The sequence below is a fragment of the Pogona vitticeps genome, chromosome 1, assembly GCF_051106095.1.
Source record: "Pogona vitticeps strain Pit_001003342236 chromosome 1, PviZW2.1, whole genome shotgun sequence".
Taxonomy (NCBI): domain Eukaryota; kingdom Metazoa; phylum Chordata; class Lepidosauria; order Squamata; family Agamidae; genus Pogona; species Pogona vitticeps.
Window position 1 is genome coordinate 2,577,661 of NC_135783.1, and position 571,661 is coordinate 3,149,321.

The 571,661-nt window shown below is 48.2% G+C and overlaps 8 protein-coding genes and 1 long non-coding RNA gene across 24 annotated transcripts; 4 read left to right on the forward strand and 5 right to left on the reverse strand.

Moving 5' to 3' along the window:
• The first annotated feature begins 36,103 nt into the window (after positions 1-36,103).
• On the forward strand, positions 36,104-46,138 carry POMC (proopiomelanocortin). Its single transcript, XM_020777369.3, has 3 exons — positions 36,104-36,343; positions 40,392-40,550; positions 45,375-46,138. Exons 2-3 carry the CDS (start codon positions 40,416-40,418, stop codon positions 46,047-46,049), a joined length of 810 nt encoding a protein of 269 aa, XP_020633028.3. The 5' UTR covers positions 36,104-36,343; positions 40,392-40,415; the 3' UTR covers positions 46,050-46,138.
• A 10,593-nt stretch (positions 46,139-56,731) lies between these two features.
• On the reverse strand, positions 56,732-166,546 carry EFR3B (EFR3 homolog B). 6 transcript variants are annotated; one of them, XM_072986197.2, is made up of 23 exons: positions 166,202-166,546; positions 99,192-99,268; positions 93,653-93,780; positions 88,180-88,330; positions 85,688-85,809; positions 82,299-82,448; positions 80,334-80,468; positions 80,153-80,231; positions 77,851-77,986; positions 75,464-75,625; positions 72,574-72,688; positions 68,396-68,447; positions 67,782-67,954; positions 66,316-66,391; positions 64,927-65,088; positions 63,859-63,990; positions 63,103-63,170; positions 62,728-62,855; positions 61,786-61,877; positions 60,608-60,656; positions 60,126-60,232; positions 59,296-59,345; positions 56,732-57,254 (listed from the first exon to the last, which is right to left on the reverse strand). In XM_072986197.2, the coding sequence occupies exons 1-23, from the start codon at positions 166,206-166,208 to the stop codon at positions 57,149-57,151; spliced, it is 2,457 nt and encodes an 818-aa protein (XP_072842298.2). In that variant the 5' UTR covers positions 166,209-166,546; the 3' UTR covers positions 56,732-57,148. The 6 variants fall into 6 exon arrangements, with proteins under 6 accessions (XP_072842298.2, XP_078237562.1, XP_072842297.2 ...); XM_078381436.1 differs by lacking the exon at positions 166,202-166,546 and adding an exon at positions 151,362-151,417; XM_072986196.2 differs by lacking the exon at positions 166,202-166,546 and adding an exon at positions 143,827-143,914.
• Positions 166,547-181,034: 14,488 nt separating this feature from the next.
• On the forward strand, positions 181,035-271,403 carry SCARA5 (scavenger receptor class A member 5). Of its 2 annotated transcripts, none has more exons than XM_072986216.2 (9): positions 181,035-181,585; positions 185,995-186,114; positions 200,919-201,047; positions 230,690-231,364; positions 234,622-234,702; positions 244,194-244,292; positions 256,133-256,189; positions 261,615-261,812; positions 263,837-266,348. In XM_072986216.2, exons 2-9 carry the CDS (start codon positions 186,003-186,005, stop codon positions 264,118-264,120), a joined length of 1,635 nt encoding a protein of 544 aa, XP_072842317.2. In that variant the 5' UTR covers positions 181,035-181,585; positions 185,995-186,002; the 3' UTR covers positions 264,121-266,348. The 2 variants fall into 2 exon arrangements, with proteins under 2 accessions (XP_072842317.2, XP_020668415.3); XM_020812756.3 differs by lacking the exon at positions 263,837-266,348 and adding an exon at positions 269,930-271,403 and having other exon boundaries at positions 181,056-181,585.
• Positions 271,404-272,230: 827 nt separating this feature from the next.
• On the reverse strand, positions 272,231-276,904 carry LOC110089593 (uncharacterized). The gene is made up of 3 exons (XM_020812755.3): positions 273,848-276,904; positions 273,664-273,742; positions 272,231-272,779 (listed from the first exon to the last, which is right to left on the reverse strand). Exon 3 carries the CDS (start codon positions 272,648-272,650, stop codon positions 272,309-272,311), a length of 342 nt encoding a protein of 113 aa, XP_020668414.3. The 5' UTR covers positions 272,651-272,779; positions 273,664-273,742; positions 273,848-276,904; the 3' UTR covers positions 272,231-272,308.
• Positions 276,905-277,172: 268 nt separating this feature from the next.
• Positions 277,173-292,720, reverse strand: LOC144584719 (uncharacterized). 2 transcript variants are annotated; one of them, XR_013539148.1, is made up of 5 exons: positions 291,045-292,720; positions 284,123-284,208; positions 279,249-279,276; positions 278,409-278,450; positions 277,173-277,204 (listed from the first exon to the last, which is right to left on the reverse strand). It is a non-coding gene; the product is annotated as an uncharacterized LOC144584719 (long non-coding RNA). The 2 variants fall into 2 exon arrangements; XR_013539147.1 differs by lacking the exon at positions 291,045-292,720 and adding an exon at positions 289,444-290,203.
• A 139-nt stretch (positions 292,721-292,859) lies between these two features.
• DRC1 (dynein regulatory complex subunit 1) lies at positions 292,860-313,965 on the forward strand. Of its 3 annotated transcripts, none has more exons than XM_072986247.2 (17): positions 292,860-293,151; positions 295,962-296,049; positions 297,863-297,975; positions 300,462-300,645; positions 301,264-301,401; positions 302,199-302,285; positions 302,818-302,940; positions 303,701-303,840; positions 304,226-304,360; positions 306,194-306,468; positions 307,727-307,902; positions 308,246-308,335; positions 309,480-309,566; positions 310,174-310,385; positions 311,201-311,344; positions 311,822-311,924; positions 313,401-313,965. In XM_072986247.2, the coding sequence occupies exons 1-17, from the start codon at positions 292,928-292,930 to the stop codon at positions 313,461-313,463; spliced, it is 2,382 nt and encodes a 793-aa protein (XP_072842348.2). In that variant the 5' UTR covers positions 292,860-292,927; the 3' UTR covers positions 313,464-313,965. The 3 variants fall into 3 exon arrangements, with proteins under 3 accessions (XP_072842348.2, XP_072842357.2, XP_072842353.2); XM_072986252.2 differs by having other exon boundaries at positions 292,861-293,151; positions 306,194-306,429; XM_072986256.2 differs by lacking the exon at positions 304,226-304,360.
• Positions 313,966-315,563: 1,598 nt separating this feature from the next.
• Positions 315,564-472,470, reverse strand: OTOF (otoferlin). 6 transcript variants are annotated; one of them, XM_078381482.1, is made up of 47 exons: positions 472,149-472,469; positions 451,895-451,953; positions 439,468-439,556; positions 415,947-416,046; positions 411,088-411,272; positions 385,030-385,106; positions 384,084-384,210; positions 381,186-381,240; positions 380,533-380,664; positions 378,717-378,779; positions 377,908-377,992; positions 372,441-372,600; positions 369,986-370,172; positions 369,596-369,782; positions 367,486-367,709; positions 365,104-365,212; positions 364,730-364,913; positions 361,329-361,449; positions 360,811-360,911; positions 359,399-359,489; positions 357,756-357,872; positions 356,206-356,358; positions 354,685-354,874; positions 353,771-353,895; positions 351,413-351,547; positions 350,164-350,325; positions 347,236-347,355; positions 344,664-344,825; positions 344,345-344,507; positions 341,261-341,331; positions 339,359-339,388; positions 337,399-337,533; positions 336,112-336,178; positions 335,052-335,200; positions 333,570-333,704; positions 332,146-332,283; positions 330,997-331,124; positions 330,250-330,420; positions 329,887-330,047; positions 328,578-328,720; positions 327,618-327,706; positions 325,057-325,155; positions 322,811-323,052; positions 321,943-322,121; positions 321,195-321,295; positions 320,708-320,913; positions 315,564-318,519 (listed from the first exon to the last, which is right to left on the reverse strand). In XM_078381482.1, exons 1-46 carry the CDS (start codon positions 472,225-472,227, stop codon positions 320,733-320,735), a joined length of 5,961 nt encoding a protein of 1,986 aa, XP_078237608.1. In that variant the 5' UTR covers positions 472,228-472,469; the 3' UTR covers positions 315,564-318,519; positions 320,708-320,732. The 6 variants fall into 6 exon arrangements, with proteins under 6 accessions (XP_078237608.1, XP_072842330.2, XP_078237610.1 ...); XM_072986229.2 differs by having other exon boundaries at positions 341,261-341,391; positions 472,149-472,468; XM_078381484.1 differs by lacking the exon at positions 339,359-339,388 and having other exon boundaries at positions 472,149-472,470.
• A 17,978-nt stretch (positions 472,471-490,448) lies between these two features.
• CIMIP2C (ciliary microtubule inner protein 2C) lies at positions 490,449-506,364 on the forward strand. 2 transcript variants are annotated; one of them, XM_072986265.2, is made up of 4 exons: positions 490,449-490,769; positions 495,216-495,489; positions 498,851-498,963; positions 506,205-506,364. In XM_072986265.2, the coding sequence occupies exons 1-4, from the start codon at positions 490,696-490,698 to the stop codon at positions 506,347-506,349; spliced, it is 606 nt and encodes a 201-aa protein (XP_072842366.2). In that variant the 5' UTR covers positions 490,449-490,695; the 3' UTR covers positions 506,350-506,364. The 2 variants fall into 2 exon arrangements, with proteins under 2 accessions (XP_072842366.2, XP_072842359.2); XM_072986258.2 differs by lacking the exon at positions 506,205-506,364 and adding an exon at positions 499,428-501,039 and having other exon boundaries at positions 490,477-490,769.
• An 8,085-nt stretch (positions 506,365-514,449) lies between these two features.
• On the reverse strand, positions 514,450-518,020 carry CIB4 (calcium and integrin binding family member 4). The gene is made up of 4 exons (XM_020812748.3): positions 517,319-518,020; positions 516,753-516,862; positions 515,100-515,188; positions 514,450-514,625 (listed from the first exon to the last, which is right to left on the reverse strand). Exons 1-4 carry the CDS (start codon positions 517,506-517,508, stop codon positions 514,604-514,606), a joined length of 411 nt encoding a protein of 136 aa, XP_020668407.3. The 5' UTR covers positions 517,509-518,020; the 3' UTR covers positions 514,450-514,603.
• Positions 518,021-571,661: the final 53,641 nt, after the last annotated feature.

The following is a 571,661-nucleotide window of genomic DNA, read 5'->3' on the forward strand; positions in this document are numbered from 1 at the left end:
AGGCCCTCCTGTCTTCCACTGCCTCCCGGAGTTTGGTCAAAGTCATGTTGGTCGCTTCGATGACGCTCTCCATCCATCTCCTCCTCTGTCGTCCCCTTCTCCTCTTGCCTTCACACTTTCCCAACATCAGGGTCTTTTCCAGGGAGTCTTCTCTTCTCATGAGATGGCCAAAGTACTGGAGCCTCGCCTTCAGGATCTGTCCCTCCAGTGAGCACTCAGGGTTGATTTCCTTTAGAATTGATAGGTTTGTTCTCCTTGCAGTCCTGGTCTGAATAGGCTTGTACTAATTTTTGAATGGGAAGACCACTATTAATGACTGCTAATGACCCATGTCATTGGGTTGGACAGCATCATCGAAGTGACCAACATGAATTTGACACAACTACGGGAGGCAGTGGAAGACAGGAGGGCCTGGCATGCTCTGGTCCATAAAGGGGTCACGAAGAGTCGGACACAACTTAACAACAATGACCCATGACAACGGGTGAAGGACTGCAGAGGTGGGATTATCCCTCACCCCCCAGTCCTTTGTCCTTCTAAGGATCCTATTCAGACCAGGGGGAAGTGAAACCAACGTGGAGGATATATCAAGGGTCTCCTGCCAACTCTTCTTAGACTGAAGAAGCTACTTGGATGAGGAGTGAAACGTTTCAACCTAACAAGAAAGAAGTCCAGTTGCCATGACTCAACTTCCAGGTAACCTCACCTGGAGGACTGAGGCTCTTCACATATCTATTTGTCTGGAAGTCCTATTGAGTCAAAGGAGCTTATTCTAAGGGCGTGATCAGACATGTAGTGTGGCATGATGCGACATGTACTTCCCAAAAAAGCATACCAATGTATGTGAGATTATCAACTAGCCCAACCCTTATCCAGGCCCAAGCAGAACCTGTTTAGATCCAGCAGTAGGATTACCCTACTGGGGTGTTGGACAAAGATGGTTCATTCATGGGTGGAAGTGTCACTCTATGGGAGAGCTCTCCCCACAAAGTGACCCTTTCCTATGTGACCAGACATGATCCGTTGTCCTCATTTGATCATGCTGAACGGTGACTTACTATGCTAAAGTCAGCTGCATTTAGAGTAGACCCATTTGAATCCATGGAACCTATGGAGGAGATGACCCACCAAATCTTCATTGACTCAATGGGCCTATTTGAGTGCTCTCTACCACGCCAAGCAACAGGATTTGGGCTGTTGCCTGAAACCACAACGAAAGTAGTCCCACCAAATCAAGGGCATTTACTCACCAAATCCCCATTGAGTCGGTGGGCCTGCTCCAGTTGCAATTTACAACCGGATTTAAACCATTTAATTTTTTTTAAATTTTTGATGTATCCATTCAACTGAGTTTTTCTGCATTTTTTTTTTTTGCAAGTCTGCTCTATAGGTGGTTATACGGATTCTTTGTAGCGTGTGACATGATTTTCACGGATAGAAAAGTCCTCCACTCACAGGCGCACTTGCCTGCGCCTATAATTTCCATTTCCCAAGGCCTTTTCCTGCAACCTGGGGCCAGCCAGCTTCTGTTTTCTTTTCCCCCCTTAGGACGGAGGCCATATCCTGCTACCTGTTTAAGTGTTTTGCTGCCGTCAGGAAAATGGATGTAAACAAAACCAGAATTACTTCAGCTTGGCTCTGCCTGCCACGGACATAACCTGCGCATGGTGTTAGCTCTGCCTCCGTTCGGTGTTTGCAACCCTCACAATGTCGGGTCTGTTTTTACCCCTTTGAAATGCGTCACAAACCTCTGAGGTTTCTGAGGCGACATGTACAGTCAACCCTCGACTTACAAACGGTTCTAGTTACAAACATTTCGACTTACAAACCACTCTGAAAGAAAAATATTGACTCGACTTGCACACTTAGATTCGAGTTAAAAACCGAAAAAAACACATGGGACGAACCGAAAAAGGGGGGGGGGAAGTGAGAGAGGCATTCTGGCTTGCAAAGCCTGGGTCAATTAACACAACATGCTTTAAAACATGCTTTAAAATTGGCTTCGTTGAAAAAAAAAGATTTCAAAAGTGCTTTTAAAACTGTTCCCTGCCTCCCCCCTCCTTTCCTGAACTTTTCTTGACCTAAGAAAAAAAACAAAAACATATCCCCCTCTAGTGGCAGAAAGCGGAATAGCAGCTTCCCATTAGTTTCTATGGACGGAAAAGAGCAGATACGAATTAAATGGTTTTCAATGCATTCCTATGGGAAATGCAGATTCGACCTACTAACTTTTCGACTTACAAACTGCCTTCCAATATGGATTAAGTTTGTAAGTCGAGACCCCACTGTATTCCCTCCACTCTGCAATGTCCAGAATTGGTCGCTTTGTCTTGGGCTAGGAGACCTCCGGACGTCTCGGGACCCCGCACGCCCATTCCTGCACTCTTTGGAGAGCCAGGACAGTGCCCCTCAAAACATGACAAAATTGCTTGCTACCTTCCTTAGAAGAAACAAGGAGACTTTCTGAGGGGAACAGTTCTTTGGGGCACTTGAGCTGCGTACACTGAGCCACAGACGTGAGACAATGCCTTTTAAGAAGGACACCAACAAACTGGAACCAGATTGGAAAAGGGCAAGAATGATGATGGAGAGACTGGAAACCAAGTCCTAGGAGAAAAGAGGGAAATAACTGGACATGCTTAGCCTGGAGAAAAGAAGACAGAGGGGAGAGAGGAGAGCACTCTTCAAAGAATGGATCTGTTCTCGATCCACCCAGAGTGCAGGGCACGTAATAATGGGCTCAAGTTCCAGGAGACCAGATTTAGGCTGAATATCAGGAAAAAAACCTTCCTGTTAGAGCGGTACGACAATAGAATCCATGACCTTGAAAGGTGGTGAGGGCTCCAATCCTGGAGGCGTTCAAGGGAAACTTGGACAACCCTCTGTCCGATTTGCTTTGACTTGGATTTGTGTCTTGAGAAGGGGGTTGGAATTGATGACCTTTAGAGGCCCCTTCCAACTTCATGATTCTATGCTTAGGATCTTCATTGGAAGTCTAGTGATTTCTTCTGGCCTTAGATAAGACCAAGATTCAGCTGCATGCCGTCATTATCTGGAGCCACAAGAATTAAACAGTTTTGAAACTGGTTAAAATTTGAGTGCAGACTGCTAATATTGCCATTTCCTACATTCAAAAAATCAGTATCTGAAAAAAGGGGGAAAATACACAGATACATTGGCAGTTACCTTTTGCTGTCACTCGTCTCTGATTTCTATCACACCGTCTGTGTTCAGATAGAAAAGTTACTATCCATTATAGGCATATAAAATGTGTTTAAAGAAAACACGAATTTAGGGGGATAAAATTTGGACCAGTGCAGGTCTTTGTAGGATAAAGTGCAAATTAAAATGCACTTTATTTCTGAAAAAAAATGTGTTAATTTCTTTTTTTTAATTACATTTAATAAATCTACAGTTTTGGGAGGTGAAAAAAAGTCCGTGAACTTAGGGGTGGGGATGGTAGGAAGCAAGACAGAAGGAATATTGTGTGGACACCAAGCAAAGTTTTAATCAGCTCAGCACAGAACTTAGTGATACTAATGCTGCATCAGTCTAATAGTCTAATATTCCCCAGGTACCAAAGTCTCACCTTTTCTTCCATTCTTTGTTGTTGTTATTGTTTCTCCTGTGACAAATCTTGGATTTTAAGTTCCTGGGGGCAGGGATCTACCCACTGTAAGAAATAGTGCACACAGGGAGAGCCAGTGACTCCAATTCCGGGAGTGTTACAAATCCATTCCTGGTTTTAGTCAGCCCTCGACAGAAGCAATTCAAGGTGAGGACCCTCTTTGGAGGAAAACGGTTCAGCTCCTTAACTAGTACTTGTAAAGTTCAGACTAAACCTTGGAGTGGATTCACTGCAAGCATGAACACGGTGTCCCCAACTGCCTTACCCAACACATGCTTGGACAAGCATTATAACTGAGGAAGAGGAGGAAGATTATTATATTTGAAACACACACACACACACCGCTTTGTATGTCTGCTCTGCACAGAATTCACAAAATAATGGAGTTGGACGAGGCTTATGGGGCTGTGTCAAACCCCCTGCTCAAGGCAAAGATCCAGGTCAAAACAGATGGCTGTCCAATTGTCTCCCGAAGGCCTCCAGCGTTGGAGCGCTCACCACCTCCCTCTGAGATTGTTGGTCCCATTGCTGTACTACTTTAACCATTAAGAAATTATTCCTGATCTTCAGCCTAAATCTTCTGTTTCTTATAGGACTGGGCAGAATTCATCACGAACAAGCCTCTTTGAAATCATCTGTAGAAATATTTCTCCCCTAATATCGATCTGCTTCTGTTTTCTTCTGTCTCTCCTTCCCTCCCTCCCTCCTTCCTTCCTTCCCTTTCTTCATCAGTGGACTAAAGAACTCTAATAGCTGGAAGGATCTTTGGCATGGAAGATCAGCCCATGGGTAATTTGAATCTACCTTTTCAGATTCAAGTCACAGGGTATATAAATGGGTAGCCGTGTTCAATTTGATGGAAATTAAATCAATTTATTCCTGGCAATTAAAACTGATTTGGTGGGGCCACACTGAAATCAACTCATTTCCTTTCTGTTTTAGGAGCAAGTTATTCTTAAAGATTTTGATATTGAAAAAGAGAGAGAGAGAGAGTAAGTGATACATCACTAAATTGAGTGTCTAGGAGGTGCCACCTGGTGTCATAATAGTCGCTAGAAACCACGGGAGAAATACTGGAGAGGTGACTATTAAGGATGGAAAAATGGAAATTAGGGACCAGGGACAGCTTCCAGTGGGTTCAGCTCTGCGCCTGCTCTGTGCCCACTGGTCTCCTGCTGCTTCGCCAGCTCCTTCTTAGGCTGGATGGAGAGGACAAGGCAGGTGGTTGTAATGCCAAACATATTGATGAAGTGATGCAGTGATAAACTTTTTAAGGTAAGGTAAAGGTAAAGGTTCCCCTTGACATTTAGTCCATTCGTGTCCAACTCTAGGACACGGTGCTCATCCCCGTCTCCAAGCCGTAGAGCCAGCATTTGTCCAAAGACAATCTTCTGTGGTCACGTGGCCAGCACAACTAGACACAGAATGCCATGACCTTCCCACCGAGGTGGTACCTATTTATCGACTCGCGTTTTTACATGCTTTCGAACAGCTAGGTTGGCAGGAGCTGGGACAAGCGACGGGAGCTCCCTCCACCGCGTGGATTCGATCTTACGACGGCTGGTCTTCTGACCTTGTAGCCCAGAAGCTTTTAACCCGCAGCACCACCACGTCGCTAAACTTTTTAAGAGAGGATTTTAAAAACTGTAAAAGGAAAAACAGAAGTACTCCGCCATCCATAATACACGGAGGCACAAATTAAAATGACAGCAGCGTTCGCATTCTCAAAACTGCATTGAATTCATTCAATTGAAGAGCGAAGTATTTTTAAAAGCTCCTGCCGGCCAGTTGAAAAAAAAAACTTGCTTTGCCGACCAAATATATCAATGTTACCCGTGTGCCCAGGAATGTATGGATCAATTTAAATAATGCTTCCATCGACTTAACTTCAGCTCTTATTGTCATTGGAACCATGCCCTACGTTACCAACGAGACCTTTGGACAAGAGGATTGCCTTTTATCTCGAAATCCATAACCCTCACCCTTCATTTGAACCCTAGGACCGTATTTCCGTCTTTTGATAAAATTCATTTCTTTAGACTCGTCCCACTCAAGAGGCATTTGACATGTTGTATTTTAGGGGGTGGGGGCGGTTCAAAATGGATTTGACCCCCCCACCCCCACCCCTGGTTATAGCAATTTCTCCGGTCTGCTGTTGAGTTTCTACAGCTTTTCATGCTTCTCTCCATTAAATGCACAAACTCTTCTTCGTGTCATAGGGGGGAAAGGAGAGTAGAAGAGGCAGCAAGAGGCTTCACCTGTCAGTCGTCTCTCTCTCCCCCCTGCAACCCACTTTTAATTAAAAGCTCACAATGCACCGTTTTCAATTCCAGGTCCTTCTTCTGAGTCTGAGCAGGTGACCGTCCACTCCAGCCTCACGTAGCTGGCAAAGCTGCTTCTCAAGGGATGGGCAAAATGGCTATTCCTCTTTCCTTCCATTATCTTCTAAGTTGTTTGGGCAGCATTTAGCAAGAGGAGGGAAATAAATGAAATCAATGTAATTGGGCTGCAGATTCCAGCCAACAATGGCTCTTGGAGAATTTTAATCAATAGGAAACATTCTACGGAAAGGTCAAGGACTAGAAGTAATTTCCTCTTTATAGCCTCCCATTATCTCACATAATGGCCCCGGGGTCTTTCGGAAGGGATGCGGCCGCATGCTCGTGGATGATACCAAAAACAGGAAGTGGCCCTGACGAACTGAGGGCGGGCAAGCATCTAGTCCTCATGGAGGTTTTGGGGAAAAACTGCATGGGCCGAGTCGTTTTGAAGTCGTGCTCCCGTATGGAGGCGATCCGATAGGGAAATAGTTCTGGGGAACCACCCCATGATGTGGTCCTCTCTGATGGAAGAGCCTTTGTAAACAGGAGGACTTCAGGGGTTTGGAGGAATTAGCAGGACCTTGGAGATGGGGGGGGGTCAGAGCTCTGTCGGAGCCTCAGCAGGGAAGGTGGGTCCATCCATGGTTTTAAACTAGCTGAGACCTCCTTTCTTTGAGGCCTGGTGAAGACAGAAAGCCACTGGCGTCCAAGGAGATTTCAAGGAATCCTAGAATCATGGAGTTGGAAGGGGGCCTCTTAAGGCCATCGAGTCCAACCCCCTGCTCAAAGCGGGAACCCAGGTCAAAACAGACGGCTGTCCACTTTCCTCTTGACGGCCTCCAGTGTTGACCTCTCAACACTTCCCAAGGTCATGGGCTCCCTTGTTGTACCGCTCTAACAGTTGAGAAGTTTCTCCTGACGTTCAGCCGACATCCGGCTTCCTGTCGCTTGAGGCCATCGTTCGAAGAGATCCTGCTCGTCCTTCCGTATGACTATCTTTCAAGTCTTTGAAGAGTGCGATCCGATCTCCCCTCCGTCTTCTTTCATCGCCTGGATGCTTGAAATGAGCATCATCGACTGGTCAGTTCCACCCCATTACGATCTGTTCGGGCATACGGCCTCACGGCTGGTCAGTCCCACCCCACAACCTGGGCAACTTGAGGGTCTTTATGGGCCCACCTCCATGTCTTCATACGGCCAAGAAGGAATGGAACACGGTCACCTTCACCGCTTTCCATGCGTTGCAGTTTTCGGGCTCCACACCCTGCCACGCCCCAAAGGGCTTGAGGGACCCATTGCTTGCCACCTTCCTCCTCTGCCCCCTTCTCTTGCCCCTGCATTTTTTTTCCAGAAAGGGGTGGGTGGGTCAACATCGAACAGGTGCAACACAGATGGAGGACAAAACTTTTGTGTTCGGTCAGTGCGTCCTGGCTCCACAGGCAGCCTTGCGAGGCAGAGCTTAAACTGCAATACAATGGTCAGGCATTTTTACCTGCAAGGTATTTGAATATTCTGACCCTTCTCAAATATAGAAAAGCTTTTACATGAGCAAAGTTCAATGAACTTCCTTCAATCCTGCTGGAAGGCAGATACAAGAACCTTCCCTGTGAAGAAGCGCTTATGTCCTTGTGAGGCTGGGGTGGTGGAGACGGTTGGCCATGTTCTCTTGTATCGCTCCTTCTACACTGGTTTCCGTGACACTTTTATTCCTCCAATTTTGCAAAGAGATGATGAGTACTATAAATGTTATCTGCTGGCAGACCAGTGTCCACCAGTAACGATTAACGTGGCCAGCTCCTGTGCAGCAGTGCTGGTCTGCAGGCGAGAAATGGTGCCTTAATCCTCTCGTTATATACATGTATGGATGCATATGTGAATATGTATGTATTGGGGGTGGGGTTATGCTTCTCACAATTATCTATGGAATTGGTTTCCCTGGGAGTCTGCGGCACATAATGTATATTGTAGTTGCGTTGATTCTGTTTACTCTTGTGCGGTTGTTCTGTGTTATTCACATCTGATCTGCTGATCGTACAAATAAATACTAAACTCTTGCAATACTGCAGTGAAGACTCTGCTTGCAACCGGAGTTCGTTCCTAATGGGCACAGGTCGTCGGTTTGAGATTAATTCTGACTTCCATCCTTTCCAAGGTGAGTGCTTTAAGTGCTATGGGGCGGTCTATAAGCAGCACGCTTTGCTTTTGCTTCCAAATGGGGATTGAATGGAGATGTCAGCCCATTGCCTGCGGCTTCAGTCACTGTCCACAACAACAACAGCAACAACAACACCCCAGTTTCTTCTGTTCTAGCAGAACCCTCCTGATGGCCCAAAGAAGCTCTGCGTTCCTTTGAGCGTCCTTCCAGCACCCCCAAGACCCATCAGCCGACCTGGCTGCCTTCCAGACAGACCCCCCCTGGACCTGTCCGGCCCCGCGGGCGGAGGTCTAGCTCCACAGCCATTAAAGCTTGTTCTGCCACCAGAAGAACCGAGTTGCAGAAGAAATCGGAGACGCTGAAAAGTTTGTCACCGGGTGCCCTTTTCAACGCCAACGTCGCCTCTCCCACTTCGTTTCTAACGGTTTGCATAAATTCTGGTCCCGAAATGTCACGGGAACAAAAAAATGTTCTTTTTTTTATTAAAGAAGGCTTGAGACTCATGTTTCATACCATCTTGACAAGACACCAAGCAAGAGGAGCAGGAGGGAGGAACGGAAAGGAAGGGGCACCTCTCTTGGCCGGATGAGCTGACCGGCCGAGAACCGCCAGGAAGAAGGCTGCCCGGACAGAAGCAATGGGGGAATTGTCAGCCACGGCCCCTGAGCAGTTGTGAACGTGCACTGAGAACTCAGAAGCAACTGTAGTTACAAATCAGGATCTTCATCATCTCGGAACTGCAATAGCTGGAAGGGACCCTGTGCGATCATCCAGACCAGCCCCTGTCAAAGAGGCCCGGTGAGAGATTCGAACTCCCAACTTCTGGCTCTGCAGCCAGAGACTTAAGCCACAGAGCTATCCAGCAAGGAGTGCACTTTCCTAAATCTAAAAAATTGCACCAAAGTTGAACTCACGTGGCCTGCTATAAATTACTTTAAGTAGAATAACTTTGGGCCTAGGTAGTTACTTTGGGTTAGAACATCTGCTTGAAAGTTACTTTCAAAAGGATAAGGAATTTTGTGAAACATCAGCTGTGTTTGGGCTCCCCTGTTGCACCATGCAAGATTTGCCTTCTGGATGGAGACATCCATCCGGTGGTTAGAGAGGGATTAAAACCAGTTTCTAGTCCTCATGGAGGCAGACCTCAAAGAGCGTTGTCAGTTTCAGGAGAAATGTGCGATGGTGGGGGAGGGGGGACGGATGAGCGGGGGGGAGAGCAGGCTTGGGAGCCATGCTGGCTTCCAGTTGTTGCTGGACTCCGATGCCCATCATTCCCAGCCAAGATAGCCAATGGTAAAGGAATCAGGTGAGTTAAGTCCAATAATATGTGGAAAGTGGCACATGTCCTACACCTGGAGTAGAGCTGTGTCCCTTTCCTTCAAGGCAGAGCTTTGGAAAGTCCCCCCCCCATTTTTTTTTTTTTTAGACTACAGTATCCAGAATATTCCAGCTGCCATGCCAGCTGAGGATTCTGGGAGTCGGAATCCAGAGAACAAAACTGAAGCCCCCCCCAAAAAAACCCTCTACCCCCTAAGCTCTGTTTCATGTAAAGACAGGCAGGAGAGCGTTTTACACCCAGCTTGGGGGGTGGTGGTGGTTCTAATCCATCTGGCCCCTTATTGCCTCCTTTGACAGACCATGAGAATCCTGGAATTCCCAGATGACTGGCTGGCTGGATCACACCCACGGTCTGCTCCTGGATCCCTTTAACCAAAGCTGCTTTAGGGACTGCAAAGCCAGTCATCCCCTGCGAGCGATAGAAGCCAGCGCGCTCAACAATGTGTGCTCAGATTTGATCACATAGCGTCATTTATAGCAGGCCACGTGAGTTCAACTTTGGCGCAATTTTTTTTAAATAAAAAAAGTAGAGTGTATGAGTACAGTATATCTGGCCCTGGATTAAAGCCTTGTTGACAAGATGAACAAATATACCGGTGGGGCCCTTTAAGCCGCAAAATGGCCCATCCAAATGACAGCCGGATCCTAGGCGTTTCCTTTAGCTCTGTTTTTTGCACAAATAAAATTCACTCTCAAAAAGAAAAAGAAAAAGAAAAAAGAAGAAAGAAAAAAAAGAAAAGCAACTTTTGCTGCTTCTATACCTCCCCATGGACCTTAAAGCACTCTCTGTATGGTTTACAATTTAATGATGCAGGTTACACATTGCCCCCCCCCCCCATGAGCTGAGTACTCAATTTACCAACCTTGGAGGGATGGAAGGCTGAGTTAAGCTTGAGCCGGCTACCTGGGATTGAACCCTGGGTTGTAAGTAGAGTCTTGACTGCAGGACTGCAATTTAAACTCTGTGCCACAAGGCTCTCAATTCTGGAGACTCATCTGCGTAGATGGGAAGTGTCGTAAGCCACAAGACCTGATTCTCCCGGGAGCTCTGCTTCCACAAAACAGTCCTGCAAAGCTGATCTGCCCTGTTGCTGTTCTGGTGTGTGCCCCCCACCCCCACCCCAAAGGCAAGCCAAGCTACACTTGATTTTAAATCAAACTGTTTTTCCCCCACTCGCCACATCTAACTGATGAGGCGTCTGCAGATCATCTTAAGAAACAAAAAAACGGACATCTCTGTGCAGTCTAGGGCCCCGCATCTGAAGGATGTTCAAATATAGACCAACCTGGATCCTTGAGGTGTGTTGGACTACAAAGCCCATCATTCACAGTCAGAACCAGACTATCAGGCAGGCACAGGAATCCACCCTGGCAAGACTGCCAAAACAGAAACCTGCCGCAATGATCCATAGGAATGAGACAAAATGTTTCTTAAAATGCTTTTTTAAATGTTTGGAAATTCACTTTTGATTGTTGTTTTAAGTTCAATATTTTTTTTTTAAAAAAATGTTCCTATGATATTTTAAAACTGTTTATTATTGTATAATTGTAATTGTTGTTAGCTGCCTTGGGTCCCCTGTGGGGAGAAAGATGGCATAAAAATGAACGAATGAACGAATGAATTCATCCAAAATCCACAAGACAATTTGTTAGGAGGAAAAACAATAAATTCAGAAAATATGCCAGCTTTCCATTTCTCCAGGACTTTTCACCAGCTAATGCAGAGAGTACAAAACAAAATGATTGTAAGAAATCAAAACCAAAATGAATAAAAAAACCCCACAACAATCTAAAAAAAATGGCTACATGTTCAATAGCACAGGCCAGAATGAAGTGCAGTGTATATAATTAATAATTATGTGCTGTCTAGTCAGTTATGGCTTACGGAAATCCTGAAAAGAATTGGTTTGCCAGTGACTTATTCTGGGGATGTTCTGAGTACCCTTTGCAGCTGGCCCAAAGCTACACCGGCTGGCTCTACTCACCGGACGCCCAGAGGGGAATCAAACTCCCATCACTAAACCACTGAACTGTCCTGCCCACACTTTAATTCTGTGGTGTCAAAAGAGAGGAGGGCCATTTGAATCAGGGGCAACTCTACACACGGACATCACCAGATGGGCAATAATGAAATCAGATTGATTATATTCTCTGCAGCCGAAGATGGAGAATCTCTATAAAGTCAGCAAAAACAAGACCTGGAGCTGATTGTGGCTCTGATCATCAGCTTCTCATAGCATAACTCAAGCTTAAACTGAACAGAGTAGGAAAAACCACTGGGCTAGTCAGGTATAATCAAAATCCCTTATGAAACACAGTGGAAATAAAGAACAGATTTAAGGAACTCGATTTGGTGGACAGAGTGCCTGAAGAACTTTGGATAGAGGCTCGTAACATTGTCCAGGAGGCAGCAACAAAAACCACTTGTTAAGGTGCTACATTCAATATGCCAGCAAGTTTGGAAAACCCAACAGTGGCCAGAGGATTGGAAAAGATCACTCTACATCCCAATCCCAAAGAAAGGCAGTGCCAAAGAATGCTCCAACTACCGTACAATCGCACTCATTTCACACGCTAGCAAGGTTATGCTCAAAATCCTACAAGGTAGGCTTCAGCAGTATGTGGACTGAAAACTCTGAGAAGTACAAGCTGGATTCCGAAGAGGCAGAGGAACTAGAGACCCAAATTGCTAACATGTGCTAACAGGCACTTTTTAATTTCATGGCTGCTGTCACCATCTGCAGTGATCCCATAACGTCCTGGCAAATAGAAGGGGAAAATATGGAGGCAGTGACAGATTTCACCTTCTTGGGCTTCATGATCACTCCAGATGGTGACAGCAGCCACGAAATTAAAAGACACCCACTTCTTGGGATGAAAGCGATGACAAACCTCAACAGCATCTTAAAAAGCAGAAACATCACCTTGCCGACAAAGGTCCACATTGTCAAAGCTATGGTTTTTCCTGTAGTGATGTATGGAAGTGAGAGCTGGACGATAAAGAAAGCTGACCGCCGAAAAACTGATGCTTTTGAATTGTGGTGCTGGAGGAGGCTCTTGAGAGTCCCCTGGACTGCAAGGAGAACAAACCTATCAATTCTAAAGGAAATCAACCCTGAGTGCTCACTGGAAGGACAGATCCTGAAGCTCAGGCTCCAAGACTTTGGTCATCTCATGAGAAGAGAAGACTCCTTGGAATAGACCCTGATGTTAGGAAAGTATGAAGGCAGGAGGAGAAGGGGGACGACAGAGGACAAGATGGACGGACAGGGTCATTGGAGCGACCAGCATGAATTTGGTAGCAAACTCCAGGAGGCAGTGGAAGACAGGAGGCCCTGGTGTGTTCTGGTCCGTGGGGTCACGAAGCGTCAGACACGACTTAGCGACTAAACAACAACAATTTTAATCAACCGAATAGAGGGTTTGATTCACCACATCCCCACTGATGCAACAGACCCACGCTAACGAGAGTTACTGTGTGAAACAACAGGACTTCAGGCACTGAGTCACAGAGTTCTAGACCTGGGGGAGTCCCGAGGGGCCACTTTATTGGACCCGATACAGGAAATTCAGGTCTTCCGGAAAAATAGCCCACCAACTGTCAGGAGCACATTTGCGGCCCATCATGCTCTTATATTTGTTATCCAGGTCTTGTGGGCCTTGTTTGGGTCATGCGGAGGGGGATGTCTCGAACGTAGCAAGGCCCATCTGAAAAAAGAATTGTTCTCCCAAGCGTGTCTTAAGTTCCCAGTGAATTTTACCACTTGCAGCTGGAGAGGAAGGTTGGTGCAAACTTGTGTGTGGTGCTCCCGAACTTCCAGTCCCAGATTCCAGCCGCTTAGCCAGGAAAAAAGGACAGCTGGGCGTGATCTATGTACTCTTCTAGGGTGGGGAAGCCTCCATTTGTAGGTCTACCAAAGGATAATACCCCCCCCTTTTTTTTTTGAAGGGCTGTGGCCACTCCAGTTTGGATCTAGTTTAAAGACCCACAAGGAGTGAGCAGGACCCAGCCCATCAGATTCTGCAGAAGGCTCTTTCTCCTCCACTCCAGTGAGAGGCTTGATAATTCTCTTTAAATGAGAAAAATCATCTCCTATTTTGCATCTCCACCTTTAGATGCAGTGGCTTAAGAAGCAGAGCCACTGATGTCCTCTTGTGGTGCAGAGGTTAAACTGCAGCACTGCGGTCAAGACTCTACTTACAACCTGGGGTTCAATTCCCAAGTAGCCGGCTCAAGCTTCACTCGGCTTTCCATCCTTGCGAAGTTGGTAAACTGAGCAGAAACCTAAAGCAAGGGGAGACATGTGTTTTACATTTTTTGTCTCGTCTCTAAAACATCTGGCACAGGAAATGGAAAAAGATACCTATCTTTTTGAAGATTTTTGCATGGGGGAGAGGTTGTTTAATTTTAGGAAACAGTACAGCCTTAAATCTTTCCAGGACGCCGAAATGAATGTTTAGTGGGAACCTTTTGACGTCATAGAATCATGGAGTTGGAAGGGACCTCGAAGGCCATTGAGTCCAACCCGCTGCTCAATACAAGAATACAACTCAAAGGAGATCTGCTTTGCAACCAACAATGAGGTCTGGAGAACCACCGTTCTCTTTTTCAATGGCATTCTTCCGTGACAGATCACAGCATTTTTTAAAAAAATGTGGACCGAAGTTGTGGACTCTCCAGGCTTAGAGGCTCTGAAGTTTAAGCTGCATTTGATCCACCCCCTTTGAGAAAGGGGACTGGATCCTTCTGACCCAGTCCTTCACCACTGTCACCAATACCTCACCCTATATCTTCCCCTTTTCTTTCTCTCCCCCTCTTCTATTCCTCTTCTGAGCCCTGGTAGGATGAATAAGAATACTATAGTAGGATCCATGTTCTAAGCCCCCCCCCCATGGATGGTGAAAAACGTGGATTATATCAAACACTATTGTAATAGAGAAAGCTATACATAGCATAGTGTCTGGCTCCTGCTAGTGGCCAGTTCTGGTAATGACATGGGAGAAATATATTTTTCTAGCTACTGTAATAAACATAACATGTGGCTCAAGAAAGTGAGCTCCTTCTACTAGCCAATTCATCTTTAGAAATTTATATTTCTAGGATTGTTCTTTTACTATTTTTTAATTTTTTAAAATATTTTCAATCTTTTTGGACGATGGATAAGTGAAAGTGGATACTGATCCCGTGGATAAGAGGGTACTACTGTATCCGGGCCCCAAAGTCCTTGAGTTTCCTTCCCAGAGCTTCAAGCTCACCCCACCTTTTTTTTTTTTTTGACTAGTTGCTTCGAATACCTTTCTGGAAAAATGGAGTAGAAGTTCACTGATAAAGGGTCTAAATTAATTATTTGAGCACCTTGCTGAATGGATGAATATCAAAGAGTTTCTCTCACAAGGAGACTATACACAGTCTTAATAGACTTCAGAGTGAAGTAGGAAGATCAAAGAATTATCAAGTAAAATGGGGCTACTTGGATACAGGCCGACTTTCCTGTGACTGTGGAGAAATTCAATCCATGCAGCCCTTATGCCCCACCATGTGCACAAAAGAAAGCCTAGCAAAGGGTCACTAACTGGAACATGGTGTCCAAAGCAAATGGTGCTTTGCAGAGCAGCAAAAGGGTGTTCTTGAATAGCCGGCGTTCCTGCCACAAGGAAATGGACAATCCAAACGGGTGGTGTGGAAATGTATAAACGCACCATAACAGCCATGCACCTCAGAGTCTAGCTCTGTCCTTGACTGACCACTTCATGTGGCCCAAGAAAGTTGATCAAGATAAAAAAAATCTCATGCCCCTGTTCAAAAGGCCATCTCTGTAATTTCATTTGAACTTTGGAACACTGCCATTAGAACTAGAGCAAAGCATTTCTGCACTGCAAAGGAGGGGCTCTGCCATACAACGGACAATGAAAAGCAAAACATATAATACGTAGATTGATTCGCAAAGGCAGACTCGACAGCTCTGAGTTAAAGAGAGAATAAACTCACGTTCCACTGGTTGAAAGTCAATGGAACAGACTCGCATCATTACAGTCTTGTGAATGGCACACAACTCACTAAGTTGCAAGATGGATAAGGATCTTTGGAAATGCAATGCCCAGAATCTCCTGTAGCAAAATCCCCAGGTCTCTGGATGAGGCCTCTAAGAATCAACTCTTTATGTTTCAGAGTCCGATTCCTGTTAGATTTCCCTAAACGGCTGTTCAGACACCTTCTGGCCAAACTATACAAGACACCGGCTTCTCCGTTAGAAGCAAAACTTCTTAAAGAGGCAAAGGATGTCTCTTTATCTTACTACGAGGTCCCTCCACCTCTTCAAGCTGCAAATTAGGGGGTTTTTTGGTTTTTTTTTTAGTGGTTGATCAGCAACAGATAACTGGTAGGCTTAATCCATCCACTGTTTTTGCAAAGGGAGCAGCTTTGAAGATATGCTTCGGTGGAGGAAGAAGTTTTTGTCACTTTCTAATTGCAAAGCTGGGCTCTTGTATCTAAGTTGGGCCTTAGTACAGTACCTTATATCTCCAGACCTGTAAGACGACACAGACCTGTAAGACACAAATCTTAAATTCAAATTATGGGAATTCCGGTTAGAAATTCCTTAAGTACTGAAACTGGGAAGAAATTACTCTCTTTCTGCCCAATGCTTTGGAAAGTGTGGCTCAACATAATAGACACCAGCAGGCAGAGAGAATAGTAGCCTTGCTGAGTAACGTAGTTGCTTTCAGATGTTTGTGGGCAAAGCAAGGGAAAATTTGTGTGTGTGTGTGTGTGTGGCCCGGCAACTTCTAGAATCTCTGAAGGTTTTGGGAGTACAGTACTAGCCCAGTGTAGTGTAGTGTAGTGGATAGAGTGACAGACAACAGCTTGGGAGAACAGAATTCAAATCCCCACTCAGGGGGTTGGAACTGGTAAAACCAGCCCTTAAATATCTCACTTCAAAGCGCTGTTAGGGTTGCTCCAAGTCGGTTCTGACTTGATGGTACAGAAGAGACAAACACACACACACACACAAAACATAGTGCAAAGAAGTTACTTTTCCAAACTCAGTGTGTGTGTTGGGAAGGGGCGGGTAGAATCCCCCATCAGTGGAAAACTGTCAACTAGAGAGAGACGCCAGATCCTTGTCTCATGGAATTCCCCTGGTCCATGAATGAGGGCTGAAGAAAGGAGGTGGCAATCTCGTCCCTCATCTGTGACGCCTCAAAGCTTCCACCCCACAGCTGAGTACTTTCAGTCCATTTCCCTACAACAATAGGTCGTTTGATGAATGACTAGAGTTTCCAGAGAGTCAGGATACATAATGAATTTGGTTTGCATTGAGTGTTTCGCTATTAGAGTTTAAAAACAACCCCCTCCGTGCGAAACCATCACAGATATACACGCCTGTCTTCTCTAGGGGTCTTTTAAAGACTGTGAGTGAGATTTTCTTAAATGGATGGTTGTGCCTTTAATCTTTTTTTGGTGTTGTTTTTGTTTACTGTCTTTTAGTGGGTATTTAATTGAGCTTTTAAAAGTATATGTATGTTGTTGTTGTTTAGTTATTCGTGGGGAAGAGGAGAAGGGGACGACAGAAGATGAGATGGTTGGACAGTGTCTGCGAAGCGACCAACATGAATCTGACCCAACTCCGGGAGGCAGTAGAAGACAGAAGGGCCTGGCGTGCTCTGGTCCATGGGGTCACGAAGGGGAAGATATGGAGGCAGTGACAGATTTCACCTTCTTGGGCTCCATGATCACTGCAGATGGGGACAGCAGCCACGAAATTAAAAGACCCCTGCTTCTTGGGAGGAAAACGATGACAAACCTCGACAGCATCTTAAAAAGCAGAGACATCACCTTGCCAACAAAAGTCCGAATAGTCAAAGTTATGGTTTTTCCTGTCGTGACGTATGGAAGTGAGAGCTGGACCATAAAGAAAGCAGACCGCCGAAGAATTAATGCCTTTGAATTGTGGTGCTGGAAGAGGCTCTTGAGAATCCCCTGGACTGCAAGGAGAACAAACCTATCTGTTCTGAAGGAAATCAACCCAGAGTGCTCCCTGGAAGGACAGATCCTGAAGCCGAGGTTCCAGTACTTTGGCCATCTCATGAGAAGAAAAGACTCCCTGGAAAAGACCCTGATGTTAGGAAAGTGTGAAGGCATTGGCCTGGCTCCGTTCCTTCTTGGAGGACCATCCCCAGATAATTCAGGTTGGGGAGAGCGTTTCGGCCCCGTGGAGTCTCAATTGCGGGGTTCCACAGGGGTCGATCATCTCTCCAATGCTGTTTAACATCTACATGAGGCCGCCGGGGGGGGGGTCATCGGGGGTGTGGAGCCTCGTGTCACCAGTATGCTGATGACACACAGCTCTACATCTCCTTTTCAACTTCCTCAGTGGATGCTGTTCTGTCCCTTCAGCACTGCCTGGAGACTGTACTGGAATGGATGCAGTCGAATGGGTTGAAGCTGAACCCGAACAAGACGGAAGTCTTGAGAGTGGGTGGCCCTTCTATCAGTGGTATACGCAACTCCCATTTTTTGGGGGGGGACGACCCTCACTGCAAAGAGTGAGGTCCGCAGCTTGGGGGTACATCTGGACCCAGCGCTAACCATGGAAACCCAGGTGGCGTCTGTGGTCCGCTCCGCCTATTTTCATCTATGGCGGATTGCTCAGCTGTGACCATATCTTGATCGGGGGGCCCTCACTACTCTAGTCCACGCGCTCGTAATCTCAAGATTAGACCACTGTAATGCACTCTACGTGGGGCTGCCTTTGAGGCTGACGCGGAAACTCCAGATGGCCCAGAATGCGGCAGCCAGGCTCCTTAGTGTGGTGAGAAAACACCAACACATCTTCCCCACTCTGGCTGCTTTGCACTGGTTGCCCGTCCGTTTCCGCGTTGACTTCAAAGTGCTAATGATCACTTATAAAGCCCTAAACAGTTTGGGACCTCAATATTTGGCAGATCATCTTCTCCCACCCAGATCTACCCGAATCACCCGTCATTGCCAGCAGGGGCGGCTGAGGGGTCTGACGCCGAGAGAGGCCCGGAAGGAAAAAACAAGAAACCGGGCCTTCTCGGCGGTGGCCCCTCGGCTGTGGAACACACTCCCTACCGAAATTTGGCTGGCACTCTCGCTGGGTGTTTTCAAAAGCCAATTTAAAACTTGGTTATTCTAGCAGGCCTTTCCTTCAGTCAATTAAGTGATTCTTATTTCTTATTTTTTTCTTTTGATCTATGCCATCTTGGAACTGTTTACTTTAAATTAATTGTTAAAATTGTAAACTTATGATTTATATTTTATATTGCTTTGTTTTTACCTATGTAATAACTGTGTATAATTAAATTGTTTTTATTGTATATGTTGTGAGCCGCCCAGAGTAGACTATGTCTAGATGGGCGGCATATAAATGAAATGAAATGAAATGAAATGAAATGAAATAAATAAATAAAGAAAGAAAGAAAGAAAGAAAGAAAGAAAGAAAGAAAGAAAGAAAGAAAGAAAGAAAGAAAGAAAGAGGAGTGTGACAAACCCAGACCTACTGGGATATGTCACCCAGTTACACTAAGCTGCCACCAACCATTCCCTGTAAGAAGTCACACAGACCAGGGATGGATTTTTAAACAATAAAAGAATAAGGTTTATTTTAAATACACACAGGGAAAAATAAACAATCAGGTGAATAGGATAAAGTAACGTGGCTTATTCTCACTCATACAAGCATACAGTTTGGTTCACACAGAACCCTTAACTTGAAGCACAGACCCTGAACCTATCAGTTCTGGCTAACCAACAGACACCTGAACCTATCAGGTTGGTACTCTGACACACAGTAGTACCCTGTCTGACACACTGACTCCCACAACAGCTTCTTCTTCCCAGCTGCTGCTTCGTCACATCCCAGTGTCTCAGCATCTCCTATCCTCACCACACAGGCATCACATATTTATACAGTACAGCCCCTCCTCCTGATGTCCCGCCTTCCACTCCCCATAGGATGGAACTTTCCCTCCAAACTCATGACAGACAGGTAACATCAGTGCTGTATGTAACACCTCCCCTCTTTATAAGTTGTTTTGTAGGGGGAAAGCTAAGGTGCTTTTCACCAAAAAACAACCTGTATAAAACACACAACAACAGTTATACATACCATATAATACTTACTTATCCTTACACTCTAAGTTAACCATAGCAATTATGCATTTAAACATTTACCATTAACATTACATCAATTTACCTTTATTCATACAAACCAAATTCAAAACCAGGTACATTTTACTTTTGTCATCATTATATACACATAGTCCATGTTTCTTTCGCCGTCTTCATTCTTCAGGTCTTCTTGATAAGGCGTCAGCAACACAGTTCACTGACCCTCTGACCACCTTCACTTCAAAGTCATAGTCCTGTAGGTTTAAAGCCCACCTCATAAGTTTGCTATTGTGGGTTTTCATTGTCTTTAACCATTGCAATGGTGAATGGTCAGTACACAGAATAAAATGTCTTCCCCAGATGTAAGGCTTGGCCTTCTGGATCGCGTAGACTATGGCCAAACACTCCTTCTCCACGGTTGCCAAATGTCTCTCACCTTTTTGAAGTTTCCTACTCAGGTAGGACACTGGATGCTGGTCACCATTCTCATCCTCCTGGCACAGAACTGCTCCTACCCCGCTGTTAGACGCATCGGTGTAGATGATGAACTCCCGGTCGAAGTCTGGAGCACGCAGGACTGGATAGTTGATTAACGCCTCCTTCAACCTCTGGAACGCCGCCTCACAGTCGCTGGTCCACGGGATGCGGTCATCAGCCTTCTTCCTCGTCAGATCGGTCAGCGGAGCCGCAATCTCGCTAAACCTCGGGATGAACTTTCTGTAGTAGCCCACCAACCCAAGAAATGATTTGACTTTTTTCTTGGTGTTGGGTCTAGGCCAATCACGAACAGCTTCTATTTTGGCCTCCAGGGGTTTTATCATTCCTCCCCCTACCATGTGACCCAAGTATTTTATTTCTGGGCTACCCAGCTGACACTTGCTGGCCTTTACCGTTAGCCCTGCTGCACTTAACCTCTGCAGCACTAACTCCAGGTGTATCAGGTGATCTTCCCAGGTATTACTGAAGATCCCTATGTCGTCAATGTAGGCCACTGTAAAGTCACTGAGCCCTGCCAAGGTCTGGTCCATCAGCCTTTGGAATGTGGCTGGTGCATTTCTGAGACCAAAGCTCAGGACTCGAAACTCATAGAGACCAAAAGGGCTGCAAAAGGCAGTCTTTTCTTGATCCCTGGGATCAATTCTTAATTGCCAATATCCCTTTACCAGGTCCAATGATGAGATGAACCGACAACCCCCTATGGTTTCAATCAGGTTGTCTAGCCTGGGCATTGGGTAGGCATCAGGAGTGGTTACACGGTTTAATTTCCTGTAATCAACACAAAACCTAATGCTCCCATCAGGCTTGTCCACAAGGACTATCGGAGAGGACCAAGGACTAGAAGAGGGGACGATTATGTTCTCCCTCAGCATCTCGTCCAGCTCCTTCCGCACCTTGTCCCTATAGGGTCCCGTTACTCGGTATGGGGATACTGCCTGCGGGGGTGCATCCCCTGTGTGGATCCGATGCATCACTCCCTTCACTATCCCCGGCTTGTTGGAAAACACCTGTTGATATTTACTAAGCAGCATTTTTAGTTCTTGCTGCTGGTCTTGGGTGAGTGCAGGACTGATCTTTACCTCCTCTGGGTTGTATTTTACTTCCCCTCTACCCTCCCAGAAGGGTAATTCAGCTTCCTCACTCTCAGCTGCTTTTATCGCGAATAAAACCCTCTGTTCCTCTCTGTAGTAGGGTTTTAGGGCATTCACATGAACCACCCTCCTTGCTTGGTTCTCCTCCTGCTCTATTAGGTAGTTCAGGTCTGACATCTTGGAAATGACCCTATATGGTCCTGCCCATTTGAGCTGCAGTTTGTTCTCTCTGCAGGGCCTAAGCCAAAGCACTTCCTCCCCTGGGTCAAAGTGCCTCTCTCTAGCTTTGTGGTCATACCATGTTTTCTGTCTGACCTTCTGAGCTTGCAGGTTTTCTGCTGCCAGCTCTAGATTTTTCCTTAGGTCATTCATCAAGGTGTCTATGTAAGTCACAACGTCTTGTGGGTCATTCTGGGTGATCTGCTCCCAATTTTGTTTGATCAAATCAAGGGGCCCTTTCACCCCTAAGTGTGCAGCAAACATGTCAGAGTGACCCCTTTGTAAGATCATGGGGCGATACTTTTCAGGTACCACCAGCTGACTTCTGATCCCATCTCCCCCTTTTGAGATATTCCTCAGGGTTTCTCTATATAAAATCCCCTTTTTCTCCAGAAATCTCACTGGGGTTTCAGGTGTTAGCTGGGCGTCAGTCACCTGTTCAAAACACTTTTGGAGAGTGGCGTCTGCCTTTTGCTCCTGTCCAAATCTGCTGTCTGTGGTTAAGGTTTCCACCACAGCTTCTGAACTCCCCTCTGCTTCCGTCTCTGGCTCATCATTACCCCCCTGAACTGTCCCCGTGGTGGCTTGTGAGCGTGTAATCACTAGCACCCGTTTCACATGTTCAGCCAGGTCATTTCCCACGAGCACGGCTGCTGGCAGAGCCGATGAAATCGCTAGCCGCCAAGCTCCCCTCCAGCCTTGAAAGTTGACAGGTACCTCTGCTACTGGCAGAGAGATTACCTGCCCCTCAATCCCTGCCACCTTCATGCTCTCATTTGGGATTATAAACTCCCTAGGAATAATATCTGGATGGCACAGGGTTACCTGGGAACAAGTGTCCCGCAGCCCCCTATACTGACGGTCAAGTATTCCTACGTCCACCCCGGCTGTCTCAAACAACTGAGAATCTGTTTTTATCAGCAAGCAGCGCTTTACCTCCACAAGAGGACCATTTTCCTCAGCCTGATAAGCAGAGGTAGCTGTTCCAGACTGAGTAGTCATGGCAACAGGCTCCCTCAGTGACAATGAGCCTTGCTCTTTCTGGACACAGAACACAGCTTTTGGCTTGGTCCCACTAGACTCCTGAGGCACCATTCCTTTTAGCTGCTTTAATTTCTCACACTCTGAGATTAGATGACCCTTTCCCTGACAGAAATAACATTTTCTGGTGTATTTTGATTCTCTCTCATCTTGTTTTGGTTTTCCCTCCAAAATCTGAGGTCTTAGTTTCATGTCTGAGGGCTTCCCTTCACCATGGGCCCCTCCCCCTTGCTGGCTTTTCCCTGGTCCCTGAGAGTACTTGCTGTAGGTTTCTTTGGGTTTACCTACAGATTTCCCCTCACCCAAGGGCTTTCTTATTTGGGAAATAAAATCTGCGATCTCTGCGGCTGCTGCCACAGATTTCGGTTTCCTTTCCCTCACCTGGAATTTCAATTCCCCATGCAGGACTGAATAGAACTGTTCCAGTGCTATCAAGTCTTTAAGCTGCTCATAGGTCTCTGTTCCTTCCTGAGATAGCCATTTCTCAAGCAGCCTCACCAATTGGGCCCCCACTTGGGTAAAAGTCTGTTCTGGTTTTTTTGTGAGGGACCTGAATCTTTGTCTCAGCTGCTCTGCATTTATCCCATGTCTGGCAAACACCAGTTTCTTAAACTCTGCAAAATCTTTCATCAGTTCCTCAGGCATCTCGGCATAAACCTCAGCCAGGCTACCACTGATTAAAGATCGCATGATGGTCATCTTCTCAGTTTCCCTCACTGAGAAGTCCACAAACGCTCTTTCCACTAAGGAAAAAAACACCTCAGGACAATCTCCCTTGTGGTACATAGGGAATTTCTTCAGGTCAGCTTTAGACAATTGGCCTCCCTCAGAATCCCTATTGTTATTATTGTTCTGGTTCATCAGTTCCAGTTTTCTTAATTCAAACGCCATTTTCTCTCTCTCCAATGCCAATTCAAATTGTCTCTGTTTCTCCCTTTCCTCCCTTCTTTCTCTCTCTAATCTTTCCTCCATTTCCCTCACCCTCAGTTCATGCTGTTGGGCTAGGAGTATTTTTCTGAGTTCTGGGTCCTGCTCTCCTGTGCTGTCACCCTGCACTGAGCCAAATTCATCCTCAGAACCTTGGTCAATCTGGGGGTCTTTCACTCCACTCATTTCTGCCATCTGGCTTCGAGTCAAGGGCATAATCCCCCCTCAGAACAGGCTGCTTTAAAAGTCAAGCCTCAAAATAAAACGACCACTTTTTCCCTTCTTGCCTCAGAACCAGCTTTCCCTAGAGATTGCTGTTCTTCAGCACTAACTTGCAACAGTATCGAGTCAGAGCCTACCCCCCTCTGCTGGGCCTCTCAGCTGGCAAGCTAGATCACTGTTGCTACGCAGTTTTGCCTCAGCGTTTTCCCGCCAAAACTAGGCTGCCTCAGAGCACCTTAATCTAAGTCTCCCCAGTTGGCACGTTCTTCCACTAGTGCACCTCCCCGTGAGGTACACCTAGAAGATTACCTACGCGCCTCAGACTGTCCCTGACTAGACCCCCCTTGCTCTGGGCACACTTGCCAAGGCTTTTCTGGACCACTGGACAACTGGACCAGTCGTATCCCACACGCTGGACACCAATCAATGTGACAAACCCAGACCTACTGGGATATGTCACCCAGTTACACTAAGCTGCCACCAACCATTCCCTGTAAGAAGTCACACAGACCAGGGATGGATTTTTAAACAATAAAAGAATAAGGTTTATTTTAAATACACACAGGGAAAAATAAACAATCAGGTGAATAGGATAAAGTAACGTGGCTTATTCTCACTCATACAAGCATACAGTTTGGTTCACACAGAACCCTTAACTTGAAGCACAGACCCTGAACCTATCAGTTCTGGCTAACCAACAGACACCTGAACCTATCAGGTTGGTACTCTGACACACAGTAGTACCCTGTCTGACACACTGACTCCCACAACAGCTTCTTCTTCCCAGCTGCTGCTTCGTCACATCCCAGTGTCTCAGCATCTCCTATCCTCACCACACAGGCATCACATATTTATACAGTACAGCCCCTCCTCCTGATGTCCCGCCTTCCACTCCCCATAGGATGGAACTTTCCCTCCAAACTCATGACAGACAGGTAACATCAGTGCTGTATGTAACAAGGAGAAGGGGACGACAAGGGACGAGATGGTTGGACAGTGTCACCACAGCAACCAACATAAATTTGACCCAACTCTGGGAGGCCGTGGAAGACGGGAGGGGCTGGCGTGCTCTGGTCCGTGGGGTCATGAAGAGTCGGACACAACTAAACGACTAAAGAACAAGAAAGAAAAAAATTCTTCTAGTGCAGGGATTCGCAGAGCAGAATAGCTTCAAGTTCCCCCCGAACAATCCACCCTTCTATTTCTCATCCACTGGCACTTGCAGTCTCAATAACTTGCTCAGGAGACATTAGTGGGAGAAAGAATAAAATGTTCCATTACTCACAACAGAACAGTTTTCAAACAGCAGATGTACAAACATCCTGGCTGACTTTTAGCAGCAGACCTAGACAGACTCACAGCATCCGACCGGGGAAAAAGCAGAGCTTAGAGAAGCTCCAAAAAAACTCCAGTGTGACACACGCACAGCTGTGGCACATGCATGCCTCCATGTGCATGTGAGCGTAGCACACAACCCTCCTTGCAGAGCTTCTCCGAGAAAGCCCTGCTCAAACTTCTGTTGAGGAGCAAAGTTGCAAGATCAAGGCAGAGTTACTGGACCCTGTTTTTAACATTTTATTTATTTTCCAAAATCACCCACTGAGTCCCCCTCTCCCCCTCCCTTTCCATCTTCTGAAGAAAGCTCAGGGGCCCCCATTCAAATTGCAAAGTACAAAAGCACCTCCGCCTATTAAAACCAGATGGAAATTAAACACGAAAAACAGACCACAAGGGTTTAGACAGGTGGGCAACATTACGACGTAGCCTAAAGGCTCAGCCTTCATATTTCCCGAAAACAATGTTGTGGTTGCATGTCGTATTGCAGACTGTGGCTTTTTAACATTTAAGGTGCGTCCCAACCTAGACAAAGCATTTTTCAGCTGGCCTTCCCGTTCAGCGATGATTCATAGCTCATCACAGGCCTGACTCTTCCATTGAAGTAAGCGAGACAGAAATATATTTCATGCCACCTTAAACTGGCCGTTTATGTGCTTTTCCTCCAAGACAGAAAGAATGCATGGGAAAATGAACGAGTGAGCCCATTAGGGGGGAAAGGTGGGATTTTAAAATAAAATGCCAATATTGACTATAACCGATGCAGTGCTGTCCACATCTAGTTGCCCTCTTGGCTAGTTTTCCTCCTGGGAATTCACGCCGGCCAGCAGTGCTCCTTCAGACGTTGGTAGTCTCGGGGTTTTTTAGCAGCCAAAGCGAAGCAGGGAATTTTCTCCCTCTGACAAGGGAGGCTATTTTGAGACTCTTTATGGGCTACATCAGAGACGAAAACCTGCCCCTGACTCTCCTGGCGATCATTTCCTCTGCCGCTCTTGCGTCCTTTCCGAAGCCTCCACAGCTAAAATCAAATCTGCTTCACCAAGGATGGAAACTGGCGCCGAGGGAAGCGAAGTTTTCAGCCAAAAAGGTCCAGAGGGAGACGGCTGCTTTTGGGATGCGGACAGCCGCCACGGAATTTGATTAGAGCGGTGACCACTCTACCTGGATCCAACCTATTTTCTTCCTTCCTTGCCTCGGTGATGTTGACGTCGGTGCTGTCCTTCGGTTCTGCCTTCTCCTCCCACCAAACGCAGCTTGGCTGGCTTGCTCGAGTCGACCAAAGCTCTGCTGGAACTCTGCAGGGACAGAGGACAAGGAAGCTCTTCCTACGGAACCAGACGGTGGCTTCCCCTGCCTCTGTTTTCCCTCGGTGGATTGCCAAAGTCTTCTTGGGTCTTCTGGCAACCTTTTTCCACCGACCTATCCCTCTGTGGAGCTTGCTTTTAGGGACTCTGCCAGCTGGGGGATTCTGGAAACTGAACCCAAAGCGCTTACTTTCCATGCATAACATTTCATATCCATTATGAGAGGTTTTGTTTACCCCTGGGTTACACACAGGGGTTCCTCTCACCAGTCAGTCACACTATCTGCTTGGTCTGGACAGGTTCTGTCCAGGCGGTTCGTGAACAATGGTTGGGAACGGGCTCCGGAGCCCCACGCCTTCCTATGCGCTCTATGAGACCCTTCGTCCTGGGGCTCAGGACACACACACACACACACACACACACACACACACACACACCTACCTTCCTCCCCTTTGCAGCTGCTTCAAGAAACTGCCGCTTGGGTAAAAAAAAAAATTATTATTATTTTATGAACAAGCAAAAAAGCAGCAAAGCAGAGGAAAAAGAGTTCCAATCATTCTAGCAGTGATTGCAAAACAAAGCGGTTCCCGCAGAAAACAATGAAACTTAACTCTTCTTCAAGCTAAACTCACAAAGGTGCGCAGAATTCCTCGTGGCAGGCCGCGTACATTAAGTCATGAATATGACCAGTCCATGATGATGATGAATCCAGTGGAGGGGGGGGGCTTTGCTCTTTCTCACTTTCTCTTAAACCCCGTCATCCCACGGACCCCCAGGGCTGAAAATGAACCGGTCCTTTTCCTTCTTTGGCTTTATTGGCCCCACTTTGGGTGCAAGCGATGTTCAAGGTCAGGAGGGTCCCAGGCCTCCCTTATCTCAAGGCATGATCCCAAGACATTGAGTATTAAGCATTCCCTATTCTCAAAACATGGGGGTCCAGCTGGCCCGTTTTGCAGTGTTTTAGGACTTGATGTTAAACCTTCTCTTGCTTTATAGAAGTTACAGACTTGAGGCTAACTCCATAAACCATCATTCCTTCGCATCAGGCAAACTCAGGTTCACAGCTGGGGGTGGGGTGGGGTGGACGCTCTTGCTCTCGTCTCTCAGCCTGGATGCCCAGGTTTCGGGAGTGGCCAAGAGGGCTTTTACACCGTTCAAACGAGGGCGCCAGCTGTGCCCCTCGCTGGAGAGCTCTGATCTGGCCACGGTGACACAAGCCCTAGTGACATCTTGGCTGGATTACTGTCATGTGCTGTGTGTGGGGCAGCCCTTGAAGACGGTTCTTGAAACGTCAGTGGGTGCAAAGCTCTGCAGCCGACAACTGACTAGGGCCAGTGACAGGGAGCCTATCTGTTACAAGACCCGCACTGGATACCAGTCCATTTCTAGCCTCATTTCAAAGTGCTGGCCATTACCGATAAAGCCCTCTACGGCTTCGGTCCAGGCGCCTTGAAGGACCGTATCTCCCTATAGGCGTCTTCTCAGCCATTAAAGATCAGCATAGGAGACCCTCCTCTCAGTCCCACGGCCAGGGCAGGCATGGCTGATCGTGACCCGCGAGACGGGGCCTTCTCGGTGGCCGCTCCCAGGCTATGGAACGCTCTCCCTCGGGAGGTCTGGTTGCTCCCCCTCCCTCTTATCCTTCCGCCAACAGACGAAGACCTCCCTTTTTCAGGCAGGCCTTTGACTCTCATGTCGGAATCCCTGAATGGCTTTTAAAAGTTAAGGCCGTTCTGAATGCTTAGTTGTTTTTTAATTATTCGATTGTATTTCAGTTAGCAGGTAGTTTCATTATTTTTCAATGTTTCACTTAGGGCATTTTCAATTTTAAAAAAAATGCTGTGAGCCCCCCACCCCCCCAGTCTCCTTATGGGGAGAAAGGCAAACAAACAAACCAAGAAAGCAAAGAGACAAGCATCAATTCTGCAGAAGCAGGCAACCTAAGGGCAAGAGGTGTGTGTGTGTGTGTGTGTGTGTTGAAACCCACCTGCAATGTTTGAACAGGGGATGGTCATTCATGATAACCCTCGGAAGAATGGGAGCGGATGGGACAGGAGTCATGACAGCTGTTTGCGTTCTTCGTTTTTCGAAACTTCTGCCACTGGCCTTCCTTTGGTAAACTGTCCAGGACGTGTAGATGGGCAGAACGAGATTAATCTTCTTTTTAAAACAGCAGCTATAAAGAAAGGCTCTTGGGAAGTGCTGGTCTTGGTTCACTCCCTTTCCAAGGGCCGCTAGATGATTGGATTGCAAGGATTCTGATGTTTTCCTCTCCATACTTTTGAAATAACACTATTTTACAATGATAATATATATATATATCTACAACAAAGGGAAAGAGTCATTAAAGATTTTTTCCCCCAGAAAATGGCCCCGGGGGGGGGGGGTAATGAAGAGAAAAATTCTTCTGTCTGTGGTCACTTGAAATCCAGACCTCGAGGCTCAGTAAGGGCAGTTTGCTAGGCAGAAGAGTACCAGGCAGTTCTTCTGTGGTGCCTGCATCTGCAGCCTACGCAGCAGAGCACATTTGGGAGAGGGAGAAGCAAATCAGAGCTGAGGCATAGTCAGGAGGAGGACCTCTTCTGAGTGGGAGCAGGCTATCCGAAAGGACCTGGCGGCCCCGGCCGAGCCCCCTGATTTCCTTTTCTGTGGAATGTGAAAGGATGTGTATTCCTTAGGCTGTGAATTGAGGAAAGTGCGTTTACCGATGGAGGGGCCAAATGGCTTAGTGAAGTTACAGGTGCAGGAGCATCGGTCTCGCAATTAGGACGCGTAGGAGAGAAATTTGTGTTGCAGATCTTATCGGGGAAAATATGGAATGGAGACATGAGGGTGGAAAACGACGCAGCAGCGCGTCCTCCAGCGGCGTGTGCCCTACTCAAACCTCCGGTGAAACGAGCCACGTCAAATTATGCCATTATCTGAGAGTTTCTTGGAAACAGGCAGGGAGGGGTCGGCGTGCTTCTGCTCAACTTGACACGGCCTGCATCCATGCCTGTATGAATCAGAAGACCACTATTCTTCTGCGCTTTTTTGGGTTGTGTGTCGTTTTCTAGATTCTGTAATGCAGTTCTCCCCACTGCAACATTTGTGGTGGGGTGAAATGCCTCCCTTGGGGGAGCTTCTGCAGATGGGCGTTTTGTGCCCCACATGGGCCCGTTCACGAGACGTCCTTTGTTTATTTATTTCACAAATTCATGGATTGCTGACTTGTTTCAAAGTGGTTCACAGCAAGCTACGAGCTATAAACCGCACGTCATACAACCGACTAACAAACCCACTCCAACATTAGACATCAAAAAATGAAACACAAGCAAAGGTTTAAACATCCCCAAAGTTGGTGGAACAGGAAACTCAACCTAAAGGAGGAGGTCTATCTTCAGCATCCTCTTAAAGGATGGAAGGGAGGGAGAGGCTGATGGAATTCTATCGGGTGCCTGTCCCAAAGGGTTCGGGGGCCACAACCAAGAAGGCACCGTTCCTATTAACCATCTTCTTCCTGCCTCTTGACTGTGAAGCCTGTGAGGAGCAGGTGATATGGGGGTGATGCTCTTGGTGAAAGATGTTAGATTTGATGGTTGTTGTAGGTTTTTTCGGGCTCTTTGGCCGTGTTCTGGAGGTTTTTCTTCCTAACATTTTGCCGGTCTCTGTGGCCCGGCATCTTCAGAGGACAGGAGTAGGGACTCTGCCTGTGTTCTGGTGTAGTTTGTGGGATAGTTCAGTACATCAACTACATTAGCTTTTTGTCCTTTTCAGGAGATTGGGTGATTATGGTGATCAGGGTGTTTTGTTGTTGTTGTTGTTGTTGTTGTTGTTGTTGTTGTTGTTGTTGTTGTTGTTGGCACCCAGACAAAAAGGTGATCCCACAGCTCTAAATACTCAACTATCCCACAAACTACACCAGAACACAGACAGAGTTCTAACTCCTGTCCTCTGAAGATGCCAGCCACCGAGACTGGTGAAATGTTCTTCCAGAACACGGCCAAACAGCCCGAAAAACCTACAACAACCATTGGATCCCGCCCGTGAAAGCCATCGAGAATACTTGTTAGATTTGCATATAACCATACAGAGGGTTGAGAGATTTTGGTATAAGCATGCATACATGAACTGCTGGATAGCTCAGTGGTTTAGGCAGAGGTTGGGAGTTCAGTTCCCCCACTGGGCCACCTTGTCAGGGGCTGTACCTGACGATCCAGAGGGCAGTTCGAAGAGGAGGATGACGATTTGAAGAAATGTGTGTACATTCGTGGAAACAAACTTTACATTAGGGAATGTTGGCAGAAAAGAAGAAGAAGAAATTCGTCCTGGAGAAAGATATAAAGAAATGCTTCCAAATGTTCATGCGTGTGAGAAAGGGTGTGAAAAAGCGTGCAAGTTTTCTTGTTGACTTAAAAAAAAACTGTAAGTGCTTTTAAAAAAGCATGCTGCTTACATACCACCCCATGGTGCTCAAAGTGCTCTCTGGGTGGTTTGCAGTCTAATTATGCAGGCTAAACATCCCTCCCTCCTCTCCTGCAAGCTAGCGAGCTATGGACTCAATTTGCCAACCTCAGAAGGCTGGAAGGCTGAATCCATCCTGAGCCAGCCACCTAGGATTGAACCCGGGTTGTAAGCAGAGGTTTGGCTGCAGTCCTGCCATTTAACCACCGCACTGCAAGGCTTATGCAGGACAGAATGAACATCGACTTGAAGAAAAGCAAACGCTGAAAGAAACTTTCCGTTTCAGGCAGGAGATAATGGCAGAGGCAGGGAAAAAACAGACCTTAGTGCACTCATTCTGACCTTGCCAATTCTGACCTTGCCAGAGGGCTCCACAACCACACAGACACTCCGCCCGTGTAATAAAATGCTGAGTAAACCAACTCAGCTTCACAAGAAAGAAAGAAAAATAAAACACAGTTCCAGAATGCAGATCCTGGCTAGCAATAAGAATTGTGGGTCATTCACTTCACTGGGAGCCTACACGAAAGGGCTTAGCTATTCTATGCGATGTTCCTAGCACAGTGATACCTTTCCCGGTATCTCTGTGCTGGAGCATCCGGGGAAGAACTTAGGCTTGGTGAGAGGTGGCTCTCCACCTCCATTTCCGGAGTTCAAATCATTGGGTGCCTCTTGTTAAAAGCTTCAACCCCACAAATGCTAGGTGGGAAATGAATGTTCTGCGAGGGGTGCTGCTCCACTACAAGGGGTGATCAGTGGTACTGGCATGTTTAGCCTGGAGAAAAGAAGACGGAGGAGAGAGAGGAGAGCCCTTTTCAAATCCTTGAAAGGCTGTCCACCAGAGGAAGGGCAGGATCTGTTCTCCATCCTCCCAGAGTGCAGGACACGCAACAGAGGGCTCAAGTGACAGGAAGCTGGATTTGGGCTGAAGATCAGGAAAACTTCTTAACTGTTAGAGCAGTACGACAATGGGACCCGTGACCTCAGGGCGAGGGGGTGAGCGCTCCAACGCTGGAGGCCTTCAAGAGACAATTGGACAACCTTCTGCTTTGATTTGAATTCCTGCCTTGAGCAAGGGGTTGGACTCAGTGGTTTTATAGGTCCCTTCCTACTCCTTGATTCTATGAAATGCCCCTGAACTGTTCCGTTTTCTCCACAGCTGTCTGAAAACAACACACATTGCTAAATTACAAGAGATGTGATTTTTGTGGCATGTGTGATTTTCAGTGGAAGGGTTTGTGTTCTGCTGTAGCAGAATCCTACAACCGAGCCGTTCAAAAGCATGTAAAAATGCAAGTAGATAAATAGGGACCACCTCAGTGGGAAGGTGACGGCGTTCCGTGTCTGGTCGCACTGGCCACGTGACCACAGAAACGGTCTATGGACAAACGCTGGTTCTACGGCTTGGAGACGGGGATGAGCACCGCCCCCTAGAGTCAGATACGAGTGGACTCAATGTCAAGAGTAGCAGAATCCAATGCTGTTCTTTGGGTAGAGTGTCTGCAGGCAAAATGAAACATGGGTATGGCAGAAGAAGGAGACCCTCGGGGAATGGCTGCAGGAATGCTGCCTGCACGCACTGCAGCAGCTTCTATTGAAAGGGGAGGGGGAGGAAAAAGAACAGGCTACAACGGCTATTCTGAGGCCCCCCCCCCAAACAAAATCTGTCACCCAGCTGCCCTGTTTGGTACAGACTCCATGAAAAAGCAACAAGCAACTGTACCAGGTGTGTGTGTGTGTGTGTGTGTCTGCCAAGGAGGCGTCAGAGGCGCCTTGGGTTCAAGGTGGGACAGACAGGCGCGAACCTCAGACATGTTCCAGTGATTTTTTTTGCGCAATCCGGGCAGGGCAAGGGGCTCAAAGAGATTGTGATGATGATGATGATGATGATGATGATGATGATGATGATGATGATGATGATGATGATGATGATGATGAAGGCCAAGGTGCCAGAGATGGACACTGTCGGCTTGGGCATCAGCATTAGTAGTGCTTCTGCTTTTGTGGCTGGGAAAGAGCTTTGTGAAGAGCACCAGACATTGCCTTCCAATAGCCATACCATCCTATTCAAGGAAGGATTCATCCCAAACCCCCATAGCTCAGTGGCTTAGGTTTCTGGCTGCAAAGCCAGAGGCAGGGAGTTCAAATCCCCACTGTGCCTCTTTGAGACCGGCTGGACTCAATGCCTTCCAGACCCATCCTTTAAAGGTGGTGATGATGATGATTCCCAGCCAGTCTCTCCTGTGCAAAGCAGCATTGCAGTTTGTGAGAACTTCCCTTCAAAGGCATACTCATCCGGCGTGGGGAGAAGAGGCGAATGTGGGGCCACAATTTCAGAAGAGTGTGACACTAAAACCAGCCCCTGCCCCTCCAGCTGCTGGAACGAGGAGCGGTCACACGTTAGCCATCCCTGCCAGGAATGTTGTAGTCCAAAACTGGAGCACCCAAGAAGTCAATAAGCTGGAAGCATTTTCAGCAGTGCGTGCAACAGATGCTGGCATGGCTGAGCGCGTGCGTGGCAAGAACAAGACTCTGCACAGGGCACTGAGGCTGGCAAATGACGTGGGGACTCTCCGGGCAAGTGGCTTCGTTGCAGAGGAGAGCAAGAGTCCTCAGAGGGCTGAGCCTGAGCCACCCGCCTTGGGGAGCAGGGAAGACGACAGGCAAAGAGTAAGAGGGAAGAGTCAGCCAACGCCAGAGCCACCGCTCAAGAACAAGTCCCAGGCTACCCCGAAGGAGCTCGGAGGGGGGACAGGAAAAGGCCATCGGCAAACAGAAACACCCCAGGACTCTTTGTTGACTTGGGAGAGCATTCCAATTTTTTTTTAATTCCGAATTCTGAACCCGAAGGGCTGTCATTCTGAATTCCGAATCCCAATTCCCAATCTGAATTTGGCTCCCGAGCACCTCCCTCAGTGAGCGCTGGCGGGTAAATTCACGGGCCCAGAGCATCTGCTGGGTGGATAGGGCCCTCTGAGCCTCCTGTTGGGAGCTGGGCTTCTCTTTGCCCTTCAATTCGCCCACGATGGCTATGGAGGCTGAAGCCCCCAGGAGAGGAAGGGCCCACGGCTCGGTGACGCAGCAGCAAAAGCCACGCGCCCTGTTGTGGCTGCGGCTGGACGCAGACCCTCTCTTTGAGCCGGAGTGTTGGGTTACTCAGCCCTCTAATTGCTGCCCTTTGGGAGACGGATGATGCTTCCTTTGAAGGACCTGCACCTCGGTGGAAATTGGTTTCACACTCAGGTGCGAATTTGATGCCAGTGTTTGATTCCGGCAGGTGCAGAATGACTGCAGAAGGAGCCATGGAAGACCCACGAAGGCCAGGCGGTGCGCCTGTCACAGGCCAGAGGCCCCATGATACCTGCTCCGGCATGGCAGCTAACAGACCCTACCCCATCCCGTAGAGGCTACGTCTTAGGTTCTTGCCCCCCCCCAACTCAAAAAAGCCTTTGGGAAGGTCCAAGCAGGATTTGGAGGGCAGAAATCCACTCGGAAAGCCGGGCTGCCCGGCTTCATCCCACGAGACCGGCTCACAGGCTCCCGCTCGGATCGGCAGGGCAATCTCTGTCTGTGGTTCTGATTTGTCCAAGCCCTGAATCCAAACCCCAAAGTTAGCCTGGTTCTGAGAGGACTTGGGAGGTATCCGGAGCAAAACAGCGCTCCTGGAGCTGAGAGGACCCCAAACCTAAGTGTGGTGAGGGATGTGGATTCCGGAGTCCCAAGCAACCCTCGGCCTCTCCAAACCCTGGTTTTTGATCACAGGGAAGGTGACAAAGTCAGGTACACAAAAGCTGTCAATTGAGAGGTCTCCAAGATCTTCTGGCTTTCTAAGCTGAGGGCGGACCATAATCTCTTTGGGTTGCTCCGCTCTCCTCATGGCGTCATGGAGGCAAAACACCCTCATATCTTTCACAAGGGAGTGCTGTTTTATCCAGAACATCCCGAATCGTCGCCCACGAGCCAGACCTTCTCTTGACCAACTGGCACCTCCACCTGGTTAGGTTTCATTTCAGCCTCTTTCTTAGTGATCCACCCCACAACGTTCTAGGGGGGCATCAACCCCTTCTTTGGCTTTATGCCATCATCTGCGGTAACACTGAGGGTCCAGGCATTGCCCCCCCAGGACCTGCAGCCCCCCCAATTCTGTGCCTCTCTAACCTCAGGAGAGGAAGAACACCCCCCAGTCTGTGATTTCAGACTGAGTGTCAGAGGGGGAGCTCCCATGAGGGCTCAAATCGGTGGAGAGAGGACCCGAATAATTCCCCCCGGATCCCTAGAGAATGCTAGGGGTCCTGCCTGAGGAAGGGCTACAGATTGGTTTGGTTCTTCTTAATATTTGGGGAGCTGTCGGGGTAAGGCTAGCCCTCTTTCTTCCAGGTGTAGGTGTCAGGGGCTCCTAGACGTCCCCCCCCTCAGTTGCCCACCCCCTGGCTTTTAGGGACCCCCTGGCAGCGCATTGGTGGCTTCACATCAACGCTCAGAATGACCTTGCCAAGGGGGTTCAAGCCAAGGACAAGCTAAAGCCCTGTGGGGGAGGACATAGGCCGCAGGGGCCTCCCTCTTGAGCATGATCTAAGAGGCAAGACCAGCACGGCTGCGCAACCTCAGCCTGGCCAGGCGGTCCCGAAGTTGACCATCGTTGAGGGCCAAGGCTTGGACAAGCCACTGAGATGTTCAGAAAGAGGAAAACAACCACACTTTCTCCGCCAACTCCTCGGTCCGAGGCATCCCCTAGATTTCCAAACCTGTTTCGGTCCCATCTGAAAGGGCCAGTTCTGGAGGGCCATGTAGGTATGTGGAGGCTCACCTTGTTTTTGCCCCCACTTGGGTTGCATGGACCTCAAATTCAGGTAGAGAGGAGCTTTCTAGCCTTTGTTCTGTGTGGTTGTACTCCCCCCCCCCCCCCAATAAAAGGGACAATTAGCGGCAGTCACTTTGAACCCGGGACATCCTAAAACGCCAGATTCACATGACGGGTAGCGTAAAAAGTTTGAGAAACACGAAGCCGCTGTAGAAACCATCTCGCCAGGCCAGCTCAAAGATGGATGATCACCATGGCGGGCTCTACCTGTGTCACTAACGAACTGCGCAGGCAAACAGTTGGAAACGTTTTTCTCTGGCCAAGGGGAACAAAGAAATCCCTCAAAGTTTCATCTGGGAGAAAGATTAAGCCGGGCTCGACCGACATCTGCAACAGGCCTCCAATAACACAATTCAGCCAAAATGGATCGATCCACCTGGACTGCCCAAAGGTGTCTGGTTTCTAATTAGAAAAGCATCCCCTTGCTTGGCTTTTTTTGAAAAAAACATCTGGAGCCTCAGTTAAGAGAGACTGGCGGAGGGCGGGAGGGGTTTTTGACCTCACCAGGCAGCCCTCTCCACAAAAGGGGTGCTAATCCTCCAAACGCCCTGGTTTTTTTTGGCAGGTGCCTGCTAATCCCGCCGGCCTCTGTGCACCTGGAACCTTCCTGGACACCTCCTTGTTCATTGTTGCTTCGAAAGGTCTCTCCGGAAGGGTGCTCCAGCTTCCAGACGTGCCGGTGTGGTATAAAAAGGGGCCGGGGTTGCAGCTGATCCCTTGCAGATGCTGACAGTGAGAGAGAGGCAGAGAGAAAGAGCGAGCAAGCGAGAGAGAGAAGGAGCGCAAGGAAGGAAGGAGGAGCGCTAGGAGACCACAGAGCAACAGGTAAGGGCGGCTGTCGCTTCCCCTTCAGTGGAGGCCACCTTGTTCTTCCACGACTCCCTCTCCTCCTCCTGGGCTCTCCTTCCACGGCAAATCCCCCTTTTCTTCCCAACTTCTTTCCCTGAGTTTTCTTTTTTCAACTTCTGTCCTGAAGTGGATTTGGAAGAGGAGAGGGCAAGGCTGGCGATGGGGTGCCCCCCCCCCACCTCTAAGCTCTCTGCAAGGCTGGGAAAAGGGAAAGGTTTGTTGGCTGGCTTCCCAAAAGCAGAACAAAGAGCGGTGTGCTTCCCAAAAGCAGAACAAGAGCCTTTGAGTGGCCGTGGGGGAAGCCACTAAAAGCCGGGTCGGGGATGCTCTCGTCCAGGGGTTCGAGGCGACCGTGGCCTACAGATTTCCTTCCCATCTCCCACTTTTTGTGGTTTAGCAGGAAGGATTTTTTTCCCAAAGGGGCCCAAACCACCAGGGGCTCCTTTTTCTCAATCCCCCTTCCATCGGAAGGAAACTGGGGAAGAGTGTGTAAAAGACGCACACGCTCTTCTTCGCATGCTTGACGCACCTACGATCCAGGTGCTTAAAACTGGGGGTACCCTGCTATTTGGGACACGGTCGAGCAGGGAAAGAATATTTCTGACCAAATCGGTGGCTGCAGATGAGATACCCAGCACGCAGACGATGGCGGATTAATTCAGGCAGCATCTAAAAAAGGTGCGTACGGGCATTTTCCAAGAAGTGGCGCTTTGCCACGATGTGGCTTCTAGGGGAGAGAAAAGAAAAAGACTTCTACCTTGTGGGTCAATTTTTCTTTTCTTAACATTCAAAACCCTATTGTGGGATTTGGGGCATCGGGCGAGGGCAGAAAAAGAGTCGAAGCGCAACTTCTAATGCTTACTGTTAGTGCTCCCAGTCAGAGCTTGGAACGAAACATGAGTTGCGTGATGCTTATTTTGGTCTGTGGATATGCAGTCGCTCTTAGAGGTATGTGAGCCATTAAAAAAAACACACAGGAGGTATAGAGTGTATGGGATTGACTATAACAGTGGAAGGAAAGGAGAGGCTGCGTGAGAGAGAGGGGAGAGAAAGGAGGGAGGAAGAGAGATTAATGTACTGTAATAGGAGACGTGGCTGGCTAGGCTGTGCAGGGGTTTAGGTCTCTGGCTGCGGTGCCAGAGGTTCGATTCTCCACTGTGCCTCCCGGGAGAAAAGCCAGCCTGGGTGCCCTTGGGCCAGCTGCACAGCCCCAGAAGAAGGGGATGGTATACCATCTCTTAGTCTTCCCTACCTAAAAACCCAGGAAGGGGTTGCCATGAATCCAAATTGACGATGGCATGCAATTATTATTATTAATAGGAGAGACCCCCCACCCCCAAAATAAAATTCTCCTGGAAAGAATCTGGCACTACCTCAAGGCAATGTGTTTTCACTGGAAAAGAAAATATAGGCCGGTGTCAAAGTTATGGATGTAAAAATTCAGAGGGGAGGAAAAAAAAACAGGCAAAGTGTGCAGAAGGAGGAAAGGCAGACCAAGGCATCGGCAGGGCTCGTGAGAGATCCTGTCGTGTCCGGGAAGAACTGCCAAAAGTTATTTTGGAGAGAACACTCCATCAGGGGCCATGAGGACCGAGAGCGTCCAGAACTGGTGGTCCCCCCACCCCCCACCCCAAAGGTAGCTTTTCTTGAGATCCGTGCCCAGGAAGGAAACTTTTGATGGTATCCCTTCTGCCATTAGGTGTCACGGACACAATCCAATCCAACCAGAATTTCTTGCGCTCGGCTCTCCTTCATTCCGGGAGAAATCCTACGGCGGATCCTGCCGTTGGCTCCGACCAACGGGTCTTTTTGCCTTAAGGGTGGCCCATCGTCCTGCTCTCTGGGCTGGGCAGCAGGGCACAAGTGAGATGCCATACAAGGCGAGACCCCTTTCAGAGTCCCTTTGTGCCCGCTGCCCTTGCAAAAAATCTCCCCTAGGCTCTCTCTCCCCCCACCCTGTGACAGCAACCCCCCCGGCCTCCCTTCCATCTGATGCTGCAGTTGCGTCCCTTCACTAGAACGATGCTAGCAGGGTCAACCGCCATGGCCCACAAAAGCTGCCCCATGAAAAGGCAGCTTCCTGTAACCAGTGCTACCGGTCTTATTAGCATTTATGTCAGCGGCAGTATTGCTGTGCGGAGATTTATTTCCTTACCTGTTTTTAGACAACAATATTGGTGGCCAGGGACTCCTATTTTCAGAGGTAAATGGTGCCGTTTGTATACCACCTCACCTTAAAGTATCTTTGGGCGGTTTACAATTTACTTAGGCAGGCTGCACCTTGCCCTCTCACCTCCCACCTTCCAAACAAGCTGGGTCCTCAATTTACGGACCTCAGAAGGATAGAAGGCTGAGTCAACCTTGAGCTGGTTACCAGACCCTGAGCAGAGTCTTGATGGCAGTGCTGCAGTTTAGTGCACTCCAGTTTTAGCCTGCAGTCTACCCCCAGTACTGAATCTGCCTTGGGAGAGGTTCAGAAGCTTGGATAGGGGCTGTAAAGTGCACACTAAAATCCGGAGTGGATTCGCACCGTGCTTGAAAACTGAGTCATCTCCCAGGACTAGGCTGAAACTTCCACCAGCCTTAATACCAGCCAACCAGCAGGCCCAGTGGTTCAACATCTGGAACACTGCAATGTTCCTGATCTACTGTATGTTTTTTTTAATCCTTGGCATAATGTCCTATAAGCATCAAGCATTTATGCTTGGCTCCCCCACCTGACCATGAGCGGAGAAAAGAGGGGGTGGTGTCCTTGAAGCATTTTGCACCAGACTTAGTTTTGCATTAAAAGAACATCGATGGTGGCAAGCTTCCGTCTCTACACTGTAGGAGCACCGTCTTAATGCCCGAACTTTTTCGCATAGCAGGTGGCACCCCTGGAGAGAGCGAGAGAGAGGGGGGTTCCGTGCTCATCCCCACCGAATGTTTCTGTATAGCTTCAAAGAATGAGAAAGAAGGGAAGCCGATTTTTGCCAGGGAACACTCTCTGTGTGTCTCCTTGACATCAGGAGAAGGAGGGAGTCAACAGAGAATTGCGCTCTTCGCACCCGGCTCCATCTCTCAGTGAGGAAGTGGGGATGGGGTGGGGGGGAGAATGGTATGCAACACGTAGATATTTTTATTCCCTACCACTAAAAGCTCTTAAGTGAGAAAGCAAAATGCTTAGCGCAGCGACCCCTTAACCTTCCCGGAGCACGTCGGTTGCTATGCGCACCATAGAAACTCGAATACGCAACTCAGCTCTGGGGGGTTTCGCAGCCTGGTTGGGCAGCTCGGTGAGATGGAGCACTGGGCGGCCGAGATAGCGGTTGGGGGTTCGATTCCCTCCCCTGCCTTATAGAAGAGCCAGCCCGGGTGTCCAGGGGCAAACGGCACCGTTCCAGAGCGAGTCCGAAAGATAAGAGGGGGGTACGCCTGAATGCATGATGCCTAGGAAAACGCTGGAAAGCGTTGCCGTCAGCTAGAATCAACTTGGGGGGGCACACGAAAATAAAGTTTTTGGGAGGTGAGAGGTTCAAGGTGTAAGTTGCTATGGCTACGTGGGAGTTTCCATAGCCAGGAAGGAATTCGAACCCAGATCTCCCAAGGGCTAGCTTCATTGTCAGGCTACATTGTGTTGATTCTGATAGAGCATGTGCAGAGTGTTCCGAATAGGTCATACACAGATCTGGTCAGACCCTGGCAACAAATCCCCCAGCCAGCATGGCCAAAGCTGGCCACAGCAACTGGCCACGTGTTGGCCAGGATTGTTGTTATGGGCTCCCGGGGTACTTCCAATACGTGCCAACTCTCTGCACGAGTGACTTCCAAAATGTCTTCCCCTCGACTGTCCTGCTCTGCAGCTGGGAACTCGAGCCTATGGCTTCCTTTTAGGGGGTCAATCCACCTCGTAGTTGATCTTCCTCTTTCCCTGTTTCTCGCAGCGTTTCCCAGCACGATAGGCTTTGCAGCAAGGCGGCTTCCCCTCCGGGCTTCTTTCTGCTCTGGAGGCTTAACAAGGCGGCCAACTTTCCTCTCTCGACAGGGCCCCTGTGCTTTCTTCCTGAAGATGCCGAATCCACGGGGGAGCAGCTGCCTCTGGGCCGTCCTTGGAGTTCTGCTCATCCACTCCGTGGCAGGAGCTCACGGCCACTGCTGGGACAGCGGTTGGTGTCGGGACATGGACACCGAAGCGGAGATGATGGTAAGTCCCCTGCTTCCTTGCCACTAACCCGGGGTGGTCCCACCCAGGACGGGAGGTCAAGGACTCACCCAACGCACCGATGAAACAAGCGGGCCGTGTGTTCAAAGGAAAGGCCAATCCGCTAGAAAATCTCACAAAGGTAGCTGTGTTAGCTCACCTGTTGCATCCAAAACAACATGGGGGTTCGAGGGTACCTTTGGAAATAGTGAGTTTGGCACACGCTTTGGTGGACTGTGGCCCACTTCTGCAGACGTGTCCTGGAATCATCCTGCGGAACTCACCGCTCCAAGATGGGGCGGCAGCGTCTGGCTCGGAGACGCTTTTCAAAGGTCGTGCATCTAACAAAGTGGACAATATTAGCCTATAATCGGCTATGATGAGAGGCACAACCTAAGCGACGCCCGTGGCACGGTGGTTCTACTGCAGCACTGCAGCTGACCCTCTGCTCACAACCTGAGTTTGATCCCAAGGAGATCCAGGTTGCCGGCTCAAGGCTGACTCAAGCCTTCCATCCTTCCAAGGTCGCTAACATGAGTACCCAGTTCGTCCTGGTGGTGAGCTTTGGCTTATATATATATATGTGTTGTAAAATGCTCTAGCGCTATGGGGTGGTGTATAAGTTGATAGATAGATAGATAGATAGATAGATAGATAGATAGATAGATAGATAGATAGATAGATAGATAGATAGATAGATAGATAGATAGATAGATAGATAGATAGATAGATAGATAGATAGATAGATAGATAGATAGATAGATAGATAGATAGATAGATAGATAGATAGATAGATTGGGGCGATATTTCAGAACTTCCTAGGCAGCGTTGCCACCCACGAAGATGGAGATGAGGGCTGGTGAAGTGTAAAAAAAGTTGATTCAAAGTCTCCGAGAGATGCAAAGCCTGTTGTTAGCAGCCATGGCTTTTGAGAAGGAGGGGGAGTGAATTTTGATGAGGCCTGGGAGCCATTTCTCGTTCCCCACCCACCCACCCGCAGCCTACCACAGGCTGCCATACCAGCAGACACCCCCCCTCCACCGCCACCCCCTCCGGCTGAAGCTCAGCGGCAAATCTTGTCTCAGAAAAACTCGTTTAAAGCCGAGAGACGCGTTGCCATTCCAGAAATTCAGGTTGTCCCCACACGTTCGCGTGGTGGTTTGTGGGGGTGCCTTGAGGGGGCTGCTAAGAAAAATAAAATTAAAAATAGACACTAAGCCACCACCCCCCTCTGCGTGTTGCCCAAGTGGTGTGCATTTGAACTTAAATTCGGACTCTAAATCGGAATGGATAGCACGGAATGTGTCGGCTACGTGTATTCTGTGCCCCCCCAAAGCAACCCCAGAGCTTCTTTTAAAAGTGAGGGGGCATGTGTGTGTGTTTGTGTGTGTGTGTGAGAGAGACTAAGTCCTCAAACCACCACCACCCATTAAAAAAAGAAAAAGAAACTGGAAGTGTGCATCTTGCTGGCATTTCTTAATATGAAGAACTAGCCAAACCAGCTATTCCTGCAGCCCGGAGTGGCTGCCAGAGGCCAAAACCAGGGGCCTGTGTGCTACTACTTATAGGCCGCCCCATAGCGCTTCAAGCACTCTCTAAGCAGTTTGCAATTTTAATTACACAAGCTACACATTGCCCCCCATCCTACCCCAGCCAGCTGGGTACTCGTTTCACCGACCTGGGAAGGATCGAAGGCTGAGTCCACCTTGAGCCGGCTCCCTGGGATTTGAACCCCGGGTCGTGAGCAGAGTCTTGACTGCAGGACTGCAGTTGAACCGCTGCGCCAGGAGGCTCTTTGGGTTGAGCACCAAGAGGGTGAACCAAGTTGGGTGGTTGGGCTCCGGCTCAAACGGCAGGACACCCGTCTTCCAGGTGGTGCCTGGACTGGTGTAAGGCTCGCTTTTTCAAAGGGGGAAGACGTGGAACAGCTTTGGAGAGGTGACTCTTGAACAGGCAGGAATAAACGGAGAGAAAATGATTTTTTTTCCTTACTGGAAGAAAGAAGGGGGGGGGTGAGTGCTGTTGCTTGAATTTATTAGTTAAGGCAAATTGCGGTTATGATTGCATTGGCAAATAATGAGGGCAAAGCTGTGGGATGCAGACGGTCTGAGCTGCATTATTTCCTGATGACACACAAGCCCATGCAAATCAGCCCACCATCTCCACACACACACCCGTCTGCAGCTTTTTCCTCCACCTCTGGGGCTTCTACTTTTATGACATCAAATGCATTTGCCTCAGTCCAGGCAGCGTGAGTTTTAGAGCTGATGTGGAGGGATCTGGTGCCTTTGGGTTTCAAGAAATTGCGCCCAGCAGCTGTGAGAGAGGCAGGGCAGGTGGGACACTGGTGGTCTCTGGAGTCCTCTTCTTGCCAAACCTTACCCCTGGGTCTCCTTGTTTTCCCCTTCCCTTTCCTTCGTTCATTCGTTCGTTCGTTCGTTCGTTCGTTCGTTCGTTCGTTCGTTCCTTCCTTCCTTCCTTCCTTCCTTCCTTCCTTCCTTCCTTCCTTCCTTCCTTCCTTCCATCCATCCATCCATCCATCCATCTTTCTATATTTTCCTTCCTTCCTTCCTTCCTTCCTTCCTTCCTTCCTTCCTTCCTTCCTTCCTTCCTTCCTTCCTTCCTTCCTTCCTCAGCAGCTGAGCACGAGCTCAGTACAGCAGGACCTCCCTATCTGCAGGGGACCCATTCCAAGCCCCTGCCCGGATGCTGAAAAATGCTGATTATAACGAACATTATCGTAATAGCAAATGCTATATTACATTTGGCTCTGGCTCCACCTAGTGACCAATTCTTGTAACTTCAGCTTTATTTTTATGCTTTACCTACAAGATACTGTAATTAAATATCTTAATATAATAAAATTAAAATTAGACAGGAAATGCAGACTCAGACGTGGAAGTTATCTTCTCTGCTGTTAGGCAAAGGTCTTAATTAGACATGGGGACAAATAAAAAAAGAATTGTATTTGTAAGAAATCACTGATTCGCCGAATAGTCATCCCTTTGCATTCCTGGCGAATACGAAGGGATGAATATTTAATCACATTTATCCATCCCCATAGACTAGGCTGCCGGAACTGTGGCTCCTGTTCAGGCAACCTAGCTTTCCCTCTTTGCCTATGCGCTCACGGAACAGCTGTTTGGCGGACCCCTAGGCAGAGAGGGAAGGGCCAGCCTGCAGGAATGCAGGAGCTGACAAGGTAGGGAGGCAATGGGGCAGGGAAGGGGGAAAGGCTGCAGGGGTGGGGGACTCGACTTTAAAAAAAAAAAAGACCCAGCAAATTGGCAAACTGGTTTGTGGTTCATCAGAAACTTAGTGAACATTCGTGGTTCACAGTTTGTCAACCTTGACGAACCACGAACCAAGACGAATAGTCCTTTTGGCGGTTTGTCCCCATCTCTAGTCTTGATGGGCGGTAGCTGAGCCTATGTGGTCCTGCTATTGCCTGAGATGAGAAAATAGCTTTTTGACACTACAAATTCCAGCACGCCTTGGGAGAACATGACCTCTGGGAGAGGTTTTGGGAGGCTGTCATCCAGAAATGTTTCCAATCCTCTACTAGATGTAGGGCCTTCTTTGCTGTAGCACCAACCCTCTGGAACCAACGGGTGGTGGATCTGTGTTCGGTTCCCTCCCTCCAAACATTCAAAAGACTTCCAAAAACAGTTTTACAGAAAGGCCTCTTTTTGGGCAACCCTGTCTGGTGTGTTTTCCCTGCTGTTTTGTTTATTATATTCCTTGTGTGCCACCTTTTAGGTTGCATTTTATACCTCTCGGGCTTTTTGGCTCGAGAGCTCTTTATTTCCTTTACTTTTAATTCATGCCTATTGTATTTTATCCTGTTGTAAACTGCCCAGCATAGTGCATCACATGAACAGGATGGTAAATAAAGAAAATAGGACCCCCTGGTAGAGTTTCGTTCATCCACAGTCTGAAAAGATAAAAAATGTTAAAAGAAAAAAAATCCAGAATTTTTTTTCACCTGTGTTATCAGAACTGGCCACTAGAGAGAGCCAGAGACCATACTATGAATACTTGTTAGTGAAGAACACTTAGCATGTTCTAGTGGCCAGTTCTGGTAATGCAGTTTTTTCCCCTTTTACCATGCTATCTGTCTCTCTATCTTTCTATCTGTCTGTCTGTCTGTCTGTCTGTCTGTCTGTCTGTCTGTCTGTCTATCTGTCTATCTGTCTGTCTGTCTAATCCATGTTCGTATCTATCTATCTATCTATCTATCTATCTATCTATCTATCTATCTATCTATCTATCTATCTATCTATCTATCTATCTATCTATCTATCTATCTATCTGCCTGCCTGCCTGCCTGTCTGTCTGCCTGCCTGTCTGTCTGTCTGTCTGTCTGTCTGTCTGTCGTCTTGTCTGTCTTTCTGTCTAAACCATGTTCTTATCTATCTATCTATCTATCTATCTATCTATCTATCTATCTATCTATCTATCTATCTATCTATCTATCTATCTATCTATCTATCTATCTATCTATCTATCTATCTATCATTTCCTATTATCCACAGTTTTCAGAATCCATGGGAGGCTTGGAATCAATCACCCATAGATATTGAGGTCCTACTGTGGATGAATGAATGAATGAATGAATGAATGAATGAATGAATGAATGAATGAATGAACGAACGAACAAACGAACGAACGAACGAACGAACAAACGAACGAACGAATGAATGAACGAACGAACGAACGAATAGTATGTGAGAATTCGGAACAGGGGTGTTGGGTGGAAGGGACGAACACTCCTTGGTATCTCACAATAGCCGTGTCCCTTTTCCTCCTCCTCTTTCTCCACACCAGGAGTGCCTCCGGGCCTGTAGAATGACCCTCTCCGAAGAGTCTCCAGTCTACCCAGGCAACGGCCACATGCAGCCCCTTTCTGAGAACATCCGGAAGTACGTCATGAGCCATTTCCGCTGGAACAAGTTCAACAGGAGCAATGACAGCGCCTCGGGCCCGAAGAGGGGAGACCTCCTCGGCGGGCGAGGTTCTCTGGGGGCCCTCGTCCCGGCGTCTTCCGAAGAGCGAGAAAGCTGGGAAGGAAGTGACCCCGGATACGTGGAAAGGCAGGAAGGCAAGCGGTCCTACGCCATGGAGCATTTCCGGTGGGGCAAGCCGGTGGGACGGAAAAGGAGGCCCATCAAGGTGTACCCCAATGGAGTGGAAGAGGAGTCCTCTGAGGTGGATCCCCAAGAAGTCCGAAGGGACCTTTCCTGGAACATGGACTACCCCGAACTCGACTCTCTCGAAGAAAAGAGGGACGGCGAAGGCTCCATGTCGGAGGAAGAGGCCCCGGAGGCGGCCAAGAAGGACAGCCCGTACCAGATGGGCCATTTCCGGTGGAGCGCCCCACCGCCAGCCGCGGCCAAGAAAAAGCGCTACGGCGGCTTCATGACCTCGGAGCGCAGCCCCATGCCCTTAGTGACTCTTTTTAAGAACGCCATTATCAAAACAGCGTATAAGAAAGACCAATAAGCGGGATGGGGGATGAGGAGGGTGGGAGGGGTTAAAAAGCATCCCCTGCATTGTGGGGGCGGGTGGGAGGCTGAGCAAACCCCCCCCCCAGCAGGGATTCCCCCCCTCAAGCACCTATTTCATTTAGATACGGTCAAACGAAGATCATTTCTGTACATCATTCTAACTTAGCACTAATAATTAGGGAATTTGCTGCTTAAGAGGCACCTTAGATGTTTGCATTTCTGGGTTAATTTTTGTCTGTGTGTGTTTTGGGGTGGCCAGACAATGGGGAGGTGTGGGAGGCGGGCACCGATGCGGTCGCTTGACGGCCGCGTGAGAGAACCCGAAGGGAAGAGAGAAGAAGGCAGTGGCCGGCAGAGTATTTTCATATTTTAAACCAGCTGTACTATACTGTAAATGAAAGGGTTGAAGATATAAAATAATAATACAGATAATAACAATAATACATCTTTTTGCAAGCTAAACGGGTCTCCGAGATGTTTTTTTGACGGGGGTTGGACTCGATGGCCAATTATTCCGTCATCATCTGCCTGTGCTGCTGCCCAAAGGGGGTGCCACTTCCTCCATCATCCTCCACAGTGCCCAGCCACAGGACATTCTCGAAGCCAAGGCACTGGTGGAAAGATGAAGTGAGATATGGGGAGGGGGGTCCTGTAGGCATTTTCGGGGCCACATTCCCCAGAGTCCCTCAATCTTAAAGTGCCCCCCCCCACTTCTCCGAGCAGCTGGACAAGGCAGCAGAAGGACCTTCCTTTCTTGACTTGACTGATGAGAGACCTTGCACAGACCCTGCTCACGAGGAAATGGCATTGAACTGCTCTCTTGGCTATAAGGGGCTACAATAGGAAACCCCCCCCCCCAATATCTGCAGGGGATGGGTTCTAAGCCCCCCCCCCCGCAGATGCTGAAATAACAGTGAATGCTATACAGAGCACAGTCTTTGGTTCCCTCTAGTGGCCAGTTCTGGTAAGTTCGTCTTTAGAAATATATTTTTCTAAGGTTTTTCTTTTTTTAATCTTTTAAACAATGTCATACAGTGAACAAGTGAGCAAGTGGATACTGATTCTGTGGATCCAGGCCTCCGACCGTATCTTCTTTACGTGGCTATTGCAAACACAACAATGTTGTGACAAAGATGAGGGGGAAATGTATCCTAAATCAAAGACCAAAACGACAGTAATAGACATAATGCTGCAAAATAGACACACACACCCTTGAGTTCTGACGCTGCACCAGAGGAGAAGGTGGTTGCAAGGAAACGTGAAGAAGCGCAGAAGTCTCTTCAAAGCAAAACCGTTCCAGGTGCACCCTCTGGAAGGCCCTACACCCTGCTCACGAGGGCCTAAGTCCTCCCCCCAAGGAAACAGTCGCTCCCGCCTTCTCCTACGGCCTCCTCTTCTTAAATGGAAATTTGGAGTCGCGACCCATCTCTAAGATTTCGCTGCTCCCTGGGCTGAATTGACCAGTCCACAGGGGTTGCATCCATACCAGGAAAACACCGTGCCAAGACTTGGTTGGCCAGGGTCCCCCTGTTTTGGTCTCCTCATCTTGTCTGCCTGCCAGTATTAGTGGTCCTCGTGTTAACCTGAATTCCCCTTCCTTAAAGCTGCTTTCCTCTTGCTGATTGCTTGTCTGCTCCAAAAAGACAGGAAGCAGCTTTTCTTCCCCAAAAACATGGTGTTGCCCACCAGAAGGCAGCCCTGGGTATGGCTTCTAAGGAGCCCTAGTCTCGTTTCTTTTCCCCAACATTATCACCTTCTGCTTCTTACCTGTGTAGGCACAGTCTTAACCCTTGCAGGTCTCCATCCCAGCACATGGAAATTTGATTTTTATTTCTAAGCTCATAATTCTTCTAATTCTCTTACTGGAGGCTGGAAATCTTCACGACCATCTCAGCTGAGCGTGTCATGAAGATGCATGCGCTGCCTCCAAACAATTGTGCTGTTTGGATGCAACACAATTGATGTTGTGTTGCCTCCAAACCAGTCTCCAAGCTCATTCAACTGACAAAAGCTCTCCTTGCTATTCTTCCTGCATCTGGAAGCCGAGTCCTGGCCACTGGACTTCTTTCTCGTTAGGCTGAGACGTTCCGCTCCTCAACTAAGGAGCGTCTTCAGTCTGAGGAGAGTTGGGAGGAGATGGAGAGTGAAGAAGCTACTTGGGTGAGGAGCGAAACATCTCAGCCTAACGAGAAAGAAGTCCAGTGGCCAGGACTCAACTTCCAGAGAACCTCACCAGGAGGACTGAGAATCTTCACAGATATACGTCCTGTAATTCCTTCTAGCCTCACTTGCTTTGTCTCTGAGATCGATTAGGAAGCTTCATCTCTCCCGTAAGCCACCCTGCCCTCAGGCTGAAACACACAGAATTTGAGGATTGCTCGTTCTTCAGAGATTCTGGGAGCAACCGCATTGGCCCTTTCGGCATGAGCAGGTCCAGTCTAAATAAGGTTGTTGGAGGAGCGATGTCGCATTTGGTGCAAGTCTCACATCCAACAGGCATATCGACCTCAAGCAACCCTCTGGGTCCTTCCACGGTCAATTGAACACCTTCCCCTGCTCCTCTTCAGAGGGTGAGGGGAAGCGAAATTATTATTTTTGTCTGTGCTAGAACATCGCTGATGCACTGAATCACTTAAATTAACCCCCCCCCCTTTTGTGGCTGTGCTGATCAAGAAACTGCCCGCAGCCACAGTTTTGATTGGCACTTCACAAAAAGGCAAAGATTTCTTTAAAAAAAAGTGATTCAGAGCAATGGTAATGGTCTGGAAGAGTCAACAACAATCGTTTCATTTCTTTTGCCCCTCCGCCAAGAGCAGAGGAAGGGTTCAATTTACCGATATCCTGAAGTGGCCCACTTATTAAGCCACTTCACAATATCAGAAATCGACAACCGAAGGAGTCTTGGCAGCTTTTACAATGGTTTGCTTTTAGTTCACCCCTCCAGTGACCACATAGACACTGGAAACGGACAAAACAGTGAGCACCAACCTGTGTCGAAAAAAATTAAAGCCCCTGATAGGAACTCAAAAAAGGTTGTTCTTGGGGGCAAACTGGCCAATTCTAGCGATTACGTTGTGTGGTTGCTGGAAAAAGAGAGAGCACACCAATGCATCCTACAACACACCAAATCCGCTGGGCAAATGCTTGTCTTTCTCAAGTGACATTGGTCTAAGGAGGTACTGAGCACTCTCCTTACTTACCCAGCCAGACCCTGCTAGCGGCTTTTATGAAACGGGAAAGGTAAGGATCCAGCACACATGTGGTCAGCCCAAGGATCCTGTCCACCTGTTTGAACCCATTTTTGCTGGGCCAAAAATGTCCCAAGTGACAGCTACCGAATTCTGTACCTGAATTTGAGATCGAGGACCCCAATCACGTGTCTGCTCTTCTGGACATTTTCCTCTTTCTGGACGTCAACCAGGGCTTGGCAGATTTGCCTGCTGGATCCCAGCCTCCTGGGAGGGACCATTGCAATGGCCTCCTCTCTCCTGGTACAGCATCTGAGTCCCAGGAAATCTAAACTCCGACAGATGCAATCTGTGCATCAGAACAGAGCGCACCCAAAATGCAAGTATCCGTTCCATGACATAAAGCCAAATCCAGAGCCCTGCAGCGTAAGGACAACACACTTTAAGAAGAATGCCAATACGAGCAAGAAGGATCTTGGAATCATTGTAGACCACAAGCTGAATATGAGCCAATGGTGCAATGCAGCTGCAAAAAAGGCCAATGCTGTTTTAGGCTGTATTAACAGAAGTCTAGTCCCCTAATCCCGTGAGGAACTAGTTCCCCTCTATTTGCCACTGGTTAGGGCTTATCTTGAGTCCTGTGTCCAGTTCTGGACACCACACTTCAAGAAGGATGCCAACGAACCGGAGCAAGTTCAGAGGAGGGCGACAAGGAAGAATAAGAGATGGGTAACCAAGCCCTAGGAGGAAAGATGGAAAGAACTGGGCCTATTTAGCCTTGAGAAAAGAAGACTTAAGGGGAGATAGGACAGCACTTTTGAAAGACTTGAAAGGCTGTCCTCCAGAGAAGGGGCAGGATCTGTTATCCATCATTCCAGAGTGCAAGACAGGTAATAACGGGCTCAAGCTACAGGAAGCCAGATTTTGTTTGAATGTCAGGAAAAAAACTTCCTGTTAGAGCAGTACGACAGTGGAACTCATGACCTCGGGAGGTGGAGTCCTGCCTTGAGCAGGGGGTTGGACTGGATGGCCTTAGAGGCCCCTTCCAACTTCATGATTCTAGGATTCTACGCTTCTAAGTGGGGGGAGGCCATGTACCACTGGAGACAGACCGATGGCTCTCATGGAGGACATCTGAGCCACCCTGGACAAGATCACATCAGCGTCCCCCAAACACAACAAGCCAAGCTGACAAGACGAGTGGCTGTTGTGCAGCCGGATGAGTGTTCACGCTACAGGATCCCGCTCTGCCCTGCCTGGGTGGCCCTTTTCAGACAGACGCACCCTAACCCAGTAGACTGTGCGATGGCGCACCCATCTGGAGGGGGGGAGAGAGATGAAGTTGGCCTCTCGATTTATCATTACTGTAAATCGATATTCCTCCCTGCTCCGAAGAGAACCACAGGGGAGCAAAAGTGGGAGATACTGGACCCCCCCCCCCTTCCCGGCTTCGTCCAGCGAGGACTTCCGAACACAGACCAGCCCAGTGTCTTGTCTTGAGCATCAAATGCTGGATTAGGCTAGCCTTGAACAACCGGGTTTTCAACCCTGCTTCCTGCCCCCCCCCCAAAGCTATCGGGTGATTTGAATGAGAACAGGAATGTGGGCACAGCTCACCCTCGGCTTCTTCTCTCCCCAACCCTCCTGGTCCGGCCGCCTTCTCTCCTTACCCTCCAGCGTGGCACTGCCTGCTTCTTGTCCACTGCCACCACCTAATCTTTTGGCGACACCTCCCTCTGCCATATATTTAGGGATGAGGCAGCAAAAAAGAGGTCTCGGGGAATTTGCACATGGCTGTACGCAAGCCAGGGTTTGCATTTCACATCTCGGTGTACGCTACCCATGGAAACCGTAGACACCCCCGCCCCCCCATTCCCAACCTGAAACAGACAAGCCGGCTGGCGGCCGTGACACCTGCAAACCCACCTGCTGGAAATGAAGACAGAAGGCTGGTCCTTGAGCTCTCCTGGATGGATCCAGCCCCCTTCCACGTCCTTCAGCACTGGAGGTGCAGGAAGGAGGCAGAAGAAATGTAGAACCAAGCGGCAGGTCACTCCATCCACCCCACTTTGGATGCCACTTCTTGCCACTCGAACAGCCCACGCGATTTGTCAGAACTGCTCCTCTGGCCTTAACGTTTCCGGCTCTTAGCTTTTTCCAAGCACACCATTCTCTCTGGGCTGACACATCGCCGCAAAAGCTCAGCTTTTCAAATCTTTTGGATGATGTCTCAAGAGGGAATAAGGAGTACAGCACTAGTTTCCTGCGTCTGGGGTTGGTGCAGATGGAGGAAGGTGCAGAGTTTTCAATGTGAGTTAAATTCCTCTAGCTGTGCCTCAGAGGTGCAGGGATTCACAGAGCAGAATAGCTTCACATTCCCCCAGATGAGTCCACCCCTTCTCCTCTCAACAGCTGGCACTTATAGTCTCAGGAACTCACCCTGAGACATGAATAGGAGACTGAACAAGAGGTTTCCTTACTTACAATGGAAGAGGTCAAATACCAAGCTGAGAAAACATAGGATCATAGAACCACCAAGTAATTGAGTTGGAAGGGGCCCTCTAAGGTCATCCAGTCCAACCCCGCCTGCTTAGTGCATGAATCCAGATTATGGCTGGCTGGGTGAATTTCAGCCGGAGGCCTCAACACACTCTTGACTGCAGACAAAACAAGACAGAGGGGGAAAGAAAGCAGCAGAGGAGAGAGCCGGATGTCTCTTTGAATTCAGAAGCGTGGAAGGAATGATTGACGAGTGCTTGACACCCCGGCCCAGAAAAGTCCCGTCCATCCAAACCTAGTCATGCTGGGAGGCAAAAACTCTTACAGGCAGGTGCAGAAATTCATAATTATTGCTTTTAAATGGGCAGGTTGAGCACTGATGAGGAAATGGATCTCTCCCCCCCCCCTAAAATTCAGCTCAGGTTGCTCTGTGGAAATCACGAATCTTCTTCGAATGTTCTGTAGCTACACTAAAAACAGTAACTTTAGGAGGCTGAATCGACATTTCGTTGCTCGCTGGCGAAAAGATGATCAGCATCACTTTCCTTGGCAGGGAGTTCCACAGATTCAGAGCAGATTCAGTTCTGAGGGGGTGCGAGCCAAAATGACACATCAGTCCAGACTCACGGCACAAATCAAATCAAATTCAGCCTCTTAGAATTTTTTTTAACCCCAATCTTTAAATTTGCCTAGTACATGAATCTGTGAGGCTGTCTGAAATCTGCCAGGTTTTCTTCCCATCTTTGGGGGTCTGTCCCATGCGCAAACATTATGTACAGATGAAATTAAACAAACAGCCATTATGTTTTTCACGTTGTCGTTACGTGCCATCAAGTCACCTCTGACGTAAGGTGACCCCCATCAAGGAGTAACCTCCAACATTGTCCTATCATTTACAAACTTTCCCAGGTTTTTGAAAATTCAAGCTTGGGGTTTCCTTTAGAGAGTCAGTCCATCTTGTATTTTGGTCTTCCTCTCTTCCTGCTGCCCTGTCTTCCAAATTTCCCAGCGTGAGGGTCTTTTCCAGCAAATCGCACCCCCTCACGATGTGCCTCAAAATATCACAACCTCAGTTTGGGTTTTCCAATGTCTTGACTATATACATGAACCCATCGGTTCAATTTTCCAACAACGTCCACGAGAGCCACTCAGCTGGCCTCATGGGAATAATAGACAGCGGCCAACTCAAATATCCCATAAAAGAACATGAGTCGGCAAAGAGTAAATGTTGTCTAGAGGGGCGAGGTAAAAATCGAACAAATAAATAAAATAAATAAATAAAGAGCGCATAGGCGGACAGACATGAACTTGGAAGTTTTCATGACCTCCGTGGTGATCATGGCACCATCAAGCAACAGAACAAGGAGAGAAGAGAATTTACACGCATGTAGGTCTTTGGGCTTCCTGTTTGCATGATGCACCGATCATCCGAATCTGCTCTGCTTTGCCATGTCAAGCAACAACGTCAGCACACCAAGACCTCTGCACAAACAGACACATTTGTGGGCCACTTACCACTGTGGTGTTGGCCATGGAACCATTAGAAGCCCCCGTCCATCTCAAACCAAGTCCTGTCCCGGGTTCAGGAGACGGCAGGCCCAAACAGCCACTGCAGCAACTTAGGGATGTGTTGTGTGTCACACTTGAAGGTGTGTGTGTGCGTGCGTGTGTGTGCTCCAGACCATAGGTGGGGGAGGGGCCAGCTCCTCCCCTCCATCCACAGCCCAAAGAAGGGACCCCCCCCCACCCTGCCCTGTTCAGAAGGCTGGGAAGGGATCCAGAGGTTGGGAGTTCGATTCCTCAGTGTGCTTCTTACGAGCACAGCCAGCCTGGGTGGCCTTGGGCCAGCTGCATTGTCCCAGGGCGCTCCCAGGAGAAAACTCCTTTTGAGGACTCTCTATCTGGGAAACCCAGAAAAAAGGTTAACAAGAAGTCAAAGTTGACTTGACGGCACATGAGAATTGGGATAACCGGTGTGGTGAACAAAGTGATGGACTATAAGGCTCCGGTGACCTGGGTTCGAATCCCCGCTCAGCTGCGGACACTACCTGGGAGATTGGAACCAGTAAAGCTACTCTGTAAACATTTTGCTGACCTTGAAAGCTCTACTGGGGTTGCTATACGTTGGTTGCGAGCACATAACAACGACGACGACCCACTTAAGACACCCTTATAAAGTGGGAACGCCATGAGCACACCATATTCCGAAGATCCTCAGCCTCTAGATTGATATAATTTCCTTTTGAAAAATTCATTGCCTGCCTTCCTCCTAGAAGCATTGCCTGTTCTGCCCCGTCTCCTGAAGCCGGGGAACATCCGCAAGGCTAAGTCAACCGGTGGATTCACTGAGGTCTTCTCTGGCAGTTTGCTGGGAGGTCAGATTTTCCTCCCTCCATCTCCACGTCCTTCCCATCCGCAGCTCCCAGAGCCAGAGCAAGCGTAGCTGCTCAGCCACAAAGCTCCATCCTTAGAAGGCAAGCGGCCAGCGGGTAAAACATGCTTTGGAGATTCGAACCCTGTTCTCCAGAATCCTAGTCCGTCACTCTTTCTACTACCCCACACTGGGAGTCCAAAATAGGGGTCGCTCCCTCAAATATTCAAAGATCTCCCCGTGCAACATCTAGTTGGAATCCATACATGAACCACCTAAAGGACATCAGTATTATGATTCCCATATGATTGTGAGTTGGCTACCGTCCTTAGTACCCTCACAGCAGAAGTGAAATTCAAAACAGATTTTCCAGGATGTGTCACTCAGTCTTTTTAGACACTGCGTTACACTTGCTGACATTTGCAAGAGGGAAAATTAAACGCACCGGACCTCATGTTAGTCCTGCTCCAGCAAAACACCCCGTCTTATGACAACATTTGGATCAACGCCTTTATTACGGCTAAGCATTTACGGATTAGGGTCCGCACCTCAGCCGATGTAGGGGGTTCCTCTAGGCTGCCAGCTATCTAGGCATCAGGAATGTGTTTGGTAGTCAGTTGGGGGTGTGTGTTGCATGCACATGTGCATTGAATCGCAAGCTACAGGGTCCCTGGGAAAGCTGAAGGCAAAACACACAGACATGGAAAGCAAGTATTAAATTTGAAATGCATGCAAGAGGCGTACGGCAGCCGTCCGAATTTTTTTGCAGCGCCTGTTTTTCCTCCTCCGTCGATGGGGCACAAGTTCTCAACACCCCTTTTGTGCCAGAGCCCCGCACACCATCACCATAAAGAGAATCCGGTCCAAATGGGTGGCAGCATTAACATTTATTTTGAAAAGGGCACCCCGACTACTTTATTCAAAAATAAATCAACTCTCTCTCTCCCATCCATAAAAGTGACCTTTGGGAAGATCAACGAGAAAGGTTCCGGCTGTCTCCGGCCCCGTGTCTGACACGAGAGAGTGCATGTTGTGTACCTGAAACATCTTCTAAAGACGGCATGCACAGAATGGGAGGGGGGGGGAAATAATGTTTATGCACCGTTGCTTCCTCGGATGCTCCCCCCCCTTTGTAAAAAAATTAAGCCGCCTTGGAATAATCTGCTAAAGCAGAGAGACGGGAGTGCGGCAGGTTCTAGACGTAGCTGAGCTGCAACTCCCAGCAGGAGTTTCTTTTAATATCTGGCAGCCACCCGGTGGTCTCCGGAAAGTCCTCTCCTCAAGGTTCAGATTTTGCATACTCAAGTGTCTATGGCTTCCTTTACGGAGTCAACCCATCTCATGTCTGATTCTGCTCTCCTGTTTTCTTAAGAGGGGGGCCTCTCTCAGCTTCCTGTATTTCGGGAGTTGGCGGTGGAAAGCACAGGAACAGAGGCCGTTGTTCGAAATCCAAACGGACCCAAGAGGACCCCAGACGTCCAGAAAGGGCACACGGCCTGATTTAACAGCTGCTGCTGCTGCCAGGGTCTGGTTCCTCTCTTATTTCTTCCTCTTTCTTGTTGTATTGAGATCCTGGCCTTCTCCTGCCAGCTGGAGGCACCCCGGGCTCTCCGCCTGCTGCTTCACCCGCACAAGGGCTACACGGCGAGCAGGTGAGGCAGAGAGTCTATGACTGGCCTTTCAGGATCCGGTGGGCATGTTCAAGCCAGGTCCTAGGGTCATCGTCCAGTGGCCTCACCACCAGCCCGAAAATGGGACTGAGCTTTAGGACTTCTCTGCACACACTGGGACGGAGGCCTTCCCGTTTTACATCCTCACAGAGCGGTGTAGAGGCCGTTTGGATGCAGCTGGGGGAGGTTAAGGATGTGCAAGGCAGTTAAGGACCTGCAGCCGAGGTTACTCGGCTTGACAAATGCAGTATTGTGTTCTGCAAAATCTGGCTCCAGAGGTAGGCGATGTAGGCCAAAAAATTGCTTACTGGTTTAGGTCTCTGGCTGTGGAGTCCGAGGTTGGGAGTTTGAATCCCCTCCACTGGGCCTCCTGTGAGTACAGCCAGCCTGGGTGGCCTTGGGCAAAAGCTGCAAAGTCAACCCAGAGTAAACGCAGAAGAAAGGAACGGGAAACCACTTCTGAGTATTCTCTGCTTGGAAAACCCTGAAAAGGGTCACTTGTTAGTCAGAATCAACTTGATGGCATGCAGTTATTATTAAATAAGAAATGGGGGAAATCAATAATGAAATTACAGCACCAGGCAAGTATATACTGTGAGAACAGTCTTGATAGGTGTAACTAATGAAAGTTATAGGTCTTTGAAACTATTTTAGGGAACAGGAACCTTGGGTAATTCATCCATCTTTTTTTCTCCATCATCATTAGTGTTATCGTGTTTTGATTTTTCCCGGGAGTGGGTGGGAAGAGGGAGATTTTAGGGAAGGGAAGAATGTTTCCTGACAAATGTTTCCTTGCCAGAGCATTTCCCCAACCAACCACCCTGGTCTTCTTTTCCGTTCCAGCTAATCAGGGATCCTCAAAAAAACGAACAGAACGAGGTCACAGCGCCAGGTAAACCAATCAGCACCAGCATCACCGAAGCCCAACAAAGAAAAGCCAAGCAGGGAGTGAAGCAGAAACACAAAGAATAAATTCACTTTATGTAAGGGACTATCAACACATGCTTTTCACGGACAAAACTTGTAAAGCAGCTTCTTTAAAAAAAGGGAAGTCTGAAACCACTTCCCTTCACCGCCCGCCACCACCTCCCGCTCCCGCTGTCTGTCACAGCCTTCCTGGATGCTCTCTTGTGATTTCTACAGGATGGAAAAACTAGTTGACCACAAAGAACAGAGGAAATCAAAGCACATCTGGGGTGTGTGGGTTGTAAGAGCCAGCGCTGTCCATCGTGCTTGGTTGACGGGGCATTCACCCCCTGCCTCCCCCCAAAGCTCCCGTCTGGCTCATGCATGCGGCATGAGAGCCCGTCGGGTGGGTTCGGGTGATTCAGCCGGCACAGCTTCCTCCTGGCATGCAGCTCGCTTCTCAGTAAACGCAGAGGTCTGGGAACTTCATCTCGTACACCGGGATGGAATGGCTCTGGGGCTGCCCATAAGCGGCTGTGATGGTTCCCGAAGGGCTCGGAGGGGGTCTGCAGCAAAGGGGAGGGGAAGGAAAGCAAGAAGACATTATCCCTGGGGCACCACAGAGAGAAAGTCATGTTTCGTGATAAATATGCATCGGATGTAAGCTATAATGCAGGCCTTCTGTGGCATTTTCCTCTGAATCCGTAAACGATTTCCCCCAAATTTCAGCCATTTGTCTCTCACACACATATAAGAACAAGCAGAGAGACAGCACCTCTCTTGCTTGTGGCCAATGGGCTGACGTGACAAAACAGACTCGCTGTTTTCTAGCAACCAAACCACTTTAGGTACAGTTGTGCCCCACTTGACGATTACCCCGTTTAACGATGAATCCGCTTCACAATGATTTTTTTGTGATCGTAAAAGCGATCGCAAAATGATGTTTGAATGGGTTTTTTTCGCTTCGCGATGATCGGTTCCCTGCTTCGGGAACTGATTTTTCGCTAAACGATGTTTTGTCAACAGCTGATCAGCGGTTTTCAAAATGGCTGCCGGCTCTCAAAATGACCGCCCGCTGTTTTTAGGAGGCATTTTTCACAAGACAGGCACCGGAAAATGGCCGCCCTATGGAGGATCTTCGCTTTGCAATGAGATATTTCACCCATTAGAACGCATTAGCCGGTTTCTAATGCATTCTAATGGGCTTTTTAATTTCGCTTGACGAGGATTCCGCTTAACAGCGATTTCAACGGCACGGATTATCCTCGTCAAGCGAGGCACCACTGTATCTGGTTGTGGAGCTGGAGGTTAGGAGTTCGAATCCCCCACTGGGTCTCTTTGGCTAGGGGTTGGACTCGGTGATCCACAGGGTCCCTTCCAGCCCTGCAGTTCTAAGATCATTGTCGTTATGAGAAGCCAGGGTGTGCGGGGAAGTAGAAGTGTTGTGCTCTGACTGTCAGGAAGATGGGCCTCATTGGGGTTGTTTCCTTTGGGAGGGGCAAGTGGGATTCTCACAGGGGCCGAGAATCACCCATGAGATTTAAGCCAATTACTATGATGGGTGTAAGCAAGAAGCCCACATCCTCTTGCTTATACCCACCGTTGCAGTGCAACTGGTGTAAATCTTATTGGTGAACAGCAGGAAGTTAAGAAGTTAGAGCAAGCATCGCCTGTCGTTGACAAAGCCTTTGCCACTTGGGCATAGCATCAAAGCTCCACAGGAATTTGGCCTTTACACTTTTAAACGCATATCCCAAAGTGAACAGACCCTAAAAACCCTACATGTCACTACTTGGGAGTTTTCATTGGGATCAGAAAACATGCCATCGGTCCTTGAGCACACCTTCTGAGGGTTAAAAGGATGGGGGAGCAGGGCAGGCGAAAGAAGCACAGAAGCCCGAGGCAGAAAAATGCTAAATAGGGAACGTTCTAAACATGAAACAAACACCGCTGGAGTGAAGCAGGGACGTTCACCTGCACAAAACCTCACGGAGGCCCCTGATGCTGCACAGGAGTTGCACCAAATGAAGAATAATAGTCAGCAAAAAATAAGATTAAAATTTAAAAAAGGAACTTTCCGAGCCACATCTTCGCACACAGGTTTAAGCCTCATGGAAGGCTACTCCATTGACTGATCCCGGACTCTGAAGCCAGGATCCTGTGGAGACTTTTATTCTGGAATTCTTTTCGGAGTGAGAAAAACAAGGGTGCCACAAGAACACAACCATGCTCTCTACTCTTTATGTTCCTTCCGGGTATGTTTTTTCATATTTAGCCAGCCGCTAATGATAAGGGGTTACTGCTCGGAGTAAAGGCCACACGTGAAGCCCCCCTGACTCAGGCACAACACAGAACTGTACGATGAAGCGCAGCTGATACTCTGAATTAGTGGCAACCTGCCACGGAACTGACGTCGTTTCCCCGACACTGGGGCAAGTTACCCAAGAGGATGGTGGCCACTGATGTACTGCAACCTGGCTTTGTTCCATAACAATGACATTCACATCTGAGGGCTTGTTCCCCATGTGGCTAGCTTCTCCCGTGCTCTTGCCTCATCATCCTACCCACCCAGTCCTTCTTCCCCTTGAGCTTGCCACATTCCCTTACCTTATGGTGATCTCAAATATCTGGTTGAGCTTGCTCTGGAGTAGAGTCGCCTGCAATGAAAACGAACGGGGTTACAAGCACGACACCTGTCCAAGGGGTTCAGCCTGGAGGCAGGCGGTGCATGACGGCCTCTCCCAATTTGAAGGGACACATGTCCAGCAGGCCGAGGCAAAAAGGCCGTCCCGAAACCAGCAAAACCAGGGAGCTGGGCAGGAGACAGATTGGATTTGTCTTCAGTGTAGAGGGGATTGTGTTACTCTCGAATTGGCCTTTTCAGCCACACTAGATGCTGTTCCAAGTCCTCCATTTGGAGCACATTCCCGAGGTTTCTGGAGACTGAAGGAGGCCTACACACCTCCAAGATTCCCCCCCCCCCCAGTCTAACTTTCAGAGGTTGCTGACAATGCAACTCTTCCTAAGGGCCTTTTTTTCTTTTCTTTTTTAAAAAAATTGTTAAATTCATTTTCATAGGGATAGGGGGTTATGGTACAAATAGGGTGGACCAGGTAAAATGAGGGGGAAGAAATGCTAGGAAAAGGTAAATTTCCAGAGAGTGAAAAGTATTCTTAACTCCGCGTATACAATTATATTAAAAACAGAAATCATACCAGGAGAAACAGAAAACCTTATAAAAAATTTTCAGGAACTCTTATCATTACTAATCTTCAATTTTCTTGGACCTGTACCTTTTAAAAGTCTACCTGTACCTGTTTTAACTGTGCTGTGAGCCAATCTTGAGGTCCCCGTTCTGGAGGAAGGTGGGAGGATATAAATCCAATACAGAAGGGTTTGGGAGGGGGGCAAGCAGGAGACGAGAAGCCAACACCTACCCGGGCACCGCAATGGGCGGCGATTTCCTCGAAGGGCGCTTTCTGGAACTTTTCGACCACCTGCCGTCTCCTCTCTCGCTCCTGTTCCTCCACAGCAACGCTGTCAACTTAACAGAGATGGAGAAGAAGAGGAGAGATTACAATGGATTGCAAGACCGAAAGGATACCAGAATAAAGGGTTCAGTGTGTGTGTGTGTGTGTGTAGGATCCCTGATTGTTTGGGAGGAGGACACCAACTGTAAGTAATGAAATGTTTTTATTCCTTCTCCCACCGATGTCTTGGAGTGAGTTAATGAGACCGTAAGTGCCAGTTAATGAGAAAAGGAGTGGACGATCTGGGGAACTTCTAGCTATTTTCCTCTGCGAGTTCCTGTATTTCTACTGCAATAGCCATGGGAATTTTAGCAGAAATTCAAAACTCTGCAACAATACGCAGACCGGAAAGAGAGACGCCATGATTGTTTACCCAACAAGATACTCACCAATGGCTTTCTTCAGCGTCTCATACGTAATCTGTTCAGCAGGTGCTCTCTTTTTGTGGGGTGGGGGGAGGACGACAGAAGCAGACAGAGGATGGAAACATTAGAATTCAGGAGCTTTAAGACTGGATTGCATTTCAGGTAAGAATTTCCACAAGAGAGGTTAAGTATTATTAACCACTTATAAATAATGTATTTTCGAAGGCTTTCACGGCCAGGTGGTTGTGGGTTTTCCGGGCCATTTGGACATGTTCTGGAGGTTTTTCTTTCTAACGTTTCCCCCGTCTCTGTAGCCGGCCTCTTCAGAGGACAGGAGTCAGAACTCCGTCTGTGTTCTGGTGTAGTGTGTGGGATGTTGGCCACAGAGACTGGCAAAGCGTTACGAAGAAAAAACTCCCAGAACACGGCCAAACAGCCCGAAAAGCAACCACCATTTCTAAGAACTGCTTATAAAGCATCCAAGTGAATGTCTCTTCTTTATAAAAGGCACTTCTTTCACTCCTTCTGAGAAACAAAAATGGCTCTACTAAACCCAGACCTCAGTCTCTGTGGCCGGCCTCTTCAGAGGACAGGAGTCAGAACTCTGTGCGTGCTCTGGTGCACTTTTGTGGGATGGTACAACAAACTTATAAATATTTGGGGCTGGCACAAAGCCTCCTTAAATTGATTTTATTCATTGAATAAAGTTTACATGCCACTTTTAAGTATTAAATAAAAAAAATTCATCTCCCAACATTTCCATCTCTCTCCCAAACCCTAACATTCTGTCTAAAGACGGAAGTAGGAGAGAAGGACCGCACCAGACCATCGTGCCTACACCCAGAAGGAGCTAAAGACCATCTGCCGGCCATTAAGAGCCTCGTGGCGCAGTGGTTAAAACGCTGTACTGCAGCTAAAACTGTGCTCACGACCTGGGGTTCAAATCCCAGGTAGCCGGCTCAAGGTTGACTCAGCCTTCCATCCTTCCGAGGTCAGTAAAATGAGTACCCAGCTTGCTGGGGGGGGCAATGTGTAGCCTTTATAATTAAAATTGTAAACCGCCCAGAGAGTGCTTGTAGCACTATGGGGCGGTATATAAGTCCAATAAATAAATAAATATAAATAAATAAGTACATTTTTCTATAGCCCGCTTCTCTCTCTTGCCCGGGAAAGACCATGCGTACAGCACAGAAAAGTCGTACCTCTTCTCTTTCAGGACTATTTCTCGACTCCACTTCCACCTGCAAGGAGATGGTCTCCCCGATGCTCTTCCTCTTGGACAGCCTGTCTTCGTCTGAAAGGGGGAAATCATCCTCTTATCCTAGAGCTTTCCTCCTTCTCTGCCTGGCTCAGGGAGGCCAACGAGGGAGGCAGGCCAGTGGCTAGCTTTTAAGCCTTTGTCCCCTCCTAGCGCAGGAAAGTGCATTCAAAGGGACCGTGAGATTATGCCTCTGGGCAATGGGACCAGGTGAGTCCAATTCCACAGGTGCAGTGAATCCACTCCACGTTTTGCTTTCTACTTTACAGGAATATCTGTAGGCATCCTTCAATAAATGGTTGTGTTGATTTTCACCACGTCTCTCTAAGCTCAATAAACCTTGGCTTGTTTGCCGGCATGAATGCATCTCTGATCTTAACGTTGCTTTCAGAGCCGGCCTCCAGAATGAGGCCAGTGCCCTGATATCAGAATGAGTTGCCCCGGGGCAAAAAATAATCACCCGCTGCACATTTTCTGCCCCATTTGATTGGAATGGATTCTCACTCAATATGTGGGATGCATAGTTTCTATACAGCACACGTGTGCACTGGCTCCGAGGTATGGTCGCGTGCCATTCGAGGACACCATTAACTCTCCCGGATCTTGGGAAAGTTACTTTTTGGGATCACGACTCCCAGAATCCTTTAAATGCTGCCCAGCCAGTGAAGCTCTTCCTGGAAAACTCAAATCAGTCCTTCTTTAGTTTCTACCAGCAAGCACAGCCCATTGATTTTTAAGCAAACTTTGAAATCCCGACCGGCAGGAGAGACACTTCGAAAACTTACGATGCTCTCAGGTATGCGTGTTCTTGACATGCTCGACTGCATGTATTCCTTTTCCTCCTTCCCTCCCATCCACCCCATCACCATGCATCCCACCTGCGCACCTGTCAGCTGGGGAATATAAGGGCTGCCGAGCCGGTCTGAATTATAGCCGCTTCCTCCCAGCACCTCGCTGATCTTGCTCTGCCGGAAGAGGATCTCGGGGCCCAGGCAGTCCAGGTTCCTTGAAAGTCTACGGGGTGGGACAGGAGAGGCCGTGAGAAGGGTTCCCGGAGACCTAAGCCTGCTCCCCCCCCCATCCCCTTCGACAGGGGATGAAGGACGCAGAGAGCGAGATCCAAGCAGAAAGGAGCAAGCGACCCGGGGTGGGCTGTGCTGGAGGAAATCGGATCAGTCTTTGCTACTGCCAGACGACAGAAGCTCGCTGGTCTGCGCGAATTTCGTGACTTCCACGGGAGCGGCTCCTAGATTTCCCTTACCTGGGCTTCTCTGTAAACACGCCTTCCGGAAGCAGATAGGGGGCCTCCTTCTGTCGCATCTCGATGACCTGGCGGAAGGAGGAAGAGCGGATCAGACGGCCAAGAGAAGCGAGTCTCAAGCCAAAGCACCCGGGCATCAGTTAAGGGACATGGATGGAGGAGCCAAGGTGGAAGTGGAGAAAGCTAAGGCCTCCACCACCAGGTGGGCAACGATACAACCCACCCTCAAAGTCTAGGTATTTCTGGAGTCAGCCAAACCATCCAGTGCAAGAAGGCAGCAGGAAAAGAGGAAGACCCAATAACACAAGATGGACGGACTCCCTGAAGGAAGCCACAGGCTTGAGTTTACAAGAGCTGAGCCAGGCAGCGGAGGACAGTAGATTTTGGAGGTCACACATTCATAGGGTCGCCCTAAGTTGGAGGCGACTCGATTGCACATCAGAATAACAGCAGAGAGTCAACAGAGCCCTGTCCGTATTCAAAATGTGCTTTCCATCCAATGGGGGGGGGAAAGTGGGGGGAGAGATGAGCAAGGTGATATGGGAGCTGCAAAGATAAGGCCACCGTTGTGTTAGGGTCCCGTGCCACGGCTGCCACGTTCTGCTCGTGGCTGCCCGGACACGTCTGTCTGTCTGTCTGATGTGGACACAAGAATCCAGGACGAGACGCGCCTTGGGCCTGATCCAGCCGTGGGTCTCTTCATGAAAGGAACAAAGCGTTAAGGGAAGGGGGGCTGTGAACGGCCAAAGGGCCCACCTCGTGGATGTGCTGGCAGAAAGCGGGCACGGTGGTCAGCTGGCTGATGAGGTTCAGGTAGGCGGCTCCGAGGGCGTAGATGGCACAGCGGCAGTACAGAGGGAGGTCGTCCTCGCTGACCTGGGCCAGATCCTGCCAAAGGGGACAGAGCCGTTACAGATCTCAAGCCCTCACCCGAGGGGGACCCCCTCTTTCAGCCCTTCCCTGATTCTCATCCTCGGCCCTTCGATCTGCTTCACGAAAACAAAACACGGTGCTTGATCGCGCAAACCACCTTTGCAATAAATAATAACCATCTTTTTTTGAAAAAAATAATACTGATTCAGGCTTTACGACAACAGATCAGATCGTGTGAATAGGCGGCTTTTTTGTTTGGATGAAAAATTCTCAAGAACAATCCGGTCATTAGAATGACAGAATTGTTCTGAGAAGGACAGCGACTAATTTAAGGATTATTCATCCACGTGTTTGCTATAATTCCAGGAACTTCCGTCCCAGAACGAACGATAACCCAGCGGTGCCACAGAAACACCTTTTTCGCGGTGTGGCGAGATTCATTTCGGGCCCGTTACCTGGAAGGCTGAATCTATTCCTGCATCCTTCAGGGTGGCTGGTGGACTTGGTCCAGAGTCCTCGCCCTGATTTTGGGGCCAGGGAAGGGAACCCTTTCCTTGGCTGAAGTACGCAACCTTCTCTGCATCCACAAAGCCTCGTGGATGTCATTCTGCTTCTTTCCATCCGGGGTCACAGCCCTCGGAACCCAGGCCACAGTAGTAACGGGCCAACATCCTTTTCCCTATTCAACGAGGGAGACGGCTGCCGAGAGATGCTCTCTGGGCAGCCGAAGGATGCTGAGCGTCCCCCAACGCTTCACGCCTATCTTTGGAAATGGATGGAATTCATTCATGGTGAGGAGCAAACGGGCGGGAGTTTCTTTGCTCAAAAGGCCATGCCTTTCACTGGGCAGTTTTGAGGGTGAACCCACGGGCAGGTCTAACAAGGAGAGGAAACGAGAGTGCCCACCTGGCCAAGATCGGGCATCCGCCTCATGGCCCAGCACCTACCTACCTGCATGGCCAGCACCAGACGGATGAGGTCCACCACCACCTCCTCGTTGGCCAGCTCGATGCTGATGAGGGCCAGCAGGGCGTAGAGGGCCTCGTAGTGAGCCCGGGCGTTGTTATCCTCCTTGCACGTCAGGTACATGTGCCGATAGAGCTGCTGGGAGTGCTGTGGAAATAAGAGGACAGTGGCTTGTCGTGAGGCAGAAAGCCATCCTGTGGTCTTCTGCTCTTAAAAACAGCGCCCCAGGAGGTTCCGGACCATCAAGAACTTTGTCCACGGAGCCGATGAAGACAGAAAGCCGCTGGTGCCTTTTTAAGCCCAAGGAAACGTCAGAGATGGCCTTCTGCTTTGGGGAGCCCATACAGGCCCCTAGCTGAATAGGGTCGTCACAGTTAGGAGCTACATGGATGGCGCCCGTCCGCCTCACACGGGCACAAGGGCTACCGTCTGACTTGGGCCACCAAAGCACCCCCTGGATCGCCTAAGCCTCCAGAAACAGAAACTGGCAAAAAAGGAGCGGAGAACGTGTGAGACAAAGCAGGGGGCTTTTTTCCTACATTCAAGGCTCCCACTAAGCGGGTGGCGGGACACTCACGAAAACAGCTTTTAAGCTTCAAAGATTGTCTTTCACGGAAGTGAGCCACCTGGGGTCCTTTTTTAAGGAGAGATTCGGGGTAAAAAATACTCCGAACGAACGTATCCAGTCAATGTTTTTTATACAAGCAGCTTCCGCGTGGTGTCATCATCGGGGCAGAATCCTTCCTCACCCATCAAACCCCTCGGCTTAAATACATCACAGAATGGCTGAAACAGTTCAGAGGTTGAGGTCTCTGGCTGCTGAGCCAGAGGTTGGGAGTTCGATACCCACCCCCACCCGACCCCGGCCCTCCTTGACCATGGCTGGTCTTGATGATCCATGGGGCCCCTTTCCAGCTCTGCAGTTCTAAGGTGGTGATGATTACAAAAACTTACCATTATTATTTTTGGAATTAACCCCCCCCCCCTTGGATCCCACGACCAGCTGAGCTATTTTGGGACATGCAGGTTTTTTTTTTTAAAAAAAGAACATTTCTGAATGCAAAACCACTGTCCCTGATATCAAGTCAACATTTCTCCAGCGTTGGCACCAACGCTACCTTTATTGAAAGGATATCAGTGCAGTAAATGAGTGAGCCAGCGAGTAAATGAATGAATGAATGAATGAATGAATGAATGAATGTCTTGTTGATGCTACCCAGAGCGACAGGCGGCTCACATCTGGATCTTCACATTCACTATAACCTCCTCTGGATTTGCTTTGCGAAGCCTTGTTAGCTAGACGATCAACCCTGAATCTTCTACCTGAAAGTTTTTGGGAAACCCCAGCCTTTCCTCCAAAGCACCTGCTTGTACCTTTTTCATGAAGACCGTGTCCTGGCGGGAACACTTGTCCACTTTCAGCTTCAGGATGGAGATGTCGTTGATGGTGCTGTTCAAAAAGAGAGAGAGAGAGACCAAAAAAAAAGGAGATGAAGACAGAGGGAGTTGTGGTGGATGCAAGCCAGAACAAGGGACAGGGAAAAGGGGAAGTTTGCGCTCGGTCTGGAAACATTCCAAGCCTCTGATAAAACCATAGTCACATTATCTAACAAAGCAAGCAGCTGACAAATCAGAGCCCAAGTACTTGCAGTGGAAGGCTGAAAATATTTTTGATCGATCGCGAACAATTTTTCATGAATGTGACGGATTGAGAAATGATTGAAAAGGAGGGCCTTTTTTTTCTTGCATTCCTTTTTCTGTTTTCCATTGTCCTTCCTCTCAAGCGGCCACATCGGCCAAGCTGACTGGCTACACCGCGTCCCACTCTGAGATCCATCCCTAACTGGCAGGATCCATCCACACATCTCCAACCCAGGGATCAGCAGAAGCAGCTGCTTGGCAGTGAAACCAGAGCAATGAAGTATTCTGACGGAGAAGCAAGGGTGACCGAGTGGTGCAGTTTGACTTTATTTCGTTCCATTTTTATTTGCAACGTATTTTTTACCTATCCAAAAAGTCTAACTCGTTCTACATGGTGTAGCCATGAATAACACAACTGATTAATCTTTTAAGGTACGAAAAGTTTCTTGGTGGTTTTTTTTTTCCTTCAAAAGACTCACAAGGCTGTATTCACGTGTGTGGACGTAGGGAGAAATACATGCAGTCCAAAAACCTATCTGCACCAGCAATCAAATACAGCCTTATTTCAAATACATACTGCAGAACAGAGAGAGATTCACGGGAAGAGTGTTTGTGTGTCAACGGCTCTAAAACTCGCCATGAAAATTAAGGAAATGGACCTTTGCCGTCAAGGAAGGGTAACCACAGAAACATGTGTGAAAGCTGTAATGGTTGGACAAGGACGTTTGTAATATCACTGCTCACACTGTCAAAGACTGATGGTTATGATACCATCCCCAGTGAGTGGCATAGTGGTGAACTGGGAAAGGCAGGGATGTGTGTCATCATGACAGTTCCCACAGCCAAGCCCCTTACGACCAAGAAAGTCCCAAAATGCAGGAATCCATGGCGGGTGTCTTTTGTAAAGTTAATGGCTCTTAATGGCCAATTTAAGAGCAAATCACCCTCAACGCTTTTGCATTACAACCAGGAAAGTTTCCAATAAGATTCTTGGCAATATTTGTTCCTCTCCGAGCTAACAGGACTGTGGCTAAGCTCAGAGGGAACATAGAAGAAGTCTCTCTCTCTCTGTGTGTGTGTGTGCGTGTGTGTCCCCTCTGAACCAGAAAGGCCGTTGGCTTCACCCATTGCAAGCCCTGGTTTTTACTCCGCTACTCCCTGTCCCGCTCCACCCCAAACAAGAGGCAAGGCCTGCCCACCTGATGGTCTGGAACTTGTGCTTGTTTCCGTGGCGGTCGATGAAGCTGATGAGAATCTGCAGGACAAAGAGGCGGATTTCGGGGTCGTCCATCAAAGCCATGGACAGGAGCCTGTCCAGGAAGGAGCTGGGCAAAGCGGTCATCATGTTGCTGCATTGGAACCCGGTGGAAACCTGGCAACCACACAGGGATCATCTCCGTTAACCAGTGCCTCCCGGCTCCAAAATTTAATTCAACAGCATGCCATTCTGCCCTGTGGGTGATCCCTTTTTTTCCAGGGTTACCCGGATATACTCAGAAGTGGTTTCCCCTTCCCTTCTTCCGGGGTGCCCCGGGGGAACTGTGCATCTGGCCCAAGGCTGGTTCTGGGGCCAAAAGCACAACGTTCCTGCCATGCCATAGTTCCCTCCCCACCAGAAACTAGTGTGATGATCATAATAACCATAGAACGGCAGAGCTGGAAGGGACCCTCTGGAATCACCGAGTCCCGTCCTTGCCAAGGAGGTCCAAGTGGGGGGGGGGGAATCGAACCCCCGACCAATGGGCTCCACAGCCAGAGGCTTAAACCACTGAGCTCTCCAGCCGTTCTCTGTCTGGGTGTTTCTGTTCCCTACCTGCAGAAGGGATTTGAGTAGCATGATCTGCGTCAGGCGATTCCTGTTCTCCCTAAGGAAAGAAAAGATGCAGGTTCAAAGCCCCAACGGGGAAAGTCAAGCGTAACCGAAATCCTACAGCAGCAGCAACCCCCCCACCACAGATCTACGCCACTTCATCCGCTGGACGTAACACGGCGTATCCGGTGGGATCAACGAACGAACAACCAAACCGTACACAGTTCATACAAACGTTTTTTTGTGGATGTGTCCCGAAAGGAGGAGAGCTTCTGCTCCGGCCAAGGGACACATTTTAGTGTCTCCTGAAGACCAGGTAGAGGCTGGAAAGAGTCGACCCTCAAGCTTTCCGGGTGGGAACGAGGCAGGAAGGGAGGAAAAAGGGAGGGAAATGGCTTCACCTACTCTGTGTCCCCATTTTCTTTCTTGAAAGCAACGGAGCCTCTACCTCCATGTCAAGGGTGTGGGGCCCAGGCAAGCTGCCTGTTGGCCCATCCGCTGGTGTTGGCAAGGTGGACAAAAATCAAATGATTTTTTTTTAAATTTATTTAAATCATGATTTAAATTAAAAAAATGTTTTTTTGAAAAAATTAAGTCATCAAGCTTCCTCCCCCAGCCCCATTTTTTCAGATTTAAATGATGGTTTAAATCATTTGGATTTGTGGGGCTAAATGTCCACCCAGTTCAGAGACCCGTTGCTCTCTTTCAGGGATATCCTCCTAGGGGTGGCCGTCGAAAAAGTAACTTCTCCAAGCCTTGCTCTGGAAGTTACCATTAGAAAACAGTTCAGCAGAGCTGTGCGCCGTGATCTCGCCCAGGGTCACTCAACAAGGATAGTCTCCCTGATATTTCAAGGGGTCTTACTCTTGAGAAAGTGCACACAGGACTGTTGTCTACAGCCGGGGTTCTTGACCTTGGGGAACCCGTGGGTTCTTGGACTGCCACTCCCAGAAATCCTGGCCTGCACAGCTGGCAGTGAAGGCTTCTGGGAGATGTAGTTCAAGAACACCTGAGTGACCCAAGCTTGGGGAACCACGAGTCTGTATCAGAGAGACCATGAACTATTCAGAAAGGTTCTCCAAACCCCTGAAAGGTTAACAAGTGTGATCAGATTTAGATTCCTTCCTTCCTTCCTTCCTTCCTTCCTTCCTTCCTTCCTTCCTTCCTTCCTTCCCTCCCTCCCTCCCTCCCTCCCTCCCCCCTTCCTTCCTTCCTTCCTTCCTTCCTTCCTTCCTTCCTTCCTTCCTTCCTTCCTTCCTTCCTTCCTTCCTTCCTTCCTTCCTTCCTTCCTTCCTTCTATCCATCATCAGTTCCTTCCTTCCTTCCTTCTATCCATCATCAGTTCCTTCCTTCCTTCCTTTTTATTTATTTATTTATTTATTTAATTTATATGCCGCCCACACTACCCGAAGGTCTCTGGGCGGCTTACAGCATTTAAAATACAATAAAATTATGTAGCAATTAAAATACAATTAATATATATATAAAATTGCCATCGGACCCACAGCTAATATTATTTCAGTTAAAAGCCTTCTGGAACAGGAAGGTTTTGACCTGGCGCCGAAATGTCATCAGTGTCGGCGCCAGACGAATCTCAGTCGGGAGGGCATTCCATAGTCTGGGGGCAGCTGCCGAAAAGGCCCTTTGTCTACAAGCCGTCCCTCTTACCTCCTTGAGGGACGGCTCTTTCAAAAGGGCCCCCTGGCTAGATCTTAACTGCCGGGTAGGCTCATATGGAAGGAGGCGGTCCTTCAGGTATCCAGGGCCCAAGCCGTTTAGGGCTTTATATGTCAAAACAAGCACTTTGAATTGGGCCCGGGCAGCAACTGGTAGCCAATGTAACTTATACAGAATCGGCTTGATATGTTCCCTGGCGGCCACACCACTCACCAGCCGCGCCGCTCGATTCTGGACCAGCTGCAGTCGCCGGACCGTCTTCAAAGGCAGCCCCACGTAGAGCGCATTGCAGTAATCTATACGGGATGTTACCAGTGCATGTGTAACTGTCATGAGACTCCGCTCGTCCAGGTAGGGCCGTAGCTGGTATAGTTTCCGCAGCTGGAGGAAGGCGCCCCTGGCCACCGAGTCCACCTGGGCTTCCAGTGTTAGACTGGGGTCCAGGAGCACCCCCAGGCTGCGGACCCTGTCCCTTAGGGGGAGTGTAACCCCATTCAGGGCAGGGAAATGGTCCTCCAACCTGTCCGGCGAAGCACTCACTAACAGCACTTCCGTCTTGTCTGGATTGAGTTTCAATTTATTGACCCTCATCCAGTCCATTATCAGGTCCAGACACGAGTTCAGCACAGAAACCGCCTCACCTGGATTGGTGGAAAACGAGAGGTAGAGCTGAGTGTCGTCAGCATATTGCTGACTCCTCAGCCCAAACCTCCTGATGACCTCTCCCAGCGGTTTCATGTAGATGTTAAACAGCATGGGGGACAGTATCGAGCCCTGAGGAACCCCATGACATGAATGCCATGGGGCAGAGCATGGCATTCCTTCCTTCCTTCCTTCCTTCCTTCCTTCCTTCCTTCCTTCCTTCCTTCCTTCCTTCCTTCCTTCCTTCCTTCCTTCCTTCCTTCTCTCCTTCTCTCCTTCTTTCCTTCCTGCCTTCTTTCCTTTCTTGTTTCTCCATCTTTCTTTAATATTCCTTCCTTATTTTCCTTCCTTCCTTGTTTCTCTTTCTTTAATCTTTTCTCCCTCCCTCCTTTCCGTCTATCTTTCTGTCTTTTCCTTCCTTCCTTCCTTTTCCTTCCTTCCTTCCTTCTCGCTTCCTTTTCCTTCCTTCCTTTTTCTTCCTTCCTTGTTTCTCCCTTTCTTTAATCTTTCCTCCCTCCCTCCCTCCCTTCGTTCCTTCCTTCTTTCCTTTCTTGTTTCTCCGTCTTTCTTTAATATTCCTTCCTTCTTTTCCTTCTTTCCTTTGTTTCTCCCCGTCTATCTTTAACCCTTCCTTCCTTCCTTCACACACAGCCAAAGGGCAGGGGATAATGGGAACAGCTCTCATATATTACACTGGGAAGTCTCAGAAGATCATCCCAAATGAAGCCTGGGCTCTAACACGCAGAGTTGAAAGCCCTTTATTTGGGCATCAATCAAGGCAACCCTTTCCTTACAACCGAAGGAAGGTGGATAAGGAGACGGATTCCCCAAAGGTTTTCCTTTGCATGGGGTTTAAAGGGTTCCTCTAACCCAGGAATGGGTAAATCCTGCGGCCTGGGATTGACAGCTCCCAGCAGCCCTAGCCTGCATTGTCAAAAGGAAGAGATGATGGGAATTGCATTCCAAAACAAAAAAGTCTGGAGGGCTCAATCCTGACTGGTATAGAAGGTGCAAAACGCCCACTTTTCTCTCTCGTTGCTTCCAATGGGCAGAAACAGCTTCGCACAAGTGGGGGACTCTGCGCCTCTTTGATCTTCCTTCCTTCCTTCCTTCCTTCCTTCCTTCCTTCCTTCCTTCCTTCCTTCCTTCCTTCCTTCCTTCCTTCCTTCCTTCCTTCCTTCCTTCCTTCCTTCCTTCCATTCCCTTTCCTTCCTTCCTTCCTTCCTTCCTTCCTTCCTTCCTTCCTTCCTTCCTTCCTTCCTTCCTTCCTTCCTTCCTTCCTTCCTTCCTTCCTTCCTTCCTTCCTTCCTTCCTTCCCTCCCTCCCTCCCTCCCTCGTTTCTCTGTTAATTCAAGTTAACGGAGAGGGAAGCCTTACATGCTTGAGTGCGCCTGCACACGGCCACCCTGTGGAACCCCACAGGCCTATTCCAGTCCTGCCCACTCCGGATGCTCTTGGACTACCACGCTCATCATACCGGCCAGCGTGGCCATGGGTGTGTGTGCAGGATCTGCAGTCCCCCCCCCACACACACATATACACACCTGGAGTGGGAGGAAGGACTCTACTGGAGAAACCACCACAAGAGGAAACAGATGCAGAAGCACCTCTGGAAACTGCTGGGTGCAAAACCCCCCACCCCTTTGAGACTCTGGTTTTTCCGATTCCCTTTTGCAAATCCAACCTCAGGCAGCAAGAAGCTCTCTTGCCCTTAAGACCGCCTTCGATACAGGGGAGGAAGAGGGAGGGAGGAAAGGCGACGAATTAAGGAGGACCAAAAAGGAGAGGCAGAGGAAATGGTCAAAGGACAGGAAGGAGGGGGGTGGAGAGAAAAAGAAGGGAAAAAAAGAGTTTGTTCTCACCCAGCTTTGCCCGCCATGTCTAGAGGATGATGCAGAGAAGGCAGCGGGACCTTGCTCATGATAAAGAGCATGACCTCCGACCTCTGATAGGTGGGCAGAGTGCTGGCAAAGGCACCTGGGGAGAAGACAGAGCATGCAAAGAGCGTCCCAGCCGAAGGAAGAGGAGAAGCATTAGGAGGAGGAGGAGGTGTGGGGAGGGGGACGGTGACACAGAGGCAGCCCGAGAGACTGAGAAGTGTGTGTGGGGGTGTCAGACACATCCTTTTCAAGCAGGGGGCGAAGGCCGGCATCTCCCTGAGACAGGGGACTCCATTTTCCCCATCTCCAGGAGCCCCTTCGATCCGATCGTGTGTCCAAGCCTCCCAGGCTGGGGAAACCCCTCCCTTTCCCATTCGGGGTGGGGGGGAAGGAATCCAGAGATGCCCTTTTGCAATAGCCGCTGTATGGGGTCTTCCCACGCCCACCATCCCTTTCTAAAAGTCTGATAATGCTTCCAGCCAGGACAGCTCTGAGAACAGGAGCTGGACCCCAAAAAGGGTCACCCCCTGGGCCGAATCCGGGAACCGAGAAAAGCGTGCGGGGCCGCATAAAATTCAGCAGCGGCTGGCGAAACGGACCAGCGGGTTTAGACGTCACTTGGCTCAGGTGGGCTGCCAACGGGACGGAACTCCTCCAAAGTAGACTGTGGACCGCTATGGGCCATCGTAGGGGCAAAAGTGGAACCTCCAGAGCTTGAGATAGTCTATCTCAGAAAACCAGTTTCTGCGGAGGAACAGGAAGGAAAGGTCCTGCTTTCCTGTCTGTGAGTTTCCCAAGTTGTCACCCAGGGCTGGTGCTGTGGGGGAAGAAAGATCCTGAGTCCCCCCCCCCATTGCCCTGTCCTGGCAGAGCGACTGAGTCCCGTTTCGATTTCCACCCTTCATTCTTCATCAAGGTACCTGGCTGGCTTCTTAAAACTAGAGCCCCTTGGATGGACTACACCTCCCAGCGTTCCTCAGCCTGCACAGCCACCAATTGGCTGCGTCCGTACAAGCTGATTGCGGGGCGACGGGACCTCTCTTTGCCCCCGGGTTCAGTCCCAAGCGGGCAGAGGCTCTAGAGAAGACCACTTTTTCCTCCCTCGCTTCCTCCTGCAAAGACTGCTTTCAAACCTGGGGGAAAAACCAACTCTCTTTTCCCACCTATGTTTAAAAAAAGGGGGGGAAAGGTATTCTGAACTCCATGATATATATATTTTTTTCTGTGCTAATCTCTTTTCTTGTCTCCTTCGGGCGTCGGGCGAATCCTGAGCCTCTCCTGACCTCTGCCGGCCATGCGCAGCAGGAACGTCTTTCTGCTGCGCATCCCTTCCACGCCTCCTTCTGGCAGGAGAGCCCTCGCTTGCCAGCGCTTCTTAGGGCTTAACAAAGGCTTCCCTGGAGGTAAATCAGAGGCCCTAAACCTTTCAGGGACACTCAACCCCAATAGGGACTCTGCTGAGCATGCACAGAGGTCCTGTCTCCCACCCGTGCACCATTAGAAGATGTGTGTGTGTGTTCAGATTTAAACACACCAAACTAAGTTGTGACATGCAATAACGCCAAGACACACTTTTAAAAGGGGGGCCGAGAAAGGTCGCTTGAGGTCCGTATGCCATTGGGAGGCAAGGGGGTCACTGCCAAATGGCATTCCGGACCTCCGAGCTGCCCGACAGAGCCGGCTCCGGCCAGCGGTAGGAATGAGGGCACTGGGAAGGCCTTCCTAGCGGAGGGGAATCGTGGGGTGATCCCTGGACAGCCTCAGCTCTAAAGTTGTGGGGGGTGGTTCTTAGCAGGAGCTCATCACTCACCAATGAGCGTGGCGCAGGATGTGCAACCCCCCCCCATAGTTCTTAGGGTGCCTGCACCGAGCCGCCAGAGTGCAGAAAAAGGAGGGTGCCTTAGAAATGCATTAATATAAAGCAAAGTCAAGCAAAGGGGTCCATCCAACCTTTAAAAAGGAATGCCTTTAAAAGCGGCATGTCTGTGCTTTTAACACAGTAGAGAATCCTCTTAGGATTCTCTACGAAAGCTGTTCTGATTTGTGCATGCAGGGACTACAACCCCCAGCATCCTCCAGGCAGCCCATGGCCAGCCTGCCTGGAGGCATTTGGGACGCCGTAGTCCAAATCACAGCACGGCCCTGCTCTCTGCTCACAATCCCCCCTGAACCCTAACCCTCTCCCTGCTCCCCATTCTTCAGCCGGCTCTTTCTAACTTCGGAACGGAGTTTACCGCTCAAGGGGACACTTTGGGGCCCAGGAACGTTTGCAAGGCTGAAACCCGGGGGTGGACACCTGCCACTCCGTATTAGAAAGGTCAGATTACCTAGGGAGCCTAGGGAGCAACTTTCCCTAAACCGGTGTGTCCTAGATGGGTCGGACTACGACTCCCGATGGCCCCAATCATGCCTGCTTAGCTGGGGAGCAACAGGTTGGGGAAACCCAATGGATTTGGCACTGACCACAAGATGCAGTTTCCAGTTTATCCATGAATGCCCTTTACAGTTAGCCAGTAAATAAATCTGTTTTCTAACCCTTTGGGAGCTTGAGAAGGGGCCGTGGAAGTCAACAGAGGCGTGCAACGATTATGCATGAGTCTCTCTTGATTTCCTTTCCCGTTGATCACAACATGGCCTGCCGCTTCTAAGCACCGGACTGCCGGATGGCTCAGTTGTTTTTGGTCTCTTTTGGCTCAGCTGGAAGCCTTAAAATGATGAGAAAGAAGATTGCCCAGACGTGCAATCTCTGGATGGGAAGACCTGGGTGTAGACCGGGAGACCATCGGCAGATTTGGGCAGATTTCCTCCCCACCGGGCTGTGGAGGGGGGAGAAAAGGAAGGGCCCCTAGGACCACTGATGGGCGGGAGATACCTGTGGTTTTGATGACCGCCTCCTGGAACATCCTTTCTTCATGCTCCTTAATGATCTTGGTCCCCCCAGTGATGGCTCCATCATAGCTGCCCGTCAGGGCATAATCGATGCTCAGGCGCAGCTGACGCAGAAGGGTGTTGAACATCTCCAGCACGGTGGGCCCTGGAAGGGAAGGGAAAGGCTTACACCTGGATTTCCGACAGAGATAAGCCTTAGGGAATCCCGACCAAGCCTGGCTCTCTCCAGATCCATGTCAGGACTACAGTGCCCATCATCCAATAGCCAGCAGTGCGGAATGAGAGGCCCTGTAGTAGTCCAGGTTTTCAAGCTGCAGAAGCTGGGATCCCTGGGTGGACCCTTCTCTACTTTTGCCTATATTATGGGATACACGGATCCTGGACTTCCAAGGGGTGGACACAGAGAAAGACAAGGAGGGTCACACCATCCACACCCGTAACAAGAATCAAAAGCGAGCCGTACGAGACGGGTGGCAGAACCGAGAAATGGGCCACGGGAAGCAGGAAGGTTCAGGAAAGGGGGGTGCTTAACCTTTGACCTGCCTCCTTATAATCCTGCCTCACCTCTTTTTGCAGGGGAGAAGGTTTTTCTTTCCAGGAGGCCAACGTCCGTGTGTGGTGTGAAGATTGAGGTCCCGAGGTGGGCAACTTGCCACCTGCAGGGGCTCAAACGTGCCACCCTCGCTCAGCCCAGCACGAGGCCCTCCACACACACACAAAATGATGACTTTTGAAAATGCTTTTGGGTTCAAAAAAGTCCCCTTGTGTTCTGTAGGGCCGACGGGGGCCATTTGGCCGTCTTGTGAAAGACTCCAGCAATCTTAGAGTCCTGCTTGGGGGGGGGGGGAGAGAAGCCTTCTCGTGCCCTCTAGGGTTGCATTCTTTAAATTAAAAATTTTAAAGTTAAATTAAAGTTAAATTAATTTAACTTTAAATTAACCCTCCAACCTCTGAGAAACCCCTTACCGGAATGGGAGTGCTAGGAGGGAAAAGCCCTCTTGCGCCCTCTATGGGTTGTATTTTTAAATTAATTTTATTTTAAAAAATAATTTTTAAAAATTAATTTAAAAATACAACCCATAGAGGGCGCAAGAGGGCTTTTCTCTCCTAGCACTCGCATTCGGGTAAGGGGTTTCTCAGAGGTTGGAGGGTTGGGACAGTGGAGGCAGCCCCCCCCCCCGAGGTTCAGACCGGCGAGGTGGGCAGCCCACAAACCTCTGGATGCAGCCCGTCCTGTTCGAGGAGACAAATGCAAGCCATAAACAGCTTTCGAGAGGCTGCCCAAGAGAAAGCCGCTTAACAGAAGCTTATTAGGAGCATCTTCTCTTGTGCCACAGTGCATTTACGCCACCTGCCCCACCATCGTTAAGGTTTAGATTTTAGGATTTACGTCAGATTTATTAGAATACAATAGAATTTATTAAGTGGGATCGGTATCCACTGATTCACTTATGCATGGTATAAAATATATACATTTTTTAAAATTCCTGGAAATAGATTATTTCTAAAGAGGTTATCAGAACTAGCCACTAGAGGGAGCCAGAGACGATGCTAGGTATAGTGTTTTATTACTCCACATTTTTCAGCATCTGTGGCGGTCTTGGTCCCGATCCCTCGCAAATATGGGTGTGTGTGTGTGTGTCCTACTGTAGATTCTGATTGTCTTTTAATTTTATTACCAATGCTTCTATTCTATTCTATTCTATTCTATTGTTTGGATTTCCTTTTGATGGTAAAATTGCCCACTGTAGTACCTGGCACTAACTGGGTAGCATACAAGCATACTAACTAACTAACTAACTAAATAAAGGGGCTTGGAAGGGACCCACATCCGTCATCCAGCCCTATCAAACTGGCCCCTCCCCATGTCTGCTTTTCAATTTGAATCCAGACACACAAATGCATACCAACACTTTTGGAGATCAAGGCTCACACCTCTCCCCTAAAAATCTAGCCTTCCCCTGGAGAAGTTCCTTCTTTATCAGAACAGCCTAATTTTATTCTCCTAAATAAAGTAGGGCTGTGATATCTCCGTGTGTGGGAGGTTGGTTCCAAGGCTCCCTCGTCCCGTGGATGCTGGAAACCGCAGATAACAGCTAACCCTATTATAACCAGCCGTTTTGGCAATTATACCATGGAAATATGAATTTCTGGGTTTTTTATTTCATGTTTTTCATAGTTTGAGACCGCGGAGAAGTGAAACTTTGGATACTGATCCCGCGGATACAGGGATCCTATGGCACCTCCTGAAAGACTAGCCATGTCTTGCTTTTCTTTGCCTGGTTCCCTACAAACATGAGACCTCTTTTCGGACGGATGGCTGGCCCATCTGCATTTCTAAGACTTCCCCCAAACGCCCAGGCCCCTTACCGACTGATCCCGAAGCCGCGATGATGGCCGCCTCCGAGAGGACCTCCACAATTCCGGCCCGCACGGTGGCGGCGCTCTTGCTGTTGGCGTCCAGGTGGCTGAGCAGCTGCTGGATCACCAGGTGGGAATGCTGGGGCTGGAAGCAGAGAGGAGAGGAAGGGGAAGCCCGGGGAGAGAAGAACAACGCTGGTCCGAGGACCGGACGGGGTCGAGGGGAGATGCTATGGACCCCGGAGTCCCCAGCTGCCGAGACTTCCCCGGTTCCATCAAAGCACCAGCAAAACCTGCCCACTCCCCAAATCGGCAAAAGCTGCACCCCAAAAGTTACTCATTACCAGGAAGAGAAACCAACTCATGCAATAGGTTACTACGGTTTTAAGGGGACGGGGGAGTCACAACGGAAACAGAAAAGGTGTCTTGTCTAATGTGCTCTCCGGCCACGTCCCACGGATGGTGACCGCATGAACGAGCGCCCTCCAACCGGTCCCGCCCTCCACAGTACGGCCCAGCTCTTGCAAACGCATATCTGTGGCTTCCTTGAGGGAGTCAATCCATCCCGTCCGTTGGTCTTCCTCTTTCCCTCCTTTCCGTACCGCTTTTTTTTAGCCAAGGCGTCTTGTTAAAGGCTAAGACGTTTCATTCAGCATAAGCTTTCGTGGCGAGTCTGTCCCATGGAACAGTGTTTAGTCTTCGAGGGGCCCAAAAATGTCCTGGTGGGGTTTACAGCCCACCACGAATCCCTTGATGCGTTCTCACATTTTTCCCCACGACCCCTCTCGTTTCTGCCTTAAGAGCTAGAAACTTGTGAAATTTACAAAGGAAAGAAACGGGGCCGGGGGAGAGGAAGCCGCGGTTTCCAAATCCGAGCCTGCGGTCCAGGCGTCTGAGAGGTCTAGTCCAAGGAGATTTGCAGACACAAAGGTTGGAGAGTCTCTGAGGCAAACGTTCTGCAGGTTGTTTAAAATTGCAGCCCCTATACTGATTTCTGCATTTAAAAAAAAAATTCTCATCCTGCAGTAACAAGATTCAAAGGGTGCTGGTTTCCAACGGTTCCTTCCTTATTCCTTAAATTCTCCACCCCAAAGAAATTTCCTGTTAGGGCTGCTTTTATCTCCACAGGGTACAAGACCAAACAAACACAGCATGTCCGTAGGGGAGTCCGTCTGCGCTGCACGCCCGTCCATCGGGGCTGGGTTCTCTCCCCAGATTCACCCCGAGGGGCAACAGGCAGCTCCTTCTCTGCTCTCCTGCCCGAGACGTGGCCCAGGAGTGGCCGACTGCCCTAAGCACAAGTGATATGGGGGAAATAAAGGCCCAGTTCCTAACAAGGAAGATGCAAGAGGGGCCCACATGCTTCCCCCCCACACACACACACAGGGAAGCTGGGCCCTCTCACCAAACAGCCCCTGGATCAAGTGGCGTGGAACTGGATTCCATAAATGTTCTGTACTGTTCTTCTGCATCATATCCAACTTCAGGCAACTCTATGGATTCATGAGATCACAAAATCCTAGAATGATGAGGCAGTGGAAGACAGGAGGGCCTGGCGTGCTCTGGTCCATGACAGGGTCACAAAGAGTCGGACGCGACTTAACGACTAAACAACAACAACAAACAATGGATTTATGCCCTCCAAACTGTCCTATCCTTCAAAGTGCAACCATGGGCACAAATCAGAGGAAGCCAGATTTCAACTGAATGTCAGGAAAAACTTCCTAGCTGTTAGAGCAGTACGACGGTGGAAGCCATGATCTCAGGAGGAGGTGGTGAGCGCTACAACACTGTGGAGACCTTCAAGAGACATTTAAAGCACCCTTCATCAGACCTCCTTTGATTTGGATTCCTGCCTTGAGCAGGGGGTTGGACTGGATGGCCTCAGAGGTGCCCCTTTTTCCAACTCCATCATTCTAGGATTCTGTGATCTCATCTTAGATCGGCCTCTCTTCCTCCTGCCTTCCACTCTTCCCAGCAGTTCTGTCCTTTTCCTGGGAGTCTGACGATACGTCCAAAGTTGTGACAGACTTTTCGGTCCTCGGTTAAATCACGCATGTAGTAACGACACATAAAGCTTCTTGACCGGCATGCCGGCAGGGAGTGGAGCTGCGAAGCCTTGAGATCTTCCCAAAGTGTAGGATATTTGGGGGATTCCAGGATCTGTGGTCCAAACCCAGAGATCTTCCACGCTCAGTTTTTTTCAACCATGCAGCGCCTCCGTGAGCACGAGTGCCCAAATCCCACAAGAACCGACAACACCGAGGACAAAATAAAACTGGACAACTCCCCACCCCTCCGTTTTTCTTACCTGGATCGAGTACATGATGATCTTGAAGCAGCGGATGGCAAATATTTTGGGCTCCCACAAGGAGTGGTTGTCGAGATGGCTTGTGGGAAAGAAGAGGAAAGAGAAACGGGGAGTGTATTTAAGCAGGAGGGCACTCGTGTGCATAAAGGACACCGAGAGACCCAGGTTGGCTAAGACTTACATGAGGACCGGCTTGATGGCGTTTTTGATGTTGCCGTAGGCCGCTCGGCCCAAGAGTTCCCGCAGGCATCGCTCGGCCAGCTCGGCTGGATTTTCTTTCTCCTTCTCAGTTGTTTGCAAGGGAGACGGAGAACGGCTAGAGGAGGGAGAGAGGGAAACGGAAGAGAAGAGAGGGCTGTCTTTCAAACTTTGGCCCAAACAGCGGTGTTATTGGCCGGCCACAGCCTGACCACCTGCCTTGGTTTTGTGGCAAAGCTGTTCCGGAGGGCGGCCAGATTCCTTCCCCTCTGCCCCAGGAGACAAGCTTGCTCTTAGAGAGGTTTTAATACAGGGAATGTGTTCTGATAAACTCATCTGGATGGAGTTCCTTGAGGGAACGAGGCAAGATCAGACCAGGGACTCACACAGAGACCCAACAAGCACACTCCCTGGGTTAAAGCCACTAGGCCTGGCCATCGGCAGCAATTCATGAACGCTAAGGAAGGAACAACTTCCCCATCATCCCCAGGACCCAGCGGAAAGGTCTCAGAGAGAGACAGACAAAAGCAGAACGGCAACGAAATGATAAATGATCTGTATCAAGGATCGATACAGAAAAGGATTGTTCGGGCTCAAATCAATAAAGAAAGCTGCTGTCAAACAACAAGCCTCCCATGCCCAGCCTTTTCTACTCCAACCAGCAGTAGCTTCTCAAGGTTGGGGGGTGGGCTTGCCCCACATTCTTCTGGAAGATGCTAAGGAATGGGATTTTTCCATGCAAAACAAGTGTCTTGTCTGCATTACAGTCCCACGAACCACCTTAAAGAGGAGACCCTAATGGTTATTCAACTGGCGTAGTTGTGGGGGGACCAAAATGCACTTGGACATCATCTGGAGATTCGCGATCTAGAGGAGGGTGGGAATAAGACACTGCCCACGGGCCACACACATATTACCCCCCCTCAATCCCCTGTATTCCAGTTACCAAATGGGTGGCAAGAAAAAAACCTATTTTTCCTCTTAAAACAAGATGCAGGCTCCTTGCCCACCCTGCTTCACGACTGGAACTGCCCATCCAGAAACAAGGTGTTGCTTGTAAATAGGGTGCACAGAGAGCACATCCCTTGTTTTAAAAGGAAGCCATGAGGAGAAAAGGTTACGGTCTTTACAGCAACATGTTCAGCAGCAGAAAAGGGGGATCCGGTGGGGCTACTCCTCCCCGATCCTCTGGCATCCTTAATTCTGTACAAAGTAGGAACAAGTGTCAGAGCTGTAGATAGCAAAACAGGCAGCTTTTTGGATTCCAGCTCCCAGAATTCTCCATTCTGGAAGTTCCACCGGACAGACACCTCAGTTTCACTCACCTGGCGAAAGGCCTAGCACAACAGTTTCAGGACCTAGCTTCCTGTTAAAACAGGAAGTCACCCATACCTAACCCATACCTGAATTTCATTCAGCTAGAGAAAGGCCTAGCTTCCTGTTGGAACGGTATGGATCTGTTAGGTGGAATTCCAAGGATGAAGAATCCTGGGAATTAGAGCCTAAAAAATTCTGGATGACACACCTTGACTTTCCTGCCATGGTGGTTAAGCTTGGAACACGTGAGGTGGTGCCATTTACAAGGAAGGACCAAGGGATGAGGGCCTGAGCAATCAATGACCCCCTCATTTGACCGTTTTTGGGGTTTCCTTCTGGCCTAAGAAGGAGCAATTGGGAGGCAGTGTCTGTCTTTGGCTTCAGGCAAGCTTTCCCCCCCAGTGACCGGCAGCTTGAGCGTGATGTTTTTAGATGCATCGTTAAGCATCGCCACTGTGACTGTGGTTTTTACTACTGTTCAACTTCCCCATTTCTCAGAATAGTATTTGTTTTTTTATTTTAATTTTTTCAAACAAACAAATAAATAAGAAGTTCTGGCACCCGAGATCCCAAACCCCTGCCCCCATATCCCTGTCCCCGAGGAATGGCCCCCCGACGAGGGTCCGGTCACCTTTCCGTTTCCTCCGCGTGCTGCAGATTGAAGAGCAGCGACGGGACGATCTTGTCCATGTGCTGAGGGTCCCAGATGTTGGCCTGTAGCTCATCGTTCACCGTCTTCCGGACCACCCCTTGTAGACCCTTGATGCCTGCCATCCGGATCCTTTAAGAAAGTGTGTGTGTGGGAGGGAAGGAAGGAGAAAAAAAAGTGGCTTTTAAAAGCATAACAAGAGACCATTCCGCCCCCCCCCGCTCCCGTTGCTCAGCTCTACCTGGCTGAAATCTTTGCTTCTGAAACAACTCCAGATGTGTACCTCTGGAAGAAGTACAAACTTTTGCAGCCAAGAAAGATGTTGGAAGGAGAGGGGGGAAAAAGCCCTCAAGAGGAGAGCCAAGATCAACGGGGAACCTTTGGAACGGAATCAAAAGCCCCTTTTGTCTGTTACACAGGAGAAAGAACGTTGTGTGCCGTCGGCCAAGAACAGCAGCAAGTGCCAGCTCCATGAAAGAAGGGTTGGAAAAGTTACTTTCTTGACATACAACCTTTAGGATCCCAGCCAAGGACACTTCTGGCCGGGAGTTTAACGTCCACAACATTTTCTGAACTCTGTGCCCGTGTTTTCACGGAGTACCAACGGTAGCAACAGAGCGGACGGAAGGGTGTTCCCTAAAGTTTACAGGGTAGAAGGGAGGAGGCCAGAGTTCAAATCCCCACTTCACCCTGAAGCCGGATAGGGTTTGTTCCAGCTCTGTGCCTCTTAAATCTACATGGCCAGGCGGCTCTGGGATGAAATGCGGTGCAGGCGGATAGGAGCCATCCTGTTCTGTTCTCTTTGGAGAAAAGGAGGAATCAAAATTAAACACTAGGGCTAGTGGAAAGAACAAAACGACCATTGCTAAAAGGAGCCTCGTGGCGCAGGGGTTAAATTGCAGTCCTGCAGCTAAGACTCTGCTCACTCCCTGGGTTGATCCGAATGGACTCAGGTAATCGGCTCAAGGTTGATTCCACCTTCCATCCTTCCAAGGTCACTAAAATGGGTACCCACCTCACAAGGGGGGGGGGGTAACATGTAGCCTGTATAATTAACTCGTAAACCGCCCGGAGAGTGCTTTAAGCGCCATACGGTGGGTTATAAGCAGAACGTGTTACCTCTGAAAAATGTGCCTTAGTTTCTTTTTAATTAATGACATCAGAACGACAAGAACAAAGCCATCCATAAAACATGACCTGCGTAGGTACCGTATGCCAAAGAGGGGCGAACTGGAATCCTACGGCTGCAGATCCAGCCTACAGCTCTTACAGGGAAACGGCTCCTTTGGACTATAATTCCTGGGATCCTCCTGCCAAGGGGATTTGGGGAACTGTAGTGCAGGGTGCTAACCTTTCCAAGCTCAGCCCTTCCCCTCCCGAGCCAAGAGCCAAGAGAGGATGAACGGAGACAACGAATCCCATCCATTAATGAACAGACAGCAGTGGGAAACCATGAGCCCACGAACCCGAACTCCTTCTGAAGGAGTTTTAATTGGGTTTAACGGGAGTTTGAGCCTAATGAGGCATTGAGGGGACATCTTGCCACCTAGGAACCTGAGCGGCACCCCCAGAGGGACGTAAAGAACAGCCTCCACAGGAGAGAAGAGCGTTCGTCATTCTTTCCTTCCCCCCCCCCCGTTCCTAAGGGCCCGCTGATGTGTAGCTCTCCTCCTCCACCTCCCCTCCTCTCCCCGGCCTCAGCAACATCTTACACACACGTACACCCCCCTCCCCATCCTCTTTGGCAAAGCTTCGCAGGGCACCCAGCTTCGTTGAGAGGAAGCAATTAAAAGGCACCCTGGGTCGGCTAATTGCTGGATGGAGATCACTCTGAGAACAAAGGTGGCAGCGGGGGGGGGGAGCAAGTGGGTGTGAAGAGGACAGTGGTGGAAAGGCATGTAAGGCGACTACCCTGTACAACTCTCCCTGGGGTGGTGGTGGGGGGTAGGAGAAACCCCAGCTGTTTTTTTAGAAGCATCACAGCCCAAAGAGGCTCAGCCTCTGGTGGTGGGGGTGCCGGGAAGATCCACTTGGACACGGTGGCACTTTTATGCCCCGTGAATCCTTCTGAGAGAAAGAGGTATCCCAACCCATCCATCCATCCATCCAATCTATCCAATCTATCTATCCTCATCTTATAAACCTATCTATCTATCTATCTCTTTCTCTCATCTTATATATCTATCTATCTGTCTGTGTCTGTCTGTCCGTCTGTCCGTCCATCCATCTCTTTCTCTCATTTTATCTCTGTCTGTCCATCTGTCCATTCCTTATCTATCTATCTATCTATCTATCTATCTATCTATCTATCTATCTATCTATCTGTCTGTCTGTCTGTCTGTCCGTCCGTCCGTCCGTCCGTCCGTCCGTCCAACTTCTCTCTCTAATACCAAGCCACTACCCTGACACACATGAAACACGTGCAAGAACCAAACCCACCCCTGCCCTAAATACTCTAAAACCAACCGCATAAAAAGCCCAGGATTATGATGATGAAACACACACACACACACACACCCAAATCAAAGTACATTCTAACTAGCAACAATGATGAGGGGAGGAGACCCTGAAAAGCCCCATTAAAGAGCAATGTTCTTATTTGCCTTCCGAATCCGAGGAGGGGAGGGCCCGGAGGCACCTGCACGGTGGGGGCCACCACTGAGAAGGCCCCGGTCCCGCTCGCAGCTTTTCTGGCCTTCCCTCGGGGTGGCCACCGGCAGCGTCAAAGGTTGGGCCATGTGGGCGGCCGGGGTGGTCAACGGCAGGAAGAGGTGCTTCTGAGGAGTCCCAGACCATCGAGGGCTTTGTAGCTCAGTGGGTTGGGTCTCTGTCTGCAGAGCCAGAGGCTGGGAGTTCGATTCCCCCTCTGTGCTTCTGGGGAGAAGAGCCAGCCTGGGGGGCCTTGGGCCAGCTGCACAGTCCCAAGGTTGCCCCATAAATTTCTGAGGACTCTTTACCTAGAAAATGTCTGAGTACTTTTTACCTAGAAAACCCTGAAAAGAGTCAGAACTGACTTGACAGCAGACAGTAATTATGATGTCAACCATTAGCACCTTGACTTTGGCTCGGAAGTTGGTCTACCTGTTAATAGCCCATCATTTGGAAAAGTTCCCTTTCTTTGACTACAGTTGCCAGAATCCACTAGCCATGGATCACGCTGGCTAGGGGATGATGGGAGTTGTCATCCAAAATGGAAGCCTCCCTGGAGGAAGGGGGTTACGTGGGAACACAGTTGCTTGCTTGCCCTTGGAGAGGCCAAGAACTGGGGGGTCCCACAAACCGAATTGAAGTCGCAGTGGGACAGGGGGAAGCGCCAGCCTCCAGCCTGGAAAAGAGAAGGGGGGTCTGCATTGACCCCCAGCTAGACTCACTTTGTCCGGATGTCCATGTTGTCGTGGCTGGAGTGGCACATTTCGCTGAAGCGGGAAACGAAGAAGTCGTAGCTCCGGTGATACGACGGAGTGTCTTCCTCGATGTTTGCAAACTTCACAAACTGGGGGTGTAGAAATGTGGGGAAGGGGAAAGGGGCCGAGATATTATTGGGGGGGCATCAAATATGGGTTTCACTCTCACATCATCCTCCCACCCCTGCTCATCTGGGGAGCACAAAGCATTTGAGGGCACTTGGCTAAAGATTTGTTTTTGCGATGGGTTTAGCTTCGCAGAGAGAGCTGGGCCAGGCCCAGAAACGAACGGTTTAAATCTTCCTGTCTGACTCTCTTGAATTTTTTTGGAGACCAAGCGTCTGGTCACCAAGGAGGGAGAACGGCGACTTGGGCCCCATTTGGACCTCGTCCCTTAGGGCTGGACTCACTTTTGTTGCCAGCGGTTTAGACATGAATGGCTGTGGGTTGCATTATTTTGAGGGGGCAGCACATTTCTACAACTGCTCACGGCTTTGCATGGTAGGCAAGTGTCATTTCTTCAGTGTTGTCCCATGAAAAGATAGATTAAAACGTTTATGAAATGTGAGGGGGTGTCCTCTCACCTCTGTGATATACTGTACCTAAATCTCCTCTATGTCTAGGCTAATTAGCCAATCCTCCGGGCTGTCTGATCTCCCGCCTGGCTTGCCATAAAGGTCTGGTCCGGGATTTTGAGGTCTGGATCTCTCCCTTAAGAGCCCTACAGAACTTTATAGACCTTAGAAGCCTGTGATTAGACACAGGGATGAATAGACAAAATGAATCACAATATTCGTAAAATACTGCCTATTCGTGGGACAGTCATCCCTTTGTATTTGTTAGGTCGGAGACTCTGACACATACGAAGGGACGAATATCTACCCATTTTTATTGTCCCTTCGTGCAGGCTGGCTGCAGAATGGAAATCGGGCTTGCCTTTTTCCAGCCTGCTGGCTTGTCAATGTCCCGACCATCCACTGTTCAGCAGGACATAAAAGGACAAATCGACAAATATTCGTTGATTCGTCTCTAAAACGTAGTGCTTCGTCGACTTTTGACTAACGATGAATCCTGACGAAGCACCATTTTTTTCCAATCCGTTCCCATTTCTACCTGTGATAATCACAGCTAACATTTATCCCATAAAGGGTTAATTTCACAAGGAAACCAATCAGTCACTGATAATCACAACAAAATTCATCTGAGTGTCAAGGCATAAGACTACTTCTACAAGGTTTATGACATTTGTAAGCCACCCCAAGTAGACGCTGTCTAGGGGGAGCGGGGTAAAAATCTGATAAATAAAATTTAAAAATAATAAATTTATTTGCCTACATTTAGGTGTAGGCATCTGAGTTTCAGGGCCTGGCAAAAGCGACACAGGCTGTCAAGAACTCTCCATTTCACAGGACAGAGCGATGCCAACTTGGGCTTTTAGATGATCTCTCCAAGGTACCGGATCCAACCCCAGAATAGGATTAGAACTTTAGACAGCTTCTGTAAAATTCAGATTAAAACCAGAACCGGATACAGATCCCACAAAACCAGATACAGTAGGACCCCCTTATCCACAGGATCAGTATCCACCGATTCACTTATCCACGGTCGGAAAATATTAAAAGAAAAAAATCCATTAAAAACTACTGAGACATGCATTACCAGAACTGTCCGCAGACCATGCTATGGATACTAGTTAGTGGCGAAAACATAGCATTGTCTCTAGTGGCCATTTCTGGTAATACATGTGAAAATATTTTTTTCTGTTTTTTCCCCTTTTACCATGATTTGTATATAGCGTTCGCTATTATCCACGATTTTCAGTATCCACAGGGAACTTGGGAAAAATCTCCAGTGGATATGCGGGTTGTACTGTAAATCGAAATAGTCTAAAATATACCCTCTTTTGTTCACTGCCATTCACACTTCTTGAAAAACTGCCCTGACAATTGCTTTGTGTTTGGATGAGAAATGGTTAATACATTTAAAAAAGGAGTCAGTTTCTGGGATTTTCACTTTGTGAACGGTAGTGAGCAGAAGAGGGGATCCCGTAGACCATCTTGACTGCTGCCATGGGTGTTGTCAACATTCAGGCTGTCTTTCGCTACGTCAAGCTTGGCCTCCTTTTTCCTGCTGACAACGCGGGCACAATATTGTGCCGCTATCTCAGGCCATTTCCTGTTGGTTTTTTTTTTAAATCATGGGTACAAAAGCACAATAGACCACATTCATAAACTGGAGATTTTTTTAAAAAGAATCAATCTATTGGCCTCTCTTAGCTTGGGGGGGAAGGGAATGAGATTTTTGTGCCTGCAAGTCCCAGAATTTTCCCAGCGGGTGGTCAAGCCAACCTCAGGGAATATGGGATTTTTTTTCAGTGCTGAGATGTGTAACTTTCCAAGTTTGGCCCTCCTGTCCATGTGGCTCACTGGGGGGGCCCCTTTCGGAAGGCTCAAACCTACCGAGTTGGTGCCGAGGATTTGCAGGTCGGGCTTTTCAGACTCCAGCAGCTTGGCCACCATCTTCAAGAAGCTCTCCACGAAGAGGTTGATGCTCTGGCAATGGCAGGCCATCAACAGCTGGTCCAAAGCTTCCATTGCGATGCACACATACCTGGAGGAGACACACACACACACACACACACACACACACACACACATACAGAGAGAGAAAGAGATGTAACAGTCCACCTGCAGAACTTTGGCCTTTGGGTGACTTCTAATACAATACAGTAGGAACTCTGCAAGATTAGTATCCGCTGATTCACTTATCCGCAGCCTGAAATTATTAAATAAAAAAACCCAGAATGGGTCTTTGGCAGGGTGTATCTACCAGAACCGTCCACTAGAGGGGGACAAAGACCATGCAATGCAGTGTTCCATAATTTCACGTTTTCCAGCATCTGCAGCAGGGCTTGGAGCCAGTCTGATACAGACACCACATTCCTACAGTCAATAAATCTTGCAGGAATTTTCAATTCCTTACAGAAGGGGAAACAACCGGGGGGGGGGGTCAATAATATGGAAAACAAGACGCTCTGTCGTATTAGAAGTGGCAGAGTTGAAAGAGCACCTTCCCCCATGTGCCCCCGCTGAAGAGCAACTATGGTATGAATGGCAGCTACCCAGGGTAAAGCATGATGGGAGCTGTAGTCCACACACCCAGGAGGTGTGAGGCTAGCACCCTTTCCTGGCCACAGTCTCCAGGACCTCTTCCAATCCTCTTCTACAGCCCTCCGGGTTGGCAGCTGTCCTTGCCTCCTGTGGCAGTGAGTTCTGCTGTGTAATTCTCACCTTTAGGGATCAACTCCTCTCTTCTCTCTCGTAAATCTCCCTTCCTTTGGGTTCATGGGATGAAAACAAGCTCTGGGATTCCGAGAGAGGGCAAGACATGTTTCCCTTTTTGTTTTCTCCAAGCCATTCATGATTTTTTTAAAAAAAAACAACTTTGGCCTTTCCTTACGCCTTTGCTTTTTCCCTTGCTTAACGATCACAATTTTATTTTTTATTTTTGGCTCAGGCAGAAGCACTAAAGACACCAGGTTGGGCTGAGCCATCTTCTGTTTGCAAGATCAGAGAGTCCTCAAGGACACTTTCGTTGAGATCAAAACCACGAAATGGAAAGAGACGACGCAGGCAGAGAATGAGGACAAACTCAAGCGGAAAAAAAACCCCACAACACCCTCAACAGACGGTCTCTTTCTATCTAATGAAGCCAAGAGGGACCCACTTTCTGCTTCCCAGACGCCAACACTGACGTCAATGGAAGACGCAGGAGTTTTTGCCATGGCCACAACACACACAACACACACACAACACACAACACACAACACACAACACACACACACACACACACACACACACACACACACACACACACACACACACACACACACAAGGCCTTAGGAAAACATTTCTGTTATGTTTCATAAGACGAAGAGGCAAGGAAATGGAACAGGTGGAGAGCAAGGGAAAAGCTCATCGCGTGGCAGAATCTGAATCATGACCAGAGATGTGGATCCGGGCAGGTTTCTGAATTAGGGCATCCACTTCAGGATTTGACCCCCTAATGTCTCTTCAGGGACACTCAGAGCCTACAACGTTTGCTTTGCTTTGGACTTCAACTATAGATGCACGCACATATGCACCCTGCTCATATTTCCAAGCACTGGACAATTTAGGGTGTGTGTGTCTGTTTTTAAGATAGAGTCGGAGGAGAAGTCGTACGATGAGGCTTCCAGACAGGTTTTCCATGGGCTGGAATGATTCTAGCATCCCAGGGAAATGATTCCTGTATTCCTTCCAACATTTTCTCAGTCTACATCAGTGGTTCTTAACCTTGGTTACCCAGGTGTTTTTGGACTGCAACTCCCAGAAGCCTTCACCACCAGTTGTGCTGGCTGGAGTTTCTGGGAGTTGCAGTTCAAAAACGCCTGAGTAACCCAAGGTTAAGAACCACTGATCTACATCACAGAGACCCTCAGCACCCTTTCACACCCACAAATAACCCTTTTCCAGAATGAAGCGGGGAGTTCTAGCCACTCCCGGGTTATTTCTCTCCCTCCCTCCCTCATATTGTCCAGAAACGTGACCTAAATCTGCTAAAACGGACCAACCTGATTTAAAGAAATATTCATATTGTGCATGTACTTATTCTCCCCTGGACTGCAAAGAGAACAAACCTATCCATTTTGAAGGAAATCAACCCTGAGTGCCCACTGGAAGGACAGATCCTGAAGCTGAGGCTCCAAGACTTTGGCCATCTAATGAGAAGAAAAGACTCCCTGGAAAAGACCCTGATGTTGGGAAAGTGTGAAGGCAAGAGGAGAAGGGGACGACTGAGGATGAGATGGATGGACAGGGTCATTGAAGTGACCAACATGATTTTGACCCAACTCCGGGAGGCCGTGGAAGACAGGAGGGCCTGGCGTGCTCTGGTCCGTGGGGTCATTAAGAGACGGACATGACTTAATGACTCAACAACAACTTAATTGTCCCTCTTGGCACAGTGGTTAAACTGCAGGACTGCAGTCAAGACTCTTTTCATGACCTGAGTTTCATCCCAGCTGGCTCAAGAAGGCAGGACCGAGGTGGACTCAGCCGTACGTTCTTCTGAAGGAGGTAAACTGAGTCCCCAGCTCACTGGGGTGGGGTGAGGGGTGGCAGTGTGTGGCCTGCATGATTAAAATGGAAACTGCCCGGAGAGTGCCAATTAACCATAGGAAGTGACCAGCGCTCGAACGCTGGAGGCATTGAAGAGAAAACTGGATCACCATTGGTCCGATCGGCTTTGCCTTTGCCTTGAGCAAGCAGGGGGTTGGACGTGATAGTCCGGGCACCCCTTCTGACTCTGTGATCCTATGATTCCCTATTCCCTTCTCCCCGAAATCTTTGCTCAAGTGCTCATCGTCCATCAAAGGCTTTGCCTCCATGCTGCAAGCAAAACCTCATTACGAATCCTTCCAGCGCCAGACGCTCTGGAGGGACCGTCCGCTGAGAAACGTCTGCTCATCTTTGAAAGGTCTCCCCTTTTTCCTGATGTGCTAGCCCTCCCCGTTTCAATTCTCTGGCAGACAAAAAGCCGCGGATCAAAATGGCGAGGGAGAGACAAAAGGGCTGTTTCCTTTGTGCCGTCAAGACTGGGCGGGAATCCGTCCCAGAATCCTGCGAAAACCGCCCTCCTTCTGGAGCTCATCTGAGGCTTCTAAGGGGTGGTGGTGGTGGTGGTTTATTCTCAGTAAAAGCAACACCTTCGAGAACACCACCGAGGCGGACGTCTGCAGAGGATCCCACCTTTCGACACGCTAGCAACACATGCAAAATGGAAAGCCGGTCATCCAGAGAAAGAGGGCAGCTATAGAACCAAACCGGGCATCTGAGCCCAAAATGGTGGCAGGAGAGGAATGTTTTTCATAAAATCACAGAACAGTGAAGTTGGAAGGGATCTCTAAGGTCATCAAGCCCAACCCCCTGCTCGATCCAGGAATACAAATCAAAGGGTATCTGTCGGGGTTGTTGTCTAAATATCTCTCGAATGCCTTTAGTGTTAGCGCACTCACCGCCCGCCCTTGGTAGTTGGCTCCATCGTCGTACAGCTCTGTTAGGAAGTTTTCCCGGATATTCCAACAAATCTGGTTTTGTTCTCTTGGTTCTTGCAACCCCCAAAAAAGCAGCAAGGGGAGTCGTTTTAAGTTGAAAACCTTGGAAGAGATGAACGATGCTTCAACCCCAAACCTGTAGCTGCTGAACTACAGTCTCCATCATCCCCTGCTAGTTAGGGAGGATGAGGTGCATCGTGCAAGGGATCTGGAGAGCTGAACACAGCTGGAATTAAAGGACACCACCTCGGCTTTGGAGAGCTGGAGATGAAGAGAGAGAGAGAGAGACGCTCTCCCAAACTCTGTGGCTGAGATGGGACACCACCAGATACATGGCTTTTGAGGGAGTTCATGGTGACGTGGGAGCTTTCTCTGTGGCGTCCCCTTTTGATGGGCCATTCCCGAAGACCACCAAGAACGAGCAACTGTGGTTCAGTGAAGGAATGTATGATCTGCATGGAGAAAGCATCGCAGAGTTTTGATTTTGGCTAAACTTCTCTAGCTGCACAGCCAAAGTGTCGGAGTTCACAGAGCAGAACGAGCTTCACCTTGCCCAGAGTAGACCACCCCCCTTTTCTTCCCCCTCATTAACTGGCACTTACAGTATGTATAACTAACTCTAAGGCATTAGTCATAGAAAGAAGAGAAGGTTTCATTTACTCCCAGATCCACAGATCTACAGCAAACTAAGAACAAACATGACTGATTTTCAGCAACAGGCCTCAACAGACTCACGCCTGTTTCCAGCAAACTCCTGTAGACTTGTTGTTTAATCGTTAAGTCGTGTCTGACTCTTCTTCGTGACCCCATGGACCAGAGCACACCAGGCCTGTCTTCCACTGACTCCCGAAGTTTGGTCAAATTCATGTTGATCACTTCGATGACATTGTCCATCCATCTCGTCCTCCGTTATCAACTTCTCCTCTTGCCTTCACTCTTTCCCAACATCAAGGTCTTTTCCAGGGAGTCTTCTCTTCTCATGAGATGGCCAAAGTATTGGAGCCTCAGCTTCAGGATCTGTCCTTTCAGGGAGCACTCAGGGTTGATTTCCTTCAAAGTGGATAGGTTTGTTCTCTTTGCAGTCCAGGGGACTCTCAAGGGTCTCCTCCAACACCACAATTCAAAAGCATCAATTCTTCGGTGGTCAGCCTTCTTTATGGTCCAGCTCTCGCTTCCATTCATCTCTACTGGAAAAACCATAGCTTTGACAATGCAGACCTTTGTTGGCAATGTCTCTGCTTTTTAGGTGATGTCCTTTTAAGGTGATGTCTCTGCTTTTTAAGATGCTGTCTAGGTTTGTCATCACTTTCCTCCCAAGAAGCAGTCACCTCTTAATTTCGTGGCTGCTGTCTAATTTCGTGTAGCCTTTGACTACATTCACATCACTGCATACTGCTTGCTAACGGACTGACTAAAAGAGAGGAGAAAAGACACTTAAGCAGAGAGGCGTGGCTGTCTTTGACACCAGAGACTGGGAAGAAACATCTGGTTACTGCTGGATTGATTGAGCGTCACCCCAGCTTCTAGAAAGGTCCCTCCTAGCCCCACTTACGAAAGGCAACCTACGAGGTTGAAAGAACTCCCAACAGAAAGTTCCAGCTTTAATCCTTGGTATCTCTACTGGGTTATATATACTGGGTTATACAGGTTAATTTCCAGCTAGGCCAGGGTGGTTCACAGCTTTTGAGCAGGAAACAACTAGCATTCCATACGCAGAGGATGAAAAGAGGATGTGATAAGGGAGATCAAGGTGTGAGGCAAAGGCCAGGGGAAAGACTTCAGGAAGGGGTTCCACTGAGCTGTTTGTTTCTGATCCTCCCCGTTAACGCATCCCTTACCCATATCGGTGCCTGCTCACATCTCTGATGAGCTTTTCGGAGAGGTAGGCGCCGATGCGGTCCAGCTTCTCAGGGGCCGAGAGGGCGTAGAAGGTCAGCTTCTCCATGTTGGTCTTCACCAGCCCGTCCTGGAAGAAAGACAAGAAGGGTGAACCTCTCCCTTGAGTCTTGAACCCACTGCCTGTGGGAGGCCCTGTGGCTCTCTCTGACCACGGGAATGACCCGTAGGAATGGGATGAGAAAAGCTGAGCAGGCCAAGGGCCAAATCCCAGCCAAGGGTGGAGCCAAAGACCCGTGGATGGGGCTCAGACATGACCTTCTCTCCTCAGGGCGATTCCTTACCAAGCATCTAAAGCATTGCCTGCCTCCCCTTCCGTGTTTTTTTCCTGGCTATAAACCAGAGCTCACTTGCATGCAATCCCTTCCTGAATTTTAAGTAGCCTCTTATCTCCGATCAAGGATTGGAGATAAGAGTAGACGTCTGCAGGCAGGATGGGCCGTCCCTCTGTACGGAATCAAGCCTGCAGGAGGGAGGCTGATCATCACCCATGAAATTAAAAGGAATAAGTGGGGGGGGGGGGAAGCTTCTTGATGAGCCTGTGGCTGGACCAGCTAAGGCCCAGAACCCCCCCCCCAATAAAAGCTCCCTATTTCAGATTCCCTCACTTGTCGGACAGGATGATGTTCCTGGTTGCGAACTGCCTTCTGAGTCTCACTCAGCATCATCAGAGCTATTCTTTGGTTTGTGAGGAAATGTTGCCTCCATCTTTCCAAGTGCCAGGCAGGTCAGGAGTCCTGGGTTCAAATCCCCACCCCGTCGGCAGCCACGGCTGCATTTTCCGGCAGTCAACGCCACCGTTTCGCTTTGCACGCTGTGAAGGGTGTGCCGTCAGGCGGATGCTTCCTGGAGGAATTTCTGCCTCAATCCTGAAGCCCTGCACGGCAGCGGCTGTTCCTGGCCTTCCAACCCTGATCAGCCGGCGTAGGAGACAGAAGAAGCAGTTTGGGACCCATGTGGAAGGAACCGCTCAAAGCAAACTGGAGAGGGAGGGGGAGTAAAGGGGGGGGGTACCTGGACCCACGCTGGGCCAAGAGCTCCACGTTGCTCCCAACCATCTGTCAAGCTTCGAAAGCACAGCTCCTGTCAAAGAAGTGCTTTCTTGGCTCCGTGAGATCACCGTCGCCTCCGCCTCTTCTTTCCGGCGTTTGGCATCTCGCTTGGAAACGTGGGGAGAATGACACGTTGCTGCCTGGCATAAGCACCCCCTTCCCCTTTGTGGGCAGAGGTGGTCTAATTTGGGAACAACCCGCTAAAGCTGCAGGGGCTCTGCCCACTCACCGACATCCTCCAGAACAGAAGCCATTTCCGAGGTTTCATTTCTGGAGGCCAACGTGCTGCAAAGGAGTCTCGTCCTGAGAAGGCAGGAGGCTCAGGAAAAGACCCCCGTTGCTGAGAAAGGGGGAGGGCAGCTGGGAAAGAGGAAGACTCCATAGGGGATGCACTGACCCCCTCAAGGAAGCCACAGGCTGAAGTTTGGCAAGCGCGGAGCAGGGCTGCTGAGGACAGGACATTTGGGAGATGGCTCATTCATGGGGTCGCCATTAAGTCCAAGGCCACTTGCTGGGACACAACGATGACATCAAGTACAGGAGGACCCCATATCCAAAGGGAATCAATGCCAAGTCCTACCCACCCCATGGATGCAGATTATTGTTGTTTAGTCGTCACGTTGTGTCCGACTCTTCATGACCCCATGGACCAGAGCATGCCAGGCCCTCCTGTCTTCCACTGCCTCCCAGAGTTGGGTCAAAGTCATGCTGGTCGCTTCGGTGACCCTGTCCATCCATCTCGTCCTCGGTCGTCCCCTTCTCCTCTTGCCTTCACCCTTTCCCAACATCAGGGTCTTGTCCAGGGCGTCTTCTCTTCTCATGAGATGGCCAAAGGATTGGAGCCTCTGCTTCAGGATCTGTCCTTCCAGGGAGCACTCGGGGTTGATTTCCTTCAAAATGGATAGATTTGTTCTCCTTGCAGTCCAGGGGACACTCAAGAGCCTCCTCCAGCACCACAATTCAAAAGCATCAATTCTTCAGCGGTCGGCCTTCTTTATGGTCCGGCTCTCACCTCTATACATTGCGACTGGAAAAACCGTAGCTTTGACTATGCAGACTTTTGTCAGCAAGGTGATGCCTCTGCTTTTTAAGATGCTGCCTAGGTTTGTCATCACTTTCCTCCAAAGAAGCAGGTGTCTTTTAATTTCGTAGCTGCTGTCACTATCTGCAGGGATCATGGAGCCCAAGAAGGTGAAATCTGTCACTGCCTCCATATTTTCCCCTTCTATTTGCCAGGACATTATGGGATCACTGCAGATGGTGACAGCAGTCACGAAATTAAAAAGTTCCTGTTAGCACTTATTAGCAATTTGGGTCTCTAGTTCCTCAGACCCTTCAAAATCCAGCTTGTACTTCTGGGAGTTCTCGGTCCACATACTGGTGAATCCTACCTTGTAGGATTTTGAGCATAACCTTGCTAGCGTATGAAATGAGTGTAATTGTACAGTAGTTGGAGCATTCTTTGGCACTGCCCTTCTTTGGGATTGGGATGTAGACTGATCTTTTCCAATCCTCTGGCCACTGCTGAGTTCTCCAGTTTTGTTGGCATATTGAGTGTAGCACCTTAACAGCATCATCTTTTAAGATTTTAAATAGTTCCACTGGAATGCCATCACCTCCACTGGCCTTGTTGTTAGCCAGGCTTTCTAAGGCCCACTTGACTTCGCTCTCCAGGATGTCTGGCTCAAGGTCAGCAACTACATTCTCTGGGTTGTCCAGGATATCCAAATCTTTCTGGTATAATTCCTCTGTGTATTCTTGCCACCTCTTCTTGACGTCTTCTGCTTCTGTTAGGTCCCTTCCATTTTTGTCCTTTATCATGTCCATCTTTGCACAAAATGTTCCTCTAATATCTCCAATTTTCCTGAACAGATCTCTGGTCTTTCCTTTTCTGTTATCTTCCTCTATTTCTTTGCATTGTTCATTTAAGAAGGCCCTCTTCTCTCTCCTTGCTATTCTTTGGAAGTCTGCATTCAATTTTCTGTAGCTTTCCCTATCTCCCTTGCATTTTGCTTCCCTTCTCCTCTCTGCTATTTCTAAGGCCTCGTTGGACAGCCACTTTGCTTTCTTGCCTTTCCTTTTCTTTGGGATGGTTTTTGTTGCTGCCTCCTGGACAATGTTACGAGCCTCTGTGCAAAGTTCTTCAGGCACTCTGTCCACCAAATCGAGTTCCTTAAATCTGTTCTTTACTTCCACTGTGTACTCATAGGGGATTTGGTTTAGATTATACCTGAGTGGCCCAGTGGTTTTTCCTACTCTCTTCAGTCTAAGCTTGAATTTTGCTATGAGAAGCTGATGATCAGAGCCACAGTCAGCTCCAGGTCTTGTTTTTGCTGACTGTATAGAGCTTCTCCATCTTTGGCTGCAGAGAATATAATCAATCTGATTTCGATATTGCCCATCTGGTGATTTCCATGTATAGAGTCGCCTCTTGTGTTGTTGGAAAAGAGTGTTTGTGATGACCAGCTTATTCTCTTGACAAAACTCTATTAGCCTTTGTCCTGCTTCGTTTTGAACTCCAAGGCCAAACTTCCCTGTTGTTCCTTTTATCTCTTGACTCCCCACTTTAGCATTTCAATCCCCTAGAATGAGAAGAACATCTTTCTTTGGTGTTAGTTCTAGAAGGTGTTGTAAATCTTCATAAAATTGTTCAATTTCAGCCTCTTCACCATCGGTGGGTGGTGCATAAACTTGGATTATTGTGATGTTGAAAGGTCTGCCTTGGATTCGTATTGACATCATTCTATCATTTTTGAGATTGTATCCCATTACAGCTTTTCCCACTCTTTTGTTGACTACAAGGGCTACTCCATTCCTTCTACGGGATTCTTGCCCACAATAGTAGATATGATAATCATCTGAATTGAATTCGCCCATTCCCGTCCATTTTAGTTCACTGACGCCCAGGATGTCAAAGTTTATTCTTGCCAACTCCTGTTTAACCACCTCCAGCTTCCCAAGGTTCATAGATCTTACATTCCAGGTTCCTATGCAGTATTTTTTTCTTTGCAACATCGGACTTTCCTTCCACTTCCAGGCACGTCCACAGCTGAGCGTCCTTTCGGCTTTGGCCCAACCACTTCATTAGCTCTGGAGCTACTTGTACTTGTCCTCCACTCTTCCTCAGTAGCATGTTGGACGTCTTTTGACCTGAGGGTCCCATCTTCCAGCGTCATATCTTTTATCCTTTTGTTTCTGTCCATGGGGTTTTCTTGGCAAAGATACTGGAGTGGCGTTGCCAGTTCCTACTCCAGGTGGATTGCGTTTAGTCGGAACTCTCCACTATGTCCTGTCCGTCTTGGGTGTCCCTGCACGGCACAGCCCGTAGCTTCTCTGAATGACTCAAACCCCTTCGCCACGACAAGGCAGCCATCCGTGAAGGAGATGCAGATTACAGGAAACACTATTTGAATAGTGTGCACAGTATGATTTCTTGACTCCCTCTAGTAGCCAGTTCTGGTACGTTCATCTTTAGAAATACAGTCTATCTATTTTTGGGATTTTTCTTCTAATATATTTTTCAGACTGTGGATAAGTGAATCAGCAGATATGGGGGTCCCACCGTACTTAGAAATGATTTCCCTTTCCACACATGAGCTCTCCGGAGAGGCAGGGGATTTGGATGCCGAGGCGTGTCAAAAGGAGCTGTTCCTTCCACAGGGTTCCTGATCCACCGCCTAGGCTTCTTCTGCCGTGTGGTGGGGGCTGGAAGGCCAGCCACGGGGGCTGCCACGCAGGGTGTGAGATCTTTTCCAGTTCTGAGCTCCAGTTATAAGAGACCGTTCTTGCTTCTGACGTAACAGCCACCCCATAAGGCTTCCGAGGTATACAAAATATTTAAGGAGTGGTCATTTCCCTTCCCTGTCAGTTTTCACAGCCGAGCGAGGATTTGAATCCAGGACTCCAGAGTACTTGGTTGAGACTCAATCCACTACACCCTGCTGGACCTCAATAATCATCTGAACTGGAATTTTAGAAATAAACTGGAGGAACTGGATCTAGGGGGAACGGTCAAGGTAAAAGACAGTAGAGACGGAAGAAGGAAGTTGTTTGGGACAGGATAGGAGTTCAGGGGGAAAGAAAGAGGCAGGAAATGAGCCACAGTGAGAGATCCCCTGGAGCGGGTGAGAGAAACAGAAAATAAAAAGGCTTCCTGGCTTAGAGCCTCTGGACGAGCAATTTCTGCTAGAAGTGGGGGAGTTTTGAACCTCAACACCCCCAGAGCGGAAGTCTTTACACTACTGCAGGAAAGCTGCACTGCGGAACTCTCCGCCACATGGAAATCCCTGTGCCACTGCAAACAGCGATTTTCAAAGAGGGATCAGACAAACGCGGAAGAGGATTAGCAGAAACCGCCCTCCAGTTATGCTAAACACCACTATATTTTTTTATTTGTAAACTGGTGCAGAAGGGGATCACACACAATTACCTCCGGATCCTCGGGGAAAATATTGTCCACGAGCCTTTTGTAACGGGGCCGCAGAGCTCCGCAGCAACCGCACACGCCTGGAACAGAAAAGGAAAGCCTTAATTAACAATTGCATCCGATGTACAGGATTCGCTTGATCCGGGCATCTTGTGTCTCCTTGAAACGGACGTTATTTGGCACAGAGGTTCCTGGACTCTCCCCCTTCTGCCTAAACCAAACCTGCTGACTTTTAAGGTAACCACCAGAGACTCCTTATTGTCTGTGGTTTTTAAAAGCATCACCTCGTCAAAATCCAGGCCTTGAAATAACGTGTGACAAATGAACAGCCGTCGCTGCCCCTAAGTGGAAGTGGAAAGAACTCTCTTCTCCAGCACCGGATCCGTTCCCTGACACACACACACCCCGACACATTAAACCAGCCTTGACACCCTCTGGGCCACACCCAGATGTGTTGTCAACACTACAATTCCAATGGTCCCTCAGCCAGGTTCAACGAGACCAATCGGATCCCCGTGGAGGACTCTCCCGCACCACCAGATGCTCAGACACCGCCGGTCGGTGCACGACAGCCAAACAGAATTTGAAGCGGACGAACGTTGGCTTCCATTCCCCCCCCCCCCGAATTTTTCCCCTAGCAGTCCAAAATATTGGCAAGTCCGAGACTCCTGAGTCTTTGGTACCAAGTACCGAGCGTGAGTCCCTATTAAAAACAACTTTTTCCCCCCAGAAAAAAAGGGAGGGGTGGGTAAGTTCCGAATCACGTGTCGAGTTCGAATCATGATTTAAAAAAAAGTCCAAGTTGAGTCACTTTGGTAGTGTGGGCGGCATATAAATTAAATAAATAAATAATAAATAAATTCAAGTCTGACTTGACAGCAAGACCCGTGACTTAAATTCCAATCCCTGCTAATAGTTTATGTATTCTCTCTCTCTCTTTCTCTCTGTGTGTCTTTCAAGGACCCCAATAACCTTTCTGCTACAAGACCCTATATCTAGGGAGGTTGAGTTTTTTCCTGGATGCCATTGCACAAAAACAAAACACAACAAAATAAAATAAAATAAAATAAAACACAACAACAACAACAACAACAACAACAACAACAACAACAACAACAACAACAACAACAACAACAACAACAACAACAACAACAACAACAACAAACTATGTCTAGATGGGCAGCATATAAATGCAATAAATGAATGAATGAATGAATGAATGAATGAATGAATGAATGAATGAATGAATGAATGAATGAATGAATAAACCATGCCCCCATGAATTTGGGAAACACAAAACCGCAGTTGGAAACCGATCCGCGGTACCACTGGAGAAATAGAGAAGAAAGAAAAAGAAGCCAAGACATGCCGCTCTCTTGATCAAGAACTTGGTTTCCACGCTCCCATTCGACTCCCCAGACTATATATTAAGAGAAGACACTTTGATAAAGCAAAAAATTATTGGGCTAAAATCCACATGTGGATGAAGCCAATGTCAAAACAGGAAACAGAACTGAAATCGGAAATATTTTTGTTCGGATTACTGCCAAATACTCTAGACAGACAAAGCTATTCTTTAACACATGCTTTGACAGCAGCTCGGTTATTATGGGCACAGGTTTGGAAAGACGAAAATCCAACAAAGGATTATAAAAATATATATTGGAAAGTCCAGAAGTGGATAGATTGACTAAGAGGCTAAGGGGACAAGAAGATCAATCTTTTTTTAATTGAAGCTGGAATTTATTTTATAATTGGTGGAAAGTAAAAATCCCACAGTAAAGGAACAGAAAATGAATAAAAAGTGGGATGTCATAAATAGGATCTCATCAGAAAAATTATTCCAATGTACAAGATTGCTTTTATGTTGAGCTTTGCCTTTTCTTTCTTTTTTTGCATTCAGATTATCTTTGTTTATTGTTCAACGATTAGAGATTCTTACACTTTATGCTTACTGTATAAATGTGCACAGTGCTATTTATCTATGTTTTTAAATCTTCTGTTTGGAAAAAAAAGAGAGAGAATACATTGCCTGCCAGCACCTCTGCAGACCCTCTTGACTGTGGGGTAACAGACAGGAAAGCCCCCTCGCTCGCTCTCTGAAGATCAGCATTTGGCTTGGGGGTGTCTGTGGGTTTCTATGCTGTCAACCTAGCTTCGTTTCCTGGAATTTGGGATAAATTGCAGAAGGGAGGACCACCCCAGTCGTGTTTCACCGCTGAAGACATGAAGAAATCAAAGACGGAGAACGAGAGAAGACCATCTCAAGAACCATTTTCTTTTTCCAAAAGTGTTTGCCACTTATTTCAACGCTCCCTCCACAAGGAAGCCTCTGAAATAAACTTTCCCTTCTGCAGTGGAATTTTCTTAGAGCGCCGTGCTTCATATACTTGCAAAATTAAGTCTAGGTTGCTTGCCAAAGGCTGAATCCCAAAACAAGCAAGATTCAGAGAGGTAAGGAAAAACAAGCCCCTGCTGTGAGAAACAGATGACGTCCATGACTTGAGGGAGCACCTCTGTAGAAAACGTGCTAGGCGTATTCTTCCCTTTGCTCCTCATTTGGAAGGCAAGTGAGCCGCAAAGCCTAGCATCCAGAGGACAGACTCCTGTTGGATGTGCATTTTGAGAAGATGCCATATACCTGCAAAGCATCCTAGTGCGACATCCTAGATGCCATTTCTGAGCTCTGCGGTCAAGGCAGAATTCGCATAGGCCTCTGCTAGAGAACAGGGGAGAAGTTTGCAATTCATGTAATCCAGACTTCCCTGACCAGGCCCTTGCCAGTTGTGCAGGACTATCACTTCCCTCATCCCTGTGTTGGTTGGGAAGGAGGGGGATTGTAGTCCCAAACATCTGGAAGTGCCTGGATGGGAAGGCTGATGGTGCCACTATACGGTGAATGTGACCAGCAGCCTAGGGCTCCACAAATTTTCGCACACATACTACAGTATGAAGGCCACCCTTAATTATTACACCCACATCTAAGTATTTCCAAACGTACTTCGACTTGTGCTTTCTGTGAGTCGAGAACCACGTCAGCGTCCTCGGGTGGGCAGCAGGAAAGTCAAAGGGTGACTCGATTCCAGTCTGCACTTTCCTCAAGGAGATGGAAGCAGGGTAGTCTGCGTTCGACAACAGTAATGCAGTCAAGACTCTGCTCACGACCCACGTTTGATCTGGATGGGCTCAAGACTGACTCAGCCACAAACCATCCTTCTGAGTTCAGTAAACTGAGTACAGTGTGCCCAGCAAGACTATGTTAATTCGTTATGCGAAAATCGCTGTTTTGTGAAAACATTGTCTTGCGAAATGCGGTTCCCCATTGGAATGCATTGAAATCCATTTAATGCATTCCAATGGGGAAAAATCGTTGTCGTTTTGCGAAAATCACCCATAGGAAAACCATTTTGCGAAGCACGGATTAGCTGTCAAAATCGCTGTCTTGCAAAAAATGGTTCAGAAAACACCCGTTTTGCGAAGCGCAGACTCAGCTGTCAAAATCGTGCGAAAAACAGTCCCAAAAAACCATCTTGCGAAGCACAGACAGAAACATTGTCCAGCGAAAATCGCCCATAGGAAACACTGTTTTGCGAAGCGCTATAGCAATCGCAAAAACTCATCGTCTAGCGAATAAACCATTTTGCAAGGTAATCGTCTAGCAAGGTACCACTGTAGCCACCTCAGGGTGGGGGTGGGCAATGGGTAGCCTGCCTAATTAAACTGTAAACCGCCCAGAGAGTGCTTTAAGCATTATGGGGCAGTACATGAGCTTTAGTCTGCGTGAGTCCCTTTTTAAGGAGAAAGCTGGGGTAAAAATATTTCAAATAAAAAAGTAAAATTAAATTAAATTAAGACCGAACCTGCACCCTGCTCCTAGGCCTTCTAGAACAGAAGTCCCCAACTCCTGGTCTGTGGGCCGGGGCCGGTCCGTGGCCTGAGTCAGACTGGGCTGTGGAGACAGACCTTCCGCCCCGCCCCCCCCGCACGCGCACTCACCCCCACAGCTGATTCACACATGCGTGTGCTCCAGCATGCCTGTGCAAGTGCTGCACCACCATTTGTGCATGAGCGTAAGCACACCCAGACAAGCACCACACTGCCGTTTGTGCATGAGCGTGAGTGCGCCTGCACAAGCACCGTGCTGCCATTTGCGCATGCGCATGAGTGCACTTGTGCTCGCACAAACGCCACACTGTCATTTGCACATGCGCATGGGCATGCACTCATTTGTGCAAGAGAGTGTGTGAGCTTATTCACGTATGCGCACGAGCGCAGGGGGTGCCCCGCCTTCCCCAGCCGGTCCACGGGATGAAAAAGGTTGGGGATCCCTGTTCTAGAGAACTGATCTCTCCTGTCCCCGTGGTCACTATGAGACACAACATGAAGCACATGGAAAGCCAGTGGGAATCTGTGCCCAGGGCTGGTTCCCAGCCTCTCGTTCTCCCTGTACGTACTCCATTATCTCCCCTCTCCCCGATCAATGGGCACAATGCTTCTCCTTCATTTCTTCGCCTGCCCTCCCTCCTTCCAGCGCCTTCCTCCAAAGCCAGAGATTGATCCTCTGCCGTTAACACAAAGTGTCTTTAATCCAACTTCTTAATGAATTCTTGGTTTCTTTTCTCCCGCAGCCTTGCCGCTTCTGATCGCTTAAACCTGCTTTAATATACCCTCATTATCTTGGATTTCTCCCTCATTTCAGCTTATCCCGTTTATAATGTGACAAGGCGAGGTTCTTCCTGCAGAGTTTGCAGGATCCCGGATCCCAAATGGTCGCTTTGAAAGCCACCGAACCGGAGCGGGGGGGGGGGTCAGACCCACAGTTGGATCCCAATGGGGTTTGCTCTTCAGGATTCTCTGTGTTCTATTGCAGTGTGTGGGATAGTTAAGTACAGTGGTGCCTCGTTCCGGATTAACCCTCGCTGTGTGAAAACATCGCTGTACGGATCAAAAAAAGCCACTGGAACGCATTAAACTTAGTTTAATGCGTTCCAATAGCAGCTTTACTCACCGTACAGCGATGTTTCTCCGATGGCCGGCAGCCATTTTTGCGCCCTCCCCTCGCTTAACGAGGGTGCGAAAACGCTGTGCGTGGCCATTCTGGGGCTTCCAGCGGCCATTTTGAAGCCGCCGAACAGCTGATCGGCGGGTCGCAAACCGCTTACCGACCTTTGCTCTGCGATTTTGAGCCACAGGGGCCGTCGGTGTGCGATCGCATTTGCGAGGCACCGCTGTATTTACAGCTGTGGGATCAGCTTTTTGTCCTTTTCAGGAGATTGGGTGATTATGGTGATCAGGGTTTTTTTTGTTATGGGTGTATTGTTGTGATAAGGGGGGTCACTATCCCACAAACTACACCAGAACACAGGCAGAGTTCTGACTCCTGCCCTCTGAAGATGCCCATGGCCACAGAGACTGGAGAAACATTAGGAAGAACAACCTTAAGAACACGACCCGACAGCCCGGAAAACCCACAACAGCCGAAAGTTACTGAGATATTTAAGGAGGGGTTTTCCTAGGTCCATTTCCCCCATGAGTTTCCATGGCCTAGTGGGGATTCGAACCCTGGTCTCCAGATTCCTAGTCCATCAATATCCATTACACCGCACCGGGCTTCCCTATTTCTTTTTTTATGCAGCTAAGCTGCAAAGGTCCTGCAGAAGCCCGAGCACGCTTGGCTCTCCTAGGGCAGAACAAAGGAATTTTATGACTCTCTTTACCACCTAAATCTGCCCCAAAGGCTGTGAGGGTAGCCTCCCTTTTGAAAAGCAAGCTTCTAGTCCTGTGATAGCGCAGAGAAACAGGGGAAGCAAGCTATCAGCACGCCGCATTGTTTCCACCATGGCTGTCGCTCCCTGTTTTAATGATCCCTTCTCTCTCGTTTTTTGCACAGAGGCGTCTCTCTCCGATGCCACGGCTACAGCGGCCATCCTTACCGCTTGGGGTCCAGGGGCCAGGAGAAAGCGAAAGAGGGGGTTACGGTCAGCCCAGAGAGTAACCAGAAAGACGACGAAGATGGGAAATCGGTCCAAAAACAACAACCAGAGGACGACCCAAGACTCAGAAGGGCTGCTATGAAGGAATCCTCAGAAAAGGTCATCCAAGGTAAGGATGGATCACTGGAGACCAAGATCAAGATCATCCACATTCTGCTATTCCGGATCATGGATCTGAACGTTGGATAGTAAAGAAAGATGACGAGGGGAAAATATGGTTTCGTTGGAAGTGTGTTGCTGGAGAAATGCTTTGTGGATATCCTGGACTGCCAGGAAGACAAACAAGTGGGTCCTAAAACAAACCTAGCCTGAACTCTCATAGAATCACAGAATCATTGTAGGTTTGGAAGGGCCCTTGGAGGTCTTCTAGTCCAACCCCCTGGGGCCCAAGACAGGAGACCTCATACCATTCCGAATAGATAGCTGCCCGATATTTTCTTGAAAACCTCCAGTGATGGGGCACCCACCGCACTGAGAGGCGAGCTCTTCCACCGCTTTGTGGTTCTCACTGTCAGGAAATTCCTGCTTATTTGATGAGTTTCCACACACGGGTTCTTGTCCTACCCTCAGGCGCAATGGAGAATCAACTGATGCCCTCTTCCCTGTGGCAACCCTTCAGATCTTGGAAGATGGCTCTCACGTCTCCCCTCAGTCTTCTCTTCGTTAAGCTCAACATCCCTAGTTCTTTGAGTCGTTCTTCGTAGGATTTAGCCTCCATTCCCCTTATTGTCTTTCTCTGCAACCCCTTCCAAGGTCTTGGGTGTCTTTTTTTGTGTTGCGGTGACCAGAACTGGACACAGCACTCCAAGTGGGGCCTCCCCAGCGCGGCATCGAGGGTTACTATCACTTCCCGTGATCTTGATGCTGATCCTCCTCTTGATGCAGCCTAGGGCTGTGTGGACTTTCTTGGCAGCTGACTCATCCTTAGGTGGTGGCCCACCAGGACCCCGAAATCCCTCTCATAGCTGCTCCTGTTGAGCCAGGTACCCCCGATCCTGTACCTGCGCCTCTATCTGGTTTCTCATTATATGGACCTTAATGTCCATTATATGGACATTATACGGACCTTACTTTTCCTTCCACTGAACTGCATCTTACTGGATAGGGCCCAAGGTTCAAGTCCGTCTAGATCCTTCTGAACGTGGAGTCTATCTTCCAAAGGATTAGCCATTCCTCCCAGCTTGGTGTCATCAGCAAATCTGACGGGTGCTCCTTCAATCCCCCTCATCCAGGTCATTTAGGAAGATTTTGTCCTGTGCACAGACCATTCCTCATTGCTGTGGTTGAGAACTATCAGGGCGAATAACAACGAGTTAATGAGGCGGGCCCTACTCTTACAAGACTTTGATTTCGAGATGCGGAGTGTGAAGGGGAATCAAAATGCGGTGGCCGACGCCTTGTCAAGAAGACCGGAAGAAAGGCCGATGGAAATGATTAAAGATGTAACTTTTAATGTTATAGAAAATGTGTGTGAGTGTGTGTGTGAAATAAATAAAAATGTAATTTATAGATGAATTAATGGTAAATAAGGATAAAAGTGACTGGATTGTTTTGCAAGTTATAAAAATGTTGATTAATGTCATTTAACTTTAAAGTAATAAGATTAGTATTATTTAAACTGTATAAAAGAGTAAGTATATATTGCAAATATATAACAGAGAATTGCACCTCCAAGAGGAAGATGCTGAACCTTGAGGGACCCCACGCGCACAACTCCTTCCACGTAAAGTTGGTTCCATTGAGGACCACACGTTTTTGCCTCTCTAGAGGCAAAAAGGTATAAACGGAGGCTGTCCTGCTTTGGGCACGTTCTGAGAAGGTGTGATTCTTTTGGGAAAGACCCTAAGGCTGGGAAAAGTGGGAGGCAGCAGGAAAAGAAGAAGACCCAATAACACGAGAGGGACGGACTCCCTCAAGGAAGCCACAGGCCTGAATTTGCAAGAGCCGAACAGGGCCGCAGAGGACAGGACCCGTTGGAGAGGGCTCCTTCGGAGGGTTGCCCTAAATTGAAGGGGACTTGATGGCGAAAAAACACACCAATAATAAAGAGAGCATCTCCTGGAAGGCTCTCCCTCAGCCTGAGCACACGAACATCACAGGCCGGCCCGATTTTTAATGGGTTTTTTTTTCCAGCGCAGTGTCAACATTTCTCACCACCCACCAACTCACAGCAGAGGCCAAATTCGCACCCACAACACACCCGAAATCGCCAACACCGCTGTAGCCCCTGCAGAGTGGGGTGGGGGAAAAATGCTTCGTATCTTCATTGCAAGGAATGAAGGGGGAAAAGTAGGGGAGCAAAAAAGAGGTGGGGGATGAGAAGAGAGGGGCCAGCATCGTCATGCGGAAGAAGAAGCCCCCCCCCAACGACTGCTTTGGCATCATGCCAGCCTCGGGAAGGTGGCTGGCAATTTGCATAATAATAAGGCCTCGCTTATATCTCATGCTTGCTGTGTTCCTGACACTTTGCAAACATTAGCTAATTAATCCTCACAACACAGAAATCCCCAACCCCACCCGGTAAAATCAGCCAACCCTCCACCACAATTGTGTCTTGTGTGTGTTTTATTTTAAAAAGACAGATGGTGCGGCTTTGCAGGCAAAAGCAGGTTCAAGACAGCGCATTCATCGCAAATTTACGGGATCTCCTCGTTCAAAACTGGTTCGTTTGAAAACGGTGCTTTGTAGAAACCCCTGGACTGCCTGAAAGATGAACAAGGGGGGCAGGGTCCTGGAGCAAGCCTGGAAGTAATATATGTATAAAAATGATGGAAATGGAAGCTGTCATCCTTTGGGCACCTCATGAGAAGGCTGGATTCTCCGGAAAAGACCAGAAGTCTTGGAAAGGCGGAAGGCAGCAGGAAAAGAGGAAGACCCCAATGTGAGATGGAGTCATTCCCTAAAAGAAGCCACTGGCTTGAGTTTGCAGGATCTGAGCAGAGTGGCTTAGGTGAGAGGCCACTCCTTGAAAGATCAGAAGTGACCGGAAAAGTTACCTTTCTGGACTACAGGTCCCACTAGCCAGTTCCAGACCTTCCAGATTGTCCATTTCGGTCCGCAGTTCTGTGAGGTTTGGTGTAGGGGTTTCTCCGAGCCCGGAAGTTGCAGCTGAAGCCCTTTTGCCTCTTGGGGGGAAAAATCACACTATCTAAGGCTGAGTTATATGGGCTCTCCGCACAGACGACTGCCCCACGAGGAGTCAGGCCCCCCGGTTGCATCCTGGTACTGTCTCTGCAGGCGACACCAATGGCTAGAAAGCAGCATGAAAAAAAAAGACTTCTGAGGAACGCGAAAGGAGAAAGTGCCAAAGCAGGCCTGCAGTTGAAGGTGAAGAAGACCCAACTCACAACAGGCTCTGGATTAAATCCAGCCTCAGTTTTCATTAGAAGCAAAAACGGCGAAACCGAGCCTCTGGCATTTTGGACATCTTGTGATAAGACACCGGAAAAAAAGACACATTTTAGGCCTATAAAACCACCAAGCAAAATATCCTCTCCTCTTAAGAGCGATCATATTCATTACACGATGGACTTCACGGGGCCAGAACCCATTTCATCCTGGAGCTTTTAAGCCGAAGCTCCCACGGTAAGTAATAAAGGTGTTCCTTTAAGGGACCACAAGATTCACTGATGATTTTGCCAAAACAGATGTGGCTACGTAGGATTCACACAAGAAGAGCAGACAACGAGCCCTCTGGTATCACAAGCAGAGTGGAACACACACACACACACCCCACGGTTACATCTCAGGTTTGTGATCTAAATTGCCCTTTGACAGGATGCGCCGATCGGATCAATCTTACCCCATAAGGTAAATATCGCCAGATGTTAGACAGACCAGCTGTGCCGTCTGCAAGCTGTCTTGCAGAATTACTACCCTTCTGAAAGTGCCGGATCTTTTTCTGGAACCTCACCCTCTTGACCTGCGCAGGGGTACACTCGTTCGTCCCTAACGGGGAACGAGAGAGACCCAGTCTCGAAGTCTCTGGGTGCAAGCAAAAAAAAAAAGGTGTCTTCCAAAAACATTCTCAAGCCTAGGTGACTTGATACTGGAAGTGTGTATATGGGGGGGGGGGAGCGAAGTCAGACAGCGCAACCACGGAAGTGAGAAATCTTTGGCCCTGCAAATATTTTGGCCTACAAGTCCCATCAACCACAATTAGCACAATGAAGGTTGTCCCCCACCCCTTCCGAGCCCCACTGAACTGTGGCTCCAGCATTCCTCTTCGGTTTCTCAGGGGGTGCCCAGGAAAACTTCCCAGTGGATCAGGCCCCCTGTCTCAAAAATAAAATAAAATAAAAAGATGGAAACCCATCCTTTCCATCCATCCTCAGCCTCCTGGATTCGAAAGCATCCCAAACCGGGTCCCGCTCCTCCTCCAGGGGAAAAGAAAGCAGCGCTCGGACACAAGGACCAGCACCAAACCGGCAAAGCCACGCCGGCTGCACCCCCTGCACATGACTGGTTGGGGAAAAAAAGAGAAAGCATGAAGGGAGATGCCCGTGGAGCCCTCGAAAGCGGAAAAACAGAAGCAAACACCCCCCATGCCAGCCGCCTGCACACCCTACCCTCCCTCCCTCCCTGCCTGCCACGCCATTTACTTGCGGCCTCCATCGGCTCAGGAGACGCTGGCCCCCGGCTGCCAAAATCCAGCCCTTTGTGTCAATGACAAAGAGTTCAATCCACCGAGGTGTGTGTGTGCATTTGTGCGAGAGCGAGTGAGAGAGCGCAAGACAGAGCAGCAGAGGAAGCCCGCCCCACCCCTAGCCGGCGATACGCTGTGCCATGCCAGGGGTCTGCTTCCCACAGCACAGCATTCGGCCAGAGGGGGGGGGCGGTCGCCGGAGAGGATGCCCCACCACAAAGCCATCATCCTGGAGAGAAAGGATTCTCCCCGGGGTTTGGCCCAGGGACAAACTCTTCCGTTTCTGGACCGGCCCCATCAAGGCCCAAGTGCCTACAAGCGGGGTGGGGGGGGAAAGGGGGAGTTGCAATTCCTCATGGGGAGACCAGCCAGGCCCTCTTTCTTTGTAAGAAGGGGTTGGAACGGAGCCCCCCCCCGGTTTTGTTTTGCACAGAACAGCTCAAAACAACCGTTCACTGTCTTTTCTTTTGAACCCCCACGAAATTCGGGAAGAGGTGGCCGCATTCGTCTGTGCAAGCATCTCCAAAAGAAAACAATACAAAACGAAGAGGGGGGGGAAGCATGTGGCACCCTAAAGGCTCTTATATGTCAATGCAAGCATTCGCGGATCACGTCCACTGATTCGGACCTACGGAATAAAAGGAAATACAGGATGAAACGCCCAACCTCGCAAGTAAAGCATGACCCACGAAAGCTCCCATTAAAATATAATTGTTGTCTTTAATGGGGCACATTTTCTTTCCTCTTTTGTTTCATTGGTTTCCCCCCCTTTTGGATTTGGCCCATTATGCTAAATTCTCAGCAGCTTTTGGGATGGATGCAGGTGGGGGGGGCGAGTGGGGGTCGAGGGTGGTGAAGCAAAAGAGCCCAGTGAAGGGAAGACTATAAGGGCACCTTCCCCTCCCTTGGCAGGTGCAGAAACCAGCCTGGCATCGGCATGCGCGAGAGATACCCCTGGTAGCTGTTCTGCCCAGCAACTTCACAGAAGGCCAGCTTGCAGATTTGCAGGCTGTTGGGGGTAGCGAGGAAGAAAGCAGGGGCTACACGGGAGGAGGAGGAGAATCTGCGACGCCAGACGTGGTGGGGAGAAGGATGAGAGGCTATTATGGAGAACGGCAGAAAAGCCGGAAAGTGCAAAAAGGGGGGCATTGGCATCTCTCCTCTTAGACAATGACGCGGAGACACGCTGGCATCGGGGATGCAGCCACCACCACACAACATCCCTGCCAGAGGAGCAGCCAATTTCCAGAAGGCGAGCGCGCCGCCGGCTTTCCCTTTTTCTTTTCGTTTTCCCAGGTGCCAAGGAATGATGGGATTTGCCCTGGCACGCCAAGGCCTGGAACGGCTGCTTTCCCTTTTTTTAAAGGACATGGACGATCATAGGGTTTATGGCTTCAGAGCATCGTTGATCGCTTGCAGCGCGCCTTCTGCTTCGGGTGCAAAGAGGGGGTAGCGGTGGAGGAAAAGGGGGCAGCCAATAAGGCATGGCAGGATTCAAAGGCTCAAAGGGCAGCCAGAGCCAAGCATGGCAGGTAGCCTGTTTTCCCCTCCGGTGCTTCTCCTTCCCTCGCCCCCACCGTGTTCCTTATCCCCTCCACAGGCGGGCAGAAGTACGTAGCAAGCTGGCATTCTGTTTGGTGGCAGGGCACATCATCCCCTCGGGGGGGGGCTGTTTTAGGCGTGTCCTCCCAATGCCACGCTCAACCAACATCCTTGTGACTAGACATTTCCCACTGGGTTAGGAGTTTGAATCCCTCCGCGATGCTTCCAGGAAAAAGAACCAGCCTGGGTGGCCTTGGGGGAGCTGTACAGTCTTAGAGTAAACCCCCAGAAGAAGGGAATGGTGGACCCCTTTCTGCCAAATCTACACCTAGGAAGAGCTGGCTGGATAGCTCAGCAGTTTCAGTATCTATCTAGCTGTGGAGCCTAAGGTTGGGAGTTCGAATCCTCCCACGGGGCCTCCGGGGAGAAGAGCCAGCCTGGGGGGCCTTGGGCCAGCTGCACAGCAGTCCCAGGGCGCCCTCTAGAGGAAGGAGCCAGGAAACCACTTCTGGGGATTCTCTACCTGGAAAAGCTGAAAGCGCTTACCAAGTTCCATCATCAGGAGGCCAACAACTCAGGCAGCCGTTCCGTGACGGCAGCTTTTGTAGGGATGCAAAAACTGATGATGTTGCCGGGAGAGAAGTATCTGCCAGTTGCTAACACCCAAGGAAAAGGTGGGCTTAGTTTTTCCCTTCCCCGGGGTTTGCCAAGATGGAAGGGGTGGGTGGGATCGGGGGCCAGGATCTACCCATGCAACAGGTTCTTAGATCCGCAGGCAAATTTTACGATACGCTATCCCAGGCTGTGCCATGAAGCCTAATGCTAACAGTACTGTGTAATTATTATAACAGCAAGGTATAATTAGCACCACTAATGTACAATTATATTACAATTAATATGCAATTATATCATACGAGCACCTGTGCCATTGCCAGCAGAAGCACCGAAGAAGGGTCCCGACGTCTGCAATACATCGGCCTTGGTTTTGTAAAGTGATGGCAATGCTTCTTTTATGGGTATTTTAAGCTTTCTGTCTGCACTTTGTATTTTATATATATTTTATATATATACCTGGTGAATGTACTTTCCTGAAGCTCCCCCCCACTTTTTTTTGGCAACATCCCACCATGACTACGAGGGGACAGTCAAGTTTGTCCACAGGTGACAACGAAATTAAAAGAGGCCTGCTTCTTGGGAGGAAAGCGATGACAAACCTAGACAGCATCTTAAAAAGCAGAGACATCACCTTGCCAACAAAAGTCCGAATAGTCAAAGCTATGGTTTTTCCTGTCGTGATGTATGGAAGTGAGAGCTGGACCATAAAGAAGGCTGACCGCCAAAGAATTGATGCCTTTGAATTGTGGTGCTGGAGGAGACTCTTGAGAGTTCCCTGGACTGCAAGGAGAACAAACCTATCAATTCTAAAGGAAATCAACCCTGAGTGCTCACTGGAAGGACGGATCCTGAAGGTGAGGCTCCAATACTTTGGCCATCTAATGAGAAGAAAAGACTCCCTTGAAAAGATCCTGATGTTGGGAAAGAGTGAAGGCAAGAGGAGAAGGGGACGACAGAGGATGAGATGGTTGGACAGGGTCATTGAAGCAACCAGCGTGAATCTGACCAAACTCCGGGAGGCAGTGGAAGATAGGAGGGCCTGGTGTGCTCTGGTCCATGGGGTCACGAAGAGTCGGACACGACTAAACGACTGAACAACGACAATACAGATGGAGAACTCCGTGAGTTATGTATCTGGCTGCGGAGTAAAAGGTTAGGAGTTTGATTCCTCCCACCATGCCGCCTTGGGAGAAAGGCCCGTCTGGGTAGCCTTGGGCAAACTGCATGGTATTCCCAGAAGGAAGGAATGGGAAGCCACTTCTGAGTCTTCTCTACCTGGAAAACCCTGGAAAGGGGTTCACCGTAAATCAGAATTGACTTGAGAGCACAAGATTATTAGGGTGATATATGTTACATACAGCACTGATGTTACCTGTCTGTCATGGGTTGGAGGGAAAGTTCCATCCTATGGGCAGTGGAAGGCGGGACATCAGGAGGAGGGGCTGTACTGTATATATAAGGGGATCCTGTGTGGAGAAGTTTAGAGGAGGAGAAGCTGAAGGAGAAGCTGGGAGAGAAGAAGCTTGAGTGGGAGTCTGTGTGTCAGACAGGGTACTACTGTGTGTCAGTCAGTACCAACCTGATAGGTTCAGGTGTCTGTAGGGTTAGCCAGAACTGACAGGTTCAGGGTCTGTGCTTTAGTTAAATGCGTTCTGTGTGAACCAAACTAGTGTATGTATGATTGAGACTAAGCCACGTTACTGTATCTTATTCATTTGATCATTTTATTTTCCCTGTCTGTTATGTAAATAAACCTTGTTCTTTTATTTGTTAAAAATCCATTCCTGGTCTGTGTGACTCCTTACAGGGAATGGTTGGTGGCAGCTTAGTGAAACTGTGGCATATCCCAGTAGGTCTGGGGTTGTCACTGTTACATACAGCACTGATGTTACCTGTCTGTCATGGGTTTGGAGGGAAAGTTCCATCCTATGGGGGGTGGAAGGCGGGACATCAGGAGGAGGGGCTGTACTGTATATATATGTGAAGCCTGTGTGGTGAAGTTCAGGAGACGCTGGGATGTGAAGAAGCAGCAGCTGGGAAGAAGAAGCTGGTGTGGGAGTCTGTGTGTCAGACAGGGTACTACTGTGTGTCAGTACCAACCTGATAGGTTCAGGTGTCTGTTGGTTAGCCAGAACTGATAGGTTCAGGGTCTGTGCTTCAAGTTAAGGGTTCTGTGAGAACCAAACTGTATGCATGTATGAATGAGACTAAGCCACGTTACTATATCTTATTCACCTGATTATTTTATTTTCCCTGTGTGTTGTATTTAAATAAACCTTATTCTTTTATTTGTTGAAAATCCATCCCTGGTCTGTGTGACTTCTTATAGGGAATGGTTGGTGGCAGCTTAGTTAACGTGTGGCAGATCCCAGTAGGTCTGGGTTTGTCACATTGATTGGTGTCCAGCGTGTGGGATACGACTGGTCCAGTTGTCCAGCGGTCCAGCAAAGCCTTGGCAAGTGTGCCCAGAGCAAGGGGGGTCTAGTCAGGGACAATCTGAGAGCACGTAGGTAATCTTCTAGGTGTACCTCACGGGGGGGTGCACTAGTAGAAGAACGTGTAACCTCAGATTGGGGACTAGATTAGGGTGCTCTGAGGCAGCCTGTTTTGGCGGGAAAAAGCTGAGGCAAAACTGTGAAACAGCAGTGATCTAGCCTGCCTGCTGAGAGGCCCAGCAGAGGGGGGTAGACTCTAACTCGCTACAGTTGCAAGTAGTGCTGAAGGACAGCAGCAATCTATAGGGAAAGCTGGTTCTGAGGCAAAAGAGAAAAAAAAAAGTGGTCGTTTTATTTTGAGGCTTGACTTTTTAAAGCAGCCTGTTCTGAGGGGGGGATTATGCCCTTGACTCGAAGCCAAATGGCAGAAATGGGTGAAGTGAAAGACCCCCAGGTAGACCAAGGTTCTGAGGATGAATTTGGCTCAGTGCAGGGTGACAGCACAGGAGAGCAGAACCCAGAGCTCAGAAAAATACTCCTAGCCCAACAGCATGAACTGAGGGTGAGGGAAATGGAAGAAAGATTGGAGAGAGAGAAAATGGCGTTTGAATTAGAGAGAGAGAGAGAGAGAATGGAGAGAGAAGAAAGAATGGAGAGAGAGAAAATTGCTCTGGAAAAAGAAAGGATGGCGTTTGAATTAAGAAAATTGGAAATGATGAACCAGAACAATAATAACAATAGGGATTCTGAGGGAGGCCAATTGTCTAAAGCTGACCTGAAGAGATTCCCTGTGTACCACAAGGGAGATTGTCCTGAGGTGTTCTTTTCCTTAGTGGAAAGAGCGTTTGTGGACTTCTCAGTGAGGGAAACTGAGAAGATGACCATCATGCGATCTTTAATCAGTGGTAGCCTGGCTGAGGTTTATTCAGAGATGCCACAGGAACTGATGAGAGATTTTGCAGAGTTTAAAAAACTGGTGTTTGCAAGACATGGGATAAATGCGGAACAGCTGAGGCAAAGATTCAGGTCCCTCACAAAGAAACCAGAGCAGACTTTTACCCAAGTGGGGGCTCAATTGGTGAGGCTGCTAGAGAAGTGGCTATCTCAGGAGGGGACAGAGACCTTTCAGCAGCTTAAAGATTTGATAGCGCTGGAACAGTTCTATTCAGTCCTGCATGGGGAACTGAAATTCCAGGTGAGGGAAAGGAAACCAAAATCTGTGGCAGAAGCAGCCGAGATCGCAGATTTTATTTACCAGATAAGAAAGCCCTTGGGTGAGGGGAAATCTGTAGGTAAACCCAAAGAAACCTACAGCAAGTACTCTCAGGGACCAGGGAAAAGCCAGCAAGGGGGAGGGGCCCATGGTGAAGGGAAGCCCTCAGACATGAAACCAAGACCTCAGATTTTGGAGGGAAAACCAAAACAAGATGAGAAAGACTCAAAATACACCAGAAAGTGTTATTTCTGTCAGGGAAAGGGCCATCTAATCTCAGAGTGTGAGAAATTAAAGCAGCTAAAAGGAATTGTGGCTCAGGATTCGAGTGGGACCAAGCCAAAAGCTGTGTTCTGTGTCCAGAAAGAGCAAGGCTCATTGTCACTGAGGGAGCCTGTTGCCATGGCTACTCAATCTGGAACAGCTACATCTGCTGATCAGGCTGAGGAAAATGGTCCTCTTGTAGAGGTCAGGCGCTGCCTGCTGGTGAGAACAGATTCTCAGTTGTTTGAGACAGCAGGGGTGGACGTAGGAATACTTGACCGTCAGTATCGGGGGCTGCGGGACACTTGTTCTCAGGTGACCCTGTGCCATCCAGATATTATTCCTAGGGAATATGTGATCCCAAATGAGAGCATGAAGGTGGCAGGGATTGAGGGGCAGGTGATCTCACTGCCAGTCGCGGAGGTACCTGTCAACTTTCAAGGCTGGAGGGGAGTTTGGCGGCTAGCAATTTCATCGACTCTGCCAGCAGCCGTGCTCGTGGGAAATGACCTGGCTGAACATGTGAAACGGGTGCTAGTGATTACACGTTCACAAGCCACCACGGGGACAGTTCAGGGGGGTAATGATGAGCCAGAGACGGAAGCAGGTGGGGGGAGTTCAGAAGCTGTGGTGGAAACCTTAACCACAGACAGCAGATTTGGACAAGAGCAAAAGGCAGACGCCACTCTCCAAAAGTGTTTTGAACAGGTGACTGACGCCCAGCTAACACCTGAAACCCCAGTGAGATTTCTGGAGAAAAAGGGGATTTTATATAGAGAGACCCTGAGGAATATCTCAAAAGGGGGAGATGGGATCAGAAGTCAGCTGGTGGTACCTGAAAAGTATCGCCCCATGATCTTACAAAGGGGGCACTCTGACATGTTTGCTGCACACTTAGGGGTGAACAAAACACAGCAGAGAATCACACAGAATTTCTACTGGCCTGACATAGGGAAGCAGATCAGGGAGTTCTGTAAACAATGTGATGTGTGTCAAAGGCAGGGGAATAGCCGCGACAGGACCAAAGCAAAGTTGTGCCCTTTGCCTGTGATTGACACTCCGTTCAAATGCATAGGGGTGGATATTGTGGGACCTTTGCCCAAGGCCACAAAGAGGGGGAACAGGTTCATTCTCACCATTGTGGACCATGCCACGAGGTACCCTGAAGCCATACCCTTGACTAACATTGAAACTAACACAGTGGCAGATGCCTTGGTGGGGTATATGTCCAGGATGGGATTTGCCTCAGAAATAATCACAGATTTGGGAGCATCGTTCACATCAAAGCTCATGAAACGCTTATGGCAAATCTGTGGAATTAAGCACAAGGAAGCCACTGCCTATCACCCTGAAAGTAATGGGTTAACTGAGAAGTTCAATGGGACTCTAATGCGCATGATTAGGGCTTACTTGGCAGAGAATCCAAACAATTGGGACCAGAAGCTGCAATCCCTTTTGTTTGCTTATCGATCAGTGCCACAAGCCAGTACCGGGTTCAGTCCATTTGAACTTTTATTTGGGAGAAGGGTGAAAGGGCCCCTTGATTTAATCAAACAAAATTGGGAGCAGATCACCCAGGATGACCCACAAGACGTTGTGACATATATAGACTCTTTAAGGAAGGACCTAAAGAGAAACCTAGAGCTAGCAGCAGAGACCCTGCAAGCTCAAAAGGTCAGAAAGAAAGCTTGGGATGACCAGAACGCCAGGGAGAGGCACTTTGACCCAGGGGAGGAAGTGCTTTGGCCTAGGCTCTGCAAAGAAAACAAACTGCAGCTGGGTAGCCCAGAAGTAAAGTGCTTGGGTCACATAGTAGGGGGAGGAGTGATAAAACCCCTGGAGGCCAAAATAGAAGCTGTTCGTGATTGGCCTAGACCCAACACCAAGAAAAAAGTCAAATCATTTCTTGGGTTGGTGGGCTACTACAGAAAGTTCATCCCGAGGTTTAGCGAGATTGCGGCTCCGCTGACCGATCTGACGAGGAAGAAGGCTGATGACCGCATCCCGTGGACCAGCGACTGTGAGGAGGCGTTCCAGAGGTTGAAGCAGGCGCTCATCAACTATCCAGTGCTGCGTGCTCCAGACTTCGACCGGGAGTTCATCGTCTACACCGATGCGTCTAACAGCGGGGTAGGAGCAGTTCTGTGCCAGGAGGATGAGAATGGTGACCAGCATCCAGTGTCCTACCTGAGTAGGAAACTTCAAAAAGGTGAGAGACATTTGGCAACCGTGGAGAAGGAGTGTTTGGCCATAGTCTACGCGATCCAGAAGGCCAAGCCTTACATCTGGGGAAGACATTTTGTTCTGTGCACTGACCATTCACCACTGCAATGGTTAAAGACAATGAAAACCCACAATAGCAAACTTATGAGGTGGGCTTTAAACCTACAGGACTATGACTTTGAAGTGAAGGTGGTCAGAGGGTCAGTGAACTGTGTTGCTGACGCCTTGTCAAGAAGACCTGAAGAATGAAGACGGCGAAAGAAACATGGACTATGTATATATATTGATGACAAAATGTTAAATGTACCTGTTTTTTGAACTTGGTTTGTATGAATAAAGGTAAATTGATGTAATGTATATGGTAAATGTTTAAATGCCTAATTGCTATGGTTAACTTAGAATGTAAGTATAAGTAAGTATGATATTGTATGTATAACTGTTGTTGTGTGTTTTATCCAGGTTGTTTTTTGGGAAAAAGCACCTTAGCTTTCCCCCTACAAAACAACTTATAAAGAGGGGAGGTGTTACATACAGCACTGATGTTACCTGTCTGTCATGGGTTTGGAGGGAAAGTTCCATCCTATGGGGAGTGGAAGGCGGGACATCAGGAGGAGGGGCTGTACTGTATATATATGTGAAGCCTGTGTGGTGAAGTTCAGGAGACGCTGGGATGTGAAGAAGCAGCAGCTGGGAAGAAGAAGCTGGTGTGGGAGTCTGTGTGTCAGACAGGGTACTACTGTGTGTCAGAGTACCAACCTGATAGGTTCAGGTGTCTGTTGGTTAGCCAGAACTGATAGGTTCAGGGTCTGTGCTTCAAGTTAAGGGTTCTGTGTGAACCAAACTGTATGCATGTATGAATGAGACTAAGCCACGTTACTATATCTTATTCACCTGATTATTTTATTTTCCCTGTGTGTTGTATTTAAATAAACCTTATTCTTTTATTTGTTGAAAATCCATCCCTGGTCTGTGTGACTTCTTATAGGGAATGGTTGGTGGCAGCTTAGTTAACGTGTGGCAGATCCCAGTAGGTCTGGGTTTGTCACAGTCACAATATATATTTTAAGAATCAGTTAAACTGCATTCCAGCAGGAAGCCTGAGCATAATCATGTTGCCATAAGAAAAGGAGAGAAGGGAAAAAAAAAGTAAATGCTAATGGGAGCCGGGAAACCAAAATGATACCGTGGCCAGCCCAGACTTGTACACCTCACACATCTGAAAACGGCTCGAATATAACCTCTTAGTCTTCTACAGTCTTCTATGGTTCCACCTTTTTTTCCCAGCCATTGGACGATCAGAACTGGGCTTCCAAATCCTTTCCCGCCAACTCTGAATCGAATGGTGGCTCTCCAAGTAATTTTCTGCAATAGCTCCTTAAGGATGTTCTGGCTCTGAACCTGCTAACAGCGGAAAGCGATCCCCCGCCGATCCTAAATTACACTTACTGAAATGTAGAAAACTACAGGTGAAAACTACAAGTGTATTTAGGGGTGGAAAGCTCGTGAGATCGAATTGAGTACTGGTCCTGGGTTCAAGTCTCAGAATTCTTTCATTCTAAGTAGATGTGTTGCAAATGTGTACTTTGAGACTACAGGACCCAGAATCCCCCCCCCCTTGGCAGCATGACCAAAGAACTCTGGGAGGTCATAGTCCTGAAACACAAACCAGCATATCCTCAAAACCCTTCAGAAACTCCACCCGGCGGTCCGCAGATGCCTCCCCTCCAGTCATCCCAAAACATCCTGTAAAGCACAGGGGGAGAAGGAGGAACCAGAAGCATTTTCCCACTGCCTGCAAAAGAGTGAGATACTTTCTTAAAGTTTCAAACAGAGTTTTGGGACTCTGCAAAAAAATGCAAAAAAAGAAGAAAAAAAAGGACCACCATACAGGCCAACAGCAGATCACCTACAATGGTTGCTGCCCTGTTGCAATAATTTTTAAAATTTAGAAGTACAGTAGGACCCCCATACCCATGGGGGATTGGTTTCAAGCTCCCATCCCCATAGAGGCTGAAAAGCACGGAGACCAGAGAACGCTATACATAGCAAGGTTAAAGACAATCCAGAAAACAGTATTTTCACCGTGTATTACTGGAACTGGCCACTAGAAGGAGCCAGAGACCATGCTATGTATTCTCTAACAACTCTTCTGCTCCCCCAGTGGCCATTTCTGATAAGTACACCGTGAAAACACGTACTGTACAGTATTTCTATTTTTTTTCCTTTTAATATTTTCAGATTGTGGATCAGTGAAACAGCAGATCCCGATCCCGCAAATACAGGTGTCCTACTGTACAAGACAAAGGGTTAGCAACACCACCACCTAAATACAGCTTTGTTTCTCATGCTGGAGTTGAGAACTCGTTTGTTAACCAACTCTTGACAAGTCGCATGGGGACCACAGGTCTCCTCAAGCACAAGTCACTTCACAACATTTTTTTTTTCACAACTCACTTTCGGACCATGTCTCCAACTCCCAACTTTCCTCTCCCTGCCAGCTTTTTCTAACACCTCCAAAGGCCATGCCAGACGAAGATTCCCGAAGCTTGAACACATTATTTTTCAATAAATCTGTGATTTTTGCTGCTGTTGTGGCTTACCTCTGCTCTTTTTCTTCCTTTTCTTTTTTTTAAAGGAACACAGCCGGCCAAACTATTTTCAGTTTGGGGTGATTCTGGAAGGCCCAAAAGTACTTTTTTGTAATCTCTGCAGATACGGGCCTGACACCCAGGGTCCCATCCTGCCTGCTGGCTTGTAGAGACACGTCTCTGCCTTGCTTTGGAACAAGCCACCCTGTCGTCAGATCCTCTCCCTCCTTATTTTCTTCCTCTTTGATCTACCACATTAAATCTGGTCCCGGGGACCATATGTTCCCACCCGCGCTCCTGAAATGCAAAATCTCAGCCGATTTCAAAGCTGGCAAATCCTCTAAGCCTTTCCCAGATTGGAACGGATCAATTTTTTTTTAAATTTTGCAATCTCCTCCAAATGCATAAAGCAAAAGATGCACACAGAGAGACGAGGGAATCAATTTCCCATAAGATGGCATTGCTCTGGTCTAGAACCCTCTTCCGAAGGACCCACGCTCTATGGCTTATTTCCCTCCCGGGCTTAAAAGTACGTACAAAGCTGAGCTGCATTTAAAAATATTTATATAACATCTTTCCTTTTCCAACCCCCCCCCCCAAAAAGCATCCATAGCAGGTTACCAATGAGGGTATCACCAAAAATAAAAATAGGAAGTCAACGTTAAGATCCTGCTGATTTTCCCCACCCCGAATTCTGACCCATATTTGAATGAAGACCCCTCTTTCTGTAGAGTTCAGGATCCATCAAACGTCTTCTGAGAAATATAGTCTGGCAAGATCAAAGGAATCACAGAAGACACTTATTGGCTGGTGGCAGACTTTACATTATTTATATACTCCTTATTATAGCAACATTTCTAAGCGGCTGGCATAAAAAACATGCACATTCAAATACGAAAAGGCAAGGCGCGCCACGCCAGAAAGAGTTTCAAAAGGATCCACTGGAAACGCATTGACCATCGATGTGCAAATGGAAGGAAATCATCCTTACACCGTTCCTGTGGACGTATGCCTGCATTTAAATGGCGTGCAGCCTGTGAAATAGTGAGGCACTCTGCACATGCACAGGGGGCTTCTGAGTTTCATCACCAGCATCTCAGGTCAAGGCAGAGACGGACGACCAGCCACCCGCCCCTCAGCCGGTGTTGCCAGGACATTCCCCCCCCCCAAAAGCAAATGTTTCTGATTTTTTTTAGCATCTGTGTAGTAAAGGCTACTGCAGCATAGCTACCGGAAAGGAATGCATTTCTGGAAATGCATGCAATTCAAAAGAAATTAAAATGTCATTTTGCATTTTTGCAAAATGCAAACATTCTCATGAAATGAGCGAAAAATAATTCCCCCCCCCAAAAAAAAACTTGCCATATTGCAGGCCAAGGGAAAGAAAATGTGGTTTCTCATGGGCTTCCTTGTCCTAAATGTGCAGACTCACAAACAGGTTTCATCAAGTACTGTGGTAACTTTAGGTTTCACCAAATGCAGGTCTTTTTAAAGTCTTCTGAGTTGAATCTTTTGGGAGGGGGGAGATACGTTGACATAAAAGCAAAGCGTGCTGCTTATATACCGCCCCATAGCGCTTAAAATTACTCGCTGGGCAGTTTACAATTTCATTATGCAGGCTCCCCATTGCAACTCCTCTCCCACCGAACTGGGTAGTCAATTTACTGATCTTGGAAGGATGGAAGGCTGAGCGAATCTTTTGAGCCAGCTACCCAAACCCATTGGGGTCAAACTCAGGCCGTGAGCGGACTCTCGACTGCAGGACTGCAGTTTAACCCCTGCAACCACGAGGCTCCTCAAGTCGAGAAGTCTACCCGACTGGCCAATTGGGGGCTTGCTTTGACTGGCAACCCATCCAGCCCCTGGGAGACTTCCGGTCACCTAAAACCGGAACCGTTCAGCTAACAACGTGGCAGGACTTAGGTGGCGAGATTGGAAGCCCCAGCACTCTCGGTGAGTGGGATCAGACCCAGAATGGGGGGGGGGGAGAAAGGAAGGGGGGAAAGAAGGAACCCTGGATATTCACATTCTGTTCTGATCTGAGGTTTTGGAGAGCCGGGGGGGGTGGGGGGCACTGCGATGGTCCCGTGGAAAAAAAGTTAGCCCGGCTGGCGTGCAAGTCGTTCTTTTTAGGGTGGCTTTTTGGGGGACTAGAGGGGGCTAGACATCACCCCACCCCATTTTAGCCAAAGATGCCAGGGTCGGAAGCCACAACCTCCTGCGTGCCAACACTCTTCCTGCGCCCCTGCCCGCCCGCCGGTCTGAGAAAGCCGCCTCCCCAGGGAGCTCTCGTCTGCAGGGTGCCAAGACCTGGCGCGACACAAAGCCACGGCTTAGGCTTTGCGTTCCCATCGTCAAAACGAGCCCCGCTCAAAGCCAAGACTCACGCCACCGGCAACCTGCACGAAAGACCACGGGCCCGTTGGCCAACCGTGGCCCAAAGCTGCCGCTAAGCCGTTTGGCCAGCTGGGCTTCCCTGCCCTCTTGGTTAAGAAACAGCTGGACTGTGCCGGAACAGGGATGAAGGAACGGCAAGGAACATCTGGATATGCCCCCGGGGGGGGGGAATCCTGGCTCCAGACCGGGCCCTCCAGTTTCAAGTCCCCCTCGGAAAGACAGTCCCTTTGGCTGGCTTGCTGGAAAGGGGAAGGGCTAGGGGGGAAACGGGAACATTTGGGGGAGAACACCAGGTTATTTCCGTTGTTTCCAAAGCCGTTTTTTCTTTTGGTCCCTCCCCCCCGGGAAAAATTGGAGGGGGAAATGGGGTGTGGAAGATGTTCTTTTACAATGATAAATATGTCTATGATATAGTATTCAAACTATACAACATGAAGACTTTAATGAAAGACTTCTGAGACTTTATTTGTTTGTTTTATTGCTTCATTTGTTTATTCAGTTAGTTATTTAGTTATTTAGGTTAGTTATTTTAGTTAGTTATTTAGTTATTTAGGTTATTTAGGTTATTTAGTTATTTAGTTATTTAGTTATTTAGTTATTTAGTTAGTTAGTTAGTTACCCTGCCTTTCTCCTAAAGGGAGCCAATGCTTGGGGGTGGGCGGGAGTCAAAGCAAAGTTGCATCCTTCCAACAATTAGCAAATGACTGGGTTCCAACACAAGTGAGAGCAAATGTTTGAGGCCTCTAAAGTTCAGCCCGCAGAGTCCGGGTTGCCCCCACGGCCACCCCACCCTTCTTTACGGCCCTGGGTGTGTTTGTGTGACAGAGAGAAGGGAGGGAGATCAACATCCCTGCCAGCAGGAAGATCTCCATCACATAAGCTTCTTAAAAAGGCATGGATATTTTTCAGGCAATTGCAGACATCAGGAGAGAAGATTTACATGCAATCTAGGATAGCACGACATTCGGCACTCGGGACTTCTAATACAGCCAACTTTCAAAAAGAGAGAAGCCTCTGGGCTGTGGATTCATTGCAGGATGCTAAGAACCCCTTGTTCTTACTGTATTTGCTTCACCTCTGATTTTTATTTTTTTTTTTATTTTTATTTTTTGGTGACCTGATGAATGAAACATCTTTTCCTCTACAGCCCCGGTTAGCTTTCACAAACTCCAGGCAGTGGCTTCATTTACTGAGTCACTCCATCTCCTGTTTGGTCTTCCTCTTCTCCTGTTGCCTTCCACTTTTCCAAACATTACTGTCCTTTCCAACCAGTCTTGTCTTCTCCCAATGTGGCCAAAGTAGGACTTCCTGACTTCGGTCATTCTTGCACTCCTGGGAAAGCCATCCAAGAATGACATGGACCAAAACGTTTCCGTTTGTGTCCAGGAAATCAACAAGAGCATCAATAACGGGCCCGACTTTCCTACAGTCTTTCGGCTCCTCCTGCTTGTTTTTGAGAACACACAACCTCTCGGTACACAAAGGTAGTTCTGTTGAGCAGCTCAAAGCCACTGGGAAATACACACAAATCATCAAAATGTCAAAGGCGGTGAGCACACAACATACATTACGAATGTGCCTGGGTAAGAGACACATGCCTTCTGTTTATAAGCAGCACACTTTATGCCCTCTAATTCAGAGAGAAGGAAATGCCCAGAAACTTATGAGAACTAGGAGCAAGAAGCCCCAAAACTTCCCTCCCATTTCAGATGCACGCCAGTTCTGCACACAATTTCTATTCTACTGTGCACAAACCCGTTTGTTGACATGCACAAACTAAAGTTAGAAGTTGGCTTATTTCAACAAACCACTACAGTGGTGCCTTGCTTAGCGATTGCTCCGTTCAGCGATGAAATCGCTTAGCGATGGACTTTTTGCCATCGCAAAAGCGATCGCTTTGTGATGGTCCCTACGGGGAAATTTCGCTTTGCGATGATCACGGGGAAGCGATCATCTCAAAGCCTCATTTTCGGCCAGTTGATCGGCAGTTTCAAAATGGCTGCCAGGTAAACAAAATGGCCGCCTGCTGTTTTGCCTCGCTTAAGAGGCAGCGAAAATGGCGGCGCTATGGAGGATTTTCGCGTACAGGTGAGTTTTTAAGCCCATAGGAACACATTAAAAACGTGTTAATGTGTTCTATGGGCTTTTAAAAAATTCTTTTTAAAAATTCTATGGGCTTTTTAAAATCGTTTAGCGATGACATCGCTTAGTAACGTTTTTCCCGGACAGATTAATGTCGCTAAGCGAGGCACCACTGTATTAGGAGTAATGAAACATGGTGTGCTCTGGTTTGAGTGTAAGTGTCAAACAACCCACCAGAGATTGGCGTTGATGGTCAAGGGGTGGTTCAATATTGCCACCTTCCTCGGCGAGTGTCAGGTGTAGGGATTAGAACCCAGGCCTTCTGGGTCCTAATCTGACATTCCACCCACTAACACCACACGGGCTCTTATGAAGGATGAACCAATATAAAAACAATTCCTCCAAAGCTACATAAAAATACTGTTATCCAGTCATAAGAAGACATCTTGAGCCATTTAGAAAGCTGGGCAGCTTTAAAATGATGCCTTATAGGGATAACTAATCTTCTGAAGATAAGCGCTCCCCCAAAAATTAAGATCAGAAGCCTGCTCTCTTTGATCCGCAGTGATGCCTACCGTAAAAATTGGGAAGTGACTCATCTGCAGCCAAAAGAAAGCAACAATTAATTGCAATAAACCGAGGGTTACAGCTAGGCCAGGGGTTCTGGCGATTACGAGAAAAGTACAATGGTACAGAATATAAAGTGGATTAGAGGAGAGGAAAGTAGATTTTCGAATCAGCAGAAGTAGCAGCAACCGAAGGATGTGTGTGTCATCACGCCAGCGACAGTGTTCTGCACTGAGAAATAGCCCGTTGGCACCTGAATTCAGGACAAAATACGTCCAGCTCATTCAGTTGATTCTGCCAACACGTCCCATACAGACATTCGTAATGTGATGTTCTATCAAGTTGCTTCTGATTTAATAGTGATGCTATGGCTCAATGACCCTCCAACCAAACGCACAGTATACAGATGGGGGGATACTTAGCTCAGTAACATTATAAGCGAGAAGGATCTTGGAATTGTTGCAGATCACGAGCTGAGTATGAGTTAAGCTTGTGGTACAGCTGCAAAAAAGGCAAATGCTATTTTAGGATGCATTGACAGAAGCACAGTCTCCAAATCCCTTGAGGTGCTAGGCCCCCCTCTATTCAGCACTGGTGAGGCCTCACCCTGAGTCTTGTGTCTAGTTCTGGACACCACACTTCAAGAAGGATGCTAACAAATTGGAACAAGTCCAGAGGGAGGGCGAGAAGGAGGATCAGGGGGCTGGAAACCAAGCCCCTAGGAGAAAAGGCTGAAAGAATTGGGCATGTTTAGCCTTGAGAAAAGGAGACCGAGGGGTGATGGGATAGCACTTTTGGAATATTTGATAGGCTGTCATACAAAGGAGGGGCAGGATCTGTTCTTGATCACCCCAGAGCGCAGGAAACACAACAATGGGCTCAAGCTGCAGGAAGGGAAGAGGCACCGAAAGATCATGATGCCCAGCCAGTAGAGGCAGAGCATGAATTGTGCCATCAGCTTGTCCTCTGCAAAGACCCTCCCATCAGAGATAATTTAGATTAGATTAGGCATCCTTCAGTCTCAAGAGACGATGGGAACGTGCTCTGTATGGAGGAGACGGAACAGGATCTAGTGTGGCTGAGGAGGCCAATTCGAGAATGACACAATCCCTTCCACACTGAATACAAACACAGTCTGTCCCTGGTCCAGCTCCTTGGTTTGGCTGGTTTCAGATCTGCCTCTTGGCCTCGGCCTGCTGGACAAGGGTCTCTTCAAATTGGGAGAGGCCGTGATGCACCGCCTGCCTCCAGGCTGAACTCTCAGATGTCAGGATTTCCCATCTGTTGAGATCCATTTCCAAGGCCTTCAGATCCCACTTGGAGATATCCTTGTATCGCCACTGTGGTCTCCTCTGGGGTGATTTCCCTGCATTCATTCTCCATACAGGAGATCCTTTGGAATCCGACCATCAGCCATTCTCACAACGTGCCCAAGCCAGCGTAGACGTCACTGTTTCAGTAATGTGTTCATGCTGAAAATTCCAGCTCGTTCTAGGACTGCTCTATTTGGAACTCTGTCCTGCCAGGTGATACCAAAAATGCATCGGAAACAACGCATATGGAGGGTGTTCAGCTTCCTTTCCTGGCGTGCACAAAGGGTCCAGGACTTACTGCAGGACAGGAGTGTGCTCAGGACACAGGCTCTATAGACCTGGATCTTGGTCTATGCCGTCAGCTTCTTATTAAGCCATACTCTCTTTGTGAGTCTAGAGAACATGGTGGCTGCTTTGCCAATGCGTTTATCCAGCTCGACATCTAGAGAGAGGGTGTCAGAGATGGTTGAGCCCAGGTACACAAAGTCATGAACAACCTCCAGTTCTTGTGTAGAGATGGTAATGGAAGGAGGTGAGTCCACGCCCTGGCCCATGACTTGTCTTTTCTTCAGGCTGATTGTTAGTCCAAAGTCTTGGCAGGCCTTGCTAAAACGATTCATGAGTTGTTGGAGGTCTTCAGCAGAGTGGGCAACAATGGCTGCATCGTCTGCAAAGAGGAAGTCCCGCATGCATTTCAGTTGGACTTTGGTCTTCGCTCTCAATCTAGAGAGATTAAAGAGCTTCCCATCTGATCTAGTCCGGAGATAGACGACTTCTGTTGCAGTTCCAAAGGCCTGCTTCAGCATTAGGCAAACAAGATCCCAAACAGGGTTGGCGCAAGGACACAGCCTTGTTTTACTCTGCTTCGGATGTCAAAGGGATCTGATGTTGAGCCATCAAAAACTACAGTGCCCTTCATTTCCTCATGAAAGGACCTGATGACGTTAAGGAGTTGAGGTGGACCTTGATGGTCTCAGAAGCCCCTTCCAGCTCAATTATTCTATGGTTCTATGATTCACCCAGAGATCTGCCACCGATCCAGAGCTAACTCTCTGTCAACCCCGGGTGGAGATGATTAATGATAGTGGTCTCACATACACTCACCCACCCCACCCCAAACAACCAGGAGTGAGAAGAAAACTCCTCTGATTCTCCCAATGAGAAACCAACCACCCTACACTCTGCAGTTATTTAAAAGGCATAGTGACCAATTCCAGGGTCAAAAAACAAAACACAACCGAATGTTGAACAGACAGACCAAGAAAGACCAGAGGCGAGCTAAGACGGAGGACAATTAAGATGCCAAGCTAGGCGGAGCTGCCTTCCGGGCGGATGACCCCCAGTCCCCACCAGTATGACCATCGAGTCTTGTTGGCCTCAGCGAGTCTGGGAGTCTCCAGCCGTAAACTCTTTCAGGCGACTGGCAAGGAGAATCCAAGCGACTAGCGAAAGAACGCTGGAAATGATAAATCGACTATTGGACTCAAGATGAAAAGAGGGGAAATAGGTTCCAGTATTTTTTATGCTATTTGGGGTAGATCTGTTGAATCTGTATTAGCGAAAGGAAAGGGGAAAAGCCTCTAAACAACAGTCTATACAATTTTGGAAATGAAGTTTGCAATAAAAATATCGTTCAATGGGGTCCTCTAGCCGCCTAGAGTGGTCGTTTGACTACTGTAGATAGGAGGGGTATAAATACAATCAATCAATCAATCAATCAATCAATCAATCAATCAATCAGAAAGAAAGATATGGGGTGCATGGTAGAATTTAGTGTACAAAAAGCACTATTATTTGTATTTTTGTGTTTTTTTCTGTTTTAAATATAATAAAAATATAAACTAAAAAAAAGAATGCTGGAATAAAATCCAGCTCCCAGGACAGACACGTGCCTTGGGACTGCCTTTCAGGTCTGGGGAAAAAATTGCACTTTTCCAGCTTCTGCAATGTGTGAACATGAAAAGCAGTTGCAAATAATAATTTTTTAAAAAAACACAGCTGTGCAGGCTCACACACCATCTCTTGCTGGTAAAATGGATTCTCTTTCTTTTTTCATCGGGACATAAAGGGTCCGGGAATGCCACCCCCCCCCAGGAGAGGGTCATGCCTCTACTCCTCCTGCGGCCATGATCCGAGCATCTTGCTTGCACGCAGCCTCACCTTTCCTCCACCGCCACCCCCAACCCACATCCTCCTGCAGATGGAAATCTGAGCCACGCATCTCCCAGCACACGGCTTCAATGCCAGCCCCCGCCAAACCATTCCATCACCAACCTGCAGGTTTCCACAGTTTGCGAAAGGAAAATCAGAGGCCGGTCCAATTGTTACGCGAATCTGCGACCAGTTGGAAGCAAAGGCAGGCGGTGGCAAAGAAGAACAGAGGAGATCAAGCCGGTGGCGGTGGATCCCTGCCATTGCTCCCTTGCTCTCCCGCCTCTCTCCTGCTGGATTTTCCCTGCATGCAAAGAGGCGCCGAGGATATAAGCCTTTCTGGCCCCCTTCCCACGGAAAGCGCCCGCTTCCCTCCTTGTTTTAATTGCTGCGAGCCGGACGGGAGAGTGTGAGGAGCAATCCTCCCTGACGGGGGTCAGACTGCCCTTGAAAAGGGTCGGAGCGGGCAGCTTTCAGACCGCACCAAATCTTTCCGGCATTGGCATTCAGCAGGCAGTGAGCAAAAGTCCCCCCCTCCACAAGCCTGGACTGGTGATGGTGAGAATCCATTTGTATCCCAGGAAGGTTGGTCTGAAGATCAACATAAAAAAACAAACAAACTAAGATCATGGCCACTGGCTCCATCACCTCCTGGCAAACAGAAGGGGAAGATATGGAGGCAGTGACAGATTTTACTTTCTTGGGCTCCATGATCACTGCAGATGGGGACAGCAGCCACGAAATTAAAAGACGCCTGCTTCTTGGGAGGAAAGCAATGGCAGACCTTGATAGCATCTTAAAAAGCAGAGACATCACCTTGCCAACAAAAGTCCACATAGTCAGAGCTATGGTTTTTCCAGTAGTGATGTATGGAAGTGAGAGCTGGACCATAAAGAAGGCTGACCATCAAAGAATTGATGCTTTTGAATTGTGGTGCTGGAGGAGGCTCTTGAGAATCCCCTGGATTGGAAAGAGAACAAACTTATCAGTTCTGAAGGAAATCAACCCTGAGTGCTCACTGGAAGGACAGATCCTGAAGCTGAGGCTCCAAGACTTTGGCCATCTCACGAGAAGAGAAGACTCCTTGGAAAAGACCCTGATGTTGGGAAAGTGTGAAGGCAAGAGGAGAAAGGGGATGACAGATGATTGAACAACAACAAATCTCAGAAGGCCTCACAGCTCCCTGCAAGGAAGACTCATGGCAGAGTGAAGATCTGACAGCCACATCCCGGTCCAGCTCTGGGCAGAAAGACACATTTGCACCGAAACACCAGCCATCTCACCAGAGGTTGCAAATGCTGGAGCGCTGGTGTTTTTGTTGTTTTTTAAACAACCTTCCATGCTGTCTGCAGAAGCTGTGGCTGGGATGGCCTTTTCTAGGCCAGGGGGACTGTCCATCCACCCAGCGCCAAGCCATCCTCACCGATCCTGCCTCTCTGCTGAGAGCCGTTTCCCTTTCTCCAAGTCTGTTGAAGGCAGTGGCTGAAAGCAGCCTTGTTTGTCCGTCTGCTATTTGATCGTTTCCAATTGTAAGTAATGGAGCGTTTTTATTCTTTCTTCCTATTAATGTCTCAGAGTGAGTTACTGAGACTGTAAGTGCCAGTCAATGAGAATTCTGTGAATCCCTCCATTTCTGCTGTGCAGCTATAGGAACAGAACCAAAAATCGTGACTCTGCAACAGCAAACACAATGCAGAAATGTCTTCCCTTCTCAACTCATGATCACCCTTCTTCCCAAGGGGAAGACGGCGGTTGTGTTAGAGGGAACCACACTATGCAGTACTCCCGGAAAGAAAACAACACAGTCAAACGATCACCAACCCCGACTTGTTGTGTTTTTTCCCCCCTTTCGCACAGCATTAACCGAAACATTCACGATGAAAACTTCTAGGACCCTCAGGCGGACAACCGAGAGCACAGGGCACCGAACCATAGCACTCGAACCAACTTTCCAAAGTTTGCTGGGGATATAGCAACGTCCTCAATCCATCAAGAGGTTTTAAGCCCTCCAGGTTTACACAACCACGGGGGACACCCTGGAAAGTTTCTTTCTCCACTCACAGGTGATGCCCCACAAGCCAGGTCTCGTGTCACAGGGATCCATGCAGTCCAAGAAAAAAAATCACACATTCAGGCCATCACTGACACAGGCTTCTGTATGCACCCAAAAAGTCACACCTCTAAAAACACAGAGAACCAGAAGGCGTGTTCGTTCAGCAGGCATTGGTGCAGAAGACTTGCCCGGGCTCAATTCTGCTGTCGTTTGCAGTGGTTGTGCCAAGCTTGACATTTAATGAAATTGAGCAAAAAAATGAAAGTCACGTTGGGCCCCGTGCCACCGCTCCTAAACACCTCGCAAAGACACCCGAGTTGCTCAGTTAAAAAAACAGAGACGGAGGACAAACTTTGTTGACTGTCAGAGGACCCTGCCATTGTTCATCCCCCCCCCCTCGCAAGGGGATACTGGAGAAGGGCAGAAAAAGTTTGGCTTCTACTGGACGCAGGAAAGAATGAAACCCTCATCAGAGAAGGTCGATGAATGGACCATATGTTCGAGATATAGAGTTTCCAAAAATGTCTATTTCCCCCCCAGGAAAAAAACCAGGAAAAATGTGGGATTTTTTTCCCCCAGGAAAAAAATTGACATTTCTGGAAACGTTTCATCTCTGGAGAGAATTTAAAAACATAAAAAAGTCTCAGACGTCATTCATTAAGGTATTCAGGTCTATCGTTTGTACGCTATGTCATAGACATATCATTCATCATTATAAAAGAACATATGCCACAGTCCATTTTTTTTCCAATTTTTCCAGAAAACAAAACAAAACAAAACATTGCTTGGGGGGGGGGAACAGAAAAACACCTGTTTCTCCCTCCTCCCAATTTTTCCAGTTTTTCCACAGGCCTTCCCATCTCTATAAGGTAAAAGGTAAAGGTTCCCCTTGACAAGTTTTGTCCAGTCGTGTTCGACTCTAGGGGCCGGTGCTCATCCCCATTTCCAAGCCATAGAGCCAGCGTTTGTCTGAAGACAATCTTCCGTGGTCACATGGCCAGTGCGACTTAGACACGGAACGCTGTTACCTTCCCACCGAGGTGGTCCCTATTAATCTACTCGCATTTGCATGCTTTCAAACCGCTAGGTTGGCGGGAGCTGGGACGAGCGACGGGCGCTGACTCCGTCGCGTGGATTCGATCTTACGACTGCTTGGTCTTCTGACCCTGCAGCACAGGCTTCTGCGGTTTAACCCACAGCGCCACCACGTCCCTTTTCCCCACCTCTATATACCCTGCATAATCCCAGAATCCTCTGTAAAGGACAGATAGATGGCCTGATATATATTTCCCAGTTAGTCTGGTCGCCCCAGGCGACCCGAAATTCCACCCAGGCGAGCAACACAGTGAGCCGAAAGGCATGTGGGCTGCCTGTTCTGTTGGAGCCAAGGCAGATTGGTAGGAGACCCTTGGTCCAGATGGGCAGGGTAGAAATCCAATAGAATAGAAATGCAGGCTATCAGCATCCTGAGCAGGCTAGCCAAATGCTAATCAGCAGGCCAGGCAGGTAAGTCGTAATAGACACCTTGGTATCAAATAAATATTCCCTACAAGTCACGGGGTGGGAAACATCCCACTGTCTTAAAAGGGAAAGGAAAACAAACAAATATGCGTACAGCAGCATCTATGAAACTTTACTATATATACAGTATAATGTACACTCCTGGTATAGTCTTTGTACATGCATTCAGAAAAGGAAAAAGGAGAGATTAAATTCGTGGCTGGTCATGCAAAGAACCTGCCTTCATAGCCAAGCGGATAAATGTCAATGAGTTCTTAAAATCACACAGGTTTAAACCACAATTTAAATTTTTTTTTCAAAAAATCAATCTTTTGATTCAAATTGTCCAAAAAATCCCATTAAAAAATTTTAAACCACACATTTAAACCAAATCCACCCTGCCTCCGTACAAACAGATCTGTTATGAGATATTAGTGTTTTAAAGATGTTTGTATATATATAAAAAAAAACACCGAAGGCAAGAGTGGACTTAGCCAGATGGTGCATGCACAGTCCGAGTCCCAAGCTTTGGGGGGGGGGGGCGCGGAGCAACCGGACTTGAAATTCGAACTCAAGACTTGGGACTCTGGCCCCAAGACCTGGACTTAGGGCTTGGTCCTGAAGGTTTGCCAACACCCTTGCTCTTCACATGTCCAGCTACCACCGTGCCAATTATTAACCACGTACAGAACACTACCACGCTTATTAAGGGGTGTACTCAGTAAATAAGTTCTCGTATCAGTTCGTTTGTGGTCTAGTAATGAAGCAGGCTGCAGAGAGGAGGGGAAACAAAAAAAAGACATGTTCTACAAGGATTTGGGGGAATGTCATCAAACATTGGTGGCGCTGCGGGTTAAACCGCAGAAGCCTTTGTGCTGCAAGGTCAAAGACCAGCAGTTGTAAGATCGAATCCACGCAATGGAGTGAGCTCCTGTCGCTCGTCCCAGCTCCTGCCACCCTAGCCGTTCGAAAGCATGTAAAAATGCAAGTAGATAAATAGGTACCACCTCAGTGGGAAGGTGATGGCGTTCCGTGTCTAGTTGCGCTGACCACGTGACCACGGAAACTGTCTTCAGACAAATGCTGGCTCTACGGTTTGGAGATGGGAATGAGCCCCGCGCCCTAGAGTCGGACACGACTGGACAAATTGTCAAGGGGAACCTTTACCTTTACCTTACATCAAACTCCCACCCTGCCAAAATTTCTTATTTCACAAGGATTCGACCAGCTAGGACCAACGAAGGAGATGAAGACTCCAGGCAGGAGTAACACCGAGAAACTTCTGGGCTTACAGCTCCCTGAGATTACAAACTGCTCTTCCCCTTGATCTTTTTTCCAAGACCTAGGAAGCAACCGGTTGCAGTTCATCTTCTGCATTTTCTCTGATGCAAGGAATCTGGACTTTCCCCACCACTCTTTTTCCCATTTCTTCTTTCGAAAGACGCTCTCCGTGGCTTGCATGCAGCCGGACCTCTTTAAAAACAAAATACTTCTTTACGAGGAATTTTTTGTTTTGTTTCGGGCAATATTCTCAGCGATTACCTCCTGCGGTTTTTAATTGCATTCATACATCCAACCGCTGCAGTCAGAAGCAGTGCGCAGCGGGCATGGAGGGGGGGGCATGCCTTTGTTTTATTAGATTTATAGCTAATAAATTTTTGACTCGGCCAACCCCCCTCTCCTCCTGCTTCCCGCGTTGGCCTCCCAAAACGCGGCTGAGAATTGCCAAGGAGGATCATGAAATGCCAGGAAGCAGAAGAGAGTGTACAGAACCTCGCTCTCCTTCGCCACCTCTGCCCACCACAGAGACATCTTTGTTGACAGCCCTGTCTGTGAAGCAAAAGGCAGCTTCTGTTTCTTAAGCATCATTCAGACAGACAGCATAACTTAAGAAGCTTCCCAATCCGGGCCAGAAGGAGACGGGAACTACGTACGCCCTTGCACGCTTCTGCAGCCAAAATAGCACCACCCATTCATGAGAGGGAGGTGCCCGGGGGGGGGGGGTTGCGCTTGGAGGAACCCTACAGTGTGTGGAAGGGCATAGAACATATCCCATCATCATTGCAGAGGAGAAAACTGCCCAAACTATTACACGAGGGAACAGGAGGAGAAAGAAACCTGCTGGGGTGATTGGGCGAGCCAATGGCCACAATCCTAAATGGAAGGGCTTCGTACTGCAAAATTTTGTTGCCGCGCTTATTACAACATAAAAAAACCACAACCCCACATGATCAAACACACCACGGACATGATCTGACTCATGTTCCAGTCTCTGTGGCATTGGGGGAGGTCACTGCCTCGACCTTTCTGGGTTCAGAAATACATTTATTTAACTTTATTTTCTTGCTCAGCGCAGTTTCTTAAAAGTGCACTGCAGTATTCTTACATTATTAAATTCCCACATGGGTGTGCCTGCAGAAGGACGAGTGTTGTGTGGGCTGTGAGTGGACAGGTCGCACCAGCTGGGCATTGTGCACACACATCTGTCCCAGATATCAGGGGTTCCCACAATGCTATTTTAATTTTATTTTTAAACGGAGATCAAAAAATGTCATGGACTCCGAGATGGAGCCGAGCAGAACGCCTCGCTAAGAGTATGAGATGGGTTGCCCTGATATGCATGCCCTCTCTCTGGACACAGTGTGGTTCAATCATGGTGTCCTTCCTTCGTTCCTTCTCTCCCTCCCTTCTCCTCATCCCTCCCCTTCCTCTCTTCCTTCCTTCCTTCTTTCCTTCCTTCCTTCCTTCCTTATCTCCCTCCCTTCTCCTCATCCTTCCCCTTCCTCTCTTCCTTCCTTCCTTCTCTCCCTCCCTTCTCCTCATCCCTCCCCTTCCTCTCTTCCTTCCTTCCTTCCTCCCTCTCTCCTTCCTTCCTTCCTTCCTTCCTTCCTCCCTCCCTCCCTCCCTCTCCTTCCTTCCTTCCTTCCTTCCTTCCTTCCTTCCTTCTCTCCCTCCCTTCTCCTCATCCCTCCCCTCCTCTCTTCCTTCTTTCCTTCCTTCCTTCCTTCCTTCCTTCCTTCCTTCCTTCCTTATCTCCCTCCCTTCTCCTCATCACTCCCCTTCCTTCCTTCCTCCCTTCTCCTCATCCTTCCCCTTCCTCTCTTCCTTCCTTCCTTCTCTCCCTCCCTTCTCCTCATCACTCCCCTTCCTCTCTTCTCATCACTCCCCTTCCTTCCTTCATCCCTTCTCCTCATCCCTTCCTCCCTCCCTTCCTCCTTTCCTTCCTTCCACTCTGGGCAGCTTAAAATAATATAACATAAGCATATGACAAACAACAGTAATTAACGAAAAAAGCATTACACAAACCAAAAAAAAGTGTCTGTATATATGTAGTACATACATATATACATGCTACCCTAAAACATTTGCATACATATAGGCCCCTAAAACAAAACAATAGCACAAGTTTTGGAAACTCATTTTTTTTAAAAAAACCCAGTAATCATGTTTTTAAAACAAAGCAGGAAACAGCCTGAAATGAAAGTGTGAACAGTCAGTTCAGATGGCAATTTTAATTTTAATTGAATTGATTTAACTGCACCCTGCCAGCTGGCTGGGGCCTTGGAGAAAACCAAGCCATTGAGCCGCAATCAGCGGAAACGCTCAGAAGGCGTAAGGTCTGACCCCCCCCGCCCCCTCCAATTGGTCCAACCGAGAATTTAAAAATGGATTCGGCTAATTTTGTTATTATTATAAAAATTCCACAGTTTCGAGCACTCCTCTTGAAATTTCTGCACACATCTGTATAGGGGTAAACTCCTCCCCCCCCCCCGGGAAGGGAAGGATGTTTGTATGCAATTCAACCCGTAGCCTGATGCCAAAATCCAGAAGTGCTCGAGTCTGCCACGGAGTTTAGAAAACAGTGTGGAGGGTTGTTGTTTTTTAAACAAGAACTCCCAGAATCTCCCATCTGGTGTCCGGGAACCTTAAAGACGATTATATTTTAATGTAAAATTTGTCAGACATATGGGGGAAAAAATGAAATATTGGATGAAAAAATGTCACCAATTTCACAAGTAAAACGTCCTAAATATTCATTAGCTCTTGGGTAACGGGACCTCAGCATGCAGTAACTTCTAGCCTGTGTGTCTTAGGGTACTGCTGTAAAGTTTCCTCCAGGAGACAGAAAACAGACACCAGACATGAGCGAAGATGAAGGGGGAGGGAGAAGAGAGAGAAGGGGTGGGGTGGGAGTTTCAAGACTGGCGATTTAGCTAAAACCCAAGAGAGGAAAAAGAAATGGATGCAAGTAGATATGAAAGAAGATGGCAGGGGAATCATGCGTGTTAAGGTAGGGAATATTGACCATTTTGATGAGAGAAGGGCTTGGTAGTTATGAAGAAAAGCACAGCGGCGCTTGATGGCAGCCAAAGTGTCACCTTCGGTAGTGGCTCAAGAAACCCTGACTTCTATTCAATCCATGTATATGGGTGTCCACCCTGTGTATAAATTTCATCTCAGCTGTTCCCTCCTGTATTCTTGATTTCTAACAATTCTGTTCTATAATAGTGACTTTGTGAGCAGACACCATAAACAGAGCAGATTCACATTCCTTGAGAAGCTAAAAACTGCAAAAAAAAGGGGAGGGGGGGAGGGAGACACAACAAGATGCCTTTACTAGACCCCAGCTGCAAGATCACAACTGCCCCGAGAAAGAAGCAGAGAAAACTAGCTGATCTGTTGCCACCGTTCACCGCTTTACAAGATCCCAGGTCATGTTCACCATAATCCCAGCTTATATCTTTCCAAAGCAATCCTAAGGTAGACAGACACTGTGTTCTTTATGAAATATATATATCTCCTACCCAATCGAGGCTCAAAGGCTGGAAGCTGGCCGGAGCGCCCTTTGCCAAGCCAAACGGGCAGATACCCCTTTAATCGCCTCTTGCCATACAGTTTCAACCCAGAAGGGCCGAGGGATCAGGGAGGGTGGCCGAGGAGGGGGAAGACCTGCCGCCAGCTGTCAGACATGAGCGGCCCCATAAAGGGTAGGGATTTCTCTCTTGGACATTGGTGGAGCCGGGAGGGGGGGGGGCCTGCCATCTGGGCCAGCGAAGGATAAAATGCAATCAGACTAAGTAGACGGACGGGTGTGAGCCAAGAGAGACAAAGAGAAAGATGCTCGGGGTTTTTCCCCATCCTAGAACGGGCAGGGTTCGGCCGGTGGGATCATTCTGTCTCTTGAGCAGAACCTCAAACCTCACGGGGCAACCTCACAACTCCCCAGGCAACCTTGGAAAAAAGCTCCTCTCATTCAGCCCCCACCCCACCCCTCCCCGTCCTATCTACCTCGCAGGGGCGGTGTGAGGGTCCTGTATTGGCCACGAATGGCCGTGTGGCACTGCAGGCTAAAGAGTGGGCCACGGCGTCTCCATCCCAGTTCAAACAGCAGGATCTTCTTACTGGACGGCACTGGGCCGGTGACACACTTGCTCAGCCCCAGGTGGATCTGATGCAGTAGAAAAGTTACACCTGGAGGATGCCCCCCCCCGGTTGCTGATCGATAGGGATCCGTTCTAAGGAATGCTGCAGTTCCTCATTGGAGAAGATCCTCAGAATCTGTTACGGTTTGGAAAAATCTTACAGGACTCCAAAATCGGTGTATTCCCACAAATTCTCTGGATGGAGTTTATGACAGTTGAAGAAGGATCGAATCGGCCTAACCATGGAGAAACATCTCTACCTTACAGGATTCTTCGGAAGATCAGAATAGCATAAATCCATATGTTGAGTCCTGAGCTTTTTGGGGGGGGGTGGAGATCTGGAGGCGTACCTATGTGATCAATATTCACCCAAACACCCCCCAGAACAAATAGGGACAACCCACCCCTGATCCCAATGTGCATGGATGAAGGAATTCAAGTCAACCCAAACCTTGATCCACCTACGTTCTTGACAGGAGATGGATCTTGAGGAGCGAGAAGACATGTAGCCGAGAGGGACAGAAAATGATACGTACAGTGGTGCCTCGCTTAACGAGCGCACCATTTAACGACGAATCCACATAGCAATCTATTTTTTTGATCGCTAATGTGATCACATTGCGATGTTCTGAATAGGCAAAACATCACATTGCGATGATCGGTAAGCGTTTTGCTTACCGATCTTCGCATTGCGATGTTCCTAGAACAGCTGATCGGCGGTTCCAAAATGGCTGTTGGGTGCCCAAAATGGCTGCCGCAAGTGTTTTTGCGCCCTGCCCTCGCTTACCGAAGGCGTGAAAATGGCAGTGCTATGGAGGAACTTCGCTGAACGGTGAGTTTGGAAGCCATAGGAACGCATTAAACAAAGTTTAATGCGTTCCTATGGCTTTTTCCATTCCATTTAGCGATGTTTATGCATAGCGACGATTAATCCGGAACGGATTAACGTCGCTATGCGGGGCACCACTGTACAGTATATTAAAGGTCAGATCCTTTAAGAGCCCACTTCATTTTTTCCATGGATTTCAAGCCGGTGAAGGACGACTCATGTTGGCCCACCGCTAGAAAAGCAAATCTTGCAGAACAGCCTGCAGGGGAAATAGGGGGTTCCTTTTTTTGGACGACGATTCCCATGATGGCAGGTGGGGGGATCTTGGGAGATGTTTTACCTAGAAGTAACTTTTCCAAGTTTGGACCAGAACATTCAGCTTCCTGGAGCAGCGAATTTAACACTGCCCAGGTGGGCTCCCGTCAACTCTACCAGGTGGGACATTTGCCAGCTCACTTCAGAAGAGGGAAACTGAGGCTGAGGGACAGGAATTTGCCCAAAGTCATAATGGCAGCCAAGGCTCTTTGCCCCTATAAAACCCTCTGACTTAAATGAGATCTGCCACTTATATAATACCCTAAGAGAGAATCCAATATGCAATATGCAGATGAAAATGGAATAACGAACTGCATGGGGAAACTTTTGAAACAACACAACCTACAAACAGTATTCAAGCCCACCACAAAAATACAACAAATGTTATGGTCAGCAAAGGACAGAAGGGACCCCCTCACCACCGCAGGAGTATACCGGATACCTTGTAGTTGTGGCCAGGTATATATTGGAACCACAAAACGAAGCATCCGCACCAGAATCAAAGAACATGAGAGGCACTGCAGACTAAAACAACCAGAAAAATCTGCGGTAGCTGAACGTGCCCTGAAACAAACTGGACATGAAATTCTATTCCAAAACACTGAAATACTGGACAACACCAGCAATCATTAGGTCAGACTGCACAGGGAAGCCATTGAAATCCACAAGCACCAGCAGAACTTCAACAAAAAAGAGGAAAGTTGGAAACTCAACAAAACTTGGCTCCCAGCTCTCAAAAATACAGCATGCAAAAGGTCAACAAACTCTACCCAGCCACAAGGACCAGAGATAAATACACACAAAAGACCAGCTAATGACACCCATCAACCACAGTGACAGATAATCTCTTCTCCTTAGCACAACAATACATCCACAACAAGACACAGTAATCACCCATCTACAGAAAAAAACAAAAGCCTATCTCACAGCCATAAATACTCCACTCCCAAGCATACTACACCAGAGCAAAGAGTACTGTCCTCTGAAGATGCCAGCCACAGAGACTGGCGAAACGTTAGGAAGAACAACCTTCAGAACACAGCCAAAGAGCCCGAAAAACCCACAACAACCATTGAATTCCCCCCCTTTTTTTTAAATCATGGGAGGTTCATCAAAGCCCCAACATGTTTGAGAAGCCACACGGGAATTCCAAAGGCTAAGTATGGTCATTCTGTTGCCAGAGTTAGATGCACAAGGTGGGAGAAGAGAGCGCTAAAAGCCACAGCTGTACAAACACGGGGAGAGCTCTAAATCACATTTTTTAAAAAATACCCAGTGCGATTCACACTTTTGTTATTACAGTTCTCCTACAATGCGATAGGAGTCAAATTATAACAGGGAAAAAAATCAAAACAAGCCAAAACCAAACAAACAGGGAGCTGTGATGTCACTACCATTATCGGTGAAATTCCTACATGGACAGACTCCCTGTGCCGCCGACCGCACACGGAATGTTCATAAACACTCTTAACATGGGAGGAAGTCCAACAGTTGGTGGAGAAAGCAGCCGATTGCCTTGGGCAGGAAAGCAAGGCTATAGCTGAGGTTTAAACTGTGTTTTGTAAAGCTGCAGGGCTTCCTTGAACCTCATCCAGGAGAAGAGGATGAGTACAGAGCGGACAATCACCCTACCCAGCATTTGAAGTTTTCCACTGCAATGCATGGCGGGGATCTATTCGGTGTGCAGGGAGACCCACAAGTCCCTAACCCTACACCCCATATAAACCACACATGCTCTTTAGAATAACTGGAAGCCACCAAAATTCACTGGCCTGAAATCTCCATCATTATATTTTATTTTATTTATTTTATTTTAACTCCCCTGCTAATGGCTGGGGAAAAGAGGGTGGGGGATAGTGAGCTGGCGTTTTATCAGAGGCACATACTCGCTACCTCTGGCAGGCCACAGGGGTTTCTCTGCTGCATGCATTTTTTTTAATAAAAGGCATAGGGCACACAACAATTATTTTTGGACTACGGTACCCAGAAAGCTGAGAGCTGTTGCCACGCCATATGCGTGCTCAACCATCCCCCCAAAACGTGCAATTCGTTTTTGCTTACCTCTGGTTCTTTTTGGAGTGGCTACAGAAGCACCCACTCTATGGGGTGCCAAAAAGTTGAGAGGAGGAGAAGAGGGGGAGATCCTCTCCCCCCACCACCACCACCCTGGCTACTTTTGCAAATAAAACCCACAATCCACACTTGTGCTCCAAGGGTGCTATTTGCCTTCGAGATGGAAGAACCGCTGCAGGGTCAGCTTTCTATGCAGGGGAAGCAGCAGCTGGAGGAGGGCAACGGTGGAAGGAATCAAAAGCGAATTACTCTCTCCTGCACGGTGGTCCTGATGATGATTCTCAAGCCCTGGCATGCTATTAGAATCCCAGAATCATGACATGGGAAGGGGCCTATAAAGCCATCACGTCCAAACCTAGAAATGTAACATTTCCAGAAATTTTAAAACCATTTAAAATGGCTTTGGGAGGGAAAAAAAAATTAAATTTCCATTCTACACCCCCCCCCAGGTCTTCCCATCTCTAGTCCAACCCCCCCCCCCCTGCTCAAATGCAGGGACACAAATCAAAGAACGTCCCATCGTGATTTAAATTTCTCTCAAAAAGAAAAACTTCAAGGGTCCCCCCAAATCAGGCACTCGTTTTAGCATCTCTCCTGGCTTGACCTTTTGAAAACCATGGGTTGGGGGGGAGAAGTGACCGTCCATGGTGTGCGGCTGGGCGAGGATGCTGCTTTTTGGAAAAACAGGCAGAAGGACAAGGAAATGGTATTTGACAGCTTATTGACATGGCTTGGGTTCCCCGACTGCCAGCGATGAAGACACATGCATGGGGTCAACCCACAGAAAGGGAGCTGAAGGAACTTGGACCAAGCCACGAAAGCCCCCCTGAGCTTGCATTTCCACCTCAGACCACTGGGTTCAAACCCGGGCAGGAAGCGGATAAACAAAACCCATCCAGAGGTGCGCATGTGGGCAAGAGGCGGTGGAGGCTCCTTTTCCACTCGCTGGCGTCTGGCTTGGAGCAGGATTTCTCTTGAGTAAGGACAGCTCCAGAACCCTTGTGCAAGGGGCCGCCAAAAGTAAAAATTAAAAAAAAGCTCTCGGGGGGGGGCAGCGTTTGCCGCCTCCAGGCTTACCCAGGAAAACACCCCTCAGGTGTGGGTGTGGGTGTTTGGGTCATTTGCATGGAAAGGAAAGCCTGCCCGCCCCTCAGAAGGGGGGGCTTTTGCAAACCCCAGTTCTGACCGTGGACCACCTCTGGGCATGCGGGCATCTCTTGACAGCCGCCAAAGCAGAGGCCGGGGGGGGGGGGGGAGACGGTTGCCAGGCTTCCCTCTGCCCGCTGTCTCTGGCTGGCATGCAGGGCACCCGAAATAAACAGAGAGAGAGAGAGAGACACCCTCTAGATGGGAAGCACTGGAGACCCCCCCCCAAACATCAGAGGCTCAAGCCCTTGCAACAAGGCGATCCAGACTCTGTCAAACTGGCAAAGGTGCTTTCTTTGTGGGGGGGGTTGTTGTTTGGCTCATTCCCTCGGATGGTGCACTTCCCCCCCCCACCCCAATCTCTTTGGCGATTTCTCTCCGCTTGCCATCTGTTCCATCAGGGCCCAGGGAGCTGACACCCCCCCTCTACTTCCCCCCCCCAAGGAGGAGCTTTACAAAAAGCAGCCAGGAAAACAGTTTGAAAAGGGTGGGGGGGTTGTTCCTGGAGGAAAGGACCCCCAACCCTGCTGGGGGAGGGCGTTGTAGAAGATTCTTTCCCCCCCCCCAGCAGATCTAAGTCTTTTCCTCCAGAAACATCCCCCCCCCAAAAAAAAAAAGAATAATAGCAGAGCCGTGGGTCTCGGGCTCTGCAGAGGACAGAGCGGGGGGGATCGTGCGAATGCACCCCCACTCTCCCCAAATAAAGCTCTCGGGGGGGGGGTGAAGGCTCCTTCCTTGGGGGTGGGGGTGGGGGGGTGACAGCGCATCCAGCCCTGCACGGAGACGCCCCTCCCCGGCCATCGGAATCCCCGGACAATCCCCCCCCGGGTTGGGGGGCAGGAGGGGCGCAGAGGTGGGCCCGGGCAGGCCAAGGCCAGGCTGCAAGACACCCCCCCACACACACACACACCCCGAGTCGACGCGGGAGGGGCGATGCCTTGCAAGCCTCGCTTCTTAAGGGGGGGGGAAAGTATACTGGAGGGACTGGTGGGGCCCGGAGGGGGGGGGGGAGGACGCTCCTTTCCGGGAGATCCTCTGCAGAGGGGGAGATCCTGCACCAAACAAGGGAAGGATCAGGCCCGGGAGGTCTTGGCGGGGAGGGGGGCAACGAGGGTTTGCCCCCCTCCCCCCAAAAGCAGCCCCCCTCTCCTGCAACAAATGCAACCAAAGGGGGCTCAAGCAGCCAGTCCCTAGCAAGGACCGGGGAGGGTGTGTGTGAGGAAAACACCCAAAGAACGTGGGAATGCGCGCGACGCGTGTCTTCCCCTTACCGTACATGGCTCAGCCTCCGCCGCGCGCCTCTCTCTCTCTCTCTCTCTTTCCCGGGCGCGTGGGCGGGGCCGGCCGGGCCGGGAAGGCCATGAATGAACCGGGAGGGGCGGAGCCGGGGCGGGGCCCCATTCACGCGTCACGCGGCCCGGGAGGAGGGGCGGGGCTAGGAGCAAGGGGCGGGCCCGCCGCTAGGCACGCCTCTCCAGCGGTGGGGGCCGCGGGGAAAGGGGATATTTTGGGGGTGTTTTAGGATGGAGAAGGCTGGAGGGATAGTGGTTAGTGCCCCCCCCCCGGTCAGGAATAGGAAGAGTCACATGCAGATCAGCTTTCTTAGGGGGAAGACCTCTTGGGGAGGGTCTTTAATAAGCTTCTTGATTCATCAATGAGAGCCAGAGGTTGGGGGTTCGATTCCCCTTCCCGGCTGGGCTTGGAATTCCATCCATAAAGTCCTAAGACTGATTGATTCATTAAGCTTGGGGATCTTTCAAATCAAATCAAATAAATTTATTGTCATTGTATGTCTATTCATAGCATACCTATACAACGAAATTCACACAGACACCCAGAGACCAGACCCACATGCACACACATTAAAAAAAATCCCCAAACACTCCCCCCCCCACTAAAAATCATATTTCGGACTCCAATTCCAAGAATCTGTAGTCCAAAGAAAATAAGAAGAAAGTCCCCAGGGTGCCAGGAAAAAAGAGGAACTTTCCCCCATTCCACCTTGCAGGGGTGTTGTGAGCCTTAAAGGGAGAAAGGAGGGTGTGCTCTGCAGGCTGCCAAGGTCACTTTGGGGGGGTGTGAAGATTGTGGGGGTCAGGTTGTGGCTTTTCAGCACCAAGCCGTGGAAAGAAAAGTGAGTCCCTGCCCCAAGAGGGCTACAGTCTAAATTCCAAAACGGATGCAGTTGATGGGGAGGGTGAGGGTCTGGGGGGGGTCTTTCTGCCGATCCTTCCTTTCCCCTTGAGCAAACTGGGGAGGGTTTTTAATCCCCCTTCGGGGGGGAGGGCGAACCCATGGTAAGTAAGAATTGCTTGAACCACAAGCACAAAGTTCAGTCCATGAGAGATCTCTTTGTACATGTGGAAAACCAAAGAAAAATAAGGAAGCCCCCCCACACACACACACACACCATGAGGTGCTAGGTTTCTAGCTGCAGGGCTCCCTCGCCAGGGCTGCAGTCTTTGGGTGGCTGCCAATGGCTTGGCCTTGCGGTCCTGCCTCCGCTCACCGGCGGTTTTATTTTAAGCCTGTTGACTCAGAGTGAGGCCCCGCTGCCTTCCCAAAGAGGGGCTGCGTAGGCTTGGCAGCCACAGCACATGGCTTGCTCCGCCAGGCTGTCGTGAAGAGGGGACCGAGCACAGTGAAAAACGTGGGCAAAAAGGCTAAAAGAAGTGGTAGAGGGATCACAACCTGGAAAGTGGAAGCTTTCCCCAGTGTCTCACATAGATGCACATATGTGCGCTGAACATTCAGTTTGCAAAAATCAGACAGGATAAAAAAAAAATTGAAATTAAACTTAATTATAAACCATCATGATTCATCAGCCATCACATCAGTCCTGATTTATGGCAACCCTTTCCAAGGTTTCGAGGTACGGTATAGGGTTGATTCTCTCCTTACTGCAACAGGCTCAGGATTCCTGCCGAAATGCAATTTAATGTGATGATTAAGATAGGTATAATAATCACATGCTGTCAAGTCACTTCTAACTGACGGTGACCTTTTTCCAGGGTTTTCCGAGTAGAGAAGAAGACTCAGAAGTGGTTTACCCTTTCGTTTTTGGAGGGGTGCCATGGGACAGCGCAGCTTGCCCAAGGCCACCCAGGCTGGCTGTCCTTGCAGGATCCACAGCAGAGAATCCAATTCTGAATTTCTGTCTCTTCAGCCAGATTCCTAACTCACTGAGCTATTCAGCATTTAACTTGGAAATTAAAAAAAAAATACAGTAGTTTAAAATCTGCATCTTTAGACTTGCTCATAAATGCCAAGGATATTTTAAAGCTGTTAAGGATGTTTTTTTTTTAACAAATTGTGATGTTTTCCTCTCTTTCCCCAAAGCCACCCCTTCACATGTGCAAGTGTACAGGAGGAAAGATGCTTAGAGGAAAATTGAATTAGAAGAGTTTATGTGCAACTGTTTGCTAATGGATTTGGGATCGTCTGCTCCGAGTCATTCTTACCCAGAAAAAACGACTCTATAATAATCAGAGCTGGGGTATAGAATCAGGGTTGGTGGATTCTGGGAGTTGTAGTCTAGAAGGATAACTTCTACAAGTTCTAATTGTAATCCTGTCTGTAATGAAAACCCTCTTTCTAGGCCAAGTGTCCACAGTAGCATCTGCAAGACACACAAATACACACACAAAGCATCTGGGCTGCTGCATCTCCTTCCCAAGGATCTGGATGGGGGTGGGAGGCTGTGAAAACGCCAGCCTCCCCCGCTCAGTGACGTCAGCCAGAGCTCCAGTTTGGAGGAGGAGAAGGAGCAGCAGCCCTGGCTTTGGAGGAACTGCAGTGGCACCGGCTATTTTTGGACCGGCTGCTGGAGGACAAGGTCTCTGGTTTGAAACACAGCAAAGGCGTCATGGCAGGGAGCCCAGAAGGCAGGCAGGCAGGCAGGCAGGCGCTGGGTCTCCCTCCGAACAGGCAGGGAGGCTCCAGGGAGGAACGGTTGGAGCCCAAAATGAGGTTCTGGGCTTCTGCACTCCAGATGCCAAGCATCCCTGTGGGGTTCCGGGTGTGGGGACAGAAAAAAGGCCTGTTTCATGCCTTTAGGGAAGGAAGGAAGGAAGGAAGGAAGGAAGGAAGGAAGGAAGGAAGGAAGGAAGGAAGGAAGGAAGGAAGGAAGGAAGGAAGGAAGGAAGGAAAAGATAGAAAGATGGATGGATGGATGGAAGGAAGGAAGGAAGGAAGGAAGGAAGGAAGGAAGGAAGGAAGGAAGGAAGGAAGGAAGGAAGGAAGGAAGGAAGGAAGGAAGGAAGGAAAAGATAGAAAGATGGATGGATGGATGGAAGGAAGGAAGGAAGGAAGGAAGGAAGGAAGGGAGGGAGGGAGGGAGGGAGGAAGGGAGGGAGGGAGGGAGGGAGGAAGGAAGGAAGGAAGGAAGGAAGGAAGGAAGGAAGGAAGGAAGGAAGGAAGGAAGGAAGGAAAAGACAAAGATAGAAGGGAGGGAGGGAGGAAAGATTAAAGAAAGACAGGGAGAAACAAGGAAGGAAGGAAGGAAGGAAGGAAGGAAGGAAGGAAAAGAGAAGAATGAATGAATGAATAAAGGAAGGAAGAAAGGAAGGAAGGAAAAGAGAAGAAGGAAGGAAGGAAGGAAGGAAGGAAGGAAGGAAGGAAGGAAGGAAGGAAGGAAAGATTAAAGAAAGATGGAGAAGGAAGGAAGGAAGGAAGGAAAAGAGAAGAAGGAAGGAAGGATTAAAGAAAGAGGGAGAAAGAGGGAAGGGAGGGTGGGAGGGAGGGAGGGAGGGAGGAAGAAAAGAAAGACCACACAGCTCAAGCAAGCCTCCCCTCAAACCCTGGCCCTAATCAAACTGTTTCCTGAGGAGGGCTTACAGTGAAGCAGGTAGAAATGGGGGAGGTCCCTTTTTGGCGAACTTCAAGTCCCAGAAAACTCCATCCAGCCAGGCTCCATTTTTCCCCTCTCGTCCAGCTAAAAGTCACTTTCCCCCCCTCTGTGTGGCGAAAAGGTCCTTCTCTCCTGCACAGCCGGTTGTGGGGGGGGGTGTAAGAGAGGCACCCCCTCTACCTGTCGGCCAGGTGAGATCATGAGATCCTCCTGAGCAGTGCGGCCCAGATGTCTCAGCCACCCGCTCCAGCCTTCGGTCATGCAGAGAGCGTTGCTGTGCGGGGCTGTGGGAATACAAACGGTGGGGGAAAACGATTCTTTATGCTTAGAGGAGACCACCACCCCACCCCCAGGTTTCTCCTGTCTCCGATCATCTATTCTATTCTGACTTAAGCGGTTTCTTTAAGACAAAACGTAGCAAGAGGTGGTTCTGAAGGCTAAATTATCTCTTAGGTTTGATCCTGCCACCTGCGATCCCTTCTGGGGTTTGCATTCCTATTAGCCCTCTGTTTGGGCTGTACTTTTTTTCCCCTTCATTAGGGTGTCCCTGAATGGACTTATTTCCGAAACCACGCTTACGACTCTTGGTCTCTGATCAAGGATTTAATGTTCCCACGCTGTCCAGGCCTCCTTGATTTTACTGATGCTTCATTTCAGCCTAAGGTCGGCTGTTAGGCGATATTACGGCTTTTAAATTTACTATGGGTTTTCATAATTTTCGTTCATGTTTATTTTATTTATTTATTTATTTATTCAATTTATATGCCGCCCACACTACCCAGAGGTCTCTGGGCGGCTTACAATAATTAAAATTCAATACAGTAAAAGATAAAATTATTAAAATACAATTAAGATACAATTAAAATTGCCATCAGACCCACAGCTAATATTATTTCAATTAAAAGCCTTCTGGAACAGGAAGGTTTTGACCTGGCGCCGAAATATCATCAGCGTCAGCACCAGACGAATCTCAGTCGGGAGGGCATTCCATAGTCTGGAAGTTTTGATCTTATAACTGTTGTGTTTATTGATTTGATTTTTTCTTGCTGTTGCATTTTTTAAATATGTAAACTGCCCAGTGGCCTTGGCAGCCAGATGGGCGGTATAGAAATCAAATGAATGGATGAATAAATGAATGAATAAACAAACAAATAAATAAATGTGGCAGGATGTCCAGCTACATCTTTTACGTGATAGAGGTGTATTCTTTAAATGGGTCATTCCTGACCTTAGGAAAATTGCTTTTTTTGAACTACAAGTCCCATCATTCCCCGTGCAATGCATACCTGCTTGCACAGATTAAACACATGGCTCCTGGTGCTGAGTCTGTCATCACAGGGGGATCTATAGTACAGAGGCTGGAACGTTACTTGTATGGGCTACCTTTCCCAAGGTCCTCTGACTGCATGATAACTAGACGGGGGGGGGCGGGATTCTTTGCTGTTAGCCACCCAGAGTGGTATAATATACCAGATGGGCGGGATATATATAAATAAATAAATAAATAAATAAATAAATAAATATTCTGGGTGTTGTGATCCAGAAAATAAACTTTTGCAGCTCTGTGTAAATGGACGCAACAGATGCAATGACAAACACACGATTTTAAACTGCTAGAGCCCTTTCCAAAATGGGGGGGGGCACATGGCTCAATGGTGCAGCATCCACAATGCCGGACACACTTCCAAGGCTTCCTCGCTGAGGTTCTCAAGGTCCGTGACAAGAGGAGATTCGTGAAAGGACAAACACGTCCACAGAACTTGGGAAGATCAGCCTAAAGATTGGGTGTCGTCTTTCCAGCCTCAAGTCCCACTTTCAACGGCAGTGAGTTAGAGACCTGCACAATCATCTTCTTAGAACTGCAGAGCTGGAAGGGACGCCTAATGGATCACGGAGTCCAGCTCCAGTCAAGGAGGTTCGGGGGGGGGGGGATTCAAACTCCCAACTTCCGGCTCACAGACCAAAACGACTGAGCTATCCAGCATGCCTAGGTTTCTTAGCAGCATTGGGGACTCACAAGCACACCGAATATATTTAGCTGTTGTGGCTGATAAAACTGTTAGACCTATCCCCCTGTGGGAGTCCCTATAATCGCACCCAGCCACAACCAAAGTCGCGAGCCCTCCTGTCTTATGGTTAGAGGGGGGATTTCTATGACATGTCACACTTTCTCTGCAACCAATACTTGAACCGACAAGCAAGTTGAAACACGTTTATGAATCATATGGCCTTTCTCACCAGATGACACAGAAACATGTCCAAACCCACTTATGAGTTCAAACATAGGCTGCAGAAGAAAAAAAATGACATGTCATAGAAATCTTCCCCCCCCCCCCCAATGATGATGATGGCCTTCAGCTCAAGAGGCCAGTGAACGGCCCCCGGAGCGGACCAGGCTTCTCCATTATGGTCCCGTTCAAATGCGGTGGGCTACATCTCCCGTACGCCGTAGCCCCCCCCCCCGCAACACATCTTGAGATTAGAGATGTAAAATTTCCAGAAATTTTGAAGCCCTATAAAACAGCTTTGAAGGAAAATGGAAAAGAAACCTGCTTCCCCCCCCCCAATTTTTTGTGTGCTTTCCCCCCAAGCCATAAGAGCCTCGTGGCGCAGTGGTTAAAACGCTGTACAGCAGCTAAAACTGTGCTCACGACCTGGGGTTCAAATCCCAGGTAGCCGGCTCAAGGTTGACTCAGCCTTCTGTCCTTCCGAGGTCGGTAAAATGAGTACCCAGCTTGCTGGGGGGGCAATGTGTAGCCTGTATAATTAAAAATCGTAAACCGCCCGGAGAGTGCTTGTAGCGCTATGGGGCGGTATATAAGTCCAATAAATAAATAAATAAATAAATAAATAAATTTTACATGGCTTCAAGATTTCCAGAAATTTAACATTTCTACGGGGGCTTTCCCAAGAAACCGAATAGCTTTGCTTGCAACCGATTCCTCTCTCAGTTCCAGGCCGACCAGGTGCTCCTGGCGAATCCCTTTTACTGCTTGTCCTGAAGGTCGAAAATATCCCATGTTCAGGTGGTTGGTCGGAACAAACAGCCTTCAGGAGGTGGGCCCTTCTTGGTCTAACCTCACCTTCTGAAGGCCCTGGGCTGCCTAAACCCCTTGATGGGAAGATTACCTGGTACGTAATCATCACAACATCTGGAGCCAGAAATTCAGGTTTGCGCAATTGTCTGTTTGTTTGGGAATCCATAGCCCAGACTGGCCCCCCAGGGAGCATCCGGAGGCGCATGGGGCAGGCGCTTCCCGGAGGACTGTTTATGCCTAAGGTGCGCCAGGTGGGCTGAAAAGGAATGCCCGCATCCCTACGCAATTCTGCTTCTGCAGGTAGAGCGGGTTAAGTGGCACGTCCCGTTTGTTCTCATCTGGGGCCCAAACTCACCCTCTAAGCCCACTTTGGTTTCTCTCATCTCCAAAGAGAAGACGTCCAAGACGTTCACAACATGAAGAGCGACCTTTCCTGTTTCAGAGAGGCAAAACATCCAGACCAGGTGGATTCAGGTCATCTTTTAGTACAGAAAATGCCACTGAGGCATCCGGAGAAGAGCCGTGCAGGATTGGGCCCACATGTACCCAGGAGGCTGCAGAAGGTTTCCTCCTGCCCCAGCCCATCATGCTCCCCACGAGGCCTGACATTTCTTATTACAGGGGCTGGTATCTGGGGGGGGGGGGAATAGGGGGACATGCCCTGGGTTATCCAGGACATCAGTGTCGGAGGCTGGAAAGAGAGCTCAGTTCTTCCGCTGTGGGGTCCCGCCATCCCCACCCTCCTAGCTCATGCCCGAACGCTGACCCATGTGCCCAACCTCTCTCGCTATGAGAAGGCGGTGTCAAGGACTGGAAAGGGAGCTAAGCTATCCAGCTGGCACACAAACACACACACACGCACCCCGGACCCAATCTCTCTCCCACCGGGGCTCCGGACCACGCTTTGCCGCCCTGTTACCATTGCAAACGTGACGATCCATGGCTGCCGTGCGGTCCGTCAGGCCTCTCCAGGACGCCACACGATGCTCGCCGGCCCGTGTTGGAAGGGGCCTGCCCGGCGCGCAGCAGCCGGCGAAGCAGCTGCGCCTCGGGTCCCAAAGGAGAGGGATGCGTCCCAGTTTGCAAACTGCCCTGGATAAGCCTGCCGTTCTCCCCTCCCTCCCCACGTGCACCCCTTCCGCGGCTTGTCTCCGCAGTGCTTCCCTGTGCAGGAAAACACAGCAAACTGGGGCAGCTTCAAGCATCTCCCATGTCTCTGCTTCAAAGATGCTGCCTCAGCTCCCCTTTCGCATTTCCTTCCAGGGCTTCTGTTTCCTCTCGTTCCCACTGTTCTCGTCTCTGTCTCGTCTCCTTTTCCACTTCTCTTTCTGCCAGTCCTGCCTGGCTTTACGTTCTTGAGAAGGGCATCCGTTTCCAGCCTTCCAGCATCTCCCCCCCTCCTTTTTCCTACACTTTCTGAAAACTTTGGACTCACTTTCTCAGCACTTTGGGGAAAGAGCGGGTTGGGTGAACGGAGGGTTAGGGTCATTCGGGGACATGGGAGTTGTCTGAAGATCTGGGAATTCAAGGAAAAGAGGGTCTCTCACGTTCCGTGGAGGCTGGTGGTTCCTGACCAATTGAGTGCCCAGATGTTCCTCCCAGAAGCCTTCACCCCTAGCTGTGCGGGCCAGGATTTCTGGGGGTGGTCCTCCAGGAACATCTGGGGAGCCAAAGATGGAAACCACTGGTTTAGACCATGATTACAGCTGCTACTTGAGTCGTGGAAGAGGTCTGGTTGCCAAAGCCAGCTCCGTATCTTGCGTTGTTCCTGCAAGCCTTTGTTTCCTGATTGGTCTCCGGAAAATCAATATGGGCTCTGGTTGCCTCCAACTTCTGGTGACCCTCTGAATGAGTGACCTTCAGAATGTCTGATCATTAAGGGTGGTTGCAAACTGGACAGGGCTGTTAATGTGAATGATTCGAGATTCATAATCATCACAGTTGCCTTTCTCCAGTTAAACCCATATCATCTGATCTTTAATCGCTCCTCCTTTTTGGAAGAAATGACAGAAGCACGCATCAGGAGAATCGAGTTTCTTTCAGAACAATCTGTGCTTATGATCCATGCAGCCGAAAGCTTTGCAGTGGTCTATAAAGCATAGACTGACACCGTAAGTTCCTTGGTGCGCTCCAGTAACCAGTGGATATTTGCAATATGATCTTGAGTCCCTCTTCCTTTTCAAACTCCAGCTTGAACATCTGGTGTTTCACTCTCCATACAGGATAAAATGCTTGGTTGCCACACTTTGAGGACCATGTTTCCTGCATGGGAAATTAGTGCAGCGGGCCTATAGCTGCTGTGCTCCTTTTCATCTCCTTTCTTGGGGATTAGAATGTATATTGAATATTTTCAGTCTATGGGCCATTGCTTTGCTTCCCATATTTGTTACCATTTCAGTTGATTTAATCTCTGTAGCTTAAAACAGTTCTATAGGTATACTCTTGGTGATTTATTTATTCCAAGTGATTTTCAGAGCAGCTTTCACATTGCTTTCTAAAACTGCAGGTTCATCACCAGAGGATTCTTTTCCAAAGGAGTCTGTCATTCTTGCATCTCTTCTGTATAGTCAGTTCTTTACTGTATTGTTTCCCCTTTCTCTTTATTTCATCCTGATCAGACAGTATGCTCCAATGGTGATCTTTCGGCCGTTCCAAAATAGGTTTAAAATTCCCTTTGATTTCTTGGATCTTATGGAAGAGCTCTTTTGCTCTTTTCCTTTTTTACTGTTCTACTTGGCACCGATGGTTGTAACAGCACTCTTTGTCTCTTCCTGACAGTAGATGCAAAGTTGCATTTAAGATCACGACTCTTCCATGTGTGCAGACTTCTTTTCATTTGCCTGAAGCAAATGTGTTTGCGATCAAGAGATTGTTAGCCTCCCCCAGTGCTTCGAGTCGTTCTCCTCCATTTCTGACTCCTGGGCCAAATGATTTCTTCCTCTTTCACCTCTGTACCAGGAGCAACAAAGGATAGGTTGATAGAGATCTTGCATTATAACCTTTCAGGGCTGGTGTCACATCTCCCTTCCATATCCATTTATTGTGACTTTGCCATTTTCAGAGCGAAATACTCTTGTCAGATGGAATACATCCCATTCCAGACCATTTAGTTCATTCGCACCAAATACTACTGCAATGTGGAAACCGTCTGTTTCTGGCTTTAGGGCTTCTTGTTTACCTTCATCCATGCTTCTCCCATTCCCGACAGCATCGCTCTGGGCTTCTGTGCTACACACCAGCCTCCTGTTCCTCTTGTTAAGTTGTGCGTCTGAGAAGGAAGTCCTTAAAGGTGCCTTTATCGCTAAACGTGTGGCTAAATTTCAAGGGGAACCCCTCATAAGTGTGTGTGTTTCTCTCTCTCTCAATTTCAACAACCCCAGTGCTGCAGGACCCCCCACCCGAGAAGTCAGGCCACTCCACTGTCCAACAGTTTGAGACACCCATGTTTCTGAGCACACGCAGAGTGCCTCGCCCCCCCTCCCTTTCTAATGCTTTGCAACTTTCCAGGAAGGACAGGCTACTGTTTCGGTCAGCAAAACCCAGTGCCGGTGTGAGATTTCAAAATTTGCAGCGGCCACAGCGGTCCATGAAGCCAGCAAACGTTGCCAACGCCGGCCCAGTTCTGCCAGGCTGAGCATCCACTGAAGATGTCAAGAAGGACCTGGAGACAACAGGTGGGGTGGGCATGGGTGGTGGAAGGAGGGAAGCTGCTTGGAGACAGAAACCAGGGCTGGCTATCAGGGCCGGGCACCCAGGGTCTGTTCTCTGGCTGCCTCCTGCTTTTTTGGTCTGTTATTTTTCTCTTTGTTTGGAAGAGGAGACGGGCAGTAAGGATAAAGGGTGGCGGCGAGGCTGGGAGGCAGGACCCGAAGGGGAGAAGCAGTGTTGCATCTTTTTTTTGGAAGCAAGGAGCGCCAGGTGCCAAACACACCCCTGTCAAGCCTTGTGGGCACCCTTGAAAAACCTCCCGCTGTTCTCAAGAGCTCCTCCATTCCGGGCTGCTCCGAGACACTTGGCAGAAGGCCTTCCTGGAGATGAAGAGGAGGAAGAGGAAGAGGAGGTAGAACAGAAGAGTCTAAGGGCATCGTGTGAGCGTGTGCGCACACCCGTGTGGGGGAAGCCCAGCGGGCATCAGAAAAGGGCACAAGCTAAAGAGGGCAGCTTTGTTTGCAGCCACGAAGACCCAGGGACATTTTTTTTGGTCCTTCATGGTGGCTTTGGAAGCTTATGGTTTTTTTTTTAAAGGGGAGTTTGACTTCTTAGGAGTAAAGCCCATTCCATGCCACGCAGCAGGAGAGGATCCAGTCCCCCACTTTAGAACATGGAGGACCCAAAGGCTGGGGGAAATTCAAGGCAGCAGGAAATGAGGAAGACCAAATGGGCGATAGACGGACTCCATAAAAGAAGCCATGTTCGTGAGTGTGCAAGAGCAGGGCTGTTCATTAGGAAATGTGGGGGGGGGGGGACCACTCCTGCCTAGGGTCGCTGTTCAGTCAGAAGCAACGACACAGAAAAAGGAGAAGAGAAAGATGGAGGAAACATCCTCTCATCTGCCGGCTGCAACTTCCATTTTTTTTCCTAATCAGCGCATCGCCACCTCAGCAGGCGCGCAGCCTCATTAACATGGATACGTGTCTGCTGGCGCTCCGTGTTCCTGATAATGCTGGACCTGAAAGCAAGTGACCCTGCGGGAGGGATGGGAGAATGTCAGCCGTGGAAATAAAAATGGAAATAAAAGCTGCAGGAAGAGAGACACACCAGCCATCCTCAGCGAGGAGGATATTGTCTTTGCTCTCCCTGTCGCCGGAGGGGAACCTGGCTGTTCTTCCCACCGTGTATAAAGGGATCCTTTTAATGCTCGCCTGAACCATGAAAGTGAGCCATCACGTCATTCTTCCCCAGGGAAGAGGGTGGAAGAGAGATGAAGCAGATTCACTCTGTCCAACAGCCTTTCTTTCTTTCTTTCTTTCTTTCTTTCTTTCTTTCTTTCTTTCTTTCTTTCTTTCTTTCTTTCTTTCTTTCTTTCTTTCTTTCTTTCTTTCTTTCTTTCTTTCTTTCTTTCTCTGTGGCCCATCTAGCAAATGGCTACTCTGAGCGGCATGTACCACAAATTAAATGTACATTGTAGAATAATATAAATAATAAACAATCCCAGACATAAATCATAACCAAGACAGGTAGCAAAATAATTTCCAGAACCACTACAATACTGCAGCTGTCCTTACATAAGAACCTAAGAGGAGCCCTGTGCTGGATCAGGCCAAGGTCCCGTCTGGTCCAGCTTCCTGGATCTCCCAGTGGCCCCCAACACATGCCTCTGGGAGCACACAAGACAATAAGATCCCTGTCTCCCGATCTCCCTTCCCCTGCATCTAGCCTTTGGAGGTCCCTTCCTTCGAAGCCCGGCGATGACACATCCCCATTGTGGCTTGTCACATGCGATGGACTTTTCCTCCAGGATATCTTTCTGATCCTCGTTGAAAGGCATCTAGGCCAGATGCCATCCCCACATCCTGTGGCAATGAGTTCCACAGACCTAACCACACGCTGGGTCGAGAAATATTTTCTGTGGTCTGTTCTCACTTTCCCAACACTCCATTGGAGTGGATGTCCCCTTGTTCTGATATCGCGTGAGAGGGAAAAGAGCTTCCCTCTATCCAGTTTATTCATCCCTTGCATCATTGTAGATGTCTCCATCACGTGTCCCCCCCCCTCAGGTGCCTTTTCTCTAGACTCCAAACACTATCGCCTTTCCCCAGCCTGGTCATCCTTTGAGTCGCTCTCTTCTGCATCTTCTCCAGTTCCACGATGTCTTTCTTTTTAGGTGGGAAGACCAGAACTGTACACAACACTCCCAGCCTGACCTGCGTTTTGTACATTAGCTGTTTTATTTTCAATCCCCTTTTTAATGATACCTTAACAAACAGGAAGGAAGGAAGGAAGGAAGGAAGGAAGGAAGGAAGGAAGGAAGGAAGGAAGGAAGGAAGGAAGGAAGGAAGGAAGGAAGGAACGAACGAACGAACGAACGAACGAACGAAGGAACGAAGGAACGAAGGAACGAAGGAACGAAGGAGCTGATGGATGGAGGGATGGAAGGAAGGAAGGAAGGAAGGAGCTGATGGATGGAGGGATGGAGGGATGGAGGGATGGAAGGAAGGAAGGAAGGAAGGAAGGAAAGAAGGAAGGAAGGAAGGAAGGAAGGAAGGAAGGAAGGAAGGAAGGAAGGAAGGAAGGAAGGAAGGAAGGAAGGAAGGAAGGAGCTGATGGATGGAGGGATGGAGGGATGGAAGGAAGGAAGGAAGGAAGGAAGGAAGGAAGGAAGGAAGGAAGGAAGGAAGGAAGGAAGGAAGGAAGGAAGGAAGGAAGGAAGGAGCTGATGGATGGAGGGATGGAAGGAAGGAAGGAAGGAAGGAAGGAAGGAAGGAAGGAAGGAAGGAAGGAAGGATGGAGGGATGGAAGGACGGAAGGAAGGAAGGAAGGATGGAGGGAAGGAAGGAAGGAAGGAAGGAAGGAAGGAGCTGATGGATGGAGGGATGGAGGGATGGAGGGATGGAAGGAAGGAAGGAAGGATGGAGGGATGGATGGAAGGAAGGAAGGAAGGAAGGGAGGGAGGGAGGGAGGAAGGAAGGAAGGAAGGAGCTGATGGATGGAGGGAGGGAGGGATGGAAGGAAGGAAGGAAGGAAGGAAGGAAGGAAGGAGCTGATGGATGGAGGGATGGAGGGATGGAAGGAAGGAAGGAAGGAAGGAAGGAAGGAGGGATGGAAGGAAGGAAGGAAGGAAGATTGGGAGAAACAAGAAAGTAAGGGTATTTAATGTATTCGCGAAGGCTTTCACGGCTGGGATCTAATGGTTGTTGTGGGTTTTTCGGGCTCGTTGGCCGTGTTCTCAAGGTTGTTCTTCCTAATGTTTTGCCAGTCTCTGTGGCCATGGGCATCTTCAGAGGACAGGAGTCAGAACCAGACCACAGACAGAGTTCCTACTCCAGTCCTCTGAAGATGCCCATGGCCACAGAGACTGGCAAAACATTAGGAAGAACAACCTTCAGAACACGGCCAAAGAGCCCGAAAAACCCACAACAACCATTTGCAATTGACTTCTCTCTTTTTTTACAAGATGATTGGAAACTGCGCTAAAAAAACCCTTTCCACAAGGTCTGCTCATGTTAGACCCCCGTTTACATCTCGTGCACCCCCAATTTTTTCCTCTCTGATGTGCACCCCCTGCAAGTCGAAAACGACCCCTGGGGGGGTCCATATAGACCACTTTGGGACCCTATGATCTAGAGCGTATCAGTGGCACAACCTCAGGAGAGAGAAGGAGCCTGCTGCCCACCTCTTGCTTGCTTGAGTTAATGAAGGCCTTCAGGCAGGCAGGTGGGCCAGATGGGCAGAAAGAGAGAGAGATGCTAACGCAGGTGCCAACGGTGGCACTTGGGAACAGATGCTTCCTGAATCTCTCTCTCTCTCTCTCTCTCTCTCTCTCTCTCTCTCTCTCTCTCTCGTGCCATACGTGACTGAATCTCCACCAGCTCCTCGCCTGTCATTGTTAAGCAGGACTGGGAAAGCATGACTCAGAAGCCAGCCCTTGTGGGGGACTTCACTCTGTAATTAACATTGTGATCAAATTGCCTTCTCCCCTTCCCTGGGAAATCAAGGGTTCGTGAAAGCGGTTCAAAGCACATCCACGAGCGAAATGCCAGTTTTCTGCTTTTCACGCCTAGGAAGATGTCCAAGAAGAAGACAAACCTACGGTGACCCGGAATTGTGAGAATAATGGCCCGGAGGGGCAGGACAAAGGGAGGGGAAGGAGGAGAGGTCAAGAACAGAAGAAGCCGCTACTCGGACCAAGCCTGGCCAGAGGTCAGCTATTCAAAGATGCTCAGGAGTACAGGAAGAGCAAGCACATGCGTCTTCTTGGTTAGCAGCTAAATCAGTTAGAAATTCAATCCGTGCTGCACTTAATGTGTGTGGCTTTTATGCCCCATCATGTGTATAAAAGAAGATTTTGCTAACAGCTGAGACAAGGCTATTGAAGAGCTGCTGGAAAGCTCAGAGGTTTGGGTCAGGAGTTCGATTCCCCCACAGTGCCTCCCTTCTAGCTCTGCAGTTCTAAGATGATGATTATTTTTATTAAGGAGCTCACAGTCTAATTATTGTAACATTTCCATTTGCTTTTCATGTTACCTGTATTTCGCAGGCATCCTTCATTTTAAATTGTACAAAACTTTGATGCAGGGAATGAAAGGGAGACGCCCATTCTTAGATTCCTACGCCGCTCATCAGCGGAAGTGCCTCTTGTGCGCACTTAAGGCTGTTTTGTGAGCCGTCCATAAAACAGCCTTAAAATGACACAACAGGCACCACAAAATAAAACAAAGGTTGACCAAATTCAATGGGGGAAAGGGGGGGCAAAGGACAAAATGTTGTGGAGCCTTAAAGACAAAAATATGGGCTTGAGGAGTCAAAAGCCTCCTTCCTCCGATATATGAAGGCCGCATATATTTTGTACATAGTTGCTGTGTTTGTGGAGGTCACAACCTGGTGAGGAGAGAGTTTAAAAAGAGTGACAGTCTCCTTGTGACCACAGGGAGGTGGAGGAACACCGATGGCAGAGCACAATCACTGGATGGAGGTGTGGAGGTGTTGTGATTGGTTTGGACTTACATACTGCCCCATAGACCCTGAGTGAGGAGGGATTAAAGAACCTCTTAATGAGGGTGAAAGAGGAGAGCGCCAAAAATGGTCTGAAGCTCAACATCAAAAAAAACTAAGATCATGGCCACTGGTCCCATCACCTCCTGGGAAATAGAAGGGGAAGATATAATAATAATAATAATATAATTTATTGTCATTGTAAGTATATACACAGTATACCATACAACGAAATTCACAGGAGGCAGTGACAGATTTTATTTTCCTGGGCTCCATGATCACTGCAGATGGTGACAGCAGCCACAAAATCAAAAGACGACTGCTTCTTGGGAGGAAAGCGATGACAAACCTTGATAGCATCTTAAAAAGCAGAGACCTCACCTTGCCGACAAAGGTCCGCATCGTCAAAGCTATGGTCTTTTCCAGTAGCGATGTATGGAAGTGAGAGCTGGACCATAAAGAAGGCCGACCGCCGAAGAATTGATGCTTTTGAATTGTGGTGCTGGAGGAGACTCTTGAGAGTCCCCTGGACTGCAAGGAGGACAAACCTATCCATTCTGAAGGAAATCAACCCTGAGTGCTCACTGGAAGGACAGATCCTGAAGCTGAGGCTCCAATCCTTTGGCCATCTCATGAGAAGAGAGGACTCCCTGGAAAAGACATTAATGCTGGGAAAGTGTGAAGGCAAGAGGAGAAGGGGACGACAGAGGATGAGATGGTCGGACAGCGTCATCGAGGCGACCAACATGAATTTGATCCAACTCCGGGAGGCGGTGGAAGACAGGGGGGCCTGGCGTGCTCTGGTCTGTGGGGTCACAAAGAGTCGGACACAACTTAACAATAACCAACTGCCACCTAGAGTGGTCGTAACTGACCAGATCGGCAGGTTATAAATAGAATGAACGAATGAGTGAATGAATGAATGAATGAATAAACAAACTGCCCCATGGTGCTTAAATCACTCTCTGGGCAGTTCCCAACATAATCAAGGAAAGAAAACTCTCTCCCCCCCCCCCCAGTGAACTGGGTACTCAAATGAATGTTACCCGTCTAGCTCGGGGGGCGGGAATATACCACCTGCATAATTAAACTCTAGCCACCTAGAGTGGTCCTCACCGACCAGATAGGCGGGGTACAAATTAAATAAATAAATAAATAAATAATAAAATAAACTGTAAATCACCCAGAGAGAACTCTTATGTACTAGGAAGAGCTATATATGCACCACACTTTAATATGATTTGGAGGGGAGTTCTGATCCACACCAGCAGCTTCTGTATGTGTTATCTGAATGTTCTAATGAATGTTATCACTCTTCCTTTTTGGATATTGTACCTGATGAGTTTTGGCATCAGATGGGAACAGGCAGAGACGGGGAGCCAGGATTAAAGCCTGGTTTTTTTTAAAAATCAAATCTACTAACAATTCTCTCTTTAAAACAAAAACAACCACAGTTAAAATTACACCTTTCTAAAAAATTCCTGCCCCAAATTGTAGGTACCTGAAATGACAGTTCTAAAATCTCAGATAATGCCCCTCTAAAAGTAGAATGATCTAAAACTGCTGATAAACAAGACTCTGCTAAAAATACCTCGGGAGCAGTACAGACAGGCTGCCTGCCATGGTTCCATGATGTCGCTCGATTGTCTTCTTTTTTTAATGAAATCTATTTTTGCCACTCAGGAGAAAAGCGAAGCGAAATAAAAACGAAAGAAGACAAAAACGCTGTGGCCCTTTAAAGACGAACTGCTCTATTTTAAGGCAAGCTTTCGTGGAGAAGTACACTTCCTTAGATTTTTTTTTTTTTTTTGGTATGTGTGTGCCATTTATTCTATGCTCCAGTTGCATTTTAATATTTTATGGACATGACCTTCTTGATGGTATTTGTCCGAAAAAAGCAGCTTATAAATATTTAAAGCCGCCCTGAGTAGACTTTGTCTAGAGGGGCGGGGTATAAGTCTAAATAAAGTAAAAAGTTTATAAATCAACTTCTTTTTTAAAAATTGCCTTTGCCATGAGCTTTCCGGGTGACCCTTAAGGCAGCATCCTCCACCTTGAGGCCTCTCAGATCTACTGGACTTCATCCTGTATAATCCAACAGCCAACCCGCCTGCTGGTATTTCTAGATATGAAACCTCTTCAAGGAGGGTCATCTCGTTTCTACCGCAATTCAAGGCACATCAACAATAGGCAGAATCAGAGGAAAACATCGTGGTTTTTAGGTTGTGATTGCCAAAGTCCCAGTGCCATTCTGGAATGTAGCATTTTGGAAGTCGTAGTTTTTTTTTAAAAAATGTAATGCTTCCCATTTTGGGAAACCAGGCAGTTGGCAACCGGTTCAGGCGGTTAAGCATCTGGATGCAGAACCAGAGGTGGGGAGTTCGATTCCCCACTGTGCCTCCTTCACAGGGACTCAAAAATTCATAGGGTCCCTTCCAAGATTATCATTATAGCTTGTGTTCCCGGATACTGTAATTCCCTATTTTGCACTGGTGATAAGAATGTCGGATAGGACAATCATGGAGCCACACAATTTGCTGTTCTTGTTCTCCTACGTCTCTCAGTCATAAATAGCAAATGCTGTTTTGATAGAAGAAATGAAGGCAGGATATAACCAGCTGAGAAAGAGAAGCCTTCCGCCGGATTTCCCCAGTTGGCACCTCTCAGATATTTAAAGTACAGCTTCTATCATTCCAAAGCTAATGAGCAGAGATAGTAAGAGAGCAGAGCTGAGCCTCGGTCAGTGTTAGAAACAGCAGAACATTAGAAAGGCGTAGCACCAGGAATGTAATCCAGACAAGAGGCAGGCACGAATTTGAAAACAAATTGCAAAATTCCTCAAAAATTAGCAATGTTTCACTGCAAGATTAAGTCCCTCTGTGCTCTCTGGGGAGGATTCGGGGGCAATTCTGCCGTGGTTTGGGGGTCTCCCAGAACCCCAAAACACTCCATATTCCCAATTTTTAAAAAATTGACCACAAGAGTGAGAGTGGAAGTGTGTGGGTCTGTGCGTGTTTGTTTGTTGATTGATTGATTGATTGATTGACGTGCTTGTTATTGTTTTTTGTTCAAACGTATACCCTGCAAATACAGTGGTACCTCACATTACGATGTTAATTCGTTCCAGTGAAATCGCTGTAGAACGAAAAGATCGTAAAATTAAATTAAAAAGCCCATACAGACGCATTAAAACCCGATTAATGCATTCCTATGGGCTTGAAACTCACCGTGCAGCAAAGATCCTCCATAGCGCAGCCATTTTTGCTGCCCGTGTAGCGAGGAATTCGTCCCAGAAAAGAGTGGGGAGCCATTTTATTAACCTGGCGGCCATTTTGAAACCGCCAATCAGCTGGCCGAAAATTGTCGTTTTGCGAGAATCGGTTCCCGAAGCAGGGAACCGATCATCGCAAAGTGAAATTCCCCCATAGGAAACATCATTTTACAATCGCAAAAACTTCATCGTAATCCAATTTTGTCACTAAACGGGGCGCTCGTCTTGCGAGGCACCACTGTAGAAGGGGAAAATATGGAGGCAGTGATAGATTTTACTTTCTTGGGCTCCATGATCACTGCAAATGGTGACAGCAGCCACAAAATGAAAAGACGACTGCTTCTTGGGAGGAAAGCGACGACAAACCTCGACAGCATCTTAAAAAGCAGAGATATCACCTTGCCGACAAAGGTCCGCATCGTCAAAGCTATGGTTTTTCCAGCGGCGATGTATGGAAGTGAGAGCTGGACCATAAAGAAGGCCGACCACCGAAGAATGGATGCTTTTGAATTTTGGTGCTGGAGGAGGCTCTTGAGAGTCCCCTGGACTGCAAGGAGAACAAACCTATCCGTTCTGAAGGAAATCAACCCTGAGTGCTCACTGGAGGGGCAGATCCTGAAGCTGAGGCTCCAATCCTTTGGCCATCTCATGAGAAGAGAGGACTCCTTGGAAAAGACCCTGATGTTGGGAAAGAGTGAAGGCAAGAGGAGAAGGTCACGACCGAGAATGAGATGGCTGGACAGTGTCTGCGAAGCAACCAACATGAACCTGACCCAACTCCGGGAGGCAGTGGAAGACAGGAGGGCCTGGCGTGCTCTGGTCCATGGGGTCACGAAGAGTCGGTCACGACTTAACGATTGAACAACAACAAAATTACCCTGCCTATTAATGGACTAGCCACTGCTCTGGCCAGCTTCCAGAAAATAAGAAGATACAACATTTTAAAAAAGTAACATATAAACACAGAAACCCTTCTGGCAAACAATGGGCCAGCATAAACATACCACAAAATTAATATTACTGTGTATTTTTTCAGTAACCTCACTCCGTTTTTGTGTCATGCCCCCATCCTCCTTGGGTCGGGCGTGACAAGCCCCAATGGTGCCCTCAAGATGAGCAGAGCACAGAGATTTAGACATCACCCACCCTGAGGTATAGACATCGTGGAGAACATCTGAAAAACCGTAGCTCTGTATCTGTCTTCAATGCCATCAAATCCAAACCAAGGTCTAGTGACTCTAATCGTAGGGCTTGCAAAGCAAGTGAGGATTTAAGGAGTGGTTTTATCACTTCCGTTTCTGACTCCCTCTGTGTTTCCATGCCTGAGCGGGGATTTGAACCCAGATCACTTGAGTCCTAGTCTGTCACTCTGTCCCAGACCCAGAAACGACCAAGCCCAGATTTCGGAGTGACTAAAAAGCACAATTACCACTTCATATCTGAGCTCCAGAGAGTGGGCGGCCCTGTGGCTCTTCTGGGACAGGAATGAAGACGGTTTCGACAGTAATGCTGGGGAAAAAGCTGGAGGCAGCAGGAAAAGAGGAGGACCTGATGTGAGGTGGATTGTCTCCCTTAAGGAAGCCATGACCTTGCATTTGCAAGACCTGAGCGCAGCTATTGAGGACTGGATATTTGGAAGGTTACCCATTAATAGGGTCACCATGACTGAGAGGTAACTTGACAGCGCGTCACAAGACCGACATGGTCGTACAAAGTTTACAGCTGTTACTTTTCTGGACTACAACTCCCAGAATCCCCCATCAGTATAGCCTTAAGAGTGAATTTTGGGAATTGTAGCAAAACTAATTCCCCCCCCGAATGCTACGTATGGATAGCAAGCATCTTATGGATTTTTATACTCTCAGATATTCCTTAAAGCTTCCTGTATGATAGAATGGTCAATTCCTGTTGCAGAGTTTTGAACTTTGATTTAATTCTTTTAGCTGTGCCACAGAAGTGCTGGAATTTAAAGATTAGCATTGCTTCAAATTCTCCAGGGTCGTCCACCCCCACTTTTCTCTCATCAGCTGCTACTTAGAGTCTCAGTCACCCAGCCTGAGACATTAGCAAGAGAAAGAATTAAAAAACTATTTTTCTTTACTTACGGTTCTGAACAGATCCAAAAGCAAACTAAGACGACATGACTGCCCGCAGCAACAGGTCTTAATAGACTCTGTGCCAGCTTCAACAGACCAACACAGAGAGAAAAAACCTAGCAGAATACTGTGTGGCTCTTTGAATTCAGGGATAGTGTGCGCGGTTGCAAAATCAACAATCTCAGCATACAGCTCAAAGAAGAGAAGGTGATGTGTGGCACGCCAGTAGCCCAAAGAAAGCTTTGGGGATCCCCATATTCCCAGGGTTTTCCCAAGCGTGACAGGTTATGGAGACCCAGAGAGGCACAGAACGTCCCGCTCCCTACATGTGGAACTCCTGCTTCAGGTTGCAGTTACCATCATCCTCAACCAGTATGGGGATACTGGGAGGGTGTGACTGAACACATCAGGAGGGAGGGCCCCTAAGCTTGGGAAAGGCCACAGCTGCCTTTTCCCACCTCTTTCTCCTGCTCCTCAAACCAGCTCTTTTCCCGGCTCCCGCGCGTTCCTCTCTCTACCCCTCCCCACAGTCTTTAATTCAGACCTTGCCTCCCAATTGCTTTGCACTACAATGCCCATGAGCCCCAGCCGCCGTGGGATTAATGGCGTTGCAGATCAGTCTCAGGGACGGGGGGGCCCTTGAGCCGTGGGACTGAAGTCGCACTGGTGACTCAACTCGGGTTTTCCCCCCAAAGATGGGCGACTCAGAACCCACCCCCTCCCCTTTATTTTGTGGTGGGGGGGAATCTTGTTTTTAATGGGGATTCGAACCTGGGTCTCAGGACCTGGTACCAAAGACTCGAACTTGGGATTCAAACCCAAAGGCTTGCCAACCCCTCCGGAAGGCGCCGAGTTATAGTTATGGAAGGCTGCTGGGTCCAGCGGGTGGTTCAGAGGATGATGTTTTTCTGCCCCTGCCTTGCTGGGTATTGGAATCTTCTCCTGTTCTACTTTCCTTACCAACTCACTGGGTAACCTTGGGCCAGTTTCTGTCTCCGAGCCTGGCCAACCTCACAGGGCTGTCGAAGTGAGAAGAAATTTGGGAGGAAGAGGGCCTCTTTTTGGCACCTTGGAAGGAAAGCGGGATATAAATGCATCCGCTCGAGCCGAAATGCACATCCTGCTCTTCTTGTGACAGGTCCAAGTGGCAAATAAAAGGTAACTCCGTTCTTTAGGGCTCTGGCTGCGGAGCCCGAGAGGTTGGGAGTTCAAATCTCCCAGCGTGCCTCGTTGAGAGGGGCTGGAGGGGATGATCGAGAGGGTCCCCTTCCATCTCTGCCGTTCTGAAATTACTACAAAAGCCCCATAAGAACACGATCTTCATTTTTAATCTCCCGAAAGGATTTGCCCCGTGACGGAAACCACCGACCAACCTGCTCTGGATTGAAAGCTTTCCCTTAAAAGCATTCTCTCTCTCGCTCTCTCGTTCTCGGCCCCAGCAATGTGTCGCCTCCTAGCCATCCCCCCAAACCCAAGACACGAGATGATAACAAGTCTATTTTAAAAGATTCACCCGAGGACATGTTGACAGGAGGCACGGCCAGCCGAAGCTGTGTTGCCCGGCCGAGTCAGGAGGGGAGAAACACAGAAGAGGAGAGTCGGAGGAGTTCTCAGCCACCGCTTGAAAACCCTTCCTGGCACTTGGCAAAAAACGGGCATTCGCTTCTCCCGTGAAGTGCCCACCCTGGCCCTACAGCCGCCCGAGCCACCGCTCTGGATACCACATCCCCCAGCTCTTACCTGCCATGGTGGGATTGCCCCCGAGCTAGCCTTCTCCTCGTCCCTTCGAACGTCAGGCCGAAAGAAGAGTTCCCTGCACCACGGAGGATGCCCTCCAAATGCCAGCGAGCCGTGGGTGTCGCTCTGTATGGGTGGGACAGGTGGAAGATGCTCGAAGTCTCTCTGTGTGTCTCTGGCACCCCTCGAGATCCACCACCAAGCCCAGCACTAAAATCCTGGGGGGTTCATTCCTCCCCAGCCCCTGAGGGCCACCGGCAGCCACGCTCACTGGCCGTGGCCACGGAGGGCGGCGAAGGAGGCGGGCTGGTGGGGTGGCTTCCTTTGTCAGCCAGCCTCAGCCGACTCTGCTCCCACCTTCCCTTTTTGGGGCTGCCCAGAACTGTTTCCATGGACACCGGGAGCAGCTGTTCAGAGGCAGCCGGGTCTTGACGACTTGAGGAACCCAGCCATCCGTGCGAAAGACGACAATGGCAGGCGTAGTGCAACGCCTCTGGGGTTGCTGCTGCAGGCCAGAGGAGAAGACCCCAGGAGAGGTCGTTTCTGGGGAAAGGTTCGGGGAGAAGAGGACCGCTCCCCTCCTGCGTCCGAAGGGAGACACGTTCAGGCCGACAGATGGGGCCGTTCGCTCCACCACCCGAGGAGCAAAATCAGGGGCATTTTCTCTTGGGAGGAAGGGGACCCCAGAAAGCCTCCACGGCTCGTCTGACTGCTAGCCGCAGCCTCCGTGCCTGGAACCGGGACCAAACAGAAATGGAAGTGGGAGGCCCTGAGCCTCCGGAAAAAGAAATCCAGAGATATTATTAGAACTGGGGGGGGGGGGGGGAGGACGCCTGAGGAAAGCAGCCAGCGAATGCCCGCCAGCTGTCCTGTGCGCCTGGCATGCCGGAGGCCCTGGGCCCTGGCAGCAAGGCCGGGAAGGGAGGACCCACCCAGGGCGTCCAGTTCTCTATGGCCATGGTTTCCAACCTTGGGCCTCCAGATGTTCTTGGACTACAACTCCCAGAAGCCTTCGCCACTACTTCTGTTGACCACGATTTCAGGGCGTTGTAGTCCAAGAACATTTGGAGGCCCGAGGTTGGAGACACATACCCACCCCCCCGCTCTATGGGCTTCTAACTTCCTCTGTGACCCGCTTGGCATTGCCAGCACCGGGCAGCGCAGCAAAATTCTGGAAGCAAAATTCGTTCGCAGAACTGAATTGTAATGTCGGAAGCTGAAAAGGGATCCAAAAGGAAGGACCGGTGCCACGGATAGTGGCCAGCAACAGACGTGGGGTTTGGATGTCCGAGCCACTAGGAAGCCACCTGGGCAATGGCGGGCCAAGGGTTCTCTCTCACTAAAGCCGCTCCACAGGGTCGTTGTTCTTTCTAAGGGTGATGCTTCTTTGTCTGTTTGTTTATAGTCTTTTTACCCTGCCTTTCTCCATGAGAAGGCTCCAAGGTGGTTGACATCATTAAAAGACAATATGAGAAATGGAAAAGGGGAAGGATACAAATAACAAATAAACCCCTAAACAAAAGCAACACCAAAAACAGATTCAAAGTGGTCAAGGCACAGCCCTCAATTCAAAAACCACACTCCAGCAGCCGGTCGCTGGAGGAACACTCGCCCGAAGAGAAAGGGTGTGGCCTGCTTGCAGAAGGAGAGCCAAGATGGGGCCAGCCTGGCTTCCAGTGGCAGGGAGTTCCAAAGTCTGAGGGCAGCCACAGAGATAACCCTCTTTCATGTCCCCAAAGAATTATGGGTGAGGACTCGGAAAAGGATAAGAGCAGCCATTTTTCCCTCCTGGAATGAAGATTCACCTCCTCACTTCCTCTCTTAAAAGTTTTATTCTTTGCTAAGAGAAGCAACCAGCAGGCCCACATTCAGCTCTAGGGAATTCACTAACTAAGTTTGAGATATTTCTCTCCTGCACTATCACCAAATGGATTCAAAGTGGGAGTAAGGAGCCCCACTAGAGGTTATTCCGGCAGGCGAAGGAGCCTCTGTAGTATTATACTCACACCACCCTTTCAACCCCAGTCTGGGTTAAACTTGGGGGGTGCATGAATTAGGACCATGGGCAAGGTTCTAACCTAGGTTTTCACCAGTTCCCCCTTGACCCAAGACAGAAATTCTCCTGATGGTGCACTTTGTGCCTCATACGCCAACCAGACAAGGTAGACCATTCAAAATACAGTACTTAAATATAGCCAACATAGGAGTTTGGCGATGGGACCCTCTTTAGACACTCAACCCCTTCTCCCCCAAGGATCACACCTTGGTAAAATATTAAAACGTTTATTAAAAAAAGATTAGAAAGCAAAAGAATTCAAAAAAAGGCAGCTGTATAGCTTCAAAGCGATGCAAAAGCACCACGCTTTTGCATTGCTTTGCACTAGAAATTATTGAGATAATTAAGCGAGCTCTATGTGAAAACGAACCCCATGAAATAATAAAAGCTCGGCAATTCTGCCTAAAACAATTTTCCGCTTAAGTAATCATGCCTAAGTCTCTACAACGGTGTGTCTAGGTCTAATCCATCATCTGCAGGAATACAGATAAAAGGATAGCTAGCTAGAGAAAAAGCAGCAGTATTCAAAGACTCTAACTCCTTGCTAGTTCTTAAATCCATGTTCCCCCAACATGGTGTTACCCAATTAGATGCGAGTTCTTTGTTCAGTGACTTCACTCTCAATATGTAACTTTTTTCAACCCTCTCCCATCAGTTTTCACCAGAGCCTCGGCTGACAAACGATTAGGAATGGAATGTGGTGTTTAGGCTTTGTTTGGTATGGCCTTTAAAGCGTTCTGGAGCATGGCAAAATCTTCTTTCTCGTGCAACAAAGCGCCACCTGTATCAGGCTGGAGATGTACAACGTATCCCATCTGATTTCCTAGCTTTTGAACCCAAAGAGAACCCTGCCTCTCTGCTGAGTGTTCTTTCCCCGTTGGTGGCAGTCGTTTGCTTGCTGTTGATCTGTTCATTTGGTTGCTAAGTATGGGTGCACTAAAGAAAGCAGCCTATACACTAGTTTCAAGCAACTGTAAGTAAAGAGTTTTTTTTTAAAAAAAATTCTTTCTCCTACAAGTGACTCAGAGCAAATTACTGAGAGTGCTGGTGCGTGTTATTCAGAAAGGGGTGGACTCTGGGGAACTTATAGCTATTCTCCTAGTGGGTCTCTGTACTTCTACTGCTTAGCAAAAGGGAATTTTTTAGCAGAAATTCAATACTCTGCAACAAATTCACCTTGAGATTCAGGACCTAAATCTGAGATTGGGGGAGGGTGGGACCTTATGACATCACAGGGGCCAGTCCTTATGATGTCACAGAGGTAGGGCAGGGAAGAGTCTGGAGAGGGAACAAAACAACATCTCCTCCCAATGATTGGACACGAGGAGAATCCAGGTAAATGGGTCCTGAATCTAGACGTACCCTGGTAAGCGAGGTACTGTATCAGGCACGAGCCACGGACAAAGGCTGGGCTGGAAGATATGGTGGCCCCGGACGGGCCCCGGACTTCCTTTTCTAAAGGGCAGCTAGGCCAATGCTTGCCCCGTCCTTGGCCACGAAGCTTTGGAGCCCACCCTCTCTCCAGGCGAGCACCCATTTAGGTGCCCGTCTGGCCGGTGGAATTCCCCGAATGGGGACTTTTGCCATCTGGAGCCCCCCCCCCCCCCAAAAACCTGGACAGCCCTGCCTGGATTTGGCAACCCGGAGCCAAAATGGTGGGGGCAGAAAAAACGGTTGATAGATGGGCAGGGAACCAGATGTGCTAAACAGCTGCAGTATTCCTGTTAGAGACCCTGCAACCCCAATGGACAGGTAGAGAATCGCATGTCAGTTCTGGTATGGAAGGAGGGCAATCTCACCAACTTAAGGGCTCGTCCAGAGAAAGCCGTGGTCCTCTGTGACGGAGCTGATTCATCCCTGATGTTGCCGGGATCTCTCCCCACCATCCACACTACGTCATCCTTATCTCGGCTAGAACAGTGACAAAAATCCAGGCGATCCCATACTTTGGGGGCTGCCCATAAAAGACCCTCTTGGCTCTGTTGTTGAGAGGAAGGCGTGGTAGAAAAAAAATCTAATAAATGGTAATTGTTTGTCCCGAAACACGTCTGATCTTTTATCTCAACTTGTTCCAGCGATGGAGATTTAATGCTGCAACACTTCCCAGTGGAAGCTCCTTTTAGAAGTCAGATTTCTGTGGCTAGCAGTTTTAATTCGTTGAGTGAGGGTGTCCCTTAGCTTTTAACCCACAAAATATATATATATATCAACGCCAAAGAGATCTAGCAGAGAAACTCCATGGGTGAATGGAGGTGTTATTTTAATTTCTCCCTGGGACACAAAGAAATAAACAACTACATTGTTAATATTAAGGCTCTTTATTATTCTGTTTCATAACTTTATACACCGCTTCCCTACTTCAAAAGAAAAAAAAACAATTAGTGAATCAAAATGATGGCCGCTTCATCTTCTTTTTGAGGACCCAAAGATCCACCCATCGAATAAAGCACAGGGGCCTGCCAGTGACATTTTTTTGAAACAGAGAGAAAAACAGAATGATTTATTTATGAACTTCCTTGCTGTCCCCCACCCCTTTGCGATTCTTGGAATCAAAATAGCAGAAGCTTTGAAGCCTTTCAAAATAGGTCAAAAGTAGGTTTACAAAACATCAGGACTCCTAATTAAAAATTAAATGAATTGAAATATTATGTAACAGTGCATATGTTCCCTTACTGGTGCGGTCTCTGCTTAATACCTCTGGAACCCACTTCCCAAATCTCTCTGAAAGGGTTGGCTTGGCCGGTGGGTTTAGTTGCTCCATTTCCAAGCTGTTCAGCTATTTCACTCAGTTGCACAGAGTTCCAAAGGTCCAAGCTGTCTCAAGGATGATGAGCTTGCTCAGATGTTACGATCATCAGGGGAGGCCTTCCTCTTGCTCCCTCCTCCCTCACAGGTGCATGTTTAGTGGGGACCCGGGAGAGAGAGCCTTCTCTTCTTGTTGCTCCCAGAGACTTTGGAACTCCCTCCCACTGGAGGCCCGGCTGGACCCCTTTTTGCTGTCCTTCTGCAAGCAAGCGTAAACCTTCCTCTTCAGGCAAGCTTTCCCTGAATGACCAGCTGCCTGATTGGGATTTTAAAAAATTGACAGTTGTGCGTTCCTAGTTCTAAAGGTGTTTGTAGTATTGATTTCATTTAATCACCATCATCGGTGCCATCAAATCAGTCCTGACTCATGGAAATCCTTTTCAGGGTGATCCAGGTAGAGAGTGCTAAGAAGAGATTGATCCTTCCCTTCTTCGGGGGGGGGGGGTGTGCCCTGGGACTACCGTGCAGCTTGCCCAAGCCCACCCCGTCTGGCTTTTCCCCAGGAGGCCCCGTGCGGGAATCGAACTCCCAACCTCTGCCTCCAAAGCCAGATACCCGAACCCCTGAGCTATCCAGCCAGCTATTAATTGCTTGCATTAGCCGCCCAGAGTAGACTTTGGTCTCGATGGGTGGGGTATAAATTAAACAAAATGCAAACAAATAAAATGTACTGTTTCTAGTATAATATTTGTTTAAACGTTTTAAAATATGGGTATACTTACTATTTTAAATATTGTCTTTTAATGATGTTAGTCTCCTTGGCTACTTTCTAAGGATAAGCAAGCAAGGGAGCAAGCAACCATGGAAGCAAGCAAGGAAGGAAGCAAGGAAGGAAGGAAGGAAGCAAGCAAGCAAGCAAGGAAGGAAGGAAGGAAGGAAGGAAGGAAGGAAGCAAGGAAGGAAGGAAGGAAGCAAGCAAGCAAGGAAGCAAGCAAGCAAGGAAGGAAGGAAGCAAGGAAGGAAGGAAGCAAGCAAGCAAGGAAGGAAGCAAGCAAGGAAGGAAGGAAGGAAGGAAGGAAGCAAGGAAGGAAGGAAGGAAGGAAGGAAGGAAGGAAGGAAGGAAGGAAGGAAGGAAGGAAGGAAGGAAGGAAGGAAGGAAGGAAGGAAGCAAGGAAGGAAGGAAGGAAGCAAACAAGCAAGCAAGGAAGGAAGGAAGGAAGCAAGGAAGCAAGCAAGCGAGGGAGGAAGGCAGCAAGGAAGCAAACAAGCAAGCACGGAAGCAAGCAAGCAAGCAAGCAAGGAAGGAAGGAAAGAAGCAAGCAAGCAAGCAAGCAAGCGCAGGAGGAAGGCAGCAAGGAAGCAAACAAGCAAGCACGGAAGCAAGCACGGAAGCAAGCAAGCAAGGAAGGAAGGAAGGAAGGAAGGAAAGAAGCAAGGAAGGAAGGAAGCAAGCAAGGAAGGAAGGAAGGAAAGAAGCAAGGAAGGAAGGAAGGAAGGAAGCAAGCAAGCAAGCAAGGAAGGAAGGAAGCAAGCAAGGAAGGAAGGAAGGAAAGAAGCAAGGAAGGAAGGAAGGAAGCAAGCAAGCAAGCAAGCAAGGAAGGAAGGAAGCAAGCAAGGAAGGAAGGAAGGAAGCAAGCAAGCAAGGAAGGAAGGAAGGAAGGAAGCAAGCATGCAAGGAAGGAAGGAAGGAAGGAAGGAAGGAAGGAAGGAAGGAAGGAAGGAAGGAAGGAAGGAAGGAAGGAAGGAAGGAAGGAAGGAAGGAAGCAAGGAAGAAAGGAAGGAAGCAAGCAAGGAAGGAAAGATGCAAGCAAGGAAGGAAGGAAGCAAGGAAGGAAGCAAGGAAGGAAAGAAGCAAGGAAGGAAGGAAGGAAGCAAGCAAGCAAGCAAGCAAGGAAGGAAGGAAGCAAGCAAGGAAGGAAGGAAGGAAGCAAGCAAGGAAGGAAGCAAGGAAGGAAAGAAGCAAGCAAGCAAGCAAGGAAGGAAGGAAGCAAGCAAGGAAGGAAGGAAGGAAAGAAGCAAGGAAGGAAGGAAGGAAGCAAGCAAGCAAGCAAGCAAGGAAGGAAGGAAGCAAGCAAGGAAGGAAGGAAGGAAGCAAGCAAGGAAGGAAGGAAGGAAGGAAGGAAGCAAGCATGCAAGGAAGGAAGGAAGGAAGGAAGGAAGGAAGGAAGCAAGGAAGAAAGGAAGGAAGCAAGCAAGGAAGGAAAGATGCAAGCAAGGAAGGAAGGAAGCAAGGAAGGAAGGAAGCAAGCAAGGAAGGAAGGAAGGAAAGAAGCAAGGAAGGAAGGAAGGAAGCAAGCAAGCAAGCAAGCAAGGAAGGAAGGAAGCAAGCAAGCAAGGAAGGAAGGAAGGAAGGAAGCAAGCAAGGAAGGAAGGAAGGAAGGAAGGAAGGAAGCAAGCATGCAAGGAAGGAAGGAAGGAAGGAAGGAAGGAAGGAAGGAAGGAAGGAAGGAAGCAAGGAAGAAAGGAAGGAAGCAAGCAAGGAAGGAAAGATGCAAGCAAGGAAGGAAGGAAGCAAGGAAGGAAGGAAGCAAGGAAGGAAGCAAGGAAGGAAAGAAGCAAGGAAGAAAGGAAGGAAGGAAGGAAGGAAGGAAGGAAGGAAGGAAGGAAGGAAGGAAGGAAGGAAGGAAGGAAGGAAGGAAGGAAGGAAGGAAAGAAGCAAGGAAGGAAGCAAGGAAGGAAGGAAGAAGCAAGCAAGCAAGCAAGCAAGCAAACAAACAAACAAACAAACAAACAAACAAATAAATAAATAAATAAGGACCCTTCCAAATTCACTCTCTCACCTCTCTCTTACAGAGATGTGCTTGGCCAGACTGGGAACAGTGCGGAGATGGATGGAGACCATGGGAAGCATGGCCTGTGACATACTGTACATGCATTGCATCCAGAATGTTTCCCCGGCTGAAAGGACCAGGTGGGGGACCATGGGAAGCGTTTTCCTGCTCCCTGAAGGTACCACCGGCTACTCGAGGCACCCTAATAGGGCCAAGCCCCCAGTCAGGGGGTGACACAGATCTTTCTCAGCGGATTTCCCCTTTAGCGGCTCCGAGATTCCCCAGGGGCTGGCCTGGGCCCCTGTACCCGCCCTGAACCCCATCCAGCTTGGGACGCTTAAGCAAGCTCAGATGTCCTTAGTCCTCTCGGGTGGCAGCGCACGAGGGTCGATGAGGGCTCTCCAGGCAGCCCCATCAAGAAGACCTCGGAGAGCCGTGGCTGCTGGAGGGAGCTGCCCGTGCCAGGATAAAAGGGTGGACGCAGGGCCCAATTCACGAGAGTTTCTCGCTCCTATGGCATCGTCCAAGGGCATGGAGCCCTGGGAGGGGGAGAGAAGGGGTTAGGGGTCATTTCAGCTGCTGCACCTTTTAGGCACTCTTCGGGAAAACTAGGGCTATCCTTTCGAACCCCCCCACCCTATCCGATCAGCAAACAAAAGGATCAGACCCTGAGATTTTTCTTTCTCCCCTTTTCCCCTTCTTTCTTTGAGTCTCTGTAAGGGGGAAAAAGTTCCAGGCTTTGCAGCCACCTCTGGCAGAAGCTGCTGGATCTCGAGTGCCACCTGCCGGCTCTGAAGTTCCTGCTCTCCCCCCAGCGGTGTCCTCAAAAGAAAAGTGTAGGATCTGACCCAGGGACCGAGAGACAGGCTGGCAAGAGCTCCCCAGGGCTTCTCAGGGGGCTACACATTTTCCTGTTGTGTTTCTTTCTTCGGTTTCCCTGTCAAATGTGACCAGGCAGGCTTTGTAGGTTTTCCCATTCCACAAAGAAGGGCTTGGGAAGAGCCTCTTCTGGCCATGGCATCTGGATCATGGGAGATATAGTTAAAAAATAACTTTCCTGAACTCTACCCCAAAGGTCTGTGGGGTCAGGGAATCGACTGCAGCCCTCCCGCCCCGCAACAGAGCCAGGAGGGTGCTCACAGACCGGCCTCCAGCCGCTGTAGAGTTGACCCAGGAAACGTCCCCAAAGCCAACGTGTTTGATCCGATGGATTTGTGGAGGTGGGGGGGTGAGACCATGCAAGGGGGTGCCCCCCCAGCGCCTTGGGCAGGCTCCCCGAGGCCATGGCTTTTGGGGACCCTCGTAGGCAAGGCGGAGGGAAGACAGGTGTCTGGTGGATGAAGGTCATCTGGGAGGGCGAGAAGAAGGTCGGAATAAAAGAAGAAAAAAAGACCAGGAAGGCTGCAGGGCTTCCTTCGGGAAAACCAGGAGAGATGGAGACTCCAGAGAGAGAGAGAGACAGAGAGAGAGGAAGCGTGGTGAGAGGCGGTCCAGGCTTGGCATCCCCACTTTCTGTGCTTGTTTTATTCATTCGTTCATTTATTCATTCATTTATTTGTTCATTTACTCGTTCGTTTATTTGCTATTTTATTTATTTATTCATTCATTCGTTTATTTGTTTATTCGTATCTTGCTCCCCTTAGTGTCGAGGCACCACCTCCGGGCGGGTTACAACACTTGGAATAGAAAACAAAAATAAAAAATGGAAACATTAAAAGCAGCAACCATCACCCTAAAGAACAGGCAGGACTGACTAATCCCCAGAGCGGATGGAGGAAAAGAGGGGGGAGGAGGGGAGGAGGGGAGAGAGGGGGGGAAAGGGAGGGGGCACTGAGGTCAGTCAATGGCTAAGGTGGATTTTGTGCATTTATTTATTTTATTTAACTTATATGCTGCCCACACTACCCAAAGGTCTCTGGGCGGGTTTATGTGTGTATTTGTTCAGGTCTGTTAATCTCCTGCGTTTAACCTTTTAATAAATCCAGAGTTGTCCGAGAGTTGGAACAGGGCTTGTTGCTGTTTAGTTGTTAAGTCGTGTCTGATTCTTCGTGACCCCCACAGACCAGAGAGCACTCCAGGCCCTCCTGTCTTCCACTGCCTCCCGGAGTTGGGTCAAATCCATGTTGGTCGCTTCGATAACACTGTCCAGCCATCTCATCCTCCGTCATCGCCTTCTCCTCTTGTCTTCACAGGGAAACGTAAAAATCATGCAGAACAGCAGATGTGATCCTTAATAGGTGGAAGAATCACTCACACTCAAGGTTGTATCTCAATGGTTGTTGTGGGTTTTCCGGGCTCTTTGGCCGTGTTCTGAAGGTTGCTCTTCCTAACGTTTCGCCAGTCTCTGTGGCCATGGGCATCTTCAGAGGACAGACCAGAGCACAGCCTTTGCGAATATATTGTATCTCAATATTTGGGGCTGGGACAGAAGTCTTTGCAGATGCACACATCCAGAATTAGCAATAAGGAACCTTGTGATTTCAAGGTTTACCAAGATCTACTGCTTCAGAGCTGAACGTTGCAGTGAGAGAAGATCCACGATTTAGCCTCGGGTGTAAGGCTGGATCAGCAAATTGCTGCTGGTTAACAAGACGCAGGTTGAATTCCAGGGTAGGTGCTCAGTTGTACGGTCAGTGGCATGTGCCCAAGAATGCAACCAGCACTTTCACCATGAGCTGCAATTTGCTGCTATGACTGATGTGCCTTCGCAGACGCAAGAGGAAAAGTGGACAACCTGTCTCGAAGGCATCAAGTCATGAGAAATGGGCTGCTTATACAGTACACCTTCCCGTAGTGCTTAAAGCACTCGCTAGGCAGTTAACAATGTGATTCGATTAAATTCTGTAGGTCACATATTGCCCCTTCCCGCAAGTTGGATACTCAAAGTGGTACAGCTCTGGGTTTCGACGGGGGTGTCCCTCACAACTTGCCACGTCCTTCTCTGTCCTCCCTCCACTGTGGCTTGTGGCTGAGAAATCCATGTTCTCTTCTCATGGGACAGCCGCCCGTTGCCAGAGAATGGTTTCAAGGAGATTCAAAAAGATCCGCACCCGAGTCCTTCGGCTCAAGGTGCTTGCTGGTGCTTCTCACACTTCCCTCTTCCATCATCTCTCCTTACAAAGCCCTCCCGCCCCATCCTGAAAACATCCATGGCCCGGGAGCGCTGCCAAACTCACTCCAAGAAGGACGAAGCCGAGAGTTAAACACAGCTGTGTTTTGGGCAGCCCGAGAATATCCAGGCTTGCGTTCGGAGGTGGGGCAGGAAGCGGCGCAGGGAAAAGACGGAGGGTGTCCATGAACAGGGGTTGGTGCGTCCCCAACAGAACTCAGAAGTAACTCATTACAGGCAACGTACTTACCTGTAACTAGTTACTTTCAGGAATGAAGGTGGTAATGAGTAATCAAAAAGATACAGTAAAAGTAATGTCAGAAGAAGCCACAAAGTTATTTTTTAGGTATAAGCAGGACTGAAATCCTGTTCTGCAGTTACTCAAATAGAGTAACTTTTAGAGGTGAATTGCTTTAAGTTAAGAAATCTCCGTAGTCATTATCTGTTGCACACTGAGTCATATGGCTCAGCTTGATTAGGCATCCTTCAGTCTCGAGATACGATGATAACGTGCTCTGAATGGAGGACTTGGAACAGCGTCTAGTGTGGCTGAGGAGGCCAATTCGAGAGTGACCATCCCTTCCACACTGAAGACAAATCCAATCTGTCCCCTGTCCAGCTCCCTGGTTTGGCTGATTTCGGGACTGCCTCTTTGTCCCGGCCTGCTGGACAAGTGTGTCTTCAAATTGGGAGAGGCCGTGATGCACCGCCTGCCTCCAGGCTGAACGCTCAGAGGTCAGGGTTTCCCATCTGTTGAGGTCCATTCCTAAGGCCTTCAGATCCGCTTGCAGATGTCCTTGTAACGCAGCTGTGGTCTCCCTCTGGTACGACTTCCCTGCACTGATTCTCCATACAGGAGGTCTTTTGGAATCCGACCATCAGCCGTTCTCATGACATGCCCAAGCCAACATAGATGTCACTGTTTCAGTAATGTATATATGCTGAAAATTCCAGCTTGTTCTAGGACTACTCTGTTTGGAACTTTGTCCTGCCAGGTGATACCAAAAATGCGTGGGAGACAACGCATATGGAAGGTGTTCAGCTTCCTCTCCTGCCGTGCACAAAGGGTCCAGGACTCACTGCCGTACAGGAGTGTGCTTAGAACACAGGCTCTATAAACCTGGATCTTCGTATGTGTCGTCAGCTTCTTATTGAGCCATACTCTCTTTGTGAGTCTAGAGAACATGGTACCTGCTTTGCCAATGCGTTTATCCAGCTCAACATCCAGAGACAGGGTGTCAGAGATGGTTGAGCCGAGGTACACAAAGTCATGAACAACTTCCAATTCTTGTGTGGAGATGGTAATAGATGGAGGTGAGTCCACGCCCTGGCCCATGACTTGTGTTTTCTTCAGGCTGATCGTTAGTCCAAAGTCTTGGCAGGCCTTGCTGAAACGATTCATGAGTTGTTGGAGGTCTTCAGCAGAGTGGGCAACAATGGCTCAGCTATACAGCAGATAATGTCTACAGAGATTTCTTAACTTAAAGCAATTCACTTCTGAAAAGCTACGCTATTTGAGTAACTGCACAACAGGATTTCAGTCAGCGATTGCTAGTCATTTCTCAAAGTTGCTTCCTAATGCCCTTTTAGAAGCCTGTTGAGAAGAATGTTTATGCTGCTCTCTTATCAATCCTAAGTAGAAGGGGAACAACTTTTCGTTTGATCATTTGAAGTTTCATAAAAACACAATCTAAAACATATTGCAAGATACACTGTTAGATCCGGCTGCTGGAGTGAAACTGAGAATATTGCCCTGTGTTTTTCGCAGCGATACTAAACTTGTCTAACAAGAAGCTTATAACGACCCAACCATTTTTTAATTTTTAAAAAAACCATAAAATTCCAAGCTCATGTCTGTAAAACTGGAGAATTTAGGAAGCGTGGCGTTGGATTGCACTTTTAAAGAGCAAAATGGACCAGGAATAAAGTCCCAGATATCTTTTAACACCAAAGGCAGAAGATCCCACAGCACAAAGACCACAGCTCTGCGTGTACAATATTTTGGATCCAAGAACCTTCTGATAAAAAAGCCTACATGGTCTTCCAGGTGAGTAACAGCTTCTGGCCTTTTCATCTCTCTAAATTCCTAATTAAAAATTTGAATTACAGCCATCTTCCTAGGTTTCCGCTGGACTAGACCAAATAGCAAGGCAGCCATTGATGACCAACTGGCCAGAATCCCACCGGGGTTTGCCAAAGGTCTGCGTCAGTTTCTTGTCTGATTAAGGAGACACTGGGGTACCTCTCAGTGGCACTGTTCATCATGTTACCAGACACATAACTAGCACATTGCGTGACCCTTTCGCAATTCTGACCCATGCATCGTTTCAGAACCGAGGGGGCCGGTCAGATGAAAAGAAAAGAAAAACATCCTGTTCAGAGCACAGACCTGTCAGGGTGTCCTGTTATTTTAAACACAGAATTGGGAATTTGGAAAGAGTCTGGGAGTTCATCAGGTCCAACCACCTGCTCGATACAGGAATACAAATCAAAGGATATCTGCCAGGTGGTTGTCTAAGTTCCTCTTGAATGCCTCCAGTGTTGGAGCACTTACCACCTCTCGAGGTCATGGATTCTATTGCTGTACTCCTCAAACAGTTAAGAAGTGTTTTTTTGATATTCAAATGAAATTTGGCTTCCTGTAACTTGGGCTCATTGTTATGTGTCCTCAGATGATCCAGAACAGATCCTGCCCCTCCAGGGAATTACAGCCTTTCAAAACTGCCATCTTATCTGCCCTTAGTCTCCTCAATGTGCCCCAGTTCTTTCAGTCTTTCCTCCATATAGCGCTTGGTTTCTAGCCCCCTGATCATCCTTGTCGCCCTTCTCTGAACTTGTTTCAATTTGTCAGCATCCTTCTTGAAGTGTGGTGTCCAGAACTGGACACAAGACTCAAGGGAAGGCCTAATTAGTGCTGAATGGAGGGGGACTAGTACCTTGCGGGATTTGGAAACTATACTTCTGTTAATGCAGCCTAAAATAGCATTAGCCTTTTTTGCAGCTGCACCACATGTTTGGCTCATATTTAACTTGTGATCTACGACAATTCCAAACTCCTTCTCGCTTGTAGTTTTGCTGAGCCAGGTTATCTCCCATCTTGTAACTGTGCAATTGGTTTTCCGAGGTGCAGGACTTTGCACTTCTCCCTGCTGAATTTCATTCTGTTGTTTTCAGCCCAGTGCCACAGCCTATCCAGATCATTTTGAATTTTGTTTCCGTCTTCCGGGGTGTTAGCAATTCCACCCAATTTTGTGTCACCCGCAGATTTGACAAGCATGCCTTGCACTCTCTCATCCAAGTCATTATAAAAACATGTTGAAGAGCACCGGGCCCAGGACTGAGCCTTGGGGGGGGGGTTACCCCACTTGTGACCTCCTCCCAGTCTGAGAAGGAGCCATTTATCCCCTCCAAAATTCTCCCCGTCGGTCTCATCTTGAGCATCATGTCCTCTGACAGGTTAAGAGGGCTGGGTCACCAGCATTCCAGACTGTGAGATGATAGTGCTCCAACCTGGTCCCAGGTGATGCCACAGAGAAAGAGGAGGGCGGGCAAAGCTGACAGATACCCCAGATTTGTTTTGGAGACAAAAGGGGAATCTTGAGAAAGGGACTCAGAACTTAGGCAAAGCCCATCCCTCTCTTCTTTCGGCGTTCTGCTTTGAGCGTCAACACACAGGTTCAATACAAGCCTCTCCACAGCGTGGAGAAGGGTGCGTTGCCTTTACAGCCACCTTGCCCATAAAAACAAACTTTTCCCTTCTTCCCCCAGGGCTGCTCACCCAGAGATCCTCTCCCACCTGCTCTTGAATGATCCCCTCCCACCTTCTCACCCTAAGCCTTCCAGGTCTACACATCCCTCTCAACACCGGTGTCAGAAATAGCCAAGGGGAGGATTTCCCAGGGATCTGGGACCCGGGTCTCCCAAGTCCTCCTGATCTGACCCTTGAGCTGCTCCGTACTGGCTGGCTGTCAAGAAGACCCTCACTCTCTAAATAAAGCGAGGCTTATTGGCTTGGCTTTTGCAAAAAAAGGAGCGGCGAAGCGGCCGGTTGCCTTGCCGGAGTCCGGCCACGAGAGGGCGCGCGCGGCCCCTTGCCCAAAGATCTCCCCCCCCCCCTCTCAAACTTTCCCTGGGAACTTTTTAAAACATCCCTCCAAGCGAAGGAGGAGGCGGGGGGGTGGGGGTGAAGAGAGAGAGAGAAACCTTTTTTTTGCAGATCGAAACAGTCCAGCCCTTTGGAGCTGCCTGGGGCTCTCCCTCGCCTTAGTCCTGCCCCCCACCCACTTTCCACCCCCCTTGAGTGCTTGCTTGCTCCAGCTTTACACCTCCCAGTCCCCCAGCTTTGCCCAGGAGACGCTGGTCGGTTGCAGGATTTGGGGGAAAAACTGCTCCGGGCATCTGGAACCCTGTTGCCTGCCTGGAAGCGTGAGACGGAAAGCTGCAGGAGATTTCCCCATCCCATTCCCCCGGTGGACCATGGAAGGCACCGCTGGAGAGCATCCCTAACGAACTAAGCCGGCCTTTTTCTCTCCTTTGGCTTGGAAGGACTGGACTTAGCAGGGGAGGGGAAAAAAGGACCCATTTAAAAAAAAAACCCACATACATCTAATTTCTGCTCCTCTCTTGCAACCATGCTTTGCGGTAGGAGGGATTAAGAGGGTGCAAAGGAGACGAGCAGCCAGCCTGCCACGGAACCCTGCCTCCCGGTGAGTAAAGAGAGAACTTCATGGACAGCTCCTGATTGCAGAGCTGGAGGTGGTGGAAGGACCTCCTGGGCTCTCCATGTCCAGCCACTGCTGAGGTCCTTTCTCGGTTAGCCTCCCCTCCCCTGCCTGCGAAATGGGAATAAGACCCACCAAGCTGGAAGGGACCCCTTGGGTCATCCAGTCCACCCCCCCCAGTCAAGGAAGCACAGGGGTGGTGGATGGGGTGGAATCGAATTCACAGCCTTTGGCCCTGCAGCCAGAGGCCGAAACCACTGAGCTGTGCAGCCGTTCGTGAGGACAGCCGAGAGGGAGCAGGGGGCTTGGAATAAGAGGATAGGCGGTGGTGATGATGATGATGATACTGATGAAATAATGAGAATTCAATGTATTCGCAAAATAATGAGAATTCGGCTCACCCCTCCCTCCAATGTTGTGGCTTTTAATGGGGAAATGCTGAGTGGAGCAGGGCGACAGCCCAAGGAAAGGGGTGTGTGTGTGTGTGCACGGTCATGGTTGAATTTCTGCACTAGATCTTCAGAGATCCAGGTTGGAATCCCCTCTCGGGGATGCAAAGGGCACTGGGGTGTGTGCCTGGGTCAAGGATTCAGCCAACGGGGCGAATGGGCTTGCACTGCTGTTGTGAGTTTGACCAAACTGGACTTTCAAGCCTGACCAGCAGTCCCGATGAGGAACCGAACTGGTCCTGGCTTGGTCAGAAGGTGCCAAAACTAGCTTTGGTGCCTGCTGTGAAAAAGAACCCCCTAGGCAGCAGGATTCATGCCAACCAGGGGGGACCTACTACTAGCCAGAGGAGGCAACCGGGGGGGGGGGGCGGCATGGGTAGACGGACCCATCGAGCGGTCTACGCCACTGCCGTGACCTGTCTCAATCTGCTGAAAAGTCTGGGGCCATCTCAGCTTCCCCCCCTTTTGCAAATCACCTTGCTTTCTTCTGCGATTGGTTTTCAGGAAGGAAAACTGGACTCTGTTGGCAAGTCTTGATTTCTCAGCCGTCAACCTCTGCTGGACTCACAGGTCTGGGGCACCCGAGCAGGTTCCAGTCCGAGGACAGGCGGCTGTGCGTCAGGTGTCGCTTGATCCTTGTCTTGATGTCTTGTCCGCAGGAAACAAACAAACAACCGACGCTTTATGCTCTTTTTTTGCTCACAAGGAGCACGTTGGATAGGTAGCAGCTTGAGAAGGAGTCAGGCGGTGGATGTCCCCCAGGGCAGAACCTTCGGTGGATCGGGGTCTTGGACAGGGCAATCTTTCTGTTCCTCCCAAATCCCCCCTTTTCTGCCTCAAGAAGTGAGCCACCGACGGCCCCTTCCACCTGCAAAGTAGCCACTTTTCCCTGGACGAAGGCTGCCTTCCTGCTGGTTTTCTTCCACCCGGAGCTGGAAGTCATTATGGCTTTCTTAACTTTGAACCCAACAGCAGATTCCCCAGCCTCGTCTCCTTCCTCCACCACCGATCCGTTTGTCTCACCTTATCATCTGAAACAATATTGAAGTTTCATTTCTTGCTGCTACCTGCGGTCAAGTCGCCTTCGACTTAATGGCAACTTTATGAAAGAGCAATCTCCAAAAGATCCTGCCCTCCGTCACTCAGCTCTTGCAAACTCAGGCCTGTGGCTTCCTTTAGCGATTTAGTCCATCTTGTATTGGGTTTTCTTGCCTCTTTTCCTGCTGCAATTCACCCTTGTGAATCCTGCCTTTTCTAGTGAATCCTGCTTTCTCGTGATGGGCCTTAAGTAGGACAGACTCAGTTTTAACCTCTTTTTTTGCCACCAGAGAGAGAGAGAGAGAGAGAGAGAGAGAGAGAGAGAGAGAGAGAGAGAGAGAGAGAGAGAGAGAGAGAGAGAGAGAGAGAGAGAGAGAGAGAGAGAGTTCAGGCTTGATTTCCTCCGGGACCCACTTGTTCGTCTTTTCTGGCCATCCAGAGTAGCCACAAAACTCTCCTGCAGAATCGCATTTCAAAGAAATCCGTTCCCCTCCCCCCTTGTCAACTTTCTTAACTGTTTAGTGAGGAAATATCCCAGCTGCCTAAACTTTGTGCGTCTCGTAGTTTCTGGTTAATTCTTCATTTATTTCTTGCTTGGCTACCCCTCTGGACGAAACCGTCTAGTTACACTCCGTGTTAAGTCCGCTTTCCGAGTGCTCCTCACTTTTATATTTGTCCATGTTAAAGTCCGCAACTCTGTTGTGCATTGCAGGATCAAGAACGCAGAGTAAAGGACGATGTATTCTCAGACCCAGTTTTTAAGTTTTTTCTTGTAAACCGCATTCCTCGTGTTAAAGAAGCTGTTCTTGGTCCTCTCGGTCCTCTTGCATGGCGATGAGGTTGCTGTTCAGTCAAGGCCATCCCGAGGGCCAGGCCAGATCTGACCTCTGTGGTCAGAGAATTACGGGGTCAGCCTGGTGGGCCGTTTCCTGGCTTCCGTCTCCGCCGTGTTCGGGTTTTGCTTAAGGGCCCGGCTGGTCCAATTAGTACCAAGTGCCAGCTTGAAGGTTTCCTAGCTGTGGGCCAGAATGGGTAGGGCTTTTTATTCCTGGAAATCAGAAGCGCCGGCCAAATGCCCTGAGCCCGTAGTCACGCTGCGCTCCCGGGCGGAGGCAGGCGTGCGCGGGGTCAGCGGTAGAACGAACGAGCGCATCTGATCTTCTGGCTACAGGTGGTGAGACTGACCTTTCTGGGACACGCTGTTTGTCCTCTGAGCAGGCGGCGTTCAGCCAAAAGAAGGACCAAGAGAGGGAGAGAGAAATATTTCCCTCAAGGAAGGAAGGAAGGAAGGAATTAAAGGATCTGGGCAAAACTCCCCTGTCTTTTTCACCTTTCTTCTTGGCCCACGGTGAGAACACTTGGGAGATGCTTGTCCCTCCTCCGTCCTAAAGACCTAAGAAGGCCTTTAGGGCACTGATTTTTATTTATTTATTTATTTATTTATTTATTTATTTATTTATTTATTTATTTATTTATTTATTTATTTATTTATTTATTTATTTGGTGCTGAATGCATTTTTCTCTTTTGTGAGAAAATGGCAATTCTACAGTATATAAAAGATCATTTATAACACTGGCTCTGATTTCACAAAGGGCTCTATCTGTCTTGGAAGGCTGGGCTGAATCCATGCTGTGGCCTATCTGCTGAGGCCATTGAAGCCTGGTTTGCAGGATCAAAGCCTCGTCATGCCTTTTCCATTAGCAGAAAGGATGACTTTCTCTCCGTCTTCTGTCTAAGCTTAGCTGCAACTCCCCAGGGGAGTTGGAACACAAATGTATTTTCCCCAGGAATAATGCATTGTACTAGAAACTGCCTCTGTTGGAAGTCAGAGTATTTGAGGGTGGTTTTCCCTTGAATGGGCAATTAAGAGCCATTAACTTTGCAAAAGACCTGCCCTCGTGGAAACAAAAATTCAAAAAAATCATTGGTTGATATAGCCGCCTAGAGTGGTCGCAATGACCAGATAGGCGGGGTATAAATGGAATAAATAAACAAATAAATAAATAAATAAATAAATAAATAAATAAATAAATAAATAAATAAATAAATAAATAAAATAGCTCCATCTAGCCATCGGTGTGTTTGGGCTCTTCTTCTGCAGAGGTCAGTTGGTTTAGCTGTGGGAATTATTACGAGGAACCTGCAGGTTTCCAAATTTACCTCTATATCACTGAAAATGGTCATAGACTAAAAATTTTTGATTCTGTATAGAGGTATATGGGAAGTCCTGCACTTCTCAGTGAACCGTTGTTTGATGGTATTCTCGTTTTTTGAGGTTCGTCTCTACCTTATAGGTCACCTGTCATTAGAAGGAAAAAAAATCCTTAAATGCTGAAAGACTCTGGACTGTCCTAGCAGGAGCTTTTCCCACCTCCTGTAGCTTGCCAGTTAGCTTTCTTTGTCTAGTGATTGGTCATCAGGAAGCAATCCCAGCTCCCTCTGCAAGGCTGATTGCTCAGTTAAGACAGCGTGCCCAAATCCCCGTGTTACAGTAACACAATTTCAGCCCTTTTGTGATGCACTGTCTCTAATGTACATTGACACGGGGTTACAGGCAGTAGGAACTCTTAAGCTAAAATGTGCTGGCCTCCTCGGCCCCACCCATGTGCCTTTGCTCCTTCTTTTGATCCTGATTTGCCCTTTTGATCCTGATTTGCCCTTGACGCCGCCCACCAGTGGTATGTGCCCCCCCCCGCAAAGAACGGTCTCGAGATCGAATTCAGCCCTTGGGTGGGGAGAAGCTTTGCCGTACAGCTTGAAGGAGGGACAGGTTGAAGGGTGAGACCCGGGAGTGTAGCCAAACCTCTGCGCATGGTGCGCGCCTAGGGTTTCTTCACAGTTTTGCACCTGCGTGGCGTATCCTGCACCCGTTTCTGACTGGATCCCTTTCCCTCCGCTTTCTGCAGACAAAGAGATGGAAAGCAAAGCCATGTACCTACACACCTTCGGGGAGAAGGAGAACGGATCCATCTTGGAGGAACCGTTTGAGGCGAAGAATCTCTCCAAACTGAATCTCTGTGATGACGGTGAGTGCCCAGAGTTGGAAGCTAATTCAGAAGTTTGAGACGGTGCCGTTTCGAGAGCCGAGGGGGGTGGTCTCTGACTAAGGACGCCGAGGAACAAGTCCTTTGCAAATTCCAGTGTGAGTAGACCTGATCCAGACCTCTGGGGATTAAGGAGCTCCAGCTCAGTGGCAGAGCTCCTTCTATAACAGGGTTTTCCAGGGAAATGAGATACATTTCAAGGTTAATTAGATATTTATTGCTTTTGCCGGTGTCGCCTCCCTTGCGAGTTCTCGTGGCTGAAGAACGTCCACTGCTGTACCCGCCACAGGGCACCAGTTACTCGTCTGTCTCATCTTGATATAGGAAACCTGCTAGTTTAATTTTTGGGATGTTCCTCACGATCCGACGATCCCTCTTGTTCTTGTGCTTTCTTCATGCACGCACATTTTCCTAATGCATGCATTTTGCTTAATAGATGCATCCTTCACATAGGCTCCACGTTGGCTAAGACATGTTTGTGCACAGGGTTCATATTTATGCATATATTTTTGTTTGCCATGTTTATTTATTTGTGTGTCACTTGGGAAAGAAAAGAACACGGCGCTCATAGCATCCTCGGCAAGAAAGCTCCCAGCTTGCCGTGGGGCCGGAACAGGAAGCTTAGGTGGAACTAGGCCTAGCTGGGCCCCAGAGCTTTCCAGCTGAGGCCTTTTCTCCCAGGTGAGCCACAGTTTGGGGTCTCTCAGGTGGACCTTCCAGAAGGGGGAACGGGTGAGATGTTCTTGTCCCCCAAAGCCTGAAGTCCCATCCTTACAGCCTCCGGCGAGCAGTAAATAGTGAATGCAAAAACCCGCTCTTGGCATCACAGAGAAATGTGTGGATTCAATCTGCAAGCGTGACTGGAACTCAGTGCTTGGAAGGGTTTCGTTTCTACAACTCCCAAGCTGGCCGCCCCTCCTCCCCACCTTCATCCTTCTTGCTTCTGCTCCTTCCAGCCTGCCTTAAATCTGCTTTCCTCCCCCTCCCACCCTTGCACATTCAGTGGAAGTTCCTCCTCACTTTGGCGATGCCAAGATGTTCTAAGAATAGCGCGCCTGGCGCAGAAACACTGCCCACGCTTTCTGACATGCGAGCATGCTGTAAAGCTCCGTGGCGCGAGCTGTCCCCCTCGGCATCAGATGTCAGCCTCCTGGCCAGGAGCGGGCACTCCGAGGGCTTGGAAATGAACACAGGGGCATGTGGCCGTGACTCCCGCACCGTGCGCCAGGATTCCTGTTTTCTATACCAGAGGCGGGCAGGGTTGTGGCAGCTCCCTCTCCTGCCAGGAGGTGTCCCCGTGTGGTCTGGCGAGGCACAAGGCTCGGCGGTTGACCTTTTCTGCTCCCTGGTGAGGTGAAGACAATGCTGGAAACAGCAAGATGCTTTAAACGTGTCCTGCCTCAGAGGAAGCTCGGGTTGCCCATCAGCCTGGCCATTCTGCCTCGAGGCTGATGGTCTTCGCCCTTGCTGTGAGCCCCGGCGGTTGGCAGGGCGCCCTTGCAAACCGGACGATCAAAGTTGTGAGCGGAAGGCAGAAATCCAACCTCAGTCCAGGCGGAAAAGACACTCACTTGAAGGTGGTCTCCAGTCGACGAGACGCCTCAAGAAGTTCAAGTCCGACGAGTCTCTTCGGCGCCATGCAAGCGTGAGAGAAAGATTGCTCTTCCTCCCCACCCACCCCTGATCGTGAATGTGTGCAAAAGGCAGGCAAAACCAGGGTCTTTTGTCTCTGAAAAGCAAATGATGTCTCAGTTGTCACACGGGGAGGTCAGCAATCCCACCGGTGCTGCTGATCCTGCAAAGTCCAGGCAAGGAGGCAGCACCGGCCAGACGGAGGGCAGAGAGGAGAGCCCTTTTCAAAGACTTGAAAGGCTGCCCTACAGAGGAGGGGCAGGATCTGTTCTCCATCATTCCCCGAGTGCAGGACAGGCAGCAACGGGCTGAAGCTGCAGGAAGTCTGAGATGATGGAGAACAGATCTTGTCCCTCCTCTGTCTGACAGCCTTTCAAATATTTGAAAAGTGCTTTCCTCTCTCCCCTCAGCCTTGTTTTCTCAAGGCTAAACCTGCCCAGTTCTTTCAGCCTTTCCTCCTATAAGGCTTGGTTTCCTCCCCCCAGATCCTCCTTGTTGCCCTCCCTCTGGACTTGTTCCAATTGGTCATCCTCCTCCTTGAAGTGGGGTGTCCAGAACGGGAACACAGGACTCTAGAGGAGTATTCAGTCCCCCTTAGTGCTGAAGTAGGGTCTGACCCTCCTTCCTCCATCCCCAATTCCATGGATGGCTCTCAAGATGATCCAGAAGCGACTGGATTTATTGTAACTGGGGACGGAGGAAACCGAGCACAATGAGCTTCCTTTGGGTCACATCCCTTCCCTTCCCCCAAATACTTCTGAATGTCTGAGAGCCCTTCAGGTATGCCCCCCCCTCGATCCAGTCTCTGCCACGGCTTCCTTTAATAGGGCGAACGGTGGTCTCCCTCCACTCGCACCTCCACTGCCGAGACGGTCTGTATGCCCACACCGAGGGCAGCGAGGACCATCCTCGTTCTTGCTGGTGGACTCTCGTTCCACAACGAGCCGTTGGCGTTCCTGCATCTTCTGCTTCCTCCAGCGCCACGGCTGGGTTTTAGTGGTTTGGTCGGGCTGAGCTTCAGAGGGCCAACCTCTAGGCTCTCCGCGTTCCCTTTCTGCCCAATAACCAGGCTGTGGAAGGAAGAGGCTTTGGGGTCTGGGTGGCTCTCAGCTCCTTCCTGGGGCACCCTTAACTGTCGTACAATGACCCCGGTCCAGGGATCTTCCTGATATCCATACTCCCAGCTGCCCGGGGGGCGGGTGGGTGGGTTCCGGCTCTTCTGGGAGGTCTTACTCTCTTTGATATCCCTGTCGAGAACGCCTCGTCACCCCCGTCCCCCTCTCCTGAAGCCTCTTCTACTATCATGTCAGCAGAGAGGTCTCTTATCTGCTCAGCTTTCTCTCTCTCTCTCTCTTTCCTCCCTTCCTCCGGGTCTCTCTCTTCCTGCCTCCCAGGCCTCCTTTATATCTCCCAGCTTCAGATGTCGGTTTGCACCCTCCTCCTCTTCGGGCCATGGTGGAATTCTCCTTTGCCCAGATTCTGGGCTGGCCTGGCCCTCCTGGGGACCACCTTATGGGTTTTGGGCGGTGGGTGCTCTGCCCTGGGTTTCTCAGGCACCCCACCTCCGTTCAACCCAGAGAGTATCGCTTGGGGTTTCCCGGGGAGCTGCTATGTAACCAATTCATAAAAACGTAGAATCGAGGCATCGGACGGATTCCGTAAGGTCATTGAGTCCAACCCCTCTGCTCAGGGTGTGAATTCAAAGCAAAGCGAATCGGATGGAGGGTTGTCTAAGATTCCTCTCGAAGGCCTCCAACCTTGGTGCGCTCGCCACCACCTCTCGAGGTGACCCGTTCCATTGTCGTACTGCTCTAACAGTTAAGACGTTCGTGTTCAGCCGAAATCTGGCTTCCTGTCACTTGAGCCCACGGTTGCGTGTCCTGCACTCGACGGATCCTGTCCCTCCTCCATAGGAGAGCCTTTCAAGTCTTCGAAAAGGGCTCTCCTGTCTCTCCTCCGTCTTCTCTTCTCCAGGCTAAACATACCCAGTTCTTTCCGTCTTTCCTCCTCCAAGGGCTTGGTCGCCCAAACTCCGGGAAAGGGGGTGGCAGGCAACCCACCCAGTGGGGCACCCCCCGCTGGTGTTTCCCTCCTCCCGTAGGGCCGTTTCTTCCTTCTAATGTGCTCCTTATGCAGTATTTAACAACAGCAGGCATGCTCCAGAGGCTCTGTTCAAGGACAGGAGCTACACCTGTTGAATTAGGCTGGTGGGGGAAAAAAGGGTGAGATTTTCATTCGGTTCCATTACGAGGAGAACTTGTTCAAAGGCCCAGATTTCTTATACAGTGGTGCCTCGCTAGACAGTTACCCCGCATGACAGTTTTTTCGCTAGACATTGACTTTTTGCAATCGCTATAGCGATTCGCAAAACAGTGATTCCTATGAGGGAATTTCGCTGGACAATGTTTGGTCCCTGCTTCGCAAACCGATTTTCGCTAGACGATGATTTTGACAGCTCCCTCCGCACTCACAAAATGAGTGTTTTGGGGATCTAAGTTTTGCAAGACAGCGATTTAAACAGTGGATCGGCAGTTCGCAAAGCGGCTTTCCTATGGCCGATTTTCGCTAGACAACGACGACTCTTCCCCATTGGAACACATTAAACAGGTTTCAGTGCATTCCAATAGGGAAATGCTTTTCGTTGGACAATGATTTCGCTAAACAGCAATTTCAGTGGAACGGATTATCATCGTCTAGCGACTTAGTAAGAAACCAACGGCTTTTTCTCTTGACTGTGACCACCTCCCTGAGGTCGGGGGCTCGGGAGGGGCTGGTTCTGGAGTTCCAGGCCAGTTTCCTCCCTGGCGCCTCGAGGGGCCTGATAGAAGCGTGAATGTCAGGAAAACAAACACAGCAACTCTTCTCGTTGTGAAACCTCCCTCTTCCATCTGTTTGGCCCGGGACCTGGCGTTGCCGACAGACGGTTGACAATAAGGAGATGCCGGTCATTAGTTACGTATTGACCCGTGATGGAGAGAGGGTAGAGGAACATTAGAAAGCACCGGCTGGACGAGCCCTACTTGAAAGAAAGATCCTCCATTAAAGTTCAGCGTTTTCTCCAGGGATCCCGTGGCAACTTTGCTAGCAAATGCAAAGAGCGACTTCCACCCTTTCTTGCTCGGGAGCCCGGCCAGCTGCAAGCCTTCCCCGCACAGCCGCTTAAGCTGGTTGGCTTCTGCTTGCATCCAACGCCTCTCGCCACTTTTAACTCCTTTGGAGACAACTTTCTCTGTTTGGGTCACTCCGGTGAAGTCAAGCTGTGTTTCTTAGGAAACCAAACACGGCCGAGCTGGAAGAGGGAGCCTGTGGGTCATGGAGAGCAGCCCCGGCCAAGGAGGCCCCATGGAGGAATCAAACTCCCGACCTCAGGCTTCGGAGCCGGAGACCGAAAAACCACTGAGCTATCCAGCCATCTAACAATCATGTGCTGTGAAGTCATTTCTGAACTGCAGGGTTTTCCAGACGGAAGTGCTTTGCCGTTCCCTTCCTCTAGGGGCAGCCTTGGGACCACCGTGCAGCTTGCCCAAGGCCACCCAGGCTGGCTTTTCTCCCACCAGGCACAGAAGCAGAATTCGAACTCCCAACTTCTACCTATACTGCTGAGCTATACAGCTATTCAGCTAGGTGGAAGGGTTGGAGGCCTAAGGTACAAATCTTGCTGGTTTGTTCTGTCCTGACGTCACTTTTGGCCGAAAATATTCAGGGGGAGGCTCACAGCCTGAGATCCGGAAACCTTAAGTGCAAACATCTGACATGTGATGGGTTTTGTTTTCCTACCTTGGACGCCTGGATGATCTGTCCTGATTCCTGGAACAGAGTTGACTGATGAGAGTAATGTCTCCCTCGGAGTCGGTGTGTGTGTGTGTTTGTGTGTGTGTGTATCCAGATGTGCGTCTTGGTTGTTGTGCATGTGATCTGCCTGAGTTTTTAGCTGCTCTGTGTTTCTCCCACTTCATTCCCAGTGTGCAGTGATAGGTCAGACTTTTGGTGTGATTGCAGGGTTGAATTGCTTCATGATCCTTTTTCGGGGAACACATTTTACTAATGCACACATGCCCCCCCCTTTTATTTTTCTTTCTGGTAGTGGCTGGGAAGCATTAGGAAATTCTCTGGGGAAAATGACTGGCTACTAGAGCAAATCCAGCATGAACTCTCTCTCTCTTTGGAGGCCAAAATGCCGAAACGTAGGCCATCCTCCTTCGGGCACCTCCTGAGAAGGCAAGAAGATTCTCTGGAAAAGACCCTCATGCTGGGAAATGTGGATGGCAGCAGGAAAAGAGGAAGACGCAACGTCAGATGGATTTACTCTCTAAGGGAAACCACAGGCTTGAGATTACAGGAGCTGAGTCGGGCTCCTGAGGACAGGACAGTGTGGAGATCCCTCATCCATAGGGTCGCTGTAAGTTGGAGGCAACTTGAAGGTACACAACTACTACAACAACAGCGGCCAGCTTCCAGAAACATAAGGTGGGCGTTTGAAAAGTTGACCTTTTGCCAGAAGTCGATTATAGAAAAGGAGACCAATCTCCGAGCGCTGTACATGGCTGTTCTTCTTCCTACTTTTTCCTCACACTAACCCTGTGAGGTAGAGCAGACAAACAGACAGGGTTTCAGTGGCCCAGCATGGTGGACCTTTTTTTAAATGGCATAGTGAGGATCTAGACCCCTCAAGAACGGCTCCTGCACCCTCATCCCTGCCCCGTCCTGCCTCCAAGGGGGTTTCTCCCTCTCTGGTTCCTTAGTTCGCAAAAGCCACGGGAATGACGGTACCGAGGAAAAGAAAGATGTCTGTGGATGGAAAATCAGCAGCAAAGGAACCGAGGAAGAGGAGGTTTCTAGGGAGGTTTCCAAAGCTATAAAACCGGTTTAATGGTGGTGAAACCGACGGGCACAAAATCTGAGACCCAGAGACCTACAGATCTGGTGCAGACTCTGCTAAATTGCCTTCGGCGTATGGGTGTAAATCCTCACTTGCCTCATCTTGGGTGTAGAAAGGAAGCAAGTGCAAAAGTTTTTGCCACATTCCCAAGGACATGCGTATAGTGGTTCATGCACCCCTGGGCTAAGTCTACATTCAATCTTCCAAGAATGAGCCACAGAGGGTGGCCTCCTTCCCCCCCCCCCACCCTCACCGTCTTTTCCTTCCCTTGTGCCGTTGCAAGGACATCGGAAAGCACTCGCGTCTGTTTTCGATTAAGCACAAGTTCGCCTGACCTCTGGACTGTGATCAATGTAAAGCAGGGCTGAGCAATCTGGGCGGATTTGGGGTCGGGTTTGATGTCCCCAGGCGCTCAGAAGAGGTCGCTGCCCTGTTCCGCCACTCCAGCTGAGCTGTGCGGTGGGGGAGCCCATAAAAAAACAAGCTGCAAAAATAAAATAAAATTAAATGTAAAGCGAGCGCTTCGGGTTTTTGGAGGGAGGGTTGCCAGCGTTCCTAACACCGGCTGGAGTCACCCAAGACTGTTACGATTCTGTGGTTGTCCAGGTCAGGACGCAAAGGCCTTACTAGGCTGTGGAGATGGAGAAAAAGGTTTGGCTTTTTTTGGGTGGGGTGTGTAAGGTGGCTTGAAAGCCTGGGTGCCCGTCTCCACCCCTGTCCAGCCGGGACGAGAGCTCAGTGGCGTCACATCCAGCGGTTTCTGCACATGTGTTGCATTCACATCTTAGCTCCACGAAAAGCCAGGAACAAGCAGAGAGGGTGGGAGAAAGAGCCACGGATCGCATGCGCTCGCTCGGCCTCGCCTTGCCCTTTGGAGCGTGGCAGGGAGGAAGGCGATCCCCGGGGAACGAGACCTGGAGGGCCTTCTTGCGGCACCAGCCGTGGCACCAGCAGGACAGAGTCTGGGGGAAAACAAACAAACCAGAGACTCCTGGCTGGGAGCCACATCTCCCAGCAGACGCATAAGGCTTCGGAAAATCTCCACTCGCTTCTCGTGTGTGCTTCGGTTTGCCAAGCGTTGGGCTGAAAGACACAGGTTTGGGGACAGAATTTCCAGATCCCAGACTGTGGCTGAGAAATCAGAACGAGACGCTGGAGACCCTATCGAGGGGTGTTCTATAGAGAGGGGCACGGATTTAAAAAAAAAACACCAAGTTTGTTCAAAAAATTGCTGAATAGTCGATTCAGCAAATCAATGCCCCTGACAAATCACGAATCAATGAATTTTTAGCAATTTTTGATTCATCACATTTTTTGGCTATAAAGTGGCTGCCACGGTACCTAGAGAAACCCAAAACTGCAGGGAAGCTTCCCCTTCTCTATAATCCCTCCAAGTTTGGTAAAGATTGGGTTTCAGACATCCACGTTATACACCCACAAAGTGCCCCCCCCAGGAAAGTGCCCTTGAGCAGCTGGTTTGGGGAAAACCAATCTTCACCTGCTTTGGAAGGATTGTAGAGGAGAGTTAGTAGAAGCTTACCTGTGAATTTGGTGTTTCTAGGTGCCTGGTTTTATAGGGAATTGATGAATTGATTTATCAGAAAAAACTTGTAAATTCATAATTCATGATTTGTTGACCTTGATGAATCATGAATCAAAACAATTCACCATTTTCCTGATTTGTGCCTATCTATCTATCTATCTATCTATCTATCTATCTATCTATCTATCTATCTATCTATCTATCTATCTATCTATCTATCTATCTATCTATCTATCTATCTATCTATCTATCTATCTATCTATCTATCTATCTATCTATCTATCTATCTATCTATCTATCTATCTATCTATCTATCTATCTATCTATCTATCTGCCTGCCTGCCTGCCTGCCTGCCTGCCTGCCTGCCTGCCTGCCTGCCTGCCTGCCTGCCTGCCTGCCTGCCTGCCTGCCTGCCTGCCTGCCTGCCTGCCTGAAAAATAAGGGGTTATCGTTTTGGCTGCCCTTTTTAAACACAGAGCTGGTCATGCCTGTGATGAAAAACCAGGAGAAAGGAGACAAAAAGCACATTAATTGAGAGGCTGTAACATCTGTGCGTTATCTCTGGGGGAGAGAAACCTCCCAGGCCAGAGCTTGCTCATTAGTACTGAGCTAATTAGCAAGGAATAGTTTCAGGTGAAGAGAAGGGAAGTTACTGTCTTCTTTAGGAAGGTTCAGGGCTATTTGAAAGCTGATTGGTGCCTCTCCTTGAAAGGTCTAGAAAATGGAATGATGAGTATAAAAGGTAGGGAGAGAAGTTGCTTAGTTTAACTTAGTGTTTCTAAGGAGAACACTATGCTCACCTGCTGCCCTGTTTCCTGATGTGCACTTTGGGATTCACCTGACATTCTGCCAGAATGTCAGTATCGTTTAGGATAGCTAGTGGTCTTGTTTTCTTCTGGGAATTGTTCTAGAATTATTCTCATCTCAAAACTTTTTGAATCCTCCTTTGCATTCTTCTTGATTGTTTCTGTAGCGTTTGAAACTGTTTGGGAAGGTTATTCCTTTTGGCTTTTTCACCACATTTAATAAAACATAAACGTTTTTAGAGCCATTTGGTTGTTTTGAGGATAAGAGGGTTGTGGTTGTTGGTACTAAAGAACTTGGCTCATTACTTACTAGGCACTTGTGTATTTTATGGGAATTTTGGTATTCTTAATTTGCAGGATTGTTGTTAAGAGTAAAACAAAACAAAACAACGCTGTGGATTTTTGGAAATTCCCTGGTGCACTGAGTTGTCAGAGTGTCTTAAGGTGCTGGGAGGATACTGGGCGGGAAGGCTTCCTTCAGCCATCAGCACATTTGGCCCTCCTGGAGTTTATCTACATCAGGAAAGTCTGGACAGTGTGCCTGAGTGGTTAGCGGGGGCCTCTCTGACCCGGAATAATCTTTACATACTATTTATCTGTCTAATACTCTCCCATGTCCCAACATAGAACTCCTCTAAATTATGATTTGTCAAAACAAGCCACCCTCATAAACCATTATCCGAATCTGTTTCTTTCATCAAACCGCAATTAAGATTAGCCAAAGTTTCTCTGGGCTTGGATAATGTGACAAGTTATGGTTAATCTAAAAAGGTCAGGAAAACATCTAAAATCCTCTTCGCTGTCACGTGGGGTGGAAAAGGGGAGTCCTCGTAATTCTGGCGCATCGGAGACAGCTCCGGGCTGTAATTTTATCCTCCGTTATGGATTTATAGAGAGGAGCAAATGTTGGTTTACAAGGTGAAACTGAAAGACGCAGGAATAAATCCAGAGAATTCTGCTGGAAGTTTAAAACCTTCTGAAATGATCTGTATTTTTACAAGAACACGGTATATCGTAGGCCTGGCGTTTCAAAAGTCATGATTTCTTTTAACAGTATCATGCTGAAGGTTTGGTTTTTTTTTCCCCCCCTAGAGGTTTAACCTAGTGAGACACAGAAGGCCCCAACACTGTTCATCGAAGGCATCATCATCAGATGCTGATGATTGTCCCAAAGACGTTTATGATAATCAAGGGCAGGGTTGTAAGTCAGGAATGCTCTCCTTTGTCAAAAGAGAGAAATGGTTCTAATACGGAGCAAAAGGATCCGGTCTTCGCTAGGCTGGTGTGTTTGGACCTACACTTCCATCATCCTCAACCAGCAAAGCCGTTGGAGGCTGGAGTAGGTAGGCTTGCGATCCGGTCTAGCAACATGGTCCCTGTGTTGTCACATTAAATGCACCGCCGGCGCTGAGAACAGCCGACACATATTCTGGTGCTTCTGAATTCATCAAGGCCATTCTATTGCACGTGCTGGTGCGTGCACGTATGTACCCCACAACGTGGAGGGGAAGGAAGGAACACAGGACAATAAAGCACGAGGAGATGGGATAAATTTGCAGCTGGAAGAACAAACCTGGCTGCCGTTTCTGGAACAGCCAAATATGAAGGGTTGCCTCTAGGCTCTGACTTTGGGGAGCCTGACTAATGGGACTCAGCTGTTGAGGATGTGGTCCCCCCCCCCCGGCAAAGTAGCAGAAGGCAAGTTAGAAAGTGAGATTAGGGTGAGTCATGTGTCGTGTGGACACTCAACCGACATCTGCCTCCCATCTTATTAAAAAAAAATCGTATCTGGCTGCAGATAATGATGGAAGGAAATGGGCATGCATGCATTTCTGGGGAGGAAAAGAAGGTTCTCTTCAACCAGCATCCGCTCTGTAAAGAAACCATCTGTCTTGATCAACTGCTTGGATGTGATTTGATACCCGTGAGCTTCTTCATGGAATCACAGAATTGTGGGGTTTGAAAGGGACCTCCGAGGGCCATCTAGTTAATCTTCCAGCTGATACAGGAATCCACACCTGAAGCATCTCCAGCAGTGGATGGTCACCCCAGCATGGTTTGGAAACCTCCCTGGGAGGTGAATCCACTCTCAAATGGTTTAAATGGCTTCGCCTTTGGCAGGGGGTGAGACTGGATGACCCTGGTCTCGTGGGGTCCCTTCCAGCTTTACAGGTCTGCGATTCTCCAGGTGCTGGTGTCAGAGGAAGGTCTTCACCGGGAGGACTACAAAGTCACATCCTAAGGTGTGCAGGTTAGAAGGAATTGAGACTGTCATCTATATCTCACTGCCAACTTTTTGGGCTGTAGTTCCGTCTTTCTCCTGGTATAATGGACTCAAGGCAACTCAACAAATACTTAAAAACAATTCATTCATTCATTCATTCATTCATTCATTCATTCATTCCATTTTTATACTGCCTGTCTAGCAAAATTGCTACTCTGGGTGGTGTACAAATATACATACCATGTTTCCCCAAAAATAAGACAGGGTCTTATATTATTTTTTTGCTCCAAAAAAAGCATTAAACCTTATTTTCAGGGGATTTTTTTTTTCATGTACAACCATTGACATTGATTCAAATACAGTCCTGTCATCTTCTGGTGAAGGGTGGAGGGTGGGGTTTGACTTAAATAGGGCTTATTTTTGGGGTTGGGCTTATATTATGAGCACCCTGAAAAATCCTACTAGGGCTTCTTTTCAGGTTAGGTCTTATTTTTGGGGAAACAGGGTATATATAGTATGTAAATAAAACATAATTATAAAATCTACTATACAGTGGCTAAATTATCTTTAGAAATAAGCAAACAAGGCAGGCGGCAAAACAAAGGTTACTCAAGATAACATGGACCTCCCTTTCTCCAACGTCTGTTCCCAATTAATTGGGGAGAACATGTCCAAAACCTTCCCAAAACAAGTCTTGTCTACAGGAGCTTTTTAATGGCATGAATGGCCTGCTGTAACTCTTGCTGGAGAGCATTCCATAAGGACACAGCCATTGCTGAGAAGACCCTGTATCCCGTTGATATTTCCCGGGCTTCTCACGGTGCCAGTACCCACAGGCATGAGGTCTGTGAGGATCGGGTCAGATGGGTAAAACCGAATTTGGCTGAAATCCTGTTGCTTAGTGCGATAAGTTGGGAGCAGCCACTGAAAAGGCCCCGTCTCGCATCGTCCCCAATGAGCCCAGGAGAGCCTCGGAAACCCAGAGAATGGCCTCCCTAGACGATTGTAAGAGTCTGGGAGGCTCATACGGGGAGATGTGGTCCTTCAGACAGCCTCGAGCCAAACGGGGTGGCGCTTTAGAGCTTCTAGCCAGGACTTTGGAACAATCCAGTGGCCGGCAAAGTTTTTATAGCAAGGGGTGTTCCATGTAAGAGGCCTCGGTCAGCAATCCAGCTACAGCATTTTGGATGGCCGGATGTTCTGAACCCTCGTCAAGCTGTGATCCAGGCAGGATGTAGGGAAAAGCCTCTGTCCCCATAGCTAGGTCCGACATACTAAGGGACGGGTGCCGTTGGCATGGGCCCATGAAATTTTCATTATATGAAAAGGCGATCTGTGGTTGAGTGGCTTTGTCAGCACCAGGGTGGAAACGGGAGCATCCCGGAGTGCATTTCAGCCTCTCTGGCAGAGGTTAAGCATCAGTCACAACCTGTGGCACATAAAACATTCTTTGCTATCCTTTTTTGGCTCAAATGGAAGTTTCTTGGTTCTGCAAGGCACTTTTCTTAAGGAGCAACACAAACATGAGGATGTTGGCCAGATGTGGCATTGAAATTCAATCGTGACAACATGAATTCAAGCCCAAATCGAAAGGTTCAAACAAACCAAGACAAAAGCTACATATTCCCAAAGTCTCTGTCATCTAAAACTGTGGGGAACCAAATTACAAGTCGTTTCTCTTTCCTTGGTTTTCTCTGGTGCAAGATCCCAGACTTCCAGAAGGGAATTTCAGATTAAAAAAAAATCTTCAAGGCCTTAAAATAAAATACCAAAAGGGAGGCAGAAATACAGATGAGATTTGTGCTTCCTTGAACAAGCTGTTGATCTTGATCTCAAACAGAATGATGGAAGGGACCCCTGAGGGTCATCTAGTCTGAGTGAGAGACTGAAAGAACTGGCCATATTTAGCCTTGAGAGAAGAAGGTGGGCTTTTCAAATCCTTGAAAGATAGTCATCTCGAGGAGGGGCAGGATCTGTTCTCAATCATGCCAGAGTGCAGGACATGCAACAATGGACTCAAGTTAAAGAAAGCCAGATTTAGGCTGAACAACAGGAAAAACCTCTTCACCGTTAGAGCAGTATGATGATGGAATTGATGACCTCGAGAGGTGGTGAGCCCTCCAACCCTGGAGGCCTTCAAGAGAAACTTAGACCACCACCTGGCAGACATCCTTTGATCTGTATTCCTGCCGTGAGCAGGGGGTCAGACTGGATGGCCTTAGAAGCCCCTTCCATCATTCTAGGATTCTGTAAAACACATGTGAAACTCTAGAAAAGGGTGCCGGGATTGAGAGGCTGAACTTTGCACAACTTCCAGACTGAAGGTGGAAGCAAGAGTGCCCCTGCTTATGGGAGGCAAATATTTATTTGAAAGAGAGAGGGTACCCCAGCCCTCCTGATTTTCTTGGGTGGCAACTCCCACCATTCCACACCATTGGTTCTGCTGGCCAGGGATGATGGGATTTGTAGTCGAACACCCCCTGATAGCTCCTAATGGGTAGGGAATTTTTAAATCATTGATTTGGAGGTCATCTACAGGTTGGCATAGCGTCAGGCGCATCCTGTTTTCGTCAGGGGTGGCCTCCTCTCTTCAGCTGCCACTGGGGGGGAATACATCTAAGCTGCAAACTTTTAAAAAGGAACGTGGGTCCCAGTGGGTATGGCGCTCTTCACATGCTCTTGCAAACTCCTCTCCCGTTTCTTAGCGCCTGGCGATTTCTGGTGCCTCCTGTTGCTCTGCGAGAGACTCGTTTCAGGGCGAATAACATCAGCCCGCGAGCTCCACGCCAGATTCCTCCTGTTGGAAAAACATTTGTGAGAAATTCCTTGTGCCAGATTCATTATTTTTTTTAAAGTCTGTTTTGCAAGAGTTTGTGGGTGGGTGTCTTAAATGAAAAGAAGAAAAACTTCTTTGTGAGCACTTTCCTCTTTTGTATCTGGCTCTGGAGTTCAAAACCCGATCTTCAGATCCACCCCCTTCACGGCTCCGTCAAAGGCTGGCGTCCTTAATATCCTTCGAGGCTTGCAAGCCAAAACTGATATCATGATATTTTGGTGGAAGGGAGCTCTTTTATTTATTTATTCCCCCCCCCCCCAGTCTGCTGGAGGAGTCCAGAAACAAAAGAACCTTTGTGTGAAAGGACATTTTTGCACAACTCTGGACCAAAGTTTTCCTTCTCCTCTTTTCCCAGTTTTGTCGTTCGGAGGCTAACAACGATCCTGCAAGGTTGATCTGCTCCAGATGTAGCCCTTCCTAGCTGCGTCCTGCTTTTCCACGGGCACAGCGCTGAGCTAATCTCACCTCCAAATCTCTGCCAGAAACCACAGGGAAAGGCAGTCCTATTTGCCCATGGATGGCTCTCCAGGAGCTGCAGCTCCAAGATAGACTGCTTTGGAAGCTGTAGGTTCCACTTAGGCATGGTGCGGAGTTTGGGAAAAAGCTACTTTTAGGGAGACTACAAATTCCAGAATTATGTTGCTGGGGATTCTGGGACTTGTGATCCAGCCTCTTCCAGCACTCGGTTGGATGGACTAATTTCCCCTTCCTACCACTGTCCGTCATGAACAAGGAGCCATACAATCATCTCTGCCTTCTGTTTTAATGTAAATGTCATTTTCCCGTAGATATTCATTGAAGTAGAGAGAGAGAGAGAGAGTGAGTGTGTCAGATGTTAACCAGGCCTTTCTCTGCTTCTCTTTAGGTCCGGGCAGAAGAAAGAAGTTGCCGGGCCTCTGTGGCCACCCGGGATCCTTGGCGGCCCTTAAATACGCCGTGGTTGGCCTCTATTTGCTCGTTTTCCTGATCCTTGTGGGTGTTTTCATACTAGCAGGTAAGAGTTGCTGGCAAGGTGACGGTGCGGGCCTCTGGGTTCTCGCAAGGGGAGTGCGGTGAGGACGAGGCTTTCAGGTTTCTCAAGAGCAACCTTGTGCAGAGGACGACAGAGAAAGGAAAAGCGTCCAGCAAAAAGCAGGCCTATTCCTCTCTCTTTGAGAGTATCGTTATTTCACATTCACAGTTGAAATTGTTATGCCTCTGTGGCAAGATTTTTTTTTTTTTTGCATTTTCACTAATGATTTGCCTTTCGGGTGTCTGAAGAACAATCAATTATGTTTTTATTGGTTTAATTGACAGCCAGGAGTAAGGACCACTGTGCTCAACAGAGTTTACTCCCTGATACCATATTTTTTCAGTGTATAAGACTATACTTTTGTCTAAAATCTTTAGAATAAAAATTGAGGGTCATCTTATACACGGAAGTAAGCTGAGGAGAAAAACAAAAACAAGTGGAAGGGAAAGGAGGGGTCAAAGTGATCCTCCAGGGATTTGATCCTTTTCCCCCTACACTTGCTAAGTCCCACTTAGATTTCTGACTTTTGGGTTAGAAAAGTGGGGGGGGGCATCTTATACACAAAAAATATGGTAACTTAGGACAGGATGGTGTATTTCCCCTTTCTCTCTCTCTCTCTCTCTTTCTCCTCCTCCTCTCTCCTTTTCTGTGCATGGTTATAAAAGGAGGGACCAAATAAGCTCCCTAAATTTGGTGCACCAGCTGCCACCACTCCACATGGTGTCTCTTATTCTAATTTATGTTGCTGCAGTAGCTTATGCTCCGCTGTATAAAAAGGTCAAAAAGGAAACCTGAACAGATGGTCAGATGTGCACGAGAGGGAGGACTCATCGCTCAGAATCACAGCACAAATCTTTTTCTTGCAGAAGTTCTCTGGTTCTCAGACAGACTTCTTTTCAAAGGATGAGGCAGGTTAGAAGGTCTTGGAAAGGCAAAGAGCTTGGAATTAATGTATTCACGAAGGCTTTCACGGCCAGGATCTAATGGTTGTTGTGGGTTTTTCGGGCTCTTTGGACATGTTTTGAAGGTTCGCCATATGGAATTTTAGGAAGAACAACCTTCAGAACATGGTCAAAGAGCCCAGAAAACCCACAACAACCATTAGCTTGGAATTAACTAATTAATCTATTATTTCATTCATTCAAACTATTTTTACCCTGCCTTCCTCCTTCTGAGGAACATAGTTACATGCATCCAGTTACTTTTTGGATAATGAGGAATTCATGAGTAGCTACAAAGTTACAGAAAAACAATGTTAGAAGTCATCGCCAAGTTACTTTTCAAATAGCAACAACTTCTCTTATTGCAAAAAAAAATTCTTTTTAGGCATTTTTAGAACCATGTTGCTAAGGGTTTTGAAAAGGTTTTATGCCAGATTTTTTAAAATCAAATTTAAAAGCAAGGGAAGTATTGAGAACAGTGTTTTCACTAAAAGGATGATGTATCAATCAATCCAACGAACAAACAAGCAAACTTTGAGTCTCTTTGTACGAGGTGTAATATCAGAAATGCTCACTAGAGGGAACCAGAGAGTATTTCCCTGTGTTTTTTGTGTTACTGCCAGCAACAGCAACACAGTATTTTAATAATGCAATAAATTACTTGTGCAGTCGAAGCAACAATAATTATAATGGCAGCGTTGCTGCCAAGACGTAACCGAAACAAAAATTATGGTGGCCCCTTCCGTCTTCCAGCTGTTAAGATACTGCTGTTCTGCTTTGTTTTTCATTTCTGTAATTTTATACAGGTTGAAACAGACTTGAGCCTATCTGCTTCAGCCTGTATAAATGAGAACTACCTGTATTGGGGGGGTGGGGGGAGAGAGAAGCCATGAGTGCTACACTGAGGTCCTACATTCAGGTCGCAACGCCCCACGCTACGCAGAAACCACTGAAATCCGAGTGTGCGGATCCCAAAGGTCGCCTCAAGGACGTCTCTCCAACACCAATAGAAACGGGCTTAAAAACAACAAGACGTCAACCCTAGAAAAAGTCAACAGAGAGACAGCAATGTAAGGGCAGGAGACAGAGAGCCGCGGAGAGGGGCTGTCGGGGAGATGGAAAAGAATGTTGTTGGAGTCAAGATGCTCGATGCGAAAGTCCATTTCATGCATCACAAAGCTCATTATGAAGCCGAGCACAGCTCGGTCGGGCCGCCAGCACGTCTGCCGGGCTCACCTTCTGTTTTAGAAGAACCAAAGGCCGGCCGACCTATGCGTGGTTTGGAAAAAGCCCAGTGGCTGCAATGCGCACCGTTGGTGGCGGTGGTATCAAACATATTTTAGTCAGCGGAAAAGATGTGTTCGCCCTTTGGGGGTGGGAAGCATGGAGACGAGTGGAAACGGCGTATGGATTTCGCTTTGGGGTTTGCTAGGAAACCACAAAGAAACAAAGGATGGGCCGTCGATGCAGGTGGATTGGGAGGAAAGGAGCCAAGCAGGTTTGAGAGATCCTTGTTCAGTTGGAAAAGATTAGGGCATAGGAAGGGTTCGGCTTGATGGTTTTGCAGCCCCAGCTTCGCGAGCGCTCATGCTTCCTGGCTCTGAAATTCTGGTTTTGTTTTCCCCAACTATTTGTGGCGGGTTGTGCTTCGTCCCAACGGCCCCCTCCCAGCCAAAACCAACCACGTTGGCTCTTCTCTCCCCCCCCCCCGAGCCTGCGATGGCTGGGGCAGCCAGGAGGGGATAAAGCCATCACGCAAATCCTCCGTGAGTAATCGTTGGACCGGAGGAGACGTATCGAGGCTGGGCTTTTGGTCCGAGGAGCCGAGGGAGGTTTTAGTGGGTGGCCGCGAACCATCGGAAACCGCCTCTGGGCTCAATTGAGGGGTCTGTGGGTTGGGCGGCCTTCAGAATCCCAGAAAGGGCCAAGGACCGCTCAGCACCGAGAAACATAGGAAGCGGCTTTATAACCGGTCCATAAAATCAAGCTGCAGGGACCCCGGGATAATACAGGCAGGGGGTTCTCCACCCTTAGCAGGACAGGGTGGGTTTGGGGAGCCTTGATGCCTCACACGGAGTGAGGATGATGGCTTCCTAACCCAAAGGTGGAACTTGGCCTTGATTGGGAACCATTTGCCAGATTGTATACCAAGGGTGTTGCTTACTCAGTACTGCCCTGTAGTGCTTAAAGAACTCTTTGGGTAGTTTACAAGTTAATTAGGCAGGTTACACATTCCCCCGCCCTGCCCCACACCGCAATCTGGATACTTGTTTTCCTGATCTTGGAAGGAGAGAAGGCTGAGCCAACCTTGAGCCAGCTGGACTGAGCCTGTGGGGGTCAAACTCGGGTCGTGAGCAGAGTCTTGACCGCAGCGCTGCAGTTTAAGCCCTGCACTACAAGGCTCTTCTACCATCCATGCCTGACGCAGAGTTCTGCAGAAGTCAAAAGTTCATTTGGTTTGCTGCTTTTTAGTGATCCAGCTAACCTATTGCCCAACCCTGGATGGATTTACAGAGAAGTTGATGACCAAAAATTTTACAAAATAGACTTCTTTTTTCACTTTGGCCCAGAAATGGAAAATCTTGAACATTGCTTGCTGAGATGTGTCGCTGAGTCAGGGTTCCTAGGAAAGTCTAGTGTGCATGTGTGTGCACACGCATGCACACACACACACACACACACACACACACACACACACACACACACACACACACACACACACACACACACACACACACACACAAGCATGGCCACCCACAAAAATAGGCAATGGGAGTCACAGAATGGCATTACGAGAACCGACGTCACTCTACACTGTGCCCTTCAACGTGTTCTTCACTGTCCCAAAATATGTGAAGATGGTGGGCCTGTCCACACTGGTCTGTCCACACTGGCCAAGGCTACACAGGCTTGGCTGAGGTTGTGAGGAGAAGCAATGAGCCATTTGGCATGTTCTCTCTATCCAAACGGCAAAAGATCCCTTGTAGCCCAATCAGCTGACATTTAGGCGCTTCCCCTGATCCTCTGCGGAGGATCAGGGGAAGTGAAATTATTATTGTTTTTTACACAGCTCTTCTCTCTTCTCTCTCTCTCTCTCTCTCTCTCTCTCTCTCTCTCTCTCCAGTGCTGTTCCATTTTCTCCCTTCTTCCCTCCCTGCTTCCTTTTCCTCAGTCTTCCCCCACTTTTTCTCTTCCAGTTAACTGAGCATGACAAAAGGATTGCATGCCCTACAGCTCGGCCAGAAAGGTGCGCAAAAGCTCTTAAGGGGGAAGGATGGACCATTCCTCCCCCAACCCAAACTGTGTCCTCAGTGACCCATATATCATATCTAATGGCTGTGAGGATGGGCCCTCTGAACCCTTTTGGGTATCCCCAGGGCAACAACAGCACTCTCTTGGCTGATTTTTCCACTCCGGGAGCACCACTGGGTTGCTTCTAAGAAGAACGAAGAAGAACCTGGGCTATGATGTTGCTCATCCCTGGGCAAAAGTTATCAAATAAATCCTTGAATTGTCCTGCGGTGCTTCTGACGTGAACTCAGAAAGACAGATTAGAGTCAGGACGGCTGAAATGGGTGAGGGTGAAGGACTGAGCAAATATCTCCGGCAGAATGTCCAGCAAACCTCGAGACCTCTGGTCAAGTCTTGTTGACATGGAGGAATCTGCAGAGCGGAGGAAATGATTTTAATATCTGGGAAATGAGATTTTCCTGTCTGGAAAGACTGTCCTTGGGAATGAATAATGGTTTTCATAGAATAGTGGAATCACAGAATAACGGAGTTGGAAAGGACTGATAAATACGCCCAGTGAGTCCAACCCCTTGCTCAGTGCAGGAATCCCAATCCAGGCAGATTTGACTGATGGTTTTTCCTTGAATGTCACCAGCGTTGGAACGTTCACCACCTCCCGAGGTCATGGATTCCATCATCATACTACTCTAACAATTAAGACGTTTTTCCTGATTTTCAGCTGAAATCTGTCTTCCTCTAGCTTGAGCCCATTGTTGCCTATCCTGCACTCTGGGGTGATGGAGAACAGATCCTGCCCCTCCTCTGGATGACAGCCTTTCAAGTCTTTAAGAAGTGCCCTCCTATCTCCCCACGCCTTCCCCCCCTCTCAAACATGCCCAGTTCTTTCCATCTTTCCTCCTAGAACTTGGTTTCCAGTCCTTTAACCATCCTTGCTTTGATTTTTTTTTTTGTATCCGGTAATAGCAATTCTTATATCGAGGAGATACCGTCGGAATAGATTCTGCAGGACAGCAGCATTTACTCGGCGAGGGAAGAGAAACAGAGAAAGTTTCTTGCCAAAGGCGGCGGCGGCTGCTTCTTCTTCTTCTTCTTCTTCTTCTTCTTCTTCTTCTTCTTCTTCTTCTTCTTCTTCTTCTTCTAAATGCACACACATGCACAACCCAACAGCATCTGCTCATAATCAGAATCAAGAAAGCCTTTACGGTGCTGAGAGGGGTGGCTGGAACATCAAGTGTTTATTAATTTCTTCCCCCCCAAAGAGAATTGGATGATGGTCGTCCTTGGAAGAACGTGGATGAAATTATATACAAAAACATCCGCCCACCCACCTCTGTTGAAGCAAAAGCAAAAGGCACACAACAACCCTCTCGGCTCGGGGTGGAGAGAGGACTCCATTGCAACATGCTTGGAATGAAAGAGGGCTCTCAGTTCCTGGAGGAGGAGAGACATGGGGATGATGAATCATCCCTTAAATAGTTATGCTGCTGACCTTATTTTGGCTGGCTTTTTTGAATCGGCAGGATTAAAACTGGAGCGGTCCTTAACCCTTCTCTGGCCTCGGAGTGTGATGGACCACCAGTCCTGTCAACGGTAGCAGTTGTGGTCTAACACACCTAGGAAGGGTCTCCCGTTGGAAGGGGAGGCTGCTGTAGGACGCGGGATCCATCTCGTTGGCGAGATGAGGGGCCGTGGCAAATGTCCATGTGTTTGTTTTTTTCGGGCTACAGTTCTGAAAAAGTGGTTCATCCCTGGTGATGATGGCCAGGGCTTTTGGGAATGGTAAGCCAATGGATTAAAATAAAATGGTGGCAACTCGCCGTCCCTGCCTGCTCTTGTCCTGCACTCTCGACCTCTGACTCCAGGTTGACCGGAGTGGCCTCTTGCTGCTCCAGAGGCGAGACCTTCGACCTCCAAGGAGCCAGTGTTGACTCCAGGGCCACCCCCAGGAGGGGGCAACTGGGATTTTTGCCCCCCCCAGAGCACCCACTTTTAGAGGGGGAATGAAATTTCCAGAGGAATCTATGGGTGAAGGTTAGGAAAATAAACAGACTGTTGGATAGATCAGGGGTTGAGGTCTGGCTGTGGAGACAGAGGTTGGGAGTTTGATTCCCCCATGGTGCCTTCTCAACAGGGGCTGGACGTGATGATCCAGAAGGTCCCTTCCAGCTCTGCTGTTCTAAGATGATGACGATGACCATCATCATCATTCAAAAGTACAAGGCACAGTCAATCAAAATTATAAAAACATAGACTGATATTATATAACAGATACAAGTTTTAACCAAAAACCTAAGGATCTGTTAGATATCGGCGCAGTAGGTGTGCTGTTCCTAATATTGCCGTTTTTGTAGCTCTGGTGGTGTGATTTCTGAGATCTGCAACTGCTTATAACACTGCGAAATTTCTTGATATTGTTCCCAAAGCCCCGATGGTGACGGGGACCACAGAAATGTGTTCCATCCACAAGCAGGATGTTTCGCCGGCTAGGTCTCTGTACTCGGTTAGTTTTTCCAATTCTTTATTTTCAACTCTGGCATCCCTCGGAATTGCAATGTCAATGATCCACACCTTTCTTTGTTTTATTACTACTCTGCCTGGTGTGTTACTGTGTTTCCCTGAAAATAAGACAGGGTCTTCTATTAATTTTTGCTCCAAAAAACGCATTAGGGCTTATTTTCAGTGGATGTTTTATTTTTTGTTCATGTACAACCATCTACATTTCTTCAATTACAGTCCTGTCCTCTTCTTCTGGTTGCTGCACAAGGATGGAGGGCAGGTTTTCACTTAACTGGGGCTTATTTTTTGGATAGGGCTTCTATGACGAGCATCCTGAAAAATCCTACTAGGGCTAATTTACAGGTTGGGTCATTTTCAGGGAAACAGGGTCTGTTCAATGTGCCTATCCATTTGGGCCTGGAAATCCCACAAGATCTTGACTTTGTCCTTTTCTGACACCTTCTCTTCTTGATGTTCCCATGGAGGCGATGACAGCGACCAACGATGATGAACAGCTCCTGGTTCAGAGCAAAACCCTGCTACCCTCTTCCCTTCCTTTCTTTTGAGAATATCCACTTTCTCTCTCTCTTCTTTGGAGAGGACACCACGTCCACCTCATTCTTCTGCTGGTGGGGGTCGTTTGGCCCTTATTGGCTGTTAGCTGCCGTCAAGTTGCCCTCGACTTAGGGCAACTCCCTGAAGGAGGAATCTCTGAAATGCCCTCTCCACGGCTGCCCTTGCTCAGCTCTTGCAAACCCACTACAGGTTCCCTTCTCAAAAAAAGAGGAAGACCGTCCAGCGTCAAAGAGTGCTGGGGGAGAACTGTCCTTCCTCTGTGTTGACATGGCCGGGTTCTGAGCTGGGGGCTCCCAATGAATGGCGATTCTCTCCCCTTTGGGGCCATTACTTTTGCCTGGAGCTCCCGGCCCGAGGAGAAGCAGGATGGAACTCGAAGGAAAGAAGGAATACGCAAACGAAGAGCCCTCGTCTTGCCTCCACTGAGAGTGGCTGGGTTTGTTTACCGCTGAAGACGTCTCAACTTGACTCCAATAAATTCCTTATGATTCTCATCCCAGTGGGGCAGCTGTTGAAAGAATGACAAATCTCTCTCTTTCGGCAGTTCCAAAGCCCCACGCCATGCAAGGGTGGGAGCCCTGGAAATCCACGTTGATGGGAAGCAGGCTAGCTTTTAATGCTCTCTCTCTCTCTCTCTTTGCAAAGCCCTCGAGAGGTATCTATCCTCATCCATTGTGATAGAGGGGGCAGGTTGGCAGTTCTTCCCCGATCCCCCCCAAAAAACATGCGAAAGGTTGCCATGTCAGAATAGACAGCATGCCATTATTATTATTAACAAAGCAAAATATAAATTACCTAGGCCTTTAAGCCAATGTTCAGGAAAGCGGAGGTGCATCCCAGGGTTTTTCCGGAGCGATTCAGGGACAGAAGGAACTTATTAGGACCCTGCGGTTTGACCCTTTGAATGCATGCAGGCATGCTAGCGAATATCTCCCAGCTGGACAGAAGCCTCGCTTCGCCGGCCAGCCAAAGGGGGAGTTTACAAGAAGCCCTCAAATGAAGCAGAACAAGCAACCTGCCCCAATAAACAGCCTGGAGATACGTGGTTGCGACCCAGAACAATAAGCAAAGATCAAGGTGGGCTGTTAACGTCTTTTGCATGGAAACAGCAGCCAAACTCTGCATGGGAAGTTCCCCATTCGAGAACAGCCGCCTGAGGCCAAAGAACGAAGTGTGGTCCCTCTACACGGGCAGTCCAGTCTTCGGTCTTGTCCAAGGCTGACATCTTTGACTTCTGAAATCCAACGAGATAGCGGTCAAAGCAATGGGGCAGTAACACAGACCTGTCCAGTTGTCCTACAATGGCATTTTGCTTCCATTCTTCCCATTGGCCCCTTCATCACACACAAAAGCAATCCTTTGAAGATTGTTCTCCTGAACTGACTGCGTCGGGCATGTTTTCAGAACACCTGCGGCCTCACATTGGGAATGGCGTCTGTTTCTCGGGGCAAGTGGTTTTCCTAGCCTCCGTATCTTGCATTTAGCGTGCATCGCTTTGTGACTGGTCCCTAGAAGGCAAACAGAGACTTAATTTGCCAGTGTGGTTGATCCAATACATAGTGCTAAGAAGATGACATAGTGGGAATAAAAACAGCCATCCTCATGAATATCTGGGTTGATTATCAATCCTCTTAAGTGATCAGGGGCAGATCCCATGTGCTTTTCTGTACCTGTCACTATCACAAATGTTCACTGCTCATTAAAACCTATGTCCCAACTATATATTCTCTGACCATTTCCCCCCGTCTTAAATGTGATCTTCCAGTCTAGTGAACTGGTTGAGAGGTTGGGGTAGGAGACCTGGGTTTAAGTCCCTACTCTGCCACCTGATTAACTAGCCAGAACCCGGTTCGAATTCTACTCCAGAGTAAGTGAAATCAGGCCAGACCATGGCAGCAGACAGCAGCTGATTAGCAAAGCCCCAGCAGTGATCTGGAAGCTCTCTCTCAGCCTGATTCTCCTCGTAGGATCACTGTGAGGATGACCGGTGTGTTATCTTGAGCTTATTAGAGGAAAGTTGGGGTACACAGTGAACAGTTTTTTTAAAAAAATATCTTCATCTTTGCCAGGAATTGTCTATTCAAAAACCCATTCCTTCCGTCCTGGGACAAGAGTTTATAAGAACGTCAAGCAAAAGTCTATCCTACATTCAATATTGTTCCAAATCGCCTCAGAAGTTGTAGTGACCCTTTTGAACGAGCCATCTCCAATCTGTCCTGTCCTCACCTGCTCTTCTGAGTTCTTGTAGACTCAAACCTGTGGCTTCCTTTAGGGACCCAGTCCATCTTGTATTTTCATCTTCCTCTTTTCCTGCTGCCTTCCACTTTTCCTAGCAGGAGCGTCTTTTCCAGGGATTCCTCTTGCCTTCTCAAGAGGTGGCCCCAAAGGAGGACAGTCTCAAGTTTCAACATTTCTGCCTCCAGAGAGAGTCCGGGCTTGATTGGATGCAGGACCCACTTGTTGATCTTCCTGGCCGTCCGGAGCCATCCCCAAAGCTCTCCTCCAGCAACACATTTCAAACGAATCAGTTTCCCCCCCCCCCGGTCCCCCTTCTTAACGGTCCAGCCTTCACACCCATATGTGGTGGTGATACAAGAGCGTGGATGATTTTGGTCTCCAGAGACACATCCTGATCTTTTCTAGTTCATTCTTTGCCGCCCTGCCTAGATTATGTTAACGTTTTTGCTGCCGGCTTATCCCATTTGCACGGTCCACCCATGAAGAAAATCGGTCCGAATCCGAGATCTGGGGACCCTTCCGTGGCCCGGTAGCTCCCCTTTCCCGGGACAATAACAAAGAATCGCTCTCGTCATTGCGGAGTGGAGAGTAAAATCAAACCCACGCGCTCTCTGCCTTTCCTGCTCCTTTCATGCTTGTTTCCATTGGACCGTCTCAATATATTTTGGAGGAACCACAAAGACACGGGGGGGGGGGGGAGATGCATTTCCATTTCCCTCTGTGATTGGGAAGCCTTTAATCTCCTTAAATGAAATGCTAAGTGAAACCGAACAGAGAGGAAAAGAAGCAGGATTGTCTTGTTATCGGCAAAAAATGTATCAGACGTACCTTTCCTCTGAAAGAACCACGGGCCAGGACCACTGGAGAGCAAAAGACATGTTCTGATGGTCTGGTTCTCTCCCACACGGGGGATCATAGGCTTTTTTGTCAGAAACAAAGCATCTGGGAGATGGAAAACATTCGGAAAGGCTTTAGAACACAAAATAATGCTCCAAGTTGGAATTCATCACAGACTTTGGGGTGGTATGGGGGGTGCTGAGTTTGTAGCTCGGGGGCAAAGTCTAAATCTTATCAAACTTACTTGCTCTTTTTCTTTTTTCACTACTGCTATCATGGATGTGACAGATTTTACTTTCTTGGGCACCCTGATCACTGCAGAAGGTGACAGCAGCCACGAAATTAAAAGACACCTGCTTCTTGGGAGGAAAGCGATGACAAACCTAGACAGCATCTTAAAAAGCAGAGACCTCACCTTGCCGACAAAGGTCCGCCTAGTCAAAGCTATGGTTTTTCCCGTAGTGATGTACAGAAGTGAGAGGTGGACCATAAAGAAAGCTGACTGCCAAAGAATTAATGCTTTTGAATTGTGGTGCTGGAGGAGGCTCTTGAGAGTCCCCTGGACTGCAAGGAGATGAAACCCCTATCCATTTTGAAGGAAACCTCTGAGTACTGCATACCTGGAAAATCCAAGAAAGGGCTGTCGTAAATCAGAAACGATTGGAGAGCATGCAGTTATTATTATTCTTGATCAAACCATGGTAAGCTATTCATATAAACAGTAACTGAAAATGCCTAATGATTCAGAACCGGGAACTTAAAGAGTTATATTAAAGAGGCTGTTGTTGATCCTACAGACGCCGAGTCATTCACTGCAGGAGCATCAGCTGAGATTTTTGACCAAGATATTCAGTGAGATGATGAGGCACCAAACAGGTTCTCTCAGGACTGAATTCGGTATAAGAGATTATGGGTTTCTAGCAATGCCTCGTCTCTCTAGAGGCAGAAATGATGCAACTGAGGCTGTTGCACTTTCGGCACCTTTAAAAAAAAATCACGAGAAAGCAAGATTCACTGGAAAAAGAAAAGACAGTAATGCTAGGAAAAGTTGAAGGCCGCAGGAAGGGAGGAAGCCCAAATATGAGATGGATCAAACTTGTAAAGGAAGCCACAGTCTTGAGTTTGCAAAAGCTGAGCAGAGCTGTTGAGGACACGACATCCTGGAGACTGTTCACATCAGAGGCTCTTTGGCAGCAAACAACAAAAACAACGAGAACAGCAGCAGCAATGCTTTGACCCCTAAATCCATAAAATATGAACTGTTGCAAATGGCAGAACTTTTTGAAACTTCTTCAGGCACTGTCCAAAGTTTAGGAATTTTCCACACAGCACGCATGAATGTTAAACGCCGGATGTCACTCCTTGGACAGTCTTGGACCCGCTGGCCAATGTTCTACCTTTTGAAGAGAGGTTTGGGGAGATCTGCTGTGTCGAACAGGGGCTTTATTTGAGATGCAATAGAGAAGAGAAGACTCCCTGGAAAAGACCCTGATGTTGGGAAAGTGTGAAGGCAGGAGGAGAAGGGGACGACCGAGGACGAGATGGCTGGACAGGGTCACCGAAGCGACCAACATGAATTTTAAACAACTCTGGGAGGCAGTGGAAGACAGGAGGGCCTGGTGTGCTCTGGTCCAAGGGGTCACGAAGAGTCGGACATGACTAAACGACTAAATGACGAACGACGATGACAGCAGAACCCATTACTTCAGGAGGCGGTTGAGCACTCCAGCAGTGGAGGCGATCAAGAGAAGATTGGACAATTGTTTAGAATTTAGTTTATAATAAGCACTATTATTTGTCTATTCGCGAAGGCTTTCATGGCCAAGATCTAATGGTTGTTCTGGGTTTTTCGGGCTCTTTGGCTGTGTTCTGAAAGTTGTTCTTCCTAACGTTCGCCAGTCTCTGTGGCCGGCATCTTCAGAGGACAGCACAGAGTGAAGATGCCCATGGCCACAGAGACGGGCGAAACCTTAGGAAGAACAACCTTCAGAACAGAGCCAAAGAGCCGGAAATAACCACAACAACCACTATTATTTGTATTTTTTTGTATTTTTTTGTTGTTGTATATGCTTTTTGTTGTGTTTTTGTATTTAATTTAAAAAAAGAAAGAAAGATTGGACAAGTGTCTGTCCACTCGGCTTTGATCTGGGTTCCTGCCTTGAGCAGGGGGTTGGACTCAATGGCCTTGGATGCCCCTTCCGTGTCAATTATTCTCGATCATCTCAGAGGGCAGGACACATAATAATGGGCTCAAGCTACAGGAGGCGTGGTTTTGTCTGAATATGAAGAAAAACCTCTTAACTGTTAGAGGAGTACAACAATCAAACCCATGACCTCAGGAGGTGGTGAGGGCTCCACCGTTGGAGGCTTTCAAGAGAAAATGAGACCATCATGTATCAAATCTGCTTTGATTTGGATTCCTGCACAGAGTAAGGACTTGATGACCTTCCAGGCCCCTTCCAACTCCATGATTCTATAATTTCTTTGTTGTTGTTGCTGTTTAGTCGTTAAGTCATGTCCAACTCTTCATGACACCATGGACCAGAGCACACCAGGCCCTCCTGTCTTCCACTGCCTCCCGGAGTTGGGTCAAATTCATGTTGGTCGCTTCAGTGACCCTGTCCAGCCATCTCGTCCTCTGTCGTCCCCTTCTCCTCTTGCCTTCACACTTTCCCAACATCAGGGTCTTTTCCAGGGAGTCTTCTCTTCTCATGAGATGGCCAGAGGATTGGAGTCTCAGCTTCAGGATCTGTCCCTCCAGTGAGCACTCAGGGTTGATTTCCTTCTTTGGTGCAGGTGATTCTAATTCTGAGCTGAAAAGCAGCGTTATTGGGAGCGTCACCCGGGTAAGGTTGCCAGACGCGAACTTTGCACTGACGAAATAAATCCCCAGAGAGAACAGCAAAGAAGGCTGATCTCATGGATGCTTCTCAAGAGTCTGGAATGAGAGACCTGAAATTCCAGACTCTTGAGTGGTTGAACTTGAGTGGATCTTTGTTTCTGATGAAAGTTGGTGTAGCACAGCAGGTAGATTTTGGGGAAAGGGTTCAGCGAACCTGGGTTCAAATTCCTTGGCTAAAGAAACTCCCTGGGGTGGTTGATGGTGGCAATGCTAAAAACATTCCTTAAATGTTTCACCTACATTGCAAAATCTATGAGGGTCACTATAAACGGCCTGGTGGCACAGTTATACACACTGGCTTGTATGTTCTCTATCTTCTAACATTTTGGAAATCTTTTTTAAAATCAAGATGTTTTGGAATATTTTTGAAATTCAAGATGTTTTACAGTAAGCCTAGTTTCAAACGAAACCACTTTGATATTGCTCTGGAATTTATACCTTGGCAAGGTATGGGTGGGTGGGTTTAAAATATTTAATTGTCCCACTTAGAGCTGGCAAAATACAGATGCCATAGTCCCCTCAGATAAAGACATAAAATTTGTCACATTAGAATTAGCTAGCCAGCCTCCACAAGGTTCGCGATGTAGATGAGTTATAATTTTTTTTTTAAATAATTTTTCTAGCCCCTCTTAAGGGGTCAGTCAAGAAACTGTCTGCATCCAAAGCCACTGCCATGAATTTGACAGCAGGTGGTTTCTCAACTGGCCCTTTAAGGAAAGGCAAATAAAATATATATTTAAATATATTATATATATTTAAAAAGTATAACTGATGTAGTGCATCCACGATAGTCTACATACAGTCAAAAAACAAAGTTTCTCACTGTTCTTGCCCTTGGATGAGCCTGAGCAGATTAATTTGCCAATATGCTAAAGTGGCTCGTTTATTAAGCCGCTTCACTATATGGGCAAATTGAAAAAAGAAGGATTGTTTTGGATTCGTTCTGGTGATCACATGCACCGGAACCGATCCAAACCAGAGCGATCCTACTTGCACCAAAAAAGCAGAAGCCTCGTGACAGAAAGGTACCAATAAAGATGCTTGGTGGAGACACAGGAGAGGGCCTTCTCTGTGGCTGCTCCTAGAGACTGTGGAAATCCCTTCCACTGGAGGCCAAGATGAAAGCTGTCAAACCTACAGTTCAATGCATTCCAATGGGGGGGGGGGAAATTCACTAAAAATTAACAAAAACTCAGAACAAAGCCAAATTATGTTTGCAAAGGTTTTACAGGGTGCACTAACGATTCCAAGCATTTTAAACAGTTTTTGAACATTTTAAGACACACTTAAAATAGCGAAAACGGACATCGCTAAGCGAAGCAAGGTCTCGAACATCGCTATGTGAAATTTCCCCATAGGAAACATCGCTAAACGGAGTGCAAGATCGCTCCAAAAACCTCATCACTAAGCGAATACATTGTTAAATGAGGCAATCGCTAAGCGAGGCACCACTGTATTTGTACATTTACCATTTTTAGCTTTTAAATATTGTCTCTTGAACGATGTAAGCTGCCTTTGGTTCTTTGAAGTAGAAAGATAGGGTGATTTTTAAAAAAGTAAAATAAAATGCTTTGGGGGCAGACTTGTGCCCTCTAGCAAACATGTTGTCAATTGCCATGCTTAAGAGTGCAACCCTGGCTGGCTCCTTCCAAGCCCTCCAAACAGGGGGTTAAATGGCCTGTGTAGTCAGCCTCTAACATGGCTAATTCTGTGGAAATGGCTTCATTTTTTTAAAAAAGGAGCATAATTAGCTGTGTCTGACCCTTGCCGGCTCAGGACCCCAGCCCATCAGTGATATAGAACAGATATATAGGTTTTGATCCCTGTCTTCAACCCCATGTATGCTCAGAACACCTGAAACAGTCTTCAAAATATATATATTTCTCTATTTCTTTGTTTTACGAGAAGGGCTCCAGCTGTTCGTCACGCCAAGAGGGAGTGGAGCCGTTGTTGTAGACAAAATAAAGCAAAGACGGCTGAGATTATTACGGGAAGGAAAAAATGCCAAATATCACAAGACTCCCAAGAAAGGCAGCTTAAAGGGAGGCGCTGGTTTCTCGCCGCCCGGCTTATATCCCGTTGTTTGGATGCAGCCTGGCTGGCTTGAGGGCACTTATTATTTCTGCTGATGGTTTCATAAATTCTCCCGTCAGGGGAGCAGCTGTTTGCGAAAGGAGTTTGGCTGCAACCCTGGCCCATCAATGCGTATAAGCGGAACGGGGTTTGATGACTTTTGAGCCCGTTAGGTCCCCGCAGTGGATCAAGCTACCCAAAAGAATGTCGATTAATTCTCCAACACTTCATAAACAGCCATCTATCTGGCAGGCTAATGTTTTCATCGCTTTCTTTTTAAGGAAAGCGATTCCCAAGTGAAATCTACAGGTGAGCAATACTGTTTATTAAAGAGGTGGGCGATCTCTAGGGCTGTGCCATTAATTTTTTCCCCTTAAACTCCGAATCCCAGGATTCTCCATTCTGCCAGGTGCCACACCTATTGTTGTTTAGTCGTTTAGTCGTGTCCGACTCTTCGTGTCCCCATGGACAAGAGAGCACGGCAGGCCCTCCTGTCTTCCACTGCCTCCCGGAGTTGTGTCAGGTTCATGTTGGTTGCTTCGCAGACACTGTCCAGCCATCTCATCCTCGGTCGTCCCCTTCTCCTCTTGCCATCACACCTTCCCAACATCAATGTATTTTCCAAGGAGTCTTCTCTTCTCATGAGATGGCCAAAGGATTGGAGCCTCAGCTTCAGGATCTGTCCTTCCAGTGAGCACTCGAGGTTGATTTCCTTTAGAATGGGCCAGTTTGTTCTCCTTGCAGTCCAGGGGATTCTCAAGAGCCTCCTCCAGCACCACAGTTCAAAGGCATCAATTCTTCGGCGGTCTGCTTTCTTTATGGTCCAGCTCTCACTTCCATACATCACTATTGGAAAAACCATAGCTTTGACTATTCGGACTTTTGTCGGCAATGTGATGTCTCTGCTTTTTAGGATGCTGTCTAGGATTGTCATCACTTTCCTCCCAAGAAGCAGGCGTCTTTTAATTTCTATAGGCCACACCTATAGAGACCTAAATTGTGCTCACCTGGAGAATGGCCTTGCTGGGATGTCTCATGGCCTAGACTAGGTTGAGCTTCGGTCTAACTTCCGGTTGAAAAAAGGAAGCCATCCTGGTGCAACTTCCTTTTTTTTTTAGCAGGAGGTGAGTTCAACCCATTCTAGTTCATGAAACCTTCCAGCCTAGCCTTGCTTCAGGGGAACACAATTTAGGGGTCTGTAGCAAAGGGAAACCTCATAAAACAAATTGGAGAATTCTGGGATGGGGAGTCCAAGACAAAACAAGAAAACAAATGAATGGAATCACGTTCCTGGTGATATCAAAGAGGATGAGGGAGGGATATTTTGTCAGATTTCCAGCTGCCCAAAGGATGAGCCCCCAAAGAGGATGAAGAGGAGGGAGATGTGGCTGTAGAGGCCAAATTGCATATATATTTATTTTAAAAAAACTTTTTATTTATTTTTTGTTTTAAAAAACGGTCAGGAGCAAAAAGGTATTAAGCCTGCAGAGATTCCTATATTGAGATTCTGTTAACTGAAAAATAGATTTAAAAAATAGGTTTTTTTAGAACTGGAAAGGCCCTTCGCACTGTCTAGCAAAATAAATTTTTTTAAAAGAAAAGTTGATGTGTGGAGGTGGTCCCAGGGGTCATGGGGATGCTCAAAACAAAATTGAGTCCAGCGCCCCCTAGAGGAGAGGAGGAGACTTTCTCAGTTAATGGTTTTAACAATTTATTTTTAAAAAAACAAAATGTGGGTGGTGAGTTGGCAGGCTGGGGGAACCCCGGGGTTGGTTCAGGCCCCAATCAATTCATTGCCCCACATGGCCTGAAACACGATTTTTATCAGGACTGAAAACAATTCTGTTAAGTTCTTTCAACAGAATGGGTGGTGGACGAGCCCTTTTTAGACGGCCCATTTAGCAAATTTGCTACTCCAGGCAGCGTGCAGAAAGTAGAGGAGAAGCCATACGAATCATAAAAATGCATTCTGAAAGAGAAAGAATTGAGCAAATAATAATAATAATAATAATAATAGTTGTTGTTGTTGTTGTTGTTGTTGTTGTTATTATTATTATTATTATTATTATTATTATTATTATTATTATTATTATTATTATTATTATTATTATTATTATTATTACAAACATGAACACCTCTCGAGATGTTCATGTTCGTAAGCGCACGGTCTCTGAGGACCGGGTTAGATGGGTGGTCAAGCTTGGCAAGAGGTGTCCAGACAGATCGCGAAGTCCCCAAACGCTCGGGGCTTTATTTTTCGGACCCAGTGGCTTCAACCTGGCACAAAAGCGGACCAGTAACCCCGGCAGGCTAGCCCAGATCAGAGTGATAGGGTCATATTTCTTCACCGTGGCTGCATTTTGGATCTCTCGAAGCTTTCGCGTCCCCCCTCAAGGGAAGCCCCACGCAGACTGCATTGCAGTAGTCAGTTTAAAAAAAAACCCACACAGTATTTAAAACTTTAAACGCAAACTTACTTAGCTTATCGTAAGAAGGTATTCAAGCCAAGACCCCCAGCAGTTCGTCCTGGCAGAGCAGGGAATCTGAAACTGGGTTTCCTGAGTCCTAGGCTGACATTTCACCCACCCAGGCTCTCCTCTTGGCCTCCGTTGTCCATGAAAACAACAGAAACATCTTCTCGAAATTGGCGCTCCCACTCCTATTCAAGTTATACGACGGTTGCAGCTCGTCTTGAGGTGTGCAAAAGTGCTGCAGCGCTGGAATGGTGCCCCCAAAATGTAATGGCCAGAGTCCTATTGGTATTGGTGCGAAGGATGCATAACTGGCCACAGCTCATTGTTTTGGAGTTTTACAACCTTTGCATGCTGTCTGCAGTTTGTTTGGTTGGGAGGGACCTTTCTGAGGTGGGGTGACGGTCAATCTATCCAGCACCGACCAATCCTTCGCCCCTGCCTCTGAATTCAAAGACAGCCCAGTCTCTCCAACTCAGTGCATTTCCCCTCTGTTGTTGAAAGCAGTCACGTTCGTCGTCTTGCTGTTTGATCTGATCACAACTCAGTAAAGAAAGTGGGCTTTTTTTTTGTTCTTTCTACTGCGAATGTCTCAGATTGAATGACTGAGACTGTAAGTTCCAGTTGACTAATTCACAAGGAGTGGGAGACCTCTTGATCACACGCAGGGTCAAGCCATCCTGTTGCGGAAGAAGATACGTCTCAGCACCTTGCTATTTAACTGCAATTAGTTGCTGAAAGTTATGCATACCTTAAATGAACACCAGGAGGATTTGGGTCAGCATTTCCAATCTGCAGTTTTCTCACTTGATTGCTATGTTGTTTTTATTTAATATTCTTATTTTGGTATCTTAATGGGTGGGAGAACATTTCACCAAAAAATGAACTTTGTACGCCTTGATGAAGCTCTTTATAGCGGTGATTCCTGCCCTCGACTTGGATGTACGGGGGATGAAATGTTGAGGGGTTGGTCCAAAACATACCGAAGAATAGAAATCTATTTATTTGCTCATTTCTAATATGTGTTTGGGTTTTTTTTTTAGCCCACCGAGTCTCTCAAAGTCATGAACAGTAAACAGATTAAATGTATTAAGGTCAGATTTTTAAAATTGCTTTTTTTTAAAAAAAACCCACAGCTGATTAAAAACACACTTGAAAAGTACGCCTAAAACATTCTTGAAAAGCCAGTTTTTTTAAAAGCAATGCCAAAGAGGAAAGGTCTTTGAGAACAAGGGGTGGCCTGTCAAAAAAGCTCAATACACGCGGTGCTTTTCAGCGATAAAGAACGTGACGAAAATGCTCTCCAGCCTCAGCCCTGTGGAGCGGGCTCGTGATGGAGAAGTTGGCCAACCGAGATGTTGGATGGATGTGGCTGTCGTCGTCCTTGGGGGCACGGTCGCTCCGGCTGAAGGCGAGCGTGTTAAAGAGCGTCCTTCCCTGAGCCGAGGGGGATCTGGAGCGTTCCTGGCACTCGGGCGGGCTGGCATCCCTGGACCATGGATGCCTCGTTCTTGGAAAAAGAGGTCCAGGTTGGTCTGCCAGTCCCGCGATCCAAGGAACCAGCCAGGAAGGAGGGCAGCCAGGCCCTGTGATCTCATCTGTTTTTGCTGGGGAGGGAAAAAAAACGAGAGCAAAAAGCAGTTTTGCCAACAAGACAAGGCAGCAGAGTGGAGGAAGAGTGTTTGGACCGGAGAGCAAATCAGGCCGGCTGGGGCTGGTTTGTTTTTATGCCCAACCTAAGGAATTGATCGGCGAAGGGGTGTCATTAAGCTGTTCCTTGAGACTTAGAGGAGGCACCTCTGGATCACGAAGGAGTGATGCCTGTGGTTAGTTAATGTGTTCCTGCTTCTTACTTATGCCTCTTTACATAATGATTTCCCAGCCTGTGTGCTGCAACGCAGTCTTTGCTCTTTAGATTCTTAGGGGGTCGTAAGGTGCCACCAAGGTGCCACCCTGACTTATGGTGACCCCCATGAACGAACGGTCACCAAAAGGTCTTTTCCACAGCCCTGCGCAGCTCTTGCAAACTCCAGCCTGAGGCTTCCTTGAGGGAGTCCGTCCGTCTCGTCTTGATTCTTCCTCTTTTCCTGCTGCCTTCAGCATGATTCCCCCCCCCCCCCCAGAAAATTCCTCCTTTCATTGATGTCCCCAAAGTAGGGCAGTCTCTGCTTCAAAAATCTGAAGAGGGCTTTGAAATTGAAGGTCATGTGATAGATGAGGCCACGATCCATTTATGCCCTGGGAAAAATAGACAGATAAGATTTGTTTTAGTGATTTATTTTGATTGCATAAAGAGATCAGAACGTAAGCTGGCATATCCTGTGGAGGAATAATAATACCTGGATGCTCATGCAAACCTAAGAAAGAGCGCAGGTTTTCATGTTTATGGACTTTGGCCTTCCACCACGGAGTGCAAGCAAAAGCATTTGAGAAGCCGGGCCCGTCCCGAAGCTTTACAAAATAATCCCGGTTGCCAAGTGGACTGTGCATTTGGAAAAAACAGCACAGATAAAGGGAAGAAGTGATTCCACCAGCTGCCTTGGTAAGAAGAGAGGTTTCTTTGAAAATAAACACATTAATAGGACAGAATGTCCGAAACCCTCAAGACCAAGGGGAGAATTTCCCGGGGTTGTTGAGCTGTCTCCAGAAAATTCCCTCCATCTTCCTCCCAGATGGCTTTCACCTCTTTTTTTGCTGGGTTTGCTCAGACATGTTTCATCTCTCTCTCTCTCTCTCTCTCTCTCTTACTGTGTGTGTGTGTGAATGTGGGATTTTTCACAAACCTCACGGTCTCCTCCGTCTGCCCTTGGGCTTCACATTCTATAAGCTAAAGGTCTTTAATCGGATTTTCAGTGCTGACCCAATGTCTGGGGTGGGTTTTGTCTCCCTAGAGGAAAGCTGAAGCCGGGCTTTGCTTTGACACTCTGGTTTACCCTGAGGCTCCGAAGGCTGCATTTACAGTGGTGCCTCGCTAGACGATGATAATCCGTTCCACTGAAATCGCTGTTTAGCGAAATCAGTGTCTAGTGAAAAGCATTTCCCCATTGGAATGCATTGAAACCTGTTTAATGTGTTCCAATGGGGAAGAATCGTCATTGTCTACTGAAGATCGGCCATAGGAAAGCCGCTTTGCGAACTGCCGATCAGCTCTTTAAATCCCTGTCTTGTGAAGCTTAGGTCCCGAAAACACCTGTTTTGTGAGCGCGGAGGGAGCTGTCAAAATCGTCGTCTAGCGAAAATTGGTTTGCAAAGCAGGGACCAAACATTGTCCAGTGAAATTCCCCCATAGGAATCACTGTTTTGCGAATCGCTATAGCAATCGCAAAAAGTCAATGTCTAGCGAAAAAACTGCCATGCGGGGTAACTGTCTAGCGGGGCACCACTGTATACCTGTTTTCCGGTCAGCCAAAACCACAGGCCTGGATGTCTTTTGTCCGTGCGGGAGAGCCCTTTTCTGACAGCTTTCGCTAGTAGTTCTGCCCTTTTCTTTTAGCTCCTTCAATCGGTGATTCAGTTTCCAGGTTTCACAGTCATGGCAGAAAGCTCTAGGACAGGGATCTCTTCAGGATGGGGAGGCAAAGCTGAGGGCGAGTAGCCGTGGAGGAAGACAAAAGTCTGTTTCCCAAGTATGAGGTGGTTTTGGAACCTCAGTTCCCATCTCTCATGATGTATCTCAGCTGGCATCAGGCTGCAAAGGAAGAATCTTGCAGGAACTGAAAATTCCTCGTTTGGGTGTCTTGCCTTGTCACCCCGCTTGGTCTTTGGCTGTAGACCGGTATTCCTTTGAAAGAGGCGCGTGGCTTGAGAGAAGCGTTCTTTGCTGTTCCCTTGGTAGGCACTGATTCCCAGTGTCATAGCTCTTTGTTGAGCAGGCCTATTTTTGGGTTCCCATCTGCCCAGGGAAGAGTTGTTGTTGTTGTTTAGTCGTTCAGTCGTGTCCGACTCTTTGTGACCCCATGGACCAGAGCACGCCAGACCCTCCTGTCTTCCACTGCTTCCCGGAGTTGGGTCAAATTCATGTTGGTCGCTCTGATGACCCTGTCCAACCATCTCATCCTCTGTCGTCCCCTTCTCCTCTTGCCGTCACATTTTCCCAACATCAGGGTCTTTTCCAAGGAGTCTTCTCTTCTCATGAGATGGCCAAAGGATTGGAGCCTCAGCTTCAGGATCTGTCCTTCCAGTTATGATCTAGCTTGTACTTATTTGTCTTTCTTATAGCCGACGGTATGCACAAAGGATTATTTTTCTGATCAGTTGTCTTCATTGTCTAGTGTTCACATGTGTACATAAACCATCCGGAATACCACAGCATGGATGATCTTGGCCTCAGGTTCCCAGGTGCACATCTTTACTCCAAGGATCCAAGGTTGACAAACCAATCCAAGCCTGGTTCAGTCCTCTGTTAGCATCTACTAGCCTTCCCCGTCCCATAACCCAGCTTGTTTAACACAAAAGCCCCAAGGCTGGCAACCTGTGCTGGTGTGTACGTGTGTGTGTGTGTGTGTGGGTGTCCCCTGTAAGTTATGTGCCCCTTCCTCTAATTTGAACCAAATGTTCTCAATTAATATTGCCGGCTTTTTCTATAAACAAGAAGTTGCATCATGAAAGGCTTTGGGCCAGGTGAATTTTAAAATTTTGCAATAATTGCAATATCGTTATTATTATTATTCCTTTGGGCTTGGCTTCCATCCAGACTCATTCCGGACTTGCTTTGGGGAATGGGGAGGAATTTTAAACATCCTTGGAAAGGTTGTTAAAGGGGAGAAATTGAGTCGCGAACCCTTTACATTCCCCCCCCCCCGGTCTTATTCTGCATAGTCCAGAGATTTTAATTTCGTGTGACGGTGAGGACAGAGTTTGAAAGGTGAAGCTGAAGTTGTGCTTACCCCCATGTGCCTTCTTCAGTTCTGAGCCCTGATCCTGCTGTCAGCAAAGAGCTTGCATACCCCACCCAGGCCCTTGGCTGTGTTCAGGGCTTCCTCCCTCGGCCTCGTTTCTCAGAATCCGCCTGTGGATGTCACACTTTGCTCGGGGCCAGCTGTTAAACACACAGCTGGGGTTGCCTAGGAACCACACAAGTTTCCCCCTTTTGCTCCCAGTTTGTTTTTAAATCCAAAAATCCCAAGAAGGTCTTCTAAGTCTTGATGGATGGATGGCTGCCCTTCCTTCCACCCTGTCCAGAGGTAGCGTTACCTTTGGTCCGTTTCGTCATGGATAACGAAAATGGCCGCACCAACCCAACCCAAAAGCACAGTGACCCCTTAAAGCAGTGTTTATCTGCGGAGCATCGTTGCCAAGAAATAGGGTAAAAATCCGGCCAAACGGGTGTTGGGTGTGAATCAGTGGGGATCATATCTCGCTGGCCTGGTTCGCTTGCCTTGCCTCCCTGTCGTTTTCATTCAAGGTCTTAGTTTTAGTACACAGAGCCCTTCATGGTTTGGGCCCGTGTTACACGCCAGAGTGTCTCTCCCTCAGAACATCGGCCTCTACCGTCCGCTCCTCTCAGCCCTTCCTGGGTTTCCAAAGAAGGCTGTCGCTAGTGATTGCACCTCCTCGGTGGTGGACCCATCCTTATGGAATGGGCTCCCAGAGACATCCACCCGCTGTCCTTTAAAAGGATGCTAATGACTGCTTGCTGGAAGGACAGATCCTGAAGCTCCAATCCTTTGGCCATCTCATGAGAAGAGAAGACTCCCTGGAAAAGACATTGATGTTGGGAAAGTGTGAAGGCAAGAGGAGAAGGGGACGACAGAGGACGAGATGGTTGGACAGGGTCATCGAAGTGACCAACATGAATTTGGCCCAGCTCCGGGAGGCAGTGGAAGACAGGAGGGCCTGGCGTGCTCTCTTGTCCATGGGGTCACAAAGAGTCGGACACGACTAAACGACTAAACAACAACAACAAACGACTGTTCTGTTTCAAAACGTTCCCAAAGACATTCTCCCTTAAGTTAATTTGTTTTTTGCCACTATCATAGGCATAAGGCGTTCCCAAGGATATGGAAACTGATTTTAACAGTCAGAGAAAAAAAATCATTGCCTTAAAGACTAACAGATTTATTTCAGTATGAATCTTGCAGATTATGTAGTTCCGTGACCTGTGATCCACTTGGAACAAAAATAAGCCCTCTAGTTGTTAAAATACCACATTACTTTCCTTTTTTCTTTTTCTGATACTTCTGCTGTGGGCATGCCACTCTTTGCATCAGCTCCTGGTCTGCTAGCCTTTCCTCCTCTTAAAGGGGGGGGGGCGACGAGGAGAGACCTTCGGTCAAATATGGCACATCACCGGCCACGTGGATGGGAACGATGGAAGTTGTAGTCCAACAGAAGTAACTCTCCCAGACTTTGGAAACAGGATGCTAGACAGGGACAAGGATCTGGTTTGTCTAGAGAGGTTTTTTTTTTTAAATTATTTTTACGAGCTTTACTAAACAGTTGCATAATGGCTTGAATTAATTGCACAACCCAAGGGAGCATGACATAATTAACCCAAAACATCATTTTGTGACAATGAGAAGACGCAAACGACAAGTTCGTGGCAACATTTACGAGGAATGATGGCCAGCGCTGTCTCCACAAAGAAATACAGATTGGTGCAAATGTTCATTTAAACACTCACTTCAAATGGAGTTTCGGATATTTTTCCTGCATCCGTAACACTTAGGTCTAAACCCCCTGCTGTTCAAAAAGCAGATGTTAAGATGCATTTTAATCTGTGTGTTTGGGTTGTGTTTTGAAAACTTCTTCTGAAGTTTGAGGAGATGCTGTTCCGTTCTACAAGTGAGACTGGCAATAGCACATGAGGTCATCTTTGTTCCTGTTTTTTTTTGGGTGGGGGGAAGGACCAGCAAATCTCAGCCTCTCAAATTGCTTTAAGCAAATAGGGTGGGGGGGGGGTCAATCTCCAGTTTCCGTTCTTCGTGGGGACCACTGGCCTTGCTGAAATGCGGATGCTTTTGCACTGCTCCAAAAAACAAAACAAAACAACACTTTTTCCCCTGTGCTACCCCCCTCACACACAAAAAAACCCATGCATGCACACACAACCCAGCCCGTGGTATATGAAAAGCAGCATTTCCTAACTTTACAGCTGAGGCCTGCCCCAGATTCCCAGGCCATCTGCAGTAAACTGAAATTGACTGATTTTCCCACAAGATCACGGGGAAGGTGCCTCTAACTCTGATTCATCCAGAGTGACTTTTGCCGCAAGTCACCCTTTTTTCCAACAGACCCCTATGGCCTGTCCTTTTGTGCTTCCGACAGAATCTCTGCCTTCCATCATCCCACCCACCGTTTTCTTGACTGGTCCTCCCCTTCTTTTTTCCTCCTCTCAAAGGGGGCTTCAAAGGGACTCCTTTTGCCTGAGAGCGCATGGATTTCTGCTCAGTCTGTGCATCTCTCGTCAACAGACCCGCTAGGTTCCCGTCAGGTTGGCCAAACCTCCACAACCTCTTTGACCAGAGGCCGAAGAAATGTGTGGCGTTGTCTAAGAGGGAAGGTGATCTCGGACCGGTAAGGGTTTGTCTCCAGTTGCAGCGGGGTGATGCAAACTTCACATTCACCAGGTGTGGTTCGCTTAGTCCCCAGTATTTTTGGGGAGGGAAACAACCCCCGTGGAACCGATGCCTTCTGCACAGCCGTTGGATCGTATGGGCTTTCCCTCCAGTCCATAACTGGTTTCTGGGACTGGCTAGAATGGTTGAACAAAGCAAACCCCGTGTCGGCCTCTTGAGAGCCAGCGTGCTGGGCTAGGACTCAGGAGATCTGAGTTCCAGTTCCTGCTCACGTGCAGAAAGCGATGGCAGGACAACAGTGAGAAACCCCAGAAGCTTGAATGTCTCACATGACCTTGAAAAACCAGGTTAGGTTAGCTGTAACTCGGAAGCACATCTCTCTCCCTTGATCTGTGGGAACCCGTTTTGTCTCTTGCCTGCCCCAGACGAGAGGAACCGGTCTGGGCTTTTTCGCTCTGATCCGTCTCTTGGAATATCTGAAAGCCATTAATACTTTTATTCCCAGCTAGACTAAACATGCGGCGTGTCTTGGGCCAATCCTGCTACGGTTTACGTTCAGCCCTCTTGAATTAGCCGAATTCTAAGCTGTTGAGCGAGTGGCAGGTGCCGTCTGCCATATGTCGGTCTCTTCTGTGGCTCTCCTCAGAGGCTTTCTCTGAGCAAAGCCCCAGGTTCGAGATGGCCTTTGGTCTGTGCCGGGAGACGGGTAGACCCTGGCACCTCGAACGTGTGGTGCCACCCAGTGGCAGGGCTCCTAGGGGTAATTCCTGGTTCGAGGGATCAGGAGAAGCCCACGGGGAACCAGAGATGGGAAATGTTCAGTTTCTCGGGATTGACTAGGCTGCAGTGGTCCCCAACCTTGGGTCTCCAGATGTTCTTGGACTTCAACTCCCAGAAATCCTAGCCAGCAGAGGTGGTGGCAAAGGCTTCTGGGAGTTGTAGTCCAAGAACATCTGGAGGCCCATGGTTGCAGACCAATGGACTAGGGCTTCAGACAGGTGTAGTCCAGAAACTCCAGCTGTTTCCCATCATGGCATGAACCCGTTCCCCTCTGATACCTGAGGCACTGGAGCATGGAGTAAAGCATGGCGACAGATGGACCATGGGTAGCTTTCCCAGAAGGCTTTGACCCCATGCCTTCAGTTTTGAACATGGGTTTCCAGGTCTTGGGCTCAGGGGATGACATGTCCAGAGATGCTACCGAAACGGTTTTGGAATTTGGAGTGAGTCTCAGTTATTGCAAATCACCCAGAAAACTCCTAGGAGATCCATATTTAGCCTTGTTCATCATCAATGGTTTAAGAAAACTGTGTTCCTATCATTTACATGAGGCTCTCGCTGCAAGGAACGGGAAGCCAGATTTTGGTTGAAGATCAGGAAAAACCTCCTCACTGTTAGAGCAGTACGGCCATGAAACCCATGACCTCGAGAGGGGGTGAGCATTCCAGCGCTGGAGGCCTTCATGAGAAAACTGGACCCACCGTCTGTCAGATCTGCTTTGGTTTGGATTCCTGCCTTGAGCAGGGAGTTGGACACGATGGCCTTGCACACTCCTTCCAACTCCGCGATTCTAGGATTCCATGCTCTCCTTCGAAGTCCAAATCCCCTTTCTCTGTTCGGCACTGGTCAGGCCTCCTCTTGAGTCCTGTGTCCAGTTCTGGACACGGCGCTTTTAGAAGGATCCCGACAGACTGGAACAAGTTCAGAGGGAGGGCGACAAGGATGATCAAGGGACCTGAAATCCATGGTGTGCATCAGCCTTTAGCTTGTACGTCTTTCCCAGCAGCCTCTGCATGATTGACCCTCGGAAGGACTACTTGGGATTTTAGCTTCATCCATGTGTGTCCTCCACTTTGTCTGTCTTTCTTTTTGTCTGTCTGTCTGTCTCCCTCTTACATGCACACATGGACACCATTTTGCAATGGTTACCAAAGGGTCCAGCGCTTGCATAACGACCGGGCAGATTCCTGGATCTTCCGTTTTGGCCGAAACGGGTCGCTGCATGACCTGACAAAGAGAGAGCAGAACATGGGGTGGGTTAGACCAGGGTGGCCATGTGGAGTTTCTCCTGAACCTCAGCTCTCACCCGTCTAGAGAGTATATACCCAGTGAAGAGTTTTAAAAGTTACTTTTTTTGGAGACTACAGACTGTCCCAATCTGTGGCCCTCTTGGCTGGAAGGTTCGGCTGTTATTCTCCCATGTGATTACGGAGGACAAAGGAGCATGTCGTCAATCGGCATCTGAAGGGGTGCAGGTCGCCCCGCGAGGGGAGCTGAACCCCCTCGTTCTTTTTCTGCTTTGTGGGCCACCGATTAATTTTTTTCTAGGATTCAGGAACGTACCCCTTTCACTCCCGGACCAAATCATTTGCTCTTCTCGGCGTAGAAGTCTAATTGAGAAGGGACCTAATGGATCCCCCTCGCCTTTGCACTTCAGGAAAGGGTGCCAGCTTAGAGAACTTGGAGGATGGATAAGCTACAGCTACAAGGAACTGGGGGAAAAAACATATTATTTTATTCTGGAGATGATGCAGAGCCTCCTATGTAGAAGGGTTTAGCCTGGTCCTGAGTGGATCGGAGTCCAAGCTTGCTCTGGCTGTTTATTCTTTGCTGCTCAGCTGGGCCAGTGATCCATAGCTCCCGTGGGACAGGAACGGTCCAGCCACCAGCGTCCTTTTCCAGACCGCCTACACGCCTTGGCTGGAGTTAATTATAGCCAGGAGAGCACCATCCAAGCCTCAAATTACTCACCCAGAAAGCCAAACTGCTCGTTATGCAATTAAGAGGAAGAGGGGGCAGGCTTGCGGTGGGAGGCTTCTTCAAGAGCATAAACATGTTCCGCAGCTAAACCCCAAAGAAAATCCTGGTCTGGTGCAGCGTCCCCATCCAAAAAGCCGGATGGGCGGCGCTAAGGAGGTTTGGTCCAAACTTTATTTAGAGGGAGCTGCCTCGGCCATGAGCTTGGTGGGATGATGGTCGCTTTTGCAATGCGGGTTCTCGCCATCATAGTTCCCGCAACCGTGCTTGGTAGGAGACTCCCCAAAATGCAAGGAGCCGTTTGGGCTCCTCTGAAGAAACCAGTTCTAGAAGCAGGTCCAGCGGAGTCTCCGTTGGCCATGCAAGAGCGAGGCACTTCTTGATGGTAATATTAAAAGGGCATTTCGGTAGATCTGAGGCATTGTAATTAGTATTTAAAGAAAACAGAATGAGTTTTTACCAGAGCCTGGACGTTTTGCTTTTTTTTTTTTTGGACTACAACTCCCAGCATCCTGCAACCAGGATGGGAAATTCTGGGGTCAACAGTCCAAGAAGATAACATTTCCCTCCTCTCGTCTTTACAGCAGCGTTCCTCATTCTGTCGTCATCCAGGTGTGTTGGACTACATTAACTATGCTCACTGAGGATGATGGCTGTTGTAGTTCTGTGATGAACATCTTCAGATATACAGGGGGGCTGTCCTATGGCGAGTGGAGCAAGGTGGTTTCTTCTTGCTCCAGAGAGCAGGAGCCAGGCCCTGGAGATTCAAGAAGGCAGATTTAAGTAAAACAGGTTTACCTTTAAAGGCACCTGCCCTTCGCTTGCCTGAAGTTTTTCAACAGAGCCTAGATGCCCAGGGTGCTTCAGCGATGGATTCCCAGGGGGTCAGTTTAGATGACTCTTGGGGGACCCACTGAACCTTACAATCCCGATGCTGTGATTCTGTGAATAATATAATAATCTTAGAACTTGGGATCCTATGGAATCAAGGAGTCACCGGGGGGGGTGGGGTGGAACTAAACTCCCAAACCAGATGCCTAAAGCACTGAGCTCTCCAAGAAAGGCAGCTTAAGGTTATGTTTAGCTTTACGGAGAGAAAAATGAGGGGAGATGTAGTAGCCGTCTCCCAAGATCTGAAGGGTTGCCACAGGGAAGAGGGCATCGATCGATTCTCCATTGCTCCTGAGGGTTAGGATAAGAGCCCATGGGTGGAAACCCATCAGAGGGAGATCCAACCTGGAAATCAGGAGGCATTTCCTGACGGTGAGAAACATCAAACAGTGGAACAGCTCGCCTCCTGGTGTGGTGGGTGCCCCATTGCTGGAGGTTTTCAAGAAAAGATGGGACAGCCACCTGTCCAGGATGGTCTGAGGTCCGGCATGGTCTGAGGCCTCCTGCTTTGGGTCCCAGGGGGTTGGACTAGAAGACCTCCAAGGTCCCTTCCAACGCTACCACGATCCTATGATTCGATGTTGAGCCTAAGCCAAGCAGGCGACAGCACAGGTGTGAACACAATTGAGACTTTAACCTGTCCCTTACAGGTCTCTCCTCCCTTGCTTTCCAGTGTCCAGACCACAGAGCTCTCCAGGAGACCTGAAAGCCCTGACGGGAAACGTCAACCAGTTAAACGAAAGCTTCCGGGAGCTTCAGCTGAAGATGATTCAGCAGCCCTTGAAAGGGGACTTCCTGGACCACCTCTGGCGCCTGCAGGAGCTCCTCCAGAACCACTCCGACACCCTCCTGGGGATGAGCGCCTCTCTCCAGAGCTTGGAAGGCGCCTTGGGCCGCTTGCGGGCCCAGGCGGCTCAGACGGACCGGGTGGTTGTGGGGCTGCGGGACAGCCTGAACCAGCAAAGCGACCTGGCGCAGATGGAGGCGTACAGGCTCTGGGTGGAAGGGAACAGCAGCCGGCTCCTACTGAAGCACCACGAGAGCTTGTTGACGGAGCTGGCCTCCCAGGTGGGGAGCCTGGCCGACCAGCTGACCCAGGTGGGTGGGGACGTGGGCAACATGAACCGGACCCTGTCCTACGACGTGGGCATCCACCACACCCGCATCCAGGACCTGCAGGTCCTGATCAGCAACGCCACCGAGGACGCCCGGCAGATGCGCCTGGTCCACATCGCCATGGAGCAGCAGCTCAAACAGGAGTTGGCCATCCTCAATAATGTCACGGAAGACCTGAGGCTCAAGGACTGGGAGCACTCCGTCGCCTTGAGGGACATCTCGGTGATACAAGGTAGGGGGATCTCGCCCGTCTCTCTATCTCCAGGAAGGATGGTTTGACTCATTGAGGTGACATTTCTGTTGTGTAGTCTTTAAGTCGTGTCCGACTCTTCATGACCCCAGGGACCAGAGCACGCCAGGCCCTCCTATCTTCCACCACCTCCCGGAGTTGTGTCAAATTCATGTTGGTTGCTTCGATGACACTGTCCAACCATCTCATCCTCTGTCCTCCCGTTCTCCTCTTGCCCTCACTCTTTCCCAACATCAGGATCTTTTCCAGGGAGTCTTCTCTTCTCATGAAGCTACATGGGTTTGGTTAAAAGGACTGGTCTGCTTCAATCATCCTAGCTTTTCAGATCTCATTTATCACCATTTCGCTTAGGGTCAATGCATAAGACTTCCACCGCTATGTACTAAAGAGGTCGTAGACTCATACGATCCTAGAATCATGGAGTTGGGAGGGGGCCTCTAAGGTCATCCAATCCACCCCCCTGCTCAAGGCAGGAATCCAAGTCAAAGCTGATCTGTCAGGCAGTTGCCCCATTTTCTCTTGAAGGCCTCCAGCGAAGGAGTGCTCAGTACCTCCAGAGGACAAAATGGGTTCCATTGTTGTACTGCTCTAACAGTTAAGAAGTTTTTTCTCCTGATATTCAGGTCATTTCTCTGTTTAGAGCCATTCTCTTATCATTTTACCCTGGATGGCTCAGGTGGACCATTTGGGTTAGTCTGCAGCACCCCCCCCTTTTTTTTGCCTGTCCCCCAGCACTTCAGAAGGCTACATCCACCCCACAAATGGAAGGAAGGAAGGAAGGAAGGAAGGAAGGAAGGAAGGAAGGAAGGAAGGAAGGAAGGAAGGAAGGAAGGAAGGAAGGAAGGAAAAGAGAAGAAGGAAGGAAGGAAAAGAGAAGAAGGAAGGAAGGAAGGAAGGAAGGAAGGAAGGAAGGAAGGAAGGAAGGAAGGAAGGAAGGAAGGAAGGAAGGAAGGAAGGAAGGAAGGAAGGAAGGAAGGAAGGAAGGAAGGAAGGAAGGAAGGAAGGAAAAGAGAAGAAGGAAGGAAGGAAAAGAGAAGAAGGAAGGAAGGAAGGAAAAGAGAGGAAGGAAGGAAGGAAGGAAGGAAGGAAGGAAGGAAGGAAGGAAGGAAGGAAGGAAGGAAGGAAGGAAGGAAGGAAGGAAGGAAGGAAGGAAGGAAGGAAAATATAGAAGGATGGATGGATGGATGGATGGATGGATGGATGGAAGGAAGGAAGGAAGGAAGGAAGGAAGGAAGGAAGGAAGGAAGGAAGGAAGGAAGGACCAGAAATGACCAGTTACCCAGCTGGCTTTGGTATTTGTGATGGGAGTTGGACACCCTGCCAACGTTTGCCACTTCTAGAGGCTTCCCACAGGCAAACCATGGATTGACAGCTGTTTGGTGGCTTCTGTGAGTTGTAAGTCCAATCCATCGGGAGGGCACCTGTCGGGGAAAAGCTGTTGCCGAGACCGCTCCTTGATTTGCCACCTTGAAACTTTCCCTGCGCCCTCCCCGCCCTAAACCTTTCCCAGCAACGTCTTATTAGCTCAATATTTTGTAAGTTTTGCTTGGTCCCCATAAAAAATAAAGATTGAAATACTCTTTGGATATATATGTTTCCCCCCACCCCCACCCCTTAGGGAGCAACACAGCTGCCGTGGATTTTTTTATTTGGTTTTTTTTCCTTTTAAAAACCCTTTTCTGTCCAACTCTGAGGCTGACTCAAACATCATCCTCGGAGGCCTGGGTTTAGGCAAGCTGTTTCAGCTCCCTGGTTCACCAAACTCCCCGGCAGAAGGAGGGAGTTCAGGAAAGCAGGGTCGAAGCGGTTCTGCCAAACTGGGATGGCTCCAGTTTGGCCGTGACCCAAGTTCCTCCCAACGAGGTCGGCAACCGGGTCCCGTAAAGTTCCACATGGCCTTGCATAATACGAGGAGGCATCTGCCTCTCATTAAGCCATTAGGCCGAGCTCCGTGTGTACCTTGGACCCTGGCCAGCGCCGCACGCAGCTTGGGTGGATTTTGATGCCACCCGCTCTGCGCCAGCTGGGACTGATGCATTCAGAGGAAACAGTTGTGCAAGACTTAATCAAGCGGGGGGGGGCTAATGAGAGGAGGAGGACTCTCGTGAAAGGAGACAGAGATCCTGAAGATGGATCCTCTCACTCTCTTGCAGTCCAGGTAAGAGGATACAGTGAGGATCTCCGAGGTTCACCTAGTCCAGCTCTCTGCCAAGGCCGGAATTCCACAGGTAGAGGAGCCCTGGTACAGGAGTCTAGGAGACGGAGGGGCACAGATCTCTGGGTTTCAACTAGAAGCCGAAGAACTCTGTGGCACCAAAAATCAGCATACGGGGATTTTAGACTTCTAGCCCAGCAGGGTCAACTCTTAACTGATGGCCGTTTTTCCCCTTAGCCGTGCCCGGAGATGCCTGGCGGTCTCTTGTCCAGATATTAATCACACTTGATTCTGCTTATTCTGCTGAAATCAGAAGAGACCAGGCATCTTCAGTGCGGGTTGGTGATATGGTGACATCCGGGTGTCCATCCTCTGTTTAAAATCCTCCAGGGAAAAAACAGACTGCCACCTCCAGAAGCACCTCCCTGATCCTTCGTCACCTTCTCTTCTCTTGACAGTTCAAAACTCACTGGTTTCAGAACTGTGAAGAAGGACAGCCTGGAGCTGCGCCGGCCAAACTGCGTTTGTAACTCCTGTGTGTTTGTTGACCCGATTTTAAAAAAATTAATATTTCAGCGTGGAAATATCCATTATCCATCAGTGGAAACCCCTTGATCCGTGCCCAGGCGTCAGGAGCAAGGTCCAGTCACCACAAAATCCGTAGCATTCACCACACACAGATTTGTATTGGTCATTTTCTCAACTGGAAAAAAAAACCTTGTCGTTAAGCTACTAAAAACATAAAACATTGGGTTTGGAAGAAGTGAGTCCCCTTTGCAGTGTAATCTCTATTAGTGAAAAAAAAAATCCCAGACACTTAACTTGGATTCGATTCGATTCCTGAACACCGATTTGATTCCGATTCAAAGATATCCATTCACTTACTTCCTGGCCTCACTTCCCAGCCGTGTCTCCCGTAAGATTCTTTCAACCATGCAGGTGGGGCTGTGTTGAGTTCATTGTGTACTTATTTCATGGATTTATTCCACAGCCCTTGAATACTTGGCTTCGTTGTTCCGGCTACTGTTGTTGTGCGAGGATCTGTCGCGAAGCCATTTACCCCTCTCATTTGGGTATCTTTTAGGGCCTCCAGGACCCAAAGGAGAACAAGGCAACGAAGGGATGGAAGGCGAGCCCGGCCCTCCAGGATTACCTGGACTACAAGGTAAACCCATCTTTACAGGGAAAGTGCTTCTCGTGTCCACCCTGTGCAGGCGCTGGATTGGGGTGAGGAAGTGAGGACCAAATCCAAACCATTTTGGGTCTTTTTTGCTCTGTATTTGGAGCAAATATTGTGCTCCGTAGCTTTCCAGGGAGCAGGATCTGGTTTATTTGAGGGCATCTCCCCTTAGAAAGAGATTCCACGAGGCAGGTGGGAATCCTGGAGAGCAGCCGCCCGTTCATATTGGCCAGACCGGACAGAAGGTGGAGAAGTTACCGTATTTTTCGCACCATAAGACGCACCTTTCCATAAGACACATCAATTTTTTAGGAGAAGAAAACAGGAAAATATAATCTGTTTTCTTCGCTCCATAAGACTCACCCTGTTTTGTGGGGGGAAAGTGCGTCTTATGGTGCGAAAAATACGGTACATTTTAGAATGTAACTTCAGTCCTCAGAATCTCTCACTGGCCAGATGGATCTGGGATCTGTCATCTTAAAAAAAACAACAACCAAGGACCTTTTCCAATCTGAGTTGGACTAAATTAACCAACAGATTGGTTAAAGCCGGTTTCATATGCTTTCCCAGTAACTGGGTTCGAATATTCGGGAATCAGGTGGGTGTTTCCTGCCGTCTTTGGCTTCGTCCTCCAAGGGATTATAAGGAGCTGTTGGCTGGCTGGAGAGAGGCTTCAACCCAACCGTTCTTAGTGTAGTCCATATGCCCCCGTGGGTCCCCACCCCACCCCGGCACATTTGTAGGGGGCCACAGACTGGAAACAACTCTTCGCAACCACCTTATTCACCATGGAACTTACAAAATCCTGATCAGGCCTATGTTTCTTTCATATGGCGTTTATGGCTGCAGCCAAATAAAAGTTGAGAAAGGGCGGCTCTCAAACTGCCCAAAATGGACAGAGAGCACATCGTTAGAAATTCTCAAGTCCTAAAAGTCCTAAATTCTCAAGTCCTAAAAGACATCTGAGGGCTCGCCGGCTGGCTTGCTTTGTTTTGCGATTGGCCATCAGAAGGTAAACCGGGCTTCATTTGGAAGTCTGATTACTCGGATATGAAGCTTCCTCAGAATCCTGTTTCTGAAACACTGCTTTTATTGATGCCTGGCCTGTAATATCTGTCTGATCTCCTGATGCATTTGCAACCCCAGGAAGCGTCCCTGTAAGTCAGAATTGCCTCGATGGTGTACAATGGTGATGTAAGATTGGGAACTACCCTTTCTGGGAGTGCAAGAGCGCCGAGCGCCTTTCAGCTCTTCCGCCCCCTCTCCCCGGACGCTTCCATCCGTTCACCTGCCAATTCCTCTTCACGGTTTCCTTTCCACAAACGAGACCCTTGGGTTGTTTGTTTATTCCTTTTAACGGCACCCTCCCTTGGAGAAACGAGCACGCCCTGCGTTTATACTGGAGCTGAGTGGCTAACCGCTAACCAGATGGCTTTCGGGCAGGAAACCAAAGGTTCGCCTCCAATTGGGTGGGTAGAATTTCCCGGGGCTTCGGATCTCTATTCTGCGGGTTCCCTAAGTGAGCCTCTTAAGGTTTTAGGAAACATTTCTGTCCCCCCCTTCCTCAAAACCTCTGTTTGTAGAGGGAAATTAAATTAAAGCCCTAAAGGAAAACATGATTTTCTAGCTAAGTGGAAGCGTATGTTATGTACATTGTAAACGTTCCTGGCTGAAGGACCGAGTGCCGCGTCTTTAACTACCTGTCATCACTTTGGATCCCTCCTTGGGGTGGCCGGGGGCCATGGGGCGTGGTGGCCCCACAGCACCGCAGCATGGAATACCTGCTGACAGCCAACATTAGGATCTGCTTATGGGGAGAGGCTTTATATCCGTGCTTCCTAACTTTGGTTCCCCAGGTGTTCTCGGACGACCGCTCCCAGAAATCCTGGCCGGCACAGCTCGGGGTGAAGGCTTTAGGGAGCTGTCGTCCAAGAACATCTAAGGAGCCAAGGTGGGGGACCGCTGCTTCGTATGACCGTATTTTCAGGCAGAACCATGGATTTTGGAGTCTCTGCTGTTTTGTCCCATTTGTGCGTGTTTGCTGCGGATGCCTTGTGCATCTCTTGCTGTGTATCTCTGCAGGTCATTCTCAAAGAGCTTAGAGAAGTTCTGTTTTCAGAATGCTCCTCATAGTCATCGTGTGAGGTGTGGGAGCTGTAGTCCATCTGAGCAGAGTTGACATCTGAGCGTATAGCCTGGAGGCAGACAGTGCATCACGGCCTCTCCCAATTTGAAGAGACCCTTGTCCAGCAGGCCAAGGCAAAGTGGAAGTCACGAAAGCAGCAAAATTGGGGAGCTGGGCAGGGGACAGATTGCGTTTGTCTTCAGTGTGGAAGGGGTGGTCCCTCTCGAATTGGCCTTCTCAGCCACAATAGGACTCAGTTCCAAGACCTCCATTCAGTGCACGTGACCATCGTTTCTCAAGACTGAAGGATGCCTAATCTGTAGTCCAGAAAGGAACTTTTCCAATTTCTCTAGTTCCTCTACCTTGGCTTCTTTCTAGAATCTGGCACCAGTATGGTGAGCTGGCTTCGCCCCGTCTGTTCAAACCTGACCTTTCCAGGTTTAGTCCCCTCCCATTTAGACTACTGCAGGGTGGCCCGCATTGGGCTGCTCTTGGAGACTGGTTAAACAAATGCAGGTGAGAGCAGCTGCATGGAGTCAAGAAGACCTGATATCTCGTGGGAAAAGTTATTTTTTGGGACTAACCAGCCTAGCCAGGAAAATTCTGGAAGCTGTCAACCAAAAAGGAGCTTTCCCCAAAATCTGATAATGGCTAAGAAAGTCTGAAACTCTTAAGAGTTCTGGATCTGGGTGGCCACAACTCCGATTATTCTTTTCCCGTGAACTCATTAGGTAGCCTTAGGCTACTCATTCTCTCTTAGCCTCCGTTTCTCTGCCTGTAGAAAAACGATCTAGCATTCTCCTTCCGTACAGGGTTGTGGTTGGAATTTCAACTGTAACAACGACAACAGCAGCACCAGCAGCAGCAACAACAATGATGATGATGGTGATGATGATGATGATGATGTGCCATCAGTGCAATGGTGACCTTATGGTGACCTTTTTGCAGAGTTTTCTAGCTAGAGAATACTCAGAAGTGGTTGACCATTACTTCCTTCTAGGGGTGCCCTGGGACTGCACAGCTAACCCAAAGCTACCCAGGCTGGCTCTTCTCCCCAGAAGCACCCAGTAGGGAATCGAACTCTCAACCTCCAGCTCTCCAGCCAAAGACCTAAACCACTGAGCTACCCAGCCAGCTCAACAGCATTAGGCCTCTGAAAAAAAAAACTTTAGAAACTTGCCAACTATTATGACAATGCGGTTACAGCAACATGTAATAGTACAGAAGGAATTTGTCCAATGTCCCTTGCTGGGAATGGCAGGATCCTCCATGTTTGTGTCCCTCTATTCGGAACCCTCTATTCTGGTTTGTTGTTTTTTTTAAAAAGAATTGGTCTATCAGTCAAACTTTCAGAAAGGGGAATTAGAATTAGAATAATAGCCTCAATTAGAGCAGTTCGTTCAATGACTAGAAATAACAATAACAAGCAAAATAAAACGTCAGTAAAAATATTTTTTTCAAACCCCAACCACCACCGAGAAATAAAGCCAGAGCATAAAAACCATTCTTCGTGGGAAGGCTCAAGAGAAAAATAATGTCTGCACTTGGCAGTCGGAGGATCGACGCCTCCCAACAGCTGGTTATGTGAATACCCTCCAAGGATCTGTTGCCCTGGTCCCCCTCATGCTGTTCGCTGTAATTTAATTTTACTGTTTAGATTGGATGAGATTAATGGCTCGTAACACATTTTTAAAAGGGGAGATGTGCAGAGCCTTGGTTTCGGCATAATCACACTTGAGATTGGGGGTGGGCAGGGGAGGACATACGTACGTGCCTGCAAACAAACATCCACAGAGGAAGCATGGATCTGTGCAGAGCCCCTGTTATATATTGCAGAAGGTTCGAATCCTTGCATTTTCAGGGAAGACTAGGGGGAAAGGAAAAAAAATCAAGTCTGAAACCTTGAAATGCTCTTTCTATGAGTCAGAGTGGGTGATATTGGGCTCGATGGAACCAGGGTCTGCCTTGGAATGAGACCGTTTCCTGTGCCTTGAGAGAAAACAAGAGAGGAAGCACCGTGGCTATATGTTTAATGAATGCAACGTGTGTCCACAGTATACCTGTGTCAAAATGCGGCCGGCCACCAGCCCAATGCAGGGCCCACCATTGCCTCCACCGAGCCACCAGGTCTGCCAACACACCTGCCGACAGCAGCAACTGTGGAAAATACAATTTTGCATGCGTCTCCTTTAACACTAGGGGTCGGTGGGAGCATGCTCTGTATCTGCCTTTTCTCCACCCTCACTACTCTCTCTCTCTTTGGAGAGCAGAAAAAGGAGGAGAGAGGCTTGGTGGCTACCAAATGAAGCAACGGGAAGGGACAGGTGGTCTCCAAGACAGTGAGGGTGGAGAAAAGGCAGATACAGAGCATGCTCCCACCGACCCCTAGCGTTAAAGGAGACCCATGCAAAATTGTATGCTCCCACCCGTCCCTTCCCGTCGCTTTGTTTGGGAGCCACCGAGCCTCTCTCCTCCTTTTTCTGCTCTCCAAAGATAGAGAGCCATATGGGGAGAAAGTTGCATATATAGAATAACTAGGAACAATGGGCTTTTGTTTCTTTTCACGAAGAAGCATCCAGTTTGATCATTCAAGAAAAAGGGTGAGACTGGGCAAATCTCTCCGTGTTTTTATCTGAACGAAAAAGAGGAGAGCTAAATTCCAAATCCTTCCAACCCCTGATGGGTGAGGCGGTGCTGAGGATCATGACCTCCCGGAGTTCATCAGCCCACCACCCTCAGTGTGCCGGCCATGCTGGCATTACTGGGGTCCTTACCCCTGAGGTGGGATGAGCAGAATTAATGACCTCATGTGGTGGGAAGCTCCCCAACACAGAAGACTTAGACCCAGTGACTGAAAAAAATGGGCACGTTTAGCCTTGAGCAAAGAAGACGGAGAGAGGAGAGCGCTTTCCAAAGACTTGAAAGGTTGCGATCCAGAGGAGGGGCAGGATCTGTTCTCCATCCTCTCTCCCAGCACACGCAATAATGGGCCCAAGCCTACAGGAAGCGAGATTAAGGTGGAATATCAAAAAAAAAACTTCTTGAGTGTTTCAGCAGTACAACAATGGATAGCTCAGGGGCTTGAGTTTCTGGCTGCAGGGCTAGAGGTTGGGAGTTCGATTTCCCCACTTGGTCTCGCTGAGAAAGGCTGGACTGGATGATCTCTAGGGACCCCTTGCAGCTCTGCTGCTCAAAGATTATGAGCTAGCTCTTTAACTCAGGGGTTCAGGTCTCTGACTGCAGGGCTAGAGGTTGGGAGTTCAATTCCCCCACGGGGCCTCTCTGAGAGGGGCTGGACTGGATGATCTTTAGGGGGCCCTTCCAGCTCTGCTGTTCAAAGATTATTAGCCGGCTGGATAGCTCAGGGGTTCCGGTCTCTGCCTGCAGGGCTAGAGGTTGGTAGTTCGATTCCCCCACGAGGCTTCCCTGAGAGGGGCAGGACTGGATGATCCTTAGGGGCCCCTTCCAGCTCTGCCATTCAAAAAGATGGAACCAATTAACCTTGGGAGGTGGTGAGCGCACCAACGCTGGAGGCATTCAAGAGAAAATGAGACAATGATCTGTCAGATCTGCTTGGATTCGGATTCCTGCCTGGAGCAGAAGGTAGGACTCAGTGGCTTTAGAGCTGCCTTCCAACTCCATTATTCTTTGATCCTATGATTCTAATCTGGGGAAAGCGAAAAACAAAAACAAAAAATTCCAGATGAATGGATGGGAGTGCAGAAAACCATCTTGTGATGGGAATTCCCTTCTGGGCGTTATAATTGCTGTCCCAGCTTTATTTCACCAGATCCAGCGTTTGCAACCCCCTTTGATAATAGCCAAGTAACTTGTGACCCCCAGCCATGTTTGGATTAGATTAGGCATCCTTCAGTCTCGAGAGACGATGGTAACATTCCCTGTATGGGGGACTTGGAACAGCGTCTAGTGTTTTGACACTGTATGTGAAGCTGGAGTATCCTCTCCAGGGCACAAAGCCTGGGTAAAATAATATGGAGGATAGGCTGTTACCCAAGCAGCAAATCCCCCCCCCCTCCACGTCACTGAAATGGTCCAATGGAAAGGCAAGAGCCAATATAACTGGTTCCAGCGATGTTGCAGGAGTTGGTAGAACGACAGGAACTGCGTCCGGGACTCCAGCTCCGGAATTTATCTCGAGGTTAACTCCTGAAGCCTTTTCCATCAATGGATATAGCCACAAGGCAGTGGAGGTTTGAAATTGGAGTTTTCCTTCTCCTAGATGGGCTGCCTTCCAAGGCTGACGAGCCCCCGGCATTTGTATATAAAGACATTTTTCAGGAGGCTAAGCCATCCCTTCTCAGAAAGTAGAGACTTCTTTCTCTCTCCCCCCCTGTTTCTCCTGCATACACATACACACTAATGTTAATATCCTGCTCTGGAAGGTCAAGGAAAAAATGATCGAAGAAGTGACTCATGCCCCCCCACCCTCAGAAAACACTTTGTGACCTCTTGGTTTCCAACCACACGGTCGCTCCTCTTCAGTGACTCCTCCAAAATCTCTTCCCCTCTTCACCCCAGGTTGGGCTGTGCCTCCCGACCTTCCCTGCCCTGGCCTTTTGTTTGAAACCTCTTTTTTAACACCAGAAGAGGGAAAAGGTGAGAGACGGAGCGGTTCTTTCCATGCGCCAGAACCTTGCAGAGATTCAGAGCAATTAAAAAGGAGCCTGGCTCCAGATCCTCCCAGAATTTGCTCCAGTTCCTCTCCGGAGCTTTCCACCGAGTGGCTGAACAGTTAATCATCTCTCCTCATAACAGACCCCACTCTTGTCAGAACAGATCTCGTTCCCAAGACCAACGGTTCACAAGGGAGGCATTTTTATCTCATTTATAACCACAGAGTTGGAAGCCCTCCCAAAAAAAGAAACGTTCACCTTTGTCTCCGTTTAGAGAAAGTCGACGCTGATCGTTCCTCTGGGCGCCCAGTTCTGTAATGTTAGGTTAGTGTCATGTTGGGAAGAGCACTCTGAAATTGAGAGTGTAGTCAACCATGGAGAATCCCTGCTTTGGTTTTACAGGCGCCGTACGTTTCCGCCCGAGAAAGGCATCCCTGTGCTCCAGAGACGTCACTAAAAGCATCTCGTTGGTGTAATGAGCGGAAGGCGCTGCCTCTTATCAAGAGAGGCCATTGCTATATTCTTGATTCCGACGGGCACCCATCACTCTCCAGGGATTTGCACTCAAGTCTTCCTTGGGCTTGCCTGGAGAGGCTGGGAATTCCACCAGAAACCACCTGCATGCAAAACAGAATCATAGAATATAAGGCCATTGAGTCCAGTCCTCTGCTGAAGGCAGGAATACAAAGGAGATCTGCCAGGTGGTGGTCTAAATTTCTCTTGCATGCCTCCAGGGTTCGATCACTCCCCACCTTCCGAGATCATGGGTTCTGTTGTCCTACTGCTCTAAGAGTGGTCTTAACCGACCAGATAGGCGGGATATAAATAAAATAAATAAATAAAATAAGAGTTAGGACATTTTTCCTAATTGTCAACCGAAATCTGGCTTCCTTTAACTTGAGCTCATTCTTACGTGTCCTGCACTCAGGGATGATCAATAACAGATCCTGCCCCTCCTCAAACAATGGAGCACTCACCACCTCTCGAGGTCATTGGTTCCATATCCCAACTTGGCATTCCCAAAGGTCAGGAGCAATTAGCTCTGTATTCCAGGTGTGGTCAAAGGATGCCTTCACTGGACTAGAACTGTCAAGGAGGCTGGCACTCCTCACATGCTTTCCAGGCTGGTAGACGGAAGACCTGGACCATCAGCGGATTTCCTTTCTGAAGAACCAGAGGTTGACAAGGGCTCAGCAGGAGACCCAGCTGATGCGGATGGGTCATTGGCTTTTGTTTTGGAAGATTCTGGAATGAGTATCATCTGAGTGACAGTACTCAGCCAGTGCAGGAGGGATGCATGGAACAGGCAGGAACTGGCAAGGAGCTAAGTGTAGAACTTCTACAGGCAGGTGGGAATCTGGTGGGAACTTTGCCTGCACAGTGGAGGCTGAGCAGTAGTTGATGGCACTGGGTTATATCCCACCATCCTCGATCCCAGGCCTTTATTTTTCCCATTTTTAGTCTCTCCGCCATTCACAAACATACAATTATCTATTTTTTTAAAAAACAACAACAACAGAATAACTGGGTCATCTCCAAATCAGCCTAAAGTGAATTTGTTCCAATTTGTAAGACAAATTATTCGATACGAATGGAATCACATGGCATTTGCACAAACCTGCTCTCACTTTCCCCACTATCTCTTTGGTCTGTCCTTACTAGATTTATTAGCAATTTCTCACAGTTAAAGGTGGCATCAAAAGCTTCAATCATTTCCTTGCTGTTTCCTTTTTTTCTTCAGAGCCCATTTTTTTTGATACTTGCAGAGTTCATTGTTAGTAGCAAATGAGATCAATCCGTCATCTGACTTTTAATTGGGGCATTGATCGCAAGATGACATCCAGCTGAACTGAAATATAATGTCTTATTAGATCTTTGAACAGTCAGACCAAAATCATTTAACACTGACTCTAAATGAAATGAAACTGAGGAATCATCTGCGCCAGAATGTTGAATTTCTGGTGATAAGTTATATCATTAGAATACCATGTTGTGTGAGGACATTAATGGAAATATTAAGTTATAAGTTACATATGTATTGATAGAAAACATTTTAAAATAGGTACCTATCCATACTTTGCCCTGTTTCATAGCCGGGCACCTAAAAAAAATCTACCTTATGTTTTAGCATTTTTAATTGGGGGATTTCTATCATTGTCTCATCTCAGAATTATTTTCATAAATTATAGCCCAAAGGGATAGCCTGTCTCTCGTTATAGTCAAAGATGCATCTGTGGCTTATAATTACAGTAGGACTGCAGTATACATGGGAGATAAAATAAATAAATAAATAAATAAATAAATAAATAAATAAATAAATAAGATCAGCTCCAAGCCCCCTGTGATGCTCAAAAACGTGCCAGTAGTGAACATTATACATAGCCCTGTCTTTGTCTCCATCTAGTGGCTAGTTTTGGTAAATACACCATGGAAATGCATATTTCTGTGTTTGTTTTTTTCATTTAATATTTTAAGGTAGCGGATTAGTGCATCCAGCGCATGCCGATCGAGCAGACAGGGGTTGTTGGTTTTTCTTTTCCTGTCAGAGCAAGCTTTTTGTTTGCAGTCTGGTAGACTGAACAAAAGAGGAGAGCCGGTTATTAGGTAGCCACCTCGTTGGCATTTCTTCTTCCATGAAATCAGCATGACATTCCTGGAGGAGTCCACCCGATCTTGACTCGAACCCTTATTGTTTGTGTTTCTTCATTCGGTTCCAGGATTCCCAGGAGAAAGAGGACCCATGGGCCCGCGGGGGCCGAAGGGAGACCAAGGAGACATCGGCCCCCGAGGCATACCTGGCCAACGTGGAAGCACAGGTATCTGTGTGTGTAACTTCCCAGGCTCTGATCTCTCTGATTCCCATCCCCAGTATTTGAATAACAAGATGGTCTATAAAATCGTGACAGTCCAACATGGGGAGTCTGTTTGAGAAGTCCTTACATTATGAAACATCCCTCCTGCCTTTGAGAGCGTATGGATACGCCCATTTTATATCTGAAATAATTTCAGTTATTTTGTAAACGGTCAAGCCAGCTGCCCCCATTGTCTTTTCTCTTATTGAAGCGCTGGGCGTTCTTGTTGCCCGTTGCATCTCCCCAGAGCTCAGCAATGTTGCTATTTGTTGTTTTTAATTTTGTGGACTACGACACCCAGAATACCCAGGCCACGGTGGTGGGCACGGTCACCCCAAAATAACATCTCCAAAGGTTGGCATCCAGTGTGGATTGCTGGGGACCGCCTGTGGAAGCATTCGAAACACCTTGAAATGTTAGATTACATTATTTGGGTTTCAGAACAAAGCCATCGGAATATGACGCCCTGGGTTCCAGGGTCAGTCTTGACCCTCCCTATGGGACTGTTTTGATCAGCTAAACCTGAAGGGCATCCCTATAATAATTATTCCGTGGGACTGGATCGACGTGTAGGCTGCTAAGTACAGCCCAACTTGGCTTCCTTCTGTAACCAGTGCTTCTTCCCGATCTTTGGAACAAAAAGTCGATGTAGAATATCAAATTGGAGGCAGAAACGGGCACCCCTAGAGAACAGCCAAAGGCTTTTCCCCTCTCAAAATCCACCAGGAGCTTTGTTCTTGTCTTTAGGAGTGTGTGAGGTGGGCCTATGTGTGTGCTTTGGCTGTATGACAGGGTTTTTTTTATCCCTCATCCCAAACTGGCACGGATTCCCCCCCCCCCCCGTTTTCCAGCCTTAGATCTCAAACCACCTTGCAAATAAAAATTCTAATGCGAGCTAGTAATAATTCCCTCCATCCGTTCAGCTGTGTTGCAACCAAACCAGTTCATATTTTTTGGGTCCAGGTTTGACTGTTTCATTGGTCTTTGCTGGTGCATTATTTTAGATTTTGCTGGCAGGTGATTTTAGCCCCTGCCCCCCCCCCAAAAAAACCTGTCACCTTTTGCAGGTGGAAAGGGGACGGGTCTTTCTTAGGAACCAGAAGAAGGCACAGAGCAGCCCCCCAGAGGGGGTTTCGACTCCCACACCCATGATCCCTAGTTAGCAAGGTTAAGAGAGAGACGTGGGACGGGGATGGGACCATCTTTGACCACACCTAGGGAGTAGCTTCCTGCCTTCCCTTCTTGTAAATTGAGTTTTTCCTGGTGCCCGGTGTCCCATGGCTCTCTCTCTCTCTCTCTCTCATTCCCATAACTCTTTCTGCCCTGCAAATGGGGTGCCCGTTCTATCCTTCCAGGAAAAACTTTCCAGGTCCGGGTGCCATTTCCAAATGCTTTGGGACTTGCACAGCCAGGGAAGCACGGAAAATGGGCATCTCAGCTGCCAAGCAAAGGGACCCTGTTTTACCATTTAAGCAGCTGCCGCCTGTGTTCATGTCTCTCTCTCTCTCTCTCTGGCTCCCAACACCTTTCCCTATAAAGGACCGGCTTCTTTCTTTCCACCTCTGGGATCATGTCGGCTGCCAGCCCACCATTTGATAAGTAACCAGGCCCGAAACTGCCTGAGACTCATGGGCAGATTAAATTTGCTTTTTTGGCCCCAGCCAAGCCGTTCCCTGTTAATGCTGTAGCTAATTAAACACACCAGGTTCCAGAGCAGGTTTGGATGTGTGTTGACAGCCATCCACAAACGCCTTGAGGTGGGGGCTCTTCGTAGGTCTTGGCTTCATAGAAAATGAGGACCCCATTAAACTGAAAATGGGTCTTCTGTGGTATGACCAGGTAGAGAAGGGGACTGGCAATCATCCAAAAAGGAAGGAAGTAAGTAAGTAAGTAAGTAAGTAAGTAAGTAAGTAAGTAAGTAAGGAAGGAAGGAAGGAAGGAAGGAAGGAAGGAAGGAAGGAAGGAAGGAAGGAAGGAAGGAAGGAAGGAAGGAAGGAAGGAAGGAAGGAAGGAAGGAAGGAAGGAAGGAAGGAGCTGATGGATGGAGGGATGGAGGGATGGATGGAAGGAAGGAAGGATATAATTGGACACAGGTATGCATAAAATGGGACGTGGTGGTGCTGCGGGTTAAACCGCAGAAGCCTCTGGGCTGCAAGGTCAGAAGACCAGCCATCGTAAGATCGAATCCACGCAACGGAGGGACCCCCTGTCACTTGTCCCAGCTCCTGCCAACCGAGCCATTCGAAAGCATGTAAAAATGTGAGTAGATAATTAGGTACCACCTCAGTGGGAAGGTCACGGCATTCCATGTCTAGTCACGCTGGCCACGTGACCACGGAAACGGTCTTTGGACAAAACGCTGGCTCTACGGCTAAGAAACGGGGAAGAGCACTGCACCCCAGAGTCGGACACAACTGGACTCAATGTCAAGGGGAACCTTTACCTTTACTATGCATAAAATGGCTTATCCTGGTTTACATGCACGTACACAACATTACAGATGATGATGATGATGATGATGATTTTTATATACAGAGTCATAGTATGTCTGACTCAGATAGGGAAGACTATGCTGACATGAGCAGGTGGCGGAAGGCTGAGTCAACCCTGAGCCAGTTCCCTGAGCCTGGGATTAAACTCAGGTCTTGAGCAGAGTCTTCCCTGCAGCATTGCAGTTGAGCCGTGGTGCCGCAAGGTTCCAGGTGCTGCTCCAGGTGGAGGGCGGGCAACGCCCAGGTCCCAGGTCCCCCTCCTCTTTGTGGTTCTTCCGCTTCGCATCAGACGTGGCTTAGACACACTGCCCCATGGAGAAGTACATCTGCAAAAAAGAGAAGGGTCTTAAAACAGGGCATGCGTCCTCACTCTTCTCTGCCTAAGGGGGTCCATCCATCTTTTGAAGGGCCATGTCTAGCCCAGGTCTGATCCAGCACTGGAAGGGTCCTCTCCACCCTGAGCAGCCGCACCTGGAGGGTGGCCTCTGCCGTAGGTGCTCCTGTCACCGAAGGATGGTCTTCCTTGGTGGAGAGAGAAATCTTGAAATACTGTCTATTTGGGTTTTTTTAAAAAATCCTTTCTGGTTTTGCCTTTTGGCATAGGAATTAGCACATGCCTTTCAATGTAAATCAGTGTCCTTGTTGATCCTCGGTTTGGTTGTTGCGGGTCCTCTTTCTTGGTGACGTGGAAGTGGCCGCTCTACTTCCAAGTGATGCCAGGGGGTGGTTTGGTTTATTTACAGGAAGGAGCCCTGTCATGATATCCACATGATTCCTTCCCCTCTTTGCTCACTGGGTGGTTCTCCCGGAGCCTTCTAAAACAGGAGCTCGGGGTTTGGAGGGGCTGCCATGACAGGGGAAAGGCTGGGGAGCTTTCCTGCCCGCTGGTGACCTGAGTGTGGCATTAAAGCAATGGGCTTCTCTTCTTTGATCAAAGAATCTATGCTGCTGCCCTATGCAGGCTGCATTATTGGGGGGGGGGCCCTAAGAGAGAAGTGAGAGCTGGACCATAAAGAAGGCTGACCGCCGAAGAATGGATGCTTTTGAATTGTGGTGCTGGAGGAGGCTCTTGAGAGTCCCTTGGACTGCAAGGAGACCAAACCTTTCAATTCTAAAGGAAATCAACCCTGAGTGCTCCCTGGAAGGACAGATCCTGAAGCTGAGGCTCCAAGACTTTGGTCACCTCATGAGAAGAGAAGACTCCTTGGAAAAGACCCTGATGTTGGGAAAGTATGAAGGCAAGAGGAGAAAGGGGACGACCGAGGACGAGATGGCTGGACAGGGTCATCGAAGCGATCAACATGAAATTGACACAACTCCGGGAGGCAGTGGAAGACAGGAGGGCCTGGCGTGCTCTGGTCCATGGGGTCACGAAGAGTCGGACACGGCTAAACGACTAAACAACAACAAAGAGAGAAAGCAGTGTGGGCTTGCAAATGACCTTTTTTGGAGGGGGATGTTTTGAAAAAGGGAGAGGTGGCACCTCCTCCCACTCTTCCCAGGCCTGGGGGAAAAAAACGGAGACCATCTGCGTTGGCTGTGTTCCCAGCTCCTAAGCCCGTATTCCCAGCATAATATTTCCTGAAAGGTCCCTGCTGGAGCTGTTAAGTACACAGGACGGCTGAACAGATTCTGTGTGAGTGAGCGTATGAGAGAGCGTAGGCACACATGAGCAAACCAAGATGGGGTTCCAACCCCATCTTTAAGAACCTTGTGGCACCGTGCTTAAATTGCAGCACTGCACCCCCAAACTCTGCTCACGACTTGGGTGGTTCGATCCCAGGTAGCCGGCTTGAGGTGAGCTCGGCTGTCCGTCCTCCCAAAGTCGGGAAAGTGAGCCCCCCCCCAGCCGCCGGGGAGTGGGGGTGTTGCAATGTGCAGCCTGCAAAATTAAATTGTAAACCACCCCTAGAGAATACTTTAAGTGGGGTGGCATCTATGCAGCACGCTTTAATAACAACATCTACCCGGGAAATAGGATTTCGAATCAGCAGGAAATGTTTCTGAAGGTTAAGCCAAGTGGGCACATTTGAGGGTTGACCTTGCAGGTCTGGAATGAAAAGTTGGGCAGATGTTCTTAAAGGAAGGCGGGTGTCCAGGAACAATCCGCAACCTTCAGGACGAACTGGATGGACTGGCACGCAACATTTCTCTGCAAGCCCCTTTTGAAGGAAACTGAACCACAAAATTTCTTGCAAACTTCAATCCCAGACACTTATAAGAGGTATGGAAGCAGGACGTGAGCACAGGTGCGCCATCCTGGCCATGTTTCCAAGCATCTGCGACATAGCAGGATACTGCCCTCGAAGGTGGGGAGTATATCCTAGGAGAGATGCCAGATCTGATGCATCCAGTTCCCTGGGATTTGAGAAGCCAGGGTTTTGGCCTGTGCAATATCCGAAGAGGGGGAAGCCAGGGGTCGGGATTGCTTCTGTACCAATTGATTGTGAAAACAGGCACAAGAGAAATTGTGGAAACAATTAAATTGGCCAATAACATTAGGAAATGCGCAGCTGGACTGAAAACTCAATTCGCTATAATCTGCTTTTGCTGGACGAGAGGCAAATCTTACGACAGAATTATGGAGAAACAGAATGGTTTCCTACAGGCAAATGTGGCAAACCAGGATGCGTTGCATTTCCCTATCAGTTCAGTCTGTGTGCCGAAGAGATATGGAAAGCTGGATTAGATATAGAGATGACCCTGTCGGACAGGCAAAAAGCAGCAAGGAAACAACACCGGGTGGAAGTGAAAGAAAAAAAATGTGCTAAAGCAGGACTGCCGTTGAATGTTAATAAGACCAAAAAAACAAAAAACTGGAGCGCCAGAAGGACATAGAAATGAGTAGAAGTTAACATTCTTGTCTAACTTCGAACATGCCATGAGAAGACAATACTCAGTGGAGAAATTGGTAGGAAAAGGGGAAGGCAGCAGGAAAAGAGGAAGACCCAGTGTGAGATGGATTGACGCCATAAATGAAGCCATGACCTTGTGTTTGCAAGACCCAAGCAAAGCTGTTAATGACAATGACTTAATGGCCCATAACAGTAAAAAAAAGTGGACTAAGTCCAGGCCAAACCCACATTATTCCTGAGGGACATTAAAGCTGAAAGTTTCCCTTCACGGAGACACTCTGAGAGATTTGGGGAAATCCATTACCTTGGTTTGTGCTCTGTGCCTGCAACACAAGCATATTCGTAAACGAGCGCATGCCCTGCGTGTGTGAATGGGGTGATTCCCTGTGCCGTGGTGGACAAACCCATAATCACATTGAAAGAGGCGCCTTTGTAAATCGCTCTGTTTGCTTGCATTAGGCACATGAAAAAGATGCGCCACGGGGTCTGTTCCCCGTCTCATCTGTCTTCAGGGGATGGAAAGGGAGATAAAACATTTCTGGAAAACAGAAGAGCCCTGCAGATTGTTGACCTCTGGTGCCAACGCAAACAGAGACAAGCAGACGGCAAAGCCAAGAGGCCAAGATCAACCGTAAGGGCCGAGAGAATCTCTCCCTCTTTGGCGGCCGAGCGTTTCCCAGGCTCAAGGGGAAGGTGCTGAGCCCACGAGGGAGGCTTTGAAGCGGGAGGTGGACTCATCGCCGAGCCTGTCATCCCAGATTTCAAAATTATTCACGGTCCATTTTTCATTTCCTGGACTTTTTGCTTCTTCGGTTATTCATCCTGATGTGACCAAATTTAGCTTGTTGAAATGTTTTTCACAAGTAGCTGCAGAGTTTCTCCGCCGGGCTGTTCACAGACTGCGGAAGGGTTTTGTTTAGAGAATTGTAGAGCTGGAAGGGACCCCACGCGATCAACTAGCCCACTGGTTCTTAACCTTGGGTTACTCAGGAGTTTTGGACTGCAACTCCCAGAAGCCTTCACCACCAGCTGTCCTGACTGGGGTTTCTGGGAGTTGCAGTTCAAAAGCATCCGAGTAACAAAGGTTAAGAACCACTGATCTAGCCCACATCCCTGAAAAAAAAGAGAAACCCACCACCTCCCTTGACAGTCTTTCCCACGGTCAAGCCACTCTAACTGTGAGGAAGTTCTACCCTAGGTTGAGTCTTCATCTCCTTTCTTGCAATTTGAATCAATTTATTTCTGTCCTGCCTTCTGAAGCCCCAGGAAACAAGCTGACTCCATCTCCTACATGATGGCCCTTCAAACATTTAAAGCGTGGAGGAAATGGCTGAGAGATCCCCATCAGGGAGGTCCCAAAGAGGCATGATGCTTTCTCAAGCTTTACCATCTCAGGCAGGCCCTTGTGAAGGGACTGGAAGAAGAACAGAGCCCCCCAAGTCTTAAACTCAATAGCCCTCTCAGAAGGATATCGTGATTGACCGTTCAAAAGCTATAGAAAGATCCAGGAGGACCGACAGGGTTATACTGCCCTGCCTCCTTCCCTCGGAAGATCGTCTTGCAGGATGATCATGGCCATTTCAGTTCCAGGGCATGGCTTGAACCCCAACTGAAATGGATCAAGGCTATCTCTTTCCTCCAAGGAGAGCTGGTTGGCCACCACCCTCCCAGTTGACTTGCCCAGGAATGGAATATTGGCAACCGGCCTCTTGTTGTTAATACAATCTCTTGCTTGGTTGGATTTCTTTGGAATTGGCCTTATAATGGATACCTTTCAACGGGAAGGTAAAAAGCCCTCCCACAGAGGGTGGGTCATTCATGATGCGCGTAGCCCATTCTGTGGCCCACATCACCTTGCCGACAAAGGTCCGCATGGTCAAAGCTATGGTTTTTCGAGTAGTGATGTATGGAAGTGAGAGCTGGACCATCAAGAAGGCTGACCGCCAAAGAATAGATGCTTTTGAATTGTGCTGGAGGAGGCTCTTGAGAGTCCCCTGGACTGCAAGGAGAACAAACCTATCCATTTTGAAGGAAATCAACCCTGAGTACTCCCTGGAAGGACAGATCCTGAAGCTGAGGCTCCAAGACTTTGGCCATCTCATGAGAAGAGAAGACTCCCTGGAAAAGACCCTGATGTCGGGAAAGTGTGAAGGCAAGAGGAGAAGGGGACGACAGAGGACGAGATGGCTGGACAGGGTCATCGAAGCGACCAACATGAATTTGACCCAACTCCGGGAGGCAGTCAAAGAGAGGAGGGCCTGGCGTGCTCTGGTCCGTGGGGTCACGAAGAGTCGGACACGACTTAATGACTAAACAACAACAACGCATGCTGATGTCTCCCCAAAGCTTGTAAATGTAATCTTTTTGGACTTTGCATCCCAGAACCTCCCAGTCAGTATGTCCACTGGGAGCTGTATGTAAGAAGAAAGAAAGAAAGAAAGAAATTCCCAAACTCTGTCCACTTGGACTGCTCCCGTTCCCCCCCCCCCCCGCCACCCCCTCTGGTCAAGGGAGAATCCTTCTCTGCCCCCGGACTGATCCAAGCCCTCTGCTTCGGAGGAGTTACTTCTGGAGTCACCCATGGACCCACTGACTATTCCCCACGGGTGCAGAAGCAGGCAGCAACAGCCCTCCAGATGTTCTTGGACTACAATTCCCATAAATCTTTCACTGTCGACTAGGAGGAGCCCTAAGGCTGATGGAGGCTGTCCGTTGGAACACATCTGGAGGGCCTGCGTCGCCTGCCCCTAAGGATTGGTTACCAACTGTTGCAGAAGAGTAGGTGGGAAAAGGAATGGAAGCAGACACGGATCCGGCTTGGAAATAATGGTCAGAGCTCTATCAAAAGAAAGCTGACATTCCTTAAGGCATACTGATTGGTTCAAAATTGGGAAAGGAGTACGACAAGGCTGTATATTGTCTCCCCGATATCACCTTGCCAACAAAAGTCTGCATCGTCAGAGCTATGGTTTTTCCTGTCGTGATGTATGGAAGTGAGAGCTGGACTATAAAGAAAGCTGACCGCCGAATAATTGATCCTTTTGAATTGTGGTGCTGGAGGAGGCTCTTGAGAGTCCCCTGGACTGCAAAGAGAACAAACCTATCAATTCTGAAGGAAATCAACCCGGAGTGCTCCCTGGAAGGACAGATCCTGAAGCTGAGGTTCCAGTGTTTTGGCCATCTCATGAGAAGATTCGACTCTCTGGAAAAGACCCCGGTGTTGGGAGAGTGTGAAGGCAAGAGGAGAAGGGGACGACAGAGGACGAGATGGTTGGACAGGGTCATCAAAGCGACCAGCATGAATTTGACCCAACTCCAGGAGGCAGTGGAAGATAGGAGGGCCTGGAGTGCTCTGGTCCATGGGGTCACAAAGAGTCGGACACGACTGAACCACTAAACAACAACAGCCAGAGAGAGGGCCAGATTCTGCATCCATTAGGGTTATGTGAGAAGCTGGAGGAATGGTTTCCCATTAGCCCCACCACCCCAGTGCGTTTCTGTGGTTGGACAGGCATTTGAACCCAGGATTCCTGAGTCGTAACCCAACACACTGCCCACCACACCACGCCTGCTTTCTCTGTTGTCAAGATATATATATATAAATATATATATGGAGAAATACTTCCCCGCCCCTCACCCGCAACAGTTGTTGGTGTGTCTCTGGGAAGATCGGGCAAGACAGTGCCCAGGCCTGCGCTGCTTCCCATCTGTCTAAACGGTTGAGACAAGCGGCTGGAGGATCAAAATGCCACAAGGCGGGAGGAGGTTGGAGAGCGCGGAGGAAGGATCGGGGAGGGGAGGGCGCAGAAGCACCTAACGAGATGCAAATGGCGGGAGGTGAAGCCGGACGCCAGCTCACACATGTTGGGCTTGGAGCCAGCGGGAAGCAGAAGCCAGGAATTTGGGCAAGAGGGGGCATTTGGGGTGCGTGGATGCCAATCAAGGCCCCAATCTGATGGCTGTCTATTTCTAGATGTGGAAAAAGTTGCATGTCACGGGCGGGGGGGGGGATTATAGGATGGAAGAAGGCTGAACTCCCTGCATGTGGTCCTTCAGAGCCACAGGGGAGATGCAGGACAGGATCAGTCCACGTGACCATCTCATGAACAGAGAGAAGGACGTGAGGACCCGACACTGGAGGTATCCAAGATAAAACTAGACAGCTGTCTGTCGATCTGCTTGGATTTGGATTCCTGCCTTGAGCAGAGGGTTGGACTGGATGGCCTTAGAGGCCCCCCTCCATCGTTCTAGGATTCTGTGATCTTCATGCAATGATGTGAGACTCAGTATTCTGTCCCACCATCCAGACTATCCTGCCTAGGTGGAGGCCGATGGGATTATCCTCATGAACGCACCCTTCTTGCAGGGGAGGGACAAGCCTCGCTTGGAGAGTTCACGCATTTATAAGGCCCTGCAGGGGCATTGTTTTGATGAAATCCTATGAGATGAAAATCGGCAGGCCTGCTTTGAAAAGCAAAGGGCTACCGTGCCTGGGACGGGCAAACACCGAGACCTTGCAGACAGGCTTCAGTTGCATAAATTCGGCAAAATAAACGAATGCATAAAATAATGTTCGAGCAGATTCATTAGGTTTGCACAGTAGAGATGGCCACGAACCGGGGAAATGACGAATTGGCAAAAATGATGAAATGACGAATTCCCACTGCCCCCCCATCGCCTCCCTGCCGCTGCTTCCTCCACTGCCGCCCTCCTGCCGCCCTCCTCAGAGGCAGCAATCCCAGCCTCCCTCCCTGGAACCAAACCCTGTGGCCCCTGTGCACATGCGCTCGCCTGTCAACTGGGTGGTGGAGGCAGGCGCCGAAGCTGCGGGCCCGGCTTGCCGCCTCTGAGGATGGCGGCGGGGAAGGGAGAGGAGGTGGCCGGAGCAAGGAATTCATCGCAATTTCGACAAAACAAACAAAACCAAGTGCCGCCCCGGTGGGCGGGGGGAGTTCAGCCCTTATTTTTGTTTCAGCAAAACAGGATCCCCAAACTGGTTCGTGAAACGAACCACGAAACGGCTCGCGTGGTTGGTTTTTCTGGTCCGTGGTTCGGTTCGCGCCCATCTCTAATGCACATGAATTTTGTGACAGAAGGGAAACACGTTCACACAACCCAATGTGAGTCAAGAGAGTGGGATGGGGAGAAAACACAGTTGGGGCCTGAGCTTGGAAACATTCATTCATTCATTCATTCATTCATTCATTCATTCATTCATTCATTCATTCATATTCTTGAAGGCTTTCACGGCCTTACACGGCCGTACAACAATTAACTAACTAACTAACTAACTAACTAACTAACTAACTAACTAACTAACTAACTAATTAATTGTTGTATGGCCGTGTATTTGTTTGTTTGTTTGTTTGTTTGTTTGTTTGTTTGGATTAGATGCCCCACCATCACCCAGTCAGTGTGACCTGGGGGTGGTGGTGGCATTATTAAGGCAAGCCTGGAAATAACCGGCAACAAGAAAGAATCCCAATCGACTGGAATGGGAAAGTGCTTGGCCAAAGCATGTCTTGGTTTTTTTTTCCTTTTCTTTTGCCTTTTGACCTCTGGAGAGTAGAGTAAAATAGACAGTGGGAAGTGCTATATAACCACTTTTCGCAGTTTTATTTTCCATTCACCAGGGCAGCTGGTGGCCAACGGGTAAGATCGGATCCTCTGAACGCCCTCCAAGGGCAACTCTCTCTCTCTCTCTTGTCCAAGCGCCCCCTGGACCTACGCGAGAGCACTTGTCGCTGGATCGTGTCCTTGGGTTAGCCGTTGAGGCCTTTCCTCTGTGTGTGTGTGTGTGTGTGTGTGTGTGTGTGTGTGTGTGTGTGTGTGTGCGCGCCATTTCCTTCCCCTGATGCCCTTGGGACAGCCCAGTAGGGTAACCAGTTGACCTCTGGTAGGGACCAGAGAACTCCACTCAAAGAGGGAGCCGTGTGAAAGGATGTCCAGTTGAAGGGTGACGAAAAGAACCGTAAGGAGGAGGTGGATCAGGACCTCGAAGGCTACCAATGCCCGGACAGCACAATTAGTAGACACCCTGATCTTTCACTGTCTTTCCCAGGCATTGAAATCCTGCTCGAAGTGTAAGATTTCTAAGTTTGCCTTGATTCCTATAAACCAGCATATTTAATTTTATGCCAATTGCTATCCCTCTTCAGCCTCCTTTCCTGGTCATTGCACGCCACTCCAGGATCCCTTCCTAGTCCATGTGGGCACCATGGCGGAGAAAAGTCGGCCAAAAGGGAGAAAGGAACCAAGACCATTGGCTTACATCTCCATTGGGTACCCAGGAGCTTGAAAGAGCTTACAAAGCCAATTCCCCCCCCCCAAAGCCTTCTGGGTCCAGTTTCTCAGCTTAATATCATGACAGTGGTCAAACCCCATCATCCACTTTATTCATGAGGTTTTAAATCCATCACCCACCCAACCCCAATTTTCTTTTCCTTTGTGTTTTCAGGTGACCGAGGCCCAAAGGGAGAGAAAGGGGAGAAAGGAGACCCGGGCGGAGAAGCAGGTAATCTTTTGTTTCATGCTGGATTCTCACCTTTACCTTCGCGAATCCTCAGGGATCTTTTAAGTTCATACAGGAGAAGCGATCAGTCCAAAGGAATCATTTAATCCAGGTGAGACAAAGCAGCCGCTGTTGGGCGTACGGTTCCTATCCAAGGCACAGGAGCCCCTTGTTCTGTGGCGAAGTGTACAACTTTTATTTTTATTTTTAGTGTGCCATTTCCTATCACTTTAGCAAGGAACAGGAGGCCAGCCTGCAATCACGGATGTAAAGAATTCTTGCCGGATTCTTTGCTGCTCGTGGGTTCAAGCCTGAATGTCCGGCCCTTGTGAGGTTGCTTGAGGACGAGACCAGTTTTTCATCATCGAGGTTTTCCTGAATAGCCCAAAGTGGGCCGGAAAAAAACAAACATTTTTCGAGGAGCGAAAGAGACAGAAATCGCGCTTTTAGGGCTTGTGTTTCAAAATCGGTGTGACGAAAAAGAAACTGTCTCATTTCAGGCAAGCTGTGTTACGAATTCAATTCTTCACACACACACACACAAAACCCCACACCTCTGGTTCATGAATGTGCGACATCGTACTTCTGCACCCATGATTCAGAAAGAAAACTCAATGACTCCATGGATTGTAACGCAAACAGGGACATTCTCTCACCATAAAGAGAAAAGAAGAAGTTCTGCTTGGCGTATGTTTTTATGGCTTGCCCTCTACTTGCATCCAGTGAAGTGGGAGGCAGTCCACAAAAACACAGACCAAATAAAACATCTTCATCTTTTAAGGAGCTACAGAACTTGTTCTTTTCAAGAAAGGAATTTGCATCTTGTCATGGAGGCATCCTATAGATTTAAAATATTTTTACCTTGCCTTTCTCTTTTGAAAAAAAGAGTGCGACTTTTAAATGGATGATTGTGCCTTACTGCTTTGAATATGTTTTGGTGTTGCTTATGTTTTTTTAGTACGGTATTTGACTGAACTCTTTTAGTATTTGTATATTCACTGTTGTTAGCTTCAATACTATATTTTAATGATGTAAGCCACTTTAGGATGTTCTTGAGGAGAAAGGTGGTGCAGGCAGGCAGGCAGGCAGGAAGGAAGGAAGGCAGGAAGGAAGGAAGGAAGGAAGGAAGGAAGGAAGGAAGGAAGGGAAGAAGGAAGGAAGGAAGGAAGGAAGGAAGGAAGGAAGGAAGGAAGGAAGGAAGGAAGGAAGGAAGGAAGGAAGGAAGGAAGGAAGGAAGGAAGGAAGGAAGGAAGGAGCAGACCCACCCTCTGAGCCTGGGCGAGTGGAATGAAAAACGAGCAAGCTTTCCTCTCTGCTGGGGTATAAATCTTGCGCTCAGCCCTCGGAGACACATGCTCCCAATTATCCCAGAGATTTGATGATATCTTTCTGCAGCTGCATGGCCCTCCAGGGCTTGTTTGCCTTAGCAATCATGTTTATTTCTTTTTCCTTCTATTTTCGTTTTGGGAAAAGGGCCGGGGAGGTAATAAGCTGAATGAAAACAAACACAGTTGAGGACCAAAATCTATGCATGCCCCTTGGGTTGCATGCACAAGATTTGAGAGGGGGCTGTTGAAATGCACACACAGTCCCTTTTGCTATAGAGGGACTCTTTGCTAAGGTGGGGGAGAGCATTCGGGGCAGACGGGATGCCCCACGGCCTCACATTCAAGGAGGTTCAGTTTTGCTTTTTTTAAAAGATGATCTTGGCACTTGGTCTGGGATGCCCCCCACCCACCCTCTGTGCCTGGCCTGGTCCATGGCCCTCACCACTCCCCTGCCCCCTTCCAAGTGAAAGCAGAAGAAAAGCTCTTATTGAAGAGCTCACGGGGCACACAGCTGTTGCTGAGAAAAGTTACTTTTATGGGACCGCAGCTGCCAGAGTTCCCCAGCCAGCCATGATTGCATCCTGGGGTGGATAGTCCAAGCTCTGCACCGAGTTCATCATTATTTCTTTCCAAACATCTTTGTTTCCTTGTGTGTGCGAGCGTTTATGTGTCTACGTGCGTTTTAAAATATTCTGGTTCTGGTACACTTCTCAATCACTCAATCACTCCCCGGCCTGTCCTTTAAGAACAAAAATAACAGAAGGGATACATCGCACAGTGCAGTAAAAGAGCTCCAAGCCTTCTCTCCACCTCCCCTTTTCCCTTCCCTCCTTTACTTACTTCCCTTGACCTTTTTGTAAGGATTAAAGAGAGAGAGAAAGAAGAAACAGGAAACGCCTCTGCTCAAGCCCTTTTTTCAAAGGGTGGGGGAAGGCTGTCTCTTTCAAGCTATGGCGAGTTGATTTGTTGATATACCTTTAAAAGAAAAGAAAGAAAGGGAACCAGCGCAGTGGCCATGAAGTGGCCACAGTGCCCAGAAACCTGACCCCTTTGTAAAGGAAATAAATTGACAACCATGTTCATGTAAGAAATGGAGTGATTCATCATCAGTATGAAATAAACAACCCCCTGAGCCGGAACGTGCGGGTCACGTTACACCAACCTGGCCAGTTTTCAGAACTTTTTGTAAATTCCTGAGCACACGACACACGGCCAAAATCGATTCATTTTCCTGGCCCGTGGTTCATCTGCGGTTTATTCTCTCGTCCCCGTGTAACAGCCACAGGGTTGCTTCCAGCCAGCTTGTCTGCCTTCTGGTGTGGTACCCAGTTAGTGTAAAGGAGCCGTTGGCCACATGGCAACCATTAGCCACCAATGTTACACATTTCCTATTTAGCTCTTTTAATGACGGCGACGATGATGGGTGTCATCAAGTCAATTCTGTCTTCTGGTGACCTTTATTCAGGTTGATCCTGATCGAGAATACTCAGAAGTGATTTCCCATCTTCTTCTTGGGCCAGCTGTGCAGCTGGCCCAAGGCCATCCAGGCTGACTCTTCTACCAGGAGGCCCCGTGGGGGGGGGATTTGAACCCCCAACCTCTGGTTATGTGGTCAGAGACCTAAACCACTGTGCTATCCAGCCAGCTCTAACTTATGGCAACCTTTCCCAGGGGTTGCTATGATGTGGTTACCCACTCCCTTCTTCTGAATGGACCACCATGCAGCTGGCCCAAGGCCACCCAGGCTGGCTCTACGTGCAGGAGGCCCAGTGGGGATTCAAACTCCCAACTAAAACCCCTGAGCGATCCAGCCAGCTTTTGCTCTTTTGCACCTCCTTAAAGTGACCCTCCGAGCATGCACTGACGTTGTCTCTCCACTAAACCTATTGCTGCCCTCTTCGATTTTAAGGCAGCTCCGTTTCGTCTGATAATTCTGCAAGGTGGAATGCTCAGGGACTAGGATCTGCACATCAACGCTTGGTCCATTCTGACTTTTCTCTTGTTGAAATTTTGAGAACTGTACACATCCAGTGTTTCCCCTGGGCCTGTAAGCATTCGCGTACTCCATCGATTCGCTACGTTTAAAATTGGCAGTGTCTCCTGCACACTAAAACCATTTCCCCTCCCTTCTTTAAGCAAAACATTGTATGACCCACATCGGTCATGAAACACCCAACAACCGCACATGGTTTTGCTTACATAACATGTCCGTTTTTATTTGGTACATGCTGAGCGTTCGAGAGAAAGAGAGGGTGAAAAAAACCACATTTGACTTGGGAACGACAGCAGATTTGCAGCCTGAAAGGAGATACGAAACAGCAGAACATTTGGCATCTGTAGCCAAGCTAAGCTTGACGTAACGGCAGGGCCTCGTGGGGCATTTTTAAAGGCTGCCTTGGCTCTCGCGCAGAGGGCAGCGTGACAGGCGGTCGGAGTTACGTCCGTGCTCGAAACACAGGCCCTCAAACATCTGCTAGTCATTGTCCTGCCTCGCCAAACTTTGATGAGACTCCAGGCACCCATTCTTGGTTCAGGGGAGGGAGAGGAGGGAGTCGATTTTCAAACACACAGCGGAGGGGCAGGATGCTTCTTAAGTGGAGCTGGAGACCTTGATTCTCCCAATGAATCCGTTCATTCATTACGAAACATGACATGAAAAACAGCCTTCCTCTCCTGAAAACCCAAGAGCAAGGGTTCCCAACCTGGGGTGCCCAGATGTTCTTGGGCTAAAACTCCCAGAAGCCCTTGCCGCCGGCTGTGCTGGCCAGGATTCCTGGGAGTTGTAGTCTGAGAACATCTGGGGACCCAAAGTTGGGATTCACAGCCCTACACGAAGTCTCTATAGAGGTGGTCCCCAACCTTGGTCCTCCAGATGTTCTTGGACTTCAACTCCCAGAAATCCTGGCCAGCAGAGGTGGTGGTGAAGGCTTCTGGGAGTTGTAGTCCAAGAACATCTGGAGGCCCCAAGGTTGGGGACCACTGCTCTGTAGATACAACCAGTGCAGAACTTGGAAAAATGCCTTTTGTGGACTAAGGCCCACAGAATCTCGGAACCAGCATAACTACCAGACCTGCTGGCCAGGAGATACCAAGAGAGGTCATATTTAAAAAGAGAAACTTCTCCAGCTTTGACCAGTGGCCGCTCAAGACCTGCCCCATGTCACCTGACCACACGCTCATTCCCATGATCCCCGGTAAACTGTTCAATTATGGAAGACACCATTGTCCAGAGCGGATGGGGCTTGTAACCATATGCAGAGGGCAAGTGTCTGTCCCAGCAGGAACGAATCTGTCCACACCCAACTGCAGAGGCTCCCAAACATCTGCATGGAGTTTTACTGTTCCTCTACCCAGTTTGGGTGACACCCCCCCCAGGGTCCTGGGCTCCAGCCAGCCCTGGACAACTTTGAGAAGTTCCTGATGGGGCCTTAGCATTTAGACTGAGCTGCCCAGCACATCAAGCGACGATGGGTTCATGGGAACAATCACAGACCATAAAGGAGATGCCCATTGCTTATGTTCGCCATTGGAGCAGCAACCCACCGAGGCGGCCCGAGGGAGAGTGTCATTGCCTGTCTCTGATCTACGGCTCTGAGCAAGCCAACTCGTTGGCCCCACTTAACCTGCGGGAGTGATGTCTTTTGTTCTTGGTTCCCTGCTGAAAACACGCTGGTCCCTTGCCCAGCTGTGGAGACGAGCGAGCGTTGTTAGGAAGCCGTGCATTGCCAGGTGGAACATGTCTTTGCGCCTGGAAGCGTGCGCTGGTTTCTTTGAACTCCAGCGGCCGGCAAGAGTTAGGTCCACCCCAGAGTGATGTTTCCAAAGAAAAGCTGTCTCCGGTTGATGGCTTTTTCCTCTTCCTGTATGGAAGCATCACTAGGCATCACTGTTCTTGGGGACTGGCCAGATTCTGGGAGCAGTAACCCAAAAAAATAGGTCTGCAAAAGCCTTTGGAAAATAAAAATAATAATCAGTGTTGTCCTCCTTGTTTGACAAGGGGAGGCTTGGATGCTCTCCCAGCTCAGCGGGAAGAGGCAGGAACCTCCTCTTAGGGTCGAGGTGTTTCGTTTTCACCCGGGCTTTCTTCTTCGCCTCCCCAGTTCCAAGCCCCGAGGTGGGGATGATCCGGCTGGTGAATGGCTCCGGCCCCCACGAAGGCAGGGTGGAAGTTCTCCACGACCGACTCTGGGGCACCGTTTGTGACGACGGCTGGGACCTGAAGGACGGGGACGTCGTGTGCCGGATGTTGGGTTTCCGAGGGGTTGAAGAGGTCCAGCGGATGGCTGCCTTCGGGCAAGGTAAGCAAACCCCAGCAGGATTTATGGCACTACAGAGAGGAGGCGGGTTGGGGAACAGTGAAGATGGGTGGGATGAAAGACCGACCCTGGTGAGGATGAAAGTTGGTGGTACAGCTACCTTCTGCAGAGGTGTGGGCAATGTCAAAGTACGTTGAGAGAGACGGACAGAGAGAATGACAGAGAGTAAGAAAGGAAATTGGACAAACTGGAGGTCCCTGGAGAGCGTATGCAAGAGGAGAGCAGGCACTCACCCATAACTGCACAAAGACACACAAACACACACACTGTGTAGTACAAGTCTTCCGTAGCATCTCAGTGGATGGGATGTCCAGGAGAGGTCTTGAACTCTCTTGGGCGGGGGGGGTGTCAGCTGCCGCTCATCCGACAGCTCAGGCCAATGACACTTGAATCCTCCTTTCATTGGTGGCACTCACACGGGGAAATAGATCGCAATGCGGACCCCTTGGGGAGCCGTCCGGTGAGATCAGTTTCCCAGCAATCACACAACGTAACGGGAACGGCGCTCCAGCCCTATCCCCATCCATGCCCACCCTGGCTCTTTTTATGCTTCCGCTGCGGGGGCTCCTCCTTTTCTGGGACTGGGCCGGAGCAATATCCCGGTGGACGGAAGGGAGGCCATCCCCGGACGGAAGGGAGGCCATCCCCATTCAAGCAGCCCTTTCCGATGGGATCAGATAGGCACCTTTGCAGCCGCCCAACGGCACCCTGACCAATTGCACCCTGAGCGCCAAAGGCTGGAGGGAATGCAAAGGACCCGTGGAGATGCTGACCTTCCCTGTGGGGGATCATGGCCTCTTTGTGGGGGGTCTCCTGGTGGCCCATAAATTGCAGACATGCTCCCATTCCAGTGGTTTAGGCATCTGGCCGTGGAGCCAGAGGTTGGGAGTTCAGTTCCCCAGTGAGCCTCTTTGACAGAGGCTGGACTAGAATCAGTGGTCCCCAACCTTGGGGCCTCCAGATGTTCTTGGACTGCAACTCCCAGAAGCCTTCACCACCATCTCTGCTGGCCAGGATTTCTGGGAGTTGAAGTCCAAGAACATCTGGAGGCCCACGGTTGGGGACCACTGGACTAGATGATCCATGGGGTCCCCTCCAGCTCAGCCGTTCTAAGACGACGACGGTGAGGATGATGATTCAATCTATTTCTGCAACTTCAGAGCAATGGGAAATTCCCATTAACAGCTCAAGAGAACAGGAGCTGTCCAGGAGAAGGATTTATGACCTGGATCATTCTTCGGTTTCCATACGTAGCTGTCAGACAATGTAAAAAAATCCTGTGTCTGTTTTGGGTCAAAAGACCCAAGAGTAGTTTTCATGACACGCAAGAGGAAGGGAGAACGTATCCGCCCCAAGTTGAATTTTTAGATCAGGTTTTGGAAAATTCACCCCGCTTGGTCTTTGGCTGGAGACTGGCTTTCCTTTGAAAGAGGCGCGTGGCTTGAGAGAAGCGTTCTTTGCTGTCCCCTTGGTAGACGCTGATTCCCAGTGTCATATCTAGACATTCTGGCCTCCCAGCTTGGCTGTTCTATTGATCCAACTTGGAAGCTTGGATCACAGTAGATTTCATAGGCGGGAAGAGGACAGGCAAGCAAGAGGGGAAGTGACCGCCGTCTGTGTTGAGCAGGCCTGTTTTTGGGTTCCCATCTGCCCAGGGAAGAGTTGTTGTTGTTGTTTAGTCGTTCAGTCGTGTCCGACGCTTCGTGACCCCATGGACCGGAGCACACCAGGCCCTCCTGTTTTCCACTGCCTCCCGGAGTTGGGTCAAATTCATGTTGGTCGCTTTGGTGACCCTGTCCAGCAATAGCTGGAGGCCATATACTTGGATGGGACAGGTGGGTCCCTTCCTCCTCGAGCAGCTAATGGCAACATGTGGCTTTGCTCACTTCCAGCAGTAGATCTTTGTGTCCTCTGAATTTTGGGTCAAACCACTAGTCGTCGTATCCTATTTATGACTCTGTTTATGCTGTTGTGAATTTCTGGTAAAATTTTCTTTTTGTACGTAGTAGAAGCACAGAGATCCAGAGAGGAGAATAATAGTTCCAAGCCCACCGAAGTCCACCCCTTTCTCCTTAACCGGCCGGCACTTCTTGAGACATTTGTAGGAAAAAAGAATAAAAAACATTTCTTTACTTACATCGGCTTGAAATTACAGTATGCTGCTTTCTTTACTGTACACATACGGACAACCAACGGAACAGATCCAAAGCAAAAAAAAAAAAGCCCCACTTGCCACCAACTGACAAAGAGAAGGACCAAAAAGTTAGCAGAGAAGCAATACTGCCTTTGAATTCAAAAGCTGGAAGGAGCGATTCATTAGTGCTGGATAGACAATCACCTCAGCCTAGGAAAGTCTCTCCTCCCCCCCCCCCCAATCACTCAAACTACAGGCAGCATGGTGAGGTTGCAAATAAAATTCCAACAGTTCTCACTCCTGGCCAAACATCTCGTGCAGATTTTTAAGGCGTTCTTAGGTAAAGGTTCCCCTTGACTTTGAGTCCAGTCGTGTCCGACTCTAGGGGACGGTGCTCATCCACGTTTCCTAGCCAGCATTTTGTCTGAAGACCGTTTCCGTGGTCACGTGGCCAGCGCAACTAGACACGGAATGCCGTGACCTTCCCATCGAGATGGTCCCTATTTATTGACTCGCATTTTTACATGCTTTCGAATGGCTCAGTTGGCAGGAGCTGGGACAAGCAACGGGAGCTCACTCCGTCGCGTGGGTTCGATCTCATGACAGCTGGTCTTCTGACCTTGCTGCCCAGAGGCTTCTGCGGTTTAACCCGCAGCCCCACTACGTCCCTTAAGGCACTGTAACACTATACAAATCCTGCTGGATCACAAGAAGAACGCTCGCCCATCTCCAGACAGTTCTTATCTGGTGTAGAGTAGCCCAGCCTTCTTCTGCCTGATTCACCTCCAGAGGTAATGGACCACAAAGCCCATCATGCCATACTGACTGGGGATGACGGGAGGCGGAACTGACACATCCAAAAGGCTAAAAGATCGGGCAAGACAGATAAAGACCGTATACATCAAATCTACACTTTTCCCATCATGCAATTTTTTCAAATGCCTGCTTCGTTTTGCACACATTTTCTACACGAAGACACAGTGCAAACCTTAGAAAGAGATGCCGTTTCTCTTCTTGCTATTCTCAAGTCACATAAGACCAATATTTTCATAGGGAAAGGCAAACCCAGTAAATTCCCATCTCTGTCCGAGGGTAGCCAGAGCTTTGTCAGTCCTTATTGAGATAATCCAGATGTGGATCTCACAAACGTATATATCTGTTGCTTTGTTTTTATATTACTTAAGGAAGGGAGGGAGACACTGTGATTCCAGCATTCAGAACAATGCATACCAATGCCATGATTCTCAATGTTGGGGTGTGTGTGTGTGTGTGTGTGTGTGTGTGTGTGTGTGTGTGTGTGTGAGAGAGAGAGAGAGAGAGAGAGAGAGTTTTCAGTCTTTGTTTGACGTCTCCAGTTGAACGTGTAGCAATAAGTCCTGGTTTTCCTTGGAAGCTCGTTTTTGAGGCTGAGGGGTCGGGCCTGTGTGTATATTTGTGTGGTCGTGGGCCACCCCTCCAGAGCCTCCTGCCTGGGATGGAGAAGCCGACTGAGGCATCACAAGAGGAAACGGACCGGAACCAAGCCAGACAAGCTGCGCCGAGTGATAAACACGACCACGAGGGGTGCCTCGGTGAAATCTAAGCTGCAACCGTGTGAGCACCACCTGGGAATTTTATCCCCTCTTTTTGAGCAGCTGGAGAGAGACAAGTGGGTCCTAGATCAAAGCAAGTCTGAATGATCTCCAGAGGGAAAAACAGTGAATGTTCTGGTATCTTTGTGATCCACCTGTGCAAATCTGTCTGCGGCTGGGATTTCTCCCAAGCCTAGCCTTTGATCGTTTGTTTTTGGTGTATTTGTGGTCGTGCGGTCCCTCACGAATTAGTATTTTGAAGGAGCCAAGATTTTTATCTGGCTCTTAAATAACCTGGAGGTTCAGGGCGAGTAGGGAAGTAGTTAAATGTGCAGAGGATGACAGAAGACATTAGAACCAAGATGGATTGCAAAAAAACCCTCCCAAAATATATCTTCAGCCAAAATGCAACAAAAAGGTAACAGCTTTTGAGGTTTCCAGACATGTTCCCCAGGTAATCTGGCTCCAGGAGAGTCTCTCCGTCCAATACAGGTCATTAAATAAGTACAAGCGTTTGAATTTCCCAGACGGGCTCTCCAGGCGAAGTTGTTCCAAAAGGATCCCTCTAACCAGAAATGCAGCAAAAAAATATGCAGACCTTTGAATTTCCTAGAACTGCTCACCAGGTTTAGGTGGCTCTAAGAGGATCCGTGAGGACAAAAGAAATACACTTTATGTCGACCATAAAGAAATTGAAATAATCAAAGATTTTTGTCTACCTTGGTTCAACCACCAGTCCAAAGGGAGATGGCGGCCAAGGAATCAGAAGAAGGTGGAGATCTGGAAGGGCAGCCATAAAGGAATTCGGGGGGGGGGGGAATCATCACAGGGATCATCCACAATATATTATTTCCTATCACCATATATGGGTATGAAAGCTGGACAATCAAATGAAAAGCTGACAAGGGGGGGGGAATGGATTTGTTTGGAATCTGGTGTTGGAGGAGAGCTTTGGGGGCCCCCTGGATGGCCAGAAAGATGAACAAGTGGGTCCCGGATCAAATCAAGCCTGAATTCTTTCTCTCTGGAGGCAAAATGGTTGAAAAGGAGGCTGTCTCACTTTGGGCACATCCCGGGAAGGCAGGATTCCCCGGAGAGGACCAAAAACACTTGAGGCCCTCAAGCCATTCTCAACTTTTGTTTAGCCATAGCCATGAAAGAAATGTAAGTCAAATTAGGATTGTATAATGATGCTTGTAAAATGGTGTGTGAAGAAGTGTTTCTAGACAGGGGGCTGAATATAAAAACGAATCCGGATATTCGTTAAATATCCCTGATTCGTCAGATATGTGTTGCTTCATAATTCTTGAGGTTCAGAGAATGAATACGAAGCCATGAATATTGTATAACCCTTTTATATTTGCCACCCCCCCCCCGGTCTTCTTATGGCTGAGCGGGCATAGAAAGACAAGGGAAGGGGGACCCAAGCAATTCCCCCACCCCTGCTGTATTTGCAAAGATAGCAGGACAGAGATATCGCTTTGATCCCTGCCTTCTTATGTGGCCTAGGACGGCTGCTTTTTTTTTTTAAAGGTAGCCCCGCGGGCTGTCTTAAAAAAGACCCTTCTGCAGACAGAGAGAGCCTTCGTTCCCTTTAAAATGCTGGTTTCTGCACTGATATGATCTGTGCGTTTCCTGCCATCTGTACAAGGAGACCCTTCTCTCATTTTCCTCTGTGCTTTTTAGGTGACTTTCTGTGCCTTTTTGTTACTCCTAAAAGCACTCTTCATTCTTAATATCACTTTGCATAGAGTTTATAACTCCTGAGTCACAGTTAAGGGTTGCAGGGAGAATGAGCATCCTCCGCCCCCCCCCCCCCCCGTGCTAAGGAAGGAAGGAAGGAAGGAAGGAAGGAAGGAAGGAAGGAAGGAAGGAAGGAAGGAAGGAAGGAAGGAAGGAAGGAAGGAAGGAAGGAAGGAAGGAAGGAAGGAAGGAAGGAAGGAAGGAAGGAAGGGAGTTGTTGTTTTTTTTAATTAATTTTATTTTATATAAAAAATACACCAAAAAACACATATACATAACAACAAAAATACAGGAAAAAAAATACAAGTAATAGCGCTTATTATAAACTAAATTCTAACATGCACCCCATACCCACAGGACTCTTTTTAGTAACATTTTATTACAGATTACCTCTCCAAAATTGTATTGAGTATTCTTTAGAGGCTTTCCCCCTTCCTTTCACTAACACAAATTCCAAAAATTTACCCCAAATATCATACGTAGAAATTGTTAGAACTTATTTCCCCTCTTTTTATTTTAAGTTCCATAGTCAATTTATCATTTAATGCAATGTCCCATACTTCACAATACCAGTCTTCTATTTTAATATCATTCTTGTCTTTCCAAAATCTAGCTGTTAATATTCTAGCCCCTGTCATAAAATTGGTGATTAATTCTTTCGAGTGATGGTCCAAATCTGTATTATTAGAAATTGACAATAAAGCAATTTTGGCATTAAAATCAATATCTTTACCAAATATATCATGAAGATTGAAGATGAAGGAAGGAAGGGAGTTGTAGTCCAAGACCATCTGGGTTTGGAAGTACCGGCCTAACTCTGTCTCCCAAGGTGGTAGGAAGATAAAACCAGGTCAGAAAACCATGAGTCCTGCCCTGAATTAATTCAAGAAAAGGTGGTACTGTATTGAGTATAAGAAATGAATTAATCAATGCACTTATTTAAAAGAAACATCGCAACTGATTACGGTCCAGAACCCGCTGGTCTTGGTGATGCCCCCACACCTGAATAAACTCCTTTCCAAGGGATGTCTGGCTGCCCCCTTTGCTACCAATTGAAAACAAGCCTAGAAAATCCATTCTCTCTGGCTTTCATGTTAGCTCAAAACACTTTGTAGGGTTTTCATTGTGACTCTCTGGCTTTCTCTGTCCTAAATTATTTTAAATTGGTTTGCCATGTTAGACTGCAGACAGAGTCATTAGCCTGCTGTTTTAATTTAAGCGTTTTATTTTATGACTTATTATTTGATGACATGAATGTGCTGCTGACCCATAACCAGAGAGGACTTACAATAATTCGATGGTAAATTCCACCGCTTTAAGTTTAGTTGTGTTCTAAGTTTTAACGCGCAGGCCAGGAGCTACGGCGACGGAGAAAGAGCAACTGCTTGAAGGTCACCCAAAGAGGTTTCGGGGCAGAGTAAGGATTTGAACCCAGGTCTTCTGACTTCTTGTCTCGAAGTCTCACCTCCAGACTCAACCCTGATCCAAGTTTCACCCTCGCCACTGTGAGAACGAGATGGCTGGACAAGGAGTTTCTGACAAGGAGGGCTCTTGGTCTGGCTTTGTATTCGCAACATGCCCCCAATTTTATTTCAATTTAAGCGAAGCTTTTTTTGCATCCCGTAAAAGTCTGCCTGTCTTTGCTTCCAGTTCACTGTGAATGTGCAAATCTTACCCTCTTCCTCAGGATCTCTGTTTTGATTTGATTCCGGCGTATTTGATCACCGGCATCAAACCAAAGCCGATGGCATATTCTGACTCTTTTCTGAAGCCACCTAAGAATTGTTGCATTCATTTAAAATATTTTTATGCTGGCTTTGTCCTACAACAGATCCAACATTTAACTCTCCATCCTTGGGGGTTCTCTCTGACTTATAAACACTTTGCAGACACCTAAATGTGGCTCGCCTGGGAGATGGGCCTCAAGTGCTAGGCCTAGCTCGGCTCAGGCTTCCTGTTTCTGCCCCGGTGCAGGCTGGGAGTTTTCTTTCTGAACAGGAAGCTGGGTGGAACTAGGCCTAACTCAGCCTCAAAGCTTTCTAGTGGAGGCTGTTTCGCCCCCCAGAAGAGGCACATTTAGGTGTTTGTGGTCTCTTTTTCTCAGATAGCAATCCCAGAATAGAGAATTAAGTGGAAATCCAAAAATCCCATCTCTAGCAGCCACTCACCACCTCTGGAAGAGCCTTGAGCATCCCTTTAACAGAGCAAACGCGTGTTCTAGGACAGATACTGTATGAAGTGAAGGTAGCCGAAGATAAGCGATACTGGTCATGCTGTGATGAAGATACACACACATCCCCAATTGAAATGGGCCCAAAGCCCAAGGCCCCCTTTGCAGGATGAATAGGTTAGAGATGATAGGTCAGGGATGATGGCCCATGGAAAATGTCCACACATGCACCAAAAAAAGAGGAACTTCAGTGCAGCTAATTCTGTTGTTCTTGATAAATAACGGTGCAAGGAGACCCATTTTTTTATGATTGCGGGAATGAAAAGGAATGACTATAGCTATTTGTATTGAGTCCCCCCCCCCCCCCAAAAAAAAAAGCTTTGGAATCTCCGAGCAAAAGAAAAGGATGGATTCTGGGCCCTTTTCCTCCTCAAAAATGTCTCCCGAAGCCAAGACCTCCGCCTCTATTCTGTTCTTGCAGGGAAAGGACGCATCTGGATGGACGACGTGGCCTGCAAAGGAACGGAGGAGAGCCTCTTCCAGTGCAGCTTCTCCAACTGGGGGAAAACCAACTGCGGGCACGCCGAGGATGCGGGCGTGAAATGCTTGGCGCAGTGAGCAGGCACCACCAAAGGACACACCGTGGATCTGTGGGAACCTCAGGAACTGACCAACACACACACACCTCCCGCCCCCGTGGACATCTTCCTTTCTTCTCTGCTCCCGGAGGAAATGGAGGCCACCTGGGCCTTTTCTGTTTCCCGGGGCTTGCAGTAGGGTGTACTGTAACGCTGCCAGCCCGCGCCCCCCGCGCCCCTAATTTTATCCCCTTCCCCAAATAATAGCACTCCTCCTTCCACGCACACCTGAGCAAAGCTTATGGAACGGCCAACCGCTTCCGCCTGCCGCTGTTCTCCGTAGAACGGCTTCTCCTGATACTTTTTATTTTTAATCCGGGGATGCAGATTTTGCCATGGCGAGCCACGTACAACGCCGCGACCGCCCCAGTGCTGTCACTCCACAGGGTGCACGAAAGCAGGTGCAACAGAGAGCAGCCGAGCAGCTGTGGATTCCCTCACCTGCCTGCGGAGCAAGCTGCCGACAACAGTGGCTTTCTTAAGCATAAAATAAAATTTAAAAAAAGCATCCGCCACATGCTAGAATCACATAGACTGGACCACCAAGGCGTCCGGTACTGCTGTTCTAAGTCCCTGCAGGGTGTGAAGGGGGGGGGAATTGCCTTAAACACACACACACACACACACACACACACACAGAGAGAGAGAGAGAGAGAGAGAGAGAGAGAGAGAGAGCGAGCGCTCCAGGAACATTCAAGTGGTTGTCTGGTCGTCCCAACCTGAAATTTGTCAAGTTCTGGATGGTTGGAGATGGGGCCGGTGAGGAGAACCTCACCGAAACTGTTCTCAGCATCGGAAAACAGGAACAGGTAACAGGAACACAGGTGGAAGCCAGGTTGGAATAGAGGGCATAGCATGCAAGAGAGCAGGATGCAGGATCCGAACCTTTGCCATACAGCAAACCATGAGGGTGGCGGCCGCTCCCCACCTGCTGCAGGTAGATCTCTCTGGGGCTTGGAGACAGCACTCCTGTTCCAGGAGCAAAGGGAAAGGCTGTGCTCACCTTGGTGGGCCCCAGGGCATGCAACACCTCACCTGAGCCAGGTGGGTGGGTTTCAGGGTGATGGTGATAGACCGACAGGCAGGCAGGTAGGCTTAAACCTTTTTCTCCCCTCTTTTTCAAGTAACCACTTGTGGATCTGTATACGGCTACTCTCAGGCGTTACATCCTTTCTCCTCCTTTGCTAGAGAGAGGTGGCTCATCTTCTGGATGACGACCCTTTCCCAGAAGCCAGCTTTAAGCCGGTTTAGGGCTCTTTCTGCTGCGCTACCCCTGAAAGGGTTTCTTGTAGGAATAAACATGCTTTTTTTACCACATTTGGCTTCCTGTTTGCATGGATTCACTCTGGACAGCCTAGGGAGGGTTCAACACAGCCCTCTGGTAATGGATGGAGTGCAATTCGATGGACATTTAACCCGCTGTTTGGTCGGCTTCAGGGAGGGGCTGCTTTGTTCCCACGGGACGTGATCGCTAGAGTCCACCAGATCATTCGTTCCTATCAACCAAAGCGAGCTTGAGGTTGTCAAAGCTCCTTCTGTTGTCAGTTTCCCATATCGTGAAGTGACTTTAAAAGAGAATTACTTAAAGACCCTGAATGTCTTAAAGATTCAGCCAAGAACCTCCCTGCAGCTGAATCCACCAACAGCAGGCAGATTCTTGATTGAATCTTTAAGGCAAGTCAGAAAAAAGGTGGTGTGGGGGGGGAAATGTCCTTCCTTGCAACCTCCTTTCCTCTTCCTGGTTCCGGGAGGAAGTTTTCGATTTTTTAAATAAGCGATGCAGTGCATCTGTGCTGCCCTAATACGGACTTAAACATTTTTGGGTGTGTGTGTGTGTACTTCCTTTATCTTGAAGTCGCTCTGTTCTTAAGCCACCATCACGATATGGGGAAATGACAGGAAGGAGCCAGACCTAAGGGGGGGGCACTTGAAGCACACCATGCCATTGAGATGCAAGGATCAAATCCGATGGCATAACCAGCTCTCTGTGCAACCCAGCTTAGCCCCACTCCCGCTTGCTCCAACGGAGACCCTGCAGGCAGTCCCAGGATCTTTCTTGCGCTGCAGCTGCCCAAATGCCCCAGCCCCCGTGGTCACTTGCCCTCTTGGCACGCACGATGGAGCTCACTGGGTCCATGGTTCAAACATACATTTTTTTATTCTACACTACGCTCCCCCGACAGCCCTGTCTCTCATGCCGACTCTCGCCGGTCGGTCCACCCTTATCGGGTGCTGCTCTCGAACTCGGAGTGGGTCAGATCACTGTGGGTCTCATATTGGCTCCGGTGGTCGTGGTGGCCGTGGTGGTGGTGGTGGTGGTGACGACACCGGCACTCCCCATGGCTGCGATGGTGCCGGTGACTCCGGCGGCCTTTCCCCTCAGGGAAGGCGGCCGCTTGGATGGCTTCCGCCACTGCCATGGCTCTCCGGGCTTGGGCGCAATCGTGCTCGGCCTCAGCCGCCTGCTGGTAGGCCAGGGTGGCGATTCTGGAGACGTAAGACAAGAGGTGCTCCTCACGGGCCTGGGCGGCTTCGGCCGACTCTAGCGCTTCCTCGGCCTTCATCTGGGCCTCCAAGCTCTCCTTCTTGGCCTCGGCGGCCTCGATCTTGGCGTGGACCACCTCCAGTTTGGCCTGGATGGTTTCCGTCAGGGCCTTGGTCGTCTCTTTCCGGGATTCGGGGTCCTTGTACCTCTGGAAAGAAGTCGGAAGTAAGAGGTGATGCTCCGGAGAGGACCTCTCACCCGGGAGGAACTTTTTCCTCACGAGGAGCTGCCTTCTGGATGGCCGCTTTTCCGCCCTCTCCGCCCAAGGGTGGAGAAGAAGCCGTGCTTGGAAAAGCAACTCCTCCAGTCCGGCTTCTTTCGTAGCTCGTGACTTTGGAAGATCGAAACGAATTTCTTCCACCATCCTTACGGGGCCGTTCAAAAAACGCTTGACCAGAATGGGAGAAGAGGATCTGCTTCAGACCTTGCGAATGCCCACCGGCGGCCTTCTCTCCCCTTGCAATTCTATTTGGATCCCGCTGCGCTGAAACCATTTACAGGAGCGACTCCCGAACCTGGGTCCCCAAGGGGTGGTTGGACTACGACTCTCGGATCCGCCGCTGCCCTCCAGTGAGATGAAGTCTCACAGCATGTGAAGTCCCGAACTTGGGAGCCACAGATCTCAAGTCTGCCCTTCAGGGATCCGGGAATTGCACTGGACCGCCGGAAACTTTTGGGGAGAGGGAGTACCCCCAAATGGCGGGAGAGGGGTGGCAGCAAAAGCCAGTGCCTGGGTCAGAGCCTTTGCATTCTGGTGCTTGCAGTTACAAGGGCGGTCAAGGGTGCAGGTTGCTAGGGCTGTTCGTACAGTATTTCAGTTTAACTTTGGGGTGGGCGAAATGCATGTACACACAAACACCCTGCACCACCCAGGTGCTGTGGTACTAAGCTCTGGGCATTCCTCCCCATGGTCTAGCTCATTTATTGGGTCCTGAGGGCCTCTATGTCTGCTACACTGAATGTGTGTGTGTGTGCAAGCCACACGGTTGTGGGGGGCGGGGGGGAGTGCGTACCCCGGTTCAGACCACTCACCAGTTCCTCCCGTACTTCCTTCAGGAAGGCGACTTCGGTCAAGAGGGATCCAATTTCAGTCAGGAGCTTTTCCTTTGCCCTAGGAGGAAAGAAAGAGGATAGAAAACGTGTGAGGAAAGGGGGGGGGGTCCATTATTCGGCAGAGACCCAGCCCTCTGAGAGTACATATCCTCTCATCACTGACCTCTTGCAGTCCTCCACGTTGTTATATTTTCCTGTAAAGAAGAAGAAGAAGAAAGACCCATCACTCAAAACCTTTGCTCTTCCTCGACTAAAGCCACTGATGGAGAAAAGTGGCTTCGCCAAGGCTGGCTACCGTCGGACCCCCGTATCCAACGTAGGGGTTCGGTTCCAAGCCTAAACCCGCAGATGCTGAAAAACATGGATTAAAGAGAACGCTATAAATGGCGTGAACTCTGGCCTCCTCTATCAGCCCATTCTGAGAACTTCATCGTTAGAAATATATTTCGGCGGTTTTTCTTTTAATATTTTTAATATTTTCAGACCGTGGAAAAGTGAATCAGCTGATCCCGATCCTGAGGATAAGGCGGTCCTATTGTACTGCTGTTAAGCAATGTTAGTACTGACACTGTTCTCTGGCAGAGTAGGGAAAGTCAAGGTCATCACCTTCCACCAAAGATGATAAACACCAACTATTTGTGGGTTTGGCTCATCCCACAAATGATTAATAATTCTTATAGGTTTTTCGGGCTCTTTGGCTGTGTTCTGGAGGTTATTCTTCCTAACGTTTCGTCAGTCTCTGTGGCCGGCATCTTCAGAGGACAGGAGACAAAACTCTGCCTGTGTTCTGGTGTAGTGTGTGGGAAAGTTGAGTATTTGTAGCTGTGGGATCAGCTTTTTGTCCTTTTCAGGTGATTATGGTGATCAGGGTGAGTCGAACTCTACCCAGCCACAAGGACCGGTGATCACTGCATACAAAAGACTAGCTAACGATACTCATCAATCACAATGACAAATCATCTCCCCCTTATCACAACAATACACCCACAACAAAAAACATCCTGATCACCATAATCACCCAATCTACTGAAAAAGACAAAAAGTTGATCTCACAGCTACAAATATTCAACTAGCCCACAAACTACACCAGAACACAGACAGAGTTCTGACTCCTGTCCTCTGAAGATGCTGGCCAGAGAGACGGCAAAACATTAGGAAGAGCAACCTCCAGAACACAGCCACACAACCTGAAAAACCTACAACAACCATCAGATCCCGGCCGTGAAAGCCTTTGAAAATATATTAATGGTTAGCTTGCAGGCTAGAAGAGAGAAACACTGACAAAGATGGTCTTCATTTTCCCACCTGCGGCAACAAAACTACAACGAAAATGTTTGGACAATACTTATTTAGTTTTTAAAGGTTTTAAAAACATTAAAGGGGTTTGTTCAAACACACACACACACACCACTCTCACAAATGTTTTACAACCATGTGCCCTGCAGTGAAAGATGCAACCACCAGAAATTTCGTAATCTCCATGAGGAGAAAAAAATGGAATCTTTAAAAATAAATATTTTATTGTATTTTTTCTACTCTTCTGTCCGTTGCAGCCAGAGTGATTTATTACAATTTTTTCCATTCATTTAATCTTGTCTTACACTCTGTAGCCTAATATTAATCTATTCTGTTTGATTTAAATCAGTGTAGATTTTATTCAGGTCTAAAGAGGTTCCCATTTATTACTATCCAGTCTATCATTTAGTGTATCTGTCAAAATAGCCATTTCTGCTCGTTCCAAAGTCTTCTCAATAAATTCCTCCTTGGTCGGCGCCTCTGTAGTCTTCCACTTACTGGCATGGACAATTCTAGCTGCCGTTATCAGGTTTAAAGTCAGGTAAGTCTTGTTGATTTTTTTCGAGTGTAGCTGGTAATATATTCAATAAGAAGATTTCTGGTGTCAAAGCAATTTTAACCCTTAAAATTTTCTTTGTCATTTCATGAATCATTTTCCAAAAGTCCTTGGCCTTATGGAATGTCCACCACATAGGATAGAAGCTCCCTACTTTCTTTTCACATTTCCAATACTTATTAAAACATTTTTATACATTTTTGTTAATTTCTCTTGTGTCACGATCTGTAAAACATTTTGTATATATTTTCTTTGGAAGACAGTTAAGGCACAACATTATAGAAAGATACCATTATGGGTATACAGTGGTGCCTCAGTAGACAATGATAATCCGTTCCACTGTTTAGTGAAATCATCGTCTAGCGAAAAGCATTTCCCCATTGGAATGCATTGAAACCTGTTTAATGCGTTCCAATGGGGAAGAATCACCGTTGTCTAGCGAAGATCGGCCATAGGAAAGCCACTTTGCGAACTGCTGATCAGCTGTTTAATTAGCTGTGTTGCGGAGCTTAGGTCCCGAAAACGCCTGTTTTGCAAGCATGGAGGGAGCTGTCAAAATCGTTGTCTAGTGAAAATCGGTTTGTGAAGCAGGGAGCAAACATTGTCCAGCAAAATTCCCCCATAAGAATCACTGTTTTGCGAATCGCTATAGTGATCACAAAAAGTCAATGTCATGCGGGGTAACTGTCTCGCGAGGTGCCACTGTAGCTTCATTTGAAGCATTCTCTGATCAGGCAAGAACATCTCAAGGGACAAACGGGAGATATGCCGAGATATTAGATAGTGATTTTAATCTAAAGACTCAAGATTGGCAGAACAAGGTATGATCTTAGATTGTTGGTCGATAAACTTGTTGAAAACAAGATATATAAAAGATAAAGCTACAGGGTTTCAGAAAGACAAAATACCTTTGGATAAGGGGTTGCCGGGCTCAGAGGAAAAAATGATTAAAGGTTTATATAATATTTTAATGTAGTAAAAAAATGGAAGATGAAATTGTGAAGGATTGCATGGTAAAATGGGCTCAAAATATAAACCATAATATAGAACTGCTGAGTGCCTGGTCACAAATTTGGGAACAAAATATTAAAATGACTAAATCTATAAAAATTGGAAATTTTCATTCTACTCTGTGAAAATAAAATGGGCGAAGATGTCCAGCTCTGCCTTGAATGGAATCCAGAGGTGGAAACCAGTGAGTTCCTTTTAGAGCCTGATTCAGCATGATTTCACCAGCTTATAACTCCAGCCGTTCTGCAGTAGCTAAAGCCTCTGGGTCGTCTTCAAGGGCAGCCCCAGGCACGGAGCATTACAGTAATCAGACCAGAAGCGTCACACACGATGAAGTGGTCTGGCCGGATGGTCCGGGGCCCAGGAAGATTTGCAAATAAATGGTGAACTTTGCCGTCTGACACCTCCCCCCCCTCCCAGGGAAACCCTCCCGGATAATGAGCAGAGATGGGAAATGTTTCTCTTTTGGACTACAATTCCCAGAACCCCCCCCCTCCCCGCCGGAGTTGCAATCCAAAAAATCAATGTTTCCTATCTTTAATAATGAGGGAGGACTTTTGACTTCTTCTGGAGAGTGTCTTGTTTGGTGGGTCCAGAAAAAATAAGAGAGGGTTGGGGGGGTGGCTTACCTTTATTCAGCTGCTTCAAGAAGAACACCTGCAAGAGAAAACCCAATTCTTACCTTTAGATTCTACCTGTTGCACACTTCCAGAAAGCCTCCTGCATAACCTGAAAATCCAATTCCATCTTCTGCTCCCCTGATAGCGGGCGGCTGGATTCCCTGTCCTCCTTTAATTTAATTTTCAATAGGGATCTGATATCCTTACATGGCTAGGATTCTAGTCTGGAGCCTGGCATGTAAAGTTGTGGCTTCAAACACCCACCCAAAGGAAGATCCATGCACCCACAACGTGAAACCGGTTGGCGTTGAGAGCCGACGGCCTTACTTTCTGCCTCGCCGTGCTTTCACCGACAGCATCAAGAGAGTTGGGTGGAGGCTTCCTCAAATCATTCCCCTTGGGGAAAAGCTCCTAATTTTCCCTACTCAAACCCAGCCTGAACTTCCTCTGTTCTTCTGCTCACACGTCTTAACATCAGTAGCAACCACAGGTCTCTCGGGGCTAAAGTATATGAAACGCCAGCTTCCAAGTTAGAAGGGGATAAGACATTAGCTCCCCAGAGCATCAGCTTGCAAATGACAGCTGCTGTTCATGTCTCAATGATAATCACCACACCAAAGAAACAGAAGCCAGTGATCCGCTTGCAGAGCTGCAGGAACATAATCGGGGACCCATTAATTAGCAGCTATTGGTTGCATTCACACTGCATCTAAATATTGAACCAGACTCTGGCAGGTGAACCTATTTTGAGGATCAAGTTCAGCTCCTGGATAGCTCCTGCGAAGTGCAGAGTCAGACCCAACTCCAGAGCGGATTCACAGCCACCATCCCTGAAACGGGAACTGCCACTAAGGGTGGTGGTGGGGGTTTCGGGAGCTACCCCAGGGCGACAGGGCCTCTCCGTGGGGTGGCCTCACCCTAACATGACAAGACCACGGATCGGCAAATGCTAGGAATAAAGGTGAGCGAAAGAGGTGCCCCCCCCAGGAGGACTGCTACGGTTCTTGTTGCGGCCACTGTTACGGCACAGGCAACACACAGGGCGTTTTGTTGACTGTCAGACCAAAGACAGGTCCCTGCCCCAAGGAACATACAAACTAAAACACAGCACAAGTGCAGCAAGAGAAAGAGGAGGAAGAAAGTGCAGAAGAGGGAGTGTTCAGCTGAGCTCCACAGACCTCGTTGCTGGAAAGGAACAGGGAAAAGGGTTGGGGGGGGGGTCTTAAGCCAATATAACTTACCGCATTTTTCAGCTGCTGGTTTTCTGCCAGAGCCTTCTTTAGCTGAAAGGCAACCGAGGAAAGACAGAGTAACTGGTTAGGGGCATCCAAAGGCTTCTGCTTTTCCCCCGGTGCATATTTTCCCTGATTTTTTACTGGGAAATGTGAATGTTTTGTTGCGAAATCTCTGGTGCCCCCTTTCCCTATTCGTCCTGGTGCTGAGCATCCCTCCACGAAACCCTCTTCGGAGGGACGGACTGTGTATCAGGGAGGCACCCCCTGGCACGCTGGGTTCAAGAACACGGCCTTCCCACAACCAGTGAGACCTTCACAAGGCGGAGAGGAACAGCGTTTGCAGAAAGGCCAACCCGTGAAATGGCCAGGATCAAAAAGGTGGTCTGTTCGCCAAGAGAGGACACGGGGGGGGGGCAAGGCCTCCTGGGCTGCTAGGCTAGTCTGCAACAAAATGTTTTGGGGAAAAGACCTTTTTTGGGACTACAACTCCCAGCGGCCACGCTTTGTGGGGAACTATGAGAGTTGTTGTCAACAGTCCCAGTCCTTGCATGTAGCAGGATTGTGTCCTAAACCTGTAAGAGCGGAGGAGGAACACTCCGTGATTCTGGGACAGACAAACACACAAAACACACAACACAAACACACACCTTGAAGAACACCCCAACCCCCATCTTTTAAATATATATATATTGCTCCTTCCCACCCACCCCACCCTGGACACTTCAAGTTTTTAAAAAAATGCCCCTCCCAGAACTAAAACAGTGCGGGCAACCCCCAAAATGTTTGCATACATCGACACACAGACACCGAATACAAGAAATTATAACAAATGGGGATGCAACTCACCAGGCTCTCCATCTTTAGAGTTCTTTCCCTGGAAGAGAGAATTTGAGGTGCTTAAAGGGGCCAGGAGACAAGGATCCGTTGACTCCCTCTCCTTTTCTGAGGTTCCCCTTGTTCAGTTATTGTATCTGCCTTTAAGAACCTCTACACAACCTCTGAGCACATATACTCTATGGGGTTTTGCCCAAAAAAAGGTGGACACCGAAGCCCTGCGAGTCATAGAGCTCACTTCGGCTATCCATGGGTGCTACTTTGCAGTGGTCAATTCTTGGGTGAGTAAAATCCTAGAATCCTAGCAGGATGGAGTCGGAAGGGGCCCATGAAGCCCTCGAGTGAGTCCCACCCCCTGCTCAAAGCAAGCATCCAAATCAAAGCAGATCTGCCAGTGGTGGTCTACATTACTCTTGAATGCCTCTCCTGTTGGAGGGCTCACCACCTCTCGAGGTAACGGGTTCCACTGTTGTACAGCTCTAACACTTTGGATGCTTTTCCTGATATTCAATTGAAATTTGGCTTCCTGTGACTTGAGCCCATTGTTACGTGTCCTGCACTCTGGGAGGACGGAGAAAGACCCTTCCCCTCCTCTGTATGACAGCCTTTCAAGTATTTGAAAAGTGTTAACCTCTCTCCCCTCCATCTTCTTTTCTCAAAGCTAAACCTGCCCAATTCTTTCAGCCTTTCCTCCTAAGGCTTGGTTTCCAGTTCCTTAATCCTCCTTCTTGCCCTCCATCTGAACGTGTTCCAATTTGTCAGCATCCTTCTTGAAGCGTGGTGTCCAGAACTGGGCACAATACCCAAGGTGAAGCCTCACCAGTGCTAAATAAAGGGGGACTAGCACCTCTCAGGATTTGAAGCCTACGCTTTTGTTAATGCAGCCTAAAATTGCATTGGCCTTTTTCGCAGCCCCATCACATGGTTGGCTCATATTTAGCTTGTGATCTACGACAATTCCAAGATCCTTCTCGCTTCTACCCTGTTTCCCCTAAAATAAGACCTAACCTGAAAATAAGCTCTAGTATGATTTTTCAGGATGCTCGCAATATAAGCCCTACCCCCAAAACAAGCCCCAGTTAAGGGAAACCTTGCCTTCCACCACTGTGCAGCAACCAGAATAAGATGGCATGATTTTATTTGAATAAACATAGATTGTTGTACATGGAAAAAAAATCCCCTGAAAATAAGCCCCAATTATTTTTGGAGCAAAAATTAATATAAGACCCTGTCTTATTTTTGGGAGAATAGGGTAGCATTTCTGAGCCAGGCAACCTCCGTATTGTAACAATGCATTTGGTTTCTTTTTTTCTTTTTTTTTTAGGTACAGTACTTTGCATTTATCTCTCCCAAATAAGATGTTCCTTACTGGAAGAGCTGCGCTGACCAGTCTGGGTCTGGTTTGGGGAATTAAAAAGAAAAAAGAATGGGCAAACAGAGAGACAGCAGAGTTCTTGAAGTTGCCCAAGGATCACCCATCAAAAATTCTGGCTCAAGCTCCTTCCCCAGGCTGCAGTTTCCCCTGATGGTTGATGTCTCAGTTTGAATTATACTTCCTATTTCTGGATATGTTTCTCTGTGTGTAATTTGGCACATGCAGTTTTACACAAATGTGCATTTCAAACATGGGTTATTTTTATACGCAGCTACGTCCTCTTTTTAGTGATGATCCTGAGGCCTATGAGGAAAGCCTGAAAGAACTGGGCAAGTTTAGCTTTGAGAAAAGAAGAGTGAGGGGAGTCAGGATCACACCCTCCAACGACTTGAAAGGCTGTCCTCCAGAGGAGGGGCAGGATCTGTTCTCAATCATCCCAGAGTGCAGGACAGGCAACCATGGGCTCATGTTACAGTAAGCCAGAATTAGGCTTTATATCAGGAAAAAACCTCTTAACTTTTAGAGCAGTTAGACAATTGAACCAATGACCTTGGGAAGTGTTGAATGGTCAACGTTGGAGGCCTTCAAGAGAAAGTGGGACTACTGTACCACATGTCAGATGTGCTTCTGTTTGGATTCCTGTCTTGAGCAGGAGCTTGGACTCGATGGCTTTAAAGGCCCCTTCCAACTTCAGTATTCTATTATTGTATGGGTTCCCTCTTTCTTGGTGATGTATGAACAATCATCTGTAGCTCCCTGGAGTGCCCCTGAAACAAGCAGTGCCAAAGGCAGCCACTATCCTGTCCGACTGGCCACTTACATACTGTATTTTTCCCGTGTATAAGACGCCCCCCACTTTTCTAACCCAAAATTTCTTTCTTTGCAAGAAAGTGGAGGGGGAAGGCAGGGATCAAAGCGCTTTGATCCCTTCCCCCTTCCTTACTACCGTGTATAAAACAACCCTTAATTTTTCCTCTAATTATTTTAGGAAAAAGTGTCGTTTTTATACAAAGAAAAATACGGTAATTTCCAACATGGAAGCAGCTGTCACAACATAAAGAGACCCTGTTGCCACTTCACTTGCATCACTCCTTACGGGATCGGTCATGCAGCCAGGCTTCCCTACATCAGTGGTCCCCAACCTTGGGCCTCCAGATGTTCTTGGACTTCAACTCCCAAAAATCCTGACTAGCAGAGGTTGTGGTGAAGGCTTCTGGGAGTTGTAGTCCAAGAACGTCTGGAGTCCCAAAGTTGTGGACCAATGGACTAGGCGCAGTGGTCCCCAACCTCGGGCCTCCAGATGTTCTTGGACTTCAACTCCCAAAAATCCTGGCTAGCAGAGGTTGTGGTGAAGGCTTCTGGGAGTTGTAGTCCAAGAACATCTGGAGCCCCAAGGTTGGGGACCACTGCCCTACATCCCTCTTGCTGCCCAGGTGCTAAACTGAATAGGATACTGGCCAACAAGAAACCAGGCATTCTCGCGTGGCGCGATCCTCAGTTCTAGAATGGGTCACGCCTGCTGTTCGTTTGGCCCCTTCGTTGGGGGATTTTAAAGAAGCAACTGAAGACCTGGCTCTTCTGCAGGGTTTTCAAACCATGCCATCTACAGAGCCTACTTAAACTGCTGCTAACAACCCATAATGACACTTGATTACCTCCAATTTAAATGTACCAATGACTTTGGAATGCATTTTAAATCATTTGATTACTATTATAATGCCCTTCCTCCCACACACACCATTGAGTTATTGCTATGATTTTATGTTTTTCTAGTTTATTGCCATTTTATGTCGTGAACTGCCCAGAGTGGCCTGTGGCCAGATGAGTGGTATACAAACTGAATGAATGAATGAATGAATGAATGAATGAATGAATGAATTCATTTTAAATTCATGCATGCATGAATTTAAAATAGCAACTTTGGGGACCATGTGTGTTTATTAATTTATTGACCCGTAGGAGAAGTGCTAATACAGAAAACATCAAAAACGATCTTTAAAACTATGAGTAGCAGCAAATCCCCCCCCCCCCCAAATTATTGTGATACCTTAAAGGCTTGCAAACTTATTTTGGCATAATTTCCACGAACCCTAGCACTCAGCATTGGGCAAAGCGGGCCAGAGTATATAAAAATTAGGTCCAATAAACCTTGTCAGGGTGCAATCAGATAGCAGGAAAGGACTGCCTCTGATGGTTCTGGAAAGGGTCACTTTGCTGGCTGCAGTCTCCCTTACTAGGACCTCTCTGTCCATCCAGGAACTGCTTTGTCCAGTCCCCCCAAAAGAATAACCCTAAAGGTCCCATTTAGGCATGGATCCATGTTAAGTTTATGATTTCGTTCTACATAGCAATGGTGCTTTGCTCACTTTCTTCTTCTGAGCATAGAGGTGCATTTTCAGGTTGTCTGGAAAAAAAAGCAGGTGGCAGCTTGAGATGCCCAGCACGGCTCTGCTCCTGGGTCACATTTTTAGACTGCCAAATTTCTTCAAGGCTCATCCCAGAAAATCTTCTATTCATGGATCAGCTAATTGCTAACCTCCTTTTGTGATGTTTATATGTGAATCTGGGTGTTTCCAGTTTTGTCTCTCCTGCTCTTTTTTTAAAAAAAACATTCAGGCACTCCTTTTGGATAATTAACATTTGGAAGCCTAGGGCATGCTTGTCAACATTTCACACACCGCAGACCGGAGGCCCTGCTTTTGAGCCGCCTCAGGTGGGAGAATCACACGCATCGCCTTGAGCTTATTTGAGGAAAGGTGGGATGTGGAAGTAACCAGCATGGAACCTGCCCCAGATCCTGTGACCTCAATCCATATGGTACGCTGGCTGGATAGCACCCTGGCTGCGGAGACAGAGGTTGGGAGGATGATTCCCCACTGTGCATCTCCTGACTTGCGAGTATTTGCTACTGAAAAAGACCGAAATTGCTGAGCATGTTTAGCCTTTAGAAAAGAAGACTTGGAGAGAGGAGAGCACTTTTCACATATGTGAGAGGCCACCCTACAGAGGAGGGGCAAGATCTGTCCTCCATCCTCCCAGAGTACAGGACATTTAATAATGGGCTCAAGCGACAGGAAGCCAGATTTCGGTTGAATATCAGGAAAAGCTTTCTAACTGTTAGAGCAGTACGACAGTGGAACCCATGACCTCAGGGGGAGGTGGTGAGCGCTCCAACGCTGGAGGCCTTCAAGAGAAAATGGGACCACCGTCTGTTGGGTCTGCTCTGATTGGGATTCCTGCCTTGAGCAGGGGGTTGGACTGGATGGCCTTATGGGGCCCCTTCCAATTTCTATGATTCTAGCTGGAAAACTCTGTAATGGGTTGCCATACATAAGAATTGACTTGACAGCATGTTATTCTTCTGGTTGTTATAAATCTCCACCAAAAAAGAGCCGCTGCATTCTTTTTGGAGTTCAGACTTAACTTGCATGGATTCAGTGCTCCAGATGGGGCTACGTACCCCTTAGCTTTGGGCTTATGGCTCGTCTCCACCTGCCTTCCAGACACTCACCTTTCTGTACTCTTCTCACTTCCACTACAGCTCTCTTGCTCTTTGCTTATGCAGCCCATCTCTGGATTTGGCTTCCTTTCCATGCCCTGAAGGAAAAAAAGAGAGGAAATAGCATCCAACATGAAAGAAAAACATTTCTGGATCTGCTCCATAGACAAAATGGTGCTTCTTTCCACGTTTTCGTGAGACTTAGGTGTCTCTGTTGACCATGGCTCTGGTGAAAAGTGATACGAAGAACCTGCCCATCTCAGCTGACAAGAGTTCTTTCCCTCCATCTTTTTTTGAGTCACTAGCCAGTTAAAGTCAGTATGCATTTAGCTATGCAGCTATAAATCAGTTAAGCTCTGTTTACGTAATTTTCTACAATATGCTGTTTTTGGTCTGTTACAAACCGTGAGTAAATGGAGCCTTTTATTCTTTCTCTTAACAGTGTCCCTGAGTGAGTTTATTGGGACTGTAAGTGCCAGTTGATGAGAATAAATAACAATGGGGTGGCTTATTCTGGGGACACCTGAAACTAATTCTTCTCTAGGTCCCAGGACCTTTCCCCTGCTGTGTTGTTAGAGATTTCCAATCCAAAATTTCACACTCTGCCAACATGTTCATCCAGCGGCCGACTAGGAACCCCTAGATCATTTTCACACACACCCCTGGCATGCCAGATGCCACCCACATGCAATGTACACTTCTGATTTTTTTTTCTTGCCTTGGTGCAGAACTTCACATGTCTATCTGTTGAAATGTGGGGATAATTCTGTGTACTTGGCGAAGATATATCAGTTTTCAGAAAGTGGAGATCATTGGACTGCTAACATGTCAAATAAACCCATAAACAAATGAATATTCAACTTTCCACTGATCGACTTATGCAAGAAGTGAAGATTTCATTATGTGGTTAAGGCAGAATGTTTTCCCCTTGACTCCTGGTAAGGATTGTCCAATTCAAGGAAAAAACTGCTCCATCAGAAAGCTGTTACAGACTTCATTTTTTGCAGCGGCTACAGCCCTGTTTCTGACAGATGTTGACATGTTATTGTGGAGTCAGAGTCTTGTTTAAGTTTTGTTTCTTGGACAACTGTTTTTCCTGGCCTGCATTTCCCTCCACATCACGCTGTGAACAAGATAATAAATCCACTTGAAGATTGTTTAAGAGCATCCTAGGGGAGCGACAAAGAGATGTTTTTCGGTGACACTTGTTTTCGAGAATTCTGTGATGTTGAGTTTCCTAGCCTGGTTGCCAACCTCCTCTCCAGAAAGGAGAGAATATGAACCCCACGAGGATTCCTCCAGTTGCTTCTTCCAGTGTTAGGATTACAGGATAATCAGGTACTGAAAAAAGAACTGTGTATAGATTCATCTAGGCAACACACTTGGCACCTATACAGAAGACACGTTCCCTCAAATGGTGTTAGGCCTAGCCCATGCTTTTCCTCGCCTCTGTATCTTGCATTTAGTGTGCTTAGCTTTGGGACTGGAGATTGGCAGGTAACCATGGGCTTAATTTACAAGTTTGATTGCTGAAACATCTTTCAGGAATTCCTGCTAGCAGAAGGTTAATCAGAGAAAATAGTCATTCACCTTAACATCCAGTTTGATCCTCACTAGCCGGGAAGACAAGGAAAAATGCAGCACAAGGCGATTTGATTACAACACTATTCTTTGTCTTTTATAATGTTCCTTATTGCCAGTGACTTCTTCTAGACGACTTTCTAAGCTTATATTTTGTAATATACGTTGTGCTTAACTTTACTTAGGCTTTAAATATGCTTTATACCTTATCTCACCGAGGTGCATCTCTGAGTACATAATCTGTACATATCTATATCATTTATGTTGTTGTTTAGTCGTTAAGTCGTGTCCGACTCTTTGTGACCCCATGGACCAGAGCATGCCAGGCCCTCCTGTCTTCCACTGCCTCCCGGAGTTGGGTCAAATTGATGTTGGTCACTTCGATGACACTGTCCAGCCATCTCGTCCTCTGTCGTCCCCTTCTCCTCTCGCCTTCACACTTTCCTAACGTCAGGGTGTTTTCCAGGGAGTCTTCTCTTCTCATGAGATGGCCAAAGGATTGGAGTCTCAGCTTCAGGATCTGTCCTTCCAGTGAGCACTCAGGATTGATTTCCTTCAATATGGACAGGTTTGATGTCCTTGCAGTCCAGGGGACTCTTAAGAGCCTCCTCCAACACCACAATTCAAAATCATCCATTCTTCGGCGGTCAGCCTTCTTTATCGTCCAGCTCTCACTTCCATTCATCACTACTGGAAAAACCATAGCTTTGACAATGTGGACTTTTGTTGGCAAGGTGATGTCTCTGCTTTTTAAGATGCTGTCAAGGTTTGTCATTGCTTTCCTCCCAAGAAGCAGGTGTCTTTTAAATTTGTGGCTGCTGTCCCCATCTGCAGTGATCAGGGTGCCCAAGAAAGTAAAATCTGTCACTGCCTCATTTATACTTAATCCTAAATGTGTAACCTGTGCTTTCAAACTCCTAAATTCAACTCCATAGGTTTAAATTCAAAAACAGGACACTTCCTACAGTCTAAGCCAAGAAAAGTGGAATATCCCTTATCCATCAGAGAAAAACAAATGACTGTGGGAACACAGATACAATTTTTTAAAAGTACAAAACCACAAGAAGAGCGCGAAGCTTGCCTTGAGACTGAATTTGCTTTCGTCGGGCGAAATGCAAATAGGGGTGAAGAAGGTGCACGAGACAAAACATGGTTGGGAGGTGCATCCGCGGAGGGAGCGGTGCCGGGAAGCCGAGGAAGTGCGGGAAAAGTCTTCATAGCTCTTGTAAGGGATCATTGGGCGAAGAGCATCTTTGATCCAAAACGGGACTTCCTGAGTGGGATGCAGGTGGTAGTTGGTCGCCGTAGCAACCCTCCCGAGATGCTGGAGCCCCAGCATTCTAGATGCATTGGTTGTGGTGGAATCTGATCTCCTTCAAAGGGGAGCGCGCCCAGACGGATAAATTCCAAAAGACAAAAGTGGAAGGAGAACGCAGAGCTTCAAGATGCAAGCTTTCATCGTATTTAATGAGGATGGAGCTGCTGGATGGCTCCGTGGTTGAGGTCTTTGGTTGTGGAGTCACAGGGTTGGGAGTTCGATTCCCCCTCGGGGCCTCCTTGACAGGAGCCGGAAATATCTTTGTGACCCTTTGCAGTGTTTCATTCCCTGTTCCAGCAGGTGCTTTTTGACACAGGAAAAAAAACACACACATATATATAATATATATTATTATCCCCCACTTTCTCTGCACTGGGATTGGGGGCTGGGCTAGAGTCTAGAAAATCTGGGTTCAAACTGGCGATGGATGGCAATGGTAAATCGCTTCTCGAGCATCTCATGTTATCTTGAAGACCCTGACCCCCTTAGGGTTGCTGGAAGTTGGAACTGACTTTCTGGCCCAGCATGGGGGCGGAGGAAAAGGAGGGGGAGAAGAATCTTCTCATTATAACGATCGAGGCCAGTGGGGTCCGGTCATCCAGACAAGACAGGTGAAAGAAGGGAGGACGCCTTCAGAAGGTGCAGAGTTAGGCTGTGGAATTCCATGCCACAAGATGCAGCAGTAGCTGCTAATGTGGATGGCGTTAAAGGGGAATTAGATAAATCCCCAGAGATCTGGGCCAGCAAAGGCAACTAGTCCAGCTGTCTGCCTGTCTGACATCTGTTGTTATTGTTGTTTAGTCGTTAAGTCGTGTCCGACTCTTCGTGACCCCATGGACCAGAGCACGCCAGGCCCTCCTGTCCTCCACAGCCTCCCGCAGTTTGGTCATCTTCTGTAAAAGAGGCTGAATGCTTCTCTTCATCAGTTGCTGGAGAAATACAAGTTATCAGAGAGTGTTTTTCCCAGGAACTTCCAGAGGCCACTCTGAAGTGGGTGCCGAGAGCCTAGTAGGCATCCTTCAGTCTCGAGAGACGATGGTAACGTGCTTTGCATGGAGGACTTGGGACAGCGTCTGGTGTGGCTGAGGAGGCCAATTCGAGAGTGACCATCCCTTCCACACTGAAGACCAATACAGTCTATCCCCTGTCCAGCTCCCTGATTTGGCTGCTTTTGTGACTGCCTCTTTGCCTCGGCCTGCTGGACAAGGGTCTCTTCAAATTGGGAGAGGCCATGATGCACTGCCAGCCTTCAGGCTGGACGCTCAGAGCTCAGAGTTTCCCACCTGTTGAGGTCCATTCCTAAGGCCTTCAGATCCCGCTTGCAGATCTCCTTTGATCGCAGCTGTGGTCTCCCTCTGGGGCGATTTCCCTGCACTCATTCTCCATACAGGAGATCTTTTGGAATCCGACCGTCAGCCATTCTCACGACGTGCCCAAGCCAACGGCGCTGTTTCAGTAATGTGTGCCAAGAACAGATCAATAGTAAATAGTGAAAACTTTAGTTCTCTTTCTTACTAATGTCTCAGAGTGAGTTACTGCGAAAGTTAATGAGATAAAAAGGGTGAGCTAATCTGGGCAAGTTAAAGCTATTCTGCCCTGCACTTCTGCATCTTTGAGATGCAAAGAAATGACCCCAAAACGGACCTATGCACAGTGAAGGTAAATGAATTTCACTGCAGGAAGAGAAAGCAGTCTCACAGCCCAGAATAAAGAAATAAATTTGTTTGGAGAACTTCAGTAAAATTGAAATAGCAAGGGGGGCACATCCCTAAATCCAAGCATCCTAAATGAGACACTCAAGTTTCATTGAACAGTTAAGAGCCCCGTTTCTTGTTTCTTCTCCGACTGTGTGATTTCCTCTTAAGTGCAAGCCTGAGCAATTAGACTTGTACAATACTTACCTTCCAGTAACCAATCTCAAGGAAAGGTAATTAAAATGCAGGACACAGAGTGAAAGCATCTGCCGTGTCAAGCAAACATCTTTTGTGCTTAAGGAAGTCCTCCTCCTAACGTTGCACTAACTGTATTGTCCAGGTCGACCCTCTAAATTGGATTCAGCGAAACAAATATTCTGGTTTTGTGAGTTGAGTTCCAATCACAATCTGTGGGATTGTCCGCAGTGTCAGGGTACAAATCAGTAACATTCACAGATTACTGGATCCTGTATGCAGATACAGAGAAATACAGATGTGCCTGAATCCCAGACAGCATCTTCTAAAGGAGGCCCATGGTTTGTGGAAAGAAGTGCCAGCAACTCTTCCTTGTCTTTTTATTTGTCACCTTATGGATTATTATTATGGATGAATAAAAAAGCTTATTATTTACAGGCAACGGATACATTGCAAGCCCCTCTTTCTTGTGTGACGGCACTGAACGAGGAAGACGGAAGCTTAGAAGCAAGAGAAAAGAAAAGGGAATATCCTTGAGCACTCACGGTTCAGTTTTTGTGACGAGATCCTCTTTTCGGGCAGATCCACAAAAACTGTTGCGTATCTGGAAATGTGTGTCATCTAATACTCGGGGCCGGCGCTCAGCAACCTGTTCTAACCCTACGCGACATCACAGGACGCATCATAAGGGGAGCAAAGAGGAAAGACGACATTGTCTCTTGGGAATGGCTGAACATCCTCATTCGTTCATTCGTTCGTTCGCTCTATTTCCTCCAAAGGACCCAAGGTGGCTTTCATCATTCCAAAGCCAATATTTCAAAGCTATAAACAGGAAGTGTACAAATAATTAAAAAGAACCGAACAAGTACCATGCTAACAATGGTGAATAAAATTAATACTAAAAATACATTTCAAAGCAACAACACAGCACAAAACCCTTTAAACACCCTGATTGAAGCTTTACATTATGTTTCCATTGTTTTGTGTTGTATTGTAATGATCAGAGGCCCATGTGTATGTTGGGGGGAAAACACAGAGATTTTTGTGATAGCACGTAGCATAGATGTTCTAGAAATCCGCCACTGTCCTACATCATCTTACTGCTTCTTCAGCCTTCCCCCCCCCCCCCCGCACCAGGAATTATTCATTAAGGAGAACAAAGGAAAAGAATGCCTTTGGACTCAAGAATTTGGAAAAGTTACTTTGGGGAACTCAGTTCCCTCTAGCCATGCTGACTGGAGGGTGGCGGTAGCTGGATCCAAAAGAGTTACTTGTCCAAGCTTTATTTTGGCAGCTAAGATCCCATTCCCTAGAAACAGACATGGCCAACTGTGGTTCAAGCAGCCATCCAGATGCCAATACCTACCTACCTACCTACCTACCTACCTACCTACCTACCTACCTACCTACCTACCTACCTACCTACCTACCTACCTACCTATTGATCGATCTATTGATCGATCCTCTGTCTGTCTGTCTAAACCATGTTCTTATCTATCTATCTATCTATCTATCTATCTATCTATCTATCTATCTATCTATCTATCTATCTATCTATCTATCTATCTATCTATCTATCTATCTATCTATCTATCTATCTATCTGTCTGTCTGTCTGTCTGTCTGTCTGTCTGTCTGTCTGTCTGTCTAAACCATGTTCTTATCTACCTATCTACCTATCTACCTATCTACCTACGTACCTACCTGCCTGCCTGCCTGCCTGCCTGCCTGCCTGTCTGTCTGTCTGTCTGTCTGTCTGTCTCAAAGGGAACAAACCCACCCAGCTGCCCACGCACAGAGCCACACAGGCTGAGCATGGAAACCATAGGAGTGTGGTGTGGTCAGACCCAGAGGTTTCTCCCTCTTGCTCCATCCTCTCCTGCAGCATGCCGATTGTGCATGGACCAAACGGGGCCCTTAAGGTGGTGAAGCCCCAGGTACCCAAACTGCAACATAAACACCTCTGCTCTGGCGAGACCTAGAGCCTCTTCCTACTGCGGCTTATTTAAGGGTGGTTTTTCCACAACGTTATATCCATTCATTTCAGAAGTCGCTCTGCAGGTTCTGCGCGCTACCCATGACTAAATCTGGATCCAAACTGGGTTTGCTGAATAATTTTTAGAGCGAGGTGGGGTGGGAGATTATACCTCACTAACCACCACCAACGTCCTATTGGTAGCAATTGTGGATTTCCAGCAAAGCCACGGCTGATATTCAGGGAAGCAGGATATCCAGGAATAGGCCGTTTGGAAGGAAGAAGCAGAGCCCTGGAAGAGGAAAAAAAAGAAAATAACGCATGGCTCAGAATATAAAGTCCGAGGGAAGAAAGCCAGAGTCACTTTATTTCTTTAAAATATTTTTACTCACGTTTCTCCTCAAAAGGACCCTCTCCCAAAAAACAATTAAAAGACAATATTTAAATCTAAAATCAATAAGTATGCAAATATTACAAAGCAACAAAGACCACTCAGAAATGGTAAATGCACGCAATACGAAAAACACATTCAAAACTGCAATCTATTTAACACACTCCAACCCAGGAAACCAGTCACCATGGGAAAGCTTGCCTGAAGAGATAGGTTTTCTACACCTGCTTGCGGAAGGACAGCCAAGAAGGGGTCCAGCCTGGCCTCCAGTGGCAGGGAGTTCCACAGTCTAAAGAAGCAGCCACAGAGAAGGACCTTCTCCTGTGTCCCCACCAAAGGTGGTGGGATCGAAAGAAAGGGCTCTCCAAACACCCAGGGAGACACGGTCCTTGAGGTAGCTTGGACCCAAGACGTTTAGGGCTTTGTAGTCCCTTTGAATTTGCCCAGAAATGGATCTGACTTCCCCAGCAGGCCATCTGGTTTGGAAAGAGGACTTGCCTTATAGTTCAGCTAAGGCCAGGACATCCCATCTATTTGACTTGGGCAGATTTATTCCACTCTTTGGTTTCTAAGTCTTAGTGGATGTTTTGCATAGCTTGAAACTCACTTTTTGAAATTGCTGTTTGGTTTTAATTAGGGTTTGGCAAAACCTCTCTCTCTCTCTCTCTCTCTCTCTCTCTCTCTTTTAACTCCAGTGCCCAGCGTCCCCCAGCGACTAAAAGCCTGGGGAATTTTAACCCAAACAGTTTTTCAAGGCTCTTGGCTGTGTTTGTCAGCTGCAACAAAAGTGGCCAGATCCTATGGCAGCCAGCAAGCGTTACAAGGTGCAAACTCTGCTCTTATGGTTACTCTAAACATTAATGAGAAATAAAGTAGGTGGTCCCCCTCTGAAACAGGAGAAGGCAGGATTTCGCTCTGGAAAAGACCCTAAGGCTGGGAAAGGTGGAAGCAGGAAAGGAGGAAGAATGAACATGAGATGGACGGACTCCCTAAAGGAAGCCACAGGCTTGAGCCGACAAAAGCCGAGCAAGGACTGTTCAGGACAGGAGATTTTGGAGATGGTTCATTCATGGGGCCTCCATAAATGGGAGGCGATTTGATGGCGCACAACTACGTAGTAAATGTTAGGAAATTAGGACAGTTACTTATATCAGAAAAAGGGTGCATATAAATGTTTGAAACGAATCCATCAATGGTTTTTTTTAGTTTTTTATTTTTTTAAAATTCATTTTCTTGCTTTGCAAAAACACACACATACATTTTCCCTTGTTCTTTGCAAAAAAAAAAATCCCTTTTCTGCAAAAAAACCAACAACACATTTTCCCCTTGTTCTCCCGTGGTTCCCACCTTCTGTCGACTGTAGGCTCCTTGGGGCAAGAGCCTATGTTGCGGCGGCCTGCTGCACGCACGAAGGTCCCCCCCCCCGAAGCCCCCATAGATCCACGACCATGTGACTCAGAAACTCGAAGCCGAGCCGGAAGTTCTTCAGTTGTGCGCGACTCTACTCTTTCTATCTCTGTGTTGGGAGGTGTGGGGGGGGGTTTGAGAAGCCTGGCCAGAGATGCCAGTGGGCATGCGCCGCGGTGGCCACGGCAACCGCGTCGGCGACGCCGTTGCCGTTGCCGGGGTAACGGAGGCCGCGGCCCGGCGAGGCCTACACCGGGATGAGCGGCACCGGCTCGGCCGCCGAGGAGGCCGTCGAGGCCGCCGCCGGCGGGCCCGAGCTCGATGGGGAATCCGGGGAAGGGGCGGCCGGGGGCGGCGGTGGCGGTGGGGGGGCCTCCGCGGGCCCCCGCTTCAAAATCCCCAGCCTCGCCTCCGACGACCCGCAGGAGCGCATCGCCGCCCGCCGCCTCCGCATCGCCGCCCGGCTGGAGGCCAAGCGCAGGTCGGATATTGGCGGGAGGGGGGGGAGAGGGTTGGGACCGATTTGCATACGCTAATTTGCAGGACCAGATGCAGAATTGTGGGTTTTTTTGGGGGGGGGAATGGCCTGCAATTTAGGCCGATTGGGGCGAGGAAATCTTGGGGGGGGGAGGCCCAAAAGGAAGAACGAAAAAGGGGAGGGGGGCTGATTGGCATAGATTGTCATAGGCAGATTTGCACCTGCGACCCAATGAGAAACATCATCATCATCATCATCATCATCATCATCATCATCGTCAATAATAATAATAATAATAATAATAATAATAATAATAATAATAATTTCCCCTTGAAAGCGAATTGCAGAGCAGGGAAGGGAAGGCGGTTCCAGGTTGGCACCCAAGAAAAAGGGGAGGCTTCCCTGAGAAGGGGGGGCGTCAGGAAAAGACCCCGGTTTGGCTCTGGTGCCAAAGAGAAGGGACCCCCACCCCCACCACCCACCCACCCCGGTTGGGAAGGAGCAGCCAGGGGCCAAGGGTGCTCTTTGGGGTTTGCAGTCCTGGTGGAGGAGGAGGATGGATGAGGACCCCCGCGGCTTCCCAGTCAGTCCCTGCTCTCCCTCCTCCTGGTGGCTCTTGAACTCAGGATCCTGGTTCCACTGCAGGGGTCTTCAAAAGAGAGAGAGAGAGAGAGAGCTTGCCTTGCAACGTGAACCTGTGTCTTTGCCTCTGACGGGGCCCAACCCCGAAGGGGCGAAGGTGGCCACGCCAAGGAAGGAAGGGGAGCGCCGGGCTCGGAAATCATCCTCAGGCAAGAGAAAAGCCACCACCTGGGTTTCTCTCACAGCCAGAGAAGGAGGCAAAGGGCCCGTCATCGTCATCGTCTCTGGAGTTTCAAGAAAAAACTCAACACCCCCCTCAGGGCATATATACCTTAGGGACTCAGCCCCCCCTTTTTTAAAAAAATAATGATTGATTTAAAATATTTTTACCCTGTCTTTCTTCTTAAGAAAGGCCCATGGGGGCTCACGTCGTTTAAAGACAATATTTAAAGCTAAAAAATGGTAAGTATACAAAGACTAGAAACAATCAACAAATGGCACACTGGAAAAAAGAGGGAAACGGAAGCAGCACCGAAAGCACATTTAAAACAACAGAGCACAACCATCCATTTAAAAAACTCTTTTCCAGAAGCCCATCGTGGCCTGAAGGGAAAGATCTTCTTCGCCCACTTGCGGAATTACAACCAAGAGAGGGGAAAGTTCCTTTCTTTGAGGCCGCCACGTCATGCCGTCTGGGAGTTGGCGTCAAAAACTGCAAAAAGCAGGCATTGCCATACTTGGCGATAAAACAGCACCTGTGATAACGGGCAGAATCCTGTCTGTACCTTCCACTCAGAAGACAGTTCATTGCAGAAGCTGTTGGAGAATTTCACTGTTTGTGCCAGGACGTGTCTCTAGCAAAACAAAAAGTCCAACTGTTTTTGTGCCGTGGATCACGATGTGGTTAGAAGGAAGAGGGAGGGTTCTACTCAATAGCAAAAAATACAAAAAAGCTGCCAAGACCTGTGCATTTTTTATTCAGGGCAACTTTGAGAAGCTCAGGCAGGAGAAGGAGGGGATGGCTTGATCTTAAACTGTTCTCTGCATCCCATCGTCAGGTACAATGGCAAGGATTTGTTTTTTTTAGAAGAGGCAGCCCATCAGGCTAAAAAAAATAAAGGAGACAAAATCATTGTGGCACCTTAACAACTCACTGTTAAATTTTGACACGAGCTTTTGTGGACAAATCCGCTTCCTCAGACATCCGAGGGAGGAAGGGAGGAAATATCTTCAAAGTAACCTTTCCAAACTCAGGTTTGCCCAGTATACATGTCCTGTTTTTAGCCTTAAAGGAACTTTGTGGAGTTTGGAAAATGTATTTTTTGAAACTGAAATTATAAGATTCTAGGATTACAGGGGAAAAAAGGTTCCAAGCTTTGTTGGTACCTAACCATTAAATATGGTTTAACAGTAAAACCAGAGTGATTCAAAATACACCCATGGGGGGGGGGAAAGGGAAAGAAGAACCACCCCTCCATGGTCAGCCATGATTAAAATAGATTTAAAATCCTGCAGGATAAATATAACTTAACAGCCTGCTTCAAACATATCAGGAAGATGCCTTCAGATCCATGTGAACCTTGCAAGGTGCCCGGATCTGAGCCCCTGGCCACATACCCCAAACAATTTGGCTTATCTTACCTTCCTCACCTCCATATTTTTGGGCTTCCACAAAGCAAAAGACACAGTCTTCCTCCCAGACCTACTGTGTAGCTTCTCAGGTATGCTCTAAAAAAGAGGTTATTTTCACCCAAATGAATGGTAGGTACCTCATGGTGCAGTGGTTAAATTGCAGTACTGCAGTGACTACTCTGCTCACAACCTGAGTTCGATCCCAGTGGGTTCAGGTAACTGGCTCAAGGTTGACTCAGCCTTCCATTCTTCTGAGGTCAGTAAGTCTAGTCCCCAGCTTGCTGGCAGGGGGAGCAATGTCTAGCCTGCATAATTAAATTGTAAACTGCTCAGAGAGATCTTTAAGCGTGATTGGGTGGTATACAAATAGCGCACTTTGCTAGATACATAACATGCTCCAGAACTATCCTGTTTATTGTATCACCAGATATAGTAATAATAATTTATTTATTTAACTTATATGCTGCCCACTCTACCCAAGGTCTCTTGTGTTTGACTCATGGTGACTCTTTCCAAGGTTTCCAAGGTTTTTGGGGTAGAGTTTCTACAGAAGCCTGGTTAAAGGAGTGGTGAATGGATTTCTGTTTCTTGTTTTCTAGGGAGGCTCTTGGAGAAGACCCCGATGCCAAGAAGCTGGTGGAGGAGGAACAGAGCCGGAGCCACAAGCAGATAGAGGAGAGCAGACAGGTCAGAAGGCTCGAAGGGAACATGAAGGGAAAAAGGGTCTCAGACTCTTGAACTCACTCCTCTCTGTTGGGTTGGTTTTGGGGATAGACTACAGTGGAGCACAAACTCCATCCACTTCACGAGCTGGTCGCTGTCCTTTAGAGGAGTGAGTTGAAGCATGTGAAGGGACCACCACAGATCGATCGCCTTGGTCCCATGCCACCTTGCCTAAAGCACATGTTTCTTCGCTTTCAAGCTACCAAGTGACGATAACATGGGAAAGAGAAGAGGGCCAGTGTGTTTGTGTGAGCAAATGAGAATTTCATTTCTTTTAAAAGTGTTAGCAAACACACCATTAAGTCCATGTGCTTGTGTGCTTCTAGTTTTAATAGAGGACATTCTTTTCATCCTTCAATTCTTTCACTTATCACAGAGGCGTTCACAGGAGACAACATTTGCAATCATAATGCTCCCTATACGGCATGCTCACAGCATGAAACAATGGCTCCAATCCCCCAAACACATAAACATCTTCAATATCCTGTATAAAAACCATTCGGAATACTTTCCAAAGAATAACTGCTCTGCATCTCCTTGAGCCACCTTACCAAGGAAGTCCTATCAGTGCCAGTGGTTCTTAACCTTTGTTACTCGGATGCTTTTGAACGGCAACTCCCAGAAACCCCAGTCAGAACAGCTGGTGGTGAAGGCTTCTGGGAGTTGCAGTCCAAAACTCCTGAGTAATCCAAGGTTAAGAACCAGTGCTGTAGGCTGTTGGGGAAAAAACGTTGATTGTCTTAAAATTCAAGGACAAAGTGTGCAAAAAGCACCAACATTAGTGTCAAGCATAGTTGTGCTCCTGAAACCATCCATAAGATCTGATTGTCATGAAAACAAGATGCGTATACTCTTCTCTTATTTTAAAAGGAAAACAGCTGATGTACTGCTGAACATCAGCAGGAGGTTTAACTGTGTATTGGGTTGCATGTAAGCATTACTGAAACAGTGATGTCTACGTTGGCTTGGGCATGTCGTGAGAACGGCTGATGGTCAGGTTCCAAAAGATCTCCTGTATGGAGAATTAGTGCAGGGAAAGTGCCCCGGGGGGAGACCACAGCTGCGATACAAGGAGATCTGCAAGCGGGATCTGAAGGCCTTAGGAATGGACCTCAACAGATGGGAAACCTGGATCTCTGAGCGTTCAGCCTGGAGGGAGGCAGTGCATCACGGCCTCTCCCAATTTGAAGAGACACTTGTACAGCAGGCCGAGGCAAAGAGGCAGTCCCAAAACCAGCAAAACCAGGGAGCTGGACTGGGGACAGACTGTGTTTGTCTTCAGTGTGGAAGGGATGGTCACTCTCGAATCGACCTCCTCAGCCACACTAGACGCTGTTCCAAGTCCTCCATTCAGAGCACATTATCATCGTATCTCGAGACTGAAGGATGCCTAATCAAGCTGAGCCACATGACTCTGTGTGCAACAGATAATGACTATGGAGATTTCTTAAAGCAATTCACCTCTAAAAGTTACTCTATTTGAGTAACTGCAAAACAGGATTTCAGTCCTGCTTATACCTAAAAAATAACTTTGTGGCTTCTTCTGACATTACTTTTACTGTATCTTTTTGATTACTCATTACCACCTTCATTCCTGAAAGTAACTAGTTACAGGTAAGTACGTTGCCTGTAATGAGTTACTTCTGAGTTCTGTTGGGGACGCACCAACCCCTGTTCATGGACACCCTCCGTCAATATCTTGAATAATTCAGCATGTTTGACAGCTTCAGATGATGGGGGCTTCACCCTGTAACGGCTCTGCTCTTGTCCCTTTCAGAGGCTGGCCAAACTGCTGATCGATGGCACCCAGCTGGTGACAAATATCCAAGTGGCGGCTGACTCCCGAGAGGCCCACAGGCGCTCGGAGGAAGAGGAGCTGACTCGGCAGCGGTAGGTGCAGGAACCTCCCTTGGGATCTCCCTCGGGGATATCCGGGAGACATGCAAGGGAGGGAGGAACCTCGTCCGGCATTGACAGTGGCTTTCTTGATGACAGCATAAGACGGTCCTTTTGGACAAGGGAGTGAAAAGCGACATCCTCTTTCCTTTTTTAATATGCTTCCTTAAATTGGATCAAGCTCTAGGTCTGCCCTGAATACTCTCACAGGAAGTAGGTCTGTTATGGGGAGCCTTGTTAACGGGTTGATGCCGGGGGATTGAACCTTAATAGAGCGCGTGCGGCCGCTTTGGTCCTTCCTTGTTTCAGGTTTCTCTGGTTATTCTGAGTAGCTACACGGAGAAAACATGCCCATAGGACCACCATGGGATGGTTTGCCTCTCACGTGGGCTGCTGTGTGCAGGATCAAGCACGCAACAGATTACACTTTGGGTTGTCCAACTAGTGCAGGATTGGAAGGGGAGGAAACGCTGTCATGTATTTCTGTGTTGGCTAAGATTCCAAAGCTTATCAAATGAATGGGTGATACAAAATTGGGTCAGGTAGCTAATCCCTTGGGAGACAGGAACAAATTTCAAAGAGATCTTGATTGGCTTGAGCCCTGCACTGAAAAGAACAGAATCAGATTTAACAGGGATCGGTGTCAAGTTCTACACCTAGGGAAAAGAAACGACAATTACAAGATGGGGGAATACAGGATGGCTCAGTAAGGCTATGAGTGAGAAGGATCCTGGAACTGTTGCAGACCGCAAGCTGAATATGAGGTAGCAGTGTGAGGTAGCGGCAAAAAAGGCCAATGTGATTTTAGGTTGCATGAAGAGTAGCACCCAAACCCTGTGAAGTAAAATTTCCCCTCTACAGTGGGGTCTCGACTTGAGAACTTAATCCGCATTGGAAGGCGGTTCTCAAGTCGAAAAGTTCTCAGGTCAAATCTGCATTTCCCATAGGAATGCATTGAAAACCATTTAATCCGTATCTGCTCTTTTCCGTCCATAGAAACTAATGGGAAGCTGCTATTCCGCCTTCGACCACTAGAGGGGGATATTTTGTTTCTTTTTTTCTTAGGTCAAGAAAGGTTCAGGGAAGGCAGAGAAAATACAGTCCAGGCAGTACCAGGCAGTCCCAAGACTGTCTCCCAATCCACTCTCTAAACGCTGGGAGGAGTGAGGAAGCAGACAGGCACCCTTTTCACTGGCCAACAGTTAACTGAAAGTTCACATTTTGCACTTTCCCTGCCTCCCACGTGGTTTTTTTTTCAGTTCTTAACTCAAATCTAAGTATGTAAGTCAAGTCAATATTTTCCTATGAGAGCGGTTCTTAAGTCAAAATGTTCTTAACTCAAGCTGTTCTTAAGTCAAGACCCCACTGTATTTGGCACTGGTTAGGCCTCTTGAGTCCTGTGTGGAGTTCTGAGAATTACACTTCAAGAAAGATGGTGAGAAGTTCAGAAGAGGGCAAGAAGGAGGATCAGAGGGCTGGAAACCAAGCCCTAGGAGGGAAGACGGTAAGATCTGGGGCTGCTTAGCCTTGAGAAAAGAAGACAGTGTGGGAGACAGGATCACACCCTTCGAAGACTTGAAAGGCTGTCCTCCAGAGGAGGGGCAGGATCTGTTCTCCATCATCCCAGAGTGGGCTCAAGCTACAGGAAGGCTGATTTTGGTCAGTGTTAGAGCAGTACGACAATGGAACCGGTTGCTTCAGCCGGAGGTGGTGGGCGCTCCAAGGCTGGAGGCCTTCAGGATCAAATTGGGTGACCCTCGGTCAGATCTGCTTTGATTTGGATTCCTGCCTTGAGCCCGGGGGTTTGCACATGATAACCTTAGAGGTTCTTCCCTACTCTGTTGGTCTATTGATTTCCCACCTTCTGGTATTACACTGACCCCCTAGAATGATATGCCAGCCGGCATCCTCCTTCATGGCTAATTTAGTATTGCTGTAATAAATTGTTGGATGTAGGAGATTAGGGGTAGGTGGGGGGAGAGAGACTGCAAGAATGAGGTGTCAGTTAAGGAATGGAGTTTTGTAACCTCCCCTTTTTGGGCTGTGTTACAGACACTTGTGTTGTCAAACCGAAGTTGCCCCGATGTGTTCAGGGAGCAGTCGAGTCAGTTAAGCAGACAGAGACACCCGGTGCTCAAGAGGCTCTCACCTTTTGGAGGGGCTCAAGGAAGAGGCCTGTGTCCCAACAGCCTCCTTAGCGAAAACAGACCCACTGAACTGACAAGACTTCAACAAATGTTCAGTTTCTTCCCCCCCTCCCCATTCAGATGTTAATTCATTCTGGCTGGATTTAGGCTTTGACCCTGACCCCAAGAGGATGGCCCAAAGACGAGGGGTGCAGGTCTGGAGCCCACAGAAACCTCTTGCAGGTCGTTGATCGTCCGTAGACTTGTGGAATTTTTTGACTCATCTCAGAGCTGCTGCAGATTTCACAGAAGCTCGCCTTGACAGAACTCTCTCTCCCCCCGGCTGCTTTGCAGGGTCGAGAAGCTGGAGAACGAAGCCAAGGGTAACCAGGACAAGTTTGAGGAGATCACCTCCAAGTGGGCGGCGGCCAAGGAGAAAACGATCCCCCAAGACCTCTGGGACAGGCTCAATCAGCAGCAGCTGCTGTGCGCCCTGCTGATCGAGGAGAAGAACAAGCTCATCAGCGAGCTGCAGCAGGTGATCACCGCCCGTGGAGGGGCAGAGAGGAGGGCGAGGAGGGCCTGGAATCAGCAGCAAAGAGCTTTGAAGGGGTTAAGCTTACCGTCACCTAGCAGTTGCCCAGCAGGTCCTTCAGAGGGATCTCATCTTCCGGGAGCACCTGAGGCCTGGGACACAGATGGGCACCACGTAGCCCATCATCTCTATGTAGCCCCCAATTCCTGGATTTTGGATGCATTCCCCCGCTCCCCAAAGCATTGCCATTGTTCTTAATGTTTTAGTAAATGACTAGAGAACTGAAGGAGGAATTTTGTTTTTCCATTTCAATCACACAGCTACCGTGTTTTCCCGAAAATAAGACTGGGTCTTATATTAATTTTTGCTCCAAAAAACGCATTAGGGCTTATTTTCAGGGGATGTTTTATTTTTCATGTACAACAATCTACTTTTATACAAATACAGTCATGTCCTTTTCTTCTGGTTGCTGCTCAAGGGTGGAGGGTGGGGGTTTCACTTAACAGAGGCTTATTTTGGGGGTAGGGCTTATATGATGAGCATCCTGAAAAATCCTACTAGGGCTTATTTTCGGGGAAACAGGGTTCTTTTCTTCTGAACTTTGCCTTTTCTGCCTTCTAGGAGCTGAAGAGCAAAGATGACCAGTATGTGAAGGATCTCAGGAGGCAAGCGGAGGACATCAATTTGCTGCTGGAACGGATGGAAGAGCAGATCCGAAACCTCTTGAAGAATTGCCGCCGGGAGCTCCTGCAGATTGAGGTATTCCTTCTGCCCACCCAGCCTTTTTTTCCTAGTGCACGGTGGTTCTCCTGTCTTGCGTGTGTATTGCAAAATGTCAGTCAAGGAAGAAAAAAAGCCTGAAGAGTCAATAACAGAATACCTGCGAGTTAATGAGGTTTGTTTTCCTTGGTTTGGTTCGGTTTTGTTTATTTGTTAATGTTCGTTGTTCATCGTGGCTGACAAAATATTGGGACAAAGAGACTGAAAATAACAAATAAAAGACTTTGAAATGAAGAAGACAAGTGCAGAAGCCACAGGATTTCACTCTGTGAAGAGAAGACGGGTTGAACTCTGCTTTGGAAGGTTAAGCAAGGAGAGGACCAAAGGGACAGCGTCATTGCAGAAGGAGTTCCCTGGTCTTGCAACCATCGCTGAGAAGGGCCCACCTGTACCAGCAGGCATATTTGAGCTGGATCCGTGGGGGTGGGCCTCTGTGGGTTGTCACATCATAGGACTGCCCCTCCTCTCTTCTAGAGCATAATGCGGTGTGTTCTGTGTAGATTTACTGAATAGTAGATACCAGTCTGGATGCAGAAAGATACGAGGAGATGGTTGGATTCTGAGTCATATCATGGGTGCCTCTAGCCCAGAGTTGCTGACACCCTATATATGAGAATATGCTTAGCCACTGAAGTCCTTTGTGCACTAAGTGACGGGGCTGGATCTGACCATCTCCTCCTCTTGGTTCACGCACAGATGTGCCCGTTCGGTTTTGCAACACAGCTGACTTCCAGGCAGTGGGCAGAAGCTCCTCCATTCCCCCCTCTCTTTTCCAGAAAGCCTTTGAATTAGAGCGCCGCGAACTCCTCACAAACAACAAGAAGAAATGGGAGCAGGGTATGCAAACTCTCAACCGGCAGGAGGTAAGGAGCGTGTAGGTGTCCACATGCACGCCGGATCGTGCCGAAAGGTGCCGATGCTGCTCCACCGGGCAGGGCAGTGCACAGCTTGTGAGCTAGGAGGGTCCCTCGTGGCAGAAGCCTTTTCCCCTCCAGACTGTCCAAGCCAAAGGAATCACATCCTATTGTACTCTTAAGAATAAGGGCAATGTCCGCGTGAGACCCGCGTCTCTGTGTTCAGGAGAGAAGCCTTCCTGGAGGAGCGACCGGCCAAGAAGGCAGCGTTCCGTTTCAGATTTCATGCCAAGGCGATCTGTGGTAGAAATGTCTCCTTTGCTCTGTAGCTGAAGGTGGGAGGGAGGTCTCTTGGGGCTGGAGTCTTAGACTTCCCATCTCACCAGGGGTTAGAGGACATGGCCGCCCAACTCTGTGGTTCCACCGTTTACCAAATCTAGGGGTCAATGGCTTCCCTTCGGCTGGAGTCAAGGCAAAGGAGCCAAAAGCCAGCTCTCTGCCTTCGATTCAAGCCTTGTCCTCTATTTCCCTTTTCTCCTAGCTGGATTTCATGATGGCCCGCCTGAAGAAGGTGGAGGAGTACGAGCGGGAGCTGAACCAGCTGCGGGTGCAAGACGCAGAGGAGTACAACGTGATCAAGATCAAGCTGGAGCATGATGTGCAGGTGCTGGGCACCCGGTTGGGGTCAGAGTGGACTCCTCGCCCTGAGGAATGGAGGGAAGGGTGTGTGTGTGTGTGTGTGTGTGTGTGTGTGTGTGTGTGTGTGTGTGTGAGAGAGAGAGAGAGAGAGAGAGAGAGAGACTTTGGCAGGGACCCCTCCATCCTGTGCCTGATTCTTCAGATAATCTCACCCAGCTGTGCAGGACGTAGCCAAGCGGGTTCCCTAGCCATGGTTGCCCACCACAAAGAAGGCAGATTTTAAGAAGGCCTGACGTCATAAAAGAGAAGGCTAAGAGACTGGGTTCACTTTGTTGGCCCTGCTGTGGCATGAAAAAGTGTGCGGACTCCTTACCTGTAGACAGGAAGACGTGAGCCTCGTATGCCCTCAGTCAGCCATACCGTTGCCTTCCTGAGCATGGATGGTGATGCCTCTGCCTAGGTTGGAGGGTTCACTCATGGTCCTTGCACGCATCGAGAGGAGCCCCTTGGCAACAGAGTGTTCCCTCTCCAGAGTTGTCACCCTGAATACGTAGGAGGGCAGAAAACCTAGGGGTGGGGAGCCAGGGCAGGGCTATAGAGTCATCCAGATTCGTGTACAAATCTGCTGGGCCCTTCATAAACTTGCCTGGGGCTATAACTGTCGTGTCTCCACATGATTTGGGAATCCCTTCCTGGCTTCCCCAGCCCGGGAAAGGGGTTTGATGTTCCTGTTATTCCACTGAACATACCAAAAGCTGCCCCATCTTTTTTCCTTGGGCCAACAGATCCTGGAGCAGCAGCTCCAGCAAATGAAAGCCATCTACCAGCTGAACCAGGAGAAGCTGGAGTACAACTTCCAGGTGCTGAAGAAGCGGGACGAGGAGAACACGATCATCAAATCCCAGCAGAAGCGGAAGCTCAATCGGTGAGCAAGCATGGGGTCCCCACCCCACACCCCCTCTCCCGGGCTCCTCCACCTATCCCTGCTAGGTGGAAGGGGGCCTTGTCACAAGTCCCGTGGTGGGCGATAGAGCAGGACTCACAGCATACATGTCCAGAGACATTTCTATATGTTCATCTGGGCCGTGTGAAAATCTGGAGGGTGATGTGGACCCCCAGAGAGGTTTCAAAGCCAAATTCAGCCAGGGTTCAAAGGTGTGGAGGGTTTTTATAAATCAGAGCTCCGTCCGGCTCTTGTGTGGCAGCTTGGGCTCTTCCTTCCCTGTCCGTTTAGTGGGTTGACGGGTGCTTCGTCTATTGCTGCTGCTGCTTTTCTGAAGGTCACCCATCTCACTCCCCTCTTCCTCCAGGCTGCATGATGTGCTCAACAACCTGCGCCAGAAATTGGCCAGGCAGATCAAGCAGTACCGCGAGGAGAACCTGGCCCTGTCTGCCGACTACAAGCGGATTGTGGAGCAGTACAAGGACCTGCAGAGGACCATGAGGTGCAGATGGCCGTGGCTGGGGAGCTCCAGAGGGGAGGAAGGGAGAAGAGCCCTTTGGGTGGGTGGGTCCGTTTGGCCCAGGGACTCGGCAGCCTCTTTCAGTTCTAATGTGGTGGAGGATCATTAATGTTTTAATAGAATCACAGAATCATTAAAAAGTGGAGTTGGAAGGGGCCTTGAAGGCCATCCAGTCCAACCCCCTGCTCAAGGCAAGAATCCAAATCAAAAGAAATTTGGCAGGTGGCAGTCTAGGTTTCTCCAGCCATGGAGCGTCCACCACCTCCCCTTGAGGTCATGTCGTACTGCTCAAACAGTTAGGAAGCTTTTCCTAAATCTTGCTTCCAAGTCCATGGTTGTGTGTCCGCCAGTCTAGGATGACCGAGAACAGATCCTGCCCTTCCTCTCTAGAACAACCTTTCAAGTCTTTGGAAAGTGCCATTCTGTCTCCCTTTCGTCTTATTTTCTCAAGGCTAAACAGGCCCAGTTCTTTCAGTCTTCCCTCCTAGGACTTGGTTTCCTCCTTGTCGCCCTCCTCTGAACTTGCTCCAGTTCCAGCATCCTTCTTCACGTCTGGTGTCCAGAACTGTATATAGGACTCCAAAAGAGGTGTAACTAGTCCTGGAGTATTCTATCTTAATTCTATGATTGTTTCAATGATCTGTGAGCTGTTTGGGGTCTTGTCACCTGGAGGAAAGGCAGCGTACAAGTGCAATTACTTACTTACTTAATTCCAATACTAGATCTCAAAAAAAGTTGAGGACCTATGCTTTCCAAAACCAGATATAGGACGGTGGTGAGGTGACATTGTCGGTGACTTGACAGTCCTTCCCCAAACTTCAGACGGGGGTTTGACCAGTCCAGGTTGGGCTTTGGGATCAAGGGCTGCTCATCAGGAGGCCTGCACCTCTATGGAGGGACCTGCAGACTTCATATCTATGCTCCCTCCATTGCCATGAGTATTAGTAAAGCATACATAGCGTTGGTTATGTACATGGAGCATATGCTGTATATATATACTGTATATAGTATTTTAGATTAGGCATCCTTCAGTTTCGAGAGACTATGGTAACGTGCTCTGCATGGAGGACTTGGGACAGCGTCTGGTGTTGCTGAGGAGGCCAATTCGAGAGTGACCATCCCTTCCACACTGGAGACAAATACAATCTGTCCCCTGTCCAGCTCCCTGATTTGGCTGCTTTTGTGACTGCCTCTTGGCCTCGGCCTGCTGGGCAAGGGTCTCTTCAAATTGGGAGAGGCTGTGATGCACTGTCTGCCTCCAGGCTGAACGCTCAGATGTCAGGTTTTCCCATCTGTTGAGGTCTATTCCTAAGGCCTTCAGATCTCGCTTGCAGATCTCCTTGTATCGCAGCTGTGGTCTCCCTCTGGGGCAATTTCCCTGCACTCATTCTCCATCCAGGAGATCTTTTGGAATCCAACCATCAGCCATTGTCACGACATGCCCAAGCCAACATAGACGTCACTGTTTCAAAAATGTGTACATGCTAAAAATTCCAGCTCGTTCCAGGATTACTTTATTTGGAACTTTGTCCTGCCAGATGATACCAAAAATGTGTCAGAGGCATATATGTATAGAGTATAGCACCTATATATATGAGCATTTATTGGCTGCTATGTGATGCTGGGCTAGGTCCTTTTTAGGCTGGATCCAACTCCTGGGCTGCTTGGAGGTGCCTGGGACTTTTGTCACGCAGAGCTGAGTTATATGGCTGTTGGGAGCAGCTTCCTGATGTGAGCATAGGGACCTGCGTGCATGCGTGCTTGTGTGTTTTGCAAATCCTTCCCCTGCCCCCAATTTTTTCTTTGCTCCTTCAGGCACTTTGCCATCGTGGACGCGGAGCACTTCCTGGCCGTGTGGCTCATGAACGAGGAGGAGGCCAAAGAGCTGATCCGCAAAGCCTTGGATGCCGACCGTGTCATCCACGCCCAGCAGCTGGGCCTGCCCTACGTGGAGCCGGACGGCTGGTTCCTGCACAACGTGGGGCCCATCGTACACCACCAGAAGAAGAAGTCAGCCCACGAGCTGGCCCAGGAGCTGATCGCCCCAGAGAGTAAGCCAGGCGTCCCTCCAAATCTTGGGCCAAGGGCGTGTGAGTCTGTGTGCATGTGTGTGTGTGTGTTCCTTTTACGCAAGAGGCCTGTTTTCTAGCCCTGCAGTTCAGAAGCTCCAACGCTGAAGTCTGAGTTATGTAAACTTCTTTAAAAATATATATATATTAGACAATCACGTTACAGACAGATAATACAATTAACTATTCATCTTGCATACTAAATATTTTAACATTCTAAACACCGGCTATTCACACCATTTAACAAAATTGCCCTTAATCTTGAATCCGCATTCCATCTTAGAAAATTATCAACCAGCAATCTGAGCGATCTAGATTATTTCCTACATCATGTGACTTCTCATTGAGTTCATTGGTGTATTTTAAGAAAGGTTTCCTAGTTTCGAAAATGGACTGTGCTTTATTTCTCCCCTGTCTATTCTGATCTTACTGGTCAATTTCTCCATCAAGAGTGTTTATCAAATGTCTGCAGTGAAAGATATTGGCCATTTTTCCAGCTTTTAGCAATGTCACACCTTGCGGTCCCTACAATATTTGCTATTAGGTCCTTATTAAGTAGCTTCTCATTTCCCCCTGTAAATGCTGAAAATAATAGTAAAGTTTCATTAGCGATTTTTGATCAGTCACTATTTCTGTCCAACAGATTATGTCAATACAAAACGCTTCTATTTGGGGGTAAAAAATCCACAGGTGCTCCACAACATCTCCAACACTTATCTGATATATCCCTGTTGATTTTATGTAGCTTTGTAGAGTATAGATGCACTCCGTGAACAACTTTCAGAACCGTTTCTGAGTTATCTAAACTGAAGTGGTTTGCAAAATTGCTGCTGCAGAATTGATTCTGCTTCCAGAATTTGAAACACTGAGGTTTCTTTGGTGCATGAGAGGTTGCTGAAAATGAGGGAGAGGAGGGTGTACAGAGAGCAGCGTGCAGACTCCAGCCAGGCTTCTGTCAGAAACGAGAGAGAAAAACGTGCAATTCTTTCCCCCAAACAAGCACAGCAGAACCTAAGATTTTCAGCACACGGAATTCTTCTATCAAGGTGGTCCTTGACAAGCAGAATTGGCAGCTGATGGCCTTGTTTCTCAAGCAGCGCGTTCTGTATAAAAGCTTTGGTTTCTGCTTTCAGTGGGTGCTTGAGTCCCTCCTCCTGCCTGTTGGAAGCCCTCGCCAACCTGCCCCCTTTCCTTCCTGAAGTCCCGTCTGATGTTGCTGATGTGTTTCAAGGGTGGCTGGAATTGGCTCCTGCCTAAAAGTCTGTGCTCTTTCCCACAGCGACCAAATCCCCCAAAGAATTCGCCTCGCCGTCAGAGAGAGGCCCAGAAGAGAAGGTGTGTGCGGCTGAGGACAGTGGCCGGGAAGCACCATCTGCAGAGCCGGAGACCAAGGCGCTGTGGTCTGTCTCAGCCAAGACGGTCAAGTGCATTTTGGAGCTTCTGTGTGATGAATCTGTGAGTTGACTGGCAAAGGGAATGGACAGGGTCGCAGGGCACAATGGTGGCCGGGTAGGCGCTGAGACCTTAAACCACTATGACCTCCTCCATGCCCCCCTGTATCAAACTGCAGGCTGGGGGGCTTGGCTAGAACAGCGGTGGTTTAGCCTCAAGGCAACCCTCTGCTTCCTTCCTTCCTTCCTTCCTTCCTTCCTTCCTTCCTTCCTTCCTTCCTTCCTTCCTTCCTTCCTTCCTTCCTTCCTTCCTTCCTTCCTTCCTTCCTTCCTTCCTTCCTTCCTTCCTTCCTTCCTTCCTTCCTTCCTTCCTTCCTTCCTTCCTTCCTTCCTTCCTTCCTTCCCAGGGCTTCCTGATAGAGAGCAAGCTTCGGGGACTCCTCCAGCCCTTGGAGAGACCGGACCAGACCCTCATGAAACTGGACTCCATCTTCACCGTGAGTGGGGCCTTCTCTTTCTCAGGCAGCTTGGCAAGAAAGCTCGTCCTGCTGGCAGGGCTGGCTCTATGATGTCCGAGTGGCCTCTTCCGGCCGGAAGCACTCTCTGGAAAGTGCCCAGGATCCAAAGTGGAGGGTTGAGGGGATGAGACCCAGGGGTGGTGGAAGTCTGCTGAAGACCTGGGGCCCAGGTTTGACTCAGGATCGTTTGGTCGGGGTGAGATTCCAGGCTGAATTCCACTGCTCAGCAAGCCTTCTCTGTTGCTTTGCGCTCCTCTGTGCAGTGGTCACCCTGGAATGGTGAAAGCCAGCCCTGGAGCGTTGCGGTCTAAATAAAGGGAAACCCTCTGAGTCTTGGCGCCTTGGCAGAGGATAAAGGCCCTGTTTCCTTTGGCTGCACTACTTGGGAGCTGGACTTTAGAGAGCCCTTCCCTTGCTTCTCTTGAGGAGGTCTTGAGCAGCTCCAGTAGAGATGCATGGGGTAAAAGGAATAGGTTGCAGAGCAGAGTGGATGAGAAGCCAAACCTGCTTCTTGATCCAGAAGACGGAAGGATTATGCCAAGGCTGTGCGTGTGTATGAGAGAGGGATGAAGTGCTTACAGTACGCACACAAACACACACACTGATCTCTCTGGAGTCCCTCTGGCTGCCACCTACACCCATAGAGCGTTACTTACCTTGTGGATGATGTTGGGGTGGGATGATTCCCCTCTGCCTGGAAACTGGGTGTCCTCGCAGGATGCTGGCCAGAGAGGAGCTCTCCTTCCCCAGGTGTGCACAGCCACCCCACCCTTGGGTGGAACAGGCCTCTCCAGACATCCCCCAGGTCCTCCTCGTAAGATGCCCTGCTGGTCTTTGATGGTGCTCTTTTTCCTTCCTTCCTTCCTCCCGACTGGCGGTTCTGTGTCCTTTGGTGAGGCCACAGCGGGCTCCCTAGGAGCCCATGGTGGCCACTGATTGCCATAGATGGCTCGGGGGCCTCCTGTTTTCCCCAGGGTGGAGGGAGGTGTGCCTCTCCCCTTTTTTCGAGTTGATCCAGAAAGAGCAGGACAGCTGCTCTGGTGAAGGCCGGCCTGGGCCACAGACGGGACCCGCAAAGGGCATCTGCCGTGATGACCCCAGAGCTGCCTTCTCTCCTCTCCAGGCCCTGCTGATCGACAGCGAAGACGACGTCCACCGAATGGTGGAGTTCTTCCTGCGTTTCAAGGCTCAGCAGGTGGCCTCTGGGCAGGTACTTAGTTCATGGATGGATTTGTTGCTTTGAAATATTTTTACCAAACCCCCCCTTTCCACTTTCTCCTTGAAAGGCAAGCACACGCTGGGGCTTGACCTCAACCAAACGTCAGTCAGCCCGAACCAGGCCAAGGGTTGAAAAGTCTCGGGCTCCCTCGTTACTTCGCTGCAGTGTCCTAGCCACTAGGCCAGAGTCCGCCTGCCTGCCTGCTGTGAGATCTGTCTCTGGGCAGATCTGGCTGTGGCCCACAACAGGCTTTGCTTAGCCGCCCTGCCGCTCTGCCCTCGATGAAAGGTGGCCTCCCTCTGGCGCTGGGGATGCCCATATTGGGGGACACCCCTCCATTCTTCTTCTCCTTCTCCCCATTCACCCAAACACATGACGTTCGTGAACGCGTCGTTTGCAGGCGTGACCCCGATGTCTAGATCTGTGCGGTCTTTTTGGTGCTTTGTTTAAAACCCAAACTTGGTTTTCTCTTTTCTCCCCATTCATGCGCTTTGTCTGTTGCTTTTCTGGCGTCTCCCCTCGTAAGCCTCCACTCCGCCCCTGTTGTAACTCCCCAGGGTAAATAAAAGTCTCCCCAACTTTTTCCTTTGTCTCCTAGAAAGGAGAAGCGACGCCGGGGGACGCTGCTCCCAGAGAGGCACCCTTAGAGACAGAAGCGGCGCCAGCCACCGAAGAAGAGGCCTGTGGGGTTCCACCAAAGGAGGGCCAAGGGCCCGTGGGCTCAGTGGCCTCCCCCTCCGCTGTCTACATGCACCCGAATGACATTCTCAAGGCCCTGAAGGCTTTTGTGCAGGCCTTCTGGGAGCTGAGGTGGGCCTCTGGCCAGGGTCTGGTTATGGAGTCAAGGGGGAGGAGGAGGAGGAGGAAGGCTGCTTTTCCTCCTCAAGGGCATATCAATCCTCCCGCCCTTGCCCCACTCCAGACATGGCGGCCCTGATCCAGGCGGGTCAGGGGCAGCGGTGGGGTGGCTTTTGTGCAGGATTTTCGACCCCTTTTCCAGCAGGACCTGTGCTGTGCTTTCGGAAGCTGCCAGAGGGTTGAACGTATTTAGTTCTGTGGGGTTTTTTGGGGTTTAGGTTTTAACCTGCAAACCATCCAGAGTAGTAGACCTGTGAAGATTCTCCGTCGTCCCAAGGGGTCATCTGGAGGTTGAGTCCCGGCCGCTGGACTTCTTTCTTTCTTCTGAGGTTGAAACGTTTCCTTGCTGAAGACGCGACTTGGATGAGTAGAGACACGTTTCGACCTAAAACGGAAAGAAAGAAGTCTAGCTGGCAGGACTCAGCTTCCAGACACCCAGAGCAGTGCTTGCAGTCATGGGTCGATCTATCCATCCATCAGTCAGTCAGTCGATCGGTCAATCAATCAATCAATCAATGAAAGAGCTGCGTTTGGTGCTCAGCAAAGTGGCAGCTCTCAGTGAGGTTTGGCCTCCCCGCTGGGTGAACCAGCCAGATAACATCCGTTAGCGGCGCAGGCAGTTGGGTGCACTCAGAGGGCACACTGGGAGGACGCACTGCTCTGACAGTCCAGTTGGACGGGAGGGTCAAATGTGCTGGGAAGGTGGCCTGCCTCCGGTCCAGGGTGTAGCCGCCAGCCATCCTCTTCCCGCTTCGCCCCCTCCCCAGGGATCAACGGCCCCCAGTGAAGAAAACACGCGAAGAACGGGACGACTCCAAGGACTCCGAGTATTGGGACGCTCTGGCCCACGTCATCTCGGGTGGAAAAATGAAGCTCTGGGATGCCCTGATCGTGGGCTTGCAGAAATACCAGTAAGTGGCGGGGCCTCTTGCTCTTGAAGGAAGAGGGTGGGGGAGGCTGGACCGAGCAGGGCATCCCCCGTAGATGCTGCCCTGGCGCCTCCCGATTTCTCTCCAAACCGGCTCCTTGCCCAAATGCCTGTGCCCAGGGTGACCCCCAGTGGTGAGAGGGGGGAATGTTGAGCCATCCGGTCCCTGTTTTGAACGGGAGCACAAGCAGAGGCTTGTTGAGATCGGATTCACTTCTTCCCTCATGGCCTTGTCTGAGTCCCATGGCCTCTCTTGCTGAGCTCCAGAGAAGATGGGGTGGGGTGTCAGGCGCTCCCAGCCCTAATAGATCCAGGTACACTTGAGTAGCCAGGGATGATTTCCTGAAAGGTCTTCCCTCTTCTGTGTCTGAGGCCCCCGTGAGTCCTTGCGTCCCATTCTGATGTGTTGTGTCTCCCCTTTTCACCCTCTCTCGCCCTCTCTCTCCTCCCATCCGCACAGCCACATTCTGGACCAGAGGGCAAAGCTGATCACGGAAACGGACGCTCTGCATCAGCAGAACGCCGAGCTCCGGATGTTGCTGCGGCAGTATCTCCAGTCTCCGGTGAGCCAGAGGGGCGAAGTGTGGGTCTGTTTCGGGAGGAGAAGTTGTCTCTTCCTCGGGGACGGGGTGGGGGTGGGGACACATGGCTTGCCCTCTACCTGGCACCGGCCCCAGAAAGATCAGATCCCAGGCGTGCCTTTTCCTGGCTCCAGAGACCCTCACTCCCAACTAGGAAACCTAACGCCCAAGGCGGAGCTGCTTCCTTGTTTGAGGAGATGCAAAACATAAGAAGATATTTTAGCTAAATGTAGTGGCACATCTGTGCCTCCTCATAGCCAAGAGGGAGGGAGGGAGAGTGAGAGAGGAGTGACGGACCCTCTGAGGGCCTCCTTAGGTCACGTCTTGTGTCCATTTCTGTTTTGTTTCGACTTGACATACCACACCATTGCACTCAATAGATCTCTCTGGGTGGTTGGCAGTGAAATAATGCAAGGAGCGTTTTGCCCTCTCCCGAGCTGGGTCGTCATTTTACAGACTGTGCTCACAACCTGAACTCGAACCCAGGTCGTCGGCTCAAGATTCAGCCACCCTTCCATCTTTCTGAGATTGGGAAAACGAGGACCCAGCTTGCTGGGAGGGCCGTGTGCGGCCTGCATCATTCACTTGCCACCACCCAGAGAGTTCTTTTTAAGCACTATGGAGTGGTATATAAGCATGTGTGCAGGGTGTGCAGGGTAAGGGGTTCGAGAGAAGGCACAAGCAGGACATTCCCCCATCCCCTCAAATGGTGTCAACTCCAGCTGCTGCTTTGTTTCATGGCCTTTTAAGGGGGAGAAGAAGCCTTGGGTGGGTTGCTTGCTTCTTTCCGAGCCAGGAGCCAGTCCTGTGGTTGCAGAATGTGCACGCGTGTGTGTGCACGCTTTCCCCTCAATGGTAAGGGACGCCCGTTTTGCCTAGCGATGGTTTTTGCAAAGCGTGGAGACTTGGGCGAGGACAATTCAGTGCACCTCCTCTCCTCCTTGCCAAGGGGTGAGGAATTCTGGGCGGCTTGCAAAATTCCTCATTGCGGCTCCTTTGCTGAGACTTCCTGAAAGGGCTGAGAAGCCCTTCGCAAGTGCTGCTTGTCCCCGTACTTTCCTCCTCCAATGACATGTGCCTTGGTTAGTCCATCCTGGGGCACCTGCACCTCCCTCCAGAATCGAAGCCTGGTGGGGCCGGGGCCACAGTGCGAGTCCTGAGGCCACCTCCATGAGCAGACTCCTCTCTCTCTAAATCCTCTCTGTGCAGAAGATGCATGGTGGGACGCCAGAAACCGAAGCAAAACCGAGGGCAGCCGGGTGCTCTCTCTGTGCGTGCGTTGATGATGCTTGTTCTGGCCTCAGCCTCTCTTGAAGATGGCTTAGCCCTGCTATGGGACACTCTTCAGGAAACATCCCCCAATCAGGAACGGGCTGAGCCCTGGCTGCTGAGCCTTCAGGCTGGGTGTGACGGAGGGCTTGCTCTGGGCTCAGATGGCTGTTTTTTTTCCCCTTGCAGGTCAATGCGGAGCTGCTGATCCCACCCACCCACTTATTGCACCTCCAGATGAACCCCACTTGATGCCTTCCTCCAAGAGACTTAGCAGAGGTTGTGGTTTTCTGAGGGCTCCTCCTCTTTTGCCTCTTTTACACGGAGTCAGGCAGGTTTTGTGTGACTCTGCAGAGGCAGCCCTGGGGACAGGCGGGCTTCACAGTCCGCTCCACTCAACTGTGTTGGAGAGCTTTATTAGGATGATGAGCTTGCCGGTGGCTGGTAAAGAGGCACAGAGCAGTTCCCTTGCGTGGTCAAGTCAGCCTACCCGTAGGGACCTTTCTGGGAACTGGGGCATCTTAAACCTGCCTTGGGAACATTGATGCACGTCGAGACTGGGATTCAGAGGACCTTGAAGAATCACCATCGGATGTGTTTCAGAGAAGCCACAAAACACAGTTCTTCCCTCCAGAAAAGTTAACTCCAGTGGAAACCAGAAACCTTTCTCGTGCTGGACACCAAGCCTTTTGAGAAACCTTTTGAAATGTCATAAGAAAGCGAAGGCAAATAAATGGTTCCTTTTAATGTTCGATTCCCTTTGTCTTGTCCTTTCTGTTATATAGGAAAACATAATGAGTCAGTTGAGGGCAAAATTAAGTTATATATAACGTGTCATTGGGAGAAAGAATTCCTTAACTGCTGAAAGCATCTGAGGGCACAGCAGGACCTTTTCTCACCTCTCTGTCATTCACAAATTGGTTTGAGAACTGTCTTTTGGATTCATTTCAATTGAATTCTATCTCTCCCATAGTCACACACTCTAATCATAGGCTGTTTAGAATATATAGTTGCCTAGAGTGGTCTTATAGGCCAGATGGGTGGGGTATTAAATAAATAAATAAATAAATAAATAAATAAATAAATAAATAAATAAATAAATAAATAAATAAATAAATAAATAAATAAATTGCTGCCCTGGAGATGAAAGTGACTGAGTGAGGACTGCGAGATCTGGAGTTGTGAAGTTACTGATTTGGGAGTGCAGATTTTGTTTACAAGCAGATTTCTAGTCCTCTTGAAATAAGGAAGCATTTGCACCAGGGGCCAGAGCATCAGGGATACACCTAGAACTCTGAAGTCACCTACAGAAAGCACCACTCGGAGAACTGCATGCAAGGCCGCAAAGCTGGGAGGACTTCCTCTGTTCATTCACTGCTTAAGGAAAGGGCCCTTTGCCTCCCCACAGACTCAGTGGTTTGTGGGGAATCAACATCAGCAGGTGATAAATATGCAGGCAAAGTGAGTGCAAGATCAGAGGACGAGATGGGGTTGCATTTGATCAAACGGGGAAGGGTTGCTTCGAGCCGGAGTGATCTCCCTTAAAACATCCATGGAGGACTCGGTCCAGCCCCCCCCCCCCCCAGCCCTCAAATAGCCCTGACATTGGACCAGAAAGATTCAGCTTGGATGTAGATTAGGGTCGGGCTCACTCGTGATCTCACATGTGTCCTGCGGTCGCTGGGAAATAGCTCACACCAGATGGCTGCAAGGGGTCAAAAACTTGAGCTATTTTTCCCGTCTGAGGGCACCCTGAAACTGCCGAAGGACCGAGGCGAAGGGTAGGTGCGTGAAAGCCAAGCTGTAAGAGCGCCCCGTGTCTCCTTCTGAATGTAGCCACTTCCTCCGTTGCCTCTGTGGCTGGGGAAAAGATGCATCTTGAGGACTTCAGGATACAGGGGACTCGTAAAAACAAACTTTACCTTAGAGCAGCCTCGGCTCTTGTGAAGCACGAGATGCTGATGAGTTTGTGCCTACCGCTTCGTAGCAGAGATGGGCACGGACTGCTGGTTCGTGCCACTTTTATCGGCCGAGAAGGTGTTTGGTGCTTCCAGGCCTTGCCTCCTCCAGCGGGCATCCACTCAGAGGCGGTGCCCAGAGTGGGCAAGGAAGGTGGGGCGCTGCCTCCGCATCGGTGCCCGCCGGAGGAGCTGGGGAGCACCGGACCCCTGGTCGTCTGATAAACAAACTGGCACAAACCGCCGGTTCAGGGGTTTCTGTCCATCTCTACTTTGCAAATACGTTCAGCTTTCCTCCTCCCTCATCTCACCCGCCTTGTTGTATCCCTCCTCCTGCCGCCCTCTCATTCTGTGGTGATCCTGCCACATGGCAAGGCATCAAGAACTTGTTCCATTCTGGTGATCTCTTTTTTATTAAAGAAATTACATCTCTCTCTCTCTTGGTCCGTACAGCAAAATCCAAAGGACCCGATATGAACAGTGCACAGAAAACACCCACCCACCCCCCACACCAGAACACCCTCCCCGTGACAGTAGAGAAATAGGATCTATCATTTACACACACTTCAAGAAATCAGGACAGGGAGAAAAAAAACCCAGCCAGCATAAACATCACAAACCTCCCTTGTTCCAGAGTTATGGGAGAGTAAGGGAATGGCAGCACAATAGTGCTGATTTCTCTCTAGGGCGTTCTGCTGCAGAAGTCGGCCACTTGCCTTCTCCATTCAACCCACAGGTCCTCATTAGCCCCCCCCCGTCCCCGGGCAATGCAATTCACCTCCTGCAACCCTGCCTCTCTTGATTCAAATCATAGCCGATCGGACAGAGGGTTGCCCCATTTTCTCTTGAAGGCCTCCAGCACTGGAACGCTCATCGCCACCTCCCGAAGTCATGCTCTAACAGTTCAGAAGTTTTTTTCTGATACTCAGCCAAAATCTGACTCCCTATAACTTGAGCCTATTATTATGTATCCTGCGCTCTGGTTTGACCGAGAACGGATCCTTCCTCTATAAGGCAACCATTCAAGTCTTTGAAGAGTGCTCTCCTGTCTCCCCTCGGTTTTCTTTCCTAAAGGTTAAACATGCCCGGTTCTTTCAATTTTTACCTCCGAGGGCTTGGTTTTCCAGCCCCCGGATCATCCTTAGGGCCCTCCTCTGAACTTGGCTCCATTTGGCTGGCATCCCTTTTAAAGTGTGGTGTCCAGAGCCGAGCACCAAATCGAGGGCAACTCGTCCCTCGCAGGATTTGGAGACTCTTTCCCTGTTATCATTCATTAAGTCTGAACTTCTGAGCAGCTGTGTCTAGGATGGCTCCATAAATGTCTTATTATGGACACTTTGTTCTGGCCACACCGCCCTGATGCAGAAAAGGGGTGGCCCTGGCCAATTATTATTATTATCATCATTTTGACATGAGCATTTGGACCAGATAGGAAACCCTTATGATTTGGGAACGGTGCGGTTGTTTTCCTTGCCAACTGACCTTATTTCCTGTTATGCTCTGAGCAAAATAAAGCACCTACTTCCCACCTCGGGAAATTGGGCCCCCAGAAGCTTTGTGGGCCCTGAAAGGAAAAGTGGCTTTCCTGCTGGGCTCTTGGCTGCAGTCGGTTGCTGCAGATCAACAGACGGAGAACTTGGCCGAAGGTGGCTGGGCAAGCGGGGCTAACTACCCTCTCTCGCCTCCCTCTTTATATTGCTGAACGTGCGTAGGCGGGCATGTCTAAACACCCCCTTTGCCAAGTTTGCTGTGCTTGAAAAAACTGGAAATGAGAGAGAGCTGCCTCCTTTTATAGTTTCAGGAACGACACATAGCATGTCTGTTACTCTTCGCAGCTTCTTTTTGGTGGGATCTCAGAACTAAAAGGGCAGAGAAGGAGCCAAGGCAGAATAAATGACGCTTGCCTAAGAGGGACCCAAGCTTTCCTCCGTCTGGGTGGCCTCCAGTCTTCTCCCACGGTCTGAAACGGATAAAACGATCAGTATTTTATAGGGGTGGAAATCTTTCCTTCAGATGCTGAGTCCCTGCACGGGGAGGATCAGGGACTGCAGCCGTAGCCTCCCCACCCTGCAATAAGGTGAGGTATTGTGTGACACACTCGGTAAAAGAAGAAAAAGGAAGTTCTTGGGCTAATTCAGCAAAACGGCACAAAAACAGTATTCTAAAAACAAGCTGTGCTCAGTGACAACCACTGCTGCTTTGCTGCCTGGACTTTTAAGGGTGAGAAGCATCCGATGGGTTTCTCGCATCTTTCTGAATAGTCAGCCAGTCCTTCTGTGCTTGCTCTTTGTTTGTGTATGTGCGTGTGTGTGTCTGTGAGAAAGAGTGTCCGAGTGTATTTGTGCCATACTTCTCAAGGGTGGAGAGCACTCCTTTCATGTGGGAGCAGTCTGCACACATTTCAGGGAGGCCCTGATGCAGAACGACAGCCCTCCTCTCTCGCTGGGAGGTGAGGCCTATATCGCTGTGCTTGAAAATTCAATGTTGAGGTATCCTGTTGAGACATTTTAAATGTCTCGAGAACAAACCAAAAAAGACACGAACCTTCTTTTCCATTTCTGGTCTTTGGCTTTCTGCTTGTCCTCGGAAGACGAGGGCCACTTTTTCCTTCTCTGCCGGCAGGGCTCCCAGGCTACCCCATTCCAGAGAAGCAGCCGGCGTCCAAAACATAATTTCCATACCAAGGCAACCGACCTCTGGAAAGGGGTTAGGAGGCCCTTGGGGTTCACCGATTTTTGTGGAAAGGGACGCTTTGTGGCCCCGGCTGTGGGAGTAAGACAGCAAAAAGGGAGAGATGGAAGAGGTCAAATCCACACACAGAGGGGAAAAAAGAGGTCATGGCAACTCACGCCCTGAAGGTGGTCCTTTGGAGGCACCAGCAGGTAGAAAGAGGAGCGGCCACTTTTATGGGCTGACCGGAGACACATGGAGATCGGGGGGTGGGTGAGGGATCTTCAGAGGGCAGAACTCATATTAAGAGATCTGATGAAACCTCCTTTCTCCCTTTCCTCAAGACACAAAGCAAAACCCAAGCAAATTCCAGCCCACTTCTTCCCCCCGAGGAGAAGATCGGTAAAGGAAACCAGAAAACAGAAGCAAACAAGAGGCAGTGGTCCCAAAAACGGTAGGCTCAAAAACGGAAGAAGTCCCGGCGTCGGAGCGGGCTTCCTCAGGCCCCCAGGAGCTTCTTGACCATGTAGCCGGGCATGGAGTAGAGGAAGAGGGCCACCATGACGACGAGCAGGAGGGCCAGGACAATCTTGATGATCAGCCACTTGTAACGGGTGCAAATGAGGTATCTGATAGATTTGAGCGGGTTCAGGAACCAGATGAAGGAGGTGTCAGGCCGACTGTGAGGAAGAAAGAGACAAAAATCACTAAGCGCAGCGGGCCGTGATTGATCCACGTGGACCCATCCACGTCTCGTCTAGGTTGGCAGGAGCTGGGACAAGCAACGGGAGCTCCCTCCGTCGTGTGGATTCGATCTTATGACTGCAGGTCTTCTGACCTTGCAGCCCAGAGGCTTCTGCGGTTTAACCCACAGTGCCACCACGTTCTTACCATTGCGTCTCCTAGGCAGCCATGAACCACCCAGAACCCACTGGTTTTCCAGTCCGGGCCCATCTCTACCTGTGACATGTGATCACCCTGCACTGGCCGTGGAAGAGACTGCGGCCGCGGCACTGGACAGTTGTCGGGTGAAGCCAGATCCTGCCAGCCCCCTGCCCTGGGTGTGCCTGACGGTTTGCTGATGCTCTTAAACATCTCTGAAGCACAAGCTGAGAAACATTAGATTCCAGAAGGACGTGGACTCTGCCTATCGCTGGCTGAACCAGACACCCTCCCTGAGAAGCAGGATGATGCCCAAAGATACCCAATCATCCTTTGGATCCTCACGTAGTTACATTTTAGCATTAGGGATATGATGTCATTTTGGTCCTTGGAGGTGGAGCTGAGCATCTTTAAAAATAGGAAGCAAGTGTCAGCCTCTCTCCGAACCTTATGCCTCATCTACTAGGAGCCTATGCATTGACCATTGCCTTGGTGGGGAAATTATGTTCTTGGACCCAGCCTTTTTGAAAAATCTTTCTAGTATTCTCAAGAAATATGAAACCAGGTTGATTTTCTTGCTATTTTGCATTCCCGTTTAGTCAGTGGCTAATCATTTCAACTAACCATTAGTAACAACAATTATATTTTGATTCTTCCCCCTCCCCCTCTTGGAAGCCCGTCGTGTTTGTGTCTATTTGTAAACTTGCTCTGTTCGGATATTCTTGCCTAAAACTTTTCTTTTCTGTTCCTTTCTTCCGGCGGTGCCCAAAGACCCCCACGCGGCTGGCCCAGGGCTAATCGGCGGGCTTGTCTCCCATGAGGCACAGGGGAGAATTGAACTCCCAACCTCTGTAACTCACAGAGCTCTTCAGCCGGCTAACTCATTGTTGCTAAGGCAAACATCAAACCTTTCTTCCATTTCTTAGTGCCAACACTGGAACAGCAGCCACTTCGCTTCAAAGCTTGCCTGAAAACCTCAGTTTTGGAAGCAAGAGAAGACAGTCACCCAAGGAAAAGCCAGGGCTGGGGGACTCGAGTCATGGGTAAGGTCAAGGTCAAGGTCCCCCTTGACACTGAGTCCAGTCGTGTCCGACTCTAGGGCACGGTGCTCATCCCCGTCTCCAAGCCCTAGAGCCAGAGTTGGTCCAAAGACAGTTGCCGTGGTCACGTGGCCAGCGTGATTAGACATGGAACACCGTGACCTTCCCACCGAGGTGGTACCTATTTATCGACTTGCATCTTTTCATTCTTTTGGACAGCTAGGTTGGCAGGAACTGGGACAAGCGACGGGAGCTCACTCCGTTGCGTGGATTCGATCTTACGACGATTCTTCTGACCTTGCAGCATAGAGGCTTCTCTGGTTTAACCCGCAGCACCACCCACGTCCCATTTGAGTCGTGGGACTCGTTGTCAAATCGGACATCAGTCACACCAACGACTTGACTTGGGTTCCACCCCCCCATGACTCGAACACGACTTGTGACTCAGAATTTACTCACCCCTCCCTTTTTTTCTAGGGAAAAGAGCTTGTTTTTTAAAAAATAGGGACTTGGGACTCAAGTCTTGGTACCAAAGACTTGGGAATCAGACTCAAAGCCTTGCCAGCTTTGAGAAAAATGTGTCGGAATCACCCAAATGAATAAGCACCGCACACACAAGATCAAAGAGTAGGATTCTCTCTGTGTGTGTGGTCTTTTCACTCCTGTATTCTGCTCCACTCCGGGAGGCAGTGGAAGACGGGAGGGCTTGGCAAGCTCTGGTCCACGGGGTCACGAAGGGTCGGACACGACTTAACGGCAAAACAACAACAACAAATTCTGCACCACAGCCTTTAACAGGCCGTGGCAGATCTTTTACTCCCTTTCTTCTCAGGTCCCCTTCACCCTGTCCACATCATACATTTTTCCCCTCCACCCCGTCACCACCTGGGTTTGGCAGAAAGGGAGACCACGCAGGATGGGAGTAGGTGGGAAAGAGAAGAAGTACCCCATGGCCAAAGGGTTGGGCCCTCTCAGGCCCCGAGCAGCTTCTTGACCAGGTAGCCGGGCATGGAGTAAAAGAAGAGTCCGACCATAAGGAGCAAGAGAATCAGGAGGAGGATTTTCAGCAGCAGCCAGCGGTAGGTGTGCCAGATAAAGTAGCGGATGGACTTGAGAGGGTTCAGGAACCAGATGAAGCTGGTGTCTGGGCGGCTGGGGCCGAAGGACAAGGAGCCAAAGGGAGGAAGGGGTGGAGGAGAACAGGAGACCGAGGAGACCGAGAAGACAGGAAAGAGAGAGAGCAGAACAGAGTCAGTGCGAATGGGGATAATGGTAGAGGCGGTCTCTAAGCCAAATCATGGGTCCATCTTAGACATCAAGGTCCCGCTGCTGTTCCCCGTCCTTTCCACCCCACCGCTATCCCATCACGATGATTTATGAACATCAGCTGGAGGTCCCACCTCCTCTCGCCCCCGCCCCGTCTGGCGGCTTACTTGGGTTTCTCCAATGGGTCGGGCTCGTTACGAGCCAGCCCGGCTGGACTTTTCTCTGCTTCCTCGGCAGTCAGGAGGTGGAGCTCGGCTTCCACTTTGCCCTGTGGGGGAAGTTAAAAAGAGGATGGACGCCGTGACTACAGAAGCCAAAAGAGGACTACCCCCTCCCGATGGCCATCTGTCCGGTGGACATCCATCCAGATGGCTGGCCGGAGGGCTCTGCCCGGGGGGAGCAAGAACGAAGGACAGCCAAGCCACGGTGGAAAACAGTAGAAACACACACCTGCATCTCAACACAAAGAGTTGGAAGGACCTGAAAACCAGAATACAGTGGTGCCTCGCATTATGACATTAATTCGTTCCAGCGAAATCGCTACAGAATGAAAACGTCGTAAAGCGAAAATAAAAAAGTCATTGAAACACATTAAAACCTGGTTAATTCGTTCCAATCGGCTAAGAACTCACCGTCCAGTGAAGATCCTCCATAAACGGAGCGCCCATCTTGCGAGGCACCACTGTACTCCATCTGGCAGACCTGCTCTGATTAGGAGCCCCAGGCAACCTCCAGCTTTCTCATGCATCCTGGACCAGGATCGTCCCTTATTTCTGTCTCATGAGTTCCTCCAGTTCTGTGGATGCTTTGCTCCTAACCTGGCACTATTTCCCACCCACCCCTCTTCTCGGCTCTTATGGCTCTGAATTTTCCTTGGTCCAGCAGAGACAGCAGCCTGCCCCCTCTCCCGCTTACCGTCATCTCCAGCTCATCATTCTCATCCCGTGCCAAGAAAGGCCACCAGCCTTTCACCCGCTTCTGCTTGAAGATGGAGATCATGGGCACTTCGGTCTCGCCGGTGGCCAGCTCCATGGAGCACTGCTTGGCCGTCTTGGCCCCCCGTGGGAAGCGGTTCAGGTCCAGCTCAATGCCCCCTGCCAGAACAGAGAAAGGAAACGGCCAGGTTGGAGGTTCCTGCAGCGGAGGGTGATAAAAACTGGAGCTCCCCTTCATGCGGATGAGCCTAGAGAGTCAAGAAGAGCTGCCGCATCTTCTAGGGACGCTCCCAACACTAGACATTATCCTGGACTGAGCTAAAATCTGGGATTTGCAACCTTTTTACCTCCCTGTTTCTGTTGACCTTTCTGAACCACCCGTGCTGATTTCTGAGACTCTGAAGAACAGCTGGACAGCTCAGGGGTTCAGGTCCCCAACTGCGGAGCCAAAGGTTGGGAGTTAGATTCCTCACTGCCCCTCCACTGGTAGTCTCAGTGATCTATTGAGTCCCTTCCAGCTCGGCAGCTCTAAGATGATGATGATCCTTCACAAATTTCTGGAGAGCTCAGTGGTTTAAGCATCTGGCTGCAGAACCAGAAGTTGGGGAATTTGTCCTCCCCTCCCTCCCCCCACTGTGCCTGCTTGAGATAATGGTTAAAATGCTTTACCGGTAGGAAAACCAAAACATTTTTGCAGATGGAGAAGCATAGATCTCACGGCAGCCTTAAACTTTAATTCCTGAGGCTTTTTACCGCGCTTTGCCAGAAGGAAGGCGACGTAGAAAACAAAACATATAACAACAATGAACAAATGGCAGGCGGCGCTTATGGGAAGCCTTGTTACGCACCGAGGAAGTCGTCAGCGGAAAAGTGGTCAGCGTCCCACACCTGTAGCGTGAGTCGGGCCGGAATCTTGTATTCGGTCTCGTCCCAGGAGAACATGGACTCCTTCTTCGAGATGACAATCTTCTCCTCTGCCGCCAGGTAGTCGAAAGGAAAGATGTAGCGCCAGTTGAAGTTGCCCTCGCCGGTCAGCGAGTGGTAGTGGACGTCGGTGTCCTGCTTGTCTTCCTGTTGCCCCTTCAGCCACCTGTGCGGGGGAAAAGCCAGAGGAGAGGCTCAGCGGGAAGGACAGCCACCCATCCCTGAGGATGGACAGTCAGAGTGGTTGAGACCGCATTTCTCTCTCTTTGGGATCCACTGGGGGATTGCCAGAAGCTACGGATCTGCGCCAAAGGAGTAATGCTTCTAACACTGGAAGAGCCATGGATCAGAGGTCCTGTGCAGTGAACCTCAACCAGTTACCCTCCCCGAGATATTATTTGTTTGTTTTATTCATTTATCCCACCCAATGAGTGGCAGACTCTGGCAGCAAAACAACAACAACAACAACAACAACAACAACAACAACAACAACAACAACAACAACAACAACAACAACCACACAAAGTACACAACAGACCCAATTAGAAAATTCACACAAACAGCAAGCAAGGAACATAATAGCTAAACATTTTCTGTGTATAAGACTATACTTTTGTCTAAAATTTTTAGACTGAAAATTGATGGTCGTCTTATACATGGAAGTAAGCTGAGGAGAGAACAAAAACAAGTGGAGGGGAAAGCAGGGATCAAAGCGATCCTGCAGCGCTTTGATCCCTTTCCCCCTGCACTTGCTAAGCCCCACTAAGATTTCTTAATTGTGGGTTAGAAAAGTGGGGGGGGGGTCTTATACATGGGGGCATCTTATATACGGAAAATAGGTAACTAATAAAGATTAGTACCATATTTTTTTGTTTATCAGATGCTCCCATGTATAAGACACCCCCACTTTTCCAACACAAAATTAAGAAATCAATATTTTAAACATAAAACAGAACACATTTTATTTAGTAATTAGGTACGATTTACATTCCAGTACTGCCATATTATGCATCGCACTTAGCTTTGAGCCTCTGGGCTGAGAACGTTTGGACATTACGAATCCCTGTTGCATCTGAGCACTGCCTACACGCTCCACCTCCAATGAGGTGTGTTCCATTTGTTTGTTCAGCATCCACTGATGTCATTTACAGAAGGCATGTGATTGGAGGAAGGCTGTTTGCAGAGGCAAAGTATGGGCAGTTTTGCAATCACATGGTTCTCTCCTCGGCTTACTTCCATGTATAAGACAACCCTCCATTTTTAGGCTAAAGATTTTAGACAAAAGTATCATCTTATACATGGAAAAATGCGGTAACTGTAATAATTTATTACGGCCAATGATCAGGAAGATAAGAATACATTATTTAGATAAAGATCACATAATATCAGAGATATTAAGACATGTCACTATCCATACACCGTCTGGCTCTTTTATGACATTAAAGTTAAAAAGACGTTCTCAGTTAGCCAGTGGCCTTGAGGGACATAAACGCTTTTAAAACATCGCAGCATTCACATAATACAGGATGAAATTAAGAGACACATATAAGCATCAGTATGCCACCCCAACTCTTCTAGAAAGTAAATTAAACAAGAAATCTCTAACGAGGGCAGGGGCACTCAAAGACCTTATGTGGTCAGGACACTCCGGCAAGCTATTGTGGCAGCGCAGGATTTGGCCACTTTACTAGTAATGTAAGAAACCTTAAGAGCAGCAAAAGAAGATAAAATTCATTTAATTCATTAAATTCATTTCTACTTCACTACCACGGCAAGGACATAAAACAATCAGAACAGGGTGTGCCCGGAAGAATATTAGTAACTATAAAACAGCTATCGATATATTGTTGTCAGACATCTTATTTTCCACCACATACTCTTTGTCCCCGGGGACACCTCATTGATATTCCAGAGAATCATCCTCACCTCATACCTAGCCATCACACAGAGTGGATGGAAGCATACGACATCATCATCATAACCAACAAAATCAACAACACCACACAGACCAGAAAGGAAGGATTGACCAAGAAAGCCGCCACGGATGCCAGCGTGGAGACATTCCAGCGGTGAAGCCATCGCCTGTTCTCCGGAAGACTTCCAAAGCCACAATAAACTTCGCACCAAGAGGCACCCCAAAAGTGAGAGAAAGAAACCGGTACATACGTACCCCCGGACAAAAATGTCACTGGACTTCTCGCCCGTGAAGTAATCGTCGTCCTCCAGGACCACCTCGTCGGTGTTCCACACGATCACTCTAAGCTCGTATCTGGCAAGGGAGGAAGGAATGGGGGTGAACCGCAGAGGAGAGAGGGAGAGGAGGTAACGATGGATCGGGGAAAGATCAGCTTTCCATAAAACTGTGTCCCCACTTGGGAGCGACTGGAAGGATGTGCCCGCACACTGGTGCACAAACCAATGACTTCTCCTTTAGGGACAGATGCGTAACTCAGGCAGGTCAACGGAGGCTTCAGGGCGCACAAAAAAACCCAAACCACTGCAGGAAGAGTGCACGTCTGTCTTCTTGGAGTCATAAGCTAAACCAAATCCTTTTCGTTCCCAGCACACACACCCCAACCTCATACGAGAGGACATATTACGAGTATCCCCACCCCTGGGCTCTTTAGACTTTTCACTCCCCAGAGACGGGAGGAAATGTTTGCTGGTTTTCAAAGAACGGGTTGCAGCAGAAAGCTTCTCTCGTTTTTCACGTTCTCTACTTTAAAAAGGGATCCTATCCCGGAGCGGGTCCTGAGACCCCAGTTCTGAAAGACAGAACTTCGGTAGCCCTGATGCCTCCAACACAGATGTGTGTGCGCATGCGTGTGCACACACACAAAGAGAGAGAGAGAGAGAGAGAGAGACTTCTAATGGCTACCTCCTACCACTGCCTTGCATTCTGGTCCATGCCAAGATGGATACAGCCTCGTGGGATGAACATGGATCCGTCTGGTGCACGGAGAGAGGCCATCTGCAGATGCTTTGGGAAATTATATAATAGCCTCCTTTGTCCTAGAATTGCAGAGGACTTGAACGGGGTACCATGTCTAATGTGATTCAGCCTTGACCGTCTCTAGACAACTTCCTTGGTACCCAATGCTGGCACAGTCTTTCCCTGCAGAACCTGAGTGTTGTGATGGGGGTGAACTAGTGGAATAAAAATCTGGGATACCTCTCCATCCCGGGTGGGCAGCCATCCACACCTTCCTATGTGCCCAGAGATACTGAAGCTCAGCGTTTTATACAGTGGTGTTTAACAACGTTAATTCGTTCCAGCGAAATCGCTGTAGAGTGAAAACGTCATAAAGCGAAATTAAAAAGCCCATTGAAATGCATTGAAAACCGTTCAATGCATTCCAATGGGCTGAATAACTCACCGTCCAGCAAAGATCCTCCATAGGGGCAACCATTTTTTCTGCCTGTAGAGCAAGGAATCCATCCAAAAACACAGCGGGGAGCCATTTTGAGCACCTGGTGGCCATTTTGATAACCCGACAATCAACTGTTTTGATTGTCGTAATGCGAAGAATCAGTTCCCGAAGCAGGGAACTGATCATCGGGAAGTGAAAAAAGCCCATTAAAACATTATTTTGCGATCGCAATTGTGATCACAAAAACATCGTCGTGAAGCGGATTCATTGTTATGTGGGGTAATCGTTAAGCGGGGCATGACTGTATTGGGATGGCGAGGACCCATATAGTCCCAGTCCAGAGAGATTTGTATTCCTTGCCCAACTTGCTTGCTGCTGACACAATATGGACACTAATAAAATAAAAATAAAAATAAAGCAAAGCCAAGCAAAGTGTGCTGCTTATATACTTCCCCATAGTGCTTAAAACACTCTCTGGCAGTTTAATAATGCAGGCTACACATGGCCTCTTCTCCCCAGTGAACGGGGTACTCAATTTACCCACCTTGGAAGGCTAAGTGAAGTCTACTTAGGATTGAAACCGGGAAATGAGAAGAGTTTTAGATGCAGTACTGCAATTTCCCCAGTGGAACACGGGGCTCCTCCTTTGCTTCTCCTCCTTCCTTCTGGAAGGGAAGGGAAGACTCTGCCCTGCTATGAGTCCGCTGGCCTCTCTGGGGTCGGAGAGATGTGCTCCCACACCCTCCCGATCCATGGAGAGAAGCGGCAGCCACACGCAGCTAAACCTGAGCAGCAACTGCAGCCGTGGAATTTCCCTGGCAGCTAGAATGACATCTTCTGGTATCTCATTCTTTAAATGAACGATGTCTCGGGCAAAGAGGCCTTTATTGCCTCCGGGTATCCACTCACGGGGGGGGGGGAACTGGAGTTCTAGAACGTTGCGCGCATGAGGTGGAAAAACCTCAAAACCTTTTTTCCACCTCGTGCAACATTTTAGAACCCTCAGGACACCTTCGATTCATCTTCCCTCCACACTGAAAATATCCCCAAACGTATTCTCCTAAGAGGCGTTTTGGTAATTTTAAAAACTTCCCAATATATGTTAAGTCTTTTCTTGAGATGTTGGTGCACAGCATGCTGCTATATCCATGCAATGCTAATCCTTCATTCTTGAGTTGCTTGTGATCATATTGTTTAGCTCTCTCTCTCTCTCTTGCTCTCCTTCTCCTTCTCTCTCTTGTTCTCTCTTTTTGTGTTTCTTTACACACAATCCAACCATCCAGCCTCCTCTGTGATGGTCCCAGCCTTGACCCCCCCCCCCCAGGAAAGCCCATCCCATCCCAGGTTGGCCAAGCCTTACTTCTTCGGTTTCCTGGGTGAGATGTCAATAGCAGGGCCAGGCGCCGGCATGTCCATGGGGAACATGTCCACCCACATCTCCAACCGACCCTGCAAGGTTGGAAAAAAACCGTTAGTGGCTCCTGAGCAACCCCCTCCCGCCAACTCCTACATAGGTCTCCCCCCAAAGTCAGTCGCAAGCCACTCAACTCTGTCTTAGATGGTTTACTGGAGCAGGGGAGCACAAAGGCAGAGAAAATAAAGAAAACAAATATTCCACTATGGACCATTCACCCCCATTCTCTCTGGCATTGCTGGCGTTTTGTATCATCTGAAAATTTGACAAGCATTCCCTCATCCAGCTCATTAATAAAAATATTGAAGAGCACTAGGCCCAGAACTGAGCCTTGGGGTACCCCACTTCTGACCTCCTCCCTGTTAGAGGAGGACCCATTAATCATCACCCTCTAAGTACGATTCTGTAGCCAGTTGTGCATCCAGCTGACTCTTGATCTATCCAGCCCACACCTCGTTAGCTTGCTCATCAGGAGATCATGGGGCACTTGGTCAAAAGCTTTGCTGAAGTCAAGGTATACTACATCTATAGCATTCCCTCTGTCTATCACAAATACATTGTGAAAATATTATTTTCAGTGTTTTTTTTCCTTGTATTGCTGAAGTAAACACCTGATTTTCCAGTCCTGGCAAGGAGCTCGGACTTCTCGGCCTCTCCCTCTCGGCTGATCTCGCACTCAGACCAAAAGGAGGGGGCAGAGAAGTCTGGGCTCTTGCTCCTGACTGGGAGATTAGCTCAGGAGACAAGAAAAGCCAGCTGGGCCTGGCGAGGGGATGATTGACGGAGGAGGCAGGGGACGGCAGCAGCAGCACCTTGATGAACCAGGACGAACCAATTTGGGCCCATCTCTACAGGAGAGCCATTCGCTCCTTCAGGTCTGCCAGCTCGGGAAGTGATGCTGGGTACCTGTTCAATTCCCGGCTTGTCCGGGTTGAGCAAGGGCCGGGTTTCCACATGCTCAGGCACGAGCTTGCAGCCAACCCGGGGGATCTCCTCCCAGTGATGCAGCACAGTCAGGGCCAGATGCTCGTCCGTCTGTTTTTTCTGACCTGGCAGAGCAAAGAAAACAAGGCAGTAAGAGGGAGACAAGCAGCAGCTAAGCAGGGGCCGCACCCCAAAGGCATCTCTGCAACTCCTTTTTAAAAGGGTGACCAGTTGGAAACTAACACTGCAGCATCACCAAAGTATTCTCGAAGTCTTTCATGGCCTGGATCTGATGGTCGTTGTGGGTTTTCTGGGCAGTTTGGCGGTGTTCTGGAGGTTTTTCTTCCTAACGTTTCTCCAGGCTCTGTGGCCGGCATCTTCAGAGGACAGGAGTCAGAACTCTGCCTGTGTTCTGGTGTAGTGTGTGGGATAGTGACCCCCCCCTTATCACAACAATACACCCATAACAAAAAACACGCTGATCACCCTAATCACCCAGTCTCCTGAAAAGGACAAAAAGCTGATCCGACAGCTACAAATACTCAACTATCCCACACACTACACGAGAGCACAGACAGAATTCTGACTCCTGAAGATGCTGGCCACAGAGACTGGTGAAATGTTATGAAGAAAAACCTCCAGAACACGGCCAAACAGCCCGAAAAACCCACAACAACCAACTATCACCAAAATTTAGCACTTTTTTTTAAAAAATGCTAATTATTTGGGGCTAAATTGAATTGTTTGTCTCATGTAGAGCCATTGGATCAATGCTTCCTACATGGATTTTTGACTTCCCAGACCGCGCGGTTCCAACTTTTTAAAATTTTATTTTAAAAATACTGGTAGAACTTGCTGTTTTAGCTTTCAAATATTGTCTTTTGAAATGACGTAAGCGGCCTGGGGCATCTTTTTTTTTAAAAAAGGAGGAAGGGTGGGTAAAAGTATTATGAATGGATGGATGGATGGATGGATGGATGGATGGATGGATGGATGGATGGATGGATGGATGGATGGATGGATGGATGGATGGATGGATGGATGGATGGATGGATGTTCTAGTCACTGTCCCCCACCTCCAAAAATTAGCTAGCTGTGGTCAATATTTTGTTTTATATTGCTCTTTACTACCTGAAAGATAAATCAGGCTATCAGGAGCCTAAAGTGCACCACGGCTAAAACTGTACTTTTGCAGTACGAGTACAAAATGGCATGAAATCCAGGCACCAGAGTTCCTAACCCTTTGGGATGGAGACGTCCTTGACGCCCCTCACATCCAGCCGTCACTTACCATGCTCATCCTCTGCCTCTGTGGGGCCGGTGAAGACCCGGTTTGTCACCTTCACTCTGCCCCCGGGCCCGTAGTGAGGGCCATCCACTTTCCCTTCTTTGCAGAGCTTGGATAGGATCTGGGTTGGCTTTTGGGGGTCTCGCCACATATTATAGCCATGGCTGTGGAGAGAAACATGGAGCTTGTCAGCGGCACAATCTTCTCTCGTTGGAACCTCTCACCCCCTGGGGCAAGAAGAAGTTCATTTCTGGCCAGGCAAGAGGATCGGTTCTGTCTGTTGCAGCCGAGAGAATGTGAACGGCCGCCGCAGAGAAGATTTCCGCCCAGCAAAACTCAGCCCAGTGATGTGGAAAGCCTTCTTACATGGAATAGGTCTGCGAGATGCCGCAGGTCGCCCTGTGCTTGCTATAGTATCGGTTCTCCAGGTCTATCTTGGTCTCGCCGATGAGATCGTCTGTGCCCACCAAGTCCCAGTCATAGATGGCGACGGTCAGCATGGACTCCATGGGGAACGTGGCCTCAATGTCGAAGGACCTGGAATGGGAGAAAGCAGACCTTTGGGGCCATGGAGGAACAGCAAATGGAGCCTCTTCATCCACACGAGACACAGGAGAGAGGGCCTTCTCTATGGCTGCTCCCAGAGACTGTGGAACTCCCTCCCACTGGAGGCCAGCCTGGCCCCGTCTTGGCTGTCCTTCCGCCAACAAGACCTTTCTCTTCTAATACTGTCTACTCCTTGTTACGAGTCCTAAATGCTGTCTTTTAATTGTCATAAGCTGCTTCGGGTCCTTTTTTAAAGAGAAAAGTGGGCTAAAAATATTTGAAACCCACCAACCAATAAATACTAGGTAAAGAAGAGGAGATAACGGCAAACAGAAATGGAGGGATGGAAAATACATTTCGTGGCTCGCTCAAAGGAAATTTGCCGTGCAAGGAGTTCAGACTTAAGACGGCTGGGAAAAGAAACCAACGGGATGGTCCTCCAGCTTGTTGCCTTTTAAGCGTGCACAAAATTTGCGGCCCCCCAGCTACCACTAGGCAGGCTTCTCTGTTGATGCTGCTTTGCAGAAAAGACCAGGGTGGCTCACCACCACACGGCCAGTCCCTTACTTCCCAAAGACCGGGTTCAGCTGCTTGGAAATGTAGTTCTCTTTGTCCTTGATATCTGTCTTCCCCAACTTGATGACAATGTAGGGATCCGCTTTGCCGTTGATGTCTGCAGGATGCAAATCCGTGGCCTGGAAGGGAAAGACTTGTCATCGGTCGTGGCTCGTGGCATTTGTATAACACACCTGAACAATTGAGGTTACGGGCGTTGCTTCCTCGGTGGAAGTGTGAAGCCTGCTAAGTAGAAGGATTTCAGTCGGCCAGCTAGAAAACAGAGTCGTCTCTGAAAGCCCCTTGCCAGGGGAGTAGACCAGCCTTTCCCGGCCTTCCAGAGGCCCTTTTTCTTCTTTTAATGAAAAGGCAGCCATAAATATATAAATTAGGTAAAGAAATCTAAACCTAATACTTCCAAGATCCTGCCTTGGTGGTTGTCAGAATGGTAGCCCAATACGCAGCAGAGTCAAAAAGCTGGAAGAGACTCCACCAGTTGATAACAACGACCCTGTTTCTCCTTATGAGTCAGACAACGCTGCTACTCAGAGTTTAGAACTGAGGTCTGGATCTGGTCATGGGCTGGAGGAGGGTCAGTAAACTGAAATTTAGTCCTGGCCACCCTGTGTGTAGGTAGATCCCTTGTCTTGGGATTGGGTACGTGGTCTATTCTGGCTGGTGTCTCCCTTTGAAAAAGCAAGGGAGAAAATACGTCTTGATCCAACACCCTAGAAGAGCGTCTTTTACCAGTCACCACTTCCAGCCATGCTTTGGCAAGGAAAGTCTGCTGCTCACATTCCAGCAAGCTACTCTCTGGACTACTGTAAGGCACTGTTTGTGGGGCTGCCCTTGAGGGTTACCTGGAAGCTTCAACTGATGCAGAGTGGAGCTCCTAAAGTTATAACTGGGAGAGCCAGGTGGAACCCTATTACGGCGGTTCTGAAAGGGCTGTATTGGCTGCACCTTTGACTTTAGGCATAATTCTGTGGGTTGGCGTTTGCTCAAGGGAAGAGATAACGAGGACGCTTTTAAACTTGGGGAGCGGGAATCAGGAGCTGAGAGATAACAAAAAGCTGTGCGTTTTTTTAAAAGTGAGAAACAGAGCATGGAATTCTAGAGGTGGAAAGATTTCCGGGCTCACGATAAGGAAGAGATGCTCACCCTCACAATGTAGACACGGACCAACACGTTGATGGGGTCGTTGCTCGGAATCCCTTGGAACATGCCGAAACTGGGGTCATAGCCGGCCTCTTTGGTAATGTCATCAAGGAGCGGGACTTTGAAGACACACAAGGAGCCCTGTGGGGGGAGAAGACCTTTGAGCTCACCTCGAACGGCATCTAAGCTAGGCCTGGCCTGGACCAAGCCAGGAAGAAGCCCGCGTGACGTGTCCTCCTTCTCATGCATCTTTGAAACACATTGGTTAAAGCTCAAAGAAGCAAAAAAAAAATCCTTTATGGCACCTGAAAGACTAACCAAGGATGATGGCGAAAGATTTTGTAATTTCTCTAGGTCATAAATCTTACGCTCAGCATGCCTTTCCAGGGGCCACAAGGTAACTCTCTGCCACCCCTCTGGAATCTGTGGGTTTCCTGCTTCGGCAGAGGGCTAGGCTCAGCTTCCTTGAGGTCCTTTTCATCTCTGATATTGTGTTAGCGTTAAAGGAGTGAGTGCTCTTAATGTTGGTCAGAATCCTTTTCAATTCTGACCAACATTAAGAGCATGCGTAATCCGATACGGCTAATTGTCACTAACCGATGAGCTGCCAGGATGCATCTCAGTTGTGCGCCTGATCCAGTTGTCCAACTGGGGTACTCCCCGACACCTTCTCCATTAGCAACAATTAGCAAGCTAGGCAAACTAAGCTCAAAAGAAAGCAGAGCTGGGCGATGGCCTTGAATTCTTCCACCTCCTATGATCTGGATTACGGTACAAGCCAGAGAAGATTTCTTGGTTTTAATCATCCATCCATGTTCTCAACTATCTTTCTTTCTACTCTCTTCCCTTAATCCCTCACACATGATTCCCTCTTCCCTTGAGGTAACTAATATTGTAATGAATACAATGTTAATAGAAGTGAGGTGCCAAGTAGGTCTAGAGTTACTTTTTAGGTCTAAAAAAATTAAAATTGCCTAGTTACTCTCAAACATTTATTTGGAACACCATATTAAGGCATTTTAGATGGCAGTTTTACAGACGCTTTCTTTCCCATCCTAAATAGCAAAGGAAGGATTATTTGGTAATATTTTGGATTTATATATATAAATCCCAGGTACAATATCATAATTGCCTACTAGGGGGCACCAGAGGGTATAACCTTGCTTTTTCTTTCTTTCTGGTTTCCTTGTCCCACCAGTGCAATGCATTCAGAGCAAGATCACGAATGACCTGCACAATCGGAGCAAAGAGAACTGACTGCTCAGGAAACTGAGCTCTGAAACTAACTCAGCATCTTTTTCGAGATGGGGGTGGGGGGAGAAAGCAGCCACTTCTAGAAACGCGATGGGTGCCCCTCTTATGGAAAGGGTCTGGCAGCCATCCCAGGTGTCCTTCAAGATCTCCCACCCAGACAGGTGGAAGCTCACCTTGAACCTGCCCACAATGCGGTCTTCATCTCCCGTATTGTCGTCGTCGTCCCCGATCTTCCCGCGGAAAAGGCTGAATGTGTGCAGCCAGTCCTCAAAGTAGCCAAACTCTGTCTCCAGCTCTTTGGGGTACACCTGGGTCATGAAGAAACGGGGCAAGGTGAACACCGTGACAAAAGCTGGGCCTCTGGTCACCCTCATTGACTGCTCGATCCTTTGGCCAGGACAGCTAGCCTGTGTATGATTCGGTGGAACCCTCTGTAGCTGATGCAGAGTCTCTGAGTCCCTCCCCAGTCCTCTCCCCCTTGCACGTTCTGCTTCCTCTGTGGATGTAACAGGCAGGGTTTGAAGGATGACATGAACAGATCTGCAATGAGAAGACCTTCTCCACCACCGCCAGGACATTCCAGTCTCTGTTGGGGGGCAAGGGTCATGGCCAGAGGACAAACCATCAAGGAAGCCTGCTTCACAGTTCCCCCATATCAGGCAAAAACAACAAAAATGTAAAGAAGAAGAAGACACAAACATTCGGGCACCTTAAGAGACTGCTATATTTCATTGTGAGCTTTCATAGACAAGTCCACTTCTTCAGGCCTAAAGGCTAACTTTTTGTTTACTTTTTATTTTTATTTTTTTCCTGCCTGATATGCTAGCACAGATTACACAGCCACCTCTTCTAAAACTACAGCTTCTCCAGTTTCCTACCTTCTTATTCCTCCTGAACTCAGCATCTCCTCATAGAGAAACTGAGCCCACGGAAGCGAACGGGGCCACTGTACAGCCCACAGGAACCAGATTTCTATCCAGTCCCTCTTGCCCAGTGTTATTTGACGAACCGCAGCTCTCCAGGAACTAAGACAGAGGTTCCTCTCACTTCTACCTGGATTTCATCAGACAATAGGCTTCCAAGCCCATGCTATACCCCTTGTTGACTAGGTAATTACACAGATGGCTGAAGAACAATGAAAGCACATCTTTGTTTACTGGGGTGGCAGTAGGGTTATCTGGCAGTAATTAACCCAATAGCCGGCTGGTATCCCTAAATGGGGAGAAATGTAGCCTGTAAATAAGACCAATAAATAACTAATATGTGTTTGGCTTATTTGGGTACTGGGTTTCTCAGAAAGAGGTTGTGTGTGTTTCTGAAGGGTGAAAGAAGCTGCATTGGATTTTTTTTTCTTGAATGGCCACCATCATCATTATTGTCCCCATCATTTTAGAAAGGCAAGGTTGGAAGGGGACCCATGGGTTCACAAGTCCAGCCCCTGTCAAGGAGGCCCAGTGCGGGTGGGGTGGGGGGGAATCAAACTCCCAACCTCTGGCTCTGCAGCCAGATGGCAAAACTACGGAGTTCTCCAGCGGTTTCACCGCTAGGTTTACCCCAATTTTTCCCCGGGCTGCACCGCTAGATCATAACGGGGAAGGCTGTTGGCCGAAGGGCTTTTTTGCTTCCCTGGGGGGCCTGTCCTGATGGCCACTCACCTTCAGCTCATCGATCTTCTGCTTGACCTTCTTCTCAGGGGCGTCCGGCAGAGTCTGCGGCTGTTGTTGCTGCTGCTGTTGCTGCTGTTGCTTCTTTTTCTTCTCCTCCTTGGGCGCCTTGGCTTTGCTCTTCCCTTGGCCCTTGGTGCCTTTCATGGGAGAATCATCAAGTTGGATTTCCAAATTTCTCAGTCCACACCCTCCCCCCCCCCGGGAAGAGGCGGTGGGCAAGGAAGCAGGAGGGCAGGTGGTGCGGAGTGGGAGGTGGCGAGCGAAGGGGGACCCAGGAGATGAGAAACAGAACACTCAGCCATGATAAGCATAAAAGAGGACAGACACTGATTTTTTTTAAAAAAAAAATTAAATTTAAAAAATTCCCCAGTTTAGCCATTCCTAACAAATTCCTCCTGCATTCCAATTCTCAGAGGTCAGGGTGGCTTAGCCCAGGAGAGGTTTTCTCTTTGGAAAGCCAATATAAACTAGAAATATATGTGGCAGGTCCGCCAAAAAGCAACGGAAGGTTGCAGGAAGACACTGTTTGAATCTAAGCCCAGATGTGTTTGATGATTTGTGACATTTGCATATATTATTTATATATTATGATTACTATTTATACTGCCCATCTAACCTGTGGTAGAGAGCAGAACCCCAGTATCTCTGGGAGAGTGGTTCCAAGCCCCCCCTACATGGATGCTGTGTTTCTAACACAGGCCAGCCAGATGGGTCAAAATGGTTGAAACTGGACTCTTTTTTTGCAACGGGGGGGGGAGAGGGAGGGAATCAGCCCATGAAGAAGTTATTGTTTGGCACTACATCTCCAGCAATCTGGCCGGGTAGTCCCAAAAAGTAACTTTTCCAAGTTCTGCAATCAGGCGTGCAATGATCCCGTTGTCAACTCCAAGAGGACGCCTCCGAAATTCCTCAAATACTGGAAACCAAGAGGGTTTTTTTTTCAGTCTGAAATCTCCCCCAGTGTCGGTCAGACTCTCGGGTGGCCCCTCCCTCTGAGTGAATCTTCGTTTGTCCCTCCTCTCCTACGTACAGCCTTACAAACATTTACCGTCGGAAATTTCCAGCTCTTCCTTCTCCTCGGCTTCCACTGCAGCTGCCTCTTGTTGCCGAAGTAGCTGGGAAATTAACGGTAGAAGGAAGGAAGAGGTGAGCCGGGCATAACAGATCGTCCATCATGGGGTGGAGGATCATGCCTTCTACAAGGACTTGAATCGGTTGCTTCCTCCAGCATGAAGGACTCAACCCTATTTGAGGTGGGAAGGCTAGTCCAAACCCCAGACATTCGGGAAGACCAGAAATGTCATTCCGAGGACCACACCTCAGAGTAGGACACCCTCTTCACTTAAGATAATAAGATACGGAGGACACCCGTTCTCATCAGCTGAAAGGACTGGAATTCTTCCTGTGAGCCCAATATAGCGGAGACAAATCGGAGGAAGAATGGCCTACAGAGTCCAACCCAAACTAACAGGACTTGGAAGAGCCAAGCACATACCACACGAGATGTGAACAGGCGGAATCTTTGTGCTGACACGTGCTTGTGCAAGGGAAATCATGGACATCTTGGGAGGAATGGCCACGGATAGCCTTCCTCGGCACACATCCCACCACGCTATTCGGGAGGTGTGCAGCAATGCAATCCATGACTCCTCTGGAGCAGGCTGGTTGCCCCCTAAGGCTTCCGCAATTTCCCTTACATGGGCGTAAACTGGCAACAGGATCCTCGGGCAAGGCATTATCTCTTGCCCATGCAGAACGAGCTTGGGCAGGGGGATAATCCTGCCGGTCGAACCCACTGATGTTTCGGCAGCGGCGTAGTGTGGGGAGCCCCTTCCATAGGGGCAACAGCCCCTCGTGCAAAAGTCTTGGGTGTGTGCAAAATTTCAGACCTGCCACAGAGCCATCAGGCAAGGCGGAGCACAGAGTGAGTGAGAAAGTGTGCGACCGTACCCTCCTCTCACGATCCCTCTTCTGGCTGCGATGGCCACACTTGCTCGCTTGCTATGATCTGCCCTCCGGCCATTTGGTTCCGGCGGCAACAGCAGCGGCGGGGTTTGGTAATGGCCGAGGGGACCCGGGACCTCCGGAGAGGGCAGCCTGGAGGGTGAAGGGTGGCCTGGAGGGTGGTGAGGGGATGGGGGCTCCACCAGCTCTGAGCTCTCCCCCCCAAATGCCACTTCCCAAGGCAACCTCGATGGGGCTGGCCACCCAAACTACACCACAGTGCTTTCCGGACGGCTCTGCATTTTCTTGCCATCTTAAGACAGAGCAGAGCCTGCAACCCAGGTTTCCAGCCAGCCCCCTTCCCCATCTAGAGCCCGGTCTCGCCCCCTACCTCCTTCATGGTTTCAATGGAAGCAAAATACTTGGACCACCAGTCCAGGGTGCTCTCGGCGGGCTCCTCCTCCTCGCTCTCTTCCACCCCTCCTTTCTTCTTCTTCTTTTTCTTCTTCTCCTTCTCTTCTTCCGACTGCAAAAAGGGTGAAAAAAAAAGAGGTAGACAACAGAGGGGTGATTGTCAGGACTTGTCCTGTTTCCTGGGGCCTCTGTGGTCCTCTCTACACAACTCTGCTCCCCCCTTTTGGAAGAGAGAGAAGTCTTTTCCTTTATTTCATTTTCGCCAGCCAGAAAGCCCCCACGGTATCTTCCCACAGTGTGAAAATACAGCCCTTTTGTGGGCAGTTCGTTCCCATCTTTATTCCAAAGGAATAAAAGCTCTTTCTCTGGAACATGCTATGTCAGAGTCCCACGATGGGCCGTGTGTTCAGCCACCTACTATCGCCTCCCCGAATCATCATAGAATCATCTTAGAAGTTGCAGCGCTGGAAGGGAACCTAAGGGATCCTCAAATCCATCCCCTCTCCAGGGGGTGGAATCAAACCCCCAACCTCTCGCTTCACAACCAGGGACCTCAACCACCGAGCATATTATTTGACTTCCCAGTCAGCTTGGACAGCCAGGCTCGCTCGGTAAAGAATTCTGCGCCTTCTTACGTAACAGAATTCACAACCGCTCGCTCTACACTCGGAAGACACCTGGTTTAGGCCCTTTACAAAGCAGTCATTGAGAAGCATCTCTTGTCTGGCTGGCACTTGTTTAAGGAGTGGTTCAGATTTGGCTCAACAATTCTGCCTTGGGGTGCAAATTAGACGGGACACCCCGTAACCTTCATAAACCACCAATGGAGGAGAGGACCGCCACTCTTCCAGACCTTCCGCACCCATGCTTCTGCCTGTCCCACCTTCAGAAAAAAAAAACTTCTAAAAGTCTTCAGAATGTCCTTGATCTAATATCTCCTCCCATTCAGGGCAGGGGAAAAAAAAACACAATAGGTTTTGTGCCAGCAGATGCAAATAACGCCTTCTGCTTTTATTAAGCAATGTATTATTAAGCCTATAGAATATAAAACACATTTTTTTTAAAAAGCAGAAAAACATGGTTATGACAAAAATATGGTGTTGGAAAAATCCCACCCCCTTGTATAAATGAATACAATCAATTAAGAGCGATACACCGTGATACTGTTTTGCACACCAAAATTCTAGTTACGTTAGTGTCCCAGAGAGTGCAAGCAGTAATTCCCTCCCATAGATGAGAAAGGAGCCTATCGTCTAGATTCAGCTAGAAGACTTTTCATGGGAAATCGCTCAAGCAACTGTCACGTGCCTCCCAGGGAGGATTTGTTTATCGGAGCAAAACCAGCCACGAACTTTTGCTCATCTTTACAAGAGGGAGTCCCCCTTAAGCAATCCTTCGTGAAGGACACCCGGTGCTCCCTTGAATCTGCTCATTCCAGCACAAGGTTTCTTCACCCCCAAACCCTCATGTCTCCTTTGGTGACTGCTGAAGCACAGTGCCCCGGGGAAATCCCTTCGCTGCTGATAAAACCTATCAATGGCATGAAATACACAATCCCCTTTAGTCGGATCCTTTGTGAAGGTATATGGGGCATAGGGTCCCCTACTGCATTACTGCCACCCTCCTGACATCAGTTGCAGGGGGGTGGATTTTCCCAAAACCATCAGGCCCCGTCAAGCCCTCATCAATCCCAGTGGGATTGGGTGTCCCCAATCTGAGCAATCTCATTTCCAAGAAGCTTGTTCCTTTGACTATTTACCCTTATTCTCTTGGCCTTTGCGCTGGTGCTCAGTTGTCAATTTACCCAGTAAAGTTGAGGTGAACCCATTTCCAGGTGATGGAGAAGCGGCATTGAGAAGAATGGTCTATATACAACACAATGTATGCAAAATCACAAAATCACAGACACAGCCGGGCCAAGCACAGCCATCACTTACCACATCCACCTTCACAACCGCATCAGAGTTCTGCCGCCCGGAAAAGGAGTAAGGGGAGAACAAGCGACGGTTACTAAAATACAGGAAAGCTGCAGCTGCACCAACACGTGGAAATGCAAACGTTACGGGGAAGATGTGCAGAGGTAACTGCAGGCCCAGCACCACAAGCATGCAAGAGGGAATGCTACTGAATGACCCCGGAAGTCAACCGGAAAGGCATTCACCGATGGACAGGGAGGGCCTCCAAGAAATCAGGACAGTAGCCTCCAAGAAATACACAGCTTCCGTCTTTTACTCATGCAGTCAAGGGGAGCAACAGATGCCATTTCAACTGTTTATGCAACACTGGAATAAAACGTGGGCAATTCACATGGCTTTCCGGCAGGAGGGGAGCAAAACCAAGAAGGTCACCATGAACGTTGGCCGTGGTTGGGAGGAAAGTGTGGAGGGAGGCAAAGCTAACCAGGGATGCCGCACGCCGGAGAGTGCAAGCTGTAGGTCGTTATGGAAGTTTGTGAACAGCCATGGAATCCTGCGATTTGTAGTTGGAGGTTCTTGCGTTTTTCACTGAGGGAAGGGCACCAGAACTCTCCAGCAGAAATATCTGTGAAGATTCTCAGTCGCCCAAGTGAGGTTCTCTGGAAGTTGAGTCATGGCCACTGGGCTTCTGTTTTGTTAGGTTGAAACGTTTCTCTACTCCTCCAAGTAGCTCCTTCAGTCTGAGGAGAGTTGGTAGGAGATTCCAAATATATCCTCTACATTGGTTTCATTAACCCCTAGTAGGAGTAATATGAATAGACTCCTTGGAAGGACAAAGGACAGGAAGTGAGGGATAATCCCAGTTCTGCAGTCCTTCTTCCACTCATCATCATGGGTCGTTAATGGTCGTTAACAGTCGTCTTTCTGGAGGGTGTGGTCATGAACTTGACAGCCTAATCAGAAAGAAGTCCAGTTGCGAGGACTCAAATTCCAGATCTCCAGCAGAGAATTCTGAGTCTTCTGGACTAGCTATCTCTGAAGCTGTAGAAGGGAACCACGGCAGTTCACGGAGTATCGAACTGGGGTACCCGACGCGCTCCAGAACTTGGTGTTCTGAACTTCAGGTTTCAGTCTGAACTCTGCAAGAGCGACCCCAGTGTCCTGAACCCTTGACCTCAAACAGATTCAGCACCTTGGAGAGCGCCATTAAACTCCCTACCAAAACCTTAACTCCCTCAACATCAGAGTCCCTAGACCTCATGACTTAAGATGAGGGTGGGCAATAGGTCACCCTAAATGGCCACGTTTGCCCCATGCTCAGGTCCCTAGTCTCCATTCTCTCTCAGAAAGTCTCCTTGTGCTCTCTAAAGGAGGATGGGGATCATTTTGCCATGGGGGGTGGGCTACCCACATTTTGTTTTTAAAAAAATGCTTTTTAAAGTTGGGAGGTGCTAAAAGGACTGCTGTAATTTAAAAAAAAATTCAGTTAAAAGGAACCCATAACCACAGCCTCCATAATATGCAACCACCTACTTTAACTGTAAAACAATAAATATGTAAAAGTCTGTATAAGCCTATCCCTTAGTCGCATCCCTTTAGAAGGGCAGGCCTGGGGTTGCCACAGACTGAAAAAGGGCTTCACCTTGGCTTAAGACTTCATGACTAGAATGAAATCTAGGGGGCTCAGCAAGCCACACACATCCATACAACTCACACTGAAAACACACTGAAAGCTTTGGAAGTCCATGCAATAGGCCAAGGTGGGATCCCTCCCCTCCCCAACATGGCAGGGACTCTCTGGGGAATTCTGGGAGATGTAGTCCCAGAACAACCATATTCCCCTCTGCTTTGGATGACACCGACTTGGAGCATCAGCTGGGCATCGGGCGCTTCCTGTCTCACCCTTGAGATTCTGAAACTTACCGCTTCCAGCTTGACCATGGTCTCCATCTTTTTGATGGGCACCTCTGGCTCCATGTTGACCACAATTTCACCTGCGGGGTAAGAGTAGGGGCCTCCATTGGCCAGGGCCACGTAGGCGTTCATGAGCTTGGCTGGACAGAAGAGGAGAAACACAGCACCGAGCACGCACAGAGAAAGAGAGAGAAAGAGAGAGAAAGCAGGACTGAATCATTTTAGGACAGAAAAGAACAGCACACGAGGCTGAAGAATGAAAAATGGACCAAAGGGATGAAGAATAAATAAGGGCAGAGCTTCGGTTCAAAGGAAAAATAACCCAGAGGTGTGAGAAGCTCAGAAGAATATTGAACACATATGAGCAGATTTATATGATAAAAACTCCACGATTTGGAGATCAGCACAACGCCTTGCATCTGTGTTGAACGTCACATGAAAGTTGCCAGACCTATTATCTGAGCAGCTGTTTACCACGTTAAGTGTGCTTAATATTTCAGATGTCTGTGTGTGTGGGGGGGGGGTTCAGAGGTGGTGGCCTGCTTCTTAAGGAGACTCATAGAGACCCCTCAGGAGGTTCCTGAGATTTTGAATCAGCAATTCTGCTAATTCCACGGGCTTCTTGGCTAGCACACGAGCTCTTGAGCAGAAATGCAAAACTCGACCGGTCTCCTCCGTTCCCGTGAGAATCAGAAAAGGGGAATATTCTCCTCCGTCACAGGAGTGGCAAAGAGCAATGACCAGATAGACAGGGTATAAATAAATAAATAAATAAATAAATAAATAAATAAATAAATAAATAAATAAATAAATAAATAAATGATTGATTGATTGATTGATTGATTGATTGATTGATTGATTGATTGATTGATTTTATCAATGGCGGTCGTGCCAAACCAAGTTTTTCGCAAACGGCACCATTTGTGCAACACCGCACAATACAACAGAGTTCCGTAATTCTAGTCAAATGCACGGATAGCATAAAAACCAGGGCAGCTGCTACGAGGTTTCATCCACATTTAAGGACCTGACCCCCCCCCCCAGAGGGCTTATTTTTGTTCCTTTCTTAGCAGCCAGATTTCCTGTACTTCCTTTTTCTATGTGTATCTCTCTTTCTCTCTCTCTCTCTTTCTCTGCTCATTGAATGGGAAAGGACATTATATGTGTGTGTGTTCTCTGCCGCCTAAGTCAGAACTGACTTTGAGCAACCCTAAGAGGGCTTCCAAGGTAAGTGAGATATTTAAGATCTTGTTTTTACCCACTCCGCTCTCCCGGACAGTTTTCATGGCTGAACGGGGATTCAAACTCTGTTCCTCCAGAGTCTTAGTCCATCATTCTATCCACTACACCAACACTGGAAATCCTATTTTATTTTATTTTATTTTATTTTATTTATTCAATTTTTACCCTGCCCCTCTAGACAACGTCTATTCGGGGCGGCTTACATCAGTTAAAACAAGTTAAAAAACATATAAAATGCATTTATACTAATTAGTTCTAAACAAAAGGTTTCCAAGATGGTGGTATACAAAAGAAAGAAAGAAAGAAAAAAGATAGAGAAAAAGAAAAGGAAAATGACTTAATTGACTGGGGGGTAGACCTGTTTAAACAACCAAGTTTTTAATTGGCTTTTGAAAACCCGCAGCGAGGGTGCCAGCTGGATTTCAGTGGGAAATCCTAGGAAGGACATTCGTTTTATACAAATACATTTTGCTCAAATGAAGCTGGCTGGATAGCTCAGGGGTTTAGGTCTCTGGTTGCAGAGCCAGAGGCTGGGAGTTTGATTCCCCCTTGGTGCCTTCTGGGAGAACAGCCAGCCTGGGTAGCCTCGGGCAGGCTGCAGAGTCCCGGGGATGCCCCCAGGAGAAAGCGAATGGCAAACTACTTTCTCTACCGCAAAAGCCCTTGGAAAGGGTGACCGTAAGTCTGAATTGACTTGACAGCACATCGTTATCATTAGCTAAATAGCTCAGGGAATCTGATTCCCCAGCCTGGGTGGCCTTGGGGCAGCTGCACAGTCTTAAAAGTAACCCCAGAAAAAAGGGAATGGTGAACCCCTTCTGCAGACTCTACACTTCGAAAGAGCTGGCTGGGTAGTTCAGTGGTTTAGGTCTCTAGCTATGGAGCCAGAGGTTGGGAGTTCAGTTCCTCCTCTGTGCCTCATGTGAAGTAGAGCCAGCCTAGGTGGCCTTGGGCCAGCTGCACAATCCCAGGGTGGCCCCCTCAAGAAAGCAAGGGTGAACGACTTCTGAGTATTCTCTATCTGGATTACCCCGAAAACGACTGCCACAAGTTGGAATTGACTTGACAGCACATACAGTGGTGCCTCGCTTATCGACGTTAATTCGTTCCAGCGAAATTGCTGTAGAGCGAAAACGTAAAGCGAAATTTTAAAAACCCATTGAAATGCATTAAAACCCAATTAATGTGTTCCAATGGGCTAAAAACTCACCATCCACCGAAGATCCTCCATACGGTGGACATTTTTGGAGCCTGTATAGTGAGGAATCCGTCCCTAAGCACAGCGGGGAGCCATTTTGAGTACCCGGCGGCCATTTTGAAAACCCGACAATCAGCTGTTTTGATCATGTTAATGCAAAGAATCAGTTCCCGAAGCAGGGAACCGATCTTCGCAAAGCGAAAAAAAACCCATTTAGACCATCATTTTGCGATCGCAATTGCAATTGCAAGAACATCCTTGTGAAGCGGATTCGTCGTAATGCAGGGTAATCATTAAGCGGGGCACAACTGTAATTATTATTAACAGGAAAAACAAAACCCTTCTCAATCTCAACTGAAGATGCAGGATCTCATGGTACTTTTAAACTCCTCAAGTTGGTTCATGAACACAGCCTAAATCGACCAGGATGTGGAACCGATTGACTCTTCTTACATCCTTCTTCTGGAGTGGCTCGTTAAATCACATTTCCCCCTCATTCTCTGCCCCCTTCCTTTCCCCTTTCACACCAGCCAATCCAAAGCTCTTTCTGGAGAAGGGAACTGTCACGTGGCCTCCTCTACAGCCATCGCTGGGGCGCCCACCTCTTTCTCCAGAGCCTTTCCTTCCCGCTGTCCCCCACCCCCACCGGTTACCTGCGGTGCTCCAGTGCTGGGCCTTCTTATCGGGAGGCCTGTAGATGAATTTCCGCAATGAGTTGACCGCATGGCTGCCCACGAGGGTGTAACGCCCGAAGGCGCGGCAGTCCACCACGCGGATGTTCAGGGGCGGGTGGAGGAGCTCGTTTTCGGGCAGATCCTGCAAAAAAAAGGAGAGCAGAAGCCGCTCGGGGTCGTCTTTGGGAAAGGAGATATCAAGATCAAGCAAGTTGAAAGGAACCTTCCGGGCAACCTCGACGGAGGCACCTGTTTCTCCTCGCTCTCCGGCATCAGCACAGATAAAAAAGGAACTTACCACTTCAAACCACTTGACCAAGGTGCTGAAATTGGGGTTTTTCTTGTAATTCTGGATGAGGGAAGACTGGACTCCCCTTCCGGCGCACTCAATGTCCACTCTAGGTCTGTCCACCTGGGCCAAGTTGACCCGCTTCAGGTCCCTCAGTCCCCAGAATAAGATCTAGAGAGAGTTAAAAAAACATACAGGGTCTTGGGGACGATAATGGCGGCCGTTGTTTGGGTGGGAGGGAAGAATCTCTGAGAATTTCCAGGCCCGTCCCTTTGGGAACACACACCCCACGAGCAAAGCCAATATTCAGAAAATTGCATCCATTCAACTGGTCACGCCCTCTCTTTCTCTTTTAATGTAGGGTGAAACTGCAGGGCAGTCCAAGAATCTTTCAGAATTTGGGACATGGTAATGATGAAAAGCTGAGGCTCAAATACTTTGGCCACCTCATGAGAAGAGAAGACTCCCTGGAAAAGACCCTGATGTTGGGAAAGGGTGAAGGCAGGAGGAGAAGGGGAGGACAGAGGATGAGATGGCTGGACAGGGTCATCGAAGCAACCAACATGAATTTGACCCAATACTGGGAGGCAGTGGAAGATAGGAGGGCCTGGCGTGTGCTCTGGTCCATGGGGTCACGAAGAGTCGGACACCACTTAAGGACTAAACAACAACAACAATGATGAAAATCAGATTCACCATTGGTATCAAGTGGGAAATCCACAGGGCCAAATGGTAGTTACGCGAGAAGGACATGACTTTCACATTCTATGTTATTATGGGCTCCAGCTACTGGCAGCCAGCTCTTGGCTGAAGATCAGGAAAAACTTCTTAACTGTTACAGGAGTACAGTACAACAACGGCATCAATGACCTCGGGAAGCACTCCAAGGCTGGAGGCATCCAAGAGAAAATGGGACCACTGTCTGTCGGATGTGCTTTAACTTGGATCCTTGCCTTGAGTAGGCGGTTGGATTGGATGGCCTTAGAGGCCCCCTTCTGACTCTTCTATGATTCTTCTATTCTATGGTTTGTTGGCTTTTCTTTTGGCTAGAGTTAGGAGTGGGGAAATCTGCACGGTCTCCTTTTCTCCTGCATTCCCATTTTTAAACTTCAGCCTTTTTTCCCCCCCTTGTTAAAAGCATGATCCGTGGATTTTGGTAACTTCTCCTAAAGTGAATTGAAGCAGGATTCTCCTCCTTCTGTAACTGGCTGACATTCAATAGCATTTAAAGAAGCAGGACATACGGTACTTCTTTGCCAGATATGTGTTAAACGTGAGGATGGAAAAAAAAAAAGAGATGCCATGACCTTAATGTAGATCTAATGTGATTTATTACACAACACTTTAATGCCAGACTATTAAGAGTTTAAGAGGAACAAATTTGTCAGTTCCCCACAGTCCAGTTTTTTTTTATTTTTTAAATCTAAATTTTCCTGCTTCAGTGGCAGATTGGAACTGATGACATTTGGGGGTCCCTTCTAGCTGTACAACTCTATGATTCTATGACTAGCATTCGGTTGGCCGAACTCACAGCTGTTAGCGAGCTGTGGCAGATGTGATTCTGACACCAGATGGGTCATGTAAGCCTCTGTCCAGCTAAAGGTGCTGAGCATGGTGATGGGCAAATGGATGTTGTGGCCCAACAAACACCATGCTCAGCACATCCTATGGCTGGATTGCGCAATGCCTTCTCCTAACGTCATATCCTGTTCTGCATGCACAGGGTGACACCGTGGAGTCACAAACAGGATTATAGCTTGTGATTTTTAGAAAGACGGTAAAGACTGAATTATTTAAAGCTGCCTTTAATAACAGACTCTCCAGAATGAACCCATAATAACTTTTTTAAAAAAAAACTAATTCTGGAGTTTTAGATAGTTATATTTATGGCTATTATTACTGTCTATTGCATTGCCATGGTGCTTTTGAAATTATTTTTTAGTTATTGTGGGTTACTGAGGGTCGTAAGTTTTTATTTTGTGTAAACCACCCACTATAGTGCTTGCACTAATGAGGCAGTCGTATAAACAATGTATGAACAAATGAATGAATAAATGAATGATTCTAAGTCCCATTATAAAGATGCTTGAGAATTTGGAACATTCTTACTTTAAAAAAAAAAAAAAGATAAGGATTGCATCAAATTGAACTGAAACTCCCATTTTTAGCTGTTTGGCTCAGGATAGTTCATCTTATTTTTCTTATTTAAATTGCCTGGTAAGATTTTGTGTTACGAATGTCTGGAATCCATTCTCTTTCAAGCTGCTATTTTGATCTAGTACAGCGGTTCGCAACCTTGGGTAACCCAGGTATTCTTGCAATGCAACTCCCAAGAACCCTGGCCAACAGAACTGGTGGTGAAGGCTTCTGGGAGTTGTAGTCCAAGAACACCTGGGTGACCCAAGGTTGGGAACCACTGATCTGGTATGATTTTTTTAAAAGCACATCATGTGAACCCATCTGTCTGAGCCTGGAATCCATGCACGAGACGGTCCTCCAGTGTAGACAGGCCAAAAGAGACATCCATGGATTCATGTTACCCATAAAAGAGCATCGGAAAAGCTTCAGCCTGTCTGAGTACCTCCACTCTGTATTTGCTCAGCACCGGTCGGATCCCTAGTGGCACGGGCAGGATGGGGCCCCGGTCCATGTCTGTGGGTCCATCAATGGGAGGTAAGTCTGCCTTCCCGGTTGGGCCAATCTGGAAGAGAGAGGAAGGGAGGCTATAAAGGAACTTTTTCTATGGGTATCATCACATCCCCTCCTCCTGCCTCCCTCCCCGCCCCTTTAACAAACATATACCCCAACCAGCGATCACAATGCTTCCATCCAGTTCTGTCCATCAGAAGGTCAAGGCTTCCCATCCATGCATCAGCTACGAGACAGTCCACAGGTTTTCACTGGGAACGTCTAGAACCCTTAATCACGACCATGAGGATCTAGTTTAGAAAACAGTGCCTTGCAGAAACCACATTAACTCCCCATGTTTTCTTTCCGGTGGCATGATTTCAAAAGTTTGTCTCCAGCGTTCAAAACGGTTCTGATTGCTGTTGTCTTGATGGAAGTCGTGCAGATTCCAGACCTTGGTTACAGCCACGCAGGCTTCTAGACTCGCCCAGAGAAAAGCTAAAGAAGGCAGAGAGACTCTGAACATGCCGGTCCATGTTCTAAGATGATTAAATTTGGGAAAGGAGCCAGGACAGGGGAGGGTCGGCGGTATGGCTAGTGTGAATGGACACATCTCCCCAGAAGTCCCATGCAGTACCTTTCAAGGCTACCGACATGCCAAGACACCTTGCTACTGTGAGCGACATTATAGAGGAAAAGTCCATTTGGTGAGTGGGGAAACAGGCGAGCAAAACATGGCACGGGCCACCTCATGCCAATATGGAGTGGAGCGCAGACAATGCCAGATATATGTGCTAAAGAAATTAAGTGTCCGGTCAAGGTATTCTACAGTGCAGAGAAGTCCTCAGGCCAACAAGGAGCGTAAGAGCATGTCAAGAATCACGTCAATGGGGTCCAAACAGCCACCGTTATTTTTGGGAGGCACCTTGATCTGTGGCACGCACGGAGCAGTGGCCGCCAGCAAGGCCCGCCTGATTTCTTCATCATCGTAAGGAAGCTGAGAAGCCAGAAGCCAAGGCAGAAAGAGAGGATGAGAGAGAGAAGAGGCAGAGAGAGAGAGAGAGAGAGAGAGAGAGAGAAGGGAGAGAGCCACAGATACAATCGGACCAGGCCCACACTCTTAAAGAGGCACCACCGAAAACAGACGGAGAAGCCAAAGTCCGCTTTCAAAGGAAAGGAGAGGAAGTCCAAGAGGTCCCTTCTGGCCCAGTGAAGCTTCATTCGCACACGGCACCAGCTCCTCAGGTGCCCTGAGAGCAGAAAAAACTGAGCAACCATCAATTCTGGCATTTCTCAGCATCCGTATCGCCTCCTTCCACCAAGAACGCTGACTTTACACACTCAATGCTTTCCTGGTTGCATCCTCCCATCCGTCTTGTGCGAGAGAGCAGGATTACAGATAGGACTGTGTTGGGCACTCATGAAAACTTTGGAGATGAGCCTGGTGGGGGTGGGAGATGCTAGTCCCTGCTTCTGACTGTAGGGGGTCCCATGATAAAGAACAGGGGGACGAATTTAAGCATCTAAATCCATTCCTCAACTATTTGGTCGATTAATCCACTGGAGCTTTTGTTGATTAACTGAAGGAGATCAGTTCTAAGAAACACAAATGAGAATGAAAACCCTATTTATTGGTAGGCTTCTTTGGGTCTGGTGTGTGTATATATATGTCTGTGTACATGCATGCGTGTATATGTGTGTGTGTGTGCAGAGGTGTAGTTGGTTCATCTTCTAACAGAGAATGATGGCCATTTGCCTGCTTGGTTATTTCATATTATTTTAATTCTTTATAGGCCACCTTTCTCCTAATGGATCCAAGGCGGCTTAGGGTATTAAAAGAAACAAAGTTAAAAGCCAAATTATTAAATTGCAATATTTAAAAAGCATTAAACAAATTCCATATTAAAACTCAGAATAAGAGCAATATTGAAATCACAAGTGAAACAGAGACTAACAAGATCCCTTTTATGAACTTCCGGCTTCTTTCAATATCTTAAGACATTTGTGTAAAAACAGAATGAGTGACGTTTAAGAGTCAGAAGCCCTGGAAGGGTTCTTTTCTTTTCTTTTCTTTCTTTCTTTCTTTCTTTCTTTCTTTCTTTCTTTCTTTCTTTCTTTCTTTCTTTCTTTCTTTCTTTCTATTCCTTCCTTCTTTTCTTTTTTCTTTCTCTTCCTTCCTTCCTTCCTTTTTCTTTTCCTTCCTTTATTTCTTTATTTCCTTCCTACATTCGTTCTTTTCTTTACTCCTTTCTTTCTTTCTCTTCCTTCCTTCCTTCCTTCCTTCCTTCCTTCCTTCCTTCCTTCCTTCCTTCCTTCCTTCCTTCCTTCCTTCCTTCCTTCCTTCCTTCCTTCCTTCCTTCCTTTCGAATCAGTCTTTTTGCACCTGCTGTATCTGTGCTTTGTTTTCCAGGGAAAAACTGTATTCCTATCACAAAGCATGCTGATTAGGGTGGGCACTCCTTATTTCACTCTTGGCTGGAGATCCAAAATCTTGCAGTACTAGAACATCTTTCCTTGAGAAGTCTTGTCCAGTTGAGGCTGTCTGACGTCACGAGGAATTCTTCACACACTAAGCAACCCCTCTCTGGATCTCTATCTTTAACCAGAATCATCTCATAGAATCGTCGTAGGGTTGGGAGGGACCTTGGAGGTCTTCTAGTCCAACCCCCTGACCAAGGCAGGAGACCTCAGACCATCCCAGACCTCAGACTGTCCCGGACAGATGGCTGCCTGATCTTTTCTTGAAAACTTCCAGCAGTAAGAACCACATGGCCCAAACCAGCTTTAACCTCCTAAGAGGAGGTCTCAGAGATGGTTCTATTCCCATCATCTGGTTTTATCTCAATGCCCCAAGAAGCGAATTCATGGTGGACCCCTTTACCTGGAGCAGCTCAAAGGCAGCCAGCAGGTCTCCTGCGGTGGAGTTGCCCCGGTAAATCTGATAGTACTCCAGCTGAGGTGGGAAGCGAGGGGGGCAGTATTCCTCGTCTGCCATTTTCACCACAGGCTTGGCAAACGTTCGGCCCATGAAGTCAGCCTTGCCCTGGGGGTGGGGGTGGGGGGTGGGGAAAGAAAGATGGCGTGAGAGCTTGGTAGCCCTGGAGGAGAGGAGTCCTTCCTCTGCTAGGGCCGACAGCTGAACTGGGGCTAGGCGAGACGGAAAAGTCACCCAAGAGGGCAAGGCAAAAGATGGAGTCTCCGCCAGCGCCTACTTTTGGCAGATAAGGACTGGGGTGGGGGGACTTCAGTCCAAAACAGACAGACCAGAGACCCCCTGAGATCAGTCTAGAGAAATCAGCACAAAGCAGGGGTGGAGACTCGAGTCGTGGGACTCATGGTCAAGTTGGACATAATTTGCACCCATGACTCAACTCGGGTAATTTATTTTCAAGGGCACAGACTTGACCCCTGACTCCGAACCCTCTCAGCCTTTCCTTTTGTTGGGGGGGGGCATTGTTTTAATAGGGACTTGGATTTGGGACTTGGTACCAAAGACTTTGGACTTGGCCTTAAAGATTTGCCGAGATCGCTGGTGCCAAGACAGGAAAAGCTACTTTTCCAACCTCTGGGAAAGACGCCTGGGGCGGAGGAGTGCAAGGAAGATAAAATGAGGGAGGAAACCGAACACTGATCCACCTCTTCCACTTCCTGTTTTGTCGACATTATTCCCCCCCAAACCCATTTCAGATGCATCACAAGCTCCAGATTCCGAGACTTCAGTTGGCTGTTGAATATCTAACCCTGGCCAGTATGCTGTTGGGAGCCCCAGCGAGAGTGGATTCCTTGAATGAATGGGATTTTCATAAATGTTGACTTTTCATCCAGGAATCGATCAGTTTCAGCCCTCTTGCCAATCCCAGTGGACCAAAGGCTCAACACTTCACTGGGAATAACCATCGGATACTGGCCAGTGCCTTAGACATGTCGCTGAAGATTTGGAAAAAAAAGGGGGGGCATTTGGAGATATTCCTAACGGTAGGTGCACAGTGGCCTGGCTTTGGAGGAATTAGATATCGAATATCAACGTGATGTGAAGCACCTTCCAGGTAAGAGGCTTTCAAAAGAGCCTCTCTGGTGTTTCTCAGGACCTGGGGGTCCCCACGACCTTCCGCACCCCAGGTTTCTCTCACCACTGTGTCCTGGTCGTAGATCTCGATGACAATGATGGGAGGATCATCTCGCATCTCATGGGCTTCCCCGTAGAGCTCCACATTGTCAAAAACCAGCAGCTGATCCCAGGTGGGGCAGAGGGTCTCGTTGAGGACCTGGAACATTGTGGGAAGAGACAAAACCCAGCCCCTCGTTCAGACCTCTGGCCAATTCCCTTCACGTTCCACTGGTGTCTTTCCCAAAGCAGGAACCACTCCGTTCACCTTGAATTTTGCATTACATGTCAGTCTTGCAGGCTCCGCTCTCTGCAATCTCTCCTTCAAATCAGGCTCATTTGGGAAGTCCCCAAGAGCATCCTCTTCCCACCTCCTTTTCTGCAGCTACACCTTTCACCCCTTTGTGCACTTAGGAGCAGTTAAAAACACTTTTATTTAAAATAAGAACGGCTGATGGTTGGATTCCAAAGGATCTCCTGGATGGAGAATGAGTGCAGGGAAATCACCCCAGAGGGAGACCCCAGCTGCAATCCAAGGAGATCTGCAAGTGGGATCTGAAGGCCTTAGGAATGGACCTCAACAGATGGGAAACCCTGACATCTGACCGTTCAGCCTGGAGGCAGGCAGTGCATCACGGCCTCTCCCAATTTGAAGAGACCCTTGTCCAGCAGGCTGAGGCAAAGAGGCAGTCCCAGAAGCAGCAAAATGAGGGAGCTGGACGGGGGACAGACTGTATTTGTCTTCAGGGTAGAAAGGATTGTGTCACTCTCGAATTGGCCTTCTCAGCCACACTAGACGCTGTTCCAAGTCCTCCATACAGAGCACGTGACCATCGTCTCTCGAGACTGAAGGATGCCTACACACTATTTAAGAAGGCATCTTAAAATTACAAATGTCAGTGTTTTTTGTAAGATGGACTAACCTCTAAAGTCCTCAATTGCCTGGATCCAGGCTTTCTCAAGGACCGCATCTCTTCCGGCGAGCTTTCCCTGTGTGGTGGACTGCCTGAGTGGGGTTGTTGTATATTTTTGGGGTTGTTTTTGTTTACCATCTTTTAGCATGGTGTTTAATTCCTTTTAATATTTGTATACTTCTGGTTTCTAGCTTTAAATATTGTCTTTTAGTGACCTAAGTTGCCTTGAGCCCTTTTTAAGGAGAAAGCCAGGGTACAAACAAACAAACCATTAAACAAACAAATAAAATCAAATAAAATGAAGCTCAGCAGACTTTCCTGAGGAGGGTGTTTCCCAGGATCCTCTCCTGCATATATATTTTTAGGGCACCTCTGCCCACAGGATTCAAACCCTGATAAGGATCTCAGTGCAGAAAAAAAGGGTCCTATGGAGACAACTGGGGTTTTAAATCATCCAGAGGCCAGCACCTTTAGGGTTTTAAAAAAACGCTCCCAGAAAGGGACAGGAAGCCCACAGAAGGAATAACCCACCAAGTCCTGTGGCTTCTCAGGACTTCTACCTCTTTTAAGCTGAATAAGTTTGATTTGTCATCAGCTTTCATGGAGTGCAAAGTGTTTTTTTTTTTTAGAGGCATGATCTCTGAGGAGCATCAGAGCGCATTCCTCGGTCTATCCAACCCCGGCTGCAGCTTCTGAGGTGACTCGAAATTTCATCTCCACAGAAGATCATCGGGCAAGACCCATGTCAGGCCGAGATGCGTGTCCCTGTTGGTCCCAGGAGTGGGTTTCAAACCCCTCCCTGATCCCACAGTGGGGCATCGCTGGCTTTCTGTCCTCCGGAGCAGACAGTGTGCAAGCAAGCAGAAATGAGGGCTGGGTGTCATGTGGTGGAGCATTTTAAGTACAGTGGTGCCTCACTTGATGACGTTAATTCATTCAAGCGAAATCGCTGTAGAGCGAAAACTTTGAATGAAATAAAAAAGTCCATTGAAATGCATTGAAAACCGCTCAATGAGTTCCAATGGGCTGGATATCTGCTTGTCCAGCGAAAATCCTCCATACGGCAGCCATTTTTGGGTGCCTGTTAAGTGAAAAATGCCTCCTAAAAACAGCAGGGAGCCATTTTGAGCAGCTGGCGGCCATTTTGAAAATCTGATGATCAGCTGTTTTGATCGCCGTAATGCGAGGAATCGGTTCCCGAAGCAGAGAACCGATCGTCGCAAAGCGAAAAAAACCATTAAAACATCGTTTTGCAATCGCAATTGCAAAAACATCACCGTCAAGCGGATTTGTCGTTATACGGGGTAATCGTTAAGCGGGGCACAACTGTACTGAAAATAAGACGTGAGCATCTTGTCCCCACCGCTCCCCTGCACCCCAGAATCCAAGAGCCGCTGAGGGCTCCACCAGCCCACCAGCCCCCACGTGGTCAACCCCTGAGTTGAGAGTGAAGGGGCCACCCGTCTTACCTCGGTGCATTGGCTCTGGGTGATGAAGAAAACCCGGGCGAAAGGGTCGGAGAGGCCGCTGCTGTCTGCCGCAAACAAGCTCCGGGCTTGGTACATGTGGACGCGTAGCTGGAAGACCTGTTTCTCTGTGAAGGAAAGGACAGGGCAGGAAGAACGGAGGCTGGAGCAGATTTCGGGAGGGAGAGAGGTCGCATCCGAGGGGGGACGGGAGGGAGGCACCGTGATGGGACTTTGGGACACGCCAGCCTTCACGTGTCCAGCCACTTTGTACGCGTCTCTTAGGACCCTGGGAAGGATGCGGCTGCTCCCACAAACCCCCCCACCCCCAAATTTCCCCCCTACAAAAAGGTGGGGCTACCAAAGGCAAGTTCATGTCTGCTTCCTCGTGGCTGATACAAAAAAAGAAATTGGGAGTGGGGAGGCAGGAATGTCTGGGGCTCTTTAAAAGGCGTCAAAATTCCTCCAAGGCTAGAAAAGGACTTTTGGGGGGGTGTCTATATTTCCCCCATTTCAAAAAGCCACCTCTTTCTGGTGTGTGTGGACGTCCCCGGAGCCACTTTCCCTTCCAAGGCTGCCCCCTGAAAAACAAAAACTGAAAGCCAGCTGAAAGGCGGAGCCGCTCAGCATCTCCGGTGGGGTGTCCCAGGGCCGGCCCTGTCGTTGGGCACAGTGAGGCAGCTTCCGCGAGCAGGAAATCACCACCAAGGCCCCCAAGGAATCCCTTGAGTGAGCCTCCGGTGAAAGGGAAGATTCAGCGGCCGGTCCAATGAACGTCGCAGGGGGAACCGTTGGGCCACCATTTTGTCATTGGCCTCAGGCGGCCAAATGCCTTGGGCAGCCCCTGCTTGATCTCACTCCGGAGTGACGGAAGAAGGCCCCCGGCCCCGTGGAAAGCAAGTGGGGGATGCTCTTACTGGTGTAGTGGAGGCTGATGGGGGGAAAGTTTGCGATGCCCTGTCCTCTGGGCAGCTTCCTCTCTTCAAAACCGCAGGGCAGGCCGCTGAGGAAGTCCCTCCGTTGCTTGTTCAGCCCCAGCCACAGGTAGATCTCCATCTTGGCCTGCACGGTCCAGCCGGCCGGGCCAAAGCCCCGTTTCCCAGGCAACTGAGAAGGGAGGAAAGAGGAGCACTGAGCAAAAACCGAGATTCCTTTCTTTGTACCCAGGTTCTCCTTTCTGCCCTTGACCTGAACTCGGGCACCCACACTGCACGCAGGTCTCCATTCAGCGCAGAGCTAAACTGTGGGTTCTCATAACAAGGCCTGGGATATACTTGGTTTGTGGACTACAACTTCCACAATCCACTTATGGGAGTGGCAGTCCCAGAAAAATCAAACTTCCCCCATTTCTGCAGCAGTGTGCAGGACTAGAAGCTTAGATCTGTTTTGTTGTTTCTGAAGAACCTTTTTAAGTGCCAGAAAGGCTAAAATTCACAACCCTGTGCCAAGCTTCAAGGATTTTGACATTTAAAGAGTTTCGTGTTTAGAAATCTATGAAATACTCTTTATTGGTGGCATCCAGATGAGTGGATGAAAAGGCTCCACTTTCCTCACGGCCCGGACTGTGGCTTGGGAGGCTGTTGATGCTCAGGCGCTACCTCTACATTCTGACCATGGGAAGAAAAGGGTGACTCCAACTCTGCAGGGGTGCTTTGAATCCACTCCAGTGTTTACACTGCACTTTATTGGAGTCTCCCAAGGATAGGGCATAAAGTTCAGCACCTGGACAGCTCCTGTAAAGGGCTGACTAAAACCTGGACTGGATTCACGATGCCCCTGAAACTGAAGCCCCTTGACAGCTGCCAGTGGTCAGAGGAAACGGACATATCCTGGGTCAGACTCTTGGCCCAGCCAGCTCAATACTGCCCAATGAGGCTGGTAGCCACGGGCCCTCCAGGTTTCAAGCCAGATCCTCTCCTAGCCTTCTCTGGAGAAGCTGCCTGGGATTAAACTGGGACCTTCGGCAGTGGAAAGGAGGGTCTCCATCACTGAGCTTTGCTCCTCCCCTCAGCTCAAAAAAAGTCATTTCGGGGGAAACTATCGTTCCCAGAATCTGGGGGATTCTGGGAATCGTTGTCCAGCAAGCAACTTTTCCAGGCTCCACCCCTCCCGTGGTTGCTTGGCCTTCGCCAGTTCACAGCCCCACACCCCATGGTGGAGCTTTCAGCCTCTAGAGAAGTTTCACCTGTTGAATGGTGGAGAAACCATCACCTACTGGATTTCTGACAGCCACACAACTCTTCAAGTTGTACAATCCCTCTCCCTCCTTGTCACTCCCAGGGCCAATGGTCAAGGGAGAGCCGGGTTGGCCTCTCAGCAGTTTCATGTTCCCGCCACCCCGCAGCCTTTGCCCCCTGCCCTCCTCCTCTCTCTCTCTCACACACACACATCCTCCCTCCCTCCCTTTCTTAGCCAGCGAACGGGGAAGTTCAGCTCACCCTCAGGAAGACCGTTTTCACTTTCCCGCAGTCTTTGCCCATCTCCTCGTCCACAATAGAGTAGAGGATGTCCTTGGAAGGGATCCGGGCGTAGGCAATGCGCTTGTTGTTGCTGACCATCCAAAGGAAGATGTCCGGGATGCTGTGTTGAGGCTGCAGGGGAAGGACACCGGCAGGAAATGTACCATATTTTTCCATGTATAAGACTATACTTTTGTCTAAAATCTTTAGACTAAAAATTGAGGGTCGTCTTATACATGGAAGTAAGCTGAGGAGAGAAAAAACAAGTGGTGGGGAAAGCAGGGATCAAAGTGATCCTGCAGGGTTTTGATCCTTGCTTTCCCCTCCACTTGCTAAGCCTTAGCAAAAGGAAAGCAGGGATCAAAGTGCTGCAGGATCGCTTTGATCCCTGCTTTCCCCTCTGCTTGCTACATCCCATGGGGCTTAGCAAAGGAGGGGTCGAAGGCTCAAAGCAATCCCATGGCTGTATAAGGGGGAAAGGAATCAAAATGATTGTGCAGTCGTGGGACTGCTTTGATCCCTTTCCCCCTCCTTTTGCTAAGCTCCGCGGGGCTTAACACAAAGGGAGAAACCAGGGATCAAAGCTATCCTGCAGCACTTTGATCCTTTTAACCCTACATCTGCTAAGCCCAACTTAGATTTCTTAATTTTGGGTTAGAAAAGTGGGGGGCATCTTATACATGGGGACGTCTTATACACGAAAAAATACGGTAAGTATCTTAGAGGAGCCGGATTAGGCCCAAGAGGGAGTCCTCTGGGCCAGCACTCTGTTCGCACGGGGCCGATCCGATGCCCTGGGAAGAAACCCAGAGGAGCTCCCCATCCTGCTCTGGCTTCTTAGCAACTGAGACACACAGAAGGAGGGAAGGTCAGGATCTGACCGCAGTAACAGACTGCCTGAAAAATCACCACAGAGGCTGCAGTGAGATCTTGACAACACGGTTGGTTAGACAGACGGGCCTCACCACAGCTGCTTCTATGATTTCCCTTACATGCACAGTAATGTGGATCGGATCCTGACCAAAGACAGAGAAAGTGGAAGAACCAAAGCCAATTTTTTCCTTGACCACCGTCAGGTAAGACTCTGGTTATTTGCAGGACGACAGAGTTTGTAACTGAAAATATCATCAACTGTTATTAGACTCATTCAATATTTAGAGAAATAATAATATAATAATATTTTGAGAAAACCTACACTAAAAAAAAAAAAAGTCCAGGAATACACGCTTGGACTGCCTCATAGCAACCGGTAAGAACCAGAGCAGATCTTTGGTAAAGCGAATGGCTCCTAATTGCTCGTTCAACCGACCCCCAAATCCTTTCTGTTACAGCAGGGACCCCTCATTCCTGGGGGATGATATTTCTCTGCCAGCATCTTGCAGGGAAGCTGGAAGACAGCAGATAAACCCTAAGAGAGAAGGTCTCAGCCCACGCTCCTCTGAACGTCCTGCGCTTTGGAGCCCAAGCGCCCTCCCAACCCACCGAGCAGGGTTCAAGGTCGGTATGAATGAGCCAAGCCTCCACCTCACCTCGTCAGCCAGGAACCGCAGCTTCTGCAGGAAGTTCTGAGACTGCTTCAGCTTGTCCCGGATGGTGGTTTTCTTCACTTGGGAGCGCATGGTCTTCGCCTGCTGGCCCATGGTCTCCTGCATGGTATCGGGTACAAGAGGGAGGGAGAGTCACCACATGGAGACACTCTACGGGGCACAGGAGATGAGAACATGCACGGCAGTGACTAGAGTCGGAAGAGTTACCGTATTTTTCGCACCATAAGATGCACTTTTTCCCCACAAAATAGGAGGGTGGAAAGTCTGTGCGTCTTATGGAGCGAAGAAAACAGATCATATTTTCCTGTTTTCTTCTCCTAAAAAATTGGTGCGTCTTATGGAAAGGTGCGTCTTATGGAGCGAAAAGTACTTTCTCTGAGCAAGGGGACCGAGTTCCTCCATCAGCCTGGAGTCATCTCTCCTTCCAAAAAATACTTTTCTAGGTTGGGGCCTTGACTCAGTCTTCCTGCCCCATAAAATGGGAATCCTTGTGTGAACACGGTGCATCCCGCCAAGGTCTAGGCATGGACAGCATCCTCCTGGAAAGGGGGCTGTAACGGAAAAGACGTCTCCTCCTTTTCCTCCTAGAACAACGTGGATCTGATGCGGGGAGTGATCTGTCTGGCTGAAAGGTGTGGCCCCTTTTAGGAACAAAGGATTCAGACCGAGCAATGCAGTTGTTGAATTACAAGCACAACCTAGCCTGTAATCCAAAATTTAAAATCTCTGAATTCTCATGGGTATCAATGGGAGAGATGACAGGGTGAGCTTAGCTCCCTTTGACTGAAATCAAGGGCTCAGGAGCAATTGACGGCAGTTTAATGGAAGACACCTTATATATATATATGTATGGGGATGGGGCCAAGCCCACAACTAGCACTGCCTTCATCAGTTCCTTCTGATGGGTGCTGATGAAATCCACTGCTTCTTGTCTTGCCAGAGTGAAGATCACCAGCAGCAGCTATTAGCAGCTCACCCTGTAAACACGTCAAAAGCTTATCCGTGAGTCCCTCTCCTCCAGTACCACATAGACCTCCTCCAGAGTCCTGTGTTCCAGTTCTGGACACCATAGTTTAATAAGGATGCTAACAAACTGGAACAAGTTCAGAGGAGGGCGACAAGGATGATCAGAGGGCTGGAAACGAAGTCTTATGAGGAAAGGCTGAAAGAATTGGGCAGGTTTAGCCTTGAGAAAAGAAGACGGAGGGGAGAAAAGATAGCCCTCTTCAAAGACTTGAAAAGGATGTCATCCGGAGAAGTGGCAGGATCTGTTCTCAAGGGTAGACCTTTGGTCTAGATGGGCGGGACAGAAATCCAATAAATAAATAAATCATATAAATAAACCATCCCATAGTGCATGACAGGAAATAATGGCTTTCAGCTGCAGGAAGCCAGGTTTCGGCTGAAGATCAAGAAAAACTTCCTAACTGTTAGAGCAGTACAGCAATGGCATAAATTACAGGAGGTGTTGAGCGCTCCATCTCCGGAAGCATTCAAGAGAAAATGGGGCAACTCTTTGCCAGATTCGCTTCGGCTTGGATTCCTGCCTTGAGCAGGGGGTTGGATTCGATGAGGCCCCCTTCCGGACTCCATCGTTCTATGATTCCACGAGGTGAGGCACTCACCAGTTCCCGCATGCAGGCTTTCAGCCTCTCGCGATCCAACCGTGTGCGCGTCGACTGGTTCTGGTCTTTGTTCGCAAGGGTCACAAACCGCCTGGGAAAGAAGACAGAACGGGGTGCCTGTGAAAACTCAAAGGAAGGAGAAGGTGGGTGGAGGATCGGGCATCCACGTAAGAGTTAAGCGTTCCCATCACCGACTGGAGCACCTTTTGCGTGGATTCGGCCGAAACTCGCCGTTGCTCCTTCCACAAATTCTAGAGGAGGCCTGCAACCCTAAACTTAATTTCTATGGGCATTAGGTAAAAATTAGCCTGGAATAAATTACTTGGGCAAAACTAGCTGGTTGGAGAGGAAATACAAGAAGACATGCTCGGCTTTTGAGAGGAAACTCGTACACCTTGTCAACAGACCCAGTTGGAAGGGAGAAGGTGGATCTGTGACGCATACAAGAAGAATCTTAGACCTTTACATCCAAGTGCTGGTAAATGTGTGGTCCTCCAGATGCAGTTCGACTCCAGGCCCCATTAGCCCCAGCCTCACCAATGGTGAAGTCTGATGGAAACTGCAGTCCACCAACATCTAGAGGGCCTTGAGGTTCCCAACCCATTTTAAACACACCCTAACAAGCTGGGTCTCCCCCTGTCCACTCTCTCCATCATCCCCAGTGCTCTCCAAAGAGCACAAGGAAACAGTCAAAGTCCTTGAACCTTATTAAATTCCTCCTTTACCAGCCTAAATATATAAAAAAATAATTGTACTCCTTTTGATACTTTTTTAAAAAAATTCCACCCCAAAAGGGAGTGGAGACCTGTGTGAGATAGTTACAACTGCAATGTATCACGGTTGCGACCTCGACTTCCAAGCGTCCCTACATATAAACTTTTTGATTTACGAACAGCTCCATTCGCAAAAATTGGCATCGACTTGCAAACAGAGCCTCGACCTACGAATGAGGTTGAGGCTCCGTTCTCAAGGCAATGCCATTTTTTTTACGAACGGAGTGATCGGCGTCTTCGGAGGTCTCAAAGGGCTTTCCCCCCCGACATCGGAGGAAACCGTTTGATACCTTTTTTAAATGCTGGAATGGATTAATTCCATTCCCATGCATTTCAATGGAAAATGGTACTTCGATTTACGAACTTTTCGATGTACGAACACTGTTCCAAAATGGATTAAGTTCGTAGATTGAGGTACCGCTGTACAAGATGAAGCTATCAGAACTAGCCAGTAGGGGGAACCAGAGACCATGCTATGTATAGTATAATAGTGTTTGAGATAATCTGTGTTTTTCAGCATCGGTGGGGGGAGAGACCTTTGAACTTTGAACGCATCTGCCTGATGGGAAGGGGAGCAGAACTTCTGCTCTTTCCAGTTCTCGGCTGGCCTTTCTCTAAGCCGGAGCGTAACTGACTCACAGGCATCCACTGCTCAGCTCTTCCAAGACCCCTCGGAGTCGGCGTTCCGGGTGAGGCTTCTCCGTCTTAATCATCTCGTGCACATCGTTCAGGCCTTCTTCCTGCAAGATCAGGATGGAACCCTTTTTAGCCTAGGAAACCAGCAGTGACCGGTGCCTATCTGATATTTTCAGAAATGGGGAAGGGTTTTTGGGGGGGTTCTAAGGGAAAGAGGAGAAGGGGATGACGGAGGACGAGACGGATGGACAGGGTCATCGAAGTGACTGACATGAATTTGACCAAACTCCGGGAGGCAGTGGAAGACAGGAGGGCCTGGCGTGCTCTGGTCCATGGGGGTCAGGAAGAGTCGGACAAGACTTAACAACAACTAAGGGACCAAAGCTCCCAGAATCCCAGAAGCAACAGCTCACATTGGCTCTGGGATTATGGGAGACGTCGTCTGAAAGACCCCACCAATGTTTCCTGTCTCTGGACCTCTTGGGAGACTCTTCCTGTCTCCTTGCCGCCAACCCTCTTACCAGCTTGTCCGCAATCTTGTCCATGATGTTGGAGTTGTAAAGGCGTCGCCTCTGGTCCTGCCACCAGCTCTTGATGTAAATGCACGGCTTCTTGTCGAAATACGCCAGGTGGAAATAGTTCCTAAAAAGAACCGGAGGAAACCAACCCTAAGCTGTGGTTCTTCTTTCCTCCTGCAGTTGTAAAACGTGGCCCCCTCCATCTCTTTTGCGAACAGGCAAGGAAGACATGCTGGCTGGAGAGCTCAGTGGTTTAGGCATCCGGCCGAAGAGCCAGAGGTTGGGAGTTTGATTCCCCCACTTGGACCTCCAGGGAGAAGAGCCAGCCTGGGTGGCCTTGGGCCAGCTGCACAAGTAATCCGAGGGCACCCCCAGAAGAAGTGGACGGTAAATCGCTTCGGAGTATTCACAGCAGTTAGAAAACCCTGAAAAGGGTTGATATAAGTCAGAATGGACTTGACGGCACATGATTATGAAGGGACTGCTGGATAGCTCAGTGAGTTAGGAATCTGGCGGTTGGGCCTTCTGAGAGTAGAGTCAACCTGGATAGCCTTGGGCAAGCTGTACAAGCCCAGGGTGACCCCAGAAGAAGGGAAACCACTTCTGAGCCCTCTCTACCTGGGAAACCCTGGAAAGAGTCACCATAAGTCAGAACTGACCTGACAGTATACCGTTATTCATATTATCAAGGCACGGTAGACACCGTAGGTGTCAAGAATGGCAAGAAATGGCAGAGGGACCACATCCATGCATTCGCTATTGTGGGGCATTCAGGAAACGGACACGGGACTTCTTCTTCCCACGCTAGGGCCCTCCCGATCTCCCCCTTTCTCTCCTCTCTTGGATCTGAGACGGCAAAGAGTGGGGGTGGGGGTGGGGGTGGGTAAAGATAAAGGTAAAGGTTCCCCTTGACAATTTTTGTCCAGTCGTGTTCGACTGTAGGGGGCGATGCTCATCCCTGTTTCCAAGCCATAGAGCCAGTGCTTTTGTCTGAAGACAATCTTCCGTGGTCACATGGCCAGCGCGAATAGACACGTAATGCTGTGTCCTTCCCACTGTGGTGGCACCTATTGATCTACTTGCATTGGCATGCTTTTGAACTGCTAGGTTGGTGAGGAGCTGGGACAAAGCGACAGGCGTTCACTGCGTCACGTGGATTCGATCTTACGACTGCTTGGTCTTCTGACCCTGCAGCACAGGCTTCTGTGGTTTAGCCCGCAGCGCCACCACGTCCCTGCGGCGCCACCACATCCCTGCAGGGTTGAGGGGGAGTGATGGGAACCTAGAAGCAGAGCTTCGCCGCTGGATCAGACCCAAACAACCCTCTTACTCCAGCCTCCTGCTTCCCAAAGGAAGCCAACCCGGGTTTGAAGGCCACCGCCCTGTAAGTGGTTGTGCGGACAAAAATGGGTATTCTGTCTTTGGAAATGGATTGATCGCAGCTCTCAGGGGCTTCTCCTCTTCCTCCATCTGGCTGCCTCCTCCAGTTTCTTCCCCCAGCTCGACTTTGGAAGCCCCCATGAACATAGGCAAGGGCTGGGGGGAAACCATGGACCCCCGTCACTCGGGCACAATGAATGGCCTCCCCTCCACCTGCTTTCAAGCCAGTAGGCAGAATCCTGTGCGTGCCATGTAACTTCCAGTCCCATCCTCACTGGTCAGCCGCGAGCAAGCCACCTCCATCTGACCTGCCTTTCAGGGCTTCTGGGAGAGTAACAGGGAAGGAACTCGGGTGAATTCCAAACCGAGCTTTCTGGGTTAGAGTCGCAGGTATCGGAGAGGGAAGGACGGGCAAGGAAGATGGACTAATAGTTGTTAAATTTTGACCTCTTTTGACATTTTAGGCCCTGTCTTCCCCATCCAAGGCGCCTTGAAGGGTTGTGGATTACCGTTTCAGCCAGAGCCCTGCTCCTTCAAGGAAGGATGGGCATTGTAGTCTGACACATCTGGAGGGAGCTGGGTTGTAGAGGGCTTCCTTAGCCGTTCTAAGGCACAGCATTGAGCTGTAACTTAATGGCTGCAGGGAAAGGTGCAAAAAGCGGTGTTTGCTGGACTGTTGCGAATCTTTGCGGCTGAAAACAATTCACTCCTTTCTGTGCCATTTCTGTTACTCTGTCGGAGACCTCCGACAGCCCCTCAGGAGAGCCGGCAGCTCCTCTTCCCTCATAAACATTCACGGTCGTAAGATGCAAAGGCAGGTGGCAGCCGAAATGGCTCTTGGCCAGATAATCCACAGCTCTTAGCCATCCTAGGTGCTTCTGAGTTTAGAAGCTGTCTATCCCTAAATATAGGGACGTGGTGGCACTGCAAATTAAACCACAGAAGCCTCTGTGCTGCAAGGTCAGAAGACCAGCCATCGTAAGATTGAATCCACGCAATGGAGGGAGCTCCCATTTCCTGTCCCAGCTCCTGCCAACCTAGCTGTTCGAAAGCATGTAAAAACGCGAGTAGATAAAGAGGTACCACCTCGGTGGGAAGGTCATGGCGTTCCATGTCTATTTGTGTTGGCCACGTGACCACGGAAATGGTCTTTGTACAAAAACACTCACTCTACGGCTTGGAGACAGGGATGAGCACCACGCCCTAGAGTTGGACACGACTGGACAAAATGTCAAGGGGGACCTTTACCTTTACCTATCCCTAAATATCTGATGGTAGCAGCAGTGGGGTGGCCAAGAGTGAGTTAAGGCAATTGACTTGTCCTCCCAGAGGTATCTGCCTAGCAAGCAACAGGACAGAGATTTGAAAGGGTTACATTTTTGGGACTAAAACCTACCCACAATGGCCAGGGGATTCTGGGCGCTCTAGCCCAGAAATGTAATTTTTACTGACCACTGTGCTGGAGACTGGATGTTGAGTTACCCAGACTTCAACATTTGATCCAGCCAGGTTCTGTTTATGTTCTTCGGTAAATAAAGCATCTTAAACCAGTAGTCCCCCAACCTTGGGTCCCGAGATGTTCTTGGACTACAGCTCCCAGAAGCCTTCCTCCCTAGCTGTGATGGCCAGGATTTCTGGGGGTGGTAGTCCAAGAACATCCGAGTCAGGAAGCCCTTATCTAAACGGAAAAAAAGGACCACTGGCCCTTCACAGAAATCCATTGAGTTTCATAAAATCCCTTCTGCTCGGTGTAGAGTAGCCAAAGCACAGCTTGGAAAAGTTAGTTTTTGGACCGCAGAAAGCCCACGGTAAAAGAGGGAATCTGGGGGGTGGTGGTGGTAATGGAGCCACGGGAAGTTAGCTTTCCAAGCCTTGATCCCAAAGAGGGGAGAGGCGGGAATCTTTGTCCTCACCTCTGAACCAAAAAGTGGGGAAAGGAAGGGAATGGCAACCAACCCAAGGCTCTCCCTCCTTCTCCTTCCTCTCCGACAACCAGGATCTCCACCTGGGCCAAATTCACTTGCCTGTCGGTGATCAGAGGCTTCAGAGGGGGAGACGTGGAGACGGACACAAACTCTCCATCATCCACTCCCTCCTCGTCGCTTTCGTTCTGCAGCAGCTCGGATTCCTCCTCATTGCCATCTCCGCTGTCTTTCTTCCTCCGGATGGGGGGCCTGGAGGGCCCGTCAATCTCATTGCCGTAGTTGCCTAGGAAAGGAGAAAAGGAGCCACAGGGGTGTTGGGGAAACCTGAACGCTGGAGGGTGGGGTGACGCTTCGGCAAACCCTACTCCGGGTGCCAAATCCTGGACAGCGTCACGCAGACGGCACACCCCTTTCGCAGACGGGTCATCCCATCCTTTAAGAAAACGTTCCCCCCTCTCCACCTGGATACAAACCTATCGTGACCTCAAAGTTGATAGGCTTGTCTCCATTCTTCCGGTCAATCATGGTGGCCTCCAGGAAGGACCCAAAGAGAAAAAACTCCTCCATCTTGCCAGTGCAGTTCTGTAGGATGGAATACAAACCCGGAGGTTGCTGCAGCTCACAGGGGCATAGCGCTACGCCGAGCTGTTACCACGAGCCCTTCTGGTTGACCCCCGTCTACCAGAGATGTTGGCAAGTCTGTTGACCCAAAAAACTAGTCCGAAACAAGCTCCCCCCCCCCAGAAAGAAGGGAAAGGTAAGTGGGTTCTGCATCAAGAGTGGAATCTGAGTTATTGAAAACAACAAAAACCTTGAGTTGGGTCACTCGTGTGACTTAAATCTAACTTGACCGTGGGACCCGTGGATCGCGTCCCCATCCTTGCCGTCTACCATGGATGCCACTAGCTTCTTCCAAGGTGTCAGGAAAGAGAACACGCTTAGCTTGTCTCCTGAGCAACTTTCTTAACGTGGTAGTAGCAGGAGACAAAGGCACCCACACCCCACACAGAGAGGGGCAGCACTATCTAGCGCAAAATGACTTCTCCCGCACTGAGACATAGGTCCCTCAAATATCCAGAAGCATCCATCTTTCCCCCTGTCTCTATCAGGGACTTGACATGTTTAGATTTCTGTTAATTTCCAGAACCTCCCCATGGCCTCCAGGACTTTAAAAAAAGTCACAATGACCAAACAGTTGAATCCAGAGCCTCCCGAATCAGCATGGATGGGCAATGGAAAGTATTCAGGACCGTCAAAGCTCAAAAAACAATGATGGCCAGATTCCCATGGTTGAAGTAAGCTTCCATGAGGAAATCCACTCAAGTCCCGGAAGCCACATGCTGCTCCTTGACAAAGGGACCCGAAGCCTTCTTGGGGCCCAGGCACCTCCTGAACGAGTCGCCGTAACGGGCCACCGAGACTGGCAAGACTTTCCTGACGCAAGCCGAAATCAGCAAGAGAATTCAAGCAAGGAATCCCCATCCTAAGGGAAGTTCTGCGAGTCGTCCTCTAAAAAAAGAAGTTTCTCCCAGGTCTGCATACGGGAATGCCATTACGGCGACATCTCCTCGCCATTAGGTTTCCCATGGTCAGATCGTTATTTCAAGCACCAGCCTATTTATTTATTTATTTTAATCAATCCAGTTTGGTTCAGAACGGCATTCCCCTGTGAAGAAAATTAGTATCTTTTGCAGGGAAACCATGGGAAATGGTTCCATTGGGGGGAAAGACAAAGTTTCCCTTAAGGTGGCAACAGAAGACCTGCAAACCCATGTTGGGGAGCTGTCCATCATAAATGTACAGTATATACTGTACAATTATATGGCATGAGAAAATAATAAATTTAAATGAAGAAACATTTATTTATTCAACCAGCCCCAATCAAACAGACTCAATTGGCTCAGAAAACTTCAGAGGGTTAGATTCTGAGTAAAAACTTTTAATGAAACAGCGAAGGATCAAGCTTTTTGACACTATTTATTCTAATAAACACTATTTCAAGCTTTAGACAAGGAAAACACGTCTTGTCAACTTCAGGATCCCAAGTGGACCTTTTTACTTGGAAGATCAACCTGGTGAAGTTTTATGAGCCGATTCAGTTTGTGTGACTGGGATTGGTCAACTTGTTCTATGATGCTCCAAGAAAGCAGAAACGTATTAATTAATTAATTAATTAATTAATTAATTAATTCATTCATTCATTCATTCATTCATTCATTCATTCATTCATTCATTTTAAAATATTTTTATCCCTCCCTTCTCCTTGAAAAGAACCCAAGGCAGCTTAAATTAATAAAAAGTATATATTTAAAAAGCTGAAAGTAGCTTATTGAGTTAAAGTATACTAACCTACATTAACTAACCTACGTTAAGTCATGGGAGGGGTGATTATACGCTCAAGCCCTTGAAAGTAACGATCCTGGGATCCATTTAGATTGGGGAAATGGGTTATCGCAATGCTAATCTCCCGAGAATCCAGAGCCTTGTCAAAAGGTTTTTTGGCGACGCTAAAAATCCAAAAGTATAAATAAGTTAGATTTTGCCCTGTTTGGACTGAGACGAGACACACAGATTTTGTTGTTCACACACAGGGGAAGAGAATCTTTGCCGGGAGGGCTAAGAATAATGTAATTTGATGCGACAGATTTAGAAGTGTGATGCTTTGCTATGTTCCTCTTGCTTTTGTAATATCTAAAGAAACTAAAAAGATTTTAGTTTGTCATCTATTTAGTATTCTAAATAGATTTTGAGTCACTTTCTAAAGCGACTCATGTGAGAGGTTACGCATGTTCGTTTTTCGACGCAGAAGACCTTCAGATATTCCTCCGTGGAATCCGACCACGCAGGAGACTTACGTCGGCGACAGGTGTGGCCATTTCGACTTGGACTTCTGTGGAACTGGTGAGTTCCGGATTGCTGGTGTCCAGGATCTCCACCGCCAGGCTGAGGAGCAGGCGGGCCCGGAAGGAGACCCCCTCGCCGAGCCCCTCGTTCAAGTCCTGGTGCTCATCCATCAGGGTGTAATTGCGGGTGGAGCCGTACATGTTCACCCAGGCTGGGCCAAAGGTGGGCAGGTAACCTTGGAAGAATAACAAGAGCAGGGCGCTCGAAGACAAGTTCGTTTCAAAGACTCAAACAAGAAACAGTCACACAGTTCGTTTAAAACTCCTTTTCCTACCCCACCCCGCATTTTGGACTACAAATCCCATTGGCCATGCTGGCTCGGAGATTTGGAGAGTTACAGTCCAAAACAGAGCTAGGCACAAGCTGAACTACGGACTGAAAGAAACCATGAATGATGCTGGTTCGTCATTTAATTCGGGGATCCTGTTTTGCTGGAGGGGGGGACGAAACACCAATTTCCCCCCCACTCACCGCTTTGTGGTTTTTTTTTTTAGCAAAATGGATTTGCTGCCCCCTTCCCGCTGTACCCCCCCATCGCCTCCCTACTGGGTGCTGTTGTCTCCTCTCCTTGGTCCTCCTCCACCAACATCACCACCTGGGAGCGCAAATGCGCTGAGACAGACCGTCTCTGGAAGGGATACCGGGCGTTCTTCATGCAGCCATGAAGAATGAAGAGCATCAGGTGGCAGGACCAGGGAGAGAGTCAATGGGGGGGGGGCAGCGGGAAGGGGGCAGGCAGGTGGCCGAGGGGGTAGAGGCGTTAGGTTCCCCCTCCCGCTAGCACGACTCAGGGCAAAATGGATCATGAACTGGTTCTTTTTCCCCAGGGTATTTATTTATTTATTGGATTTCTATCCTGCCCATCTAGACCCAAGGTCTACTCTGGTTGTTTTACAAATTTAAAACCAATAAAACCAATAAGCCTATATTATAAATCCAAGATGGCAAAAGTATAAGAAATTAAGATACAGTGGGAGGGAAAGCCTGCCCAAATAGCCAGGTTTTTTAAATTTATTCCTGAAGACATCCAGAGAGGGAGCCAGGTGGATCTTCACGGGCAAGTGGTTCCAGAGGCGAGGGGCCACTGCCAAGAAGGCCCGGTTCCTCATTCTTTCCTTCCGGACCTCCCTCAGCGTGAGGCCCCTCAGCCACCCGGCCTGGCTGGAACGAGTCACTCTGGCAGAACTGGGGGGGGGGAGAAGGCGCTCTGCCAGCTATCGAGGTCCTAAATCATTTAGGGCTTTATACGTCATTGTTAGGACTTTGAAATCGATGCAGAAACAAATGGGCAGCCAATGCAAGGCGGCCAGCGTGGGGGGAAATCTCTTGCTACCTTTTCACCCCTTTAAGAAGTCTGGCCGCTGCATTTTGTACCATCTGGAGTTTCCGCATCAGCCTCAAAGGCAGCCCCATGTAGGGCGCATTGCAGTAGTCTAATCTTGAGACTACGAGTGCAGTTCATGGGTAGCAACGAACCACAAACCAGCCTGATTTGTCCTTTTTTCCAGTTTGGAACATTGACTCAAACTCTCTTTTCTTATCACTGGAAGTCACTGCGTCGGGTCCTGCCCTCTGGAGTTACGGAAAAACAAGCCAGGCCCATCGCCCACGTGGAAAACACTTCAGACACAGAAAGACGGCTCTCGTATCCTCTCTTTTCCACCCATTTCTATGGTTTCCTTTACCATCTGACAAGAGAACCACTGGGCATCCCAAGCTTTCTCTTTCGTATTGTTCCCAAACCTCTGCCAACGAAGGGGGATGACAGGGAAGGAGAAGGAGCCTTCACAGCATCCTTACAGACCCCACACGATGAAAAAGAATGTCCTTCCCTCTCTTCTAAGGTACCGTATTTTTCGCTCCATAAGATGCACCTTTCCATAAGACGCACCAATTTTTTAGAAGAAGAAAACAGGAAAATATAATCTGTTTTCTTCACTCCATAAGACGCACAGACTTTCCATCCCCTGTTTTGTGCGGAAAAAAGTGCGTCTTATGGTGCGAAAAATACGGTAACTTGAGGTGGGACTCAGCCACGACTCCAGCCCCCTCTCGCCTCACCTTTGTCCCCTTCATTGGAGATCTTCCTCAAGTCGATAAAGTGGGTCCCGATGGCCACGTCGTTGACCTTGTCAGAGTCACGGATCTGGACCTTGATGCGCTTGCACAGCGGGGGGAACATCTCCGTGAAGACAATCTGCTCATTCCACAAGGGCTCGTAGCTGCTCTTCTGGACTGAAGTTTTACCCTGAGCAGATGTTGCAAAAGCAGAATTCAGAAGACCAAGAAAGGCCCAGGTGGGACGCAACCTCCAGGTCCACCCAATTGGACATTGGGTCTCCAGCCACGGAGGACCAGGAAGCCAACAAGCAGCTGCTGTATAATCACAGCCAATGGTGATTTAGAGATACGCCTCCGAGCCCACCTTCCAGGGTTCACGAATCCACCTACCTTCTGGCCTGCGAAGACGACCTGAACGTAGGGATCCACCAGATCTTTGTTCTCCCCAATGAGAGCCTTCTTCACGTTGGCCATGATGCTGGTGTTCATGCGTGGAAGGCCTTCCGCACGATAAATCTTGATATAGAAACGGGCCCACTGCCTCTCGGCAGGCACTCCGTCGGGGAGAAGCAAGTTCCTGCAAGATATAGGAGTGGAATGATGATGATGATAAGGGGGTGATTTCTTTTAGACACTCCTTCTCATCTCTAAACCAGTTCCCCCCCCCATGTAGTGCCCCTGGGTATGTTAGATTACCGTATTTTTCGCTCCATAAGACTCACCTTTCCATAAGACGCACCAATTTTTTAGGAGAAGAAAACAGGAAAATATAATCTGTTTTCTTCTCTCCATAAGACGCACAGACCTCCCGGAAAAAGTGTGTCTTATGGTGCGAAAAATACGGTACATCTCCCCTCTCTCCCAGGAAGGAAAAAGGAACAAGACTATGCCAATAGGGCACAAATGGGGAGAAAACATAGCATGCAGTGGGGGAGGAGGTGAGGTCCTGCTGAAGATTTTGCAACCTCACATGCTGCCTTTAGTAGGTTTGGCTGCGAGGGTCTTTTCTGGGCTAGAGTACCCATCAGTCTGTCTAGCACTAAACAATCGTTCCTTCTTCCTTGCCTCTGGATTCAAAGAGAGCCCTGACTCTCTGCTCTGTGCCTTATTGCACCTCAGCAGTCTGTTGGAAGTCAGTGAGTTTGTTGAAGTCTGTTGTTGAAAGTCTTTCACATTTGCCAGTTTGCTGTTTAATCGGTTTAATAGTAAGTAAAATATACTTACTGGGAAGGGGAGAGAGAAAGAAAGGATGGAAGGAAGAGAGAGAGAGAATGAAAGAGAGAGAAAACGAATGAACGAAAGAACAAAAGAGAGAAAGAGCGAGAGCAAGAAGGAGAAAAGAGCGAAAGAGAAAAGAATGAGAGAGAAAACGAACAAACGAATGCACGAATGAATGCACAAACGAATGCACAAAAGAATGAATGAATGAACAAATGAAAGAAAGAAAGAAAGAAAGAAAGAAAGAAAGAAAGAAAGAAAGAAAGAAAGAAAGAAAGAAAGAAAGAAAGAAAGAAAGAAAGAAAGAAAGAAAGAAAGAAAGAAAGAAAATGACCCACCCGGATATAAAGAGCACCAAAGGCCGGGTACATTTGATGTCTCCACACCAGGGTTGCCTCATTGCCAAACTGCACTTAAAGCCCTTCAGTCTAAACCCAGTGATCGGTCCCAAGTACAGTGGTGCCTCGCACAACGATGTTAATTGGTTCAAAAAAAAAAAACGTTCTGTGAAACATCGTTCTGTGAAACACCATTTCCCATAGAAATGCATTGAAAACCCGTTAATCCGTTCCAATTGGAATGGATTGCCGTCCTTAAGCGAAAATCCCCATAGGAAACATCGTTGAGGGAAACGCGGTTCCCCAATTGAAATGCATTGAAGCCGACTCAATGCATTTGAATGGGTTTGTGAAGTCCCTTTTCGCTCCTGTAAAAGTGCCTTAAACTGTTTGAAACCTGTTTTAAATGCTTGGCATCGATAGTCCAGCTTGTGAAACATATGCAAACTTAATTTGTTGTTGTTCCGAGGCGTCCTTAATTTTTGGTGATTTTTTTGTTTTCTCCATTGAAAGCCATTGGACAGTCTGTCCAATGGCTTTCAATGGAGAAAACAAAAAATCACCAAAAATTAACGAAGACTCAGAACAACAAAAGTTTGCATAGGTTTCAGGAGGTGGGCTAGCGATTGCAAGCATTTAAAACAGGTTTCAAACAGTTTAAGGCACTTTTACAGGAGCGAAAATGGACATCGCTGTGCGAAAATTCCCCATAGGAAACATCGTTGTGTGAGGCGGCAAATTTTTCAGGAAAAGCCATCGTTGTGTGAATTTATCATTGTGTGAGGCACTCGTTGTGTGAGGCACCACTGTAGAGGAGATTTGTTCAAATGATTGGACTCCTATCAATCTTGACTAGAGAGGTCCCCATTAATTCCATGGGTCTCCTCTGCTTGGGGTGAAGCTGTGGGTTTTTTAGGCCTTTGTGCTTTGCCTCAAAAGTGAAGTCCAGAAGGACGGAGACTGAAAAAGCAAAGAGGACAACTCTGGTCGACCGAAGCAGAGGGTCATCGTTGGCACCCAAGGGCCAAGTCAGCCAGGAAAAATCAGCCAGACCTTCGTCCACCCAGCTCATCCGGGGTCCCCCACCGCCGGCCTCACCCTACCGCCAGCTCTCTGTGCAAAGCGGACTCAAGATCAGATGGAGGGGAATTCGTTTATCTCGATCCAATGTGGAATGGCTTTGGAGGAATGAGTCTCCGCCTTTGCCCTCAGGCTGAGTTCCCGTTTTGTAACCTCAGCGGCTGCCTTCCCTCTTAGGAAGGAGGGAGCCATCCTCCTCTCCTCCTCACCCCTCGATGTCATCCTCATCCGTCTCGTTGGCTTTGTGGGGCGTCTTGATGTTGTCCCCCTTGCCCACCACGGCGATGTCGACCTTCAGGTAGCCCTTCAGCCCCGCCGTGAGGTCCTCGGGATCGGACAAGATGGCCCATTTGTGGTGGAACTGGTGTTCTGCAGACAGAAGGGAAGAGGGTGGGAACAGTTCTCGGTTGGGACTACAAATTCCAGAATCCCCCACCCCCACCTGGCAGGCTCAAGCTCTGAAGACGAGGCGACTGGCTTGGCTGACCATGCAGCTCCATAAAGTGCCTTTAACCTTTAGATTTCATTATTCTGGGTGGAAAATCGACTGGGAAATGGGTTCTTTTCAGTTCTCTTTATTTGTTTCTGTTGGAGGGTTGTTGTTGTTGTTTTTGCAGCCTCACATGCTGCCTTTAGGAGGTTTGGCTGGGAGGGGTTTTTCTGGGCTGACTATCAATCAATCCAGCACTAACCAATCATTCCTTCCCTGCTTTGAATTCAAAGAGAGCCCCGCCTCTCTCTCCTCTGGGTCTCTTTCCCTCTCTTTTGTCTGTAAGTCTGTGGAGGCCTGTTGCTGAAAGCAGTCATGTTCGTCCGTTTCCTGTTTGGTCTCTTCAATTGTAAGTAACGAGACCTTTTTTTTCTTATACATGTCCCAGAGTGAGATATTCATACTGTAGATGATAGTTGATGAGAAAAAGGAGTGGACTAATCTGGAGAACTCTGTGAATCCCTTCACTTCTGGCTGCACAGCTAGAGGAATTTAATGAGAAATTCAAAACTCTGAACAGTTCCAGTCATTGGCTGCAACAAAGAACTAATCATCAGTATAACAACAATAAAACCACATTTATTAAATCTTTAACCACCATCCAAAGTGTACACAAAACTTTCTATGAATGCACTGAACAAGGAGCTTCCTTATGTTCAGATGTGGGTGCTTGCTAGCACCCACCAAGGAAGCAAAAGCAACTGCTTGTCTAACGATCTGCTTATTGAGACTACTACAATTAACTTTTCGTTCGTTCCACCACTGTTCGCTAATTATCTTTCATCCACTAATTGTCCTCCAGTTTCAGAAGTAGTAACTGTAATAATCATTGCTATGTATATTGCAACATTTTAACCATGTTTTAAAAATAATTTGATTCAGTAGAAACACACACACACACCGCACATATTCAGGCAAATTCCATCACCAGGCCCTACTCTTGAGGTGCCGCACAAATTCGGAACCCGTCAGGTTCTGCTCCAAAATCCGATGCCACCAGATGCAGTTTGTGGCATTGTTTGTTTGTTTGTCTGTTTGCTTATTCTTACTCCATCTTTCCCCTTAAAAAGGACCCAAGGGGACTTGCCTCATTAAGAGACCATATTTAAAGCTAACAATTGTGAGTGTACAAATATGAAAAAGGATCAAACAAATGCCATGCTAAAAAACAACAAACAAAGCAACTCCAGAACTACATTCAATGCAGCAAGGTAATACCATCTATTTAAAAACCAAAATTCCACTCAGACAGCCAGTCTCTGAGGAAAAGCCTGTCCGCTGAGAAAGGTCTTCTTCGCCTGCTAGCGGAAGGACAGCCAATAATGGGGGCCAGCCTGGCCTCCTGTGGCAGGGAGTTCCACAGGCTAAAGGAACAGCCACAGAAAAGGCCCTTCTCCTGTGTCCCCACCAAACGCACCTGTGAAGGTGGCAGGGCTGAGAAAAAGGCGTCCCCTAGTGATTTTAAAATGCAGACAGGCCCTACCGGACCTTAGGATTGCTAGACGTCCGTCAAAAGGATGACATGTTCTCCTTTTTAGCCTAATGTCCTCTGTCCGGGGGGTAAAGATAAAAACCTTTAAAATGTCTGGCTTTCGCTTTTGGGTCCAAGGCACCTGGCCTCCCCTGCGGTGGCCCCTGCGGCCACTAGAGGGCGCCCTGCTGCCTGAAATGGGAAGGGACCCTGGTCTTATGTGGCGTCTGTCATTCTGCCAATGGTGGGGATGGATGGATGGATGGATGGATGGATGGATGGATGGAGTGGGGGGGGGAGCCAGAGCGAGTGAGAGGGGCTTCATTTACCGAAGGGAAAAGGGTGGCCAAGGGCCGTGGTGGAACAAGAAGCTGGGAGGGGTGCCTGAGGATTGGGCCCTACATGCGAGTCATCCCCTTTCGGGAGGTGTAGGCGAGTGTTGTTTTCTCCTTTAGGTCTGTCTCCTAGTATGTGGATGATAGGTTTTGTGGTGTGCACGCCAGTTGGAACATGTGAAGGCATAAATGACAGTAAAATAATGAGTTGATTGACCTGTAATTTACTGTTCAGAGCTGCCCATGGCTGTGTCTTTTACTGCTGAAGTTCAAGTAGTGATGAGTGAATTTAGGAGCTTGATGTACTGTGGCCTCATTCTTAAGGGCTAGTGGCCCGTCCTTCTGCGAGATCTTGGTGAAAAGTGCTACGGTAGAAGACTTTCCTTTTCTCCTCCATGCTCTGGATGGCAGGCAGACGCTCTCCTCTGCCGTCTTTTTTGTTTTTCTATGTCCTCCCTTTGGCACCCATGTCTCTGGCAACCCTAACCGGACCAGCATTCCTGCGCTCAGGGGAGCCGAAGACCATCTGCCTTCTACAGATCAGTGGGCGAGAGACAGCGGGGCTGGGGCTGGGCGGCTGCTGGCTGCCAGGCTCCCTGGCTGGGGAATAAGCTGGGAAGCAGGAGGGTCTCTGGGGCAACCCATAGAGACGATATAGGGCAGGGGAAGAGAGGGTGGTGGGAGGAGAGCATGCCCGCGTAGGAGAAAGGAGGTTCCATACCTTACCCTGATGACCCTTTCCAGCTCTACTCCGAGCCAAACGGTACTAGGTGTCCCTATCACACACACACACACACCCCGGGCCACGTGGTACTGTTGGTAAATGCCAGGTCAGCAAAAAAACCAAGATGGCCCTCATCCATGATTTCATCTTGGATGAGGGGGCCGAGCCGGCATTCATTACGGAGACCTGGGTGGGAGAAGAAGGAGGAGTTCCTCTCTCTCAGTTGTGTCCCCTTGAGTACTGGGTCCGACACCAGGGTTGCCCGGAGGGTCCGGGAGGAGGCGTGGCAAGAGTCTACAAGGATGCCTTCCACTTTTCCAGACTCCGTGTCCCCTTGGCAAATGGTCTAGAGCAGTGGTTCTTAACCTGGGCAATTTGGGGGGTGCTGGAAACAAAAGGGGCGACGGGAGGGCAAAGGAACAGAAGGGGGTGATGGAGTGAACCACCAGGAGATGTGGCTGCCTTGCCCTGTGCCGCCGCCTTCAGATATGAATGGCACCTGAGCGGGGGGGGGAGGGCAACTTCTATCCTGGAGGGAGGGCGAGAGGGAGAGGGACACACACACACACACACACACACAAACAACAACATCATCATCAACAACAACAACTTTAGTGAATCATGGTCGCCCATGCTCTTCCCTGGAGTGGGGAGGCCAAGTATTTTGGCGTGGATAACTTCAGGGCAGGAGGAAGGTGCCTAACAAAGCGGACAAACAACATTTTGTACGATTTTAGTCCACCCACAATGTTCACAATTGAAACCAACAGCAAGAAAACCCTGCCCAGTTGGTGTGTGGCATCTGGTGCGTGTGTGGTGGGTCTGGATGTGTGGCCTTTTTTTTTCTTCTTCCTTTAAGAATTTTGTTTTCTCTGGGCGGGAACTCTTCTAATTTTTGTCACCTGGTAAGACAGACGAAGAGTACAAAGTTCTCTTGGGCAACCTGTACAGTGGACCCTCGACTTACAGACGGCTCGACTTACAGACTTTTCAAGTTACAGACTTCTCTGGCTGCAAAATTTAGATTCGACTTGCAGCCGGAGAATCGACTTACAGACCAGAAAAAAAACAAAATGGAATAAAAATAGAATAAAAACCACTGGTTATGGGATTAATCGGTTTTCAGTGCATTGTAGGTCAATGGAGATTCGACTTACAGACTTTTCGACTTGCAGCCACCATTCCAATACGGATTAATTCCTTAAGTAGAGGGTCCACTGTACCTTCCACTAATTTCTGTGGCACTCGGGCGGGAGGCCTTGGACATAATCTTGGCTGCCCAAGGAGGAACGTGTAAACGTATTAGAATGGAGTGTTGTGTGTATGTCCCTGATTATGGGAAACAAATTGAGGAACCTATAAATCATAGGGAGGAAGTAGCCGAAGTACCCCTTATGGAAGAAGGGTGGAATCCATTTTCCCGGCTAACTAGCTATCTACCAAACCTGGGATGGTTGAAGTCACTTTTTCTGGGGGTAGTAATGATAATAGTAACTGGAATAATATGTTGTTGCATTATGCAATGCACACCCCTTTTATGTAGATGTATGAGAGATGCCCAAGGAGGAGTGTTCGTTCCCAGGATGATGTTAAAAGAGGGGACATATGGAATACCAGAAATAGAGAAGGAAACAGAGGAAATATCATCACACTTTTGAGACCAGAAACAATAAAGGAAAATGCAAAATGCAAAAGACAGCAGTTATGAAATAAGGAGAGGAGGGATTGAGAGAAACGGATGAAGGTAAACGCTGCTTCTGCAAGTCTGTGCAAGGCAGGATGATTGAGTAAAATAATCAGTACATACTCTTTGTTAATTATTTAGCCAACGCAAGGAATTTAGGGAAGTCATGAGAAATTATAAGAGGAAAGTACAAATAAGGGAGGTACCCTAGTGAACTGACAAGAAGACAGAGTGAGTAAAACTTAGGTAAAAATGAAGGAACTTAATGGGTCAATTGGAATGACCGCAGGGAGGTTAGGAAAAGGGAACATTAATACCAAATAAGGATGGAAATAAATAAGAATCTGGGGTCTAGGCAGTGGTGGGATTCAGCCGGTTCGCACCAGTTCTACAGAACCAGTACCTAATGGACTAACAGTTCTGCAGAACCGTTTGCTGGCCTGCTGAATCCCACCACTGGGTCTAGGTAAAGAGAGGAGTGGGAGATGTAAACAAAGGCGGGACTTCCTGTGATAGGTTTAGATGCAACGGATAGGCTGTACACCTTGGAGTACCGGGCCAATGGGGAAACAAGGGAGGGACCCTGCGGCCGAGAATAAGGAATATCATGCTTCTCGTATGATGGGTGTTGCCTACCCAGTTAGGACACCCGCTTTTGCAAAAGTGCTTTTTAATAAAGGAGAGCTGCTTGTATTCGTGGTTGTGTGGTTACTGCATTTAAGCAACAAGGGTGTGAGCATTTCTCACAGGGACGATGTAAGTTTGAAGCCCAACTCATCTGGAGGACTCATCAGGTCCAGGCGACATTAGAAATACTCGCATTGCATCATCCTGCCAGCCCCAGCTGCATGTTGGTGGGCTTCCAGAACACAGATCTAAGAACACACCTGGAATGAAGCTCTCCTTGGTCCAATGCATGCCCAAATTCAGGTTTCACAGGCTGTAAGAAAGGTTCCTTTTTTTCATACACACCTGGCTGGCTGTAAACGGTCCCCACGTCCATTTTGAAAGAGCCCACCAAGGTCCCACTGCGGAGAAGATTCTTGGAGTGGATCACCTGCATTGCGGCAAAAGGAAAACAGACTCAAATGCAGGAAGACCCCCCCCCTCCAACATTACCTGAGAACCTTCTCCAAGTGGAGCAATCCACTCTTGAACCTGGGACCTCTGCACACAAAAGACCACAGGCTCCTCCACTCAGGAGTTCCAGAGGAAGCACAGGAAACCCTTGGAAAATTCTCCCAACCTCTGTCTATCTTTTTTTTGTCTCTCCTCAAATCCTTGATTTATTTTTTGTATCAGTTTGTTCCGGTGCCATGAGATTCAGCGTTATGGTGCTCCCCAGGGGTCGCAGATGTCCGCACGGGAAGGGCCTCCCGGGAGCAATCTGGATGACCTCTTCGATGTTGATCGCTCACTGATAGTGGCCATGGGGATGATGAAAGCAGGACAGAACTTCAAGAAAGAGGAAGCTCGTCACGGAAAGCTTGCAGCCTTACAGAATAGCGCTATGCCACATCCAGTCCTGCAGACAAGGGTTTGGATGCAAACCCTGCCAAATCCTGCACTGTTTCAGCACCGAGTGACAGAAAGTGGAGGCAGAAATGCCCTGTCTGGCATCACCCGGAGATGCTTGGCTAACTAGCTCATGTTGCTGTTAGGATCCAGAGATTTGTTGCCCAGTAAACAAGGAAATGGTCACCCTCCCTTCACACAGTTTCTCTGTATTTTCTTCTAGCGGCCAAGAGAGAAAAGGAGAGCTCATGGCGGAGGCTGCTCACCGAGAGTTTGATGATCTTGTCGAACATGACGTCTGGAGGAACGTGGAAGTCGAAGACAAAGTACTGGAAAGGAAGGAACAAAGGATTTAAAGAGGCGTCACGTGTCAAGCATGATAAGGACGAACATTATAATGTAATAATACGATGTGCTGGCTGGATAGCTCAGTGGTTGATGTCTCTGGCTGCAGAGCCAGAGGTTGGGAATTCGCTTCCCCACTGGGTCTCCTTTGAGTAGAGCCAGCCTGGGTGGCCTTGGGCAAAACCTGCACAGTCCCAGGGCGCCCCTAGAGGAAGGGAGTGGTAATACACTTCTGAGTAATCTCTATCTGGAAAACCCTGAAAAGGGTCTTCATAATTCAGAATCAACTGGATGGCACAGAAATCATTTTTATTTATCAGGATACGCCTGTAGAACCGCCTTCTCTAACCTGGTCCTCCCCAGATGTTCTAGACTACAACTCCCCTTCATCTGATGGACATGCTGACAACTGGAGATGATGGAAACAGTGAGCCAATCAACTTTAAGGACAGCCAGGTTGGGAAAAGCTGCTGTACATTCTCCACACTGCCAAGACAATGAACAACGGTAAATGTTTTGTTTTTTTGTCTCCTTCATAAATAAAAAGGGGAAGGAAACGTTATTTTATCTAATGATGGAATTTCACCAGCGAGTGCTCTTGCTTTTTTAAAGGAGCTCCTTGGAAAGTTTATGGTTCCACTTGGGAATTAAAATATATTAAAATGTAAGTGTTGTCCAGGAAGAACTGTGTGTTTGTGTGTGCGCGTGCATTTTGGAGGGGTAGCCATGTTAGTCTGTGCAAGATTATCAGGCAAAATCCAAAGAAACCAAACCATGTGGCACCTTAAAGGCTAACCATTATAAGTTCAGTCCCCAGTCTTCAAAACCCCTCCCACACCCCTCTTTCCAGGTCTGGTATGTGTTTTCTGTCTCCTAAGGAATGTTTACAACAGAGTCCGTAAACAGCATAAGCCAAATTACGTTCCATACATCCAAAAGCCAATGAAATATTTAGTAGGTAACTGACATTTCATTCAATATTTTGTTCTGTTCCCGTAAGGAAGTGGACATGCCCAGGAAAGCTCACATTAAAATATAATAATTAGCCTTTAACACACTTTGCGTGTGTGTGTGTGTGTGTGTGTGTGTGTGTGTGTGTGTGTGTGTGAGAGAGAGAGAGAGAGAGAGAGAGAGAGAGAGAGAGAGAGGAGTACTTTCATATTACTGGGAAAATGAATGGTGCTGTTTAAAACTGTGAGTTGAAGCTTCCCACGTTCAAAGCGCACATGAATGCAGATTTTGGGATGGAATTTGCCATTGTAGGCAAGGAAGCAAAGCGCCTGCTACAGGGATCAGGCCAGTGCCCCCCCTCCACCCACCCTTTGTTCTCTGATGCTTACAATGAGAAGCAAGGAAGGACGCCCTGGGGGATCAGAGGCATGCATGGGGCACAGGATTAGAGGGGTTAGCCCAGCCCCACAGCAAACCATGACCTACTCATGGAGCCCAACGCCATCTTTTCCTTTCCCCAAGGGTCTGGCTGGTACCCAAGGGCCTGACCAGCCTCCCCAGACGATGCTGGAAGGATTTCAAGGGTCTGATGGCTCCTCACCGAAATGGTCACACCTGCCGCGGTCTTGCAAAAACCATCCTTGGCAGCTCCCGCAGCCACTTCCAAACCCCCAGGAGAGACCCGTTTCTAGAAGGGCCGTGTGTGCCTTCTCTACCCTCTCCTGGACTTTCACGAACACCGAGGCCCTCCAAGGACAGTTCATCGGCCAGGACAAGCGAGCTCACCTCGTTGTAATACGGACAGTTTGTGGACTCCTTCATGGAGGTGTATTTCTTCTCGTCCCCCACCTCCACGCACACCACGGGGTCCATGTTCAAACCCACCAGCTGCCGCGCTTCGATCACCGTGATGCTGACCTAGGCGGGGAGGGGAAGAGACAGTCAGGCTCCGGAGGGACCCTGGGTCCTCTTCAGCACATGGGAGTTCTCTAGAGGTGGGAAGGCTGGTGCTGGTGGACTACACCTTCCATGACTCACACCCCTTTCCTAGAGGAAACTGAAGAAGGACTCTAGGGGTTACAGCAAGAGCTGCATCAATGAAATGATACAGATGCTCTGTTTTGCTCTTAAGTGGGAATCACACACACACACACACACACACACACACACACACACACACACACACACACACACACACACACACACACACACACACACACACACACACACACACACACACACACACTCTGCCCAGAAGAGCTGATGAGAAGGGTTCCAGATTAGAGGATGATTCCTGAACCGTTAACGACACAGAGACAAGGCACAGCCGGAACTCTTTGGGACTGAGGTGGTGGAAAGCAGGGGGCCTTCAGCCGGGCTACGCTTCTGGGGCAGCCGCACATCCAACCCGCAGAGAATGAGGGTCGGAAACGCCTCACCTGGTAATCCATTGGTCGTCCGGCGCTTGGCTCCATCTTGATGTCGGGTTTCGACCTTGAAAAAAGCCATCACCAGAATGTTAGGACCGGAAAAAGCCCAAAGTTTTCCATCTGTTTCTGATGCTACAGATGGGACGTTTCAGTTCTTCCAGAGTCATGTTTTGCGGCAGAATTTACCCCAGAGGGAGACCAGTAAAGGAAGGTATTGCCCAAGATGCCAACCCCCACCCCCCGAAACACTGTAAATGACAGCTAGAATCTGATGGTACCGTTCTCCAGAACCCGACTGCTTCCCTCAGGGGAAAAAACACACACACAGTCCCCATACACTCTACAAATGGGATGGGGAGGTCCAGGAAAGGCTGCGGGAGCAGGGTTTATGGTGCCAGACAAAGGTGCAATGGGGGAAGGTCAGAAGGACCCCCCCCCTCTTCTGTAGATCTCGGCTATCAAAGTTCACTTCTGAATCTTGTCCAAAGTCCGTGAGTTTTGGACATTTGTCCAGTACAACTTTTTAAAGGATAGATAAAAATCAGGCTGGAGAAAAATGGTCCCAACTGGGGTACTTTTTTTTGGTACCAGCTAAGAGTCGGACACGACTAAACAACAACAATGCAATATATTGGAGGGGAGGGAATCCCTTGTCACCCCCCCCCCGCCCATTGACCAATAATACCATAATATTCTTCCCATCCTGCTTATAACTTTTTTGAACTGTTACCATCTGGCAGAAGATATAGAACAATTAAGACTCGGACCACACGTTTTCTCAATATTTTTTATCCCAGAGCTATAATTGCAATTAATAATGAGCTTAAAGACCACCAGTGGTGAATAATTAGTTGGACTGTGTTACTTGGCCTGCGGTGTAGATGTTTGTATTTTTAGTGGGGGATTTTTTAGTGGGTGGGGAGTGTTTGGGGAATTTTATGTTTGTGCATGTGTCTGGTCTCTGGGTGTCTGTGAATTTCGTTGTATGGGTATACTGTGTATATACTTACAATGACAATAAATAATAATAATAATAATAATAATAATAATAATAATAATAATAATAATAATAATAATAATAATAATAATAACAACAACAACTACTACTACTACTACTACTACTACTACTACTACTACTACTATTATTATTATTATTATTATTATTATTATTATTATTATTATTATTATTATTATTATTATTATTATTATTATTATTATTATTACTAGGATATGATATATAGCCTGGTTGCATTGGCCCCCTTTTAATGGGAAGGGGCAAGACTAGTGAATATTACCCTAACCCTCATTCTACTGGAATTCCATGGAATGCAAAACGTTTAATGGATGTTCTCCCCCTCCTCTGTGAATGAGCTTCACGTCTCTTAACTCAATGTGTCTTAACAACTAGGTCAGTAGATTAGGGTCAGTACTATGGTTTCTGGCAGAGGTATGCAGATGTGCTTTTTGGACGACGTGGTCCAAAAACACAAACCTGCACTCCTCTAATGGTTAGGCTATACCTGGAGACAAAGAACTTTTCTCCAGAGTCAGTGTTTCTGCATTTTTGAAGCGTCCACTGGAAAGAGGGGAGTGGCTTTGCTCAATCTGTTCCCTTTGTTTGTGTTCTTCAAGGCTTTCACAGCCGGCATCCGATGGTGGTTGTAGGTGTTTTTTTTTGGGGGGGGTGTTGTTTGGCCGTGTTCTGGAGGTTTTTCTTCCTGATGTTTCGCCAGTCTCTGTGGCCGGCATCTTTAGAGGACAGGAGTCAGAACTCTGTCTGTGTTCTGGTGTAGTGTGTGGGACAGTTGAGTATTTGTAGCTGTGGGATTGTGTTTTTGTCCTTTTCAGGAGATTGGGTGATTATGGTGATCAGGATGAATCAAACTCTACCCAGTCACAAATCACTGCACACAAAAGACTAGCTAATGATACTCATCAATCACAGTGACAGATCATCTCCCCCCTTATCACAACAATCGTACACCCACAATAAAAAAACACCCTGATCACCATAATCACCACATTTCCTGAAAAGGACAAAAAGCTGATCTCACAGCTACAAATACTCAACTATCCCACACACTACACCAGAACACAGACAGAGTTCCGACTCCTGTCCTCTGAAGACGCTGGCCACAGAGACAGGCGAAATGTTAGGAAGAAAAAACTCCAGAACACAGCCAAACAGACCAAAACACCTACAACAACCTTCCCCTTGTTTCCTGACAGACTGAATGAGGGAAAGGTTTCCATCAGTGCAAAAAGGCCTGCAGTTCAAATACATTGCAACCACTTTTGTGTGTAGACAGCTCGCCATATATATATAAGTTAGGCAGTGGCCAACACACAAAACTGACAACACCCTCAACAAATAGGCCAACTGCTGCGATAGATGCAGTAACCATGACAGCCCTATAAATCTTCCAAGGAAGAATTAATACAAAGAACTGCAGAGCTGCACGGAGGCTGAACCCAGTTTATAAAAAAAGGGGGGGGCAGCCTTTAAATCCTCCACCTCTTGCACCTTCCATGATCAACTGGGGATCTTCTGTCAGGTAGCCCATCGAGGTCCCACTCACTCAAGACTGGCCTTCTTGGGACGGCGGTATTAACACCCTTGGAAACTTGGCAAAATCCAAGCTAAAGCTCTCCCTGGAAGGCCATGAGCCTACGTTCTGCACGGAAGACTCTCCGTTCCCTCCTGTGGCTTTGGATAATCGAGGTGCACAGGCACAGAGAAACATTGGGGTGGGTCGGTGGGTGTGTAATGAACACACCGTCCCTCATCCCCAACCCTTTGGATCAAACAGGCTATAAATTCAAATCCAAGAAACCAAACGAAAATATTGTAGGATCCGACAGGGCAAATCGAGACTCCACCCGGGCTCCGGGGCCTGTCCTTCTCACCTCTTATTCGACACGTTGGTGGTGACGGCTGTGACCGACGCCAGGGAGATGGTGTCTGGATCCAGACCACCTCCAAGCCACATCGCTTTGCGGTCCAGATCTTCCGTTTCTAGGACGGCTGGTTCGTCTGCCAAGGAGGGAAGCACAGACCAGATGTTAAGAGGCGTGATTGCATGGATAGAAAAGGGGTGTAAACAGGCTTAATTCTGTCAGGATTAGAGACAAAGCGCTAGGGAAAGGCAGGAGCAGGGGGAGAAAGGGAGAAAATATGCACAATGGACGTGTAAGTGTTGATGCAACTGGGAAGCACAGAAAGAGTTTAATTCCAATTCGCTCATAATTCGGTTGCATCAATTCTCAGGTACCTGGGTTATTTTGAAGAGGGTGGCCACGTTAGCTTATTCCCAGAAGAACTGAGATTTTTGTAGGACGTTAAAGCAACTAGTAAGTTATTAAGAATTGAAATCCACTGCATCTTTCTGGAGTTTGCATCTGCTGAAGCAGGCTACAGTTCATAAAGGCTGTGGCCGAGTAAAGCTTCTTAGCCTTAAAGGGGCCGTTTCTCCTTAAATAATCACGTTGCAAAATTCGGAGAAATTTGGAAAACGGCACAGCGGGTCCCGCATTGATCCAGGGGGAGTGAATTGGGTAAGTTCTTACCAAAATAGAGACTGAACAAAATGCTCCCCCTCCTCCCCATCTCTGATTGCACTAATCAGTACTTTTGCTTTCTTCTTGGGGTGAGTTTGAAGAATTTGGATCACCATATGGAGTACTACAAAGGCCTCCTGGCAGTTCAGGGATGTTGTGGGTGACCACACGCCATCGTTGTTTAGAGCTGCTGCATCCAGTCATGACATCCACCCTTTGATACGAGAGGGACAAGAAGAGGAGGGAGAAGCGGGAAGAGAAGGAACGTGAGACGGGAGGCCTGGGTCTCGCCTACCTTGCTTCCTGTGTTGGTCATCTTTATGAGGACGAGCTTTGCCGAGCTTCATGGCTGAAAAGACTCCTTTCCCAGCTCTGTAAGAAGCAAAGATGTTCCATGAAATTTATTCATTGCTTTTCAGGACAATTGCTAAAGAGGTTGCAGTCTGAATCGTGGTAGTAGGAAGAGCTAAAAGAGTAGGACAGGAAAGGGAAGGATGGCATGAGACGAACTATGAACCAGAGTCGTCACATACTGTAGACTTCAACTGGGTTGTGGCAAGGGGATCAGGGCCAGGAAGGGCAAGGAAAAGAGGAAGGTACCGTATTTATTTATTTATTTATTGAATATGTACCCCGCCCATTTAGTCAACTGACTACTCTGGGCAGCTAACAAAATATAAAATAAACAATTTAAAATATAAGAACATTTTTCCATGTATAAGACTATACTTTTGTCTAAAATCTTTAGACTAAAAATTGAGGGTCATCTTATACACAGAAGTAAGCTGAGGAGAGAGAAAACAAGTGGAGGGGAAAGCAGGGAACAAAGCAATCCGGCAAGGCTTTGATCCCTGCTTTCCCCTCCACTTGCTAAGCCTTAGCAAAAGGAAAGCAGGGATCAAAGCGCTGCAGGATGGCTTCGATCCTTGCTTTCCCCTCTGCTTACTAAGTCCCACGGGGCGTAGCAAGTGTAAGGGGAAAGGATCAAAGCAATCCCATGGCTGTATAAGGGGGAAAGGGATCAAAACGATTATGCAGTCATAGGATTGCTTTGATCCCTTTCCCCCGACACTTGCTAAGCCCCACTTAGATTTCCTAATTTTGGGTAAGAAAAGGGGGGCGTCTTATACATGGGGACATCTTATACACAGTATTCGGAAGTCATATTCAACTGGCATGGCAAAATATTGAGGGCATGCTATCACACATGCCATGCTGCACTGTTCGCTGAAATTCTGCTAGCTACGTACTTCACTGAGTTGATTTGTTAAATGTCTGCCCCACCTTTCCAGTCAATAGTGCTCAAGGTAGCTAACAGTGGTAAAATACCAGATGCAATTTAAAACAATTGACAAATAAGAAGCAAATCAATTAGAAACACACCAATAACACTAAAGCATTAAGGTCACCTTCCCGCTAAACTTTAACTGAGCAAACGTGTCAGAGTCAAATCTCTTGTTACAGAAAAACTTGTCATTAGAGCTAAAATCATCATGGGTTTCACATATATGTGATTTAAGCAACCTTTCACACCTAAGAAATCTGAGTTGCAAACAAATGGTGTGCTTCCATCCTGAAGACAAATCACAAAACAGAGCCAATGAATTTGCAAATGACGGGAGGTGATAAATGCACCTCGTGTGATAATCAGATGCTTTGCCAGTTAAGGAAATTTCCTCTTGCAATGCACGCTTTGACAAATATAACTGTCTTGGAATCTGTCATGATTGCTAGGAGATGAGAGTCAGAACAGAGATAGCCTAGAGGAGATTCTTTAAGATGAAGGAGGCAATATAAATAATTATATATTGCGGGATATATTATATATATCCCACAAACTGCACCAGAGCACAGAGTTCTGACTCCTGTCCTCTGAAGATGCCAGCCACAGAGACGGGCAAAATGTTAGGAAGAAAAACCTCAAGAAAATGGCCAGACAGCTTGGAAAACCTAGAACGGAAGGGACCATAAGGCACTACATGAAACAGGCAAGAACACACCGCTAATCAGATCACGCAGAATACAGTTTGGAAAGATCAAACACAGCCAGATTTATACATATAGGTACATGTTTTTTGTACATATAGGTACATGTTCCCTCAAAGAGTCTCTGTAGAGGAATAAGGCTGGCCAGGTTTTCCTTCCCCAGGGCATGTTTTCTCACCTTCCAATCTAGTTTGGAGAAGCAAGGAGGCACAGCTGGGTTTTGTCACTTCTCCCCTCAGGCAAACAGCAGGATCAACCTCATGTTCATTGAACTCCAGTACATGGACAGTCATTGCACAAAACCTTTGGCTATACAAACATTATTTCCTATCCCCTTGGAAGTCTCCTTTTCATGCAACCTCCTAACCTCTTTGCAAAATAATAAATTGCTTTCCTGTCAATACAACACAACAATGTAACCGTGTATTTCCATAATTGCTGTCTGTTGGCCCACTCTGTTGTAAAATCCCATCCATTCTGTGATTCCCACTCCTATAAAGTTTTGGAGTCCTTTGTAACCCCATCCCTTCTCCCAATAGGTCAAGAACTCCCTATTTCTCCCGCCCCACTTCTTTGTACCATGAACCACCCATTCCTCCTCCTCCCCTTCCCCTGTGTAACCAATGTTGCAGAAGTCCTGGTCTTCCTCTACAACACACAGTTGTTTCTGCCTACACTTGGAGGCATGACTTCTGCCATATTTTTTATCTAGCTAAATAAAACAGTAACTATTTGAACTCTCTCTTGAGTCAAGATTTACAGTATTGGCAGTTAATTTTGACTTGGAAAGTCTAGGGGCTAGCCCGGACTCAACACAACAACCATCGGATCCCGGCTGTGAAAGCCTTCGAGAATACAATTATATATTGCTTTGTCCGTGTGCATTGTACGGTGCTATTCATTCTTGGATCTACCGTATGGCATAGATTGAATCACAACCTTGAACACCAGCAATTTTAATACTTCCATATTAAAAATGGAAGTATTTGAAATGTGGCTTTATTGCAGAATGCCAAGAATTTCCTGAACTGAGAGGTTGACCAGGAGAAAAATACTAAAGCAAATGAATAAGGGCCAATAAATTCTTATGCAATGCAGAAAGGTGGAACACTGCTGTCGGGTATTTAAAAAATGAAAAATACAGATTGCTGTAACTGACTATTTAAGATACAATGCGTGAGAAAAGCCTAAGAGGCAAAAACTGCGGACAAAAAATTGCAAGTTAACACTGGCAACACCCTACAAAGAAAAATTATATAAAATGTTCTATATTTTGGCACTTGCCTCTAGCCAGACTTGCAAAAATGTTTCCAAATATGTCGAATAAGTGTTGGAAATTCAAAAATCATGCATGGTGGACGTGCGATAATGCATTGGGTTAAAATTCATATCATAAGCAAAGGTTAAAAAAGGAAACAGAATTTAAACCAGAAATATTTTTATTGGGATTATTACCAAACAACATAAATACACAAAGCTACTACTTAATACTACATGTGTTGACAGCAGCTACATTAGTATGGGCACAAGGAGGAAAATCCACCAAAGGATGACGTGATTATTAAGAAAATATTAGAAAGAAAATATAGTAACATCACACTGGAAGTCCACCTGAACGACCACTCCCCACACGGTACAGAGGGGTGATGCAGTCAACAAAGACCCCTTGGGAAAGGCAGCACGGAGTGAGGACAGTTTAACACTTCTGGAAAATGGAGGGGAAAAAAACCCATTCCTTAAAGCAGAAGAGAGGAAGACGGCAAAAAGCATGTCAGGAATGACTGGCCAAATGTTCTAACAGATTGCTTCGTGGCTGGCTGTTCTAAGAATCCTTATTTCCCCAACGTTGGGCCTCCAGATGTTCTTGGACTTCAACTCCCAGAAGCCTTCATCACCGGGATTTGCAGTCCAAGAACATCTGGAGACCCAAAGATGGGAAGCAGTGCTTTTACAGGGTTGGATAAATGTCCACGACTGAGCTTTTGAGGTGCAGCTCCTAGAATCTCTCATGCACTATAACACCAGCTGTGCTCTTGGGGGGCGGATTCTGGGTCGTGTAGTCCATAAAGGTAACTCTTCCCATCTCCGGTGGACGACCCTTTATGAAACAGGCATCCCCAACCAACTGTCCCTCCACATGGGTTGGACTGTATTCCAATGACAAGCATCCTAACATGAGCTATTATAATTATCCGTTTTAAACTGGGGCAATAAATACTTTCCCCTTTTATGCACTGTATATTGTACAGGCTGTTGGTGAGAAACAATAAAGTATTTCATAGTATAGAATCCCTGGCTGAGGACTTATAGGAATTGGACTCTCTGTCTTACACAGGATGCTAGATTGGGAAGAGAGGGGGGTCTCTCTCTCTCTCTCTCTCTCTCTCATAGAATAATATGAGCCAAAGGATCAACTCTCGCAAAGGACATTTCAATTGCAAAAATTCATTTTCTTTGAACCCGGGGAGGGGTTTTTGGCAGAAAAGTTGGAATGGTATGTTTACACACAGGTAGCTCTTGTTAAACTTGAGAGGGATTGACATGGAAGTAAATATAGGCCAAGATTATTCTGCAGGGGTAGAAGCCAAAGGCTTTCTCAAGACGAAGGGGCTGAGAAGTTTGTTTCAGGTGGCTGCTCGGAGCAGAACTTAGGAAAGTTAGTTTTTCTGGACTGGGGGGTTCTGGGAAATGGCTACCAGAAAACCAACTAGTCCATGTTTTTGTTCGGGGGGGGCTGCTTCCAGGTCTTAAGAAGCCACCAAGGGAAGGGGATGTATTCCGTGTGGTTTTGCCAACACATTCGCAAACATTCGGGAAATTTAAAAAAATGGATTCTGCAATTTGAGAGCCCTTGCAGGCCTCCTCCTGACGCATAATGAAAAGCTAATTAGTGGATGAATTATTGACGTTCCTTTTTACAGAGGAGAACAGGGAACTGGCCATCGGTTTGCACTTGAGGTGGGCAAAGCAGGGGGTGGAGGCAGGAGGGAGCTCCCCACCCCCACCCTAAAAAGAAGGGCTGGGATTTAAGGATGGCAGACCGGACATTTTGAGCAAAAACCAGCAGGTACAGAATGGGGGAGGCTGACATTTGAAAGACCCCAAAGCAATAAAGCTCTCCTCGAGAGAGACCTGATTCCAGCATCTTCGGCTGGGAGAACAAATGGCCGCTTGGCCTCTGTGCCTCTGAAGTTGCACGGGAGAAAACCCGGGCATCTCCAGCTTTCCGCAACCTGAGTTGCACCTGCCAGCGTTCTCGTTTGCAGGTGTGTGACAGGAATGCTTCCTCCTGCTGTGGTCTGGGCAGGCAGGGGGCACAGAGAAGTCAACTGTCGTGTGACCCGCGTCAGGAAGATGACCTTAAGTGACTTCTCCCCTCCTTGGCTTTGTTTACCTCCACCCGTGCAAAGATCTGAATTGTGGAGGGGAGGGGAGAACCCCAGCTTGGGGGTCAAAGAAGCCCAAACGATCCTCTTGGAGGAATCATCGGTCACGTATCTAGACACAGAGTCATATGAAATACAAAGCGGTCACTCCTCCCACCAGAAGGGTTGGCGCCGGCCATGAATGGGCAACCAGAATGTCCCCAGCCCCACCCCAGCACATCACCCAGAGACCCATAAGCCAAAACAGTGACTTACCTGTCCCAGGTAAAACAAAACGTGGGCTCTCTCTACCTGTGTCTCCCAGTTACCATCCCATTGGAGAGGGTGGGGGACGGGGAACCTTGGGTCGGACGGCTCCCGGCGTTGGGAAAGGGCTTCCCAACCGGTTCCTCCCGGTCTCCAGTCCACCGGTGGCCTTAAACCCGGGCCTCGCTCTCCCCCATTTCCCGCCACCGCCAAAGATAACGCTGCCAAGAGGAAAGGAATGGCGCAGGTCGGAAGCCAGCGACGACGACAGGACAGGAGCGGCGGGAGAACTGACACCGTCCCTTCGTGAATATTGGATGAGAACATCTGAGACAGCGTGGCAGGCTCGCCGGAGATGGCTGGCTGCTCCAGGAGATAATGCAAACCCCCCTTGCCCTATGTCTGCATCCAAATTAAGGCCCTTGCCGCCAGCTTTCATGATTTAGAAAATCCGGCAAAGGGGCCACCACTTTTCAGGCCCCGAGGCTGCTGAGGGCCGGGGGGAGGGGGAGCAGGGAAGGGGGAGCCTGGACTCAAGATTTGTCTGTGCTAGAGTTGGGGGGGGAACGCAGCCATGTTACTGGTGCTTCTCCTCCCTCCATTCCAGATGGGCTCTGAACGTGGATTGGATTACAATGAATTATGCACAGCTTAATCTGCCTTCTAACAGCAAGAAATGTGTTCAGCAGAGAGGGAATTATCTTCCGAATGGTCTCTATCCCTGATACACCATCCATGAGACAGGGATCCAAGCCCTCGAGATGCTCTCCCTCCGAGACACACACCCATGCACACACAGAGATGGCCTTTCTAATGCTGAACCAAATCAGAGCACATGGAAAGACAGTGAGAATGTAGGGTTCCTGGATGGTCTATATCAGTGGTCTTGGGCCTCCAGATGTTCTTGGACTACAACTCCCAGAAGCCTTCACCACCACCTCTGCTGGCCAGGATTTCTGGGAGCTGAAGTCCAAGAACATCTGGAGGCCCAAAGTTGGGGACCACTGCCAAAATCCACACTGAAAGATCACTTCTTAGATCAAGTTCACAACCTGGTAGGAAAAACAAACGTATAATGAGGATGGTTGTTGTGGGTTTTTCGGACTCTTTGGCCGTGTTCTGAAGGTTGTGCTCTCACTCTGTGCTGTCCTCTGAAGATGCCCATGGCCACAGAGACTGGCGAAACATTAGGAAGAACAACCTTCAGAACACGGCCAAAGAGCCCGAAAAACCCACAACAACCATTAGATCCTGGCCGTGAAAACCTTTGCGAGTATAATGAGGACTTTAAGACTTGCCATAGGCAAGGAATGCAGGCACAAAATCAGGGTACTCAGGAGACTGGGCATTGGCCTGAAAGTGGAGAAAATGGAGGTGCAGGGTGAGATTCCCCCAGAATAAAAGTGTGCCTTGCCATGATAGCCAGCTATCTGCATGGGCAAAACTCAACATCAACCCTGTGGCCCATTTCAGGTTGCTTCCAACTCATGATGACCCAGTGGATTCGTGTCCTGCTGGAAGGTCTCCAGGGAGGTCCACACTTTATCTTAAACCCATTTTTGGTCAAGCCAGGAGTGTGTCACTTTATTACGCAAAGCGAAGCGTGCCTTTATTAATTAAAGTCACCAACTCCATGAAAGGAAATCGGGATGGCCACTTTTAGCTCTACAGTATAAGTCAACTGAATCCGCGAAAGGCAGGCGTGCCCCCAAAGGAACCATCTTAAAATAATGAGCAAACAAAACCAGGTCTGCATCTTGAAAACGTCAGAGGACACCGGATATGGAAGGGTGAAAGGGTTCTGAGGCGGCTTCGCTCATGAGAAGGCATGTGCTCAATGACCTCCCTTCCTTTGTTATTGCAAGCTCCATATACTGTACCAGCTTTTTATTTTGCACAATCTGAACGTAAGGAGAAACCACCAGGAGTTCAGCCAAGAGCTTGTCCCGTCCTGTATATGGGCCCCACTCTGCAGCCAAAGGAGAGGATCCTACCGACCCATCCAGGACCATCCCACGTCTAAAACCTGTTGCTAATCTCAACCAGTGTGTGGACCCACTGACACTTACGTAGGCATTGACTCCCCCTTCGACGGTGGGTTCAGTGGGTCTGCTTCCCCGTTGAGGCTAGCAACGCGACCCAGAGTCTTGTTCTATTGTTTTTAAATTTTGTAATGCCTCCCAGAGCAGACTATTTGTCTAGATAGGCGGGGTATAAATCTAATAAAATAAATAAATAAATAGTCTCTGGATGTCAAGCTGAGCAAAATTTCCATGCATACAAATCCTGCTCCGGGGATTCTGCCAGCGAACCCGCTCGGAAAGCAGAAGGTGCTGCAGAGACAGGCAGGCGGAGGTGAGGAGGTGGCAAATATTCAATATTTCTCGTTGTCAGCAATTTTCCTAGTTTCATTATGCGGGGACCTCTTGCTGACAGACACACACACACACACACACACACACACACACACACACACACACACACGTATGATGTATCTCAGCTTCTGGTCTTGTTTTTCCTTTTTCATGTTTTTGTTTGTTTGTTTTTCACCAGGGTGTGTGTTTGTGTGTGCGTGCATGTGTGCGCGAGCAAAGAACAACCATCTTCCAGGCAGCAAAATGCCCTCTCCCGGGAATCTCGTGGCGATAATTCTGTGACAATCAATGTTTCTTCCTCCAAGAGGAAAAAACAGACCGTAAAAATGTCCAAGAAATCCCAGGAGATTTTTATTTTTAAAAGCTTGTGCAGTGAAATCTCACTGTGAGGAGAAAAGAGGAATTTTCTCTTTCTTTTATGCCGAGAGCAAGGAGGTTAAGATATGCACATCCCTAGAGAAAGGTGGGACAGAGAGACAGACAGACAGACAGGCAGAGGCAGAGAAGAGCAGATGCACCTACTTGGGTGTCTTTTCTTTGCCTTTACTGGGAGGGGCGGGCAGGCATGTAAGGAAAAGGAAATCAAATTAAAAACAAAAAACACATGGAGCATAGTTTGCTCCTAATTAATTACCAAATATACCAATCACATAAATACAAGTGTAACTGATTTTAAAACAACAACAACCAAACACTCTATACCTTTCCTTTAGTGAACTCAAGGAGGCCTAACCTGACCCCCCCTCCTTAAGGGCTATTCACAACCCCCTTGGGAGGTCTAGTACGGCAAGCAGGATTGGTAGGACCAAGATAACCCGACAAAGTCTGTGGCTAACTCTGAATTTGAACCCGTGCCTCTCCACTTTCTCGGCTGACCTAGTCTATAACGTTATACAGCCCTGGCCTCCATCTTAACAGCCGCCCAGGAGCGAGGGAGAAATTCACCCGATGGGGAGCATTGCCATCGTCTGTGCTGAAAAGACAGTGACTGCGCTGAAGCTGGAGGGATTCTCAATGATTTTTTAAAAAATCAAACTGATTTAAATCACGATTTAAATTTTTAAAAAAATCAGGGGTGGTTTTTTTGAGAACAAGTAAAATTTTATTTAAAATAGAACACTGCAAAGCAGACAAAATAGGAATCAGCAAACCACCAACCACTACAAATAGACAAAGAACAAAAAACACTACTAAGACGAACCCTTTTGGGTCAGAGATTCCATCATCATTAAAAAAAACAGTTTTTGATGGAAATATTTTTTTTAAAAAAATCTGATTTTTTTTTAAAAAAAATTAAATCGGGATTTAAATCGTGGTCCAGATCAAATCTACTCTGCCATTTCCCTGGGATTCAGCCTCGTTGAGTTCAGAGGAATTAGGACATCCAGAGAGACAAAATGGTAAGTTTACCGCATGAAAGCAGGATGAGGCTGGCAGTGTGATTAGGAACTCACCCCCACAGCTGGTTTGTTTGTTTGTGCAACCATGCAAAAACCTGCCAAACCTATTAGCTGAAGAAAAGGGTACCCAAGATACTCTTTAACAGCCTGAATAGCTATTGTTGGTCTCCAGCTTTTGGGACAACCTGAATACTGTATTGGTTAGAGCCAAGGATGCTATTGAGACTCCCTCCTCCCTGTTGAACAAAAGGGGCTTTGTGTGCCCCCCCAGGGCAATGAGGGATTCACCAATAGAAGCTTTCTTGTCCACAAGGAAGGGAGGAGCTGTAGGCGGGCACCAGTAATGCCCAGTGCCTGCTGGGGTTGTTGTTCAGGAAGGCACACAAGCTGGCCAGACCTGGCGGCTGCCGAAGTCGCTGGTCTCCCATAAGATACAGGCAAGCACAGATAAAGGCAGGCAAGCAACATTTCATATATGGACACCGTCTTCAAGCCAAAGTGGGACAGAGGAGGGCAGCTTGAGCCAGGCCGGGAGGGGCAGCGTACCACTCGCTGGAGTGGCCAAAGGTTCTCCCTCTCCCCCCCTCCGGGAGGGATCAAAAATCTCTTTGGTTGTTGTGAGTTTTTTGGGCTCTTTGTCCATGTTCTGAAGATTGTTCTTCCTAACATTTTTCCAGTCTTTGTGGCCGTCATCTTCAGAGGACTGCAGTCAGAACTCTGTCTGTGCTCTGGTGCAGTTTGTTTCGGAGTTGAGTATTTATAGCTGTGGGATCAGCATTTGTCCTTTTCAGGAGATTGGGTGATTATGGTGATCAGCGTGTTTTTGTTATGGGTGTATTGTTGTGATAAGGAGGAGAGATTATCTGAAAGACAAAATCTCTTTCTCGCGTTTCTTTCCAGAACAAGGGTGATACCATAGAACCAGATATTTGAGAATTTTTGGTTGCTTTTCACTTCTGTCTGCAGAACATCTTATGCCGGGAGAAGCGTTCTGGATCAGCCAGAAGCTGGCTAAATTCATAACTCTTCAGTGAAGGACGGTGCTACTCCGACCGGACTTCATTTCTGCCCATGGATCACAGGGCTGCTTTGACCCTTGGATTGCTGTTCGTTTCGCTTCCCGTTAGGGTTGTCTCCTTTCTGCCCGCCCACTCCAGCCCCCAGGCCTTGGCATCTGCAATGACTGCATGATTGTTCAGAAGCTCTTCGCCGGTTGAACGGCTGCCTGTGGCACATCTCTCAAAAGCAGAGGAAAGCTGGCAAAAATACTTCCCAGTCCTGCAAGTTTCAGCCATGGGTCTTGCCCAAGAACTGGGCTGGATGGCACCCTATTCACGTTCCTCTCAAGCCATACATTTTTCTTTGTAGGGTTGCTCCCGAGGGCGAAAAGCTTGATCCTTTTTCTCCCTCCTTCCCCCTCCATCCCCTTTTCCCATCGACGGGGCTTGAAAAAATGAAAATATTTTAAGTTCGTTGGAAATGTGGTGAAGTGAGAGGAAATAGCAGCACCACAAACAAGGACAGGGAATTTAATTCGGGAACCAGCCCAGAGGCAGCCAGCGTGCGGCACATCATCCTACCTGAATGGCAAATGGAGGTGTTTTCTCTCTTTGCTTTTTGCTTTATCTCTGCAAGCAGAAAGTCACATGATTCAGGTTGGCAGCAGCAACCCACATCTTCCTCTGGACACCCCAGTGGAAATGCAAATGAACCACACAAAACACACACACACACACACCACAGAAACCACAGCAAATGAATGCACAGGCGAGGATGAGAAAGGGGGGGGGTTCACGGTAAAAGCAGAAAAAGGAAAACCCTAAATTCCTGGTACAGCGAGTTAAATGGCACAACAGAAGCAAACTCCTGCACACCCCTGCATCCTGGAGGCCAAATGAAGCCAATTGGCACAGCTTTTCTAATGTCCCACGATTTATTTTGCATTCCTCCCCTGCTTTGTTAGTTGTAGAGGATAGAGAGAGAGGCGAGGAGCTACTCAAGAGTCACACATGGGCACCTGGCAAGTTATAAATTCAATCTCTGCTATTTAGTCTGAGAAACAACTTCGATCCAGATCCTGCATGAGTGCTTATGTTTAGAATGTGTGTTTTTATGATGGTGGTGCCTCCTTATTTTGGTGGATATCAAGGGACCACTGGAATCTGAATTCTATCTATCTATCTATCTATCTATCTATCTATCTATCTATCTATCTATCTATCTATCTATCTATCTATCTATCTATCTATCTATCTATCTATCTATCTATCTATCTATCTATCTATCTATCTATCTATCTATCTATCTATCTATCTATCTATCTATCTATCTAATTTCTGGTCTTCAAAGCACTGCAGATGTCCAACTCCTTCTTGCAGGAGTATCACCAGATGAACGTAAGAAGCGGAGAAAGCAAGATGCGACGCCAGGCCTCGGCTCATGAGGGCATCACAGATTTTGGACAAGGTCTACCAGCCATCTCGTGTCATCCCTACTGCTGTCAAGAGGATGATGGTGACATGGGGAGTCAAAAACAGTATTGTTAAAGAGACTAGGGTTTTAAACCTGCTCTTTAAGATATCGTTTCTGGGGGACAAAGGTTTTAGATCTGTTTCTAACCCATTTTAATCTGTTGCAGATAACTTAGGGAGCCCTGATGTATGGAAAAGGAGAGAAATACATGAAATGAAATAAAATGACCTGAAATAACATAAATCATATCTGGAGGGTGGCAGGCAGGAGAAGGCTGTTATCACACAATGCTATGTTCAGAGGTAAGTGTTCATTTCCTCCATTCTCAAGAGATGAGAAGAAAAAATTCTAGAAGATTTCTCTGTACTCAGATTATAAGAGGTTTTTAATGCACTTTTTGTATTTCACAACTTTTTAAAATGAAAATGTAAACAAAGTACAAGATGTAAGAAATACAATAGCTAGTATTCTGTATGTAGGTCCAACTAGAGTAGACTCATTGACTCAATGGAATTTATTGAAGTGTTGACTTTACCAAGCTGTGCCTGAAATCCTGTCGTAGAGCTTTATGAACACAGTGAGGATGATGCCATCAGCTGTAGAAAATTAAAGCTGATTAAATGTGGTTTCGGGGTGCACAAAGACTGTGATGAAGCTGCCAGCACCCCGAAATCGTGGAAGGAACCCCTTAATGGGTGATCATTTGTCATCTCTGAGGACAATAATCCCAGTGTGTTCACGGAGGTGTCCTACCCGATTTCATCTCACGGTTGATTCAAAGGGTCTACTCGCAGTTGGGACTGACCCGAATGTTTTTTTGGGTGCAAAATAAAACTTCTTTTTTATCCTACTAACAACAGGTGAAAAAAAGCACCGGTCCTTCCTAACGGAGTGAAAAAAAAATCTTACAGCTGCTGATCATTCTTTCAAGGGGAAAATCTAGGTCTCAAAGCACCCTTTTCCCATCATTCGAGGAAACGAATATCTACGCATGAGAGCCTTGGTTCAAAGCTGGCATTTCCCCACCCCGCTTCCCAAAAACCCACAATAGGCTGCTTTGAAGGAGGTAAGGTGTTCATGCTAAGAGAACCAGCGGGTACCTGGGGTCTCCACGGTCATCACTGTCACACCGACGCAGCCGCGGCAGGATTGGTGCGGGGTGGAGAGAGAGAGAGACCGATCAGATCAGGAACATGAAGGACATAAAGGCTCTCAACTACAGACTAACTCCAGGCTCTTTATGGATCCCCCCACTTTCAGGGTCTGTAACCCCCGAGATAACAGCAGAACTCAGTTCCAACCCCAGAGATGTATTTTTAAGGGTGGAGGGAGGATCTTCATCTGCATTCCAGCGACTTCAGTCAAAACCGCTACACCTGAGCCTTATTGCAACCTGTCCAGATCGCAAAAAGAGTGACAGTGGAGGGCGATTCAACTCCTTCTAGCTGCCTGAGTCAATATTTTTCCTCCTGGCTACATGTTCTGGGGCTGTTTCGGTACAGGAGCCATGATCCATCACAGAACATGACAATCCTCAAAGGCCTTCAAGGGGGTCGACAATGGCTGTTCTTAGGACTCCACTCAATCCAGATGGGATGAGTCCCACCAGCCTTGGGCAGACGGACCATGGAGCAGATGGGGAGCTCCGATCAGCGCCTTCTGGGGAGACACGCTTTCTCTCCCACATACAGACACTGTAAAAGAAAGTGGGGACCCCCTTGAAGTCTAGGAGTTGAGTTCAGTTTCAGAGAGATTCTCGTAGACTACTTTCCAGTGGCAGGTGGGTCCAAAGGCAAGGGGTTAGCACCAAAAAGACCACCACGTTCTAAGACAAAACTAGTTGAGCGATAGGAAAGGTCTTTCAGCTTTTTTACAATGAGTGCACGAAAAACGGCACACAGGCTTGGAAGCATTTCATCAAGAAATCAGAGAGAAGGGTGTGGGAGGCTTCAGGAAAACCACAGGACCCCCAATTTGGTCTCAGGCCTCTGAGATTTCTTCTCACCCAAGATCTAAAGCAGGAAGGTCCAGAAATGGGACCTCTCCCCACATCACAGAAACGATCTGAATCAAATTGGTGTTTCTCCAGGGCTACCTATTGCTTATTTCCTAATGCCCTGTCTAGGTGGCCAGAGATACCTGACTCTCTACTGATCTTCCAAGGGTCCCTTGAGTGAAAAACCCTTACTTTCAGAACCTGGCATGCGCAAAACCCCAGGAAAGACGGGAGTGGAAAGAGAGTCAAACGCTGGCATAGAAGCGTCGCTCTGCCCCCTAATACCTGGCTGCAGATCCAGACCCATCGTAGTTCTTATGACGGAGTCCTGATTGTTTGCTGGATTTGGGCAGAGGAGAGAAAAACGAAGTTAAGGGGAAATCAGCAGCAGTGAGGAGGAGTGTGTTTTGCATGCAGGATGCACAACCAAGCGTTTCGTCCCGGGCTCTCTCCTGATCTAAATAAAAAGACCGGTGTCTCAACTTTTCGTTCGGGCACCGCTTGGCATTTGGCTTTGCAAAAAAAACGGAAGGGGCCAGACCTATCACCATAAGTCAAATAGCTTTCCTGCGGGGTCTGTCGGTACCGGGTGGCAAAGAAACCAAGCCTTGGTCTCCAGCCCATTGTGGCTGTTAGCTGAGCAGACATACAGTCACGCCAACCCACTGCAGAACAAGATTCTGAAATGTGAGGAGATTTTTCTTTTCAAATAAATAATTCAACCGGGAGTCCTTCCTCAACCCTGTTATTTCCAAGCCTCTTCTTAACTTGTGTGGGCAAGGTATTCAAGAAAAGCAGAACCGGAAAGCAGGAATGTGCATTGTCTTGCTGAGCACAGGCATTGAAACCCACGTTTGCTGAGGTGACACAAATGCACGAGGCGGAGGCGAGAAACAGTGGGTGCGAAGGGCGCTTAACCCCTTCTACCCTGCCTAAGGGTTTCCCCGGAAAAATATGCTCCTTCCAGTTGATCCCCTTCTCTGCTGGTACAGTGCCCATATGACCTTTCGGCGTGTTCTATTTGCACAACAATTAGAAAACCCAACACAATAATAACGTTGCAGGAATTAAGCTACAAGCAGCCGTTTCAGACACACAAAAACCCAACCAGCAATGAAAAGGGGCATTAAAGGCCTCTTGGGGAAAGATAGGGTTTTTTTTTTTTTAAGTGGGGGAACTGTTTGGACATTTCCTGCCTCCCATCTGGCTCTTAAGGGGAACGGTAGGTCAAATTCAGCACCACGGAGAGTACCGGGAAAACTGGCCAGCAGCTGTCCGATATAAAGCACACCACGAGGCGAGCGCATTATAATCATGCCAAAGGAAAAGAAGCATGAATTATTCACTGCCGTCAGATTGTATTCTGCTCCAGAGCTACATCCCGATGATTAAATTTTTAAAAGTAAATGGCGATCGGGTAACGTTTTCCTGCCCTGACAGGGAAGGCAAAACAGGCTGGCCAGGATGAGGAGAGCACCGAACATGGGGTCAGAGGGAGGCAGTGCATCACTCCCTGGAGAGCTGCTCTAAAAGGAAAACAAAAGGTGAAGATTTAAAGAGTTTTGGTTCCAGGGGCTCAGCGGCCCTTTGAACCCTACAGCCGGTGGGGTGTACAACCCCACACCATGCCTCTCATGGAGGCCCCACATGAAGTTTGGGACTGCAAAAATGTCCACAAGGGAGTGGACATTTTTAACAGTGTGGCAAACCCAGGTTTTCTATGTGCAGGGCCCTGGGGTGTAAGGCAGTCCGGCCAAGCCTGGCTCCCTGAGTGAATGCATGCGGGTACATCATCCCCTAGATGAAAGAAATACTTCCAGAGCTGGCAGTGCTCCAGGATTCTGGGAATTGTAGTCTGGGGGGGGGAACAAAACACCTCCCAATCTCCACATGCACATTTTGCATTTTGCAACGTACAATGTTTTGAGCAGGGTCCTGGAAAATGCAGCCGGTGAACAGGGCCGACAAAAACCTTCAGGGAAAAATGTCCCCTCTTCCACCCCAAATGCTCCATTTCTCTTAGACTCAATTTATTTATTTTTTTGTTGTTTTGTATTATTTGTAATGTTTCTTTGCTGCTTTTCTCCCCATAGGGGACCCCAAAACAACTCACAACAATGAAAATTAGACAATAATCACGGTTTTAAAAACACTATAAAAACCGCATTTGAAAAATTTAAAGATTTGTCGTATTGAAAACATTTCAAAAGCATTTCAACATCTAAAAATGCAACAATTTAGCTTCTCCTGAAACCCTTCACTTCCTCCTTAAATGCCTGCCTGCATTTAAAATGGAAAACACCTTGTAGCATTATACCACATTACCACTCCTAGCAGCAGCCAACAAAGTCTTATATCTTAGGGTCCCCTGTTGGGGAGAAAGGCAGCATATAAATAATTTAAATTTAGGTTGCAACTGTGCCCAAGCCCTGGGGGGCTTCTGGTCGGCCAACGAGGGACAGTGGGCGAGAGAGACCCTTGGTCTTTCCCTCCCCATATCTTTCTGTAACTAACATTGTAAGGGTTCCCCTCCATACTCTTCCACATTTTAAATCTGTCTGCAAAAATGGACGCAAGACCAACATCTTCCAATAAAAGGTCCTCGTGCCAATGGCTCCCGAAAGAGCAAATGCTTTTTAAAAACGGGGCAAGGAAAAAAGTGTGAACGACTCCCAGCCTCTCATTTCCCACATGCCTTGTTCATGCACCACTGCACACCGTATTTACCCTTCAGATTCTCCTCTGTCTTCGCCCAGGCTGCTCCGTTTACGCGCCAAATGCAGAAATGCGGTTAAAAGAGACAGCTCGCATAATGACAGAAATCATGATCTGGTCTGCTACGCACAACAACAAAAAGCCACGTTCAGAAACAGGAATCCCCACACAAGCATGCTGCAATGGTGCAAGTGTCAGGAAGGAATCTACGTTTCGGAGGAAACACGCAGCCTAACTTTTTCGGGGAATGACATCTCAAAAGTGCAAATGTGCATCCATGGGAGAGAAAAATATGCATGGTCCTTCATACTCCCTGCATATGAAACCTAGCATGTCAGGGAGAAGTCGTGGCTACAGTGATCCCCCTTGATGTGTGGGCTTTCTACGGGCAGGTATTGCCTTATGTATGTTAGGATATTCCATTGTGCCATCCATCCCTCTGCATTCTAAGGTGGTTCAGTCCCCAAAGGGGATTCTTCCCGGTAAAAAGTCCTAAGCAGGAATCCTCGGTTTTGCAGCCAGCTCTCTTCCACAGTTTTATTTGAAATTAGCTCTGGAATTGATTGAGCTCTGATAGAGCTGAATGCAAATAATAATAATAATAATAAAAATGCAAACTCTGCCATGCTGGGTATATGGCCTGAAGCATTTTCAGAATGATGAACGTTGTCAGTCCACAATCTCGGGAGGCTTTCCCCCACAAGCAATGAAACATGTGGCGATGAATCAAGCATGGAGCCGGGTTGCCTTGGAGTAGTGCTGGGGTTTTCTTCTCTGGAGAGAGACAAGCGGAGGCTTAGCAGCTGCCTACGAGGGGGTCTGTGGTCGCATCCTGCGGTGGAGGGGCTGCATCGAACTTGAAGGTCCCTTCTGTTGTGTGACTCCATGGAAGCCATCAATAAAACCCGGCCTCCCCCAGGGCCCAGCTGTGTCAGTTACAGATTATTTCCATTCCAGGGCTCATTTGTTTTTCCTCCCACCAGGATAAGAAATTAGCTGACTAATGAGACATTTTCTCGAAAGACGGTGGAAGCACAGGCAGCAAATAGACTCTTTAATGAAGCCTGTCAGCGTTATGAAGTCGCCCTGGCAGACAGAATCAGAGTCTCCCCGGGACAGAGAGAGAAAGAAGTGCGCGGCCAGGAAGGCAAAACACAGCATAAGCCACAAAGGTGTTCACGCAGATGTGTGGGATGTACATGGAGTGGCGCAGGATTGGGTAGTTTCGGCAGCCATTTGGGTTCTAACGTTTTTTCCCCCACCCCCATTTGGAGACATCCCCCGGGGCTGTCCGGATGTGTTAGGTTGCAACTATCAACACCCCACCAGAAGATGATGGGAAATGTCTGACATATATTAACGGCGTTGCAGTGGGGAAAGCTGAAACTCAGCTTCAGAGGCGGTTTCTCCTCTAAAGTGAGAAAGGCAGGGCAGAAATAAATTTTAAAAATACTGTAATTTACTTTTTAAGAACGCAGAGCTCAGAATGCCCCAGCCAACAGCTCTCATGGCATGCCAGCTCTCGTTTTATATATATATATATATGTATTTTGGAAGGTTGTTTCCCCAAGCTTTGGGCCAGGCACACTCAACAACAGCGAGTACCACGAGAATTAAAAATGGTCTTTCCAAATTCCTTTTCCCTGACCGGTTTGCGATGCTGCCGTCCTTTCCAGTTGCTTTAAATCTTCTAGCTGAGCTATAAAGATTCTGGTAGTCTATTGCTGTTTCAGTTCATGATTTTATTACGCACAATGCTTTATCATGTTTTTTGGCCATAGGTTGGCCTTGGTCGGTTTTACCTTGAACGGCAGCCTAAAAATTATTTAATACAAATAAATCCTTCAGTAAATAATTCTCATGAAACTGACAGAAACCATGGAAATGGCCAAAAGCCCCCAAGGACAGAAGGGACACTCTGCAGGTAGAATTTATCCCACGTTGACTTCCCAGCTTGCCCCATTTTTAACAAGCATTTCTGTATATTTTCCCCACCAGAAATCCTGGGAAAGGCAGCTTGTCACCAGCCAGAGGGGAGGACAAAAATCCCATTTTGGGTAGCAGAACCAAGCAAGAATGTGACTTCAAAGAAAGCATCAGGTCCTTTGCTCATTATGTATGAGAGAAGAGTGGCATGATGGATAACCAGAAAATGATTTTTGGGGTGGCTTTTAAAAATTTTTTTGGAGATGAGTGCTCCCAGATTCTGGGTGCTGACATAAAAAAATAAAACTTCCTTAAGTTCTGTGAATACCAATCACCCAGACAGATTGGGGGAATGTGGTCTTCTCTTCTGTCCCTCTAACACCCAACCTTGGGTGTCCAGATGTTCACAGAATAGTGACATTGCAAGAAGCCTACAAGGCCATCGTGTCCAACCCCCCTGCTCGATGCAGGAATACAAATCTAAGGATATCTTTGATATCTCGGACTACAACTCCCAGAAATCCTGGCACGCACAGCTGGTGGTGAAGGCTTCTGGGAGTTTTAATCCAAGAACATCTCAGGACTCAAGGCTGGGAACCAGTGATCTAACCTTTCAAAGCCTGACTGGACAAGGCGGCCAAGCTAGAGCTCGGAAAGATCACAAGAGAGGCAATGTTGTGGGGCCTTTTCAAACCAGTGGCTACAGGAGCCACTGCATCCATTAGTTCAGCCGAATTGTTTTTATTTTAGCGGCAGCACCATAAGATGCTCCAACCTGGTCTCTCTGGAAGGGACCTTCCCAAGAACCCTTGAATGAGCTCCAGGAGGGAATCCACCCTCTTTTGTTTTCACATGGACATGGTGGCTGTCTGGAAAAGTGTTGCAGTCCCACATGCCTTCACAGCAAAACACACAGCACACAACACCCTCTCTGGGGAAGTTCACACAAACACGGACGCTAAGGACTTCTTGACGTCATCGTGCAATCGGGCTCATAAGCTCACAGAACCTGGGAAACGGACATCGTTTGGGGCGACAGCTTAACAGAATGGAGGTGGCCAAGGAGAGGGCATCCGAAGCAGACGGGCGTGAAAGCCGAGCTCTGTTGAGGCACATCTGAGGCTGATGGATGGGTTGAGGCTGGAGGAGAGAAGACTTGAGGAGGGGATAGGGGCAGCCCTCGTCAGAGATATGAAGGGCAGCCATGTTGGGAGATGGAGTGAGATTTCCAAAGGGGGATGGGATCCTAAATAACAGATTCAGATTAGAAGAAGGACAAAATGCCCCAACACTTGGAAGACGTCTTTGACAGCAGGAGGTGTCCGAGCGTGGGATGGGGTTCCTCGCAGGGTGGCGGCCTCTCCTTCACCAAAGGTTTTCCAACAGAGGTTGGATGTCAACCCCTCTGAGCTACAGGTGCCAAAAAACTCTAATCCTGCCTCAGCAGGGGTTGGTCTCCATGACACTTGGGGTTCCCCCTTCCAGCTCTACATTTCTGCACTTCGATGAAAACCTTCAGTAAGTTTGGCATGATTAGAGGTTTTTTGGGACCTGTAGAAGGAACCGCCCTACGACACTCTGGGAAACAGATGTGCTCTGGCACATTGTTACTACTGCTGCTATTATTTACCTCTGGTACTCTCCTGCTTCTGTTTTTGTTTTATGAGAACACACAAAAATCAAAAGTGGCAAAAGGTTTGTGTAAACTCAGCCTTGGAGGTGGACGCAGAGTGAGCCACGCTGGCGGCTGAGTGGGAAGTCCAGCTAGTCTGGACTAGCTTCGGCGCGTCCGCTCTCAGCGTGGCTGACTCCGGATCCCATGCTTCGTCTCCAACACAGCAATCCAAAACGGAGGCCGGCCATGGCGGGGCCTCGTACCTTGCGTTGAGGGAACCTTGGCTGATGGTGTCTCCCTCACCCAGAAGTTCATCATCACTGTGATAATACATCTCATCATCTTCTTGCCTGCAAGAATGGATGGCAACAGAGGGGGCTGTGAATCGCCGGTTGGAGTTTTTACAACCTTGTATGCAGCCTCTTGGAGGCAGGGGGATCTATCTGGGTTTGGATGACTGTCAAGCCAGCACAAACCAATCATTCCCTCCTGCCTATGAATTCAAAGACAGCTGCACTTCTCTGCTAAGAGGTCTCCTCCACTTGCTGGAATCAGTCAGTCGGTTGAGGCTTGTTGCTGCAGGCAGCCATGTTATGCTAGTTTGCTGTTTGATCTGTTTAGTACTGCTAGTAAAGAAAATGGCTTTTATTTTTTATCCAACTCCTGTGTCAGAGTGAGTTATTGAGAGGGTAAGTGCCAGTGGGTGAGCCAAAGGGGGGGGGGGAAACAATCCCAGGAACTTGAAGCTAATTCTGCTCTGTGAATCCCTCTGCATTTCTGCTACACAGCTAGAAGGATTTTACCAAAAAATTGGCAGGAACTTGAAGCTAATTCTGCTCTGTGAATCCCTCTGCATTTCTGCTACACAGCTAGAAGGATTTTACCAAAAAATTGGCAGTACCACAACCCCAGGTTTTGCAGTTGTGGCTGCACTACCGGAGAGAACAGAGGCTGACCATGGCGAGAGAGACAGCAAGTCCAGCAAAACTCAAGGGCAGAGGAGCCGAGCAAACGGAACCCAGGCTGACCTCTTGCGTGCAAAGACCCAAACCTGGCGGATGTCCAGTTTTTCCAGGATGGCATGGGGAGGGGGATCAATGCAAGCCTTTTCCAAGGCAAATCCAGACTTCCTGTTCTCTGCCTGAAAGGCTTCTGCAGGGATTCACAAGGTGCGCTTCGGCTCATCCAAAGACTATCTTGCTCCACCTGAGTTGACAGAACCACAGATAGCGGGACAACATACGCATTTCTGGATGGCTCTTCCCCACCAGGATGGCCGTCCTTTGAACGCTTCAGGAAGGATCAGAGGAAGGAGAAACTGACCAGGATCTATTCTCGAAGGCTTTCACAGCCGGGATCCGATGGTTGTGGTAGATTTTCTGGGCTGTTTGGCCGTGTTCTAGAAGTTTTTTTCTTCCTAACATCTTCAGAGGACAGGAGTCAGAACTCTGCCTGTATTCTGGTGCAGTTTATGGGATAGTTGAGTATTTATAGCTGTGGGATCAGCTTTTTGTCCTTTTCTGGAGACTGGGTGATTACTGTATGGTGATCAAGGTGTTTTTTGTTATGGGTGCATTGTTGCGATAAGGGGGTCACTATCCCACAAACTACACCAGAACACAGACAGTGTTCTCACTCCTGTCCTCTGAAGATGCCGGCAAAACGTTAGGAAGAAAGACGTTCAGAACACGGTCAAACAGCCCGAAAAACCTACAACAACCATGAGCAGGATCTGTTCACAAACCTTAGTTATCCACCTCGATGCTTCTGCAACGTGTATTGACCCCTTGGGTTTATTGCATCGCAATTGCAGTTTAATACACCCTCTATGCGTGCAACAAAATTAAAATATAAATTTAAAAAATGAAAGATTACCAACTGGCCACTAGAGGGCACAGTTGACAAAACCAACTCTGCTTAAGCAACAGCAGGCGTTAGGGAATCTTGGGGGGACGCGGGAAGTGTTAATTGTTCTTTAAGAAATATTAATTTACCTCCTGTGGAGTCAATTCCAACTTACGTTGACACTTTCCAGGGCTTTCTAGGTACAGGAGACTCAGAAGAGGCTTCTCATCCTCTCCTTCTGGGGGGCACTTCTGCGACCACCATGCAGCTCGCCCAAGGCTACCCAGGCTGGCTCTTCTCCCAGAGGGCACAGTGGAGAATCGAACTCTCAGCCTCTGGCTCCACAGCCAGAGACCTAACCCACTAAGCTATCCAGCCAGCTCTTACTAACAACCCCATGATTCTCTCTCTCTCTCTCTTAAAAGCATGAGCCGCTTCCTTGAATCCTTGAGCCCAAGAATCGTCTGGCCTGCAGGGACACTCCCTGTGGGTTCATGGACCACAAGGTTTGGTAAAGACCCCCCCAATTTGGCAACCTCGAAACCAGAGCATTTTGACTGACTGGGGGCCCAGAACTGAGTCCAGAGCTGCTGGATAGCTCAATGGTTTAGGTATGAGGCCAGAGGTTGGGAGTTCGATTCCCCCATGGCGTCTCCTTGAGAGGGGCTGGACTTGATGATCTACAGGGTCCCTTTTCAGCTCTGCTGTTCTAAGGCCATTTTTATTATTTCCGAATCTTGAACTCCCAACAGACTCTCACCGGAAATCAGCAAAGGGCTCCGTTCTTTATTCTTCTTAAAATTCAGTAAGAGCAGCTAATGATTTTTTTTGGCACAAGACAGTTCCAGTCATAATACTGTTTCCCTGCTGAATCAGCCTTAATTCCCCAGCAGTGATAACAGTGATATTTCACACGTCTCATCGGGGTTCATCCCCTGCAACCAAAATTCCACCCCACACTATTCCATTATTTTTTTTAAAAGCCCAAATCCTACCTATTAAGTTCACTGACATAGCTCCATTGGTGTAAATCTCAGCTGTGAATTCCCACAGTTTTAGAAGTCAAGGTGCGCCTTTCCACTTTTGGCACCAGTTACAGGACTCAGCCTGCAAGACCAAGTGCCTACACTAGCATCTTTAACATGCGGCCGTGTGCAGCTGAAGCTTACCCTGATGGAGAGGTGCAATTTGTCAATTCTATTCCAGCCAAACACACAAAAACACGAGAACTTGGAAGATTATTCCTGCACAAGTCAAATTCCTTTTAGCTGAGAGGCGGCCACCGACACCACGCCTAACGCGATACAAAAGGCGCAGGAACTGTTCTGTCGCCGTCAAACCGAATGCCCAGAAAATGGTTTCATATTTGATTAGCCCCATCCATGAGCCTGTCCCCTTGGGCAGCCTCCCTAGATTTTAATTAGCCCTTCTTGATTGAAGCAACACCCGCTCCGTTCTGGTTTTCAGCCAGGCCGGTTTTGGCAGCTCTAATAAACAGCTTGAGATGCGCGGCATCTGTTCGCCCATTGGATCGTCCCTTACGAATAATTGTCCAGAACAACACTGGATGCACTCACAGCCCAAATTAACTAATCAACGTCTCACATTATTGCGAGGAGACACAGAGAGGAGGGGGGATATAAATCTCAGCCCAACCAAGCGAGATCAATCACACCCTCCCCCAAGTCCAACCCGCACAGACGGCGAATCCTGTGCCCCTTGATGCTCGGTTAATGCACACGTTATGACAGGCGTTTCTGACATTGTGACCTGAGCTGGCGGCTGCGGGAGATCTCCCACATCAAACTCCTCAGGACTGGGTGCAATGAAGCCGGACACACATCCTGACCTCCTCAATGAGCACTGTCAAAACATGCTCCCAAGAGCGCACGATGCCTGTGAAAAGCTGAGCTTCCCTGGACGGCAGCATGGAGGGCAATGTATTGCTCTGGGAGGCTGATCTACCACTCCAGTTGGAGATCTCAGCCCAGTTTTGTGTAGCAAACCGTGACTTTGCTGCAGGTTTGCTGGCACTGTTTGAGGGTCAGGCTTCCTGACCTCACAGAACAGCGCGACTCGTTTCCAGCTGGGAGAGCAGTCAGAAGACAGAGAGATCGATGCGCTTTTGGAGAACCGAGGTGAAATGGCAGGGAGGAGGAGGAAGAAGGTGGAGAAAACTGTTCTGTAAAACTCTGGGTGTTGCTTCTACCGGTGTGTGTGTGTGTGCACGTGCGTGCGTGTGTACATGGGATGTAGGGGAAAGGAAATCCAGTCACCCAGAGCTTCCGAAAGGAGCCGCCTCAAAGGCTGTGAGACCATTCGGGCACTGACAGGGCCCGTTCACTGATCCTTCCACTCCAGAAACATGAAGGTAAGGCCATGGGATCAGTGTCTCTATGACTAGTTGACAAGGGCCCCCAAGATAAGGTAAAGGTAAAGGTTCCCCTTGACCTTGAGTCCAGTCGTGTCCGACTCTAGGGCACGGTGCTTATCCCCATTTCCAAGCCGTAGAGCCAGCGTTTGTCTGAAAGTTTCCGTGGTCACGTGGCCAACATGACTAGACACGGAACGCCATGACCTTCCCACTGAGGTGGTACCTCTTTATCTACTGGCATTTTTACATGCTTTCGAACGGCTCGGTTAGCAGGAGCTGGGACAAGCGAAGGGAGCTCACTCTGTCGCGTGGATTCGATCTTACGACAGCTGATATTCCAACCTTGCAGCCCAGAGGCTTCTGCGGTTTAACCCGCAGCACCACCACGTCCCTAAGGCCCCCAATAATGAAATGGTTTTTTCAGGATGAAAAGCCCTGGATATATTTACTCAAAGCGCCGTGGTGCTTCTGACGTGAATGGAGAAAGATGAAATTGGCCTAAGCAGGAAATGGGCGGGAAGGAACACCTGGGGCTGAGCAGGTAGGGCATGGATCCCTCCACCCCAAGCTCTCCTGTTTTGGGCTCCCTTCTGGCTGACAAAAGCAGGTGAAGAAAGGTGGAGGAGCCCTTGGGGCTGGAAGGTTGGCACCCATCTAGCAGGAAACGCCATGGCATAGCTTCTACTTTTCTGGCAGCAAATCTTGGCACCCTCTCCATTTCAGCACCCCAGGACAAAGCCTCGGTGGCCCTTTTGTAGTTGTGACTCTGATAGCGCACCAGCTTCAACCCAGTGCTGAACTCCATGGGCATCAATCGGGGGCTTGCCCTTCATTGAAGCTACTAGAATCATCCCCAACCTTGTTGTGATGGGAGGAAAAGTAAGGAAAGGGAAACAGAAAGATAAAACACCATGTAAGGTGTGCATTGCAGGGGTGTGAGATCACCCAAATGGGGAATATGCCGTATCGCTAACGGTAAGGATTGGGCCATATTATTTTGCTCGCTATGCTTTGACTCGGTTCATTCAGAGGTTAGCGAGGTTAAGGGAAGGGCTGCATCAACTTGTTTAGTTAAGCGTTCATTAAAGACGGCGTGTTGGTGTGTCTGTGGTGGGTGCTTGCATTCTCGTCCGGGCTGCGTGGGAATAGGCGTCAGCCAGTCTTAGCATGGTGAGTCAGTCTTTTTTCACTTCATGTAGGGAACCTTTATAATGAAACTTTCTCCCCCCCCCCCCCCCCAAAATTGATTTTAGGTTTTCTGTCTGCCACTTGCCTTCCCCAGATCAGGGCAATCTGGCACAGCGAATCCTTTCTTTGTGACCTACCATCTCTCCGATGTGTAACACCCCCCTAACGTTGTGGCCAGTTGTGTGTGTGTGTTCATGCCAATGGAAGCTTCTGACATTCTGCTGAGCGCCCCTGGGTTTTATTATAAGGAAGCCAATTGGGAAGAAAGGCCGGCCAGCAACAGCTGCCTAGTAAAAGAGTGGGCTACCTGGAAAGGCGGTGGGCTTTTCCTTGCTGGATATTTTAACACAGAGATTTGGTAACGCCCCAACCGCAAAGCTCTAGCTGGCAATCTGTTGCATTGGTGGGGTAGAGTGGATGACCTTTGGTGTGTCCCTTTCAGTTCTACCATTCTGTGATTCTGCCCTTTTATGTCTCATCACCTTCCTGGCGAGGAGAGCTCTGAGAACATGCTTGAGATTTAAGAGGGATAACACTACGAATGGACCATACAAGGTACGGATGGAGCCTCAGAATGACTACCAGAACACTCCTGGAATGCCAAGGATAAGGCTGTGGGGTCAAAGCCTAACCACCCTTCCAACGATCTCTAATCTCCCATGCTCTGTGCGACTGCTTTTTGCACAACCGTCCTTCTGAATCCCCCAGCCTCAGGCTTCCGAGGCAAAAACACCTGGGTCGTGGACACCACCACCACCACCACCGGAGGCGCAGCCAGAACCGGGCACGGCTGTAGGGTTACTCGTTGGACACGTAGGGGAATGGTTACCTCCGGAGGGCCCTTTCGGCGACGCTGGCCTTGCTGGGGGAGTGCCGGTGGGTGGGGAGCAAGGCGTCCATCTCGTAGGGTTCGCCCTCGGAGCGCGCGTTGGGACTCTCCAAGAAGTCCTGGTCGCTCCAGGGTCCGACGGTGCCATCCATCGCCTGGTACCGAACCTCAATGGAGATGCTGGTCTGGAACGAGAAAGAAACAACCCAACACATCAAAGCATCTCGCATGGATACGTCTTCGGAGAGGTCTCTGTCCCTTGTAGCTACTTTTTATGTATTATTAAGTGCAATTATATATGATTTATATGATATATATAATTGAAGCGCAATTATATATAATTGCACTTAATAATGAGCTTAAAGACCACCAGTAGTGAATAGCTGGACTTAGCCTGCAGTGTAGATGTTTGTATTCTTAGTGGGGGATTTTAGTGGGTGGTGAGTGTTTGGGGATTTTTTATGTGTGTGCAAGTGGGTCTGGCCTCTGGGTGTCTGTGTGAATTTCGTTGTATGGGTATACTATGAATAGACTTACGTTGACAATAAATTTATTTGAAAAGCAGACATCCTGGTTCTGACCAGAAAATTGTTTCCTCCTCGGTTTATTGAGCTGGAGGAAAGGACGCTGAAGGCGCTTTGTGTGACAGGGATTATCTTTAATTATTACTCTCAGTCCCAAAAGACTATCAGAGTAGCTGGGATATCTTAAAAAGAGGAGACAACCAACAGCTATGCGGGTTTGATGACTACATGGAACCTCCATGCTTAGAGGCAGTGTATCGGTCAAGGCCAGCTCCTGGAAACCATCCATGGGGTGGACGGTGGACTGGGGGGGAGTGTCTCCAAATGTCAAATCAGAAAATGAACTCTTAATAGCTGTGTTTCACCCCTCGTTGGCCATGCATTGTGGAGCACACAGTGCAAGGCCAGCTAGATGGCTGAAGATAACTCTCGCACCCTGCTCCCGACCTCCGTTCATTTAAACAAACAGACAACGTCCCCCCCTTCCCTCTTTCTCCAGTTATATTAAATGCAGGCTGCCTGAACTGAAAAGCAAATGAGGAAGCATAGAGGAGCGTTTCCCATCACTATATGGTTGCCATGGTTACTGCCTAGGCTGGTCCAGGATACGCTGCATGAAAGAGTTTTTCCGCACTGATATGGTAAAAAAAAAAAAAAAACAGGAGCCAGGCTCCTTGCTAAAAAGCTCCAGGGAATGGATTTGTAAAACCCACAGGGTCTGTCTGCCATGTCGCCCGTGGTCACCGGTGACCTAGAAGAAGGCTCGTGTCCGATGGACACCCATCCAGCCCTAAGCTCCCAAACATTCTTTGCTTTTTTAAAAAGCTGCTAGTCCTCAATGCACAAGCTTTTCACCATACAAATACAGGTACAGGTGAGACTTTTAATCGGCCACAAAGAATAGAGAACGAAAAACAAATGGTGAGCTCTTGAGGATAAATCATCTTCTTCAAGGCTGTGCGTCAAGTTCTTGAGGATAGTTCCAGACTTTTAGGCTGTTATGAACATCCCAGCATAGAAGTTTGGAACGACCTGCATGAACTTGATGCACAACCTTGAAGAAGATCATAGAAAAGTGGCTTTGGAAGGGGGCCCACAAGGCCATCCAGTCCAACCCCCTGCTCAGCGCAGGAAGACCATCAAAGCAGATCTGCCGGGGGATGATCTAAGTTTTTCTTGAACATTTCCAGTACTGGAGCACTCATCACCTACCGAGATCATGGGTTCTGTTGTCGCACTGCTCTAACAGTTAGGAAGTTTTTCCTGAGATTCAACCAAAATCTGGCTTCCTTTAACTTGAGCCCATTGTTACCTGTTCTTGCACTGGGATGATCTGAGAACAGATCCTGCCCCTCTTCTGTCTGACAGCCTTTCAAATATTTGAAAAGTGCTATCCTATCACACTTCAGCCTTCTTTCCTCCAGGCTAAACATGCCCAGATCTTTCAGCCTTTCCTTCTATAAGGCTTCGTTTCCAGCCCACTGACCCTCCTTGTCGCTCATCATAAATGATAATTCATCATTGAGAGCACACTGCTTGTTTTTCTGTTTTGTATTCTGAATGGTCAATTCAGTATTGGTTTCTGTATTTGCATTGTTTCCACGACCCAGTGGCCTTTTCCTGAATTTTTCTAAGATTTTGACAGACATTCTTCCATCGTAATTGAAACCGCGCTGGCGTCTTCAGTTTCCACAGGTGTGTGAACGACCAGGCTGATGAAGAGATTTTGGGCTCTGGAGTCACAAACATAATTTTTCAAAGCACTGCTTAAGCCGGTGGTGGGAATGAAGGCTTCTGGGAATTGCAGTCCAAGAACACCAGGGTTACCCATAGTTGGAAACCACTGACAAAAGCCAGGTTGCAGCCTTCAAACGGACTAAGAATGGGTGAACCAACATCCTCTGAGAGTCACAAAGAACCTTAAGGGCTTTTGCAAGCCACTGCAAAGAAGGGCTGCCGAATCCTCTCTTCCCCCCCCCCCCCCCCAATTTTCACACACATGCCTCTTCCCCCAATGTGCCTGTCAAGGCAAGGGGGCTTAAGGCTTCCTCTAGAGAAGCCTCGTTTCTGGAAAAACCAGACCCGGTTTTGAATCTGACAGAGTCCCAAAGGAGCAAAAGTGGAACTCAAAGTGCAGTGCAAGCCTTAGAAGGTGAGCTTGCATTTTTAATATGCTCCTTTCGAAATATTTCTCATCCCTAAAGCGAACCCAAGAGCACCACGTTAGCTCAGGGGGTGTGCACTGAAAGATTTAGTCATCTTGTTCTCACTGGTGAGGACGAAAACTTGAAAATTGTTTTATTCTCTAGAGAGAGTCAGGAAAGAACTTTATTTATTTATTTATTTATTTATTTATTTATTTATTTATTTATTTATTTATTTATTTATTTATTTATTTATTTATTTATTTATTTGATTTATATCCCACCCATCTGATAAATCTATACCACTCTGAGCGGCTAACAACAACATATATACAATTATAGTAACATACATTCAAAATAACAATTAACAAACATAACATAAATCATAAATAATAGATAGATAAGAAAAGAAAAGATAAATTAATTTAAATTAAATGCTGGCAGGAGGGAAGGCCTTAACATAGAGCCATGTTTTTAGCTGAGTTTTAAATGTACCCAGGGTAGGGGCCGCGCGAATCTCAGGAGGGAGATTGTTCCAAAGGCGAGGAGCCACCGCCGAGAAGGCCCGGTTTCGTGTCTTCTCCCTCCGGGCCTCCCTCGGCGTCAGGCTCCTCAGCCTCACCTCCTGGCTCGCGCGGGTGATCCAGGTAGAACTTGGTGGGTGAAGGCGTTCCGCCAAATATCGAGGTCCCAAACCGTATAGGGCCTTATATGTAAGCATTAAAACTTTGAAGTCGATACGGAAACGAATGGGCAGCCAATGCAGTCTAGCCAGGATAGGAGAGATGTGATGGTATTTTCTCCCTCCAGTGAGGAGGCTGGCTGCTGCATTCTGCAGAATTTTTTTGCAAGAATTTTTGTTTTCTTTTTGCACAAATTATGTAAAGTGCGGAAATTGCACAAAGCAATGAAAGCGGCTTCGGATCCGATCTGCGATTCCTTCTGGGTTTGCCACGCGCGTTGTGTTTCGGCTTTATGTCATAAAGAGAAAAAAAGACCCTAGCTATAGTATGAATTTTGGAAATCTCAACAAAATGTTTTCTTCTCACGTTGGAGGTGAATCATCTTATGGAGTCAGAAATTTCTTAAATGTGTGTGTGTCTATGTCTGTGTGTTTGTGTGTGGGTGTGGGTGTTTGTCCACCTTGTCAAGACCAACAGACTTTTAAAAGAATTCTGCACATCACAAGCCGGGAGCCGAAACAATGTGCAGAATGTCTCTCTCCTCCCTGTGAGATGTGCACACAACTAAAAGTACACCCAGAGACACCCATATTACCGAAAGCATTCTGGAAGAACCTCCGCTGTACAAATAAATACATCAGATTTTGGAAAGTTGCCTAGAATACTCCAAACAGGACGGCCACCAGTAAAGATACACTAATTCCTACCCCCTCTGTCATGAATAATGGGCACAAGACCCCTCCCCATGAGAAAGAAGAACGAGGCAGTGATGTCCTCTTTCCAAAAGACAAAAGTTTATGGATTAATGGAGAAGGAATAAAAATTGGATGCTGGGGTTGTTGCTATTTTCCTAATGCTGGTCAACAGACTCGCCTATAGATTCTGGTAACCTCTACGTTTTGGCACTCTGGAAGAAAGCAGCGGGAGCTTTTACAACCTCGCATGCTAGTTTGGCTGGAAGGGACCTTTCTTGGTGGGGTGATGGTCCGGTCCATCTATCCAGTGTTAACCCGTTTCTCTTTCTCTACCTCTGAATTCAAAGAGGGCTCCGTCTCTTTCTGCTGAGTTTCTCTCTCCCTCTCTGGAGTCTGCGGAAGCCTTTCCCTCAATGCCGTCCTGTTGCTGTTTGATCGGTTTGATTTTTAAGTCACGAGATCTTTTATTCTTTCTCTTACTCAAGTCTCAGAATGAGCGACTGAGCCCGTAAGGGCCAGTCCGTGACAAAAAGAGGGATGGACTACTCTGAGAAACACGAAGCTGTGAATCCGTGGCACTTCCGCTGTGCCGCTAGAGGAATTCAACCCAAAATCCAAAAACTCTGCCACAATAATCCCAGTGGCTCCACCCGATTTGCAGTCCTTTTAAGGGAATTCTCAAGACTTCTCATGGAAAGTTCATTCCCAGGTCTTGGAATACAGAAGAGGAATCTAGATGCAGACCCACAGAGTGAGAGCAGTAACTTAGCAAAAGACCAGCCATCGCTTACACCTCCATGATCTCTCGCTTACCTGGATGGCAGCGTTGTTATCATCGATCAAGGTGTCCGTCACCTCCAGATGCCCTTCCTCCACCACTTTCTGCAAGACCATCTGGAAGGATCCAACGAGTCTAGGGGGAAAACACAGAAAAGGCAGTGAGAAACAAGGGGGGGGGGAACAAGGAATGTTGAACCCTCCCCCCCCCTTTTTTCCTGATCCTGTTGTCTCGGATTGCTAAGAAGACCTGGCAAAGAAAACTGCATGCCAAGAGAAGGGTGGGCCAAATCTCTTGTGTGTATGTAGAGGTGGGGATGTAAGTCTAAGCACAGGGATAAGCAAAGGCGCCTTAGAGAAGCACAGAAAAGTTACTTTTGTGGACTGCAACAACATGGTCAACTTTTCCAAGTTCAGATGTAAAACAAAAAAAGTCTCTGAAACCATCTTAGGGAGGAAAAAAGATGAATACAGAAAAAGATGAATACATGAAAAGCAGCTTTGAAGATTTAAGATGTGGCTGCAAGAGAGGTGTTCTGATTTTCCTCTTTGGTGCCCGGAATTCTATTTAAAACCTGCTTTCAAGAACCTCCCGAAGTGGCTGGCTGAACTAAAAAAGCTGCTTTTCCCCCCTCGATGGTAATTTGAAGCAGAAGAAAAAGTGGATGATGTAGAGCCCGTGGGCCACCAGCACAATATGCATGGCGGGGAACCGTTTTTGCATGCCCCTCCCACCGACACCCACATGGGAAGAGCATCCACAGTTGCACATGGTGCAGGCACGCACTGCAATCAATGGCACTGACCCTCTGCATTTACAAGGAGGAGGAGGATGAGCCACTGTGTGGGCTGTCTGGGTGTTTGGCCTCTAAGCCACCACGTTCCCTCTCCGGCAGCCTTCCGTTATCAGCAATTAACAATAACGATGCTCTGTTGCCCAGAAGCCTTCCGACAGGAGCATCAATATTTGGACGGGGTGCGGATCAAGAAATTCATTTCTGCCCTTTTGCCAAAAGCTGGCGTAAGCAGCGATGAGATGGCCACTAATTAAAACGTCTTCTCTGCCTCGAGATGCAGCCCCCTCCCCAGGCTGGGGGCAGGTTCCTGACTCCCTCTTGTTCGAGAACCCAGGAATGTCAAAAGATGAAGCACTGGGGGGGGGGCTTAAGGCAGCTCACCCAAATATTGTCCCATGGGTCGGGGAGCAGCTCTTGGTTCCCTCACCCCCCCTCCCAGCCTCTGCTTTTTAATACTCTATGTCAAAAGAAGGGAGAGTGTCTTGTTTTCAAATATCAAAAGCTTACACAGGTAACCAAGTCCAGAAAGAATGAAGAAAAAGCCATGTGGTCCCCAAAGATTACATCAATGCAAGACTGGGTGGCACCTTTTATTGGTTGGATTTATAAAATCAAGCAAATTGCAAGCTTTCGTGGAGAAAAACCCACTTTTCCAATTCTTAGCCTTTATGAACAATGGTGCACAAGAGTCCAAAAATTGGTGGTAGGTGGTTGGGAGAGTTCATGTCAGTTCTCTTGAGGCTGGGTCTTCAGTCTCTCTGCATCCTGGTTTTAAAATTGCAACACCCCTTCCTAAGACCAACAGGCTGCCAATTACTCTTGAGTCATTCCATCATTTCCAGCCAGTTCCATCTCCCAGAAAACACACCATTCTTTTGATCATTGGTACTAAGCCAGTCATTCTGTCGGAAGCCGTTGTTTGTTTGCTGATGACCTTTTCAGTTGCTTGCCAGTATGTATATGCACAGAAAAGAAAGCAGCATGCGCAAGTCTGTTATTTCATGCAACTGTAAGGAAACAGACTTTTATTCTTTGTCCTGTAATAGTCTCAGAGTAGGTTACTGAGACTTAAATTTCCAGTTAATGAGAAAGGGGTGGACTCTTGAGAACTTGTAGCTATTCTCCTCTTATTTCTGCTGTGTAGCAAAAAAGCACATTTAACCAGAAATTCAAAACTCTGCAACATCTTGTTTCGACAGCTGCTGTTTTGCAAAAGCTTTATGGGGTAGTGGTTCAGTGGAGGGTATTAGAAGGCAGTTCCTGGCACTGGGGGTGGCAGTGGCAGAGACGGAGGGAGAGAAACCTTGAGGAATTTCCAGATAAACCCAATTAATTTTGATCAGTTGGCTTCAAAATTTTCCACTGGCCTTGTGCATAGAAATTATGGGAATTTCGGGGGGGAAGGAACTCAGAGCCCTCCTCATAATATCAGAGAAAGTTCTCTAGAAACTTTGGGGAAACAGACCAGCGATGGGAGTCAGTCTGCCTGCTCGTAGCCTTACCCGGCAACACATCACGCATTAAAAAACGAACGGCTCGTGTTTGCGGGTCTCATTCCACCACCTGTGCTATGAATAATATATCTTCAGAGGCCTGTATTGTCTTGGGATCACTTTGAACTTTTCCTTTTCTCCTGTTCTTGCAAACACACTGCGGGTGCCAACCCCTGTTTGGTCTAACAACACACACTCCTTGGTGTTCTTCTTTGCTGTCTCTGTGACTCCAATTTCCTGGTTGTCTGGGCTCCACAGCAGCACAATCAGAGACACAAGGGAGCCGGGAAACACACAGTCCTGGCTGTGTGTTGTTGTTTAGTCATTAAGTCGTGTCCGACTCTTCGTGGCCCCACAGACCAGAGAGCACTCCAGGCCCTCCTATCTTCCACCGCCTCCCGGAGTCGGGTCAAATTCATGTTGGTTGCTTCGCAGACACTGTCCAACCATCTCATCCTCTGTCGTCCCCTTCTCCTCTTGCCTTCACACTTTCCCAATATCAGGGTCTTTTCCAGGGAGTCTTCTCTTCTCATGAGATGGCCAAAGTCTTGGAGCCTCAGCTTCAGGATCTGTCCTTCCAGTGAACACTCAGGGTTGATTTCCTTCAGAACGGATAGGTTTGTTCTCCTTGCAGTCCAGGGGACTCTCAAGAGTCTCCTCCAGCACCACAATTCAAAAGCATCAATTCTTTGGCGGTCAGCCTTCTTTATGGTCCAGCTCTCACTTCCATACATCGCTACAGGAAAAACCACAGCTTTGACTATGCAGACCTTTGTTGGCAAGGTGAGGTCTCTGCTTTTAAGATGCTGTCGAGGTTTCTCATCGCTTTCCTCCCAAGAAGCAGGCGTCTTTTAATTTCGAGGCTGCTGTCTCCATCTGCAGTGATCATGGAGCCCAAGAAAGTAAAATCTGTCACTGCCTCCATATCTTCCCCTTCTATTTGCCAGGATGAGATGGGACCAGTGGCCATGATCTTAGTTTTTTTGATGCTGAATTTCAGCCCTTTTTTTTTGCACAATCTGTGAAGGGGCCGAGCTGTGTAGGGCAAGCCAAAAGCAAACAGGCAGACGAGGCTTGCAAAGGGGGAGAAACTGCAATCCCCGTTCCATCTGCAGACCTCCAGCAGTACTGATTGAGGTTTATGGGTGTTGTAGTCCAAAGCAGCTGGAGGGCTCCAAGCTCGGAAGAGCGGGCCGCATCCGCCTTGCTCTGCGCTGTTTGTTAACCTATTCACTGCAAATCTGAAAAAAAAAAAAAACATGGGCTGTTCTAGTCCTGTCCTGGGTTGGGATAGTCGGTAGACTGAGAGTCCGTCCGCACAGGGATTTGTCCCACTGTTTGCTGCACTGACGGGTCGGGTTGGTCTGGTCTTTCTTTCTGACATGTGGACATTGCTCGAGCAAACAGTTTTGCCCCAAACCACATCTTTTTGAACCCAATAAGGGGTTCTGCTATTTTGATGCAGGCTGTAGGGCTCCAGTTTAGTCCAAGAACTGGGCATGTTTAATCTTGAGAAAAGAAGTCTGAGGGGAGAGAGGAAAGCACTTTTCAGAGACTTGAAAGGCTGTCCTACAGAGGAGGTGCAGGATCTGTTCTCGATGCTCCCAGAGTGCAGGACACGCAACCATGGGCTCAAGTTACAGGAAGCCAGATTTAAGCTGAAGATCAGGAAAAACTTTCTAACTGTTAGAGCAGTACGACGATGGAATTGATGACCTCAAGAGGTGGCGAGTGTTCCAACAGTGGAGGCATTCAAGAGGAACCTGGATTCCTGCCATGAGCAGTGGGTTGGACTGGATGGCCTTATAGGGCCCCTTCCAACTTCATTATTCTATGATTCTGTGATTCTCAGAGAGTTTGGTCGCTCAGAAGAGGCTAGACAAGAACCTCGGAGCTTATTTCAGTGTCCATTTCTTGTATTCTGAAGTGGCTTATGAGATCTTTCAGGATATAGGAAATGGAACACTTCCCCTGATTGTCTGCAGAGAGCCGGGGGAAATGAAATTAAGTTTATTGCATCTGCTAGATTGTCACTGACGCATTGATTCACTTTGATTAAATTATAAATAAAAACATATTTTTCTTTGCCTGTCTGTATACTGTCGATCAAAACCACAGCCGCAGGCAGTTTTTGATCGGCAATACACAGCCGGGCAAAGAATATGTTTTTTAAAAAATTTAATCAAAGTGATTCATTGCATCAGCGATAATCTAGCAGATGTAAAGAAATAATTTCACTTCTTCTGGCCCTCTGCAGACTATGAGAAGAAGTGTTTAACTAACATGAGATCGATGTGCCATTCAGATGGATCACACCAAATAGCACATCAGTTCCCCCCCCCCGACCTCAGCCGATCCTTTGTAACCTGGTCCACATCCGTATGGACTACAACTCCCAAGATCCCCTTATCAGCAGGGCCCCCGGCTGTAGTCCAGAAAGTAAACTTCCAAAAATGCCATCCAAAAAGGGAGAGTGCCCTCTCCCACCGGCCCTTCCAGATGGGGAGCTCGGTCCAGTCCAGCCAAAAGACCGGATCCTTCTTCTTTTTCCAAAGGATGCTAGTTTGGTAAAGCAAGGGTGGCTTTGAACCCACTCATGGAAATCCTTTGTGCTTTTTCATCAGAGCCAGTCCTTTAACTCCGTGGTCCCCAACCTTGGGTCTCCCGATGTTCTTGGACTACAACTCCCAGAAGCCTTCACCACCACCTCTGCTGGCCAGGATTTCTGGGAGTTGAAGTCCAAGAACATCTGGAGGCCCAAGGTTGGCAAACACGGCTTTAACTGATTTCCCCACCCCACCTTCTGCCTCTCCAGATCAGGAAACATAAGACAGGGGATGCTTAAAGGTTTCTCCGCCTCCCTTTGCCACTGGCCCACCCTCTAGGGCGCTGTCCTTTCCCTTAAAGAAAAGGCAGGCAGGTGAAGAAGCAGGAGTATCCAGGTGCTCCTTCACCCAAGCTCTCACGACTTCTGCAAAGGCATCATCGTTCTCCTGGCTTCCTTCCCAAAGCGCCACCCTCCCCTGCCGACAGAGGAAAAAGGGGCCGTTTCTTTTTCAGGCTGCAGGACAAAGAGGCCCCTTGCTTGTTCTTTCAGGGAAAGATGGTCCCTTACTTACTGGACCAAGCTGGGGTTTACCTGCTGATGTTGCTCCAGCGAGAGTGAGTGGGTGGCCTTGGTAGAGAAGAACGGCCAAGGTTTCTGCCCCTCCCCCCTGTTTATTCTTCTTTACTCCAGACAATTCATACATCATCTTTCTGCGCAGGGCACTTCCCAAAACCAGGAGTAAGCCCAGGCGGAAGGGACACAGCTACCACCGAGAGAGAGAGCTGCCTGTATTTTATCTATCGCATTGGTCTCCCACCTTTCCCGACAATGGATTTACAAGGATCTGTGTTGCCTTAATCTTCCCTACTTTGGTTGTTGTAGGTTTTTCGGGCTCCTGGCCATGAAAACCTTCGAGAATACTCCCCTACTTATATCCACACAACAACCCTAGGAGGCAGACTTGGCCGAAGGAGACAGAGTCATTGGCCCTGGATGACCGGGAGGGTTTCACAGCTCAGAGGGGGTTTCCATCTGGATCTAGCAAGTTCCAACCACTGGGCCACGCTGTCTCTCAGTTCAACAAGGAAGTTGGCAGGAAGGAGCAGATGCCTTGCACTCTAAAGTCTCCATGAATGGATATGGAGTTTTTCCAAACATAATTTTATCTCTGTCCTTTCTGTTAATGTTTTGGTATAATTTTTCTGTTTAAAAATATCCAAAACAATTCACTGTGGGATGAAAATAATAAGCATGGGGATCGAATATTAGGATTTCTTGGACTACAAATCCAGTAATCCCCCATTCTGGGAGGTGTGCCTAAAAGATTGACACCTAAATGTGGCTCGCCTGGGAGAAAGGCCTTAACTGGAAGGTGCTGAGGCCAAGCCAGGCCTAGCTCCACCCAGACTTCCTGTTCCTGCCCCAGTGCTACCTGGGAGCTTTCTTTCTGAACAGGAAACTAGGTGGGGCTAGGCCCAGCTTAGCCTTAAAGCAAAGTACGCTGCTTATACCACCCCATAGGGCTTGAAGCGCACTCTGGATGGTTTACAGTTTTGCAGGCTACACATTGACACAAGACTGCCTTTGATATTTTTTTGGATTTGCCGTTAAGTATGGAACCTAGAAATGATGTCACTAAATAGAATTTGTACAAAATTAAAGAGTTTTGAAGTTGCCTGGAATTATTGCATCAATGAATACAATCCCCAGAGAATATGGGGGTCCTACTGTATATAAATCCCATTTGATTTTGCACCTGTCTGTATAAACTATGGAAAGAATGAAATTTAATAGGGAAAAGGACAACGTTCTAACCCTAGGGAGAAAAGAAACCTAAGATGCACGGTTATAAGATGGGGTAATACATGGCTCAGTAACACTGCAAGCAAGAAGGATCTTGGAATTGTTGTAGATCAAAAGCTGAATATAAGCCAACAGTGCGATGCAGCTGCAAAAAAGGCCAACACTGTTTTATCATGAATTAACAGAAGTATAGGCTCCAAACCCCACAAGGTACTAGCCCCCCTGTATTCAGCACTGATTAGGCCTCATCTAGAATCCTGTGCCCATTCTGGATACCACAGGTTAAGAAGGATGGCAACAAACTAGAAGAAATTCAGACGAGGGCAACGAGGAGGATCAGGGAACTGGAAACCAATCACCAGAAGGAAAAACTGAAAGAACTGGGCATGTTTAGACTTGAGAAAAGAAGATGGAATGGAGGGGTGATAGAGTAGCACTTTTCAAAGATTTGAAAGGCTGTCATCCAGAGGAGGGACAGGATCTGTTCTCAGGTCATCCCAGAGTGCAGGACACGGACAAAGGAATCCAGATCAGGAAAATATTTGGTGGAACGCCTGCTCCCACCAAGATCTACCCATGTCACTCGTGCGAACCAGGAGGTGAGGTTGAGGAGCCTGACGCCGAGGGAGGCCCGGAAGGAGAAGACAAGAAATCGGGCTTTCTCGGCGGTGGCTCCTCGCCTCTGGAACAACCTACCTCCTGAGATTTGTGCGGCTCCCTCGCTGGGTATCTTTAAAAATCAATTAAAAACATGGATGTTTCGGCAGGCCTTCCCTCCAGACAATTCCTGACGTCCTCTTCTTTTTCTTTCCTTTGTTCCCTTTTTCTGCAAATGTCTCTATGTTTCTATTATGTAAAAATTGTTTTATATATATTTATTGCCTATTTTATGTTGTTAGCCGCCTAGAGTGGTCTTAACCGACCAGATAGGCGGGATATAAATAAAATAAATAAAAACTTCCTAACTGTTAGAGAAGTACAACAATAGAATAAATTCCCTTGGGAGGTGGTGAGCGCTCCAATGTCAAAGGCATTCAAGAGAAAAAAGGGACCACCCTTTGCCAGATCTGCTTGGATCTGGATTCCAGCCCTGAGTAGAGGGTTGGACTAGATGGCCTTCGAGGCCCTTCCCAACTCCATGACTCTCTGATTAGCATATGCATTTTTCTGCGAAACCCTTCTTTTCTCTCTCTCTTTTTTGGTGCCCCCCTTAGGTAACGGCTGAATGTCCGTGGGATGTACAGGACGGTTCCCTCAGCCCCAGGATCAGGTTTGCCCCGGGACTGAGATGTGATGCCGAGGGGAAGGAGAGAGTTGGACATGTCACTGAAGAGCCAAGAGGCAGAAAGCATACAAAGCCTTACTGTGTTTTCTTTCTTTTCACCCACAGTTTGAAAAAAAATAACTTTCTGGGACTGCAGTTCCCAGAATCTACCACACTTTGCAGGATTGGGGCATATTTTGGAAGTCGCCTGGAGAAAGCAAACTTTTCTAAACTTTGGAAGTAGTTACATCTCCGTGGTAGAACATTCGCTTCGCAGGCAGACAAGTCTGTTTTCAGCCTCCTGGTCGGGCTGGGAATCCTCCGGTCCCGAACCATATAGAGTCACAGCAGTCAAGATGATATAGGCAATCCCAGTCTGGACCGATAGAGTGCCCCAGAGGAGGAAGCTTTACAGAAGGGACTGGAACGCAAGATGGGCTGGCTGTCATCCCCTGATTCCGCCGCTGAGGTGGATTATTTTCCCACACATCTGTCACTAATGATAGACCGCTTTGGCCGTGTGCCACATTTTTCTGTGCTATCCATCCATCAATCATCCTGTATCAATCCCTACCTTTAGACTGAAGAATCTTCCCTTCCCTGCCTTGTAACTTAATGAAATACCAGCTGATTTCATTCCTCCGATACATACCAGATTCTTTTACAACAAAAAAACATGTTTGTGGATTTTCCCTTCTTGACGAAGCACTTACTGCAGATCATACCCCCTGAGATTCTGAGACATGTTTTCCTTGCAAAAAAATGCTAAAAGAATCCACGGAGCATGGATGAATATTTTAAGGGCAACAACATGATGCGCCTGCGAGTGCCTAATTAAATGTAGGGCAGGACCCCAGCTCTGCCAGAGAAACCTCTGGAAGGAAGGAAGGAAGGAAGGAAGGAAGGAAGGAAGGAAGGAAGGAAGGAAGGAAGGAAGGAAGGAAGGAAGGAAGGAAGGAAGGAAGGAAGGAGTTGATGATGGTGGAAGGAAGGAAGGAAGGAGTTGATAGTGGAAGGGAGGGAGGGAGGAGCTGATGATGGATGGAAGGAAGGAAAATGGGTTTTAGTGTATTTGAAGCTGGCATTCGAGGAGAAAGACTGAGGCCTGAGCACTGGCTTTACTAAAGGTAAAGGTAAAGGTTCCCCTTGACAATTTTTGTCCAGTCGTGTTCGACTCTAGGGGGCGGTGCTCATCCCCGTTCCCAAGCCATAGAGCCAGCGTTTTGTCCGAAGACAATCTTCCGTGGTCACATGGCCAGTGCGACTTGGACACGGAACGCTGTTACCTTCCCACCGAGGTGGTCCCTATTGATCTACTTGCATTTGCATGCTTTTGAACCGCTAGGTTGGCGGGAGCTGGGACAAGCGACGGGAGCTCACTCCGTCACGTGGATTCGATCTTACGACTAGTGGTCTTCTGACCCTGCAGCACAGGCGTCTGCGGTTTAACTGGCAGCACAACCACGTCCCTATTTGAAGCTGGCATTCGAGGGGAAAGACTGAGGCCTGAGCACTGGCTTTAAGCTGCTCCTTTTAACCCTGTTTTAAATTGACCGGAATAATTGTATTATTCTACACCTTGGGGATTGTTATGAGAAGGCTGAATCCTAAAAAGATGACCTAAATATATTTCATAGGTCTAAAAATTAAGATATAAACTCTTATCAAATTTGGGCTGAGGTAGCTGTGTTGCAGCTTTCGAACACGTAGGACTGGAAGACCGGAAGGAGAGGGAAGAGACTCTCCTGTCTCTTCTAGAGAACACAGCGTTGCAGCATTATTAAAAGTTGGGGGTAGTCAAGTGCATATAGAAGGGGGGCAGCATCCTTCAACTCTCAAGAGAACAGAGTCGTGAAGAACACTTGCAAACGTTCCCTGCTTTCATCACTTGAGACTGTCTCAAGAGGATGATAGACCTCAAGGGGAAACGTTTTCCATGAGCATCAGAAAAGTCCTCCCTTCCAGAATAAGAGCAAGGCAAGGAGGGCTTTAACTGTAATTTGCACCAAATGGGTGGTCTGTGACCATCTATCTGCACAAGAGTAACAACCTTTCCCTTTAAGGAGCAAAGCAAACAGAGACACCTGCAGATTGTTTAAAAGGACGCAAGCAACCCATCCGGCGCTTTCAATCGTTACAAGTTCCTGCAACTTGGCAGCTGTTCTTCTAGTTTTGTGCCCGTTGGGCAAGATAGCAAACTTTGTCAAAGATACATCGTTGGCAGCAAAATTTAGTCTGAACCAATTTCCACCCCAAAATCTTCGCCTCTCACAGGGAAAGGAGAAAAATGTTGCAATTCTGTGTCTTTATTAGTCGAGACAAAATCTTAAAGACGGCCTTAGATGTCTCTTTTGCTTTTGTTATACGTGTTTATCATTATTTATTCATTGCATGGCATAGAATTCCTCTAGTGAACTCCAGACTAGGTACACTGTACCCCCGGCGGTATCCTAACAATAACCCTGTGAGAGTGACTAGACCCACCCAGTGAGTTTCTTCAATGGCAAAGTGGGGAGTTGAACCAAGGTCTTCTGAAGGACAACTCAGGACTTCTAAACCACGACCCCATGCTGGGTCTCAGGGCGGACAGAGGCATGCTAGGTGCACATCCACTGGCAGCTATCCATTTGTAAATCGCTCCTTTGCTAACGACAGAGACATGGCGAGGGAAGCCCATGCCTGTCCGCCGACTCACGACAGAAAAGAAAAATGGAACAGGGAAGAAATCATAGAATGAATTGCAGAACTGATGCTTCGTTGAAGAAGTAGAAGCACTGAATGGTTTGTTTGTTTGCATGCATGTAAATCCCTCCCCCAGTCTTCCTGCTTTCTGAAGACTACCGTCTCCACGATCTCCCAGATGGGGCTAGTAGTACAAAAAGACTTTGTTATTGTTGTTCCCAACGTTGAAAATGAAGAATGTAGGAAGCAGCCGTTCTAAGAGGGTCAGTAGCAGCTTATGGGTGCCTGTCGCCTACGGTCTGACTCGCAGAATCTTGAGAACCTTTCTCTTTGAGCTCCTCTTCAGGTGAAACTGCCAAGGAGTGTTGGGGGGGGGGAAGTCAGTGGCTGGTGATAAAACCCACAGAATGTCTCAGAAGAGGTTCACATAGATCTCTAGAGGGCACTTGCCTCCCAGAGAGGCACCACACTTCCCATGCTGGCGGTCAATTAGCTGGAAAAGCTTGCGGGTGCTTTTTGTATGGCTTTCTTCTGTCCCCCATAAAATCTGAGTCCATAGGAGCTCAGCATGACAAAGGTTTTCTAGCCTTGTCATAGTGGACAATGGCCCAGTAATGTTGTTGCTGTTTAGTCATTAAGTTGTGTCCGACTCTTCGTGACCCCCATGGACCAGAGCAGGCCACGTCCTCCTGTCTTCCACTGCCTCCCGGAGTTGGGTCAAATTCATGTTGGTCGCTGGGTTAATACCAGAATGAAATCAGACAGCCACAGAGAAGCATTTCCAAACTTCATCCCGGGTAACTTAAGCACCAGGTATTTTCTTGGTTGAGGTCCTTCTAGCATCTCCAGACTTCCTGCAGTTTTTTTTCAAAAGTTGCATTTATTTATCCAGATTGAAAACCTACGATGTTCCTCTGAAGTTGCTGCTGGAAGATAGACTGCTTCTGAACATGGCGGTTCCACTGGCCATCACGGTCAATATAGCCACGGATTGCCTCCTCTTTTTAAAAGGGATCTGGAACAAGGACTTATGAAAAAAAGAAGAAAAAAGTTCTGTTTTGGGGGGACTATACTTTCCAGAATGCAACAGTCCCTGGCCATGAGGGCTAGGGCATTCTGGGAACTACAGTCCACAGAGATGACTTTCCCAACAAAACCTTCGTTTAAGAAGAGGCAATCATTCAGCGACTGTACACCTAAACCATGAAGGGCTTTGCGGGTCAAACCAAGCATTTTGAAATGGGCTCAAAAATGGACCATGAACAAAGAAGCATCATCTTCTTAGGCACCCTTCAGTCTCAAAAGATCATGATAACGCACTCTGTATGAGTGTCCTCTCCAGAGCATGAAGCCTGGGTAAAGTAATATGGAGGAGAGGCTGTTACCCAAGCAGCAGATCCCCCCTCTCCACATCGCTGAAATGGTCCAGTGGAAAGGCAAGAGCCAATACAACTGGTTCCAGCGATGTCGCAGGAGTTGGCAGAACGACATGAACTGCCTTCGGGACTCCAGCTCCGGATTTTGCCTCGAGGTTAACTCCTGAAGCCTGTTCCATGAGTGGATGTAGCCACAAGGCAGTGGAGGTTTGAAATCGGAGTTTTCCTTCTCCTAGATGGGCTGCCTTCCATGGCTGACGAGCCCCACCTACCCGGAAGCATAGTTACTGGTAGAATGAGAGTATAATCTGCTCCAGGTGTCTCCAGCATATAACAAGCCAATGAATTAATGACCTTCTAAAGACTCAGCCATTAACTTGTCAAGCCTTGCAAACTGAAGGCCATGGTTTTCTGTATTATTCTGGATGGGTTCAAACGAGCACTGAAGACCTGGCTCTTCCGCCAGGCTTTCCTGGAGCATTAAAATCTCGGCCTACCTTTTACCATCTTTTTTTCCATCATCTCCATCACCCTTTTACCACCTTCATCGCCATCTGTTTTAATTTACCCTATTTGGCTTTGTATTAATTTATTTTTTTAACATGTTTTCATATTGTTGTTAGCCGCCCAGAGTGGCCTGGTTGCCAGATGGTACAGGGTACAAATTCAATAAATAATAATAAAAATTTTCATGTTCAGTCTTTGTCTTTTCCTACTCTTCCCCCAGCATTATTGCATGTTTCCAGTTAAGACTGGAGGATGCATCCAAAGTCCAGCGGTATCAGCTTAGTCATTTAGTCAATATGGCAGCATATCATCTTCCGGTAAATCATTGGCTTCACTCCCCCACTCGGGATCAATGTAAATTTCTGGATGTTTCCAAAGGCAACCAACCCCACTTAAGATGTTTTGCAGCTCAAATAGTACAGTTGGCTTTTCCAAGGCTGGTTTTCTATGCCCTCTTCCATCATGGCAGGAACGCGTCACTTGATAAATTCTCCCATGAAGTCTCTTTAAACAAAACTTCTGTACAAGACATCGTTAGTGATCAAGCTTCTTTGCAATCAGCTGGATTCGGTAATTATACACCTTATTCAAGATAAGGCACGACCAAGGTATTTGTAAAGCACTAATTCCACCGGTTGGTCCCAATTACAGGAGACTGTAGACTAGGAGCAGGCGATGTGTGCCTGTGGGCCACCGGTGGCCCTTGATGACCATTTTTGTGTCGCCTCAACACCCCTTGGCTTCCCAAGCCCTTCCTCAACATGCTGAAAAAAATGGTTTAAAACTGATTTTTTCCCCCACTGAGAATATTCCCGTTACACCCTCTAGGGGGCACTACAAGGGGTTTTTCTGTGCTTTGAAGGGGCCCCAAACCTACTACTTCAGCCACTAGGGGGCACAAAGGGTTTGCACGTGTGTATTTTAAAATTTGTTATTTCGTGGAGGCATTTTTCAGTTCACAGAAGCATCCCACGGGCCTCTTTACAGACCTACATAATCACTGCATGGAGAAAAGTAAAAATTTAAATATGCAAATTACAGCACCAGCCAAACCCAAAGATACACCCGCTGTCATGGGTTTGGAACAGGCAGAAGCCTCCTGGGCTGGAAGATGATGCCCTTGCAGTCAATTGCTCATCTCAGATCTGCCAGTCGGCCCTTCAAAGGCAGCCCCCCTGCAAAGCGTAAGGCCAATTTACTTTTTGAATATTTCTCTTAGATGTCCCTCCCCCCCTCCTCTGTGCCCAAGGGATTTGGCCCGCTGGATCCCTTAGGATGACCGGTTCAGCCTTCCTCTTTGCACAGATATATACGCTTGCTCATTTTGCTTTTCCAAGCAAGGATGATAAATCGCATTGGTTTCTCTCCTCACCCTGCAACCTGATGGCAAAACAGACCTGCTGACATGTCAGTTTTATGGCAAGTGGCAGCAACAGCGGAAGTTTGTGTGTGACATACCAAAAAACCCCACAAAAATCCAGAAACAGCTGCTGCTTTCTTTCCACGCCCTTTGAAAAATCAGAAGCACCAGATTTGGCCTTTTGAATCTTTCTAAACCCTTCCTTCAGCGCTTTCTCTCTCTTTCTGCACGTGCCTTCTGCCTGCCTCCACTTCATAATTTGGGGTTAAATTCCAAAAAAGTCGCTGCGTTCATCGATCACCCTCATGTTGGTGGCATTAAAGTGTCAGGGAAGGCAAAAACATCTGGCCGCTTAAAGATGATTTCAGTATGAGTTTGGGGTTGGTGCCAAACAAACATGTTGCATCAACTAAAAACAAAACACAACACAGAATAACGCAGCCAGATCCTAGTGAAACCATTCCTTTCTCCCTCTCACATTTGAGGCTGGGTTTTCAAAATTCCTCACCTCAAGGTCTCAGCTACAAGGAATTTAGCAGCTGTTCATCCCACCCCATATCAGCAAGGACTGACCCTTCTCCCCAGGCCCGTCAACTCTTTGTAAAGCCCTCCCACATTGGAAAAACTGCCCAGCAGCTGCCCCTCTCCAATGTCTTGGTGGTCCATGGGGTGATATAATAACCCTAGAACTGCAGAGCTGGAAGGGACTCTGTCGAGATTTGGGGTAAGCGGGAGACGGTCCCGAGACAAGTCGGTCTTCCAGGTGGACAGCCAAGAGACTCGCAGAGAGAGGAGCTTCCTTCGCCAGCAGTGTATTCAGAGACAATGTGCAACGGAACTAGGGACGTCAGCCAACAGAGTCAGCAACACGCTTATCAGTAAATAAACGGACAGCGCTTGATGCAGCAACACAAAGTGCCACATATCACCAGAGTGTGCAGCACATATATTGTGTGAGTAGCCAATCCCTGGGCACATCACCTGATCTCTTCCCCCAGACATGTCCTGCATGTCCAAAACACATTCCAAGGATTGTATCAGCTTCGTGTGTGGACTCTGTGGCTGCACACCTGTTCCAAGATGGAGGCCTATTAGCAAACTTTAGTTCATGCACTACAGAGGACATTCCATATATTGTGGGTCGTAATATCCTGATGGACGCTACAGATCATCAAGTCCAGCGCCTGTCAAGCCCCGTGGGGAATTGAACTCCAGAGACATCAACCACCGGGCTGAAAAATGCTCCTCCTCCGAATGCTGAATGCCTGGCTGAAGGCAGTGTTGGTGGAAAAGGGAGATGTAGAGGAACGCGATCACATTGCAAGGCAATTAGCCGCTGGCTGATTAGTGGCCATGGAGGGGGGGCATGAAGGCCCCCATCAAAAAGCTCTGTGACAGGACGTCAGGGAAGAGAGACATCAATAATGCAGGCAAAGGGGAACTTTGTGCGTCACTCGCTTTCTTTGCAGCTCCTTCAGGTAAGCAGAGAACCAGGATCAAGCTTCTGGGCATTGTTCAGCAGAGAGAGACGAACACACACTCATGGGCGCAACTTTACATTTGGAGCAGAAGAGATGTGCAAGAATGCTTCCACGCACTGAAACAGGGCCTGGTGAATTTTGGGAAGCTGGAAGGAGGCTGGAACAAGACGGTCAGAATCCAGGTGCTGTGCCGGGCCCGTAACCTCCTTGGTCTCTTTGCCTCTTCGCCAATCACCAACCAATTCTTGAAAGCTCGGAAAAGCTTATTCTTTTTGACTATCTGTCCCGGCAAAAAGGGCTCCTCTTTCTCAAAATAGTTCCCAGAAAAAGTATTCCTCTCAGTGCAGAAAAGTTACTTTATGGACTACAATTCCCAAACAATCTCAGCAATGGTTGGTGTAGGTTTTCCGGGCTCTTCGGCCGTGTTCTGAAGGTTGTTCTTCCTAACGTTTCGCCCGTCTCTGTGGCCGGCATCTTCAGAGGACAGGAGCTAGAACTCTGTCTGTGCTCTGGTGTCATTTGTGGGGTAGTTGAGTTTTTGTAGCTATGGGATCAGCTTTTTGTCTTTTTCAAGAGATTGGGTGATTATGGTGATCGGCATGTTTTTTGTTGTGGGTGTATTGTTGTGATAAAGGGGGAGATGATATGGCACTGTGATTGATGAGTATCGTTAGCTAGTTTTTTGTGTGCAGTGATCACCGGTCCTTGCAGCTAGGTAGAGTTTGACTCACCCTGGTCACCACAATCACCCATCTCCTGAAAAGGACAAGAGCTGATCCCACAGCTACAAATAACTATCCCACACACAATCCACTACAATACACTGGGAGGTGAGGGGGAACCCTCAGAACATGGCAAATTGACTTGATATGCCTCATAGAGGGTGAAAGCAGATCACAGAATCATGGAGTTGGAAGGTGCCTATGAGGCCATCCAGTCCAACCCCCTGCCCAGTGCAGGAATCCAAATCAAAGCAGATCTGACAGAGGATTGTCTAATTTTCTCTTCAATGGTTCCAGCATTGGAGTGCTCGCTATCTCCTGAGGGCATGGGTTCCACTGTCGTACTACTCTAGCAGTCGGGAGGTTTTTCGTGATATCCAACCGAAATCTGGCTTCCTGTCGCTTGAGCCCATCATTGCATGTCCTGAACTCTGAGATTTCTTAAACCCTTAAAAATGTCCAACTTATTTTTTTTTTCAAATTTGGGGGCTTTACGGGTGCTCAGAGGTTGCCTCTGGACCCCACGGCCTGCATGATGCCTACATGTCTGTCATCAAATGAAAGAAGACATTTGTCCAACCCAACAGCTTCGCTCTGCTGTGAGTCAAAAATAAGTTTTGAAACAATGTCTGTTCTCCTGATTTCAGGTGGGCACCACTGAGAAAATACATCTGTGAAAAGGAGGTGGTGGCAAACAGACCAAACGTTGTTCCTGGCAACAGGTTTTCCACAAAATCCCTTCCCTGGAGCTGAGAAAAAAGAAGTGCGAGTTGGATTCTACAGTGGGTTTCACACCATGCGAGCACCACCTGGCAAAAGCTTGTAACTTACGATGCTGCAAAAGATCAGTAGGACCACAATTTCTTGAATTCTTCCACCATTATGATAACTTTTTTTTCTCCTGCATTAGATGGTCCCTCCCATTGTCATCTGTTGCAGATATGTTATGTGCAGCCGCTGTACTCATTCATCTGTATCATTTATCTACAGCTGGTGAATAACACTGGGGCCAGGATAGAAACTGGCAGCCCCCCACTGTCACTTCCCTCCAACAAACCACTGATGGGCACCGTTTGGTCCATCCATCCGCTACAAATTGATTCAACCTCGCAGTAGCATCATCCAGCTGACATCTGGCCAGCTCTTTCACATTGGTATGATTGGGAACTTTGTTGAAAGCTTGACTGAGATCAAGATATACTACATCCAAAGCATCCCCTGCGTCTACTTCGCTTGTAACTCCATCAGAAAAGAGACAAGCGTTTTCTGGCACAACTTGTTTTTCAGAAACCCTGGTTGGCTCATGGTAATCTCCGCATTCTTTCTTAAGTGTGTACAGACAAATACTTCAATGATTTGTGCAATCACTTTCCCTGGTACTTGCTCTCAAGCTGAGCAGATGTTTCCCAGATGCTTTCATTTATTCCCTATAAAGCCCTTCACAGTTTGGGATCTTGTTATTCCATGGAGCGCCTTTCCCTAAGAACATCAGCCTGAGCCACCCAACCCTGGCAGGCCGTGCTCTTCCGGGTTGCCACTCCAAGAGAGGCCAAGATGACTTCTACAAGAAAGCGAGCCTTCTTGGTCATGGCCCTATCCTTAAGGACTGGGCTCCCAGTAGAGCTGCGCCAAGCCCCTTCCCTCCCAGCATTCAAGAGGATGCTCAAGACAGGGCTGTTTATAGTAGAAGCTTTTAAGGGCATCATCCCATGAGCCATGACTAATCTACGCTACTTGTCCTGTCACCCCCTAGGTTTATCTTTTAGGCCTCAGGTTAGATTTATTAGATTATATTTTCAGTATTTTTGTTTACAATTGATGTTCTGCTTTTATTTTATTATATCGTTTGCATTTCCCTTTGATTGCAAAGTGCCCGGTAATGCCTCATGCTAACCAACCAACCAACCAACCAACCAACCAACCAACCAACCAACCAACCAACCAACCAACCAACCAACCAACCAACCAACCAACCAACCAACCAACCAACCAACCAACCAACCAACCAACCAACCAACCAACCAACCAACCAGCCAGCCAGCCAGCCAGCCAGCCAGCCAGCCAGCCAGCCAGCCAGCCAAACCAACCAACCAAACCAACCAAACCAACCAACCAACCAACCAACCAACCAACCAACCAACCAACCAACCAACCAACCAACCAACCAACCAACCAACCAACCAACCAACCAACCAACCAACCAACCAACCAACCAACCAACCAACCAACCAACCAACCAACCAACCAACCAACCAACCAACCAACCAACCAACCAACCAACCAACCAACCAACCAACCAACCAACCAACCAACCAACCAACCAGATTACAAACTGAAGCTCTGTGATTACATTTGCAAATTCCTTTAGATCCCTTGAATGCAATTCATCTGGCACTGAGAACATGAATGCAGCAAACAAATGAATCTTGAGCTACAGCCGGCTCCCCTTTTTTAATTCAGTGCCTGCATTTTGCAGAAACACCATCAGTGCTATGCTCTGATGAAGTGCAGCATCTCTGCTGGGCACCCTCCACAAACCCAATGAAGGATGGGCTTCAATAACATGTTCCTTTATTTTAAGCGGAGGCTTTGAACATAATTACACTGCTGTTAAAGACTCTCATGGGATCCCCGGAGCTGTATACGGCACCATCGCCCTGAATATCGCTCCAGGTGTTGCTTGAATTAACTTCTAAATTAAATTTGAAAAAAGAAAAGCAAGCTGAATTAGGTCTCAAAGGTTCAAAGAGGATCTTTATCTGTTCTAAGAATACATTTTACTGGGAGAGATGGGATGAAACCACACTGAAGGAACAGCCTGGTAAACTGCAAAAGGAGTTACTGATTTTGGAGCGCTGGAGCTAAGTTAAGAAGGCAAATTCAGGTTGAATTGTGTGGTTTTGCCAAAGCTGAGGCCACGGTTCCAAAATTACAACAATTGTTATTTAATTTGCAACCTTTCGATCATTCCATCTAATCCTTTGCATCTGCCACACCAAACAAGGTCTTCGGCATCAAAGCGAGGCCCTGGAGGGCCACTGGCCGGTACCCGAGGCAATGCAAGAATAAGCCAAAGGGACCATAGGCTGGATACCGCTTCCTACAGACATCAACCTTCATACAAAACTGCCTCCCACAACCTATTCTAGTTCCACAATCTTTTGGTCTTGTACCAACTCCTGGTTAATATGAAAGCATTCTGTCCTACCAAGTGGCTTTTAAAAGGTTAGTATGTGAGTCTATGTCCCCTTGTTTTCTTGTAGGTTGCTCGTTTTCTTGTAAGTTACTCTTTCTGTAAGTTACCTGGCTACAAGGCTTCACAGCCTGGCTTCTTTTTCAGAAGGGTCGAAAACCGGCCGCATCTCTGACGCAGTTCGACTGTGTGATTTTCCCCAGGTTGATGATTTCTGTTCTTTTTATCAGGACAAGCAGAGGTTGGAAAATTAAAATAAGCTGATCTTCTCTCGAAATTCCACTGTTATGAAAAAAGTTTAATAATCAGGAAGGCGGCCTAATCTGGAAATAGGTTTCAGGACCATGGACAGCTCTCGTAAAGCTACTGCCCTAAGGATGTGCGATTCAGATTTTATTTTTATTATTTTTTGGAAGCCCTCTTCCAGAATGCACCTGATAGATTTAAGGACAGCGAAATTACACCCGGTTGGGAAAAGGCCCATTTAGAAGGCTTCAGGGTGACTGTGTGATTTTCCCAGGGTGACGCTTTCTGTTCTTTATATGAAAACAAGCAGAGGTTGGAAAAGTAACTGTTTGGGACCCCAGCCTCCATCATCCTCAGTCACGCTGGCTGGGCAAACTGAGAACTGCAGTTGCCAGAAGGAACATTTCTGCAGCCTGTGGAAATGAGGGGTCATTATCATCATCTTAGAATTGGAGAACTGGAAGGGGCCCTGTGGATCATCGAGTCCAGGCCATCAAGGAGACACATCCAGTACAGCCCCAAAGTTCCAGGGGGGGCAGAAACGTAAGGGGAACAGGTTCGGGATCACTTGCTATCCAGCGGATGACAGACCTGCTCCAGAAAGAAGGGGTGGCTTCCGAGAGACAGGAGACTGCTAGGGGATGTTGAGGAATATTTGACGATTACCCCCAGTACGTCTTCAGGTTTATGTCCCCAGATTTTATTTATTTTTATTTATTTAATTTATTTTATTTATATCCCGCTCATCTGGTATGTTTATACCACTCTGAGTGGCTAACAACAAAAAATATACAATTATAATAAAGTAAAACCTAAACATCGGTTATTAACAAAACATACCAATAATCATAAATGAAAGATAGATAAGGAAGAGAAAATTAAATTTAATTAGATTAAATGCTGGCAGGAGGGAAGGCCTGGACATAAAGCCATGTTTTTAGTTGGATTTTAAATGTACCCAGCGTAGGGGCTGCATGAATCTCAGGAGGGAGACTGTTCCAAAGATGGGGAGCCACCGCCGAGAAGGCCTGGTTTCGCGTCTTTTCCCTCCGGGCCTCCCTCGGCAATAGGCTCCTCAGCCTCACCTCCTGGCTCGCACAAGTGACACGGGTAGATCTTGGTGGGAGAAGGCGTTCCACCAAGTATCGAGGCCCTAAACCATTTAGGGCCTTATAAGTAAGCATTACAACTTTGAAGTCGATACGGAAACGGATGGGCAGCCAATGTAGTCTAGCCGGGATAGGAGAAATATGATGGTGTTTTCTCCCTCCAGTGAGGAGTCTGGCTGCTGCATTCTGCACCATCTGAAGTTTCCGTATCAGCCTCAAAGGCAGCCCCACGTAGAGCGCGTTGCAGTGATCTAATCTTGAGATTACGAGCGTGTGCACTAAGGTAGTGAGCGCCCCCGTATCAAGGTAGGGCCGCAGCCAGGCTATCCGCCAAAGGTGGAAAAAGGCGGAACGGACAACCAACGCCACCTGCGTCTCCATGGTGAGTGTCAGGTCCAGATGTATGCCCAAGCTGCGGACCCCACTCTTCGCGGCCAGGGTCGCCCCCCCCAAATGTGAGAGAGTCCCCCAAGCCGCTAACCACGGGGCCACCCACCCTCAGAACTTCCATCTTGTCCGGGTTCAGCCTCAGCCCGTTCTCCTGCATCCATCCCAGTACGGTCTCCAGGCAGCGCTGAAGGGACAGGACGGCTTCACCTGCATCAGGTGAAAAGGAGATGTAGAGCTGCGTGTCATCCGCGTACTGATGGCACAGCACTCCACACCCCCTGATGACCCCCCCCCCCAGTGGCCTCATATAGATGTTAAACAGCATTGGGGAGATGATCGACCTCTGTGGAACCCCACAATTGAGATTCCACGGGGCCGAGACACTCTCCCCAAGCTGAACTCTCTGGGGACGGTCCTCCAAGAAGGAACGGAGCCAGGCTAACGCCGAGCCACTGATTCCTAGCTCAGATGTTCAGTATCAGTGGTCATTGCTCCACGATACTCAGAGGATGTTTTCAGATGGAGAATTCCCCGTATTAACAATTAGAAGACACTGGAACATGTGACGATAGGGCGTGTGCAGTTAGTTGTTCCATCTCATTCTCCTCGTGGTTTTTCCCCCAAATTCATAAAACAAAACAGAGAAGGAGCGGACGGCATTGCAAACCAAGAATGGCGCGGTGCGAGGCCCTTGGAAAAAAAACATGAATGAGGCAACACAACCGTATTATTGTGGTGTGTGTGTGGGGGGGGGTGTCTCGTGCTTTTAAGCCAGCCCCTCAGACTTCACAGTTTCTATTTCGTGGATGTGGTTGATCCTCTCCAGGTTTTAACCTGAACTTTATAGGAGCTGAACCGTGTTGCCAAAAGAGAGCAGCCTCCTGGAAGGTTCAGGCCTCATCTGAAGGGGACTCCCCTCCGTGAAATCGGAGACATCGATGTCCACTCCTTGACCACATGTGTAGGAGACATCTAAGATCTAGAGTTTCCTGCTACAGTCCTCATTTAAAATGAAATGCAGTAAGATCAATTGTGCTTAGCACAGATTATGCAAATTTTGCATCTCTCTCTCTCTGTCTCCCCCTCTCACCCCCAAGAGAAACCATCTGCCTCTGAATATTCGCGACAAAAATTATGGATGCTGTTTGGTTTTGATCTTTCTTTGACGAAACCGTCTCTGTGGGAGTTTGGAAGATGATGAGGCCAGAAGGACTCAGGCAAATGAGCATTCATTCCAAAGCTGCCCTGTGTCAGCCTCGGAGGCTCAGGAGTTGCTGAATCTCAACAGGGCGTAAGGCGGCAAGTCAACATTTATATTCCAAGTTCGTTTGCCGTTTAAATATCTCTCTGTTACCCTGGTTTAATTTTCTCCACCTAGGAGACCATTTTCACATCTGTGGTGTCTGCAGCTCCTCAGCTTCTTCTGTAAAACCCGTCGGGAAGTGCAAAGAGTCTTAACAGACTATGAAATTAACCCAAATTGGGGATGCTGGAGGCTGTAGTCTAAAAGGCTCTGATCTAATCGACCATCTGGTTTCCTGACTGCGGCCCCAAAGAATCCACCAACAAGATGCAAAGAAAATAGATCTTCCTCTTGTATCTCATAAACTGTTGACCCTATGATCACAGAAGGGGGTCGGGGAGGTCATCTAGTCCAGCCCCCTGCCAAAGCCAAAATCCTCTGCCCTAAGGATCTCTGACAGGTGGTCATTCAACCTCTATTTACATACCCCCCCCCCCAAAGCTAGAAAATCCACCACCTAATGGTTATTCCTAAGGTTGAATCAAAATCTCTTTCCTGTTCTGAATTGCCAGCATCCTTCTTGAAGTGTGGCATCCAGAACTGGACACAATACTCAAGGGGAGGCCTCACCAGTGCTGAATAGAGTGGAACTAGAACCTTGCAGGATTTGGAAAATATACTTCTGTTAATACATCCTAAAATAGCATTAGCCTTTTTTGCAGCCACATCACACGGTTGGCTCATATTCAGCTTGTGATCTACAAATGAGATCCTTCTCATTTGTAGTATCTCTGAGCAAAGTATCCCCCATCTTGTAACTGTGATTTGAGTGCCCCTTCAGGTGTGAGGGGACATGGTGGCGCTGCAGGTTAAACCACAGAAGCCTCTGTGCTGCAAGGTCAGAAGACCAGCAGTCGTAAGATCGAATCCATGCGACGGATTGCACACACAGACACACACACACAAAGTTTGCTTTGGAGGCCGGTTAGGGGCTTCAGAATGGGTCCTAATTCAGTTCAAAGAAATCTGATCATTTTTGAAGTCAACACACGGGGGGGGGGGGGAGAGATAGCTTTTCTTCTGTTTTCACACACTCAGATGTATCTCAGATCCTAGCGAAGAGAGTAAACTGGCAAATTTCAGAGATGCAGCAGAGTGAGTCCCAGGGACCATTGAAGTAGAGATGTGCACTGGTCCCCCAACCTGGTCCATGGCTGAGGAAAAGCACCCAGATTGGTATCTGGCCCACTCTCTGCAATTCTGGCGTTTCCGGCTGCAATGGGGGCACTTTCTTAGAAAAGAAGGGATGAAGTTCAGTCTCTGGAGAGGACGTCACCGCTCACCTGTTGGAGAAGACCTTGCTATAGTTGAACACCTGGATCTCCAGCATCTCGTTGACATCAATGCTGCTGGCGATTGGCCACCGAAAAGTCTGTGGGCAGAAGGGAAAAAAGTGTTTGTTGTTTTGTTTATTTATTTAACATTTAATCCCATCAGGAAATCCTCTTTGGGAACCCCCACAAAGATCAGGAGATTTCCTGGAGCAGCAATAGGAAGAAATGCTGAGTGTGGTCCCCTCACCTCCTCATTTCTTACAGAAGAATAATTTTGACAGGTCTGTTCAGTGGTGCCTTGCTTAATGATTGCCCCGCATTACAACAAAATCGCTGTACAACGATCTTTTTGCGATCACAATTGCAATCGCAAAACGATGGTCTAAATAGGGTTTTTCCGCTTTGCGATGATCAGTTCCCTGCTTCGGGAACTGATTCTTTGCAAAATGATGTTTTTTAAACAGCTGATTGGCGGTTTCAAAATGGCCACCGGGTGCTTAAAATGGCTCCCCGCTGTGTTTAGGGGCAGATTCCTCGCTATACAGGCAGCAAAATGGCCGCCGTATGGAGGATCTTCGCTGGACGGTGAGTTTTTACCCCATTGGAATGCATTGAACAGGTTTCAATGGGGGTTTTAATTTTGTTTTACGATGTTTTTGCTTAACGGCAATTTTCCTGGAATGGATTATCATCGTTAAGCGAGGCACCACTGTATTTGCTCCTCTTTGTTGCCTCTGGTCAGGTCCAGGCTCTCATGTGTCTCTGCTTCGAAGGATTGTGTTAGTGTGAGGTAATGTCACAAATAACGCAATAACTGAATCACCCAATGCAGGAAAAGAGAGAGAGGAGCCATTGTTATGGGGGGGGGGAGGCAGCTTGCCTCTACAATATGAGGGTCATCACAGCCTTTGCTGTTGGCTCTTCTGTTTTGGCCAAGCTGTATTCAGGCAACTTCATTAATATTCACTGTTTGCTCACATAGCGGGAGATAAGACGGAATCAGGATCCTTTCCAAAGTCTCAAACAGGCCAGAGAAATGAGGGAATCCTGCCCAGTCCTGCTTGTGGCAGGATTGTGATCAGGCTGCTAATATTGGCTTTCAAGGCAAAGCGTGAGCCTGCTGAGAGAAGTGATTGCACGCAAAAGGTTAAGGAGCATCCCCCGTCGACCCGAGCACCGTGTCGTGCTTTCTTCTCCCACAGGTAGAATCACAGAAATCCTTGTCCCAAACGGCAGGCCGTTGATTATGGGTAGGCGCAGAAACTGAGTCGAGATGATGCTCCCAGCTGGGAGGAAGAGGAGGAAGGGGTCCCTAAATGCAAGGGGGGCCCCAGAAAATTGTTATTTTAATTACTTTTATGCTATCTATCTATCTATCTATCTATCTATCTATCTATCTATCTATCTATCTATCTATCTATCTATCTATCTATCTATCTATCTATCTATCTATCTATCTATGATGTGATTTGATTTGTATCCTTTTCCTTTACTCAGTCAATAGGCTGCTTGTTTTGTGTCAGGGCTGTAACTTGGGATTCATCTATTCCTTTGTTTGGAGAAGCCCCTTCTGATGAAGGCTGGGGACAGCCATGATGCAAGGAGATCAAAAGGATTTGCAAGCACATCTATGGGCAGCTCCTCCCTCCCTCCCTTCTTCTAGCTTTCTTTTCCTTCTTTCCTTCCTTCCTTCCTTCCTTCCTTCCTTCCTTCCCTCCATCCCTCCATCCATCAGCTCCTTCCTTCCTTCCTTCCTTCCTTCCTTCCTTCCTTCCTTCCTTCCTTCCTTCCTTCCTTCCTTCCTTCCTTCCTTCCTTCCTTCCTTCCCTCCCTCCCTCCCTCCCTCCTTCCTTCCTTCCTTCCTTCCTTCCCTCCATCCCTCCATCCATCAGCTCCTTCCTTCCTTCCTTCCTTCCTTCCTTCCTTCCTTCCTTCCTTCCTTCCTTCCTTCCTTCCTTCCTTCCTTCCCTCCCTCCCTCCCTCCTTCCTTCCTTCCTTCCATCCCTCCATCCCTCCATCCATCAGCTCCTTCCTTCCTTCCTTCCTTCCTTCCTTCCTTCCTTCCTTCCTTCCTTCCTTCCTTCCTTCCTTCCTTCCTTCCCTCCCTCCCTCCCTCCTCCCTCCCTCCCTCCCTTCCTTCCTTCCTTCCTTCCTTCCTTCCTTCCTTCCTTCCTTCCTTCCTTCCTTCCTTCCTTCCCTCCCTCCCTCCCTCCTTCCTTCCTTCCACTTTCTAACCCCATTTTTCTTTCTACAATTTTCTATTATTTTTTGCTGTCTGCTTCTCTGTATTTTTTGTTAAGCTCCGAATACATTTATTTGATCACCCTGTATGTTGCATCTGTCTTCCTGACCCCACTGGGGTGAAGAACTATAGTGGTTGACCAGAACAGAGTTTTAAATACGGGGAGAGGTTGTCAGGACTTATACAACCGATACAAGCCCACTATGGCTAGCTCTTGTTTTGAAATCATTAATTTTAAGAAGGGAGAGCTGATAAGAGGTGGAAATGAAAGGAAAGTGCTGAAAACAGTTTTATTCTTTGTTTTTTTTTCTGAATCCTGATGCAATGCAATATGCAAAGAAGCCTGTACTGTGAGTGAAAGCAGGGTATTGACTCTGAAATGAACAGCTCGGGTGGTGGATAAGTGATGAAAAACAAGGAGCAAATGCTAGCAAATACCAGGGGCGCTGTTTGGCTGCTTCCTGAACGCTGGCTGACAAATCTGAACGAGCAAGCTGTGTTTGGATCAAGATGCTTCGGGTCTGATTCTGCAATCTGTACAGAAGGCTACAAATGTTCGGAGTCTGCAGTCAGGCAATCTAGATTTATGGTCAGGAGAGGCTGAACTCTGCAGCCTGCATCAGTTATACAAATATTGTGTGTTCTCTACTCATCATTTGGCCCTCTCCATAAATTACAGCAAGGGAACAAGTAATCATAGACTCAAGTTAAAGGGAGCCAGATTTAGGATGAAGATCAGGAAAAAGTTCATAATTGTTAGAGTAGTACGACAAGGGAACCCATGACCTCCAAAGGGAGTGAGTGCTCACATACTGGAGGCCTTCAAGAGAAAACGGGACAACCGTCTGCTTTGATCTACTTTGATTTGGATTCCTGCCTGGAGCAGGGGGGTTGGACTGGATGGCCTGCGAGGCCCCTTCCAACTCCATCATTCTATGATTCTGTGAAACAATCCTGCCAATAATGGTCAGTCTTAACTCAAGTCTTCACCCAACCTGGTATGGTGTGTTGCACTACAAATCCCACCACCCTCAATCAACGGATCCAATGGCGTGCCAACTATGAATGATGGAGTTTGTCGTTTAGCTTGTCTGGAGCACAGCAATTTGGGGAAAGTCAATGACATCATCTATCTGGACCTGCAAATTTGGTTCCAATGTTCAGATGCAGAGCAATGCCACACTCACCCCTTTTGTTTCTTGAGAGGCAAACCAAGAACAGGAGACACACCAGAGATGGACCAATTTCCCTCATTTTGAATCACAAATGGATGCAAGAAAAATGGTGATTATTGATGGTAACAGAATAGCCAACTCGGAGTGTTTAGTACAATTGTGAGTTATCTTCTGTGGTTTTCTTAAGATCTGAGGAATGTATTCAAACGGAAGAGATGAAATAGTTTAAAAGCAGGGGGTGAACGAACTAAACTCTCTTTATAGCTGTTTGCTGTCTTAACGACCAGAGACCTGACACGGCCAACCTCTTTGTGTGAATTCAACGGAGGTGCCCGGGGCTGCACCCACCCTGCCTCCAATCTCTCTGTGTTTCGTTTTTCTCGGGAGAACTGCTGAGCAAACAGATTGCACGTCATTCAACAAAGACAGAGCGCAAGGGAGGAGAACTGGCGCAGCCCCCCAGGTCTCTGTTCTGCTACTTTCCTGTCACCGCAGTCGAGAAAGAAAAAAAAAACACCATTCACAGCATTTCTAGGAATGGGAACAGCAGCGGGCAACCTCATTACAGCATCCTGGATTTTGCCTTCTCTGGCACTCCTGGCAGATTTAATGTCAAAAAGGAGGAAAAAAGGAACATGCAGTATTTAACGAACAGCTTCCCAATCACTGCGCTCTACAAGCGGAAGAAGTGAAGGGAGAAATGGGATTTTCCTGAGCGGGCTGGCATTCAGTCTGGGGGCCGGGGTTCAAATGTATACGTATCCACAAAACTCACCGGCTTGCGTCCGAAATCCAGACTATACAGGGAGAAGCCGTTTTTGAAACTAGTTTCCTACTAACAGTGGTCCTGTTCTGTGACAATTTGAGTGAGGATTAACAACACCGAGAGGGAAGACCACAGGGCTTGCCTGCATACAGATGTTGCCTCCGGTTTTTCATGGCCCCTCGGCTAGTTTTTTTTTAAATTCATTGATCTGCTGTGGTTGCAGATTTGAATAGATCATTCGGGCATGGGCGTCCATACACAGGGTTGGATGCTGGATCTATCAGCTTATACTGTCCACACACATCTTGAATGGGTCCTCAACATCTCATTGCTAATACCGACTGCCCTCTCTTTTTGCCTGTTTTTCTCACCCTCCACCCTGGAGAGTGAGAAAAAATAGACAAAGATAGGAAAAATAGGAAAAATAGAAAATACAGTTGTGCCCTGCTGGACGATTACCCTGTTTAATGACAAATCCGCTTAACATTGAAGTTTTTGCGATCACAAAAGCGATCGCAAAACGATGTTTAGATTGGGTTTTTTTGTTTGACAATGGCAAACAGCTGATTGTCGAGTTTCAAAATGGCCGCCGGCTTTCAAAATGGCCCCCACTGTTTTCTACGACAGATTCCTCGCTATAGAGGCACCGAAAATGGCCGCCGTATGGAGGGTCTTCGCTGGATGAGCAGGTATTCAGCCCACTGGAACACATTGAACGGTTTTCAATGTGTTTCAATGGGTTTTTTAATTTCGCTTTACGACATTTTCACTCTACAGTGATTTCGCTGGAATGAATTAATGTCGTCAAGCGAGGCACCACTGTAAATCTTCAATTTCTCTGCCCTTTCCTCCTTGTTTTATCCACCCAAAAGGGGTAGGGGACTAAGGACTGACCAGTCGCCAAAAACCCATAAGGAAAGGGGGTAAAACGACACCATGTCTGTGGATCAACCTAGAACAATGCCGTTCCAGGGTCCACACCAGCATAGTTTATGTATTTCTTTGATTTGTATCCTGCTCCAATAGGGCAAAAGCACTCTTCTCGGTGGTTGAACAGCAGATTAAAACCAAGACCCAAACTAAACACATTAAAACACAATATGGAAAACCCGAGTGAAGACTCGAACTCAGGACTTGGACCCCAAAATTTGCCAACGTCCCTGGATACGGCTGCCTCCTCACTACTCCAAGAGAAGCTGGTCTCAGCAGTTGGGAAGCCCAAGAGCCTGAGTCACACTCTTCCTGCAAATGTGTGGCATCCTGCATTTCATTCCAGGTCACCAGCATCTGCTCCTAGATGTCCCGAATCTTTGATCTACTCCGACGGCAAGCTGCGTTTCTTTGTGGTGTTGATTTGTTTTATCTGCCAAACCCCACCAGGAACTAGGTCTGAGACCTTTGAGCCTCCGAGAGAGAGGAGCGCTCCAGGGACGGCACGGATCCTCACCATCTTCCAAGCAGTTCTGCGGTGGCGTTTCTCCTTTCCCGAGATGGCAACTTGCCAGCCCTTCTTGCTGGGATTTTGACTGTGCAAGGAAACGGGGCCTGTTTTACCACCTCGATTGCAGCAAACTTTCAGCTTTGTAACCATCAGAGGCGCCTGTATTTTTATTGAGTCCTGCGGCTGGCAGGCAAAGTGTTTGTACAGATTTATCGGCCTTTAAAACTCGGTGCTCAGAAAGGGGGGAAGTGGATTCCAAACACATTTTGAAATAAAGCAAGCCACCCTCTTCCCCTGACGGACTTGTAAAGCCCTCTCCCCCTTTTTTAAAAAACAAGTGGCACACCCATTATTATTTTTTTAAGACCTTCTTCAGGTTGCAAGATGAAGCGCCTTCACATGGAGAAGGAATTCCTTCCTGGGATTTTTACCAGGATTTCTGTCCATACTTGTTTTTAAAACCCCATGTCTCTTGTCCTTAAGAAGGCAGCACCTCTTTTAAAAGAACAGCAACACCTCTCCCCCAATATATTCCGAAAATCTTGAACAACACTTTTTGCAAACCATCTGCTCCGTTGGATGGCTTGTTTGTTTTGGTGGTGGGTTCACGCTAAGATCGAGAGCTTCTGACTCGAAATTGGAATTTCTTTTAAAACAATGTCTTTCTTAAAGAAATTTCACAGAAACCCTTTAAAGGCAACTCTTTGCTGGAGTTTCTGTCTGACTGTTCAGATGCAGATTAGTACAAAAATCTGGAATGTTTGATTGGGTAGCTCATGCGGCTTGAACTCTAAGTAATCTGAACACACACACACACACACACACACACGCCTTAGTTGTTTTTGGAGTAGTGGATTATAATGTTGGAGCTTTATTTACAACCTCGCAAGCTGTCTGTAGTTTGAGTGACAGGGAAGGACTTTTCAGGACTAGAGTGGTGATGACCTATTTATCCATCACTAAACAATCATTTCCCTTCCAGCTTTTGAATGCAAACAGCATCCTGCCTCTCTGCTGAGTGTTCCATCCTTCTCTTTTATCCGTTGGTGGCAGTGGTTTGTCGCTGTTGATCTGTTCGGTTGGTTGCTAGTACGTGTGCAGTAAAGAAAGCAGTATACACTAGAGACGGGAGCTCCGTATTCGTCTCTTAGGGGAGATGAATATGAAGCTTGCGGGCAAAGGTGGCCAGCCTGATTGGACCCTCATCCCCCTCTGTACCAGGCATCCACTTACCACTCACTGCGTGGTCCATGTGGTCAGTGTCACAGAACGAGTGGCTTAGCTGGCACTGCCCCGCTTCCCTGCTCAGCTGGCCATCCCAGCAAGGTTGCCGGATGACAAGCCTCCTCACTCAGCTGCTGAGTGGCCAGCCGAGCAGGGAGGCAGGGTAGTTCGAGCCGCGCTACTGGTGCAATTGGCACACTTTCAATTATGCCTGCTGCACAGTGAGTGGTAAGTGGACACCCAGTTCAGGGGGGTGGGAGAGGTTCCAGTCAGGCCAGCCATCTGTGTCAGTGAGCCTGGTATTCGTCTCCCCCAGGAGAGAAATACAAAGCTCCCATTTCTAGTTTCTTCTGCTTTCTTTACTGCACACGTACTAGCAACCAACCAAGCAGATCAACAGCAACAAACAGCTGCCACCAACTGATGAAAGAGAGGGATAGAAAACTCGGCAGAGAGACTACAATTTCAAGCAACTGTAAGTAAAAAAAGTTTTTTCTTCTTCTTTCTCCTACAAATGTCTCAAGGACATTTGATCAAGTCCACCATTTAAAATATTTTAAATGTTCTAAATATTTTATGGAAAATGTATTTTTATGTTTTGTCTGTACTGCTTATTTTGCATTTTATTATTTTTATTTTCTGTTCTTGTAAACTATTTTAATTATGCTGTTTATGTATGTTGCAAACCTCCCCGGAGCGGCCTTTGGCCAGATGGGCGGAATAAAAATGAAATAAATTGATAGATAAAATAAACAGCGGCAAGGACATCCAAAATGTTTTTTTTTTCCCACTCTTCAACCTTGCCCACGCGATCCATGTTTTCATAATGAGGCTAACGGCGCTTAGCCCATTTGAAAAGCAAGAGGCGCAGACTGGCTTCTGAGTCATTTGGAGTAATTTCAGCCTGCAAATGTTATGTTCATACAGAGTGGCTAATGAAGTATCAGACGGAGTCCTTAAAATACGGTTAGCAATTAAGATAAGCAAGCAAGACAAAATGGGATGCAGAATGGATCAAACAGAACACTCCAAAAGTCTCATTAAGATCCTCCTGAGTTAAGCACAAAAAGTTCCGCTCCGTGCTTCTAAAGGCATCTGTCTTCCTTTTCCACGTTCATCCAAAATGCAGAGAGGAGGCAGGATCGCTACGAACCAAACGCTGAACTGGAATCTGCAGGGGCTGGAGCTGGTCCAGAGGTTGAGTCACCGAGGACTCAAATTAAGCACAAAAAAGGTGTCAAGTGAGCCACAGCAAAAGCAGCAGAGTGTCGTTGTGATACGGTAAAAAATGATTTGTTTGTAATGCAGTGCTGGAAGAGAGCTTTATGGATATCCTGGACTTCCAGAAAGACAAACAAGTGGGATCAAATCAAACCTGAACTATCCCTGAATGCAAAAAGGACGAAACTGGGGCTGTCCTACTTTGGGCACATCCTGGGAAGGCAGGATTTTCTGGAAAAGACCATCATGCTGGGAAAGGTGGAAGGCAGCAGGAAGAGAGGAAGACCCAATACGAGATGGGCAAACTCCCTAAAGGAAGCCACAAGTTTGAGTTTGAAAGAGCTGATCAGGGCAGTGGAGGACAAAACATTTTGGAGAGCGCTTATTTGTAAGTTCATCGTAAGTCGGGGGCATCTTGACAACGCATAAAAACAGCAATCTGCCTTTTACACACTACAAAACTCTGTTATTTTCGTATCAAGCCCAAATGTAATTAATTTTATATAGGGTATTCTTAGCCTTTTTTTTAAAAAAATCAATTCTTTTTCTTTCTTTTTAATGATTTAGTTCCTGCTTGAACAACAGTAGGGGAAAAGGAGATTTTCTTTTATGTATTTTCTTGACACTCAGATGGACTTTAAGACTGGACGGACTTAAAGGTCCATATGGCTAAACCACCAGACCAACAGCATGGGTTTTCCTACCTCCCTCAGCCTGAACGCCAGCCCAGTAAATCTGGAAAACACCAGCCTGGAAAGAAGACGGCCCTCATTCAGGGTAAGATCCCACTGCCAGGTGGGCAGGGAATCTGCTCAAACACTCAACTGCTCTAGAGCAAGTTGAGGGACAACGAAGAGAAGCTGAAGCAGAACACCTAAGGACTTGATAAATAAATGATCACAGACATAATTTCAAGGTTGGGTGATGGAAACAAGACAAATGAAGCAAACTTTGGGACTCTAATAAATTTTCTGAACTACCCACAAGAACTTGGTGCCCAGCCTGAGGAAGATGAATCATCATTGAAAGCTCACTGTCTGTTCTTTGCTTGAACCTTTTGGGTAGTCTGATAAAGGCCTCACCTCCACCTGCGTTTGTATTTTGATTTTCTCCAAGACCCCAGATCTGAGGATTGAAAAGACCTCCTCTGCTTAGGGTCTCGGGACAGGGGGTCTCCTCAGCCTCTCGGCGGAGGAAAAGAAGGATGCTGATTTTCAAGGGCCATTAAGAGGCTTCAAGAAGCATGCAACTTCTCCAGCGTTTACATCTTTTGAGTGGAGCAAAGGGGGTTTCTGGAGATGGCAGGTGGGAGAGAGAGCCTTTTGGGGGGGGGATCAAGGAAAATTTGCTGTGATGGGGAAGGGACCCCTGACACCTGAACATCTTTTTTTTTTCCTTAACAGCTCGGCAAGCGGGGATGTGAGGGAGGCCATTATGTAAGGCTTGCAGAACTGGTGGTTTATGTAACTATCGAGAAAGAGGAAGCTTTTTGCAGTTGCAAAATTAAGGGGAGAAACGGAGCGCCGCGGATAATAAGCAGGCTGCAGCTTTGCAGGCACAGGAAGCATCAGGGGAGACGCGTGAACAGGAGCTCCCCCCAACCCAGAATCCAACTAGATGACAAAGGCAGTGAGCCTGGGGGTCTGGAAAAGAATAATTTGGAAAAAAGGAACTTCCCTGAAGCAAACGGAGGGTGTGCCTAACATCCCCAAGAGGGGAGTCACAAATGAAAAAGGGAAAAATGAAGATGGAAAAAAAATGGAGGTCACTAAACAGACCACCCAGAACCCTTGGCTGTTTTCTTCATTTAGAAATCAGCCCCTAAGATCTGGCAGGGAGGGTCTTCTCTGGAGGATCCTCCTTCATCTCGCCCTTGAGAACAGCTGGTTTGGGGAGACACAGGGAAGAGCCTTTTTTGGGGGTGGCCCTCCAGCTGCAGAACACCCTCCCCTGGGAGACCCGATTGGCGACGACACTGGCATCATTTCGGCACCGGGTCAAGATGTATTGATTTATCTAGGTCCCAAACTCCCAGCCTCTGGTTCCACAGCCCGATACCTAAATGACTGAGCTATCCGCCCCTCCAAGGTCTCCGGCTGCAGAGCCAGAGGTTGGGAGTTTGATTCCCCCATGGGGCTTCTCGGGAGAAGAGCCAGCCTGGGTAGCCTTGGGCCGGCTGCACCGTGCTCCCAGGGATGCCCCCAGAAGACAGGGAAATGGGAAGCTACTTCTGAATATTCTCTACCTAGAAAATCCTGGAAAGGGTTGCCGTAAGTCAGAATTGATGAAATGACACATGATGATGATGTTGATTGTGAGTAGAGGATCACAGCAGGCACAAGTTTTAGGGCTCTGTTCTCCACCTTTTTTAATGTTTCGATATTGTGTTTAAATGGTTTGGTTTTAAATTCTTCCCAATACTTGATGCTTTAACATGACTTTGCATAGTTTCATAACTCTCCCCTCCCTCCGAGAAAAAACCTCTGTGAGTTTTGTTTTTTTAAAATTCCCAAGAGCTGCACACAGATTTTTCTCACTCGGAACAGGTGGGTGAGCATCCTCAACCTAGCACAGGGCAGAGCGGCATCTCCAAAGGTCCCAGGGATCCTGTGCTCCTTCCCTCGGGAAGACACAAACGTTTACTACCTCAGCTCCAGATACAGGTGAGCCGTGAGGAGGGAGATCGGGGCTGGTTTGGGTCTCATCTTCCATCATCCTAAAAAGCCAAGGATGAAGGCATCCCATAGCAGCAGCAGCAGCTTTGATTTGTAAGGCAGGCCGCTTCAGAATCAATAGATGAGCACCAAGGGAGATGCTCCGTATTATCCCACTCAATATAATTTAAAATATGCATCCCGCTATCAAGTGCCTTGGGTGGCTTCACAGAATAATAATAATGATAAATTCCAGAGAATAAAAATCCCATAAATTCGCATGAAGGCAGAATCCTGATTTTCCTTTTTTCTTTTTCTTAGTTTATAATTTTATGGTTGAAAGTTTTCTTCTTTGTAAATTTGTTTTTAGTCACTGTTGTACCCCTGTTGTGAGCCGCCTAGAGTGGTCTATTGACTAGATAGGCGGGATATAAATAAAATAAATAAATAATAAATAAAATAAACAGGGGTGTGCTGTCGTTTATGTGGATCTGGCAGGAAATGTGAATTTACAAAGCATTTCAGGGGGGTTCTTCAAGCACCGACCTCCACTACTTCCCCCCCACACACACACACTTGCTTCCAGCCAAAGCCACACACCGGCAGAAGCAGTCACTGCTTGCTTTTTAAAAAGGCAAAAAGAAATGCCCGTAGACTTCTTTGATACAAATTCATCAGGGAGTGGTGATAAAAACCTCTTGTTGCCTATCTCAGTGGTCCCCAACAGTGGGCCTCCAGATGTTCTTGGACTTCAAGTCCCAGAAACCCTGGCCAGCAGAGGTGGTGGTGAAGGCTTCTGGGAGTTGTAGTCCAAGAACATCTGGTGGCTCAAGGTTGGGGACCACTGGCCTATCTCACTGACCTTGAAAGCCCTAACAAGAAACAATAACAAAAACAACAAACAACAACAACATGCTATCAAGTCCCTTCCGATTCATGGCAAAACATTTCGGGGTACTCAGACGTGGTTTCCCCTTCTTTCCTTCCAGGGGTGCCCTGAGACTGCGGTGCAGCTGGCCCAAGGCCACCCAGGCTGGCTCCCCTCTCAAGGGTCACACAGCGGGGGGATTGAACTCTCAACCTTCGGCTCCACAGGCAGAGATCTAAACCACTGAGCTACCAGCTGTCTCTTTCACGGCAGAGAATCCTCAGAAGTGGTTTCCTATTCACTCCCTTCTTTTCGGAAATGCCCTGGAACTGGGCCGCTGGCCCAAGGCCACCCAGGCTGGCTCTGCTCCCAGGAGGCACAGGGAGGATTCGAATTCCCAACCTTTGGTGCTGCGGCCAACTGCTGGAAACCCTCACAGGGTGGCCGTAAGTAAGAAGCCACTTGACAACACATGACAGTGAAAGTAAAGAATAACAGGGACACAGCCGGCGCGTGTCAAATGGAGAACCTGGGTTCAACTGGGTGGTTCTTGACCTACACTGAGAATTAGAGGCAAACGACAGATGAGGTTTTCAAAAAAATAATATAAGCGGGAAGTCCAATCCACTCAGCCTAAGTGAGGAAAATGGTGACAGCGCGGCCCCTGTGCGTTTGCCGTCAATTCTGCTGTGGTGCATCAGAACGTCCAGGTTTGTCATTGACCTCCTCTTTCTGGTCCTGTAAAGGAGGACGTAAAGTCCACCCCCCCCACTTCCCACCCCTTTCCATATCATCATCATCATCATCATCATCATCCTGCTGCAGTTCAGAACTTCCTTCCTTACCTCGTCAAAGGATGCTTCGTTCTCACAGTTCTCCAGCACTCGGGTGTAGAAGGAGAGACCTGCAGAAGCCAAAGGGGGGGGGAAAGACAATTAGTGTTTATAAAATGGGAGAGAACTCAGACGGACCCTTGGAAAGCTGTGGGGATTCTGGGATTTGTAGTCTTACAAAAACAACTTTGCCAGTCTCTGATATGCAGGGACAGAGTGCCCTCTGATCCTGGGAACGACATACGGGGCAATCCGGGACTCCCGAGCTTAAAAGGACCAGATGGCATGGCTCACTCATTTTTGGTCGCCCATTTTTGCCCTTCTCACAGTCATGGCTCTGATCATGCGAGAAATGGGTTATGCTCCCCACGGTTGATGTGTCTGCACTACCGTGGGACCTGCAGGATCAGGAGGACCTGTGGCGTCACTTAGCCGCGGTCTGGAAATATTAAATGGAAAACCACAGAAATATCAGATTTCCCTGAAAATAAGACCTAACCTGAACACAAGCCCTGGTAGGTTTTTTTTTCGGGATGCTAATCATATAAGCCCTACCCCAAAATTAAGCTCCAGTTAAGTGAATTAATTAATTAATTAATTAATTAATTAATTAATTAATATTCCCGCCCATTTAGACCACGTCTACTCTGGGCAGACTTACAACAGCAATATCATAAAAGAATTAAAAACAAAAAATTAAATCAGTTGATGACATTTCGGCTCCAGGTCAAAACCCTCCTGTTCCAGAAGGCTTTTAATTGAAATAACATCAACTGTGGGTCCTGATGGCCATTTTTATAGTACAGTATCTATTTTAATTGTATTTTAATTATTTTATCTTTTCTTACTGTATTTAAGTTGTAAGCTGCCCAGAGACCTTTGGGTAGTGTGGGCGGCATATAAGTTAAATACGTGTTCCATCAAAGCTGCTGTGTTAGCACAATCAACTTGCAAATGAACCCAGTTATTCATTTGCAAGTTGATTGTGCCAACACAGCAGCTTTGATGGAACACGTCTCTGGAGGAATCATCCACACCTTGGTGTTCCTTTTAACGGGCGGCAGGGTGAGGGTGGGGAGACCATAAAACTTCACAGGGATCTTGAGAGATCTCCCAGGGAGGGGGGCATCTTAGGCAGAGAAATTTTGGTGCAAGGGAAGAAGAGAGGTCCCCCACTCCCTGGTCTCTCTCTCTCTGTCTCAGTTGCTGAGATACAACAAGATTCACGTCTGGAGCACAGAGGCTCCGGAAGTAACGATGTCTGAAAGCCCTATTAAATCTTTTAAAACAGCGAGCAAATCCTGGTTCTCCTGGAAGGGCTGGCTGCGTCACGCAAGGGGCCTCCATTCTTGTACATCGACTTCTCAGGGGAAAGGAATGGCTTGTCCTCTTTTTTGTTGTTGTTGTTGTTTTGTAAGGGGGTAAGGTAGTTTCCAGCAGGATCCGCTCAGAGGGTTTGTGTCGATTGTGTCCATTGCACAAGCTGTGCAAAACCGAGATAACGGCAGCTTTGCGTCACGTTTGAAATGTGAAGCATCGAAACCTCGGATGGCCTTCAGACCCTTGAGTGCCTGCCCTGTGCATGCACATGAATGTGTGTGCATGCACCAACACGCAATTGCACATGTGCCTGGTTTTTGATGGGACAGGATACTATGTTTGCACAGACTACCCCAGAAATATTTTATGTAACCTGGAAAAGTCCCGGCAGGCAGAAGGGGGGGGGCAGATTGAGAAGGAAAAATGAAACTGATTGGGAAGGATAGAGGAACAAACAAAGGAGAAGAAAGGAGGAAAAGCTGTCCAAGCAGACAGTTGAGCCCACCGCAAGCAAACACAGAACAGGAGGGAAACTTTTCCAGCACCAAACGGAAAACAGACAGAGATGCCCATTTGGGTGTAACTCACATTCTTCCAAGAAAGCACAGGGATGGGAAGAGCCCTCATAAAACCTGCCTTAGGGCTAGAAGGTGAACTTCTCAGTCACGCAACCCAAATCGAGGAGGGCTATTATTACAGAAACAAAAACTATACTTTGTTCTGTTCTGTTTGATTGTTGCTATTCCTTCCTGGTTATAACCCAGTTTTGTGTAATAATAAAACCCTCCTCGGTTTGGGTTGAGTGACTGAGAGGTTCACCTTCTAGTTCTAAGGCAGGTTTTATGAGAGCTCTTCTATATACTGTATTTTTCCATGTATAAGACTATACTTTTGTCTAAAATCTTTAGACAAACTCTTTAGACTAAAAATGGGAGTAAGCTGATGAGAGGAAAAACAAGTGGAGGGGAAAGCAGGGATCAAAGTGATCATGCAGGGCTTTGATCCCTTTCCCCCTACACTTGTGAAGCCCACTTAGATTTCTTAATTTAGAAAAGTGGGGGGGCATCTTATATACGGGGGTGTCTTATACATGGAAAAATATGGTATATCCTTTGTTTCTGGTCATTTTCAGAATAAAATCAGACTCCTCGTGGGAGTTCCAGAACCACTTCATGAAGGCCTTGTTTAGCTTAGACTTCAGACTTCGTTTACCCTCCCCCCCCTGTTCACAATGCTCTTCCCCAGATCCAATTCACAACACCCGGGATGGTGCCCTTTTGCCAAATTGGACAATGAGTTGAAGTTTACACGAGGGAAAAAGAGCAATCCCCATAAGATGTTTGTGCTTTGAGTTGAAAAAACAGGGTGTGCGGGAAAAGAAGAGGGGCCAGCCTCATCCCGTTTGGATTTATGGGATGGCAAGGTGCAGAAAACAGAAGGAACGGTGAGCCCTCGGAGTGCGGATTAAGAATGTCACGGGGCTTCAGAGAGCGACGGCGTGGAGCTGGCAGTGATAAAGTATAATGGACTGCAGCATTTACAGCCCCACAAAACAAGGGAGTTTTTATTGGGAGTTGAGTCGCTCTCTGAAGGCGTCTGACTGCCCTTCAAGGGGAAGAAATACCTCCGCTTGTAAGAGAGTCCCCAAGAAGCCTTTCAGACATTTCACGCCCCACAAGTTCAGAAGCTACTTTGTGTTGATGTGACGGCTGGACTGCAGGGAGTGGAAATCTATTGTTTATGAAAAGGGCCTGGTTGCTATTCCTGGAGACCTGAGTGAGTCAGGTCTCTGGGCTGCGGAGCCAGAGGTGGTGAGTTCGAATCCCGCTTCTGTGCCTCCTGGGAGAAGAGTCAGCCTGGGTGGCCTTCGGCCAGCTGCACCGTGGTCCCAGGGATGCCCCCAGAAGAAGGGGAACGGGAAACCATTTCTAAGTGCTTTATGCTAATAAAAATGGGAAAGGGTCACCAGACGTCAGAAACAACTAGAGGAGGGAGAGAGCAAACATCAAAACCGACCCCAATGTCTTTGTGCTACAGAACTCAGTGGAGGCTGATGACTCATTTCATGTCTAAAATCGACTGAAGCAACCTGTGGTGCTGAACCTATATGTGTGTGTGTGTGAGAGAGAATGTGTGAGGGAGGAGGGGTTATGCACCACAGATTGCATCTGCAAATTTTGGATGTGAAATAAGTCACACCAGCCCTGAACTAAGATCATGGCCACTGGTCCCCCATCACCTCCTGGCAAACAGAAGGGGAAGATATGGAGGCAGTGACAGATTTTACTTTCTTGGGCTCCATGATCGTGATCGCTGCAGGGGGAGAGCATCCTGCATCTTGGAGAGCATCTCCAAAGTTCAGAGAAAAGGCCACAGCCTTGAGAGAGAGAGAGAGAGAGAGAGAATGAACAAATGAATGTTTTCTCACTCTGCATCGTGGCTGTCATTTAGAAAAGCAAACCTCTCTTTGGGTCATCTCAACTGTGTCTCCTTCATCTCACCCACAACTTAATTAGTTTCGTCACACAACCTGCCACAAACTTCTCTTTTCAAACGCGAGTGCATGGTTTTTAAGCTAACAACAGCACCATCAACCCAACCATCTTGGGGAAGACATGCTGCTAAATGGGCTTGTCACGCATATGGATGGGTCCCTGGCAGACGTGCCTAAGGGCAACCCCAAAGGGAGCACAGGGCCCGAGGAAGGGCCGCGGGATCGTGGCCCGCCTCTCCTCTCTTGGGCCACATGCCAACCAAGAGGGTTTCCTGCAGACTTCGAATCTGGGGGCCAAAGGGGCGAGAGAGGCGGGAGGCTTCATGGGAGGTGGAAGCGACTGAGAACCCACCTTCCCAGACCTGGTTGCGATGTGTGCATGGGCACAGAGCTGTGTGCATGCAGCAGACAAGCGCACCCGAGAAATAACAAGGAGTGAAAAGTTTATTCCAGGAAACCCCCCGGCTGGCAGATATGGGGACTTGCGGTTGCAGAAATTCGCAATGACCAGATAGGCGGGGTATGTATGTGTGTGTGTGTGTGTGTGTGTGTGTGTGTGTGTGTGTGTGTGTGTGTGTGTGTGTGTGTGTGTGTGTGTGTGTGTGTGTGTGTGTGTGTGTGTGTGTGTGTGTGTGTGTGTGTGTATGTATGTATGTATGTATGTATGTATGAATTCCTGCATGGAGTACTCTGAGCATGTGCAGAGTTCACTTCTCCATCAAGGAGAACTCTGTCATTTCTCTCCCTCTCTGTCTCTGAATCACTGGAGAGGGGCTGACATTCCTTCGCTCTGAGACGGGAAGGATGATCTGGGCTGGTTTATCAGATGCAGCAGCTACTAGATCCCCGCAGATCCATAAGGATCCCTTTTGCCTTCTTGGCAGCCTGGTCTCAAGCGCCAAGAGCGTTTGGCCCAATTTTTCAAGTATTTTACCTTAACGCTAAATTTTATACGATTGTGGCCGAATGAAATATTCTGGGGAATGCAAAAATCTGCTTTAAGTAACCCTTTAGTGATTCAATAAAGAATTTTGTTCCTACAAGGGGATCCTAGAGTTATTTTTCCCTCTGTGTGTGTGTGTGTCCGTGTGTGTGTGTGAGTGTGTGTGTGTGTGTGTGCACTTGCAGAATGAAGCCCACCTATTCAATGCAGGGGATAGCACACGGCACGGCCCCATCTGTGTTTCCGGAATACGCATTTTGGAAACACATGCAACCACAACATGGATGCATGTACCACATTGTACATAAAGAGCTGTCATAGCTAAGTTGAGACCCTTTTCTGTTTGCACACTCCGAGAGTCCCATCGCCCCTGCCCTCGGCTTCCGCAGGGCAGAGCGGCAGAAGCCAACGCTGAACTGAATAAATCCTGTCACCGCCGTTACAAGCTTTAGAAGCATGTTATATTAATGGGAGGGTCGGACGTGGCACCAGGCGGTGAGCGTGGCAGCTTCTGTCTAAATTGAGAGCAATCGCAGCTCCTGGTTGTGCTGCTGTATTTCGGCTGGGGACGAGACAGCCCAGGGATCAGTTATTCCCAAGGCTTTAATCATGACAGAAATCCAGGGGAAAGATGGTTTAAATACTGACGGCTTATTTTAATAGGTACTTTATGATGCGGGATTGTTGAACCAAACAACAATTTGAATATCGGTTTCAATACTCCGATCAATCCAAAGCCGGAGGGATGAGGCAGGCAACCAGGCAAACCAAATCAATGTTTAAAATAATGAGCCATGATGTGCTCCATCCTTCAGTTGGTGGTGTAAACGCTGGAGCCTGAGGTTGGAGGGTTGAAACCCCTGGGCAGCAGGGGTCAAAATGTCTTTCCCCATCACTCTTGGGCTTCCAGGTTTCCTCCGAGCTCAGCTGCAACCCTCACAACAACTGGGTGAGAAGCAGATTTTCATGGAATCATGCAAAAAATGGAGTTGGAAGGGGCCTCTAATGTCATCAAGTCCAACCCTCTGCTCAGCAGATCTGACAGCGGGTTGTCCGATTTTCTCTTGAACGCCTCCAGCGTTGGAGCGCTCGCCACCTCTCAAGATCAAGAGTTCTGTTGTCGTACTGCTCTAACAGTCAGGAAGTTTTTCGTGATATTCATCCGAAATCTGACTTCCTGTAACTTGAGCCCATTATTACCTGTTCTTGCACTCTGGGATGATCTGAGAACAGATCCTGCCCCTCCTCTCAGTGACAGCCTTCCACGTGTTTGAAGCGTGTTATCTTATCACCCCTCTGTCTTCTTTTCTCAAGGCTAGCCATACCCAGTTCTTTCAATCTTTCGTCCTAGGGCTTGGTTTCCAGCCCCCTGATCATCTTTGTTAGCCTCCTCCATTTGTCAGCAACCTTCTTAAAGTGTGGTGCATTGCTGCCATCTATCCAACGGTGAAGCAAAGTATATGAGGATGGATTGGTCTAGAATGTGCAGTTAATGGCTATTAACTCTACAAAAGACCTGCCTGCTACTAATTTGTTCATATAGAGTGATCCACCACCATCAAACTCATATGACAGTGGTGGAGGTGGGACAGGCCACGGAGACCAACTGGACAGGCTCCTGCATTTTGAAATTTTGCCGCTCCCCTGCAGCCTCCAGTAATGTTGTACAACTCCTCACATCTCCAGCCACACTGGCCAGTGGGGATAATGACTGGGTGACCTGAGGGATGATGCTGATTATTTTTTAAGGGAGCATTTTGTGTTTTCTGTGTTTTACTTGTGTTTTTCATATTGCTGTCATTGTGAGTTTTACTATTGTAATACGTTTTATGTGTAGGCATCCTTTAGTCTCGAGAAACTATGGTCACGTGCTCTGAATGGAGGACTTGGAACAGCGTCTAGTGTGGCTGAGAAGGCCGATTTGAGAGTGACCATCCCTTCCACACTGAAGACAACGACAATCTGTCCCCTGTCCAGCTCCCTGGTTTGGCTGCTTTCGTGACTTCCTCTTTGCCTCGGCAAGCTGCCTGGAAGCACTGGCATGATGTACAAGGTTTGTGCATTTACTGCTCATTGGTACAATACACCAAGTTTATGCAGGAAAATGGGGGTGTGTGGAAAATTCTCCTTCCATCAGACGAGAATCTCTCACCTGCCAGTGTAGATTACTTCTTGCCGCCAGAAGTGTGGGTGTTCATCTATCTATCTATCTATCTATCTATCTATCTATCTATCTATCTATCTATCTATCTATCTATCTATCTATCTATCTATCTATCTATCTATCTATCTATCTATCTATCTATCTATCTATCTATCATCCGTCCGTCCGTCCGTCCGTCATAACTTTTTACTTCTTACATTGTTCACATTGTTTGACCTATTTAGGTGGGGGGGGTAAGGGGGAGGGAGGGAGGAGGAAGCCCTCCTCTGCCACTATTATAGTTTTTTTGCCCAGGACCCACCAGCGCCTTGAATCAACCCTGAATACGACCTTTGCTTTGAGTTTTCTGACAAGGTGCCCCGATGAACAAAGCTGCTCTTTGACAGATGCTCTTGCCGTATCTTGCCATGATGCAAAATTGCAATCGTCTTGCAATGATGCCACATTGATGTCCGAATCCGAAAATTACTCAGGGGGCTAGTTGAACAGGCCTGCCTGCATCCCCCCCCCCCCAAATTTAGGCGTTAAGGAAAGAACACCTCAGTACAATCTGTTCCCCTGGGAAACTGGCCCAATCCAACCATGGCTTGAGGGCAGTTATTCCCAACCTTTGGTTCCCCAGATGTTCTTGGACTACAGCTCCCAGAAGCCTTCATCCCCAGCTGTGCTGCCCGGGGGTTTCTGGGAGTTTCTCGCTCCATATAAGGCAAAAGCCTTCATTGCAACATCTTAAGCTTCACTTTGCTTGCATGGGAAATTAACACTCCGGTCTTTATAATTACAGCCATCCTTGAGGTCTCTTTCATTGGGGATTGGCAGCCGATCCCCCATTTTTAGCTATTTCCACCGGCAGCCCCTCTAAAAGGCCCTCCCATTTTAACTCTGCTACAAATAAACAAATACAATTAAAGAGAGTTATTTTTGTGTGAGCAACAAAATGCTGTAACTGGAGACCGTTTAGCTTCCAGAGTTTTGGGTGGATTTTAATTCCCATAACAAACCCTTTGTCACTAGAAAAGGGGGTTCTTAGCTTCTGGGAACTGAACTTCCAGATGCTGAAAGAGCCAAGATTTCCCTCCCTCTGGGCTAGAGGGAAAGTGACCTTAGAAGACTCTGTTCTACGGTCACTCCTGGCTCTCTGCTACCTTCTGAATGGCTGTGGTGCTCCATTTTGCAGGGGGGGTTTTATATAAAGGACGGGGAATTCAAAACATGATGACCTTTCAGCTAAAAGAACATTTCTGCTTACTCTTCCTTCTCCCGGCATCCTGGGGGAAATTAACTTCTAAGGAAGGAAAACGGAGGAGGAGGAAGTTACATCCAAAAAAACCCCCACACTGGTGGGTCTTTTTTCAGCTCCACCTGGTCTGTTTGTGGAGAAGCACCTCGAGACCACACTGAGCCTGATGCTGCTTCGGGAGCCACCAGAATAGATCACTGTCATGCATTACACCCGGGGCGGCCCTTGAAGACTACCCGGAAACTCCAACCAAAGCAGGCTGCAGAAGCGACAGTGATAGCAGAGAGGAATCCCTGTTACATCAGTTCTGAAACCAGGCGACTTGCCGACTTCTTCCACCAATCTCAGGTCCTGGTGTTTACACTAAAAGGACCACACATATCTGGAAGATATCTTCTCCCTAGTCCATCATCCCTGGAATTCAGGTCAACCAAGGAGGTTTTCCTCCCCACACATGGGCAAACTTGGTGGTCCACAGAGGAGAGAGCCTTCTCGGTGGTGGCTCCCCGGCTGCGGAGTGCCTCCTCCGTGAACCGTGACCGACACCAAACTGACACACCGTTTTGTGCCAGCTCAGAGCTGTTCCGTTTGCAAAGTCATTGTAAGTGGCCGGTTCTATTTGCTTTAATGCTTCGCCTCATTCCCTTGTCTTCGGTATGATATATGTGTTGGCTGTTCTTATAATTTTAACAACATTTCTATGGCCACCCAGATTCAGATCATGCCTTATATGAGTGCAGGATGCAGTTTTACAATCTGACACAATGCCTTTAGCAGGGTTGGCTGAGAGGGGCCTTTATGGGCTGCGGTGACTGTCAGGCACTATCCAGTCCTCCCTGTCCTGCCTCTGAATTCAAAGAGATCCCCGCCAATCTCCTTTTGAGCTTTTCCCTCCTTTTCTAGAGTCTCTTGAGGTCTGTTGCTGAAAGCAGTCAAGCTTGTCAGTTTGCTGTTTGATCTGTTCACAACTGTAAGTAAAGAAAATGTTGTTTGTTCTTTCCGTACTAATATCTCAATAATGACTTATTGAGACTGTAAGTGCCAGTTGATGAGAAAATGGGGTGGACTCATTTGGGGAACTTGAAATGATTCTGTTCTGCAAATCCCTGAACTTCTCCTGTCCAGACAAAGGAATTTTACCAGAAATTCAAAACTCTACAACAGAAATCTCACAGATCAGATGTTCCAGGATTAAACTTGAGATCACTTGAGATCGCTATGGTGGTTGTTCCTGGCCACCTCCAGTCTAAGAGATGGACCCCTTCCTTACCTTATACGGTAGCCCCCATTTCTAAAGTGCTTAGAAACCTGTGGTGGAAGCATGACTGGTGGCAGAAGACAGACGGCATTTTCTCCCGTCTGAAATCCTACATTTATCCATTACTTTGATGTATACAGTGGTGCCCCGCTTGATGATTATCCCGTTAGACTATGAAATTGCTTGACGATGACTTTTTTGCGATCGCAAAACGATGTTTCTATGGTTTTTCGTTTGACGATGATTTGGTCCCTGCTTCGGGAACCGGTTTTTCGCATTACGATGATTAAAAACAGCTGATCGTGGGGTTTTCAAAATGGCTCCACGCTATTTTCCAGACCTTCGCTGCACAATGAGGTATTTCCCCCATTGGAAAGCATTGACCAGTTTTCAATGCATTTCAGTGGGTTTTGTGTGTTGTTTTTTTTTTTTTTTTTTTTTTTTGCTTGACAATGATTTTGCTTAATGGCAATTTTGCATTATTGTTGTCAAGCGGGGCCCCACTGTACACAGACAGACATGCTCTGTGCATCAATTACGCTAAAATGTGACCACACTGCTTTTTCCTGTGCTGGAAAAAAAATTCTGCAAATGGTGGGTCATGAGTTCATGATTTGACTAAAGCTAGACACACACGGAAGCCCTTCCCAAATTGGTCTATGCCAATCATCATCATCATCATCATCATCATCATCATCATCATCATAGAAATGCAGAGCTGGAAGGGACCCTATGGATCATCTTTTCCAGCTTCTCTCAAGGAGGCACTGTGGGGATTTGATCTCCCAACCTCTGGCTCTGAAGCCCAATTCCTAACTCACAGAGCCATCCAGCACCCCCCCCCCTGACTGGACACCCCTGATTAAGACCAACCCCCCTCCCATGGCCATTCTTTGTTCAGGCTGTTGTGCCTTTCTTGATCTCCATGAAAAATCCAGTCCCCAGGAATGGGAAAAATGCAAACAGCCGTATTCCTGGCCTGGGGGGGGGGGAGTGGAGGGACTTAAACCCACAGTCATGCTCAGGGACTGGAGGATTCTCCTCTTGCCCACAGGCATCCCATTCAGGAACTGCTCAAAGGCTGGCAGGGATGAGGGCTTTGAGCCACTGCAAAGAAGGAAAATGTTGGAGGTAGGTGGGAGGAAAGACAGGTCTGAATCAGTGCGCTAATTCTGACCTAGCCAGTCAAAGCCCTAACAAGAGAAACATAAGCACTCACCCACCAGCATCCACACACACACAGCCCTGGCAGAAAACTGTTTAATAAACCAACTAAGGTTTGTAAGAAAGAAAGAAAAATGAAACGAAACACCAGGATGAGAATCCTAGCTAGCAATAATGATGCCGGTCTTTGTCATCAACACCCGGAATAGCGAGCAGAGCGGCTTCAAAGGCAGACGCGTAGGTGGCCTTGGTCTGAGACCTCCCTGATGCCTCTGAGGTTGGAGAGGAGAGCTTAGGGTTTCCCGAGGGGCTCAGCTGTTCCTTGCCCTCTTTTTCAGGCGTCCAGCAGTTTTGGACGCAGTCAAGCCGCTGCAACGCTGTGTGTTTGATCACACCCCAAAGGGTTCCTTGAACTAGAGTGATCCCCCTTCTAGCCCCCCCCCAAAATGTAAAAGCCCTACAGCTGGACCAAAAAAGTCCCGGTTGAATCGGCTTTGGGCAAGAGCGCATTTCCCCATACGTCACATAATCACTAGGAAATCGACAGTGCCCGACCGCTCCAGAAGTGGTTCAAGCCACAGGCAGTTTCCCTGTGTGATCCCATGCTCCGAGTTTTTTATTTATTTATTACAGTATTTGAATTTATATCCTGCACCATCTGGCAACCGGGCCACTCTGGGTGGCTCACAATATAAGGGGGGGGGGGAATTAAAAACACGATAAAAATAAATTAATAAATAACAAAGAGGGTAAATTAAAACAGATGGCCCTGAAAGGGGTACAAAAAGGGTGATGGAGAGGATGGCAAAAAGGATGATAAAAAGGGAGGGTGAGATCCTAGTGTTCCGGGAAATCCTGGTGGAAGAGCCAAGTCTTCAGTGCTCTTTTGAACCCATCCAGGGAGGGTGCCAGGCGGGGATCTCCATGGGCAGGTGGTTCCATAGGCGGGGGGCGACCACCAAGAAGGCCCGGTTTCTTGTTCTTTCCCTCCGGGCCTCCTTCGGGGTCAAGGCCCTCAACTGCCTTGCATGTGAAGAACGGGTATTACGGACAGATCTGGCCGGGAGCAGGTGTTCTAATCGGTCCCGAGATCCCAAACCATTTAGGGCTTTGAATGTTATCATCATAACCGTGAAGTCGATGCAGAAACAAACCGGTAACCAATGAAGGGCGGCCAGAGTGGTGGAGATGTGCTGAAATTTCTTCTCCCCAGTTATTAATCTGGCCGCCGAATTCTGGACCAGTTGAAGTCTCCGCATCAGCCTCAAGGGTAGCCCCATGGAGAGAGCACTGCAGTAGTCTATTCTTGAGATCACGAGGGCACAAATCAGTGTCGGGAGTGCCCCCCGTGTCTAGACAGGGATGCAGCTGGGCTGTCCTCCAGAGATGGAGATGGGCTGCCTGGACCACAGAGGCCACCTGGGTTTCCATGGAGAGATCCGGGTCCAGCCAGACGCCCAAAGTGCAAACCTCACTCTTCGTGGGAAAAGTCATTCCCCCAAATGAGAGGGAGTTTCCCAACCCCACAGATGCCGGGGCCGCCCATGCGCATTATTTCCGTCTTGCCTGGATCCAACCTCAGTACATTTGCCTTCATCCACCCCAGAATAGTCCCCAAGCAGCGCTCAAGGGTCGGAACAGCATCCCCTGCATTTCCATCTCCTCAGTCCAAAGCACTGTGAATGCTGGGTCAAAACATTTTCGGTCCCATAAAAGCCGGACAGCATGCAAATGTTCCACTGGGGCATTGCTGTGACCCACGAGCAGCCAGCAGCTTTTGGCTACCCCCCCCCGAGAGTCACCCCAGAACCACACAAAGACCCTTGACTTCATCTAGTTTTCCATTTTTCCTCAAAGCCCCTACACAGGCCTGTCTAAAGCCATGAGCTATCAAAAAGAACAGGGTGCAAATTTCTCTCCACAATTAAAGCCGTGGTCTTCCACGTTTCTCGGTGGCCGCATCCTGGCTCACTTTATATCACAGAATAATGAAGCTGGAAGGGGCTTATAAAGGCCATCGTGTCCAACGTGCAGGAGTGCTGGGACTGCTGCATTGAACCTCCATGTTCACTAGCAGTATACCTGTGCTCAGTCGCTGTTAGCACTAAATAACAAGGAACACTCTTCACTCAACCCTCATCTTTTATCCTCTGGGAAAAAATACAGATTTGGATTGAGGGGGATGAAGGAAACACAGAATTAGGCTCCTCTGTGCAAACCAGTCAGAAAATTACAGATTTGGAAAGCAACTTAAAGATCATCTAGTCCAACCCCCAGCAACTTGGGAAATCTACTGTCACAGCACCCAAAGGAAAAAAAAATAGGTGAACGTCATCACACAATTCACAAAACCACTTTATCAGATGTGTAGAGTGTGAGGAACTGTTAAATCCAAAAATCCATAGCATGATGGATTTTGCCAGGAAAGTTACTCTTAGGAGTCAAGTCCAAAAATTCTCGGCGGGATGGAATTCGCCAGGCGCGTCTTTCTTAGATGTCAATCTAAGAAGCCCTTGGGTTGCTGTTTAATGGTTCCAGCAGAGGCAGGAGTGTAACCACCCAGTTCTCCAAACAAAGAAGCCCAGGGCATGTGCGTGTGCGCGCAAACCCTTCTCCATTTGGCTTTTCTCTCAAACGGACATGTTTTTACTTGGCCATATCTCTCTCTCTCTCTCTCTCTCTCTCTGGTATTGCTTTTTGGGGTCACCGAAAACAAACCCGCTCCGCCAGGAATGTGGCAGGCAGCCGTTCAAATAAAGGGTTCCGTAATAAATAGAAACGAAAATGAACAATATCGAGAAGATCTTGCCGGAAGAAGTATATCAATGAATAAGATTGCTTGTAGGCTAAGCTGTATAATATGTTTCTTATTTTATATATGATGCTCTCTTTGTATATTTGTAAATTTTATGTTAGAAAATAAAACATTAGTAAAAAAATTTAAAAAAATTAAAAAGTGGACTAGGGATGTAAATTTCCCTGCATGCCATTCACGCATGGGACATTGAGAAACCATGCCGTGTCTCTCCTCGCCTGTGAGAAGGTGTGAGCTTTATTGTGAGTCTCTCTGAAAGTTTTTGCATGGGCTCGATCCATTTCTATGCAACCGCCCTCACCTATAATGACTACTGTTTTGTTTTGCTGACTTTTACACAAGCAGAAGCACCGAACGGCTCGTTTGCCCGGGTTCCTCCATCAGCCCACCTCTCCGTGTCTGCTGTGCATGTACTGGCCCGCTCAGGGGTTGATGTCTCTGGCTGCGGTTTGGTTCCTCCCCCCACGTGGCCTCCTGGATGATCCAGAGGGTCCCATCCAGCTCTGCCATTCTAAGATGCTCATGCTCTAGAGACGGGAAGGACACCGAGCTATTTTGTGCAGAACACAGAGGAGTTGATGGAAAAGAAACCATGCATTGACTTTTTCTCTCACTGGAATTGAAAACTCTTGCAGGCATTAGTGGTCCTAATGCTGGGGTCAGGGAACTTTTTTACCTTTCACCCCCTAAAAAATTTATATATGCCAACATTATCCCCTTGATTTGAAAGGAAGGAAATCATACATTATTTGAATTCAAAATATTATTGAATCTACACAGGCTGTGTACTGAACTAGCAGGATATATCATCAGTATCAATGGCTGCCAGGCTATGTACCAAACTAGCAGGATGCACCAAATTTAATAAAGATGTGCACTATTTTTGCTGGAACACACTGCACTCCAGCCATGGGGTGGTATAGGGAGTAGTAAGGTGTCCAACGTGCCTAGCAAGTTGCATTAAATTTTTGCTAGCTCGCAGAGGATTTAATCATAATCAATGGCTGCCAGAGTGGTGCTAGCAATGACATGCTTGCTAGAGACAGCCAACGCAGAATTCGGGGGGGGGGGGGGCTTTCCCAACCACTTTAATCATTCTATGTGTGGTGTGCAAAAAGGAACAAACCAGGCTAAATGTCATGTCACCCACCCTGGTGCCACAGCCCAATATCAAAGACCAGTGCGCTATTTTTTTTTTTATGATCATCAATGGAAAACTCAGTAGTGGCCAGAGGATTAGAAAAGATCAGTCTACATCCCAGTCCCAAAGAAAGGCAATGCCAAAGAATGCTCCAACTACCGTACAATTGCACTCATTTCACATGCTAGCAAGGTTATGCTTAAAATCCTACAAGGTAGGCTCTGCTCATTACCCCCAGGATTTTCATTTTTACCCAATTTGGGGTAATTTACCCCTGTTTCCAGACTACTGTCCTAATGTATTAAGACAGCCTTTGTCTGAGCTAAGAAATGAGATATGGGTGAGAAAGCTTCACTTTTCAAGTGAAGACGGCTATCACACCATCCCTTGATTGTCTGGCCCAAACAGACACCGTTCCTCTGACCTTTCGCAGTGTGACGTGGTCTCCATCCCTCTTCACCTCTTTGTCCCCCTTCCCTCCCCCAACGGCCCCATTTTCGTCTTCATCCTCCTCAAAACATAGGGCTCAGACTTGAACACAGCACCATAGCTGATCTCCGATCCAGGCAGAACGGTGTAGCCGGAGTGACCCATTCCAGTGAGCAACGCGGTATACGAAAATCTCTAGCTGTGGGTCCACCATGAAGATCTTGGAGAAAAAGGCTGGGAAGTGCACTTTAGCGCCTTGATCAGGGTGAGCAAGGAGACGCCCTCCAGGTATTCTTGGACTACAAGCCCCATCGGCCCTAGCCAAAATACCCAGAGGCAAAGAACGCTGAGGGACACAAACGCCTGTAACATCTGGAAGACTACATGCCACTGCCGTGACCTTGGCTTCGAGAGATCTGGATGAAGGAGTGAATCAAATGAACATTTAATGAACATTTAGAAGAAATCTTAACAGGGATTTCGAGGGGAACATTTGGCAGGTTTTATGCCCTTCCCTTTTCCCTCCAAAGTTTATTTCCAAATAATAACAAATACTATATCTGTCCATTCAGATGAGAAACCGCCACCTCAAAGGGGACTCAGAACACTCCAGGAATGGCTCCTGTTTTCTAATTAGAGTACTTCACAAGTCAGAGAATACAATTTCATGCCTCGGCAATTCTCCAGATCACCTGTCAAACACTCTGTACCTGCCGGTCCTTTCTGGACAAGGGGATTCTGAGCTTAGAAACGGGCCTTTTTGGGGGGCCACTACAGAACCCCCGAACCCTGGGGGGTGTTGGCCATTGTAATCTAGTATGGTAACATGTCCAGGCTCTGATGCTGTTCTGTCTGTAAAAAAATATACAGATTTGGTTCTCTTTCAAAGATGACGCATGTTGCCAAAACATCTCACATCGCTCAGCGATGTGTGAGAACCTTCTGAGAAAAGTGGCTGCAATTTCTATGTGACGGAGCAGAAAGCAACACAACCTGTCAAAAGCAGCCAGAAAGGTTCAAAGCTGGGGCAAGGCGTATCAAGAGTCTTTGCATATCCCAAATTTCAGGATCAGGGCTCCCTTCCCTTCCAATCACCCCCACCCCATGCAAGATGTTTGTCATTCTACATTGGAATTCCTGCTTTCCTTAATTCCGAAATTGCACTCTGGCGGCTTAGATATCTACAGTACCTCCGCGAGTCCCATCTTAAAAGGCAACAGACGCCCAGATCCCAAATATTTCAGCGAGATGCTGCACAGCAGAATTTCCTGGCAAATTGCACCTAAAACTGATAATTGGCTAACTAATTAAAAACAAATCCCACCCGCCCACAACTTTAAGAATACAAAGGAAAGAAATGTATGATATCACCATGCCCATTCTGCATTTCAAATGGTCTTTAATTTCTTTAAAGTCATACACCCACCCACCCCCATAATAAGGAGGGCTCCAGAATGCCAAGTGTGAGATTGATCAGCCCGGTTCTCTATCCACGTAGTTCATCTTTCTTCCCAATGCATGTGAGTCCCATTTTGGTTATTTTCCTTGTCTCCTCTGCTCCACATTTCTTCCGTTCCTATCCTATTGCAAAACTTGGAAGGGGAGGGGGAATTATTCCTACGGATTACAAATCCCAGAGTCCCCACTGCCAGCACGGTTAGAACCCACATAAGCACCGGAATAATGTTTCTATGCTCTGAGTTAGGAACCAAGGGCTTTGCTAGTATGTACAACTTGGGGGGAGGGCCACTCTAGCAGCCAAGGTGCAAAAGTCTGGAAGCTGGTCGGGGATCACAGGGCTGACAAGTGAAGGTCACGGGTTCCTAAAGGAGATGAAAAAACAGTCCAGCCATACTGGAGCCCATCTGGTCTGGTGTCCAACTCTCCCCCCCCTCCCCCAAGTAACCAAGTCGATGCCTCGAGGAAGTTTGTAAGCAGGTAGGAAAGCTTAGCAACCCTTTGCTCCTAGTCTTGGTGATGGGCTTTTCAAAGGGAGACTGCAACTGAACCTGGAGGCTCCATAACTCAGTGTGTTTTAAAAGACGATGCTTCTGAACTCAGCCGTAAGGTGGAATCCGAATGCCTGAAAACCTGCTTAGCAATGATGTCCCCATACATCTTAGAGCACAGGCCTTAGTTATGACAGTTCTTGCAACCAGTAACGCAAGAAGAGTCCAGAAAATCCACACTTCCGTGCCAGATTTTATCCACAAACTGGTTCTAGCATTCCTCACCTTGATCGGGAGTAGGTCTTTTGTAAAGTTAATGAGCCTTGATTGCCCATTCAAGATGTCACCACACTCAAAGTCCTTTCCATCACAAGAGGAGTTTACAGCTATATCTCATTGCTGTGAAGGTCCTTTCCAGCTCTGCTTAAGTGTGAGCAGGGAACCCCGAATGCCTAGGTGGCTTAATTCTGAGTAAGCAGGCTCTGGAGAGACCCTGTACTGGAACAGTAAAATTCTACCTGACAGATCAGGCCACTGATCTATGCAGTACGGGAAGGGACAGGCTCTGTGCAACTTAAACAGGTCACAGAACTTGGAAGAATCATAGAATAAATGAGTTGGAAGGGGCATATAAGGCCATCAAGTCCATCCCCTTGCTCAATGCTAGTATCTAAATCAATGGAGATTGAACAAACAGTTGTCGCATTTTCTCTGGAATGCCTCAAGCCTTGGAGCACTCACCAACTCCTGAGGTCACGGGTTCCATCATCATACTGCTCTAACAGTTAGGATGTTTTTCCTGATATTCAGCTGAAATCTGGCTTCCTGTCACTTGAGCCCATTATTACACCAAAGGCCGTCTAGTCCAACCCACTGGTCATGAAGGAAAAGCCACAACTAAAACATTCTTGACAGAAATAAAAAATTGTCACAAAGCCCCTAGCCAAGGAGCAGCCACTGTCTTTCATTTTACTCTCGAATTGCTTCTACCTCCAGGATTTTTCCTCTTAGATCAAAAATTCCTTTCTCATCTTTTAAATCTACATCTTTAGGTTGTGTCCTCCGGGAGCAGCAAAACAGTGGCAGCCCTTCTCCTACGTGACAGCTCTTCAGAAATCTGAACTAAGTAGTTACAAACATAGTTACCTATAACTAGTTAATTCTGAGTAATTCCAAAGTTACTTTTTAAGTCTCAACCATGATCAAGGCAACCTGTCTGTGCAGAAGTAGGGGAATAGAGCCAGGAATTCCTTTTAAAAGGTAACATCCAGCTGTCATTTGAAGACAGCGGTTAGCCAAGAAAGCTGATGGAAAAGAAAAACTAGTTTGTCTGAAAAGTGCTACAGGGCATCTGTTTTGTTTCCTTGAGCTGCAACAGACTTTAAAACAGCTCCTGGCTAGATTTTTGCCGTGACAGCCTGAAGCTGCCTTTCCAATGACATTCCTGAACCCTGCTGGCTTCCATCCTGAATTTTGCCCATTTCCCCTGGGAAATGGGGGAAATTCTTTCCTCCCAATGCTATGGCACAGCAACATTTTTTTTCCTGCATGCGCATCACATCTGCTAGCCACACACCTGATCTGCAAGTGGAGGGCTCCCTAGAGGGGTCAAACGTCCGCTCCATTCTGTTTGTGGGGGTCAGAATTATAGTCCGACCCATCTGGATCATGTCCGAGTGAAAAAAAGGATGGGTGGCGTACCCCTTAATCTCTGCCAGGGCTTCAAAAGTCACTTTAGCCATCCTGTGAAGGCTAGGCTGGTCTTTTAATTTGGTGAGCTCCACTGGGGCTTCTGTTATGTAATTTAGGGAAAATAACGGTCCTGAAATGCAAAGCTCGATCTCCTTTCCTTGATTCTCTGCCAGGACATATTCCAAGGCAAGAAGAGCAACAACACGGTCTCCACACTTTGGAAACACCGTACGCCTCTCGGTTGCACGCCGTGCTGTGTCTGCTGACTGCACACCTGTGTACATTGGCGTACTTCTGACAGGATGGTGTAGCAGCGATGATTATCCCAGGGCAGTTTAAGCAAAAGGGTGTTCTCCATGCAGATCCTACATCAGCTTGAGGCCCAATGATGCCCCCCCAGGAGTGAATTCCCGAAGGGCTGAGAACGTCTGACTGTTTTTCACACTGCCTGCAGTTTGCCGATTCGTCTGCTCAGGTTTTATAACGGGTCTTTGGCTATAAACACAAGCATCGGTTTCCCCGCTCAAACCTGGCGCTCTGCCTGAACCACGTCTCTGCAACACGGCTAGATTTCCAGCTCCTTGGGACAGGCTTTCTGCCTACCCAGTTTGACCCTGACCGCATGGTTATTACTCAAGCCAATCCTTCCCGGCCTCAGCCAATGTAGAAACATGCGCGCCCCAGGAGGCTCCTGCCACTCACCCGCCTGGCAAGGCTGTCGTAAAGGTTACCAACACAACACACATGGAGCATGTTGAGATTTCACCACTGTTATGTGGAGGCTAAGATTTTTGCTACGGGTCAGGGAACACACACCGGGGTGCTGTGGCAACATTAGCCTTCCAAGGATGTGGAAGCGTGTATTTTAAAGGATGCTTCCCGTCAGGAGAGCATCAGCTGCACGGTGCCTCATAAGCTGAATGAAGGAGCAAAATTCAGCCTCTCCTAAGTGGCTTCTCTAGACAGGGCTGAGAAATACCTTCGTCCTAAAACCCTCAGGAGCCATCCCGGCCAGTCACCACAGGTAACAACCAGGGGCCAAAGGTCTTTGTCCCTCCTCCGCCGCATCCCCTGAAAAAATGGTGCCAGGGCAAAAGACAGGGGCATCTCAGAAGCCAGGCAGAGTTGGGAACAGGATTCCTCTGCCAACGAGGTGTGCCCTCCTGCCTGGCACACGAGCCTTTTAGGCACTAAAGCACAGGAATCCGAATCAACAACACACCGACACACTTTGGGACAAGGGCTGAAACAGCCAGGCAGCCCACCTGGCCGGCTCCAGGCGGATCGAATCTGCTTCCAGGAAAAAAGAAAAGCCAAGGAAGCCCACTTTGTTCCAAGCCAGAGGGTCTTGGAGATTTGGGGGTTTTTTTTGGGGGGGCTGGGGTTGGAGAGCTGTAGGGGGAGAAAGTGGCTGCTTCCCCGCATCTCTGCCCGGGGCTCTCGCTGCTGCTGCTGCTGCTGCTGCTGCTGCTGTTGCGGCTGCTTGCTGCAGGATTCCAGCCCCGGGCCAACTGCCCTGCGGAGAACTTTTGCGCGTCCCGGGAGGGCGCAGAGAGGGGAAAGCGCGCAAGAAGGTCGCGCAAGAAGCCTGGGGGGCTGGCGGGCAGGACGAGGCCCGTAGGAGGTCTTTCTTTCCCCCCCCCCCGAAGCCCCTTACCTCTGAAGGCCACTTTGGCGATCCGGTCGCTTCTCCCTCGCAGGTCGGTGGCCGACTTGAGGCGCACGATCAACGCCATGGTCCTGTTGCTGCTGCGTCCGCGGTGGGTGGGTGGGAGAAGGGCGGCCCGGAGCCTAGTGGTCAGAGCAGGCTGGGGCGGAGAAGGCGAGCGGGTGGAGGGGTCCGATCCCCCATCGGAGGCGCAGCCCCCTCCTCCTCTCTCCTGCTCCCTGCCTCCCCCCCCCGGGCGCCGTGCCTCCTCTGTCACCCCCCCGCGCCTGCCCCCGGGGCCATGGCCAGCCAGCCCTGCAGCCGCGGCGCTGGGGGTGGGGTGGGGGGCGCGCGATCCAAGCGGCCGGGGCAGAGCGCAGGCGGCGGCTGCCTCCAAGGAGCTGCTGGTGCGCTGCCTGGAGAGGCGGGCTGCGCGCTCGCCTGCCCGCCCGGGCGCTCAATTATTCAGCAGCTGGGCCGGCCTGCGCGCCCCGCGCCCGCTGCGCGCTTCCCTCCGCGGAGCCCGAGCCGGCGGGGCCGCGCCTCTCTCGCCAGCCTCCGCAGGCTGCGCGCTCCCTGCCCGCGGGTGCCAGGGTCAAGCGGGCGGGCGCCTCCCGGCCGCGGCGGCAGCAGCATCAGCATCAGCATCCGCCGCTGGCAAGCAAAGGCGGCGGGGGGGGGGGACCGGCAGCCGGCGCTCCGGGTCTCTCCCGCGCCGCGTTCACACGGCGCCCGACCGCTCGAGGGAAGAGCCGCCTCCCGCACGCTCCTTCCCACGCACCAGCTCCCCGCGCACACGGAGACGCCTGTCTCTCCAGAGAGGATTTGGAAAACCCGCCCGGCCGGGAAGGCCCTCCCTGATTCTGATTGATTGATTGACTCATTGATTGATTGACTGATTGATGGATTGAGCTGATTTTTCTACCGCCCGTCTGGCTGCAACGCCACTCCCGGGCACTTTCCAACCCAATAAAACTTTAAAAACCATCCAACACGCTGGTTGCACCAAAATCGAAGATCCCAATTGCAATATATATCATGATTGGCGACTCGCGCTGGTTAGTGGCGTTTTGAAAAGCCCGCCTGTCCTCTTCCCCCAGCCGGACTTCATCCTGACCCCAGCCCGCTGAGCTGAGGGGGCTGGTGGGCTGGGAAGGGCGCAAAGGAAACCCCCCCATTGCGGGGTTCCCACCCTCCGGGGCTCGGAAATAGCCTCCTTCTGCCCGGGGGAGGTTTCCCTCCGAACCAGGGAAGGGTACTGCTTTCAACTCCAATTCCCAGCATCCACAGACGTCTCCAGACCCAGGAGTCCGGGGGGGGGAGCTTAAGTTACGCCTTCGGGGCAGGCCCTGCGATGGCCTTTTCTGGAGATCAAAGAGTTTGGTTTTGTTTGCTAATCCGTTACCCTTCCTCCTCCAGCCTCACAACAGCCCTGCAAGGTAGGCTGGAGAGAAAGACGGGAGAGTTTCTGAAGCAGGGCAGGTCTCTAAATGGGAATGAAGAGACAACTTTTCAGGTTGGGTGGTTTGCCCTCTTCCTCCCCCCCCCCGCGGATGCAGCCCCTCTCTTTTCAAGAGGACCTACGGCAGGTTATTCCCCCCCTCCAGTCCCCAGAGAGAAACCTATTGATGGGGAATGATTCACCTGTTGAATTCCTGCCCACTACCCAGCCACTGAATGCACAGGGAGGCGGCGATGAGGCAGAGAGAGGGGGAAGGGTCACACCCACAGATGGAAGATTTTCTTGCGAAACTGGAAAGCTGGTGGGTGTGAGGCTGCCATGCTCACAGAGACTGGGTGCAGCGTAAAATAGGGTGGCTTCGGTAATTAGACGCAGCTCTTTAAAAACACACCTCACTTGACAGCAGAGTCTTGTTCCTGCCCTGCTTGAGCTGTGATCCCTGCAGTGCCTGAGACAAAGAGGTTTCCAGGATCGCATCCTGTGTGTGTGTGTGTTTTTTTTTTTTTAAGTCCAAGCCGCCCTGGAACATTTTGGAGCTTACAATGGGCTCACCTAAATGGGGCCGAAACAGACAACTGGGCAGCTTCATAATTAGAAAGTGGTAAAAACAGTGATCCAGAGTTGTAGGGCTAATTTGTGGCTTCAGAAGCGGTTAGAGGACAATCTAGTCTAGAGGACAATCGCACCTGCTTTACTGCTTAAGCCAGCTCCTCTTCTAGCTGCGAAGCTCATCTGTCACCTTCCTCCCTTGGTCCCTTGGCTTACTGGGCTAGGAGACCCAAATTGCTGCCCTCACCTTCACCCCATAGCTTTGGATTTCTAGTGACCTCTGGGAAAGACTGCACATTGCTTTCTCAGGTATTTGGGGCCACAGTAAAGAAGGCTCGGTTGTTGGACCCTTCCGGCCCTTCTGTTTCAGCATCCTGGGAGAGCTACCTTCTCGACTACGACATCCAGAATCCCCCACCCACCCATTAGGGTCGTTAGGCATGAGAGCTGGGGAATATGGATGTGGCAGTCAAAGGTAACCTCCCTTGCTGTGGTTCTGCTCATCTGAGCAGCTGGCCGGATGCCCCTGGAAGGCTCGGAAGTAGGACCTGGGTGCAAGGACTTTTCCGTGTTGACGCTGAGCTGAACTCAGGTTTCTTGAGCCTAAGTCCAGTGCTCTAACTACTACACATACTGTTTTCCTGGATTCTGGGAGTGAAAGTCCAAACGCACACGCACGCACGCACGCACACACACACACACACACACACCTCTTTTTTCCACGCTCAGGATGTGGCAGCATCTTATGTACTCAGTGTCTCTCTGGGATATTGTCATGCTCAGAGCACAGAAAAATTATTAGCCAGTGAACAAGTCGTGAACAAGGCGGGTAAATCTGCTGGTTTGATACACATTTATTATGCATTTATTATTCAATATATTTTTACCCTGCCTTTCTCTCTCCTCCAAAAGGACTCAGATGCATGTTACGAAGGCCCAGCTGGGAACGGGAGAGATGGGCTACCTCTAGTTTTCCATGCTAGGGACCTAGATGGGTCCATGGCCCTCCTGCCCCCTGGGATAATCGGTATGTCTGAGGAGGGGCACACCTGCCTCTCTGCAAGCCGGGAAGCCCTTTTAGAAATGCTCGCCGACTCATTAGGGAAGTGAGCGACAGAGCCCCCCCCCCCCCGGAGCTGTTGATGCCACTCCAGTCCTCCGTTGCACATCCTGCATCTCCTCTACCTCATTGCCTCGCTCTTTCTATTAACATCCCAGCGGGGAGCGAGTGCGGGTTGCCCTAGCATATGGGTTGCTTCCACCGTCGCCTGCCATGCCCACGAGGATCAGGCCTAAGTACCTCATTTGAGCCAAAACCATTTGAGGCTAGTCCAGGAAGGGCTTTCTAGAGGTGGTTTGCAATGACACGCAGGGGAGTCTGAGGAGTGTTCCAGAAAAGTTCGGGTAGTGTTCCAAAAAAGGGGTGCACAGCAAGCACCTCTTCACCCAAAGCCAAAACGGGATACAAAATCCTCCCCCCCCCCGGTCTCCATTTGTGGGCTCATCTGTGGGGGGAATACACTTTGCAAAACAAATTAGCCTCTTGGGATATATCTTCAAAGCTCTACCGACTTGCTTCTTCATAACATTTTTTTTCTAAAATCAAAGCCCAGGAGGGGTGTACCAGTTTGAGTCTGAAACTAGCCTTTGGATGGCCTGGGTTCAAATAATGACATGGCTGTGGAAATACATTGCAGGGGCGGCAGTGATAAAAGCCACTGCCTGAACATGGCACATACCTGAGAAACTGAGTTTTGGGGGGGGGGGTCGTTATAAGTGGGAAGCAACTGGACAACACATTGGGACAATGTTTTTTTTTCAAAAAATTATCCTTATCGTGTGGTGGACAGAGAGAGATGGACTGGGACTCACAAGGCCTGGGTTCGAATCTCCTCTCAGCCACGGAAACTCACTGGGGGAGTGGAACGGATAAAACCACTCCTTAAACATCTCACCTACATTGAAGGCCCTCTTAGGGTCGCTGTAGGTAGGCTCCAACTTAATGGCAGATAACAAGAACAGTCTTACCTACAATCAAAAGAAGTCACAATGTTTAAAATACACTCGTGAAGTTGAAAGGGGGCCTCTGAGGCCATCGAGTCTAACCCACCCACCGACCCCCGCTCAAGGCAGGGATCCAAATAAAAAGAAATCTGCCAGGGGGTTGTCTAAAATTTCACTTGAATGCCTCCGGTGTTGGAGCGCTCACTGCCTCTTGAAGTTGTGGGTTCCGTTGTTGCACTGCTCTAACAGTTAGGAAGTTTTTCCTGATCTCCCACCAAAATCTGCCTTCCTATAACTTGAGCCCATTATTGCATGTCTTGCACACTGGGAGGATCGAGAACGGATCCTGCCCCTCCTCTGAAAGATTTAGCTTTTCAAACGCTTTCAAGCTACTGGAGGCCTTCAAGAGAAAACTGGACCACCCTTTGTCCGATCTGCTTGGAGTTGGATTCTTGCCTTGAGACCGGGGGGAGGGGGGGTTGGACCCCATGGCCTCGAGGCCCCTTCCAACTCCATGATTCTTGGATTCAAATATTTCTATTTTGCTCCCATCATCCACAGCCACGGTGGGACCTCCAGGTGGGGATGGCGGCTCAGGATTCTTTGGTGCCATTCCAAAATCCCAGCCTTTTGCAAAAGAGCCCCAGAACTGGTGCCGCTGCATGGCCGGATAATAAAACCCTAATGGGATTCTTCTTCCCCACATGTGCTTTTTGTCTCATAATTTATCTGCTTTGCATAGAGTGCCTGCATTCCCATTCGGTGTCATGTATTGCCTCCCACCTCACGCTGGCAGCTGTGTGCAGTTGCCTGAAATGTTACTGTGTGCACGAGATCACTTAGAAATTAAATGACGAACAGTGCTTTTCACTGCAATTTAGTCTGGACGAAACATCCTTTCCATTGGGATGCTTGGAGGTGAGTCGTTCCCTTCCCCTGACAGTGAGCAAGAGATAAAGGTATGCGGTTACTTGGGAAGGAGGTAGTCATGAGCCCCTCTCCTCCCTTCTTCCCCCTGACTGTTTTCTAAATTCATAGTCCCTGAACACTGAACCCTGCTGTGATAAAGCCTGTTCTGTGTCCATTGAGATCCTGGTGTCACCCAGCAAACCTAAAGAGAGTAAATCCTGTTCTGCAGAGCCGTGCTGGTGTGTTACTTTTGCCCAGAAATAGATTGATAAGAAAACAGGGAGACGGTTGATCTTTCAAACTCCCTGGAAAAGACCCTGATGTTGGGAAAGTGTGAAGGCAGGAGGAGAAGGGGATGACAGAGGACGAGATGGTTGGACAGGGTCACCAAAGCGACCAACATAAATTTGACCCGACTCCAGGAGGCTGTGGAAGACAGGAGGGCCTGGCGTGCTCTGGTCCATGGGGTCACGAAGAGTCGGACACGACTTCATGACTAAAGAACAACAACATCATCATGGAGAATTAGTGCAGGGAAATCGCCCCAGCTGCGATAGAAGGAGATCTGAAGGCCTTAGGAATGGGGCTTCAACAGATGGGAAACCTTGACCTCTGAGCATTCAGCCTGGAGATAGGCGGTACATCATGGCCCCTCCCAATTTGAAGAGACCCTCGTCCAGCAGGCCGAGGCCAAGAGGCAGTCCCGAAACCAGCAAAACCAGGGAACTGAACAGGGGACAGATTGTGTTTGTCTTCAGTGTGGAAGGGATTATCACTCTCGAATTGGCCTTCTCAGCCACACTAGATGCTGTTCCAAGACCTCCATTCAGAGCACATTTCCATAGTGTATGGAGACTAAAGGATGCCTTCATTGATTGATTGATTGATTGCTGGCTCAGTGCATCACCAAGTACATAGACTTCAACAACCATCCACTTACTAAAAAAAGGTGTCTTGGAAAAAGATTGCCTACTTTTGCGACCACTTTTTGGTTGTTCACTTCACAGGTGCATCTGGCGAGGCTACGGGAGAGGGCCTTCTCTGTGGATGTTCTCAGACTTTGGAACTCCCTTCCACTGGAAACCAGCCTGGCTCCATCTTTGCTGCCCTTCGCAAGCAAGCCAGGACCTCTCTCTTCAGGCAAGCTTCCCTGTAAATGACTAGCTGTCTGAGCAGGGTTTGGTAAATGCAGTGTTGTACTTTCCTGCTTTGAACATGTTTTTGTTTACTGTCTCTGTTTCATTTCTTCTAGTGTGGTATCTGTTTTATCCTTTTAAATATTTGCATACTTCCTGTTTCTAGTTTTTAAATACTGTGTTCCAAATGATGTAAGCCGCCGTGTGTCCTTTTAAAGGAGAAAGTAGGTAAAATATTGTGAATGAAGGAATGAAGAGATGAACGAACGTTCACCCAGCCTGAGGGGGAAAAAAATCCTATGTCAGCACACAATTATTATTTCTGTTATTCTTAGATACTGAAAAACATTCATGGTTACCAGAGGTTACACGAGAGGCATGAGCTGCTTGTAGAAACCAGCAGAAGCCAGCCTTGCTTGGCTGTAGGGCTGGAGTTCACCTGGGAAGGTGTGAATGGTTAACCTCGCGTCTGCTGGCATGAGATATTAGAAGGACACAAGTGTTTCTCCTAAAATGCCCAACTCGGCTATCCTCTTCCCATTGTGCTCACCAGTGCACCAGTTCTGCTCTCTTTGCACCAGATCAGGGAAATCTAAGCATCCCCAAAGTTGACCAATCGGAAGTGTGCTTGATAATCATCTGAGAACTTCAGAGCTGGAAGGGACCCCGTGGGATCATCCAGTCCAGCCCCTGCCAAGGAGGCCCCCGTGGGGGGAATCGAACTCCCAACCTCGGGCTCCGATGCCTAAACCACTGAGCTTCCCAGTAGTTCACGAACAGGTCCACGTCCGTGCTACTCCATGAACAGGTAGATAAAGGCGAAGGTAGATCTGCGGTCCCTGCAGAGTCTCAGCAGAGGCTGAAATCGCACCAGGTGCCCTGCAGCGGCCGCTGTTCTTCATGGGCTCCCAATGAGCCAAAGGGCGGTAAGGTTTCGGTTAGGTTATGCTTTCTGCTTAATTGCCTTTTTAATTAAAGTTTCATCTTTTTTCCCCCTGCATCTCTAAGTTCATTGTCTCCGCTGACAACAAGCCAAGCCCTGTCTAGCTTCATTGAAGTCCAAACCCCAACGAGCTTCTTTTCTATCCAAGCCTTCAGTGTTTTTCAGCCCAGCTTTTACTGGTTCTCTTTCCAGCTCAGCCACGTTGGAACCGTGCCTAGCTGTTAAATTGGTAGATTGCACATTCTAAGTCTCTCTCTCTCTCTCTCTCCCTGTGTGTGTGTGTGTGTGTGTGTGTGCATGTCTTTTGCACTTGACCGGCAGTGGCTTTTCCCTGTTGGAATTGGCTAGGAAGCTTTCAGGAGAACAGAGAATTTACTGTCCATCACACTGTTATCTTCATGTTGCTTTCTAGCTCAAAGAGCTTGTTCCATTGTGAATTATTAACACACTGCTTTGCCATCACCAGCAGGCTACAGAAATTGAAGGGGAGACAGACAGACGGACGGACAGACAGATAATTCACATTCCACCTGTCCACCAAAACTGGTGTTAAAGCACATAACTAGATTAAAATACAGACAGCACATGACAATCATCTTCAAACCCACATCTTATCATTTCAGCATATTAATGTGGGTCCCATCCTCAGCTTGAGAATATTCTTCGCCAGAATTTTTCCGGATGTTTGCATAACGTTCGTATAAATCCCGAGAGGTATCCATTCCCCTCTATTTGGCACTGGCTGGGCCTCACTTTGAGTCCTGTGTCCAGTTCTGGACACCGCACAAAGCCCTCCTTCTCACTTGTAAAAGGCGTCAGGTTGGCAAGAGAACAGTGGTTTCGACTCATTATCATTTCCAATTCACAAAAGGTATTTCCGCTATAATCACTCAACCCAGTTCGCATAAGATGCTTTGCCCTTCCTGTAGCAATAACCAGCCAGAGCTTTCTTTCTGGAAATAGCTATATTTAAGAAAATCATCCCACACCCGTAGGAGACAGGACTCTAACCACATTAATGAGAAGGGGGGAAACACAGAGCCTAAGAAGAGGTTAAACATCCGTGAAATTCAAATATCTTGTTCTCCAGGACCCCTGCTTTCTATACCCATGGTCTAAACTGCAGAGGCTGATGGATGGACAGGTCAGCTCTCGAACCAGCAGATGATGGATTTGGAGTGGGCTGGTTTGCAACCCCATCATCTCTTCATTCCATGACCGTTGTGCTGGAGAATATGAACTGAAGTGCCGTTAGACCACAGCACCCATCAACCCCTCCGTGTGAGCCTTGCTGACGGAGGACCATGTGCATCACAGTCAAAACCATCTGGAAAGTGCCAGGTTTTGGAAGACCAACGCTGCATCGTTTCTTCTGGCACCTTCCAACGCCGTGACCCTCTCTGGTCACGTTACCCCAGGGTCCTTTGAACCCCTGCCTTCTGGCGAGTCTAAAGAGAGTAAAAAACAGGACATCGTGAAAGAGCAAAACGGATCTGCTTACAGGCATCTGGAAAGGTAAACCTAACTAGGTCAGCGCTAAGCATCAAATGCTCTTCCATCGCCTCGCCTGGAACTGGGTAACTAGTTCCCCTTGGGTTTTATTACAAGCAGACGAAGCTGCCAGTTCTGCAGCTGACTCTTGAAAGCCGAGCCTTTCCCAGGAGGCTGCGCCTTGTAATCCAAGCACGCTCAGAGTGGGGGTTCAGAAAGAGGGTCATCCTGAGCAGAGACGGGATGCTCCACCAACCCTCAACAGCATCACCAATAGTGTGGTGGGGGATGATGAGAGGGGTGCTCCAGTATTACCTGAAGGGTCCTTCGTTCCCCAGGTATGCCCCTCCTCTCAAAGAAAGACAGGCTATAAAGTTTCAAAAATCTGTGAAAGACCAGAAGCGATAAGTACACTTCTAGAATTCAGAAAAGGAACACGTGTTGAACTGTAGCGTTGAAGTCCTGGGTTCAAACTCCCACTCGACTGGGTGATTCGGGGCCAGGCACGCACTCTCGGCCTGAATGACCTCCCTGGAGGACAAACGGAGAGGGAGAGCCGCACACACCACCTTGAGTTCACCCGGGAAAAGGCAGGCGCGTAAATATAAATATCCGTAGAATTAATGATGTTGCATCCTGGCTGTGCAATCCATTCATAGGTTGGCCAAGAGGCCAATCCTGTACATTTTTTTTTTACTCAGAGGAAAGCCTCACTGAGCTCAGGCTGGCTTTCTCCCAAGCAAACTTCCAAGTCTGTAAAACTTATTGAATTCAATAGGATTTTAAAAAAATATGCAATTGGATTGGGCCTGCCAAATGGACACCTTGACGAGTGTCCCAAAAGAGGTTCCACCATAGTGCAGGACGCATAACGACAGGCTCAAGTTACAGGAAACCAGATTTTGGTTAAATATCAAGGAAAGCTTCTTAAACCAAGACCTAGGAGGAAAGGCTGAAGGAACTGGGCATATTTAGCCTTGAGAAATAAGATGGAGGGGAGATTGGAGAGCACTCTTCAAATACCTGAAAGTCTGTCCTACAGAGGAGGGGAAGGATCTGTTCTCGATCATCCCAGAGTGCAGGACATGCGACAATGGGCTCAAGTGACAGGAAGCCAGTTTTCGGTTGAGTATCAGGAAAAATGTCTTAACTGTTAGAGCAGTACGACACTGGAAACAATTGCCTTTGGAGGTGGTGAGCGCTCCAGCTCTGGAGGCCTTCAAGAAAATATTGGACAACCCTCGGTCAGAGATCTGCTTTGACTTGGATTCTTGCCTTGTGCAGGGGGTTGGACTTGATGACCTTACAGGCCCCTTCCGAGTCTATGATGATCCACTCAGGGACCTGCCCTCTCTTTCCTGGTGGTGGGTGGCCACATTCTGCTCTAGAAGAGGGAGTTTCTGAACACCCTTCAACGACAGCCCCCTCGTAGATGGCATGGCTGTGGTCCAGCCTTGAGGAGTGGTGGCTGAAGCACCAACATTCGTAAGAGTCTGTCTGGGCCAGATAAAAGCCGCCTCCGTATTTATCATGGTTGTAAAACCATCATGCGCTCAGCGGTGGAATAAAGCAGTATAATGAAGAGAGATGGGATGAATGGGGAATGAAAATTGCCTGCCAGCGCTCTACCCCGCTTCATAGAGTCATACCCCAAAGGTACACCACAAATGTTTACTGCGACAGACTCTGAACGCTTAATGAGACACGATTCTTGCCAAATCATTTTTCCCCGACGATGCCTTTTTCAAACCATGCAGCAATACTCCCTGAGGAGGAAAGCAAAACAAGCTGCTAGAGTTTAATAATAATAATAATAATAATAATAATAATAATAATAATAATAATAATAATAATAATAATAATAATAATAATAATAATAATAATAATAATAATAATAATAATAATAATAATAATATTCTGGCATGACGAAAAAGTGCAGTTTGCAGGGGCACCTGATGTAAAAATCAATTGTGCTGTGGAGGCAGAAATGCAACTTCATTTTTCACTCCCTCACAATATAGCCTCCAATGAATCTGTTCCCCCCATAAGACCTGTTTTATCTTCCTGTTTTGCTGCCGGAGCAAAAACTCTCAAAACACCCTCCATCCATTAGTGCTGCAGTTTTAATCAGGCAGGAGAAATGAAGCGGCTGTGTCGTTCCAAGCAGCAAAGGATTTTTTTTAAAAAAAAAATATGCTTCTCTAAAATATTTATATTCTCGGCTCTTAATTCAGGGGGTTGGTGAGCTAGCAAACAGTATAGATGTTTTTTTTCTTAGTGCTCGGAGTTTGTTCCACGCGTTGGCACAAGCCTGTAAAACTGGATTCGCCTCACGATTCATCTCCCTCCTCTAACCGTTTTTTCTTTGCACACGTCTGAGTCCTGGGATCAGACAGGAACAAAGGTGTGGCGGTCGTGGCGTAGAACAGCCTTAGGTTTAGCTGTTTCGATGTCTGGCTGCAGAGCTAGAAGTCGGGAGTTCGATTCCCCCACTGGGTGCCTCCGGGGAGAAGAGACAGCCTGGGTGGCCTTGGGCCAGCTGCACAGTCTTAGAGTAACCTTAGAGGAAAGGAAAGGTGAACCCCTTCTGCAGAGTCTACACTTAGAAAGAGCTGGATGGATGGCTCAAGGGTTTAAGAATCTGGCTGCGGTTGGGAGTTCGAATCCCCCCACTGTGGCCACCTGTGAGTAGGGCCAGCCTGGGTGGCCTTGGGCAAGCTGCACACAGTCCCAAGGCTGCCCCTAGAGGAGAGGAAGGGTAAAGCACTTCTGAGTATTCTCTACCTGGAAAACCCTGGAAAGGGTCACCATCACTAACCTGATGGCACACAATGATTTTATTGTTCTATGGCTTTCATTTCCCACTCTTTTGCCATACGTTCACAAGGAGGCCTTTGCACGGGCTCCCCACAAACCTGTAGACTGATCTGCAGATGAATGGGGGGTGACCCGAAGGGGCAGTTCCTCAATTTAAGGCCCTTTGGCTCACAAGCCGGACCGCCCGCACGGTCTGCTCCGGCGCTTGAACGTTGGACCAGAATTACAGAATCATAGAACGGCCGAGTGGGAAGGGACCCCACGTGGCTTGGAGTCCAAACCCTGCCAAAGAGGAAATCCATGGCTAAGGTTCTCGAGAAACCACCGGCGAAAGACAGCCCACCACTTTCTGAGGCAGGGAAGGGAGCAGATTTTCCTTCGCTGGAGACTTTTCAGCAGCGGCTGGCCGGCTTTTCCTACACTGTATCACTGCTCGGACATATTCAGTCCTGCTTTGGCGCTTACCACTCACCGTGGCGGCTTCAACCTGCTGCGTCTCCTCCTCTCACTGTCCTCTCCCTAGTCCATGGCCAAATATGCGCATCTGGCTGCCAAGCCAGAATTCGGGAGTTCAATTCCCCACTGTTCCTCCTGGGAGACAAGCCAACCTGGGCAGCCTTGGGCCAGCTGCTCAGGATTTTCCCTTCCCTGAAGAAGGGAAGGGAAAACAGCTTTTGAGTTTTCTTTTCCTAGGAAACCCTGGCGAGGGCTGCCATAAGTCAGAATTGACCCAACAGCATGCAATGGCCATTAAAATCCACTGAAGATTTCTGCTGCTCAAGCGCCACTGAAGTAAACAGTTGTATCCTGATTCAATCTGGAGGGATCTGAGCCTCATCCAATTCAATGTGTGTCTTGCCTCCAAATTAATTTGCAAATTTCTGAAGTCAATGCATTTGACTTGCACTGGGAAACCGAAACAGCTGCCTTTTGCTTTTGTCCTGAGGCGGCTGGAATTCAGAGACGTGACTGGCCCTGTTCGATGTCGGTTCTGCACCAGAATTCCCCACCGGTGGCTTCGAAGCCTGTCTTTCCAAACAGCTGCCATGGAGCCACGTGCCTTTCACAAAAACCATGAAAGCCAACACCCCCCTTCCCTGTCCTGAATCCCAGGCTGATTTGCTGGAGCTCAGGACGGAAGCTGCTGACATGGAAGGAAAACAGAAGAGCTGTTTTCTGTCAATAAATATTTTATGGCTACCTGATCCATTTGATGACCCAGCCAGATAGCAGCTGGAAAGCGGGTCCTCTTCTCTTCTCTTGTCTTCTCTTCTTTCACTGGCCACCCTTTCCTAAAAGTTGACCCTCTCTTTCTACGTCAGCTCAGCCAGATCGAAACGCTTAAATGCCCCTTCTCCTCTGTTTTCTAAGGTAAGGACATCTGGGGGAAGTTGGACAGAGTCCTTACTAGAATCCAGACGGTACCCAGCGTGGCTGACTGTGGGGGTCTGGGAGGGGGAGACCAAAAAAATAAGGCTTCCAAGCTCTGTAGACTCACCTACCCACTCTGTGCCATCCACACCTTCTCAGTGCCTCTGGTTCCTTCTGAGGTTAGCTCTCTCTCTCTCTCTCTCAGCAGTTGGTGGGAAGGTCGATCAACCCAGCCGTACATAAGTCATTAGGATCCATTGCCTTTGCAAAAGGCCTGTTCCTGTTGAAGATGAAAATGTCTAGAACGGGTTTGTAGGTATGAATCAACACAGAAGCTCAAATTGTCATACTTTCCATAGCTGGTTTCCTGTGGGGAGTGTCACCACGGGAGGCCCGCGGTCCAAAATCTACTAGTACACCATAGACTCGATGTTATTAGCTATTATCAAAGTTCCTGCGGGTGGGTTCATCGCCTCCTTGCATATCCTTACAAAAGAGTCTTCCCTAACCTGCCCAAGCTGGTGGGGGAAAATGGAGTTTGTAGTCCAGCATGTGAGACAGCCTTGACTCGGGAGAGGCTAAAACAGGCCGTGAGGCACCTGGGGCTCCACTAACACCCCCCAAACACACACACACCCCTCCACCTCCGCGGTATATATATACATATATACTCCACGGTATAGATCCCAGGCTTTTGACAGCTAGGTCCTTGGTGCAAGGAGGGAATCTGTGGGACCTAAAGAGATAAAAACAATGGCAACGACGAGGACGGTTTCTTACTTTTCATATGCCCCCTGGACTCCCATGAAATTCAGATGGTGTGCCTGGCCGTGCGCTGCTGTCCTCTTTATTGTCAGAACAACCCTGCAAGCCAGGTCGAGCCTCCCATCACCCAACAAACTTCATGGGTGATTGGGGATTTGAACCCAGATCACCAGAGTCCTGGGTGTACGCTTTAACCCATGCATGCACTAGCTGTAAGAGTGGGATTCAGACGTCAGGCAAGGGAAAAAACCAAACCCTCTGAATTATGCTATCTGGGGTTTTCTGGGACCTGCGGCCCAAAGAAGTAAGATTTCCAAAACCCGTCAGATGAATTAAGTCACTGCTTTGGCTTTCGTATCCAGATCGCTAAGCCAATACCCAGCCGCCACCACCACCACCCCTCACAGTAAGAGAGAGAATTTTTTGCTTTGCAGCCATCGCTCCTCTTGCACCCGGGGCCAAGATCCTCTGGCCATTTAGAGAGGCTTTTGCCCAGGCTGGGGGTGGGCAGGTGGGTGTCATCTTCTCTCTCTCTCTCTCTCTCTCTCTCTCTCTCTCTCTCTCTCTCTCTCTCTCTGCCTGCTGCCTCCCCCGGGATCCTTTCTGCCTTGCTGAAGCCGAGGCACTGAAGAGGAGCAGCAGGCTGCGTGTTCGCCTGGCATGCAAGTGGCACCTTGATGTGCCCTCCCTACCACCACAGCGAACAGCTCAGCTCAAAAACACCCAGAAAGCTTCTCTAGGGTAATTAATTGGCCGGAAACATGGTGCCAGAGGATGGGCTAGACTGGAGGGCGGGGGATCATTGTTATGATTTTTAAAGAGTCCATAACGATGCTCCGAAGACTCAGCAGCTCCTTACACAGACGTGCTGGCAGCATACAAAATTCAGGCCCGTCTTTGCCACGAAGAAGGGAAAAACATCCAGCTGTCTCGAGAGGTTTGCAGACTGAAAACTGGTCGTGCTTTGCTGTCTGCAAGAAATTGCAGTCAAAAGGGCTTTAAGATCTACGCTGGTGGTTGCACGAGGGCGGAACACCCAGGGCGCACGTATTTATTCCTGCTGCTCAGTATGTGGTGTTGATCAAAACAAGGCACGCATGCTACCAAACTTCTACAATCGGACAAAATGAGATCAATCCACCTCATGAAAACTGTGAAAAATAAAAGCTCTAACCACATACACACAAATGACCGGAGTTCTTCAAATCTCCACGATATGTTCGCTTTGTTCTGTTACATGTCATTTCTGCCCTTCGCCATTCAATGTATTCAACCACAATATTTTGGTAAACGTTGAACAATGCCATCTATTTCATATATGAGAATCCTTGGAGAACACGAAATTTCACTGAAGATTGGAGGTGGGTAGACCTTGTCCTCATTTTCAAAAACAGAGAAGAGGCGGTGCCGGGCAACTACAGACCGGTCAGGTTGACCTCCATACTAGCAAAAGTTTCAGAAGATGATTACTAAGCTGTCTATGAGGACTTAGAAAGGAACACTGTGATTTCCAAGATGTATCATGCGATGCTAAAATACGCCACACTTAATCTCATCTTTTATTTTGTAGATTCCCAAGCTTCACAGAGGAGGAAAATGCTGTGGGCGTGGTGTATTTTGATTTCAGCAAGGCTACAACGTTTTTGGGGCCAAGCTGGTAACACATGGGCTACATCAGTAGTTTCCAGATGCTTTTGGACTCAAACTCCCAGAAGCCTTCACTCCTACCTGTGCCAGCCAGGATTTCTGGGAGTTGTGGTGCAAAAACACCTGGGGACCCATGAACTAGATGCTGCTACTATGGAGGAGAGGTGTAGCTGATGGACAGGATGTATCCCAGAGAAAATCAGCAATGGTTGCCTGGAAAGAAGGTACAGGTGGCCTACTGTGGCATTTGGTCCTCGCCCTGGGGGTTTTCCAGCATCTTTATATATGATGTGGATGAAGGAGGAGAAGGGATGGTCTTCACATGACACCCAACTGGGAGGAGCAGTTAATATCTCAAAAGACCGAATGAGGATTCAAGCTGGTTTCAGTAGAACTGGAGATCTGAGCCAAAACAAATGAAACAATCAATGAACAAACCAACCAACCCAAGGGAAAAAAAATTCAAGTACAGAGATGTGGATGGGTTAAATCTGGATTGACATAAGTATACATGAAAAGGATATACTGTACAGGTAGGTTTCTTTATAGACCACAGGTGAGACATGAGTCAGTAGTGTGATGCTGCAGCAGAAAAAGCAAATGTGATTCCAGGTTGCATCAATTCATGATTTTATTTATTTATTTACAATATTTCTACCCCGCCTTTCTCCTTGAAAAGGACCCAAGGTGGCTTACAAACCACGAAAGAATATTTAAAATGCAAAACAATGAGTCTACAAGGGGGTGGTTTCACATCTTTAAAAGATTATATTTGAAACTATGAATAAGGAGGCGTCCTTTAACATTAACAGGCAATAGGAAGGCAAAGATCAATAAATATACAAACAAATTTAAAATGTGACCCTGAGAAATGGGAATGAATGGCTCAATGGCACTCCACTTTGATCAGAACTTAACATGTGGACCAGTTCAGGTTCAGCCCACCCCAGTTTCAGAAAAGTATTGGCAGCTGATAATATGTCCAGCCTTGGAAAAAGAAAAAAGAAATGCCAGCCATTGTATGCCTTCTTTTTCCTTCTCGATCCCAATGCTGACGGAGTTATTCCTATTATCTAAGTCGGGGGGGGGGGGTGAGGACTAGAAAATCCTTGACAGCATGATGGTGTCCATGCTCACCCACAGGTCAGTTTTGCTTTGTTCCTTCTTACTTTCAAGTAGGCGGGGGGGAGTTATTTGTGTTCAGTGTATGTTCTACAGGTTTTCTGCTATAATGGCTTTAGCTGCTTTTCATGTTGCTTAGCATCCCTGTTTTGTGTGTGTCTCTCTCTCTGTGTGTGTTTTAAGTTATTGTTTGCAGTAGTACAGTACTTACTTTTTGCAAGTCGCAAGATAGACACGACTGGAAATTAAAATAAGAAATCACTCCATTCAGGCCTGCTGCCATAAAGGCTGTCGGTTAAGTGCTCTTGTTAAATTATGGATTTATTATGAGTCCAAATTTAAGACATGCGCGTACATTTTTTTCACGTGGACTACGAATTCCTGGGGAAGGCTGAGTCTCATGTAACAAAAGCCCAGCAGCGCTTTATATAGTGCAGATTTTTTATTTGAGAAGAAGGTCCCACGGAATGATAGGATATGTATTCGTGAAGGCTTTCATGGCCAGGATCTAATGGTTGTTGTGGATTTTTGGGGGCTCTTTGGCCGTGTTCTTAAAGTTGTTCTGAACAACCTTCAGAACATGGCAAAAGAGCCCGAGAAACCCACAACAACCAATGATAGGATATTTTGGAAGTCACCCAGACCCGACGCGAGAACAAGACATGGCCGTGTGTTCTGTGGGGTTGGCTCCCGGGGATTTACCAGTCTCCCCATGGCTATTCAGAAATAAGTCCCGTTGTGTTCAATGGCCTTTAACCCACAGCGTATGCGTTTATGGCAGAGAAGGGCAGCCTTTGAACCCTAGCACCCATTTCCAGCCCTATGACTGGACTACCCTCAGTTGGCCAAGGGGATCAAAAAGAGGGGTGGGGGAAAGTAATTTCCATCTACGTACATCCAGACTCTTCCTCTGAGCAAATGAGGGCTACCCAGGATTTCGAGTGCAAACTCACAAGCCTCTTGGTTCAAAAACAGGTCTTCCTGCTTGACGCCTGAGCAGACAAGTGCACTCTAAGTAGATCTACCATGTTTCCCAGAAAATAGGACCTAACCTGAAAATAAGCCCTAGTGTATTTTTTCAGGATGCTCGAAATACAAGCCCTACTCTAAAAATAAGCCCCAGTTCAGTGTAACCCCACCCTCCACCCTTGTGCAGCAACCAGAAGACGACATGACTATATTTGAATAAATGTAGACCGTACATGAAAAAATACGAATAAAGCATCCCCTGAAAATAAGCCCTAATGTGTTTTTTTGGAGCAAAAATTAATATAAGACCCTGTCCTATTTTTGGGAAAACACGGTGCATACGTGCCCTATTTTACCTGGACATAAACCCCACTGATGAGGTAAGAGGGCCTTATTTTTTTCCTAAAAGTGGCCAGGCACAGAAGCTCCCTAATATGGGACCCCACATATTCATGGACGGCAGCCACGGGAGAGGGATCTGTGGTCTTGGGGTCCCACTTTTGAGAAGCAGGTTCTTTAAATCCTTTATTTAAACATTTTGCTAAAAATGCCAAAAAGTCTTCTGCTTCTCGGCCCTTTTCTCTTTTCTTTCTTTCTTTCTTTCTTTCTTTCTTTCTTTCTTTCCTAACTGAGCCAGAGGTGGGCAGTTCGAATCCCCCTGGGCCTCCTGTACATGGGGCTGGACTTGATGATCTCTAGGGTCCCTTCCAGTTTTAGCCGTTCCAAGAGGATGATGGTCAGACAGCTCCGTACTTTTTTTTGGCTGTGGAGCCAGAGGTTGTGAGTTCAATTCCCCCCAAGTGCCTCCTGGACCTAATCATCCACAGAGTCCCTTCAAGCTCTGCAGTTCTAACATTATTTATTTATTTATTTATTTATTTATTTATTTATTTATTTACATGTGTGTTTTCCGCTCATACAAGGAAAGTAAGATTGGAGTTTGGGAAAGTAACTGGCATGGACTGGCAGGCTTCTCGAAATGGTAGTCCAAAAAAAGTAACTTATTTCCCTGGACTCCAACTTCCATTTACCCACCCCCACGTTTAAACGACGACCCCCCCCCCCGCATGGACCTGTTGTTTTTTGGGGGGGGTTGGGCGAAAGATGTAGTCCAAAAAAGGGGGGGAAAGTAACTTTCCCAGGCTCTGGGTGCGAAGGCGAAATAAAATAAAGGCCCGTGAGCAGCTCTGCGCCTGCGCAAAACGAGACGCTCTCCTCTCTTCCCCCTCCCCCCTCCCTCTCTGGCTTCCTTGGTTGCCCTGACGACGGGTCTGTGACCGCCGCGGCCTACTAGGCCCGACCCGAAGCCTCGGCCTCGCCTGGAGCAGCCTGCCGGCCGGCCGTACCCCTGTTGTCGGAGCGTCAGCCGCCATGGCCACGCGGAGCGCCGGGACCCTTTTAACTCAGAATAACGCGGTCTATGTGCCGCCGGGGCTGATGCCGGGGTGGGTCGGATGCTTTCGGGGCCGGGGAAGCCGGGGGTGGGTGGATCGGGGTGGTGGTGGTGGTGGCTGCTGCGGCTGGAGGCGATGGGGCCGCCGGGAGGGATCGGTGGGAGAGAGAGACAGGGTCGGAGAAGGTCGTCTCGGGGCTGTTTTCCCTTCCTTTGAGATGGCCGAGGCGTGGAGGGGATTTATTTATTTTAAAAAGGCAGGAAAGACGAGTGGCCCTCTGCATGTACCCAGAGGCACTCTTGGCGCGTGGCCTTTTCCAAGCCAAGGGAAAGCAAGGAAGGGTTCAAAATTAAGGGGGAAAAGAAGAAGGGAGACTTGACTTGCTGAAGTGATCTTTTAGGGCAACTGCTGCTGAAAAACGGTTTTAAAACTAGGGCTCCTAAGAAAGGACTGGAGGATTGCAGGGCACCCCAAAGGTCATCTAGTCCAGCCCGCCCCCCTCCCTGAAGCCCACGGCCGAGAACTGCAAAGAGTTTGGTTTGGACTTCGAAGACTGACCTCCTGATTTTAACAACAAGTGTTGTTTTCTTGGGGGGGGGGCATCTTTTTCAGCCCCAAGTGGGCTGCCATCCCTTGAGGCTTTTGCTCAGGAAATAGGCTTCCGAAAAAAAGCTGATTATATATTTCTTTAACTTTGTTTTGCTGCTACCAAAGGATGCTGAATCACGCCTGTCACGTAGCAACAACGGTCATAGCAGAGAAAGCTAAATTATAGGTTGCTTTCCCTTTCCTGGGTTTTAGTGAGGCTAGTGGGCGAGGCAGCTTTGTTAGCATCTTGGCACGATCATCATCATCACAACGACAGCAGCAATAATAAATCTTAGATCGGCAGAGCCGGAAGGGACCCTATGGAGCATCGAATCCAGCCCCGTCCATCTTCGTGCAAGAAAGCCCCGTTCGGCTGCAGAAAAACATCAAGAGTCGGGTAGAGACCAAGCCATCACAAACGAGAATTTCCCACACAAATCCTGGGCGGGTTTGTTTCCTTCTGTGCAATAGCTTTGGAGTTGAATCAGCCAACTCGAGAAATGAAAATTGGACATTTCAGGAACATTTTCCCCTTCTGGGTCCAACCCAGCTGTTTCTTCTTTCTCCTGGCCAATTTCTGGGGAGACGATGGCCTCCACACAAGCAGGTTGGCCCCTTATTGCACATCCCTCCGAAGGGATGCATTGACTGGCCTAAAATTACAGAGGCTACTATATATACAGTACAGATGCAAATTTAGAAATGATTTTTTTTAGTTTAAGGAGAATTGGACGGGCTCCCTCTTGACTGAGGAAGACAGTGACCTTGGGTTCTTGGTGCTGAGTCCACTGTCTAGGCACAGCTATCAAACAACTTCCAGGTCTCCCTAATCATCTTTCATCAGATTTGTGTTCTCAAAGGCTTTCATGGCCGGGATCTGAGGGTAGTTGTAGGTATTTTCGGTTTGTTTGGCTGTGTTTTGGAGATTTTTCTTCCCAATGTTTCGACAGTCTCTGTGGCTGGCATCTTCAGAGGATAGGAGTCAGAACTCTGTCTGTGTTCTGGCGTAGTCTGTGGGATAGTTGAATCTGTACTGGTGTTTGTGGATTTCAGGGGCTTCCCTGTGTAGTCTAACATAATGATTGCTGGTGTTGTCCAGTACTTCTGTCTTTTGAAATAGGATTTTATGTTCAGCTTGTCCAGACTCCCAGCAGTGAAAAATACAGCCTGCAAAAAGATCAATGAACTCTACCCAGCCACAAGGATAGGTGATCACTGTACACAAAAGTCTAGCTAATGACACCCATTAATCACAGGGACAGATGATCTTCCCCTTATCACAACAAAACACCTATAACAAAAAACACCCTGATCGCAGGAAACACCCAGTCTCCTGAAAAGAACAAAAACCTTCACCCCGCAGCTACAAATACTCAGCAATCCCACACACTACACCAGAACACAAAGTTCTAACTCCTGTCCTCTGAAGATGTTGGCCACAGAGACTGGTGAAACACGGTCAAACAGTCCAAAAAACAGACAACAACCATTTCATCAGATTCTTTCTCTGTAACTCAGGAGTGGACTTTTATCACTCCTGAGGTGGAGGGTGCTTTGAAAAGGAGGATTCTTCTCTGCCATATTTTTATATCCAGGGTTGTTCTGAAGGAAGGAACAGGCGACTCACCCAATTTGCAAGGCATTGTTGTCGTTTAGTCTTCGTGACCCCATGGACCAGAGCACGCCAGGCCCTCCTGTCTTCTGCCTCCAGGAGTTGGGTCAAATTCATGTTGGTCTTTTCGGTGACACTCCAACCATCTTGTCCTCTTCTCCTCTTGCCTTCACACTTTCCCAACATCAGGGGCTTTTCCAGGGTGTCTTCTCATGAGATGGCCAAAGGATTGGAGCCTCAGCTTCAGGATCTGTCCTTCCAATGAGCACTCTGGGGTGATTTCCTTCAAAATGGATAGGTTTGTTCTCTTTGCAGTCCAGGGGACTCTCAAGAGTCTCCTGCAGCACCACAATTCAAAAGCATCAATTCTTCGGTGGTCAGCCTTCATTATTTATTTATTTATTTATTTATTTATTTATTTATTTATTTATTTATTTATTTATTTATTTATTTATTTATTTATTTATTTATTTTATACCCCGCCTATCTGGTCGGTGAGGACCACTCTAGGCGGCTAACAACAATAAAATACAGTAACAATATAAATAAACAATTCTAATTAGTAAAAACACTACAATACATTACATAGAGTGCAAAACAAAAACAGTAAAGAGGGAAGAAGGAGGTCAAGAGGAATATGATGGAAAGGCCTGCCCAAACATCCATGTCTTATGATCCGGCTCTCACTTCCATACATCGCTACTGGAAAAACCATAGCTTTGACTATGCGGACTTTTGTTGGCAAGGTGAGTCTCTGCTATTTAAGATGCTGTCAAGGTTTGTCATTTCTTTCCTCCCAAGAAGCAGGCGTCTTTTAATTTCGTGGCTGCTGTCACCTTCTGCAGTGATCATGGAGCCAAAGAAGGTAAAATCTGTCACTGCCTTCATATCTTCCCCTTCTATTTCCCAGGAGCTGATGGGACCAGTGGCCATGATCTTAGTATTTTTGATACTTGGGTTTTGCTATGAGAAGCTGATCAGAGCCACAATCAGCTCCAGGTCTTGTTTTTGCTGACTGTATAGAGCTTCTCCATCTTTGGCTGCAGAAAATATAATCAATCTGATTACGGTATTGCCCATCTGGTGATGTCCATGTGTAGAGTCGCCTCCTGTGTTGCTGGAAAAGAGTGTTTGTGATTACCAGCTTATTCTCTTGACAAAACTCTATTAGCCTTTGCCCTGCTTCGTTTTGAACTTCAAGGCCAAACTTCCCTGTTGTTCCTTTTATCTCTTGACTCCCGATTTTAGTATTCCAATCCCCTATAATGAGAAGAACATCTTACTTTGGTGTCAGTTCTAGACGGTATTGTAAATCTTCATAAAATTGGTCAGTTTCAGCCTCTTCAGCATGGGTGGTTGATGCATAAACTTGGATTACTGTGATGTTGAAAGGTCTGCCTTGGATTTGTATTGTAATCATTCTATCATTTTTGAGATTATATCCCATTACAACTTTTTCCACTCTTTTGTTGACTATGAGTGCTACTCCATTCCTTCTACGGGATTCTTGCCCACAGTAGATATGATAATCATCTGAGCTGAATTTGCCCATTCCTGTCCATTTTAGTTCGCTGATGCCCAGGATATCGATGTTTATTCTTGCCATCTCCTGTTTGACCACCTCCAGCTTCCCAAGGTTCATAGATCTTACATTCCAGGTTCCTATGCAGTATTTTTCTTTGCAGCTTCAGACTTTCCTTTCACTTCCAGGCATGTCCACAGCTGAGTGTCCTTTTGGCTTTGGCACAACCACTTCATTAGCTCTGAAGCTCTTTGTACTTGTCCTCTGCTCTTCCTCAGTAGCATGTTGGATGCCGTTTGACCTGAGGGTCCCATCTTCCAGCATCATATCTTTTAGCCTTTTGTTTCTGTTCATGGGGTATTCTTGGCAAAGATACTGGAGTGGCTTGCCATTTCCTACTCCAGGTGGATTGCGTTTAGTCGGAACTCTCCACTATGACCTGTCCGTCTTGGGTGTCCCTGCACGGCATGGCCCATAGCTTCTCTGAGTTACTCAAGCCCCTTCGCCACGACAAGCCAGCAATCCATGAAGGGGTTGCAAGGCATAGAGATTGCCTATTTTGTTATAGAGATTAAAAGTAACATCAGGAGGAGTTACTGACTTCACTTTTTCATCCGGAAAACTGGCATACTGAAAATAATGGTTTTGCAGGTAAAAGAGATGATTGCACAACTCTCGAGGGGAATACAATTGAGATGGTGAAAAATAATAAATAACTTGGTTTCTTCTTTCCAAATTTCATGCTCCTTCCTCTTTTCTCCCTCCCTCCCTCCAGGTACCGTGGGCATGTCCCGAACGTGGCGTTTTCCTTTGGAGACACCTATGGAAATGCCACCATGAAATATTTCCAGGATTTCCGAAGTGCTGCCATGGAGACCAGCCACAGCCCCTATAGCAAAGGGGGGCAGTTCCCTACCCTCTTCTCGCGTGACCCAGGCCTGGTGCTGGGTGCGAGGGCAAGAGGCTGGGACAGGTGGCTCCACACCCCAACCTATTCCCGTTATAACCTGGATTTCAACCGTGCAGCAGAACTAAAGGAGTTCCACCAGGTAAGGTGGCCTTTTGGGCATACATTTGAAGGATCCTTGGGTTCGAGAGTTGCAGAACTTGGGAGAGAAACTTACTGTTCAGACTGGAGCTCCCATAATTCTGCAGTAAGCACGAATAGTGGCCATATGCGCTGGCTCTTCTTGGAGCTGCAGTCTAAAAGTAACTTTTTCCAACCTCAGAAAATGCGCTACGAGCACCCAGTTACGAGAAACTCTGTGTGGTGTAGTTGATAGAAACCGTTCCTTGAATAGCTCGCTGACCTTGAAAGCCTTATTAGGGTTGGAATACGTTGGTTTCAGCTTGATGGCACATAACAACAGCAACAACACCCAGTTATAACTAATTATCGCATTTTAACAACTATGCTAGACACATTGTACTAGGACGGCGTAATCTCGTCACTGCATGCTTACCATCTGTTGGTAAACTTACACAGTCCTCAGGATTGCGAGTACAAGAGTTTGGAGTACTATTTTTTTTCCTGGAGGATATGTCTTGATAGGACTGCTTGTTAATGTGTTGCCGTGGAGGGGGCTGCGTCTTTGAATGCCCCCCTCCTCATGTATTTTAATACTGCATTTCTGAATCCACTGACAGGCACTTATTTACTAGGATCCACCAAAAATGTGTACGAATTTGTGGCAGCTTTTGAGATGTTGAGATGCCTTAATTAGGCAAGGATTTGCCTCCCTCCCACCCACCCCAAAAAGAAAAGATAAAGAGAGGGGTAAGATTCAAAGCGCTGATGAAGCTAAACTCGGGAAGTCTATTTGCTCAGAGAGTTAAAGTGGTGCAAACCTAATTGAATCAGGCCTTTCTGGATTTCATGTAGGCTTCAAGTTGCATCTAATGGCGTCTTCTCACATTTTAAAGCATGTGCAACTTAGTTGTTTCTCAGACAGAGTCTTATCAAAGATGATGCGATGGGCCGTTTACCTTTTGTTTCCCATCTTCTCTCCCTAACCTGGCAACTTCATTTTCTACCTTGGAGGGGCTTTTGGTGACATGGTAGCAAACACCCTCCGTAGTCTGAAACGGAGTAATTCATGATCAGCATGGCCAAGGGATCCTGTGGATTTTTTTTTTTTTTTTGAAATGGCCCTAAAATGGATAAGTGAGAATAGAACAGGATTTGAAAAATGCAAAAAGCTGGGTGAACGCAGACGGTGTTGGAATGGTGGGGAGAACACTGGTTCAGAAGGAAGATGGGTATTAGTGGGAGAAGCTTTTGCTGCTTCATTTTCTCACCAGAGGCTGTTAAACTCATTCAGAGTTACTTAAGTTTTTGCCTTCAGGACCACCCTCTATATTTTCATCAGTCTGCTGGTGACACCACTTTTTGAAAGTGCTGTGAAATCTGTGTTGGGTTTTAGCCTGGACTTTGCCAGCATTATCTAAGCTCCGGTAAACTGCAAACTAAAATCTGGGGCGGATTCGCAGCACCTCCGAAATGGGACTCATCAGTGGTCACCGTTGGTGCTTGTGGCCTCTACACATCTACTGTGAAACCTCCCCTGTGTCGCGAGGGATTGCAGCCTGACAGCACAGAGCAGATTCTGGTGTGGCGAGTATCAGTCAGGCTTGTGACTCCCTTGGAAGCCATTGATGGATCCTGTGCACACTGAGAGTCTATTTGAAAAGCACCCCCGGCTGTTCCAGGGAAAATCAGTTCAGGTACATAGGCCATCATCAAGGGAGGCTGATGTGCTGTGAGAAATCTCGGGGGGGGGGGGAGCCTCTGATAAGCTTCCAGTGACTCCATCCAAAGGGGTAGGTAGTTTGCAAGCTGCTCTGCAGGCCTGTCCTACTGGCCCCTGAAGTACAGGAGAGTAAAAGAAAAGACTCCCTGGATCCCATCATCCACTTTGCCCTCCTGCTTCTAGCCCAAAGGCCCACGAGCAGAGCGTTCCTGCTCTCACATCCATGCCCGTGTTGCCTCTGCAGAGGGTGCGTGGAGCTCCAGGCGCTGCAGAGGAAAAAAAATCAAAAACAGCGACAGAAGGGCTGGATATGGAGCACAGTGGGGTGTGGGAGTGGGGTGGGTGTGGGTGTTTGCACACAAATGGCCATGTCTGGCGGTGGGCTCATCACCTGCTTTCTTGCACTGGGAGCTGGCCTTTGGTCAGACCTTCCTGTGCTGACCGCTGCTTAAATCCACCCCATCCCAGGGAGAGCTGAGATTTTGGACAGGAGTCTTTCTGGTTTTCCAGCATTCAGCGGCTCCACGAGAGTTAAGCAAACTATAAATAGTCAAGAGTGGGTTGCCGAAATTGATGAATCGAGAACAATGTTTGTTCAGTTTTGTATTTTATTTGTTAGTGCTCATGCAGTGCTTATATTTTAAAAATATGTCTATTTTCAAAGCCCTCAGGTCTTCACCCCGCCCGTGTCTCCGAAGACAGCCTGCAGACAAATGATACAGGCTGTTGTGGGGGTGGCAGTCTCTGCCCCACTGAGCTGACAGGGCAGCTGTTGGGTTGAGCCTTGGCCAGCTTAGGAGCAAACTGTTCATTCTGTGCAAATGAAATCCATGCCATTAAGTTGTCACTTAAAAGGAAAACGAATGGAAAGAATGGAAAAGGAGGCTTGGAAGCCATTGATGGAGGAAGGAGCAGCAGCCAGGGAGATGCTTAACCCTCTTGCTGTGAGCCCTCTAACTTAGACCCATAACTCGAAACAATTTTAAACATTAAACACACATGTGCACGCGCACACACCCTCTCTCTCAATCCTTGCTTGAAGAGAAAAATCTTTGCCTGCCTAGCTTCTTGTTGAAGGGAGTTCCACAGCCTGGGAACAGCCACTGCACAGGCCCTCTCTCGTGTCCTGGGAAAACATCCTGCCCGTGAGCGGCACTGAGTGGAAATGCGAGAAGGACCTTCCCGGCAAGGTCTAAAAAACCGGGAGGGCTCACGTGGAGAGTTGCTGTCTTCCCGGTGGCCTGGGCCCCAATCCTGTCTGTTAGCTTTTTATCCCGTCCTTCTGGCAGATACATTAAAGCAATATCTGTCATCCAATGATCACCTGGAAAAAAAACCTCCCTTTCCTCCTGGGGATCACCCCGAGGCCCTCACCCCTCGACCGATTTCACTGAGCTTCATGGCTGGCCAGATCTCTTAGATTTTCCTGCTTTGAGCAACACGCTGCCCGCAGAACCTGTCCTGAGTTGGGGGAAAACATCTATTCATCCCCTGGATCTTCCAAAAAGAGAAGGAGGCTGGGTAGAACCGGATGTTCTGATACAGTGATGATGATGGTGATGATGATGATGATGATGATGATGATGATGATGATGATGATGATGATGCCAAGTCCAGTCTTGCACCTGTGGCTGACTGGGTGTTTGTTTTTGACCCACAGCTTGCCCAAATGCATCGTGCATGTTACACCGACAAGACTGGGACGGTGCACCGGGTCCCGTACTTCGTCTTGCCCGTGAAGGAGAAAGACAAGTACCCTCACCCCCTTGACCTGTGAGTGTGTTGGGCAAATGTGGGGAGAAGGGTTTTCTGTCTTTAGAGTTTTATGGGAACGCTTTTGAAAAGCATCTGGTTGCCTTGGAAAGAAGGTGAGTAGTTCAGGAGAGCAAATGACGCGAGAGTCGCTCTCAGACCACAGGGTTGAGAGATTCAGGGTCAAGGGGCTGATGGCAAAGGGGCGGAGACCCATTCACAAGCAAATCCTGGGAGCTGAGATCCTCCGGTCGCCTAATACAAACTAGACAGACACTTTGCATATTTCTTACACCCCATTTGTTCTGTATGAATGCAGTTCCTCTGCCTTCTGTCATCAAATGGTCGCTTTCAAGCAGGAAGAAGAAATGATCTCTCTGAATACGGGATAATTTTAATTGTAGAGGAGGTTTTGTTTGCTTGTTTTGCTTTCTGCCCCCTATTTATTTATTTGAAATCTAATTTCCCTTTTTATTTTACCATAGGCCTGAGTCCTCTTAATTCTTTCTTTACAAACAACCCAGCCCAGAAAGGTTTCCTGTGCTTCAAGAAGAGTTCTTCTCTTTTCTCGTCCTTCCTGCCTTTCCCTTCTGGCCCACATCCAGGATGTCAGGAGAACCTTTCCACCTTAGCAGTGCTCTGGATCCCTCCCGAGGAGAGACTGTCTTCAAGGGCAGTGGTGGATGAAGCAGCTGGGACTTGCAGGAGAGTCGCTGCCTATGGAACACTGGAAGGAACATTTCTGACCACATTTGCGTGCGAGAGAGGTGGTCTGACGGAGAGGGGAGGCTGGCCTTCAGGTCCTAAGCAGGCTTGGCCATCTCATAGAGGGGAGAGAGGCGCCCCGGCTGTCCTTTACTTTTCTTGCCAGACCCCAGTTTGTCCTGCTTGCTTTTCTACCCTCTTCAGTTGTACCACTGAGGAGAGGGACCAGTGTGTTCTGTTGATTTCCACTCCTTCCCGCAGCGATCTTCATATGGATTGGTCTTTCCCTGTTCCTGCTGTTTGCAGTCAGGAATCGTAGAAGCACAGAACTGTGGGATCCAGAGCTAAAACTGATGACCGGTGAATCTTTAACACACACACACACACACACACCCTTTTAAAGGGCAATCTTTATCCCTTATGCAGACCTTGACCCTGGGATCTGGAGCCTGAGACATCCCAGGAAACACTGAGTTCCTTTTCAGTAAAAGCACACGTGGGGTGGGAGGATGTTCAGCAGTATCATTGTACAACCTGAAACGTAGGAGGGCCATCCTGGCCCAAGGCGTCCGCTTCAGTTGTTATCTATGTTACCTGCCGTCAAGGCACATCTGAGTTACAAGGACCCCCATACGGGTTTTCAAGGTGTGTGAGATAGTTAAGTGGTGGTTTTACTAGTGCAGGTTTGCAAAACCCACTAGAGATGTGGGTGGCGCTGCGGGTTAAACCCCAGAAGTCTCTGTGCTGCAAGGTCAGAAGACCAGCTGTTGTAAGATCGAATCCATGTGACGGAGGGAGCTCCCATCGCTTGTCCCAGCTCCTCGCCAACCTAGCCGTTCGAAAGCATGTAAAGATACGAGTAGATAAATAGGGGCCATCTCGCTGAGAAGGTCATGGCATTCCGTGTCTAGTTGCGCTGGCCACGTGACCATGGAAACTGTCTACAGATAAAATGCTGGCTCTATGGCTTGGAGACAGGGATGATGCACCGCCCCCTAGAGTTGGACACAACTGGACTAAATGTCAAGGGGAACCTTTCCCTTTACTAGAGCATTCTGCTTCCATGGCTGAGTGGAGACGTGAACCCAGTCCATCCCTCTGCCCACTACCCCACATGCCCCCCCCCCCATTTTTTTCTGCTACCCTGAAAAAGAAGGGCTTTTGAAACCCTGCTACCAAGATCCAACTGAATCTGGGGCTGCCTGTGGCAAGCCTTACTTCCCCATGGAATCGCTTGCGGGAATCCCCATTGCTGTCTCCAGGCCCTGGTAGTCAAGCTCTCTGTTGGGTATTTGTGTGTGTTGACTGCCAGCAAACTTGATGTCTCTGTTGTAACTGCGTGGCTTAAGTTCCTCTTGACTGTAATTTGATTAAAACCAGAGTGCTCACGTACTGTCTTCTACCCGAGGCTTCCTTAAAACGTCAGGAGATTTACGTTTTGGAAATGTAGGCTGTGTGAAAGTCTTTGTACTTAAAACCAAAGTCAACATGGCAGTTACCGATCTTTGTGTTCAAATCTGGATCTGCTCCAGCTGTTTGGAAAGAGAGGAGGAATCCAGTTTTAATAACTCAAGGGCGAGGACCGCTCTGGTCCCCAGTGTCTGACCCCAGAAATGATTTTCTCTCCAGCTGAGCTTGGATACTAGAAATGCCTACAGATAAATATTGGGAAATGTTGCCCCCTGCCCGCTTTCTACTGTTTCTAAATCCCCAGTTTTTCTTTTTGAATTTAAGAAGAAAGGGGCACCTTTTTTTTGAGGTGCTGTCATCAGAAACGAATGAAATTCAAAGGCGCCCCCGTCTGCACCTGCCAAGTTCAAGAGGCACAACTATTTCTGGCACACAAGGAGTGTGGGTTGGGGGTGGTGGTGGTGGGTGGAACATTGTAGTACCTCCCTGTCTTAAAGCGATCAAAGGAGGAGCCCACCCACCACTGCCCAAATGCAGCCCTAGGGTAAACAGGTGGCCGGCCAGCCTTTTAAGAGCTAGCCACTCGTACCCCTCACACCCCCGTTTTGGGTGTCAAACAAAACACTAGGACGGGGGGGGGGGATTGACAGTTCTCTCGTTTTTGCTGGATTTTCCCCCAGTGGTGGTGGAGTTGGAGATGATTGCTTGTCTGCTGATGATTCCTGTGCGCAGTGTTAATATGCAGCCTGAACGTAAGAAGAGCTCTGCTGAATCAGGCCAAGTCCAGCTTCCTGAATCTCCCACCAGATGCCCTCTGGGAGCACAAGAGACCTCAAGAGACCTTGTCTCCTGATCGCCCTCTTCCCCTGCCTCTGGCCTTTGGAGGTCCCTTCCTTTGAAGCCTGGAGGTGATCCATCCCCATCAGGGCTGGTCACCTGCGGTAGGGATGTACAATCTCCAGGCTTAAAAGGAAGGTGCCGCCAAAGGCCAGATGCAGGGGAGGGGTTCATTCCATGCAAACAGCAGAAAGAAAGCTCGTGTAAAATGCCTGCCATTTGCTTCTGTTCCTCATCGCTTTGAATCCCTTGGAATAAAGCCTTCCAGTCTGTGCCTGGATCGCTCCAAGCTTTCCCTGTTCCTTTCATCAAGGAGATCAGCCCCAAAACGTTGTGCGATCATGAGCACATGTGCATGTGAGTGATCCCATTCCGACAAGGTCCTTCTTCCTTAGCGCTCTGCGCACGCCCTCTTGATATTGTTTGACCTGTTGTGCTCCTTTGCAGTGTCAAGCATGATTCTCAGGAACAGATTGCTGTGATGCAGAAATGCTATTTTGGAATTTTTTTTAGGTGCATGTGGCCCTCCGATATTTCCATTCTTGGGGTAATCTCGAGCCCAAAGCAATCCTGCCTCCGTTCTCCCTGTCTATTTGGCCCTATCCATCTGTCCGATTCTTTATAGGCCTTAGCAGTGGCAGAGTCCCCCGAAGGGGCTTTTCCTCTGTTAAACTTTCCCCTTTCCTGCTTCTGAAGGCAACCAGGTGGGCCACATCCTGTCTTCCCAGCCTATCCCTGTGCCGGAGTCTCCTGTTCGTCTTGTGGGAGGCGAGCCTGGGACGCAGCGCAGGCCCATCACACACCGAGCATCACTTCTTCAGCTGGACGTGTATCTTGAAAAATAGCAAGAGCAGGTGGAAGGCAGAATGGCAACAGCTTTTGTGCTGTTGTTCAGGGAGCAGGGAAAGAAAAGCCGTTTTCCGAGGTTTGAAAGGCTGGCAGGTGGAGGATGAAGCAAGCTGGGCCGAATGACAAGAAAGGACCTTGTGACTAAAGAGGAGGTTATGTCTCTCCCCCCAACGAGGAGGCAAGAGGTGCTCTCAACAAGAGAAAGGTATGAAAACGAGAAGAATATTTTCAACAAAATAGTAACAAAACACCACCCATTTGAACTGATGAGGGCGGTTCCTTTGTTGCACAGAACTGTGGAAATTATGAGTGTCGGATGGGTGGTTTGCCTCTTTTTCAGTCATCAGCCGGATGTCATGTGCTGCCCTCTCTCTCTCTGTGTGTGTGCTTGTTTCTCAAACGGAAAGTGGTGAAGACAATATTTGCCTGCTATGGAAAACTTAATGGTAAAATACGTGTACTTCTTGCCTCCCGTGTGCTTGGAGATGAGGAAGCCTATCCGCGGCAGAAGAGTCTTGTCAAATTATGGCAACCTAGTTCAACAGCAATGAACTGAGCAAATATTCTTTTCGCTAGTAAGCAGTGGAAATAACTTTTTGGCAGTAAGGAGCTGTTCAACAGTGGAGCAGTGCCTCAAAAGACGGTGGGCTCTCCTTCCTTGAAGATTTTGAAACAGATTAAATTGGAAGCTATTAGGGATGATTTAGCCGTGAGTTCTCTGCTTCGGGAGGGGGTTGGTCTGGATGACCCTTGGGCTCCCTTCCGTGATTCAACTGTTCCGTGATTCAACCGTACTGACCTGGTTTAGGTGTGATTCTTCCCTTCAGAGCAAGAAGCCAGCCCTTGCTCGCAAGAGATCCAGCACTGCTGAATGCCGCAGCGAGGCTGGGGAGCCCTTTTTCCTGGGGTTATAATTGTGGGAATTGCTTCCGGATATGATCTTTGAATCACAAACTCATAGACCTGTAGGGCTAGATGAGGCTCTGGGGGGTCATCCAGTTGAATTGTCTGCTAATGCAGGAGTCCAGAACGAAAGCATTGCTGAGAGATGACCGTACTGATTCACACGGTGAATTTTTCTGTGCCAGCACGCTGCTCCCTTCCATCCCTGGGGTGTTTGCTGGCTCAAACAAACTGAAGTGGCTACAGACCAGTCCAGAATGGTCTTATGGTTTATGGTTGCCCTCTGGTGGTACCAAGTGGCTGTTCCACAGCTCAGGTGCCTTGGGAAATACTGTATAGGGAAAAAGATGCCAGGTGAGCTGCTCACACGTGCCTGAGTGGGCAAGCAGAGAGCGACACACCCCTGATGGCTATGTGGTTCTTCTACACAATTTGAAGCCGGGGGGGGGGGCTGATAACCTTGAGTAGACTACTAAACAAATCACAAGCATAACCCAGCTTTTGTGTGTGTTGTGTGTCGCCTCCAACACTGCTCCTTCCCACTCATGACTGGTACATTTATACTATGCATGCAATTTGGAAGGAGAAATTGGAAATAAAATTCTGCATTCCACTCCCCCTCCCCTCCACCTTATATACATTTTCAATGTATTGTTAAAGTGCTGATGTGAAACAACGTTGGGCTGGCAAAAGACAATATTCTATTAATCCGTGACTATAGACCTTGACAAAATTGGAAAACCAAATGCCCTTCAGTAATTGATCATCAGCAAGTATGACCACCTCTATAAAAGCCAAAGTTTTAGCAGTTTGCTTATCTGGAGCATTATTCAGGTGTGTGTTAACACAATGCCAAGAAGGAAACAACACATCAGCAATGATCGTAGAGATGCAATTATTGCTGCCCATCAATCTGGGAAGAGTTATAAGGCAATTTCCAAACAATTTAAAGTCCATCATTCTACAGTGAAGAAGATTATTCACAACTGGAAAACATTCAAGATAGTTGCCAATCTTCCCAGGAGTGGACGTCCAAGCAAATTCACTCCCAAGGTCAGACCTTGCGATGCTCAAAGAAATTGCAAAAAACCCCAAAAGTTGTATCTCAAACTCTACAGGCCTCAGTTAGCATGTTAAATGTTAAAGTTCATGACAGTAAAATGACAGTAAAATTAGAAAAAGACTGAATAAGTATGGTTTGTTTGGAAGGATTGCCAGGAGAAATCCTCCCCTCTCTAAAAAGAACATGGCAGAACGGCTTAGGTTTGGAAAGCTGCATCTGGACAAACCACAAGACTTCTGGAACAATGTCCTTTGGACAGACGAGACCCAAGTTGGAGATGTTTGGCCCTAATGCATGGTGCCATATTTGGTGAAAACCAAACACAGCATATCAGCAAACGCACCTCCTACCAACTGTCAAGCACGGTGGTGGAGGGGGTGATGATTTGGGCCTGTTTTGCAGCCACAGAACCCGGGCACCTTGCAGTCATTTAGTCGACCATTAACTCTTCTGTATAGCAAAGTATTTTAGAGTCAAATATGAAGCCATCCATCTGATAGCTAAAGTTTGGCCGAAATTGGGTCATGCAACAGGACAGGGATCCCAAGCATACCTGCCAATCTACAGCAGAATGGCTGAAAAAAAGAAAAGAATCAAGACGTTGCAGTGGCCCCGTCAAATCCCAGACCTCAACCCGACTGCAACGCTGTGGCCAGACCTTATGAGAGCTGGGCATAAACAAAGGCCCACAAACCTCGAGGAAGTGACACAACGTTGTAAAGAAGAGAGGGCCAGGATTCCTCCACAAGGACGTGAGAGACGGATAAAGTCCTCCAGAAAACAGTGGCTTCAAGTGATTGCTGCTACAAGCTGTTGACTCATAAGATGTACTTAGTTTTTCACACAGGACTTCTCCCACGTTGGCTTTTGTTGTTGTTTTGTTAAATAAATCATGAGACAGCGTAATATGTCACGTGTTGTTTCTCACCTGAGGTTGTATTTACCTATTTTCAGACCTGCTAAGGACCCGATGACTTTTATTATGTCCTGATGCAAGACATCCTGCTTGCAACTTTTTTGAACTGTTGCCGTCTGGCAGGAGATGCAGAACAATTAAGACTCGGAGCGCACGTTTTCTGAATAGTTTTTATCCCAGAGCTATAATTGCACTTAATAATGAGCTTAAAGACCACCAATACTGAATAGCTGGACAGCGTGACTTAGCCTGCGGTGTAGATGTTTGTATTCTTAGTGGGGGATTTTTAGTGGGTGGAGAGTTTTGGGGGATTTTCTATGTGTGTGCAGGTGGGTCTGGCCTCTGGGCGTCTGTGTGAATTTCGTTGTATGGGTATACTATGAATAGACTTGCAATGACGACAAATGTATTTGATTTGTAAAAATAAAACCCATAGAATTCAAAGAGGGTGTATTTTGCTTTTCACGTGACTGTATCTCCTTTGGGTTCCTTCAGCAGGAGCAACAGCTGTGTAATAACTCCGGTCTCTTCCGTGTGCTTCTGTTCTCTCCTCCCCGCCCTTCCTCACGTCTCTTCCAGCCCACCGTTGAGCGCCAAGACCCTGTGGCACCTCCACCGGCTGTCTCCGGAAAACCTGAGGACCTACCAGACTTTCCCATCCGGGAAGAGGGTGACCTCGCAGGAGAGGGAGGTCCGAGACAGCTATTTCGAATACAGAGCCTGAGCAAACGTAGCACAGCTGCCCGTGGTCACCACCGTTGGAGCATCGCTCAGGAGGAAGTGGAGAGTAGCCAGTATTGGGGACCAGGGGATGATAAAGTTCATGGTTTTGCTGTATCTCGTTCCCCGGGAATCCTTGTAGGAAGCAGCATTCCACCGAAACTGGAGCCAGAGAGTCATTCTGGCACCTGCAGTGACTTCCCAACTGGACCCGGAAAAACCACCATTCTGGGAAAGCACTGAGCCGGCAAAGGCTTGGCTGGGTCCTATGCTGTTCAGCCAGGCACCTCGCTGAGCTCGGCTGGTGAAAGGGTGATTGTGTTGGTGTTGCTGGTTCTAGATGGTGGCCAGCGTGGGGGTGGGGGTGGGGTGGGGGAGCTGTCCTGCTTCTCTGGTGGAGAATCTGGTCGTAAGAGTTTGGTCTAGTGGTTAGGACAGGGTTTGGCAAATGCCAGAGGCCTGTCCAATTTTTATAATTTCGATTGACTCTGCCGGGTGTTTTCGAAGGGTGATGACGGCAACGGCAACCTTGGACCAGTCATGCTGTGTTCTCCGTCTGGCCTACCTCACAGGTTTGTTGTGAAGGTAAACGACAGAAGGTGTGAGCCACGGATGCTCTCTGGAGGAAAAGGCATGGTTGAAAAGGAAGTCGTTAAGCCGGTCATGGGAAGCTGGCTGGACAAAGAGAAGAAGGGTCTTTAGAATCCAGAGCATAGCAAACTGGGGAGCCTGGGAATTGTAGTCCCAGAAAGGAAGGTTCACATTATGAGCCAGTTGCTGGTGTTCCTCAGGGGCCCGCCACGTGCCACGAGGAGGCCCGTAGGCAGCTCTTGAAGACATTACAGCTTCTTCCCTTCCCTCCCACCTTCTGGGATCTCACCACCAAACCCTGTGAAAGCCGATGCAGATGTTGGCCAAGGATGGCTGCTTTAAAGACAGCTGCGTTTTACGTTCTCTGCTGCCGGCTGTGATCTAGAGCCTTAATCTAGTCCTGACTGTTGTGGATTCCCTATCGTTCAGCTCTCTGCCCCAACGTGATCCTCCTCCAGGGAAGGATTTAACAGAGAATCTGAAGGCTGGGGCGGAGGGGAGGGTCCTTCTTAGTGGTGAATTGATAGGAGACACATATGGCTTAAAGTCCTTCCCCTGCACCCATCGCATATCATCTGTCCTCACTTTCCCCCCTTCTTTCTGTCTCCAGAGCTGGGTCCCCTTCCAAACCTGATTACTCCAAGAATCTCCAAGCAAGCCTGGCTTCTGTATTTCAAGGAGGTTCCTTGCGCTCTGGAGAAAATGCCTTTGAAAATGCCCGGGTGCCCGTGGTTGTCTGTGACTTAACAGCAAGGTTAAGCCTCCTGCCCGCTAGTCTCTGCGCTCAAGTCCCTAGTGGGAACTCCTTAAGTTTTTGCTCCCAAAGTCTAGTTTGGCTTTCACAAGGGGAAATCAGCCCATCTCCCCTTGCTGTGCCCCTCGCGTGGTGCTCAGTTCCTTTTTTTAAAAAGGATGAAATATCAGTGTATTCGCGAAGGCTTTCACGGCCGGGATCTAATGGTTGTTGTGGGGTTTTCAGGCTCTTTGGCCATGTTTTGAAGGTTGTTCTTCCTAACATTTTGCCAGTCTCTGTGGCTGCCATCTTCAGAGGACAGCACTCTGTGATCTGGTATAGTTTATTTATTTTATTTATTGGACTTATATACCGCCCCATAGTGCTACAAGCACTCTCCGGGCGGTTTACAATTTAATTATACAGGCTACACATTGCCCCCCCCCAGCAAGCTGGGTACTCATTTTACCGACCTCGGAAGGATGGAAGGCTGAGTCAACCTTGAGCCGGCTACCTGGGATTTGAACCCCAGGTCGTGAGCACAGTTTTAGCTGCAGTACAGCGTTTTAACCACTGCGCCACGAGGCTTGGGAGTGGAGTATTTAGGGTTGTGAGATGGGCTTTTGTCTTTTTCTGTAGATGGATGATTAGTGTGTCTTGTTGTGGGTGTGTTGTTGTGCTAAGAAGGAGAGATTATCTGTTACTGTGGTTCATGGGTGTCATTAGCTGGTCTTTTGTGTGTAATGATCCCCGGTCCTTGTGGCTGGGTAGAGTTCGTTGACCTTTTGCACGCTGTATTTTTGGGAGCTGGGAGCCAAGTTTTGTTGAGTTTCAAATGTTCCTCTTCTTTGTTGAAGTATCAGGCTATGCAGGATTATTACGAACGGTATCCGTCCTGTGAAAGATTCATTTATAAACAGGGGGAACCAAATTATGCGGAGCAAGATAATTAACAATGCCTGCTCAGAGTGGCATCTTTCCTGTGCAGGATTCGCCTAGAAAGAGCATTAAGTTTGCACCGAATTTGGTGGCTTCTATGCAGACAAATTGCCAAATTGTATGCAAAACAGCCAGCAAAAATAGTGGTGGTGATGGTTGTGGGGAAAGACAGAGGAAATGAGAAAGGAGTTGTCTTCTTGGCAAGGAAATACCACTGATTCAGGAGGGAATCTCGATGGGGAATCTCAACGTAGCTAGACTGAGAAAACCCCAAAGAAAAAGGAATGTCATTGTTCACACTCCTGATGCTGAAATACCTTTGTTTGGATGGTGGTGTTGAGATAGCACAAGGCGCCTTAAATGCTCAAAAACAGTGTGCTATGAAATATCATCATCATCATCACCTTAGAAGTTGCAGAGCTGGAAGGGACCCTCTGGATCTTCGAGTCCAGCCCCTGTCCAGGAGGCTCACTGGGCGGGGGGGCGGGATCAAACTCCCAACTTCTGGCTCCACCATCAGCTACTTAAACCACGGAGCTAAGAACTCTTGAGAGCTATGGGCCCAAGAACTCCGTGTTCTGGGCAACACTCCGCAAGAGATTCGGGAAGTCCGCCGGGCGCTCATCCATCATGAGCACCTGGTTGCCCTTGGACCTCTCACTCAGCCCGACCTCCTTCCCTGGGCTGATGTGAGGTTTGTTTGTTTGTTTAATACGTCCTGCTTTTCTCCCCATAAGGGACCCAAGGTGGCTCACAAGAGGAAGAAAAAAATAGATGTTAAACAAACTATATATTATATCTTTTTTAAAAAACAAACATATATTCAAATTGAAACAAGTACAGTGGTGCCCCACTAGATGATTACCCCGCTTGACGCTGAAATCACTTAATGATGCCTTTTTTGCAATCGCTCTAGCGATTGCAAAACGATAATTTAATGGGGTTTTTTTAGTTTTACGACAATCGGTTCCCTGCTTCAGGAACCGTTTTTTCACTGGGCGATGACTGAAAACAGCTGATCGGCGGGTTGCAAAATGGCTCCCCGCTTTTTTCAGGACCGATTCTTCACTTTACAGGCATTTCAAAATGGCCGCCCTATGGAGGATCTCCGCAAAACGAACTGGTATTTTCCCCATTGGAACGCATTGAACCGGTTTTCAATACATTTTTTCTGCTTGACGACGATATTGCTTAACAGCGATTTTCCTGGAACGGATGATCATCGTCAAGCGGGGCGCCACTGTATAAAAACAATTCAGAAACAGTTTAAAAACCTGGAAGTTAAAAACTAGCATTCCTGAGATAATCGACTGCTTAAAGGCCTGGCAGAAGAGCGGGTCTTTGTCTGGCGAGAGAAGGGCCAGAGGGAGGGGGCCAGCCTGGCTTCTCGGGGCAATGTGTTCCAAAGCCTCGGAGCAGCCACTGAGAAGGCCCAGCCCCGTGTCCTCACCAGGAGGGGAGTTTGGGGATGCGGTGGAACTGAGAAAAGGGCCTCCCCAGACAATCTTAAAAGACAAGAAGGCTCATATGGGGTGATGTGATGATGGAGACAAGATAATAATAATAATAATAATAATAATAATAATAATAATAATAATAATAATAATAATAATAATAATAATAATAATAATAATAATAATAATAATAATAATAATAATAATAATAATAATAATAATAATAATAATATAATTTATTGTCATTGTAAGTATATACACAGTATATCATACAACGAAATTCACAGACACCCAGAGACCAGACACATGCACACACATAACATTCCCCAAACACTCCCCACCCACTAGAAATCCCCCACTAAAAATACAAACATCTACACCTCAGTCCAAGTAACACAGTCCAACTAATTATTCACTACTGGTGGTCTTTAAGCTCATTATTAATTGCAATTATAGCTCTAGGATAAAAACTATTTAGAAAACGTGTGGTCCGAGTCTTAATTGTTCTATATCTTCTGCCAGACGGTAACAGTTCAAAAAAGTTATAAGCAGGATGGGAAGAGTCTCTCAGGATGCTGTGTGACTTCCTCAGACAGCGGGATGTGAAGATGTCATCCAGGGTTGGTAGCTGGAGCCCGATGATATTCTGGGCAATTTTAATGGTTCTCTGTAGAGCTTTTTTGTCCGCTACAGAGCTACTCCCAAACCATGCCAGAATGCCATAAGTTAGGACACTCTCAATGGTGCTACGGTAGTAGGACAGAAGCAAATGCTGTGATAAATTTAACTTCCCGAGCATTCTCAGGAAATACAGCCTCTTCTGTGCCTTCTTTATTAGCATGTTGGCATTTATAGTCCATGAGAGGTCCTCTGAGATGTAAATGCCCAGAAATTTAAAACTACCAACTCTCTCCACTTCCTCACCGTTTATGTACAGTGGTAAATGTACATTTCTCTTCCTCCTAAAATCAATTATGAGTTCTTTAGTTTTTTTGATGTTAAGTGTGAGATGATTTTCTTTACACCATAGTATCAATCTTTGTACTTCCTTTCTATAAGCAGACTCATTGTTCTTATTTATGAGTCCCACCACTGTTGTATCATCCGCAAATTTAATAATTGCATTGGTGTTATATAGTGGGGTGCAATCATGTGTGTACAGGGAATAGAGGAAAGGACTTAGCACGCAGCCCTGGGGAGCTCCTGTACTTAGTACCAGGGTAGAAGAATGGTGGGATCCCATCCTTACTGACTGTGGCCTATCTGTCAGAAAATCCTTTATCCACATGCAGATCTCCTGAGGTAATCCCAGGTTGATCATTTTTAAAAACAACCTATTTGGTAGAATGGTGTTAAAAGCAGAGCTATAATCCACAAACAACAGCCTCGCATAAGTTCCCTGTTGTTCTAAGTGGCTCAATACAGTATGGAGTACGATGGACACAGCATCATCAGTAGATCTATTTCTCCTGTATGCAAATTGCCATGGATCCAAAGAAGGTGGAAGACTAGCCTTAATGTAATCCAGCACCAATCTCTCAAAACATTTCATAATAACAGATGTTAAAGCTACTGGTCTATAATCATTGGGAGATACCACAGCTGACTGCTTCGGGACTGGCACTATAATAGATGTCTTCAGGCAAGTGGGGACAGAACACTGCAACAAGGATAGATTGAAAATATCCGTAAAAACTCCAGCTAATTCTGCAGCACAGCCCCTAACAACTCGTCCCATGATTCCATCTGGTCCAGCTGCCTTTCGAATATTAATATTCTGGAAAGCGCGTCTCACATCTGAAATCTGCAGTACTAGTGGTTGTCTGTCGATGGTAGATTCTAGTGATGTATTATGGACAGTAGGTGCTGGAATAATGGTTGTTCCTGTTTCCACCTCAAAACGGCTGAAAAATTGATTTAACTGCTCAGCCAAAAAATCACTGCTGCTACACAGACTGTTTTTGTTACTCTGACCAGTGATTTGTCGTAGGCCGTGCCACACTCTGCGAGTGTCAGAACTTTCAAGGTGTTGTTCAATTCTCTGGCTGTACATAGCTTTGGCATCCCTAATGCCCCTTTTCAGTTTAGCTCTGGCCTCTCTATACTGTAGTTCATCACCAGAATGAAAAGCAGTATTTCTGGCTTTTAATAAAAGGCGCACTTCTCTATTTAGCCAAGGCTTGTTGTTAGAAAACACTCGTACTTGTCTTGTAGTAGCAATAACATCGATGCAGCTTTTGATATAAAACAGTACTGTCGAGGCATAAGTATCAACATTGTCCTCCTCAAACAGTGTCCAATCAGTGCTCCTAAAGCAATCTTGAAGTTGCTCAGTTGCATCCACTGGCCACACTTGTATTTCTCTAATTGATGGTCTGATTCTTTTAACAAGGGGTCTGTACGATGGAATCAAAAAAAGAGATATATGATCTGACTGTCCCAAGCTAGGCAATGGCTTCGTCTTATATCCATGCATGATGTTACAATATACCTGATCCGAGGTATTTTCCCCTCTAGTGGGACAGTCCACATACTGATAAAAGTTAGGGAGGACGGTCTTTAAATTGGCTTGATTGAAATCACCTGCTACCACCAGCACTCCATCTGGGTAGGCCTGCTGCTGTTTGCTGATAGCAGTTAACAAACAACTCAAAGCTGTGGTTGTGTTAGCATCAGGAGGTATATATATTGCTGTTATTATAACAACATTAAACTCACGAGGCAGGTAAAAGATGTACCACACACTGCTTTGGGCTTGTGTAATAAATGTGTGAACAGATCAATAAATGGAGTGAACCATCTTTGGCTCTTGTTGTCCATATGTTGACATGTGGATAAAATTTCTTGAGGTGGTGGTGCAGAATTCAGAGTTTCACCCGACTTGCCTGACCCCAAGGGTTTGGTTATGATTGCAGTCCGCCGACCATCCCAATGGGAGAAGCCGGACGGGACCCGTGTGTGCCGAGACAGGCCCTGCGTGGGATGATGGCAGGTTGGCTTCCATGGAGAGAGAGAACGACAAGTTCCTGGGGAGGGATCTGCTGACCATCAATAATGTAGGAGCTGAACGTCTTCTTTTGCCTGGTCTCCTGAACTCTTTAGACCGGGAGACGAATGGAGCCCATGCAGATGGGTTACAGATCCAGCATTTAACAAATAGAGACGGCCAGATACCGGCTGTCTTAACCAACCATGAAGGCATAGAATCAGAGAAATCACAAAAAAGGGAAGTTGGAATGGGGCCTACAAGGCCATCCAGTCCAACCCCCTGCTCAATGCAGGAATACGAATCAAAGCAGGTCTGCCAGGCGACGATCCACATTTTTCTTGTCCGCATGCAGCATTTTCTAGAAATGAAATGGGAAGTCGGAAGTGGGAGCGGGTGGACCCCAAATGGGTGATGCAGCTACCGCGTCATTAAGCGGAGCTCCACTAAGAGTGAAAGGCGCCGGTTTATTTCAGCCGGAACTGGCCTCATTTCACAGGTTGCAAGTTTGCTGGTTTTTCTTTCATGGCTGGTCATCAGGAGGTAAACGCGGCCTTCATTGGCACCTCTGCTGGGTCTGGCAAGACATTTTAAAGGATTTAGCGGCCTGGGAGGGAAACTTTAGAGCAAGGGATTTTGTTTTCATGTGTGGGTTGAGCAAGAGGCTGCAAAAAAGTACTCAGGAGACAATGGAGTGAAAAGCGCTAGACGGGGGTCCTCACCTCTGTTCTTGAGTCATCCATCTGGAGGAAAACGTTGCATGTTCTATACCATGTTGCCCGCTCCCTGTCTCCCCTGGCTTCTCCCGTTGACCTTTTCTGTGCCCAGTCCTGCTTTTTCAATTGTTCCTGAAAGATCTTTTTTCTTTCTACCACTGTCTCAAAGGGAATTACTGAGACTGTAAGTGCCAGTGGATACGAAAAGGGGTGGACTAATCCGGGGGACGTGAGGCTATCCTCCTGTGTGAATCCTTGGCACTTCCGCTGTGCGGCTAGAGGAACTGAACCAAAAATTCAAAACTCAGCAATAGCAATCTGGCTGGCCGATGTTCTTCTCAAAATGGGGTGCCCAGAACTGGACACCTTCCTTCCTTCAGGCATGACCTGAACCAATGCAGATAAAGTAGGACAGTGACTTCCCCCGTCCCTTGTCACTGGTCCTTGGTGTGCATATCTTGTCGCCTACTCCTCCCCTCCCAGGGCTCAGGACACGCGGCTGTTTGGACAACAGCTCCCAGAATCCCCTGAAGTCTGTGGGATTCTGGAACTCTGAAACCTCCACCCTAGGAAAAAGTAACTTTCTCAAGCGCTCCCCACTTTCCCAGACATGCCCCCTCCCCTGGGTGGCTAAAATGCCGCCATTCTCTGTGACCGCAGAGGGCAAGAAAGAGGAACCGGGGAGGGCTGCCTTTCCTTGGCATCGCTTTTATTCTCACTCCTGATGCAAAATATATAATCTGATTTGCTGCTGGGTTTTCTCCCCAACCATCCGTGCGATGGGTAGAAAGCTTCGGTGCTGCCTGGAGTCCCCTGCCCTGCTTCCTTCCTCTTCCTTCTCAGAAGCAGATCCTAAAAGAGCTTGGAAAATAAATTGATGTGAGTCACAGACGCTGTTTGGACCACTGGGTGACTGCCACCCCCCTCTGCTCCTCCTGTCCCCTTGAACTGATTGGCTGCTGCCATGGAGGGATGGATGGATGGATGGATGGATGGATGGATGGATGGATGGATGGATGGATGGATGGATGGATGGATGGATGGATGGATGGATGGATGGATGGATGGATGGATGGTTTGGCTGGCTGGCTGGCTGGCTGGCTGGCTGGTTGGTTGATTCCTGGAAGCCCCCTTAACAGCCATGGGGTTTCCTGCACTCTCAGTGCCCATGTCGAAATAATTTGTTTCTGGTTCTTTTAATTTTTTTTAATATTACTGAATACTGATCCCACAGATACAGGGGGGGTGTCCAACTGTAGTATAAATAAATAAATAAATAAATAAATAAATAAATAAATAAATAAATAAATAAATAAATAAATATCCCATTCTTACTGTAAGAAGTCTGGAGACTTTGTCATGGCATGTTCAAACTCTGCTAGAGAGAGCATTTTGTCCTTGTCCAAGTCAGCTTCTTCCAGAATCTGTTAGAACACAAAACACGTGTGTTACAACTCCTCAAACCTCTACGGTGTGCACCCAAACACACACACACACACACACACACACACACAGAGAGAGAGAGAGAGAGAGAGAGAGAGAGAGAGAGAGAGAGAGAGTGTGCTTGACAGAGATCATGTCCATCCTGAGAGTAAGGACGTAACAAATCCTTGCAAATGTTCTCCTCCTTGGCCAAGAAAAAAACGGGTGTCTTAAAACACGGCGGCACTCTTTCTGAAAAGCAGCCCAGGGTTGAGAGATTTTTCATTCCCGTGCAAGTGGGGAAAGGCTTGTGATTGTGGCAACATGAGTCGCGTTAGCCTAAAGAGGAGAACCGAAGCACACCCCCTTTTAAACCCAAATCATCTTGGTTTTTTTCATAATAAAAAGCTCTAATTTTTTTTTTTAAAGGGGACCAGGGGAGATTGGAACCTCTCTCCATCCTGTCCAGCAGGGAGACATCGGTTTTGGTTTTGATGCTGTGACGACAAGGTGGGTGGGGATTTAAGGTCTGGGTTTGCCCCCTGCACCATGAGATGCTCCAGCTGAGACCAGCATTTCACGTTAGCTCTTCCAAGGAGTCCCATCCTGAGGGACGGGGTGGGGAAGGTCGAAGCCTGCAGGATCCCCTTGAGGGAGCCGGGAACTACTCAGAGACCCAGCAACTGGGGGGGGGGGAACAGTATCCGGATGACACTCATCTCTCTCTCTCTCCTTGCCTTCTAAATCTGAGGAAGCTGCATCGGCTCTACAATCAGTGTCTGGTGACAGCAATGGACTGGATAAGGGTACATGAACCGAAACTTGATTCAGAGAAGGCTCCTTTTAAGGAGAAAGGGTGGGTAAAAATATTTGAGATAAATTAAAAAAACAAGAGGTGCTCCAGGCCAAGAAACTCTGATCAACACTGCCAGTGGTGAAGGTTTCTGGGAGTTGCAGTCCAAGAACACCTAACGTTGGGAACTGCTGCTCTGTCAAAAACAGAAATTAATGCTGGGAAATCCGCCTGGGTTGCAAAGGCCACGCAGCTTCTCTGGGGATATGCAGACAGCTCAGAGCATATGAAATATTTCTAGTTAAACAGCAGTAAGAAAACCATCCGTCACTCCAGGTGCACCTCTACTTAACTGTGGAAAAATTACTTTTGGGAAACCACAATTCCAAGGGCCGCTAGCCAACATGCCCCCTGGGAATTTGTGTACGTGATTCAGAAACTAGCTTCTTCCAAGCTCCTTCCTTGGTGCGACTCAGTGTAAGGAAGGCGCATCGTGCAGATTCAGTTGGCTCACCGTCTCACCTGGGAGGGCTCACAGGGTGTCAGAAAATCTTTCCCAGTGCAGGAGAATCGGGAGCCTCCCCTGCACTCTTCCCAGGCTGGATCGCAACCACACGTGGGTTGGGTGCTCCTCTTCTTTGTCTTAGAGGTTCATGGCCCATCATCCCTCCCCTGCTGTGACCGTCCCGGGACACCCCATTGCAGCCAACCTCAGTTGTCAAGAATCTCTGGACTCTCCCCCCAAAGGAAAAGGCGGCAAGGAGGATACGCACGTGGTGAGCCAGGGATGAAATCTCCTCCTCGCTCAGACGCTTCTTGTCCACCAGCCTGCGGATGACCTTCTGGAGGTCTTCCTGATCAATGAAGCCGTCCTCGTCGAAATCTGAGGAAGCGAAGTAGAGATGAAGTGGGCCTGGGAAAGTAGAGACGGGGTGGACTGAGGGTGGCAGATCTGCAGCCGGGCGGCCAACCTTAGGCACAAGAACGGCAAGGTGGTTCTCCAGAGGGTCACCCCGAAACCGTCCTCCTGCCAGTTAACGCCTCTAAGAGAGTGAAGTCAAGTGGGCCTTAGAAAGCTTGTCAAACAACAAGGCCAGCGGAGGTGATGGCATTCCAGTTGAACTATTTAAAATCTTAAAAGATGATGCTGTTAAGGTGCTACATTCAATATGTGAGCAAATTTGGAAAACTCAACAGTGGCCGGAGGACTGGAAAAGATCAGTCTACATCCCAATCCCAAAGAAGGGCAGTGCCAAAGAATGCTCCAACTACCGTACAATTGCTCTGCAGCTCCAAGATTATTATTATTATTATTATTACATAGAGGGGAGCAGTATACCATATATCCGGAAAGCATATTCAATCTTCAGGCTGGGGCATGCCAGGTCACTGAAGACGGAGGCCATCCCAAGGACGTCCTCAAAGGTGAAGTAGCCGTCCGTGGAGAATACCTGGCAGATTCTGTCCCGGAACGGATTCACCTGTATGAAAACAGTAGGGCCAGTAAAGGTCACTCCTGGGAGTCTCATGTCCACCACAAGAGGGCTGAAGAAAGTTTTAATGTGTTGATTTATGGTGTGAAAGTCACTTTCTAAAATCAGTTCTTTAATTAAGTCCTTAAAATTTTAAATTGACTTTTATAAAAACTAGAAGAGTAAACCTAGAATGAGTAATGCCCATCATTGCTGAGAAATAATGTTTGTGTTTCCTGCTGGAAATGGTTGTTTTTTAATGTGCCGTCGATTCGCCCCCAACTTATGGCGACCCCATGAATCCGTGGTCTCCGAGATGTCCTGTCTTCAGCAGCCTTGCTTGGTTCTTGTAGAATCAAGAACCCGTGGCTTCCTTTTTGGGGGTCAGTCCATCTTGTATTGGGCCTTCCTCTTTTCCTGCTGCCTTTCCCCTTTCCCACCATAATAGTCTTTGCCACAAATAATCCTGCCTTCTCAGAATGTGTCCAAAGTAGGACAGCTAAATTCAGAGAAGGCAGCAGTTGGGACTTTCGGCACCAGCTGCTGTTCGCTTTCGAGGCTCTCCCCCGTTCTCCAGGGAGAGAAAGGGCCGGATCCACCCTTAGATTCTCACACAGACAAGGGCCATGGATGGGCCGCTGGCCAACCGCTGTTCCTTACGTGCCACAACGCGGCCCATCTATGAATCGGGAAGCAGATGACATCTAAAGGATGAAAACACTCCAAGGCTGGCTCGAGACATTTTATGGCCTGAGGCCACCTCCAGCCTTGGGAACATGACTTTTGGGGACTACATATCCCAGAATTCCCTAAGCCTCACTTGGGAGTTCTGGGCATTGTAGTTAAAAAAGAAACTCCACCCTATGCCCGAGCTCAAGGCAAGCCGATCAGGACGGGGAACCATCCCTAGAAGAGAGTCACAGAGTTGTGGAGCTGGAAGAGGTTTCAGGGAAGCCATCTAATCTAACCCCTTGCTGATAAAGGGAATCCACAGCAAAAAAGCCCTTCATTTGATAAAGAAGAATGCCATTTTTGGGGCAAGGGTACATGTTTTGGTTTTTTTCAAAAATGCATCCTGACCACAGAAACAGAAGATTTAAAACAATCCCCAAAGGTGGACGGGTGTGCACCCCAGGTTTTGCTGTGGCTAACTGGTGGCTCATCGGTGAGGTGTCACGATGTGTCTCAGTCACCTGCCCAGGTGTGGCCCTGATGGAGCAAGCGAGGTGTAACCCTCTTCCGTTCGGTAGGGCTGCTTGCTTACTCAGATACATATTGATGACCTCTGCAAAGACAATTTCACCAAATGAGCCCTTTCTGATTCACAATACAGTGGTGCCTCGCTTAATGAGCGCACCGTTTAACGACGAATCCACACAGCGACGCATTTTTCGTGATCGCTAATGCGATCGCATTGCAATGTTTTAATAGGCAAAACATCGCATTGCGATGTTTTGGGAACAGCTGATCGGCGGTTCCAAAATGGCCGCCGGGTGCAGAAAATGGCCGCCGGCAGCGTTTTCATGCCCTGCCCTCGCTTACCAGGCGGTGAAAATGGCGGCTGGATGGAGAATTCCCCACATAGCGGTGAGTTTTTCCCCAATAGGAATGCATTAAACAGAGTTTAATGCGTTCTTATGGGTTTCCCCACGCATAGCGACGAATCCAGATAGCGACGTTAATCCTGGAATGGATTAACGTCGCTATGCGGGGCACCACTGTATTATAACGGACAACATGAGCCACAACATAGCCACAACAAAATTTGTACATTTGTGCACCCAAGACTTTGGCAACGGCGCCGACACAGATGTTGCTTGCAGAAGGGCAAAATTCAAGTGCCTTTTTGAAATCCAAGCCACCTTCCTCAACTGGGCTAGGTGTCCAATACCTAGAAGAATCACATCTTAAAAACCCTAAAATAAAATATCAGTTCAATTGTATGCAATTCAAACTTTCTCTATGTGGATTCAATATCCCTCCAACATGAACACATAGGAATCATCCCTAGACCAATGCTGGCAAGGGCCTTTAGTACTCCAAGTGAGAACAGCAGCTCCAGCCTCTTCAGCTCTCCCACTTGTTCTGATTCACACCTCTTACTCACAGCCTTGCTCCTTCTTAGTCCCGCCACCCCCGTTTCAGTCTGAATCAATATTTCACAGAGTTTGCAGAGACATGTCCTGGTTATCTCATCAATTGATTGTCATTAGCCACAGTGTGCTATGCAGACACGATGCAAACGGCAGCAAGATTTCACCCATGCAGGAAGCTGGCCTTCGGACAGAATCATCCTGCATCCCCTGCCCAGCCTGAGGATGGGTGGCCACCTGCGGTCCTGTTCTTCCACCACAAGGTGGCACTGAAGGATCGGTCTTGCTGCTTAACATATTCTCCCCACCCCACCCCGCCACAACACAAACTTTCTCTAAAGAAGATTAAATTTCCACTCCAGGTAATGGGTAGATTCAAAATGCAATAGAAAGGGCATCCTCCGTTAACGCAATGCTTATCCGTCATTTGGGGGTCCACCATCATTTGGGGGTCTTTTATTTATTCAGTAAACAGTTCAAAAGCGCACGGAGGGAGGGGACCTCTAAGAGAATCCTTTCCTGACGTAGCATTTTCCAGCTTTGCTGAACTACAGTTCCCATCATCGGGGGGAGTTGTAGCCCAGTGTGCTTGGAGAGGGCCCATTTTGGGAGAAACTGATTCACCCTACTAAAGGATGGCTCCTTGGATGATCAGGATGCAGAAAAGGACCTTCTCCGTTTTGATGCCCTTACGGGAGAGGTGGTGGAAAAAACGAGGACAAGATTTATTCCTTTAAGGGACCACACTGAAGAATGAGGAGGTGCGGCTGCTGCATGGTGGGGGGGGGGGTTGGACTGGATGGCCTCAGTGGTCCCTTCCAACCTGATGACTCTAAGAGGTATTGCCAGGCTTAAAAAGGGGAGGCTAATATGTGATAGGATGCTTGTTGGGAGCTGTCCCTGGCGCTGTGGGTTCTGCTCCTGGATCTGGAAAGACCCTCTCCTGCTTTGAACTACTTTGTGTTCCCAATTCTTGCTCAAACATGCCCGAATCCATCTTGTGTCGTCACCGTCCATCCCTTCCTTCTTCTGTAGGTTGCACACCGGGTGGAGGGTTAAGAATCCGGCCCCTTTGGCTGAACTCTCCTGACCCACCAAAGGTGCAAAGTCCTAAGGCTGTCTCTTTTTTGTGTGTGTGTGTTTGTGTGTGTGGAAACAAAGTGCTCCGATTGTCACATTTTCCTGACAAGAAGGAAGCGACTGGGGATTTACACCTTTCAGGAAGCAGGGGATCACCGGAGACCTGGACATGGCCCCCCACCCACCCTCAAGCCATCGCAGGACTCCCCGGCGGAAGACTCCGATGCTTCGGAAAAGAGAGCTCAGGATCCGTTTCGGCCCAGAAGACCCGGGACGCCAGTCTCTTCCTTGCTTTTGAATGTCACCGTGGTATTTTGCAAATGAGTTATGTTCTTAAAATATAAAATAAAATAAAAGCCCGTCCTCTCGTCTGTGTTTGTTGATGTGGCTGTCAGGGTCAGAAGCTCAACAACAGCCCCTCTGGAGCAACACCAGCAAATCCGGGAAGGGGCTTGCCGGGCAAAGCCAGGAACAAGCTTTGCGGAGGGGGGGTCCCTCAAGGAAGGGGGGGAATGGAGCCTGCACATCTTAACAAGGGGGCTCTTTCGGTCCTTCTCTGTACCCCCCCCCCTCACCCCAGTCCCACCCAGCTGAAGGAAAGGAAGGGAGAAAAATCCCCAGGTAGAAAACAGGGCGGTTGCACCTTTAAATCCTGGCTCTAAAGGTGGGCTGCTATTTCGTGGATTTTTTTTAAAGCCCGAGGAACCTATCTGATTAATAAAGTATCAATTTATTAATAATTAAATTTAGGGTGGGAGGAAATGCCATCTGTAATAGCTTTCCCTTCCAACTAATCTAGGCAATGAAATATTTCTTCTTATGCCAAGAAGGCCGTCACTCTTAAAAAGTATTCATAACCTTTACAATCGCTTTTAAATTGTTTTATTGTTATTGTTGTTGCTGTTTTATTATTATTATTATTATTATTATTATTATTATTATTATTATTATTATTATTATTATTATTATTATTATTATTATTATTATTATTATTATTGCATGCTGTCAACCAAAACACCAGTACCTTCAGAACATGGCCAAGAAGCCCGGAAAACCTACAACAACCGAAAAAACTGGTTCTCCAATGGAAGTGGACTTTGATTCCCCCCCCCCCCCAGATTTTGTACTCTGAGGGAGAGACAGAGAGACAGAGAGAGAGAGAGAGAGATTGGACCCACAGGATTTGAAGCAGACAATCAGCTCTTCCACCTCCCCTTCCTTTCTGTCCAGACGTTGTGGCTCATTTCCAAACCTGGGACTGCTTTTCAGGGCGATGCCCTTTTGTCGACGTGCCCCATAGAAAGGCCACCCTGACCGTTCCCACCAAGCGAAACATTCAAGACGGTTCTACTCCTGGTCTTGTACAGCAATAAGGACCTGGGAATATGAAAACCAGCTGCATTTCCTTCTCACCGTGGCCAGGATCCTGTTCAGGAAATGCAGAGAGGAGCATGCCAGTAGCAGAGCGCTCTGCAGGACCTCCGGCGTCTGGCGACTCAGGCCAGGGAAGGCCCCCATGGAAAGCAATAGGGCCTCTGGGTGAGCAACGAGGTAGTGGAAGCCCCTCGGGCAAAGAAAATGACAGCCACTAGCAGGACACGCGGCTGCATGCACCGTCAAAACAAAGCCAGAGCCATGGCTTGGGGGTCTTCCGATTTAATCCTTCCTCTTGTTATTACAGAAACGTGGGTCCCCCTGATGCTCGAAATTCACAAAGCAGCCCAACGATGTTGCAGGATTAATGAATCCCTTTCGGAGGGGAAGAAGGGGACCCAGCCACCCCCCCAGAACAACAGCTCCACTGTTGCAAGGGGAGATGCGGCACCATCTATGAGCAAGGCCGTGACCCTCCGTTATGCTGTCAAGAATTCCGGAAGTCTCGATTCCCCATCATTGCAATTGCTGGATTTCTAAATAAGGCTGCTGTGGTGCTTGTTTGGGCCTCTGCTGAGAGTCCCCGCTGCCAGAGGCTCCTCCAGCACCACCGTTCAAAAGCATCAATTCTTCGGCGGTCAGCTTTCTTTATGGTCCACTTCCCGCTTCCATACATCACTACTGGAAAAACCATAGTTTTGACTATTTGGATTTTTGTTGGCAAGGTGATGTCTCTGCTTTTTAAGATGCTGTCAAGATTTGTCATTGCTTTCCTCCCAAGAAGCAGGCGTCTTTTAATTTCGTGGCTGCTGTCCCCATCTGCAGTGATCATGGAGCCCAAGAAAGTAAAATCTGTCACTGCCTCCATATCTTCCTCTTCTATTTCCCAGGAAGCTTGGAAGTAATTGGTGAGAAGTAATGCCATTATCTGCAACTAGTTAATTTTTGGTGACAAGTCATGCAACTCCCTAATTACCTTCTAAAGTTACTTTCATTTTTTTAAAAGGCATTTTCATAGACTTTTCTGTGCCCTTTAACATCTACATGAAACGGCTGGTCCAGAATTTGGGGGTTCAGTATCACCAGGATGCAGAGGAGAACCAGCACTTTCTGTCCTCACCATCTGAATCTGTTTTAGCGCTAGATCCGTGTCTGGTGTCAGCCATGGAATGGATGAGGGAAGAATAAACCCAAACGTCATCCAGACAAGACGGAGGCGCTCCTGGTCAGTCCAAAGGCAGGTCAGGGAACACGGATGCAGCTGGTCCTGGCTGGGGTTGTCCTGCCCCTTGAAAACACAGGGGTGCAGCTTCCGGGGTGGCCCTGGATTCGTCTCTGAGCCTGGATGCCCAGGTTTGGGCAGTGCGACAGCTGTGCCCATCCCCTGATCTGACCATGGGTGGCACCTGCCTTAGTTACATCCCAGCTGAATTACTGCAACACGGATTACATGGGGCTGCCTCTGCTGCGTCTGAAAACATCAGCGGGTCCATCCTGCAGCAGCCAAATGGCTCGCTAGGGGTTAGGTTGGGCAGGATACCGGTTCCGGGTGGGGTGCATAGTTTTTTTGGGGTGGTATTCCTAGACTCATCTTTGCCATTGGAGGTTTAAGGGAATTCAGTGGTTTGGAGCGCCGGCCACCACCACCAGCAACAACAGCCATTCCTGGACCAGGATCATCTGGCCACAGTAGCCCATCCCCCGCTAACTTCCCAGTTAGACTACCACGGTGCACTCTATGCAGGGCTACCCTTGAAGATGACATCTACGCTGCAGAATGCAGCAGCGAGACTGCTAACAGGAACATCCTTCAGAACCCACCTGACACCCCCAGTCAGAAGGATTTGCACTGGCTGCCGATAGGCTTCCGGACAGAGTTCAAGATGTGGGTGATGATATACAAAGCCCAAAATGGTTTGAGACCTGGATTTTGATGGAGCCCTTCTCCCTGTTTAAACCTGTCCGGTCGCTAAGATCTTCGGGGGGGGGGGGCTCTTCAGAGAACAGGGCCTTACGTGGAAGGACAGGGTTAGGGTTTTTTTTTTCTGCTGCAGCATCCCGAATGTGGAACGCCCTCCCCTAGGAGGTCTGATTGGCGCCAACCTTGGCATCATTTCAGCACCAAGTCAAGACATACTCATTAATTAGGGCTTCTGAAGGTTGAAGATCGTGACCTGCACACGTTGTAGTATCATGGTTTTAAGGTTTTAAATGTCTGAAATCTTTTATTTTTTTTAAAAAAGGGTTGGTTTTAAATTGTTTTAAGTATCTTATGTTTTAAAACTGTTTTATAACTCACCTGAACTCCTGCAATATGGGGCATGCAATAAATGTATTAAATAAAGAAATAAACCTGTTTCATGCGCCGGTTGTGTTGTCTGAAGAGCTAACACTTGAGCTCCCCTAATTAATATTAAATGTTGCCTCGTGCCCTCCCTTCTATGCAAATAACACTGATTTAATGTGTAAAAAAAATTTAAACCCACTCGCTCTAATCTAAAATGACAGTGAGGCTAAATATATTTATTTCTTGGGTTTTAATTAAACCCTCCAGTGCGTGGGTCTTTAAATAGGATTTCGATGGGCTGGCTGCGCTTTCTTGCAGAGGGGGGGGGAGGCACATTGTGTCCCAGGGTGTGTGATTAATGCTGCTCGCCTGTTGTGTTAACAGCTCTTCCCAGAGCTAGTGAGTTTTTTTTAAAATCGCTCCCAGAATATTCCAAGCGGCATGGTGCGTGTGTGCACGTGCAAATCTGGAAACGGCAGTAGAAAAATAAGATTTCTAGGCTTAGGAGCTCATGAGCCTTGCAAGAAGGAATGTCCCCCGGATTGTGTGGGATGGCATTCCTACTCAAAAGTTCAGCTGCGTTTCCTGCCTTCTCCGGTGCGCCGAGTACCTGCAGGAGGTCCAGCTGCCGTCACATGAGAAATCTGGTCCAGATGATGGAGATATGGTCTCTTTCTCTCCTGTACAGTGAGAACCAACAGCTGCAACAGTCCCTAACCTTCACCCCTAGCTGTATTGGCCGGGATTTCTGGGAGCTGTAGTTCAGCTGGGGACCCATGGTTGGGATGCAGGACTCTCAAGAGACAAAGCTGAGAAGAGGGAGGTGAGCACCTCAGCGGAGCTGTAGGCCCTGATGGTGGCACTCTAGGGTTGACACAAGAGTTGAGTTTCTCTATGGCCCACCGGAGCATCCCAGACTCTATAGAGCTGTCCAGAGTGCTAAATGCACCATAAACTTCCACATGCGGAAAACACAAGGCTTGGCTTTGCCTTGCCTTCCATGGATCTCAACTGTTTCCTATTTTGGGGCTGGAAGACCTTTGACTACAGAAGAATCCGAGCCCTTCAGGTTAGGCAGAGAGAGGACAGCCTTTCTCTTGTTCATGTAGACACACCTTTGCTCAGAAATCGGCTTTGCTCGTTCCCTCATGAAACTGCACCTCCTTAAATTAAGGAGAGAGAGAAAGAGAGAGAGAAAAAGATCTGTCTGGAAAGGGGCATTGAAATGTTTGTATTTAAATTTTAAAATAAAGATGTGCTTAAATATGTCTTTAAAAAGTGATTTTTCGCTCAAGTACCCATTCAAAGGCTGACGTCGTGTCGCTTGGTTATAGTAAGACGCAACTAGTAGTAAGCTCGTCAAAGCAGCGAGGAGCGGGTGAGTAAACTCCGCTACACATTGCAGAGGTCCAACGGGCCTGCTCTATCAAGCGATTGTGTTGCTTTTGTCTTATCACACAAAGCAACACAATTTCATCCGAAAACATATTTTGAGACTTCTAAGCTCTTGCAATCCAGCAGCTAGTCATTGTCCCATCTGCAAGCTGAACTGAGAGGTGCAGAAGATCAGGTGAGTTCTGACATTAATTTGCAAAAGTAGAATTGGTCCCTTGTCTGTAATTCAGATCCCAAGGTAGGAGTGAGGGGAATACGGGAATATTCATGGGGGCGAACCATCTGGCTCCATGACCTTCCGGCCGTCCTCTCAGAACCAAGAGAAGGTAATTGACGGAGACGTGGGTATGACGGCCACCTGGAATTTTCCTCTTGCTCACCGTTGCCCCAGGATGGCCAGATGCTGCATGTTAATTGCAAACTTTGTATTTTCAATGTTAGGGTGCAAGAGATGGAGGGGAGGGAGAGAGGGAGTGAAAGAAAAAAGCTGGATTGAGGGAAAGAGGACTTCCAAAACAACATAGGTCTTTGGTTAGGCCATACTTACAGAGCCATGACTACAAATGCCATCTCTGCCATTAGACAAGGCAGGGCATCCAGCCACCTCAGGCAGCGGAACTGGTGTGGCAGAGAAGCGCAGAAAAGTATTCGTTACATGCGAATGCTTGTCACCACAGTGCAAACTTTTTTACTACCAAAGGGGCAAAAAAAAGGTGCTTATAGGGTTTTCTGTCTGATCTGATATCGAATGGTCTTGCCTGGCACTGTGTGTCAGGCAGCATGAAGGGAAACCATGGGCTGATTTGATCCAGGCAGCAAAATGCCTTGAGGGGCAGTCCTGTGTCTCTCACCGCTTCCCTCTCTTTGTATGAGAGACTTTTATTTAATTTATTTAAAATATTTTTACCCCACCTTTTCTCCTTAAAAAATGAGCCCAGGTAGTTGACATCATGGGAATACAATAGATAAAAGCTTAAAACAGTAAGTATACACATGCTAAGAAGGATCAAATAGATACCAACTAAAAGACAGTAAAGCAAAGCAACACCAAAACAGATTCAAAGCAGGAAAAGGCAACCCTCCATTTAAAAAACCCACTTAGTCAAGGAAAGCCTGCCCGAAGAGAAAGGTATCTGCTTGTTTGTAGAAGGACAGCTGAGATGGGGCCAGACTGGTTTCCAGTGGGAGGGAGTTCCACAGTTTAAAGGAGCAGCCACAGAGAAGGCCCTCTCCTGTGTCCTCACCAAATTCACCCGTGAAGGTGGTGGGACGGAGAGGAAGGCCTCTCCGGATGGTTAGGTGATCCCTTCAACCAGCCCTAGTTCACCCTCTAGTTTGATCTGGACATTGGGGGCTCTTTGACAGGATTTTTGGTGTGAAGACTGGGATGGACAGACATGTCCTGACCTTTGAAGACACCAGACAGATTTACCTTTGAAGGTGTGGAAAGGATTAAGACAATTCCAAACATCTAACAACAGTTTGAACTGTGGTGCTGGAGGAGGCCCTTGAGAGTCCCCTGGACTGCAAGGAGATTAGACCTATCCGTTCAGAAGGAAATCAACCCTGAGTGCTCACTGGATTGAGTCGGACACAACTTAATGACTAAACAACAACAATAGTATAAAATCTTGCCATCGCGTTTTGGGAATAAGAGGTTTGAATCTCAGAAAGAGCAGGAGTGCTGAAGGGGGTAGAGCTGCTGTCGCCAGTTGGACGGCTAAGGCCCTTGCCCTTTGGTCTCGGTATAATTCCTAGATCTTTGTGCTGGATGTATGAATCCACCTAGCGAATTCATGATCTGGATACCATTTTATTTCAGGGCTTTGAAGAGCCTCCTGCGTTATGGAAACGCAAACCCAGTTGAGGAAAGTGTCTTGGAGTTTTGTCCGGCTTTGAGACACTTGACCTTTGCCAGTTTGACAAGCCTCTTCTGGAGGGGTCCTGTCGCCGAGGGCTTGGGTGCACACATGGTGGCATATGGTCGTTGTTATCATTGTTCATGTTTTCTGTTATATGAGTGCAATATTTATTTGTTTGTTTATTTTATTAGATTTGTACCCCACCCATCTAGACCAATGGTCTACTTCTGGACAGCAAGATAAGCAGAAACTTATATTTTTGTGAAATTTGTGTTTGCAAGATTCATCCCTAATAGGCAAATAGACCCATGGAATTTAAAAGGGTTGCGCAGGAGCGGCCCGGCCAGGGTGCCAGCCCCTCCCGTACATGCAACGCCAGGAAACAGCTGTAAATGGAACCTGCCAGAGATCTCTCACCTGCACAGGGTGGTTCATGGACTCTGTGGTGCAGATCAGGCAGAGAGAGCGCAAAACCCTCTCGTTCAGCTGGCGGTGGTCCATCCGGGCTTACCTTGAGTTGCGGCCAGGTACACACCTGCTCTGAGGTCAGTTTCTCCTGCTTGCAATCCTTCCCTTGGGGGCATGAGCTACAGAAAGCATCGTAGATGCTGGGAGGGAAAGGGGAAAGAAAGAGCAAATGGTCATCTGGGATCAGCTTTGAGGACTGTGTCACATTTTCAATCCTACCAGGGAAGCTACCCGGCTTTCCACGGGGCTGGAAAAGACACCGCAGATTTCCAGCAAAAACGGCACAGCGGTCCCATTGCACCCCGTCGTGACAGGCGCGCCTTCCTTTAGTAGAACTATCCGGAAAGCACGTTGGCTCTCTGGGCTCAGAAGGAGGAAAATGCTCCGGGCAGGTCCTCCACGCTTGATTCCCAGGAGAGTCAAGAAGAAGCTCAGCTGAGTCGATTTTAGGAGACCCGGGAAGAAGAAGCAGGCTATGACCAGCAGAACCCACGGCTCGCATATGTATTTTGTGAACATTTTCCACGAAAACCTCCTGGAGACGAGAATTCAAAGGTCTGCTTTCTTTGGGAGAAGGGTGAGGTGCCGGTTCCTCCCTCTTCAAGTTCAGGGTGGACTTAGGCTCCATCAGCCCTCCTAAGCAGATAATTTAGAATTACTTTACAGTTACAGTGGTGCCTCGCTTGACGATGTTAATTCGTTCCAGCGAAATTGCTGTAGAGTGAAAACGTTGTCAAGTGAAATAAAAAAGCCCATTGAAACGCATTGAAAACCTTTTAATGTGTTCCAATGGGCTGAATACCTGCTTGTCCAGCGAAGATCCTCCATACGGCAGCCATTTTCCGATGCCTGTTAAGCGAAAATTAAGTCCTAAAAACAGCGGGGGGCCATTTTCTTCAGCCGGCGGCCATTTTGAAACCCAATGATCAGCTGTTTGCTGATCGTCACAAAGCGAAAAATCGGTTCCTGAAGCAGGGAACCGATCATCATAAAGCATTTTTCCCATTGAAACATCGTTTTGCGATCGCAAAAACCTAGTCAAGCGGATTCGTCATAGAGCAGGGTAATCATCCAGCGGGGCACGGCTGTACTTCATAACCGGATGGGGAGGAGGGGGTTAGATGGGTCATGATGACACCAGTCAGTGGAGTTCATATTTTTGTAATAAAATCCAGAGCCTGGAAGAACCGTCGGATCGTTGCCCAGGTAAGCTTGCAATTAGTCTACTGCAGTCTGCTCTCTATGGGACAGCCCTTGCCCCTGCTCCAGAAGCTGATTTTAAAGCAGAAAGCAACAACTCAGGTCCTCCCGGGAGCCCCACATTATGCTTATTTGTCTGTTTAAGGAAGTCCTGGCTGCCTGATAAGGACCTCCACTGAATTTTCCCCTTCTATTGCTTGTTGGAACGTTGCTTTAATAGCAACTGTACTGAACCGTTGTTTTTAAAACCAGATGCAGTATTTTTTAAAGCTGCGCCTGTTTTTAAAAATGTTGTAAGCTGCTTTGAGTCGATCGAGGTGAAAGATAAATGAAAATGATTTAGAGAACTGTTTAAGTAGCTATGACTACAAAGGCATCTGTAAAAGAAAGAAAAAATTGGTACTGTTTTTGTCCTCTACTGTATTCCTATTTCTAAGACGAACGACGTGGCAGATGGTACAGAATCACGCCGTTATGTGTCAACATTGCAAATGAAGAAATAAATAAAGGGCCACAGACTGTGCAAAAGAAAAAGGAAATCAGACGTGGACTTACCGAAGGATTTCCTCCTTGGTGAGAAAGGTCAGCACCTGGAGCAAAACCAGAGAGATGTCATGCTACCTGATAAGGTGCCCAGCTTCGCCCACATGGGAGGTCCCGAAGCAGTCAAACAGGCAGAAAAGGAGTGTCAGCTCAGCAGCGAAGGTGTGGATGGAAAGACATGTTATTTGCTAATATTGAAAATCTGAAGCAGATTCTCCGTCCAATTGCTGTGCTAAGGGCGGATCCTGGTGGCATCTCTGCCAGTTTGAACTGGCTTGGCTGATGGGTATGGGTGCACGGATGGGCCGCGTTTTTAAAGTAACTGCCTCCTGGTACATTTTGGAAAGCCGTAAACATGCTTTCTTTTCTGACTGTTGACTGGTCATTTTCTGTTTGTTAAACTGGACGTTTCCTGTCTTAACAAGGTGATCCCTGCTGATGGTTTCAAAACATGATACTGTATTTAAAGTTAAGTGATTAACGAACAGCTGCCTAAAATCATGAGCAGGTGGGGAAAAATCCTGTCTCAAAGTAGAATCTGCAGATGTTCTGGAGAATTGCAGGAAACCGTTCTGTATTATTCGCCTGGGCCTCTGCTTTTGGAGGCCAGAGATCCACCGCCATGACCAGCAGCCACCAACACCCATTTCCATTACATGTTCTCACGCTACAAGCCAGATCATCTTAGCTGTACAGGGGGAAGCCAGCTCAGTCCTACAGCTCGGAAGCATTAGGGACTTAGAGTAGAACCCCCTTATCCTCGAGATCAGTGTCTGCTGATGCACTTATCCATGGTATGAAAACAATAAATACCATATATTAAAAATCCTAGAAACATATATTTCTAAAGGTGAAGTTATCAGAACCGGCCACTACAGGGAGGCAGAGATCAGGCTATGTATAGTATTTGCCAGATTCCACATTTTTCAGCACCTGTGGGGTGGGGGGCTTAGAACCGATCCCTGCGGACATGGGGGTCCTTCTGTATATCCCTTAGAAAGAGTTGTGGTTCCCTCTCAGAGGCTGCAATTACATTGGTCAAATACAGTGGTGCTTTGCATAGCGACGTTAATCCATGCAGCAAAAATCGCTGCAAAGCGATTTCGTCGCCATGCGATTTTAAAAAGCTCATAGAAACACATTAAACAGGTTTTAATGCGTTATGGGCTTAAAACTCACCTTAAAGCGAAGATCCTCCATATGGAGGCCATTTTCGCTGCCCGGTAAGCGAGGAATCCATCCCTAAACCCAGTGGGCGGCCATTTTTTTTAACCCGGCGGCCATTTTGGAACCGACAATCAGCTGTTAGAAAATCATCGCTTTGCGATGACCGGTAAGCGAAACAGGGAACCGATCATCTCAAAGCGAAACAAACGCATAGGAAACATCGCAATGCAATTGCTTTTGCGATTGCAAAGTTTGTCACTATGTGGTTTCATCGCTAAACGGAGCGCCCGTTAAGCAAGGCATCACTGTACTGTGGGATTCGCTCCACTTATAAAACAGGTGGATTCGAAATATTTTTGAACTGACCGCCTGATGCAAAAGCTGATTCAAATCAGTCCGGCCCTTTTTTGTCCCCAAGCAAAATACTTACACTTTTCCAAACTGGATCTATTCAAATGGGGTCCCAGTGGGACCAGAGGATGGAAGGATTGGCAGAGGGCAGGACAAGAGAAAGGAAGGAAGGAAGGAAGGAAGGAAGGAAGGAAGGAAGGAAGGAAGGAAGGAAGGAAGGAAGGAAGGAAGGAAGGAAGGAAGGAAGGAAGGAAAGGGGGTGGTGGGTTGGAATGCAGCTCACACGGCATCCAGTATGAATGATGAACTCTTGAATAAGTCCACAGCCCCTGTGGAAGTTCTGGCTATGACTTCATATGCTGTGCAGGCTGCGGAAGAATGCAAGCCCGTTTTTGGGTCAGGAGTGCAGGCAAGATTGCTCCTGCCATTCGGAGGGCTGTACCCAAAGGTGTCTCTCCGGGATAATTATTGTAAGCCGCCCAGAGACCTCTGGGTAGAGTGGGCGGCATATAAATTAAATAAATAAATAAATAAATAAATAAATAAATAAATAAATAAATAAATAAATAAATAAAAAAAATAAAATAAAATAAAATAAAATAAAATAAAATAAAATAAAATAATAATAATAATAATAATAATAATAATAATAATAATAATAATAATAATAATAATAATAATAATAATAATAATAATAATAATAATAATAATAATAATAATAAGAGAGACGAAGAGGATGACGACCAAAATGTGACTTCGTGGGGGGGGGAATTCCTCCTCCTCACCTGATACTCTTCCAACTCTGCGGTCGTGAGGGAGAGGCTTGCACACTGTCCCATGTCTCTTGCCCGGAATGTTCAATGGCCGGAAGAAGAAGAAAAAAAGCATGGAACCAAGCCTTTGGTCACCCTTGGCGACCAGGGACACACCCCTCGGACAGCAAGGGCACGCGGTTGCTTTCAAGAACGGCGGGTGTCCCGCATCTCCTGGTCACCCACAGTCTCTCAGCCACTAATCCTACCTTTTGGGTTGCCTCTCAGGTGCCCTCAAAAGAAGAACAATAAAAGGAGTGTGTGTGTTTAGTTGTTTAGTCATGTCCGACTCTTCGTGACCCCATGGACCAGAGCACGCCAGGCCCTCCTGTCTTCTACTGCCTCCTGGAGTTGGGTCAAATTCATGTTGGTCGCTTCGATGACACTGTCCAGCCATTTCGTCCTCGGTCGTCCCCTTCTCCTCTTGCCATCACACCTTCCTAACATCAAGGTTTTTTCCAAGGACTCTTTTCTTCTCATGAGATGGCCAAAGTACTGGAGCCTCAGCTTCAGGATCTGTCCTTCCAGTGAGCATTCAGGGTTGATTTCCTTTAGAACTGATAGGTTTGTTCTCCTTGCAGTCCAGGGGATTCTCAAGAGCCTCCTCCAGCACCACAATTCAAAGGCATCAATTCTTCGGCGGTCTGCTTTCTTTATGGTCCAGCTCTCACTTCCATACATCATGACAGGAAAAACCATAGCTTTGACTATGGAGTGCCCTCGTTTATGTACAACAGCGCCTGTTGGATCATTTTTTAAAATAATAATTCCTTTCGGTCAAGCCTGTTCTGACTTTGTGCTGCAGGTGCAAAGCTAAAGATAATAAGTGCATCAGCCGCCTAGAGTGGTCCATCGGTCCAGATAGGCGGGGTATAAATAAATAAATAAATAAATAAATAAATAAATAAATAAATAAATAAATAAATAAATAAATAAAGATGATTTTTAGTATTTAAAGAACATTCCAGTGCATCTTGCTCCGGTAGGGAAGACAGTGGCCTAATAGCCTGCATTCCAGCTGCTGGGTTTGTTTCCAAGCGGCTGCTCAGAGTGATTGATGGGCAACCTCCAGGTCCTCAATCATCCTCTTCCTTACCGTTCTCAGCTCCCTCTGTGACTGGGACAATCCTTTCACTCTACCCTGCAGGGTTGTTGTAAGAATGCTTTCACATTAGAATTTATTGGCCAGATTGACACTGTTGTTACGTAGAATCCTGTAGATCACGAAAGGGAATCGCCACGAATAAACGGGTGGCCGTTTGCCTTCCCTACCCTGTGCCAAGTCATGCGACAGGGAAGCAGCCATCCGTGCCGGCGGGAGTTGGTTAAGGAAGCAATTTGCCACCATGGATTATGCACAGAGGCTTTAACGACGGGGTGAATCCCCAATAGGATTCTGACTCCTGCGCTTTTTTCTGGTGGATCTGTTTTGAAAATGTATGTTGTAAGCCACTGTGTGGCCTGACTTGGAGAAAGGGTGCCATGTAAAACAAAGAAATGAACAAATGAGTGAACGAGTAAGCGAACAGATGAACGAATGAATGAACGAACGAACAAATGGGGAATGACAGTATCTGTCTTCCTGATTTGTTGGAATAAAATCCTCACTATTTCCCATATCGAGGGGTAATGTGACTTGTAGTCCCACACATCCGGAAGGCACCCAGTAGGGAAATGCTCGTGGATCCGGGCTGTCACATTATTTACTCGACCAGCCCCAGGTTTGTCATTGATCTCGTTTTTCTTTCTCATTGATCTCCTCTCCAAACATGTCAGCTGAGAGTTGATTTATTACTCACTCCCATGATGGCATAGGTGGCCCATGGGTTTTGTTTGAAGGGTGGAAAAGCAGAGGAGAGGAGCTGGCCATGCACGGTTTTTTTTTTCAAGCTTGGAACAGTTACTTTTTTGGCCTTTTTTGGTTGGAACAGTTATTTTTTTTGGTTCCACTGCCCGCTAGCCTCCTGTCCAGGGATCCTGGGTGTAGTGATTCCCCCCCCCCTTTCCCGTCCCCTGGTAACTCTTCGGAGCTCTGCTTTCATGTCCTTTCTAAAGCTTCGATCTGGTTGCGTACTTTGCATGCACAATTCTTTTTTACACAAGCTGTTCCCTGGGTGGCGTTTGTGAAAAGCTGGACTATTAATCATAAATTACAGGTGAACTTGATGGGCCTGCCCAACCAACTACGGCGCTACCGTTCCCGAGCGATACTCCACAATCAGTTCACCTCTTTAGTTTCTGGATGGCACACATAACCTCTGAACCACACTGACACGGGTCCCTCTAGCTCCCCACGGTCAGTCGGTCAGTCGTAGGCAGAAGGAAGCATCTCAACTCCTGCCCGACGTGGGCCTGATCCTACCTGGGACTGAACGGGCACCGGAGTAAGCCTCTCCCACTGCGTTCCAACCCCTCTTTTATTTTGTGGATGCGTTTGGAAGACTTTCAAAAACCCTGTCTTTCCCAAAGATTTGCAGGGGACTGAGGGGGAAGGCAGCACTCTCTGGGCATTTTACAATTTAATTATGCAGGCGACGCATTGCCCCCCACCCAGTGAGTCGAGTGCTCATTTACTGACCTCAGAGGGATGGAAGTCGGGGTGAACCTCAAGCCAGCTACCTGGGATTGAACCTGATTCGGGAGCAGAGTTTTGGCTGCAGTCCTGCAGTCTAACCTCCGCACCAGGAGGCAACAGAACTAGAGTGATGTAGGAGATCTCACCTCAATAACACAGTTTTGTCTGGAGGTAAACCTGGTAAACGACAAAGTCCCATTACACCTGACCACTGCGGTTCATGTGCCTGGAGCTGATGGGAGGTAGGGAGTTTGGTAACATCAGGAGGCTACAATTTTGCAAAAAGTGGTATAAATCATTTCCAAATAAATATGTTCAGTCACTATAAAGATCAGTAGAGGGCATGATTGCTTCAGTGAGTAAAGAAAACATTCATGCTATTGCAAACTATTAATGAGTTCAACTGCAGTCCTGCAGCCAAGCCTCTGCTCACCACCTGAGTTCAATCTAGGCCCCAGGTAGCCAGCTCAAGGTTGACTCTGCCTTCCATCCTTCAGAGATCAGTAAACTGAGTACCCTGCAAGGGTGGGGGGAGAGAATGGGTAGCCTGCATAATTCAATTGTAATCCCCCCAGAGAGTGCTTTAAGTGCTATGGGGTAGTATAAAAGCAGCACCCTTTAACGATATAGGACAACATCCCCTAGAACAGGCTGCAGTGACCCTCTGGCAGGCCACCTCCCATGATCATTTATCGTTTGCAATAGAGGCTGGGGATTCTGGAGGTTGTAGTCCAAAAAGCTATCATTCCAAAGGCTCGCTAAAGTGCCACCACAGCCCTAGAAGCTCCCAGCCAGCCCTCAGCTCTGTGCATTTCTGGCAGAGCAAGCTAAAAAAAACCCTTCAAGACTAGATTTGCAGCCAGCAAATGGAGACGAGGCAGGGCAGGGCCCTCTTAAAAGCAAAATGAAAACACAGATTCTAAAAGAAGGCGAGTTAACGATCTCCACCTTTGGAGCCTAAGATCCACGATGCCACCGCCATGGAAGAAAAAGGAAGTAATGCTTTCCTGCGTTCCAATAAAATCCCTGCAATAAAAGCACCAGCCCAGGATGCCAAGGGGTCATTTAGAAGGGCTCTCTTGTTCTTGCTCTGATGTGCTATGTTTCTAATTGCAGGGATTTTTTTTTCTTCCAGAATCAGCCGTTTTTCATTCACCCTCGATAACTGAAGCAGCACCGTCCGGTTTCCCACCTTTTTGCCGACAGCGCAGACTTAACCTGCGCAGCGAAGGGGGCAGTGAGGAAAAAAAATTCAGCACTGAAAAAAAGAGGAATAAACGCTTTCTCCTATCCTGCAGAAACGTCTGTTATGCCCGAGGTATTTAGAAAACCTTAAACTGTTAATCAGAAGCAAGCGGACACGGCCTTTTCAAGGAAGCATCTCTCGGACAAAGCAAGAGCATTCAAAACCTGGGGGGGGGGGATGCCAAAACGGGCACACGTTTTCTCATCAGAAAACATCCAAATGAGAAAAGCACAATGCGAGGCTTCACAAGTTATCAGAAAGGACCATACCCGAAGACAGGGTTTGCCGCACGTATTGTACTACCGATTTGCAAAACGTAAGATGTAAAATTTTGGTGCCAAAGTTCTATTCCCGTCAGTAAATATTGAGTTCCGTCACTTCTCCACGCAGCTGCCCCTGACCTGAAATTTCAGAGCGCAATGCCAAGTTCTGCGCCACCAGTGAGATGCGCATTGCCACCGTACCTATATACCTGCAGGTCAGCCCCATTCGCATGCAGGTGAACATGTTACACCAAGAGTTACAGCTCCACATGGAATAGCTACGATTCTACCTGCCTGGAAAGAGGTCCTTCTAAACACGGCAGAACTTGCTTCCAAGTAAACATAGACAGGTCTGCATTGTCTGTTTTTGAAATATGCAGAAATCCTAAAACACACTTCCTCTGCTTAATTTGCTCATCAATCTAAACTAATCTATCCCACTTACTACAACAATACATCCACAACAAAAACAGGCTGATCACCCTGTCTCCTGAAAAGGACAAAAGCTGTTCCCACAGCTATAAATACTCAGCTATCCAACAAACAGCAATAGAGCACGGACTGAGTTCCTACTCCAGTCCTATGAAGATGCCCATGGCCACAGAGACTGGCGAAACGTCAGGAAGAACAACCTTCAGAACACGGCCAAAGAGCCCGAAAAACCCACAACAACCAATTACATGATTATTTTATGTTCCAATATTTAGAGCTCCCCACCATGTCCAAGAGTTCCTGAACGACTGACCGCTCCCTACAGTGTCTTCTCAGTTGTGCACTGCAAGAGTTGGTGTGAAGTAAAGGGAGGAGACTGGGGTTCAAATCCATCCTAGGACTCAGAAAGTCACTGGGTGTGAGTGGCAGCCCTAAACCTGAGCAATAGATGATCTGTAAAGATTCTCAGTCCTCCAGGTGAGGTTACCTGGAAGTTGAGTCCTGGCAACCGGACTTCTTTCTTGTTAGGTTGAAACGTTTTGCTACTCATCCAAGGAGCTTCTTCAGACCGGACACCAAAACACAACAGGAGCAATAGAGTGTATGCGGTCAAATGCAAAGAGGAGTGTTTGGCGCTCTACCTTGGAGAAACCAAACAGCCTAACTAAACAGGAGAATGGCCCAGGATAGGAGGAGCCACGGCTCAGGGGCCACAATCCGCAGCGTTCCTTCATTTGAAGGACAAAGGACGCTCATTTGTTGATCCAGATGTACTCATTTTGGACTGAGAAGATAGGCGGTTTGAGAGAGGGGTCAGGGTGGCCATACATGTACATATAGAAAATCCCTCACTCAACAGGCCTTGGATACAATCTGTCTCCTTTTTATCATGCTGCCCTTTCATTCCTCCCCAGAAAAATTAGGACCACATACACCGGAAATGGACGGCGATCCGTGTCTAGTCGCGCTGGCCACGTGACCACGGAAACTCTCTTCGGACAAACGCTGGCTCTATGGCTTGGAAATGGGGATGAGCACTGCGCCCTAGAGTTGGACACGACTAGACTAAATGTCAAGGGGAACCTTTACCTTTACACCAGAAATACCATTTTTAATGGCCGTTAATGGCCCATGACAATGGGCGGAGAAGGACTGCAGAAGTGGGATTATCCCTCACACCCCAGGCTTTTGTGCTTCTCTTCAGACCAGGAGGAAGTGAAAGTGTTGTGGGGAATCGAACCCCCAGCCTCTGGCTCTGCCGCCAGGGGACCTGAACCACTGAGCAATCCAGCCAGCTAATCAGCTTAGACCTGGGTTCTAAGCAGGGGAACTCCCCGCCCCAAGAACCGAATTCCTTCATTCACTTGGAGAGGGGGAGGGGGGAAAGAGAGGAAAGTACTATGTAAGAGAAGGAAAAAAGGAATAAAAAGAGGGCTGGTGTGTGTTAGTAGAAATGCACGCCCAGTGCCCTGATACGAGAGAACAGAGGGGGCGCCATTAATTCTGGCGTCTCTCCTCCTGGCACGCTTGCCAGCCTTGAGAGATTCTGGTGGAGATAAATAATTCTGAAGGTCTTTCATACACAGAAAAAAGGCTGCAAGTACAAATAAATGTTTTTTAAAAAAAAAAAAACAAACACCCAGGTCTTCAGATTAGTGAGCTAATGGTGGAGTGTCAGCTTGCTTTGGTCTTCCAGGGAGTAAGCTCAGGGCATGGGCTGGGAGCATTCTTGCTTTTAAAGCCCCAGGGCAGGCGGTATGAGGGAAAGCCACCCCTTTGCCGTTTTATGCCTTTATGCATCGATCGGGGGGGGGGTGTCTTGAAGGGAGGGGAGGAAGGCATCCATCAGGTCAGGACCAACTTCTAGCAACCCTGATAGGCCTTCCAAGGGAAGTGATTATAAGGGCCTTCTAAGGATTGCTTTTGACTGGCTCCACTCCCCCAGGGAGCTTCCATGGCTGGCGAGGGATTCGAATTCTGTTCTAGTCCATCACTCTATCCATTACACCGCACTGGGTCTCGGCATTTCTGTTGAATGCCACTGAAAACTAAGGCCAGTATAGAATAACAGGCGGAGGTGTCAAGACCTACACTTTCCCTTAGAGGTGAAGCTTGTTGTTGTTGTTGCTGCTGCTGCTGCCGCTGCTCTTATGTGTTGCCAGTCCGCCTTAGGGTGACCCTATGAATGAGCCGTCTCCAAAAGGTCCCGATCCTCAACTGCCCCGCTCAGGATTTTCAAACTCAAGCCTGTGGGTTCCTTTAGGGAGCCTGTCCATTTCGTATTGGGTCTTCCTCTTCTCCTGCTGCCTTCAGTCTCTCCCAGCATTATATCTTGCCTCCTCATGAAGTGCCCAAAGTAGGACGGCTTCAGTTTCGTCGTTTCTGCCTCCAGAGATAATTCAGGCTTGAATCGATTTAGGGGGGGCCCTTGTTTGTCTTTCTGGCAGTATCCGGGGTATCTGAAAAGCCACACACGGTGAACAGAAAGGCAAGAGTCTGGATGGTCTTGGTCTCCGACGACACAGCCTTACGCTTGGTGATCTTTTCGAACTCCTTCCTAGGGGGGTAAACCTGTGACCCTCTAATGCAGCAGTTCTCAGCTAGGCGAGTTGGAATGCAGCATTGTCATAGAATTGCTAAGAAGTTAGTCCTATATCTGGGAGAATCTGCGTGTGAACATAAGACCCTAAGAGGAGCCCTGCTGGATCAGGCCAAGGGCCCCTCTTCGTCCAGCTCCCTGTATCTCACCGCGGCCGCTCAAGATCGATGCCCCTGGGAGCCCAGGAGAGACCACGAGATCCCTGTCTCCTGATCCCCCCCTCCCCTGCATCTGGCCTTTGGAGGTCCCTTCCTTCGAAGCCCGGAGGTTATACTTCATCCCCATCATGGCTTGTCACCTGCGATGGACGTTTCCTCCAGGAATCTCTCCAATCCCCTTTTCAAGGCATCTACGCCAGATGCCATCCCCACATCCTGTGGCAAGGAGTTCCACAGACCTAACCACACGCTGGGTCGAGAAATATTTTCTGTGGTCTGTTCTCACTGTCTCAGCACTCCATTGGAGTGGATGTCCCCTGGTTCTGGTATCGCGTGTTAGGGAAAAGAGCTTCCCTCTATCTTCCCTTTATTCATCCCTTGCATAATTTTAGATGTCTCCATCACGTTCCCCCCCCCAGGCGCCTTTTCTCTAGACTCAAGAGCCCCAAACGCTGTCGCCTTTCCCCAGCCCGGTCATCACTTGAGTCACTCTCTTCTACACCTTTTCCAGTTCCACAGTGTCCTTTTTTTTAGGCGGGGCGACCAGAACTGTATACAACACTCCAGGTGTGGACTTACCAGCGTTTTGTACAATGGCATTATAACGTTGGCTTCTTCATTTTCATTCCCCTTTTAAATGATCCCTAGCATGGAATCGGCCTTCTTCACTGGGTTGACACTTTCATCAAGCTGTCCACTAGCACACAGAGATCTCTTTCCTGATCCCTCACGGACAGCTCAGAACCCATCAGCTGATAACCAAAGTTTTGAGATTTTTTTTTGCCCCAGTGGACATTACATTTTCTTAGACTTAAATGCCCTTGCCATTTTTCTGCCCATTCTCCCAGTTTGGAGAGTTCCTTCTGGAGCTCTTCACAATCCCTTCCGGTCTTTACCTACCCGTAATCACTCTCTTTCTGGCCTGTTTGGCATGGATTGTCCTTCTGCAACCCTTCAGCATGCTGGTCGTAGCTTTGAATGCTCAGGCCAGGCTCCTCCGTTGATTTCTGCTGGAGCAGGACTTCTGCCCAGTTCAGCTGAGTTTGTGGTCCAGCTCTTGCACCCGAGGCTATCATCTCCTCTCTGCAGTTGCCACAGATGTCTCGCTGCGTGTGGAGGACTGGATAGCTCCTGGCATCAGGGAGAAGAAAGCCACACCCGCTGTGCAACAGTCCACTTGCACAAATCCTGTGGCTGAACAGGATGCCAACCTCCGTGGTGCTTTTATGGCTTCCTCCCAACCCCCCCCCCCCCGGCAGAGAAATGCCGTAGGAACATGTCTGTAGGGGCAGAAACGCTTTTCTTAGAAAAAGTGGGACTTTTGTTTCTGACATAGTGGGATTCGAATTTTTTTTTTTTTTTTACAGGGTGATGGGTGTGACCCTTTCAGAGATTTTGTCAGTCTCTGATAGCCCTGTTCCGTGCTCAGGTCTTTTACGTGGCTCTCTTTTGCAAATGCGGGGTTGAAAAAAAAATCAAGCCCTTCCAAACCGTTGGAGCAGTTACTGTCTGTGAGAAATCTAACGTGATTAACTGAGCGATCTCGTGTGGCTGATCCCAGGAAACAAAAAGTAAACAGACCGGGTGGGGAAGGTTCCTTAGTGATTTTTTTTGGGGGGGGGGGAAATGTGACATGGAATCCAGGCTGTGTTTCCATCTATTGAGATTGAAGGCTGGTTCCCTTGGAATGTGTCCTACTCCCATCTCCTCTCTTCCTTGGCAGGCATGGGTTGCAACTGCTGGGGATGATAGATATAGTAGTCAAACACAACTGGAAGGTATCAGCTCAGGGAAGGCTGGTTTATGCTGTTTGCTCCCAGTATGTCTTTGTGACGGACAGTCCAAAGGTCACGCCGGTCCATCACGTTAGAACCCTGATGTGGGAGCCAAAGACAGGGACAAGAGGGCGGAACCAGGAGAGAGGAGAATAAAAAGAGGAGGAGAGGGGGAATCAGTCAGGGAGACAGTCATGAAAAGTTAGGACAAGTTAGAGAGAAGAAGGAGCAGGGACAGATAGAGAGACAGGAAGCAGGAAGGCTTTAAGCTTGCCTTTGTCCGCTCGCTGGCCCCGACCGTGTTCGTGTGTAGCATTCGGAGCTTACCTACAAAGTCTTAGACAGCAATATCAGAACACCAACTCGGATCCAGAGGGACCCTTGACGTGGATTTCATGTGTATGTTTGCGCTTTTCCTCCCCCAGAGCTTTAGGCAAACTTTAAAACGGGTGGAGCCAGTATCAGAAATCATTTTTTTAAAGATGTAAGAATGCTAAAGAAAATAGACTCAAAAGCGGCAAGATGAGATAATGTCTGATTAAGGAACAGCTGCATTTCCCCCCCAAAAAACAAATATAAAGCAGCATATATGTGACACCCACAAACCCCTTGGTGCCCTCGACCGGTGTGTGCTGAGGTGTTCCTGGGAAGTCTGAGGAACCTTGGCCTTCCCTCGAGTATCGCTTGGAAACCATGACAGAGAACGAATCAACCTGTGGTCCGTATCACACCTCTTTATTGTAGGCTGGCTGGTGGATGGACTGCCGGTCCTGCAGCCAAAACGCTGCTCACGCCCCGGGTCCGGTCCCAGATAGCCGACTCGAGGTTCATCCAGGTCTCGAGAGCAGAGACTTTGTCAGCAGTTCTGAAGGCAACGCCGTCCCCGTTGTCCTCAACATGATCGGCCAATATAGGCTGGGGACGCAACGGCGTGTAAGAAGGCTTGCCAGCCCCATCAGAGATAATGTTTGAGCTGATGGTCGGGGCTGGGATGTGAACTGCCTGGGCTGAGAAGAACTGCCCGTCTTGTCTCTCACTCTCTCTCTGTGTGTGTGTTTTCCATCTGCAGATACTCTGAACGCAGCCTGACAAAGTGCATTGGGATTACTATAGAGACCCGGCCGGATTATTGTCTGAAACGGCACCTGAGCGACATGTTGTCCTACGGATGCACCAGGCTGGAAATTGGGGTGCAGAGCGTCTACGAGGATGTGGCCAGAGACACAAACAGGTAAGGACAGGCGGGGCAACTGGGGGGGGGAGGGTTTTAAAAGGAGATTCCTTAAGTTCACCTAGGAAAGTCCCAGACCTTGGAAATCTTCATGTTCCACTGAGCGTGATCTGGAATGCCTCTATGGAAACCCTTGTGATCAAAGACTCAATGTCCAAAATGATTTCCGCTCTGCCTTTTTGCCCAGCCCTCTGATGCCCTCGAAACCTGTAGCACAGTCCCGCTCGGCAAACTATAACCCTAATCAAACGGATCAAGGCAAATGGGTGAATGCTCTTGAATTCCATGTCACAGAGCAAGGATTTGCTGGAACCAATCTCCCCATGTGGGAAAAAAGGCAGCGGGGGGGGGGCGCGCGAAATATAACAGAACTGGGAAAAATGCAAGGTGCATCCAAAATGTACAGTGGGGTTTGAGGCACCTTCCAAGCCGGGTAATGGCAAAGTAGCTTTCCTCAATTTAGAGCCCTGGTGGGCCACCACAATTTCTGCCATCCCAGCCATCATGGTCATGGATGGGATTACAGATGCCGTCACCCCAACCAGCTGACCGGGTCAGTTTTAATTCCACGGATCCGAAGGGGGGGATTGTCGTTTGGGGGAGCCTGAGCTGCAGTATTTGGATTCTGTCATTTGGGGGGGGTGTTGCAGGAAACACTATTGAGGGGGGTCAGGTGGCCTTGACTGAGGTTTGTCCAACGGTGCAAACACGTGAAGACAGCAAGCTAGGGTGGGCAATGCTCCACTCCTCCTCCTCCTCCCAGGATACTGGAGCTGAGATTGCTATCCCACGGCAGCAGACTGCTCCGTGCCCAGTTCCCCTGGACAGCTGCGGCCACGAGATGGGATGGCCACTGGCTTTGGTGCCCTTCAGAGGACTTTGAGAAGAAGAGGAGGGGGAGGGTCCCCTTCGCCATAACAGACCATCTTGGTGGTCTTTATCGCTCTGTCAGCACATGGCCTTCAACCAGGAAGGAAGGGATGCTAACTTTCCCACCGCAATCCTGAATCTCCCTTTGAGGAGCAAAGGCCGGATCTTGCCCAGCCAAAGGTCTTGACTCTTTACCTGTTGGAATGAGTGCAGGTTTGGGTCCCGCTGGATTTAAAGATGGGCTCTGTCCCCTATAAGGAGTGGGGTGGGTTGCCCTGAGTGCTTAGGAAGGGGACGGCGACACCTTTGTTTCAAAGGACAAAGACTTCTGTTCAGCAAACAGGGGATAAGAACTGGTGTGCAGAAGTGAGGAAAACAACAACGGTGTTCTCTTGGGTCCTGTATGGATCCCGTTTGGATCCCATGATTCCCTTCAGAGGGTTTGTAAAGGGAATTCAAGGAACTCCTCAGTGGTGCCCCTCCTGACTTCAGGACGCTCTGCCTGTGAGCCTTCTCTTGGCATCTCGCTGTCCATTTTGGACATGGGACCAAATCGGTCTGTTCCCAGCGTGGCCTTTCAAGGCCTCTCTGAGCGCTTGCAGTTTAATTCTAGCTCTTGTCCTGTCTTTTGCTTTCGGTTTTGTAAGCTCTGACCTCTTTGACCATCGTCCACTGGTTCATGTCTGTTCTACTGTTTTTCTCAATCCTTTCTAAATCCTTTGTGGGCTTTATTGTGCTTTAACCTATGCCGAGCTTTAGGGAGTGTCATGGTATAGGTTATTAAGGCTGAAATGTGATTTATGAATGGGATTTGTAGTCATGTAATTTTGTAGAAGGAATCCATATTGGTCTGTGTTAGCATGACTGGATGCTTCGAGAAGCTGCTTCTCCTCAAGCAAGCTGGAATTTTCCATGAAGCTGCCTTGGCCAGAGACGATAAGGAGCCAAGACACAACATCAGGACGAGGGACAACAACACCTGCACGTCCCTCGTGCAGGGAAATGGAGGGGGAGTGTGAAGAGACAGCCCTTTACGCTGGTTGGTTAACATCACCGAAGAGTGGAGAAGAAGGGTGGTCCGAGCAGAGAAGAAGAAAATGGAGAATGGAGTCAGGGAGAGAGAGCTTGATTTTTAATATTGATTTTAGGATGGAGTGTTGAGTTCCAAATGCTAGTTTTTACTGTTATGCTAGGATGTAGTTCAGAGTAAGGTTAGAGAAAGGGGGGAGCTATGCCTAGCCTACCTTTTAAGCTATTTTTAGAGTTTTTTATTTTGTTTTTGTAGCTGGAATTTGCTAAGATTCTAACTGCTATGATTTATGGAAATGTACTGAAATGCTATGCTTTTGCAACAAAGTGAATATCTCTAAATTCTTTATTTTTCTAATAAAACAATACCTCTTCAAATCCTAAGTTTGGTCTCTTGAACAGCAAATCTGCAAGTATTAAGTGACAGGCCACAGAGACGCTACCTGAGTCCGTTACTAGCCTGAGTTTTGTTTGTCTTGGCAGACTCCAAAACTCATGATTTCTAGCTTTGTTCTTTATCATTTACTTGGGAAAAGGAGCAAGTGGGACCGCCTGGCTGGGTTACCTGGACTCTGCTCAGCTGTTTTAGGAGTACACTTACGCCTGGAACCTCTCCGTTCAGGCATCAGGTGATCTTTGAGAAGACCCGGGTGCTCACAGGGAGAGACTTTGTCAGTGAGCAACTGTAAGAAATTTCATAGCTAAATAAGAGGATAACACATTGTAAAACCCTGGGAAGATGTTTAGTCATAATAAATAGTACTGATTTAAGTTTGGTCTGCTCTGTGTCCTTCCAAATTCCTGGGCTAAAACTTTCAGCAGAGTGACGGGATTAATTCAACGAGTCCTGTAGAATTGCATTGGTATTCATTGGCTTGCGCTGTTCTGAGGCAGGAGAGAGTCGGACATGCTGTGCAGAAAAAAAAAGTGTTCAAGCTCTCGAGGTCCAAGAAGGAGGTAGCATGCTTGATCAGATAGAAAAACCACTTCCTGCTCTTGGATAAGGATTTGTTGACGGAGAGGGAAAAGATTCCTTCCTGGACAGGTTCTTTGGGCAGCCATCAGTGAATGACTGAGAGTGTAGGACAGGATCCGTGCACAGCATCCTACTGGCAGTGGGGCATGCTCCTGTGATGTGTGATGAAGAAGCAGGGCTGTTCTGGAGATCTGAGTGAGCAGAGTTCATTTGCACACGAAAGGTTGCACTGGTTCCCTTTCGGACTTCGGGACTTTTTTTGCCCATACATGTGAGAGACAAGGGACGGGCTTGGTGTAGATTTTCAATTTAACTATAGAAATACCTGGCCTAGAGAGATCTGGACCACAGGGTTGTTATTTCTGTTAAAACATACCACAATCTGGGGGGAAAATAGGCTACAGTGATGTCCCTATTACAGTGGCGCCCGGCATAGTGACGATAATCCATTCTGAAAAAATAGTCGCTATACGGATTCATCGCTATGCGGAACAAAGAAGCCCATAGGAACGCATTAAAACACGTTTAATGCGTTCCTATGGGCAAAAAACTCCGTTCTGCGAAAATCCTCCATGCGGCCGACATTTTCGCTGCCCGGTAAGCGAGGAAAGGGCGCAAAAACACTGCAGGCAGCCATTTTATTTACCCGGTGGCCATTTTGGAACCACCGATCAGCTGTTTTTAAAACATCGCTATGCGAAAATCGGTAAGCGAAACGCTTACCGATCATCGCAAAGCGATGTTTTGCCATCTAAAACATTGCAATGTGATCGCAAAAACGATCGCAAAAAACACATCGCTATGCGGATTCGTCGTTAAACGAATTGCTCGTTATGCGGGGCACCACTGTAATTATTTTCCTACTGCTCTGCCATCATAACGAGGAAGACTATATATAGTCCATCCTGCCATCATGGATTAGGTAAAGGCTCCCCTTGACAGAAGGTCCAGACGTGTCCGACTCTAGGGCACGGCGCTCATCCCCGTTTCCAAGGCATAGAGCCAGCCTTTGGCATGACTAGACACGGAACGCCGTGACCTTCCCACCGAGGTGGTAGTTTTTCATCTACTCACATTTTTACATGCTTTCAAATGGCTAGGTTGGCAGGAGCTGGGACAAGCGACAGGAGCTCCCTCCGTTGCGTGGATTTGATCTTACAACGGCTGGTCTTCTGACCTTGCAGCCCAGAGGTTTAACCTACAGCGCCACCACGTTCCACCCTCATGTAAAGTGGTGCCTTGCTTAATGGGCGCCCCGTTTAACGACGAAACCACATAGCGATGAATTTTTTGCGATTGCTTTTCTATCGCATTGCGGTGTTTTAAATGGGGGAACTAGCTTTGCAATGATCGGTACCCTGTTTCGCTTACCGATCATCGCAAAGCGATTTTTAAACAGCTGATTGGCGGTTCCAAAATGGCCACCGGGTAAACAAAATGGCCGCCCGCTGTGTTTTCGCGCCGATTCCTTGCTTACCGGGCAGCGAAAATGGCGGCCGTATGGAGGATTTTCTCATTAAGGTGAGTTTCAAGCCCTTAGGAATGCATTGAAGGGCTTTGCAGCGATTTTTGCTGCACGGATTATCGTCGCTATGCGGGACACCACTGTATTACGGAGGAATTGTTACAATTTGCTGCCACTGCCAATGTACCACCTTTACCCTTTTATTTTATCTTTTCTAGCATAAGCCTTTGCTAGCTGGGTTCAGACGTAACATAAATCAAAGGAGGGAGTTAATCTGTGTTTCTGGGTGTACTAAACCATTGGTTGACCCCCTCACAAAGGTTAAAAACCCCACTAGCATTACTGTACATATGGATTGACCTAACAACCCACAAGAGGTGGAAGACTTATGAAGATTATAAGTTGGCTTCCTCATCTGAACTCTGTAGATCATTCCCCTCTCGGGCAGCCCTCCTTTACAGCGTTTGAAATGCCAACTTGGCTCGGACAGAGCAGGCAGTGAGGCAGAACATTGTGGCTGCCTTGGCTATCCGAATGCTGGGGTTGGCACGTTGGGGAGGGCCCCGCGGCTACTGGTCCGGAGAGCCTCCCTCTCACAAGCTGGCCAAGCCCCATATGGCTAGCTGGGATGGTGGCTTCAGAGACAGGGTTTGGGAGTTCCCCTCTCCTGGGAGCAGCTCTCCGTGCTTTTGAGGGGCCATGGCTGCTTCCAGTAGAACTTACCGTAGCTGAGTTTCTCCGTTAGTGTGGATTTTTTCCAATTAAGAGTTTGTGTCTTCTTTGAGAAGCTATTTGCTGCCTTGCTGCCGTGCAAGGCTGCTGGGCAACCCTTTCGTCACGATGCCCAAACATCGGGAAACTCAGTGGAGTGTGACAACATTGCAAAAACTGCATTGGTAAAAAAATGTACAAGGAAGGGGACTTGGATCTAGAGAAACACTTTGAGAGGAACAGGATCCATGTTTGTTTCTCAGTGCTGGTCTAAAGTTCTCCCACCCATCATCCACCCACCACCCCCAGTCTGTTAACTATAAGCAGAGGGTCCTTTCTTCCATACTGCTGTGAATGGAAGATTAGTGTCTCTCCTGTCAGCCAGTCCCATTGATAAAATGTACCCTTTCCTCCTTGATTGGAAGACAGCAAACCAGGCCACCTGCAGACACAGGGGAGAGAATCGTTTTTAGCCTGGGTAACCCTGGGAATGTTGGAGGTTGGTTGTTTGGCTGTCTGTCTGTTTGTTCATTTGATTTTCTATACTGCCCATCTAACCACAGGCCACTCTGGGTAGTTTACAGCACACAAAACCCAATAATCGAACATTATAAGCATAACTAAACTTCAAAATAGACATGAAATAAAACCAAGGTCAGATTTTAAAATACAAAATCCATAAAACAATCATTCATTCATTTATACATACGTCACCTGTTTAGCAAGCATGCCACTATTCTGGGTGGCTTACAAAATATTGTAATACATGCAGCTGAAAAGATTAAAACCATACAAAACATAAGACATATTAAAAAATATATCCTACATTTCCCCCCCCCCCCCAAATGAAATCAACTGTCTAGGATATAAGGTGGCAGACAACAAGCCAGCATAATTTAAAATGGTAGTTGTTTCTTTCTGTTTCTCTCAAATCCCAAAAGTTTTGCACGTATTAGTAATTCTCAGAAAGACTTGCCAGAGCATCTTCTTCCACCTAGTTCTGCCCTCTCCACCCATTCCAGTCAGACTGGGCTTTTGTCATAAAATTGGGCCTCATTTTTTTTAAATAAATATTTTAATTGTATTTTTCTACTTTTCTGTCCGTTGCAGCCAGAGTGATTTATTACAATATGTTCCATTCACTTAATCTTGTCTTATACTCTCTAACCTAATATTAATCTAATCTGTTCGATTTAAATTGGTGTAGATTTCATCCAGGTCTAAAGAGGTTCCCATTTATTACTATCCAGTCTATCATTTAGTGTATCCATCAACATAGCCAAAGTCTTCTCAATAAATTCCTTCTTGGTCGGCGCCTCTGTAGTCTTTCACTTACTGGCATGGACAATTTTAGCTGCCATTATCAGATTTAAGGTCAGGTAAGTCTTGTTGGTTTTTTTTGAGTGTAGCTGGTAATATATTCAATAAGAAGATTTCTGGTGTCAAAGCAATTTTAACCCCTAAAATTTTCTCTATCATTTCATGAATCATTTTCCAAAAGTCCTTGGCCTTATTGTACGTCCACCACATAGGATAGAAGCTCCCTACTTTCTTTTCACATTTCCAACACTTATTAGACATTTTTTTATAAATTTTTGTTAATTGCTCTGGTGTTACATGCCATCTGTAAAACATTTTGTATATACAGTAATTTCTTTTAGATTTATAGATTTAGTAATTTCAACATTTTGTTCCCAAATTTGTGACCAGGCACTTCGTTCTATATTATGACCTATATTTTGAGCCCATTTTACCATGCAATCCATCACAATTTCATTTTCCATTTTTCGCTCCATTAAAATATCATCAATTTTTCCTCTGAATCCAGCAAGCCCTTATCCAAAGTTATTTTGTCTTTCTGAAACCCTGTAGCTTTATCTTTTACATATTTTGATTTCAACAAGTTTATCGACCACGGATCTAAGATAATACCTTGTTCTGCCAGTTCATCTTTGTTCTCTAGATTAAAATCACTAGCTAATATCTCGGCATATCTCCCATTTGTCCCTTGAGATGTTCTTGCCGGATCAGAGAACTCTTCTCATGGAGCTATACCAGGGGTCTCAAACATGCGGCCCAAGGGCCATTTGCGGCCCGCCGGACAATAGTTTGCGGCCCCTGCCTTGCCTGCACCCCTGAACCGCCCGCGCGTCCTCTGCTGTCAAGAGTCAAAAAAAGCCTCGCCTCACTCACCGGCTCTACCCCAAGACAGCGCCTCTTGCACTCTCCATCCAGAACTACAGCCAGCCCGCCTGTCTGCTGGCTGCAGTTCTGGATGGAGGGTGCAAAAGGCGCTGTTTTGGGGGATTGCTGGCGACCGAAGCGCACTGATGGCCCTTTTCCCTGAGCGCCGGAGCCGCCACTGAGTGATAACTGAGAGCGGAGCTCACTCCCAGCCCATCCTCGAAGAGCACCTCCAAGCCACCAACAGCAGCTAACAGCAGCTGCCACCACTTCCAGGGAAGTGGCTCTCTTTCTCTCTTGGCACCCCCAGCACCAGCCTGGCCAGCGGCCACCTCAGCACTTGGCAGTGCTTCCTCCTCCTCCTCCTCCTGGGGCTGCCTATGCTCGCCTCATAAAGTTTGCTCCTCTGTCGTGGTGGGGGTAGCTGCTGCTGAGTGCACCTTTTTTTGAGGGGGGCCCTCAGAGGAAGGTTGCCAAACCTGTGTGTGTGGTGTGTGTGTGTGTGTACATGCGTGCATGGGGGGCCCACCCCGTTCTGTTTAATTTTGCAGGTACCAATGGGGGCTTTTCTCCTTTGGCAAGGCGATTCTGTGAGGGTTTTTTTAAAAATTTTATGTTGTGCCCTCCTCCCCCACCTCACCCCCGGCTAGGCGGTCGCCGGCGCTCCCTCCCTTCTCCTCTTTTGTCCTCCTGTTGGTGGTGGTAGTAGTGAAGAAGGAGCCGGAGGGGATTGTGGCCAGTGATGAGGGCTCGCGCGCTCCTCCTCCTCCTCCTCAGAGCCCCAGGCAGGCTAAGGAAACTCCTGGGCAGCTTCCTCAGGCTCTTGCTCCGCTTGGCGGAAAATCTGATGTAGACCAGCCTCACTCAGACTCTGCCTCCAACAGCCCCCAGGTAAATTGAGTTTGAGACCCCTGAGCTATACCCATAATGGTATCTTTCTAAAATGTTGTGCCTTAACTGTCTTCCAGACCCATAATGAGCTCTCCCAATCAAATGTAAATTAAATGTTTTGCCCAGGACTCCAGGTGCTTTGCCCAAAACCCCGCAGGTCGAGCCCAGGAACCAACCATGCCCGCCCCCTCGCCTGCAGCACAGCCCTCGTCTCCTGGTCTCCCCGCGGCTGATAGTGCAGGAACGGGAGGGCCCTATGAGCCTGGGCTTCCTCCTGAGGCTCAATGTAGCCGAGTCCAGCAAGTGGGGACTGGTGCCAGGGAAGGACGCCTGCCAGAGGCAGCCGGGCAAAGACCGGCCCTCCAAGCCCAAAGGGGGTGGGGGCAGGAACAGACCCCCAAGAGTCGCACTACGAAGTCCGAGCCTCGGGGCCCAGAGAGGACACCCTGGCTGGCTGGGCAGCGTTCCGCGCACGACATTGCTCCAAGGCCCGGAGGCCACAAGGCTGCTCCCACAGCCCCAAAGGTCAGCTTTCCACCCACTCCCAGGTCCCCCACCAAACGATGAAAAGCACAAACGCACTCCTGGTCTGCAAAGCCCGTCCCGGTGGGAGAAGGATCCCTCCAGCCGAAGGCCCCCCAGAAGCGTCCCAACATCTTCAAACACCTGGTGCTCTGCCTCAAGGGAGTCTGTGCTCAATTACGGAAGAAGAAGAAGAACCCCCAAAGCAGATCTCTGTGGGTGCCTTGCTGATGTTGGATGTATGTTGAGTCCTTTACCTATGTTGTGGGACAGTTCTACCATTAATCCAAGTTATGCTGAACCTCTAGAAGCTATTGTTGAGAAAAACCCGGTTTGCTTTCCTTTGCTTTTAGAATGATCCACTTTACAAAGTTGTTGTACGGAACAGGCAGGCGAAGGATTCGTTTCCTCGCCTACAAGGAGCAGGAGCTCCTAGAGGGGCACAGCGCTAGGAAAGGTCAAGCGAAGGAGGAAACACTCGACCTTTCAAGCCCAGGATCCCGCCACGCCCGCCCCCCACCCGTGCCTTCCCCTGCAGAGACACTCCCTTCCCTCCTTCCCATCGGCCCCTCCGAAAGCTGGACTGGCCTCGAGAAACGAAGATGGAAAAAGAGGAGCCTCCGACAGAGTTGGGCCGAGACGGCCCTAGCAGAGTTGCCCGCGGTGAGTAGGGGCCCCCCAAACGACAGAGTCCTCCTCCGCTCCCCATCTTAGAGGCTGCCGCCGTCCACCAGAAACCACTGGAGTTGCCACTGGTTGCTGCCACAAACGTTGAGGTACGCCAGGAAAGCCACCAGGGCCTGCAGGAGACTCCCAAGCCTTGCATCCTCGTGGAGGTCCTGGAGGAGGAACGGGCCACCCCGAAACTCTGTCTGCGCCTGGCCAAGAGCCCCTCGCCTCCTGGGCCGACTCCTCCTCCTGCTGCCCGAGGCGTCCCTTCAGAAGAGTACCCCGCCTGCCTGCGCTGCGGCCGAGGCACCCCTATCTGCCCGCCCCCTCGCCTGCAGCACAGCCGTCGTCTCCTGGTCTCCCCGCGGCTGATGGTGCAGGAAAGGGAGGGCCCTATGAGCCCGGGCTTCGAATTCAGTCTCAAGGAGGTCGAGTCCAGCGAGTGGGGACTGGTGCCCTGTGCTTTTCAGGAGCTTTCCTCAGAATTCTAGTTAGCATTCTACTGATTCTTACTCCTCTGTCTCTGGCCCCTTCCTTTCAGGAATATCCTTGAAAGCAGCTTCCCATCTTCTTGCCATCTTCATAAAATCTCTGTAGACCTGGATTTTAAGAATTGGGCCGATAGGAGTGTTGCATAAAAGTTGATTTCGTTCTTGCCATGTCCATACTAAGACATTAGCATGCCCAGTCTTAAGCAGGATGTCAACTGGAAAAATAAGAGACCTTAATTTGCACTGGTTGCACTAACAATTTTGGCTACAAAGATGATACCAAAAAATGAAGGCGAAGGTTGGACAAGTAAAGCAGAGATTCAGAAGATGAGGAATTCTATGCCTGACGTAGTGCTATTAATGAGCTCCCGCAGAGCAGGGGGTTAAAAACAGAGCTGCAGAAGGCTGGGGCAATGGGTTGCGCCCTTGAGATTTTGTAGCGGGTAGACTGAAGGACCAGGATTCTGGAGACCAGGTTTCAAATGCCCACTTGGCTGTGGAAACTCACTGAGGATGTGAAACTGAAAAAAATGACTTCTTCAAGACCTCATTAACTTTGACAGCCCTGTTAGGGGTCACTGGAGGTCAGTATTGCCTTAATGGTATATAAAAACAAGAAAAACAAAATAGGAGCCCTAACGTGCTTTCTTTGTGCTTCTGAATCCATTTCCTATCACTGCAGGATGACCTGCTCTTCATCCATGGGTTCCATCATCGCCGAGCGTGGTTCAGCCCGGTCCTCAACATGTTCTTCCCCAGAGCCCCTCCGTTCATCCCATCGGAGTCCCTAAAGCTATGGCTGTGGACGAAGACATCCAGGCAGCCGCCTTGCCTGACAGCAAAGGCCACCAGAGTCACCGGTATAATCGGAGCCATCAGAGCCACGAGGAGTGCTGGTCTCGTCATTACCATTACTACTACTACTACCACCACCACCACCACAGTCACCATAACAGCGACCATGAGTCACTATGGAGCCAGTAAGACAGCGACTCCACCAAAAAAACCCGTGTGTCCTATGCCAACTACAGGGCCCTCCATGAGAAGTCCTTGCAAAGTTTTAGCAGCATCTTTACTTGCTCACCTAGGGCGTCGGTCTGCTTTGATCCTGCAGTGCAGAGAAAGAGGAGTGTTATAAATTGAAGAAGAAATGGCTAAAGTCCTGCAGAACCACCTGTGTGTTGTTTTTATTTTCAGTTCCAAAGAAAGGCAAAAAGAGAAGTATCAACTATTCCACCATCTCCAAAATTCTGGGGGAGAAAAATAGGGAGAGAACAGGCACTGAGCCCTGGCAGGGAGGTGTCTTGGACCAGGAGGAGCTGAGAGGGCAGTAGAAGCCCCAGGTAGGCAAAGCTTTGTCTTGAGCTTCCTCTTGAAGGCTGGGAGGGAGGGGGTCTGGCGAAGCTCTTAACGGGAGCCCAGTCAAGGATGGTGCCACAACCGAGAAGGCTCCGTTTCTTGGCCTTTTCCTCGGTGTGGCGACCCGTCAGAGCAAGGCCTGTGAAGTTCAGGTGGTGTGGGCTGAATGTCTTTGGGAAAGACCTTCCGTCAATGAATGTCAGGTTGTGGGACACCCCTGTCTCTGGGCCATCTTTTACCAAAGGATCCGAAGACACGTCATGTTTTCACTCTTAAAATTAGGGCCTTAAAGACCTAAAATAACAGGCAAAGTTGGACACAAGTTATAACAGCAGCAGAAGGAATTCTCACCCCCCCCTTTCTCCAACACATGGGTTGGCCTTTGGCGCTTGCTCAGCTGGACCTGGTCTAAGACCCAGGCCCCCACGGATGGTGTGCCTTTCCTCCCATGGCAGGAGGGCTATGGTTTGACCTGGGCAGCCGGAGGTCTTTATCGTTCAGCCTCTCCACGCTGAAACTGGTGGGGAGGAATGGAGGACAAGTCCCTTTCAAGAGACACAAGCCGAAAGACACAAAATCCTCTTAGAACGAGGGGTTTGTGAGCACAGGGATTCTTTGCTAGCCCTTTTCTTGGGGAGGCTTTTTATGAAGTTGACGGAGGAAGGTTTCCTTCTAGGTCTCTTTGAAGTCCCAGGAGAAGCGAGTATTCTGTGGAGCCAGCTTCCCCCTTTCTTGGGGAGGAATCAAAAGCCCTTCTTCGTCTTCATCCTCAAAGGACACCAAAGGGGACTCTTCGGTTTCAGAGCGTGAGGCCAACATCAGCGAGGCAGCCCCAGCGTCCTGCTTTCGGGGGGGGGAATCTTTTCTGCTTCTTCTTCCATAATTCAGGAGTTAGCCCAGGCTCGTATGGCCCTCCCCTTCCTCCACCCTCAGCTGCAGGTAGACCAGGAGACGAGAGCTGTGCGCAGGCGAGGGTGCGGGCAGAACGGGGTACTCTACCAAAGGCCAGCCAGCCCCTTTTTCCAGGTCCTGGGGCAGGTCCAGGCGCAGGTCCTGCATGGCTTGCTCCTTATCCACGGATCCGACCAGGGTGCGAGCCAGGCACAGAGCAGCAAGAGGACATCAATTTACAATCGGGGCAAATGAAAGAGGAGGTCACACAGGAAAATCAAGAAAGACAGAAGACAGCGAGACCAGCAAAGATAATGGAGAAGAAAATAACAGAACTTCAGAAGGACTTAAGAAAAGTGGAAATCTGACAAAACCAACGGGAGACATCGACAATTCAAACCCAGTTAGAGGATGCATCATATATTTTGAGAATACAGAATAAACTAGAAACTCAAAATGAAGGCCTCCTAGAAGTCACAACTGACTTATTATCAGATTGGGCAGAATGTGAGGAGGAAACTAAGGGGAACATAGACAGGGCCAGAAGAATTTCCTCATTATTTACCCCAAAAAAATCATCCCCAAAAGACAAGCAAAAAAGAAGGAAGGAACCGGAAGACACTGAAATTTATCCCCTGGGAAATAAGAAAAGTGCCATGGCATATAAGAAATAAAAGAAAAATATAGGAAAATGGATCAAGACTATCAGCTATATATAATCAATAATCAGAACAATAATAACAGTCCAAATGTGATTTTCCCTTTTGCTGTAGAAATATTATTAGATACAACGTATAGAATTACTATGGAAAATAATGATCTGTAATGTCTCCATTCAAATCCACCCCCTCCAAGGGTACCCCCTTCCCTGTTGTCCCTTACCTTACCCTACCCTTATAAGAAAAATAAATATACAGCATATATATATAAAAAATATTTTAGACTCTGTTTTTAGTATTTTGTTGTGTTTAGTGTTTATTGCTCTGTGTAGTTTGTTTGAACAGTTTGTAAACCTCTCAGAATTATGCGTAGACTATGGCTGTGGCCGAAGACATCCAGGCAGCCGCCTTGCCTGACAGCAAAGGCCAGAAGAGTCACCGGTATAATCGGAGCCATCAGAGCCACGAGGAGTGCTGGTCTCGTCATTACCATTACTACTACTACTACCACCACCACCACCACAGTCACCATAACAGCGACCATGAGTCACTATGGAGCCAGTAAGACAGCGACTCCACCAAAAAAACCCGTGTGTCCTATGCCAACTACAGGGCCCTCCATGAGAAGTCCTTGCAAAGTTTTAGCAGCATCTTTACTTGCTCACCTAGGGCGTCGGTCTGCTTTGATCCTGCAGTGCAGAGAAAGAGGAGTGTTATAAATTGAAGAAGAAATGGCTAAAGTCCTGCAGAACCACCTGTGTGTTGTTTTTATTTTCAGTTCCAAAGAAAGGCAAAAAGAGAAGTATCAACTATTCCACCATCTCCAAAATTCTGGGGGAGAAAAATAGGGAGAGAACAGGCACTGAGCCCTGGCAGGGAGGTGTCTTGGACCAGGAGGAGCTGAGAGGGCAGTAGAAGCCCCAGGTAGGCAAAGCTTTGTCTTGAGCTTCCTCTTGAAGGCTGGGAGGGAGGGGGTCTGGCGAAGCTCTTAACGGGAGCCCAGTCAAGGATGGTGCCACAACCGAGAAGGCTCCATTTCTTGGCCTTTTCCTCGGTGTGGCGACCCGTCAGAGCAAGGCCTGTGAAGTTCAGGTGGTGTGGGCTGAATGTCTTTGGGAAAGACCTTCCGTCAATGAATGTCAGGTTGTGGGACACCCCTGTCTCTGGGCCATCTTTTACCAAAGGATCCGAAGACACGTCATGTTTTCACTCTTAAAATTAGGGCCTTAAAGACCTAAAATAACAGGCAAAGTTGGACACAAGTTATAACAGCAGCAGAAGGAATTCTCTTCCCCCCCCTTTCTCCAACACATGGGTTGGCCTTTGGCGCTTGCTCAGCTGGACCTGGTCTAAGACCCAGGCCCCCACGGATGGTGTGCCTTTCCTCCCATGGCAGGAGGGCTACGGTTTGACCTGGGCAGCCGGAGGTCTTTATCGTTCAGCCTCTCCACGCTGAACCTGGTGGGGAGGAACGGAGGACAAGTCCCTTTCAAGAGACACAAGCCGAAAGACACAAAATCCTCTTAGAACGAGGGGTTTGTGAGCACAGGGATTCTTTGCTAGCCCTTTTCTTGGGGAGGCTTTTTATGAAGTTGACGGAGGAAGGTTTCCTTCTAGGTCTCTTTGAAGTCCCAGGAGAAGTGAGTATTCTGTGGAGCCAGCTTCCCCCTTTCTTGGGGAGGAATCAAAAGCCCTTCTTCGTCTTCATCCTCAAAGGACACCAAAGGGGACTCTTCGGTTTCAGAGCGTGAGGCCAACATCAGCGAGGCAGCCCCAGCGTCCTGCTTTCGGGGGGGGGGAATCTTTTCTGCTTCTTCTTCCATAATTCAGGAGTTAGCCCAGGCTCGTATGGCCCTCCCCTTCCTCCACCCTCAGCTGCAGGTAGACCAGGAGACGAGAGCTGTGCGCAGGCGAGGGTGCGGGCAGAACGGGGTACTCTACCAAAGGCCAGCCAGCCCCTTTTTCCAGGTCCTGGGGCAGGTCCAGGCGCAGGTCCTGCATGGCTTGCTCCTTATCCACGGATCCGACCAGGGTGCGAGCCAGGCACAGAGCAGCAAGAGGACATCAATTTACAATCGGGGCAAATGAAAGAGGAGGTCACACAGGAAAATCAAGAAAGACAGAAGACAGCGAGACCAGCAAAGAAAATGGAGAAGAAAATAACAGAACTTCAGAAGGACTTAAGAAAAGTGGAAATCTGACAAAACCAACGGGAGACATCGACAATTCAAACCCAGTTAGAGGATGCATCATATATTTTGAGAATACAGAATAAACTAGAAACTCAAAATGAAGGCCTCCTAGAAGTCACAACTGACTTATTATCAGATTGGGCAGAATGTGAGGAGGAAACTAAGGGGAACATAGACAGGGCCAGAAGAATTTCCTCATTATTTACCCCAAAAAAATCATCCCCAAAAGACAAGCAAAAAAGAAGGAAGGAACCGGAAGACACTGAAATTTATCCCCTGGGAAATAAGAAAAGTGCCATGGCATATAAGAAATAAAAGAAAAATATAGGAAAATGGATCAAGACTATCAGCTATATATAATCAATAATCAGAACAATAATAACAGTCCAAATGTGATTTTCCCTTTTGCTGTAGAAATATTATTAGATACAACGTATAGAATTACTATGGAAAATAATGATCTGTAATGTCTCCATTCAAATCCACCCCCTCCAAGGGTACCCCCTTCCCTGTTGTCCCTTACCTTACCCTACCCTTATAAGAAAAATAAATATACAGCATATATATATAAAAAATATTTTAGACTCTGTTTTTAGTATTTTGTTGTGTTTAGTGTTTATTGCTCTGTGTAGTTTGTTTGAACAGTTTGTAAACCTCTCAGAATTATGCGTAGGCTATGGCTGTGGCCGAAGACATCCAGGCAGCCGCCTTGCCTGACAGCAAAGGCCACCAGAGTCACCGGTATAATCGGAGCCATCAGAGCCACGAGGAGTGCTGGTCTCGTCATTACCATTTCTACTACTACTACCACCACCACCACCACAGTCACCATAACAGCGACCATGAGTCACTATGGAGCCAGTCAAACAGCGACTCCACCAAAAAAACCTGTGTGTCCTATGCCAACTACAGGGCCCTCCATGAGAAGTCCTTGCAAAGTTTTAGCAGCATCTTTACTTGCTCACCTAGGGCGTCGGTCTGCTTTGATCCTGCAGTGCAGAGAAAGAGGAGTGTTATAAATTGAAGAAGAAATGGCTAAAGTCCTGCAGAACCACCTGTGTGTTGTTTTTATTTTCAGTTCCAAAGAAAGGCAAAAAGAGAAGTATCAACTATTCCACCATCTCCAAAATTCTGGGGGAGAAAAATAGGGAGAGAACAGGCACTGAGCCCTGGCAGGGAGGTGTCTTGGACCAGGAGGAGCTGAGAGGGCAGTAGAAGCCCCAGGTAGGCAAAGCTTTGTCTTGAGCTTCCTCTTGAAGGCTGGGAGGGAGGGGGTCTGGCGAAGCTCTTAACGGGAGCCCAGTCAAGGATGGTGCCACAACCGAGAAGGCTCCATTTCTTGGCCTTTTCCTCGGTGTGGCGACCCGTCAGAGCAAGGCCTGTGAAGTTCAGGTGGTGTGGGCTGAATGTCTTTGGGAAAGACCTTCCGTCAATGAATGTCAGGTTGTGGGACACCCCTGTCTCTGGGCCATCTTTTACCAAAGGATCCGAAGACACGTCATGTTTTCACTCTTAAAATTAGGGCCTTAAAGACCTAAAATAACAGGCAAAGTTGGACACAAGTTATAACAGCAGCAGAAGGAATTCTCTCTCCCCCCCTTTCTCCAACACATGGGTTGGCCTTTGGCGCTTGCTCAGCTGGACCTGGTCTAAGACCCAGGGCCCCACGGATGGTGTGCCTTTCCTCCCATGGCAGGAGGGCTATGGTTTGACCTGGGCAGCCGGAGGTCTTTATCGTTCAGCCTCTCCACGCTGAAACTGGTGGGGAGGAATGGAGGACAAGTCCCTTTCAAGAGACACAAGCCGAAAGACACAAAATCCTCTTAGAACGAGGGGTTTGTGAGCACAGGGATTCTTTGCTAGCCCTTTTCTTGGGGAGGCTTTTTATGAAGTTGACGGAGGAAGGTTTCCTTCTAGGTCTCTTTGAAGTCCCAGGAGAAGCGAGTATACTGTGGAGCCAGCTTCCCCCTTTCTTGGGGAGGAATCAAAAGCCCTTCTTCGTCTTCATCCTCAAAGGACACCAAAGGGGACTCTTCGGTTTCAGAGCGTGAGGCCAACATCAGCGAGGCAGCCCCAGCGTCCTGCTTTCGGGGGGGGGAAGCTTTTCTGCTTCTTCTTCCATAATTCAGGAGTTAGCCCAGGCTCGTATGGCCCTCCCCTTCCTCCACCCTCAGCTGCAGGTAGACCAGGAGACGAGAGCTGTGCGCAGGCGAGGGTGCGGGCAGAACGGGGTACTCTACCAAAGGCCAGCCAGCCCCTTTTTCCAGGTCCTGGGGCAGGTCCAGGCGCAGGTCCTGCATGGCTTGCTCCTTATCCACGGATCCGACCAGGGTGCGAGCCAGGCACAGAGCAGCAGGAGGACATCAATTTACAATCGGGGCAAATGAAAGAGGAGGTCACACAGGAAAATCAAGAAAGACAGAAGACAGCGAGACCAGCAAAGATAATGGAGAAGAAAATAACAGAACTTCAGAAGGACTTAAGAAAAGTGGAAATCTGACAAAACCAACGGGAGACATCGACAATTCAAACCCAGTTAGAGGATGCATCATATATTTTGAGAATACAGAATAAACTAGAAACTCAAAATGAAGGCCTCCTAGAAGTCACAACTGACTTATTATCAGATTGGGCAGAATGTGAGGAGGAAACTAAGGGGAACATAGACAGGGCCAGAAGAATTTCCTCATTATTTACCCCAAAAAAATCATCCCCAAAAGACAAGCAAAAAAGAAGGAAGGAACCGGAAGACACTGAAATTTATCCCCTGGGAAATAAGAAAAGTGCCATGGCATATAAGAAATAAAAGAAAAATATAGGAAAATGGATCAAGACTATCAGCTATATATAATCAATAATCAGAACAATAATAACAGTCCAAATGTGATTTTCCCTTTTGCTGTAGAAATATTATTAGATACAACGTATAGAATTACTATGGAAAATAATGATCTGTAATGTCTCCATTCAAATCCACCCCCTCCAAGGGTACCCCCTTCCCTGTTGTCCCTTACCTTACCCTACCCTTATAAGAAAAATAAATATACAGCATATATATATAAAAAATATTTTAGACTCTGTTTTTAGTATTTATGTTGTGTTTAGTGTTTATTGCTCTGTGTAGTTTGTTTGAACGGTTTGTAAACCTCTCAGAATTATGCGTAGTCTATGGCTGTGGCCGAAGACATCCAGGCAGCCGCCTTGCCTGACAGCAAAGGCCACCAGAGTCACCGGTATAATCGGAGTCATCAGAGCCACGAGGAGTGCTGGTCTCGTCATTACCATTACTACTACTACTACCACCACCACCACCACCACAGTCACCATAACAGCGACCATGAGTCACTATGGAGCCAGTAAGACAGCGACTCCACCAAAAAAACCCTGTGTGTCCTATGCCAACTACAGGGCCCTCCATGAGAAGTCCTTGCAAAGTTTTAGCAGCATCTTTACTTGCTCACCTAGGGCGTCGGTCTGCTTTGATCCTGCAGTGCAGAGAAAGAGGAGTGTTATAAATTGAAGAAGAAATGGCTAAAGTCCTGCAGAACCACCTGTGTGTTGTTTTTATTTTCAGTTCCAAAGAAAGGCAAAAAGAGAAGTATCAACTATTCCACCATCTCCAAAATTCTGGGGGAGAAAAATAGGGAGAGAACAGGCACTGAGCCCTGGCAGGGAGGTGTCTTGGACCAGGAGGAGCTGAGAGGGCAGTAGAAGCCCCAGGTAGGCAAAGCTTTGTCTTGAGCTTCCTCTTGAAGGCTGGGAGGAGGGGGTCTGGCGAAGCTCTTAACGGGAGCCCAGTCAAGGATGGTGCCACAACCGAGAAGGCTCCATTTCTTGGCCTTTTCCTCGGTGTGGCGACCCGTCAGAGCAAGGCCTGTGAAGTTCAGGTGGTGTGGGCTGAATGTCTTTGGGAAAGACCTTCCGTCAATGAATGTCAGGTTGTGGGACACCCCTGTCTCTGGGCCATCTTTTACCAAAGGATCCGAAGACACGTCATGTTTTCACTCTTAAAATTAGGGCCTTAAAGACCTAAAATAACAGGCAAAGTTGGACACAAGTTATAACAGCAGCAGAAGGAATTCTCTTCCCCCCCCCCTTTCTCCAACACATGGGTTGGCCTTTGGCGCTTGCTCAGCTGGACCTGGTCTAAGACCCAGGCCCCCACGGATGGTGTGCCTTTCCTCCCATGGCAGGAGGGCTATGGTTTGACCTGGGCAGCCGGAGGTCTTTATCGTTCAGCCTCTCCACGCTGAAACTGGTGGGGAGGAATGGAGGACAAGTCCCTTTCAAGAGACACAAGCCGAAAGACACAAAATCCTCTTAGAACGAGGGGTTTGTGAGCACAGGGATTCTTTGCTAGCCCTTTTCTTGGGGAGGCTTTTTATGAAGTTGACGGAGGAAGGTTTCCTTCTAGGTCTCTTTGAAGTCCCAGGAGAAGCGAGTATTCTGTGGAGCCAGCTTCCCCCTTTCTTGGGGAGGAATCAAAAGCCCTTCTTCGTCTTCATCCTCAAAGGACACCAAAGGGGACTCTTCGGTTTCAGAGCGTGAGGCCAACATCAGCGAGGCAGCCCCAGCGTCCTGCTTTCGGGGGGGGGGGGGAAGCTTTTCTGCTTCTTCTTCCATAATTCAGGAGTTAGCCCAGGCTCGTATGGCCCTCCCCTTCCTCCACCCTCAGCTGCAGGTAGACCAGGAGACGAGAGCTGTGCGCAGGCGAGGGTGCGGGCAGAACGGGGTACTCTACCAAAGGCCAGCCAGCCCCTTTTTCCAGGTCCTGGGGCAGGTCCAGGCGCAGGTCCTGCATGGCTTGCTCCTTATCCACGGATCCGACCAGGGTGCGAGCCAGGCACAGAGCAGCAAGAGGACATCAATTTACAATCGGGGCAAATGAAAGAGGAGGTCACACAGGAAAATCAAGAAAGACAGAAGACAGCGAGACCAGCAAAGATAATGGAGAAGAAAATAACAGAACTTCAGAAGGACTTAAGAAAAGTGGAAATCTGACAAAACCAACGGGAGACATCGACAATTCAAACCCAGTTAGAGGATGCATCATATATTTTGAGAATACAGAATAAACTAGAAACTCAAAATGAAGGCCTCCTAGAAGTCACAACTGACTTATTATCAGATTGGGCAGAATGTGAGGAGGAAACTAAGGGGAACATAGACAGGGCCAGAAGAATTTCCTCATTATTTACCCCAAAAAAATCATCCCCAAAAGACAAGCAAAAAAGAAGGAAGGAACCGGAAGACACTGAAATTTATCCCCTGGGAAATAAGAAAAGTGCCATGGCATATAAGAAATAAAAGAAAAATATAGGAAAATGGATCAAGACTATCAGCTATATATAATCAATAATCAGAACAATAATAACAGTCCAAATGTGATTTTCCCTTTTGCTGTAGAAATATTATTAGATACAACGTATAGAATTACTATGGAAAATAATGATCTGTAATGTCTCCATTCAAATCCACCCCCTCCAAGGGTACCCCCTTCCCTGTTGTCCCTTACCTTACCCTACCCTTATAAGAAAAATAAATATACAGCATATATATATAAAAAATATTTTAGACTCTGTTTTTAGTATTTATGTTGTGTTTAGTGTTTATTGCTCTGTGTAGTTTGTTTGAACAGTTTGTAAACCTCTCAGAATTATGCGTAGACTATGGCTGTGGCCGAAGACATCCAGGCAGCCGCCTTGCCTGACAGCAAAGGCCAGAAGAGTCACCGGTATAATCGGAGCCATCAGAGCCACGAGGAGTGCTGGTCTCGTCATTACCATTACTACTACTACTACCACCACCACCACCACAGTCACCATAACAGCGACCATGAGTCACTATGGAGCCAGTCAGACAGCGACTCCACCAAAAAAACCCCGTGTGTCCTATGCCAACTACAGGGCCCTCCATGAGAAGTCCTTGCAAAGTTTTAGCAGCATCTTTACTTGCTCACCTAGGGCGTCGGTCTGCTTTGATCCTGCAGTGCAGAGAAAGAGGAGTGTTATAAATTGAAGAAGAAATGGCTAAAGTCCTGCAGAACCACCTGTGTGTTGTTTTTATTTTCAGTTCCAAAGAAAGGCAAAAAGAGAAGTATCAACTATTCCACCATCTTCAACATTCTGGGGGAGAAAAATAGGGAGAGAACAGGCACTGAGCCCTGGCAGGGAGGTGTCTTGGACCAGGAGGAGCTGAGAGGGCAGTAGAAGCCCCAGGTAGGCAAAGCTTTGTCTTGAGCTTCCTCTTGAAGGCTGGGAGGGAGGGGGTCTGGCGAAGCTCTTAACGGGAGCCCAGTCAAGGATGGTGCCACAACCGAGAAGGCTCCATTTCTTGGCCTTTTCCTCGGTGTGGCGACCCGTCAGAGCAAGGCCTGTGAAGTTCAGGTGGTGTGGGCTGAATGTCTTTGGGAAAGACCTTCCGTCAATGAATGTCAGGTTGTGGGACACCCCTGTCTCTGGGCCATCTTTTACCAAAGGATCCGAAGACACGTCATGTTTTCACTCTTAAAATTAGGGCCTTAAAGACCTAAAATAACAGGCAAAGTTGGACACAAGTTATAACAGCAGCAGAAGGAATTCTCTTCCCCCCCCTTTCTCCAACACATGGGTTGGCCTTTGGCGCTTGCTCAGCTGGACCTGGTCTAAGACCCAGGGCCCCACGGATGGTGTGCCTTTCCTCCCATGGCAGGAGGGCTATGGTTTGACCTGGGCAGCCGGAGGTCTTTATCGTTCAGCCTCTCCACGCTGAAACTGGTGGGGAGGAATGGAGGACAAGTCCCTTTCAAGAGACACAAGCCGAAAGACACAAAATCCTCTTAGAACGAGGGGTTTGTGAGCACAGGGATTCTTTGCTAGCCCTTTTCTTGGGGAGGCTTTTTATGAAGTTGACGGAGGAAGGTTTCCTTCTAGGTCTCTTTGAAGTCCCAGGAGAAGCGAGTATTCTGTGGAGCCAGCTTCCCCCTTTCTTGGGGAGGAATCAAAAGCCCTTCTTCGTCTTCATCCTCAAAGGACACCAAAGGGGACTCTTCGGTTTCAGAGCGTGAGGCCAACATCAGCGAGGCAGCCCCAGCGTCCTGCTTTCGGGGGGGGGGGGGAAGCTTTTCTGCTTCTTCTTCCATAATTCAGGAGTTAGCCCAGGCTCGTATGGCCCTCCCCTTCCTCCACCCTCAGCTGCAGGTAGACCAGGAGACGAGAGCTGTGCGCAGGCGAGGGTGCGGGCAGAACGGGGTACTCTACCAAAGGCCAGCCAGCCCCTTTTTCCAGGTCCTGGGGCAGGTCCAGGCGCAGGTCCTGCATGGCTTGCTCCTTATCCACGGATCCGACCAGGGTGCGAGCCAGGCACAGAGCAGCAAGAGGACATCAATTTACAATCGGGGCAAATGAAAGAGGAGGTCACACAGGAAAATCAAGAAAGACAGAAGACAGCGAGACCAGCAAAGATAATGGAGAAGAAAATAACAGAACTTCAGAAGGACTTAAGAAAAGTGGAAATCTGACAAAACCAACGGGAGACATCGACAATTCAAACCCAGTTAGAGGATGCATCATATATTTTGAGAATACAGAATAAACTAGAAACTCAAAATGAAGGCCTCCTAGAAGTCACAACTGACTTATTATCAGATTGGGCAGAATGTGAGGAGGAAACTAAGGGGAACATAGACAGGGCCAGAAGAATTTCCTCATTATTTACCCCAAAAAAATCATCCCCAAAAGACAAGCAAAAAAGAAGGAAGGAACCGGAAGACACTGAAATTTATCCCCTGGGAAATAAGAAAAGTGCCATGGCATATAAGAAATAAAAGAAAAATATAGGAAAATGGATCAAGACTATCAGCTATATATAATCAATAATCAGAACAATAATAACAGTCCAAATGTGATTTTCCCTTTTGCTGTAGAAATATTATTAGATACAACGTATAGAATTACTATGGAAAATAATGATCTGTAATGTCTCCATTCAAATCCACCCCCTCCAAGGGTACCCCCTTCCCTGTTGTCCCTTACCTTACCCTACCCTTATAAGAAAAATAAATATACAGCATATATATATAAAAAATATTTTAGACTCTGTTTTTAGTATTTATGTTGTGTTTAGTGTTTATTGCTCTGTGTAGTTTGTTTGAACAGTTTGTAAACCTCTCAGAATTATGCGTAGACTATGGCTGTGGCCGAAGACATCCAGGCAGCCGCCTTGCCTGACAGCAAAGGCCAGAAGAGTCACCGGTATAATCGGAGCCATCAGAGCCACGAGGAGTGCTGGTCTCGTCATTACCATTTCTACTACTACTACCACCACCACCACCACAGTCACCATAACAGCGACCATGAGTCACTATGGAGCCAGTCAGACAGCGACTCCACCAAAAAAACCCTGTGTGTCCTATGCCAACTACAGGGCCCTCCATGAGAAGTCCTTGCAAAGTTTTAGCAGCATCTTTACTTGCTCACCTAGGGCGTCGGTCTGCTTTGATCCTGCAGTGCAGAGAAAGAGGAGTGTTATAAATTGAAGAAGAAATGGCTAAAGTCCTGCAGAACCACCTGTGTGTTGTTTTTATTTTCAGTTCCAAAGAAAGGCAAAAAGAGAAGTATCAACTATTCCACCATCTCCAAAATTCTGGGGGAGAAAAACAGGGAGAGAACAGGCACTGAGCCCTGGCAGGGAGGTGTCTTGGACCTGGAGGAGCTGAGAGGGCAGTAGAAGCCCCAGGTAGGCAAAGCTTTGTCTTGAGCTTCCTCTTGAAGGCTGGGAGGGAGGGGGTCTGGCGAAGCTCTTAACGGGAGCCCAGTCAAGGATGGTGCCACAACCGAGAAGGCTCCATTTCTTGGCCTTTTCCTCGGTGTGGCGACCCGTCAGAGCAAGGCCTGTGAAGTTCAGGTGGTGTGGGCTGAATGTCTTTGGGAAAGACCTTCCGTCAATGAATGTCAGGTTGTGGGACACCCCTGTCTCTGGGCCATCTTTTACCAAAGGATCCGAAGACACGTCATGTTTTCACTCTTAAAATTAGGGCCTTAAAGACCTAAAATAACAGGCAAAGTTGGACACAAGTTATAACAGCAGCAGAAGGAATTCTCTTCCCCCCCCTTTCTCCAACACATGGGTTGGCCTTTGGCGCTTGCTCAGCTGGACCTGGTCTAAGACCCAGGGCCCCACGGATGGTGTGCCTTTCCTCCCATGGCAGGAGGGCTATGGTTTGACCTGGGCAGCCGGAGGTCTTTATCGTTCAGCCTCTCCACGCTGAAACTGGTGGGGAGGAATGGAGGACAAGTCCCTTTCAAGAGACACAAGCCGAAAGACACAAAATCCTCTTAGAACGAGGGGTTTGTGAGCACAGGGATTCTTTGCTAGCCCTTTTCTTGGGGAGGCTTTTTATGAAGTTGACGGAGGAAGGTTTCCTTCTAGGTCTCTTTGAAGTCCCAGGAGAAGCGAGTATTCTGTGGAGCCAGCTTCCCCCTTTCTTGGGGAGGAATCAAAAGCCCTTCTTCGTCTTCATCCTCAAAGGACACCAAAGGGGACTCTTCGGTTTCAGAGCGTGAGGCCAACATCAGCGAGGCAGCCCCAGCGTCCTGCTTTCGGGGGGGGGGGGAAGCTTTTCTGCTTCTTCTTCCATAATTCAGGAGTTAGCCCAGGCTCGTATGGCCCTCCCCTTCCTCCACCCTCAGCTGCAGGTAGACCAGGAGACGAGAGCTGTGCGCAGGCGAGGGTGCGGGCAGAACGGGGTACTCTACCAAAGGCCAGCCAGCCCCTTTTTCCAGGTCCTGGGGCAGGTCCAGGCGCAGGTCCTGCATGGCTTGCTCCTTATCCACGGATCCGACCAGGGTGCGAGCCAGGCACAGAGCAGCAAGAGGACATCAATTTACAATCGGGGCAAATGAAAGAGGAGGTCACACAGGAAAATCAAGAAAGACAGAAGACAGCGAGACCAGCAAAGATAATGGAGAAGAAAATAACAGAACTTCAGAAGGACTTAAGAAAAGTGGAAATCTGACAAAACCAACGGGAGACATCGACAATTCAAACCCAGTTAGAGGATGCATCATATATTTTGAGAATACAGAATAAACTAGAAACTCAAAATGAAGGCCTCCTAGAAGTCACAACTGACTTATTATCAGATTGGGCAGAATGTGAGGAGGAAACTAAGGGGAACATAGACAGGGCCAGAAGAATTTCCTCATTATTTACCCCAAAAAAATCATCCCCAAAAGACAAGCAAAAAAGAAGGAAGGAACCGGAAGACACTGAAATTTATCCCCTGGGAAATAAGAAAAGTGCCATGGCATATAAGAAATAAAAGAAAAATATAGGAAAATGGATCAAGACTATCAGCTATATATAATCAATAATCAGAACAATAATAACAGTCCAAATGTGATTTTCCCTTTTGCTGTAGAAATATTATTAGATACAACGTATAGAATTACTATGGAAAATAATGATCTGTAATGTCTCCATTCAAATCCACCCCCTCCAAGGGTACCCCCTTCCCTGTTGTCCCTTACCTTACCCTACCCTTATAAGAAAAATAAATATACAGCATATATATATAAAAAATATTTTAGACTCTGTTTTTAGTATTTATGTTGTGTTTAGTGTTTATTGCTCTGTGTAGTTTGTTTGAACAGTTTGTAAACCTCTCAGAATTATGCGTAGACTATGGCTGTGGCCGAAGACATCCAGGCAGCCGCCTTGCCTGACAGCAAAGGCCAGAAGAGTCACCGGTATAATCGGAGCCATCAGAGCCACGAGGAGTGCTGGTCTCGTCATTACCATTTCTACTACTACTACCACCACCACCACCACAGTCACCATAACAGCGACCATGAGTCACTATGGAGCCAGTCAGACAGCGACTCCACCAAAAAAACCCTGTGTGTCCTATGCCAACTACAGGGCCCTCCATGAGAAGTCCTTGCAAAGTTTTAGCAGCATCTTTACTTGCTCACCTAGGGCGTCGGTCTGCTTTGATCCTGCAGTGCAGAGAAAGAGGAGTGTTATAAATTGAAGAAGAAATGGCTAAAGTCCTGCAGAACCACCTGTGTGTTGTTTTTATTTTCAGTTCCAAAGAAAGGCAAAAAGAGAAGTATCAACTATTCCACCATCTCCAAAATTCTGGGGGAGAAAAACAGGGAGAGAACAGGCACTGAGCCCTGGCAGGGAGGTGTCTTGGACCTGGAGGAGCTGAGAGGGCAGCAGAAGCCCCAGGTAGGCAAAGCTTTGTCTTGAGCTTCCTCTTGAAGGCTGGGAGGGAGGGGGTCTGGCGAAGCTCTTAACGGGAGCCCAGTCAAGGATGGTGCCACAACCGAGAAGGCTCCATTTCTTGGCCTTTTCCTCGGTGTGGCGACCCGTCAGAGCAAGGCCTGTGAAGTTCAGGTGGTGTGGGCTGAATGTCTTTGGGAAAGACCTTCCGTCAATGAATGTCAGGTTGTGGGACACCCCTGTCTCTGGGCCATCTTTTACCAAAGGATCCGAAGACACGTCATGTTTTCACTCTTAAAATTAGGGCCTTAAAGACCTAAAATAACAGGCAAAGTTGGACACAAGTTATAACAGCAGCAGAAGGAATTCTCTTCCCCCCCCTTTCTCCAACACATGGGTTGGCCTTTGGCGCTTGCTCAGCTGGACCTGGTCTAAGACCCAGGCCCCCACGGATGGTGTGCCTTTCCTCCCATGGCAGGAGGGCTATGGTTTGACCTGGGCAGCCGGAGGTCTTTATCGTTCAGCCTCTCCACGCTGAAACTGGTGGGGAGGAATGGAGGACAAGTCCCTTTCAAGAGACACAAGCCGAAAGACACAAAATCCTCTTAGAACGAGGGGTTTGTGAGCACAGGGATTCTTTGCTAGCCCTTTTCTTGGGGAGGCTTTTTATGAAGTTGACGGAGGAAGGTTTCCTTCTAGGTCTCTTTGAAGTCCCAGGAGAAGCGAGTATTCTGTGGAGCCAGCTTCCCCCTTTCTTGGGGAGGAATCAAAAGCCCTTCTTCGTCTTCATCCTCAAAGGACACCAAAGGGGACTCTTCGGTTTCAGAGCGTGAGGCCAACATCAGCGAGGCAGCCCCAGCGTCCTGCTTTCGGGGGGGGGGGAAGCTTTTCTGCTTCTTCTTCCATAATTCAGGAGTTAGCCCAGGCTCGTATGGCCCTCCCCTTCCTCCACCCTCAGCTGCAGGTAGACCAGGAGACGAGAGCTGTGCGCAGGCGAGGGTGCGGGCAGAACGGGGTACTCTACCAAAGGCCAGCCAGCCCCTTTTTCCAGGTCCTGGGGCAGGTCCAGGCGCAGGTCCTGCATGGCTTGCTCCTTATCCACGGATCCGACCAGGGTGCGAGCCAGGCACAGAGCAGCAAGAGGACATCAATTTACAATCGGGGCAAATGAAAGAGGAGGTCACACAGGAAAATCAAGAAAGACAGAAGACAGCGAGACCAGCAAAGAAAATGGAGAAGAAAATAACAGAACTTCAGAAGGACTTAAGAAAAGTGGAAATCTGACAAAACCAACGGGAGACATCGACAATTCAAACCCAGTTAGAGGATGCATCATATATTTTGAGAATACAGAATAAACTAGAAACTCAAAATGAAGGCCTCCTAGAAGTCACAACTGACTTATTATCAGATTGGGCAGAATGTGAGGAGGAAACTAAGGGGAACATAGACAGGGCCAGAAGAATTTCCTCATTATTTACCCCAAAAAAATCATCCCCAAAAGACAAGCAAAAAAGAAGGAAGGAACCGGAAGACACTGAAATTTATCCCCTGGGAAATAAGAAAAGTGCCATGGCATATAAGAAATAAAAGAAAAATATAGGAAAATGGATCAAGACTATCAGCTATATATAATCAATAATCAGAACAATAATAACAGTCCAAATGTGATTTTCCCTTTTGCTGTAGAAATATTATTAGATACAACGTATAGAATTACTATGGAAAATAATGATCTGTAATGTCTCCATTCAAATCCACCCCCTCCAAGGGTGCCCCCTTCCCTGTTGTCCCTTACCTTACCCTACCCTTATAAGAAAAATAAATATACAGCATATATATATAAAAAATATTTTAGACTCTGTTTTTAGTATTTTGTTGTGTTTAGTGTTTATTGCTCTGTGTAGTTTGTTTGAACAGTTTGTAAACCTCTCAGAATTATGCGTAGGCTATGGCTGTGGCCGAAGACATCCAGGCAGCCGCCTTGCCTGACAGCAAAGGCCACCAGAGTCACCGGTATAATCGGAGTCATCAGAGCCACGAGGAGTGCTGGTCTCGTCATTACCATTACTACTACTACTACCACCACCACCACCACCACAGTCACCATAACAGCGACCATGAGTCACTATGGAGCCAGTCAGACAGCGACTCCACCAAAAAAACCCTGTGTGTCCTATGCCAACTACAGGGCCCTCCATGAGAAGTCCTTGCAAAGTTTTAGCAGCATCTTTACTTGCTCACCTAGGGCGTCGGTCTGCTTTGATCCTGCAGTGCAGAGAAAGAGGAGTGTTATAAATTGAAGAAGAAATGGCTAAAGTCCTGCAGAACCACCTGTGTGTTGTTTTTATTTTCAGTTCCAAAGAAAGGCAAAAAGAGAAGTATCAACTATTCCACCATCTCCAAAATTCTGGGGGAGAAAAATAGGGAGAGAACAGGCACTGAGCCCTGGCAGGGAGGTGTCTTGGACCAGGAGGAGCTGAGAGGGCAGTAGAAGCCCCAGGTAGGCAAAGCTTTGTCTTGAGCTTCCTCTTGAAGGCTGGGAGGGAGGGGGTCTGGCGAAGCTCTTAACGGGAGCCCAGTCAAGGATGGTGCCACAACCGAGAAGGCTCCATTTCTTGGCCTTTTCCTCGGTGTGGCGACCCGTCAGAGCAAGGCCTGTGAAGTTCAGGTGGTGTGGGCTGAATGTCTTTGGGAAAGACCTTCCGTCAATGAATGTCAGGTTGTGGGACACCCCTGTCTCTGGGCCATCTTTTACCAAAGGATCCGAAGACACGTCATGTTTTCACTCTTAAAATTAGGGCCTTAAAGACCTAAAATAACAGGCAAAGTTGGACACAAGTTATAACAGCAGCAGAAGGAATTCTCTCTCCCCCCCTTTCTCCAACACATGGGTTGGCCTTTGGCGCTTGCTCAGCTGGACCTGGTCTAAGACCCAGGGCCCCACGGATGGTGTGCCTTTCCTCCCATGGCAGGAGGGCTATGGTTTGACCTGGGCAGCCGGAGGTCTTTATCGTTCAGCCTCTCCACGCTGAAACTGGTGGGGAGGAATGGAGGACAAGTCCCTTTCAAGAGACACAAGCCGAAAGACACAAAATCCTCTTAGAACGAGGGGTTTGTGAGCACAGGGATTCTTTGCTAGCCCTTTTCTTGGGGAGGCTTTTTATGAAGTTGACGGAGGAAGG

Coding starts and splice junctions, on each gene's coding strand:
- DRC1 (XM_072986247.2), top strand. CDS start 292,928: ATGAGCGGCACCGGCTCGGCCGCCGAGGAGGCCGTCGAGGCCGCCGCC. Junction 302,286..302,817: donor AAACTCTCAACCGGCAGGAG/GTAAGGAGCGTG, acceptor CTTTTCTCCTAG/CTGGATTTCATGATGGCCCG. Junction 309,567..310,173: donor AGCAGGTGGCCTCTGGGCAG/GTACTTAGTTCA, acceptor TTTGTCTCCTAG/AAAGGAGAAGCGACGCCGGG.
- POMC (XM_020777369.3), top strand. CDS start 40,416: ATGCCGAATCCACGGGGGAGCAGCTGCCTCTGGGCCGTCCTTGGAGTT. Junction 40,551..45,374: donor ACACCGAAGCGGAGATGATG/GTAAGTCCCCTG, acceptor TCTCCACACCAG/GAGTGCCTCCGGGCCTGTAG.
- SCARA5 (XM_072986216.2), top strand. CDS start 186,003: ATGGAAAGCAAAGCCATGTACCTACACACCTTCGGGGAGAAGGAGAAC. Junction 186,115..200,918: donor ACTGAATCTCTGTGATGACG/GTGAGTGCCCAG, acceptor GCTTCTCTTTAG/GTCCGGGCAGAAGAAAGAAG. Junction 201,048..230,689: donor GGGTGTTTTCATACTAGCAG/GTAAGAGTTGCT, acceptor CTTGCTTTCCAG/TGTCCAGACCACAGAGCTCT.
- CIMIP2C (XM_072986265.2), top strand. CDS start 490,696: ATGGCCACGCGGAGCGCCGGGACCCTTTTAACTCAGAATAACGCGGTC. Junction 490,770..495,215: donor CCGCCGGGGCTGATGCCGGG/GTGGGTCGGATG, acceptor CCCTCCCTCCAG/GTACCGTGGGCATGTCCCGA. Junction 498,964..506,204: donor TACCCTCACCCCCTTGACCT/GTGAGTGTGTTG, acceptor CGTCTCTTCCAG/CCCACCGTTGAGCGCCAAGA.
- EFR3B (XM_078381436.1), bottom strand. CDS start 151,383: ATGGATCGTCACGTTTGCAATG. Junction 75,626..77,850: donor CGCGGCTTCGGGATCAGTCG/GTAAGGGGCCTG, acceptor CTTCCCTTCCAG/GGCCCACCGTGCTGGAGATG. Junction 57,255..59,295: donor ATATTTGAGATCACCATAAG/GTAAGGGAATGT, acceptor CCTTTGCTGCAG/ACCCCCTCCGAGCCCTTCGG.
- CIB4 (XM_020812748.3), bottom strand. CDS start 517,508: ATGAGACTCCCAGGAGTGACCTTTACTGGCCCTACTGTTTTCATACAG. Junction 515,189..516,752: donor TTTCATCCCTGGCTCACCAC/GTGCGTATCCTC, acceptor GTGTTCTAACAG/ATTCTGGAAGAAGCTGACTT. Junction 514,626..515,099: donor AAGTCTCCAGACTTCTTACA/GTAAGAATGGGA, acceptor TTATTTTCCAAG/CTCTTTTAGGATCTGCTTCT.
- OTOF (XM_072986234.2), bottom strand. CDS start 472,227: ATGGCGTTGATCGTGCGCCTCAAGTCGGCCACCGACCTGCGAGGGAGA. Junction 378,780..380,532: donor ACTGTCCGTATTACAACGAG/GTGAGCTCGCTT, acceptor CTTCCTTTCCAG/TACTTTGTCTTCGACTTCCA. Junction 333,705..335,051: donor AGAAGATCGATGAGCTGAAG/GTGAGTGGCCAT, acceptor TTCATGACCCAG/GTGTACCCCAAAGAGCTGGA.
- LOC110089593 (XM_020812755.3), bottom strand. CDS start 272,650: ATGAAGGCCGAGGAAGCGCTAGAGTCGGCCGAAGCCGCCCAGGCCCGT.